Here is a 545346-nt window from a genome sequence, read left to right as displayed (position 1 = left end):
CACATGCAAATACAACTTCAAGACAAGATCCTTCACAACACCTTTCTTCTAACAAGATTTCCACTCCTAAGACCCTCTAATGTGGGAGCCCCTTGTGGTGTGGATGGGGATGCAGAGATGAAGAGGCTGGAAGGACCCCCGCTGAGGGACTTGGAGTCCAGAGGTGGATCAAATGGCTTCGGACTACATCCAGCAAATAATTACTTATGTTGAACATTGTGGGTCTTGGTTTCCCCCTTTGACATCATATTAAAAAAGATTAAGAGGTAACAGTAGCATTCTTGGAAGAAAAGCAATTTACTGAACTCCTATTATGTGCCAGGTGCTACACTAGGGACTTTATTTACATTATCTTATTTCATGCTCACAGGAGAACATTCCAGAAGGTAGAGTCCTGGTTTTACTGATGAGGACATTGAAGCTCAGAGAGGTAAGGGGACCTGCCTTAGGTAGCACAGCTAAGAGACAGGGACCCCATAGAGATTAATCTCTTCAGACTCTATCATAGAGCTTCCTACTAGGGGGATTCTGCCTCACCCCAAAGAACTAAGATACTTCCCAAAAATCTCATCATCTGTATATTATTCTTTGAACCCCTGTAACAGATGAGGAAACATGCAGAGAAGGGGAATGTCTCGGGTAACCACGGATCACTAGCATGAGCTGGCCACCAAAACATCTGCGTTTGTGAAATACTCCCACTAGGATGGCCATTATGGTTGCCTCTCACGTTTGGAAACTGTAGGAGCTGCAGGTCTGTTCCCCTGTTTGGGCTGCTTGGCTGCAGCCCCTAAGGCTGCCAGACATGTGGCTGGTCTCCAGCAAGGCATCTACTTAGACCCAAGTGGTGGATCTACACTCACAACCCTTCCCATGCGGGGTCTGAACCTGCGTCATGAGGCTGTACAATGTCTTGGCCGGTGGTTCTCTACCCTGGTTACACATCAGAATCATCTGGGGAACTTTGAAAATGTCCCCACCACAGACCAATTGAAATAGAGTCTCTGAAGGTGAGCCTGGGCCTCAGAATTCTTTAGAAGCTCCCAGGTGGTTGTAATGTGCACACAGGACAGGGCTAAGATGGGGAACTGACCACATCCAGTGCTAGAAATGGAGCACGTGGTCTGAGCCATCCCCCTGGCCACAGTGACTGATGCAGGAGTCGGCCTGGGACCTAAGCCAATTCAAACAGCATGACTCGCACAATTTGTGCAGAGAAAAATGTAACAAAGATGTTCTCTCTCCTACTGGACATGAATGAGAAAACCTGTAGCCCTAAGACATGCTGCCAACTATTTAGAAATTCTAAGAATTTATCTGCTAACCAATGGCCTAATAAATCAGACATCACACAAGGCAAGGCAGAAATACTAAAAAAAAAAAAAAAAGAAGCTAAGCCCTTGATGATATCATTGATCTGCTGAATCAAGCTGCACCTGAAGCTAGACAGACCTCTGACCTTGTCAGATGCCTGTGTAAGGTCTAGGCCAGTGTCTCTCCACCCTGGCTGCACAGAATGACCCTGGGAGCAGAGAAAGGGAAATTTTTTGCAGTGCCAGATGCCTGGGCCTTATCCCAGGTGAATTGGCTCAGAGTCTCTGGAGGTGCGGCCCTGAGCACCAGCATGCCGTAAAGTCTCTCCAGGTGATTCCAATGTGCACCGAGGGCCGAGAACTCCTGTTCTAGATCAGAGGAAGGGCTTGTGCCCTTCTCCCTGCATCAGCCAGACCACAAGTAGGAAACCAACAGTCCTGAGCACACAGCACTGAGAGAAAAATCAGCAGCTGGGGACAGTCAGAGAGAAGTCAGGGTGGAAGGAGGATTCAGAACTGACCTTCACATGGATCACAACAGAAAGGGACGTGGTTGTCCCGGTAGGTATGGGGGAAGGACATGCTGCAGCAAGGAGAGCCTCCTGGCTCCCTCTCCAACTTGTCCTCCTGGAGGGATCCTCTCCTCCTGAATCGCCCAACCAGTTCTCACCATCACACCGGCTGATGGGGACTCACCGTGCAGCAGGGGCTGTGGCTGTCTTGCCCATATCCCCTTGGTGGGCGGGTGGACTCAACTGCCGCCAACCGCCTCTGACCATCACAGGCAGAGCCCAGCCATGACAGCCTGCTATGCTTAGCATACCTGTCCCCTCCAAACCTCATGTTGAAATTCGATCCCTGATTTGGAGGTGGGTCCTAATGGGAGGGGCTTGGGTCATGGGGGTGGATCCCTCATGAATAGATTAATGCCCTCCCTGCGAAGGGTAGCGTGAGTGATCTCATCTGGCTCTATTAGTTCCCTCCAGAGCTGGTTGTTACAAAGAGCCTGGCACCTCCCGCCTCTCTCTTGCCTCCTCCCTCACCATGTGATCTCTGCATGGCCTCACCTCCCACCGTGAGTGGAAGCTGCCTGAGGCCCTCACCCAATCTTGAACTTTCCAACCATAATCATGAACCAAATAAATCTTTTTTCTTTATAAATTACCCAGCCTCAGGTAGTCCTTTATAGCAACATCAATGTACTAAAACACAGCCTGCTCTGCCGCGGGACAGGGCAGGCCAGAAGCGCCAGGTCATCAGCAGGTCCTAGAAGTAGCCCTTACCAATGACTAGTGAGAGGTGGTCAAAAACCCCAGATCCCACTCCTCTCAGTAGGAAGAGCTCTGTGGTCCTTTCTGTGCTGTCTTCTGACTTCTGGATAGGACTGAGCCCTGACTGCCCACAGCAGCAACCTATGATGAGTAAGACTGATATTTACGACCTGCGTTCCTAAACCTCATATCCTAGTGGGAGGAAACAGACAACAAATGAAATGGTTTTAGATAAAGTAGCATGAAGAGGATAACTGTGTGACATGTTGGAGAGTGACCAGAGTGGCCGGTGGCAGGGGGTAGGGGAGGGGCGCTACTTTAGACAGTGAGGAGAGTGAGGCTTCTCTGAACAGCAGTCTGCAGAGCTTGGCAGGAACTCAGGCTCTCCATGGACAACATCTACTTGAGTCTCCCACAACCTCCGAGACAGGTGTCTATCCTGGGAACCTACTTTTCAGATGAAAATAGCAATGCCCAGAGACATGGAGGGACTTGCCCACAGAGCTGGAAATGGGCCTAGAAGTCTGCCAAGCTCCGAAATCCATGCCCAGCTTTATTTCTTAAAGAGTGTGAAAACCATTCTCCATCTATTCCTAAAACTAGCTCTAATGATACACAAACACCAGGAGGTGTTAGGAAACAGCTGTCATGAAAACTATTAGTAAAAAGCAATGAAAACAAACCCATGAATCCAAGCCAAACTACTTTCCCTCGAAAGGCAATAATGCCGAGTCCATGTGCAAATAGGGCCATATGGGTTTCTCGCAGGAGCCGAAATAAGCGTGTCCTTCCACATCAAAATCAGGCCCAACCTAACAGGCAGACTTGGCAAGCTTTGCACCCTAGTCCAGTGCCTACCTGGGGACCAATAAAATTCAGAACTCAAAGAGTCGGGGTGCCAACCCCACTGGAATACCCTTGAGATTCTGAGGAGCTGACTACACTCCCAGTTCTAGGAACAGAGCACATGGCCTGGGGCCAGGCCAACCCTTACCTCCCATGCCCCTGCCACAGTGACGGCTCAGAGGAAGGCATAAAACCTAACCTTGTCCAAACAGCATGGAATATTGAGGCTTTTACTGAGAACAATGAAACAGAGTTGGTCATTTTCCTCCTGGATGTGAATGAAAAAGTGCATAGCCCTGGAACCCCCGGGAAACCATTCTGTGACCTGCAGGGAAGCCAACCTGTAGATGAACACCAGAGATCACAGAGGTCAAGGCAGAGGAATGCAGAGAAATGGGCTCCTCAGTTATATCATTGATCTGCTGGATCAAGCTTCACCTGAAGCTACATTTACCTCTAGTGTCGTTGGTTGTATGTATCAATAAATATTAATAAATTCATTTTTTTATTATTTAAGGCAGTTTGAGTTGAACTTTCTGTAGCTTGCAACTTGACACTTTCCATTAAGAAGCCTCATTGTCTCACCCTCCCTGGTATTTTTTCTGGCCCATTCATTCCCAGTAGAGCTCTTCCAGCTACATCACATCACTCCCCACTCCCCGCAGGAAGCCCCAACCCAGCCCTCCTTCCCCCAAAGCCCAGTCAGGGCCCCTTATCCAGACTAGTGGAGGCAACAAAAAGAGGACCCCAACCGTATTTCACCGTTCCCCCCAGCGTGAGCCACATTCAGCTGGTCTTCTCCTTGGTTATGCCTAAAGGGGCCAAGGATTTAGTGGCAGGGAGTTGGGAACTAGGAGTATCCAATCCTCCCACCACCTAACCCCAACCCCACTTCCTGCCCAGCCCTGAGGGCCAAAGACCCTCACTGTTCGTGCCAATGCAGAATAGGCAAGTGCCTGGGGGAAAGTCAGATCATTGTGGATTCCGTGGAGAAGAGCGAGAGAGGACACCAAAGTGGCTAGTCATCAAGAATGAAGCAAAAGGAGGAGTGAAGAAGGCAGGGAGGTGTTCGGGATGCAGAGGGGGAAGGAAATAAATGAGCTTATGAAGTCCTTACATGGTAAGTGTCAGCCCACTGGGATGGTTAATTTGACGTGCTGATGTGAGGAGGCCATGGGACCCAGTTTCTGGTTAGACACCAGTCTAGACACTGCTGTGGAGGAATTTTTTAAATGAGATTAACATTTAACACATGAACTGCCATGTGAGTTGTATGTAACTCACACTAGTTTTGAGCCCAGGGCCTCGTGAAGCATATGAAGACTCGATTCTCCGAAACAAATTCAATAAGTATGTCGTGACCACATACAACTCAAATGTAAAAGTTGGTTCTGGTGCTACATGAGTTGCATATAACTCGCACACAGAAAACAATAAAAAATAACAAATTTTTCATTAAATTAGAAAGGACTGTTTTGTTTTCAAAGTTTTTATCCTATTTTCATAATAAAACACCATGACCACAGGAGAAAAAATTTTTTTCTAGTGTGGCAGTCAGTGCACAAAATCAGTAGACTTTGAGCACAGCAGGTTACCTGACGTACTGTGGGTGGGCCTCGCCCAATCAGTTGAAGGCCCTAAGAGAAAGGACAGAATTCCCCAAGAAAGAAGGAATTCTGCCTCAGACTGCCTTGGGACTCTGGGGTCTGCAACATGTACTCTCTCCCGGGTCTTGATTTTAGACTCTCCAGTTTCCACAATCACATAAGCCAATTCCTTGATGTAAATCAATCTGTGTGTGTGTGTGTGTGTGTGTGTGTCTGTACACACACACGTGCATCCTATTCTGTTTCTGGAGAGCCCTGACTAATACATCCATTAAAGCCAACGTATGTCCTTCAGGGGATCCAAGTTTGGTTGAGGAAACACAGGGTAGAGGTTAAAGACAACTGTACTAAAATTAGATAATTCTAGATGGCCAAGAAAAGACTGTAAGAGCAGCTATCTGATGAGTAGCCACAGCCCCAGGTGACCAGAGGGACTGGCACCTCCTATGTGCCAGCACCTCCAGTATCGCACCCCACTTAGGGCCACAGCAACCCTCTGGCGTAGGAGCGGAAATAATCTCCCCATTTTCCAGACGGGGAGAGCTCAACAAGGTGAGGTCACTGACTCAAGGTCACACTGCTAGTCATTAATGGGCATGGAACCTAATTACGATAATGATAATGACCACAGCAACATTTATTCAGTGCTAATAATGAGCCAGACGCACTCTGAATTCCTAAATTATCTCATTTAATCATCACAAAAATGGTCCTATTTCATTTGATGTCCCGTTTTATCAACAAGAAAACTGGCTCAGAAGTGCTGGAGACGGGTTTCAGGTCAGCGAGTCCGATGCCAGAGCCCGTTCTGTGCGCACCCCTAGCCTGGCCACCGCCTCCAACAGCAGCGAAGGTGCTGGTCACACCAAGGGGCAGCACCCCTGAGGAGTCCAGTAGTCCTGGAAGGCTTCCTGGCAGAGGTGGGACCGGGAGGAAGACAGGCAGAAGAAGAAGACCTCAAGTAGGGGAGTGGTGCCCCCAAGGGCAGCAGCAGGCAGGGACGGGGTTTGAAGGGCGATGGGTGTGCCAGGACCTGAAGGTGACGCCACAGGGGGAAAGAGGCGGGCTCCCAGGGCATGGCCTTGGATGCCAGGCTGGGGAGATGGGCTGTCCCTGAAGGCGGCAGAGAGCCACAGAAGGTGGAGATGTCAGACGGAGCTGCAGGCTGGAAGGGAGGTGGAGGCAGGGTGCGTCGAGAGACCCAAACACGGAGTAGCTCCGGGAGGGACGGTGGGAACCTCAATGAGCCTCACCGTGAAGAACAGGAATCGATAGTAGGAAAATGTGTGCTCTCTTTGATTCTAACTGATGCTATTCGCTTCTGTGACTGTGCTTGCTTTTAGTTGTTTGATAAATATAGTTAATCAGAATGAAAAACAGGGATAAGAGCAAGGGTAACTCCATGATAGGCTAGGCTTCCTGGATGTGAGAAGCTAACAGCCTAGTCCTGCTTCTGTATATACGGCTTGCTGGCTTGGTGCTCAGCGTAAGTGGAGCCATGGCAGGCTTCACTGAAGTAAAGGAAAACAAGGCCCCGGGGAGGCGACCGCAAGTCACTTCCTGATAAAGGGCTGGAGAGTCCAAGGCCCTCCAACCAACTAAGTAGATAAGAAGAGCAAGACATGACCAGCGCATGAACGGCTTGTGCAGGGCGTGTGTTCCCAGTATCACTTGTCACCAAAAACTAGAAGGTATGCAACAACAGCCCCCTCCCCGTCGGAGACCCTCCTCTTCCCCTAAATGACATTAACTACAACTGGCGCCGGCGCGAAAAGCCCAAAGCTTAGAGTCAACCAGTCAGGAGCCAACGCGATCAGCCACTTCTAAAAGAGCAAATAAACTAAAGGGAGATGGAGTGCAGACCAGTGTGTCATGTGCAGACTAGTGTGTCGTGTGCAGACCAGTGTGTCGTGTGCAGACCAGTGTGTCGTGTGCAGACTAACGCGTCGTGTGCAGACTAGTGTGTCGTGTGCAGACTAACGTGTCGTGGGCAGACCAGTGTGCCATGTGCAGACCAGTGTGTCCTGTGCAGACTAACGTGCCGTGTGCAGACTAACGTGCCGTTTGCAGACAAGTGTGTCGTGTGCAGACTAACGTGTCGTGTGAAAACTAGCATACAGAAAAGTATAAAAGCTTAACCTTTACCCCAGGGCGGGGTCCTGGTTCGTGGAGCGGCCACTGCGTTGGCGCTCTGGGACTTGGACCCTAGCTGGAACTAGCCAATAAACTCCTTTGCCTTTTTGCAGCCTCAATGACTCTGCCTCTCTGTTCCTGGGGCCGAGGGAAACCGGCTCTAACAACCGCCCTCCTGGACGACCCGCGGAGGGGCTCGCCAAAAACAGGAGGAGGTCATGACGGGGCGGGAGCAGTGGTAGAGACCCAGGAGGGCACTGCAGAGCAGGAGGTGACCGATTGGTGAAGAAGGAGGCGGCGGGTGTGACTCGAAAGCGCCCCTGCGACCGCAGGAGGCGGGGAGCCGCGGGTGCTGTTCGCCGCCGCGCCGCTAGATGGAGCCAGCGCCCGCCGAATGCGCCGGGATCCGCCGCGGGGCCGCCCGACCCGGGGGCCAGCGAACGCCAGGGCCCCCGCCGCTCCGGACCCCTGCGCAGCCGGCTCGGGGTGCGACCTGCACGCGCACCCAATCCGCGCTGCAGGGGGCCGGGAGCTTGGTTTAATGATCTGCCACCAAAGCCTTGAAATTCACAATAGTTTGTGAACAAGGGGACCCACCCACCTTTCCGTTTTGCACTGAGCCCTGCGAATTATGGAGCATGTCTTGCCCAGGGCTTTCGGTTTCGGCACTTTCACGCCGTGACTCATTCATCCCTCCCACGCTGCAGGGAGACTGTGAGGCAGTGAGGGGAGGATAGGATCCCATTTTATAGACCTAGAGAACTGAGGTTCAAAGAGGTGAAGAGACCTGTTTAAGGTCGCGCTGGTCATTGGTGGAGCCAGGCCCGAAGCAGCGTCTGTGAACCCAGATGCAGAGTTTTTTCCCTGTCCACGCAAGTGGCTGCCAGTGGGGCCCTGACCAGAACACAGAGGCCGTGCCACACTCAGCAGGGAGCCTCCTTAAGGCCCACCTGTGCCTAAGGGTAGCTTAAGGTCGGCCTGGTGGGGACTGTGCATCTGGGCTCCTGCCCGGAGCCTGGGGTGGGGCTAGGGCAGGTGACAGAGCTATTCCCAGCGTCTCAATTTCTTCTGATTGAAAAATCGAGAGCAGTCAGGAGGACAAGCGGCCTTCCCAGCCCAAGTTGTCAGTCCTGGCTTCCGCCTCCTGGACAGACAGACAGCCACAGACGCGGGCCATGGAAGGACCTGCCCTCAGAGCAGCCCACTCCAGAGCCCCTGCACAGAGCAGGGGGAGGAATGAGGCCTCCAGACAGGAATGCAGGCTCCCCTCCTGCCAGCTGCATGCCCTTAGGCACACGGCCCTCTGAGCCTTGCTTCCGTCAAAAGTAGACTCAGGATAAAATTCTCAGGGTTGCTGCAAGCAGGGTTACATACTGAAAGTGCCTGGCAAGTTGCAGATACTCAGTAAATATTCCTGTATTTATTTACTTTTGGTTTGTGTCACAAAGGCAGCTGGGCTGTCTGCTCTGGAATCTCCCCCTCCTGAAGCTCAGAAACCTGCTCTGGGAGTGGCAGACTCTTGGCTAAGCACGGAGGGGGGCAGAGGTACTGGGAGGGTCAGAAGGCTGTGAGAAATGTGGTCCAGCAGGCCAGACCAGCCACCTGGGGGAGCCACTGTGGGTCTTCAGAGAAGCCTGCTAAGTGGCCTTCCACACTGGTAGGGGCTGCAGGGAAGCAGGGGCAGAGGTGGTAGGAGGAAAACCACGAAAAATAATAATACTCACACTGCCCCATGTGGTCGGTGCAACCCTGGCAGGTGTCAGCCTTCTTCTCCCAGCATCCTCATCACCCCACTTTACAAACAAGCGACTCACCCAAGGTCAAGACAGTGACACAAGGGTTCGACCCAGCCTCCTGATGCAGTGTTCTCCCCAGTATTGCAGAGTCAGGGCCCCAGAGCACGGGACAAAGGAGCAGGAAAGGCGGAATATCCCTCCCTGTTTCTCCATCTGCCAGACCCGCAAAGCTGGATGTGGGTGCTGGGGTTGGGGGTTGGGGCCTGGAGAACAAAATGTTCCCCTGATTCCGGACCCTGTGCCCTCCTCAGAGTATAGTTGCTCGGCTGACCAGGATGAAAGGTTGTCCTGGAGTCTTTGGAGTCAGAGAGGCCTGAACTCCAACCCCACTGCTGCCATGTACTTGCTGTGTGACCTCAGGTAAGTGACTCCACCTCTCAGGGCCTCTGTTTTATCTTCTATAAAACAGGGATGATAATACCTCACAGGATTACAGCCTCAGTTTCCTCATCTGGAAAATAGAAATATTAAGACCTTCTGCCTAAGGTTGTTGTAGAGATTCGATAATGTTAATCTCCCAGGGAGAGAAGGAGGCTGGGGGCGACTTGGGGCTGCATTTCATGACAGAGGCCACTGCAGGACCAGCCTGGTGCCTACTTCAGCATCCGCCCACCTGCCCGAGCCCCAGGCAAATCTGGCGCCCACAGAGCCATCAGCGTAGAAGCATTCCTGCTGTCACCAGGCAGCCTTTCAGGAATGAAAGTTGACACTTGGAATGGGGAGCAACATTAGCCAGGCCACACCAGTGATGGAAAGACTGAATTATCTGAAAGCTGGATCTGCGACAGAAACCCTTCATCCCATGATCTCAGAACTTGCGAAAAGCTCATTATTCCTCCTCACAACGGCATATACCAAAACACTAAGCGTCAGTAAAACACTAAGTAAAACCCAAGTCTCAGAGGCGAGGCTAGGACAGCAATTATTGAATCATGGGGACGAGTAGGGTATCTATCATACTACTGGACTTCAGGCAACTGCTTTTCCTCACTAAGCAAAAAGCAGGGGCTGCTGTGCATCCTGGGACCATGCACCCTGGAGTCAGGCACCTGGATTCCAACCCAGCCACTCACTGTCCTCCTGTGCCTCAGTTTCCTCATCTGTAAAGGAGGCTAATAAAAACACCTATGACTGTGGATTGTTTTAAGGATTAATACATTAACTATGATAATGCCCTTAGCAAAGTGCCTGGCACATAAAGAGCACTTGGTTATAAAAAAACAGAATAATAATGATCATAATTACTATCATTGCTGGTGGTGCTGTTCCAAAGTGCTCTGTAAGAAGGATCCCACGTGGTCTATAAGGGCTCGCAGCCTTGCTAAGTAGCAGGGTGTCATTCATGGCCTGCTGCTCACTTCCCGTCTGCATCTGTGCAGGCTCACGCTGCTTTCCTAGGACTCCACATGCAGCTAAACCAAACCATAGGCAGCTCCCCTTGCTGTGTGGCGTTCCCCACGTTCCTGCCCTTGTACACACTGTTCCCTCTTCCTGGAATGTTCTTTCCACCTTGCCCATAGGCAAACCTCAAGTCTCCCTTCAAGGCCCCATATAATTTTCGCCATGTCTGAGAAGCCTCCCTGACCCCGTGTGTGGCTGACTTCCCCTCCCACTTCAGCTTCCCTCTACATTGTCCATTCCGCATCCGAGCTCCTGTCCCACTGCTTCTGTGACCATGGTCCCCCCGATTGAGAGCTCCTTCAGGGCAAGGCTAACATCATACTCATCTCCCCCACATATGCCTGGTGGCTCACGCAACACCTGCACGTAGCAGGCACTCAGGAATTCTTTGCTGAATGACCAGATCTCTCACCAACATGCCTGAGATTTTTAACAACATGGAAAAGTGCACTTCCCTTGGACATCACGATAGAGTTGACCAACCTGAATGGCCCATTCCTGGCACCCGTCCTTCCCCCAGGTTGATAACTGGGCTTTCCATAGGGCCAGGCTTCCCCCCGGACTTCGGCTCATGCTCGAGGAAGATAAGAGGAAGCACGTCTTTAGAACTATCCGGAAGAGCTTGCACTGCCTGCTGGCCGCAGTTCCAGGTCCTGCACAGCGTTCTTTATGGGATTCCTGCATTAGGCCAGGAGCAGGCTGGGTGGCTCCTGACACCCCCAGCCACTGCCCAGAGACAGATCTCTAAACTGAGACCAGATCATTTAATCATGATGATGGAGAGGGTCTCTGTTATAACCAACCCTTGTGCCCTGAGCAGACCAGCCCTGACCTGAAGGTGAGGACAGTCTAGGGCCTTGTTTCTCAGATCCTCTGGACAGTTTTAGGAAAACAACTTTACTGAGAACACCACCACCCCACTCTATTGTTAGACTTGCTTGTTCTTTCTGTCTCTTTCTGTGATGTATGACTTGGCCTCCCCTAGGGAGTGGAATGAGATCAGGAACTAATATTTACTGAGCATCTACTATGCGCTAACCATTGTACCAGGAACATTATATATTGCAATCTCAATTTGTCCACAGCTACGGTGCAGCAGAGTGAGAAGGGGCACACAGGTCTGCCTGATTCTGCACCCTACACCACAGCACTTCTCCCCCAAAACTGACAAAAAACCTGACAGCCCATCGTGACTCCATGGTTAAGAGGGTGGGCTTTGGCATCAGCCCAGTTTTGGTGCCAACTCTGCCACTTGTTGGCTGTCAGACCTTGGACAAGTTACTTAACCTCTCTGTGCCTCAGTTTCCTTTTCTGCAGGCCACGGAGATGTTGCTCAGACCTCCTTCATGAGCACCTGCCTGACCACCTCACGGGTAAGGGCTCAGAGTAGGGGCTCTTCCTGCCAGACCCCAAATCCTTCTAACAAGTGACTTTTGCTTCCCACCCAATCTGTCCTTCTGCAGCTGTCAGACCCACACGACCCTCCCCTTCATCCTTCACAGACGTTCTGCCCAACAAATTCCTGGCGCCTCTAACCCCATCTTGGCATTTGCTCTTGAAGGACCCTGACTAACACAGGGAATTACAACAGCACCTACTTCACAGAGCTGTCGTGAGGGTGCAATGCAGACCACTCAGGACACACAGTGAGCCCAGCCTAAGAGCTGTGACTGTCGCCACAGATCTGTCTGTTGGCAGAGATTTACATGGTATTCCCTTGCAGACCCAAGGAAAATGTAGTTTAAGCCAAAGGGGGAGTTTCTCGTTTGCTGCAAGCCGGTTTCAGCCAGGCTACCAAAATTGCCTCCTTCAGACGTAAATATTTGCAGAAGGTCTGAGAGAATTTATTCAGGGATTAGCTTCCACCTTTGTTCAAAGAGACACTGGCTCCGCTGCTGAATGAACAAATTGTACAACCCGACCTAAGTCTGATCCCGTTTCCCTGTCTGGATTTGGTTCCCTGGTCGATGGGTGTAGCTCGTCTCTGAGAGAGGACATTGTTGGCCTCTGTCTGTGGCCTCAGACACAGCCAGCTGCCTCTCCTCCCTGCCCTGCCAGGCCTATTTTTGCTGCCCACTCTGTTCTGTCCCAGGTGCAAAGGCCACAAGGCCAGCTGGGGCTGGGCTTGGCCACCTTTTCTTTTTGGGGATGATGGGCCACAGACCAAGGAACAAGGGCAGAATGACAGTTTGGAGGGGAAGCATAAGGCGTGCCATTTCTACCTGCTTTGCCCTTGTAATTTATTTGATGAGCACCTGGAAAAGCTTCCCCATTTTGATAGAAGGTTACCTGTCACCTTCTTCTGTCCTCCTCCAGAATAAGCATCCCTGACTGAAGGGTTACCCGGGGGGACCAAACACAGAGCTTTTCTTCCCAGTGGCAGCCTTTGACACTAGCCCTCCTCCAGCGGCACCCCAAGAGAGAGGCCTGGATCTCCCCCTTCCTCTCAATCCCTCTGCTCACCGAATTTGAATTCTTCGCTCTTGGGAGCTGCTTTCTCTGGACAACTGTGCCATGTGTCAGCCACCTAGCTCCTCTCCTGATATCTGAGGGACCATCTGACTCGGACCACCTCCCTGGACCACCCCACACCCGTCACCTAGAGCCGAAAGCACCCACTGCGACAGCGTCTCCCACTTACAACTTGGACCATCTCTCTGCCTTCCCAGCTCCCATTTCTACAGCCTCAACTGTGGGAGGCTTTTGTCTGCCCAGGTCTGGGGAGCTTCTGTTCATGAAAACTGCAGTGTTCATTGTTTCTGAAGATGTTTAACTCCCAGAAAACATAAGAAGGCTCTGGATGGCTCTTAATGTAAAGGTAACCATTCTTCATTTTTTTAATTCTGGTTCAAGTAATACTTTTTAATGAAAGGAAGTTAACATTAAGTGACAAATGTCATAGAGGCAGCCATGAATCTTTCTAACTTTCTTGTGGCCATAGATCATGACCACGTACAACCAAATCCCCAGGTCAACAGAGGGAGAGATACTGGTAGAAGATCCGCCATCAGCGTGTTAGCGATTTGACCTGAAAGCTTCCAGGGCAGTTTGGGATGAGGAACTCTATTTAGTCTTCCTGCATGGCCACATAAGCACTTTTGGCAGCTCTTAAAATATGTCCAAACATATGCAATGAACAGGTCTTAAATAACAGTGCCCCTTCTGTTTAAGAACTGACAATTTCAGCCAATAGGAAGAGGTAAAAAGTAATAGGGGAATAATGGGATTTTCAGACAGACCTGGTATTGAACCCTGACTCATCATGTACGAACTGAGACCTGGGAAAGGTGTCTAACCTCCCCCAGCCTGCTTCCTCCTTGGCTATAGAGCAAAAACACATGCCTGCCTCACAGGGTTTGTATTGAGGCAAATAAAGAGCCACAGGACAAACACCTAGGATGGAGGTGGATACCCAGCAGACACAAAAAATAATGTTCATTTTCTTCCTCCCTTCTAGAAACTAGAATATGCTAATTTCCCCTCATCAACACTTTGTCCAGAGCCCCAATGGTCTCTAGGCAAACCCACAGCATTGCGGTCTTGATCATAACTAAAAGCGCGGGAGCCCTTCCCTCTGCCCTGCTCTGTCCTGCGCCCTCTGAGTGTGGATTGGCTCACCTGATCTTCCTTACAGCCCTGAAGTGTATAGGTAAGATTCTCACATCTACATCCTAGAAAGGGTGAAATTAAGGCAGAGAGGGCAAGACACCTGCCCAAGGTCACCAGTGGAGTGATTGAGCCAGTAGTGGAGCCAGCACTTGAACCCAAGCCGTCTAGTTCCGAAGCACACATGGCCTTCGTGCTATTCTGCCTCCTGAGCCATAGGACAGTAAAGATCAGACATCTGACCTCAATCATCCTGAACAAAAGTAGCTAAACAGAGAGGGAAGCAGTCCAGCAGGCTAAGTAGGGGCATGGAAGCCAACTTTCCTCCCTCAAGGGACGGGAATGCGGCTCGCAGCCCTGGGTGGTCGAGGTGCACAGCGCAAGGGACCTCCCTCCCAGAGAGAGGACTGGGAGTCAGAAACATGAAGCTTTCGGGACCCTGCCAAGTCAGATGGAGGCCAGAACAGGGGGACTTATCAGAAACATCCCAAAAAAGGTTGCGACAGGCCCAGGATTCTCCAAGAGATACAGGGCCAGAGCAAACCTATTCATTCTTTTAGACTAGGTTGGTGCCAAATGGAAGGGTCAAAGTCCAAAATAACTCTTTGCATTTGTTGTGTATTTTCCAGTATTTCACATGCATCCTCTCGTGTAAGCCTCACAACAGCTCAGCGAGGTAGGTGTTACCCCCTTTTCCAGATGAGGAAATGTGGCTCCTTGAGGCAAAGGGATTCATTTAGCCATAGTCACATGGCTGCAGGTGGCAGGGCTGGATGAACCCAGATCCATTCTGCCTCTGTGCCTGCTCTGCTGGGTGAGAGAAAGTCCTCGCGCCTGGATCCAGATATCTCCTGTGCCCACCTGCCCCTTCATTCTCACTCACCCTAACCGGGCCCTGCAAGCTCACCGTCCCAACCCCAAGGTGCAGGCGCACCCCTGGGGTCAGTGAGAGGGAGGCAGACAGACAGACATCTGTGAGGGTCACATTCACAGACGCACCATTGCCAGGAGGAAGCCACATGCCTCACCTCCCAGCTCATCTGATCGGCGTCAGGCACAGCCAGATGCAGTCATGATTGTGTCCCAAAGGCCCTCGGGGGCTGGCAGGGGCCCTTCATGACAGCTGCGACGGCACAGCCCATCTGGAAGGGCTCTTTCTGTGCAACGCTTAACCTGCTGAGAATCCTCGGGCCGAGGGACGCCATAACCTGGGCGAGAGAGACACCCAAGAGAAGAGAGTCCCTTCCACAGAGGGCGGGGCAGGCAGCGCTGGAAGGTGGGAGGAACATTCTGCAGAGGGGGAGACAGTGAGACGCTTCAGCTTTAGGAATCGATGACGGAACACACCCAAACTCCCGCCACACGCCCCAAGCAAGAAAGGGGCTCCCTGAGTTCCCGTGGCTTGGGCAAAGGCCCAGAAAGCAACTCCCAAAAGGCTCGAGGAGGAAGCAAAAGCCGGAGGGCTGCAGACTGCAGTGGGTGTGCAGCGCCCTGACCGGGCATCTCGCGGGTTCCCAGGAAACGAACAAAAGGCTCACACAGCTCCTCCGTTGGCAGCTGCCTCTGACCTGGGGCCATTCATGAACTCTCAAGCAGGCACTCGGCCCCCCAGACAGCCGGGAGGTGTTGGCAGCCGACCAGAGAGACTTTCAGCCAAAGACAGGTCTGGTTTCCCTGGAGAAGCAACCCGAGCCGGCTGCCTTCCCGGGGCGTTCTGCTTGGGGGGGCTCACCCAAGCAAACAGAGCTGCTCGATCTGGAGGGCGGGTGCTGGAGCCTGCTGTACTAGAAGTTTCCCCTGAACTGGGGGTGCTGCCCTGCCCCAGACACCACTGTAGCAAGAGACGGCCTCCCACCACCAGGGCTTGGCCCTCTGGCTGCCTGGCTTTCCTCCGTTGACACCTTGGACCCTTTCTCCTCCTGGGGCACCTCCCCTTCCTGCCTCCCTCCGATTCAAGCCTGGTGGGCCGGACTCCTACTCCACCTCCTCCACCCTGCTTGATGCCCTGGACACACACACGTGCTCCTGAAGCCACACGAGCCACTGACCTTCCTCTTCTACCTGGAGAGCTCAGAGCAGAGCCCCTCACCTTCATCACCTGCCGCCTCTGTGACCTTGGGCAGGATATGGACCTCTCTGAGCTGCAGCTTCCTCATCTGTGGATGGGAGTAACAATACTAATATCAAAGGGTTATTATGAATATTGAAATAGGCCATCCACAGTGGTTGCCGGGGCGGAGGAGAGGGAGGAGGGGAGTGACTGCTTAGCAGGTGTGGGGTTTCTGTTTGGAGCAATGAAAACGTTCTGGAACTAGATAGTGGTGCTGGTTGCACAATCTTGTGAATGAACTGAATGCCACTGAACTGTGCGTTCAAAATGATTACACTGATAAATTTATTACAATTTAAATGAAATGAAAGTTGGAGAATTGTTGATCACACAGCTTGGTGGACTGTAGGTCCTCAACAGATTTTAATTTCCTTTCTTCCCTCAGACCATCACACTGAATTATAGACAACATGCCCCCCCATGCCCACTCAGGGCAGACTGACTTTTCTATTTAGATACTTGCTCTGAGATGCCAATAGGATGAAGCCATGTTTTTCATAAAGCAAAGGCTTCACATTAGCCAGTAGGGGAGAATGGCAGCTGCTTCCGGTTCCCATTCCTCTCCTGCTGGTGCCCCCATTCGCCTGTTTCACCAGCCTGGCCCAGGGCATCTCTACCCCAGGACTGAGTCCTACCAGAGGAGGGTGAAAGATTGCCTTGGGGACTCAGGCTGGGGACTTCTCTCAGTATCGTCTCTCACTGTTTCCATGAACACTGTCATCCTAAAAGATACAACCAGTCATTTTGGGGGAGCATTTTTCCAAGAGTCTCCTGTGTTTCTGCACATCTTGTGAGCAGAGACACTGTTTTGGTTACAGTCTGTCTTTTCAAGAATGTCTGCATAGCAAATAGCCTCAAAAGATAGCAATAATGTCTCCCTCCAAAGCAAAGGGCAGGTAAGCTGACTGTTGATTATAGAAGATTCCAGTTCCCTAGGCTCAGCGCTCCTCTCCTGTAATGCAGCCCAGAGCATGCACAGGACCTCGTCCTCTTTGTGCTACCTTGTGGGAATAAGGGGGTAGAGAACTGGCACAAAGAATGCATCATACATAGCAAGGCTCAATTAGTGTTTGTAATCATTGTCACTTGCCTTGCACTCCTAGGAGGCTGTAAGCTCCTTGAGGGTAGGCAGTATGTTTGTATTTATCTTTGTATCTCACAGAACAGGTACTAATAAATATTTGCTGGGTGAATGAATGAGTCAGTGAATGGATGGATGGATGGAGAGAAGCTTCTCTAGTGTGGTCCTGGCAGTCTTATCTGACTCTGCCTCCCCCATTCTCATGGCTTTCCTAGCTCCGGACATCACCCCAGTATTTTAACCACTTACCTTGCCAACTATTTGCCTGGCTCGAACCATCGGATGTAGATGACACTCAAGGACTCTGTCTTGGGGCCTTGGATTTGAATGTGGGGCGGTGGATTCTGGATCCCTGTCTGGGTCTGGACATCTCTCCTGTCCTACTGTCCCAGCTTTGTCCTGCCCCCGGCTCCATTCCCACCTTTGTGACCTCCTGGCGATGTGCAGTTCTAACGTGCCCAGCAGGACATCGGTCCAGGCTACCAAACCGTACACTGTCGGTCACCCCTGAACCAGCCAAACAAGGTGTTTGTTTCTCACGTTTGCTCCTGTTAGGATGAAAAGGGGGGTCATAGTGCCAGGTCATAGCTGGTGTTCTGTTAATATTTATTTAATGAATGGATGAACGAGCCTTAAATTAACTGCCTCTTTCTTATATTACGTAAGTCAACCTCCTGTGCAATAAGACTCAAAAATATAACCAAAAGGAGAGAAACCTGAAGTATCACTCGGACACTCCTTTTGGCCCAGCGCCCACAGGGCAAGCACCGTCTGTGGAATGGAGCAGCAATGGCATTTGACGTGACAGCCAGCCCTCCCCTGAGATGAGGGCCCCTGCCTCCGTGCAGTTTCCTCTGTATGTGACATGCTGTATGTGACGTGCGAGAAGATTACAAAGGTGTGCCTGCTCCCTGTGCACTTGCTATTGCAAACAGCCACTTTCTACAGCAAAGGTTGGCCAACTGTCGTCTTGCCCAGGGAAGCCGGCGGTGTATGGCTACTTAATATAAAGGCTTTGGGACCCATTTTTCACATGACCGAGAGAAAGGAACATTCAGCAGGCAAACTGAAGCGCTAAATCTATGACTCTGAGGTCCTGGATTCTGTATTGCATCAGTTTCCCCTCGCCTCGGCTCACCTGAGGACTAGTCTTTTTTTTTTTTTCTTTTGAGAATAATATTTAACTGGATATTATCCACCATCAGATGCCTCGTAGTCAACGATGCATTTGTTTGTTTGTCCATGCCTCCCTTCACTCCAGAAGAGATTTGTGTCAATCTATAAGAATTCATATAAAGTGAAACAAAAACAGGACTGGTTATAAACCACAAAATGGACTGCACATTTGGTCCAAGGAGGTTGAGTTCAAGAGAGCTCAGGGGTGTTGACCAGACCATGCAGGTGAGCTGGACCCGGAGGCAGAAGGCCTTGGTGTGGTTGCCACTCTCTAGGGCCTGGCCCCCAGCGTAAGTCCAGGGACTTGATTTTGCCGGTGCTCTGATGGCTGACCAGCCTTTGGGGGAACCAACTCATGTGACCCAGGCTCTCAAGAGGGTCTTGTACAAACCAGAATTAACTCCACTTTACTAATTTTTCCGAGAAACAGATCTATAACAAGCAAAGCACAAGAACAGGAAGAAGAAGAAGAAAAAGAATAAAAAGGAGGAGGAAGAGAAAGAAGAAAAAGAAAGAGATAGGAAGGAAGAGGGGAGGGAGGAAGGGTAGGCGCATTACATGGTCTGCGCTGGTAACCCCGTAAGCAAATCGAAAGGGAAGCCAAATTACAAACATAACATCACTTCTTGGGCTCAAATCAAAGCCAAGGGAAAAGAAGTTGAGGAGGGGAGGGGCTGTCACCCAGAACTGTGCTGAGACCTTGTGAACTATCTTCCAGTGACCTGAAAACATTCTAGCAGATTCCAGCCTCTCTCCCTGCAACGGCCCCGACACTACCACATTCTTGTTCTGTGCGTTTCAAGGCTCCGGGCTGACCATCCCCTCTGGCTAACTCTGCTGTCCCACTGTCCCTCAGCTTCCTTAGTGACAGCTCCATTGCAGGTCTCCTCCACCTGGCGCCCCCAGAGACATTACCCAGCTCACTTTGACGGGGGGTGGGGGAGGGTGGCTTTCCCAAAACCACTTCTGTCATCTTCTCAGATAATGTCTACGGATGATTTCTGTCATCCATTGTGTGTGAATTTTATTCTGTAACTCTTAAAGAATTACATCAGCTCTAAATTATTGGGGGTAGGAACAGTTTATTTATTAGCTCAATCAATAAAAATGCCATTTAAAGAGCAGGGACGGGATCTGGCCTCAAGTAGGTGCTTTCTGTGGTTTAATTACACATTAACCATAATGGTTACAAACATCAAAACAGCCCTTTGAAAAGCAAAGGTGCTTAATGTCCCGGGCCCAGGTAGAAACAAGTGGCCTTCTGTTGTTTTTTCCCTAATCTGATCTATAAGTCCAGTCAAAAGAGGAAACTAACATCAGGCATCAACTGCTAATAATTCATCATCAGAAATACCGATATTCGGATTCAATTTCTCACACTCTTCTAGAAGTGCAGACAACAGAACTCCCCAGACACAGGCGTATTTTGGTCAATTATTTTAACAAGTTCCAGGCAGAGCATCATAGCAAAACAAGTGTAAGCAATCGCTCTCCGGTCAGAAAAAAATGGATACAGGCCATTTTCCATAGTAGGAGTAGAATTGCCACATAAAATATAGGATGCCCTGTTAAATTTAAATTTCAGATAAGCACCAAATAAAACAATGCTTGAGACATGCTCACACTAACAAACCATTCATTGTTTAGCTGAAGTTCAAATTTAACTGGGTGTCTTGTGTTTTTATTTGCTAAATACAGCAACCCTATATAGGAGTGAGAGAGAAAACTTTAAATTCATCCTTCTCGGTGAGTCACATGGAAAATACATACTTGCAGTGACATCCCCGAGACGATAGCAGAAGATCCACACTGAGGCAGCAGCTGAGAGCCAGCGTGGGGATCCCAGCCGTGAGGGGCAAGAATGGTGGCCTCCCTGTGTCTCGAACTTCTCTGGCAGGGAAGGGAGTAGAAAGAGAGGCTGTGTCATTTACTGCTCCCTCCACTGACACTGAAACTGCGGTTAAGATGCCCTGAGCAAAGAGCCTGCCTTTGGAGCCCTGGGGCTCCTTGAATGGTACAGGCAGCCTCGCAAGAAGGGAGATGTTTTCTCCGCTCCTCCCCCCGTCCTGTTACCTCTTCCCGGGATGTGAAGACTGATCTTGCAGAAGCTGGAAGAACATGGTGGCCTCTGGCTCAAAACCTTCTGTTAGCAATTGTATCAGTCTGTCCTCACCTATGAGTACTTCATGGCTGTGTCGTTTCATCATCGGAAGAGTCACGGCCCCACATGTTTTCATGAGTTCTAGCTCTGCCATTGACCACAAGTGGGGTCTGGGGCAATTCACTTATATTTTCAGGATCTCAATTTTCCCACCTTTAAAATAAAGGGAAGTATTTTGATCATCAGAAAAGAGGAGTATTAGTCCCAGAACCTACTAGAAAAATAAAATTTCATTAAAAGATGGTATTAGGACCTTCCTTCTCCAAACTTCTATATGTCCACATTTTCTTACCAGGTCTGCAGAGTTGACTAGCGAGGTGGGCAGCCCCTGGTGGGTCTGTATCCCCAGCAAAGAGGTTTTCCCCACCTAAATCTTACTGCCTCTCCAGGCACCAAGCATGTGACCTCCAAATCCGGGCTCTTCTCTAATGGATATGCATTTTCCCACACTGTATACACCAAGCATGTGACTCCCTGATTAAATCTATTGACTCTGCATCCTCTAGCTGATAAAGTTCAAACTTTTTGGCTTCTCCAAATGTGTCCCCAGCCTATCTCTTGACACTCCTCTTCATGTCCCCTACCCTGGGTCTTCCTGGGACATCCTCTCCCCCTCATACCCTCTGGCCTTTTGCACAGACTCCACCTAGAAGTGCCCTGCTACTCATCCTCAAGAACCAGTTCAGTTGCCACCTCCTGGTGAGTGTTCCCAGGGTCCCCAGATGTCCCACCCTCTCTCCTCTCTTCTCCCATCCCATGGGGCTCCTTTCTCTACGAGAGCACTTGTTGCTCTGCATTGAGCATTGCTTGTTTAGAACTTCCTCTCCTCCAGTTCACTGTGAACCCATCAAGGGGGTTCTTATATACTACGTTGTATACATCTTTGAGTCCCCAGGTCCTAGCACAAGACTTGGCCCAGACTAGGTGCTAGTAAATGTTGCCTGAATTAATGAGCAAAGCAACCACATACAATTCAAATAACATTTGGATAACACGTTGAATGAGGCAGTTCACAATTTATGAGGAATCCTGCACGCAGTATGATTGTACTAGCTATTAATAGAAGGGACAAGTCACTGTGGAATGCAAGTGCAGGACAAGATCAACACCATCTCAGTGGGGGTGAGCCACAAGCAGCAACCCTGCTTTGAGTCTCTTCTCAGTCCCAGAGTCCCACCCTCAGAGACCTGGCTCCAGGACTCTGTCAGGTTCCGCGGTGCTGGAGTCCCCTGAGTGGAGACTGGGGAAAAGGGATAAAGACCAGTCTGAGCCCCCAGGTCAGAATTCTCCACCGGGCTGCCAGCGCTGCAGAGAAGGGGAGAGAGGGAGCCGGCACTCTGTGTCAGGGCACCATCCCCGCCCCATGGCCCTTTGCCAACTCCAAGATCCATGACTTTCCCGAAAACCAGAGATGCTTCTCCAGATAATGTGACTCATGAGAAAGTGGAATTAATCACCTTGCCCAAGAGCTGGTCTCACAGGGCCCCTGGGGGATGGGGGGATGTGGCCCAAATGGCCACAGGGAGCAGGGGCCAGCTGAGGAGGAGGAGGATTTTCTGCAGATGGGACAGTCGGTGATGCCAGGGACAGCAGCCCAGAGAACCACATGGAACTGGGCTCGGTTTGCACTCCTGAGAGTCACATGACCCCAACCCTGTCACACGCACACCCCAGTGCAGCAACCCTCTCCCTCACAGCAGCTTTGGGAGGCCAAAAAGACTGGGGACCCTCCAGATCAGTGGTTCCCAGCCTTTTTGGCCCCAGGGACCGTTTTCATGGAAGACAATTTTTCCATGGACCGGGGTGGGGGTGGGGTGAGGGGGGCAGATGGTTTCGGATGATTCAAGCGCATTATATTTATTGTGCACTTTATTTCTATTATTATTACATTGTAAAATACAATGAAATAATTATACAACTCACCATAGGTTGGGGACCCCTGTTGCAGAGAACTGTCACCAGTTTCCATCCGCCCCTCCTTGGTGGTCCCTTCAGGGTAAATGACCCCGACTACCCTCACCCCCTTGTCCACATTCTTGAGCTCAGTGACCGTTGCAGGTAAGATAACCCCAAACAGACACGAAGCTGAGTCACCTGCGGAGACGCCCACAGCGCCCCAGGTCACATACCCCCTCCGGGCCTCTCCCTCTCCCACCTCGTGACCTACTTGTGGTCTAACGGCAGAGCCTTCGCTAGGCCAGACTTCAGTCAGGCCCCCGGTCTCCTCCACCCACTGTGCGCTTCCTTACAGAATCCGGTTTTAGACGAAGCCTAAGTCAGCTGAGCAAGACCCCCACCCTTGATATCTGATCACCCTCAATGTCTGCCTCCGGTTCTCACCCTCCACCACCCCCAGGTGATGTCTGGCCACCCTGGCCTGTCTTCAGCAAGAATCCCCCTCACCCCTGACGTTCCTCTTAGTCACTTTCCACCCACTGACCCCACCCTGCTCCCTGGCTGTCAGTCCCCCTTGCCCCTGCTGTGTTTGGAGCTGAGCCCAATCTCTCTCCCCGGTTGCAGAAGAACCCCATTGCTGTGGTCCCTGTGCCTGTCTCAGTGGCTGAGTGAAGTCGGCCTTACTGTGCTTTAACAAGAGTCACTGAGTAATTTTTTTTTAACACTGAGCCCCTCTGCCTGGTACCAGACGGCGCCTCGAGTCTCTACAGTGCTCCCAAGTGTACCTATGCCTTCGGCTGTCTTAGTTCCCTGCCTTGAAGGCCCCCCCAGACCCGTGGCTCTTTCTCCAAACCTTTAGCAGGGGGTGGAGATAGAGCATGGCCCTCAGTGAGGGCGGGGAGGGGGAGGGGGTCCTCGGGTCACATTCCACCTCAGCCAGCTGTGTGCACTTGGGTGAGTTACTTGAACTTTGGGACTGTTGACTCACCTTACACGGGGACAATATTACCTGGTCAGGAGGAAGCCTGGCACTTGGGACACAATCAGCATGAATTCCTTTTCATTTCCTCTAAGCCAGTCACCGGGCTGCTTTTTGTCTTTCTAATTTCCTGACCCAGGGTCTGTGGGGGAAGCGTGTGGGTGGAGCAGGGGAGAGGTTACTTATGCACAAGCCTTTATGGCTGTTGAACCTCCATAAACAAGAGGCCGCCCCGTATTAAAACCATCCACCCCAGAAGCAGAGAGGTACCAGGCTGGTCTCCAGCTTCCATCCTTAATGACCCTCTCCCCTCCCTGCTTCCTCTCCCTCTCCCCGTTCTCACTCGTCTACACCCAGAGGGTAGGACATAGCAAACATCACTCAGGGAGGGGAACGGCCGATTCCAAATGACTCCATCCATTCCACACCCACGGAGCCCGTGCCAGACACCGGGCCTGACTCTGGAGATTCACCGATGATATGAGGGGCCCCTGACAGCCCGAAATTCCTGCCTCGAGGCTTTGTACATGGGTGGCAATGTGTGTGGAGGGGGTGGGAGTACAGTACAGACATGCAAGAATGTACACAAGTCACTGGAGTATCACGTGATGAATGTAGTAGCAGAAATGGATCCAAAGTCCCATCCTGGCCCAAAGGAGAGGGGGAAAGAGGGACCCCCCAGAAGAGGAGCCAGAGCTTAAAGGGTGAGCAGCAATTCACCAGGTGGCCAGGCTGGAGCAGAGGAACCCAAGGGGCGTGGCTGTGCTGAAATGCTGCGTTGGATGTGGCTTCGGTGCCAGGAGTTGTAGGAACTGGGGCAGACTCCAGGAGAGGGGCGTGGGGGGTGCAAGACACACGGAACCCAGCACAGGGAGGCCTCAAGCCCTGACCCAGAGCCACCACTTAGAGCAATGACACCTCGGCCTCACACACCAGTCATCTGAGCTGCAGCATCTAGCACAAAATGTGTTCCAGAAATGTTCTTCAAATGAATGAGCAGACGAATGAACCCCCATCTACAAAATGGGACTGACAGTATTTACTCCAGCTATCCCACGGGACTCTTGGTAGGGTGAATCGAGACCGTAGCAATGCAAAACTCTCTAAACTGTAAAATACGACGCTGATATGAGGATTATGATGTGAAGTGATACCGTTGGCTGCCAGAGACAAAAGCCACCTGAGGATGCAGCTGGTCCTGGTGCAGTGACTTCTCCTGACTGCAGGGAGCCGCTTGCATTGAAGCTCATAAGGGAAGTCACTTCTCTTCATTATCATATTACAGGACTGTTACAACTACTATTTGAGAAATTTTTAAAATGTTTAACGTCATCATGTGGAGCAAATCAGGTGAGAGTTTAGGTGACAAGAAACAGCAGCAGGATTGGGTGTATAAGTAGTCAGGGTTTTGGGGAGACCTGAGAGCCACCTCATCTTATTAATAGCATTCCACTTAAGAGTCACCAATGGCCAAGTCTCACTCGCTATTTTAGAGAAAGGGAACCCGAGGCCCACAGAGGGTCCAGTGTTTGCCTAGATCGAGTAATAGTCCTAACAGCTCACATTGTGGAGTGAGCATCTTTTACATTTACATACATTTGTTAGGTCATTTGATCTATGCGTTAACGCTATGCGGTAGGTGCTGTCATTGTCTCCATTTCACAGATTAAGCAAACTGTGTTGAGGAACCGCGTTCACACAGTTCGTAAGTGAGGGTTATGACTGGCACCCCCCTCTGTGTTCCAGAGCAACCAGAAGTCCACAAGTAAGAGTATCTTTGTGGGAAGAAATATGTGGTTTAATTTATTCAGGGTGTGTGTTGGGGGAGATTTGACTAATCCTTAATAACCCATCATGAAGATGACCGATGTTAGACACGGAACATGGGAAAACCTGTAATGATGTCTTTTACCTGGGCACGAAAACAATGTGCAAGGACTCTCTCAGGGCTTGGGCGCCGGTCCGCTCAAGCCAGGCCCGCGGAGAGGAACGCAGTCAGAGGCACCGGAACTCCTGAGCCCTCCCGCTCCCCCTCCCTCATTAGCTGACACCATCAATTCAAGGTTAATGCGTGCCAGGATGAGGAGCTAATTATTCCACCATTACAGACATAAATCTCCCCAGGAGAACAGCCAGAGATGGGAGCTGGAGAGAAGAGGAAGGAGCTGAGGAAAGAAAGAGGCCGCCCAGCTCTTACAAATGGGAAAATAACATGGCGTCATCTAGGGTGGGCTTCCCACCCACCGGAGCATGCTCTCCAGGAAATCTCAGCGTCTTTCCTGGTTGGCCTCCAAGCTGACTGCTCTGCCCACACTCCTATTGCCTGGATATGGCAGTCATCAAGCCCCCACCCCCGCTTGTCAGCCTTAGTGATTTCTAAATGAGCTTGTAGAAAACGCTTCAGTTCCACAATTTATTTCGTCCCTAGCCTGTGCCAAGACCTTAGATGCAGGAAACGGGGAGGGGGACTAGCCACAGTGATTAATAACTCATAGTCCCTCACTTCAAGGAGCTTTTAATAGTGGGGAAGCCAAATGTGCATCCAATCAACTCTAGCACTCAGCTATATCATAGGAGCAAAGTGCTATGGGACAGAGAGATTCATTTGTGCTAGGAGATTCTGGGGAGGAAGAGACGTTTGAGGAGTGTCTTGAAGAATGAGTAGAGGCTTCAAGATGGGGAGATGACAAAGAAAGGGTATTATTCCAGGTGAAAGAAGGAACAAAGAAAAACTGCAGAGTAAGGAAAAGGCAGAACATGTTTGCTGTGTATGGGACATGGGGGGACTGTGTCTGGGACGTGAGGGGCAGCGTCAGAAAGTGAGTTTGTAGGAGGAGCAAAGGCTAGGGAGTCAGCTGGGAGAGAGCTTGGAGGGCCTGAAAGGAGATAATGTGAAATTTAGAACTTTCTATTAGAAGCAATGGGGAGCCATTGAAGACTTTTGAGGAAGAGGGTGGCCTGATCAGATCTGCATTTTGGAAAGAGGGCTGGGGCAGCGTGTAACGGGAGCAAATGGAGGCAAGAGGACCCAGGTGGAAGCTCTTGAAATACTCCAACAGGAAGAAGTGGGGACTTCAATTGTGGATGTGTTGGTGACCACATTAAAGAAGGTGGCCTTTCAAGACGATAGAGGTTTTCATCCACCCATTTGAGTTCATTCAGTGTTCTTTTTGTCTGAAGACAGCTTGAGCCAAGAGATTTCTGGTAAATTGCCTCCAAATCAGCGATGTCCCTACCATCTTCTTGCTGAAAACCAAACCAGAAGAAAAGAAAGAAAAGAGCACAGCTGTACACGAGTGTACATACATGCACACACACATGCACACACGTCACGCCCTATACCCCGGGCAGAGATGTATGTATATGGGGGGGATTAAAGAAGACGATGGACTCAGAACCCCCCTACGTACACATGTAGTTCAAAGAGAGGAAGGCCCCTGCAGAGCCGGGAAACTTCCAAAGCCAAGAGATCAGGGAGACACGAGGAGGAAGTTGCTGAAAGGCTGTGGCAGAGGAGAGGTGGAGAGTGTTTACTGTGAATTAATTCCAGAAGCTGCCTCGGGAAGGCTGCCACTTACCAAGCACCTTCCCTGTGCCCTGGGGTTTGGCCAGGTGCTTTGCATATTGCTGATGCTTCTGATAGCCCTGTGACATGGGCGTAATTATCCCCTTTTGCAAATGAAAAACTGAGGTTCCGAGACATGTGGAAGTGACTTGTCCAGGGTCACACGCAGAGCTGGGATTCAGGCTTCTTTCAAGAAACCATGTTCCTTTCTCTACACCAGGGGTTCTCAACAGCGGCACTGCTAACATTTTTGGCCAGATGGTTCTTTGTTGTGGGGCTGTCTGTGCATTGTTGTAAGATGTTCAGCAACATCCCTGGTCTCTACCAACCAGGTGCTAGTAGCACCTGCCCCCTGCCCCAATCAGGATGATCAAAGATGTCTCCAGATGTGTCCATTGGGGGCAAAATCACCCCTGCCTGAAAACTCCCACTCTACACCCTCCTATCCCCCCAAACAAGGGCATTTATAATTCCCACCCCCACCAATCCACAACCCTTGCAGATCGACCCTCCACTTCCTCTTCCCGCCCATGGAACTAGTAATACCATCCCCTGGGCATGTGCACTTCGTCAGCGCAGCAAGGAAGGCTCAGTCACCACCACCACGCCAGGGCACAGTCCTGACCCTGCTGTGAGAGGTGGAGCCACCTGCTTCCCCTGCCTGTAAAACAAGGGGGGTCTCGACCAGGGGTTCTTAACCAAGGCTACACATGAGAGTCACCTAGGGATTGGTTTGCTGTTTTATTTCTTTTTTGTTTGTTTATCTTTAATATTCAAAGTAAAGATACCCTTGTTCTACCCCAGCCCTACTGAAGCCAAGTGTTGCACACTCCTGGTTAAGAACACCTGGCCTGAATCCTCCCTAGGGCTCATTTCAACCCCACCCTGCATTCGAGAGCTCACTTCGATTCATTCAGCCACCTCCCAATCATTTTCTCAGTCCCCGCTGTGTGCCAGATGCCATGTTAGGGACTGAGGGTCAGACAGGGCTCTGGGTAAAGGAGTGAGGACCAGGGAAGAAACACACCACAGCCCAGTGTGGGACGTGCTGAGAGAGAGCCACATCCAACACGCTATGCTGCGTGGAGAAGCGATGGCCAGCTGCTGTGAGTGTTAGTCTGGGGAGACATGGAGGGAACATGGTGTCTGAATGGGTGTGAGGCTGCAAGGGTGGTGGGTATATCTGTGTATGTGTGAATAGGGGTATTTGGGTGGGATTATGGGCACACGTGCCTGTATGGGGAAGAGAGGGTTGGGATACAAATGCATATAGTGTGTGTGTGTGTGTGTGAGAGAGAGAGAGAGAGAGAGAGAGCAATTGTGTGACTTGTGGATATGGTGTATATACACGTGTGTGTCTGTGTGTGAAGAATCTAGTGGTGTGTGCACTTATGCCTTTGTGTGTGCATGCAAGGTGTGTGTATACAGCACATGTCTGTGCATGTGTGTGTTTGTAGAGCCACAACTCCTGCACCCAGGCTGCCCTCCCCCAGGAACAGCTTCCCAGGGTGCACGGTGAGGGGTGTAGACAGTTCACCCACACCAGCAGCTGAGCCGCTTCCCGTCAGTCCAACCCACCTTCCTTCACCTGCCCTGCGGCCGACAGTGCCAGGGATTGTTTTTGTGGCTTGTGAATGGTCTCTGAGCTCTTTAGTACTTTCAGCTTCTGGAATAATCTTCCAAAGGTGCCAGTGACTTAGCAGCTCAGAAGAAAAGGCTGATTGAGAGAAAAGGAACAAAGCACCCAGGCTTGGAGAGAGTGGGTGGAGACCTCCCCTGGCTTCGGGGATTCTCGGGCTGTGGGTGTCTGGCTGAACCCCAGCAGACGTGAAGGAATCCAAGTCTAACCTAAGGGTGACTTCACCATAGATATTTGATTTTCCCAGAGTTCGAGATAGGAGGACTCCTGCAGGAGGTCAGTCCTCGGCCTCTCCTCTGGTCAGGACTCATGTGCCCGGAGCAGGGGCTTGTGCCAGCCCCCGCCCTGCCTCCCCTGCCCTCCTTGACACGTGGCTGACTCCTTCCCGTTCTCCAGGAATGTCACTTCTCAAAGCAATATTGCTGGGTCACTCCATCTAAGCTGGCCATGTTTGTTTATTTCCTTCAGAGCTCTTCTCAGAACTTGTAGTTAAATAGGTTTCTTTTCTTGGGAATAGTCTGTCTTAACATTCAAAGGAAGGACCAGGAGTAACTGAATCAACATTATTCCTCCAGCACTTAGCACAGTGCCCGGCATGGAATGAGTAGGCGTTCAGTAATATTTCTTAACTGAATCAATGAGTGAATGAAATGGGAGCTCTACCTTACAGCAGTAGTCCTCAAATTTTAGCATGAATAAGAATTACTTGGGGAGCTTATTGGAATTCAAATTCCTATGCCTCACTTCTTCAGATTCTGATTCACTAGGTCTGGGGAGAGGCCTTGGAATGTGCATTTTGAACAAGTACCCCTGGTGATTCCGATAGAAGCACCTCTGAGCAGACCACAGTCTGGAACCACTGCCTTACACGCATGGTTTGTCTCCACGGCAGAGACATTGCCACAAAAGAAGTTTTCACCACCTGCCATTTCTTTTTCCTCTAGTCCTTTAAGCATAGAGAGTCTGGAAGGTTATGTCTTGGAGCTGAGGCGAGTTGCAGAGAGGCGAAGGTATATATTTATCATTATTAGAAATTAGAAAGCAAATATGAGAAGCTCACAATAGACCACTGTTACCCAGGCACACAGGTGCCGTTGATTGCATTCATTCATTGCCTCAGTAGAATTTTTAAAGACCCAGTATTTGACCTTGGTATTAGGAACACACCAATTAATAGGACAAGGTACCTGAACTCAGGGAGCCCTCGGCTTGGTGGTGGAGACAGGCAGGCCCATGATGTGGAGCTTGATAACGTCCAGCAGGAGCACCATGGGGCAGCACAGAAAGGGAAAGTTACCTGGGAAGTTGAGGAGCTTGACAGAGGAGATAACATCACAGCCGGGTTTGCTTTAACTCAAACTTACTCGGTGGGAAAGAGGAAATATTACAGGGCAAAGATCAGCACCAACCAGAAATGGCCACAATGTGAAAGCGTTTGGGAGGAAGCAGCAAGAGACCTTTCGGGAGAGATGCACAGTGTTTTCCAGGGTAACAAGTTTAGCCTTGACCCATTCAGAGCTCACGATTGCCAGCCCACGAACAGGATCCAGGCCACGGCGGTATTTTCTGTTGCCTGTCTGAGGTTTCAATTTGTTCGAATAGGAATGTTTTTAGGCAGAGAACTCCTTGTTTGTCACAGTTCCCTCCACTCCTTACACTCAGCCTTCTTCATACATCAAATTACCTGCCCAGCCCCTGAAAGCTATTAGGGCTGCCACCCTTTCTAGGAGAAGGGACCTCACCAGAGAGCTGAAATCAGACAGGTGACTTGATCCCCTCTGAATTTTAATGAAGATCAGTCTGGTGATATGTGGAGGACAAGAGGGGAATCCATTCGCAGGCAGAGAAAGCAGTCAGGAAATTCCTCGATAGCCTTGCTCAACTGTCCTCATACTTTTCTGATCTTATGCCCTCAATATATGTACATTTATTTACTTAGAAACCACATACACGTCTTACGTCCTAACATAGTGTGTGCATGTGAGATAAGACATACGCAGAAGGAAGCGTCTAAATGGAGGAGATAAAGATGAAATAACACTTTTTAAGCTTTTATTTTGTTAACCATTCAAATACACCCCTTTTGCTAAAAAATTAGTGTGAAAAGTAATATTTGTAGTGAGTGCAATGTGGTTGATATGTTTTGTCATGTTTGTATTATCTTCATATTAACATTTTTCAGTACAATATTCAGAAGGTATGGTTTTAAGTTCAAATTGTTTTGATACGCAGTTCTAATAGTTTTCAGAATTGGAAAAAAGATACCTCACTAAAGGTGCAGAGGTCCCAATGGAAAAGTACTACATTGGCTGTGCTTACTAAAATAATAATATTTCAGTCTTACCCATTATGCAAAGGGTTTTGTTTAAATTCAGCTAGTAAATTTCTTAGAAAATTTCTGTCTTCTCTGATGTTGATCAATTGTTCCTGCATACTTGTTACTTGCACTTTTATATTTTTAACAAAACCACTAAAACTCTTCATTTGGAAGTGTTTAATTGGGTTAGGATGAGTGAAGAGTCCATGTTACCACCGCCTTGCTATTTGCATTATTAATGTTATCTTCTCTCAGTGGTTTCTTTTTACAGGACTCTTTATTTTTTTTAAGCCATGTGTCCATTTCTTTAGGGCTAATTTAGTGAAAACAATTCATAAATCCATTTAACCCAGCCCATGTGAACTGCAGAAGGTCAAACTGCACTGAAAGCAAAGGATTGGGGGCCCACACCCTCCACGCTGGAAAGCCCCAGCTCACTCATCAGGCTTGTAGGGTGCAGCCCGTCAGTGAGTGACCTTGGACAGTCTGACCAACAGACCAGTGAGCGGCCAGTATCCATGCATGTAGTAAATATTAGTAAATCTTCCCCATTGTGTGAAGCCGCAGAAGTTCTAATATTTTCTCTCCACACACAGAGGCTCATCTTGCCCAGAGCCTATTGTGTTCATGCCTCTTTTTGGAAACCCCAGTTTCCAAGGTGAGGCAAAGCTGAGCCAGCCCTTGGCAGACAGAATGAGAAGACAGATTGAGAAGGTAACAGGAGTGGAGGTCAATCTGGTATTGAGGGGGAAGAGGGAAAATAAGAGGGTTGAGGTTGTCTGAGGGTTTCCAGCTGGGATTGCAGGTCAGGTGGGCTACCCGGTGCTGCCAGGCGGCCTTTCCTGAGACGTACAGGAGCAAAGTCATCTTATCCTACTGTAGCCTCCCAGGTGAGGGGAAGATCCAAGGCTGTCTCTGCCCCCTGCTTTACTTCAGCTCTGTTCCTCTGTCCTCCCCAGCATCATCGGCTGGACATTTGAAGCAAGCCCCTGACTCACAATCCTAAGACCTGGTTCCGGGACATGCTGGCTCCACCACTTAGGATCTGGGTGACTCCAGCAGAGCTTCTTCATCTGCAAAATAACAACAAAGAAACAAAGCCCACTTGCCCTTCACACGGTTATTACGCCACTCAGGTAAGATAAGGCGCACACACAGTAAAAGGCTCTGAAAACTGCAAAACACTATATAAACGAACGGTATTATTGTGACTTATTATTATCCTGTGTGCGTCATGATTGAGGTACAAGGCAAGACATACAGACTCACTCTGGCCTTTGTTTTTCTGGGACACATTCTAGGAGGGTGTCTAGCCATGTGCAGTGGGAGGTGGATACCGAGATGAGCACCCTGTGGGCGGGACGTCTGCATAGCTGAACATCCTGAAATACCGCTGACCTCAGGTGTCCCGCGACTAGAGGTCACACTTGCAAACACGGTGACCTGGATGGTGCAGAGGTTGCTGGAGGTTCTGGAGCTAAGGAGCAAGAACGCCTGGGACCACTGGAGAAGATCCTGATTTCCGCGGAAACTCCCTACTCTGGACATTTCTTCTGTTGATTTGAGGGAAATCTAAGAAAAACCTGGCTTTTCTTTGCACCTGGGCAATAAGACATCTTATCATAACAACTTCATTAACGTGAGCCTCTGGCTTGCCCCGGCCCCCAGGTGTAATGCGTCTATTAATCCCTTTACTGAATGTCTGCAAAGAGCTACGGGTCAGCCCTTGCAATGAAAATGCTAACAGTCTGATTTGGGAAGATTAAACACAGGGTCGACAGACAGACCGGTAGAGGATAATGATGAAGATAGATAAATAGGTTAATGATAAAGACAGATTGATGGGTTGATAGGTGATGGATTAATGATAGCAATTGGTAGATACTTGGATAGACGGTTGGATAGATAAGTACACATATGGCAAGACACCAACACCGTCAGGAGAAAGAGAGCAATTTGTTGAGCACCTGCAAGGTGCCAGACACAGTGGACCAGGTACTTTCAGATACGCCACCAAACTCGTCATTGCTGAACCCTCACAGCTACACGGTGAGAACTCCTCATGCCCACTGGCTGGATCAGAACCCTCGACCCAGAGAGGTTAAGCAGCTTGCCCGGAGCCGCACAGGTAACCAGCCCATCTCTCCCAACTGAGTCTCACAGTTCCTGAGTCCCAGTGCTCCCCTCCCACCCCAGCTCCCAGCCCTGAATTGCCTTTGTTACTCTAGAGCCTTTGTTCTGTGTGAGAACGTCTTAGAAATACTAAGAAAAGCCCCAAACCACTGTTTATTAAGAACCTGAAACCGGCTCCCCAGCCACTCCTGTTCCAGCCCCTGCGAGCTTCCCAGGTGAGCGTGGGGCCTCTCGGGAGAGATGAAAGTGCCTTCTCTTCTCACGCCCCGCTCCCTACCAACCAGCACAGAAATGTTTTCCAGGCTGGCCCGGCTCCAGAGGTGCACTAAGGAAGTTGGTTTGGGGCCAAAGACACCTATGTGCATGGTACACCGAGGCCCTCCCCTTCCTGCAGCAACATTCGCTGGCCCTCCTGCCTCTCTCCACATCTCCCCTCTCCCCCTCCGGGACTGGCAGGGGTCTGGGAGGAGCTCGGCCATGGTCAAGAGGGAATGAGGCATCTCTGGGCATCTGCCACAGCCTTGGCTCCCTCCCTGCCCCTCCCTCTGACTCCCTCCTGGCTCCCAGCTCTCCAGGGTGCAAGGCAGAGCTGCCAAGGAATTCCCTGTGCCTCCTCCTGGGGCTGGGGCTGAGAGTGAGTTTGGGGGCTCCTGGCTGTGGTGAGGGGAAGATTCAGGGCCCAGTGAACACTGGTGTGGCCATGGAGGAAGAAGGCCTCCATGTCCGGGATGGCCCTAAAGGGACTGTGCAGGCAGTTAGCTTCCTCTGTGTGAGGACTAGGAGGCGGCGGGAGGCGAGATGGAGAAAAACAGCCACATTTCTCCTGCCTGTCCCTGGGTTGCCTGCTGAGCCTCGACCCTCCATTCTCTCGGCCTCTATGTGTCGTTTTGAAACTTCCCAGTCTGGAAACTTTTGGTCCTGGGATATGAAAGTCTCTTTTGTTACACAGAATAGGCTTTCTGCTGATCCCAAAAAAAGCTCTTAAAATGCACAACCAGAAATTAGAGAATGGTCAAGTTCTCATTTTTTGGGTGGGAAGCTGAGGACCACGAGGCGAAGTGGCTTGCCCAAGGTCATACTGCTAACTCCCATCTCATCACACCAGGACGGCAGGTGTCCTCCACAGTTCAGAGCCTAGCGTGGTGGGGGGGTGGGGTGGTCACCCACTTTGCCTGACTCTCATGGGTCTTTAATCTCGGGAGTACTTGCTGGCTGGGGTGCAGGGGAATGGCTAAGACACAACCCCCTACAGCCAGTAGCCACAGCAGGAGCTGGACGGTGCCCATAACACCCAGGACCGGTCAGAGCCCCACCGAGGGAGGGGCTGGGAAAGGCTCCGCCCACACCTGTTTCTGCCCAGCAGGTTGAGCAGCTCCTGTCGTCCCCAGAGAGAGGGCCACTCCTCCCGAGAGTGGCTATGCGCCCACATCCGTGGAGTCAGGGCTGAGGATGGGAAGACCCCGGGGACCCAGAAGACCATGCCTTGCCTGAAAGTCCTGCTTGAAGCCCCAAAGGACTTGTCCTAACAGAGTCTGGACAGCTGTCTGGTAAGGGAACTGCTGGCCCCTCTTGGTGCTTGGAAGGAGGGGAGGAAAGGAGATCCGAACACAAGCTCTGCTGGGACTGGGGGAGGGGGCAGGGCCTGGAAATTGCTAAGCACTGAATTTGTGTTGGGTAACACCATCTCAGAACAAGCAGCAGAGCCAAGATTAGAGCCCCTCTGGCTGACACTAGAGCCACAGGTGTTCCCCCTGGCCCATGCTGCCGGCCAGCCAAGGCCAGCAGACACAGGGCACACCACGCTCCACTTTACCTTCTGTGACTTTCTTAAGGGGGACCGTGGCAATAATGCCTTTCCTGGCCTCAACCTAATTCAGGCTCCCTTCCTGCTTCCCAGCAGATGATTCTATCTATGCTGGAGTGACTGAGGACAGGGACACTGTGCCTGGGGTTGACATGTTGGGCTTCACAGTATTTATGTGATGGAGATACTAGAAATGAGAGTAAAAACTCAGGAATATTGGAATTACCTCTGCTTCTCAGAGCCAGTCCAGAAAAAGGTGCCCTCAGCCACCTGCATGACCCTAATGTCCTGTCCTTCCTCAGCTGGTACCAGTCAGCTCACACTCTGGGTGGCAGCTTGGGGTATATTAGAAAGAGCTTCAGTTTTGGGCTCTCTTGGTCATAGCGGGATCACTGGGTTCCCCATGGGAGACATGGAAGGCAGAGAATGAAAACTGTTTACTGAATGCTACCTATTCCCATTTGTCAGATGGGAAAACTGAGGCTCTGAGGGGTTAAATGATTCAGGTGTGTCTGAATCCAAAGCTCAGGCTCTCCTCTACAAGTAAAGATGGGAGGTTGGCCAGAGGTGCCCTCAGGGAGGGCAAGTGCATGGGCTGCCCCTGCTCAGGAGCCTCCCAGGACCTCCTGAGTACCATGTTCCAGAAGGCCAGATGGTTCTAGCCAGAATCTGTGTTGCAGCTGGAGGGACAACCCTCAGGACACTGTCCTCTGGTGGCTCGGTGCACCTCTCTGCTAAATGCCGTTCCCAGCACCTGTATCAGAACTGGTGGCGTGAGCCTCCGTTCAGGCTGGCCGACCATAAATAGCCACGTAATGGTTGGCTCCTCTGCCACATGCGGTGTCAGCACCCGTGGCACTTATTACTTGCCACGTCTGTGGATGCAACACTGCATCCCAGAGATGGGTTTGGTGTAAGAAGGACCAGCGTCAAACGGAATCCATTCAGCATGGGGGGCTGGAGGCTCTCTCCCTAGATTCAGTGTGAACTTGGGAAGCGCAAAGAAGTTGGAAAACAGATTCGAATCATGGCCACTCAGTTGCTGTGTGACCTCAGCCAAATCCTTTACAAATCTGAGATTCAAATCTAAAAATTAACACCCACTGGGCCCCACAGCCAAGAGAATTAAATGAGATTAAGCACCAAACAAGGCATCTAGCACCTTGTGGGCATTTAGAAGGCTTTTCCAGCTTCTCTCTTCCTCCATTATAAAACATACACATTCAGGAACCTAACCGAGCAAGCAGCGTAGGATGGGGGCCCATTTTTGGCTCTAGCCTGGCCAAAGCTGCTCAGAGCATGGAGAGACTCCTTGGAGGAAGTTCAGAGGCCCACGGATAATTTTCCCTTTTCTCAGCAAGGTGTTGGCCACAGGGAAAACATCATTCAATAGGAGTCTTGGATCTGAAGACTAGATGGTTCCCCAACTTACTTGATCAAGGGCGGCTTCCTGTAGGAGGAGTAAGAATTGAGGAGCATGCTAAAATGAGACCCATGACAATTCAGGCCGGACTAGGAAGAAGTCTGCATAGCCGAGGGCTGGGGAAAGGGGCTGAGTATAAGTGGGTAGCAGAGTGGCCGTATGTGATCCTCCCCATCTTTGTCCAACATCCAGAGGGCCCCCCTCCTTTGTCCACCTGGGAAATGCAACACACTCTTCAAGAATCAAATGACCTTCTCTGTGACATCCATCCTGGCACTGTCCCATCCTCCCCCAATGGAGCTGACCACTCACTTCCTTTGCATACTATATATCCTCTTGCCTCTGCTCGTATTATGAGATGGTTGTAGGAAACACCAATTCACCACTTACACATCTCTCTCCCCTGCTAGAAGGGAGCTCTCATTGTGCCTCATGTGTGTCTGGTTCATAGCAGGAGCTCAAAAAGCCTTTGGAAAATTGAATGAAGGGATGGAAGGCACAGGAGCCCCTCCATGGACCCTCTTAAACTCGATGCTGGGACAAGGGGCAGGACAGGAGTTGGAGAGATGGACCAAAGGAAGAGTGTGAATTTGATCTTTGCTGGATTGATGATGTTGATTTCATAGCTGGTATTTTTGATGAGAGAGAAGGAAAGAGCTAACATGACAGAGAGCAGCCGGCTGAACGGCTTCGGGCTCCCAGGGAGCAGGTCTGGGAGGTGCAGAGAGCAGCCAGTGTCCTGGGACTGGCTAAGGCCCTGGCCCCCGGCCACTTCTGAGGGAAGAGAGTCCTGACCAGGGGGAGGGGCAGTAGGCAGCCCCTTCACTACTTGGTTCATGGAAGGTTCTCGGGTTTTTATTTCCTGTCTACACAGCAGGCCTCGCAAGCCTAGACCCTGGGATAAATAAGAGAACGTCTGGCTCAGTCAGGGTGAGTGTAGAGTTGGGGGTGTCCATCCTGGCAAAGGCAGGACGAGGACAGGGTAAGGATAGTCTTGGGGCTCCCAGGGTAGACCGGCTGCATTTCTGGTGCTGGTGAGCCACTTTCTAAATGAGCTCTCAGCCCTTCTTTGGGGTGGATTTAAACCATAAGCCTCCGAAATGAAGTCATTCCTAGAGGGAACGCAGGGAGCAGGAGCTGTAAACAAAAGGTGTGGAAAGAGGCTGTTCCCTGTGCATGCTGGGAAAATGGGGTGCCCACCCCCCACAGGAGCGAGGGGCCAGGTTGGGGGCTGGTGAGACTGTTGGATCTGCTGCTGCTCACCTTGTCCCCTGTTTCCCCAGGCGATTCCTACTTCAACCCCTCCGAGTGAGCAGTGACCCAACATGAACTACAGTCCCCATTTGACCTTCCTGTGCCTGTGTCTCTTCACTCAGAGGTGAGCTTTGCTACCCCCGGAAGGCCTTGGTCCGAGTCGCTTTGTGTATAGGCATTTGGTCGGGTGTGGGGATGGCAGCTCTTCCCACTTACCCACAGCAAGGCAAAATCCAGCCCATTCGCTTCCCTGGAGCACTGGGATTACGAAACTTCCCGCTATGTATTCCAGTTAGAGAAGAGAAGCTTCCAAAATGGTCATAGATGGAGGAGGCCATGTGCTTTTAGAGAAGGTACCTGGAGGGTTCCCAAATCATCAGCACGTTTTGGTCTATGGCAAATGGGTCCTAAATGGAGATGCTAACTCGGCAGCTGAAAATTAAGAGATTTCTCTTTAGGAAAGTCACGTCTGGTCCATGGGCACAACACACGCACACACGTAAACACAAGCTCAAGTTCATGTGCGTAGATGTTTATTCACACATAATCAAACATGTGCAACAAAACCCATGTTGTTTTCCAGGATGTGTATCCAGGGGCGTCAGTTTAACGTTGAGATCAACAGAAGTGACAAGCTTTCCCTGCCTGGCTTTGAGAACCTCACAGCCGGATATAACAAGTTTCTCAGGCCCAATTTTGGCGGTAGGCAATCCTTATGTTCAGGACATCAGTTTGAAGGGACAAGGACCACAGACAGTACGCGGGCAAGGGTTTCGGGAGGTTTTAGTTGACGCCATTCTCTGATCTGTAGCCTATTTAAGGATTGGCAATGATGGATGAGGACAGCTACTAAGGACTCTTCATGCTACCTTGAAGAAAGTACTTTGCTCTCCACCTGCAAGATAAAGAAATACTCTCTCCCACTGATGAGGTTGCAAGAGCCTCCTAACAACCGCTCACACGCTGTCTTTCTTCTGCCCCCACTTCCAGTGCCATTATTCAAGGAACTCACCATGTGCCACCAGGACTACCCCACCTGGTCTTCCTGCCTCCAGCATGCCCCTTCTCAGCTAACTCCTCACACTGCCACCTAGGTGACCCAGAACACCCAACGTGACCCAGCAACTTTGCACGGAGTCCGGGCACACCGGGCCCTTTCCAACCCAGCCTCTGGCCACCGTTCTTGTCCTCCCCTCTACCCCGCCTTCCTCCTCCTACGATGCTCCATGGTGTGCCCAGATGCGTCCTGACATTATTGGCCTCCCAGGCCTCGGGGCCTTTACGGAGGCTGTTTATCTGCCTGGGGGATTGCTTATTCCAACTTGACTCCCTGGGAAAATGCCACTTTTCCTTCATGCCTCAGTGCAAAGGCTCCTTTCTCTGAGACGCCTTCCCAGAGTCCTCCAGGCCCCATCCCCTTTCTTTACACTTTATTTTGTACGTACCTTCAAATCGTAGCCATTAACCTGTTATACTGTAACCGGTTTTATGTCTGTCCCAGCTCTAGGCTGCAACCCCTTGGAGGAGTCTTGCTTCATTACCTCACTAACTAACCCCAGTAGAAGCTTAATACTTGACATATAACAAGTTGTCGATTAATATTTGTTGAAAGAATTAGGCAAGGAGGGAGGGAATGAGACCAACGACATACCTCCTCATAGCAGAAAGGAATAGGAAGAGCCTTGGAGTTGAACAAGCCTGAGTTTGGCTCCTAACTCTGCTGCTTTGGCAAGTTCCTTAGTTTCCCTTTCTGTAAAATGGGGACAGCCCATCTCTCTGGCAGGGAGGATGGAATGCAGTGGAGTGTGTCAGCCTGAAGCAAAGTGCCTGCCGTATGGACAGGGTACACTGCATTTCAGTCCTTCTCCCTTCCTGCTCCTCCCCTCGGGTGATAAAACTCTCTGGTCAGGTCTAGGGTTAGTGTGCAGGTCCAGATCCTCCGAGGATCAGACAGCAAACGGGGACAACATCTTCAAAATACTTGGTGGGAGAATGTCTAGGAGGGAAAATGGGGCAAGAGGAGAAGGAAGCTGGGGGAGCTGTCAGACCACAGTGCAAGTCGGACCCTGGGGGAAGAAAAGAGGGAAGGAGAAAAGGCCAGGTGGAAGTGTCTTAGATGGCGGTGCTGTTGAGAAAGGCCATAAGGGAGTCCTTGAGCCAAAGTTGCCATCAGAGAAGTCCCATCTCTGTGCCTCCAAGGAAAAGGCCTGCCTTAGTATCCCCACTGTGTCAGTCCCTGGTTAGCTGCAGCCCGTGGGAAGCATGGCCTTGGAGCAAGGTGACAGATTGCAAAGCACAGCCGCCAGGGCCCTCAGTCGATTACACCCCCTCAGCTGGAGATCTGAGAGATGCATTTGCAGGGCCACATAATCAGGGTTTGAGATCCTTGCGTCAAGGAACCTATAGAGGCTCCAACGTCCCCGGGTTTTCCCAGGCCGTTCTAAACACTAATGACAAGGATGTGAGTCTGCACACCTTGGTCAGGTCCACTCAACAGCAGACTGGTGTTTGCAGGGCGCTTGGGCAAGGAGCTCAGTCGGAGAACAGAGATGTGAGGCCCAGTCCCACCTGGGGTGAAAATGGGGCACAGGGGCCTCAGTCAAAAAGAGAGGAAGGTGCAACCTTTCACCCCTTGTTTTATGCCCATAGGCACTTTACCTCCTAAAGGAGCCTATACTTGCATGGCAGCCTGGAGGCCGGTGCAGTAGCCAATGCTCTCCGTAATGTCTGTGCACTCAGATTCTAGGACCCCGAGGTCCTTAGGAGACAAGACCTCCGTAGGATTTTTTAGGAACTGAGCTGGACAGAGCAAAGGTTTGTGAGCAGGCAGTAATGAGCACCACCCAGGAACTGGCTTTGACCTCTTTCCTAGGAGAAAGCTGCCCTCTGGTGGCACACCTTGCTTTCATAGCCAAGGAGAAGAGCAAGCTCCAGTCCATAAAAAAGCCAACTGAGGCAAGGCCTGAACTGGACTATGTAGAAATAAACTAAATAAAAACACAACAGGACTGGAGCTTGTGTGTCTTCCATTCTCTACAATCTTCAGGGAGGCCAACTAGCACTGACCGATAGCACTTAAATAGGTGCTGTGACTTTCCCAACCCAACCCCGATGTCTTGGGCTGTTTGTCCTGCTGTAACAGAATACCGGAGACTGGGTAATTTAAACTGACCAGCAATGTATTGGCTCACAGTTCTAGAGGCTGAGAAGTCCAGTGCCAGGGCAGCAGCAGCTGGAGAGGGCCTTCCTGCTGCATCGCCACATGGCGGAAGGCATGAGAACAAGAGAGAGGGCAAGAGGGGCCGAACTCGCCCATCAATCCCAGTCGTAAGGGTGGAACCCTCACGGCCTAATCCCCTCTTAGTGGTCTCACCTTAATACTATCACAATGGTAATTAAATGTCAACTTGAGTTTTGGACGGGACAAACATTCAACCCATAGCAGCCCCAGTAATTCTATTTTACAGGTGAGAAACCACAGCACAGAGAGGCTTAGCAATTTGCTCAGGGTCACAAGGCTGTTAAGTGGCCAGTGTGAGATTCAAACGCCCCTCTCTGACTCCAAGCTCCTCATCTTGAGCTGCACCTTGCTGCCTGGAGGAGCACAGAGCCACTGAGCAACCACACCCCTTCAGCACCTTCCAGGGTCTGCCCTCCAGGATCTCTCCCTTTTCCAAGTATTAACACTGAATTATTTTTTAATTGCATTTGCTCCAAAACTCCACTTCCAAATTCCTACCTATATTCAATGCCTTGCTTTTCTTGGATTAATAAGCGAGTTGCTTTGCCAGATTCCTATTGATTACATGTTTTTAAGCTTCTTTTGAAATCCACCTCTATTTTTCCTGGTTAACGCATTGTTACAGTCCCCTGTGGCACCCGCCAGGGGTTATTTTTGTGAACACTATTGCATCTATTAACCTGGTGCACAAAGTTGTTCCTTTTCCAAAATTGGCTATGATTATGAAAGGGAGGGGGAAAGGGAAGGGAAATGCCATTTTTTTTTTTTGAGTACCTATTATTATGTGACAGACGGCCATGCTGCTGGGAGCTTTGTACAGAGAACCATTTATGAGCAACTTCTGGTCCATAAAGAAGTGCTGGGCAGGCACCTCCTATGCATTCTCTCTTGCCCCCACTCCACAAAGACACCGTCACACACCTACTCTCCTTTAACCCTCTCCATGACCCTAGCAAGGCATTAGCATCATCCTCACTCGCAAGTGAGAAAACTGCAGGTTTTAAAGATTCGGTAACTTTCTCAGGTCACAGGACGGGGATGTGACAGAGCTGGGGTCCAGCCCCTTTCTTCCACATTCCCGTCTAAGGAGGAGTGAGCTGCCCGGCCTGGCCTGGCTCCTGAAAAGCTGGCTCTGACACCGTGGTCTCCAGAGCTCAGACCGGCTCTTGCTGAAGTTCAATCCGTCTGCTGAGACTCCAGGACTGAGACCTAGGAGTCTGCACACAGGCCCAAGTGGGAAAGGTTCCAGAATTCTAAGTAATTTAGGGTTCCGGGAGAGTAAAGGAAGGGGAGGAAAGTGTCAGGAGGTCAGCAAAAGCTCAGCTGTGAGCAGTCTTGAAGGCCATCTTGTGGTAAATTTACTTATCAAGGGGGCATAAAGACATCTGCACAATCAGATTACCAAATCTCTGTTACAGGTCTATTAATAAATGCAAGCACCATAGGAAAAACTCTCCACGGAAGAAGTAGCAAATATCTCACCACTGTGTTCTTTAAAATATGCACCAATTAACATATTAACTGCCATGTGAGTTGTATTTAACTCATGCTAGTTTTGAGCCGAAGGCCTCGTAAAGCATATGTAACTGCAGTTGGTTCATGAAAATCTTACTTGTTGATATTCTTCTTGTTACAACTAATATTGACAATTTAATTGTATATAATTCACTCACAGAAAACAATAAAAAATAATGAATTTTTCATTAAATTAGAGAGGATTGTTTTGTTTTCGAAGTTTTTATTCTATTTTCATAATAAAACAGCGTGGCCCCAGGGGAAAAAAAATCTTTTTCTAATGTGGCAGTCAATGCGTTAAACAGTGCAGTCTCTCTTATGTATTAAGATAACTACGTATTTGTGCATATTTTTCATACAAAAGCGGGGTGCACTATACACAATGGTTACTCCTGAGAGGGGGAAGATAGAAATTAACTTTTTACTTTTTATACTTCTAGACTGTTTAAATTTTTCTAACAAGCAAGTATTACTTTTGTAATTTTTAATCTTTTTATAATGCACGAGTGTAGTATTAGGAAACCTTATGTTTGTGTTTCCATGTCTTTCCAATTCTTTCTTCATTCTTAGGAGAACCAGTTCAGATAGCGCTGACTCTGGACATTGCAAGTATTTCTAGCATTTCAGAGAGTAACATGGTAAGTAAGTGTCACCCCTTGGTATTCCCCCCAAGGAATCCGTCTCTCTGTGTTCTATAGGGGTACACTTTCTAGCTACTCCAAAATGGAAAAGAAAGACTTATAGCCCTCCTCCATTTGGAATGGAAAAGCTGGAGACCTATCCCAAAACTCAAGACAGTGGGAGATTCTTGTATTAATAGAACAGATGTTCTGAGTACCAAGAAGAAGATGGAGTCAAAGGCCAGGAGGAGAGAAACCTGGGAACGCAGTGGGTGCATTTGGTGAGGGATAAGAATTGGGGGAAAGAATAAAACTGTAGTAGATGAGCCTCCTATACAGGGTCCTTTACAGAGAGGGAGACAAGCTGGTGAAAACTGACAATTAAGTGATTGCTTTCAGTGACGCTGTCACTCAAGAGAACACATTAAGGACAAGGTCAGACTAAAGGCGGTTTGCCCAGGGGGCCCAATATGCGTTCTACATAAGTCCTGGACAACCCTAAGCACTCAGCCCACCAAACGCTTCAACAACTTGGCAAGGCTTTTGATCTAGGGCAACGAGAGCTTGCGTGCCAAGTAGGTTAAGGTCCTGAACATGGCGGTGGGAGTTATTATCCAGAATAAATAAGGTAGTTTGTTCTTTTACTACCATGTGCCACTCCCCCAAGACATAATTTTATGGCTGTGTACACTTGATCTAAGTGGAGGGGAGAGGGGAGTAAAACTTGACCACTTTTCTTCTGCTTTGGGCGTTTTTCTCCCTGCCCCATCCCTTCCATCCCCTGTGTCCCCCTCAGGACTACACAGCCACCATATACCTCCGACAGCGCTGGACAGACCAGCGGCTGGTGTTCGAAGGCAACAAGAGCTTCACTCTGGATGCTCGCCTCGTGGAGTTCCTCTGGGTGCCAGACACTTACATCGTGGAGTCCAAGAAGTCCTTCCTCCATGAAGTCACCGTGGGAAACAGGCTCATCCGCCTCTTCTCCAATGGCACAGTCCTGTATGCCCTCAGGTAAGCAGGCACCTGCGACCTCAGGGGTGGGGCAAGTGGCTGGATGAAAGGCACAGATGCATCTTGGGTTTTCTAGAAAGCACTAAAATGGCCTCTCTGAGGTCCCATGCTTCTCGTGCTCCTGCCTTCCTAGATCCTTGTCCCCATAATAGCAGGGCCCTCCCTCAGTTTAGTCTGGCTCAATGAGCACCTACAGAATGCCTGCCCTGTGCCAGCCCTGTGCTGGACACCGAGGATACAGAGCTGAATGAAATGTCTCCTCAAGGACATGGATATGGAGACAAAGGATGTCCCGGGAGCTGGGACCCAAGTTGGGGAGCAGGTTACTGGTTTGGAGGTAACGTTAGAGGAGGCTCTCACAGGATTCCAAGCTGAGTCTTAAAGGGTGAAGGGAAGTCAGCGAGGAAAGAAGTAAGGGCAACTGCAGGAGCAAACAGAGAGGTGCGTGCGAGGAACTTCACCGCTTGGGGCTCAGTGGAGCTGGGGTAGCCCCAGAATGCATCTCTGCGTGTCTGAGTCACGTTTGGACAGAAAATGAAGATGCAGCGCCCCAAAGCCTCTGGTGCCTGTAGCCGTGGGCTCCCCTCTGCCCTCTTCCCAAATCCCTGAGGCTGAAACTTCCTTCCACCCAATCGTTCATGGAGCCTCTGGTTGGCTGGAACAGGAAAGGTGCTCCCTGGGTGTCGCATGAGGCAGCCCGCAGGCCGAGGACTCATCCTTGTCTGTACAAGGACTGTGCAGACCTAATGCTCCTGTGTGTATGTGTACATGTGCTTCTGTCTGTGGCATGGCATGTACCACAGCCAATCCTGTGTGAGGTTTAATAGCCTGGCCTGGAGTCAGACACAGTTGGGTGTGAGTCCCTGCTCTGTTCCTTAGCAGCTCTGTGGTCTTAGGTCTTGCTTGACTCCCTGGGCCTCAGTTTCAGCAGCAGCAAAATGAGAATGCAAATATTTCCTACCTAGTAGGGCTGTTCAAAGGGTAATGCATTAATGCATGTGAAACACTCAGCTCAGGGACGGGCTCACAGTCAGCATTTGGAAACAGCAGCTGTCCTTATTCTCTGTCTCCCTTAAAGGAGTGTGAGCTTCCTTGAGGTGGGCAACATGCTGTAATCACCTCCACTTCCCCCAAGCACCTAGCACAGTGCTGAATAAATATGGGTGCTTAATAAAAATGGGTGACACCGAAGAAAAAGGAAGATAAAAGCTTGTCGATCAAAATCTCCACTGTGAGGGTTTTGCTGCCCTTTTTTTTTTTTTTTTTTTTTTTTTTGAGACAGAGCCTTGCTCTGTCACCCTGGCTAGAGTGCCATGGTGTCATCATAGCTCACTGCATCCCCAAACCCCTGGGCTCAAGCGATTATCCTGCCTAGCCTCCCAAGTAGCTAAGACTACGGGTACACACCACCAACCCTGGCTAATTTTTCTATTTTTTGTAGAGATGTTTTTGTTCTCACTCTTGCTTCGGCTGGTCTCGAACTCCTGACCTCAAGCAATCCTTCCACCTCAGCCTCCCAGAGTGCTAGGATTACAAGCATGAGCACCTCGCCTGGCCTTGACTGACCTTTAATTGAGCATCTCTGGGCACTAAGCTCCACGAGCTGCAATGCCTGGTGCCTCCACTTGCTCTGCACCCTCATCCCGAGAGTAGGCAGGCTCTGTGGGAACACCACAGCCAGGAGACCTGGACTTTGGTCCCAGCTCTGCCACTCAGAGCCGTGTGAGCCCAAGCTAGCCCCTAAATCTGCTGCCAAGTGGTGATGACAGTGACAGCGAGCACTGTTCTAGCCCCACACAGGTCTGCCATGAAGATTACGTTTTAAAACTGGATGCAAAAGCATCTCAAACAAGCCCATGAGTGAGTCTGTTCTGTGACTTTGTTAGAAGTTTTGCCTCTGAATTGCCAGAATTCTGACTTTCTCCACTCTGCACCCAGTTTTAACAGGGCCTCACAGGCATTGTTTAGCACAGAAAACCTCAAGAGTGCTTTGGATGCAGGTTCTAAGCCACATGTTCACTATGAGAGTTCAAGGGAACGTCCCCTTGGAGTGGCCGTTGGACGGGAATATATGCGTTCTATAGATTCCTTGTAACACTCTTTTTGAACCCATTTTTCCTTCTTAGAATCACGACGACCGTTGCATGTAACATGGATCTGTCTAAGTACCCCATGGACACACAGACATGCCAGCTGCAGCTGGAAAGCTGTGAGTATGCCTTGCAGGCTCCCGAGGTGATTGTCCTGGGAGACTTAGATCTGTGCATTCAGGAAGAGTGTCCCGAACATAGTGACGTTTCTTTTCCTTGTGCTGATTCACAATGGATTCAGCCCTTCCGAGTGTACTTCCTGACAGATTTAGGGACTTCTCAAAGAAACACCTTACAGCCTTACATCTTTTGGAGAGAATCATTGTGCGTTAGTACCAAGTGTCTCCACCTCGAGCGGACAAGACAACCGAAGGAAATGTTTTAATGCAGTTAGTCGTCTAGACCAGGAGTCAGCAAACCGCAGCCCTTATAGCACCTGATTCTGTAAACAAACTTTTATTGGAGCACAGGCATTTCCATTTGCTTACACGTTGTCTACTAAGCTAATTCCATGTGAATTCCAAGAAGGAGTCGTTAGAATGTCCCAAATTTATTTACCCATGGAATCTCATTTCATGAGTATTTTGTCAGACAGCCATTTTGTAGAACACATTTTGGTGAAAACAGATCTAGATACCTAAACTTTTTACATTTTATGTATGCTATCTCTCTGGCAACCAGTTCTCAAAGGGTCTCTGGTTCCAGATGAGTTCTTCGTGAGTCGCTCCACAGCCATGATCTTCACCCACCCCTACTCCACCAAGATCAAATTAGCCACAGGTTCCTCTAGTCACTGACGAGAAGGTCATGGACCTTTCATCAATGTCCTATTCATCTGTCAGCAAATATGCCCAAGGCTATACTTTTAGTTCTAGAAAGCTTCAAAAGCTTTCCTTTTTTCTTTATCCTAGTGCAAAGCACCATAGTTAATAGGAAAGCCTCACTATCCATTGCAGGGTAGGTAGAAAGGCTAATGGGGAAAGACTTCTAGGAGGAGGTAACAAAATGTGCCATGTGACCTCAGTCTGCTGTTGCCCTGGTTTCCTTGGCCAAACAACTTTGTCATTAACAATAATAATAAATGTTCTCTTCCTAATAAATACTATAGCATCCATTTACCAATTGCTTACTGCATACCAGGCACTTTACTAGATACCTTCCAAACAATCTTAGGAGATAAATATTGTGCTTCCCATCTTGCTGATATGGAAATTGAGACTCATTACGATTTGATAACTTCCCCAAGGAAACACAGTAAGGAGCAACACTGGGACTTGAACCCACGTAGCCTGGGTCCAAAGCCCAAAGTCCCCCTAACTCTAACAGCCCTTCCACTGGGCTGGAGTCACTTAGGGATTTTGTTCCAGTGGCTTGTTTGTGATCTGAGCTGTATATTTTTCCTGAGTATACCATAAAGTGTTTTTAAACAGTAATATGGGGATAATGAAAAGCTTTTAATAACTGCTTTCCAGTTTCTCCAGTGCCCATTTATTATCATTGTTTTTTCCCAAATTGAGTAGCCACGTGATGCTTGGACTAGAGTCCCCATATCCTGCCAGAACGTTAAACTGCATTACAGTGTGATGACCACACTGTGGTCCCAAGCACATTCCTGTGCCAGTTCCTTTCCATTACTTAGGAACAACCCCAGTGTTTGACCTTCCTGTGTGTCCTAAGGGCAGTCTTTCTAGAGGGTACAGGACTTTAAACAATTATAGCAGAATGAATGTTAACAATCAAAAGTCATGGTGTTATGGCAGCCTGGGGGAGTCAGAGGTTTCCAAGGGGAAATGTCACTTGAGATGAGACATTTGGGATTGGCTGGAATTGGCCAAGAGGGCAAACAGTGGCACTTGGAATCCACTAAGACAGAAGCAAGAAGAGACACAGCGGAGGTGAGACGTGGTGCATATGCTGTCATTGACATTTATCACACAACTGCTTCCAACTTTAAAAAAAATTACTTGATATATATAAACCTTACACAGTAATGCAAGTAAATGGTCATCTAAACTGTCATTTGGGGACTTGCTCACAATGAAGAATGAGGATTTACTCTAAATTTGATGTGTGACGCATGACTTCGCTGGCACTGTCATACAATCTCCATTGTTCCTTAGGAAACCACTCTGAACTGCCCACCAAGCTTGGGTGCCTGTGTTAGGCACACAGCACCACAGACAGGATTTATTAAGGCAACAAAGGATGTCTTGTGTCTGGGGTGGGGGTGGGGGTCCGCAGTCAAGCTCCAGAGAGTGGTGGGCACGCCTATGTAGGGTCACAAGTGGACAATAGCCGAGAAGCACAACTACCATGAGGCAGAAGCCATTTTTCAGAAGTAGACATTTAATTAAAAGACTCAGACAAATAGATTAATTATCTTATTGATTAAATGCATGCAAAACCTTCTTGAAGCAATACAGCTGTTTGGTGGCAGAATAAAACTTGAGGTTATCCAAAGGAGAACTCATTTTCAGTCCCACATGGAACAGGTAATTATCCTCCATGTGTCATGCCTGGCCTCATCTCAAATCCCAGGAGCAAGATTCTCCTGGAAACTTCAGCACTCTGCTTGTACAAATACCATTCCCAGTGGGCGGAGGAAGATTTGGCTGAATGTTTAGTAGCAGTCAGGGGGCCTGGAAACCTCGCTAAGGGTTTTTCTAAGCGCCATCCCTAGAAAAGAATTTATACCATCACACAACTTCCCATATTCACTCAGGGACAGAGAGGTGTAATGTAATGATTGTGAGCATTTACTAGTTGTAAAAGCAAAGTGTAGGAACTTGTGCTACTCACTTTTATAGATTTTTTTTTTTATTTCTTCGGGATCATAGGCCCATGTAGACAGCTAGCTTCAGTACATTTTGGGGGCTTCCGAGAGACAGCCCACAGATAATTTTTACCTGGAAAGCCCATAAGAGCTGATGACTACTTCTCTGCCCCATGGGGGGAGAAATAACCCCTGCTAAACAGTGGGTACAATAAGCTGAGACTTAACAAAATGGTAGTCCCAACACGGTCATCACATTTCCCAGTAGCCTTTGAAAACCAAGGCAGTATAGGTTTGTGTGTAAGATCCCAGCTACCGGAATCCCATCACTCGCTGCGTGACTTTGGTGAGTAACCAACCTCCCTGGACCTCAGGTTTCCTCATCAGCAAAGTGGGAAAAATAATAGTATCTGACTCAAAGAGTTAATTTTTAACAGGTTTATTGAAGTATAATTTATATACCATAAAATTCATCCATTTTAAGTGTACAATTCAAGGATTTTTAGTAAATTTACTGGGTTGTACAGCCATCGCCACATGCCATTGTTAGAACATTTCTGTCACCCCAAAGAGACCCCTCATGCCCATTTGAAGTCACTCCCCCTTCCCACCACCACCTCCTACACAACCACTCTTCTCTCTGTCTCTATGGATTTGCCTTTTCTAGATATTTCCTATAAATGGAATGAATATGATACATGGTCTTTTGTGTCTGGCTCTTTCACTCAGCATAATGTTTCTGAGGCTCACACATGTTGTAGCATGTATCAGTACTTCATTTCTTTTACTGCTGAGTAGTATTTCTTTGTATGAATGTATATTACATTTTATTTATTTATTCATCAGCTTATGGACATTTGGTTTGTTTCCACCTTTGGCTATTATTAACAATGCTGCTATAAACATTGGTGTACAAGTCTCTGTGTGGACATGATTTCATTTCTCTTGGGCAAATTCCTAGGAATGGAATACCGACTGGGTCAAATGGTAAATTTATGTGTAAGTTTTTAAGAAACTGCCAAACTGTTATTGTTTTCCAAAGCAATTGTACCACTGTATATTCCCACCAGTAATGTTCCAGCCTTTCCATGTTGTGGCCATCTGCCATTGTTGGTCTTTTTTATTGTAGCCATCCTAATGGGTGTGAGGCATCTTATCGTAGTTTTGATTGGCAGTTCCCTAAGGATTGATGATATTGAGCACCTTTTTATATGCTTACGAACCATTTGTATATCTTCTCAAGGAGATATTTTGAGGATTAAATGAGATGATAATGTTGTGAAGCATTTAGAAATGTAATTGCTTACTAAATGATAGATCATATTATTATCATCTGAGATGCAGTCCTTGTTTTGTTTCTTGCTTGCCTTATCCTGAGAAAGTTAGGCAATGTCTCTGAATCTGAGAATTTTCAGAATCAAGTATGAAAATCATTGCAATTCCTCAATCCCAAGGAACAGCATTTATTGAATAACAATGTTTTAGGGGGAAAAAAGCTCTACTGTTTATATATAAATCAACTGTAAGATCCATCAATTTCAGGAAATATTTTAAAAAGTCCATCTTGGAATTGAAGAAATATAGAAATTACTGTAAGAACATTAGCAACATAATGTGTAAAGGACTAACATAAATGTTTAATAAAAGGTAACTATTGTTGCTATAATCAACTATATTAATTAAACTGCTTTGAGATTTATTAAACACACACTTATAGACATCAATAAGGCAGCCGGCTGCAGGTTTTTTGTTTTTGTTTTTGCATTTATGCCAATGTGGAAATATGAACAAGTCAGTTCTAAAGTCCCTGAAAACACCAGCAGAGCTTGTGAAGGCATTTTTGAAAGGCAGTGTCAAGCATCAGCCATTGTGTGTTCACAGATATACATTCAATATAGTTTAAATTATGAAGGAGTCTACCTCTAAAGGCGTGTCATCCACCAGATCTACACAATACTTAGCACAGGACCAGTTCTCAATTGATGACAAATAGTCCTAGCAAGTCGCCATCAAGATAGAGCTCATGCTATCTCCACATGGTAGCATTTTCCAAGACCAGTTCAATCTGCAACATCCTTGCATTGTCTCCGCTTTATTTGCCAGGGGGCTATGATGGAAACGACGTGGAGTTCACCTGGCTGAGAGGCAACGACTCTGTGCGTGGGCTGGAAAACCTGCGGCTTGCTCAGTACACCATACAACGGTATTTCACCCTAGTCACCAGATCGCAGCAGGAGACAGGTAAATTCGTGGGACAAATTGTACAAAATAAAAATAAGCAGCCCGAGATAGAAGGTGGCTCTATGAGTCAGAAATATCATCTCTTCCACCCCTTACCTCTTTGGGACCCAGTGGAGCGAGGGAGTTGAGTTTGGGTTCTGCTGTTCTACCAGCTCCACCCTTAGTATTGACATTATCCAGGGGGGAGCAGACCTCTGGACCAGCTCAGAAGCCTGGAACGATTTATCTCCAGATAATATTTTCTAATGATGGCTCAAATTCCGTGCCTTCTTCACGCATAAAATGTACTCATGTTTCTAACTGGAGCACTGGTTCTCTGCCACCAAAGAATAAAGCTAAGAACGCAACTCACAGATGAAGAAGACAGCAGCAAGACTCAACGAGAGTATGAACACCCTAATTATGCAAGCTTGGCAGGAAGAATTACTTGTTCACTTCATTTACCAGCATCGAATCTCTTAGTCTTTGGCATTTTTAGATACAGATTTTCTAAAAGATGCAATTTTATACATAAGCAGTTGGCATTTTCTTCTCACTTCCTCATGATAATATTAAGAACGCTTATTCTCCTGAATGTATGCACCCTGAAAAAAGGTACTATGTATTTTAGTTGAGCCTAGATATTAAAAATCACATGTATACCAAAGACATTACTATGTAAAAATTATAAATTTTAAGTAATGAGCATTGTTACTTTTATAATGAACAAATAACTAACACTTTACATTTTAAAAACAAGTTTTTAAATTAACAAGTTTGTAAGTTAAGTTTATGCCTTCATGGTTTACCAAACCTGGACTCCCAATTTGGGTTCATGCAAAAAAATGGCTTCAGTTTTCAAAATTATTTAATTCCAGGTGGCACATACCTACTCTAAGTACAAAAGAATGTTATTATTTAGTCAAATACTGTTTCTAAGTGTTTGTTTTTCAAACATGGACTTTCAAAATTGAGGGAATAAAGCAAGCAGTGCAGACTGATAAAACACCCCCGGACCAAAGGGCAAAAGCCCTGGTTTATGCTTACTTCCAGCATCTTCCACAGGGCCCTAGTCAGGTCACTAACACTCCCTGTGTCTCAATTTTTCCGCTAATAAAGTAAAACAGTACGTTGTCGCTAGGGTCCCACCAGGCTCTAAAATGACATATTTTAATTCTGTACTGTATTTCTTCAGTAATATTTCTGTTGTTTAGCTATTTAATCATATAATTTTAGATTCCAGGCATCAATGTGGGGGTGGCATGGGGTTGGGGCAGCTGTCATCCACTGTCCTGTTTTTCCTCTACTCCACTCTGAGCCTGACTTCCCCTGTTCCCAGAGGAAAACCTCTTCATCCTTCCACCACGCTAGTGCTGGCCACTGCTGCTCTGTCTGCCACTTGCTCACTTTCCTTAACAGAAGGACCGCAGGAGCATGGCTTGGTACCCTACCCCCTGCATGTGTTTTGTGCTATAGCAGCAGATTTGCTACACAGCATTCTATTATGATAACCGTCCATTGCATACATTCTCCACATCTAGACTACATTGCTAGTTTCCTAGGGATAGCCCTGAAGTACCTCCAAAATCCTCAAAAATTAAAATATATTTTATAGGTCTACTAGTTCTATTCCATAGTATTCTTGAAAAATGGATGGCCTCAGGTAATCTTCATCAAATAGGTATTTACTGAACAACTACTTTGTGTGCAGGACTCATTGTCCAGTGGGGTAGAGGTCAAGGAAGCCAGTAGTTGCACTGCTGTAGGAATACTGTGATAGAGAAAAGCACAAGAAGAAGGAGGCAAATGGGGGGGCAGCACCCCTATAAATCCCATTCGATGCAATAGCAGTGTCTCTTGTGGAAACCATAATGACAGTTCATAATTAACCAGATTTTGGAGACTAACAGAGGGCTTGATGTGCATATAGCTAAGTTAAACATCCCGTAGGGAAACCACTCTGCTGTGTGCACAGACATGACTCGTTTATCTCTTGTTTACCCTATCAGGAAATTATACGCGATTGGTTTTGCAATTTGAGCTTCGGAGGAATGTCCTGTATTTCATTTTGGAAACCTACGTTCCTTCCACGTTCTTGGTGGTGTTATCCTGGGTTTCATTTTGGATCTCCCTCGATTCAGTTCCTGCAAGAACCTGCATTGGTAAGCAGCTCCAACAGAATTCTAAGAACCAGGTTATCAGGTACTTATTTTTTTCCCACTTCTATCCTTGTTTTCATTGATAGTCACAGAGTAAGTTCCAAGAGTTGGTTTCTTGAGAAGTTCTTTTACAGAAAGAGAAAGAGAGAGAGAAAGAGAGAGAGAGAGAGGCAGGGAGAGACTATTTTAGGAGTAGTGCATTTTTAAACTTATGTTTCACAGTGACAGGTAAGGGATAATTGTGGTTAGATGGTCCATTGTCAGTTATTTTGTGTACTGACCACCCTCTCCAAGGAGAAGACAGAAGGCAAACATTTAGAAAGCCACATCACTCATAATCTGTACAAAATGGACAAATCAATCCTGCTCCAGAAGGTTGCAGATCTTTCAAAATGAGACACGCTCCATTGCTGCGTCCTGTCCTCATGCTGCCAACTCCTGAATGGAGACGCTCCGCTAGCAGATGGTGGGGGGTTTCCTGGCCACTGACATGGGAACATTTCCTGCCCGTTTTCCCAGGAGTGACCACCGTGTTGTCAATGACCACACTGATGATCGGGTCCCGCACTTCTCTTCCCAACACCAACTGCTTCATCAAGGCCATCGATGTGTACCTGGGGATCTGCTTTAGCTTCGTGTTTGGGGCTTTACTGGAATACGCAGTTGCTCACTACAGCTCCTTACAGCAGATGGCAGCCAAAGATAGGGTAAGAATTTGACAGCCCTGGGTCTGACCCATCACTAGTGCCGTGGGTTAGTCTGCAGAGGTGGGCTGGGCCCGGTTCCTGATCCCCAGTGATTCACTTTGCTCCAGCGAGTCTCATCCTTGTTTCAGGTGGGCACATCTGAACGTCATGGTGCCCCTTAGAAAAGACCATTCTTGTCACCAAATACAATGAGATATTAATAGGTTAAATTTTCCAGCAGAAAATAACTATGTTATCCGTATACAACATAAAACCACAACCACAAAAACAAGCATCCATGAAAAGTCCAATATCAAACCAAACATGATCAGCTGCTAATAATTTTAAGATTAATATGTTTTTGCTATTTAATTCTTCTGTTGCATTCTGGTATTCTTAAATTATACAAGTAATGGTTTATTGAAAAATGTATGGAAAAATTAGATTGTGACAGATTTCTTGGTTAGCGTATTTTTCTACTAATTGAGAAAGACTGTCATTATTTGATTTAGCAGTGGAACACTGTGGTCCGGCTCCCTGAATAATAATAACGGTAATTATTTATCAAGCATTTACATGTGCCAGACACAGTAACAAGCCGTTTGCAAATATTATATCATTTAAAATGCTCATAACAATCTAGTGAGGTTATTTCCATTTTTACAGTTGTGGAGTCTGAGGAACAAGAATAGTAAGTGGCTTATCCCAGGGAATACAGGTAGTAAGAGGTAGAGCTGGGATCCCAACCTAAATCTGCTTTCCAAAGCCTGACACCTACTTGTTATTCCCACCTACAGAGGGCACTGGGCCACGCTCTTACCTATTGCTCCCTACAGGCCCATGGGACCCTGGGGTTACTTGGCAGCCAAATTTCATAGATGTTGTCATACTAAAGCTCCTGCTAACAAGTGAGAACATGACAGGGATCCAATTCAGAAGAGGTGCCCACCTTTAGCTAAGTGTTAGGGCCACACAGGGTCTAATAGTGAGGAATGAGGGATGAGAATAGCCAAAGACTCAGCTGCTTTCCCCTTGGGTTTGGCTATAATGAGCAAAGATATACATGGTCATATCACCCACACACCAAAGGCAAATCATCACTAGTGCCAGCCTAAGAAGAATGTGAACTTCATTTTATTTGCTCCCCATAGACTTCCTTAAGGGGAAGGAAGGAAGTTGAATTACCCCCTAAAATCTGGATTTGCTAGATTGGTAAAAAGGAGGTTGGAGGATTACTGAAAGCGTCCACTGTAGACACTAGAAAGCCCTTATTTTGGTGTGTGTATGATAATAGCTGTGCTACAGAGTATTTACTGCGTCTTAAACACCTACCAACATCTCCTTTAGTCCACTCAACAACCCAATGAAATGGGTACCATTATTATCCCAACTTTAGTATTGTGGAATCTGCCACTCAGAGATGTGAGCTAACTCATCCAAGATCCCACCCCTAGTCAGTGGCCTGGCCAAGGACCCAAATCACACTCTCTCTGACTTTACTACACTCCCACACTCTGTGTCACCCCAGCCATGTTGGAGAATGGCAGCTCCCGGGAATTGCAGGGAGCGAGACTCTTTCTGTTTGCATGGCAGAGGCCTCAGGACACAGCTAACTTTTATTATCTTCCATAATCAGTCACTCTCTTCTCCTTGGAACAAACTAAAACTCATCAAATGCCTATTAGATGCTTCACATAATTTATACCATTTAATCTTCCCATCAGTCTCAGGAGGTAGGTATTAATATCATCACCATTTGGCAGGCAAGGAAATTGAGTCTTAAAGGGATTAAGGTGGGCCGGGCGCGGTGGCTCACGCCTGTAATCCTAGCACTCTGGGAGGCCGAGGTGGGCGGATCGTTTGAGCTCAGGAGTTCGAGACCAGCCTGAGCAAGAGCGAGACCCCACCTCTACTAAAAATAGAAAGAAATTATATGGACAGCTAAAAATATATATAGAAAAAATTAGCCGGGCATGGTGGCGCATGCCTGTAGTCCCAGCTACTCGGGAGGCTGAGACAGGAGGATCGCTTGAGCTCAGGAGTTTGAGGTTGCTGTGAGCTAGGCTGACGCCACGGCACTCACTCTAGCCTGGGCAACAGGGTGAGACTCTGTCTCAAAAAAAAAAAAAAAAAAAAAAAAAAAAAGGGATTAAGGTGACTAAAGTTTCACCATGGTGAGAGACAGAAAGGGATGTGAACCCAGGTCTGCTAGTTTCAAAGCCTGTGTGTTTGGCATCTAGCACACCGCTCTGCATGTCCAGAGGGGCCATGGTTATTCTTTCTGTTACACGTGTTGGCTACCTGCATCTGGACAGGTGCCTACGATCAGGGTAACAGGACTCCAAGTCTGGCTTACCAGCCAATTTCTGAGGCACTCAATGCCACTCTCTATTAAACCTAATTATTCAATACTTAGGCCTCTAAACTTTTTATTAGCTCATTACCCACTTATTTATCTTGCTGAGTCAAGTCTTTTAAGCTAACTGCATTGTCTATGAACTAGGCAACAGCGAAGGAAGTGGAAGAAGTCAATATTACTAACATCATCAACAGCTCCATCTCCAGCTTTAAACGGAAGATCAGCTTTGCCAGCATTGAAATTTCCAGCAATAACGTAGACTATAGCGACTTGACAATGAAAACCAGCGACAAATTCAAGTTTGTCTTCCGAGAAAAGATGGGCAGGATTGTTGATTATTTCACAATTCAAAACCCCAGTAATGTTGATCGATATTCCAAACTACTCTTTCCTTTGATTTTTATGCTAGCCAATGTATTTTACTGGGCATACTACATGTATTTTTGAGATGACGTTGAATTTTTTGCGTGCCGTAGGTCTTCAACAGAACAAGGTAATGATGTAAGTGGTATTTTAGGCCAAGTGTGCACCTTGCCCCAATGGTGCTACGAGTGACTAAAAGAACATTTGAGTATGTCTCCTAAAAGAATGGACCCTAACCATTATTCTGAGCTGTGTAGAAGTCCTAGCATTATGGGATCTTGTAATAGAAACATCAGTCCATTGCTCTTGCATCTTCACCAGAAACATCCCTGTGGAGCCCAAGATTACAAACGTACCCAGGACTGACTGTTTCCTCAGTGGCTCCCTGGTCTGCATTTACCTCATATAAAAAAAATAGGAAGGATACCATTACAGGTAATGGGTAACCTTCAAGTGTCAGGGGTTGTTTCTAAATTAATCATACATGTTATGTACTAAATATCTGAATTGCTTAAAAAATATATTGTTGCCTATTTAGGGAGTAACATTTTCTAGTTTTTTGTTTTTGATGAAAATGAAATGTGGGCTTATATCAATTCACTGGAAGTCACTGCACTAACTCAATGCCAAGCTGTGTTTTCAATAAGGAGTATTATTTAATACCACAGTAGAATTGTCCCCAAACTCCAGTAAGTCCTATCACTGAAAATCAAATGTAAGTGAAGAAAAAGTTAGTGAATCAATAATATAAAACATAAATCTCTTCTTTCTTTTTTTTTTTAAACTTTCAGTCTTTTTATTATATTACATATTGCATCATGTACTAAGTATCCAGTCAACAAATCAGAAATGATTCTAGATATTTCAAAACGAAGACGTGTAGCACAAGGAACAAGTATACAAAGTGTTGAGATAACTAAAATGGAAGAAAGGAAAATCAAGTAACTCAAAGATTAGTAACAGCAGGAAACATCTACTCTCCTTGGTTTAAGGGAGAGAAAGGAGGTGTAATTAGCAAATCTCTTATTTCTAAGATAAAATGGATTCCCCAGACTGGAAGGACTCTGATGCTTTTTATTCTCCCACTATACATCTTATCATTTTACTTTTATATGCACATCAGTCCTAAACAATGCTAAAGCCTTTTTCTCACAGATAGAAATGGAAGAACTTTTTAAAAACTTATTCTAGGAGTCTTAATATGGACTGTTGCCATGAAGACTTGCAGAATCAAGTTCATTTTCTAGCCGACTTTACTCACATACTGGTGAAGTACTAAAAATACCTGGTTGGCATGGTCAGAGAGTCCCTGTCATTGTGTCATTTCTGCTACTCTAGCACTGAGCAACATTTTCCCAGCAGCAGAGCCCCTGCATCTTTCCAAGAGGAGCTTTCATCCCTGTGCTCTAATGACCAGGAATGATGCTGATTGGAGAACAAGCTGCGTTACCCAGGAACAAGTGGCTTAGCTCAAGTTTGGCCTTGCTCAGATCCCCGATCCTTCTAGCCGGACTGCTTTGAGTGGCATGTATTGCATGAGCAGGAGAATGTTGGACCTGAGTCCGAATTTTCTGAGTAACAGTGGGATATGTTATAAAACCTATGTTCAGTTTACAGGTGAGCTGTCTTCTCCAAGGCCAGCCAGCCTCACCCTAACATAAGAAGCACAAGTGTGCGTCTCTCCCTGCTCCTTGGCCAAGCTCAGCCAACAGCACCAAAGATGATGATTTGTGAGTGTACCAGGGTACAGGCTTCCAGCTCAGCCTCGATTATTTTAAAGAATCTCAACATCTTCAATTTCTTAGCTCCCTTTTCTAATAAACGCATGGTTTTACCTTTCCTTTCAGAAATAAGCCATGACTTTAGAAGAGGCTTTCTCTTTTGTAATTCTCCACACTCATTGGCCCTCATTCATTTTCCCATTATGATACTTATCACAATTCCATTTCTATAGGTTTAATCACCTGATCTTTTAACAACACAAATCTGATGGGAATGGCTGGGTCAAAAGAGATGGAATGTGGTCGTGTGATTCAATCATATCTGTGTTTTTTTTTTTTAAAGCTTTAAAAGGAAATATCTGCTCTGAAACCCCATGTAAGCATTATATAAGGACAACTGTAAAGATGTGGAACTGTGAAATAAATATACCATATTGGCTACCCACCAAATCAAGTGGTCATTTATAGAATGAATATTTTAAGATCCCATTTGGAAAAGGTATATATCATAGTGTGAATTCACGGGGCTCACACTCTTCCATCCTCATGTTCCCCCCACCCCAGATAGTACACATATACATTCCCTCTCTGCCTCTTTCTCTCTTTCTCTCCCTCCCCCAACCCCATACACCCACCCTACAGTTTTCTACCGAGTAAATAGTAAACACCGGTGACACAGTCAATGTTTTTCTTTGACATCACTATACCACTCTTGCCTTGCAGTTACACAACTGGGCCTGGTGATATTGAAAGAGCCAGTTCTCAAAAAATGTAACAGATTCTCATCAAAACCTTCTTTATTGTTTTGAAATTCTCTTTTGTTTTGTTGAGGTGATATTTTTATAGTTTGGGAATAAACTTTGGGGGGAAAAACCAACTCTTGGATTTTGTATTACTCTGCACTTTATGAAGGCTACTACATCAGAGTTCCCAGCAAAAAATCTTCTTATTCAAAATCTGCTCCACATACCCTACGGACCCAGAGCATCCCAGGACTTACTTTATCCAAAATATTCATTTCTTGGGTGAAAATATCAAGACTAACCTCATCAAATTTCTAAAGGACATGGGACAAGGTGGGGTTGGGAATATTCTAAGTCGTGGGAATATAGTTTTTAATCACCTTGATATTGAGAATAGCAATAGTCTCAATATGGGAAGTCATATAGATATAGGAAGGCATTCAATAACAAGTAAGTGACAGAGGTTCATTTCAATGGAAAGAGAAGGAGAAGTGAGCATAGCAGAAAAGAACTTGAGATTACTGTAGATCTCAAGCTGAAAATGCGTAGCAGTGTAGGTGAACACCATTGGAAGAAAAGTATAGTATGGGCTTTCAGTGCCAGGCAAGTATAGTGACAAGCATAGAGATCTGTAGTTAGGGGGAGTTTGAAACCAAGACATAGCCTTTCTTCAGTGTTGTGCATTACCCTCACCCATAGAGAGCAGTTCTTCTTAGCAACTGGCCCATAGTGAATTTTTGTCAGTCTATTTACTGCCAAAGATCCTTGCTTCTTAAAACATATACATTTTTAAAATTGATTCATATCTATTTTTGTTACTAAAATAGATATATTACATTATGTATAATTTTCAAGTGTTTGTAAAGATTTTTAGATATATATCAGACTGCAGTATATTTGGATTGAAAAACAGTGAGTCTAATTTTGGCCCATGCTTTTAGGAAGGATGTACAAAAATGGGAAAAGAGAGAAAAATGACAGGTGATTAAAAATAATGGAAAACAAGTCTAATAAGAAGGAGTTTTTGCACCTTGAAAAGCAAGGCTGAGTGATAATGACTTTCATTATTAAATTCAAGGAAAGTTCTGTACAAGGGACAGGCTGTTCCACTATTCACCTGAATAAATGAACTGAATAAAAGTAAATAGGCATAAACAAATATGAAAGAAAGCCTAATTGTTTAGAAAGAAGAAACTGTGCAAGTTGAATAATGAAATGCTCAGATTCTCTATCTGGAAATTTCCCATGGGAGTAAACAATCATCTCTCCCCTTTGATTTTGTCATCTACCAGCCTGAAAGCCGACAGTTCTGTTCTAACCAGGTAATCTTGGGAGGTTGTAGATGCAGGGAGATGCCTCTGGCTGCAGAAAATTAAAGCATCATACGAAGTGTTGGTAACATAAAACGAATGCCTAAGAATATTCCTGGTGGCCTGTGAGGTTGAGCTTCTAAATTATGATTTCTTTTGGGGGACTTGAAGTGGAGTCATGTGATTCACAGCTTTCAGTGACTTGGCTATGATACAGGCTTAGGCCATCCAATCTCATTACTTATAATTGTGCCTTTCCAGAAATTAGAGAAAATGCAGTCTCATTTAGAAAACTGGAAAGGGAACAGAACATAAGAAGTGAGTAGCTACAGTTGGTCCAGTGTTTCTGTGATCTTTGAGGACATCTACACTTGCCAGCCAGCTCTCCGTTCTTCTCTAAGTGAAGGCTAGAGCCAAGGGTTAAAAGGTCTTAAGAGTTGGGTGATCCAGACTCTGCATTCATGGCCTGCTTTTTACTCAAGTTAGGACAGGTGAATTTATTGTTCAGGTTTCCAAGAAATAGTATTTCATATCTTATCATATGAATCTCCATTTTCATCGAGAAATTTCTCCTCCTATCCAACACAGAAACTTGGTTAACATATTTTTTACCAAGTTACCTTTTACCTTTTTTTCTATGCAACTATATAGAAAGAGATAAGATAGTAGTTCTGAGACTGCTATCTTCAGAAAGGCCTGTTTGCAAGGTTGCCAGTGGCTGGTATCCGGGAGCTTGGGCTCTGGGAGGGTTCCCAGCATTCCCTACCTGGTAAGAGTGGCTTAATGTGCCTTAACTGTTGTACAAACTGATTTATGCTGAGTGTCTGATTTCCTTTTGGGAGTCTGGAATTTTGGTATATGCCAGGCATAGGTTGCCTATTTGAGCAGCCACCAATAAAAATCTTGGACACTGAGTCTCTAATCAGTTTCCTGATGGACATCAGTCCACATATGTTGTCACAATTCAGTGCCAGAGAAATTAAGCACGTCCTGAGTGACTACATGGGGAGAGGATTCTTGGAAGCTTGTGTCTGGTTTCCTCTGGACTTCACCCCATGTGCCTTTTTCCTTTGCTTATTTTGCTGTATATCCTTTTGCTGCATATCCTTTTGCTGCGATTCACTCCAGCCACGAGTGCAACTCCATGCTGAGTCCTATACGTCCTCCTAGTGAATCATTAAACCTGGGGGTGGTCTCAGGGACTCTGGACACACATGCTTTGAAGCAATGGTTCCCAAACCTGGCTCATCGTAAGACTTACTGGTGGAGCTTTACAGAAAACAGATCCCAGAGTGTCACCCTAGACCTATGTATTCAAGACCTATATATTTTTTTCAAAGTTTTCCAGATGATTTTGATGTTAAGCCAGATGGGAAGACGGATGCCAAATGCCTTGGTGGAAAAGATGGCAGCTGCATTCAAACTACATTTTCAAGGGGAAAAGATAATACAGTGTATCTGCCACATGGAAGAAGAGTCCAGTGAATATCATTATTGAATATTAATAACGTATAGAGCAGACAGAAAGCAAACTTTTCCTTTTGTCTCATTGAATCTTCTGTGTTCGCACAAAGAAGGAACATGACAATGTTTGTGTCTGATATGGCTGTAACATGACCAAAAAAAAAAAGGTAAATTTACAGTTGAAGAGTGATGTAGCTATATGGGGATGTGGGCATGCAGCAGTTCTTCATTGCAACTCCCAGTTTTTGAGATGTAAACTTTAATTTTAGTTAAAGTTAACTTGAGTTCATGCATGTGAACTAAAAACTTGCCCTGGAATGCAAAAAATTAGAGTATGTGCAACTAAAGAATCTGGCTTCTGCAATGGGCAGTTGGCTTGAACGATACCACATAGGTAGCTTTCAAGGAGGTCAGGGGTATGACTCCAAAGTTTCATTAAGAACTTTCAGAGAGATGAAAGGGAGGACTCAGCTGAGAAATATGAGATCGTTAGAGTTGTGACATAAAAGGGCATCTCTAAACTCAGACTACTTGCTCCTTCCTACGGCCTCTTTGAGTCTGGCCTGCAACTTACTCTGTAATCTGCACTGAAGACAGAGGCCTTGCAAATCTGAATTATATTGTGCATTTATCATGTGGATTAAGACACTTATTTAACTTCCAGATTTTAGAAGAAGTCCTGAAGCTGGTTTTTTAGGTTGAATACTTTTACGGAAACATTTAACAAAAAATGTGTGTATGTCCTCATAACACACAGAAACATGGCATGACTGATGAATAAATAGCTGATCTCTATGAAAGATTTCTTTTTAGAGGAAGTAGGCAAATATGTCCCTGATGGATTTTGCTTTTCAATAACAAGTTATTGAACCAGTTCACCAAAATATATCTTGAAGGATCGAAAAGCCCTCATTCATCAAATCATATCTATAGACCAAAACAAAGGAAATGGGAGAGGGTGACAGTGGAAAATGATAACCACAAATATCACCAATAAGAAGTTAGACTCAGATGCCATGGCATTTAAAGCCGCAAACCTTAGAATGCAATAATAAAGTGAATTTTTTCAATGTAAAGAAGTCTCAGAAGTTATCTATTTTAAAAAAATGTGAGATGTACCATTTCTGGGTTTATATATTTCTTACATCCTAACAAAACATTCTAATCTATTTCACAGAGGGATTCAAAGGCACGTTCTCAACAAGGGTAGAATTTTGTTTTTATCTACTCCTGTAGTGATTTAATATAATTTATCAAGTTATTTTGTCCACAAAGAATGTAGTTGTATGTGCTTTCAGACTTAATCCCAAAAGACTAATCCAGTTTACATTAGTGTAGGAGCCCAAGAATGAGAGTCAGGACATCTGAACTCTGTCATTAACTTAACCTCTATTTGCCTAAGTTTCCTAACATGCCAAAAGGAACAGAAATATTCCCCCTTCCTATCTCACAGGTTTGTGGGAGGATTAAAAAGGAGATTCTAGATGTGAAAGTATTTTGGACTTGTGTTAAGTCACATGAATGGGTCCTATGTAATTTGATACATGATTATGCACATATTACATTCACTTGGAAAGTTAGAACTTGGAAGTAGCTGAGACACTGTGAAGTCTAGCCAGCTTATAAGACAGACAAGGGTCAGAGACATCACAGGATGTGTCCAAGATCAAACACAGGGCACAGCCAGGACTAGAAGCCATGTCTCCTAAGCCCAAGGTTCTTTTCACTGATCCTATCACCTCCTCAAATGATTCTGTGCGCTCAGCTTCATACTCGGCCTATGCAGAACCAGCGCTGCAAGTTACAGTGTCTACATTATAACAAAAAGCCACAACCCCACCAAGATTTAATGGCGTTATCTGTGACCTGCATCTTGACGATCTCTCTCAATCTGCCAGGCCTATTCTATCCCCAGTAATTTGAGGCAGAGGACTCTCTGGAGTCTTTGCTATCAAATCAGATCATTCTTCTCCAAAAAGGATTTTTAAAGTCATTTGTTGGCCTAGAAGACCCAGCTTTCTACCTCTTCCCTCTAACAGTCCCTGCAAGGGGATCACAGAAGCTGGAATCCTGCCCACAAAACCTATCTCTGACCTGGCTAGCTGCTCCAAGAACACAGCAACACATCCTGTTTCATTTCTGCAAAGGTGAAAGATCTCAGATCATGATTCCTCTCAGCACACTACACAGGTGATTGTTTTAAAAATGCGTTTGTATGTACACACAGCACCTTGCATTGCAATGAATCTTTTGCATCTTTAAAGGTAAGTTGTATGTTCTGACACTATAAATGGCAGTAAAGGTATTTCAAATTATCTCCCATTTGCTTACTATACTAACCAAGAGAGCACATAAAGGGCAATAAAGTTATATGTTTCTTAGAAAAGCATACGTGCTTTGGTAAGCACTGCACTATCACAGCACTGTTGTCTACTCAAAGTTTTATAATGTTTTCCAAATAGAACATAGGAATAAAATAACTTTTATGCAGTTTGCTGGGGGAAAATATTAAGAATAATCACCACACTGCAGTCCATAGGTGGTGTTTTCATTTTGCTCCTTTCCAGATAGACAGGCTTGATGGTATGAACCACATGAAAGGACAGGAGTCCATGGTGTGTAAATGCTAGTTGATAGCCACAATTTATTAAGTGTCAACCTCATACCAAACACCTGGCCTACCTATCTCTCATCTTGACAATAATTCTATAGAGTAGATATTATTAACCCATTTTGCAGATGAGAAAAAAAATGATTCAATAAGATTAAGTGGCTGGCTCAAGGGTATACAGTTGGGATTTGAACCCGGTTCTAATTTGGCCTCAAGACCTATGCTTCATCCAGTACACCATACTGCCTCACTCTTACAAGCTGTTAACAGTCTTTACAGTCTGGATCCAAGTTAGACAATAATAGGGATGAAAGAAATGCAAACAATAATAAGATCATGCCCCTTTCACCTTCCCACCTTAGAAATGTTCACTGAACTTTCTATCTCCAAAGCCGGTAACTCGCAAGAGTCGTGAGAAGAAACAAACTGCACTGTGAGGAATTCAGGGAGTACATCGGAGAGGTTATGAACGTTGCCTTTGACCTGAGTCAACTAGGGTTTATGCCCCGGCTCTGCCTTACCAGTTGGTTGGGTGACCTGACTTAACCTCTCTGAACCTCATTTCCTTCTCTGTAAATAAGAAAAACAGCCTGGTAGGCTTCAATGATACAGTGTGTGCAGTGTACACAGTGGCATAAAGTGTGCAGAACACAACACAGTTCCTGGCAGATGGTTGCGTGCTCAATAAACGTTATCTCTTTTTTATTGGAACTTTTGCTGTGAGGTAGCTGTATAAAAATAAAAGACACATTACTGGTAAAGCAAAACAAAACAAAATTCACAGTTGCTGGTTTAACTGGTTTTTGTTGGCACCCAATAGCTCTACACCTCTTGATTTAAGAAAGCCTTAAAAACAAAGAGTGGATATCAAGCACTGGGTTTCTATTTCCAAGAACAGATGCGTTTTGGGGGGCTCAGCTAACACTAAAATCTAGTCAGCCCAAAATAAAACCCATTTGATTTCTGTTGCCAGTTTAAGTAGGAAGTAGTGTTGATAAGAGTGTGAAGTTAGAGTCTCTAGAATTTCCAATTAATATGTCAGTCCCTAAACTGCATGTCCCACTCTTTCTTACTTTTACATAATAAAGTTTTAGTCCCTGTTTCATTTCCACCATTCCCAAGCTCTTCTTTTTTTTTTAAAAAAAAAAAGAAAATTTCTAAATAGTATCACAAAAGTAGCAGCTTGGCTGCATGCAGAGCTGAAATGGGGACTAGTTCTGTGTAAATCTCTTGCCCAAGAAAACTCTCTACTGGACCATCAGTCTTTTTCACTTAGAGCTTAATGCAAGAGAGAATGCAGAGGTCCCGTTAGAAAGAAAGCACCTTAAAGTATTGACCTTGGGATGAATGAAGAATGGGAGACATTTGGGCAGGGAAGTAGGAGAGGAGAAAGAGGCTATTGGGTGCCAGCTCAGTAAGTAACTTAGAAGTTAGGCACCTAGTAAAAAATTTTGCATTGAAGGTTAAAACCCATAGTTTCAGATAAGCAAAACTAAAATAAGTCTTTACAAGAGTTTTCACCAAATAACATCCACAGGGCTGGGTCCTTGTGGAACTACTTTTAGGATTAATTTTTACTTCCCAGGGAGGCCTTTGTTTCCTCTCTGCACAGCACAAGTCCCCACGTTTCATAGACAATAGCAGTGTATGCCTTTCATTAGAAGCCCCACAACTGTGATCATAGCTGTAATCTTACACCTATCTGAATCATTCATTGGTTACTATCTGTCTTCCCATGAGATTTGCACTTCATACATACAAAGACAATGCCTGCTTTTACTCACTGAGTGCCCACAATGCCTAGCATAGCTAACTCTACATAAAAGCATGCAATAAATGTGTTGAGTGAATAAATATATTCATATTCATTGAGTCTAGAAATATTGAACCAAATTCTGTGCTGGAGACTAGAGTGGTGTTTCCTCAAAGGTCCTTAGAGTTAGAGTGCCTGAGTTTGAGTCTTGGCTATGACATTTACTAGCTGTGTGGTCTAAATCAGATTAATTCTCTTTCTGTGCCTCATCTGTCAATTGGGGATAATAATAGTCCTTACTTCACTGGGTTACAATGAAGATAAAATGAATTAAAACATACATTTCCTAAAGAGATGCCCTGCACATAACAATGCCCGAGCAAACATAACCTACTTTTATTATATTTATTAAAACAATACTTTGGCCAGATGATCTGGGGATAAAAAGGCATTTTTAGTCAAACAATTTTGGAAGATACTGGATTAAATAAAATTAAAGGGCTTTTATTGTTGCAGGACATCTCAGAACTTTTAATATGCTAACGTACATTATGAAGGTCTAATGATACAGCGTTTCTAAAATGTATTTGCTGACAGAATCCTTTTTGTGAGTAAATTATATTAAAGCATTTCATGTATGGTTTCTGAAACATACTTTGAGAAAGGCTAAATTAGATTATTTATTAGAAAAATAGCAAGAAACAAAATTTGAGACCAAATATTTTTCAAAATTATAGATACTGAAGAAATCCTGCCCGTAACAAGAAAGTAACTTTTTCTTAAAATCTAATTAATAAGACATAAAATACATGAAAAAGACCTACCGTCAAGTTTTTAAAGCCCAGCATTTGACCTGGACTGAGGTAGTAGACCCCAGAGTGCCCCTGGGTCCCCTGGGCGCAGAAGGCCCGCGGCAGCTGGCAGGAGAGTCCAGGCACGAGACGAGGACTCCACACCTACAGGTTCATGCTTTGAAGAGAAGTACAAATTGTATGTCACGATGTGCACAATTACTAATTAGCGCTTGCCCTTTTCTTCCTTCCTGCCCCCCAAATAATTTAACCAGGTGTATTAGTTTGCTAGGGCTGCCATAACAAAGGACCACAGACTGGGTGGCTTCAACAACAGAAATTAATTTCCTCCCAACTCTGGAGGCTAGAAGTCCCAAATCAAGGTGGAGGCAGAGCTGGTTTCTTCTGAGGCCGCTCTCCTGGGCTTGCAGGTGGCCGTCCTCTCTGTGTCTTCACACATGGCCAGAATTTCCTCTTCTTATAAGGACATCAGTCATACTGGATGAGGGCCCACCCAAATGACCTCTTTTTAACTTGATTACCTCTTTAAAGCCCTTATGTCCAAACGCAGTCACATTCTGAGGTACTGAGAGTTAGAATATCAACCCACGAATTTTGCAGGGGACGCAACTCAGCTCATAACACCAGGTATAACTCCTCTCACTGGCCTAAAAGAGTGAGGGGTTACTATGTGTCCTGTACAATTTCCTGTATTACAAAAACAAAAAAAGAAAAAATTTAAGCCCTCTGCTAAGTTACCTGTCACCCTCTTTCATGCCCAATTTTTCTCCAACCATTTAAGTTCTTACTCTGTGTCCCCCAAACCGAGAGCACACCTGTGAATGAGTCCTTTCAGGGCCACCCCTTTCTTTTGGGAAGAGCTGCAGGGACGTTGTACTTCTCTGCTGACTCCCAGTGCCCATCCTCAAAGAGTCTTTGGACCCCTCAACCCAGTCATCTTTTCCAGATCCAGAAAATTCCTTGAGGCTACTGAGGATACCCCATCACATTACAAAGATGTCAAACCCTCAGGGTCCCAAAGACCTCTCCTGGTGGTGTGAAGATGGGGAACCGTAGGACACCCATGGTTTGATGACAGTTTACAGGGCAGGGAACAGCACTGAGTCAGCAGAGTCTTTGACACCTAACACATCCAAAGCTATCATCCTTCCCAAGTGAGAATGGACTTCACCAGCTTACCGCAGAGCCAGGACCTGGCTAGAGGGCATGGCAAGGTGTTTGGTTCTGTAATGGAAAGCGGGAGACTTTTTTTTTTTAATTACCTTGTTGTGTGATAGAAGCATAAGGTGAAAGAAAAGTATGAAGTATAAAAAAGTATTGCTTTTTTATATACTTGACCTTCTGATAGCCTATATGTTTTAGGGACAGATAACTTCCTAATGAGACGTTTTATAATAAAGCTTTCATTGCTTTGAAAAATATTAACTTTTGAAGTTCTTCCGGGTAGATCAAACGGACCCTGAAGTTATAGTTACAATATCCTAAAGATTTAGCTTTTCAGTAATAATGGGTAAGAGCCTTAGCATTGCCACAGGCCAAAACTATATTATTTGAAATGAAACCTCTCATAAATATCCAACTATGAAGTCACTATCTATCAACTGCTGTTATATAAACAGGACAGAGCTAAATCTTGCATCTGCCAATATTGGAGCTGCCACAAAGAATGATTCTGTGTCCAGTACTCACAAATTAAACAAGTCCTTGCTCTGTCAGCCAATTCTGGGAAGCCAAGTTTGGTTTAGGTAACCACCCGGTAGGAGGGTCCGAGTAAGGAGGCCTGTTAGGGCCTGAATTCTTCATGTATTTCCCTTTTGCCAAGAGCTTAGACCTCCATCAGCCTTAGCAGTTTTCGTCTAGGTAGTACAAGATGTGACCAGTTCTAAAGAGAAGACACTGTAGCATTCAGTGTCCACTTCCTACATCTGTTTACCACAGCTCTCTCCATACCTTGGTGACAGAGTCAAGCTCTGGGCTTTGCCGAGCAGCTCCCCTGTATTGCCCTCGCTGCACCCTGAGTGCTCACGTACCTGGGTCCCAGGAGTTCCATTCCACACCAGAAGTGCTGATGGGAGGTCAGTGGATCACACTTTGATAAACACTGCTTTGAACAGTATGAAGCCACCAACACGGTGTACTTTTAAGAGCAGGGCTTGCTTATTGCATGTCTTTTCACAAATGCTGTTCCAAGGCCTGGAAGATGATCGTCACCTAACACACGTGTGATGATCTGAGCTCAAACCAAGGTTCTTGTTTTCAAGCCTAAGATTTTTAAGTAGGGAAGTCACATGACTTTGGTTTTAGAAAGTAAACAGCAGCACTTTAGAAGATGGAGAAAACAGAGACTAGGATCAAGGGGACCAACTTTGCCTCCTCTAATTAAAATCAAAGAGCGCATTATGATACCTGTGGCCGAGATTGACATAATTCTTGCTCTATCTTGGTGATCCCTTAATGTTAGGGGCTGAACTGGGTCCTCCAAAATTCCTATGTTGAAATCCTAATCCCCAGTACTTCAGAATGTGACTGTATTCAGAGATAGGGCTTTAAAGAGGTACTTAAATTAAAGTGAGGCTGTTAGCATGGACCCTAATCCAATATGACTGGTGTCCTTATAAGAAGAGGAAATTCGGATACAGACACGCACAGAGAGAAGAGAGCCATCTGCAAGGCAAGCAGAGAGGCTTCAGAAGAAACCCTGCCGACACCTCAGTCTTGGACTTCTAGCCTGCAGAATTGTAAGAAAATAAATTTCTGTTGTTTAAGTCACTCAGTCTGCAGTATGTCGTGATGGCAGCTGTAGCAGATTAACACACTTAGTATCCTGCATAAGCCTTAGTGATGCACTTACTTCACACACCCAGCCAAGTAACCTCATCTTTTACATCTTTGTACCCCTAGTGTTGAGCTCAGGGTCAGGCATATGGCAAACTCTCCATAGGTATTTGCTGAGTGAATGGAGAAATGAATGAACCACTTATTCTGCTTGTGTGGGGGCATCTGCGATGCAACGTTACTTCTGAACACCGGGAAGTACGCTGGAATAGCATAACCATCCAAGAGAAAGGTTAGTTTGCTCGGAGGGGGTGTAAAAAGGAAACCAGTACTACAGGTCCCCCTGCAGCGATCAGGATTTGGAAAAACAAAAGGTTACAGAGGCAATCCCCACAGCACAGATCTGTAGTATTTCCCGGGTCTTTCAAACACATTTAATTCTGCACATGGAAAAAAATGGCATCATTATTTAATCCAAAATACAATAACAACAATAGATTGCTTGTGTGGGCACATAAGTCCCCTGCAGAGAATTTAATGTGCGTGTTGTCTTACCCACATATACCGCCAAGGCAGTGCGAGTGGGGGCCAGCTCCTTCTCACTGCCTGGGAAGAGAGAATGTGGATGCCTGTGGTTGTTATAACAGCAAAAAGGGGGAAAACAAAGAAAGCCCAAGGGTATAGCGGCAACTTCACTTAAGACTAATGCATATCTTCATTTTAGTCCTCAGCAATAATCCAAAGAAATATCTGATGCTGCTGAAAGACTGCTGTCATCCCTGGTAGATACTCATCAATTACTATTAAGTATTGCACAGTTCAGGTCAAGATATAATATGTCTGAGAAAAACCATGGCACCTCCTTTTAATCTTGCGTAGAAAACAATTAAAGTATATAAAGCACATTATTAAAATATGTAAAATTTATAATTTAATTATAAGATTGCATAGCTTTATGATCTAATAGTTCTGCTGTATTTTGCATATTAGTGAACAATTGCTTTCTTAAAGCACACAGTAGAATCATTTACTTGATGCTGGAGAATAAGTTAATTATGGATTCCCTGTATATGACTAATGGATTTAATAATCACTTTACTGTAGAATTAACTTATACTTCCCTGTGCTTATAGCACTAATGATGATATTCATAAAAGTTATATTTTTTTAAAAATGTAAGATTGGCACAAAAAGAGAAACCAATGTACAACTTGGTTTTAGAGCCAGCAGTTCTAAATAGATAGTTCAGCACCATCAAGGCCCTCCTCTTGCTCTGTAATAAATCATACACACCCGCTCCACCTCCCACCCCTGCCACCAACCCTGCCTCCATTGGCTTTATTAAGGGAATTTATTTTATTTAAGGGAAGACGAAATGCTTGCCAGATGCATTTAGTGAAGCCCCTGATTTTTTTAACCTCGGTTGTGGGTTGCAATGAGGATTCTTCGCTTACATCCACTTCGTGGAGCTCTGGGAAGCCCCATGTGTGCTAAGAGCACAATGGGATGCCCCAGTCCCTCTGTCCTAGTTTCAGTCTGTTGAAGCCACTCACTTTTCTCCTTCAGCCAGAACAAACACACTAATGGAAGGACAGTGGGACTGTCCTTTGTTTAAGAAGAAGTCCCTACCACTGTCTTTCCCATATCTTACCCTTCCTCACCACTGCCAGTGCCACCACCATCATTGTCACCATCATCATAACCATCACCACCATCATCTAAGTTATTCTTCCTCAATGGAAGACCTAGATTTTATTTCCAAGTCTGTCAATTATAGTGAGAGGTGACCTTGCATGGGTCATTAAACCTCTCCAAACCTGTTTCCATAGCTCTAAAATGGGAAAACTGATTACCTCCCTCTAATTCTAAATGTACTTTCTTCCACTAGCAAGTCCTAAGTACAGGCAGTGTATTATTATAGTGCTTCCTCCTATCCCAACAGGCATCACCCACTCCTCCGTAAAATACTCTCTTCTTTCTGGCACTGAGATCTAAAAATCTTGGAAGGAAAGAATTAAGGCTTGCACTGTGGTATACTGCACAGAGCTGTTCACGAAGTATGTGCTTACTGAATGCATGCTGATGAATTGATTGAAAGAGTGCAGATTCTTAATTCACTCCCTGAGGACCTGAGGAATTTTAATTTCCTTTAGGTCAGAGACCTATAGCTATAGCTGTAAATCCTTGAATTGCTCTCTCCCTGCCTCACACCTCCACCAATTGCTCCTAGCATAATGCTCTGCAGAGAGAAAGGGTGCAAGGTCACAAACAGTGATAACAGACCAGGGAATGCAATGTATCCCCTAGCCGGGACTTGGGAGACCTAAAGGTACTACTTTAGGTGCACCTTGAAGAAACTGCTGCCAATTTCTTCAAGATGCTGGACACCTCTTTCCCCCCTCCTTAGCGCACTAAAGTAGTAAACGAAACTTCCTTATAAAATACTACAAGAGAGAAATCCACCAACATTTTTTGCCTTTGTTTTATTGATAACTTACGTACTACATTAAAGGGAAATTTTTAAGCTAAATTTTCAAGATTTCACTCACGTCCTCCTTGGCTAACCAAAACATAGCTGAGAAATAGGAGGCTGCATTCCACGGTCTGATCCCGGTTGACACTGAAACTTTTTTTCTTGCATTTACAATATACATTCCCAGAACAGCCCCACTCTCGGGCCACTGTTCCGGTGGCAGTTGGGGTGATTTGTTCATAGCCTGTTTATTCATAAAAAGTACTCAGAATACTCCCTGAAACTCATTTTCCTCATTAGAAACATGTTACCACACGAAACCCGAGCCCAGCTGTATGCCCTGTCCTCTTCATCCACCGCTTTTGCCTCCCAGGCTGGAACAGGGCCTCAGAGGCCGCGATGTGCACACACATCCCCTGCGATCATGTTAAAATCCATACCCTGACTCAGGTGGGTCCAGATTCTGCATTTCTAACAAGCTCCCAGGTTAGGCCAAAGCTGCTGGTCCCAGGCCACCCTTTGACTAGCAGGAATCTAAACTTTTTGTGGATCAGCTTCAGAATAATCCCTCTTTAATTTCCTATGTAGAAAATTCATATTATACTTACATAATTTTGTAATCCACAAAACAAATGTGTAAAATTGAGCAATTTCTACTACTGCAAAATAATTTTATTATTCTTTTTCTTGTGAAATCCGGAACTCATCATCTATTATTTCTGTCTTCACTTCATCTCCATTTCAGCCTCATAGTCCCTTCTGCTATTTCAATCTGCTCCACAAACAGAAAGCAAACTAAACACACTGAGTGGTACACACTTGTACACACCTGTAACGGCTCCTCTGATTTTCAGGTGTCTTTTGCCTTTCAAATGTTAGTTAAATAATACCTGAAATGTCTTGGATTTATATAATACTTTATGCATTATGAAGGGCTTTGAACACACTTATTTCATAAAAAATAAGTTCATGTCAAGGGAGAGATAGAATAATAGAGTGAAAAAAGTAGATAGATTTTGGAGTGAGAGTCACCTGGGTACAAATCCTGGCTCTGTTAAAAATTCAATCTTGGGCAAACTGTTTAAACTCTTTGCTTATATTTTTCTCATCTGTCAAATGGCAGGTATAAATAGCCACATTATAAGCTAGCTATTTGGTCTAAGATGGGGGTTGTGAGATTTCAAAGAAAACTGAGTAACCAAGACTCAGAACCCAGAGGACATTTGATGTGTGTCCTCTCCATGCTCACATCCAGCCTGTTCCTCTAAATCCTACTTCCTTGTGCAGGGGTGTCTAACTGCCCCTTGTCCTGTGCTAGCTGTCCTTCTGTAGGACAGCAGCTGGAGTCAAACACTATCTCTTCCTTTCCTCTTTATCTCCAAACCTTTCAAATTCCTCCATAAAACCTGCTGCTTTTGTGAAACACACAGTAGTATATGACACCTAGATTTCAAGTGATCAAACAAGACATGATGACAAATCTAAGAAAAATGACACCAGCCCTTTAAAGAAAACCCAAATCAATTCCCTTTCCCCCCTCTTCCTTGAGTTTCCCTCTTTTCCCACTGTTATCTTACCTCATCTATCATACTTAGACAGAAATCCATATGTCTGGTTGAAATCACCGTTTCTCAGGCAACAGCCAGGCCACTTAGCAGGAATATAAAGCAAGCCAATATAATATTCTGCCCAGAGTAATATTCGGCCAAAGGTTACTGTGCCAGAGTAGGTTAATTATTCTAAGAGGACTTACTTTTACTGTAATTATTGACCGCCATGAACTAATGAAAAAAAAAAAAAAAAAAACTCTGCTATTTATTAAGTGCTTCTGTATCCCCACAAAGCTTTTACATATGTATCTCATTTCACTCTCATCACAACTCTGAGAAAGGCTTCTAATTTTAAGGAAATTTTAAGATCAAGTTGGTGAAATTACCCAAGGTCACAGCTGATGATAGGCAGCCCAACATTCAAACCAAGCCAAAAGTGATTATCAGACTGTGCTTTGTTACTGTCCTTTTTAATTCAAAATTTATGTCTAGCCAAGTAACACATGCACCATCCCAAACTTGTATCTCTCAGATAGATCAGTTTCCCCCATACAAGGAGACCCAGTTTCTTACTTGGTAGATATAAACCTGGCTGCCAGCATTTTGGGACCCCCGCCAAGGGAAAATGGCCTGAGGTCTGTTCAGTATAGTGACTTAATCTCCTGGTACAGCATCTTATCCTTGGCCACAACTGAGAAAATCTTGCAAAAAATTAAACTCTCCTTGCCTTGTTTTATCTTTTTCTTATCTTTTTTCATTTTAAATGAGCTACCTGCAAAAGGATCTTACTTTTCTATATAATAATTTTCAAAATATCCCCTGTTTTCAGCCCCATTCCATAACCCTGCCTCTGGAGGCTCATTTTGCTTCCAAGTCTTGACATTCTGGAGTTCTGCGGTGCCATCTGGCCTCGTCATCTTCCCCCGCTGCAGGTATCTAGGTGTCTACTCTCCCGCTGTGCGGAGCTAAGCCAGTTGCTACCTGTTCCTCCTCTCCAGCTTCCAAACATTGCGTTGCGTTCCCCCATTTGCTCTGGAGCCTTCTCCTGTTCTCTTGCCCTTGTTAGTTTGTGCATTTCAAATTCCTTCAGTATCATTTTAGTGGAGCTTTCGGAGTAAACAGGAATACACTTGGGAACTCTTTTGCCATGTTTAACCAGAAGGCCTATGCTTTATTACTATTTATCAGGGTTTTTTTTTTTTTTTTTCAGAATCATAGCTTATTAAATAATGGCCCAGAACCTCACTTGACCCTCAAAGAGGGGCAGATTAAACTGGGCCATAGATACTCTCCAGTATTTCATAAAATACTGCATCTAGGCAGTAGCATTGGACGTGTTAGTCTTATGACGAAGGAAAGAAGAATGGAAGGAGAGAAGGAGGGAAAAAACAAAGAATGGAAAGTCATCCCCTAAAAATTTTTCAGATCATACATGATAATAAAAATATATAATTTGCATAATTTTTCTTCATTAATACTATCATAATTGGGCTTCACTATTAGGTGATATAAAACAATTCTATTCGTATACAATAACTGTCTCAGGATTTGGCTTCCAGAACCAACCAGCAGGCAAAAACTACAATTTCACTGTCAAGAGTATAGTTTGTTTTAAACCCAAAAGCTGTCCTTATAAAAATTGCATCCCAGAAGAGCATTTGTGGATTTTCAAATATCCTGTTTATCTTCTCTAGACTTCGAATCTGATGTCAATATTGGTTTGAAATCATCTGTGGCAGATTTGTAATTTTTTTGGAGGGGAAAGAAGGAAAAACAAAAGAAATGGGAACTTTTTTTCTTTTGGCATGAAACCAAAGATTCGAGGCTGGTGTTCAGCCTTGGAAATGAAACCTCTGGTGAGCGTAGCGGTGTTTGCCTCCCTACTACGTACATGGTTTTCAAGGTCTCCCCTCTTCGCATCAGGAGCTCCAGCTAAGATTATTCAGGGGCGGCGATGGCTGTGGAAAATGTAATTTGGAACTATGCTCCCAGCCTGCAAGCTCCCTTTCTGGGACTGTGTTGAATTGACGCGGCTGCTGCTTGGAACGTGGGAATGCGGACAGGAACAGCGTTATGGTCAGTACCGGCGCAACTGGCACGGTCTTGGAGGCAGAGTGCAGACAGATGGAGAATCCCAGAGCCACGATGCATCTGTGTGACCCAGGAAACAGTCTGTGGGCCCAAAGGGGAAAAATCTATGAGAATGTCTGCCAGTTCAAGGAACTAAACTCTCAGAAGAGCACCCACAGTAGCACGAGACACAAAGGACTTTGTGATTCAGGTAACACAGAATCCACACACTATTCATTGGAATTTTTAAAGAATAAGTGATACAAATCTCTGAATTTGTTTTTCTATTTCTAATCCTGACTATATGTGTTGAAATAATGTAAGAGCCTAATACCTATTTTGTGGTCATAATCTGACTTAATTTCTGGGTTATTTGACCTTTGGCTGATCTGAAAAACTCAGGTATGTGGAATTAGTTGTCCAGGGCTTGATTTAGTGCTCATGGATAAGCTATTCAAGGATCAAAAAATTAACAATAAAAATGTCCAACTATGTGACTTTACCGAGTAGTAGCAAATCTTTCTGTGTTTATTAATATTTCATAATACTGGAATTTTCTTTCTCTCTTCTACAGTTATGCAAAATCAACTTAATTTGTATTTAGTGATATCTAGATAGAATTAAAAATAATAAGAAGCAATAAAGGGTAAATGCCTTGGTAAATGTAAATTACATCTTTGCGGGACTCAACACATTTTAAAAAGTATGAACATGGCACATAATTAATTGGATAAAATTTTGCTTTGGTGTGAGAGTCAAAACTTACATCATTTGAAAGAACCACATGCCACTTGCAAATAGATTGTAAATCTATATTACTTGATAAGTAATTGGAAAAGACTCCCTTTGTCAATGGAAAATCATTTGCATTTATTTTGGTGCACTAAAGAGCCATAACAAGACAAAATAAAGTTCTCATAAGGTTACAATTTCCTTGATAGGATAAAAAAGACGACGTAAACAAAACTACTATACTCACTGGGAAAGATGAAGAAAAATAAAGCAATTGCAACAGCAACTTTCACAGAGATAGTTTTATAGCCCATATTAATATAATTCATTCTTCAAAAACAAGTTGCTCCAATTTCTTATAGATTTTTCCAATGTCCTAGTGCATGCTCTCCAGAGTTCTAAATTGCTTAGTAAACACTTCAAAATATAGTTCTGGAAATAGCTACTAATGAAATAGGGTAAGTTGAACAGTTACTACAGTACCTAGAATCCACTTTGTGTTATCACATGCACACACTATGAACACATATTTCAGAATATGATCATTCCATTTAGTTTTCGAAAGTCCATTGGTACAATTTTCTCTACTACATTTCTTTTTTTATATTTCAGAATATTTACAGGGGTACAAATGTTTTGGTTACATGAATTGCTTTTGTACAGTTTGAGTCAAAGTTATAAGTGTGCCCATCACCCATATAGTGTGCATTGTACCCGTTAGGTGTGAATTACCCATTCCCTCCACCCCTTCCCACCTGCTTGATTTCCATTGAATTTTACTACCATATGTGCACATGAGTGTTGATCTGTAATTTTCGATTTAGTAGTACATATGGTTTTTGCTCTTCTATTCTTGTGATACTTCACTTGAAAGGATGGTCTCCAGTTCCATCCAGGTTGTTTCAAAAGGTATTAGTTCATCAATTTTTTAAGGCCCAGTAATACTCCATGGTATATATATATACCACATTTTATTAACCCACTCATGTATTGATGGGCACTTGGGTTGTTTCCACTTCTTTCTGATTGTGAATTGTGCTGCTATAAACATTCGAGTGCAGGTGTCTTTTTTATAAAATGTCTTTTTTTCCTTTGCGTAAATACCCAGTAGTGGGATTGCTGGATCAAATGGTAGGTCTACTTTTAGTTCTTTGAGGTATCTCCATACTGCTTTCCATAGCGGTTGTGCTAGTTTGCAGTCCCACCAACAGTCAGCCCTACATTTGTTTCTCACAAGTAAAAATTTGAGCTCCAAAAAGCAGATTCCCAGCATGAAATGAGGCTTAACCAGCAATGTACCCACTGTAACAATGTCAACGCATTCTAGTACAGTAGTAGAATTGCAAATACAGATGCACAGAGTTTGCAGAGCATTGCAGTACTGGATGTGCTGAGATCCAAGACTTCTGAGAATTATATAGTTTACCAAAGAGAATGATTTTGCCTAAGATCCAGGTGTTCAAAATAATTTCTCCAATCAGCTCTAGCCTATTTTTATAAATATATTCTGTTGTAAATGAGACACAAGAGTTGTTCTCTCCAGATTAATAGAATTGCAGTGACACTTGAAGTAAGTCCAATGATCCTGGTATCATAATCATAATTACTATTAATGATTATTCATAAGACTAGGTCTTCCTTCAAGTGTCCACGGTTTATTTTAATTTTTAAACTTAGGGTAGCTCTGCTAGTATTATTTGTAAAGTCATCAAAACTAGTTTTCAGAATCATCTACATCACTCCTAATCATTGCTCCACAACCTCTCAGTTGTTTCTTGAGCTGAAAAGGTGGGACTGAAGGACTGCTGATATAATAATTTTGGAGTCCAGAATCTTACCCTTCTTGATTTGGGTACCTCCTCCACACACTAATTTCCAAGTGGATATTAATAGCACTATTTGAAGTTAAAGTAGAAGAAAATGAATTCAGTGAGTAGGATTCTTTCAGAATCTTGTGACAAGCCTTTAAAAATTCACGGTTACAAAACCATAGTTAACCTTTATTCTGTTAATTTATGTTAATACTTTCCTATAATTGTCTGAATTCACATGCTTTACAAAAACGACCAATTTGCCAATGTGATTATGATTTTCCTGCATTCATATGAAATAATATACAGTTATTTTAATATACTGTTATATATGTATAGGTACTTATCAGCAACAACAAGCTAAAATCTTTGCAAATACTTTCAGTGCTGCCTTTTATTTAAATCTGATTCAACGTTCTTGAGCTAAATAAGATAAACTTTATATGGTTTAAAAGTTCATGGGGTATATAATTTTCTTTGAGGTTTTTGCAAATAATATGATGAATTGAGTTTGAACTTTGATCACGCTGGGGCTATGGAAAGTCCGTGAGACCTTTTGTAGACAGGTAGATTTATCATGAGTGATTTTAGCACAGGTTATTGTGAGTATATTAAGTTTGTAATACACAGGGAAATTAAAGGGCCAGCCTCACTGATTAATATGTGACATTGGCTGGAACAATGAAGTCAGTATGTATGAGAGTTTTCTTTAGCTAAGAACACAGTAATTGATTTGTGCGAAATTCAAGATAAAAACAAATAGATTGGATTCATTTAAGCCTCCAAGAAGGCTACGTTGTTAGCAATCATAAAATACCCCCAAAGAAAGAAAAAAAAAAAGAAAAATATTTCCATATATTAGGAGCCTTTAGCACTAGCTAAAACAAAAAATTTGGTGGTTAGAAGAGCTAAGCTATCATCTACTCTTTATGAGATTCTTGATATAAAATGTACTCCCTAATGTTGACAAGCAACAATTTAACAACAGTCCACTTTTGTTTTATTTCTTATCCCATTTATTTTTGATTGGATGTGGACAACCTAGTATGTCCAAGGGCCATATACAGTAGTTTTGCCTTTGGAAAGGGGAAGTTATGTGATTTCTGGTTTTTTATTTGGTGCCCTTGGCAACAACATCCTGCTTTTCCAGGATAAAAAGAAAAATCGCTTCAATGTTAAAGTGTATGGACTGATAGCCTATTCTGATTGCCTGAGATTACTGCTAATGAAAAAAATACTTAGTATTAAGAAATAGAAGCTATGGGATATAAAATTTATAAAGTCTATCTACCTTTGTAGGACCATATCAGTCAAAAAATAATTATACAATGTTTGTATCAATTGCTATGTAGACTACAAAAAATAGTTTAAAAAGAGGGTAAAATAATTCACATGTCTGGATTAAAGATGGTTTGATTTTTTTACCCTGGGTCATAACAAAGTCAATTTCCAAGATGTTGTATCACTTAAGATAAAACTGAGCTATGTAACAATGATATTGCATTATTTTTCAGAAAGAATTTTTAATGTATATAATTAAATGTAGGCATGTGCAAATATTTTGAATTTTATGCTCTAAACGGAGAAAAATGTCCTCAGAGCAACTGGTAGAAATTTAGAACATTTTAATGTGTTTTTTTAAAGTACAAATAACACTAAAATATAATTCACTGTATTCTTCGTTATATTTAATTTCTGAATAAAGGGTCTGTTTTAGATTTAGCTCATTATCAAAATAAAATTATAAAGCTAGTTATAATACAGAGACCAAATGTTGTAATGGAAAAAATATTTACTTTGTAGATGGACAAACCTTGTTTAAATCTGGACTCTGTCACTTAAGGATATGACTGACCTGAGGCAAGGTGCTTAACTTCTTTGAAGTCACCAGTAAAATGAGAAAATAACTACCTCGCCAGCTGGTAGTGTTAAATAAGAATTGCACAAAGCTTGGTACATATGTATTCAAAAATATTTTTTTCTTTCTCTCATCTACACAGTGAAAATGAGATCCAAGAGTAATGACTATTTTAATCCCATATCTTATATTATTAAGAACATCTTTTATATTTTTGATATGGTCCCTTTTTGTTAACAGCTTTATTGAGATATAATTCACATGCCATATAATTCACCCATTAAAGGGTACAATGCAATGACTGTTAGTATATTCACAGAGTTGTACATCCATCACCACAATCAATTTTAGAATATTGTTATTACCCCCAAAAGAAACCTAACTCCCATTAGCCATCATCCCCTAGTCCTGCCATCATGCCAGGCCCTAGACAATCACTAATCTACTTTCTGTCTCTATAGGTTTTCCTATTCTGGACATTTTATATAAATAGGATGATATAATATATGGTCCTTGGTGACTGACTTCTTACACAACATAATGTTTTCAAGGTTCGTCCATGTCGTAGCACGTGTTAGCACTTCTTCATTTGTATTGCTGAATAATATTGTATTGCATGGGCATATCACATTTTATTTATCCATCCAACAGTTGATGGACATCTGGGTTGTTTCCACTTTTGGCTGCTAAGAATAAGGCTGCTATAAAAATTTTTGTACAAGTTTTTGCGTGGACATGTTTTCATTTCTCTTAGGTCTATGTGTGTGGATAGACTTGCTGCATGATACGGTAGCTTTTTGTTTAACCATTTGAAGAATTTCCAGACTGTTTTCCATCTACCATATCTTATATTCCTACCAGCGGTGTGTGAAAGTTTCATTTTCTCCATGTCCTGGTCAGCCCTTGTTATCATCTGTTTTTTTGATTAAAGCCCTCCTAGTATGTGTGGTTTTGATTTGCCTTTCTCAGATGACTCATGAAATTGAGCATCTTTTCATGTGTTTATTGGCCATTTGTATATCATTTTGGGAGGAATGTCTATTCAGATCCTTTGCCCATTTTTAACTGGGTTATTTGTCTTTTTTAATTGTAATAGTTCTTTATATATTTTAGATACAAGACCCTTAACAGTTATAATATTATTCTTTTTTTCCACATCATTTTCCTACTTTCCCCCCTCCTTAATATCCCCTACTCAGCTATGTACAGCATTCTTCATAGCTCAAATTTTCACCAAGTCTTTTGGAAATTTTAACAAAAATGTTTTCCCATTCTACATAGTACATATTCAATGAAATGAAAAGCATCTCTGAATTTTAATGCCAAGTTTCTTTGTTGTTGGATTTCCCTTTCCATGCTGTGTAAATATCAAACGTATTTTTGTAGAAATTTTGGCCAAAGGTCTACTGATTACGTGAGTACTGAAAAAAAAAGATCCCAATTATTTGTGCCAGTTGCATTTACACATGCACAAGTTATATTTCTAGAAATACTTCTTTAGGCACTGGAGCCATTTTTGATACGTTTCTCCCTTTTTTTTTTTTTTTTGCTTGTAGCTCCTGTTATTTCTTTGCCTCCTGAGAATATAGAGAATTTCACTAGAAATAATGTCATTTTTGGTTGTGAAGCTTCAGCCTACCCAATACTACATCTGGAGTGGAAGGAAAAGGCAGACAAAATATTCCTTCCTAGTGATGAAAGGTGTATCTCAGTTCAGGTACGTGAATTGTTTGCACAGCGCACACGGGCACTCGATATATTAATATTTATTGATGATGTTAATGAATTCTCTTCCCCAAGTCACATTTTATAACACAAGTTTGAAATATTAAAATGCTTCTGTTGTAATCATGTCAGGCAATACAATAATACCTTCCATATTCAAGATGATGGAAGATTTACAAAATAATTTTGTGTATATGATCTCATCAATAGGATCTAGGAGTGTGCAAGAGGTGACAGAGAGAAAGGATGAAAGGGAGTTATAGCCTGCTCTAGTGCAGTTTTTTTTCAAAGTGTGGCTCAAAGACCCCAAATCACCGTACCTTTTTTTTTTTTTTTTTGAGCCTAGGTCTTGCTCTGTTGCACAGACTAGAGTGCAGTAGCGTCATGATAGCTCACTTGCAACCTCCAACTCCAGGGCTCGAGCAATCCTCCTGCCTCAGCCTCCCAAAGAGCTGGGATCACAATTGTGAACCACCATGCCAACGTGGATCCTCTTGACAGCCTGGTGAAAAGATCAGCTGCAGAGCTCAACTGCAGCCAAAAAGGATCAGGATTCAGGGGACACGCCTCCCAAATCTGCAGGTTAAAATAACTATTCCAGATGGCTTCAATTCCCTCTAAAATTTGACAACTGCTGGTATAAAGAAACAAACAGCATAATATACCTTAGAATGAAATAGACTATGAGCCAATTATTAATACTTGACTTCTTTGATCCTGTTTCTTTTCCTTCTCAGGGATATCTCAGGATTGTTTAATAATGAATACATGTCAATCACCTAGAACATTCCATTGCCCAGAGTAAGCACTCAATAAATGGTAGGTATTATTATCAGTATTTTTAACCATGTCTCCAGGGCATTCTTCTCAGAATAATGGGTGGAGAGGACATTTAAATGGAGGAAACTGTGTGAGCAAAGAAGCAAGGATAATCATGTTACACAAGTCATTCTCTACAGCTGTGTAGAGTGCATGACTGGGAGTATTAATAGGTAAATCTGGAAAACTAGGTTTGGCTGGATAAGAAGTCCCAAAACCTTAGAGTACAGAGTTTGTATTTTTCACAGTGAGCCCTAAAGTCTTCAAAGGATTATTTATTTTTATTATAAGAATTTTCAAGCATTTTCGAAAGTAGAGTGAACAGTATAATGAAGCTCTCTGTACTCATCACCCAGATTCAATAATTACCAACATTTTGTCACATTGATTCATCCATCCCTTTTTTATTTTACTTTTTTCTTTGCCAAACTATCCCAAAAGCAATCCCCAACTCTCATGTTATTTCACCCTGCACACCTCAGTATGAGTCTATGGAATATATGACACTTTCTTACATAATCAAACTGCCTTTATTATACCTAAAAAATTAACAATATTTCCTTGGCATCATCCATCAGCTTGTCCACAATCACATTCCCAAGACTGTCTTTAAAATGTCTTTTTACAATTGTGTTTTTTGAATTAGACTTTAAATACAGTCCAAACATTACAGTTGGTTATTGAGGTTTCTCAAGTCTCTTTAGTCTAGAATATTACCATCCCCCATCCTTGTTTTTTATGTCATTAGCTTATTGTGGAAACCAAGTGCTTTTTTCATATATAACACTCCATATTCTGGATTTGTCTATGGCTGTCCTTGGGGGTCAGCATGGTCATTTATCTTGTTCTTCTGTCCCCCCATATTTCTTATAAGTGAATGACCTGGGGATGTTTAGATTTAGGTTCAGCTTTTTGGCCAAGAGCCCTTCGTGGGTGGTGTTTAAGCATCCTACTGCATCCCAGCAGAGAAGGCACAGCAGGTCTGGCTCTCCCACTTTTAGTGATGCTGATTAATACTGGCCAGTTTTTCCAGGAGGTGAACCCCTGATGCTTCCATGATAATGTTTCTCATCACTTTTCAACTACTCATTTTGCTCAACTGATGATTATTGCCTGAATCAATTCTCTCATTCAGGTACACAATGATAATATTCTAATTCTAGCATTACTTCCATGTTTATAGACTGGAATTTTTCTGTAAAGAATGTTTCCTTGCTCACTATGACAACTTGGTAGTCCTGAAATACAGTGCTTATAGGAAAGGAAAGATAAATGCTAAATTCTTTCCTTTTAATTACCAATTTTCAGAGTGAAGAGTTAGTGCCCTAGTTACTTCAGTGGATTTCAGTGAATTATATTCTTGTTGTTTTGCCTTTTTTTCTAATGTCATGAACTCACATTTTACATATACAATGTACTTTAATCAATTTCATTCCTTAATTTTTGGTGTTATATTCTAGTGTTCTTGGTCAATGACTGCATATTAAGGTTTTTAAAAAGAGCTATAAGTGATATGATCAAGCAGTCCTTTCAGATGACTCACCAGCAATAGGTTGAAGTGAATCAAAGGAAGAGATTTCAGGCATAAGCACAGAAAGGACACCTTCATAAGAGTCTTGCATAGAGGAAACAAGGCCCTGAATGCCAGTGGTGGCCTTGTAAATGGAGAGAAAGTGGCTGATTCAGGAGACATTGGAAATTGACAGGTATTAGCAGCTGACAAGATATAGGAGATGACATGACAATATTTAGGTGGAGCTGTCGAAACAAGCAATAAGAATTTTAAAACTGAAACCTCTTCAGAGATTTTGGGACTGAAGATAAAGAATTGAGATTTTTACAAAAATGACAGCTAAAAAAATATAAGAAAAGCAGAAAACAAGACCAAGATTAGTACCAGTAAAAAATGGATCACTGATTTTCTTTCTTTTTTTTTTTTTCCTTGAGACAGAGTCTTGCTCTATTGCTTGGGCTAGAGTGCTGTGGAGTCATTGTAGCTCACTGCAGCCTGAAACTCCTGGGCTCAAGTGATCCTCCTGCCTCAGCCTCCTGAGTAGCTGGGACTACAGGTGCACGCCACCACACCCAGCTAATTTTTCTTTTTTTTTTTTTTATTGTAGACATGGGATCTCACTTTGTTGCTCAGACTGGTCCAGAATTCCTGCCCTCAAGCAACTCTGCCACCTTGACCTCCCAAAGTGCTGCAATTACGGGCTTGAGCCACTGTACCTGGCTGGATCATTGATTTTCTTACATGGAATCAACCTGTGGGTATATGGCTATTTAATACATCATTGCTATAGCATGTTACCTTTAATCTAAGTAAGAGGGCAAATAAAAACATAGTGGAAGGATAAAACAAAAATGAATGAGAATTTTGATCTATGGGGAAGGAAGGGAACAGAGATGGATTCTCTGAATGTTCCTCATTTCACAGTTTTGACTTTGGAGCCATATAAATGTTATACATATTTTTTGTTGTTGCTGTGATTGCCCTTGGGGGTCTTCCTCACAAATTCTTTGCCTAGGCCAATATCTGGAAGAGTTTTTCAACATTTTCTTCTAAAATTCTTATGGTTTCATGTCTTAGGTTAAGTCTGTTCTTCATCTTGAATTAATTTTTGTGAGTGGTAAGAGATATGGATCCTGTTTCAATCCTCTACCTGTGACTATCCAATTTTCCCAGCACCATTTATTGAATAGGGATTCTTTTCCCCAGTGTACATTGCTGTTTACTTTGTCAAAGATCAGATGGCAATATATGGATGGTTTTATATCTGGGTTCTCTGTTCTGTTCCATGGGTCTATGTCTCTATTTTTGTGCCAGTACCATTGCCAGTGCTAAGTTTTAGTTACTATAGCCTTGTAATATAGCTTAACGTCTGGTAAAGTGATGCCTCCAGGTTTGTTACTATTGCTTAAGGTTGCTTTGGCTATTTGGGCTCTTTTCTGGTTCCAAACAAAGCATAGAATTATTTTTTCTAGATCTGCGAAAAATGATGTTGATATTTTGGTGGGAATTACCTTGAATCTGTAAATCACTTTGTGTAGTATAGACATTTTAACAATGTTGATTCTGCTTATCCATGAGCACGATATGTTTTTCCATTTGTTTTCATCATCTGCAATTTCCTTCCTCAGTGATTCGTAGCTCACTTTATAGAAATCTTTCACCTCCTTGGTTAAATATATTCCTAGGTATTTATTTTCTTTGTAGCTATTGTTAAGGATATTGAGTCTTTGATTTGACTCTCACCTTGACTGTTGTTGGCATATATGAAAACTACTGATTTGTGTACATTGATTTTGTAAACTGAGACTTTGCTGAATTTATTTATTAATTCCAGGAGTCTCTTAGCTTTTGCAGTTTTCTAGATATAAGATCGTATCAGGCTGGGTGTGGTGGCTCATGCCTGTAATCCTAGCACTCTGAGAGGTCAAGGTGGGTGGATTGTTTGAGCTCAGGAGTTCAAGACCAGCCTGAGCAAGAGTGAGACCCCATGTCTACTACAAAAATAGAAAGAAATCAGCTGGACAACTAAAAAAAAATATATATATATATATATATATATATATATATATGTATGTATAAAATTAGCCGGGCATGGTGGTGCATGCTTGTAGTCCCAGCTACTTGGGAGGCTGAGGCATGAGGATTGCTTGAGCCCAGGAGTTTGAGGTTGCTGTGAGCTAGGCTGATGCCACGGCTCTCTAGCCTGGGCAACAGAGTGAGACTCTGTCTCCAAAAAAAAAAAAAAATACGTATCATCACATAGCAACAACAAAAATAATGGGACTTGATTAAATTAAAAAGTTTCTACACAGCCAAAGAAACAATCAACAAAGCAAATAGACAACCTACAGAATGGGAGAAAATATTCACATGCTATACATCCAATAAAGGGCTAATAACCAAAATCTACCAAGAACTCAAGCAAATCAGCAAGAAAAAAAATCAAACAACCCCATTAAAAAATGGACAAAAGACATCCACAGAAGCTTTTCGAAAGAAAGACTAATGGCCAATAAACATATGAAAAAATGTTCAATGTCACTAATCATCAGAGAATTGTAGATCAAAACCACAATGAGATATCACCTAAGACTGGTAAGAATGGCCTTTATCAAGAAGTCCTAAAACGATAGATGCTGACCTGGATGCGGAGAGAAAGGAAAACTTATACACGGTTGGTGGGACTGCAAACTAGTGCAGCCTCTATGGAAAATAGTATGGAGATTCCTCAGAGAAGTAAAAGTAGCCCTACAATTTGATCCAGCAATCCCACTACTGGGTATTTACCCAAGGGGAAAAAATCATTTTATCAAAAAGATACTTGCACTAGAATGTTCATTGCAGCACAATTCACAATCACAAAGATGTGGAATCAACCCAAGTGTCGATGAATTCGTGAGTGGATTAATAAAATATGATATATGTATGTCTTGGAATACTACTCAGCCACAAAAAAAATGAATTAATACCTTTTGCAACAATCTGGATGGAACTGGAGACCATTCCCCTAAGTGAAGTATCGCAAGAATGGAAAAGCAAACACCACATGTACTCACTGTTAAATTGGAGCTAACCGATCAGCACTCATGTGCACAGATGGAAGAAAAACTCAATGGAAATAATGCAGGTGGGAAGGGGAAGGGGGGATGGGTCAAACCATGCCTAACAGATATAACGTACACCATCTGGGTGATGGGCACACTTACAACTTTGACTCAAATAGTATAAAAGCAATCCATATAACCAAAACATTTGTACCCCCATAATATTTTGAAATATAAATAAATAAATGTCATACGTAATCAAAGAAATCAAGATTAAGCAAAAAAATCTATCCTTAAAATTTAAAAGCAGAATGAAGTAAATAACCTACCTTATACCAAGTTGGTAACAATCACACAAAGAAGAGTTATTTCACATTATTTTAAAATAATAATTTAACTATATATCCCTAGTAGGATATATCCTAGAGACAAAAGGCTAGAAAAAATATTATACTATATTCAATTATCATAATGTTAGTAAAATTACCAATATTATAATTTTGAAACAACTAAATATATATTGTATGGCAAATCAAATAGTAATTATGTTATGTTATTAGAAACCAAGGTTTTTGGCACTAATGAAAAGAATACAAATATAAAAGATAGAAGGTAAGTAAAAAACCTGTAACCTTAAATTTGAATTGGAAATATCAGTATGGCTCTATGATGTAATTTTATCTTTAAAACAAAAGTATTTTGTAGCTCTGAGCAATGAAAAGTCCTAGAAATAATGGCCAGTTGTGCTGTAAAGAGCACCCATAGCACCTAGATTATGGTTTCTAAATATAATTTTTCACTTGGAACCAGGGCTCCTTGGAAAAATGGCTGATTCCGGTTATGGGGCAGGAAATGCACAATTTGAATGTGAACATCTTGTCCTACTGGAAAGTAAGTGAGTGATCAGTGGAATCTTATCCACAGGACCTAGGAACCACCTCAGTGGGACTCCCGCTGGCCAAAGATGAGACAATGTAAACATCAGAAAAAATATTGGCTGGTGTAGATTGTAATACATGTAGTAAGTTAAGAATTCATGCATTCATAAAAATACTAATGCAGGGGCTAGAGAAACATGTTAAATGACACCACAGGGATGTAATCATCCAAGTCCAAAATGTGGGACATTTTGGCAGGACAAACAATTCACTTTCCTTCAATAAACCAATGGCAAGAGAAGTAAAAGCAAGAGGAAAAACTAAAATAGTTTTAGAGAGACTTGAGAATCGTATCAACCAAATGCAATGTGTGGACCTTGTTTGGATCTTAATTCAAACAAATTAGACATAAAGATAAATAAGAACTAATTGAAGAAATGTGAATACTGACTGGCCATTAGATGATAGTAAGAAATTGTAAAAAATGTTAAGGGCTCTAATAGAATTGTGTTTACATTTTGGTTAGTTGGTTGTTTTTAAGAATCCTTATCCCTTAGAGACCCAGTCTAAAGTATTTGTAATGTCTAGGAACTGCTTTACAGTAAGCCAGCAGGGCCTCTGTATATATTGTGGGTGATGATATACAAGGGCTCATTATGCTATTCTCTCTTCTTTTATATATGTTTAAAATTTCTATCATAAGAAGTTATACATAAATGAATAAATGACTGTTGAAAGAGAATTTTCCTAACAGATGAGAGGTTGCCCTCTAAAACAGGACCTGACGAGTTGACTGTGAATTCAAGGCATCAGGAAATCTGATGAATGTGTTTGTGCCTGCCACACCAAAATGAATATGGTACCGCCTATGCGCACCCGAGACTAAAAGGCATCTTGGTAAATTGCTTTTTACTTCAAAATAAGGCAAAAACAGGAAAAAATGTGGGAAGATCAACTATACTTTTAAATGTAATATCCCCTAAACAGCAGGAGCAGGGATGACAAGGGACATTTATACTTTAAATTTAAGACTAATTTTTAATAAATAAATGTTTTAAATTTTTAATAATGAACATCTATTAATTACTTTTCCTATTTAAAAGTTAATGTTAAAGAGCAAATGGCACCCATCTTTCATTTTGAGCTTTCTTTACCTTCCACTGTGCTCTCTTTTGCACCTGATTCTTCCTTTCAGTTCTTCTAAAAGCCCCCTAACTGGTCTACCTATCTTCAGGGCCTACCCCTTTGCTTCATCCTGAATGCTACAACCACAGTCATTGTTTGACACCATTATTTCCATCCTATTCTTTTCCATTACCTGCAGAATAATAGTCCAAAGGCCCCAGGCTAGTTTGATGGTCCTTCACAATCTTGTTCCAACCAACCTCTCCAAGCCTCTATCAACTACTTACAAATACTCTCTTCTAGCCAACCTGGTTGCCCCAGTCCTTTAAATAGTGTGGACCCATGTCTTTTCTCTTCTTTAAAAATACTCCTCTGAAGTATTTAACTTAGCATATATTCACCCTTTCTTCCTTGAATACCAATACTCCTCCACATTTGTGACTTTGGGCAATTAATTGTGGTTTGTAATGCCTTTACCCCCTCATCTCTGCATGTAAAATTAAGCTTTTAACAGCTCGTGCTTTGTTTCTCAATTGCATTCAAAGTCTCTTAAAGGCAAAGATGGTCTTGGACTTTGTATTGCCCAAGTATGCAGCATAATGACTTGTAGAGAATAGAGACTCAAATATTAGTTAATTGATGTTACACTCTAATACAAGACTGAATGAATGGCAATTTATAATTAACCAAGATAATCTGAAATTTCCTTAATAGATTCTAGAACTGAGAAGGCTGAGTAAAACTTGGCCACTTAACACAAATTTCTTAGATTCTTTGTATATTAAATAAAGGCAAGCAATATGATATGTCTGGGAAATATTTAATTCAAATACCTTGAGACTCTGGTAATAAATAAAGTAATCTAAGCATGGCATTGATCTAGTTTAATCTGGGGACTTGAAAAATACGAGTATATTAATAACAAACAAACAACCCCCCACACAAAAAACCACACACACAAAAACAAACAAACAAAAAATTAAAGCCAAATACCAAAAAACAGGAGGACCCAGATGTTTCAGATATTGGAGCTATCATATAAAGGCTTTAAATAATATAATTAAAATGTTCAAGAAAATAGAAGAAAGATAAGGAATTTCAAAAGAGCTTTGGATTCTATTTTAAAACTGAGAGGAGGAAAAATGGAAATTTCTAGTTACCAAATGAAAATTCTGGAACTGAAAATATTATAACTAAAATTAAGAATTCAATGGAGGGGTTGTATAGCAGCTGAGACAAAGAGGAACAGAGCTTCTACTGAATGGTGACAAGTCAGCAGAAAATATCCAGATTAAAGCACAAAGGAAAAAAAAAGGCAAAGAATGTAAGAGAAATAAGGAATATAGCAAAAGTTCTAACATACAAGTAACTGGAGTTCCAGAATGAGAAGAGAAATAAAGAGAGAAGGGAACAGATGCAATATTTAAAGAAATACTTTCCAAGATTTTTCAAAAACTGATGAAAAAGATCAGATTCACACTTAAGAAGATTTATGAATTACAAGTATGATAAATACAGACATATACACACATAGAGACTTAGTGACATCAAGCTCAAATTGCTGAGGACCAAAGAGAAAAATTTGCAAATAGCTGGGGGCTGGAGGATAAGACATAGTATCTTCAAAGGAGCAACAATCAGACTGATGGCTGACTTCTCAACAGAAACAATGGCAACCAGAAAACAATGAAAAGACATCTTTAAAATGCAGAAAGATTAAAAAAAAAAAAAAGGCCAACGTGGAATTTTATACCCAGCAAAATTATCCTTTAAAAAACTGAAGTAAAGACAATTTCATGTTAACAAAAGCTGAGAGAATTGATCAGACCTGAGCCATAAGAAATATTTAAGAGAGTTTCTCCCTTAAATACTAAAGCTCAACGCCCCCAAATGGAAGTATTGAACTTGAAGAAGAAATGAAGAACACCAGAAAGGAGAGATTTTTACCCACTTCTACTGCAATAAATTCTTATTCCAATGGAATCATCTAGTGTAAAATTTAAGTTTATATTAAACTAAATGTAGACAAAGAGTAAGAGGTAAAGCTAGAATTTCACAACTTAACACCATGTGGGCATAGTTAGTTTAATTTTAGACAAAACAAAGTTAAAACATTTTAAAGAAACAATGGAAGTTGGGCCCTGGGAATCAGGAGTCAAGGGCAGCAGTTGGCATGTGTGGGTCAAAGGTTATGGCTGTGTCAGTGGCAAGTAAATATTAGGGGACAAGAAAATCTGTGGAGATGCAGGTCGGGAGCTGTGGGGGAAAGTAGTGTTGTGAGAGTGAGGGGTCAAGAGAGCCTGTGGGGGATTTAAGAGTCAGGGGCCATGGCTGACAGTTGTGTTGTGGTAGTTGCGTCAAAGGACATAGGTCGGGAGGGTCACGACCCACCAATACAGCAGCGGTTAAAAACTGCGCGCAACGAGCGGTTAAGATTTTGGCGCCCCCGGAGGACACGCCCCTCTCGGGCCCTCCCCGCGCGCACCGCCTCCGTCGCCCCGCCCCGTCCCCGCCAGCCCCGCCCCGGCCGGCGTTTCGAACGCGAACGCCGCGCGCTGCTGAGGCGACCCGGCGCGAGCGAGCGCGCGGCGCAGGGACCCGGCGGGCTGCTGGGGCCTCTGCGGCGCCCGCCTCTACTCCCTCCCTTCAGGCCCTCCGGGCCGGCCGGCGCCGCCTCCCGGGAAGATGGCGCTGCACTTCCAGGTCAGTGCGCTCTGCGCCGCGGGCCGCGCTCCGCCGCCCTGGGAACTCGGCGGGACGCTGGGGTATGGAGACTGAGGGCTGAGGAAAAGCGGCGGAGGCCGCAAGGCCGTGGGTCGGCGCCCGCGGAGCCCCATCCCCTGCCTCCGCCCCCAGCTGTGGGCCCGGGGCACCGGTCTGGGTTGCACACCCCAGGCCCGCGCTGGCGCCCGCCGAAGGGGCGGCGGAGCGGTGGGTGGAGCGGGGCGGGGGCCAGGCTCTGCGCTCGCCCCCGGGGGAGGTGCGTGTGCCGGGGACCAGCCGGCCTGGAGCTGCCCTCCCCGGCGCGGCGGCACGGGCACGGACCGCGCGCTCGAGTGGCGCCCGGGCAGGTGGGGTCCGAGCCGGGCCGGTTTTGGCGCGCCTGGGGCGGCAGCGGAGTCAAGGAGCAGCCTTCGCGCTTTCCCGCTGCGTCGCCGGTCGCGGCTCTGTCGTCAGCCTCCCTCCACACAGTTGAGTCGGAGCTGGAGAGGCGGCTTGGGGTCTGCCGAAGGAGCGGCGGCAGCAGTTGGACTGGAATTGGCCGGAGGAGGCAGGGACTGTGCCCCTATCTGTAGGGAGTTGCGGAGGAGGGCTCCGCGGCAGCCTCCTTGCACGGGAAACCTGGGCCGGGCGCGCTCACAAGGATCGCTGAGGCAATAGGATGGGACGTGAGCTCGTGTGTCCTCGGGTGGTTCTGACACATTTCAGCAGACATTTACTGAGTCTCCCCGCTGAGTCTCCAGTACTGTGCAAAGTTCTGGGGGATAAAAGGTGACATCATCTTACTATCCCTGCCCTCATAGAGCTCACAGATAATTGCGGTTACAAGTGAAAAATGTATGGTGGAATCAGTCACAGAATATCATGGGAGCACAGAAAAGAGGACGGCCAACCGTGTGTGTGTGTGTGTGTGTGTGTGTGTTGGGAGGGAGCGAAGTGGAGCTGCTATGCTCTCAGACAAGAGATGCTTTGAGTTTCTTTGAACTTCTATTGTTGCACTTACTAGTTAGTTATTGAGTACTTACTATACTAGGCACTGAAGATACAGCTCTGAGCAAAACTCCGTGGTGAAGAGAAAGAGAAGGGTATAGAGGCAGAATGAGGACAGTGTGAGCAAAGGCAAAGAATTGTGGAAGAACACGACATACTGCAGAAAGTTCAGTCTATTTGGAGCATAGGGTTCATATCAAATAGAAGGGGCCAGAAGAGTCTGTGGATGGCAAGAGATGATTTTGGTAGGCAATTTCATAATGTGGTGACAGTGTATTTAAGTATCACATTCCTCTTGTAGACGTCTTTGGATCTGCTGTGGTCATACTGACTTATTACTTTCTTATTTATTGATTCTTCCAAAGGGGCTTTTCTTTCTAACCAGCCACTCTCTGTCAGGTCATTGACAGCTCCAGGATGTTATAGACCAGGAGATAGTGAGCCCCACACATTACCTTTTGACCCCTTGCCATTTCTAAGGGTCCCCAGGTCAAAATAATGTATTACCACTTTAGTAAATATACCCTCTGGGAAATTTTCACAGGAAGAATCTTACAGGGAGGATTTATGGGTTATAAATTGATAATTATATGTCAATAGTGCAGGTGTAAATCTTGAGAGTAAATTAAAAAGTATGGGGGAACTTTGGAACCTTTTTAGACTTGGAAAGGTGATGCATAGTAAGTCACTAAGTCCTGGAAGACTTCTTCATGTTTAGGTACAATGTAGGAAAAATTAGCTGCTGAAGTCAAAACTACCCATATTGGTTTCCCAGGAACGTAGTTCACAGTAGCTGTAGATAGATTAAAAGTGGACTTGGACAAATAAAAGATCAGACAGTTTTGATGACCAGAAAAAAACTGTAACTTCTCAATTTGAATTCTTTTTAGCATATGAGATCATATTGTTGGCCAGTTAATTCGGGAACATTTATTAATAGTGATAACCAGTACCTAGCATTTTGTGTTTTCATATGCTCATTGTACAGTCGAATCCCTCCCCTAATCTGAGAGTTGGGCATGTATATGTTTTATTTCTGAAGACACTGAGTCTTAGAATAATTGTGACTTGCTCAAGGTTACGGAGTTAGAGTAGGCCTGATAATTCATAAATTCCATATTCTTTCCACTACCTATCCTTACTGTTGCCTACCCAACAGAGCAACTAGTCAAAAATTATGCCATCAAGGTAATGAGTAAAGGGAGAAAAAGATGGCGGAGTGGTGGTGACCTCCTGGATTCGTGCTCCTGGAGAGGAAGGCATGGATCTCGCCTGCCACAATGCTAGAGGGTCGCTCCCCCACAAGAACAGCGGTGTGAATCTATGGAGAATCAGAGTGGGACACAGAGAGCAAGAAAAAACTGAGGCGAACGGGAAATAAGATCGTGAAAATCTAGAGATTGCAGGATGGACAATAGAGAGGAGAGCGTGGGACGGCTGTACCTGCCTCACCAGGGAGTGAGGTGGGTTCGGCCCCACAGGAAAGCGGTTTGTTTCCCCACTGACCTCCACACTCACTCAATTAGGGATCTGCCTGAAGTCGGTACAGAATCATCACGGGAGACGTGGAGCTCTGTGGAGAGGGGACATTAGCGGGAAGCATTTTGGACCCTGGAGCTCTGTGCGCCGACTGCAACTGGCAGGAGAGGGTTTGCCATAAGCTGCAGCTACAGGCACCTAGAACACACCTAACTGTCTCCTTTACGCGAGCGGCTGGGCTCCCTCAATCCCCGGCTCCTTCGGCCCCTGCTGGACCCTGAACATTCACCCCCTGTGCTAGCCATCTGCGGGCGGGCAGCCGCCATTGTCGGGGTCCACAGCCTGGCCCCTGCAGAGCGATTGGGTACCGGACGACTCCCTGGGCAGCTCCCTCCCCTAGTCCGTGGACCCCCAGTAGGAGCTCCGCCTTTGCGTGAACACTGAGTGCTTCCCCAGTCGCGAGAGAGTGGAGCATCGCCCCCAGGAGCTGCAGCAGCTTGGGCGCTGGGCGAACCAGGGCACCGCCCCCTCCCCCAGCCACTGTCTTTCACGCAGAGAGAGGCAGAAACCTCTTCAGGAGAGGAAGAGGCAAGGGAAAAGTCGCTTTCCGTCTGCAATTAGAACAGCCCAGTGACTTGACTCTCAAACCGGTTTTGGGTCAAATTAATTCTCTGGGGCTGGACGCAACAGGAGCAGCCCCCAGCTGAGGTAGCAAAATCCTGAACAACACGTGAAGGGCTCCCCCTAGCGACAGAGGAGGCAGCTCACCTGCGCTGCTACACAGCCTAAGATCAGCGTGCATGGCGTGCCTCTATCCAGACTAAAGCTGAAAGAAGCTGAAAGAAGGGATCTAACGATTCATCCAGATGGGAAGGGCTCTGTGAAAGAACTCTGGGAGTATAAAGAATCAAGCTGAAATCTTGCCCTCAAAGAGGATTACTAGTTCTCTACCAATTGACACAAACCAGATTCAAAATAGCAACATGTCACAGGAAGAATTTCAAACATGGATCATAAATAAGCTGAATATTATGCAAGAAAAAATGGATAGCCAACAGAAAGAAACCACAAAAAAGATAGAGGACTTGGAAGAAAAATTCACTAAAGAAATCGAAATATTGAAAAAAAATCAAACTGAACTCCTGAAAATGAAGAATTCATTCAGGGAGCTACAAAACACAGTGGAAAGTCTCAAGAGCAGGGTAGATCAAACAGAAGAAAGAATCTCAGAGATCGAAGATAACACTTTCCAATTAAATAATTCAGTCACAGAGATAGAGCAAAGAAATAAGAGAAAAGACTAGAATCTGCAAGAAATGTGGGATTATGTGAAGAAGCCTAATGTGAGAGTTATTGGCATTCCTGAGGGTGAAGAAGACAAGCAAGGGTTGGATAAGCTATTTGAAGATATAATTGAGGAAAATTTCCCAGGCCTTGCCAAAACTCTAGATATACAGGTTCAAGAAGCTCAAAGAACCCCTGGGAGATTCATACCAAATAGGAAGACACCACGTCATGCAGTTATCAGACTCACCAAAATATCCACTAAAGAGGCCCTTCTTCGCGCTGTAAGGAGAAAGAAACAAGTAACATACAAAGGAAAGTACATCCAAATCACGCCAGATTTCTCAACTGAAACCTTACAAGCAAGAAGAGATTGGGGCCCCATTCTCATTCTTCTGAAACAGAATAATGCACAGCCTAGAATCTTGTACCCAGCTAAGCTCAGTTTTATATATGAAGGTGAAATTAAAACATTCTCAGATAAACAAAAACTCAGAGAATTCACCAAGACAAGACCAGCTCTCCAAGAAGTACTCAAAACAGAGTTACACACAGACCAGCACAAGAAAGACCCACGAATATAAAACTACTCAAGAAATAAAGATAAAAACCCAGTTATCACAATGGCTTAAGAGAGAAATCAGAACAATGAAATTCAACCCAACATGAGGAACAGAAATCTGTCTCACTTTTCAGTTCTCTCATTAAATGTGAATGGATTGAATTCCCCACTAAAGAGACATAGACTGGCCCAATGGATAAAAAAATACAAGCCAAGTATCTGCTGTCTTCAGGAAACTCATCTAACCTGCAAGGATGCATTTAGACTGACAATAAAAGCGTGGAAATCGATATTTCAAGCAAATGGAAGCCAAAAGAAAGCTGGTGTGGCGGTTTTAATCTCTGATAACTTAGTTTTTAAATCAACAAAAGTAATGAAAGACAAAGATGGTTACTATATACTGGTGAAGGGTACAATTCAACAAGACATAACTATACTTAATATATATGCACCCAACTTAGATGCACCCAGATTCATAAAGCAAACCCTACTTGATCTGAACCAAACGATAGATAACAACACTTTAATAGTCGGAGACTTTAACACGCTGCTGACAGTACAGGACAGATCCTCCAAACAAAAAATAAACAAAGAAATAATGGACTTAAATAGAATGGTAGAACAAATGGGCCTGACTGACATCTACAGGACATTCTACCCAAAATCCACTGAATATACTTTCTTCTCATCAGCTCATGGGACATTCTCCAAGATTGACTATATCCTAGGACATAAAGCATGCCTTAAAAAACTTAAAAAAATAGAAATTATACCATGCATCTTCTCAGATCACAGCGGAATAAAAGTAATAATGAACTCTAACAGAAATTCGCATTCCTACTCAAAGTCATGGGAGCTAAACGACCTTCTCCTGAACGATTATTTTCTAAATGAAGAAATCAAGACAGAAATCAAAAGATTCTTTGAATTAAATGACAAAAGAGACACAACTTATCAAAATCTGTGGGACACAGCTAAAGCAGTCCTGAGAGGAAAATTTATTTCCATAAATGCCAATATCAAAAAGACAGAAAACTTACAAATAGACAATCTAATGAATAGACTCAAAGAGCTGGAGAAGGAAGAACAGACCGACCCCAAACCCAGCAGAAGGGGAGAAATTATTAAGATCAAATCAGAACTAAATGAAAAGGACAACAAACAAACCATAAGGGAGATTAATAAAACAAAAAGTTGGTTCTTTGAAAAAATAAACAAGATAGACACACCTCTGACTTGACTAACCAAGAGTAGAAAAGAAAAAACTCTAATAACCTCCATCAGGAACATGAAAGGAGAAATCACGACTGATGCCACAGAGATACATGATATCATCTATGAATTCTACAAAAATCTTTATGCACACAAATTGGAAAATGTGGAGGAAATGGACAAATTTTTAGAAACACACAGCCTTCCCAGGCTCAACCAGGAAGAAATAGAATTCCTGAATAGACCAATATCTAGATCTGAAATCAAAACAGCAATAAAAAACCTCAAAAAGAAAAGCCCTGGACCCAGATGGCTTTTTTACCATACCTACAAAGAACTGGTACCCATCCTACATAAACTATTCTCCAATATTGAGAAGGATGGAATTCTCCCCAACACATTTTACCAAGCCAACATAATTTTGATACCAAAACCAGGAAAGGATGCAACAAGAAAAGAAAACTACAGACCAATCTCCCTTATGAATATAGATGCAAAAGTTCTCAATAAAATCCTAGCAAATTGAATCCAAGTGCTTATCAAAAAAAAATAATCCATCACGACCAAGTGGGCTTCATCCCAGAGATGCAGGGATGGTTTAACATACGCAAATCTATAAATGTAATTCACCACGTAAATAGAAGCAAAAATAAAGATCATATGATCCTCTCAATAGATGCAGAAAAAGCATTTGACAAAATTCAACACCCTTTTATGATAAGAATACTCAACAAAATAGGCATAGACGGGGCCTATCTAAAAATGATACAAGCCATATATGACAAACCCACAGCCAACATCATACTGAATGGGGAAAAACTGAAAGCATTCCCACTTCGAACTGGAACCAGACAAGGCTGCCCACTGTCCCCATTACTTTTCAACATAGTATTGGAAGTCCTTGCGAGAGCTATCAGGCAAGAGAGCAGAATCAAGGGAGTCCAAATAGGGAAAGAAGAGATCAAACTCTCACTCTTTGCTGATGATATGATGTTATATCTAGAAAACCCCAAGGATTCAACCAAGAGACTCCTGGAATTGATCAATGAATTCAGTAAAGTCTCAGGATACAAAATCAATACACACAAATCAGAGGCATTCATACATGCGAATAACAAACGGAGAACCAAATTAAGGACTCAATACCCTTCAAAATAGCAACAAAGAAAATAAAATACCTAGGAATATATTTAACTAAGGAGGTAAAGGACCTCTATAGGGAGAACTATGAAACACTGAGGAAGGAAATCGCAGAGCATGTAAATAGGTGGAAAACCATACCATGCTTGTGGATCGGAAGAATCAACATTGTTAAAATGTCTGTACTACCCAAAGTTATCTACAGAGTCAATGCAATCCCTATTAAATTACTAACATCATTTTTCACAGATATAGAAAAAATAATTTTACGCTTTGTGTGGAACCAGAGAAGACCCCGTTTAGCAAAAGCAATTTTAAGCAACAAAAACAAAATGGGAGGTATTAATTTGCCAGACTTCAAACTGTACTACAAGGCTGTGATTATTAAAACTGCTTGGTATTGGCACAAGTGCAGGGACACACACCAGTGGAACAGAACAGAAAATCCAAATATAAAACCATCCTCATATAGCCATCTAATCTTTGACAAAGCAGACAAAAACATACTCTGGGGAAAAGATTCCTGATTTAATAAATGGTGCTGGAAAAACTGGATAGCCACATGTAGAAGACTAAAACAGGACCCACAGCTTTCACCTCTCACAAAAATCAAATCATGGTGGATAACAGACTTAAACCTTAGGTGGGAAACTATTAGAATTCTAGAAGAAAATGTAGGAAAGACCCTTACAGACATTGGCCTAGACAAAGAATTTATGAAGAAGACTTCTGAGGCAATCACAGCAACAACAAAAATAAATAAATGGGACCTGATCAAATTAAAAAGCTTCTGCACAGCCAAAGAAACAGTCATGAGAGTAAACAGACAACCTAAAGAATGGGAAAAAATTTTCGCATACTACACATCAGATAAAGGACTGATAACAAGAATCTATTTAGAACTCAGGAAAGTCAGTAAGAAAAAATCAAACAACCCTATCAAAAAGTGGGCAAAGGACATGAATAGAAATTTTTCAAAAGAAGATATAAAAATGGCTAACAAACATATGAAAAAATATTCAACATCTGTAATCATCAGGGAAATGCAAATCAAAACCACAATGAGATATCACTTAACTCCAGTGAGAATGGCCTTTATCAAAAAGTCCCAAAACAATACATGTTGGCGTGGATGCGGAGAGATAGGAACACTCATACACTGCTGGTGGGACTGTAAACTAGTGCAACCCCTGTGGAAAACAATATGTAGATACCTTAAACAGATTCAAGTAGACCTACCATTCGATCCAGCAATCCCATTATTGGGCATCTACCCAGAAGAACAAAAGTCATTCTATAAAAAAGACACCTGCACCCGAATGTTTATAGCAGCACAATTCACAATCGCAAAGATGTGGAAACAACCCAAATGCCCATCAATTCATGAATGGATTAGCAAAATGTGGTATATGTATACCATGGAATATTACTCAGCTATAAGAAATAACAGTGATATGGCATCTCTTTGGTTCTCATGGAGAGAGTTGGAACCCATTCTATTAAGTGAAGTATCCCAAGAATGGAAAAACAAGCACCACATGTACTCACCAGCAAACTGGTTTCCCTGATCATCACCTAAGTGCACATTTGGGAATAACACCAATTGGGTATCGGACAGAGGTGGGGGCTGGGGGGGGCGGGGATGGGTGTATACCTACTTGATGAGTGCGATGCGCACTGTCTGGGTAATGGTCATGCTTGAAGTTCTGACTGGGGGGGGAGGGGATGGGGGCATACCTACGTGATGAGTGCAATGAGCATTGTCTAGGGAATGGACACGCTTGAAACTCAGACTCAGGGGGATGGGGGGCATGGGCAATATATATAACCTGAACTTTTGTACCCCCATAGTGAGCTGAAATAAAAGATAATGAGTAAAGAAGCAGATTTTTATGGGGTGAGGTTAGGGCACTGCTCAACATGTTTTTCACATCATGCCATACATAAAAATCGGTAATTGTATGGCTGATTACATAAAATGCTCACAGATAAAGGCCATTACGGTGGCGTTTCCCCACTATCTGAAGCCCTGCCCTGGCTGCCTGGAGGGCAGAGGGATCAATATATCAGGCATACCTATGATCCATTCAAGGCACATACATTTTGGTCAGAAAACTGTGGGTTAGGGGACCCTGTCCCCAAAGAAGTAATGTATCTGGATTACCTGAGAGGAGGCAGTCCAGATAGGCAGAGTGAGGAAAGAGGGAGAATTGAGAACAAGTAAGATAGATGTAGGTACTTTAGATAGGACAGAGGCACCTTGAATGAGACTCATGATATACTGTTAGGAAAAATTTAGAGTACCTAGTTGGTCCAACTTTTTTGTTTCAGAAGCAGGGGCTATAGCCATGCTTCTTAATCCCCAGTCAGGCTACCTGATTTGATCTAGATGTGATTAAGAACTATTTTTGAACACAATGATAACATGAAAAAAGGGATTTGGGAACGATGGTGCTGGCAGTATGGACTTGAAGGAGAGAAACCGTAGAAGATCATTGTGGTCTTTTATAACTATCAGTAACTGAAGAGATTAGTTATTTATAATTTATTGTGGATCTGCTGTTTGACAGGCAATGGATTAGGCTTTTCCCTATCTTTTCTATCTTAATCTAATAATCTAATAATTCACAATTATTTTGGAAGGTGGATCTTGCTGTCTGTAGTTTTAACAGTGAGGCTTAGAAAGGTTAAATAATTTGCCTGAGGTCACTTAATAATTGAGTGGCAGATTCCAAAGCTTGTGTACACTCCATTGGACCAATGGTTTTCAAATTGAACCATGATGTTTTTCAAATTGAACCATGCTGTTTCTAAGACCCTCTACTCTCATTCCCAAAGCAGCCCCTGAAGAAATCCATGGTACTGGCAGTCACAATTAGATACTGTTTGATTGTTCTATGGATATCATGTGAAGGTGTTGAGTCTGAGTCTTTATAGAAAAAATATTGGTAGGCCTTTATGACAAATTAGGTTATATACTTGGAATTAGTCAGAATGTGAGATTTGAAAGCAGAGTCCACAAGACTGCCCTTCTGACACCAATGGCAAGCTTGAGGGTTTCCTAAAACCACCTTCAGTTTCTGTAGTTTATTAGAAGGACTCCACAGAATTCACTGAAAGCTGTTGTACTCAGCAGTTTATTACAGGGAAAGGATAGAGATTAAAATTGATCAAAAGAAGGAGACACACAGGGCAGAATCTGTGAGGGTTCCAAAACTAAGCTGCTGTTGTCCTCAGGACAAATTACTCTCCGTGGGTTAATGTGTGGCTGTATGCACTGATTCCAAACTAGGGAAGCTCACCGAAGCTTTGGTATCTAGGGTTTTTAGTGGAGCTCATTATTTAGGCATTACTGATTGATTGCCCACGTGTTTGAACTCAGTTTCAAGGTCAGCCGATATTTTGTGACCCAAAGTCCTACCCTGAAACACATAGTTGGTCTCTTTGGTGTGGGCAGTCCCCAACCTACAACTACTGGGTACGGCCAGCCCCTATCCTACACAAAAACACTCCTATCAGGTATAACATAGAATACCTCCCAGAAGCTATAGGGCAAAGGCCAGACTTCTTTTAGGGCAAGGCCAAATTCTTTACTATATAAGAGGTACTGAGGAGAGGGAAAAGTAAAAGATAACATCAATCTTGTAAATCTAGATCCTGGACTAGACCTCTGAAACCACGGACAGCCCAGGGACATTTGAAGTAGAAATCTGTGGTAAACATGTTCAGTTCAGTTTCTGACATTTCCTGGTTATTTTTAGCATCTTTCTAGATATGCAAGAGGAAGAAATTTGTAGACAAATATGGTCAACAAATAGTTAAAAGTATGGACTAGGACATCATCTGCAGGTAGATCATGACTGAAATAAAGGGTGACAAGATGATAGGTTGTGAGGAGACAAAATGTACTTGGGTATGTAGACTTGTATTTGGCTCCAAATTGATCATTACTCTATGTTTGATCTTGAGCAACTTAGGTATATTTGATCTCTCAGCTTCAGTTTTTCATCTGTAAAATGAGTATACTGCAAATACGTACCTTGCAGGAGTCTGTTTTTCAGGATTGGCTTGAAAAGAGTATGGAAATACTTTTTTAAACTGTAGAGCACTAAAATAAACATTGTCCAGTTCATAGTAAGAAGGAAGAGTTCCAGAGGCCCAGGAATCAGCCTTTAAGAGGCACTCAGGAAAAGGTAGTAAGAGGAAGAAGAAGAAAGAATTTGTGGGAAATGAGTAATTTCAAAATGAAGGCAGTTTGTATCAATGGCAATCAAGAAATTTAATTCTGGAAAGCAGGAAAAATGTAAGAAAATAATTAAATAGAATCTTAAACTCAATTGAAGTGGGATTTTTGTGGTTCAGCTATTTATTTTTTGTTATTAGCAAACATTTTTTTCCTGGAGCAAAAGCCTTTATTTTCTTTTTTCTCCACCATTATTGAAATATAACTGACACATTATAAAATGCATATATTTAAACTGTGCAATTGGGTGAGTTTTGAAAAATGTATATACATTTGTGAAACTGTCACCAGAATCAAGAAAATGAACATATCCACCACCCCCAAACGTTTCCTTTGTGCCTCTTTATAATCCTTCCTTGCTATCTCCCTCCTTCCCCACTGGTCTGCACTCCTGCCTCTCCAGCCAGGAACCACTGATCTGCTTTCTGTTACTTAAGAATTATATAATATCTACTGTTTTTGTCTGGCTGCTTTTGCTCAGCATTCACGTGTTAATATAATATTAATAGATACATGTATGAGAATTTCTATATAGAAAGAAGTCATCATTTGAGGGCCCATTATGTGTCAAGTGCAAAGGCCAGAAGTCAGTCCAGAATAATTTGGAAGATCCTTATGTAGACTATAGTCAGGATTACATCATTGTCTTCTAGGGTATGGAAGTTGCGTGCTGTTTATATTTTATAGTTGCTCTGTGGGAGGTACATGATGGCTGGTTCTCCTTGTTATACCTATTAGTTAATTATATGGGCTTCTAATGTTGATATTAACTCAAACCTTGTCAACAAATTGAGAAAGGATTCATTTCCTCTGAGGCATTTTCACATTAACCACATTCTCAGACATCAATGTATAAAACTAAGATGAAAATTTATCAGTATACTGTGAAAAATGAAGTCTCCTTATAGACAGATTCTCTGGAAACTAAAACGCTAATCAGAAGATTGTTTGGTTAGCAGTCACCACATTGTGAGTTTAATTATTTTAAATGTCTAGATAATGCCTTTCCATCAGGCTAGGGGTCTTTGTGTGTGTATCCTTTTCTCTAAAAAGGTTTAGTATACCAGGCATATTTATAATTGCTGCCATTACAGTGAAAGAATAACTTGATTTTTCCTTTTGGATCTTCTGTAAGAGAAAGTTCAAACCTTTCCCTTTTGTCTTGTACAGCCTTTCATTTATTAATAATTTGAAATATCTTTGGAAAAAGTGATTGGTAGCAATGTTGACTTAAATACTATTTAAATACACTGCAAACTTTTTTTCCTTGAGGTTCTTTAAATCCGTATAGCAAAACAGATAATTTCCAAATTTTTCCATAATCTTTCCAAATAGATTCACTTAGGTACCATTGGATTAATATTTATATTAATTTTCTAGGCTGTTGTAACAAATTGCTACTGGTTGGGTTTTTTTTTTTTTTTTAAAGACACAGGGTCTTCCTATGTTACCCTCCCAAGGAGCTGAGACTATAGGTGTACTCCACTGCTCCTGGCTTAAAACGACACAGATTCTAGAACTCCCACAGTTCTAGAGGCCAGTGTCTGAAACCAAAGAACTTAATAGAGTTGGTTCCTTCTGGAGGTCTCAAAGGAGAAACTGTTCCATGCCTTTCTCCTAGCTTCTGATGGCCATTCTGGCAATTCTTGCTGTTCCTTGGCCTGTGGATATTTCACTCCAATCTCTCCCTCCATCTTCATATGGCATTCTCTCCTGTGTCTCTCTGTGTCTTTGCATCTCAAATCTCTCTTTCCTTTTTTTATAAGGATACCACTCATTGGATTTAGGACCCACTTTAAATCCAGGATTATTTCATCCTGAGATCTTTAACTTAATTAAGGATTTATGAACACCCTCTTTCCAAATAAGGTCACATTTCATAGGTATTGGGGGTCAGGACTTGGACATATCTTTTAAGGGGATATAGTTCAACCCATTAAATATTATTAGGGTAATATGAATAACAGACAAATAGTTTTTATAGCATATGTTGTGTGCCAGAAGTTACATGTTGCTAACTCATTTAATCCTCCAACTAAACCTATGAGATAGGCACTATTATTATTTTTGTTGCCTTTTGTTTGGTTAAACAGGTCTTATCATTATTTTTGCCCTAGATCTTTTTGTAGTCGAAGTCTACTTGTTACAAAACAACAACAAAAGTCTAAAAACAAACAAATCAAAGAATCTTAGGCCTAGATGAATATATGACAACAGGATCAGTTTATCATTAAGTTATACTGGTTCTAAAATTCAGTCCTTCAAGTTTATTACATGAGACAAAAGACTTCTAGGGTTGATCATGAGAGAGGAAAAGGTAGCTCTTTTCATTTTTGTATTTCCTACCAGGAGAAAGTATGAAGATTTAAATGTATTAATGAACTGTAAATTTTCTATGCATTTTAATATTATGAACCGGATATAGTAATCTGATCTTACTGGGCCAATCTAGGTGAGGGATATGTTTAAAATATGGTTCATTTGAGGTCCTTAATCTTAATTAATCTTTATGAAATCTTACTTTTAGACTTCTATTTTCACTCTAGCAGAAAATTCCCAAATCTGGTATGCTGGGTTCTGACCTAAATAGGGAAGTGGAAAATACTAGAAAAGAGCTAAGAAGGAGGGAGAAGTGAAAAGAATAATGGGAGCTAGAGGAAGTCTCATTTCAGTATTACTTGTGTATTCCTGTTAGGAGGTATATACATTTGAGGGAGTATGTGGGCTAGTATAGCTGCAAGGCTGTCACATAAAAATTCAGGCCAGGAAGGACAGAAAATGGCATTTTTAAAGGAATATCCCATTATCTTCATCTGCTCACCTGACATTGAAATCTGTGCCAATGTTTTTGTCCTCCAAAGAAAAATTCTCTAATTCAAGTTCAAAGTGAGGTTAGTTAGTAAGATGCCTTTTACAAAAGTTCTTTAAAGCTGAGAGGAATGTTGAAACCATTTCTTCATTCTTTTTTCAGATTGGTTCCATTTGTCCTGTATTGTCAGATGAGATTATATTTATGAACAGAATGAGTTAGTCTTTGTGCTTATATAATAGAAGCCTGCAACATAACTAGTTATTGCATTGCCAGAAATACCATGGGGTCAAGTCACAGTTTCTGAAAATCATGATATAGTTTATCTGCAGCACTATGTGTCATTAGTTCAGAAGCCTCAAATCAGTATATATTTATAATTATTTTTTGATAGAACAATTGAAATTCTTACAATTCGAGAAAGAATGTAAATTGGGTTGTCTGCAACTTGTGTATGATCATTCTCCTCATCCATCTCTCTAGCCTCATGTGGCATTTCCTCCTTGCTGTCTTTACCAGCCACACTGACCTTCTAATGCCTTGAAATGACTAAACTCCATTCTACTGCATGACTCTGGTAAATGCTATTTCTTTGCCTGGACTGCCTTCTAGTCTTTCCTACTCCGCCGCACCCTACTGCATCTGGTTTACCCTTTTAGGTCTCAGCGTAAATGTTATTTCTTCAGGCATATCTTCTCTAACTCCTTGCATTAGGCAAGTTTTCTCCTCTTTAAACTCTTAATTTTCCATTGCAGAAGTATCAATTTATAAGTAAATAATTTTGGGAGTAGGAGATATGCCTGTTTTGTTTGCCACTGTATCTCCTAGTAAGTAGTTGTATTTCAATAAACCTATATTGAATTAATGAATACAGGCATGCATGATATTTGCATCCCTTGTTTTCTGTGGTTAATGTATTTACCTTATTTTTTTCATTTAAGTAAAATGTTAATTTTTTTTCTTCTCAAGAGTTTGGCCGAATTGGAAGTGTTATGTACTCATCTCTACATAGGGACTGATCTTACACAAAGAATAGAGGCTGAGAAAGCACTCTTGGAACTTATTGACAGCCCAGAATGTCTCAGCAAGTGTCAACTTTTATTAGAACAAGGAACAGTAAGTATTTGGTAATAGTGATTAACCATAGAAGATCAGTAGATATATGTTAGTATTGCTGAACTTGTGTGTTAACTGATAAATATTGCCACGTCTTTTTACTATAGTTTATTTCACCCTCAAAGGGGTTAATCAGAGAAAGAATTGGAAAGCAAACTTAGGGAAGAGCCAAGAGGTAGAAACAGGAACGAATTGAAATAGTTTCTTGACTACTTTTGGCCCCTTTTTATGTCTCATATTAGTGGGCAAAAATTACACTTTTAGAAAGTTGACTGACGACTTTTTTTTTTTAAATCTAGGTAGGGGAGGCAAGTTGTAATTACCTCTGAAACTTGAAAGGATGATATAGAAAAATGTTGACTATCTCTTGCCTGCCTGCCTTCTAGATATTCACAGCCATTCATTCAGCAATCATTTAGCAGAATACTTAGATGTAAAACCAGGCACTGCACTGCCTACTTGTTTTATGTACATGAATTTAAGTAACTCTTTGTTTAGTTGGAAGCTTGTAGATATATAAATAGCTATAAAGTGATATGGTAAGCACTATAGTAAGAGACTATATGATCTAGAGCAGAACTGGCAAACTACTTCTGTAAAGGGTCAGATAAGTAAATATTTTAGGCTTTGTGGGCCAAGAGGTGAATTAGTTGGAGTCAAAGTTGGTGTTTCCTATCATCAACATTGATTGCCAACATTCATATGTTATTGCTGATCTGTACTGAGATTTTACATATTCCATCTTTGACAATATCTTTTCACATAAGTAGGTACTGCCAAATTCTAGTATCAATCCATGAGCACAAGATTTTAATTAAGCATATTCATTACTTAGCATTTATAGAATTCTATTAAATCTTCTCTGGATATTTGCCTTTTAGCATGTCATTACATTGCAGATTAATCACTTCCAATTGAAGATAAGGTGGAAGCTCCTCAGTTGCGCAGTTAAATGGATTTTAAAATATGGAAATTGCCTTTACACTTGCATCAAGATCTGAATCTGAAACTGTAGTTGGAGCTCAGAAAATACATCTGCGAATAGAGATCTCACTACTTGTTTTCACTTTTGACAATGCGGGAAGTGCATAAAGCAGCTTGACATTACTTCTGATTCAAACAGTATTAGTTATTATCAAAATGGCTTTACTGCAGTGTAAGTTCTGTATATGAGTACTAAGCACTGTTTACCTTTTAGACAATTTTGTAATTTTAGGTTGAATTCATTAAGAGACATTATCAAGTTTGTAGCAAAATGTAATTTCCAAAGCCATTTAATTTTGAACATTGGAGGCTTGGTCTTCTTATTCAGAAGAATTTAAATCTCGGCCTTGAGCTAAAAAAATTGCAATAAAACTTTACCACTGATAAGCTATTAAATAGCTGTGTGATGGGGCAAGTTAGAATATTCAGTATCTATATCTGACAGAAATTCACAGGACTAAAGGCAAATTTACAAGAGTGAATAAAGTCTACTGTTAACACTACTGATTTATTAACTTATGATAAATTCAGATATTTATTGCACAGTATCTGCTGATGAAAAATACAGTGAATAACCATAGGCTTTAAACATCTTACACATTTTTTACAGGCTTTATAAATTTGTTCAACTAAGCCCTTTTCTGCTTTGTGTATATTTTACTATCCATGTGACACATCTTAGCAGATTCTTCTTCAGATTATATTGAATTACTGTTTCTTAACTTCTTTGAAAATATTCTGGCCTGTAGTTTCACACAGACTCTTCATAGAGGCTAATTCTTTAGTCACTTCACACTCAAGATTGACTACTGGAATAAGTATTGGTAACATTAACAATATGAGCAATATTAGTAACATCTGTCCCCTCATTAAGAGCTAAGGAGAACTTTTCCAAATCATTTGTCTTGTTTTTAAATTGACTTTTGATGTTGCTCCAGTGTCCCCAACTCTTTAAGCATTTGTTTTCACCAAAAGGCTAGTAGTCCTAAGTTTATTTTCTGTGCACACATAACTTTGGCTACCACAGTAAAACAAAGGTGTTTTAATTAACTCAACATTGGTAAGTGGTTTTCTTTGTTGGCTAATAAGCAAGCTACTTGGAAACTTAACATTGCAGCTTCATTTTATTTTTTTTATTTTTTTATTTTATTTTTATTTTTTTGAGACAGAGTCTCACTCTGTTGCCCAGGCTAGAGTGAGTGCCATGGCGTTAGCCTAGCTCACAGCAACCTCAAACTCCTGAGCTCAAGCGATCCTCCTGTTTCAGCCTCCCGAGTAGCTGGGACTACAGGCATGTACCACCATGCCCGGCTAATTTTTTTTCTATATATATTTTTAGCTGTCCATATAATTTCTTTCTATTTTTAGTAGAGATGGGGTCTCGCTCTTGCTCAGGCTGGTCTCGAACTCCTGAGCTCAAACGATCCGCCCACCTCGGCCTCCCAGAGTGCTAGGATTACAGGCGTGAGCCACCGCGCCCGGCCTTCATTTTATTTTTTATTTTTATAAAGACATTCTCTTGTGATGAGATATTCTGTTTTAAATTTTCTGCTTTTTCTGACAGTTGATTTCCTTTCGGTTGGGAATATTATGATGAGTGCTTAGTGTGATATTGTCAACATATATTGTATTCTTTTAGGACAGCTACAGTGCCATTGCATAACAAGCACATTGCTTTGCCATATAATTCAATAACAAATAATCCACACTCCACTGTGTCTTAAAAGTTAGACATTTGAAGTACACTTTAAAAAATCTTTTTTTGTTTTGACATCATGGGTACCGCACTGGTAGTAATAAAAGGTACATGTCATGTCATGGTGTTACCCATGGCACTTAGGGTGCCATTGTGGAGTTAGAACTCTATCACTGCAATTTATGTACACTGAGCATCAGTAGGAAGCAACGAGTGCTGCATATGCTCTCTGTCTTAACTATTCAATTTGGCCATCATAGCATGAAAGCAGCCATACATGTTGTGTAAATGAATGAACATGGCTGTGTTTTAATAAACTTTATTTATGGACATTGAAATTTGGATTTTGTATATTTTCACATGTCACAAAATATTGTTATTCTTTTGATTTTTGAATGGTTGAAAAACTGTTTAAAATTGTAAAAACTATTCTTGGCTCACAAGCCATGCAAAAACAAGCAAAATTTGATCCATGGGCTATAGTTTGCCAACCTCTGGTCTGGAGAAAAAAAAGAAAGAGAGGGACCATCTTTGCAAGAAATTTGTAGGGATGGAGTAAATAACCAAATTTTGAAGTTTGAGCGTGCATTTAGAGAGTTTGAGTACATTATTAAATTAAGACAGTTGGTGACCAAAGAGAATACAGTCAGACATGGGTCTAAAGGAACCTGGAGGTGAGGGTGGGGAAGGCATTGAAAGGAACTGGAGGACTGTTGTGGTCTGAGCATGGTAAAGAGTGGAGCCAAATGAATTTAAAGAAATAATCAGAGGCTACATTGTGTTGGACTGTGTAGACCATGTTGTTAAAGTACTATATTTTATTTGAACTTGCTCACAGTCATTTATTTCTCCCAGTTGCTTACTGTTGTTTGAGAAGGCTATTTACACCTCTCTCAACTAATGATCCCTTATGAGGGATTGTATGCACATGTATGTGTGTACACACTTGTATATACATATCTCAAATACATATATTTTATCCATTGTAAATCTGCCAGTTTGGAAAACTAGAAGAATTCCCATTATTGGTTGGAAAAAAATTCCTATAATAATGTTTAATTATACTAATTTCATTTGTGATGGTAATAAATATTAATTATTCTTTACAGACATCCTATGCTCAGCTCCTTGCAGCAACATGTCTTTCAAAACTTGTCAACCGAGTCAGTCCTTTACCTATTGAACAGAGGATAGATATCAGTAAGTGGTTTATTATGCTTTTTAACAAATTGCACTTTAAAAATAAACTTTTTCTTTTAAATATGTTAAACTGTTATTAGGCTTGCAAATTATTGATTCTGTCATTTTTAAAAAAATGAGTATCAAGTCTTATTTACTCATCCAATGTTGAACAATGATGTGTTATACAAAGCAATGTGTAATCAAAAAAGCATTTGTTTAGTAATAAATAATAGCATTTTATTTTGTGTACTATTTGCTAAGATTTACACTATCTCACGTTTTCCACCAAACAAATTTTTGAGTTATTCTTATTTTACAAATGTGGAAAGTAGATTTGATAGATAGGCTCTGTAACATGCCCATAATCACACAACTAGGAAACAATAGAACTGTGAGATGCAACTGAATGACAGGAAAGAAGTCAACTCTGATATTTCTCAGGATGCTATATAAAAATCATTTGGAATATATGTAAAATCAAAAGCAGATTCCTACTTATTCATTGGATAATTTGTATATGGATAAAAAGTGCTAGAAATTTAGTAGGAGAAATTCTAGAAAGTAGCAATAAATTTTTCACAAGTAATGTATCTTAAGGTTGTTTTTGTGTGTATATATAGCTTTCATTTACTATAGACAAAGCTCTAATAAGTGAGGTATGGGATTTTTTGGTCATCTTTGTTCATATTAGAAATGATTGTTAGCTAGGTGAGGTGGCTAACACCTATAATCCTAGCACTTTGGGAGTCTGAGTGGTAGGATTGCTTGAGGCCAGAAGTTCAAACCAGCCTGGGTAACATAGGGAGACCCTGTTTCTACAAAAAAAATACAGAAATTAGCCAGGTGTGGTGGTGCGTGCCTGTAGTCCTGGCTACTCAGGAGGCTGAGGCATGAGGATTGCAAGACCCTGTCTCAAAAAAAGAAAGAAAGAAATTGTTGACTCATTTCTGCTCTTCAGCCTCAAGGTTAACATGATTTATATGTCTGTGTTGGAAACATTAAAATATATTATGTGCAATGGATCTTTAAGCTCAAATTTAAATGATCAAAATCACACAGTGATATGTCATTTGTCTTATATATTTTGACCATTATTTCTGTAGGCATCCTGAATCTCAGGCTCTGGAGAAAGCCTGGAGAAGAGTTTATCTGTGTACTCTTGGACTTGTATGCTAAAGAAAGCAAAGGAAGAAATTTGCAGTTTTAAAAACAAGGGTGTAAATATTATAAGCCTAAGTCATAAAAGTGTAATTTTGTTTAACTTACTTTTATACATACCCATTTCAAGTAGAGTTTATTTTTTTAGAGCAGTTTTGAGTTCACAGCAAAATTGAGCAGGAAGTATAGAGAACGTCCATATACCCTCTGCCTCTTTGCATGCACATCTTGCCCACTATCAACATCCTGCACCAGAGTGGTACATTTGTTAAAATTCATGAACCTACATTGACATGTCCTCATTAGCCAAAGTCTACAATTTACGTTAGGGCTGTCTCTTGGTGCTGTATATTCTATGGGTTTTGACAAGTGTATAATGATATGTATACACCATTATATTAATAGTATGGTACAGAATAGTTTCACTGCCCTAAAAATCCTCTGTGCTGTGCGTATTCATCCCACCCTCTCCCTGACCCTGATCTTTTTACTATCTCCATAGTTTTGCCTTTTCTAGACTTTCATACGGTTGGAATCATACTGTATGTAGCCTTTTCAGATTGGCTTCTTTCATTTAGTATTAATAATATGCATTTAAGGTTCCTCCATGTCTTTTCATGGCTTTCTTTTTTTTTTGAGACAGGTTCTCACTCTGTCACCTAAGCTAGATTGCAGTGGTGTCATCATAGCTCATTGCAGCTTCAAACTCCTGGGCTCAAGCAGTTCTCCTGTCTCAGCTTCCTGAGTCGCTGGGACTATAGGCACGCGCCACCGTGCCTAGCTAATTTTTCTATTTTTTGTAGAGACTGAGTCTTGCTCTTACTCAGGCTGGTCTTGAACTCCTGACTTCAAGCAGTCCTCCTGCCTCAGCCTCTCAAAGTGCTAGGATTATAGACATGAGCCACCACACCTGACTGATACCTCGTTTATTTTTAGCACTGAATAATATATCATTGTCTGAATGTACCATAATTTATCTGTTCACCTACTGAGGGACATCTTGATTTCTTCCAAGTTTTGACAAATATAGATAAAGCTTCTATAAACATTCATATGCAGGTTTTTGTGTGGACATAAATTTTTAACTCCTTTGAATAAATACCAAGGAGCGCAATTGCTGAATCATAAGGTAAGAGTATGTTTAGTTTTGTAAGAAACCACCAAACTGTCTTTCACAGTTACTATACCATTTTACATTCCTGGCAGCAATGAATGAGAGAGTTCCTTTTGCTCCACATCCTTGCCAGCATTTGGTATGGTCAGCGTTCTGAATTTTGTTGATGCTGATACATATGTAGTGGTATCTCATTGTTGTTTTAATTTGCATTTCCTTGATGACATATGATGTAGAGCATGTTTTCACATGCTTATTTGACATCTATACAGTTGACCCTTTAACAATACAGGCATTAGGGGCACTAGCCCCCTGTGCAGTGGAAAATCTTCATATAACTTTTGACTCCCCCCAAACTTATACTAATAGCCTACTATTCACTGGAAGCCTTACCAATCACATGGTCAGTTAACACATATTTTATGTGTTATATGTATTGTGTATTGTATTCTTACAATAAAGCAAACTAGAGAAAAGAAAATATTACTAAGAAAATCATAAGGAAGAAGAAATGTATTTACTGTTCATTAAGTAGAACTGGATCATGATAGAGGTCTTCATCCTCATCATCTTCATGTTGAGTAGGCTGAGGAGGAGGAATAGGAGGGGTTGATCTTGCTGTCTTGGGGGTGACAGAGACAAAAGATGGAGGAGGTAGAAGGGGAGGCAGGAGAGGCAGGAACATTTGGTGTAACTTTACAGAAATACAGCATAATTTTTGTCTGACTTTTTGCTATTTCATTTCTCTAAAAATGTTTCTAAATAGTACCAATCCTCCTCCTATTATTTGCTTTAGTTTCAGTGCCTGTGTCATAGAAGGGTCAAAAGTCTTGACTAATTGGAACCTTTCTGCTGGAGTGTCTAATGTCAGTTTATTTTCTGGCACTGCTTCTTCTAGGTCTTCTTCCTCATTGTCTGGCACTAGTTCGGAAGCAGTTATCGCCATCATGTTGTCTTCTGCTAATTCCTTTGGTGCAGTGTCTGCTATCTCTTGAGTATCTCCAAGATCCATATCCTGAAACCCTTCACCACCCACTTTTTTTTTTTTGTCATACTCATCATCTTTTTTGTGATTTCCTTGAGTGGCTTTGTTATAAATCCTGTGAAGTCATGCACAACATCTGGACACAGTTTTCTCCAGCAGGAATTTATTGTTTCATGGCTTTTTCTGTAACAATGATGTTATCTTCAATAGTGGAATCTTTCTAGATTTTCATAATGGTCTCTCTATAGGAGTTCTCTTCCATAGCATTGACAATCTAAGAGTACCAAGCGTAATGAGCCTTAAAGGTCCTTATAATCCCCTCATCTAGAAGCTGAATTAGAGAAGTATTTGGAGGCTTGTAGACCACTTTGACACCCTCAGTGTTGAGCTCATGGGGTTCTGGGTGGCCATGGGCATTGCCCAATATCAAAAGAACTTTAAACGCAGTCTCTTACTGGCAGGGTACTTCCTGACTTCAGGGACAAAACATTATTGGAACCAATCCAGAAAAAGAGTTCTCATCCATGCTTTCTTATTGTACAACCAAAAGATTGGCAGCTGTTGTTTATCTTTTCTCTTCAAAGCTGGGAGTCTAGCTGGTTTATAGATAAGAGCAGTCCTGATCATAAACCTGACTGCATTCTTACGAAACAGTAGAGTTAGCCAGTCCCTTCCTGCCTTAAATCCTAGTGCTCACTTCTCTCCCTTGCTAATAAATAACCTTTGTGGCTTTTTTTTTTTTTCTCCCAGAATAGGACACTTTAGTCTGCATTAAACAGTTATTCAGGCAGATACCCTTTCTCCTCAATGATTTTCTAAATGGTGTCTACTGCTTTTGGTTGGCAGAGGCTGCTGCTTTTGTTCTCTTGACTTTTTTTTTTTTTTTAAAGGCAAACCTCTCTTTGAAATTATCAGACCATGCTTTGCTTGCATTAAATTCTCCAGCTTTAGATCCTTCACCTTCTTTTTGCTTTAAGATGTCATACAATGACTTTAGTTTTTCTCCAGTCATATTAGAGTCTATAGGCATGCCTTTCTTATGGCAATCCTGCACCCACATAAAAGCTGCACTTTCAATATGAGATAAAATATTTTGAAAAAAATACAAGGTTTTGGTGTTTGCTGGCATAGCTGCAGTGACGGCGTCACAAATTTCCTTTTTTTACAATGGTCCTTGCATTGGATTCATTTATCTCGAAATGGTGGCAACTGCAGCTGCAGACCTCAGTCTTCATTACATATCCAGCAATTTAACTTTTTCTTGTAATGTCATGACTTTTCTTCTTGGGAGCACTTCCACCATCCCTAGTGGCACTTTGTATGGGTCTTAGGGTGTTATTCAAGGCCTATAGTATTGCACTAAACATGATGAAAAATAAGTGATAACTGCGAGAGAACACTTCTCACTGTAGTACGCATTTTACCAGAGAGATGAACTGCTGATTTGGAGAAGCTTAGCATCACATGGCATTTTAAGCAGATTCTCGTAACACTTCAGCTCATTGCAATAGCAACAGGAAATGGCTATGAAATTATTACAGTATGTACTATAGTTAATTTTATGCAGTTGTAATTTAATACTGCATCTTTTTTTTTTTCACATTTCTTTTGACTGAATGGTACCATGTATAGTCTGTGTATGTGTGCACATGTTTTCATAAATTTTAACTTTTTATGTTATTTGTGTATTAGGGTATACTTTATGATGATAAGTGATAAAATAGACTAGTATCTCCATATATTTTATGCATTCATGACATACCTAATTTTTCCCTTTTTTTAAATATTTCTAGGCTACACAGTTGTCCACAAGTTTTTTCAAATGATTAAATTTCCAAAAATTTTCCACTGTACTTATTGAACAAAATTGACATATAAGTGGACCTGTACAGTTTAAACCCTTGTTGTTCAAGGGTCAGCTGTATATCTTCTTTGGTGAGGTGACTGTTAAGATTGATGGCCCAGTTTTTAATTGGGTTGTTTGTGTTCTTATTTTTGGGTTTTAGAGTTCTTTGCATAGTTGGGTAATAGTCCTTTATCTGATCTGTCTTCTGCAAATATTTTCTCCCAGTGTGTGGCTTGTCTTTTCAATCTTCTGACAATCTCTTTTGCAGAGCAGAAAGTTTTAATTTTAATGATGAAATTCACCTTATCCATTCTTTCTTTCATGAGTCATGCCTTTGGTCTTGCATCTAAAGAGTCATTGACAAACCAAGGTCATCTAGATTTTCTCCTGTGTTATCTTGTAGGAGTTTTGCAGTTTTATGGTTTACACTTTGGTCAGTGATCTATTTTTAGTTAATTTTTGTGAAGGGCATGAAATCTGTGTCTAGATTTATTTTTTTGCATGTAGATGTCCCATTGTTCTAGCACTATTTGCTGAAAACAGTATCTTTTCTCTATTTTATTTCCTTTGCTCATTTGTCAAAGATCAGTTGACTATATTTATATGGGTCTGTTTCTGGGCTTTCTATTCTGTTCCATTGTTCAATATCTTAGTTTGTTTTGTGCTGCTACAACAGAATACCTGAGACTGGGTACTTTATAAAGAAAGGAAATTTATTTTTTACAGTTCTGAAGGCTGAGAAGTCCGAGATCAAAGGGCTGGCATCTGGTGAAGGCCTTCTTGATGCATCATCCCAAGGCAGAAGAGCAAAGAAAGGGGTGACAGAGAGTGATAAAAGGGGGCCAAACTTGTCCTTTTTTAAGGAATCCACTCCCAAGATAATGACATTAATCCATTCATGAGGGCAGAGTCCTCCTGGCTTAATCACCTCTTGAAGGTCCTACCTGTTAATACTATTAATAATACAGTGGCATTTACATTTCAACATGAGTATGGGAGGGGACAAACATTCAAACCATAGCAATTGATGCATCAGTTCTTTTGCTGGTACCAAACTGTTTTGATTACTGTAGCTTTATGGTGGGTCTGAAAGTCAGGTAGTGTCAATTTTCCAACTTTGTTCTTCTCCTTAAGTATCATGCTGGCTATTCTGGGTCTTTTGGCTCTCCATATAACCTTTAGAATCAGTTTGTTGATATCCACCAAATAACCTACGAGGATTTTGATTGGAATTGCATTGAATCTCTGGTCAAGTTGGAAAGAACTGACATCTTGACAATATTGAGTTTCCTGTCCGTGAACATGGACTACTTCTACATTTACTTAGATTTTTGATTTCTTTTATTATAGTCTTGTAATTTTTCTCATATAGGTCTTGTACATATTTTTAGATTTATACCTAAATATTTCATTTTTGGGGTGCTATTAGAAATTATATTATGTTTTATTTTATGTTCCACTTGTTCAGAGCTGGTATAGAAAAGTGATTGACTTTGATATATTAAACCTGTATCCTGCAACCTTGATGTAATCACTTATTCAGGATTTTTTTGTTGTTAATGTTTTAAGATTTTCTACATAGATGATCATGTCATCTGTGAGCTAAGACAGTTTTATTTCTTCCTTCCTAATTTATATACATTTTATTTCCTTTTCTTGTTCTATTTCATCAGCTAGGACTCCAGTATGATATTGAAAAGCAGTGGTGAGTGAGAGAGGACACTTTGCCTTGTTCCTGACCTTAGTGGGAAAGCTTCAGATTTCTCACCATTAAATAATGGTGTTAGCTGTAGGTTTTTAGTAGATGTTCTTTATCAAGTTGAGGAAGTTCCTTTCCATTCCTAGTTTGCTGAGAGTTTTTATCATGACTATATGTGGAATTTTATTAAGTCCTTTTTCTGTATCCATTGATACAGTTATGTGCTATTTCTTCTTTAGTCTTGATATGATAGATTGTGTTAATTGATTTTTGAATGCTGAACCAGCCTTGCACATGTGGAACAAATCCCATTTGGTTGTCGTGTTTAATTATTTTTATACATTGTTGGATTCAATTTGCTAACATTTTGTTGAGGATTTTTGCATCTGTGTTCATGAGAGATACTGGTCTGTAGTTTTCTTGGAATATCTTTGTCTGGTTTGGGTATTAGGGTAATGCTGGCCTCATTGAATGAGGTAGGATGAATTCTATCTCTTTCTATCTTTTGGAAGGTATTATAGAGAATTGGTATAATTTCTTCCTTAAATGTTTGGTAGAATTTGCTGATGAACCCATTTAGGGCTGGTGCTTTCTGTTTTAGAAGGTTATTATTAATTCAATTTCTTTAATAGATTTACACATATTCTGATTGTCTATTTGACTTACTCATGTATTTTAACTAGAAACTTTTTTTAAAAAAGGAATACTCATAAACTTAAAAAAATACTCATTGAGAGAAATTTGGAAAAAAAGAAGAAAGTAGAAACCTACAAGACAATTTCTATCAAGAAATGATGGGTTTCCTATATTAGTTTCTTTAATTTGACTTACCAATCTTGTTTCTACAAGTATATTAGCATATTTGTCATGACAAAATATGTCTGATTTGTATCAGTAACATATTTGACATGTGAGTTAAAATGGAAAATGCAAAGAATGGTTTCAGCAGTCACATTACCTTTATCACATCAACTCCAAAATCCTCAGTTTTTCATAATATGGTCCCAGTCTGCATATCTCATTATTTCCCATCATAAACTATTGCCAGTTCCTCTGTGTCCACTACATTATTTTTTCTCTTTATTGTATAATTTACAATGGCTTGCTTTTGCTCATCAGTGAAATAATATTTTTTAAAGTTTATTGAAGTCTCTTCACGAGCTTGTCATTAAAGGTCCATCATTATTTAGGTAGCCTTATATCTTCATTGGTACTAGTCTATTGATTGTGCCAGAAGGTCTTCCGCTATGCTGTCTTATTTCTGCTTTAGTACCTTTTCTTAGATTGTTTTCCTAAACTGGAATGGTATTCTTTTTGTCTTCTGTTCAAACAAAAGTGTAGTTGAAGTTAAGTTACCTGTATAAATCAATCCTACTTCTCTCCTTTTCTCTTTCCCTCTCTCCCTCCTTCCTTTCAAACAGCTTTATTGAGTTATAATTTACATACCATAAAGTTGTTTCAGTTAATGGTTTTTAGTAAATTTATAGTGTTGTGTGAACGTCGTCACAATTTGCTGTTAGAACATTCTTATCACCCAGAAACATCCCTCATACTCATTTACAATTAGTCCTGCTTCCATACTGTCAACCCCTAATGCATTTTTTTGCTTCTATAAATTCATTCTTTGTGGACATTTCATATAAATAAAATCATACAATATGTAGTCTGTTTCATCTGACTTATTTTACTTAGCAAAATGTTTTTGAGGTTCATCCCTGTTTTACAGCATGTATCAGTATTTCATTACTTTTTATTGTAGAATAGTATTACCTTGTGTAGATACATGACATTTTGTTATACATTCGCTAGTTGATGGACATTTAGGTTGTTTCATTTTTTGGTCACCATAAATAATGTTACTGAGAACATTTACGTTGAAGTCTGTGTGGACATACGTTTTTATGTTTCTTGGGTAGAAACCAAGTTATGTTGGGTCATAACGCAAGTTTAACTTTTTTAGAAACTGCTAGACTGTTTTCCAAAGTGGCTATACAATTTTGAATTCTCATCAGCAATGGATTAAGGTTCCAATTTCTCTACATCTCCACCTCATAAGTGTTGTCTTGATTTTCTTGTGGTAGTTTCTTTTTATTCTATATTGTGTGTCTGTCTCTCTCTCTCTCAGTGGTTCATAAGCTAGCTCTATACACATAGGTTATCTTTTTCTAAGTGTTCTTGTAATATTTTTAGCCCCTATTTTTAAGTGTTCTTGGAATTTAGAATTGTTTCCATCAAAGCATTTTTAGTTGAATAGTGAGGTATTTACCTTCTCTCCACTCTTTTCCCAAATGACATACTAGCTTTCAGGACCAAAGTAGATATTGAATCTTTCCCCTTTCTTTTATATTCTTTTTGTATTTTTTTCTGATAGATTTTGTGACATATTTTTACCTGACTTCAAGTAGTCAATTAAATATGTATTTCATATTAAATTCCCATAATGTGCTGATTCCTAAAGTATCAGTCTAATGATAGCAAAGTCTAAAAGATTGTCTGTAAGTTTGGACTTACAGAGTTTTGAATTTCTAATTATTACTAAATATATGGTACTAAATATATTACTAAATATATGCTTCCAGTATCTGGAAGCAAACAAAAAGTCAAAATGAAACCAAAACACCCTGACTCAAGAGTCCCAGTGATTTTACTTCTTTGACCTTCATATTTTTGGCCTATAAAACAGAATAATGGTAATGCATGATAGCAATATCTTTACATTGCTCTGAGAATCATATAAAGTATTTGATGGGAAGCACTTGGTAATTTCTAACATGCTTTATAAATGCTAAATGTTGTTATTGTCATATAGGCATTTGACACTCAAGCAGCCTCTAGTGCATAGCTTTCTAACATTCTATTAACTTTGGGAGTTTTTCTGGCTGTTGTGTTGTTATTGTTGTTGTTCTCCCATATGTCTTTTTGAACATTTCCTTTTCTTCTTGGTATGGCTTTTCCCTATTACTTGGACTGGTGATGATGAGATTGCTGTTGTTGTAAATGATTGTTATCTTTGGTGCTTACTAGAACAATCTTATAGTTCTTGTAAAAAGCATAACATGAGAATATTTTATTTAAAACATTCAGCTAAAATGACAGAAATAAATTCTAAGTGATTTTTTTTTCCTGCCTTAGATGATGAACTTATTGGCCAGTACCTTTGTTTGGGCAGTCTGGGAAGGTGTGCTTATTGGTATCTAGCTTTAAATGTGAAACTTAAAAAAAATAAAAACTTGAAACTTGATTTGTTTCCTATTTGGTTGTTTTATTATTACTTTGACATTGCCCTCCTCCTAGTGGTTACTACTGGCCACATATGGTTTTTCTACACCCTTGTAGGTTAGAAATTTTCAAGATAATGAAAATAAAAGTATAATTGAAGTAAATATACTGGATGTTCTTTTGTATTTAGGAAGTATTTAGTATTTTATATTTAGTAGTATTTAGTATATTTAGCATCATCTTAAGTTTTGTTATTGAAATAAAAGACTACATGTAACAAAGCTTAGGAGAACCAGATTGCTGTGATTCATAGGAGAAACTTCTCAATTCTGTTTTAATGCTAGAGACATCTGTGCTTTTTTGAATGTACATTTTTATTTTATTTTTATTTATATAGCTATACATTTTAATATTAATAAAAATTAAGGTTGAAATAGGATAGTTATGAGAACTTTGTTTTAATATCAAGAATCTTACTGCAATTGTCAAGAACAATTGTTGCCAAGTGTTCTTGCATTTTGGTATTATTTCCATCAAAGCTATTTTTAATCCATTTTTGAGGTGTTTACCTTTTCTTTTCTCTTTTCCCAAATAGCATGTTGGCCTTTGAAGCCAAAATAGAAATGGAATCCTTTCCCTTTTTAAAATTCTTCTTGTATTTTTCTGATAGACTTTTTGGTATATTTGTTACCTGACCTCAATTATTCAACTAGGAGACCTCATAATTGAATTTGCTACCCACTTTTACAGTTTTCGTATATTAACTTTCTTCCAAGGTTTACTTTACTATTCTATCCCCACTTTCTTTAATTAATATACTTGTTTTATCATATTGTGCTATTTGTATTTTTGATGCCACTTAGGATAGTGTACAGTTTTGCTGTAACATTTGTGTTCCTTAAAGTGACTGTGGTCTGTGATGCTTCATAGTAAAAATCACACAGCTTATGAGAGAAATGAGATTATGGAAATAAAATTCAAAAACTTTGTCAGTGACACATTTTTAGAAAGATAGAAATCTAATAAAGATCAGTTGAGTTTTGCACATGTTAAATGGTTAAGAAATACATGCATAGTACAATAAATATGGCACTTTATCTTGAAAAAGACCTTAAGTTTGTTGAAGTGGGCTTCAGAACCATTGCAGCTTGTGAGTTATTATGAAGTGGTGAAAGGAAGGTTATCTGGAATAGGATGAAAAAGTATAACACCAGATAAGGATGTCTGTGGCTGATAACACAGATTAGATATTTGAGGTGTATGCAGCTTGTATATAGTTTGGTTCATTTGGCCTACTTGCAGTTTTCTGCATTCACCTAACATTTTTTGTAGATAAAATTATGCAGAAACAAAAGTGACATACTCAACAAAATTATTATACTCAGATTATTCCCTAATATATCAAATGCATTGGAATAAATTTGCTTTTTCAAAACAAGCCTTATAAAAAACTGAATATATAAATAAGTGTATGTCTTGAGCAAAGGGGTTTAACTTTTTGTCAAAGAGCATGTCTTTGCCTCCTCTTTTTCTTCACATAATTCACATTATGTTTCTGAAAAGTTCAAATGATCACAGAATATTTTCTTTGTAGGAAACTACATTCTGAATTATGTGGCATCACAACCCAAGCTTGCTCCCTTTGTCATTCAAGCTCTTATTCAAGTCATTGCCAAAATCACTAAATTGGGGTGGTTTGAGGTTCAGAAAGACCAGTTTGTCTTCAGAGAAATTATTGCTGATGTGAAGAAGTTTCTTCAGGTAAGAAGGCAACATTACATTATTAAAACAACATTACTACTTGCTTTTTTTTGGTTTAGGACACTGTTTTTCTTCAAGCTGTATCTTTTGTTTTGTGTCTACCAGTACCATATTAATTATGATTTATTATTTATCCTCTGGGTCCTTCATCATTTACTGCCAGTAAATGAGGATTATGCTGTTACATAACTTCCAAAACGGAAGAATGCAAATAATCATTTTCTAATTTCAAAAATATATGTTTTTTCATTTATGACACATATGTCTGTACACTACATATATACAAATATATATATAATGCTATACATATAAATGTTTTTACAACCCTGGGAAAACAATTTCATTTATGAGAAAACTGAGGCTTAGAAAGGTTAAATAATTTCAATAAAGTCACACAGTGACCTAGTAAAGCAATAGAGCTGGCACTTCAACAAGTCTTCTAACTTATGATAATTTTTTAATTTTTACATTATATCACATTGACAATATCAGTTTCTCAAGAATATTTTTGATTTGATCATTACACATTGTATGTGTATCAAATATTTACATCTATTATATATCAATAACAAAGTGGTTATTTAAAAACAAAAGGAGTGTTTTAAACCTAAGTGATTAAAACAGATAATTTAACTCACACAAGGTCAGATATTTGGACTGCAGAAAAACAGAGAAGATGAAATAAACAAAAGCAGGAGGACACTAAGTTGTGCCAATGTGATTCCTTTGTCCTGGGATGGATGATTTAGGGAAACCTAAATCTGCGCTTGATTCCTATATGCCTCTGACTTAGGATGACCATTATGCCTTGCTCAGTATGATTCAGATTTTTAAAGGTGTATATTTTTTTCACATAAACATAATCCCTAATTGTAAGGAAGCCACTTTAGCTGGTGTCCAGATGAAGAAACAGTGATCTGTTACAATTCCTAAGGAAAAATTAGCAGTTTTGATTAACAGATGGATGGTTCATCATTTCTTTATTTGGTGAGCTTTTTTCCCACTCAATCTCTATACCCAAATTTATCCTTCAAAAAATGAGCTTGAAATTCTTATTTGTAGAACTCCTAGTGATTTTTCCTTATATTTTAAAAGTTATATTCTTAAGTAAATGTGATATTTTAGTATTTAAATATTTGCAAATGTTACCTGGTTTACACATTAAGAACCAGTCACTTGTCTCCACATAGGCTAAACTTGGTTATTTTCTCTAAAGGGTACTGTGGAACACTGCATAATAGGAGTAATGATCCTTTCTGAATTGACTCAGGAAATGAACCTGGTAAGCAAGCCTTTCCATCCAGAGGGGACATGAAGTTTTCTTAAGTAATGCTTTTTCTTTGTTGGTATTATTTGTGGCAAAATGTACAGTCTTCTTTGTGTGGCATAAAACTGAATAATCAAGTTTTTTGTGTGTCTGTTTTATTGGTAGAGTAATTAAGTAGTGGGATGCTTTCATTGTTATTGAAAATATCAGCAATAGTAGAAAGTACTACAAAGAAGAGAAAATTAGACATGCTTCTTGTTCCATGGACAAGGATTGTCCTTTTATCCCTATATATATAGCAATGTACTAACCATAAAAAGTAAATTACATGCAAAAGAGGAACAAACCTTTATTTGCTTACAAATAAAAGACAAGTGGTTTGGTTATTTGATTCTCAACAATGGATACACAGCAGGACTCATCAAAAAACAGGCCTCTTGACACTTTACCACTTTCCAGCTTGGATTTTCCCCTATACAAGGAGAATTTTCAGAAGCTATACCTCCCCCTGACAGTGCTTTTATGAGCTCAGCAGCTGAGCATATTATCACCTGCTCCTGTTCACTTTTGCACTTAACATGGTTCTAAACAGAACAAAAGCAGAAGTTAGGTTCTCTCTGGAATAATTTTATAATAAAGGAGAATGTAGTATATAAATTTAAAACTATTCTCATCTTGAGTAGTATGTGTTTGCATGTGTGTGTAGGGAGAGCTTGCATACCCAGGACCACTTGCCAGCTCCCTTTGGAGTTAATAGTACAGCCATGTGCATTAACAAAAACCCCACAAAATAACTATTTTCTACTTGTATTCAATCAGGAATTAGAAAATATTTCTAGATTTATAGGAAGGATTTCTAAAATTTAAAGTGATCTGTTAATTTATCATGGCCATCACCTTCTTGGCTCCTCTGCCCCAGAGTATGTGAAGATTTCTTGGCTGTATGTATGTATGTACTTACATACATATGTATGTATCTACAGGACTATTAATAGTACTGTGTTGGCAGGGATGTTCTGACAGGACCTTGGCTAATCCTATTAAACTCTGTAAATATATCTAAAGAACTATAGCTTTTTAAATATATATATTTTAAAATAATATTAGTATGGAAATTTTACCTCATAAAAAGTGAAGAGAACAATATAACCCCATGTATACATCATCTAGCTTTTACAACTGTTGGCTAATCTTAAAACGAGCAATTTGATTCATTTCCTATTTCACAGAATAAAAGGGAAATAGGCTGCCCTGGAGTGAGGGTTTGCCGTGTTTAGATTGTTAATGAAATAAAACTAGGTAATGTGGAGTTCTAATAAAAGTGTAGTTCACTTTTATTATAGAGCAATCAAATATCTTTTATTTTGAATAAACAAAATTTCAGAAAAGATGCAAGTACAGTACAGAGAAGTTTTATTCTCAGCCATTTGATACTAAGTTGCCAACATGATTCCCCACCATCAGCAAATAAGTTAGTATATTTTCTACATGCAAGAACATTCTCCTACATAACCACAATACAACCATTAAAGTCAGAAAATTCACACTGACATGTTACTACTCTCTAATCCTCATAGCCCATTCAAATTTCACCACTTGTCCCCAGAATGTCCTTTATAGCAAAAGGGCCAATTTAGAATTGTGCATGACATTTAGTCATCCTGTTTTATTAGTCTCCTTCAATCTGGAAAAGTTCCTCAATCTTTTATTTACTGTTATGACTTTGACACTTACGAAGATTACAGGCCAGTTGTTTTGTAAAATGTCCCACAATTTGTGATTTCCTCATTATTAGATAGAGATTATGCATATTTGTCAGGACTATATCAGAAATAATACTGTGGCCATCTCATTGCCTCCTGTCAGGAAGCACATGATTTGTCACAATACTGATGATTTCACTTTGATCTCTTAATTAAGATGATCTCTACTAGGCTCCCTCATTGTAGACTTATTCTTTTTCCCTTTGTAATTAATTAATATTTTGTGGAAAGGTACTTTAAGACTCTGAAAATACCTTGTTCCTTATCACTTTCAACTTACTGATTTTTATTTATTTATTTTTATTTTTTATTTTTTATTTATTTATTTATTTATTTTTTTTGAGACTGTCTTGCTCTGTCGCCCCTGGCTAGAGTGCAGTGACATCCTCCTAGCTCACTGCAGCCTCAAACTCCTGGGCTCAAGTGATCCTCCCGCCTTGGCATCCCAGAGTGCTAGGATTACAGGCATGAGCCATCCATGCCCAGCCTGATTTGTTTTTTTATATTAGTATGGGTTCCTGATTCTCTATTTATTTTTAAATTTAATAGGTTGTAATTCATTGCTAACATTATTTATTTTGATGCTCAAATTTTCTGAGATTTGGCCAGTAAGAGCCTTTTCAAGCAGGCTTTTGTGTCTATTTAACATTTCCTCATGATTCTTTGAATACTTTCGTACCTTCTGTCACAGGGTGTTTCAGGCTTATCTTTCATAGAATCAAGTGCTTTTTAAGAAAAGCTAAGTTCTAAAGTATGATTTTGGCTTTATATGGTGAAAAATGTATGGCTTCTGTGGAGACATTTTATTACCCAGCCTAATTTTATGGCATTTCCAGTTTCAACTAGCATTTATTAAGCATTTCTGAACCAAACAGTAGGGGGATCTATATTACATGACGAAAATTAAATATTATAGTTGTCAGATATGAGCCGGGAAAATTCATTTAGTGTCACTGTAACAGGATGTATCTTCTAAGAAAAAGATCTAAACTTGAGTTTTCCTAAAAGTTAATAGGTTTATATAAATTACCCTGTTTCTTGTAGAACCCAAATCTACTGTTTCTGGAGTACACTCAATATATAATCATTAAGAAGTAAAATACCCTCTGTCTACATGTTAGAGATACAATAGAAAGTGGATGTGTAATCCCTTTTCTCAAAACATCAGATATTTAAATGAGTAACCCAAATAAAATAAGCATGCAGGCCTTAAAGATAATTCTGGAATAAGATATGGATTTGTATTTTAGCTCTATCACCAACTACTTTGAACAAGCTTCTTAACTTCTTTAAAACTTGTTTATCGTTATCTATAAAATGAGAATGACATCTGCTTACGTGGATCCTATTAAGATTAGATAAACTGTTAGCACAGTGCTTAGCATGTAGAAGGCACTCAATAAACCTAAGTTCCTTCTTTCTGTGTTATGGGTATGGTAGTAATGAGCGGTTGGTCTAAGATAAGAGTGCCTGTAAACTCTAATTTTCTCATGTGTTTTTAAAAAAGGATAGTATACATCTCACAGATTAGTTTTGAGGACCAAGTGAAATAATGTGAAGAGTACTTTATAAATTGCTATCGTAATGCTGCATCCTCTTATTAATTTGTATTGAGGAGAAAATTTATTTATTGAGGAAAGTATTATAGGAAAGACAGACTTTGAAATTTAATTTAAATTAAGGGAGTAACACTGAAAATGCTCATTCAAATCTTACATATTGTATATAGATTCTAGTAACTACTTTCTGTAATCACTTTGTACTTGTGTTTCATGTTTTATAAGTAAATGTGGCATTTAGATATAGTCTAAATTGTGTATTGGAGCTTAGGAAGTGTCAGATCATTTTGAGCTTACTGCTTTTTTAAATCTACAAACATTAGCAAGGAAAATGACTTATTTTTTTCTTCCAAACAGCAGTAGGAATAAATAGTAATACTATGGTAACTGTAGACCATACATAGTGTTAATCATTGTTTGGGTATCGGACTTCAGCTTTGTTTGCTTATTTCTTATTGATAAATGGAAATATTAATGGTATTGATAGTATAGTTCTGAACATATTTTAGGTTAGATACTCAAGAACTAGTCTTAGCTAATTTATTCTTAAAAATTATTTGTCATTAGCTAATAAAATATTCAGAGGGAATGCACTATTGCCTATACAATAAATCAGATTTTGATTATTTATAATTTCTACCTTGGTTTCTTTTAGAATATCAAGGATATATGAACTGATGGCATGTGGTATATATAGAACTATCACTTTCTTATAGAAGAATTTTTCTGTAACTAATTCAGTTTGCTGATTCACACAAAGAATTTGAAGATTATCTTGGAGATTTCTCACTTTATAGGTAGAATCTGAGGAACAGGGAAGTTGTTCCTTACATATTGTGAAGCACGGTGCATAGTTCAGGAATTGATAGTCTTGGTATCTCTTTATTATTTTATAATCTATGTTGTTTATACTGCCTGTGAAAGTGTGATTAACTATTTTAGGACCAATATGGTTTGTAAGAAGAACACTAGATTGAAACAACACAGAAACTTGGATGCTAACCTTGGCTCTGCCATTTACTCTTCGCATAACCTTAGGCAAGTCACTTATCCTGGTAGATTTTTAAAAGCTCTTTAGCTCTGTATTTATAATTCTTTAATTATTACTTCCATTCTTTTTATTACTTAGTAAATTTTTGCTTTGCTTTTTGGTAGGTCTGGTTAAACTAATTTTATCTTGATCTTTTAGGTTGATTATTCTAGACCTTCAGCAAAACACAGGAAAATAGCTTCCTCATTTCGTGACACTTCTCTCAAAGATATTTTAGTGCTAGCATGCTCTCTTTTAAAAGAGGTAAGTTATTTAATAACTCAATTTCCTAGTTAGAGTATTTGGAAATTTTAAGAGTTTTTAAAGATTTCCAAGTGGATTTCCCCCCTCATTCTGCCTTTTGAAGAATTATTGTGGACAGACTTAATTTAAGTACAGGCAGTACTTGGGTTATGTACGATGACCTGACTTATGGCGTCCGTACTTACCAATGGGCTCCCAAGGCTCCTCATAAGGATACTTTATAGTTAAATTAATAATTCGGGAACTAGTTTCTTCCACACATGTAAACAAACCCATATGGCGCAAGTGGTTCATTGGCATAGCGTCTTTACGCTAGCAGCTAGTCTCATTGTTTATATGGTCCCTAACGTACATCACTTTCATCTTAACTTTTTTATTTGATTTTGTGAGTCTGTGTTTACCCTTGTGACTTCAAAGCGAAAGTCCAGTGCAAGTTCAGGTGAGACTGCAGTGAAGAGAAAGGCGATTACAAACAAAACGAAAGTAGAAATAATTATGTGTTCAGAGAAAGGCCAGACACCATTATTCATTGGGAAAGCATAAGGCTTTAGTCGCTTGGCTGTTGGAGCAATTATAAAGGATAAAGTGAGAATAATGGAACATATGAAATGCTGTGCCTCAATGAAAGCATCAGTTATTAGTAAGCAGTGTAGTGGATTAATTACTGAAATGGAAAGGTTATTATTGGTTTGGTTAGATCAAAATAAGTGTAACATTCCTATTAGCCTAGTGTTGATGCAACATTAGGTGAGCATTAACCTTTAATATTCTGTTTTGAAATTTTTCGTATCTCCTATCTCAATTTTTTGTATAAGTTTGTTTTTATGTTCTGTTTGTTTGAATTAAAAGAAAGAAGGCAATAGTTTCTGTAACTTATTGCAATACAGGGGCATTATTATTATGTATTACATTGTATTATTATTATCACATATGAGCCATTACAGTATTGTTGTTATTATTATTGCTGTAAATGTGCTGTTTATCAGGGATCTGAGTTACATACATATCCAAGCTAAAGATGTTCTCATGAATGTATCTTGTCTGTAACCTGAGGACCACCTATACAGTAAATTTTCACAAATCTGTGGAGTTTCCAAAAAATTTACTTTTACTCAATGGGTATGTGATAAGGTAAAATTTAAGAGGAATTTAGTAACTTGTTTTTAGGTAGTAGTTTTATTGTTTTTCTACTGTAGATTCTTTATTACGAAAGCTAATTGTGCATTAGATTCTTTATCTGCCAATATTTTGATAAGATATAGATGAAAAAGATGAAATGACAGTAAGTTTTCCTGATTTATCAACTATCAAAATTTATTCATAGGTTAGCCAACATAGTTGACTTTAATAATTTATTTGGGAAGTAGTATTTTCCCATTTGCTACTTAGTGCTCTACTGAACATTAGTGATAGCGTGATTAATAATTCTATTGTGTTTTCTTGTGTAAATAGGGATTCCATTATGCAGCATAAGCTTGTTAATTGGTATAGTATACGATTTCTGAAAATATGTTATAATAAGCACTAGTTTGCACTTATTTCTGTGGTATAGTAAAATGATAACTGCCACATTAGATCAGACCAAAAGACCCTCTGTAATCTTAAAAATTTTCTTTTAATATGAAAAATTTCAACATAAACAAAAGTAGATAGAATACTATAGTATACCCCCTTGAACCTATCAACCAGTTAACAACTCACGGCCAATCTTGTTTTATCTCTATCCCTGGCTACCCACTTTATGCTTTTTGTATTATTCTTGAAGCAGAATCTCAAACTTCATATCATTTTCTCTACAAATATTTCGTCATGTATTTCTAAAAAAGTATGATCTTTTTTGGTTGTGTCATGGTGGTCGTTATTTTGGAGGTCAGGATTGTTCTCCAGAAACTTGTGTGTGTCCTCCCACATTCACATAATTCTGACAGCCTTTATTAGCCCAATGTGGTTCTTTTATGCATGAAATTAACTCAGTTTTTCTTGAAGAAAATTATATTTTCTGCTTGTTGTAAACAGCCTTTGAGCTAATGAATCCTATCCATTTATATAGTTGTATTATATATTTGTCTGAACTTTATCTCTTATAACTTTAGACGGTGACCTACAATATGCAATTAAGTGTAAACGTTTTTATTCCCATTTTACAACATTAAATTTGAAAATAGTCCATTGTAGAAATCTGTGGATAGTGATTTTGCAACTTTTTATAATATATATAACAATATAACTTTGTAAACTCTTTTTTACTGATTTTCATGTGGCATTGAAGAATTATTTTAATTCATGAAGTGAAAACTTATTGATGTATTTCATAGTGTTTTATTTGATTTTGAACTTTTTTCAGGTGTTGGCCAAACCTTTAAATCTTCAAGATCAATATCAACAAACTCTGGTAATGCAAGTCTTAAAACTGGTCCTTAACTGCCTTAACTTTGACTTCATTGGCAGTTCAGCAGACGAATCTGCAGATGATCTTTGTACAGTGCAGATTCCAACAACTTGGAGAACAAGTAAGAAAAAAGTTTAATATGAGGAATGGTCAACATAAACAGCACAGAATTAAGCAATATAGTTGTCCTATGTATAGTTATCTCTCTTTTTTTGTTAGGCAGTCAAAAAGGAGCTCAAAAGGATTTGTAACCCACAGTAGCTATTGATACTCAATATTCAAATATTTTCCCCAATTCATATCATGCTAACATCCTTGTTTTGATTTTGGAAAAAAAAAAGATAGCTCTAGTGGAAAGCAGGTTCAGGAGGGAAAAATGAGAGCTCTGATTTGAAACTTTTAGATAAACAGAGTGGGAGAAAATTGATTAGTTGGCAAGAAATGTCAACATGTTTTTCAAAGTTATAAAGAGAATGAATTAGAGTAAGTGATTTAGCAGAAAAGGGTTGCAGCTTTCTTCCAGAGAGTGATACCAAGGAAAAATAAGCTGATGTGTTCCTTCACGTCCCAGAAAAATGGTTGGTACTAGGGTACCCCTGAAGCCAGAAGTGGGTGATGGGCCTGAAAGGACTTGGTAGAAGTCTGTATTTTGAACAGCTAAACTTCCCAGGATCTTCTCTATCACCTGTGCAGCTAGGTGACTGCCTTTTCCCCTCTCTTCCATATCTACACTACCCCCTCACTTCCTAAAACCAGAGGTTTTTTTCTCAAGATGTTAAACTAGTGAGGCTTCAGATTCAGGGATATCATATCAGGTAGAGTAGAGGAACACCATAAATTTTGTGAAAATGTCTAATATGGAAATCAGAGATGAAAACGACAAGAAGGGACTAAGTGTTCTGTATCTTGACTGTGGTGATGGGTACATGAATCAACACATGTAACAAAAAATTGAAACATATATTACGTACACACATGAGTACATGTAAAATTGGGAAATTTGAATAAGATTGGTGGATTGTATCAGTGTGAGTTTCCTAGTTGTGATATTGTACTAGTTTTGCAAGAAATTACCATTGTGGGAAACTGGGTAAAGGGAACTTGGGGTCTCCCTGTATTATTTCTTGCAACTGCATATGAATCTACAATTATCTCAAAATGTTTAATTAACAAAAGGAGGAGGAGTTAATAGAAACAGAGACAAGATAAAGAGAAGTGGACTTCAGAAAGGTATAATTAGTATCCCCAGAGAGAAAAGGTAATGCATCCTGGAAATAAGAACAGGATATTGTTTTCAAAAGGAAAGTTCAGAGAATGTTCCAAATTTAAAAGACAGTTGACAAGATGAAACATTCAGTAGAAAAGTAGGAAGATAAAGTTAATGAAATCTCCTAGAAAGTAGAACAAAAAAGCAAGGAAATGTTTGATAGGAGAGGAAAAAAATAAGAAAATTAGAAGATGAAACTAGGAGGTCTGGCTGGCATCTGACTATTAGGAGTTGTAGTAAGAGAAGACAGAGAAAACATAACAAAAGTTGCAAATGAGTAATACCCAAAAAAGTTTTCAGCACTGAAGGGCATACATTTTTGGATTGAAAAGTTTCACCAAGTACTCAGCATGAAGAATGAAAAGAGATATACAATAAGCTTTATAATCATGAGAGTTCAGAATAGTGGGGTTAAAGAAAAAAGATATAAAATCTACCCTCAGAAAGAAAAAAATAAGTCACCTACAAAGGATTGGGATCAAGAATGGTATTAGACTTCTCAACAGTAGCAGTAGGAGCTAGAAGACACTGGAGTAAAATCTTCAGACTTCTAAGGGAAAATTATTTTCTAATTAGACTAAAATTATCATGTGTAAGATAGAATAAAGATATTTTTAGACGTTCAAGTCCTCCTAAAATTTATCGCTTATGTACTTGCTTTCTGGAAGCTACTTGTTGTTCAAGCTAAGAAAGTGGAAGATATGGGATTTGGGAAAAGGGTAACACAAAATAACAGTGAACAGACATAAAAAGATTAGAGTTGTATAACAAAGTTAGGGAACAACCAGTTCAAGTTGAAGGCTCTGGGAGGTAGAGGTGGGAGAATGCAGATGATAGGTTATTTGATGCTATTGGTCATGTGGAAAATGTCATGAAAAACAAATTTGTCAGATATTTGGAAAGAATTAGTGACACATATATATACACCTAAGCACAGAAGGATGCTATGATTAAGTCCAGGAAGTATTAGCAGTGTGATATAATCACAGCGTACTTCTTGGCTCTGCTATCAATATTATTTATGTGGTCATCATAAAGGTAAACACACAGAATTGATTTAATCACAAACTGTGATAATAATAGATGGATTTTTGAGAGGATGGATTGTGGAGAGAGTGGTGGGGGTGGTGGAGATGTAGGGTGAGTGGTTAGACAGATAAAGCCTCACATGCTATGATAGGAATACAGTTGATATCTAAAGCAAAACAATCAAATGAAGAAATAGTAGTATATAATATTATTTGGAAACATGTATGTAAATATAGCTAAATGAATTGAAAAGCAGTTGGAATGGGGTAGGGTATAGCTTTTTAGTACTGTTTACTTTTTGATACCATTTGAATTTTTTAGCAATGTTTATATTAATATTACTTTAATATCAATGAAAAAGTTAGAACTGTAGATGTTACATAAGAAATGAGGAACAGCTTAGATAGTTAATTTCTATCTCTATATTATTATATTTCATCTTTCAAAGGGAAATAGCTAGGAACTAAAAATAGGCCTAACTGGAAAGAGTGGCCACATGCAGAGGTCTTGGGAGTTTTCAGTTAATATGATAATGTCTTACTTTGTTAAGATCACTGAATTGAAAGTAATGGTGTTAGAAAATATTTTTTTTTCCAGTTTTCCTGGAACCAGAAACATTGGATCTTTTCTTCGATTTGTATCATTCACTTCCACCACTACTGTCTCAGTTAGTAAGTAAAAGTCATTCTTTACCTCATTAAAAAGTACCTGTGATCTTTATCTCATTAAAGTAAGGGATGGTATATATTTACTTCAAAAAATCTATTTATGTATTTGATTGGGTTTACCTCTCACAGTAAGTTCTCGCATTTTCTGGGATGTATGTTATTTAAGCTATTTGATAGATTTTATTTATTTTGTCATCAGCACATTCTGTTTCACAGGTGAGCCCAGAAACAATACTATTGATTTAGCTCTTACCCAGAGCCAGGACAATTTATCAGCCTCTAAATATATCTTTCTTCCTACTCAGGAAGAAAGTTCCCATAGGGCCTAAGTCCAGCAGTTGGCCACCCCACCTGGACCTTCCCTTCTCTGACTCCTCTCTGACTTTTCCTCAGTCCTGCCTGGCTCTTTGTCTTAGGCGTGACAGGCAGCCCACATCAGATCTCTCTGAATAAGAAATAAAGGAGATCTACTTACTTGATTTTGTGCTCATCACTCCAGTTGTTCATTTATTTTTTGAATCCGTACAAATTCTATTGCATGCTCAAAAAATTAGTTATATAGAAAGTTGAGACTGTGGGCTTCATCTTTGTGGACTCTAAAACTGGTCTGGCAAGGTTAAGAAATTTTAAGTTTAATGTCTAAGATTATAGAAATAAAGTTGGGGAGTTCTAATACTGCTGTTTCCTGGAAAAAAAAAAAAAAAAGATGCTCCAGATTACAAGTACATGTCAGTAGTATGTTTGTTGAGATGTTACCCTCTAGAAGGGAGAAACAGATTCACAAAAATATCCTTTTTTTAAAAAACATGTCAGCTCTTGATGTAGGATTCGAGGTGGTGATTTTTAAACTGTTTCCCCGGGGATTCATGTTTCCAGGTGATACCATAGCCTTCTCTCTTTCAACCAGAACAGTTTTGTTTTTAATTGTTTACAAATCACAGTTTCACATAATTATGTTTTGAGATGAGACAAAAAAGGCATGGTTCTTAAAAAATAAAGTAGAAAACACCTGCTTTGGGAGATAGTAACTAACATTTCTTGAGCATGTCCAATTTATTATATGACACTTACTTCAGTCCTCAAAATGGCCCTGCAAGGTAAGTATTACTGTCCTCACTATGTAGACCCAGAAAAACAGAAAACAGACCCAGACTGGCTAAGGGACTTCCCCTCAGACAACAAAGACAATATTGGTGCTGAGATTCAAAACCAGATCTTTTTGGCCCCCAAACCTTAGGTATTTTTAATACATTAGTGGTTCCCAAACCTGTACATCTGAGTTGCCTAAGGAGGTTTGGAGGTATTTTGGATTTTTTTTTTTTTTTCGTTTTTAACAGTAGAGGCTGTGGCAAACTAGAGCACATCTAAAAAGAGCATCTGGTTTTTGTTCCTATTCTCACCTTTGCCAAGAGAGCCAGACATTTTGTGTGAAATCTTCTAATTGAAACATTTAAATATTGACAACTAATTTTAATCTAAAAAGAAGTACCCAAGCAAATATGGGGACCAGGAGATGTATGTGGGCCAGTTTGGCCTGAAAGTTGTCAACTGGGGCCTCTCACTTAATCATCAGACAGACCTCAGTGGGTACCATTAATAGAATTAAGAACTCAAGTAGTGAAATTTTCTGAAAACTTTAGGAAGGTAACTAGGGCACACGTACTCTTTAGAAATTTTTATAAAGTACCTAACTTTTCTAGCAGCATTTTCCAAACTGATCCTTAAGATACTAATGGACAATATAAAACATTCCGTGACCAAATAAGTTTGAGACATGCTGGATTAGGTTACAAGATTGTTTTCCCTCTTGCAGGATACCACAGTGCATAATGTGCAGTATTTTCCCAGTGGTACCACAAAAACATTGTTTTCTTTTTGGTTCATTGGTTCTCAAACACAGCTGGGCATCATAAGCAATTGCGAACCTTTTGAACTTATGCATGTCTAGGCGCTGCTCTGGCAGATTTCATATATGAAAAAGTATTAGCAGGGAATACACATAAATAGGAATTTTAATGGTGGGGTAGAAGGATTGTGGGTGATGGTAGTGGTTGATGATGTTTGGCTTTCATTATTTCTATTTTCTGTAGTGCTTTTTTATCATTAAAATTAAATACATTTTAAATGTAAAGACTGGTAGTTTTTCACATGTGGCCGTAATTACTTTTAAAATTGAAATGAATTTTTTTGTTGTTGTTTTAGGCACTTTCATGTTTAGTTCAATTTGCTTCTACAAGAAGGTCCTTATTTAGCAGTCCTGAACGTGCCAAGTACCTCGGTAATTTAATTAAGGGAGTAAAAAGAATACTTGAAAACCCTCAGGTATTTATGAAGTAATTTAATTAATACTTAGCATATAGAAATACAGTTTCTCTGCTCAAAGGCACAAAATAAACTCATCATGAATTTATTATGATTCTGAAAGAAAATATTTAGATTCATATTAATCTTCCTTAGATTTCGTTTGTAGTGAGAAATGGACAGTTTTTAAAAATGGATGTTTCCATTTCAGATTTTATTTTACTCTTCTTTTTGTTTTTTATCTTTTAGACTAATATGAATAGAGGTTATCTGTCTTATGCTTCTGTCTTTTACCATTGTACTACATTTCTTTGCTTGTACTTCCTAAACTACTGAAGTGATTAGTTCAGTGTTACATCCACCTTCTGAACTAGAAGACTTAATATAAATGTGAATGTTAATATTGAAATAAGTGGCTTTAAATTATGAAATAATGTCTTCTTGCCCTCCTGTAGGCAAGTAAGAGTTTGTAGATTTTAAACTCTATTGTACGTTAACTTCAGAGCTTCAGTGACAATATTCATTTCAAAGAATTGCAAAGCCATTATTAATAAGTGATTTTAGGTACCTAGATAAAATACTTTGTTGCACTTTTTATTTTGTTTTTGTTTTTAAAATGTCTGTAATTAAGCTGGGTGCAGTGGCTTACACCTCTAATCCCAGCACATTGAGAGACTGAGGTTGGAGGATCACTTGAGGCCAAGAGTTCAAGACCAGCCCAGGCAAAATAAATTTTTTTACAAAAAATTTAAAAATTAGCTGGGCATGGTTGTGCACACCTGTAGTCCTAGCTACTTGGCAGGCTGAGACAGAAAGATAGCTTGAGTTGAGGAGTTTGAAATTGTAGTGAGCTATGATTGTGCCACTGCACTCCAGCCTGGGTGGCAGAGCGAGAGCCTATCTCTTAAAAAAATATGTAATTAAAGTATAGATTTTAAAATGTTAAATGATGATTCAAGGAGGTTTATCTAAGTCTCTTGGTTATTAGTAAGTTTTGGGGGGACATATTTTTTTTTTTTTTGGGAATCAAAATTTTTTTTTATTTCATCTTATTATGGGGGATACAGAATTTCAGGTTACATACGTTGCCCGTATACTGCCTCTCCCCCCAAGTCAAAGCTCCAGGCGTTGGGGGGACATATTTTGTACAAAAAGGAAGTGTGCTTGTTCTACAAAAAGCAGTGTTTTTGCAGGTTATTCTTAGGAATGTTTCATGGGTAATGCATTTGTTTTATTATTTCATTGTTAGTGTAGCTGTGAGATTTACCTGTTTTACTGATAAATAGGATTTTACCAATATGCTTTTAAATTTTTAGTTGTGTAACTTACCGTCATCAACCAGTATGCTAAAGCCTGATAATTCTCTTAAATGATTTTCCAACATCCTCATGTTGATATTTTATGGCTGTAAAAGTTAGTATGAATATTATTTTAGAATCATAAACATGTATGAAAAAAACTATGGTTACAAAATGTCTTTTTGTAATTTATCTTTAATAATTAGACACTATTTGTATTCTTTTATGGAGTTCCTATGAATGAAATTTCTTAGAAACTTTGTGTTAAATAGATACTTTTAAAATTGTTTCATGCCAGCTACAGTGCATAGTGCTCACTCAAACTGTAGAGATAATAACACATGTGCCCTGTCTTTAAAGAGCTCACAGACAGCTAGGGATACTTGTTCTTTCTTTTTAATCTCTCCTCCCCCCAAATTTACCTGTGTCTCTTGTAGGTATTTTGTTAGACTTTGTTCCCTACATTGCAGTAATTTGAATGACTCTTTACTTAGAGATAGGGCATTGTTTGAGGGGACAATGCCTGTAGGTACTCAGTAAGTGTTTGCTGAATTAAAAGAAATTTCTGTTATCCGTGTGTACACACACATACTATTTAACTTAAGTCCAGTTGGTATTGCTCTTTTCCAGAGTTTCAAGTGCCCATTCTTATTTTCATCTTAAAAATTTTTCAAGTTCTTTCTAGACTTCTGTTTAAGCCACATTACACACACACACACACACACACAGACACACACACACACACAGACACACACACACACACAGACACACACACACACAGACACACACACACACACACACATTTTTTGTGTAATATGATAGGTTCCCAAACAAAGTATAGTCATTGTGGTGCAAAGCTTTTTCCAAAGCTTTGACTTTGGAATCCTGATTATTACCATTGATGACATTAAATCTAGCAGAAATCACTTGTTTTCTTACATTGTTAACTACCTAGTTGACATAGTGTACTGTCAGTACCAATGAAAACTGGAAGAGTTAATAAAATTTTTTGGAATTTTATTATCAACAGGTTGATTTGCTTTCAAGTACTTTTAAAAGTCTTTCTTGTCTCATAATTTAGGGTTTGTCTGATCCAGGTAATTATCATGAATTTTGTCGATTTTTGGCTCGTTTAAAGACAAATTATCAGCTGGGAGAATTAGTTATGGTGAAGGAATATCCTGAAGTTATCAGATTGATTGCTAATTTTACCATTACTAGCCTACAGGTAAGTAAAAATACATAATTGATATTAAACTGTAGACAGTTTTAAAACAATTTCTTGGTAAGGGTTGGTGTAGGTATTTTTTAACGTCTATTAATTTGAGTACTTTGCTGAAAATATTCATTGTAAAGTTTTAGGTGAAGTTCTCTGTAACATTTATAATAAAAATTGAGAAGTCACTTAAATATCTATAATTGAAGAGTGGCTTAAGAAGCTATAGTAAAATCTGTGAATAAATAAAAGAATGTTTTTACAGATTGTATTATGGAAAAATGCTTTTTATAAGTTTGGGGGAGAGGATATAAAACCATATTTTCCACATGATAGCAACTCTGAAAAATATTCATGGAACAATTAGAAGGAAATATAATAGCATTTTAATCATGATCATCTATCTCCTAGTGGTGGAGTAATGAGAGATGTTGATTTCTTTTATATTTTTTTGCATTTATCAAATTTGCCATATGAAATGTTTATTAGTTATATAATCAGAATAAAAGTTAATTTTAAAATGTATGTGTAGTAATTTTGCTATATAATTCTTATTCTAAGGAGATATAATGTCATTTTAAATAACTTTTGCTTTATTTCTTTGCAGCATTGGGAATTTGCTCCCAACAGTGTTCATTATTTATTAACTCTGTGGCAAAGGATGGTAGCATCAGTTCCTTTTGTGAAATCAACTGAGCCCCACCTATTAGACACTTATGCACCAGAAATCACGAAGGCCTTTATCACTTCTCGGTTGGACTCTGTTGCCATAGTTGTGAGGTATTGAAAAACTAAATGTTTCTGTTCTATTTTCTTCTTTTATTTCTTGAAATTTTTTAAGATTGAGATATAAATTTGAAATTCACCGCTTTTAGTGTACAGTTTTAATGAGGTATAACAAGTATGTACGTTGTATAGCTACCATCAACCCCAAAAAGTTCTGTTGGGTCCTTTTGTAGTCATTCCTCTCCTCACCCTCATCCCTGACAATTACTGATCTATTTTTGTTTCCCTGTAATTTTTGCCTTTTCCAGAATGTTGTATAAATAAAATCATATAGTATGTACCATTATGTACCTAGCATAATGCATTTGAGATTCCTCCATACTGTGTCAGTAGTTCTTTCCTTTTTATTACTGAGTAGTCCATTTGGTGGAAATATTACCTTTTGTTTACCCATTCACTTGTTGCTGGACTTTTGGGTTGTTTCTGGTTTTGACTGCTGTAAAAATTCCTATATAGATTTATGTACAAGCATAAGTTTTTGTTTCTCTACGGTAAATACCTCGGTTTGGGATTCCTGGATTGCATGGTAAGTATATATTTTACTTTATAAGAAGCTGCCAAACTATTTTCCAAAGTGGCTATAACCATTTTGCATTCCCACTAGCAATGTATGAAAGATTCAATTGTTTTGCATTTTCACCAGCACTTGATACTGTCAGTTTTAAACAATTTTAGTCATTTTAATAGGTGTATAGTGATACCTCATTGTAATTTTCCCTTAATGACTAGTAATAGTGACCATCTTTTCATGTACTTATTTACCATCTGTATGGATTCTTCTGCAAAGTGTCTGTTAAATCTTGCTCATTTTTTATTGGGTTGTTATATTGAGATTTGAGCATTGTGTATATTCTGTTCACAAATCTTTTTATCATACATTTGTTGTGAATATATTTTCTCTGTCACTTGCCTTTTCACTTCCTTAACAGAGTCTTTAGAAGAGCAGAAGTTTTCAATTTTGAGAAGTCTAATTTATTCTTTATTTTGTTTTATTTCTCTTGTTTTTTGATATTGTACCTAAGGAATCTTTAAGCCAAGGTCAAAGCAATTTTATTTTCTCTTCTAGAAGTTTTCTAGTTTTAGGATTTACATTTAGGTCTATGATCTATTTCAAGCCAATTTTTGTATACTATCTGAAGAAGAGCTCAAATCTTTTTATTTATTTATTTTTTTGGTGTATGGATGACCAATTATTCCAACACCATTTGTGGAAAAGACTGTCTTTTTCCATTGAATTGCCTTTACACTGTTGTCAAAAATTAATTGACCACATACATGTGGTTCTGTTTCTGGACTGTGTTCTCATTTATCTATGTATCTATCCTTCTGTCGCTAACCTGTCTTGATTACTGTAGCTTTATAAGAAGCTTTGAAAAGAGATAGTGTGAGTTCTCCAACTTGTTTTTCCCTTTTCAAAATTGTTTTGGCAAGTCTACCTTCTTTGCTTTACCATGTAAATTTTTGCATCAGTTTCTCAGTTCCTACAAAGAAATCCTGCTGGGATTTTGACTGGGATTGAATTGAATCTATAGGTTAATTTGGGAGAAGAATGGACATCTCAACAATATCAAGTCTCTCAGTGAGCATGTCTATCTTTTAACTTATTTAGCTCTTCTGTGATTTCTTTCATTAGTGTTTTGTAGTTTTTAGCCTTTAGATCTTGCATATGTTTAGTTAGATTTAATTAGTATTTTATGTTTTCTGGTGCCTTTGTAGGATACTGTTTTTTAAAATTTCAATTTGCAATTATTCATTGTCAGTATATATTAATAGTTGATTTTTGTATGTCGACCTTGTATGCTGTGACCTTAGTAAACTCCTGTAGTAGTTCTGGTACCTTTTTTGTGGTTTATTTGGTATTTTTTGTATTTTAATCATATCATCTTCAAATATAGATAGTTTTATTTCTTACCTTCTAATTGATTTCTCTTTTATTTCTTTATCCATTATAGAATTTTTATTTAACGTAAAGTTTATATGTGGTGAATGAAAGTACATCACATTCTAATGTTATCTGCAACTTGTTCTTATATGTTTGCAGAGATCATTTAGATGATCCCCTGGATGATACTGCTACTGTGTTTCAGCAGCTGGAGCAGTTGTGCACCGTCAGCAGATGTGAATATGAAAAGACATGTACTCTTCTTGTACAGTTATTTGACCAAAATGCACAGAATTACCAAAAACTTCTGCATTCAGCTTCTGGAATAACTGTGGACATGGCAATTCAGGAAGGTCAGTAAATTTTATGACTGTCAAGTATTATGTTGAATATTAAGTGACATCACTAATCCCTTTAATAATTTTATTGCAAATTATTTATTTATTTATTTTATAAAAATATGCTATAATAAAAGTATTGTAAATGTGGTCCCTCTTTCTCTCTCTCAAAATATTATATTGTACTATCTATTGCAAATTATTTTTATATATTTCTGCCAGATCCTGGTACCCTAATAAACCATAAATTTTTATTACCCTTCTGGGTATTTTAGTGGCTTAATGGTTGATTTTTAGGTCCCCTTTATAAAAGTCATAGGAAATTCTTCTCTCTGGAATCAGTATCAAGAAAAGCTGCTAATGATCCTTGAGTAGGTAATTTATTAACATAACTATCTCTTAACTAATTGTGTTTCCTTCTTTGCTATAGCTTGATTACAAACTTGGAGCCAAATTTCAACCAGTAAAAAAAGTTGTATAAGAGCTCATCATGGCTTTGCTTTTATGTGTTAGCCTTCAAATAGCTTTTTTATTATTCTTTAATTCCTCAATTTCCTCATTATTTTATCTTGTATCTTTTACTGAGAGAGAAAGTATGTATTTTTGTAAATCCCTTTAAATTCTTTCAGGAGCATAGGGAATAAAAATAAATAAATATATTTTGCAGATTTTTAAAATGTATGTATTATGAGAGTAGAATTGGATTTACACATTTCTAATAGGGACTTTAATTGTAGTTTCATAATTTTTTTTCATATTTGTTTATCTTGTTTTGGAAAATGAGTTTGGTAAGGGATTATAGTCAAGTTTATTTCCAATGGCTTCTCAACTCTTAAAGAATTCTTTAAAAGATTTTTTATGTTTACATAATGTTTTTCAAAAATACCATTTATTTATTATCTATCCATCTTGCTTTAAGTCAGACAATACTGGTGAGGGGCTAGATAGTGTAGGTCAGTTAATTTTCTCTACTTTTAATGTTCTTTTATTAGAATCTTATTTATAAATTAAATGGAGAGAACTAACAGTTTTGTAGCATTTAATCTCTTCATTATTGACTTCTTTTAACAGAGTTTTGAAAATTTTTAAATATCAGATACATACAAAAGAATATTTATATATATTGAATCATAGAGAATAGCAGTAACAAACACCATCATCTAGCTTAAGTAGTACATCAGTGCCAATATCTTTGCTGCACTTTTTGATTCTCTTTGTAAATCTATCAGTAGAAAATACTTCACAATCTTGAATTTTGTGTTTACCAATTGATTCCTTTTCTTCGTAGTGTTACTGCATAGGTATGTATTCTGAAAATAATAAATGGTTTTGCATATTTCTTAACTTTATATATATGGAATCATACTGTTTTTATTTTCTATAACTTTATTATTTCTTAGTATTGCATTTATGAAAGCTTATATTGATGCATATAGCCATAGTTCCTTAATTTTTACTACCAGGCACTGCTATGTTGTTTGAATATACTTCAGTTTATTTATGAATTCTCTTGTCCATGGGTATTTGTTATTTTCTCTATTTTTTGCTAATAAAAATTAGTGCTGCTGTGAAGATTGTTGTGTATATCCATTATATATTCAGCTTCAGTAGATAATGTCAAACTATTTTACAAAGTGATTGTACTCCTTTATATCCTACCAACAGTGTTCAAGCATTCCCATCAATATCTATAAGGAATTAGCAAACTTTTTCTTACAGTGTCAAATAGTATTTAATAAATGTCTCTCGTGCAACTGCTTAACTATGTCTTTGTAACTAGGAAGCAGCCATAGATTATATTCATGGCTATATTTCAGTAAAACTTTATTTACAAAAACAGTAGGCTGTCCCACAGACTGTATCTTGCTGACTTGGATCTAGCTCCTTGCCAACAGCCCATATTATTAGACTTGAAGTTTTTGCCAATCTAGTTGAGATAATATACAGCATGGATATTTTACTTTTTACTCCCTGAATTATTAAGTTTAGCATTGTTTCGTGTTTATTGACTGTTAGTTGTGTCATCATCAGTGAAATATATGTGCATCTCTTTTGTTCATTTCTCCTTTACCATTGGATTGTCTTTCTTTTACTAATTTGTAGGAGCCCTTTATGTATTTTGACACCAATCCTTTAGGTTTTTAAATTGTAAATATCATCTTAGAGTTTGTGACCTGTCTTTTCATATCATTTTGGTGTGTCTATTTCCTTAGTTATTTTCATAGCAAACTTGATTTTGATTAATTCACATGATTTTTTGAAGAGATAATATATTTGCATTGTTCAAAAATTTAAAAAACTTAAAATGTGTTCTGTTCCAGTGCTGTACTCTGTCCTCCCTTCTTCATCCTAGCAAGTAGTCATTCTTACTAGTTTTGCATATCTTTCCAAAGTTTCTTTATGCATATACAAACAATATATAAATTCTTATCCCCGCTTATTTACATAGAATATGGCATACCACACTCACTGCTCTTCTCCTTGCTTTTTTCATTTAACAATGTTTTTTATAACTATTTTCAAATCATTATATAGAGAACTCTTATTTTTTATAGAGACATAATATTTTACTTTTTGAATGTATCATAATTTATTTAACCATTCTATCTACTGTTGATAGTCATTTGTTTACAATCTTTTCCTTTTAAAAGAATTGCTATACAGATAAACCTTGTAATATATGTCATTTTATGTATATGCAAGTTTATGAAGAAAATTTCTAGAAGTGGAATTGCTGTTGGGTGGAAGGTTAATGCATTTGTAATTTTACAAATATTGCCCAATTGGTTTCTGTAAGGTCAATGCCATTTACTTGTCCACCAGGAATCTATGAGATTGTTTCCATATAATCTTCAATATTCAATATTACTGAGCTTTTGAATTCTTGACAGTCCTATGTGTGAAAAATGGTTTCTCAGTATAATTTAACATTTGCATTTCTCATATCAGTGAGGTCAAGAGTTGTTTAAATTTACACTGGAGTTGTTTGTTCTTTTTTTTGGTAAATGAACTATTCATTTTGTTTGCTTATTTTTCTGTTGAGCTGTGGTCCTTTTTTTTCTCATTGATTTCTAAGAGTTTTTTATAGTTTAGGAAAGTGAGCCCTTGTCTCTGATCAAAGTTGCAAATACCTTTTCTCTTTTTCCGTTTTATTTGGGTGTGCAATTTGATGAATTTATCAGTTATACTATAGCTGTGTAACTGCTACCACATTCAAGATAGAGAACACTTAATTTCCTTCACTCTAGATAGTCTTCTCATGCCCTTTGATCCCCTTCTCCAACTCCTGGCCCAGCCAATCACTAGTCTAATTTCTGTCACTGTGGTTTGTCTCTCTTAGATTTTTATATAAATAGATTCATATAATAAGTAGTCTTTTGTGTTTGTTTGCTTAGCATATGTTTTTGAGATTCAAATATATTGTATTTTGGGGTTTTTTTATTGCTGCATAGTATTCCTTATGATAGCTTTACAATAGTTTATGTATTCACCAGTTACTGGTCATTTGAATTACATGTCCAGTTTTTAGCTATCATGAATAATGTTATGAACATTGGTAGATAAGCCTTTGTATGTACCTAAATTTTCATTTGTTTTGGGTAAATACCCAAGGTGGGTGCTGGGTCATACGGTAAATGTAAGTCTAATGTTGTAAGATACCTCTATACTATTTTATATATATCTATATCATTTTTTGTTTCCATTAACAATTTATAAGAGTTTTAGTTGCTTCACATCCTCACTATCATTTGATATTATTTGTCTTCTTAACTTTAGCCATTCTACTGGGTGACTAGTGTTATCCCACTGTGGTTATAATTTGCCCCCTAATGATTAATGTTGTTAAACATCTTACATATGCTTTTTGCCATTTATGTATCTTCTTTTATGAAAAGTCTGTTCATATCTTTTTCCATTTTTTAAATTGGGTTGTTGGCCCTTTTTTATGTGGTATTGTGGAATTGTAAGAGTGCTTTATATTCTGTATGTAATCCCTTTTCCCACGTGTATGTTTTACAAATATTTCTCCCAGTCTGTGGTTTGTCTTCTAAACTGTTTTTCAAAGACCAAAGGTTTTAATTTTATGGTCTACTTTTTCACTTTTTTTCTTTATGGGTTGAGATTTCTGTGTTTAAGAAACCTATCTAACCTGATGTCACAAAGACTTTCTTCTATGATTTCTTCCATAAGTTTAATGGTTTAGCTGTTATGTTTAGATCTGCGATCCATTACAGGTTAATTTTTTAGCTAAGGGTCAAGGTTTTTCTCCCATACAGTTATCCAGTTGTTCTAGCTTTATTTGTGGAAAAGACTGTCTTTCCTCTATTAAATTACCATGATACCTTTGTCTAAAATCAATTGACCATGAAATGCTAGGGTTTACTACTGCTCTCTCTATTCTGTACCATTGATCTTTATGTCTATCCTTTTGTTAATACTATATTATCTTGTTTATTGTAGTTTTATAATAAGTCTTGAAATCAGGTAATATAAATCTTCCAATCTTGCTCTTTTTCAAAAAAGTTTTGGCTGTTCAAGGTCATTTGCCTTGCCATATTGATTTTAGCATCAGCTTGTCAGTTTTTTCAAAACCTGCTAGAATTTTAGTTGAGATTGCCTCAATCTGTACATTAGTTTGGGCCAACTTAACAAAATTGAGTCTTCCAGTTCTTGAATATTTAATTTTCTTTGCATTGTTTTGTTGTTTTCTGTGTATCCTTGTTAAAAATTGTTCACTAAATGTATTCCTACATATTATTGATGCTATTTTAAATTTTCTGATTATTCTCTGCTACCCTATAAATCCAGAATTGACTGTTGTCTTTATGTCTTATACCTTTACTAAATTTATTTATTAGTTCTAATAAATATTTTTGTAGATTCTTTACAATTGTCTATGCGATCATGTCATCTGCAAATAAAGATAGTTTTATGTCTCCTTTCAGTCTTCATGCCTTTTATTTCTTTTTCTTGTCTTATTCCACTGGTAGGACTTCTTGTACAATGTTGAATAAAAGTGGTAAGAGTGGATATTCTTGCCTTGTTCCTGTTTGTACATAGAAAACATTGAGCTTTTTACCATTGAGCATGATATTATCTGAAGATTTTTTGAAGATATTCATAAGTTTATGGAACTTCTCTTCAATTCCTCATAGTATTTATAAGTAGTATGTTTTTAAAATATGCTTTTTATGCACCTATTCAAATGACCTTTTTTCTTTTTTTTATAAATATAGTGAATTACATTAATTAATTTCACTATATTAAACCAGCTTTGCATTCCTAGGATAAATCCTACTTGGTCATAATATAGTGTTCCTTTGTAAATTGTTAGATTAAATTTGCAAACATTTTATTTTATATCAATGTTTATGAAAGATATTGGTCTGTAGTTTTTTGTTTTCTTTTTTGTTTTTTCCTTATGATGACTGGCTGGTTTTGGTAACAGGGTAATGCTGGTTGGGAAAATGAGTCAGGAAGTGTTTCCTCCTCCTCCTATATCTTCTGAAAGAGTTTGTATAGTATTGCTGTTATTTCTTCCTTAAGAGTTTGATAGAATTCACCAGTGAAGCCAGTGGCCAAGAGGGTTTATAATTAGGAATTCATTTTCTTTAATCAATATAGGACTATTCAATTTTCCTGTTTCTCTTGGGGTCAAATTTAGTCATTTGTGTCCTTCAAGAAATTAGTCTTATATTTTAATTCGTTGGAATAGAATTATTCCTAATATTCCATTATTCTTTTAATATCTATTGGATTTAAAGTGATATCCTTTTTATCATTCTTGATATTGATCATTTTTTTCTTTTCACCTGAATGACCCAATTAGATATATATCAGTTTTGTTGATCTTTTCAGATAACCATTTTTAGTTTCCTTGATTTTCTTCATTGTTTGTTCATTTTATATTTCATTGGTTTTTTTCCAGCTTTAATATTTTCTGCCTGATACTTACTTTGGATGTTATTTGATATTCCTTTTCAAATTCTGGGTGGAGACTCCAGATCTTTTATTTCTAGGTTTTTGTCCTTTTCTAAAAAAACATTTAAAGCTAAAAATTTCCTTTTAAACATTGCTTTAGCTGCATCCTACAAATTTTGATTTTTATTATCATTTAGCTAAAAATAATTTGTTATTTCTTTGTTAATTCATGGTTTATTTAGAAGTGTACTTTTTATTTACAAATGTTTTGGTTTTACTAGATACTGTTACTGATGTTTAATTTAATTCTACCTTGATCACATATTATTTTGTATGGTTTCAGCTTGTTTTATGACCCAGCATGTGGTCTGTTCTGCTAAACATACTATGTGTACTTCAAAAGAATATGTATTTTAACATTGTTGGGTATAGTGTTATATAAATAGAATTTAAGGTAATGATGTTCAGATATTCTTTGTCTTAACTGAAATGTTTTTTGGTCTATTTCTGTTATTTGCAGAGAGAGGTATTAAAAGCTCCAAATATGATTGTGGAATTGTCTTTATTTTAATACTTTTCAATTTTTGCTTTTTGTAGACATTTGTAATGTTATGTCTTCCTTATTAGTTTACCAGTTCTCTTGAGAAATCCACTTTATCTGATATTGTTGTAGCTACTCCCTTCTTATGTTTACTGTTTATGTAGTAGTATATCTTTCTTCATTTATTTCTAATCCATCTGTGTCTTTATGTTTAAAGTATATATCTTATGTGTGGTATAAGATATATACCACCTTTCCCTTTTAAAAAATCCATTCTAACCATATCTGTCTTTTAACTGGAGTATTTACTTCATTAACTAAATGGAGTATTAGTTAACTAAACTGGAGTATTTAGCTGATTAAACTATTTCCTTAGAATGAGGTTTTTCATATCACACATAACCACAAATCATGTGAGGTCTGACTTTAGAGATTTTTCTCCTCTCCACCTAACACTGATGTCAAGTCAGACATGTTACTGCATTGTCTTTCTCTGTCTAGGACAGATTTTTTTGTCCAGTTTACATTTTAACCAAGGGTATAAAACTATTTGCATCAGATTTATGCAAGGGTTCTTATTAGACTTGTCTGTCACATTGGGCATATCGTAGGCTTTCTCCTTTGGCCATCAGAGAAGATCAAATTCTCTAGTTGTTTCTGTGCTTATACCTCCAAATTGCAGCCTTCACATTATTTTTGGACATTGAGGATTTATTTTACTCTCTTACCATCTCAGTAGTACATTGGTGTCTTTGTGCAAATTAGAAAAATGTTCCATTTTTTTCCAGACTGGTAAGTAGAGTATAGGCTGGATTTTAGTCCCCACTTGTCCCTTCAGTTGAGTATCTTTTTGTAGATATGTGGTGACCCTCTAAGCTTATGTTGTAATGTTTTTGTTTTGACTGATGATACAATGGCAGTCTTGGTATCTTTTCAGATCTGTATTCTAGGTGGTAACATTAATTGGATTATATTATGTTATAATTTGGTGTTTAGCCAGCTATTTGTAAGATCACAATTTTTTTTTTTAGTTTATATCACAGATAATTAGTATTTGCTTCTTTAAAAGTAAAGAGTTAATAGTAACTTCTGATTCAGTGTTGGCAACTAGATATTCTGAAAGGCCTTTCTGCTGCAGAATAATCAGATACTGAATACATTTTTTTTTTTTTTTTTTTTTTTTTGTTGAGACAGAGTCTCACTTTGTTGCCCAGGCTAGAGTGAGTGCCGTGGCGTCAGCTTAGCTCACAGCAACCTCAAACTCCTGGGCTTAAGCGATCCTACTGCCTCAGCCTCCCGAGTAGCTGGGACTACAGGCATGCGCCACTATGCCCGGCTAATTTTTTCTATATAGATTTTTAGGTGTCCATATAATGTCTTTCTATTTTTAGTAGAGACGGGGTCTCGCTGTTGGTCAGGCTGGTCTCGAACTCCTGACCTTGAGCAATCCACCCGCCTCGGCCTCCCAGAGTGCTAGGATTACAGGCGTGAGCCACCGCGCCCGGCCCTGAATACATTTTTAATACATTGCTGGGTTTACAGTAAGTACATGAAATTTCTTAGGTTTTTTTCCTCCTCCACCCCTCTGTTCTCTACTTCTTTGTCTCTCTCTTCTCTGACCTCTTTCCTGAGGTGAAAAAGCAAACTTGAATCAGAGTGGGACTGATCAGCAGCAAACAAGGGCAAAAGGCAGTTTGCTCTCAAAAACAAATTATCAGTATCAATGATAAAACTGGTGACAAAGCTTTAGACTAGAAGCAAGATAGGTGGGCTGAACCTGAGGCTCTTGAATTAAGTTGAACCCTTGAATAGGGAATAAAGTGGTCTGACATTGGTAGATCCCCTAGCTTCCAGCAGAAGGAAATTAAAACATTCTCTGATGGATAACAACCTTAATTTAGGGCCTTGGGAATCCTGTAGATTAAAGATCAATCATGTAAGCGTTCATAGTAAACAAAAAACCAAAAATCCTAGCACACAAACAATAAAAAAAGCTATCATGAATGAGCACTAACAAAAACAATGTATTATCTATTAATATTTGTTAGACTTTCCTTCTTCCAAGGACCCTTAAGATGTTTGAATTGGATAGAAATATAAAATAATTATGTATGAAATATTTATAAAGAAATAAAAACTAGAATCACAAATGAGCAAGGAACAAGAGTATGAAAAACAACCAGCAAGATTTCCAGAAAACTTAAGTAAAATGCTTTTTACTGAAAACTTTGTGATCTGAAATTCAATGAATGTGTTAAATAGTAAATTGAACCCAGCTGAGGAAAGAGTGAGCAAACTGGGAGTTAGATCTAAAGAAATTTTTAAGAATACATGTTGGCATGGGTGTGGAGAGATAGGTACACTCATACACTGCTGGTGGGACTGTAAACTAGTGCAGCCCCTGTGGAAAGCAATGTGGAGATACCTTAAACAGATTCAAGTAGACCTACCATTCGATCCAGCAATCCCATTACTGGGCATCTACCCAGAAGAACAAAAGTCATTCTATAAAAAAGACACCTGCACCCGAATGTTTATAGCAGCACAATTCACAATTGCAAAGATGTGGAAACAACCCAAATGCCCATCAATTCATGAATGGATTAGCAAAATGTGGTATATGTATACCATGGAATATTACTCAGTTATTAGAAATAATGGCGATATGGCATCTCTTTGGTTCTCCTGGAGTGAGCTGGAACCCATTCTATTAAGTGAAGTATCCCAAGAATGGAAAAACAAGCACCACATGTACTCACCAGCAAACTGGTTTCCCTGAGTGCACATTTGGGATTAACACCAATTGGGTATTGGACAGAAGTCGGGGCTGGGTGGAAGGGATGGGTGTATACCTACTTGATGAGTGCGATGTGCACTGCCTGGGGAATGGACATGATTGAAGTTCTGACTGGGGGGGTTGGGGTGGGGGGAGGGGAGGAGTGCACACCTACATGATGAGAGTGATGTGCACTGTCTAGGGAATGGACACAACTAAAGCTGACTCGGGGGGATGGGGAGGCATGGGCAATGTATATAGCCTGATCTTTTGTACCCCCTTAATGAGCTGAAAAACAAAAAATAAAATAAAAAAAAAAAAAGAATGCAGAGAAACAAGGAAAATGAAGATATTAAAAGAGAAGTTAATGGAATGAGAATGTCAGATATGTCAAATTGGATCCAAGAAAGACAGAAGAGAGAGGATAGAACAAAGGTGATAACTGAAGAGATTCTGAGAATTTTTCTGAATAAAGACATGATCCATCAATACAACAAGCCCAACATACTCATCAAAAACAAAATCCAGCACTTTAGTCAAACAATGTAACCCCAAAGACAGAAAATCTTAAATGCAACTGGAGAAGAAAGATCACTTACAAAGTAGTATAAAATAAACTGATAACTCAGAGTAAAAATGGAAACCAGAAGATGGTGGAATATTATGCTCAAAGAAGTGAGCAAAAATAATTGCTATCCTATTATTGTATATCAGCAGAAGTGTCTTTCCAAGGACATTTTCAGACAAATGAAAGCAGAATGTTGACTACCGGTACATCTTTACTGCTGCTCCTCACTGAAGGTTTTTATTAAACATTCTAAAGGTTATTTTTCAGGACGGAAAGGCATGATTGCAGAAGGAAGAAAAAGAGTACATGGATATTGGTAAATAGATATATTTAACATAAACTTTAATAGTCTGTATAAAAAATTAATGATTATGTTTAATTTGTGGAATTAAAAAAAAACCGAGAATGAAAGCACCAAAGAACAGTACCATGTGAGAGAGAGAAAGGAATGATGAGAATTAAAATTGCCTTAAGTCCTCATCTTATATAGTAGGGGAATTAAAATGGTAAAATTTCAAGGGTAACAACTAAAAGAATAGAAATTGTGTGATTAATCTTCTATAACCAGCAGAGGGAAAATAATGAAATAGAAAAACAAATTCAATTTTTAAAAAAGCCAAGGAAGGAAAAAAAAGAGCCAGAAAAAAACTAGACAACAACAGATAATAAAAAATAAAAAGATAGGAGCATTGCCGATATTAATCAAGTAGACATAAAGGAGGTAAATTTATAGTTAAGCCAGATTGTAAATTTGAATTATTTTTAAAAAGCCAAATGCTCCTTATAATAGAGATAACCCAAAACACTGAAACATGGAAAGTTGAAATTAAAAGATACAAAAAAGATGTGCTATGTAAATATGAACCTATAGGAGCTGGAGCAGTTGTTAATATCAAACAAAAATGACTTTAAGATAAAAGGCATTATTACAACTAGAAATAATGATTTGTGAACTAGGAAGTTACAGGTTAAGTATCCCAAATTTGAAAATCTGAAATGCTCCAAAATCCAGAACTTCTTGAGTACTAATATGCTCAAAGGAAATATTCATTGGTGCATTAAGAATTTGGGGTTTTTGTAATTGAGTAGTATTCCATTGTATATGTATACCATATTTTATTAATCCACTCATGGATTGAAAGACACTTGGGTTGTTTCCACATCCTTGCAATAGTGAATTGTGATCTAGCACCTCTTATCTTGGATAGGGCTTGAGCCCATCCTCCAAAGTGAGGTATCACAAGAATGGAAGAATAAGCAGCACATGTATTTGCCATCAAATTGGCACTAACTGGTCAACACTAAGGTGCCCACATGTTAGTAATATTCATTGGGGGTTCGGGGGGTGGGGTAGACAAACTCACAACTAATGGATGCGGTGAGTATTGTATGGGGGAAGGGCACGCCTCTAATTCTGGCTTGGGTGAGGCAAAGTCATAACATGTAACCAAAATGTTTGTACCCCCATACTATCCTGAAGTAAAAAAAAAAGAATTTGGGGTTTTTGGATGTGGGACACTGTATCACAATGGAAGTGTTCGAAAATTTGAAAAAATCTGAAATCCAGAACACTTCTGGTCTCAAGCATTTTGGATAAGGGATACTCAAGTGTACAACAATTTCAGATACATAGTACCTAATGAAGTAGTCTCAAAACAAACAAAAATTGGTAGTACTACAGTGAAAAATTGACAGATCTACCATCCTAATGGAGGGTTGTAATACATTTCTCAATTGTTAGCAGTTCAAATAAGTAGCAAGTTAGTAAATTTAGAAATGATTTCAGCAATACAATTAACAGACTTAATTGAGTTGACATATGTAAAACACTGGAACCAACAATTAGAAAATGTCAGTTTTCTTCAGGACACATGGCATGTTTTTAAAAAACTGAGCAAATAGTAGTAGTAGTATAAAAAGTGAGTGTTGGAAATTTTCAATGACTCACTATCTTAGAGATCAATTTTTTTTTTTTTTACCAATTTGCAGTTAAAACTAAATTGCAAAAATAAATAAATAAACAAAAAAACCCCATACACTTCGGAATTTGAAAACATACTAATAAGTAATTATGGGGGAAAAATAAATTTTGAGGACAATTTATTTATCTATTTATTTGTATTTGAAAATATTAAGGGGTACGGTGATTTTGTTACATGGATGAATTGTATCTCGGTGAAGTTAGGGCTTTTAGTGTGTCCATCATCAGAATAGTGTGCATTGTACCCAATAGGTTAAGATTTTATCCCTTTTCCCTCATTAGTTTCCAGTGTTATTAGGTCATTGAATACGAAATGTCTGATTTTGAATCAATAGTTTATTGTATCTCAAACAAGAAGCAGTAAAATTAAGCAAAGTATGCGCCTAAACTATTGACACAGTTTTACCATCTTAACAGCGATGAAGAAACCTGGAGAGTGAGTGGCGATGAAATTGTGAAAGGTGTTTTCCATAGCTTGTTGACAATTGAATATTTTGCCTTGCAAGAAGTGGTCCAAAGCCTGGAAGAAGTGGTAGTCAGTTGGTGCAAGGTCCAGTGAATATGGTGGATGACAGAGAGTTTCCAAGTCCAGCTTCTGTAGTTTGAGCAGTGTTTGTGCCACATGTAGTCCAGCGTTGTCTTGCAAGAGGATTGGCCTGTCTGTATTGACCAAGCTCAGCTGCTTAATTGCAAGCATCCTCATCATTTTGTCCAGTTGATTGCAGTAGACATCCGCTGTAATTGATTGACTAGGTTTCATGAAGCTGTAGTGGATAATATCAGCACTGGATCACCAAATAGATACCATTAGCTGTTTTTGATGAATATTTGGTTTTGGAGTGTGTTTTGGCACTTCTTTATTCAACCATTGTGTTGAATGCTTGTGATTGTCGAAAAGAATGCATTTTTTATCACATGTAACAATACAGTGTAGAAATGGTTTGCCTTTATGTTGTGACAACAAAGAAAGGCAAGCTTGGAGATGATTTCTCTTTTGATCATTGTTTAAGTCATATGGTACTCATCTATCCAGCTTCTTTACCGTGCCGATTTGTTTCAAATGGTCCAATATCAAACCTTGATGCTAATTCATGTGTAGGTTGAGATGGATTCTCTTCCACTACAGCTTTCAGCTCATCATTATCCACCTTGGTTGGTCTCAGGTCACCCACGTGGCTCATTTTCAAGCTTAAAATTACCAGTACAGAACTTCTGGAACCATCAACATACTATGCATTCATTAGCCACGTCCTTCCCAAACACTTCACTGATATTTCAAGCTATCTGCACAGCATTGGTTCCACAATGGAACTCATATTCAAAAATAACATGGATTTTTGACTTATCCATGGTTTCAGAAAAATTGCTCTAAAAAAAAATTTGCAAGATAATCACAAGCCAAACCCCATGTGTTTGAAAGACTGAGGATGTACCTTCACAATACAAATCAGTGTCAAAGTGAAAATGTCAGAGATATCAACTGTCAAACTTAGTGCTTAAGGAAATTGGACACTTCATATTCAATGACCTAATATTTATATCACTTTATGACCATGTTCACCCATCATTTAGCTCACACTAATTGGTGAGAACATATGGTGTTTGTTTTTCCATTCCTGAGATACTTCACTTAGGATAATGTTCTCCAGTTCCATCCAGGTTGCTGCAGAAGACATTTCATTCTTTTTTATGGCTGAGTAGTACTCCATTGTATATATGTAGCACATTTTCTTTATCCACTCATTAATTGATGGGCAGTTAGGTTGATTCCATATGTTTGTAATTGTCAATTGTTCTGTGATAAACATTCAGGTGCAGGTGTCTTTTCGATGTAATGATTTCTCTTCCTTTGGGTAGATATCCAGTAGTGGGGTTGCTAGATCAAATTGTAGATCTACTTTTAGTTCTTTGAGTAATCTCCATACTGTTTTCCATAGAGGTTGTACCAATTTATAGTCCCACCAACAGTGTATGAACGTTCCTTTTTCACCACATCCATGCCAATATCTAGTGTTTTTTGATTTTTTAGTAGCCATTTTGATAGGGATAAGGTGGTATCTCATTGTGGTTTTAATTTGCATTTCCCTGGTGATTTGTGATGCTGAGTATTTTTTATATGTTCATTGGCCATTTGTCTATCTTCTTTTGAACAAACTCTGTTCATGTCTTTTGCCCAGTTCTTAGTGGCTTGTTTTTTTCTTGCTGATTTGTTTGAGTTCTTCATAGAGTCTGGATATCAGCCCTTTGTCGGATGTATAGTTTGCAAATATTTTCTCCCATTCTGTAAGCTGCATAGTCTGTTGATTATTTCCCTTGCTGTGCAGAAACTTTTAAAAATTTAATTAAGTCTCATTCATTTATTTTTGTTGTTGTTATATTTTCCTTTTGAGTCTTAGTTATAAATCTTTGCCTGGGCCAATGTCCAGAAGAGTTTTTCCTACACTTTCTTCTAGAATTTTTATGGTTTCATGCCTTAAGTCTTTAATTCATCTTGAGTTAATTTATGCATATGGCGGGAAATAGGGAGGGATCCTGTTTCATTCTTCTATGTGTGGCTATCCAGTTTTCCCTGCACCATTTATTGAATAAGTTATCCTTTCTCCACTGTATGTTTTTGTCTGCTTTGTCAAAAATCAATTCATTGTAGCTATATGATTTTATTTGTGGGTTCTCTATTCTGTTCCACTCATCTGTGTCTCTACCTTTGTAACAGTACCGAGCTGTTTTGGTTACTATAGCTTTGTAATATAATTTGAGGTCAGGTAATGTGATGCCTCTGGTTTTGTTCTTTTTGCTTAGTACATTGACTCCCACACTAGAAAAAAATTTTTTCCCGTGGGGCTATGGTGTTTTATTATGAAAGTAGAATAAAAACTTCAAAAACAAAATGATCCTTTCTAATTTAATGAAAAATTTGTTGGTTTTTATTGTTTTGTGTGCGTGAGTTATATGCAACTTGAAAAATACATCTCACTGCTCCCAAGGTGAAGAGACGTATGAGTTACATATGCTTCACGAGGCTCCTGGCTCAAAACTAGCATGAGTTAAATACAATTCACATGGTGGTCAATTTGTTAAGATTACTTTGGCTATTTGGGCTCTTATTAGTTCCATATGAAGTTTAAGATTATTTTTTCTAGATCTGTGAAAAATGGCTTTGGTATTTTGATGGGAATTGTGTTGAATCTGTAAATCACTTTGGGCAGTGCAGACATTTTAACAATGTTGATTCTTCCCATCCATGAGCATGAGATATTTTTCCATTTGTGTCATCTATGATTTCTTTCATCAGTGTTTTGTAGTTCTCTTTGTAGAGATCTTTCACCTCTTTGGTTAAGTATATTCCTAGGTATTTGATTTTCTTTGTAGCTATTGTAAATGGTATTGAGTTCTTGATTTGACTCTCAGCTTGACTGTTATTAGTATATAGAAATGCTACTGATTTGTTTACGTTGATTTTATAACCTGAGTCTTTGCTGAATTTATTTATCAATTCTAGGAATCTTTTGATGGAGTCTTCACGATTTTCTAGATACAAGATCATATTGTCAACAGACAGGGATACTTTGACCTCTTTCCTTTTTTGGATACTCTTTATTTCTTTCTCTTGCCCGATTGCTCTGGCTAGGACTTCCAAGACTATGTTGAATAGAAGTGGTGACAGTGGATATCATTGTCTTGTTCCAGTTCTTAGGGGCACGCTTTCAACTTTTCCCCATTCAGTATGATGTTGGCTATAGGTATGTGATATGTCACTGTTATTATTCTGAGGTATGTTCCTTCTGTGCCTAGTTTGTTGAGGGTTTTTATTATGAATGGGTGCTGGATTTTTTCAAATTCTGTTTCTGCATCTACTGAGATGATCATATGGTCTTCGTTTTTACTCCTGTTTATGTGGTGTATCATATTTATTGGTTTGGGTATATTGAACCACCCTTGCATCCCAGGAACGAAACCCACTTGATCATGGTAAATTATCTTTTGATGTTCTGTTGAATTCAGTTTGCTAGTATTTTGTTGAGAATTTTTGCATCTTTGTTCATAAGGGATATCGGTCTGTAGTTTTCTTTTTTTGTTGTGTCCTTTCCTGGCTTCGGTATCAAGGTGATACTGGCTTCATAGAATGAGTTAGGGAGGATTCTCTCCTTCTTGGTGTTATGGAAGAGATTCAGTAAAATAGTACCAATTCTTTGTAGATATGATAGAATTTGGCTGTGAATCTGGTCCTGGGCTTTTTTTTTTTTTTTTTTTTTTTTTGAGGGGTGGGGTAGATTTTTTTTATTACTGTTTTAGTCACACTGCTTGTTATTGATTGTTTAGGATTTCTGTTTCTTCCTGATTTAGGCTTGGAAGGTTGTGTGTTTGTGAAATTTTATCCACTTCTAGGTTTTCTAATTTGTATGCATAGAGGGTCTCATAGTAGTCATGGATGATATTTTGTATTTCTGTGGTATCATTTGGAATGTCTCCTTTTTCATTTCTGATTGAGCTTTATTTGAGGCCTTTCTCTTCTGTTTTTGGTTGATATAGCTAGTGGTCTATCAGTTTTGTTTCTCTTTTCAAAGAACCAACTTTTTGTTTTGTTGATCCTTTATATTATTTGGTTTCTATTTCATTTGGTTCTATTCTGAGCTTTGTTACTTCTTTTCTTCTGCTAGCTTTGGGTTTAGTTTGTTTTATTTCTAGTAACTTGAGGTGTGATGTTAGGTTGTTAATTTGTGATCTTTCTGTCTTTTTGATGTAAGCATTTAAGGCTATGAACTTCCCTCATTGCACTCTTTTTCTATATCTTGTAGATTTTGGAAGCTTGTGCCCTCTTTGTCTTCCAGTTAGAAAAATCTTTTGATTTCCTTCTTAATTTCATCATTGACCCATGGGTCATTCAGTAGCATATTGCTTAATTTCATGACTTTGTGTAGATTTGAGAGTTGCTATTGGAATTGATTTCTAGTTTTATTCCACTGTGATCTGAGAGGCTACATGGTATGATTTCAATTTTTCTGAATTTTCTGAGACTTGTTTTATGTTCTAACATATGATCTGTCTTGGAGATTCAGTTGTAAAATCAAAGACCTGTTTTCTTTGTAAAGGATATTGAATGAAAGTATAGATGCTCAAAGATATTTGAATGAGATTAACTGAAATGTAATAATTTAATGGTATTAAGTAGGTTTAACTGAATAGAGTAATTCAGGCCTGATTCTTGATTATTATAAGTTGAAGGATTCTTTTTAGTTGGATAGTTAGTAGTTTTAGTAAAATTTTTAAAAATATTTGTTTTCTTCCTTTCTTCTGATCAAAATGTCCATGAGAAGGAGCCTTTCTTCTAAAAAAAAGTCTATGATCTGTTCAAAAATGATTGTTTTATATTACAAAAAAATACCTAACATGTCTTTAGTTGTACATTGTGTGCAGTAGTATTTAGTTTCTTTTATGCAGACTAAACACCTCAGTTAGTGTTGAACAAAGAAAATTATATGCTCTTGTTATGTGTGCTTTAATTTAGATGCTTAATGGCTTTTAATGTTACAAAATAAGTTTATTATTATATTATGATCTCATTTGTATTATATTGTCTTGCTCTTCCGTATTTGTGGTGATATGGTCATGGTTTACGAAAACAATAATCCCTAAGAAATAGGTCATTAACAGTAGTTAACGATTACTGGTGATCTATGGTAATGACTGATTTCTTTGGGATTATTGCAGTTATAAACCATAATTACAGATTATTACAGCAATAATTATTTTGTTAAGGAAAAAATGTTCTATGCTTGAACAGCTGCTAAAACAAGTGCCTTGAACATTTCAGAATAAATAGAAAAATGGAAAATTATAATGGAAATTTAGTATTATTATAAAATGAAACTCATGTATCAGATTTTCTTTCCTAAATGTAATTTAGATATGTGGGTTTACATGGTTCTTTAAACTTTTTGGAGGTAATTATGTTACCAAAGTACCCTCTATTTTTTTTTTTTTTGGTATATATTTAAGGTGCACAACATGATATATTGATAGTGAAATGAATACTACAGTCAGGCAAATTATCCTATCCATCACCTTCCATGGTTACCTTAAAATTTTTGTGGTAAGAGCACTTATCTACTCACTTAGCAAATCTCAAGTATACAATAAAATCTTATTAACTGTAGTCTTCTTGCTGTATATTAGATCTCTAGACTTATTCATCCTGTATAACTGCAAGTTTGTACCCTTTGACGTACTTCTCCCCATTTCCTTCTCCTTGCCCCTGGTAACCACTGCTATTCTCTATTTCTGTGTATTCTACCTTTTTATTTTTAATTCTGTATTTAAATGAGACCATGAAGTATTTTTCATTCTGTGTCTGGCTTATTTCCCAAAGTAACTTCTTTTTTTTTTTTTCTTTTTTTGGAGACAGAGTCTTGCTCTGTTGCCCAGGCTAGAGTGCCGTGGTGTCGGCCTAGCTCACAGCAACCTCAAACTCCTGGGCTCAAGCAATCCTCCTGCTTCAGCCACCCAAGTAGCTGGGACTACAGGCATGCGCCACCATGCCCCGCTAATTTTTTCTATGTATATTTTTAGTTGTCCATATAATTTCTATTTTTAGTAGAGACGGGTCTTGCTCTTGCTCAGGCTGGTCTCGAACTCCTGACCTCGAGCCATCCTCCCGCCTCAGCCTCCCAGAGTGCTAGGGTTACAGGCGTGAGCCACCGCGCCCGGCCCCAAAGTAACTTCTTAACATTTATTATTTTGAATACTGTGAGTCTAAAATTGTTCAGGTTTAGCGATGGTTTAATGTTTATGAGCAATACCACTTCTCATTCAGCTAAATATCAGGATTGTATTCTGTAGTTCAATAATAATGTCTTTATGTTTGATTGTTTGTTATAACTCATTCAGTACTTAAGTTTCTAAGGGTGAAGAAATAATCTGTTTTTCCATTTCTTGTACAATAGAAATACTTGCTTTCTAAAACAAACAGTAAGTATGTACTGTGTTTGTCTTTAAATAAATAAACTTCTATTCAAAATTTACCATATTTTAGAAAAAACTGCTCACAGTGTATCACATGTTATCCTTGCATGGCATTCTTTGATATGAAAAGCTTAATTTTAAGGTCACAGATTAAATGAATTAAAGAATAAAAGTTTAAATTGTGAGAAATTCATGTCTTATATTTAGCATCTTTAGCCTTTCTGTTATTAGACAGTGGTGCTCATCACATGTTTTGTAAAAATTTTTTATTTTTTTCCCTTACTTTTTCCCTGTCTGTCTGTCTCACCAGGTTAAATTCTTTGGGCATAGAATCTCTTACCCTTCCCACCCTCCCCCATACATATAAATACTGAGTTATTTTCCTACCACAAAACATGACACATAGTAGGTATTTAGCAGATGTTTGTCTGAATGCCTTTTACATGGATTCCCACCCCCCAGTTTGGAGGATTTGTGTTTGTTTTACAAACAGGATTAAGAAAGTACATATGGCTAATTATAACTAACTTCAATTGTAACAGCTCTCTTTAGTGGAAAGGAAAGAACTTAAAAAATTCTTATTGTGTGACTTCATTTTCTTGAGCAGCTTCGAAAGTAAGGCACAGAATGAACATGTAAATGTTACATAATGGTATATTTTATGGTATTGGTAAGTATGATACAGAACCATATTAAAAGGGGAGATATCTATTAATAATAACAGTAATAATAGCCAACATTTACTGAGCACTTATAGCATTTGTTGATAAGCATTGTTATGAGTAATTTACATGCAGAATACCGTTTAGTGCTTATCACAACCCTATAAGCCAGGTATTGTTATCATTTTTATATTTCAAGTGAGGAAATTAAAGCAAGATTAAGTAACTAGTGTTAAGTACTAGAGGCAGAATTTGAGCCTTGCTCTTGGTAGCTAAATTGTATTGCTTCCATTTTAAAAAAAAAATATTAACTTCCAACAGAAAAATATAAAAATTACATGCATCGTGAAGTCTTGGTGTATTTTCATTCAGGTAGGCATGTTTTATCAAGAGCTAGTAGGTAGGTGTCTGTGTAAACATTAATGATAAGCCCCCAAAGTAAGTTTACTTAATGTAAATCCAGCTGTATCAACCATTATTCATTTCATGTGTCAATGTACTTGGTTTTATTTCAAGTATTTTGGAAACAAAAAGAAGTGTGAAACTTCTCCCTGGTAATGATCCCAAAGGCATATGCAGTCTCATCTGTGGTTAAGACTCAGCAGACAGAGCACAGTTCAGGATTAGGAATCAAAGTGTGTTAATCACTTAAGAGATTGCTATATCATAAGATATTTTTATATCATCAAGGTCTATTCAGCTAATGGACAGCTGTGTTTGAGAATTTCCCTTTGCCAATCTTAATAGAAAGTATGATAGTTTGAGAATGGATTCTTAGAAATCCATTATCTAGATTTGAAAAATAGCTCTATACTTTTTAATAGGGATTTGTAACATGAAATGATTATAGGTATAGACAATAGATAAAATGTTTAGAACAGTGCCTAGTGCATGATTGCTATTGTTTTTAGTAAAGCTTGCTTTAAGTAAAATCAGTATCTAAAAATCTAAGTTAAAACATGTAAAGGTGGTAATTATTTACATTTAAGTAATATTTTTCACCTTGAGAAATAATTTACAATAGGATATTTAAAAAAAATAGTGACCCCCTTAAGTCAAGTAAAATATTAATACCCACATTCACCAAAAATTATGCTTGCAATGTTTCAAATTCATATCCATTATACAACATATTTTACATATCCCACATACAGTTGGAGCATAGTCTTTTAATGATGACCTCTGAAAGATACTGAGAAATGCAGCCAATTTTTGGTAGTTATGTTCCATAAAATCACTCTAAACATTGAACTAGCAAATACCGAACCATTACTCATGTGGGCCTCTGGTCACATCATTTTCATCAACCAGTACGATACATAACCTTGTTTTGTGTGTGTTGTTGTTTAAAGACACTTTAATATATACTGTTGATTCATTAATCTTGTACTCACAACCAACAGCCCTATGACTCATGCCTGAACAAAGCTTATCTAACACAAGTATTTTCTATATAAGACACATCACAGTTTTTTTGTGTTTTTTTTTCATTTAGAAACATTACATAGCCCTTCACCATTACGCTTGGGCCATTTTAAACAGTAAAATCACCAAAAAGAAGCATAAAAATATGAAAAAATGTGGCAATAGACCATGAAAAGAATACTTGTTTATAGTATGAAGCTGAAACAAGAAGGCAGAATGTTACTTTGTTCAGCCTGAGCTTGGAACATGCACTTTGTAACATATCTTGCATTGAGTATATTTTGAGAAGAAGTTGCTTTTATTTAATTTAAGCAGTATAAATTTAATTTCCATTAATATTCATTTTTATAATGAGTCTATATTTTAATTTTCTAAATTGATAAAGTTAACCTTTTCTTTCCTGTTTCATGCTATATTTTCTAAGTAATGATTTCTAAGTTCAGTAACCTATGTCTGTTGATAATATACAATGTGCCATACACTGTTTTAGGCTGTGGAAATGCAGTAGAGAACCAAACAAAAATACCTGCTCTCATGTGCAGTTTGCATTCTGTTGGAATAGACAGGTAACTCTGTAAGATAAATATGTTATGTTGGAAAGTAAGTGCCAAAGTAAAAACAAAAGAAGCAAGGAAAGAGGATAAGAAATGTTGGGGGATTATGTTATCTATTACCAGAATTTAGTGGCTTGTTAAATAACAATTGTTTTATTATCTTTCAGTGTTCTGGGTGTTGATAAGGCTCAGGTGGATGGTTCTCATTTGGGGTCTTTCAGGCATTGTAATCAGATGAGAACTGGGGCTAGAGTCACCTGAATGCTTCTGTACTCACTGGTCTGGTGTGTCAGCTGTAATGCTTGGAACATGTACGCTAACTGGGCATTTCTCTCTCCATTTATTCTCTCTACATGGCTAGCTCAGGCCTCCTAGCGATGTGATGGTTTCAGGGTATGTGGTCTTTTTACATGGTAGCTGGCCTTCCTAGAGCAAGCATTCCCTGAGAGACTGGAGGAACCTGTTGTAAAGCAGTTCTCATAAAGACTAGGTCCAATATGGAATGGTGTCACTTTCACCATATTCGGTTGGTCAAAGCAATTACAATCCAGCCCAGATTTACAAAGATTGGAAGAATAGACTCCACCTCCTGGTGGCCCATGGAGGGAAGGAATTGATGATGGGTATCTTAAGGACAGGCTACCACTCTAGGTATGAACATTTGATAGGATATCTAGGTAAGGCCTAACTGAGAAGATGAATTCAAGACTTGTAAACACAGTTGCATCTTTCTCCTATTAAGCTAAGTATAGGCAAAGAATAGGTGGGATATCGGATATAAACAGTTATGGTCTTGTGGGGTGAGTATGCCAAAGCAAGAGAGGAGTTAATGTGTAGGATATAGGATCAATAAACAAAAATCAATGGTATGTTTACATATTTGCAGTGAACAATCAAAAATGAAGGGGAAAAATTCAAGTCCATTTACAGTATCATCAAAAAGAATAAAATACTTAAGTATTTTAAATTGAAAAAAGAAGTGTAAGACTTATATACACTGACACTGTAAAACAGTGTTAAAAGAAATTAAAGATCTAAATAAGTCAAAAGACATCTCTTGGCCATGGATCAGAAGACTTAATACAGTGAAGATAGCAACACTCTGCAAATTGATCTGCAGATTCAGTGCAATCCCTGTTAAAATCCCAGCTGGCTTCTTTGCAGGAATTGACAAGCTTATCCTAAAAGTCATATGAAATTTGCAGGACCCAGAATAGCGAAAATAATCTTGTAAAAGAATGGAGTTGGAAGACTAAAATTTCCTGATTTCAAAATTACTCCAAAGCAACAGTAATCAAGACAGTTTTGTACCAGCATAAAGGCAGACATACAGATCAATAAAATGTAATTGAGAGTCCCAGTATAAACCCCTCAGTATATAGACAACTGATTTTCTAAAAGAGTGCCAAGACAACTTTATGGCAAACAAACAAACAAAAAAAGTCTTCAACAAATGTTTGTGGGACAACTGAATACCCACGTGCAAAAGAATGAAGTTGGAGTCCTGTTTTATACCATATGCAAAAATTCAGTAAAAATGAATCCTTGGTCTAAATGTTTAGAGTTAAAACTGTATAACTCATAGAAGAAAACAGGAGTAAATCTTCATAACTTTGGGTTGGGCATTTATTTCTTATGTATGACAGCAAAAGCAGACAACAAAAGACAACTTGGATAAATTGAACTACATCAGAATTAAAAATTGTATGCATTACAATTCACAATTGCAAAGATATAGAACCAACTTAAGTGCCCATCAATTGATGAATGGATAAAGAAAATGTGATGTATGCACACACCACACGCACACACACACACACACACACACCATGGAATATTACTCAGCAATAAAAATGAATGAAATAATGTCATTTGCAGCAATTTGGATGGAACCTGGGGATTATCATCCTAAGTGAAGTAACTCAGGAACAGAAAACCAAATACTGCATGTTCTTTCTCACATATAAGTGGGAGCTGAGCTATGGACGTACAGAGTGATATAATGGAGATTGGAGACTCAGAAGGGGGTAGGGATAAGGAGGATACAGGGTAAAAAATTACATTTTGGGTACAATGTACAGGCCTCAGGTGATGGGTCACTAAAATCCCAGACTTTACAGCCATACAGTTTATCCAGGTAACCAAAAAACACTTGTACCCCTAAATCTATTAAAGTTTTTTAAAATTTTGTACATCAGAGGACACCATCAAGAAAGTGGAAACACAGCACAGAGAATGGGAGAAAATATTTGAAAATCATGTGACTGATAAGAGACCAGCATCTAGAATACATAAAGAACTCTTACAACCCAATAGTAATAAAGACAATCCTTAAAAATGGGCAAAGGATTTGAATAGACATTCCTCCAAAAAAGACACACAGTGGTCAATAAACACGTGAATGGATGCTCAACATCATTAGTCCTTAGAGAAGGCATGCCAGAATTACAATGAGATATCACTTCACACCCACTAGGATGGATATAATCAAAAAGATGATAACAAGTGCTGACAAGGATTTGGAGAGATTGGGCCTTCATACATTGCCGGTGGGAATGTAAGATGGCACAGATGCTTTTGAAAACATTTTGGCAGTTTCTCAAAATGTTAAAAGTAAAGGTATCACATAACCCAGCAATTCCAACTCTAGATACCTGAGAGAAATGAAAACATGCATCCACATAAAAACTTGTACACATATGTTCATAGCAGCATTATTTATAATAGCCAAAGGTAGTAACAATCCAAACATTAATCAACTGAATAGACAAATCGAATGTGATAAATCCACAGTAACTAAAACAGCATAGTATTGATGTAAAAACCCACATAGACTAATGGAACAGAATAGAGAACCCAGAAATAAATACACACATTTACGGCCAACTGATTTTTGACAAAGGTGTCAGGAACATGCAATGGAGAAAGGACACCCTCTTCAATAAATTGTGCTGCGAAAGCTGGATCTGAGTATGCAGAAAAATGAAATTAGACTCCTCTCTCTCACCACATACAAAAATCAACTTAAGATGGATTAAAGACTTAAATATAAAGCTGGAAACTATAAAACTACTGTAAGAAAACTTGAGATATGCTTTAGGTCTGGTCTAGGAAAAGATTTTATAGCTAAGACCTCAAAAGCACAGGCAACAAAAATAAACAAACTAAAAAGCTTCTGCACAGCAAAGGAAACAATCAACAGAATGAAAAGACATTGTAAACTATTCATTGGCCAAGGAACTAATATCTAGAATATACAAGGGACTCAACAGTTAAAAAAAGCCCCTTAAAAAGTAGGCAAAGGACATGAATAGACATTTCTTAAAAGATGCCATACAAATGGCCAAGTATATGAAAAATGTTTAATATCACCTGTTATCAGGAAAACGCAGATTACAACTACAATGGGACAGCATCCTACCACAGTTAGAACAGTTCTTATTAAAAAGACAAAAAATAGCAGATGCTGGTGAGGATGCGGAAAAAAGGGAACTCTTCCTCTACACTGTTGGTGAGAATGTAAATTAGTACAGCCACTATGCAAAACAGTATGGGGATTTCTCAAAAAATTAAAAATAAAACTACTGTATGACCCAACAATCCCACTACAGGGTATTATCAAAGGGATACCTGCACCCCTATGTTTACTGAAGCACTATTCACGATAGCCAAGATATGGAATCAACCTAAATGTCTGTCACCGGATGCATGGATAAAGAAAATGTGGCATATATACACAATGGAATAGTATTTAGCCATAAAAAAGAATGAAATCATGTTCTTTGTAGCAACATGGAAGAAACTGGAGGTTATTATGTTAAATAAGCAGGCACAGAAAGGCAAATATATCTTCTTACTCATATGTGGGAGCTAAAAAAAAAGTTGATTTCATGGAGGTATAGAGTAGAATGATAGTTATCAGAGTCTGGGAAGGGTATGTGGGTGGGAGGAGGGGAATGAAGAGAGGTTGGTTAATGGGCACAAATAAACAGAAAGAAGGAATAAGTTCTAATGTTTGACAGTAGAGTAGGGCAACTATATTTTACAAAAATGTACTTTGAAAATAACTAGAAGAGAGAACTTGAAATGTTCCCAACACATAGAAATGATAAATACTGGAGGTGGTAGACACCTTAAATACCCTTGATCATTACACATTCTATGTATGTAACAAAATATCACATGTACCCTGTAAATATGTATCAATAAAAAGAATAAAATGTGATATATTTGAACAGTGGAATGTTCAGCTATGAAGAAGCATCACTACTGATACGTGCTATGACATGGGCGATTCTTAAAAACATAATGCTAAGTGAAAGAAGACAGTCACAAAGACCACATATTGTATGATTCCATTCATGAGAAACGTCCAGAATGGAAAAAATCTAATGAGATATAAAATAGCCTAGTGGTTGCTTAGGACTGGAGGGCTAAAGTGGAATGCAGAAGGACTGCTAATGGGGTGGGATTTATTTGGGGAAGCATGAAAATGTTCCAAAATTAGACTGTAGTGATGGTTACACAACCCTTTGAATTTACCAAAAAACATTGAATTATATATTAATACCTTAAGTGGATTAGTTGTATGTGAATTATATTTCAGTGAAGCTGTTAAAAAGTGATAGGTTCATGGATTAGAGATTCCCAGTAGACCAAAGGATTGTTGGATTCATCTTTGTAGATATTGAATCAATAATGATTATGATAGAAATATTGTTTGAACGAGTGACAATGAGCCAGAAACTAATACCTTCAAAAAAATAAGGGAAATAATCTGAGGGAGAGTAGATAATTGCAACAAGGAGGGATATTTGGTAGTACAGTTTGATGACATAAGGTGTAAAGGTGAGTGCTTTTATGATGAAGAGAGGGAGAATGTTCTGAATGTGGAAATGAGGAACACAAAGAACACCTCCATATTCAAGGCCCAGGATATAAGAAATGTGCAAGAGAAAGCAGCTAGCACTTGTCAGGGCCTACAGAGGAAGCAGGGTCATCAGGGAAGAGCTTATGTTATTATAGACTGGTATTGATCATAAAACACTTTGAAGTACATAGAGTAACTTTCTCAATACCTTCAGTTTCCTACATGGACTTTTTGTTGTGTTACCTTTTCCACTAATTGTACATATCATGAAACTTGAGTCTGTTTTATGATGATTACTTGATCAAATTAGTAGTCATGTTTTGCTATTTAATATGTTTCACATTACTAATGTATAAGGCTGTATCATTGGTCAGTTTTGATTTATTCATTGTTGTTTTGTGATAGCATAAGGGATGTGGTTTTATACCACACTATATTTCTAATTTACAGAAAGTCTGTCACCTTAATAGTCTGATGTCTCTTCAGAAATTATGATGGAGTTGTTGATTAGTTGTAATATAATAATGACTGCTATTATCCACAGGAAAATAAGAAGAATGTATTCTTTTTCTACTTTTTTATCCTTAAGTCTTCTTAACAAGCACAGATAGCCTCTTTCTTGACTGTTAGATTCCACACCTTTTCAAAACCCCTAAGTTCACCTGAAAAGGTTTTACAATCAGAAATGTAATTGATTTAAGTATTATGAAATAGCCTGTTCATCTATGAAAAATAAGTCTCCAAGGATAGCACAAAATTTCTTTTTAGGAAGTTAATTTTATGTTGTTAATTATTCATACTGGAGGATCTTACATGATGAATCCAGAGATGTAAAATAATATGCATTAAACCAAAATCATTCAATAAATACTTCCATTTCCAAATTAGTCAATTTTGGCTACTCCAAAGTAAGATTTGTGAAAACTATAGATGTTGCCATTTGTGCCACTCCTATGAAAGTATTTAATCCTTTAAGGGCTACTGTCGGCCATGAAGTTAACTCGACTGTCAAACAACATGAATTGCATAGTGAAATCTTGGATTTTTAAAAATCATGCACAAAAATACAAAGGGAATAAATTCATTACCATCTATTATGTTTTAAGCAGGAGCAATATTTAAAATGATCAGACTTGTACTGTCATGACATTGAACATTCAGAAAAGATGCTGGTCATTGGATCATTCATAATAGTATTTTCCTACTAAATAGCAGCCCTGGTCCTCAATGTTACATTTATTGTTTTGTTATCAAATTTAATTTCAATCATAAGTCTTCATGATAGATATTATTTTTTCCATTTTGCAAATGAAAAAGTCCTAAGACTTAAAGAAGTAAGTAACTTACGTAAGATCACATAGAAAATTGGTAGAGCTGGGATTCAAATGTAGTTTTATCTGACTCTAAAATCTGTGCCATTTTAACTAATATACTGCCTTGATAAAAATGCCCAAATCTCTACTTTATGTTAAGAACTGAGTTCACAATAGTTTATTACTTGTTTGAAAGAATAGATCCTTTTCCTAAATTTCGACATTTTTTAAAAATAAGCTTATTTCTAGTAATATTTCCTAACCTTTTTTCTTTCTTGTTATATATTAGGACGTCTTGCATGGCTAGTATACTTAGTTGGGACAGTTGTAGGAGGAAGATTAACATATATCAGTACAGATGAACATGATGCTATGGATGGAGAATTATCCTGTCGGTAAGTAACAGCCATGTAATTTAAAGAAATTTAAATAGTTAAGAAATGTAGTTATTGAGCTGGTATTATGAGCTAAAGCATTGTATATATGACCTTTTGAGGAAGGTATTATTTCCGTTTTTATTGATGGGAAAACCAAGGCTTAGAGGTTAAGTGATTTGTAGAAGTCAAATCTCTAATAAGTTGTAGACTCAAATCTTTTTTAGACTTTGTGCGAATAATGTGATGAAGATTTAGGTTGCTTTTTGTTTGGATCTGATAGAGCATAAAAAATTGGTGTGTGTTGGAATGGTGGCAAAATTTGGAATGATATATATCTGCTCAAAAAGCATTGGGTAGCCAGTTATCCAACAGAAGCTGTTTATGAATCTTGACGAGATTTTTCCCCTAATGGCCACAGCCTTTAGAAGAAGCAGTTGAATTAATCTCCTCATGTTTCTATTCTGAACTGAGGAAAATTTCTATATACGAATAATACAAGGGAGCAAGTGAGTTGATTTTCTTTATATTTTATTTTTACTAACATCTTTCCTTATTATACGTGCAATATGTGTTTTTGTTGAAGACTTACAAATACAAATGAAAAGAATAATATATTATTCTAGAGGTAACTATTATCATTTTGATGAAGACCTTTTGGGTCTTTTAATGTATGTGGGTATATGTACACTACATGTGTGTTTTTCAACTTTTTTAAAACAGAAATTGTCATAATGTTTTGTAAACTAAAATAATCATAATAGCTAACTCATTGGGGACTATAAGGAATATATTTTTTAAGTACTTAGAACTGCCTGGCAAAATAGTAAGCTATGTATTAATATTACAGAGAGAGACACATAGACATACATATACATAACTTCTTTAAATCAAACCTAATATCATGAATATTTTACCTAGACATTTAAATATTCTAAGCTGTATCATAATTTAAATAGACCCTTGGTTTTGGAATTTTAGGTTGTTTCTCAATTTTTCTTTATTACTACTTTTCGATGAATATTCTTTTAGTTTTATCTTTATGTAGATTGAAATAATTTCATTAAAGTTAATTCCTAAAAGCTGAATGGCTGGTCAAAGGGTATGTAGCATTTTAAACACTTTCAATACACATTATCAAATGGTCTTCTGAAAAAGTTGTACCAATTTATCCTCTGAAACCAAACGCTGTGGGAGTTAACCATTTTTCAGCAATTGAACACTAGATAATAGGATTCATATTATTGCCAGTTTATAGGTAACAAATGTTTTGTTTTAATTTGTATTTCTTTGGTTACTAGTAATGTCAAACATTTTCTTTCATTCCTTTTTTTGTCATTTGTATTTATTCTTTGTGATTTTTATATCTATATTGATTTTCTTTTGTAATTATCTTTTCTAATTTATTCATAAAAGCTCAGTATATATCAAAAATCTTAATATTTGGCTGAGTTTAGTGGCTTATGCTTTTTGACGCTAAGGTGGGAGGATCGTTTGAGGCCAGGAGTTCAAAACCAGCCTAAAAAAATAAAAAAATTAGTCAAGTGTGGTGGTATGAGCCTGTAGTACTAGCTACTTGGGAGGCTCAGGTGGGAGGATTGCTTGAGCACAGGATTATAGTGAGGTGTGGTCATGCCACTGCAGTCCAGCCTCCTGGGTGACAGCAAGACCCTGTCTCAGGAAAAAAAAAAAAAATGTAATATTTTATTATTCATTTTGAAAAGATTTTCTCTGTGTTTTTAATTTACTGTAGAAATTTGTTTTTTACTGGCTTTCAATATTTATGTGGTTAGATCTATGAATTTTTTCCTTCAAATTTTCTCCACTGCTTATACTTGGAAAGATTTTTTTTCACTCCTAGATAATAAAAATATCCATGTATATGTTCTAGCTCTTTTATGGTGTTAGCTTTTTATATTTAATTTTTAATATATATGACATTTATTTTGTTTTATATACTTTTTCTAAAATTTCCAAAGTGTTAATTAATGCTAATCCTACCCTCTACTGATTTGAAGTACCACTTATATCCTAAATAAAATTCTTAGTCTTTTTCCAGGCCTTTCATACTCTTCCATTGATCTTAGATGTCTATTACCCTATGAAAGTCCTTAAGATCATTATAGCTAGTTGTGATATTCTCTGTCATTATTATTCTTAAATATATTCCTAGGTGTTTCATAAATTTGTTGTAATTTTGAATAGAAAATTTTCTTTTATTCCATACCCTTTTCAAGCTTTCAGCTATCTCTTTAATAAAATTTTAATCTGAGTAGACCATAAATATTTTCAGTTTTTCTAAGATTAATTACTTTCTGTATTAAATCAAATTACTTAAAATATGAATAAATAGGTGTTTAGGGGCCTTCTTTAAATGCTTTAGTTAATTTTCATCTAAGCAAAAATGTGTGCCTCTGTACTATCTTGTAAGATAACATTACATATTTAGTAAAGTGCAAATTAAGTATACTTTTTGCTATAGTTAGCTTGACTTTTTAAAGTTTTTATCATCAGATGGGGAATATATACTGCCACTGTTTTGTAAGAAAATATATAATAGGAAATAAACAAAGCAGGTGTATATCTGCCTGTTAGAAAATACATTTTTTTCTTTAAGCTGCAAACATATTTAACTTAAAATAAGATTTATCTTGTGTCTTAGCCTGCATTCTCTAGAAAACAGCCTTAGGTAAAGTTTATAGGCTAATGTTTTATTGGAGGGTGGGGAGAAGGGTTCATTTTCAGAGAAGAAAGAATAAGGGGAAAGGGAAAGACAGAATAAGAGCAAACAATATAGTCAGTCCTCATTATTTCTGGATTCCATTTTTTTAAATTATTCAATTTGACAAAATTTGTTTCCAAGTCCAAAATCAATGTTCATGGTGCTTTTGTGGTCATTTGCAGACATGTGCATAGGGGTGGAAAAATCTGAGTTGCATATTGCACAATTTCCCAACAGAGGTTAAACCAGGTGATCCTCTGCCTTCTTGTCACAGCTCTCATACTGCAAGTAAACGTCCTTTTGCATTCTATTTGGGGCCAAATTTGCTGCACATTTGTGCTTTTCATTTGTGCTTTCAGAGTTTAAAGTAGCTGCACTGTAGTGCTACAGTGCTGTATAGTGTTCCTAGGCACAAGAAGGCTGTCATGTGCCTTACAGAGAAAATACATGGGTTAGATAAGCTTCGTTCAGGCTTGAGTTGTAGTACTGTTGGCTGTGAGTTGAATATTAATGAATCAGCAATATATGTTAAATAAGGAGTCTTTAAACAGAAACACACACAAAACAAGGTTATGATTTGCTGACAAAAATGTTACTAGAGGCTTGCAGGAACCTAACCCTATATTTCCCCTAGGAGCAGTGATTCAGTATAATTAATTCAATATTCACAGCTACTTTATAGAACATAACTACCATGAATAATGAGAATCAACTGTGTAAGGTGGTACATTACTGAGAAAACACAGCTGGTCGCTTGCTTTTACAGACATTGTCCCTAGAGACCAGATGAAACCACTCAGCCTCAGAACAGCCCATAGTAAGCAGTAGTAAGGGCAATCAGTTTGTTTGTTGGCTTCTTTCTGTGTCCAGTTTCTTACCAGTTGATGTCTACCCCTAGGTGTTTAACTTTTCCACACTTATGAGTTATGTTCCCTGGCTTCTTTGAGGAGCTGTTGGGGAGCCAGAGCATCTACTGGTTTAGTTTAGCTGGAGCTGTGGACTGGAGCTGTGGCTTGCCTCTCCTTTCCCCTGGGAGGATTTATAACTGCAGGAGCTGTGTGAATCTTTACTAGCGCTACAGGACAAGTGGCTAGGACCCCAGGGGTGGAGTGAGAAGTGATGGTGGGGTTGGAGGGTGTGCAAGTAGGGCCAAGAAAATTCAAGGTGGAGCATATTCTAGGACTTACACACTTCCTCTGGAAACAACATAAATATGTGTATTAGAATATTGAGATTCTAAATTCAGAATGATGTCTTATGTAAAATTACAAAATATCACTTTCATATGAAGAAATTCCAAGTAAATGGAACTATATTACAGTTGCCTTCTATGTGTTATATGTTGGCTGTCCATCTCCTGGGAGAACACTACAAACCAGAAGATTGAGAAGCTCCTGCCAAAAGTCTTTATAATTAAAACATATTACTTTGATGTTTTTAAATATGTTACTTTAACATAGCAGATAATATATTTGTACTCAGGCCCACAATTCTAATTAAATAAAGATGATTTTATAGTCATTTTAGTTTCATTCATCATGACTAAAATATAAATCTCTTGAGAGATTCTCCAGTTGTTTTGTCTTATTCATCACATGGTCTCTCAATCTAATAGTGCTAGTAGAGAGCCTGCATCTTTCAGGCTTATTCTAGTCAGCTGTGCCACCTTCCTCCTCTCCTTATTTCTCTCACCTGCTCATCTCCTGGTCATCCCTCATCTTTCATTGAAGACTGATTACTAGCTCAGAGTTTTGCTTTCTTTCCCAAACTGTGCTATCATATAGATGATTTCAACTTCTGTCTGATCAGATAATGTTCCTCTCCCTTCCCCTACTCATAAGCCACCAGTGGCTTCCTGTCACACTTAAGACAATTTCCAGGCCCCAAAGCATCCTATGCTATTTCTGACCCCATTTTCTATCCTTTCCCATTGAACTCAACCACACTGGCCTCTTTGCTATTCTTTGAGTACTACCAGTATGTTTTCACTTTAGGGCCTTTGCACGTCTCTTTCTTCTGCTAGGAATGTTTTCTCCCAGATGTTTGTATAGTACAGTTGACCCTTGAACAATGCAGGCAGGGTTGGGGCGCCAACCTCCCACACAGTCGAAAATCCGCATACAACTTTTGACCCCCCCAAATTTAACTATTAATAAGCTACTATTGCCCAGAAGCCTTAACAATAAGTCAGTTAACAACATATTTTGTATGTTTTATGTATTATATATTATGTTCTTACAATAAAGTAAGCTACAGAAAAGCAAATGTTACTAAGAAAATCATAAGGAAGAGAAAATATATTTACTATTCATTAAGTGGAAGTAGATCATTATAAAGGTCTTTATTCTCATCATCTTCATGTTGAGTAGGCTGAGGAGGAGAAGGAAAAGGAGAGGTTGGTCTGTCTATCTCAGGTGGCAGAGGTGGAAGAACATCCACATATAAGTGGACCCGCACAGTTCAAACCTATGTTGTTCAAGGGCCAGCTGTACTCCCTCACTGCAGTTGGGTCTGTACTCAAATGTCTCTTTTTCCAAGAGGCCTCCTCTGACCTTTCTATCCAAAATAACATCGTTATCCTACTCTATTTTTCTTCATAGTACTTATTACCTCTTGATGTTGTTTATTTATTTATTCCACTGGAATAAGGGAAAGAGTATGCTTTGTTTGTTTTGTTTACTGCTGTATTTTGTCTCCTATGTGCGACAAAATCTTAATCCTGAAGGAATTTAGGGTTTTCTCTGATTTGTTGAGAGATAATAAAAGAAATTGCACACTTCTGTAGATAGGTGCCATTGTCAGTTAATACGTTGTTTTTAACCTCAGCTGGGCCCTCTGCATTGCTCAGTGATTCTATTTTATGTTAGTAATTCTTGTCTTCTGACTTCCAAACACTTACTGGACTGTTTCACTGGGATGTTCTATCCCACGTGCACCTCTAATTCAATGTCTAAAATTAAACTCATCTCTTCCATCCACTCCCAGCCCTGACTGCCCTTCTAAAGTGCAGATCTGATTATGTTAGTGCTTTGCTTAATCTCTGCAATGACTTTTCATTGTTTTGGGGATTAAAATCAACATGGCTTGTCAGGCTCTTCATGATCCTGCTTATCTCATTAGCCTCATCTCCAGCCACTGACTACATTATAGCCTCATTGAACACTAAGCTTTTAAATGAGCCATTTTTTCCCCTTCTCTAGCTGTCTACCCATGCTTCCCCCTTTCTATCGCACACTATCTTTGTGCTGTTCCATCATAAAATATTAGTAATGCTTGCTAATATCCTTATAGGATTTATTATAATACTTGTCATTCTTTATTGTAATCACTTGTTTTATTGTCTTTCCCTTGATAGACTATAGATTTCTAGAGGACTAGGGATATATGTCTTGCTCACTGAACACTTAATGCACTTGTCATATAGTAGGCCCTCAAATATTTGTTGACTAAATGAATACTTATTTAATTGGATATCCAGGGAAATCCAAAACAGTTATCTAAAATTAATTTCTTTGTATTTGAAGTGGTATGCTCATACTTCAACCAAAATTGTTTGTTTGTTTATTTTTGAGACTATTTATTTATTTATTTATTTTTGAGACAGGGTCTCATTCTGTTGCCCAGGCTGGAGTGCAGTGACATGATCATAGCTCACTGTAACCTTGAATTCCTGGGCTCAAGTGATCGGACTCCGCCTCAGCTTCCCGAGTAGCTGCGATGATAGTTATGTGCCATCATGCCTGGCTGATTTTTTTTTTTTTTTTTTTTTTTTTGTAGAGACAAGATCTCACTGTGTTGCCCAGGCTGGTCTTGAACTCCTGGCCTCAAGTGATCCTCCTGCCTCAGCCTCCCAAAATGCTGGGATTTATAGGCATGAGCCATCATGCCTGACCCATGATTTATCTTTTAATGATTTATGTTTTTATTCCTTCTAAACTTTTTATCAGAAATAATTTAAGATAAAGGAAAAATAGATACAGGAGAATAAATTGAAACTGGGAATGAATATCATATACAGGATAAACATCTCTAATCCAAAAACCCGGAAGATAAAATGCTCTGAAATTTGAGCTTTTTGAGCACTGACATGATGTTCAAAGATCATACTCAGAGGAAATGCTCATTGAAGCATTTTGGATTTCATTTTGGATTAGGGATGGTGAACTGGTAAGTATAATGCCAAATTCCAAAAAATCCAACATCTGAGACACTTCTTGTCCCAAGCATTTTGGATAAGGGATACTTGACCTGTATGTATACAATATAAGCATTGGTCTTGTGCATTTGTTAGAGGTGGCCACACATCTTTGAAGGGCACTGTGGCAGAGACTGCTAGTTGTCCCCCATATCTCTTCTTCCTTCTGTAGTAATAAAATATGTGATTGTTTCATTGTACAGATGGCCACCCTGAATAAAACTAGATTTACTACACTGTCTTGCTGTTAAGTGTGGTTATGTGATTATGTTCTGAGCAATTGAATGTAAATGAACATGGTATATATAACATATGTGGACATAATGGGTGGAGCTGAAGAAGCCACCTTAGACCACAGAGTGATTTTGGAGGCAAGTGTAACAACAAGCTATTATAGAAAGAACCTAATCCCCTGATACATCATGGAGCACCAACTAGCCTTGGAGCACTGCCTTAGATTTTTGCTTGAGAGAGAAATAAATGTCTATATTTTATGCCATTATTATTTTGGATTTCAGGCATTTGCAGCTGAACCTGTACAACTACCAAAACTTCTTTGACAAATGGATTATGTACCCTTCTGGGAACTCTTTTCCACTGTCCTGGTGGGGAGATCATTGCCTTTTAGGCAAATGCTCTAAAATTTGAAACTTTTTGAGCACTGACATGATGCTCAGAGGTCATGCTCAGAGAAAATGCTTAATATGAGTTGTAAAGGCACCCCCAGCAAGCTGTCTTTTTGTTTCACATCTTCTTTGGATTTGGGAGTGTATGGTATAAAAAGAAAATAAAAGTAAATAAGTGAAAGTTCATAGAATGAACAAAGAACTTGAATAGAAGAAGGGAGGTCCTACTTAATAAAGAACTTAAAAGCAGTATATACCTTATATAAGTCAGTTGACAAATCACCTGGATCCAGAGATGAAGTTTGATATGTGTATCTATTTATTTAACTTAGTTACTCCAACAATCTGCTAACAGTACACAGGCTTTAAAAGTTAGTTTTGTCCCTTCTTTCAAAACTGGAGGATAAACGCGTTATCTTAGGCAAAAAACCCAAAACCTGATTATAGTAATCTAATTCTTAAATCTAATTCTTTAGCAAGTTCTCCATAAATCTTAGTGGTATTGAGGATATTTGGTAAGTGTAGTGTATTTACAAAATAAATAGCTTAATTTATAAATATAGGAAATAATCACTATAAAAATGCTTGTCAAAATATTTTTTCTTTTTTTTTTTTATTCAAGATATTATGGGGGCACAAACATTTCGGTTACATGAAATGCATTTGCCTCACCCAATACAGGGCTACGAGTGTGCCTTTCTCCCATACAGTGTGCCCCGTTTCCATTAGCTGTGGGTTTACCCCCCTGCCTCCTGACCTACGCCGGTCAGGGGCTCTACCTGACCAGCACCCAATGAATATTACTACCATATGAACACCTTAGTGTTGATCAGTTAGTACCAATTTGATGGCGAGTATATGTGCTGTATGTTTTTCCATCCTTGTGGTACCTCACTTGAAAGGATGGGCTCAATCTCTATCCAGGATAATATAAGAGGTGCTAGATCACCATTGTTTTTTGTAGTTGAGTAGTATTCCATGGTATACATATACCACATTTTATTTATCCACTCATGTATTGATGGACATTTGGATTGTTTCCACATCTTTGCAATTGTGAATTGTGCTGCTATAAACATTCGAGTGCAGATGTCTTTATTATAGAATGCCTTTTTTTCCTTTGGATAGATGCCTAGTGGTAGGATTCCTGCATCAAATGGTATTTCTATTTTTAGCTCTTTGGAGTATCTCTAAATTACTTTCCACAGGGGTTGTACTAATTTGCAGTCCCACCAGCAGTGTACGAGTGTTCCAATCTCTCCACATCCATGCCAGCATTTGTTATTTTGGGACTTTTTGATGGAGGCCATTCTCACTGGAGTTAGGTGATATCTCATTGTAGTTTTGATTTGCACTAGCACTTTTTTATATGTTTGCTGGCCATTAGTCTTTCTTCTTTTGAAAAATTTCTGTTCGTGTCCTTTGCCCATTTATTGATGGGGTTGCTTGATTTTTTCTTGTTTATTTTCTTAAGTTCTGTATAGATTCTTATTAGCCCTTTATCAGATATGTAGAAAGCAAATACTTTCTCCCATTCTGTAGATTGTCTGTTCGCTCTAATGATAGTTTCCTTGGCTGTGCAGAAGATTTTTCATTTGATCAGGTCCCAGTTGTTTATTTTTGTTGCTGCTGTGATTGCTTTGGGGGTCTTCTCTATAAATTCTTCACCTAGGCCAATGTCTAAACAGGTCTTCCCAACATTTTCTTTCATAATTCTTAAGGTTTAGCACCTTAGGTTTAAGTCTGTTATCCATCGTGAGTTGATTTTTGTGAGAAGTGAGAGATGGGGATCCAGTTTCAATTTTCTGCATGTGGTTTCAGTTTTCCCAGCACCACTTATTGAATAGAGATTCTTTTCCCCAATGTATACTTTTGTCTGCTTTGATGAAGATTAGATGACAATATGAGGATGGTTTTATATCTGGGATCTCCATCCTATTTCAAAGGTCTATATCTCTGTTCTTGTGCCAGCACCATGCTATTTTGGTTACAACAGCCGTGTAGTAAAGTTTGAAGTCTGTCAGACTGATGCCTCCCAATTTGTTCTTTTTGCTTAAGATTGCTTTGGCTATACGAGGTCTTCTCTGGTTCCAGATGAAGTGCAGAATTACTTTTTCTAAATCTGTAAAGAATGATGGTGGAATTTTGATAGGGATTGCATTAATTCTGTAGATCACTTTAGGTAGAATGGACATTTTAGCAATATTGATTCTACCAGTCCATGAGCATGGTAGGGATTTCCATCTGTGTACATCTTCTACAATTTCTTTTCTCAGTGTTTTGTAGCTCTCCCTATAAATATCTCTCATCTCCTTTATTAAATATATTCCTAAATATTTAGTTGTCTTTGATGCTATTGTGAAAGGTGTTGCATCTGTGATTTGATTTTTGGCTTGACTGTTATTGGTGTATATGAATGCCACTGATTTATGTGCATTAATTTTGTATCCTTAGACTTTACTGAATTTGTTTATCAATTCCAGGATCCTGTCTCTTGATTGAATCCTGGGGATTTTGTATATATAATAGCATATCATCAGCAAAGAGTGAGAGTTTGACCTCCTCTGTCCCCATTCAGACACCCTTAATTCCCTTCTCTTTGCTGATTGCTCTGGCAAGGACTTCCAGCACTATGTTGAATAGAAGTGGAGACAGTAGGCAACCTTGTCTGGTTCAAGTTCTAAGCAGGAATGCTTTCAATTTTTCCCCATTCAATAATGATATTGGCTGTGGGTTTATCGTATATGGCCTTAATAATTTTAAGGAATGTCCCATCTATGCCTATTTTGTTAAGGTTTTTTGTCCTATAAGTGTGCTGGATTTTATTAAATGCTTTTTCTGCATCTATTGAGAGAATCATATGGTCTTTGTTCTTGCTTTTATTTAGGTGGTGAATTGCATTGATAGATTTGCGTACGTTGAACCAGCCTTGCATCTCTGGGATAAAGCCCACCTGGTCATGATGAATTATTTTTTTGATGTGCTGTTGGATTTGGTTTGCTAAGATTTGGTTGAGGATTTTTGCATCAGTATTCATGCAGGATATTGGTCTGTAGTTTTCTTTTTTTTGTCAAGTTCTTTCCTGGCTTTGGTATCAAGATGATAATTGGCTTTGTAGAGTGAGTTGGGGAGGATACCATCCTTCTCCATGTTTTGGAATAATTTCTGCAGTATACGTATAAGTTCTTCTTTGTATATTTGGTAAAATTCATATATGAACCTATCTGGTCTGGGACTTTTTTTTTTTTTTTTTTTGGAAGATTTTTTTATTGCTGCTCCAATTTCTACGCTTGATGTTGATCTGTTCAGGAATTCTATTTCCTCCTAATTGAGCTTAGGGAGGTTGTGTCTTTCCAAGAATTTGTTCATTTCCTCCACATTTTGTAGTTTTGGGGCATAGAAATTTTTATAGTATGCAAAGATAATGTTTTTTGTTTCCACAATGTCTGTAGTGACCTTTCCTTTTTCATTTCTGATTGAGTTTATTAAAGTCCTTTCCTTCCTAGTTTTTGTCAGTCTAGCAACAGGGCTATCAGTTTTGTTTATCTTTTCGAAAAACCAGCTTTGGGTTTTATTGATCTTCTGTATTGTTCTTTTGTTCTCAATTTCATTTAGTTCTGATCTGATCTTAGTTATTTCCTTTCTTATGCTAGGTTTAGAATTAATTTGCTTTTCCTTTTCCAGTTTCTTGAGAGGGTTTATTAGTTTGTTGATTTGTAAGCTTTCTGTCTTTTGGATGTGAGCATTTAATGCTATTAGTTTTCCTCTCAGGAATACTTTTGCTGTATCCCACAGATTTTGATAACTTGTGACCCTGTTATCATTTAATTTAAAGAATGTTTTTTATCTCAATCTGGATCTCTTACTGGACCCAGTAGTCATTCAGCAATAGATTGTTTATTTTCCACGACTTTGTGAAGCGGTGAGTGTGTCTGTTGAAATTGATCTCTAGTTTTATGCCACTATGGTCTGAGAAGATACGTGTTACAATTTCTGTTTTCTTAAATTTGTTGAGGTCTGATTTGTGGCCTAGGATGTGGTCAAGTTTGGAGAAAGTTCCATGAGCTTATGAGAAGAATGTATATTTGGCTTTATTTGGGTGGAATGTTCTGTAGATGTCTGTTAGACCCATTTGTTCTAGAACTCTGTTTAAGTGTGTTATTTCTTTGCTTATTTTATTGGAGAGTCTGTCCAATTCAAACAGTGGGGTGTTGAATCCCCCAGTACTATGGCATTACTGTTTATCATGCTATTTAGATCAAACAGGGTTTGCTTTATATATCTGGGTGTTCCTGTGTTGGGTGCATAGATATTAAGAATCGTTAAGTCTTCTTGTTGGATTTTTCTTTTCACCATTATATAGTGACCATCTTTGTCTTTCTTTGCTTTTGCTATTTTAAAATTTATGCTGTCTGAAATCAGAATCGCTACCCCCGTTCTCTTTTAGTTTCCATTTGCCTGGAAATTTGTTTTCCAATCCTTGACCTTGAGTCTGAAAGCGTCTTTGTGGGTTAGATGTGTTTCCTAGAGACAGTAGATATTTGGCTTATAATTTTTTATTCACTTAGCTGGTCTTTGTCTCTTCAAAGGACAATTCAAGCCATTCACATTTTTTGAGAGGATTGATATTTGGGGTAGATTTCTGTTCATATTGTTGGGTAAATTCTTATTATTTTGTTTTACCTCTTGAGCCATTGTGGAATCCAGGCTCTGGACTTTAACTCTTGAGTGATTTTAATTTGGTGGGTATCTCCTGTGCTGTTCAGTGTATAATGCAGGTCTGAGTACTTCATGCAGAGCAGGTCTGATCTTCGCAAATTCCATTAGTGATTGCTTGTCTGGTACAGTCTTTATTTCTCCCTCATAGATAAAGCTTAGTTTTGCCAGTTAAAGAATTCTAGGTTGGCCATTATTCTGTTTTAGAAGATTGAGGATGGGTCCCCGGTCGATTCTGGCTTGTAGGTTTTCATTTGAGAAGTCTGCAGTTAGTCTGATAGGTTTTCATTTATAGGTTATCTGTTGTTTTCGTCTTACTGCTTGAAGGATTGCCTTTTCGTGTTTACTTTGGCCAGTCTGATAATTATGTGACGTGGTGATTGCCTCTTCATGTTGAGTCTCACAGGAGTTCTGTGTGCTTCTTATATCTGGATATCTAGGTTTCTGGCCAGGCCAGGCATATTTTCCTCCAGTATTCCAAGAAATAGATTTTCCAGCCCTTGTGTATTTTCTTTTCTCCCTGGGATGCCTATAATTCTTATATTTGATTTCTTTACATAATCCCACATTTCTTGTATGTTCTGTTCTTGTCTCTTGCCTCTGTGTTCTTTTTCTTCATCTGATTTGTTTAGCACATAGGCATTATCTTCAAGCTCTGAGATTCTTTCTTCTGCGTGATCCATTCTATTTTTAAGGCTTTCCACTGTGTTTTGAAGTTCCTTCAATGCCTCTTTCATTTCCAGGATTTCTGTTTGGTTTTTTTGTAATATTTCAATATCTTTAGAGAGTTTTTCATTCATTTCCTGTATTGTTCTCATGGCTTGTTTGTATTGGGTTTCTATTTTCAATTCTATTACGTTTCCTTACAATCCATATTTGGAATTCTTCCTCCATCAATTTAATCATTTCATTTAAATTAGTAACCAATTTTGAGGGTCTCATGATTTCTTTTGGGGGTGACTTTTCTCTCTGCTCTTTCATATTCCCTGTGTTCTTTCTCTGGTTCTTTCTCATCAGGGTTATTGACTGAGGATGGGGAGTGCTAGGACTGGTTTGTGCCCTTAATTTCAAGCCCCCAAGGGACGTTCCTTGACAGGGGTGGAAGGGGGCGCACTGGTCTTGTACTGCCTTAGAAGTATTTTGGCAAGTTGGGTTACCTCTGACCTGTTGTCTTCACCTCTTGCCAGTGGAGATTAGTGAGTTTGGTCCCCCAGCTTAAGATCCCACGTAGTGAATCGCACCTATGTGTATAACTCCACTGCCCTCTGATAGCTTGCGATGGAGGGCACTGTGTTAAGCTATGGGGTTACCATCTCTGTCATTGGTTGCAGATTGCGTGGAGGAGCCAGTTATTGAGGTAATCTGATGCCTCTGTGTTGGTCTCTGGTCCCTGGGTGAGGAATACTAATGCCCCGATCTTTAGGAAGGATCTTGCCATTCCCAAGGGTTACTTGGACCCTATTCCTGCTTAAAGTGGTGGTAGGAGCAAGGCAGATCGCTGGATGTCAGTGCTTCTGTGGTTGCTTGATTTGCCACTAGGGGGAGCCACTAATATGTTATTCAGGGTTCTTCCACCATGCTTGGGAGGTTGCTCCTGATGGGAGGGGTTACTTGGTACCCCTGCTGGGGTCTTTGGCCAGGATTTTCCTTCCCTGACCACGAACCCCACTGTTGGCAGCCTCCCGGATGTGGAGAGCAGGCCCTAGAGTTATGATCTTTTTAGATGACCTAAGCCAGTCTGGGGGGCCGAATCACTGGGCTGTCAATTATTGATCTGCACCAAGGCTCCGGCAGATTCATGCCAGTCACACAGAGAGTGGCTTTTCTTGCTTCTCTCTACCTCTAGAGGCAGAGCCCACCACTCCCAGCATGAAAGCTGGTGCGCTAGGAGAGGGGTGATGCCCAAGACTGCCCAGCGCCCCCGTGCCTGAGAATCCTGCAGGTGGTGGCCTCCCAGCACTAGGGAACTAGACTTGTAGGGAAGCACTCAAAACTCGCCCATCGATACAGTCCTGGCTAGCTGAATTGATAGGTCGCAGAAGAGTGGATCCTATCGTGCCCAGAATGAGAGTCCCCAGGCTAGGGGAGCGGTGCTGCCCAAAACCATAGCTCGCCACAGTGTCTGGGTTGTGGACCCCAAAAATGGCAGCTGCCCACCCACAAAGCAGTAGTGCTGGGGGCAACTGTTCAGGAGTTGGCGGATGCCAGATGGGATGCTGAGTCAACAGGACGCCTGCTGTCTCTTGTGTGTCACCCTCCTGCAATCTTTGCGCCTGTCCTGCAGGAGGTCTTGCTCTTTCTGACCCGCCCTGAGCTGGCCTAATTGTCAGTGGCTTCCAGGGTAGACTCCCTTTTCGGTGTTCATCTCCTTTGTTCTGGACCCACTGACCACCAGAGGCGAGGCCTGTCTCTGAATTCCCTGAAGCGGTTGCTCAGACGAGTCCCTCCCCTGCCCAGTGCAGTCCTAGCACAGAGCACTGAGGAGTCCAAGATGTTTCCTGCTATTGTCTGCTCTCCACAGAGCCCGCCCTCTGGTGCTGTGATTTTGCACTGACTTTAGGCACGTCCCTGTCTGAGTGGGTGTGGAGGTCAGTGGGGGGAGCAGGACATTCTCCTGTGGGTCAGATCCCACTGCACTAGGTGGCCAGGCGGGCACAGCCATCCCACGCTATATTCTCTATTTATCTTGCACTCTCCAGACTTTGGGATCGTGTCTCCCACTCACCTTTATTTTCCCCCTATGTTGTGTGACCGACGCTGTTTCTCTGCAGTTTCTCAATGCTGTTCTTGCGGGGAAGCAATCCCCTTGTGCGTAGCCGTCCAAGTTCTTCACCTCTTTCTCTGGGAGCAGAGAACCAGGAGGTCACCTCTACACCATTTTTCACCCCCCCCAAAATATTTTTTCTTAACGCTTTGATAATACTCACCAAGTTTTTTATAAAGTTCATATGCTGTGACCTAGACATTTTGTTTCTAGAAGTCTTTGGGAGTAGAGAGAGGACAAAAGTTATGTTTCACTTAGAAATAAGAGTTTTTATTCAAAATGAGATGATTAAATTTTGACATAGCATTAATTTTATGTGACTATTAAAAATAATGCTTTGGAAAGTTATTTAATATTACCAAAAATATTGGTCAAGATATATTTAGTAAGATGGATTGTGGAAAAGAATAAAAGGTCCAATAAGTAATCTGAATGCATAAATGAATACTAGTATATATGATAACAGGTACTTCAGAATGGTGAGCAAAAGATAAACTATACAAGAAAGAAATGATGTTAAATCAACGAGGTAGCCATCTGGAAAAACGTGTTGGATCCTTGTCTCACACTATTAATATATATCAAATAAGTCCAAATGTATCATAGAGGTAAACGGTAAAAAAAAAAAAAAGGAACCTAAAAATACTATAGATTCAGGTAAAACCTTGCTATTATGTGAAATCCATAAAAGAAAAAAATTGTTAAATTTTTTTGTGTAAGAAAAACAACAAAAACTTCTGCATGGCATTAAAAAAACTATACTCAAAGTCAAGAGACAAATGAAAAACAATAAAACAAATTTAAGGTCAGTACAATTATAGGCAAAGGGGTCAGCTCTCTAATATATATAGAATTTGTACAAATCAGTAATAAAAAGACACCCCAGTAGCTAAAAATGGCAAAGGATATGAGCAAACAGGTCATAGAAAAGAATATACTTACGGCTTAAAAACATGGGAAATTTTTAAGCTCACATATGTAAAAGAAATACAAATTAAAACTACACTGAGGTGCCATTTTCAGATTTCCAAAAATTATGAAATTCCATATCATCCTGAATTATCTGTGGGTATATAGGCACTCTCATGGAGTGATGGTAGGACTATAAGTTGTTTCAATTTTTATGGAAGACAACTTGTTAATAGCTGTCAAAACTATAACAGTTTATACTGTTTGAGCTAGTAGTTTGACTTTTAGGACTATATATTGTAAATATGTATATGTGAAATGACATGTACAAGATTGTTAATTGCAGCATTTTTATAACAGCAAAAAAGTTATAAACAACGTTAGTGTCTATCAATAGGGGAATGTATGAAAATACGGTACATTCATGTAGTGGAATGTTGAGGAACTGCACAACAGAATGAGAAATCTCTTTATATCTAACATAGAAAGATCTCTAAGATTTATTGCTAAATGGAAAAACCTAGGCTTAGAACCATATGTATGGGTATGCTCCATGTGTTCAGAAGGGTTGGGAGGAGACTATAGTCAGATTTGCCTGTACATACATAAAAACTTCTCTGGAATGGCACATAAAACTGTTAACAATGAATGTGTGTATGTTCTTGTGGGCATACATTGGAAGGAACTGGGTGTGTCATAACTAGGGATAGCCTTTATGCAAATTAGAGAAGGGTGATGCTTTCTCAATAACCATAACTTCTGTTAAAAAATTATTATAATGTACTGATTTTGTTCATGCAAAGCATGTGGCAGCCTCCACCAGAAAAATTTAATGAAAATATGTAATGTTTATAGATTTCTTTTTTGAAATTCTGGAGTAAGCTTTTCATTATATTGAATTAAGCTTTTTCTCTAGGAAATTTAACTTAACCTTCAGTTCACTTATGATTTTGTAATGATTTTTAATAAGTAGAAAATTTATGAATTTCTGATAATAACTAATAATAGTTTAACTACTATTAGAAGCTTTTGATTTTGTTAATATCATCTTGTAGTTTATTTCAGGTAAAATTTTTATTACTTATTAAGAGAGTGATGTATCAAACTTTTGGTAGGTGTATCTCTTGATTTCTTAAAATTTTGAGTCATGTGATCTCAGAATATTTATTTATAAATATAAGATTAAGTGAAAAAGTGAAATACAAAGCTACACATTCAATACCATTCTTTTACTAAAAACTTGTATGTACATGTATATTTACTTATATTTACATGTAATATTTTTATACATATGCTCTGCATTTATATATAAATGTTTAGTAAAATAATATCTGCGTATACATATATAGGTTTGTATTCCTGTGTATGTCTTAGGAAAAAAAGGCTAGAAGGAATTAGACCAAATTCAGTTATCTCTCAGTGTTAGGATTTCAGATGCTTTAAAAAATATTTTTTGGGCCGGGCGCGGTGGCTCACACCTGTAATCCTAGCACTCTGGGAGGCCGAGGCGGGTGGATCGCTCGAGGTCAGGAGTTCGAGACCAGCCTGAGCAAGAGCAAGACCCCGTCTCTACTAAAAATAGAAAGACATTATATGGACAACTAAAAATCTATATAGAAAAAATTAGCCGGGCATAGTGGCGCATGCCTGTAGTCCCAGCTACACGGGAGGCTGAGGCAGTAGGATCGCTTAAGCTGAGGAGTCTGAGGTTGCTGTGAGCTAAGCTGACGCCACGGCACTCACTCTAGCCTGGGCAACAAAGTGAGACTCTGTCTCAACAAAAAAAAAAAAAAAAAAAAATATTTTTTGTATGTGCTTTTGTATTTTCCCACTTTTTACAGTGATTACATATCATATTGCATTTATGATAAATGTTTTAATGTTTTTCTAAGATTTTGTACTGAAGCTTGTTTCTTTCTTTCATGAAAAGAGTTTTTCAGCTCATATCTTTAATGGATTCTGGATTGCCTCAGTGCTCTAATGAGAAGATAGAGCTTGCAATTTTGTGGTTCTTGGATCAGTTTCGTAAAACATATGTTGGTGATCAACTTCAGAGAACCTCAAAGGTAGGTTCACTAGAGATTTTTAAAAATGTTATTGGAGTAGAAGAAAGATGTATGCTTAAAAGCCTTAAGCTGAATGATATATTTGGGAAATTTCTACATAAGAAGTGTATTTTATCAATTAAAATCAATTGGTGAATTGGTATTGAAATGCAGTGTGGTTAATTTGCTTGTTCTATACCTAGATTTACTATTTTCTTTGAAGATTGATTGGCAGAGAGGTAGTAAATATTTCTTACATGGATACTCATTAAATAGTTATTTTAAATACTAATGGATTTTGCCCTATTGTATTGTATTTCAAGACTAAAAACATAAAATTTGGTCTTTTAGTAGCTTAGAACTTTTAGTAGTTCTGCGATTTTTTTTTTTTTTTGGACACTTATTTATGTGATTTCCAGTACAATTCACTCATTCCTTGGCATTTTTACTTGTTAAATAATGAGGACTAGGAGAATGTGTCCGTCCGTAAGAGGTTGCAGTTAAATAACCTTTATTGTAGGGAATGCTCATAGTGTAATAACTGATGTTTAGCATCAGCAAATTTAAATGACTTGATCTTGAGGTATAATGAGGGATTATTGAGGGCATTTATGTGAACCCTAAGCAGATATTTAGTAGTACTTGTGACATAAGATTCATGAGCTTTTTTTTTCTTCTTTCTGTAATAATAACTTTCCAAAACCTTCTCTGTAAGAAGTCCTGAGGATATTCTTATCTCCTCTGAATTTATAATTTTAGTAATGCTGAAGGATTCCATATTTGAAAATTCTAAAATAAGCTTTTTATACTCAATTGAGTTTTTTTAATCTTAGGAAATTTAACTTAACGTTCAGTTCACTTATGATTTTCTGGTAATAATAATTGTATTATTATTGTATATATTGTATTGTGTATATGTATATCTTCTTAGAATTTAGCTGCCATTGAATAAGATTCATTTGGAAGCAAAAAGAGTAGCTAGGAGTATTAATAAATGTTTTAGGTTGTCAGTAAGACAAATTAGAATCAGACAAAAATTACACGCTCTAAAATTTTTACAGGAGACCTCTTTTTTAAATCCCAGATATGCTTCTTGAAGGTTGGATATAAATCTAATTATGATAAATTGTCTAATATACCCAGAGATTTTATTATTTTGCCTTTGCGAAAGTGAGTACTACTAATCCAATATCCATTTAGTTTGAGCCTTAGAACAGTATGATATGGAGAGAAAAGCCTTCTAATTATTGTTTTTAAAGTACTTGGAAAGAAATATGTAAAGTGAGACTAGTTTTAGGACAATGGGATTTCAGAAGTTTTTTCAAAATTTTTGTTTTTCTATATATGTACACACACATATATAAAACTTTTAATACAGGATAATTGTGAAAACAAATTACAGAAGACTAGTTTTTATTTTTTGAAAAATCATGTGTATTACGAAAAAGTAAACACATTATCAGAATGGTATTGATTCATTTTATTGTAACTTTAATAGTTTTGGTGCGTGCATCTTTCCCCATTACCAAAGGGAGTTGGTCCTAAAATGACTTTATTTCTAAGGCATTCCCATCACATAACTCCAAAGTGAAGCTAAAGCTTCCAGCTTTTCTATTTCTCTGATTTGTCTGCTGATCTGTCTTACTTGGAACCATTTCTGGGGGTCACTCTTGTAAGAACTCTGCACACTCACTTTATTCATTATAGTAGACCTGCAAGGTTGGTATTACTGTTCCCATTTTACTAATGGAAGAACAGATTCTCTAAGACATTTAGTAAGTACCATATATGCTCTTTTTCTGGCAGCCAACTAAGTAAAATATTGGTGGAAAATATTTCTTGGTGGGTGTATTGTTTGATTCCAAATTGTGGCAAAAATGGGGAGAGTATTTGTGTGTGTGTGTGTGCATGCACATATGTGTGTGTGCGTGTGTATGTGTGTGCGTGAGAGAAAGAGAGAGAGAGTTTTGCTCTGTTGCCCAGGATGGAGAACAGTAGCAGGACCATGGTTCGCTACAGCCTCAAACTCCTGGGCTCAAGCAATGCTCCTGCCTAGTAAGGGGAGAGTATTAGATAGTAGTAAGTGAATAATGTTTAACAATTAGTGTGGGCTTATTTTGTACCAGGAACTGTGCTAAGCGCTTTTAAGCATTATCTCATTTAATTGTATCATGTAAAGTATGACTTACAGGGTTCCTCCCAGTCTGTTTTCTGTGTTACCAGCTTATACTGCATGCTTTATGTGTGCTAAACTTTTGTTAGCTTCCTTAACAGTCTGTGCTCTCTGTCAGTTCTAAGTGTTAGAAGAAAACGTTTTGCTTCAGACACTATATTTTAAAATCCTACTTTCACCTTTGTGCCTTATTCTACTAAGTCCTTATCCTGCACATTGAGATGACCCCATCCTTTAGGATTCCCTTCTTAACTCTCAAATTGTGGGAGAATTCTTTTTGTCTGTATTCTGTAGTACCCGTTTTTTCTGTATTTTAGCATTTATCACACTCCATTGTAATTATTTGTTGGTAAGACATGTACAGAGTATAATTTGGTTAGGACACTTTCTGCCTCATTTATTGTTATCAACCCCAAGGGTCTGGCATATTGTTTTTATGCTTTATACTTGTGAATGTATATATGTAGTAGAATTCTGTAGGAATTAGGCCTAAATCTCATGTGTAATACTTTCCAATGAAAAAGAGTATATTCTTGATTTGGAAAATGATGCTGACAAGTGAAATTATTCAGCAGTTCTAAATAAGGTATAATGTCAAGCATCTTGAAAATTTTATAAAACCCTGTCTATACAACAAAATATAATTTATAGAAATCAGTGCTCCAGGAACAAAAGTTGGAATCACTGAAGAGTTCTAAGTGATGTATGTGATAGAAGTAAGTACTATGAGAAAGAAATGTTCATCAGTAGTAGCTGTATGCATTTATTGAGTAATGTTTGTGTTGAATACTTGGATCAGAACTTGAGAGACATTATCTAATTTCATTCTCACAAAAATGCTGAGAATGATGATTTTATTAACATCCTCCCTTTTTATAGACATGGAAACTGAGGCTTGGTTAATTAATGTGTTTAAGTGGATTTGAACCCAGGACAACTGACTCCAGAGCCTGTGCTATAACCACTTTGCATATTGCATTCTATTCAGTTTTTCTACTAGAGTATTGAATGGGTCCTTGAAACTTAAAAAATTCCGAAAAGGAACTCACTATCTTTTTTTTTTTTTTTTATTTCAGCTTATTATGGGGGTACAAAAGTTCAGGTTACATACGTTGCTCATGTACCGCCTGTCCCCCCAAGTCAGAGCTCCAGGAGTGTCCATTCCCCAGACAGTGTGCATTGCACTCATCATGTAGGTATACACCCATCCCCTCCTCGCACCGCCCCCCCTCCCCGAGTCAGCACCTTCAAGCGTGACCATTCCCCAGACGGTGCGCAACGCACTCATCATGTAGGCATACACCCATCCCCTCCCCCCACCCAGGTACTCACTATCTTTTAAAACCCTCTTTTCATACTTCCCTGTTTTAAGAAAGAATGACATTGAACCCAGGATTTCCCCTTTGCACTTACATCTTATATCTGATCTGCCACCTAATCCTGCTGATTTTATTTTCTAAATATCTCTCAGGTCTACTCCTCTCTCCTGTTCCTTTTTTAGCCTCATTGTCACCGCTTGTCATTTCTCACTAGATTTCAAAAGTATTATAATTGCCTTCTTTGTTTCCATTTTACTTCTCCCCACTTCAGTTCATTTTCCTTACTGCCACCAGAGTAATCTTTTCTTCATTAGAAAACCAGAGAGAATAATGTAGTGAACACTCATACGCCCATAATCCAGCTTTGTCAAGTCTTAATGGTTTGCTGTATTTGCTTCAGATCTGTATATTTTTGAATTAAACATTAATGATCCTATTGATGCTTTGGTTCTGTTCCTTGCACTTCTTGCCCAGGAGTAACTACCATCCTGAATCTAGTGTTATTCTCATCCATGATTTGGTTCTTTATCCACATTTCTGTATATTGATAAACAAAACATAGAACTGTTCACTTTATATAAATATTATGCAGTTTGGATCTTCAGGAACTTGCCTTTACAGTATTGTCTTTGAGATTTATTCATGATAACACATATAGTTCTAATTATTTTAATTATCGAATGGTATTACAGGGTATTACTATGCCATTATGTGCTCATTTTTTTCTGTTGCTATATGTTAGTTTGTTTCCAGTTTTTCAATTTTAACATACAATGCTGCAGAAATATTCTTATACCTGTCTCCTCATGAATGTGTAAGAGTTTTGTGGAAATAAATAGTAGACATGGAATTGCTGGGCCAGCTTTACGAGATATTATCAAGTTGCCTTCCTTGGTGTTATCACAGTTTATTTTCACTTCACCAGCAGGGTGGGTGTCTGTTTCTATTGCTCTGTATTATCATAATGCTTGTTTTTGTCAGACTTTAAGTTTTGCCAGTCTTTAGGCAACACATTTCTTCCTGTGTAATTTTTCTCATTAAAAATTTTTACTCATTTCTCATTATTTACAAAATAAATTCCTCCTCATGATCAAACTTTGCCTACCCTTGCAACCTTTTCTTTTGACACTTGATTCTTTTCTATGGCATGATTTGTATATGCTGCTGCCTGTTTTCTTTTTGCCTATTCGTACTCAGCATTTAGTGACTATTCAATGACTGTTACTAAAGAACTACTATGTTTTAAGGCCAGGGATACAAAGGCAAATAGGATGGCCCATCTCCCGTTTTAATTGAAGAACATGGGTAAATTTAAAAATTATAAAATTTATCCATTTATGCATTAAAACAGTAAATGATGAAATAAGGATGGGATAAACTGTTAAAGACGTGCTGCTGGGACCTTTGATTATCTGTATGTGAAAATTTGGATTATAATTTCAAATCATGCAAAAATCAATTCCAAGTAGGTTAGAGGACTCTAAATATGAAAAGCAGATTATTTTTATGATTTAGGGATAGGGAAGAATATTCTAACACATAAGAAGCCCAAACTCTAAACAAAGAAGTTGATAAATTTTACCCATATTAAAAGTAAAGACTCCTGTGGATCACAAGACACAATAAACAAAGTAAAAAAGAAAAGCCATAGGCTGGGGATACATTCACAATGCATGTAAGTTAAAGAGAACCAATATTCAGTTCAGAAACAATTTCTGTTTCTCTCTAAGAGAAAAACCCCCTGTTAGAGAAATGGCAAAATATATGAATAAACAGTTCACAAAAGAAAAAATCACAATGGCCAATAAACGTATTGGTCCTCTGGGCTGTTATAAAAAAATATACCACAAGTAACAAACATTTATTACTCACAATTCTGGGGGCTGGGAAGTTCAAGATCAAAGCACTGGCAGAATCTATGTCTGGTGAGGGACCTTTGCCCAGTTCATAGATGATACGCTCTTTCTGTGTCCTCACATGGTGGCAAGGACAAACAGTTCTCTCAGGCGTCTTATAAGGGCACTAATCCTATTCATGAGGGCTCTGCCCTCCTGACCTAATCATCTCCCAGAGGCCCTACCTATTAATACCATCACACTGGGGATTAGGTTTCAAGATATAATTTTGAGGGGAACACAAGCATTCAGACCATAACATTTCTCCCCGACCCTACAAAATGCCTGTTCTTCTCACATGCAAAATACATCACTCCATTCCAGTAGTCCCAACAGTCTTAATTTATTCTAGTATCATTTCAAAAGTCTAAAGTCCAGAGTCTCATTGAAATACCATCTAAATCAGATATGGTTGAAACTCAATGTGCAATTCATTCTGAGGCAAATTACTCTTCCAGTTGTGAGTCTGTGAAATTAAACAAATTGTGTGCTTCTAAAATACAATGGTGAGACAGGCCTGGGACAGACATTCCAAAAAAGTTAAACAGGAAAGAAGGAAGAAGTGACAGATCTTGAGCAAGTCTAAAACTTAAAAGGGCAGCATTAAATCTTAGGGTTCCAGAGTAATCTTTGAACTAATGTCCTGTCTTCTAGACACACTGGGGTAGGGATTGAGCCCCCAAGGATCTTGGTGGTTCTGCTCCCATGGCTTTGCTGTGTTCAGGCCATGCCATAATTCTCACGTGTTGGAATTGGAGTACTTGCAGCTCTCCCAGGCTGGAATCACACTCTGGTGGCTCTTTCAGTCAAGGGTCCTGGGGGTGGCCCTGCTCCTACAATTCTGCTAGGCATTACCATAGAGGGAACTCTTTATGGTGGCCCTGTCCTCATGGCAGTGCTCTCTCTGCCTGAGTTGTACACTGAGGCTCCAGGCAGCTCCATCTTTGGAAATGGAGATAACCACACCCCCATGGCCTGAGTACCCTACGAGCTGTTGGAAATGGCATCCAGAATGTGGCGATGGAGCACTGAGGCAGGGCCAGTCAGGGAGTGCTGAGGTCCCGTGCGTACCCACAACCTTTCCTTTCAAATCATTCCGTTTCCCAGGCCCTTGCATTTTGGGCCTGTGATGAGAATGGCATCCCCAAGGGTCTCTGATATGTCTTCAGATTCATTCTTCCCTTGTCTTGAAGAATAACATCTGGCCAGTCCATACTGATCTGCTTATCAAGTGGTTACTTGGCCGCACCCTTGATGTTCTCTCCTGGGCACACTTTCTTTTTTTACAATATGGATAGACTGAGAATTTTCCAAATCTTGAAGTCTCTTTCCTTTGGATTACAAATTTTGTCTTTAAATCATTTCTTTCTTCTCACATTTTATTATAAGCATTCAAGAGAAGCCAAGTTGCCACTTTGCTTAGAACTTTCTTCAGCCAGATATCCTATATCATCGTTTACTAATTCTATCTTCTACAAAACAGGAGGGCACAAACACAACCAGGTTCTTTGGACAGCCAGGTTCTTTGCCACTTTATAACAAGGATCACCTTTCCTTTAGTTTTCAATAACTTGTTCTTCATTTCCATCTGAGACCTCATCAGAATGGCCTTTCCTGTCTATATTTCTATCAACATTCTGTTCAGCATAACTGAATAAAGATAATCTTTAAGAAGCTCTCCATTTGCTGTTCTCTGTAGCTGAATTTCTGTGCACTTACAATGAAAAATCCAAAAATGAAATGAATAAAACATTCTATTTATAATAGCACCAAAAAGAATTAAATAGGAATAAACTTAACAAAAGAATTATGAAGCTTTGTTTAAAGTCTTGGAATGTTTTAAGATAAGGAGCTCTGTTAATCAGACAAGCCACCCATATATTCATTGTATAAATTGAGGAGCTGAAGGTTTGTCTTACATACCCTTAGGCCTGTTAATGGGTTACAAAGTATATCTCCAAGAAGGGAGGGGGCATGATGAGGCATGTCTGACCTCCCTCCTCCTGGCAGGCAATTTAGTTTTAGGATATCCCCTTGGCCAAGAAGGGGTCTATTCAGTCAGCCAGTGGATGAGGGGAGCCTTAAAATTTTATTTGAGTTCACAGATGTGTATAGCTAAGGCAGTATCCCCAGTGACCATTGCAGGGGCTAATGTTAGTAAATTCTCAGCAAATGTTTTTTTTTTCTTTTTGAGACGGAGTCTCACTCTGTCGCCCAGGCTAGAGTGCCATGGTGTCAGCCTAGCTCACAGCAACCTCAAACTCCTGGGCTCAAGCAATCCTCCTGCGTCAGCCTCCCGAGTAGCTGGGACTACAGGCATGCGCCACCATGCCCGGCTAATTTTTCTATATATATTTTCAGCTGTCCATATAATTTCTGTCTATTTTTAGTAGAGACGGGATCTTGCTCTTGCTCAGGCTGGTCTCGAACTCCTGAGCTCAAACAATCCGCCCACCTCGACCTCCCAGAGTGCTAGGATTACAGGCGTGAGCCACCGCGCCCGGAGTAGCAAATGTTTGTTGAATGAATGAATACATAACTGATGTAAGGAAAAGGGTTTCTTAAGAGTGGGAAGCCTGGGAAAGGAGACACACAGCAGTCATATGTAGCCTACGTTGTGTTCAGAGCACCAGAACTCCAGTCAAGAAGATATAGGAAATTCAGGCCTCTACAAACTGACCAGTTTGTCATCTAGTTGTGTGGGTTCTTTCTGAGATACATAAATAAACCACTTAGGTGTTTAGAAACATCTAATTACAGTAATGCAGCACACTCATGGAATAAAATATACTAATCAAAATTGTAGCTAAAGCTGGGCATGGTAACTCATGCCTGTAATTTTAGTGCTTTGGGAAACTGAGATGGGAGGATCATTTGAGGCCAGAAGTTCTAGACCAGCCTAGGCAACACAGCAAGACCCTGTTAGGTCTGGAGCCAAGAGAGAGACACATGAAGCCTCGTGTGTAGCAAATGTTTATTTTGAGCATCTGGGTGCAGATGGGTGGATGCTGAAAAAGGTGTCCATGAGAGAAAAAGGGAGAGCCTTGGGTTTTATAGAGAGTTTTTCTGGGAGGAATAAATAAGTTCTTTTCAAACAATCAGGAAGGATAAGGAAAGTAAATTCCCCTTTTGCATTTCATTCCTGTATCTCCCTAGGGATCTGGCAAAGGCTATGTGCCTAATACACCCCTGGGAAGGGGAGAGGGTTGGGTTCTATAGGAGATTTAGATGGAAGTTTGAGGAGGGTGAATTCTTTAAACCTAACACTATCTCTACAAAAAAAAAGAAAGAAGAATTAGCTGGGCATAGTAGCACACACCTGTAGTCCTAGCTACTCAGGTGGCTGAGGTGGGAGGATTCCTTGTGCCTAGGACTTGGAGGCTGCAGTGAGCTATGATTACACCATCACACTGTAGCCTGGGTAACAGAGCAAGACTGTTACTCTTTAAAAAAAATTGTTTTTTTAGAATGTAGCTAGTAGTTAAACTATAAATGTAAATAGATCCTCTATTTTTAAAATATTAGGATACAATTTAAAACATTAAAAGTCATCTAAATATAATTCTTAAAGTGTATCAGAATTTTACAGTATTTCTTCTTTATTTTTATAATCATTAGTTGTTCTCTGGTAAAAGTGACTAGTGCTTTCCTTTATTTTATTATGTGGTATGGGCCACCATGTCCTATAATTATAAATTATGTCAGTTTATTGAGAAAAGTTTTAAATATTGCATTTTTATTCTAGATGTCCATTTCTACTTTTTAGTAGAAAAATTCTATTTTAATTTTTAGTATAATTAAAATTGGATTTTCAGTTGTAAAAGTAGATAAAGAGCCCTTTTAAACACACACACCCCCACCCCTACCCCTCGTCTTCTAAATATCTGCCAAAAGTTTGAAATTTTGAACTTTGTTCTTACATCCCTTTATTTATTCAAGCCAACCCTACCACAACCATCAATTTTGTCTGGTTGGTTACAAAAGCTCACTGGTGAGTGAAATTCCAACAGTCAGTAAAAATGTGGTTGTTTAACTCTTGGAAAGCATTTTTCCTTAAAAATAGATTCACAAAGAGCTATTTAATCAGTGATACTGATAAAGCGTCGTATGTAAATAGAATTTGCCTGGATTTTGACCTCCTAAAACAGGATACCAAAAATTGAGGAGGAAGCAAGTTGCCTTTCTCTCTGGATTTAAACTTTGAAATAGACAAGTTAGTCTTACAGATTTTTTTGTCCGTTTCTTCACTCCTTCTTTTGATATCCTATCCAGTCTTTCACCACCAAAGAGATTTCATCTTCCAAAATGATCTGTATCTCCACTCAGACATAAGGCAAAACACACACACACACACACACACACACACACCCCTGCCATGGCCCAAATTTGCTTTCTTTCCAAGTGCCTAGCATCTGCCAGATGTCAACTGGAAAGTATTCCAATTAAAGGATGTCATGCTAATGTATAAATGAATTCTCCTAGAAAGTAGTTTCTCTTTCTAAAGAAGATATTTATTAGTATCAAAGGATTCAAATGGTATAACAAAGTGAAGTTAAAAAAAAAATCAGTCTGTATTGAGGTAGCTGCTTGGGTGGGGGTGTACATCCATGCTAGTTTCCCACTTTTTTTTTTTTTTTTTTTTTTTTTGGCCTTCATTCTGCTGAATCTAGGAATTTCCTAAAAATTTCCAGATTGCTTTTCAGGAAGGTTCTCAAGGCATTGGGAAAGTTATGAAGCCAGAGAAAATGCAAGCAGGATAGTCATTTATAGATAGAGTGACCATACATCCAGATTTGCTTACGATTTGCCCAGCTCGCACTTGTTGTCCTGCCAGAATCTTTAGTTAGTAGCTTCACCTTTCATTCTTTAAAGTGTCCTGTTTGAATGATACATTATATATAAATCACATTTTTAAATAGGATATTATAGTAATTCACAAATAGGAAATAATTTTTTAAGGCCAGGTATGTGAGCCTTTCCTTTTGACATTGTGGCTCTCAGTACCTGAGTAAAAAAAGCCTTGTTTATAAAAGCATCATGAGCTAGTGATATATAAGTACGTTGTAACCTTTCTGTGGGATAACTTGGAATTTGCATTAAGAAAGTGTAGGTGCTCATTGATGTATTTTCACATTATCTAAAATAAGAATGAAAATTATCTAAAATTGCCTAAAATAAAAACGGAAAAGTAGTAGCTTTTCTCCTACTGTTGAGTACACATAGGAAGCAGCAGATGGCATTCTCTCCCTACAATTGTTAGGTCCTCCTATATGGTATGTTACTAACAGTTACTGTTAAATTAAGTAGGAAACCACTTGAATAATGAAACAGAAAAACATACTAACAATAACTTCAATGTATTGTTGTAACTGTAAGTGCAATACAATGTTGAAATAATAAGCTAGCTACTGTTTCTAGGTACTTGAATATATTGTGATTATTGGCAAAATGTATCTTTGATACACAGTTTTTGGAAAAAGTGGGAAATTCAATCACAGGGAAACTGTTTCATGCATAGAATTTTCACTTTGGTGAAAAATAAGTAACAAATGTTTTAAATGTACTTTAAAATATTTTAAACAATAAGCCTTTTTAATATTCCAGTATATCAAATATATAGTGCAGATTATAGGGGAAAAGTACCTGTGGCAGTTAAGATTATATTTTGAAGCTTGATTGTTAGAGAATAATGCTCAATAGCTTGTGGAATTTTTCTCTGTCAAATGTTTTAAAACTTTTCAAACTTTATTTTTCAGCTGCTTTTGGACAAACATATACTACTGTGTAAATGTATCATATTCTGTTTTCATAATAGATAACAGATAACAATTTGCCCTAGTTAGGTTTTCCTTCTTGGTGAATAGTAAATACTTACACTCCAAGTTAATGTTTATACTGCTATATTGTATATTGCTCAGGGATTTGTTCTTTCAATAGTCATATAATAAGTCTAATATGTATATAATATATCAGTATTTAGATATGCCCTTTTTAAAAAAGGTGATTTCTTTACATCCCTTCCCACTTAATTCACCATACAGGGTGTAATATACATTAACTATTAAACAAAAATACATGCTGTATGTACCCTTGCTTAACAGAAAGTTGAGCAAAGCAGACTAAAGGTCTAATTACTTTATTTAAAAATGTTTTTGCTGTACAAATGGATTTTGCAAGTTATACTTTTAAGTATAAGTGCATTTAAATGTTGACTCTAGTATTAAGTACTAGACTAGGAGATTTACGGCAGAACAATCTAAAGTTAAAATCTTAGTAGCCACTGGTAATTGAAATTATAAGTTGGAGAAATGTAGGGTGTAAGTTGGAAAAATATGAACTTAGATTTTTTAATAAATCGACTATTTATTGCACCAAATTAAATATATCATCATTTGACATCAAATCTTATGTGAATTATATGTACTTAAGTAATTCTTTATATGTATATTCATTAAACATTTATTCTCTCCCTTGTGCTAAGCACTATGCTAGACCCTGGAAGAATACAAAAATGATGCTTCTTTGTGATTACTTGATAAAATGTATGCTTACCCACAGAGTATTTTTAATCTATATTTTCTTCTCATTTTCTCCATTTATTTTTAATGATTATAAATTTTAAAGCATTTATAAAATTTGAGATCTGTGGATAAACACACAAAGTACTACTCCATGTGAATTCTCAGATTATAAATGACATTTATTGCTTATTCTTTAGACTAATTATAGTTTGATGATTAGTTTTTTAAAAAGTGATGTAGAAAGTGATAATTTTTGCTGATGGAGATGCATAAGTTTTCTGTATGTATTCCAATTTATCTTCTGGTGTTTGAATTTTTTTTTAGTGATTCTGAGGATAATAAATGAAATATTGTATAGTATGTGACTAAAATGTACTTTGAAGAGGTGTCAGTACTAAAGAACACTGTCCTATCCGAATGCTTGGGACTTGGGGACAAAAAGGGCACTCTCCATTTAAAGAGATTTTAGTTGCTAAATTTTATAACTCTGAAATCCCTGCCCCTTGTTGGTCTGTAATTTTTTTTAATAGTCATTGAATCTTGTGAAAATCATGCACAAAAATCAATGTGAGGCATACAATATACATCTTTTCCCTGAGAAAAAATTTTCCAAAGTTTAAATTATATCCACAGTTCATGATATATACATGATTTTTGCATTTATTTGATATTTCTTGCTTCTAGGATAAGGATGAATGTTGTTGAAAATTCAGAGACTCTGCCAAATACCTCATTGACCAGTTTGTAAGGTGTAGATGGGAAACCTTCATTACTGGAGTCTTAGAGTAGAATCTGCTGTCTTAAAAATATCCAAGTTACTTAAAGGAAGGTTATGTGTGAGCGCACGTCACCAACTTTGGCGTTTCAATGATAGAGTCATATGCAAACCTGAATTTTTACTAGAAAGGTGTTCATCTATGATACTGGTGCAAAAAATTATTACCTTTATTAAGTGTCAACTAGCTATCAGTGAGAATCTCATACTGTGTTCCTGAAAGTATTTTCTTTCTTTTGCTCATAATTTTTCTAAGTGTCTTGCTTCAAGGAAATCAGGATGAGATAGGATCTATCCTACTTGTGCTGCAGAAACCCTGAAGCTATTCAGTCTGTGTAAATAATCCATCCCACATGTTCGTTTTTTTTCTTGAGCAAATGCTTAACATCTACTATATATTATGATGACTTGATCATCTGGAAAGATAAGTCATCATAGTTACAAGTTTGTAAATACATATGATTGAAATATTCTCAAAAGGGTTTTAGTCTTCAATATTAGTGATCCTGTAGTGTCAAAAGTGTCCCACAAAACATAAATGAGGAATATTGTGGATCATTTCATTTTAAATCACTTATTGCACTGTTCTTTAAAAGTTCTCTGTATTAATCATGCATGTACTAACATGTTATGCTTTTTTTGTAGGATAAGTATATGAAGATAATCTTAGGATATTATATCCAAGGCACGTTAGTATTTGAAGAATAGATATGTGTAGCCTGAGAGCCTGATATTAAATAGTTAAACATTTTAATAATATATGGAGAGGGTGTGTGTTTATATTTTTTCTCAAACATATACTGTTCATTGCTAATTCTTGTTCTTATCTGATATCCAGGAAGAAAAATAAACAAGCTAGGTTTATTGAAAAATATATGTGAATGTTAAGCCACAATTGTAGGCTATTTATTAATTTACATGTATATAGTATGATTACAAAAATATAAAACAAACAATAAAAGCTAAAATATTAGCAAAATGACAGAAGTATGATAAACTATTAGTTTGTTGTCTTTAGTATTAAAAAAATGAGCAAGTATTTTCTTTCTGCTTTTTTAGAATTTTAGATTTTTACCTACTAGGTATGTATATTTGGAAAATCCAGTAAAGTCCAATTTAAAGTGCCTAACTATGATTATCTGAGTATGAACAGTACTGCCTTTGTTCAGATGATACTTTTAGGCAACAGTTTAATTCATAGCATAGTTTATAGTTTATTGAATGAATTTTTAAAAATGTTGTCAATCTCTAATTATACTGTATTTTAAGTCCAAATTTAGGTTCTGCTACACATAGATGGATGCATTGTGTGTTTATTAGGTTCCCACTGATTTCAGAGAAAATTGTGTGCTTATATTTCTGTTTATTTTATCAAACTAGCTAGTTCTTGGTTATGTTAAACCTCTTGCCACCATGTGGCAGTAAAACCAGATAAATAGAAACTTTAGTACAGTAGAATATAATAGTTAATTTTTATATTCCATCTGGTACATTTATTTTTTTCCTTCCTGTGAAAAGGCCAAAAAAATTTTTTAGCTTAAACAAAGGATAAATGAGCATTCTGAATAAGGCTCCTTTACTGTCCTAATGATTAATGATCACTGAACACTTTTGAAAGATTAGCATTTTTCAGAGCTGCTAAAAAAATATACTGTTTTATTTAATTACAAGAAAGTAAAGGCTCTTCACACTGACAGGTGGTGGAAATTAGCAGGCAGTTTTGAAATTGTGCTGTGCACAAGAAATTAGATCTCATTTTAATTCTGCTTTTCTCAACTAGCAAATGAGGTTAATGCCATACATATTCAGCTGATATGGATGAAGAAATTGATATAAAGTAGATCAACATAGCTACAGGGCTAGATTAATTTATAGGTAAAGAGGCAGTGATAAATGAAAGTAATGTAGTGGTGGTCACTAAACTCCTCTGCCATGAGGGATTCAATAGCGTTAGTTGCTCATTAAAGGCATTGTCGGGGTGCATCAAATAGAAATTTGAAAAGGAATAGCCAACTAACCCCTAATTATCAAAATACAGAAAATACTAATTATGCCGTAATTAGCTTTTCTTTTAATGTACTGAAATTTGTTACTTTTTGTGTGGCACAAATGGATAGTTATATCAACAATAAATAGGTTGTTTTAATAACTTTCTTTTACCTCTGGGAAAACTACACTCCAATTTTTAATATGCAATAATGCTTCTCTCTAGCCTGTAGGAGATGAAAATTATTAAGTAGTTTTATTTTTTTGAAGATTTTACAGCAGCTTTGGGAAGAATTATTTCACCATGCATCAATTACTTTTAATTGAACTGAATATTTTTTAGATTGTACCAAATGCCTCTCATTTAAGTTTAGCAGTTAGAATTTAAGAAAGCATCATAATGTGACCTGCATATAACCTCTGTCATGTGTTATAATAAAATAATAATGATTATTTATTTTGAATTTTTAAAAAGCAACCCAAGGTAGGACTTGTAAAGGTAGTCACCTTATTTATTTCTGGTAGTCAATGTAGAAAATTAGACACTATATATTCTAGAAAATTGGCTTGTGATTCTTTTTTTTCCCCCCAAATAAAGTAGTTATCTACAATCCGGTTAAGAAAGGATTCATCTATTCAGAGTAAAGATACTGTGTTGCAGTGGAAAGCAAGTTGGGCTTTTAGTCAAATAGCTCTCAGTCCTGCTCCACACTCCTTACTAGTACTTACTACCCTTAGGAAATTCATTAACTTTTCTGAGTATCATTTTCCTCACCTATCAGCAGGATATCTTTTACAGAGATGTGATGATTAAGTAAAATATCAAATGCCTAGAGTAGAATTTAACATAATGCAGATGCTAAAAAAAAAAAAAAAAAAAAAAAAGGTTACCATTATTGGTAAAAATAAGATGGGACTATCTTTTTAAAAATTATCTCTGTATAAATTTAATGTAATGGGAAAATTCTCTCTGAAAGAATTTTTTATAATCTAATCTTCAGAACATCTAGTGTAATTCTAAATCTGTGTAGGAAACCAACTGATTTATCACAGATTGATTTTTGTGTGTGTGTGGTGTGGAGAATTTGTATGTAGTTGGTCATTGGGCAGGTATTTGAAGTGATTGTAATATTGGCAGATAATCTAAGTTCATGTTGTCTCCTAATGCCAGACAGAACTAGAAATGATTAATAAAACCAGCCAAGACTCTAGAAAAAAGACAAAAGTGTGACTTCTTACCTAATTAAATCTATAATTAGCTCAAAAGCCCTTCTTCCACCCTCACTTGCTTTTGATGCTTATATTGGATTTGTGTTTACCCCAGTCTTCCTTTGCTTCTCCTCTGCTATCCTTTTTGAGGGTAGTAGTCATGAGATACAATGGCCATTAACTAGATCTGTGACACTAACCCTCTCCAACTTTGTTTTCCTTGTCCGTAAAATAAAAATAATAATATTCTTTGCTGTTCTTGGTAATTGCCTCAGTGTTATGCCAGCATCCTTTCCTCAATTATATCTTTTGTCAAAAAGATAAATAAATTGAATAGGAGAAAAGGAACAGATCACCAGAAGTGGAGAGATCAGGAAAGGCATTTTACAAATTTATCAAGGTATGAATACTGTACTACCTTAAAAAAAAATCATTGCCCAGTCTTCTAATAGAATTATGGATGCTAAATAAACAAACTGTATGAAAGCAGTAAAATATGAAGCATTGTGCATGACTGCAATTATATGTTAAGTGAGAATACTACCTTTCACCTGCTTGCAAACTAACCAAAAAGAACAATTAAAGTAGTGATTTTTAAGAGAAGGAAAGTGGATGGGTTTGTTTCTGTGGAGGGTATAGGAGAGTGAGAGAGAATATCGGAATGGAAAAAAGGAAATAAGATTTTTATGTTCATTAGAAGTGATGGGGTTTTGAAAGGTTAGGCATGTTGAATTAGCGTAGTGGTCTCAAACTGAGGCCCCAGATCAGCAGCATTAGTCTACCTGGAAACTTAGAATGCAAATTCTCAGGCCCTACTCTAGACTTACTGAATCAGAAACTCTGAGGATGGGCCCAGCAAGTTCTTCAGATGATTCTGATGCTCACTAAAGTTTGAGAACCATTAACTTATTTACTTGAAGACAGATATTGTGTCTTGTTTAGGTTTGTTTGGTAATGGCCCCCTCCCCTTTTTTAACCTGAATACCTGATCCTTTCTTTCGTTTATCTTAAGATCTAGAAAAGAGAAGAGAGAGAAAGGCACTTGTTCATTATATGTGAAACATTGTGCTTAAATACTCTAGAGGAATGAATAAGTTAATAGAATCTGTGTTTTCTTGTCCCAAGAAGAAAATTCATATGGTTATTATACCGGGCATATATTTAAAGATAAAATTGTTTTTAAATTATTCCTAATGTATGAGCTTTTTAGAAAACTATAGTCTGCACTAATACAGTTTAGAAAAACTACATTCTCAACTGCCTTAGTTATAAAATGTTGTAACTCTTTCCTATTCTTAGCATTTTATAGGTATTATATTGCTAGTTATCTATAGAATCTAACTTTTTAAAATTAATATTTTTTAAGAAAAGTACTTAGGTACTGTAGCAAGATTAAAGCAGCAGTCATACTTTTTTGTTTCTAAAATCTTAGCTTTACAGTCACATTGTTTGGATTTAATTGTCAATTCTCTCTCTTTTTAGCCTTGTGGTCTTAGACAAATATGTAATATCTAGAGATTAGCCATTTTTTCTTCATCTAGAAAATGGGAATACTAATACTTACGTTTTAGGAAACTTTTGAGATTATATGAGAACGTATATAAAATAGTTGACACAGTGACACACAAGTGCTTATTAATAAATTTTAAATGCTGTAATGATGATGACATGGCTATCAGTTTTCTACTTCAATTTAACTAATACATACTATTTTTAGCGTTATAAAATATTAGAACTCAGAAGAGACTACAGATATAATTTAAATAAGCACTTTCCAAGCTGTTTTCCATAGATCACAAGGCTCCTGCAAACAGAATTTAATAAGTTTATAATACTTTCTTTAAAAACAAATTTTTTCCCCCAAAATAAATTTGCAAATTCAGAAAAGCCAGTGTACTGTATTTCTCTCTTGGAAATGTATAATGTATATTGGCATATTAAAGGTTTTAGAGAGTTCCTGCCTTAAGTAATCCTTAGCACTTACCAAAATTACTTAGTCATAAAAACCTTTTCTTTGGGGAATACCTACTTAATGTTTTGCAAAATACAGTCTAGGAAATGCTATCTAGACCAACTACTTTCTTTCATAAAGACGCATCTCCCCCACCCCACCCCATAGAAATTGCAGACTTGCATAATGTCACACAGGTGTAGATTCAGTTTTGAACCTAAAGCTCTCCCTAGTCATGCTCACTTGTTTATCTAATGAAGTTTGGATTTACAAAGGAAAATTATTTGGATGAGTAGAAAATTGGAGGTGGTTCTATTATGTGGAATGTCAAGGAAAGAGAAATGAGAAATAATTCTAATATAATATTTTTGCCTGATTATAGGAAAATCCGGGATACTTATTAAAAATACAGATTCTTAGACTCGTGGAAATTTTGATTTGTAGGTATGATGTAGTTTATTGTCCCTAGGTCATATATGAACAGGTGTAGGATTTCCAGAATTTGATCTTTAAAAAACTGTAAGTCTTATGATCCTGAGTGACTAGAGAATTGGTGTTAGCTTTCTGCATTGGCAGAAAGATGATTAAATATAAACCAGATTTTATGACAAGAAATGCAGATAAACCTCACTTCATGTACACTCACATCTTAAAGAAAAGAGTTTGGTTTATTTGCTTATTTGTTCCTGTTCCTGTACCCTCTAGTAGATATTACTTGATGCAATTATGGAAATCTGTCTATTAAAGTAGCTCTAGGGTCATTTAAAGCTATATATTTAATCAACCTAGCAGATTATCAGCAAGCTATATGAAGTTCTATTTTTATAAATAGTGACTCATTAAATTCAGTTTTTACTTTTTGAACATGACTCTGTTGTATTTACTCTAAAGAGATAGGATGTGTATAATTTAAACTCAAATCTAGTTGCTCTTATGACAGAAAATATCTAAGTATTTCTACCTGGAAAATTTTTATATTTTGAGCAATAGTATAGCCTTTGTAACTGGTACTTATTTAAGTTCTATAAAGACAGTAAGAATTTCCCAATGAAATGAAAGTTAGTTCTGGTATGTATTAAATTGTCTGCTTTTAAATAAATATTCATGATTAAATCAGCTAATTGCAGAAAGTCAAAGACATTGTTTGGAAAAGATAAATATATATAAATTGTATGTTGTCATAAATGAAAATTTTCATGAGCTTATGTGGTGATTTTATGTGTTATAGTTGAAACACTTTGGAAATTTGTTGTATCCATATCTTTAAGTTATTAAAATTTGTAGCCAAGCTACATGTACAATTTTATATTTAGCATTTTTATTATAAGTTGTTAATTAGTATGCATTCGCTAGGTATTAGATTGAAGGTGTGTTTGTGTAGTTTTGACTTTCAAAGTTATAATACTGTAGTCTTGTGTTCTCTAGTTTATTTTGTAACCTGTATTTTCTTCATGTTTTGACTTCAGAAAAAAACAAACTAAATGAGATATAATTATACTATCAAGGTTTTTAAAAATGTTCATATCTGCTGACCAAGTGTTTCATGTCTGAAAGTGCCTGAAGAAATAATTTGAAATGCAGACAAAGCTTTGTATGTGGAGGTATTCATCCCAGTAATATTTAAAAGAGTAGATGATTGATTAAGTTATAATATAGCCATATGATGAAATATTAGGCAGACAATGAAATTTGTTTAGAGAATGTAAAAAGCTTTTGTTCTTTACCCTCATACTTCCTCTTTCTAGGCATAACAATTGTATCATTCCAGGTTTTTTTCTTTTATGAAAAATTTTAACGTAGTGTGATGTTTTGGGTATAATATTGAAATTATAACTTAAAAAGGAGTTAACAAATAATAAACATACACTTTTTAAAAGTCATCAAAAAAGATTAGAAGTAAATATATTAAAATGTAAATGCAGTGGTGCGCATTTGTAGTCCCAGCTACTTGGAAGGCTGAGGCTGTAGGATCACTTGAGGCTGGGAGTTGAGGCTGCAGTGAGCTATGATTGCGTCTGTAAATAGCCACTGCCTGACGCCTAGGCAACATAGGGGACCTCGTCTCTTTAAAACAAAAAAAGTCAGTGCTCATCTCTCAATATGTTGTGTACTTTCAATTACCCTCTATACTCCCCTCCCAAATAATTTTATTTTTAAAAAAGCTCATGGATAAAAGATAATCTTTCTACATCAAAAATGCTAGAAATCTCAACGTCTGAAAGAGAGAATGCTTGAAAAGGACCCTCTCCTTTCTTGTTGTTACGAGATTTAAATGTTAGTTTTAGCAATTTTTTCTCAAAAAGGAAGGCAATAAATAAAAAGGTAAAAACAGTAGTAGATAATAATGTCAATGAAATAGAAGATTTGAGGAGTGGAAAAATTGTTTATGGAAATTTGAGTTGGATGGAGTGATTGTAACAATACTTGAAATGGACTTCAGAGAAAGCAAAGTGGTCTTTATGGAATTTATTATTAGAAATTGAGAATTTGTTTTATTCATACTGTGTTAAGCAACTTTTATGCCACTGTATTAGATGAATATGAAGAAATTTGTCTTTTATGGAGCATTTTGATTTCATAGTTATAAGATGCCAAAAAGTTTTCACAGATAAAAAGTAGTAAAGACAGCCTGTAATCCCAGTACTTTGGGAGGCCAATGTGGGAGGATTGCATGAAGCCAGGAGTTCAAGACCAGCCTGGGCAATGTAGTGATGAGACCCTATCTCTACAAAAGAGCATTTAAAAATTACCCGGGCATGGTGGCATGCGTCTGTAGTCCCAGCTACTTGGGAGGCTGAGGCAGGCAGTTCACTTGAACTCAGGAGTTTAATGTTGCAGTGAGCTATGGTGATGCCACTGTACTCTAACCTGAGCAAATAAGCAAGACTCTATCTCAATTAAAAAAAAAAAGAGGAGTGAAAACAGAATTCAGAGCTAGGTTGGTCATATTCCAAAGCACTGTATGTACTGTATGTTATATCTAGGATTCTAATTTCCACATAAGATGTACTGTTTTGGTTGTGGAAATAAAATGTATCTCAAGTTACATCATTATTCCTTTTCCTATTGGAAAAGGATAATTTATTTTTTTCTAACTTTACTAAAGAGAAAAAGGTATCTCTATTCATGTGCCTACTTGTTTTGCAATAGTTTCTAAAAAATAGAATTGCTAGCCAGAAGAACAAAGAAACAGTTAGAGTCAAACTGCATTATGATTCCAAAGCTTCAATGTGATGTGTCTAGAAAGAATCCTGAAGGTGGGGAGGGAGAGTTTGTTAAATGCAGATTCCTGTACTCCTCAAAGATTCTTATATAGTAGATCTGAGCACTCCTGGTAATTTTGAGGTATGTGATCTCTGAACTACTCTTGAAGAAACACTGGTCCAAAAGTTCTACCTCCCAGTCCACATAGAAAGTGGATGATTTATTATGAAGGTATGAGGGATAACTTTATGAATTCTCTTGGAAAGTCTTTCTAGCTTGCTTGATTTAGGTTGCTGTTTGCCTTTTTGGCTTAGTGAGGTACTATATACCATTTTTGTGCTAAATAAATACAAGTTGACTAAATGGTTGATGTCCATGTCTTTGGGGTCTTGTATTCCAAACTGTTAGAAAAGCACATACTAATCCAATACTTCTGTTAAGCTATTTTGCCATATATGTTAGGAGCCATAAGAATGTGCATACCCTTTGATCCAGTAATGCCATTCTAGCAATAATCTTACTAGTAAATTATCAGTCCTCACTGCACTTATATTTGTAAGTAGTAGATTTGGTATAAACAGACTCACATCAATCGTTATGGGAATATTTGAAATCACTTGAGAAAAATTTTCTATTATGTGAATAGAAAATAGTATACAATGTTAAATATGAAATAAGATCTCAACTATATGAAAAAAGGAAGAACAAAAGGACTATAAGGAAATGAACCAAAATGTTCATTTTCTTTATCTCTCTTGACACAGAGAATTTATATTGCTCTGCTATTCTGTATTTTCCAGTATTATTTCTTACAAAAAGAAACACATTAATTTAAAAATATTTGTTCTTTTTATGCCTTCACAATTAACTTGATTATATAGATGAAAGTCTAATGACTTCACATTACTTTCTTTCATTGTTTTTTTTTTTTTGACAGAGTCTCACTCTGTTGCCCGGGCTAGAGTGAGTGCCGTGGCGTCAGCCTAGCTCACAGCAACCTCAGACTCCTGGGCTTAAGTGATCCTACTGCCTCAGCCTCCCAAGTAGCTGGGACTACAGGCATGCGCCACCATGCCCGGCTAATTTTTTCTATATATATTTTTACTTGGCCAGATAATTTCTTTCTATTTTTAGTAGAGACGAGGTCTCGCTCTTGCTCAGGCTGGTCTCGAACTCCTGACCTCGAGCCATCCACTGCCTCGGCCTCCCAGAGTGCTAGGATTACAGGCGTGAGCCACCGCGCCCGGCCCTCTTTCATAGTTTTGTAGTGTGCTCTGAAATCTGCCAAATTCATGTAAGCTTCTCATTGACTTTGGAGAATTTTGTTAACGTGCAGACCTTTTTGAATATAGCATTTTATAGTTATATTGGAGCAAGTGCCAGTTCAAATAATTAGGAATACTCAGGCCATTTTGGGGTAGAGCTATTTGTTAAAAAGCATAGAAGCCCATTTATAATCCTTGGTTTGTTTTTTAAAAATTTATTTCATTCTTAGGCATATCCATGTGAAATTGTGGTTAAGCTCTACATTGTCACAGTATTTAAATGTATACAATATTAAAAATGTTTATGTGTGTAAAAATAACATCAGTACTAAAAGTAGTAGAGAGCATTGGTAGCAATATTAATCCATTGTTAAACCCTTCTCATTTAACAGCATAATGGCCTTGTTGAAGTTTGTCAGGCATTTTAATCACTGCTAATTAAAAATAGACCTACTGACTCTTCTGTTTTATTGTTCTTACTTGTGTCTTGGATGTCTATTCAGATACTTTTGCTGATGAGAAATTAAATCATCTGTTACGGTTTCAGTGAAAAAAAAATGTATGTCAGAAGGGCTCAGGTCTCAGGGCTGTAATTTTTAATTTGTATAAAGTATTTTTTAATTTAGAAAGGAAATTCCAGACTTTTTTATAATTTATCATTTGTGAGTATTTTTTTCTAGATACAGAAAATCAATGTTCATGAACCTAGATAGAGTATCACATTTTAGGATATTTTGCTTGCAAGTTTTTATTTTATATTTATATGCTATGATAGCATTGTAAAGTTTAGAGCTAGAAAGGATCTTGAGAAATAATCTGCTACCTTGAAGCAGTTAAAAAAAAAAATTGAGGCTCAGTGAAATGAAGTGACTTGTCCAGGGTCTCATATCACTATTAAGTGTTAGAGAGAAAACTAGAATCTAGGCCTTTTTTTCCCTAATGTAATGATTTTATCTAATTATTATTTATTTTCTTGCATCTTTGCATTAGTATGTTTTCCGTAAGTTTAGCATATGTCAGTGTTTGCCATAAGTTTTTAAGTATATTTCTATAATTGTAAATAAGATCCTGATATGTATTACAGGGTAGGGTTTTTGCCATTTTATCATATTTCCATAATAAAAATTAAGGAATTATAAAAATAAATAGCCTAGATTTTCATTTGGTATGAGCTGGCTTTATTTTCTACTGCTAATAAAGGCACATTATGTTCAAGCATTGCAATTATCACTGAAATGCACGTCCATTAACTGAAACATTAGGCTGAGTATATAATTACTGTCTAGAGCCAATATCTTTGTGAAGCTACATCTACAATGCTATTAAACTATAAGCAATATTTGTTAACTAATATTTAAATTATTCAGAATTGATATGATATTTTGTAAACTTAAAAATGAATACTATATGAATTCAGTTTGGTTTCTTATATACTTAGAAAAATGGGAATTCTCAAAGATGATTGAAACATGTGACGAGATGAATTTTGATGCAGTTGCTATGACCTAATAAGTATTAATCTTTCTAAAATCCTTTTTCCAAATTTTTATTGTGGTAAAATATACATAACATAAAATTTACTATCTTAACCATTTTTAAGTATACAATTCAGTAATATTAAATATATTCATATTGTGCGATCATTACCACCATTCATCTCCAGAACTTTTTTCATCTTGCAAAACTGACACTATACCCATTAGACAATAATCTCTACCCTCATCTCCCTACCAGCCCCTGGCAACCACCGTTCTACTTATTGTCTCTATGATTTTGACTACCCTAGGTACCTCATATAAGTGGAATCCTGCAGTATTAGTCGTTTTGTGACTGGTTTATTTCACTTCTCGTAACATCCTCAGGGTTCATCCATGTTGTAGCATATGTGATAATTTCCGTCCTTTTTAAAGCTAAATGATATTCTGGTTGTGTGTGTGTGCGTGTTTTAAAATTTTATTTCATTGTTAGGCAGAGCCATGTAAAATTGTGGTTAGATTCTACATTGTCATGGTGGTTAAATGTACACAGTATTAAAAATGTTTATGTGTGTAAAAATAACATCAGTCAGTCCTAAAAGTAGTAGAGGGCTTTGGTAGCAATCTTAATCCATTGTTAAGCCCTTCCTGTTTAAGTTATATAAACACATACAAACATACATACATACACACACACATTTGCTTATCCATTCATATATCAATAGACACTTGGGTTGCTTCCATGTTTTAGCTATCATGAATAATGCTGCTATGAATATGGATGTACAAATCTCTCTTCAAGACTGCTTTGAATTCTTTTGAGTATATACCTAGGAGTGGAATTGCTACATCATATAATAATTCTGTGTTTAATATTTTGAGGAACTACCATACGGTTTTCCAAAGCAGCTACACTATTTTACATTCCCTTCAAAAGTGCACAAGAATTCCAATTTCTCCACATCCTCACCAACGCTTATTTTCTGTTTTGTTTTACTTTAAGTCTTGTATCCATACAAAATAAAATGTATATAAATTCTGTTCAGAATAAAACTGAAGTGGCTATAATCAAGCTTTTTAACTCAAAAAGTGTTTTGGGACCTATCAATGCAAAATTGCTTTAAAATCTGAATAAATCGACTATTGGAATCTATCTGGACTTGTTATTTCCAATAATGTATACCACTTTTATTTATTGTTACCATGTTTGGAAGGGTGTTCTGACAGCTACTGTATATAGATGATTCACAATTTTCTATAATATAATGTTCTTTCCAATTTGTATAATTTACATGTTACTATATGACATTACTTATTTATTTGACACTACTAAATTCTCAATTCTCAATGAAATGAGAATACATGGCTTGGGCATATGTTTTCAAGCCACATAATGGGGAAGACAGAGTCAAGAGACTTGCTGATTTTATTTCTGCCCCTAATGCTGCATTTTGTAATGGAAAAATATTTTAATTTGAAATCTCATGAACTTGATTTCACTGCCAATCTTTGTCAGTTAATAGGTCTGTGGCAGTTAGGCAAGTTACCTAACTTTTCTAGATGTCAGTTTCCCCCCCCCAAAAAAGCCACTTTCCTGGGTTGTTATGAGAGTTAGAGATAATTAATATAAAAAGCTTCACATAGATTTGGTGTTCTCTAAATCATAGCTATTAACATTGCTTTAGTTTTGTAAGCTTAGATGAGTTATTTACAGTCTAAATCTGAGATTTACCTCATGTAAAATGAAAGGATTGAATTGAATTAGGAGAAATAGGCCTTAAGATCTTTAAGATAATAGACAAATATTTTTATTTTTTATACTTCATGATATTTGTGTGTTCATCAGATTCATAAAGTGGTTTATGGATCCTAAAAAAGGATAAATACTAAACGGGGTGATCTCCAAGTTCTTTTGTAATGTTAAAAATTTTATGCTTATGTGCAACATCCTCAGCCTCAGTATGACCAGGGCTAAGGAAATTCTTTCTGAAAAAATTTTTTAGTCAAGACCTTAGAATGTAAATGTGTGTGTTGCTATCAGAGGTAATCATTGCAGTCTTCTGGCTTAGATATGGTGAAGAAGCTTCAAACCATCTTACTGATGAAAATGATAACCTCTGAACAAAATACTTTTTAAAAAACTAACACTATTTGAAGGTACTAAAGAATGACTAAAAGTAGGAAGAAACTGGAGAGTAGATGCACCTTTAAAAAAAGGAACCAAACTGGTTAAGGTCCACATTTATCTGGCTTTTCCCTTGGAGAAATGCACGGTTCATGTGGTACACAGGAATACAGCTCAAACAGTAATCAGCAATCCTTTTTTTAAAATTTATTTTATTTTTTAATTTTTATTTCTAGAGATAGGGTCTCACTTTGTTGCTCAGACGGGAGTGCAGTGGTGTAAGCATAGCTCACTGCAGGCTTGAACTGTCCACCATCTTTTTGATGAGTTAGAGGGTGACATTTAGGGCAGTCAGAGCTGCTGAAAATTGAAGGAGATCCTGGAAAGGAAGGAGCCACAAAGTGGGGAACCCCTAAATTTGTATGCAAATTTCCCCTAAATCTTTGCAGGACAAAATTCCAAGGAACCCAAGGAGGGGAGAGGAGAACAATAGTCAGAAAGCTTAAAAAGCTGAGCAGAAATCTTAGCAGTTGCTGGAGATACCTAGTTGTCCTGCCAAGTTAGGTGAATTTGATAAACATTTCAGGCTTACTATTGAAAACCTGAAATGGCCACACTCATCCTACCAGTCCTTTGTCAGACATCTGTATTGCTGGTATTTTCTACTCATCTGTGATTTGCTGTTTGCTTTCTTTTTCTTTTTTTCTTTTTTTCTTTTTATTATTTTCCAATTCTCCGCTCCCACTGGCTGTTTGCTTTCTTACTGGTATCTTTTGAAAAGCAGTCATTTTTAATTTTGATAAAGTCCAATTTATTAATTTTTTTCTTTTTTGCTTCTTGCTTTCTGTGTTCTATCTAAGAAATCTTTGCTTATCACAAGGTCACAACAATTTTCTCTTATGTTTTCTTCTAGAAGTATTATATTTTTAGCTTTTACTCTTAGATCTGTTGTCTACTTCAAGTTTAATTTTTGTGTATGGTATGAGATGGGGGTTCAGGTTCCTTTTTTTTACCTCGTGGGTATCAGGTTGTATCAACACTATTTGTTGAAAAAGCTATCCTTTTGTTGAATTATCTTGGCCCTTTTAAAGAAAATCAATTGATTATATATGTGTACATATATTTCTGACTTCTCTATTCTGTCCCATTGATCAGTGAGCCTATCCTATTCTAATATACGCAGTTTGGATTACTTTAGCTTTTAGTAAGTGTTAGATAGTGTTCAGACCTTCAAATTTGATATTCATTTTAAAAATTTCTTTAGCTATTCTAGTGTTGTTCCTCTCCATACAAATTTTAGAATTAGCCTTATTGATTGCTACAAAAAGAAAAGAATATGGTATTTATTGGAATTGAATTGAACCTAAAGATCAATTTGAGGGAACTGACATTTTAAGAGTATTGAGGTTTTCTGTCTTCTTCCTGATTTCCTGTCTACTTGGATTTGTCAGTTATTGAGAAAGAGGTGTTGAAGTCTCAGATTATAATTGTGGATTTGTCTATTTCTAATTGTACTTATGCCTGGTTTTGCATCATATGTTTTGAAACTCTGTTATTAGGTCCATAAATTTTTAGGATTATATTTCCTCTTGATGAATTGACCCCTTTATTATTAGGAAATGACCCTCTTTATTGATGGTAATAGTCTTGGCTCTGAAATCTATTTTGTTTGATGTTAATATAGTTACTTCCACTTTCAATTAGTGTTAGCGTGCTGTATCTTTTTCCATTCTTTTACTTTTAGGCTTTTTGTGTCTTTATCTAAATAATGTGGTGGGTAGCATATGGATCAGCCTTTTTTCTTCATCCTAGAAGATAGTCTCTGCCTTTTAATTGAGCTGTGTAAACATTTACTGGGTTATATATATATAGTTGGATTGAATCCACTTTTTTGCTTTTTTTTCCATTTTTTTTAACTGATTTTTTCCCTCTTCTTCGTTGCCTTTCTTTGGAATGAATTTTATTCGATTTATCTCCTTTTTCAAGTTACTATTTCAGTAGTTATACTTTAGGGTTTATAGTATACGTCTTTAATTTATCACTGTCCCCTTTCAAATTATATTATACCACTTCACTTATCAAAAAAGAACCTTTACAGCAGTGTACTTCCATTTCTCCCCTCATGGTCTTGTGCTATGATTGTTATATATTTTACTTATACATACAACATAAGCCTCACAATACCTTGATGTTATTTTTGCTTTAAGTAGTAAATTGTCTTATAAAGAGATTTAAATAATAAATAAGTATTTTATGTTTACCAGTTAACATTTCCTGTGCTTTTTATGCCTTTTGTGCAGGTCCATATTTCCTATGGTATAATTTTCTTTCTGTCAGAAAGATTTCCTATAAAATTTCATGTATTACAGAAATCCTAATGAAATGTCTTCATTTTTTGTGTGTCTGAAAAAGCATTTATTTTGCCTTCTATTTTGGAAGATATTTTCACTGGGTATATAATTCTAGGTTGACAAGTTTTTTTTTTCCTTTCAGTGTATTAAAGAAGTTATGCCTTTGTCTTTTTACTTGTATTGTTTACAATGAGAAATCTGCCGTAATCCTTTTTTCTATTTTGCTGTATGTAATTTTGCCTTTTCTCTGCCTGCTTTTAAACTTTTACCTTTACTACTGAGTTTAAGCAATTTGATTATCATATAGATGTTATTTTCTTCATGCTTCTTGTGCTTGGAGTTTGTTGAAATTTTTCAGTCTGTAAATTTTGAATTTCATAAAATTTGGAAAACTTTTAGCTTTTATTTCTTCAAATGTTTTTTTCTGTCCCTCTCTATTCTTTTGTTTGAAGACTCCAATAATACATTTATTAGACCATTTGAACTTGCCCAACTGTTATCTTTTTCTCTATGTATTTTATTTTGGATAATTTCTTTCTTTCTTTTTTAAGAGATGAGGTCTTGCTCTGTTGCCTAGGCTGGAGTGTAGCAGCATGATCATAGCTCACTGTAACCTCAAACTCCTAGGCTCAAGTGATCTTCCTGCCTCAGCCTCCCAAGTAGCTAGGACTACATGTGTATGATGTGTATGCCACCATGCCTGGCTAATCTTCTTTTTATTTTTTTGTAGAGACAGGGTCTTGCTCTGTTGCCCAGGCTGGTCTTCAACTCCTAGCCTCAAGTGATCCTCCTGCCTCAGCCTCCCAAATTACTGGGATTTTAGGCATGAGCCACTGTGCCTGATGTGGATAATTTCTATTGCTGTCTTTAAGTTTACTAGTACCTTCTTCCATGGTGTCTTATCTCTTGTTAGTCACATCTAGTGTTTTTGTGTCCTCCCACCCCCGCCCTGTCCAGGCATTGGGGTTTCCTTCTTGAGCAATCCAGTTTGGGCTGTTTTATATCTTCCGTGTCTCTATTTAAATCTTTTACTTTTTGAACATATGGAATACATGTTGTCATAACCCTTTTAATATATATGTCTAATAATTCTGTCTTCTGTAGAATTTTCATCTTCTTTGCATGCCTAGTATTTCTTCTATTCGATTGCAGACATTTTTTTGTATTTGTGTACATATTTTTAGGTTTTGTTCTGGAGAGCCGTTAAATAACTTGAAAACAGCATAACCCTTTCAGATCTTGCCTTTAAACTTTGTTATGCAGAACCAGAAAAACATGTAGTCTAGAATTAATTTTGCTCCAATGCTAAAACAAAATTTTTCTTAGTACTCTATGTGTCATGAATTATAAGCGTTTCCACTGTGGATATTCGTATAGGGACTATTTCTTCCCCTGCATGAACCCCTGATACTATTCTCTCTAAACATTTTGGTTGTTTTTTCTGCGACATTGGATAATTTCCCACATGTATGTGCTGATTGGTAAGTACTCAGCTGAAGAGTTGACCCTCTACACATCTCTGGAGCTCTTGCTCATTGGAGCTCTCTTTTCTGCAAACTCTAGCTACATTGGCCTCTGGATTCCCATTTTCATCTCTTCAACGGAGAAGGGTTTGCTGGGTTCCACCAAGGTTCTGATTTCTTAGGGCAATTCAAGGGCTCACCTTGATTTGTTGTTTCTCAGTGATCACTGGTTTTTGTTTCTTGATACCACTGTCTTGAAAATTGTTGTTGCATATATTTAAATTATCTAGTTTTTTAGTTGTTTTAGGAAAGAGGGTAAATACAGTCTCTGTTACTCCATAAAAAGTCTTGGGTTTTATTTTTTCTGCCCTTTTACTTTTAAGCTTTCTATTTCTTTATGTTTAAAGTAGGTTTCTCATAGATAATGTAAAGGAGGTCTTACTTTTTTATTGGGACACAATCACTGCATTTTAATTGAAGTGTTTAGACCAGGTATTAGCAAACCTTTTCTATAAAGAGCCAGATCATAAATATTTTAGATCTTATAGGGCATATGGTCTCTTTTACAACTGTTTAACTCCATCATTATAGTGCAAAAGCAGCCATAGGCACTATGTAAATGATTAGACATGGTTGTGTAACAATAAAACTATATTTGTAGACACTGAAATTTGAATTTCATATAATTTTCATGTGTCGTGAAATATTTTTAAAAGTTTTTTCAAAAAAAATTTTAATTTCTATAAATAAAAAAGCTGTTCTTAGCTCACAGACCATAAATAAATAGGTGGCAGGCTAGATTTGGTCTGTGATCTGTAGTTTGCTGAACTCCTCTGTTCAACCCATTCCTCTTTAATATAATTATCAATATGGCTGCCATCTTGCTATTTGTTTTCTATTTGTCCCATCTGTTTTTTATTCTTTTTAATAGAGAATTTATTACTCCATTCTATCTTCACTATTGGCTTATTAGCTGTACCTCTGTTTTATTTGTTAGTGGTTTCTCTATGGTCTGTAACATGCATCCTTAACTTATTTACCCCCTCCAAATGGTATTATAGCACTTCACTTAATATAAGAACTTTATAACAATATACTTTCATTTAAACCTTTCTATCATTTCTACTGTTGTTCTCATAGATTTTCCATCTACATTAAGCCTCTCAAAACATTGTTATTATTTTTTAATTGACTTATTTTTTAAGTTGAACAATGAGGGGAAAAGTTTTAATATTTACTCACATATGTGCTATTTGACAATTTTCATTTCTTTGTGTGAATCTAAATTTATATGTGGTTATCGTTTTTTATTTTCCATTTGAAAAAACTCTTTAACATATCTTACAGTACAGATCTGAAGGAAATGGATTCTCTCAGCTATTTTTCTTGCTTAAAAATTGTTTATTTTTCTCTTTGAGAGAGATTTTCACTAGGTATAGAATTCATTTGGCTTTTTTGTTCTTTCAGCTTTTAAAAAAATGTATTCCATTGATTTTTGGATTTCATAGTTTCTGACAAATAGTCTGTATGTATTCTGGAAGTCTTTCTGGAACTCTACCCTAAAAGTTCAAGTTTCCTAAGCCTCTGAACTCTTATTTTTATCTTCTCAACACAGTGAAATTTCTGTGCTGAACTTAAGATTCTGCCTTCTCTGCAGTCCAGAATGCTCACCTTGTTTGTTTTCTTTCTCACAGGGATTCCAGTCCTTTACTGGTGTTTGCCATTGGCTCGAAACTGTTGTTTCCAGTTTTTTTGCTGCATAAGGCAAAGGACCCTGTTACTGTATCATGGCTAAAAGAGCAAGTTCTTTCTTTCATACAGTTAAAAAATAAATATTCATTGGATGCTCTAGGAACTATATCTCTGGTTTAGATGCTGGAAATATAAAAACATGAACTGTACAGGCTTGGGATCTATTCTTGTGAAACTTTCATTCCACAGGAAGCAGAGAGAAACATTTAATAACTAAGCAAAGCAAAAAGGTAATTTATGATAACAGATAAGCTGTGGAGACAGTCCTGCAGGGTGGTATGATAGAGTAATGGGAGAAAGAGTATAGTTTAGATTGGAAGAACATGAAAGCCATGCTGAGGTAGCAATATTTGATCCAAGACTTGATTGATAAAAAAACAGGAGTTGCTAAACTATGATTTAAGGACTAATGTCTATTTTGTAAATAAAGTTATACTGGAACACAGCCACATTCATTCTTTTACATGTTGTCTATAACTGCTTTGGGACAACAATGACAAAGTTGAGTAGTTGGCCCCCAAGCCTAAAATATTTATTATCTGGTCTTTTCATAAAAAGTTTGCCAATCCCTGACATAAAAGAGTTATACCACTTGCTCAGTTTAAACTGAGATGACCACTTATTGTAGTACTTACAAAGTTAGTATGTATTTTCTACCCTTTTTCAACATAATTGACCACTTCCATCTTCTTAAAATAGTTTCTCCTTTCCCTTGTCCAATACCACGCTGTCTTGTTTTATTTTCTAATCTCTCAGGCCTGTTCTTCTCAGCTTCTTTTGTATACTAATTTTCCTAAATCTGACCTTTAATGTTTCAGCTTCTTAGGAGTAGGCCTCAGGTCTCCTCTGTTTTTTCACTAAATAGTCTCTCATACACTCCTGTGTCTTCAATTCCCATCCATTTGCTGATGACTTCCAAATATTTATCTCTAGATAGGCCTATCTTCTGAACTTTTTACTTATGCATCCAACTATCTATGTGACATCCATTTGTCACCTAAAATGTAGTAGGCTCCAAGCAGAACTCATGACATCTCATGCAAAAAACTGTTTTATCTTTAGATTTCTTCATTTCAGGAAGTGACATCTGTTACTGATATCTATAACCTAAAATTCATCATTATAGCCAGTTATTAAGACCTTTCAATTCTCCCTTCTAAGCATTTGATTGTTCATAGTTCTGTGTTTCGGCATTCCTACTCCAAGCTACCTTTTTATAACCTCTGTGATAGCTTCCTGTTGGTCTTGCATATCTCTTCTTACATCATCCCTCAAAGTGGTTCATCAGATACCATAGCCAGAGTGATCGTTTTAAATGAAAATCAGTGGCTTCCCATTGCTTTTAGGATAAATACCAAAATTTTTTCCATGGCTTATAGAATCTACTGGAGAAACTGTCCCTTCTAGCTTAATCCTATACCATTTTTGTTTTTTCCCCTTTTTTCTAGGTACTCTGGCATTCTTTCACTTCCTAAATTCAAGGCCTTTGCATGTATTATTTCTTCTACTTGGAATGGTTTTTTTCTCTCTTTGTCTAGCTAATTCCTATTTTGTTTTCTCTAGACAGCCTTTCCTCACTCTCCTGAATCTTAGGGTTTTCAGGTATATGTTGTCATATTACTTTGTTCTAATTCTGTAGTGTACTTATCACAACTGTGATTAATTGAAACTATAATTAATATAATGATTTGTTTATCCTCTCACAAAACTGTGAACTCGATAAGGGAAGGAATTATGTCTGTCTTGTTCACCATTGCACTCCCATCATCCAGTACATTTTCTGATAGTATTTGTAAAATGAAATAATAATTGAGTATATTATATCTTCTAATTATCACAAAACCCCTATAATTTATCATTTCTCTTTGGGAAGCTTTTAAATTGCTTGGCAAAAATTTGGTAAAAATAATGGTAACAGCTACCATTTATTGAGTGACTCCCAAGTGCTTGCAGTTCACTATGCTACATACACAATCTTATTTTAACCCTTACAATAACCCTACAGTGTAGTTAGCCTTATCCCCATTTTTTAGATGGGGAAACCAAGGCTCAGAAAAGTGATTTCATTAGCCCAGTGTCACACAGTTAGTAAATGACAGAGCCAATGATTCAAACCTAATTGGTCTTTCTCTAGAGGTTCTTATACTTTACCACTATGCATTGCTGCCTTCTAACCAGATTATTACTGGGAAAACTCATGCAATTTCTAACTTTAGCATAGGCCTCCAACTAATTTTCCCCTTTTTTTCACTTCTTGTAACTGAAGGGGTTAAAGTTGGTTTCTATACATACCAGCTCATATATTCATTAATAGTTTATATTCACATAATGATTGTAGAAATGCATGTGTTTCTTAGATTACCAAAAATCTGTGAAATACTGAAATTTAATATTTTGGCTTGGATCTTTGAAGACATGCTCTGGAACAGCTTTGCAGAAAATTACACCTGGATTACAAATGAATTAATTCCATTGAATGTTCAAATTTTTTTCTTAATTGTCATTAATAAGGTTAGACTCTAAGATAAATTACTCATAAATTTAATTCAATAATATAATGTTTTATATTTTCTTTACTTTAGAACGTGCAATAAAACTTGAACAGATTTTTTAAGAGTCCATTTCTTAAATGAGTTTATCACATCAGAGCCACTGCTTGGAAAAAGTGCAGCTTAGCTTCATTCTGTTATTATTGCATCTTTCAAGATTCTTAAAGTTTCAGCTATTTTAAATCGGTGTCATGAAGAATTAATTTTTGTCTTCTCTTTCAGCATTGGTAAATTCATTTTTGTCATCTTATCCTCTTATAATGTTTATGAAATATAAGTAGAATTACCTATGATGTTTTGGTAGAGCTGAATGCTTTGCCCCTTTTCCTATTTGCAAGCTTTGTAGACAGTATTGTATTACAGCTCTTTTCTAAAATTTTCTGTTTTGCAACTTCCCTTTATAAGAATCTCATCTACTTGTTTATGCAAAAGGAGTCCATAAAGCATTTGAACTAACCCCAGTAGCATCACATTATAATTAATAATATTACTGTCATCAGGTATAATAATAATTATAATAATCCATAATAATTTTCTTTCACACTTAACTACTAAACTTTGTAGCCTAATATAGTAATTTTTATTACAGGGATCAGTTTTTTTTTTTTTTTTTTTTTTTTTTTTTAGGGATCAGTTTTTTTATTTGCCTCTTCAACTGTACAGGAGAACATAGACTGCTAACCCAGTACTTCCTGGTTATTTTGTAGAACAAGAGGTGAGAACTAGAATTGAGGAAGGGATTTAATTTCATATAAACTTATCTGCTATTAATTCATTGCCCTACTAAATTTTTATAGTAGCTATTGAACTTTTGCAACCAGTCTTATTCTGAGTACTTTATTAAAGTATCATTCGTTACCTTCTCATATCATCTGACTCATATGAAATGGAATTTTTTGCTTATTGATTTTTTAATAAAAATTAAGTGACACCCATACACACAGAACATTGAAATTCCAGACTTGTCCATGAAAGAGAACAGTTCTTGATAGATTTATAAGGCATTGCCAAAAAAAAAAAAAAAAAAGCTAAGTAAATTTTTTATAAAAACCCCAAAATGAATAGTTTGAGGGGGGAGCAAAATAGATACTGTAAAATACTTAAGTTTACTAGTTCTCTAAAATACAGTTGTACATATATGTATAAAAAGACTGGCATTATATTTTTAAATATAGATACTAATGTTAAAAGAAGGAAATCATCAATTTTGGAGATGAAATATAACATTTTTAGAAGTTTTGTTTGGAAATTCAATAAAGATATTTTATACCTATGGAAAACCTGATTGGAACATGTTAGAGACATAGCAAGTACTGCCCATTGGAGCCAGATAGGTTGAACTCTGAGAAGATACGTTCTTTTAAGTCACCACTAGAGCATCTATAATACGTGAAGATAATTTAATCATTTGGACTGATGCTGGATTGTGGACCTCTTCCATATCCAACCTTGAGCATTTTAAAAAATATTCTAGGACTAATTATTTTGTTCACGAAAGCAATTTTTTATTATTGGGCTTCTGAACATAATTGAATTCTAAGATGCTGTGAAAATGATGTTGTAATTAGCATCTTTATTATTATAATCTCCATTTCAAGATGATTTTAGACTTTTGATAACTTTGTCTCTCCCAGCTTTTGCAGAGACTTTCTTTACCTTACATACAGAAAAGAGCTAGTAGCAAATGAAGAATATACATACCTGCCTTTTTTTTTACCCTCTCCTAAGAAAGGAGAATTCATCCACTGCCACTGTACCTTTTTTGTTTTCTTTTTTGTCTTGCACAGAAGACTGACATCTTCCTGTGAAGGGCTTGTGGCAAACCTATCCAACTCGGGTTTCTTCCTCCTTGGGAACGATCTGATCCATCATCATCTGAAGCAGGGATCACAGTCTAAGGGTCCAGGTGAGGGCAAGTCAGTCTATGTGATAAGCCAGTTTCTTTTCTGGTCAGGTAAGTCACATTCAGGCATGACCTCACTAAGCATCAGCTAGCCTTAGTTCTTTAAAGTTTTCTAGTCCCCAAAGAGAGAGACACAATTCATCTATCCATTTATTCTAAACTATTAATGATTAATCACATCATTAAAAAATTCTCTTTGCTGTATAATGTGATCATTTCAAAATACTTGCTTATCTTAAATTCCAGAAATCTTAAAAGGAGTATGTATATTTGTGGTGAGAGACAAATATTAACACAGACAGGCATTTCTAACTGCAGTTTTAGTGCTTATCTTATTTCCATTTTTATTAAACTTGTAAGAGTTTAGAGCACCTTAAAATCAATGTAGAATGTATGATCTTGTACCCTTAAAATTTTAATAACTTTTAACTGTTTGCAGATGCTTGAAACCACAAGTAGATTCAGAGTATTAGAGCTATCGCTTGCACCAGTGGTTGTCATGAAGGTTTTTGTTGTCTTGCTGTGGATTCTTTCATTTAATGTCAAAATGATTAAGGGAAGAGACAAGAATTTCTCTGGTCTTTATCTAACTTCCATATGCTAGTGATAAGAAGAAATTTGTGATTATTCCTCGGGCAAGTGGTCTAAGCTAATTGAAGTCTGGCTTTGTACCTTGATACTATCTTACAACTTGGCAGGTGAAGTAGGCTGTGGCTATGAGACTATTTTCTAGACAACTTGTTTCTCAATTTTTTTTTAATTGGGGAAAAGATTCTGCCTTGTATTCTGACATTTATACTCTATCCTTCAAAGTGTACTTGTGCATTACGTGGAATTTGTTTTATAGGTAACCACTTATACCATAGTAAATCAGTTGTTAATCTTTTAAAATATTAATTTGTTTCATCATGATAATGATAATGTATATATTTGATTCTGAGGAAGACAAAAAGTACTGTGTATCTTATCTCTGCCACTTGCCAACACATAGGAATAAATAAAAGCCCAGTTTCTCCTTTTGGCTGATTCTAATGACTCATAAGTTATGAACTGAAGTTAATATGCTTCAGTGAATTTTGTATAGTAAAGAGTGACTCCTAGTCACTGGGAAGAAGACAGATTGTCTTATTCTGAAATTTTGCCAACCATGAAGCTAAATGATTGTATTACCTTTTACATTGGCTTCTTGAGATTTATTGTTTTGTGTTTGTTACTCAAAAATGTCTGTACTAATTTGAGCAAAAGAACTTTTCTTTGGCTGGAAAGGCAACTTTTTAAAGCATTCATTATTTAGAACTGCCTGATATTTTACCATTGGAACCTAAATAAGGTAGTTGTTTACTCAATTCTTTATCAGGCAATTAAGTTAGTATAGATTTAGACAGAATTTGTTGGGTACAAATCCGTTGTTTCTATCCCCTTATGTTTAGTGTAATAAGTGTAGAAGAACAGAAATATTTATTGGGTATTTAAAAATGTTTCCAGTAATATCTCTCTTGAACCGAAAAGGTATTTATTTAACTCTGCTTCAGATTCTCATAGGAAATTATTTCTGACTAGAAATAATTTTTTAAGATGATTAGGTTTCTATATGTGCATTATATGAGTAAATAAACATATCCTAACTCAATCATAAAGTAATTTAAATATTTAGAAATCTGAATCATATTCTAAACCGAGAATGTCATACACATTAAAATGTGTATTAAATGTTAGAATCTGCATTGTCATGTACGCAGTGGGCATATTTCAAAGGTTTAGGAAGCAGCACAAATTTCCCATGATGCTCTTGGGCTGGACAATTCAACTGCACTGTCAAAGGGTTATAATTTGGAAGAAATTAGCAAACAATTGAATGAAACTTCATGGTTATATTTGACTGGCTTTGGAAGTGCTTATGTATCTAAGAGTATGAGTTTTAAAATAACCTTTCCTCTTTTCCCCCTACTTTTATCCTTTCACACTCTTACTTTTGTAACCAGTAGTATTTTAGGTAGGTGTACATGTAAACTTTAGACACTTCCGTATTTATAGTGAAATCATTACATCTGTTTTAGTAAATGAATCAACTAAAATTTAGAAAGTTAAAACATGAGTTTTTAGTCCTTAAAACCTCAGAGTGGGATCAGCTTTTAAATTGTCTACACAAAGATTTATAGACTTGAAATACATAGATCTAGATTACCTGTGGTAGCATTTCCATTCTGTACCAGTTAACATTTCAGAGACACCTGGTATGTGTAACAACAAGGGACATGCTAGCTGATTTTACTAAAAGGAAAACAAAATGAAAAGGCTAATTTGTTGTGAAATTTGCTGAATTCTAAAACCAAATATGTGACTTTTAGACTCTTCCATATGTTGATAGGATTGATCTGCCTTTTCTAATACAAGGACATGTTAAGTTACCTTTTAAGTAAAATATGCTCTGTTTAAAATAAAGCATAGCCTAGAGCCAGGCATTAATGGACATGGCATTCTGAAATTGGAGGTCCCTTCCCTTATTCTCGCTTCCCAGTTAGGATGCTATTGCATTACTGTAATAAACAGTAACATTGAAATCATGTTTTGCATTTCTTCATGTCTACTTTCTGTCCTTTGTAAGACATACACAAAAAAAAGACCAATGAATACCATTTCTTCTAAGAAGCTCTTTTAATGCATCCAAGATGCTAGAAACAATCCTTTCATACCTCCTGAGTAGTGGCAGCATGCAATTGTATAGGAAGGAATATTCTCCCTAGCTTTTCTTTTGATTCTGTCTTGCCATTAACTCATAGCAGTTTATATCCTACTATTATCTCTATCGTACCTTCATGTCATTGGTTAGATTGCCTGATGGCAAGTTAATAATCATGGAATACTTCAGAAAGGTGGTACCCACTTCATAAAATGTATGTGGTTGCTAAAATCTTATTTGGCTAAAAACAACTAAATTTAGTTGACTCTAAACTCTAAAATTGTATATTATTAGAATATGCTACTTCAAACAAACACATTATGATTTACTTTCAGTTCTGAAAATATTCAGAAGGATTTGTTATCTCTTGCAGACCTTCCTGCAACTACTAATGGGATGAACACAATATATCACTTTTATAATAGTGAGCTATTAAAGGCAAGCATAAAGCAGTCTGAAGCCCATAAGTGCTGCCAACAGCTCCTGCTTTAATGAATTCCCTTTTAGATGTCCATTAAATGCTCGTGGCAAATGTACTCATAATGGAAATGGCAAATCTAAATGGGTAGATATGAATAATCCATGGAGTTTAAATTCTGTTTATGATCATCTTCACATTTAGTTTTCAAGACAACGCAGTTTAGTTTTCATTACAGTTTGGAATAAAGAGGACAGGGAGTAATTGATTGCTTCAAGCAGATTAAAATCAATGGTTTTCTTTTCAAAGAACCAGTTCAATGCAGTAATTCCAACTTTAAACATTGATTTAGGGTACTCAACACAAAATGTTTTGTGCTGTGCGAACTTTTATTTAGAAAGACTAATATTAATTTTATTTCCCTATATATCTATATAGTGAAATATAGAGGTTGTTAGTAGCATGTGCATGACTTAATAGTGATCTATATTAAGTCATTTTGATATTATTGCAGTCATATAATGAATCAATGAGATTCCCGTCATCACTGTAATACTGTTTGTAACCCATTAGCACAGAGAAATTACAGCCCATCATACATCATTACTGTGATTGAAGCTTTATTACCATATTCTCAAATTGCTTGCTTGCTATAAAACTAAATAGACACAAGACAACTATAGGTGGAGTATAGACTATGCATTATTGTGCTACAGTAATAAGGGATTATTGTACCATAATGGGGTGAAACTTACGAGGAAAATAAACTTGGCAGTAATAGAAAACTAGAGGCCCTTTTTACATTTGTTTTTATTACTTTAAAGGTCAAATATATTTGTTATGCTCAGGTTATTGTTTATGTATTGCATGAATCATAGCCTCTTAATATTTTCTAAAGGTCTTCCCCCAACCCCCAACTCCAAAGTATATCCTTTCAAAGTCTGTAGTCTGATGCACTTTGAATGCTCAGTAATGGACTTGGAATCTGCATTTTGCCACTTGTGAGGTTAGACAATGCCAAGCCTGACATTTTTGAAGGTGGGTAATACCCTTTAAGCTATTTTCAGGGCTCTATACATTTTATTAACAGTGTGAATAGGCCAGTAGTCTTCTGGCTCTTCATTTGAAATAAATGTATGAATGCAGCAATATCCTCAGCAGTGAAGAGAGGTGTAAAATATGGAACAACTGCCTAGGGCCTGATTGTAAAAGACTTTTGATGTTTCAAAGAGGAAAATGGAAGAAATATATTGCATCTATATTAAAGAAAAAAATCCCATGACACTAGAACTTATTAGTTAAATTGTGCATGTGTTCATTTACTCGCTGTTGGGACCTGTTTATGAATTATAACAGTGAGAGCATTATTTGGAATAGTAGAAAGCCTGGTACACTGACTTTTGAGACAAGATCATTGCATGGATTCAAAGCTCTGTTAAGTATAGAGTGGCTTTCTGATATTAGCCTCATTGTGATTTGGTACCATGATGATTTAATTATCAAATAATATAAAATAAAAGCTGGAAACTAGCATAAAATCTGTTCATGATTATACAGCATTTTATATATAAATTCTTAGCCAAAACAGTAACAACCACTTATAAAATTATAAAGGGCAACATGTTCTTCCACAAGGTGACACCTTGTTCCTAAGTTATAATATCCTTCTAAGCCACTTACCCATTAATCTTATGCTTATTATGATATAATTACCACCTCCGTTGTAAAGTATATTTTTTATTTATAACATATACAGTGGTTGCAGTGGTATAAACTGGAATGCTTGCTTATCAAAGTATGTCTTACCTGCAGTGAGAGGTGCTTCAAAAAAGGAGAGCTTAGAATTGGCTGAAGAGACTAGGCCTAAATGATGCCTCAGCCAGCCCTAACTGGTATACCCTTAAATGTAAGAAAAACTGTAAAACCTCCTAATTAACCAACTTCATTCCAAAGTGTATGACCATTTTGAACTATACAAATGCTTTTGTGATTTTCTCTTGGTTCATTTCATCACTTCTTATGAGCACCTTTCATGTTAAAAACAAATGGAAGAAACAGTGCAAAAGCAAAATGCCAGGAATGATAGAGAAATGCAAAGTTTAGGAAAAGATGCATTTTAAATTTTTAAAATCCTCTATGACTTTTACCTGCCTCAAAATCTTCTGGTGAAGAAAGGCAGGACATGAATATATTAAAGTGGGTGTTTTGGGCTTTTCTTAATAGACAAGTAGCAATAAATTTTAAAAAATAAATAAGTGAATAAAATAAGAAAATAAACAGTGTGAAGGAGAAAATAAAATATATAGATTATAGGAAGTACTTACTAGATGGGGTTGTTATATATAGGTTATTTATAAAAAGCCTTTTTAATGAGATGACATTTAAGCAAAAATCTGAATGAAGTGTAGGACAAGCCATAATGGTTATCTGTGGTAAAAATATCTTAGGAACAGTGAAGGTTCTGAGATAAAAGCATATTTGGTGTGTTTGCAGAACAGCAAGGGTACTGTGGCTCAGCAGAGTAGATAAAGGGGAAAAATATAAGAAATTAAAAATTATACCTTCATAATTTTTAAAATAAAGTGAATTTAATAACATTAAATTTTTGTTTGGTTAGGTTTTTTTCGTTTGGTTAGGTTTTTGCTATTAGATGGTTCAAAGTCAATGATGCTTCCAATAGCTTTTTTAATATATTGGAAATGACCTAGTTTTTAACTATTTAAATATTATTTTAACTTATAAACCCTATCATGTATATCTTTTGTGGGGATCTAGGTTTTTGTTTTTGATAAGTTGTGGCAGAAAGTCTCAGGGTGTGAGCCATATACACTTTCTTACATACTTTTAGAGTTTTTAATTGGCAGATTTTTTTTTCTGCTGGTGTAAATATGTTTTCAGTTTATTTCTTAGCACTCAGTAAAAACAAACATTATTTCATTTAGTTGCCTTTCAAAAGCAGTCTAGAACTATTAAATTTCATGAAGTCTTGTTATTTTATTTATTTGGGTTGCTGACAAATGGAAATAGGTGAAATGTGAAGTTTTGGGAATCTTTAATCCTGTAAAAGGGATCCTTGACTGAAAAAAGTTTTGAGAACCAGTTTCCTTCTTCTAAGGCAAAAGATGCTGTTAGTAGCACGTGCATGAGTTAATAATGATCTGTATTAAGTCATTTTGATATTATTGCAGTCATAATCAATGACATTACTGTCATCACTATATACTGTAATGATAGCTAAGGACCCAAACGTGGTAAAACCAAAGTAGAAAGAAGACCTTAGGAAAAGCCTGAGATTCAAAGAGAGAAAAGAAGTTAAAAATGTATAAAAGTTTAAGTTTTGAAGCAGAGAAGAGGAAGCTGCTGAAGAAAGAATTCTACTTATGCCCTGTATTGGTTATCTACTGCTGTGTAGCAGATTACCCAAAACTTAGGTGTCTTAGCAAAAAAACATTTTATTTCACATATTTATTGAGGGACAGGAATTTGGGGACAGCTTAGCTGAGTGGTTCTGAGTTAAGGTCTTTCATGAGGTTTCAGTCAAGATGTTCAGGGCTGAAAACTCTGAAAACTTGACTGGGGTTGGAGGATCAGCTTGCAGAATGGCTCACTCACTTGACTGTGGGCAGGAGGCCTCATCAGTTCCTTGCTGATTGACAGGAGGCCTTACTTCCTTACCACATGAAACTCTCCACAGGGCTGCTTGATTGTCCTCATGGTATGAAAGCTAACTTCCCCAAAATGAGTGATCTAAGAGAGGGAGCAGGAAGGAAGCCACTATCCTTTTTATGACCTACTCTTAGAAGTAACACATCATCACTTCTTCCATATTCTGTTGGTGAGAAGTGAGTGAGTCACTACATTCAGCCCATACTCAAAGGGAGTGAAAATTAGCTCCATCTCCTGACAGGAGACTATCAAAGAATTTATGGTCATATCTTTAAAACAACCACACTTAATCCATACCAAAATCAGCCTAACCAATCTTTATGGAGGCTGAAACCAGTATTCTATAGTTAAGAGGAAATGTAGACATTCTTGAGCCTTCTTAGCTCACCCTCCCCAATCCTGAACATAGATTTTTTTTCTTGGATTTTGATTTTCCCAGCTTGATGTGGCTATTAAGCAGTAAGATTTGAAGGATCAAATTTAGGAAGTAAGTCTGGCTAAAAGGAGTGTTGGGCCTAAGAAGTAGGAGACTACAGCTCACATGTGGTCTAGCCTACTTTACTATGACTTTAATAGACAAATTTATAGCCAAAGCTCTATTTAAAAAGAGTGGTATCGTCTAGTTGCGCACTTTGCCTTAACTCCCTATGGAACTTACAGTCACAATGCTGGTGACAGTTTTCAGGTTTAGGAGCCTATCTAACAGGGACCATATACATGTAATTACTAAAAACTTTATGAAACTAAGGGTTTAAATACCCCTTTTAACTGATGGATTAATAGATAGAGGGATGGAAAGATACTCTATGATTCAGGCCCTTGTGTTTTTGGCTTTTTTTAAATTTTTTTTTTATTTCAGCATATTCTGGGGGTACAAATGTTTAGGTTACATATATTGTCCTTGCTCTACCCGAACCCCCCAGATGGTGCACACCACACCTATTAGGTGTATGTATACCCATCCCCTCCTCCCCTCCCATCTGCCTGACACCCAATGAATGTTATTACTATATATGCACTTAAGTGTTGATCAGTTAATACCCATGTGATGGTGAGTACATGTGGTGCTTGTTTTTCCATTCTTGGAATACTTCATTTAGTAGAAGGGGCTCCAGCTCTATCCAGGAATACAAGAGGTACTATCTCACCCTTGTTTTTTGTGGCTGAGTAGAACTCCTTGGTATACATGTACCACATTTTATTAATCCACTCATATATTGATGGGCACTTGGGTTGTTTCCACATCTTTGCAATTGTGAATTGTGCTGCTATAAACATTCGAGTGCAGATGTCTTTTTTATAGAATGTCTTTTGTTCTTTTGGGTAGATGCCCAGTAATGGGATTGCTGAATCAAATGGTAGTTCTTCTTGTAGCTCTTTGAGGTATCTCCATATTGCTTACCACAGAGGTTGTACTAGTTTGCAGTCTCACCAGCAGTGTATGAGTGCTCCTATTTCTCCACATCCATGCCAACATTTATTGTTTTGGGGACTTTTTGATAAAGGCCATTCTCACTGGAAATAAGTGATATCTCATTGTGGTTTTGATTTGCAATTCCCTGATGATTAGAGATGTTGAGCATTTTTTCATATGTTTCTTGGCCATTAGTCTATCTTCTGTTGAAAAGTTTTTGTTCATGTCCTTTGCCCACTTTTTGGTACGGTTGTTTGATTTTTTTCTTGCTGACTTTCCTGAGTTCTGTATAGATTCTAGTTATCAGCCCTTTATCGGATGTGTAGCATGCAAATATTTTCTCCCATTTTGTAGGTTGTCCAGGCCCTTGTGGTATATAGGAGGATGCCAGAGTTGTAATCATTGTTTACCTATCATAGGAAGCATATTATATAGAGAGAGCTTGATGTTACTTGGCCTCTAGGATACCAACTATTAACAACAATGTGTATATGTTGTTCAGATTGAAAAGAAAAAATTGCCAATTCTTTGCCACTACAGGTGGGCACACATGTAGAAGAGCAATAGCTAAGAGTAGTGTTATAAGGATAAGGGCTTATTCCCCAACATGTTATTATGAGAGTTTTCAAACATATGGAAAAGTTGAAAGAACTGTATAATAAACATCCATATATCTACCACCTTAATTCTATAATTAAAATTTTGCTATATTTACATTATTACATATCTTTCCATACAAAAATTCAAAGCTGTAGGAAATTACAGATGAGGAAACTATGCCGCAGTACTTGTGTTTATTAGTGATAGTCCTAGTAAAAATCTCTGTAGTATTGAAAATCACTGTATATAGCTTTGGAGTCTATTATGTGATTATTATTCATTAGTATAGTTCATCAAAAGTCTAGATATTTGCAGTGACATTCATAGGGTCTTATAATTTCTTGTACCTCCATAGTTCATGACATGCGAAACAATTGTGTAGTTGAAAGAGCCATATCACTTGGAGTCAGAAAGCTATGTTTTATGTCCCAGCCATCTCTTAAAAGCTTCGTGACCATAAAGGGAGTGTGAGTGAAGGATATATAGGAATTCTTTTTAACTATTTTTGCAATTATTCTGTAAGTTTGAAATTAATTGAAGATAAAACAGAAAATAAATAGCTTTGTTACCTCTCTGACTCGTAGCAGACTTAGTGCATATGTGAGATTAGGGATACCTACTAATAATACCAGAGGGATACTGAAAGGCTAAAGTAAGAATGGAGATACATGTATCTCTCTCACTTTTCAGGCCTGTTATAGGTACTCAGTAATTTTCTTGCATGGTTAAATGGGTACTACGTGTTCACTGAGAGTGGCATATGATCTTGTAAGCAAATTCTTAATCTTGGGCAGCTGGGTGACTTTGAGCTATTGACTAAGTCCAATCATGCCTTACTTTCTGCTACAATGATATGAAATAGTGGTAAATATTCAATGTCTAAAGACATTTAACTTATCTCGTAGAAAGCTACTATAAAAATTCAAGGTTGTGTTATGTAATATTTATTAAACAGTGAGCCATTTCAATATTTGATGTAATTCATTTGCTTCATTTATATTGTAATTCCTCTTTTTTTTTTTTTGAACCATCACTAGGTGCAAAACAACAGATCTCCCAAAACAAATAAAGAAACCAAGCTACCACTACCCCTTCATGATTTAACTTGTGATAAAATGCAAAAATATATTTTTACTTATTAAAGGAGGTCCTATATATCCTGGTTGAAATCATTTTTTGAAGTAAGGTCATGCATTGCTTAACAATGGGGAGATGTTCTGAGAAATGCACTGTTAGGCAATTTGTCATTGTGCAAATATTGTATAGTATACTTACACAAATCAAGATGGTATATCCTACTACACTCCTAGGCTATATAGTATAGCCCATTGCTTCTAGACTATAAACCTATATAGCATATTACTATACTGAATACTGTAGGCAATTGTAACACAACTGTAGGTATTTGTGTATCTAAACATAGAAAGGTACAGTAGAAATACACTATGAAAATATAAAAAATGGTACATCTATATAGGACATTTACCATGAATGGAGCTTGGAGGACTGGAAGTTGCTCTGGGTGAGTCAGTGAGTGGTGAGTGAATGCGAAGGCCTAGGACATTACTGTATACTATGGTAGATTGTACACTTAGGCTACACTAAGTTTATAAAAAACACTTTCCTTTCTCAATAATAAATTAATCTTGCTTACTATATCTTTTTTACTTTATAAATTTTAATTTTTTTTTAACTTTTTTACTCTTTTATAACAATTAGCTTAAAACACAAACACTGGAAAGCTGTTCAAAAATATTTTCTTTAATTCTTATTCTGTAAGATTTTGCTATTAAGTTTTTTTTTGCTTCCCCCCCCCCCCCCACTTTCTAAACTTTTCTGTTAAAAACCAAGACAAAAACACATTAACCATTAGCCTACCTGGGCATAGGGTCAGGATCATCAAAGTATCACTAGGCATTAGGAATTTTTCAGCTCCATTATAATTTTAAGGACCATTGTATATGCAGTGCATTGTTGACTGAAATGTTGCTATGTAGTGCATGGCTGTACGTCACTACAGGCAGATGCTACATTTAAATACATTTGTTGTTTTCAGTGTTAATAAAATATTTGTAGTGAAAGAGATGATTAATTAATGCTGGTGAGTTGTTTTCATCAAAGAGGAATTTTCCCTTTGCTAATATCTTGAGGATGACCAGGAACATCAAGAATAGATTTTATTACAGTAACAGTCATATGTGAATCATCTTTGGATTAAAAGGTTCTAACTAGTGTCCTTTTTGCTTTGCTTTTCTTAATTATAACTGTAAATCAAAAACAATGTAAAACTATAGTAGGCCAAATGTTTTCTAAGAACCGTTTAATGATTGTAATAACCCACTCTAGAGGGGGCATCATCTTTTTGCCAGGAAAACCAAGTTTACAGAAAAACTCTTACTCTTAAATTTGTGCTTTATACAAAGGGAGTATATATTATAGATATTTGGAGAAGTAGTTATATAAAATCTTTGCTGCACTGTTTTTAAAAGGATAATTTGGTTAAAATAAATAAATAATAATGTACTTAATGGGCACAAAAGTGGATGATATGGGATGACTTCTGAGAAAAGAGCTGATATTATGTATTGACTGATGACTGCTTTCCTGTACTTAATGTTAAACAGTTTATACTATGCAAATATTAACCTCTATCAAGTAACTGAATATTTTTATGTAGATGTTCCTGTAATTACTTTTGTAATAAGTAATTCTTTTTGAGGAAAATATGTAAAATGCAGTATTCTTTTTAAAAAAATAAACCTGGATCATTCTTATTTTTACTTAAAATATTTTATTCCAAAGATTCCAGTAATATATATAGGATAAGATAGTGGTTTCAAACTGGTCTCCAGCCTGCAGAACTGTTTCTTCAAATGAAATTTTACACAGAACTAAATGGCTCTGACTGAAATGAGGATGCAGGGTTGTAGGGAACCAGATAATCCAATGGTTCAGTCCTTACTCTCTCTGTGGTGCCCCTGAGGTATCTCTCTGGCATCCTAAGCCTCATAGGAATGAATGCCTTTTGAGTGCTGTGGATATATGTAGGAATTTATAACTCATAGGCCATATACTCATTTGGCTATTAGATGACATTGCCTCCATATCACTGTTAGATCACATAGGCTAGCCAGGAGTGACTACAGTTATTCAACAGGAATTATTTATTACATATAAAAATTATTGTTAGACAACATATTGTCTAATCAACACTGATAATTAGATATGTAATATAGGGTCAGATACTTCCAATTCCCAAATTTCTTTTTAGGTATGTAATGAGAGGGAGTTGGACTAGGTCAAATCAAAAGCTCCTAGCACCTACTATTCTGTCATTCTGATAGTAAATACTTATTGACCTTCAATGGAGAGTCTGAAACTTCCTTGTTATGAGGTAGAGAAAAAAGTCTTAAGATGTGTTCATAACTCTGAGAGATTTATTTTTTTTTTTTATTTTTTTTTTTTTTTTGAGACAGAGTCTCACTCTGTTGCCCAGGCTAGAGTGAGTGCCGTGGCGTCAGCCTAGCTCACAGCAACCTCAAACTCCTGAGCTCAAGCGATCCTCCTGTCTCAGCCTCCCGAGTAGCTGGGACTACAGGCATGCGCCACCATGCCCGGCTAATTTTTTCTATATATATTTTTAGCTGTCCATATAATTTCTTTCTATTTTTAGTAGAGGTGGGGTCTCGCTCTTGCTCAGGCTGGTCTCGAACTCCTAAGTTCAAACGATCCGCCCACCTCGGCCTCCCAGAGTGCTAGGATTACAGGCGTGAGCCACCGCGCCCGGCCAACTCTGAGAGATTTAAACTCAGATTGGTAAAATAAAACTAGCTAACATAAACTGTTAGGAAGAATCTATTTACAAAGTATTAATAACTATTTTGGACTATAAGACCTAAACTTATCAAGAGGAAAATGCATATAGAAAGGGTCTATTTTTAAATTCTTACATTAAAAAAAAGTCCTTGTTTGAGATTTCATCTGATTTGGTGGACTAGCAAATTATACATTTATATATTTCCCACTTAGAACGAGAAATGAGTCTTGTTGCATTATGATATGAGCTTCTAAGCAGATGTAGAAAGGTGTTAATTATTATATTTTCTTTCTCTTGCTGTCTATAAACATTAATACATGCATTACATTTCAATTTTGATGCCTCCTGTGAGATCTATATTCTTAGAAATAGAACTAGAAATCTGTATTTTTAGGCTCTAACAGATCATGTAAATTCAGTTGGCATGTGGCTTGAACATTAAGATTAAAGTGATAAATTTTTCTTAATTGTTTATGAGTACAAAGTAATTTTTCCTGAGGCTATTCTTAAAATAAATTTTAATATAACATTAAGATTACATATTAATAGATATATTTCAGCATATTAAAGAAATATTTTTGTAATGATTTTATGTTGAAATTTTATCAGAGTTTATTAGCAATTTTAATTCACTAAGGCTTATTTTCCCTTTTGTAATAATAATACTTCGAAACCATTATAAAATTTGTAGAGAATTTTATATTTATTTGATATTTGACCTAAATACCTGAATTGGTTTTGCTTTGCTCACAAAGGTAAAGAGAATTACAAATTTACTCATAATAAAAGTATTAGAGAAACTGTCAATAAATTTAGTGTTATAATTGAATCATATGATATCTAAATTGTTGATAATATGATCTGCTCGTTAAACAATAGTGTCTGGAGAAAATGATGGATTAATTGACTGATGGCTAAAGTTTCCCTCAAATATAATGGTTTACCCAGTTTGATTTGATTTGTGTAAAATAACTTTCTCTAATAAACAATTTGCTCAGAGGCAATGGAAGAAATGAATGGTTATCAAACCAAACTTAATTAGTCTATCCTAGATTGATATTACTTGGGGAGTCTTCATTTTAATTGTGGAGTGCTGGATACAAAGAGTTTGGTTCATTATTTTTTCCTGTATAAACACTATTGTGTAACTACCTATGGAATAATAACATGTGAATTCATTTTAATAAATGCTTGTAAAGTGAATTAGCTAATTATGCCAGGCTAAAAATGATTCCTTTAATTATTTTGGATATTTAACTGGTACTTCAATTTTATTATTGTTCGTCTGTAAATGTGATTTGTATTAGCTCTGCCAAACTAATTATAATGTATAACTTAACAAACAATTTGAACAGTTTTGTAATGCTTATATTGTTCTCTTGTGCAAGAGGAAACATGATTTCTAGTTTGCATGAAGATAAAGGTTTGACACAAATTCAGACCAAAAGGATGGCAATATATGCGTAAATAGAAAAGAAGAAACCTCTCAATGTCCCATGTGGTGCTTTACATAATTATACGTATGAGAAGAATGACAGATTTTATCCAGGAGAAGATAAAACCAGTGACTCGTTAGTTCATCTTACGATGTGGTATAGCATAGGAGATTTGATTAATTCTTACATTACAAGCTGAAAAGGAAAATTGTCTTTATGCCCTTTCTATGGGGAAAAACTCTGTCCTCATTCTGAAATAGAAAGATTTATATTAATAATGCATTGTGTATGTCAAAAACAATATGCTTCTTAATCACTTTTACTTAGCAGATTAATTCTAATTGTCTTTGAATCAGAAATAAAGAAGAACAAAGGCTATAGTAATAAAAAATATAGCATCCTAATTTAGACTTTCTGGGAGAAAAGTAAAGTAGCCCCTAGGAGAGTATGCAACCTAAAACATTCTTCTTCTTTTTTTAATTGATATATAGTAAAGTTCACTTTTTAATTTTTTTTTTTGATGTACAGTTCTGAGTTTTAACCCAAGCATGTATTCATGTAACCACTGCCATAATCAGGATACAGAATAGTTTCATCACCTAAAAAAATACCTCCCACATGCTCTCTCACCCTCCCTTTATCCTTAACCCCTGGCAACCACTGATCTGTTTTCATTCACTATAGTTTTGCCTTTTTCCAGAATGTCATGTAAGTGGAATCATATAAACCTTTTGAAACTGGTTTCTTTCACTCAACATAATGCCTTTTAGATTCATCCATGTTTTATTAATAATACAATGTAGTTTGTTTCCTGTCTTCCCCTCCCCAAATTGAAGATAGCAACACTAATATCAGTTTTTGAAGTTAATGTAAATGATCTGCCCTATATGGAAATTTAGTTCCTCCTTCAGAGTATCCCCATCATAATTACAACTTGATTTTCCCCCTATTCACACCTACAGTTCTGCCTGTTTAATGGCTACATTGTAATATGATGGATGTTCCATACTTTGTTTAACCTGTCTCTAACATAGGTGCTTGGATTTTTAAAACATATTATATTCAGTGCTGAAATGAGCATATTTGTACATATCTGCTCTGTAAGTATATCTACCTAGAAATGAGATTGCTGGGTGAAAAAAAGCACACAAAAAAATTGTGGTGTTTGCAATTTGAATTCCAAAAAGATTGAACCAGTTTGAACCTCACTGTTACGTTGCCATCAATGTCTACCTTTATAATCTTTGCAAGTCTAGTAATTCAAAGTGTCTTACTTTTATTTTAATTTGCATTTCATGAAATATTAGGGCATTTGAACTGAATTTTGTTGAAATATTAGTACTCTCCAATCTGATTTCTATTTCAACATAATCTTAATTTTTTATAAATCCCAACAAGGTTTTTTGTTTGGTTAGTTTTTTGTTTTTGTTGTTATTTTTACCATTTTAGTAGGATTGTAGGGCATCTCATTATAGTTTTAATTTGCAATTTCTTAATGGGTAGTGATGTTGAACATGTTTTCATGTACTTAATTGCCCTCCATATGTCCCCTTTGGAAAAGTATTTGTTTGAGTCTTTTGTCCATTTAAAAATTACATCATTTAGTTTTTAGCTATTGAATTTTGAGAATACTTTATAGATTTTGAATACAAGTTCTTTGTTGGATATGTGATTTGCAAATGTTTTCTCTAAATATGTAGCTTGTCTTTTCATTTTCTTACCCATGGCCATTAAAGAGCAAAAGTTTTTTATATTGATGAAGTCTAATTTATCAGTGTTTTTCTTCTATGAATCATGCTTTTCATGTCATGTCTGAGAAATCTTTGCCTAATTCCAGGTCACAAATATTTTTTCCTAAAAGTAGTATAATTTTACATATCTTTTTGAAAACATCCTTTTTCCATCCTTTTCTTTATCCTAACCTGTATCTTTACACTTAATCTTTATTTCTGATAGCATACCATTGGGTCCTGTCTTTTAATCTATTCACACAATCTTTTAACTGGTGTATTTAGACCATTTGCATTTAATTATTATTTTTTTTTTTTTCTTTTATTTTTTTATTTTTTTTTTATTTATTTTTTTTTTTATTTTACAGAATCAAAGAGTCTAACAGTATATCTTGTTAGATACAGTATGTCCTCATAATGTATACATTATTTCTTGTACAATGATATGAAATAATATGGGAAATATTCATGATAAATTATTAAGTGAACAGTGCAAGTTAAAAACAATAGTTTCATATTTTTTCCCCCACCCCCCCTTTCCCGAGTCAGCACCTTCAAGTGTTACCACTCCCCAAACGGTGCGCAATGCACTCATTGTGTAGGCATACCCCCATCCCCTCCCCCACCCCCCACCTCAGTCTGATGTCCAATTGGTGTCGTTCCCAGGTTTGTATTTAGGTGATGATCAAGGAAACCAATTTTCTGGTGAGTACATGTGATGCTTGTTTTTCCATTCTTGGGATACTTCACTTAATATAATGGGTTCCAACTCTCTCCAGGAGAACCATAGAGATGTTGTATCTTCATCATTCCTTATAGCTGAGTAGTATTCCATGGTATACATATACCACAGTTTACTAATCCAATCATGTATTGATGGGCATTTGGGTTGTTTCCACATCTTTGCTATTGTGAATTGTGCTGCTATAAACATTTGGGTACACGTGCCTTTGTTACAGAATGACCTTTTTTCCTTTGGGTATATGCCCAGTAATGGGATTGCTGGATCAAATGGCAGGTCTACTTGAATCTGTTTAAGATACCTCCATAATGCTTTCCACAGAGGTTGCACTAGTTTGCAGTCCCACCAGCAGTGTATTAGTGTTCCTGTCTCTCCACACCCACGCCAACATGTGTTGTTTTGGGTTTTTTTGATAAAGGCCATTCTCACTGGGGTTAAGTGATATCTCATTGTGGTTTTGATTTGCATTTCCCTGATGATTAGAGATGTTGAACACTTTTTCATATGTTTGTTAGCCATTTTTATATCTTCTTTTGAAAAATTTCTATTCATGTACTTTGCCCACTTTTTGATAGGGTTGCTTGATTTTTTCTTGCTGATTTTCCTGAGTTCTAAATAGATTCTTGTTATCAGTCCTTTATCTGATGTGTAGTATGCAAAAATTTTTTCCCATTCTGTAGGTGGTCTGTTTATTCTCTGGACTGTTTCTTTGGCTGTGCAGAAGCTTTTTAATTTAATCATGTCCCATTCATTTATTTTTGTTGCTGCTGTGATTGCCTTGGGGGTCTTCTTCATAAATTCTTTGCCTAGGCCAATGTCTGTAAGAGTCTTTCCTACATTTTCTTCTAGAATTCTGATTGTATCACGCCTAAGGTTTAAGTCTGTTATCCACCGTGATTTGATTTTTGTGAGAGGTGAAAGCTGTGGGTCCTGTTTCAGTCTTCTACAAGTGGCTAACCAATTCTCCCAGCACCATTTGTTGAATAGGGATTCTTGTCCCCAGAGTATATTCTTTCCCGCTTTGTCGAAAATTAGGTGACTATATGAGGATGGTTCTATATTTGGATTTTCTGTTGTGTTCCACTGGTCTGTGTCCCTGCACTTGTGCCAATACCAGGCTGTTTTAAGAACCACGGCCTTGTAGTATAGTTTGAGGTCTGGCAGATTAATACCTCCCATTTTGTTTTTGTTGCTTAAAATTGCTTTTGCTATACGGGGTCTTCTTTGGTTCCATACAAAGTGTATAATTATTTTCTCTATGTCTGTAAAGAATGATGTTGGTAATTTAATAGGGATTGCATTGAATCTGTAGATCACTTTGGGTAGTATAGACATTTTAACAATGTTGATTCTTCCGATCCACGAGCATGGTATATTTTTCCATCTATTTGCAAGTTCTGCTATTTCTTTTCTCAGTGTTTCATAGTTTTCCTTATAGAGGTCCTTTACCTCTTTAGTTAGATATATACCTAGATATTTTATTTTCTTTGTTGCTATTTTGAAGGGTATTGAGTCTTTAATTTGGTTTTCCGATTGACTGTTATTGGCATATATAAATGCCTCTGATTTGTGTATATTAATTTTGTAGCCTGAGACTTTGCTGTATTCGTTAATCAATTCCAGGAGTCTCTTGGTTGAATCCTGGGGGTTTTCCAGATATAACATCATATCATCAGCAAAAAGTGAGAGTTTGATCTCTTCCTTCCCTATTTGGACTCCCTTGATTCTGCTCTCTTGCCTGATAGCTCTCGCAAGGACTTCCAATACTATGTTGAAAAGTAATGGAGACAATGGGCAGCCCTGTCTGGTTCCAGTTCTAAGTGGGAGTGCTTTCAGTTTTTCCCCATTCAGTATGATGTTGGCTGTGGGTTTGTCATATATGGCTTGTATCATTTTTAGGTAGGTTCCATCAATGCCTATTTTGTTAAGCGTTTTTATCATAAAAGGGTGTTGAATTTTGTCAAATGCTTTTTCTGCATCTAATGAGAGTATCATATGGTTTTTGTTTTTGCTTCTATTTATGTGGTGAATTACATTTATAGATTTACGTATGTTGAACCACCCCTGCATCTCGGGGATGAAGCCCACTTGGTCGTGGTGGATTATTTTTTTGATAAGTACTTGGATTCGATTTGCTAGTATTTTATTGAAAATTTTTGCATCTATATTCATGAGGGAAATTGGTCTGTAGTTCTCTATTTTTGTTGTGTCCTTTCCAGGTTTTGGTATTAATGTTATATTGGCTTGGTAGAACGTGTTAGGGAGAACTCCATCCTTCTCAATATTGGAGAATAGTTTATGTAGGATGGGCACCAGTTCTTCTTTGTATGTATGGTAAAATTCAGGTGTGAACCCATCTGGACCAGGGCTTTTCTTTTTGGGAAGGTTTTTTATTGCTGTTTCGATTTCAGTTCTTGATATTGGTCTGTTCAGGTACTCTATTTCTTCCTGGTTGAGCCTGGGAAGACTATGTGTTTCTAAAAATCTGTCCATTTCCTCCACATTCTCCAGTTTGTGTGCATAAAGATTTTTGTAGAATTCATAGGTGATATCTTGTATCTCTGTAGCATCGGTTGTGATTTCTCCTTTCATGTTCCTAATGGAGGTTATTAGAGATTTTACTTTTGTGCTCTTGGTTAGTCTAGCCAGAGGTGTGTCTATTTTGTTTATCTTTTCAAAGAACCAACTTTTTGTTTTATTAATTTCCCTTATAGTTTCTTTGTTGTCCTTTTCATTTAGTTCTGATTTGATCTTAGTAATTTCTCACCTTCTGCTGGGTTTGGGATCGTTCTGTTCTTCTTTCTCCAGCTCTTTGAGTCTATTCGTTAGGTTGTCTATTTGCATGTTTTCTGTCTTTTTGATATAGGCATTTATGGATATGAATTTTCCTCTCAGGACTGCTTTAGCTGCATCCCATAGATTTTGATAAGTTGTATCTCCATTGTCATTTAATTCAAAGAAATTTTTGATTTCCATCTTGATTTCTTCTTTTATAGAATAATTATTCAGGAGAAGGTTATTTAGCTTCCATGACTTTGAGTAAGGGTGAGGGTTTCTGTTTGTGATCATTGTTACTTTTATTCCGCTGTGATCTGAGAAGATGCATGGTATAATTTCTATTTTTTTGAATTTTTGAAGACATGATTTATGTCCTAGGACATGGTCAATCTTAGAGAATGTCCCGTGAGCTGATGAGAAGAATGTATATTCTGTGGACTTTGGGTAGAATGTCCTATAGATGTCAGCCATGCCCATTTGTTCTAGCATTCTATTGAGGTCCATTATGTCTTTGTTTATTTTCTGTTTAGAGGATCTGTCCTGTACTGTCAGTGGGGTGTTAAAGTCTCCAGCTATTACAGTATTGTTATCTATCATTTGGTTGAGATCTAGTAGGGTTTGCTTTATGAATCTAGGTGCACCTAGGTTGGGTGCATATATATTGAGTATAGTCATGGCTTCTTGATGAATTGTGCCTTTAATCAGTATGTAGTAGCCATCTTTGTCTTTTATTATTTTTGTTGGTTTGAAGGCTAAGTTATTGGAAATTAAGATTGCCACACCAGCTTTCTTTTGGTTACCATTTGCTTGAAATATCGATTTCCATCCTTTTATTTTCAGTCTAAATGCATCTTTGCAGGTTAGGTGAGTTTCTTGAAGACAGCAGATACTTGGATTGTATTTTTTTATCCATTGGGCCAGTCTATGTCTCTTGAGCGGGGAGTTCAAGCCATTCACATTTATTGAGAAAACTGATAAGTGAGACAGTTTTTTGTTCAGCTTGTTGGGTAGAACTTCATTGTGATGTTTTCTCTCCTGGGCCAGTGTGGTATCTGGAATTTGATCTTTAGCTCTTGAGTAGTTTTACATTCGTGGATCTTTCTTGTGCTGATCCGTGTATAATTCTCTTTTGAGTACTTCTTGGAGGGCTGGTCTTGTCTTGGTGAATTCCCTCAACCTTTGTTTATCTGAGAATGTCTTGATTTCTCCTTCGTATAGAAAACTTAGCTTAGCTGGGTACAAGATTCTAGGCTGGGCATTATTCTGTTTCAGAAGCGTGAAAATGGGGCCCCAACCTCTTCTTGCTTGTAAGGTTTCAGCTGAGAAATCTGGCGTAATTCTGATGGGTTTTCCTTTGTAAGCTACTTGTTTCTTTCTCCTTACAGCTCGGAGAAGTGACTCTTTAGTGGATATTTTGGTCAGCCTGATGACTACATGGCGTGGTGTTTTCCTATTTGCTATGAATCTCCCAGGGGTCCTTTGAGCTTCTTGAATCTGTATGTCTAGAGTATTGGCAAGGCCTGGAAAATTTTCCTCGATTATGTCTTCAAATAGCTTTTCCAACCCTTGCTTGTTATCTTCTTCACCCTCAGGAATGCCAATAACTCTCAAGTTAGGTTTCTTCACATAATCCCACATTTCTTGAAGACTCAGATCATTTCTCTTACTTTTTTGATCTATCTCTGTGACTGACTTATTCAGTTGGAAGGAGTTATCTTCAATTTCTGAGATTCTTTCCTCTGTTTGATCTACCCTGCTCTTGAGACTTTCCACAGTGTTTTGTAGCTCTCTGAGTGAATTCTTCACTTCTAGGAGTTCAGTTTGGTTTTTCTTCAATATTTCAATTTCTTTAGTGAATTTTTCCTCCAAATCCTGTATTTTTTTTGTGTTTTCCTTGTGTTGTTTATCCATTGATTCTTGTATATTATTCAGCTTGTTTATAATCCATAATTGGAATTCTTCCTGTGACATGTTGGTGTTTTGAGTCTGGTTTGTGTCAAATGGTTGGGAGCTGGTATTTCTCTTTGGGGATGAGCTTTCCATTTGATTCTTTTTGCTCTCCGTGTTTTTTCGCTGGGCCCTTCCCATCTAGATTTGTCGTTGGATCTTTACTTATAGGTTTAGTCTGGTTAACAGGACTCTTTGTGCTCTATTCTTAGGCTGTGAAACAGTCTAGGTATGTTGCTTCTTTTGGCAAGAGGGGGAGTTGCTGTAGCTCCCACGGGCAAAAGTCTGTCTTGGCCCAATGTCCCCAGGGATCAGGTTCCACACTCTCGCTTCTGGAGAAGTATTCAGTGTTTACACTTGGGCAGGGATCCTATATAAGGTCCGTGGACCAGGGGAGAGGGCCGTCCAGGGAGCCTCTTGGTACCCTATTGCTCCGCAGTGACTTGGCTGTGGGCTCTATAGTGGCAATTGCGTGCCCGCAGATCTCCGGCCCTGGGGGTGACTACTCAGGATCCGGTATGTACCAGAGCCAGGGACCTGGCCCGTTCCGAAGCTCACCGTGGGTCCCCAGTTTGAAGGCGAGAAGAGAGGAGAAAGAGAAGAGAAAAGAAAAAAAGAAAAAAGAAAAAAGAAAAGGAAAGAAAGCAAAGAAAGAGGAGAAAACGAAAGAGAAAAGAAAAAAAAGAAGAAAAAGAAAGAAAAAGAAAAAAAAAAAAAGAAAAACGCAAAAAGCCAAACCAAAAAACACCAAAAACGCCAACAAAAATGAACAAAAACAAACTACATAGCACTTCACCACACCGCAAGGCAGAAAGATACACAAATCTGAAGTATATAATTCAGCGACTCAATGTTTTTTTTTGTTTGTTTGTTTGTTTTACGCCTTAGCACAGCTCCGCCCCTTCACTTCCGCTCGGCTGGGTCCGGAGCGGCCATTAGATGTTTTTGTTTTTACGCCTTAGCGCAGCTCCGCCCCTTCACGCCCGCCCGGCTGGGTCCCGGGCAGTTTCGCAGTGGATTTCAAGATGGCGTCTGCGCGCCCGCACAGCTCCGAGGGTGGTGGGGATCCAACCTCCGCGCTCAAAAAGGCGCGGCAGCCAGAGGCCCAGAGGGCAAAGGTGCCCGCCGAGGCTGTCCGCCGCCGGAAAAAAAAAGAAAAAGAAAAGAAAAGGAAAGAAAAAAAAAGAAAAAACCCCAAAAAAACAAAAACAAACACAAACAAACAAAACCCAGAAGAAATTTACCAAGAATAAAATATACAGTTCGGCGAGCCTATTCTTCTTGTTCGTGTTGTTTTTTTTTTTTTTTTTTTGCCTTAGCGCAGCTCTGCCCCTTCACCCCGAGCGCGGCCCCGGCATATCCCGCACTCCTGGCGTTGGTTCAGAGACCAGCGGAGGGCGCCGGGCAGAGAGAGCCGCTCGGCACTTTATGGCTCCTGAGCGGTTTCGCCCTCGCTTTCAAGATGGCGCCTGCAGAGCTCCGGGGCTGGAGGAGACTGGCTCCTCGGCAGGCAGAGACCACCACTGCCCGGGGGCTGGCGAGCAATGACGCGCACCAGGGGGTCACCGGCTGGAGAACCGCCGAAAAAGGCAGCACGGGCAGAAAGAGCCGCTGGGCACTTTTTGGCTCCCGAGCGGTTTTGCCTTCGCTTTCAAGATGGCGCCTGCCGAGCTCCAGGGCTGGAGGGGGCCGGCTCCCCGGCAGGCGGAGACCGCCACTGCCCAGGGGCTGGCGAGCAAGGACGCGCACCGGGGGGTCACCGGCTGGAGAACCGCCGGAAAAGGCAGCACGGGCAGAAAGAGCCGCTGGGCACTTTTTGGCTCCCGAGCGGTTTTGCCTTCGCTTTCAAGATGGCGCCTGCCGAGCTCCGGGGCTGGAGGGGACCGGCTCCCCGGCAGGCAGAGACCGCCACTGCCCAGGGGCTGGCCAGCAAGGACACGCACCGGGGGTGACCGGCTGGAGAACTGCCGAAAAAGGCAGCACGGGGTACAACGCTATTTGCTGTCCGGGAGTCTTTTGTGTTTTTCTGCCCTGGGGCAGATCCGTCCCTCCTCGCCAAGCGCTGTCTCAGCTGAGATCCCCCAGGTTCTAAGGTAATTTCTCAAAAAAGCCTCCTGTCTGCAATGCGCCACGTATCCCTCAGTGATTCTGCGCTGGCCTGGGTCAGGGCTCTATTCAATTGGGAGCGGCGGTCAATGAGGAGGACAAGCCGCTTTCCCGAGAGGCTGCACCCGCCCCAGCTGGGGGCGGGTGTATCCGACCCGCGCTCCGCTGGCTAGTGTCTGTCCCGCGTTCCCAATTTTCGTTCACTTCAGACCTCACTCGCTCTGTTTGTCCCACGCTGATTCTCCGTGGATTCACACCGCTGTTCCTGTGTGGGAGCGGTCTTCTAGCGTTGTGGCAGGTCCGGATCGATGCCTTCCTTCCCGGGAGCGCAGATTCAGGCCGTCACCACCACTCCGCCATCTTTGATTCTCCCCCTGCATTTAATTATTATTGATGTTTAGATTTAGGTAAGCACTTTTCCTATTTATTTTTTATTTGTTCCCTCTGTATTTAATTTGTTTCTTCTTTCTGGCCACATTTTATGGTATTTAAACATTTGTAGTTTTCCATTTTATTTTACCTCTTGAGTTTTTTACTGTTTATCTTCAAAAGGATTTTTTCATGGTTACTCTAGAAATTATGCATATTTAACTTTTCACAGTCTATGTAGATTAATATTTTACCATTTAAAGTAGAATGTAAGTCCCTTTATTCTCTACTCTTTGTATTGTAGTTACATTATCTATTACATACATTGGAAATAACTACATTACTAACATATATAATGTATTACACGCACTTTTACGTACACTGAAAACCCCTCAGATAATATTATAACTTTTGCTTTTAACTATAATAAATATTTTACACAGTGTAATGGAAAGATAATGTTCTGTTATGTATATCCAGATACCCTTTCTCTTTCTATTTCTTCATTCCTGATGTTCCAAGTTTTCCTCTTATCCTTTCCCTTCTGTCTCAAGAACTTCCCTTAGCATTTCTTATAGAACAGGTCCACTGACAATGAATTTTCTTAGTTCTCTTTTATCTGAGAATGCCATTATTTTACCTTTATTCTCTGATTATAGAGTTCTGATTTTACAGTTCTTTTTTTTTTAAAGCAGTTTAAAAATGTTCTGCTTTAATCTGACAGCATGGTTTCTGATAAAAATTCCACATTCATTCGAACTGTTTTTCCCCTCTTTGTTATGTGCTGTTTTTCTTGGGCTGCTTTAAAGATTATTTTTCTTGGCCTTTAATTTTCAGCAAGCCAGTTATAATTGTCTGGGCTTGGATTTCTTTATGTTTATCCTTCATAAGTCTGTAAGTTTATGTCTTTTGCCAAAGTTGAGAATTTGTTAGCCATTATTTTTTTCTTTTGTAGTGTAGTGAAATTTACATGACATACAATTAAGCATTTTAAAATGTACAATTCAGTGGCATTTATCATATTTACCAGCTCACTCTAGTTTCAAAACTTTTTTACCATCTCAGAGAAACATTACCCATTAAGAATCTGTCTATTCTCTCCTTCCCCTATCCCTTGGATATAACACTAATCTACTTTCTTTTCATATGGATTTGTGTATTCTGCATATTTTATATTAAAGGAATCATAGAATATGTGAGCTTTTGTGTCTGGCCATTTTTACTTAGCAATAATGTTTTCAAGGTTCATTCAAGTTGTAACATATATCAGTGCTTAATTCCTTTTTATGGCTGAATAATATTTCATTTCATGGATATAATGCATTTTGTTTATCTTTTCCTCAGTTGGATGTGCATTTGGGTTGATTTTACCTTTTGGCTATTATGGGTAATGGTGCTGTAAACATTCATGTACAAGTTTCTGTGTGGACATGCATTTTCATTTCTCTTTATTATATACATAGAAGTGGAATTGCTAAGTGATATGGTAATTCTTTAACTGTTTGAATTGCTGCCAAACTGTTTTCCATGAGCTGTACCATTTTACATTCCCACCAGCGGTGTGTACAAGGGTTTCTATTTCTCCACATCCTTGTTAACACTTGTTTCCTGGGTTATTTTGTTGTTGTTCTTTTATATTACTTATATTACTTTATATTACTATATATACTACATCCTAGTAGGTGTGAAGTGATAGGTCATTGTGGTTTTGATTTGTATTTTCTTAATGACAGATGATGTTGAACAGCATGTACTTGTTGGCCGTTTGTATATATTCTTTCAAAGAGTATGTATTCAAATCATTTGTCCATTTTTAAATTGAGTTGTTAAATTTTTCTTACTAAGTAGTAAGTGTTCTTTATATATTCAGGATACAAGCCCCCTAATTAAATATATGGTTTGAAAATATTTTCCCCCTTTTCACTTTTTTGATGATATCCTTTGAAGCACAAAAGTCTTTAATTTTGATGAAGTCCATTTTATCTATTTGTTCTTTTGTTGCTTGTGGTTTTGGTATCAAACCTAAGAACTCATTGCCAAATCTGAGGTCTTGAATATTCACCTCTGTTTTCTTCTAACATTTTATAGTTTTACTTCTTATATTTTGTATATGGTGTGAGATATAGGATCTAGTATCGTTCATTGGCATATGATTATCCAGTTATCCCAGCACCATTTGTTGAAGATATTGTTCTTTCGCTATGGAATGTCTTAGCACCATCGTAAAAAAAGCATCTGTCCAGAGATTTTGGAATTTCTCCGGGACTCGCAACTCTGTCTATTCTTAACGCAAGTATCACATCATTTTGATTACTGTGGCTTTGCAGTAAGTTCTGAAACCAGGAAGTGTGAGATGTCCCACTTTGTTTTTCAGTATTGTTTTGGGTATTCGGGACCCTTTCTGATTACAAATGAATTTGAAGATCATCTTTTTTACATTTCTACAAAAAAATTTTTTAAGTCCATTGGATTTTGATAGGGATTGTATTAAATCTGTAGGTCGTTTTGGGGAGTATTGCCATCTTAATAGTATTAAGTATTCTAATCCATGAATATGGAATGTCTTCATTTAATGAGATCTTCTTCAATTTCTTTCAGCAATATCTTAGAATTTTCAATGAACCAAATCCTTTACCTCCTTGGTTAAATTTCTTCCTAGATATTTTATTCTTTTATTAGTAAATACTATTATAAATGGAATTGGTTTTTTAAATTTCCTTTTAGGATTGTTTATTGCTATTGCATAGACACCAGCATTTTTGTTTATTGATCTTTTACCGTGCAACTTTGCTGAACCCATTTATTAGCCCCAGAAAATTTTGAGGATTATCTATATATAGAATAATGTCAACTGGAAATTGAAATAGTCTTTTTTTTTTTTCTTTGCAATTTGGATGCCTTTTATTTCTTTTCTTTTCTTTTCTTTCTTTTTTTTTTTTTTTTTTGGTATAATTACTCTAGCTAGGAATTTCAGTACAATGTTGAAAAGAAGTGGTGAAAGTGAGCATCATTGTCTTGTTCCTAATCAGGGGGAGGGCTTTCACCACCATTGAGTGTAATGTTTGCCATTTTTTTCTTCAAATTCTGTCAATGTTTGCTTCCTATATATGTATGTGTGTTTGGTGCATATATGTTTATAATTGTTAAATAATCTTATTGAAATGACCCTTTTATCAATATATGATATCTTTCTTGGTCTCTTATAACAAGAGTTTTTTATTTAAAATCTATTTTGCCTGATATTTGAATAGCCACCCTATCTTTTAATTACTATTTTTGTGGAAAATCTTTTTCCATTGTTTAACATTCAAGCTGTTTGTGTCTTTGGGTCTAAAGTGAGTCTCCTATAAGGAGCATATAGGTGAATCATGGGTTTTTTGTTTGTTCGTTGGTGGACATTTTTTAATGTACTGAGGATCATTATAAACTTCATGGCAGCTCAGGAAGATTGACTATCATATCGATAGTAGGTAGAAGAAACTGTGGTTGGCTTTGTAGGCACTGGCGAGAAAAGGAATGCAAGTGTTGGATGCCATATACAGCCCATTTCCTTACAAGTGAAGCTATCGTGTCTGAGCCCTAGAATCAGCTGTTTCTCCTAGAAGCCTTGGTTCCTTTCAGTGAAGATCAAGGTGTGCATGCTAGGTTTGCTCCTTCATACTGTGGCATTTGCTGCTTGTTCTTTTCAGTAAAGAGAGCTAGGAAATCTATCTATCTGCATACACATACGTACCAATAGATACATATACATATGTACATATATATGTCTATGTACATAAACATTCACGTGTGTGTGTATATATGTTTGTGTGTATATATGTCTCAGAAATGAGTTCACACTAATGCTTCCAGTTCCAGTCCACTCACAGAGGGTTCTTTCTTGCATCCCAGTATTTCATATTTTTACGTCCCTTAATCCACACTGAGAACTTTTAGAAACGTTAATATATTTCCTTATTTGTTCAGTTCTTTAGTATGCCTAAAAATAGTTTGAAAATTCCTTTCCAATGCCATTGCAATAAAACTGCTGAAAAGAGTGTGGAATCTGTTCACAATTCTCCCTCTCCCTCTACCCTAAGAATGAGAACAGATAGACAAATAATGTGTTTATAAATTACTTTAGATTAGTTGTTTCTTCCTCCCTACGTTTCTTCCCTTTAATGTGGCTATGGTGGTCATTTGACATACAATTATGTCAAATGTTCGTATGTTTCAGTTTACTTTCAATTTTAGTACCTCCTTCTTATTCTTACTGATATAATTATATTTTTGGAAAATGTAGAATATTAACATGCTTTTAAAAGTCACATTATACAAAAAGATATAATCAGAGATGTGTCATTTCTTTCTGTATTCCTGTTATCCAATTTCCCCAGCCCCTTGTAGGCAACTAACTGGATTGTTTTCTGGCTTACGCTTCCTGTGGTCCTTTTTTTATAATGATAAAAGCTATATGTATTTTGGGTTTTTTTTCCCTTTCATACTCAAAAGTTAGTGCTTGCTTACATGTGCGCGCGCGCGCGCGCTCTCTCTCTCTCTCTCTCTCTCTCCCTGTTTTTCTGCCATTTTTCATTTAATTATATAATATCTCCTGGAAACCATTCTATGTCTATACAAAGAGCTCTTCCTTATTCTGTTTTATGGCTGCAAAGTACTCCATTTTGTGTCTATATCATAATTTATTCAACTGATCTCCAATGCTTTGCAAATAATACTCTATGAATAACTTGGTGATTAAGTGCCTTCATATTGTTGGAGGTATGTGTTTGGGATAAATTCACACAGAGATTTCTGTGTTGAGATTTAGTTATTTATAATTGGTTAGATGTGGACAAATGCCCCTTCATAGGATGTCTTAGTCCATTTGCGTTGCTATAAAGGAATACCTTAGGCTGTTTAATTTATAAAGAAACGAGGTTTATTTGGTTCACAGTTCTGTAGGCTGTACAAGAAGCATGGCACCAACATCTGCTTCTGTTGGGGTCTCAGACTGCTTCCACTCCTGATGGAAGGATAAGGGGAAGTGAAGGGAAGGTGGCGTGGAGAGATCACACGGGAAGAGCAGAAGCAAGGGAGAGGGGAAGGAGGTGCCAGACTCTTAAACAAGGAGATACAGCAGTAACTAATAGAGTGAGAACTCACTCACTTACCAAGAGAATGGCACTAAACCATTCATAAGGGATCTGCCTCCATGACCCAGATACCTCCCACCAGGCCGTGCATCCAACATAGTGGATCAAATTTCAAAATAATGGTTGGCAAATCCAAACAAACCATATCCAAACCATAGCATAGAGGTTGTAACATTTTCCACATCTATCAGCAATCTATGGAATTACCTGTTTCTCCACTATCTCACCAACAGAACATATTGTCAGACTTTTGAATTTTTGTCAATTTAATGGATGAAAAATGGAATTTTATTGTAGTTTTAATTTGCATTGCTTTTCTATATGAATGAAATTGCATATCTTTTCATATGATCAAGGCAGTTTTAATATCTCTTTTTGAGTTGTTCAAGTCTGTGCCTGTTTTTTCTATAGTATTTCTTCTTTAGGTTGTTTTTCCTTTCCTCAATTTTAAAAAGTACTCAATAATCCTTTATCTGTGATGTATGCTCTGAATATTTTTCTCAATTTATAAGTTGTCTTTGACTTTGTGAATTTTTTTTTTTTTTGGATGTGCAAGTTCTTTATGTAGTCAAAGATACCAACCTTTTTTTTTTTTTAATCACATCTAAGATTTTAGGCGTAGTTAGAAAGCCTTTTCTTACACGTGGGTTTTAGAAGAATTCACTGATGTTTTCTTTTAATGTTTGTACACTTTAAATTTTTATATTTAGATCTCCGATCCATTTGGAGTTTATTCTTAGGCTGGAAGGAATAGGTCTACTTTTATCTTTCTTAAGTCCCTACACTACATATTAAACATGACATCTTTGTCTGAGTGATTTGAGATACCACTTTTATCATATACTATATTTTTATATGTATTTGTATCTAATTCTGAAGGTCTTATTTTATTCCATTGATTCAATGGCTTATTCTTATGCCAGTACCATACTGTTTAATGAAAGAGCTTTGTCACACATTTTCATACCTTGGAGTAGTTCTTACCCTGCCCCCTTTCCCACTTTTCACAGGTCTTTATACTCTAATTTCTTAGCTATTCTTGTGTTTATTTTATTTTTTGTTTTTAATAAAACTAATTTTTTCTAAGAATGCAATACATTGTTATTAATCATATTCACCACATTGTACAATAGATCTCTTGAACTTTTTCCTCCTACCAACTGATATTTTGTATCCTTTGACCAATACCTCCCCAGCATGACCCCCTTCCTCCAGCTTTTGGTAACCACCATTCTACTCTCTACTTCTGTGAGTTCAATTTTTAGATTACATGTGTAAGTGAGATTATACAGTGTTTGTCTTTCTGTGCCTAGTTTATTTCACTTTACGTAATGTCCTCTGGATTCATCCATATTGTTGCAAATGATAGGATTTCCTTCCTTTTTAAGGCTGAATTATAGCCCATTGTGTATATATATTATATACACACATTTTTTTATTCATTCATCTATTGATGGACACTTAGGTTGATTCTAGCTTTGCTAGTTTGAATAATGCTGCAATAAACATGGGAGTTTAGCTATCTCTTCAACATACTGATTTTATTTCCTTGGGATAGATACTCAGTAGTGAGATTGCTGTATCATATGGTAGTTCTATTTTTAATTTTTTGAGGAGCCTCCATACTGTTTTTCATAATGGCTATGCTAATTAACATTCCCATTGATGGTGTGTAAATGTTACCAGATTTTGTGAAAAAAAAGAAAAAAGGAAAAGGGAGTTGTCACTAATAAACCTGCCATACAAGAAATGCCAAAGGAAGTCCTTCAGACTGAAATGAAAGGACACAACACGGTAACTCAAAGCCATGTGAAGAAACTTTTTGAAAATTCATTCTGCCAATCTGTCTTTTAATTGGTGAGTTTAATCTATTTCATAAAAAGTAAAGTTATTTAAAGTTATTAACAATAATGAGCCACTTAGTTCTGCCATTTTATTGTTTGTTTTCTATATATTTTATATCTTTTTTTTCCTTGATTACTTCCACACTGCCTTCTTATTTGATTGTTTTTTTTTCCAGTGCTAATTTTGATTCTTTCTTTAAATCTTTCTTTGTAAATTTGTTAGGTTTTTTTCTCAGTGGTTGCCATGGAGATTACATTTAGTATCCTGAATTTATAACAGTCTAATTTGAGTTGATACTAGGTTAACTTTAATGCTGTACATTAACTCTGCTCCTATCCAGCACTGTCCCCTCTTCACATTATTATTGTCACAAATTACAGCTATATCCACTGTGTTCTTATTAACATAAATTTACAATTATTGTTTTAGGTATTGTCTTTTAAATCATATTGGAAATAGAAAAAAGAGTTACAAACCAAAAATACAATAATATTAGCTTTTATTATACCTATGTACTTCCCTTTACCAGAAATCTCTATTTTCTTCCTATAGCTTTGAGTTACATTGTAATGTGCTTTCATTTGAAAGTGAAGGACTTTAGCATTTCTTGTAGGGCAAGTCTACTAGTGATGGACTACCTTAGCTTGTTTTTTTAAAAAAAAAAATCTGGAAATGTTTTAATTTCTTCTTTATTTTCAAAGGAGAATTTTGGTAAATTTAGAATTCTGGGTGAAAGGTGTTTTTTTTCTTTCAACATTGTAAATATATGAATCCACTGCTTTTTGGTCTCTATGGTTTTTGATTTCTGATGAGAAATCTCCTTTTAATCTTATTGAGAATTCTTATATGGGATGAGATGCTTCTTGCTTACTACTTTAAAGATTTTCTCTTTGTCTTTCAACAGTTTCATTGTAACATGGCTCAATTATCTGGATGCAAGTTCATTGAGCTTCCTGGATGTGTTCATGCATATCTTTCATCAAATTTGGGGCGTTGGGGCCAATATTTCTTCTAGTATTTTCTCTACTCCTTTTCCTCTCTCTTTTCCTTTAATTCTCATAGTTTTCTTGGTGTATTTGATGGCTTCTCCTAGGTCCCTTAGGCACTGTTCATTCGTCTTCATTCTTTTTGTTTCCGATCCTTAGACTGAGCACTTTCAGTTGCACCATTTTCAAGTTCACTAGTTTTTTTATTCTGCCTGGTTAGATCTACTGTTGAACCCCTGTAGTGATTTTTTTTTTTTTTGATACAGAGTCTCACTCTGTTGCCTGGACTAGAGTACCGTGGCATCAGCCTAGCTCACAGCAACCTCAAACTCTTGGGCTCAAGTGATCCTTCTGCCTCAGCCTCCTGAGTAGCTGGGACTACAGGCATGTGCCACCATGCCTGGCTAATTTTTTCTATATATTTTTAGTTGTCCAGGTAATTTCTTTCTATTTTTAGTAGAGATGGGGTCTTGCTCTTGCTCAGGCTGGTCTCGAACTCCTGAGCTCACACGATCCTCCCACCTTGGCCTCCCAGAGTGCTAGGATTACAGGCGTGAGCCACTGCTCCTGGCCATCCCTGTAGTGATTTTTTTGTTTCAGCTATTGTAATTTTATTTCATTTCAGATATTGTACTTTTTAGTTGTAGAATTTCTATTTGGTTCCTTTTTATAATTTCCATTTCATATTAATATTCCCTACTTGTTCGTATATTCTTTTCCTGATTTATTTTACTTCTTTCTCCATGCTTTCTTTTAGCTCTTTGAACATATTTAATACAATTTAAAGTCTTTGTCTGTTAGGTTCAGTATATGGGCTTCCCTCAGAGATTGTGTGTGTGTGTTTGTTTGTTTGTTTGTTTATTATTTCAGAATATTACAGGGATACAAATGTTTTGGTTACATGGATTACTTTTGTACTGCTTGAGTCAAAGTTATAAGTGTGGCCATCACCCAGATAGTGCACATTGTACTGGTTAGTTATTATTTCACCCCTTCCTTCCTCCCCTGTCCAACGTGCATGATTTCTGTTGAGTTTTACTTCCATCTGTGCACATGAGTGCTGATTGGTTAGTTCCAATTTAATAGCAAGTACATGTGGTGTTTGTTTTTCTATTCTTGGAATACTTCACTTAGGAGAATGATTTCCAATTCCATCCAGATTGTTGCAAAAGGTGTTCATTTTTTATGGCTGAGTAGTACTCCATGGTATATAAATACCACATTTTATTAATCCACTCATGAATTGATAGGCACCTGGGTTAATTCCACATCTTTGCAATTGTGAATTGTGCTGCAATAAACATTCTAGTGCAGGTGTATTTTTGAAAAAGTGATGTCTTTTTTTCCTTTGTGTAAATACCCAGTAGTGGGATTGCTAGATTAAATGATAGGGCTACTTTTAGTTCTTTGAGGAATCTCTATACTGTTTTCCATAGAGGTTGCACTAGTTTGTAGTTCCACCAACAGTATTTAAGTGTTCCTTTTTCTCTGCATCCATACCAGCATCTATTGTTTTGGGACTTTTTGGTAAAAGCCATTCTCACTGAGGACAGGTAATATCTCATTATGGTTTTGATTTGCATTTCTCTGATGATTAGTGACATTGAGCATTTTTTCATATGTTTATTGGCCATTTGTCCATGTTCTTTTGACAAGCTTCTGTTGATGTCCTTTGCTCACTTTTAATGGAGTTGTTTGATTTTTTTCTTGCCGATTTGCTTCACTTCTTTGTAGATTCTGGTTATTATCCCTTTATTGGATGTATAGCATGCAAATATTTTCTCCCATTCTGCAAGTTGTCTATTTGCTCTATTGATTGTTTCCTTGGCTATGCAGAAGCTTTTTAATTTAATTAGTCCCATTTATAGATTTTTGTTGTTGCTGTGATTGCCCTTGGGGTCTTCCTCATAAATTCTTTGCCTAGGCTGATATCTAGAAGAGTTTTTCCAACCTCATCTTCTAGAATTCTTATAGTTTTATGCCTTAGGTTTAAGTCTATTCTACATCTTGAATTAATTTTTGTGAGTAGTAAGAGGTTTGGATCCTGTTTAGTCTTCTACATATGGCTGTCCAAGTTTCCCTGTACCATTTATTGAACAGGGATTCTTTTCCCCGGTATATATTTTTGTCTACTTTGTCAAAGATCAGATGGCTATATGAGGATGGTTTTATATCTGGGTTCTCTGTTCTGATCCAGTGGTCTATATCTCTGTTCTTGTGCGAGTACCATGTTGTTTTGGTTACTGTAGCCTTGTAATATAGCTCAAAGTCTGGAAAAGTGATGCTTCCCAATTTGTTCTTTTTACTTAAGATTGTCTTTGCTATACAGGATCTTCTCTGGTTCCATACGAAGCATAGAATTATTTTTTCTACATCTGTGAAAAATGATGTTTGTATTTTAATAGGAATTGCATTGAATCTGTAAATCACTTTGGTAGCATAGACATTTTAACAGTGTTGATTCTGCCTACTCAAGAGCATGGTATGCTTTTCTACCTGTTTATGTCCTCTGCTATTTCCTTCATCAGTGTTTCTTAGTTCCCCCTGTAGAGTTCTTTTACCTCCTTAGTTAAATGTATTGCTAGGTATTTTACTTTCTTTGTTGCTATTGTGAAGGGTATTAGGTCTTTGATTTGGTTCTCAGTATGACTGTTGTTGGTGTATAGGAATAAGAAAGCAAATCAGTGCTATGGCTGATGTAGAGAAAGATTTGGTGGTCTGGATAAAAGATCAAACCAGCCACAACATTCCCTTAAGCCGAAGCCTAATCCAGATCAAGACCCTACCTCTCTTCAATTCTGTGAAGGCAAAGAGAGGTGAGGAAGCTGCAGAAGAAAAGTTCGAAGCTAGCAGAAGTTGGGTCATGAGGTTTAAGGAAAGAAGCTGTCTCCGTAACATAAAAGCTCAAGATGAAGCAGCAGATGCCAATGAGGAAGTTGCAGCAGGTTATCCAAAAGATCTAGCTAAGGTAATTGATGAAGGTGGCTACACTAAGCAAGAGATAGTCAATGTAGGCAAAATAGCCTTCTATTAGAAGAAGATGCCATCTAGCACTTTCATAGCTAGAGAGGAGAAGTCAAGGCCTCTCACTTACATGTGAGAATATGCAGTATTTGTCTTGCTGTGTCTGAGTTGTTTCACTTATGATAATGGCCCCCAGTTCCACCCATGTTGCTGCAAAAAAAAAAAAAAAAAAAAGGATTTCATTTTTTATGGCAGAATAATATTCCTTTTATATACATACCACATTTTTTTATCCAGTCATTCATTAATGGATGCTTAGATTGATTCATTATCTTTGCGATTGTGAATAGTGCTACAGTATACATACAAATGCAGTTATCTTTTTGATATAATGATTTTTTTTCTTTTGGGTAGCTACCCAGTAGTAGGATTGCAGAATCAAGTGGTAGTTCTATTTTTAGTCTTTGAGAAATCTCCATACCATTTTCAATAATAGCTATACTAATTTACATTCACATCACAAATGCATAAGTTCCCTTTCTCCACATCATTACCAACACTGGTTACTTTTTGTCTTTTTAATAGCTATTCTGTCTGGTATAAGATGATATCTTATTGTGGTTTTGATTTTCATTTTTCTGATGCTTAGTGATGTTGAGCATTTTTTTCATATGCTTTTTGGTCATCTGTGTGTCTTCATTTAAAAAATGTTCATGTTCTTTGCCCACTTTTTAATATGGTTTTGTTGTTGTTGTTGAGTTGTTTGAGTTTCTTGTAAATTCTGCATATTAGTCCCCTTTGGATGCATAGTTTGCAAATATTTTCTCTCATTCTGCAGGTTGTCTCTGTTATTTCTTTTGCTGTACAAAAGCTTTTTAGTTTAATTGAGTCCCATTTGTATATTTCTGTTTTTATTGCCTGTGCTTTTGAGGTCTCAGTCATGAGTTCTTTGTCTAAATCAGTCTCTAAAAGGGTTTCCCCTAGGTTTTCTTCTGGTATTTTTATAGTTTCAGGTGTTAAATTTAATTCTTTTATCCATCTTGAGTTGATTTTTGTATAAGGTGAGAGATAGGGATCCAGTTTCTTTCTTCTGCATATGGCAATCCAGTTTTCCCAGCACCATTTATTAAAAAGTGTATTTTTTCTGCAGTGTATGTTCCTGTTGACCTTGTCAAAGATCTGTTGGCTGTAAATACATGGCTTTATTTCTGAGTTCTCCATTCCATCCCATTGATCTTTGTGTCTAGTTTTATACCAGTACCATGTTGTTTCAGTTACTGTAACCTTATAGTATAATTTGAAATCAGGGAATGTTATACCTCCAGCTTTGTTCTTTTTACTTAGGATTATGTTGGCCATTTGGGCTCTTTTTTGGTTCCATATGAATTTTAGGATTTTTTTTCCTAATTCTGTGAAAAATAACGTTTATATTTTGATAGGGATTATATTGTACCTGTATGCTGCCTTGGGAAGTATGGTCATTTTAACAATATTTATTCTTCCCATCCATGAGCTTGGAATATTTTTCCATTTATGTTATTTGCAATTTCATCAGTGTTTTGCAATTTTCCTCATAGACATCTTTTACTTCCTTGGTTAGATATATTCTTGGGTATTTTATTATCTTTTATAGCTATTGTAAATGGTATTGCCTTCTTGATTTGGTTCTCAGCTATGTCATTATTGGTGTATAGAAATGCTACTGATTTTTGTACATTGATTTTGCATCCTGAAACTTTTATCAAATTCCTTTATCAAATCTAACAGATTTTTGGTGCACTTTTTAGGGTTTTCTTGATATAAGAGCAATCATCAGTGAACAGGGATAATTTGACTTCCTCTTTTTGCCTGATTGCTCTAACTAGGACTTTCAGTACTGAGTTGAATAGGAGCAATGAAAGTGAGCATCCTTGTCTTGTTTCTGTTCTTAGAGGGAATGCTTTCAACTTTTCCCCATTCCATATGATGTTATCTGTGGGCTTGTTTATGGCCTTTATTATTTTGAGGTATGTTCCTTCTATGCCTAATTTATTAAGAGTTTTTATCATCAAGGGACATTGAATTTTATTAAGTGCTTTTTCTGTGTCTTTGAGATGATCATATGGTTTTTATTCTTAATTCTATTTATGTGATGTATCACAATTATTGATTTGCATATGTTTAACTGTCCTTGCACCCTTGGCATAAAACCTACCTAATCATGGTGTATTATCTTTTTGATGTACTGTCAGATTTGGTTAGCTAGTATTTTTTTAAGGATTTTTGCCTCTATAGTCATCAGGGATATTGGTCCATAGTTTTCTTTTTTGTTGTGTCCTTGTCTGGCTTTGGTATGAGGGTGATATTGGCCTCATAGAATGAGTCGGGGAGAATTTCCTCTTCCTTGATTTTTTGTAACAGTTTCAGGAGGATTTGGTATTATTTCTTTATACGTTTTATAGAATTTGGCTGTGAGTCCATCTGGTCTCTATTTTTGGTTAGTCTAGCTAACAGTTTGTCAATTTTGTTTATCTTTTAGAATAACCAACTTTTTATTTCATTGATCCTTTGTTTTTTTTATGATCTCTATTTCATTTTATTCTGTTCTGATCTTTGGTATTTCTTTTCTTCTGATAATTTGAGGTTTGGTTTGTTCTTTTTTTTCTAGTTGCTTGAGTTGCAGTGTTACCTTGTTAATTTGTGATCTATCTTTTTGATGTAGGCATTTAATGCTATAAACTTTCCTCTTAGCACTGCTTTTTCTGTATCTCCCACAGGTTTTGGTATGTTGTGTTTACATTTTAATTTGTTTCCAAAAATTTTTTAATTTCCTTTTTTATTTCTTTGTTGTCCTAATGATCATTCAGGAGCATGTTGTTTAATTTCCATGTATTTGTATGCTTTCCCATGTTCCTCTTGGTATTAATTTCTCATTTTATTCTGCTGTGGTTTGAAAAGATACTTGATACGATTTTAATTTTTTAAAATTTGTTGAGACTTCTTTTTTGGCCTAACGTATGGTCTGTCTCTGGTCTACTCCATGTGTTGATGAGAAGAATGTGTATTCTGCAGATACTGCGTAGGATGTTCTGTAAATGTATGTTTGGTCCATTTATTCTAAAGTCTAATTTAAGTCCAGTGCTGCTTTCTTGATTTTCTGTCTCCATGATCTGGCTAATGCTGTGGGTGGGGTGTTATTTTATTTCTCTTTCTTTAGGTCTAGTAATATTTGTATTGTGAATCTAGGTGCTCCAGTGTTGCATGCATATATATTTGGAATTGTAGTATCCTCTTGCTGAACTGATCACTTTATCATTATATAATGACCTTCTTTGTCTTTCTTTAGTGTTTCTTATTTAAATTCTGCTTTACCTGATGAATGTGTAGCTACTCCTGCTCACTTTTGGTTTTGGTTTGTGTGGAATATCTTTTTCTGTTCCTTTACTTTTAGTCTATATGTGTCTTTACTGGTAAGGTGAGTTTCTTGTAAGCCACACATAGTTGGATCATGTTTTATTATTCATTCCACCAATCTATATCTTTTAAGTGGAATATTTAATCCATTTGTGTTCAAGGTTTATATTGATATTTTAGGTTTTGTTCCTGTCATATTGTTAATTGTTTTCCAGTTGTCTAGTTGTTAATTGTTTATTTATGTTTCTGTTTCTCTTTGTGGTGTGTTAGAATTGTGTCATTGCCATTTTATTCTTTTCTTCCTTGTTTGATTGTTTTATAAGACCTGTGAATTTTATATTTTCATGCATTTTTATGATAGTGAATATTCAACCTTTCATTTCCATTTTTAGAACTCCTCTGAGCATTTCTTACAGGTCTGGTCTAGTGGTGACAAATTGCCTCAGTGGTTTGTTTTTTTGTTTGTTTGTTTCTTTTGTTTTTGTCTTGGAAAGACTTTATTTCTCTCTTATTTATGAAGCTTTATCTAGCTGGATATAAAATTCTTGGCTGGCAGTTTTTTTTCTTTCAGTGCTTTGAAAGTGCCATCCCATTCTCTTCTGGCCTGTATGGTTTCTGCTGAGAAGTCCACTGTTAGGCTGATGGGGTTTCCTTCATAGGTGAGTAGACACTTCTGTTTCTGATGTTAAATTTCATTCCTTTACTTTGACTTTATACTGTCTGATGACAATATGCCATGGTGAAGTCCTTTTTGCAGTGTATCTGCCTGAAGATCATTCAGCCTCCCGTATCAGAATGTCTAAGTCTCTTGCAAGACTTGGGAAGTTTTTCTTAGTCATTTCCTTAAATAGGTTTTCTAAACTTTTTGATTTTTCTTTTTCCTCAGGAATACTGATAATTTGTAAATTCAGTCACTTTATGTAGTCCCATTTATTCTTTGTTCCAATTTTTTTCTGTCTGGATTATTTCAAAAGACCTGTCTTCAAGTTCTGAGATTCTTTCTTCTGGTTGGTATAGTCTATTACTTAAGTTTTGAATGTATTTTGTAATTTCTTCAGTGAAGTTTTCAGTTCCAGAATTTCAGGGGTTGTTTTGTTTTGTTTTAAGATATCTGTCTCCTTGGTAAATTTCTTATTCATGTCCTGAACTGATTTTCTGATTTCTTTGCATTGGTTTTCAGATTTCTGTTGCATCTCATTGAGTTTCTTTAAAATGAATATGTTGAATTCTTTATCTGTCATTTTGAAGATTTCATTTTGATTAGGATCTTTTGCTAGAGAGTCATTGTGTTCCTTTGAGGGTATCATAATACCTTGGGTTTTTTGTTTTTTTTTTATGTTTCTGTATCTTTACATTGATTTCTGTGCATCTATAGCAATAGTCATTTCTTGTTTTTGAATTTACTTTTCTTTGAGGGGGACTTTTTTTTCTTGAGATGTGACTGATGTTGGTTGAACAGGGCTGTTTGGCTTTCCTCCTGGGTATATGCAGTGGCAAAGACAATGTGTGATTTCCTTGGCTATAACTGGCTTTCTTGAATGGCAGTTGTAGTGGTGTACCCGGCATGTGAGTGAGCTCATGACCTCCTTGGCAGCCCGGATGATATGGGCAATTGATGTAGCAATGGTCATGAGAAACTCTTCTTGTTCCTGAGCACTGTGCTCTTGTGTTGGCTTTGTTGTAAGGGGCTTTGCTGGCCAACCTTCAGGCCGGTAGGTGCTGCTTGAAAGTAAGATGCTGTTTTGGTATCCATGGGATAGTTGCTCAACCTCTATTAACAGCAGAAGTGCTTGTGTGTGCCTTGTGTTGGATTGGCCTATGGAACTTCCAGCAGCCCAAATCCCTTGCCCCATCTCAAATGAGGGGGCAAAGCTAGACAAAGCAAGCCTGCGCTCAAGCCCCTCAATGGCGTGTGCAAGCATCATCCCTGATGGGGGTAGTGGAGCAGTTCTCAGGACCCTGTCAAAATGCCTGAGTGAGGGGCAACCACTGCTGCACTCAAGTCTCAGCACAGGGAAAAAGGGGCATGTACGTTGTATTTTAGAAATAATGTTATTGCACACTGAAGATTTCAGTATAGTGTAAACATAACTTTTATATAGACTAGAAATCAAAAAAATTGTATGACTCACTCTATTGGTATATATTCTTTATTGCTGTGGTCTGGAACTGAACCCACAATATCGCCAAGGTGTGCCTGTATTTAGGAAGAAAAGCTCTCTTTACGCTGAATTTATAGTTCGGAAAATGTAAGTCTTGAGCTGTTATGGGCCAGTATATTCAGAGAGCCAGCTTGAGAGTGAATGAAAAGAGTGGAAAGAAACACTGAGAGATGGAGAGACTAGATCCTGATAAAATTTTTTTAGCCTCTGGATCCATCCATACCTACAGGAAGACCTAGCATTGATTATTTTAGATATCGAGCAAATACTCTCTCCACCCACGCTCCCTGTTTTAAAACAAAAAACCATGCTGAACTTATAGAACCAAATGGCTGCTAATGATTTGGAGTGATACTAGTGATTGCATACTCTCTCTCTCTCTCTGTCTCTTGTATCTTTCCCTTTCTCTCTCTCTTTGTCTCTCTACTGATGATTACATTTGCTCTGTTTCTCTCTTGCTTGCTCGCTCTCTCACACACGCCATATACATAAGATTTGAGTCTACCATGGCCTACTATATCTGAAATAGGAAATGACAGTGAAAATGCCAGGACAAAGAGGAAAGTGTTCTGACTTGTTGCCAAGCCTTTTTTCACATCTACAATGCACCTATATTCTGTAATGGTCACTGCAGCCCTTTTTTGTGAACTGTTTATGTGTCTGACTTCTTGTTTGGATTTTACTTGGTGATTTGATATGAATTTTTAATGTGAAAGCACTTAGCATTAGGAGTTTGACATTTTGTCTGACCTTAATCACCAGGAGGATCATGAGAGGTTTATTCAGTGGGAAGAGAACTGTTACAGCTCTGACAGAAATGATGGGAAATAAGTAAACAGCCTTTTAAATCTTCACCAGAAATCAATAGGGTTTAAAGATGATGGACGTTGGTGTTTTTTGCTGCTTAAGGACTTCAACCTTTTACGGGAAAATATCTTCTTTACGTGTCAGCAATTTTTCTCCATGCACACAATGAGTCGCTGCTGCAAATAGAACATTCTGCATAGAACACTCTTCATCATTATTATAAGGAAGAAATTGTATATGCCTCGCCATGGTAATATAGAGCCTTTTGGGGCATTTTCATATGAAAAAGAAGGCCATATCTTATAATTTTGTTTTTGTCATAAGTATAATTTATATGTCAAGCTTTTTCCTCAAGAAAATAATAATAGTTTTCATATATTGAGAACCTTCATTTTACTGGGCATTGACTGTGTGATGTGTTAAGGTAGATGATATGACTCCATTTTATAGATGATGAAATTGAGGCCCAGAGGGTCTGTCTAAGTTCATGGAACTAGTGATAGAATTGATATTTAAAACCCTGCTCCATGTGAGTTTGAAGCTTATGCTTTTATGACTCTCCCAACTATATCTCTGAGGACAGGTACTCAATAGATGTTCTCACCTGTGATTCTATTTCTTCAGTTGTGGTATCTTATTTTCTTTCTTTCCCCTTTTCCTTCTAGTCAGTAAAACTAACTTAAGTGACAGAGCTCCACATCATTTAATAAGAAGATAAGAGCTACACCGTAGTCATTGAATAAAAGGATATAGGTTGAGAACAGCTTCCAATATACTCTGCAGATTTGTTTTTTATGAATGATTTATGAGATATTAGATTGATATAGCATTTAGCAGTATATTCACAATCAACTACAATCTAATGCAAGTGTTCAAATATTAACTGAACATGTCATGCAGTGTCCTTTGTTTCAAAGAATAAAATTATGGGTTTCAATGTAGAAAATACTTTTAAATACTGTAAAACATGGTAACCTTGCTATTACAAAATAGTTGACTTTACAGCTATTTAACTAATTTATATTATACATATCACTGTTATCCTTGGAGAAAGTAACATTTATTTTGTGATTTGGAAATATTCTTTATAATTCAAACTAAGAATATTAGCTCAGTTTTGTGATAATAAATATCTTGGAACATATACTGGTAAATAAAAATTTTTACATAAACCCTCCTGATTTGATGTTATTTTAGATTTAAAGACACATCAGTTAATTGAAATTTTTGTAAAGGAAGGATAAGATAGCATCTTGCCAATTTATTGTAATATATGTTAGATATGTTGAATGTAAGTACTGTCAGATGAATGGTGCATTCCCTTCTCTTACATGAACCAGTCATGGAACAGTCACTTAACTTTTGTCATTTTCCATTTCTTTACTTAAAACTAAAATAAACTAAGTGACCTGAGAATCCTTCTAACTCTAAAGTTCTGTAACTCTTTAGGCTTAGAAGTTAGATTTGAAGTCATTTGTTTTCTATCACATACTTTTAATTAATAAAATAATCTTAAAAATAACTTTTGTTATAGCATTTTTATATGTTCCTTTCCTTACCCCTAAAGGCAGGTCTTTTTCTAATATCCAGTGACCTTCTTTGAGTTGGTGATACTGTAATGCTCACCTGACTTGTACTCACCTCAAGTAGAATGACTTACCTTTCTTATTTCAAAAAAATATAGAAAACATTGTTACTCCAGGCACTCTAAAGGTGCTGGTCAAAGAATGATCAGTCATTTTCTTGTGTTCTCTGGGAGCCTGAAGTTTTCAGGTATATGGTGATTAATTCTGTATTTGATAAAGAAGTAAATTTATCAATTTGTGTAGGTAGTTAACTGCTGAGCTTGTAGGAAATGGTTGAACTTGTGGTGAGAGGATGATCCTTACACAATTTCAGTGTAGGAGAAGCTACAATAAATGTATGTATCTCAGATAAAATTGTAGTCTCATCTACCCTTTGCTCAACATTTCCACTGACCCAGGACCTCTGAAAAGAAAGTGTGGTAGAAATCAAGAACGTTCTTTTCTAATCTGGTTCTTCTCCTAATTTTCTGATCACATGAATTAGAAGGTCATAGAACCTTTTGAGGTCCCAGCTTGTCTGCAAAATGAGGATGATATTATTTACTAAACAAGGTTATTGTGGGAATTATCTGAGTTAACATATGTGAAAGCATTTGAACTCTTACAGGATTTCTGTTTTGTCAGACATTAATTTATTTGGGTACCTTATTGCTAGTACAAGTTTTTGTAACCTGGGTTTGGTATATAACCTCAAATTCTTCTACTGCAACATTTTGGGTATGACCAGATGTAACAGAAAAAAAAAAAAGTGCTGCTGAGTTAATTTATTTAGTGTTTCATGGTTTTCTCCCTTGCTTCTGTTATCAAGTAAACATGTCCATTTTTAAAAAGACAATCCCCTCTCCAACAAGATAGGAATTACAGATTGAACAAATGAAGAGAGGTCTTTTCAGAATAGAGTGTTCCATTTAACTCAGTTCCTTTTCTTGTTTGTCTTTGAACTTGTAATCCTCTTGGTAAATATCAAAGTAATTCCCTAGTTACTTTACGTTTATATTTTGCATTGGTTGCAGTTATAGACTGCATGTTTGTATTGTCTGCCATTCCCCACCAAAGTTCATGTTTTGAAATCTAATCCCAATGTGATGGTACTTGGGGGTGGGGCCTTTAAGAAGTAATTAACTCATGAGAATGGAGCCCTCGTGAATGACATCAGTGCCCTTTTAAGAAGAGGCCAAAGAGCTAGCCCACTCTTTCCACCATGTAAGGATACAACAAAAAGTCTGTAACCCAGAAGAGGGCCCTCACACAGACCCAACCATACTGGCATCCTGATCTTGGACTTTGAATCTCCAGAACTGTGAGAAATAAATTTCTATTGTTTATAAGCCACCTAGTCTATGGTATTCTGTTAGAGCAAGTTCGAACTAAGACAGTTACAGTTGACCCTTGAACAACACAGCTTTGAATCTTGCAGGTCTACTCATACGTGCGTGTTTTTCAACCAGTTGCAGTTAGAGAATACATTATTTGCGGGATACGAAACCCACATATACAGAGGGCTGACTTTTCATATATGTGGGTTCCTTAGGGCTGACTGTGAGACTTGAGTATGTGTGGATTTTGGTATATGCGAGGGGTCCTGGAACCAGTCCCCTGTGTATACCACGGAAAAACTGTACTATAGGTTTTTATGTTAAAATGTTTTATTTTGGTGAAGTGATCTTTAATGGTCCATTCTAGTTACCCAAGGATATGCCTTAAATTTATTAAAGTCAGTGAGAAAATATGGATTTAATACCTAATAATTTACAGTAAAACAAAGGAAAAAATTTTTCGTTTTGAGAATTCTTATTTACTTTTGATATCTAGTTCTTAATCTTAGTATTTGGCATTTAGTGAACCCTCAATAATATATATTAAAACTGTGTTGAAGATCTAAAAATACTTGGCCAAATTGATCTATGACTACATAGACAAATTTTGTTGCAGTGACTTTAACAACAAAAATGTTCCCAATTTGTGACTGATGTTCTATGTCATATTTACTTCCATAATATATAATCAACTTTCATAATAGTGTCAGCATAATAAATTGAGATAAAAGAGTTTTACTGAGACTTCTCACAGCCCTTAGGATAAACCAGCTATGAGGCTCTGCCTCCATTTTCCTGTGTAACTTTACCCTGTTAAAGTTTTATTTATAAAATGAGGGCTGACACTGGATTATTGCCAAGGTTCAGCTGGAGACCTTAATATTTGTCGTCTATATTTTTCTTGAAAGATATTTTCATATTATAGTGACATGATCATTCTGAAATCCATCTACCTGCTAACAAAATCTAGGAAGCCTAGCTGTTATTTGCCCCATAGTAGTGAAGGACCTTGGCCTACATGCTACTAGGAACTTCTTATATCCTGAGAAGAATTGTTATTCACCTTTCATTCTCTAGTCCTTAAACTCAGTAATTGGCATTTAGTGAATACCCACTAATATTTAGTTTGCTTTGGGTTCCATACAAGGGAAAGTACTCACGTGTATATAATGTCTTTGCATTTGTGGGAAGACCAGTATATTATAAAGTCAGCTTTTTACCACCCCATTTTCTACCAATGTCTAAGCGTTTACAGCTGTGCTTTAGTACCCCAAATTTGTTATAAAAGATAGAAATATACTTTTATACATATCATAGACAATCATATGCTTATATATGACCTTGTCTCTGTACTGTAAACTACTTGAGGTCAAAGGCACTATTTTATTAATTTTTATGTGCTTCCAGTATTTATTACTACTGAGCACATATTGGACAGTCAGTTATGTTTACTGAGTTGATGATTATACAAAATCACACACACGATATAATAGCTGAGTCATTAATAAAAAAAATCACTGTCTTTGTAATAATGATCCCTCTTTATAAGAAAAAAACATCAAGAACCCAGTTGTATGTGATAGCTTATGTAAGAGAAACTTTCGGAGAAGCACCTACTAATTGTCACTGTCTGATACATTTTCAGAGACGAAGGACAAATATAATCATAATCACTGGTATAATTTTCATGAACTCTTAAACAGTGCTATATATTTTAAGTGACTGTTGAAATTTACTGGTTATTTTCAGTTTACGTTTTATTCAGTCTGGCAAAGTAATCAGATTAAGTGTGTATGTGTCACACATTTTTTCACTTATACCAGTAATAGCCTATCTACATCCATCTAATTTAGTGCTTTGGACAATGGAGTAATGCAGACTAAATCAAATCTGGGCTTGAGCCAAGATGATGAGTTGGAAAGATCCCTGACTTTGTAATTAGATAGACCTGGATTCCCATTAGTTGAGGTAACAAATGTAAAACACTGAACACAGTGCCTGGCACATTAGTTGCCGCATAAATGGTAGCTAACGTTATAATATTTTAGTTTAAAAAGTGCATTGTTAAAAAATAATCATTAGATGGGAAAACTATGTTAAAGGAGTGAAGTCTGTTGCCTTGAAAGTATAGTTTACCAGCATGCAATATATCTTGGCATTACTTAGTTCTGTGGAAACATGCCTACCTAAAATGGAGACTCAGGTTTTGAAAGAGAACAAGAATGAATGAAAAAACTAACTCTGTTATAAGGCCTTGTATTTTGTTATTTAATAGAAATTAATAGTCGTCAGATTGAGGTGGGGTCTAATAGTGGCAGCCAACATGAATGTGATTTTTAATTGTTTGTGTTAGATGATGAGAGATTTAATGCCTTAGGCAAGTCACTGAGTAATAGATGAGCTCAACTTTAAGGTTCCATTTTCTCTAGTAAAAATAAAACTAATAATCCTTGTGTTGAAAAGTTATTATGAGAATTGATTATTATGTCTACAGCATGCCCAGTGTCTAGCATTTTGTAAATGATTCTATAAGTTGAACCTTTTATTTTTTTCTCATTATTATCATCATTGTTATCATCACCATTGTCATCTTTATATAGTGATCTGTGCATTTAAGGTGGGTTTGTCCTTTGTGGACCCTCCCAGTATTTCTCTGTTCCTCAGAAACAGATCCTTTGAATAACCATGGATGCTCTCTATGCACCCAAGAGTAAAAATGCTTCATCAGATTCTATTATATAAACTTTTTTTTACTGTTCTTACCTAAGCCTGTCTTATGACACTGATTCTTCTAATCTTTCAGAACTATGTTCTCTTCATGTAGAGATTATGAAAAACTTTGCTATCTGGCTGATTTTGGTATATGGTAATATCTTCAATTTACTTGAGAAGAGTACATTCATTTTGTACAGTCTTTAGCTAATTGTCAGTCCTAATTTACTCATGCTGGCAAATTTTCAGTATTCTGTGCCTATTTTTCTTTCTTTTCCTTAGTGCTGTGGTTTGAATATATCCCCCAAAAGCTCATGTGTTGGAAACTTAATCCCCAATGCAACAGTGTTGGGTAGTGGGACCAAATAAGAGGTGATTGGGTCATGAGGACACAGCCCTCATGAAGGGGTTAATGTTGTTATTGTGGGAGCCAGTTAGTTACCATGAGACTCTGTTGTGAAAAAGTGAATCTGGCCCCTGCTGCCACTCTCTCTCAGTCTTGTATTCATTTGCCCTTCCAACATGTTGTGATGGAGCACAATGCCCTCACCAGATGCAGACTGACACCATGTTCTTGGACTTCCCAGTCTCCAGAACCATGAGCCAACTAAATCTCTTTTCTTTATAAATTGCCCACTATGTGGTATTCTCCTATAGCAGCAAAAAAAAATGGGCTAAGTCACATGTGATAATTTCATTTAATTTTACTTTTCCTTATTAGTTTTTCAGACTCTGTTAACCCCTAATAAGATCAGCTTTGTGAATTATAAATCCATTAATCCTTTGAGGAAGGAGACTAAGTGTTGGCATATATCACATTTACTAACTTATTTGTGTCTGTCTTCTGCCAAAAAGGATTTGAAACAGAGGTCACTAATGAAGTCATTGAATTGAATGTGTTATTATTGGTAAGAGAAGTGAAGTGAGAGGAAATCTGAGGAGGAAAATGTTTTGTAAGAATGTTGAAATAGTTTACTACATAGCAATAAATATTTAGATGGGATTTCCTCATAGGCAGACTAAAATGTACAAGCTGGATTATTGTTGGCAGGCAGTGATTTTTAAAATAGATATAATACATAGTAGGCCTGGAGAGAGATTTTCTATAAAAAGGCAAGAAGAGGTAAAGATTAGATAGGATAAGAAATTACAAACTAATTTTAACCTTGAGTACTTGGAGGAAATGTTGCAACTTATAAGGAGAGAATAAATTTAGGAAAATAATAATGTCACCAGAATAAGACCTAAATTTTTTGCATCTGTAAAGGGGCTAAGTTCTTAACTTTTTTAAAAATCCAGTGTCTGTCTTAAAGGGTAGTTTACCAACAGCAAAAGCTGTGTGTGAAGGAAGGAGAGGAGGAATGTTTCTGAGATCCTACTAAAAATTATAAGTATGTGGTGGGACTTTTAATTCATACATTAGTATGAAAAGAGTTATAATGGTTTGGGTTAAAGTTATTCAGTGTTAATCGTAGCCATGTAATTAAAGTTTGTAATTCTTGGCTTCATATTATGTATATTTAAGTTTTATGAAACAACTTTATTTTTGTTTCAAGGAAGTTTCTAAAGAAATTTCTCTTAGTGATTTTCTAAATCCAATGCTGAAATTGTTCCAGGCCATGAGTAAGCAATGGAGGGAAGAAATATTAATCACGTTACCTTCTTTTTTAGTGTCTATCTCTCTTTAGCTTTTTCCTTCCTTCAGTTGAGGTATCTATCTGTTAGATTTATGATGATTGAGAACACCATATCACTATAATTTTCCATCCAATATAATCTCATTCAGAAAACATAGGAAAAGATGAAAGGGAAATAGCATAGTGGTTCATTTAGTGCTTCCTATGTATCAAATTCTGGATATTAACATGTTATTTAATGTCAAAAAGGTCAATTAGACTATATGCTACTTAGAGCATAGCTTAGGGTCTCCATCTATATCTTCTCTCAAATTAACTGTGTCTTCAATAACTGTATACAGTAAGATAGATGAGTGAATGAATGTTTATTGATACACGTTAAATTTATCAATGGTCCCATAGCTAATAAGTGGCAAGACTTTAATCTGTATCCATTACCTTATATATATAAATCATGAGCTTGATTTTTCAGCAGTCCAGTATTCATTCAGAAAGAGAAATGTATTAAAAAATACAATAGCCAAATTCGTTTTGATAGTGAGGATAAAATAAATACTTTTGATACATTGGGCTTTAGAACTATACACGGGGGCTGGGTGAGGTGGCTCACACCTGTAATCCTAGCATGTTGGGAGGCTGAGGCAGGAGGATCACTTGAGGTCAAGATTTCAAGACCAGCCTGAGCAAGAGCAAGACCCCATCTCTACAAAAAGTAGAAAAAGTAGCCAGGCATGGTGGGGCATGCCTGTAGTCCCAACTACTTGGGAGGCTAAGGCAGGAGAATCACTTGAACCCAGGAGTGTGAGGTTGCAGTGAGCTATGATGACACCACTGCAGTTTATCCCAAGCAACAGAGCGAGAACCTGTCTCCGAAAAACAAAACAAAACAAAACAAAACAAAACAAAAAGAAACTATTCACAATGTTGCCTTTTTCATTTCTGCTTCACTGCCATATTGCATCAATGGATGAGTAACAGCTATACTTATGAATTACTGTCCACAGAGTAAAGATGACCTGTTAGTAGCATTATCTTTGCTTTGAATAATGATAGTGATCAAGAGCTTGGACTTTAGAGTTAGACAAACTAAGTCCCAGTGATGCTATTATACCAACTCTTTCTGTAGGCAAATTCCTTAACCTTTCTAAGCTTCAGTTGCATCATAAAATGGGAATAATAATCCTACCTTATAGGGCTAATACAAGGATTGAGATAATATACTTAGCACAATAACTTGCACATAGAAAGTGCTTGTTAAGAATTAGTTAAAAATTAGATGCTTCTGTTGTTGACATTGTTATTGCTATTATTACAACTGTTATTATTATCATCTTTGAATACAATCATTTTTTTCTTCCAGTGGTCCCCTTTGAAACAGAAAAATCCTTGGGAAATAGTTATGGGGGATATATTTATATAAATGGTGGCTATGTATTATATTTTATACATTAATAAGCTTTGCTTATTAGCATTTTGTGAGTATAGTTAACCTAAAACTTTTGGAGAGAAAATAAATATTTTGTTTATTTAAAAAATTTCCCTCTATTTTATGTCTTTGGGTAAACCCCTGTTTTTTTAAGAATCAGTCTCGTTAGACATTAACCTGATACACAAACCAGCATTCTCTGCAACAGACTGAGGTTGCGGGTATTGTTGGGAAAAATGTGATTAGGGTTCATTATACATTCTATATTTCTTTGTATTTTATTATTAAGCAGTCACCCTTGTTTATTGCTTTGTTAATTTGTTTTCCAGTAACTGACCTACGATTTTGAAAACTCAAGTATTTGTATATTGGGTGACTATGATGGATGAGACCCATTGTGAAATAGTCATTACTTTTAATAATCCTGTATTTAGTACTGAGAATGACAAGAGACAGTACAGTGTGATAATACTGTGACTGAGGTAAACACAAGGCTGTGGCAGCCCTTAAAAGGGGTGCTTTCCTCCAGGTTTGGAGAGGGTAGAACAAATGGGAGAGAGGAGACGGAGGACTTCATGATAATAGTATCTGTCGTCTATCTTGAAGGCCAAGTAGGAGGTGGCCAGGTAGCTGAGATGGAGTTGGGGGGAAGAGGGTAAATTTTTCCAGGTTGAGAGAGCAACACATTTGAGAAACTATAAGATAAAATAAGGATGAAAATACTAGGTATTGGGAAAGAATGAGATTTTTTTCTGGATGTAGCCTTTTTGTACTATATAGCCTATCAGAGGTTCTGTTTTGTGAAAAAACTAGTCAGTTCAGGGGAGGAAAATGATTGAAATAGTATTCACTAAACTAAATATTCTATTGACTTGGTCAATCCGTTTCAGTAAAAACTCTTCAGCCTAATAATCCATTTGAGCATAGATTCGTTTTTATTCTTACTTGTTTGTAATTTGGAAAAATACTTTGAAAAATCTTCATGTGGTTCTCAATACTGGCAATACAATATAATCACATGAGGAGATTTTTTTTAAATACCAGTGTGGATTTGCTGTAAAATATTCCAGTGGAAATTTTTTAAATATTTGGGGGGCAGAGGTAGGGAAATAGATGATACAAGATGTGCAATATATTGCTAATCATTGAAGTTTGGTAAGGTATTTCCATTATGTTTATATAGATGTTTGAGCATATACATAACATAAGTTTAAAAAGTAAAATTAGAAGTTTTTCTGAACAACCACCATCAAAAACTACCTGTGCCTCTGAGTCCCATCTTAAACCAGTTAGATCAGAATTTCTTAGGGTAGAACCCAGGTATCTTTTGTTTTTTTTAAGTTCAGCATGGTTCTAGTCTGTAGCCATGGTTAAAAACTTCTGCTTTATGAGACAGACAAAGCAGTAATTATTATTCTTATTTTACAAGGAGAAAAACAGACTCAGAAAGGCTATGTGTTTTGTTGAAAGTCCACACAGATAGTAAAGAACACAACCATTACATTGTCAGCCTCATTTTCTAGTGCTCATTTTAATACACTACTCTGCATCTCTATTGCCTGCCATCAAGGGAATGATTTTGTTACTAGTTGGTGCCACACGGTATGTTCAGAACTATGCTATATTATATGTTAGTCCCTACAACTCTATTCTAGAGCATCCTTAGTTCCTGTTCTTCCTCAAACTGACAGTGAATGTTGGTGCAAGCCACAAAGATTTCTAAACTGGTTTTATTTGTGAGTGGATGGCTTTTTTTTTTTTCTTGGCCTATAAGTAAGAAAATGAGCAGTAAAAGTGCCTCTCAGAAAGAAAAGATGCTGATGTGTTTCTAATGCCCTGTGCACTGGGGTCAGTAAATCTACATGTAAATTAAAGATTTTGGTGACAAATGAGAACTCTCATCATCACTCTAATTTCTCCTTAACTTTCCTGGGTATTGTTAATTCATAACATAGTTTGAATTGACTTACCATTATTGATTCCTGTATTCATTAGAATGAAAAGGGAAATCTTGCCTTTGCAAGGGAAATATGGTTATCAGATGCTTTCTTTCTCATAGAATAAAAGGACCTGGCGGGATATAAACTGAGAGAATGACAGTTAAATTGACGTGGTAAAGGTTAATGCTTGCTTGCTACATTGATGTTGGAGGTCCCAATCACTTATCAGTACGTTCCTATAATACATGCAGTACATCTTCATTAGGAAGGCATATAGCAATCAGTTTCGGGTTTCCGGATGAGCCTGTGGCCAGGCCATAATTAACCTTTTGAACTTGGAATTGTAACAGAATGTACTATTGGCTTAGGTTATCAATTATGGTCAGAGTCAATTGATACTCAAAGAAGGCTTATTGGTAATGGGTATTGTAAGTTACTCATCTTCCAATCGTGTGCTAAAAAATAAAAGTGTCATTACAGAGTATTCCCTTTTTTGCTTTTGGAGAGAGAAATTTTTGTAAGTCAGATGCTTTGCCACACAGTTATATAAGTAGCAATTATTGTTGTTGTTTGTTTTTTTCCTGGTCTCAATTTCCAATATTGTTTTTGATTTCTGAAATTTGAAGGAGTGCAGCTACTAAGGGAACTTTCAGAATTATGTGATATGTCAAATTGTAGTAGAAAAGACTCATACATAGCATATCAACATATTCTAGTCATAAGTCTAAAAGATTAAAGTTCAGGTGAAATCATGTAATTAAATATTTTAGTTTCTTTCTATTATTTCAAATCAAGTAATATTATCAGGAAAATGGCTGGCAGAATTTTACTTATTTTGGAAAAACTTAATAGAATGTATGTTAATTAAATAAAACTGAAAATATTAATTGCCAGTCCAAATGAAGAAAAAGTTTCTATTTTAATGCATTTTAAAGTATCTCTTACAGTTTAAAGATAACTGCTCAAATTAAGAATATTTTATCTATATTTCTATTTATTCTATTACATGTTAACTTATTCTATTAGTTTTAGAAATAATTTTTTATTAAAATTTAATGTCATATCTTAGAAGTTATTTCTAGAAAAAATTTTCACTTAGGGTTTATTTATATTTTATCCATTATAGTCAAACTATGCATATTGTATTGAAATGACAGTTATCCCTCAATATCCATGGGGGATTACGTCTAGTACCAGATACCAAAATCTATGAATGCTGTGGTCCCTTATATAAAATGGTATAGTATTTACATATAACCTACACAAATCCTCCCATATATTTTAAATCATCTCTGGTTTTTACTTACAACACTTAATATATAATACTTAATACAATGTAAACACTATGTAAATACTTGTTGTACTATATTGTTTAGGGAATAATGACAAGAAAGAAAATGTTCAGGCAGATGCAACCGTCCATTTTTTTCCAAATATTTTTGATCCGCAGTTGGTTGAGCCCATGAATGTGGAATCCACAAATACAGAGCACTATATAGTGAGAAATTGAGAACAGCATAAATGTTCAACACTAAGGCACTGGTTGAGTATATTGCATACATTAGTTTGAAGGAATATTATAGCCATTAACACAATGACAGAGTAGAATTTTAATAATCTGAGGAAATAGTTACCTTAAAGTTTAAAGAGTAGGCTATAAAATTGCATATTCAGAAGTGAGAGGAGGGTTATTGAGAAAAAACTGGAAGGAATAGTGGTGGAATGTGAATAGTGGTTGCCTTGAGGTGATAGAATGATATGTCTTTTTCCTTATTTGTATGTTATATAAAATGTTTTTCTAATATATTTATCAGTAGCATAGCATAGTATATAAGACCTAACCACCTGGTTCAAATTCCAACTCTGTTGCTTTCTAGCTGTGTGACTTTGGACAAATGTTTATTTGTCTTTATATTTCAGTTTCCTCATCTGTAAAATGAGGGCAATAAAATGCCTGTCATGTAGGATTGATATGAACATTACATATGTTAATATACGCAGAGTTAAGGGAAACGTGATCATGTAATGCCATGAGTGGTGTAGTCTTGCCCTCCTTCTGGGCAAGTCTGCCCTCCTTCTAGTGCTGTAGCATGGTAAGCAGCCTGCTGACTGTTCACTAGTGCCCTCTAGCTTTTACAGCTGTCTTCCTTTTTTATATCTCCATCTATATGTCCCTTGAGCTCTGCAGAGGAGGTAAAAACTTTTTCCTCTACCTCTCTTATGTTTTAGCCCTATTCATTGGACTACCAACGTAGACTTCCTTCCTACTGGTACAGGGAGCGTTCCTTTCACATGGGAGTTAGATCTCCTGCGTTCAGAAAGAAAAAAGGAGGTCAAAGTGCTCTTCTTGCATCTCCTGCTTTAAGTGCCTTTAACACAACATAAGCATATTTGGGGGTAGCGTATTCTGCCACCCTACAAGTCTTTCATACTCAGTCATTTCCCCCAAATTTCTCCCCCTTTTGCTAAGTGAACATCATTCTTTCCTTAGTCACAAAATGGAAAACTTGGAAGTCATTTTTTGACTTCTTAAATTCTCTTAAAAACCTTTACTCTTTTCCTTCCTTTCTGCCACAATTCATACCATGTTTATTTCTCATCTACCTCATAATAGATTCCCCTAATTCTAATCTTGGTTTCCCCCTCCCCAAACATTCTAGACAAAGTTACTAGGGCAGTTTCTCTAAAGCATGAGTCCTTCAGTGACTCCCATGCTTTCAAAGCAAAATCCAGACCTCTAAGACCTAACCCAAGGGCAAGGCCTGTGGACTGTATTCATTCTGCCTCACGGTGGCTTCCTGGAATTATTTGCAATTCTTTGATGTGCTCCTTCACTGCTTCTGGATCCTCATACATGTTCTTCCTTTTCTCTGGAATGTTGTCCAACTTTCTATGATTTTTCTCTGTATTAGTATTCCTCCTAACTGGTTTAGGACATAGTACAAAGCAGTCAACGAATTTATCATACTCTATGGTAATTGTCTGTTTCTTGTCTCTGGTCCCCTTTCTGTTGTGAGCCCCTTATATTTAGTGACTGTAGTTAGTGACTGTGTCTTATTTATCTCTGTGCATCTAGTGCCCAGAAGAATGGTAAAAACCCAGTAAACACTGAATGAAAAAGTAAACTTGATGGAAAAATAGCAGGTTACCAGTGATGAATAATGTTTTTTTATAAAATAATATCTGTTATTGGGTGTTCTGTTCTTCTTATACATAGCAGAGTCACCTTGTCTCCGCCATCACAACTATCATTATTCTTCTAATAACTTGTCTTTTTAAACAAATCATTCTCACTTCTTTGTTCATAACTGTGAGCCATGGTGGATACACAGGGTCAGAAAAGTTAGTAATGTAATACTTGCTGAGCAGGGATAATGGTGGTCCTCAAATGATTACTCTTCTCTAAAACAAAGTTAAGTCAAAATTGTGTCTTGTACTGCTGTTCCTTTACCAGATCTGTCATTCTGTGTTTTCTTTTTCATGAGTCTGGTGACAGTATGTAAACCTTCTTTTAAAGAGTTCATATAGCCAAAATAGTATTGGCTTTCCTTGGTGACTCTGACCTGCTTGCTGCCTAATACCCTTTGCTTCCATGATGCAATTTTACTGTCCTTTTAAGTATCTACCTTTGTTGGTTGGGACACAATCTGCCCTTTTTATCCTATCAACATTTATTGCAGATGTATAGTTTGCAAGGAATTAGACAAAACTCTGGAAAGATTTTAGAGATACTGCAAGAAACAGGGGAAAGTAGGAAAAATCCAGGGCCTTCTTGGCTTTGTCAACTGTTAGCTCTGTGCCCACAAACAAAATTGTATAACTTGCCTGAGTCTTAATTTCCTCACGTGGGGATAAAAATCCCTACTTCTCAAAATCATGCCTGGCACAGAGTAGATATTTAATAAAAGCTGGTTTCCTTTCTTTCTTCCTGCTTTTCCATGTGGTATATATACAGCTTAATTCTAATAAAGGAGCCCAACCAAACTGCAGATAGCAAATAGATCTGAAGATGTATCACAAAACAGTCTCCTACTTAAACAGTCGTTACCATGTCATCTACCCTTCATGTGATCACACATCTTTTCCTTGGCTACTAAACTACCAATGGTTAATTCATTTAGATTTGAGCATTCTTGGCAGTCATTACTGATGCTAAAACTATTTAGAAATGGAGAAAAATTATGTTTCTGTTGAGATATGAATGCAGTCATTGTATATGGACAGCCATTCACCCATTCACTCATTCACTTATTCACTTATTCACCAAAGATTGAGCATCTCCTATATTCCAGACGTTAGCAGTACATTGATAAAATGGCTGGAGCCACCAAATTTTAAATGGGAAAATGCCCATAACTCTTCTAAGCAATAGATACTTTAATCTTAATTATTGTTTATTATTTAAAATCATTACATACCAGGCTAAGCTCTTGGAATGGATTATCTTATTTAATTTATACAACAGTTCCTCCAAGGTAGGTACTATAATTAAACCTCATTTTACAGATAAGGAAATTGAATCCTAGAGAAGTTAAGTGATATCTTTGTGTTTAGATAGCAAATAAAAGGAGCAGCTGGGATTCAGACCCAGGCAATCTGAAACCTCCATTCCAGCAGGTTTCAGAGTGAGTTTGAAGGACTTACTGGAGATTCCCAAGACTGTAAGTGAGTCAGTGAGGTCAAGACTATTTTTAAAATATACTAGGACAATATTCACGTTTTTTATTCTCATACTCTGATGCATGTACAATCAAGTATTCTAGAGACTATATGCCTTATGATATCACAGCAGGTCAAATGCAGAAGCAAATAAAAACATTCATCTGCTTCTGCTTCTAAGTCAGATATGAAAGAGATTTATAAAAAAATAGAAAACTGCACCACTCTTCATTCTAAATTTTTTGTCTTAGAAAATATAGCTTTTTCATAAAAATGTGTTATCGATATTAACATAGAATAGTTTTATTATTTTTCAAATGAATTATTTTTTTTAATTCTCAGTTTTAATTTCTAATATGGTAAATATTGATAGATATAACCCACATAAAGAAAAACTTCGGCCGGGCGCGGTGGCTCACGCCTGTAATCCTAGCACTCTGGGAGGCCGAGGTGGGCGGATCTTTTGAGCTCAGGAGTTCGAGACCTGCCTGAGCAAGAGCGAGACCCCACCTCTACTAAAAATAGAAAGAAATTATATGGACAGCTAAAAATATATATAGAAAAAATTAGCCGGGCATGGTGGCGCATGCCTGTAGTCCCAGCTACTCGGGAGGCTGAAACAGGAGGATCGCTTGAGCTCAGGAGTTTGAGGTTGCTGTGAGCTAGGTTGACGCCACGGCACTCACTCTAGCCTGGGCAACAGAGTGAGACTCTGTCTCAAAAAAAAAAAAAAAGAAAAACTTCTTAGGCTCTTCAGTAATTTTTTAAATTGTAAAAGGGTCCATGGACCAAAAAGTTGGAAAACTACTACTCTACAGTGTTATCCTCATATTTAGAACCTTCCTCTTGGTGTACATTTTGGGTCTTATAAGTTGACCTCCCAATTTCAGGGAATCCAGCCATTCTATTAAGAATAGCACATTCTTAAAATTTGTCGAGATTGTTAGCAGTAATACTTGAGACCTTTTTATTCTTTGACCCTGTTTGCCTGCTCCAAGAACTTACAGTACAAGATACCAGGATATCATGATTCTGGTGTACTTGAGCCAGATTTCCAGAGTTAATTTTTATCAAATATATATAAAAAATGATATTATAGTTAAAGCAAGTTATGTATGAATGTTTATATTTAAGTATGTGATTGGTATGGCAACTAGTATATCACCACCTCCAGGAGTTTATCCAACCCCAAAAAGTGAATGTTCTGTTTTCTTTCTTACATAATGAAATGGATGAATGTTTTTAATACCATTTATTTATTGCATATTTTCAGACATTTTAGAAACATTGTAAAGGACACATACACTAGGTGGTTTCTAAGAGAACTGTTTATTTCTTTCATTTAGCAAAAAGCTGTTAATCATATGCCAGACTCTATTTTTAAGTACCAGGAACATAAACCAGATGTGGTCTTCATTCTTAAGAATTTTATGTTAGGGGAGATTAAAAAACAAAAAGAAAACAAATGAGAGATATTTTTGCCAAGCTAGTGTAAAACTTCTCAAAAATAATATCTTTTTTATTGTTAATGAATGATTATCATTGATTCTGTGTGAATAAAAGGTTATAGCCTATTTGATACGAGTACAATTTAATTAATTAAATTTTACTCCCACTGTGAAATGGAAGTTATTGAGATCTAATACAATGCTAAAGTGTTTTTTAAAATAATGACTAAATGTTCTTTCTCTAATCTCTCTCAAAATAAAATGAGATAGTATTGTCTGCTTATATAGCAGACACAGGACAATGTTTACTGTAAGACAACATTGGTTGCCTAGTTGAGTCTGTACATGTTATCATCAAAAGAAAACAATATCCTAAATTTCCCAGAAAGTTGGGGAACACATAGGTATAGATTTTATATAACTGGACTTCATATCCAAATATTACAGTGGATATATACCCCATTTATAATGAAAGATGATCTCAGTTCAAATTTTTGCAGCTAGGAGAACTTTACAGGTCTAACTTACTTATATCTTACTTAGTGCATACCCCAACGGTATTCTAACAAGCATTACATTACTAATATTTCGTGTACAAAGAGACTTGGGACTCTTGTCTGGTGAATATCGTTAGCCTGGAGTTCACAGTTAACACTTCACCCAAGAATAAAGTTCAAAATCTCTTAAAACCTGCTAGTGAAATTTTCTAGTGAAATTTTTACTACTAAAAATTTTATTATAATGAAGTATGAGCTTAGTAGGACCTAAAACTAGCTAACATCTTTTGAGGTACACAGTGTCAAGCTAACCTAGAACAATATCTGAATCATAGTCTAACCATTCAGGTTATATAGCATTTTTAAGGCCTAATAAAAATGGACATGAATAAAGAGATACATTTTAATGAAATTATGGCTTTAATATGAACTTTTAAATGTCATGTGGATTAATGATCAGTTTTATTAACTTCTTACACAGAGAATTAAAGACAGATAAGCTTAACATTTCTTGGCTTGGTTTGTTACAGGAAGAGGAATATAGTTTTAAAAGTATGCAATATTATATTGCTAATTTTTGGAAAATAAAAGTTTATTTTCTATAACATCAGCTGTTATTGAAAGAAAAATCCAATAAAATCTTCGTGACTGACGAAGATGCTGTAATTTTTCTCTGGGGAAGGGTCAAGTCCCCCAGCCATTCCTTCTGCTAAGAGGAACTTAGACAATCTCTGGGGCGATTTTATAATAAAACTTTATGTTTATCATTCGGTGATGGAGGATGGGAAGAGGGCAGAAATGTGGCAAGCATAGGAATTAAAAGGTTAATAACAGTAATGTAATGGTTGGAGTGGATTCCAGTTCTGAGCACTGTCTAACTAGCCTGTCAATTTTAAGAAAAAGTCTGAAAGTGAGTTTTGGGTTTGAAATTTCAAGATGGTTGATTAGAGACATCCATCACTTGTCTCCTCTGCAAAGGACGAAAACAGCAAGTAGATAATTACACTCAAATAGAGCTTCTAAGAGAAGAATACTGGAATTCAGTAGAGAAGTGACAGGGAATGTCTGAGGCATGGAAAGAAGGGGAAGCAAAGAGGCCAGCCAGGCCAGGGCTAGCTCACAAGTAGGAGGAACTCACATTGTGGGGAAGAGGTAAGCAAGAAATCTCTAGCAGTCCATGTTTCCACCGTGGACTCCCGCAGTTCTAGCCACAGGAATTCCTCTCAGCCCTTGCAGACCCTGTGACTAGTCTAGGGAGCTGCCTGGAGGGCATGTGATGACATTGTTCCAGAGAGGGAGTTCACACTGGGTCCCACATACCCCCAAGCAGCTGTAGCATGGTGCCATTTTGAGAGGCCAGCCACCACCAGACTACATGCTATGGGGCTGAATAGCCCATGAATCTTTACATACCTAGAATCCTGCTGACATCCACCCACAGGGCTTCAGTGTCATGATGTTGGCTGAACCTAGAGTGTGGCTAGATTTCCAGCACTCTAGCCAATGCAATCTCTTACACCCTGGAGAACAGTCAATGAAGTACACCAGGGGATTGCCCCCAGGATGAAGGGAGCCAAAGGATGCACTCCCCAGAGCCTGAGAGCCATCTATACAGGGCCACTGCCACAGATAGCAACCTTACTTTCTCCAGTGCAGGGCTGCTTTGCACCTGTACATACCTTCAGGGGACCTGGGCAGTGGCCTAGCCAGCCAGTGTCCAAGCGTACTGTCTAGGGGCCTAGTGATTTGACTCACCTCACTCACTGTAGCCAGTGCCCATGCGCACCATCCAGGAGCCTGAGGACTGGCCTGCCCCACTCACTACCAGCACTGCTTTCTTATACTGTCCAGGGGCCTGGGGATAGGCCCGCCCTGCCCGCTGGCTGCCAACACCCACACATGCCTCCCAGGAACCGGCCCACTCAGCCTGCCACTGCTACCACTGGTGCCCATGTGTGCCAGTTGGAGGCCCATGGGTTGGCCCACTGCCACTATTGCCACTGCCAATGACACAGACACAATGTTGCCACTGTCATCACCCAAACATGCCACCTGGAAGCCTAAGGACCAGCATACTCAACATGCTACTGCCACCACAGATGCCTGAGGAACAGCCCACCCTGCATCCCCATCCCCAGCCTCCACTAACAGCTGCAACCTAAGCCACCAAGGAACTCAAAACAGAAACCACTGATGCTAATTACAGGCAAAGAAATCACAGAGACTACACTACTGTGCCCACCCAGAATCAAAGCTAAAGCATTCTGCCTAACCAACACTATTGATAAATTTATCAGAAAAAAGTCTTTCCCTGTGAAAGACACTCCATAAAATTGGAAGAAGCAACTGTTACCAAATGTGCAGATGTCAACATGAGGACATAAGAAAGATGAAAAAGCACGGAAACATGACAACTCCAAAGGAACATAATAATTCTCCAGTAATAGATCCAGATAATCTCTCCAGAAAATGCAATCTACAAAATGCCTGAAAAAAGAATTCAGAATGATGTTATTAAAGAAACTCAGTGAGATATAAGAGAATACAGGTAGATAATTCAGCAAAATCAGATAAACAAAACAAAAAAATCAGGAAACCGTGATCTGCATGAGAAATTCAATGAAGAGACAGATATCATAAAAAAGAAGCAAACAAACCCTAGAATTAAAGAATTCAATGGATGAAATTAAAAAATACAATCAAGAGCTTCAAAAATAGACTAGATCAAACAGAAGAAAGAATTTCTAAACTTGAAAACAGGTCTTTTGAAATAAGCCAGTCAGACCAAAAAAAAAAAAAATGAGGAAAACCTACCTGACATATGGGACACCATAAAGTGACCAAATATTCAGATTGGGAGATTTTCAGAAGGAGAAGGGATGGGCAAAGGCATAGAAAACCTATTTAATGAAATAATAGCTGAAAACCTGCTAAGTCTTGCAAGACATGTAGCTATTCAGATACAGGAAGCTTAGAGATTTCCAAATATATCCAACCCAAAAAGATCTTTTCCAAGGCACATTATAGTCAAACTATCAATAGTCAAAGAGAATTCTGAAAATAACAAAAGAAAAGCATCCAGTCACATATAAGGGAATCCCCATCAGACTAACAGCAGATTTCCCAGCAGAAACTTTACAAGCCAGGAGAGAATAGGATGATGTGATCAAAGTGCTGAAAGAAGAAAAACTGCTAGCCAAGAATATTATACACAGCAAAGCTATCCTTCACAAACGAAGGAGAAATAAAGTCTTTCCCAGACAAGCAAAAGTGGAATTCATCACTGCTAGACCAGCCCTACAGGAAATGCTTAAGGGACTCTTGCATCTGAAAATGAAGGGATAATGTCTATCATCATGGAACTACATGAAAGTATAAAACTCACTGTTAGAGCAGTTACAAAAATGAGAAGGACAAAGGAACCAAACATTATCACCTAAAAGCCCCCACCAAATCATAAAGATAATAAAAGAGGAACAAAGGTTATACAAAATAATTGCACAACAATTTTGAAAATGTCAGGAGTAAGTCATCACCTGTCAATAACAACCCTGAAACTGCAAAAGGTATAGACTGGCTGAATGGATATAAAAAAAAGACCCAACTACATGCTGCCTATAAGAATCTCACTTCATCTATAAAGACACACATAGACTAAAAGTGAAGGGATGGAAAAATATATATACCATACAAATAGAAACCAAAAGCATGCAGGAGTAGCTATACTTATATCAGACAAAATATATTTTAAGTCATAAAACATAAAGAGAGATAAAGAAGGTCATTGTAAAATGTAAAGGGATCAATACAGCAAGAGGAGATAACAATTGTAAATATATATGCACCCAACACTGGAGCACTCAGATATATTCAGTAAATATTATTAGAGCTAAAGAGAGATAGGCTCCAATTCAATAATAGTTGGGCACTTCATCACCCTACTTAGCATTAGGCAGATCATCTGGACAGAAAATCAACAAAGAAACATCTAACTTAATCTGTCTGCACTGTAGACCAAATGGACCTAACAGATATTTACAAAACATTTTATCAAACAGCTGTGGAATACACATTCTTCTCATCAGCACATGGAACATTCTTTAGGGTGGACCATATGTTAGGCAACAAAACAAGTCTCAGCAAATTTTTAAAAATTGAAACCTTATCAAGTATGCTTTCAGACTACAGTGGAATAAAACTGGAAATCAATAACAAGAGGCTCTTTGGAAATAGTACAAATACATGGAAATTAAACAACGTGCTCTTGAATGACCATTAGGTTAGTGAGGAAGTTAAGAAGGAAATCAAAAAATTTCTTGAAACAAATGAAAATGGAAACCACACCTATGTGAACCTAAACCTATGTGATATAGCAAAAGGTAGCACTGACAGGGAAATTTATAGCAATGAATGCCTACATCAGAAAAGTAGAACAATTTCAAATAAACAACTTAATGCACATAAAGGAACTAGAAAAGCAAGAATAAACCAAACTCAAAATTAGTAGAAGGAAAGAAATAATAAAGGTCAGAGCAGAAGTAAATGAAATAGAGATTGGAAAAAAAATACAAAATATCAATGAAACAAAAAAAATATTTTATGAAAAGATAAACAAAATAAATAAACCACTAGCTAGACTAACTAAGAAAAAAAGGGAAAAGACCCAAATAAATAAAATAGGAAACAAAAAAGAAGACATTACAGCTGACACCATAGAAATACAAAGGATCATTAGAGAGTATTATGAACCCACTATCCACTAACAAAATTGGAAAACCTAGAGGAAGTGGGTAAATTCCTAGAAATATACAACCTCTCAAGATTGAGTTAGGAAAAATAGAAAACCTGAACAGACCAACAATGAGTAACAATATTGAATTGATAATAAAAAGTCTCCCAAGAAAGAAAAGCCCAGGACTGGATAGCTTTACTGAATTCCACCAAACTTACAAAGTTGAACTGACATCAATTCTTCTCAAACTATTCCAAAAAATTGAAGAGAAGGGTACCATTCCAACTCATTCTACAAGGTCATCATTACCCTGATCCCAAAACCAGAGAAGGACACAACAAATAAAGGAAACTACAGGCCAGTGTCTCTGATGAACATGTATGCAAAAATCCTCAGCAAAATACTAGCATACCGAATCAAATAGCACATCAAAAATATAATACACCGTAATCAAGTGGAATTTATCCTCAGCATGCAAGGATGGTTCAACATTATGTAAATCAATAAATATGTTACATCACATCAACAGAATGAAGTACAAAAAACCTTATGATCATCTCAGACTCAGAAAAAGCATTGGATAAAATTCAACATCTCTTCATAATAAAAACTCTCAAAAAATTAGGCACAGAAGGAACATACCTCAACATAATAAAGACCATATATGACATATCCACAGCTAACATCATACTAGATGGGGAAAAGCTGAAAGCCTTTCCTCTAAGAACTGGAACAAGATAGGGATTGCCACTTTCATGACTCTTGTCATTCTACTGGAAGTCCTAGCCAGAGCAACTGGGCAAGAGAAAGAAATAAAAAGTATCCAAATTGGAAAAGAAGAAGTCAAATTGGCCCTCTTTGCAGGCAACATGATGTTACATTTAGATAAGCATAGTCTCCACCAAAAAAAAGCTCTTAGAAATGATAAACAAATTGAGTAAAGTTATAGGATACAATATCAAAATACAAAACTCAGTACCATTTTTTTATACCAATAATGAACTTGCTGATGAAGAAATCAGGAAAGCAATCCCATTTATAATAGCTACAAAAAGATAAAAATAAAATACCTAGAAATAAATTTAACCAAGGAAGTGAAAGACCTTTATAATGAAAACTACAAAACACTGATGAAAGAATTAATATTGTCAAAATGACCATATACTACCTAAAGCAATCTACAGATTCAGTGCACTCCCTATAAAAATACCAATGACATTCTTCACAGAAATAGAAAAAAAATTCCTAAAATTTGTATGGAACTACAAAAGACCTCAAAGAGTCAAAGCAATAGTGATAAAAAAAAAAAAATAGAACAAAACTGGAGGCATCATACTACCTGACTTCAAAATATACTACAAAGCTAAAATATACTATAAAACATACACAAAGACCAATGGAATAGAATAAAGAACCCAGAAACAAATCCACATACTTGTAGCCAACTGATTTTTGACAAAGGCGCCAAGAACATACATTGAGGAAAGCGCACCCTCTTCACTAAATGGTGCTGAAAACTGCATATTCATATGTAGAAGAATGAAACTAGATTCCTGTGTCTCACCATATACAAAAATCAATATGAAATTGATTAAAAATTTTAAGACCCAAAACTTTAAAACTATTGGAAAAAAACAGGGAAAGTCTTCAAGACATTGCTTTAGGAAAAGATCTTACAACTAAGACTTCAAAATCACAGGCAATAAAAACAAAATAGACAAATGGGACTATATTAAATTAAAAAGCTTCTTCACAGCAAAGGAAATGATCAACGGAGTGAAGAGACAGTCTGTAGGATGGGAGAAAATACTTGTAAACTATTCATCTGACAAGGGACTAATATCCAGAATATACAAGGAATGCAAACAACTGAACAGCAAAAAAACAAATAATCCCAATAAAAGTGGGCAAAGGATCTGAGTAGACATTTCTCAAATGAAGCCATACACATGACCAACCAATATGTGAAAAAAATGCTCAAAATCACTAATCATTAGGGAAACACAGATCAAAACCACAGTGAGATATTATCTCAGTCTAGTTAGAATGGCTGTTATCAAAAAGACTAAAAAATAAATGCTGGCAAAGATGTGGAGAAAAGTTAACTCTTATACACTGTTGGTGGGAATGTAAATTAGTACAGCCATTGTGGAAAACAGTATGGAAGTTTCTCAAACTAAAAATTGTACTACTGTATGATCCAGTAATCTCACTACTGGGTATTTATCCAAAGAATAGGAAATAAGTAGTATTAGAGTTACCTACACCCCCATGTTTATCGCAGCACTATTCATAGTAGCCAAGATACGGAATCAAACTAAGTGTCCATCAATGGATTAATACATAAGGAAAATGTGGTATATATACTCAATAGAATACTATTCAGCCATTAAAAAAAGAATGAAGTTATGTCCTTTGCAACACTATGGAAGGAACTGGAGGTTATTACATTAAATGAAATATATAAGCAGGCACAAAAAGATACATATTGCATCTTCTTACTCATATGTGGGAGCTAAAAAAGTTGATCTCATGGAGGTATAGAGTAGAATGTTGGTTACCAGAGGCTGGGAAGGGTGAAGTAGGGGGCAGGATGAAGAGAGGTTGGTTAATGGGTACAAACATTACAGTTAGATAGAAAAAATAAGTTCTAGTGTTTGATAATATATAGTTGGCTTACTGTAGTTAATAGTAATTTATTGTGTATTTCAAAATAGCTGGAAGATAAGATTTGAAATGTTCCCAATACAAAGAAATGACAAATGTTTGATGTGATGGATATCCTAAATACCAAGATTTGATCATTACACATTGTATGCATGTATCAAAATATCACATGTATCCCATAAATGTCTACAGTTATTATGTACCAATAAAAAATAGTCAAGACTCCAAAAAAGTTTGAAAGTGAATTGCAATAATGATAAACTCTACCCTCTAAACTCATAAATGACAGTGAAATATCGTATTTGCTTATTTATTTTTTCAATAGATATTTATTGAATGTTTATGAATACCAACATAAATAAATTAGCCCTGGCCCTGCTCTCAGTAACTTTATAACCTAGTTGAAGAGATTAGATTCCTACTTTAATAGGCAAACTCCTCAAGGACAGGCACTGTGTCCTGTCTCTATCTCTCCCCCCATTCTCTAGAGCCTGCCCTGTATCTTACAGGTTTTTAAAATCATTAACCTCATGGTAAAGGAGAAAGCAGGAGGAAGGGTTAGAGAAACATAAAGTTACAAGCCTAGCAGTCCTTGTTTCTGAAAATCAATGAAAACAAAAATGCAATTTTATCAATCTCACCTCTGAAATTACAATGCTGGTCACTGGGAATCAATTTATAACAATTCTACTGCAATATATTTGTTGCAAAAATGAAATATAGCTCTACTTGTACCTGACTCAGATGGTATTTCAGATAGCCGGGTCATACATAGTTAAGGAAAGCCTTGTGGACTTTTAGCTTAGAAGAGAGTTTCTCTTCTTTCTACTCACTTCATGTCGCAACTCATCCCTACATCTCTATGATTTGCTTCAATCTGACACTACAGTTGAGCCCATACCACCTTTTAGGGATTGGAGGAGGTGATAGAGGGCACTATTTCTGTGCCTAGGCATCCGGTCAGGATTGCAGCGTCAGCTTTTTCAGAACTCTTCTCTCCATTCCCAAACCATGTCTAATGGTGCTCTGTTAACCGGTGGCCACCAAAGCTACCAGTTCCAGTTAGCAACTCTGTAAAATTATGTCAAAGAAATAAATTAGTATGAGATTTATAGAGAATTTTTTCTCCATGGCAATCTAAGAAAGCAAGTTTACACCCGTGGCAGAAGACAGTGTATCATGTGTAGACCAGGATTCAAATACACCCCCTAGGGTTGTAGAATTTTTCTATTATAAGGTGCAGAGTTCTTGGGACAAAGTAGGCCCCCAGAAGTGAGTTATATTATGTTTCAGAATCATATGGATAATATTAGATGGAACCAGAAAGGGTCACAATTCTATAAAAGTAATGAAACTATTTGTGCAACATAAAGAAGGAAAGTGAACATTAAACAAATCTGTTTGGTGTCAGGACTCTACGTTTCAAAAGAAGAATCACAGTCCATGGTGCATAAATCAAAGAAGGACTTAAATTCACATTAATACGTATTCTTGTTACAACATGGTAGAACTACAATCACTGTCCAAGTAAAAGTGACTGAGGTTTCAACATATCACTAAATTGTACTTTGCATAGGAACATTAAAACAATTCTTGGAACACTCTTTTCCCATCACTTGCCACCCAACAAAATACAAGAAGCCAGTAAGAACTACCCTTCCCTTTCTGGAATAAGTGCAGGAGAAACTGTAAACAGATTGTTAAGAAAATGCCATTCATCATTTTCATTTTCTTTGAAAATTGTGCTTTTCTTCCTAAATATACCATAATATTTCTTTTTCTTATATTTTTAAAGTATGCTCTATCAAAATACTTATGTGTGTGTATAGAAATACCATTTTATTTTTTAAATATATCATGTGCTTTTTAGTAAGAACAACTTTGTGAATACAGGTACGTCATCAAATTGACAGTTACCTTTGCACAATCATATTATAAGTTATGTTGTGAAGATGAAAGCTAGTTTCCCTTCTAGTTGTTTTGTTAGATGAATGAAAATTAACAGTTTGATAGCATTTTATTTATATTAGAAATATAGTATACATATTTATATTCATATGTTTTTTGAGAAATCTGTCATGTTTCACACGTTCATAGACTTTTGCCTCCAAAATTCTTTTGCTAACTCAACGAGTGGTAAGGACATGAACTTTTTAGTTACACAGAATTGGGTTCAGTCGTGGTTCTGTCTCTTAGCAGCTTTGGGGAAAATTTCTCAAACTCTTAGATCCTCAGCTTTCTTGTCTCTAAAGTTAGAATAATGATACTTAACTCACAAGGCTGTTGTAAGGATTAAAGGATATTACATATAATAAGCTCTCAAAAATATTAGTTCCTTTTCCCTATAAAATATAAAATTTTGTTTGAAAATATTAAGATTGTGTCTTAAAGATTTCTAGGCATTCCAATGGTTCTAATTTGTATCTGCTACTATTCTTTTCCAGGTCCAAGAATAGCTTGCAAATAATGATATTCCTTTAAATGGAATAATGTTAATTTATCTAGCTCACTGCTACTATATTGTATAGCTTGGGAAAATGTGCTGTTTTTGCAGTCTGTTCATTCAAGTGGTTTATGAATTAAAAGCAGAGGCCTATCATGTTCTAAGATCCAGTAGTTCATTATTGCAAAATAAAGTATCCATTTATTAGGCAAGGATTGTCTACAGTGTCTGCAAGAGTAAACAGATCCACTCATAAGAATAAGTGTTACCTTCAAATTTGTACTGAAGTATGCTGAAAAACATGGGTACTATAGCTGTGATAATGAGCAGTACAGTAGAGAGAGGTGATTTATGATACCTGTTTCTGACAGCTATAGTGCAGAGATTCCCAGGGTATCTGATCACAGCATTAGCATGCTGACAGCTCAGCATTTAGAACATTATGGTAATTTATCCTGCCTATGCTGTCACCTGCACTGTCAGAGTTTCTTTTTAATGATGGTATAACTATTTTGTTTGTTTGTACTGCATTCTTTTCATTTGGCTAATGCTTTCTCATTAGATTGAACCTAGTAAATGAGAGTAATTAAGTGCTTCCTATAGCTCAGATGCAATGATTAAGTTGCAGAGCTGCTACTGATTATGTTTTGTCATTTATCTCTATTAATCTGAGAATAATCCAGATGATAAACACATGTAATTTTTTGCTAATGTTCAATAGATGAAATTTATAATTTCTCAATAGAGCCAAGCAGTAAGTATATTCATATATAAATAGTAAGTTCTTACATGTGAGCCTGCTTTAAATAAACATACAAGTTACAACTAAAGTTATTAAAAAGGAAAAGATACTTTTAATTGTCGTATCAAATTTACTCTTTCCTGAAATGTCCTTCTTTACTTCCCTACCCGACCCTGAAGGAAGAATGGCTGGCTGGCTGGCCAGCTGGCTTAAATCTTTGTTATGAAGCAAATTGCTTCTCTGACTCTTCTTTTCTTTGAGTCATCTGCAGGGACAGACTAAAATTTGTTTTAATATAATGAATTTGAGGTTCTTTTGATCACTCTATGCTGACAGTTTTTCAGCTTTTCTCATGTACTCTGATTTTCTAAACTACAGTAATTTATGATAATTCCAGAAGAAAATATGTTTCAACTAAATTGTTAAGTGAGATTAATCAGAGTTTTTTGTCTTTTAATAAATTAAGCTAAAACGTGGAAGTAATAATGTGGAGTTATATAAATTTTTTAAAAAGTAATAGAGTTGAATATTTTTTATTTGCTTATATCTGGTATCATTTGCTGTAAGGAGATATATAGTTTTCAGGACTCTGATGTGAATATATTAGTTAATTAAGAGTGACTAGCTTTTTTTAAGTTTCTATAAACAACGCAAAGCCAATTAATACATATTGTTTGCAATTAGTGACAGTATATGCCAAGTTCATGCATTTTAAGTAATCATTATATAAAGATATTCCTAATTCTTTATAATCTATTTACAAAATTATAGGTCCAACAAACTTTCAAATGTGCTAGGAAAAAAATAGGATTGTTTTTATTTTTGTGACACTATTTTCATAAATACTTAAAAAAAATCATAGAATTGCTCAATCTGAGTGTGCATAGGCTACCCAGAATTTTCAGTTCGTATACAAATGGTAGGAAGATTGACAGAAACCTAGTTGCTATATATAATTCCTTGTACTTAAGTGTATGGCTGACCAGGAGTCTAGTGAGTGTGATTCATCAAACATTGGAGTAAGAACCATTAACAGTTCTTATTTTGAAAAAGAGCATTGTTGTACTTGAGGTTTTAGGTTGTTTCTGTGCATTGTAGTGCATTAGGAACTGCTTTTACATTTCACTTAAGAAAAAGGTCTTTTAAAACTATCTGTACATGTCCTGCCTTTATTTGCACATTTGGATCATTTGCTGAATTTTGTTCTAAAATTAAACGCTTGAAATGTTGATGTTAAGACTACCTCCCTCGGTTAATTTTAATAAAATATTATTTTGTGAAAATGAAGACTTTCTGCATAAATCCTAAGTGAAATTTGATAGTTTTAATGGTTATTCATGTATTCTTTAGATTCCTTTCAAAAAGAATACATTATGTTTAAAAGGTGGGTTTAGACTGCACAGTGAACTCTTCCTCCCCTTTAGGTGTAGAAATGTCTTCCATGCAGACTAACTGAAAATTGAGACTATCATAAATATTGGAGGTTTATTAAGTTCTCTAGCAGTCTATTCAAATTGTTTTCTAGCAATTTTAAAAGATTTAATATTTAGCCTAACAGATTGTCGCCTTTCTTAGGGATCAAATTTTCAATCCTATACTTAAGGCTAGATTAAAGAAATTTCAAATAATCAGATTATGTATGAAGTGATGATTTGTTAATGGTAGCATAATAGAAGAATCTGTGTTTTTGAAATTGTGGGAAATGTCTCTGATAGGCATTGTCAATTAAGTAAAGGACCAGAAGCAGAAAGCTTTAAGTTCTAGCTCAGACATTGTTCCCTAATAGTTATTTCATCAGGTAAACCTCTTTCTTTTGCACAGTGAGATATGAGGATAAGTAATGGTGAGTGTTAGGCCAATAGAAGGCTCTTTGAATGTTAAATTACAAAATAAGAAGCCCAAAAAAGGATACATGTAAAAAGTCATGACAGATTTCCTATCATCATGTGCTGATTTTTTAAAAAGCAGAAATTGGATGATACTTCAGGATGTAATGTTTACTGTTCTAGAAGATAATTCTTTTTTAGTTTTTCAAAAGAGGAGAACAAAGGTTTTGATAAGGTGGAGCATTTTATCATTTTATAAACCTGAGCCTATAAGAGTATTTTCAATATTGACTATCTATTTACTGTTTCTATATTTCTAAACAGTCAATTCCTAAATGTCATTGTTTAAGGTAGTGGTTTTAAAAATTGTATTTCTTAATTACCCTCTACCTTCACCACTTGTCCCCACAACAAAGAAACAAAAATCTATTTCAGTTGTTAATGTTTAAATCACAAGTTACAAGTGTTCCTTTGTCCTTGGTTAAAAAATAATTATAAAAATAGGGTAAAGAGAAAATTCTTTTTTTCTCCTTGTTGGTCAGTTCTATAGAAGTAATTTAAAATACCGTATATTGAATTCTTTGATCATTTCTCCTGGGTGGATTGGGAAAGAAGTCAAAGCTGAGGCAATTGCTTCTGGGCTCTCTTTCTGTGTGCCTGGTAAATGAAACACAAGGAACCTCACCAAACTACATGACTAATGGCAAGCTCCAGTGCCGCTGCAATCAAAGATTAATTTGCTTTATCAAGTTTAAAGAATACCGGGTGATAAATCATGTCAAAAAGAAATAATCAGTCAAAAGCTGATGTTCTTTTCTACATGTGAGGACAGGTGCTACAAAGCATGCAGTTGCCATATATAGTTAATTTGGGTTTTATGCATTTATGTTCATCTTAATTTCCATTTAGTTGATACTTGAATCAAATAATTTCTTTCATTAAGATCAACTAGAATCCCAGCAGAAAGGCTGCAGTGTTACAGATCCAAAGTAACAGTTTTTCCCTTTAATTTTTATAAGTGTATTCTCACACAACCATTATTAATAAGTTTATTTTTTTTAAACACGAGTTAGTGCCAAATGGGAAGTGAAATTATTTTCTCCACGTCAAAGGGCCTAAGAATATTAACTGGATGTTCATGTGTGTAAGAGATGTCTGTGTGATATATGTACATATTTATATAAAATTTTCATTTACTCGAATCTCCTAACCTTTTTTTTCTTAAGAGAAAGAGTACTGAAGTCTCTCTCTAATTTTATCTCCTGTGTTCATAATGCAGGATTCATTTAGGTAAGATTGTATTGTAAAGAGGTGGTCTTCTCAGGACTTTCAGCAGCAAACGCATTTTGAACAGTATCCGAAACCAATCTTGTATTTTTTCAGAAGCTGTGCTGTCAAGACCCTTTTAAAATAAGATGCATAGTATCATTTTAACAGAGTTTCTTTAGTTATAGTCATGTGAACTGGAGCCTCTTTAAATGTTTTTGTGTATGTAGGTATTTATTATTTCCTAGCTTAGGTCTTTCCTACCTCACTCTGCCTTCTGTGGCTAATCAGAAATTATTGATTTTGTGTATGATGTACAGAATTAAATAAAAATTCATCATAGACTTGAAACTTGGGGCTGTGAAGTTATATAGTTTGAGTGGTTAGAGGAAATCTAATCCTGGAGTGACTCTTCATTTTCTTTTTCTTCATTATATGTATATTCCCCTAATAAACTATAAACTAATCTTTTCCTTTTCACTTTGGCCATCTGGAAATTTGGTACCAATTTATGGCTCAACTATGTAATTGTGTGTAACCTTATAATCTACTTTTGTAAATTCTGATCATTCTCTTCCTCCTACTCTTATTCAACTTTATATTATACCTGGTCCTCATGCTTCATTTTAATATGGCACTCCAAATACTATATATTGAATCACTGTGTAAATAAGTAGAATTGCCCTGACTGTATCAGTAAATATTCAAAAGTCAGTTTTTTTTTTTTCTTTTACAGCTTTAATATTCTCATTTGTGAAGTTTTTGCCTTTGGGACCTTTTTGACCCAAATTCCAGGATTAAAAACAATGGAGAACTTCTAGTTTCCATTTGGGGCTGTAGAAAGCTGGAAAGAGCATCACTCCCACCCTTAAAACAACAAAAACCTGGACAAACTACAAGTTCATGACTCTTCTTAAACCTGTCAGAGAGCTGAGGTTGCAGGACAACCAAATAGCCAGGGAACCTACGAAAAAATAGGTGCCTGCTGGGAAGAAAGGAACATATGAACACTTTCTTACCCTGAGGCCCACTCAACGAACATCAGTAAGGATAATTAGGCTGGATAGTTAATGAATTGGTAGAGACCTGAGTGTGGCTGGCAAGAGAAAGTAGAGCCCCAGGTGGCCTTAGATATATGGGGGTTTTATACCTCTTGCAGGCTCTGTCTCCACCAGGCAGTCCTATCCTCCAACCCCCACCAAAACAATTGGCAAGAATCCTGAGAAAGTATCTTGGAGGAGGGGAACAACAATGGGAGGGACACAGAACTCCACCTGAACCCTTCTCCTCTATTTCCCCTACTGGAGATGTTTTTATTTTTCACAAATATATTACAGTTATGTAAGATGTTAACATTAGGGAAACTAATTGAAGGGTATGTATATATAGGAACTCTTTGTGCTATGTTTGCAGCTTCACTGCATATCTAAAATTATTTCAAAATACAAAGTTAAAAAATATGCAGCAACTATATATCCCTCTTTTGTGAATTTTGTGTATCTACTAACTCCTGAAAAATTTCTCCAGCCATCTCTTTTCTACTCTCCCCCACTGTTGTCTTGGGCATTGTTTCTTTCTGTGCTTACCTTTGTCATGGTTTTTATCCCATTGTGAGACTCACCTACATGCTTATCTTTCCTTTGAATTCTCAGTGCTTCGTCCATGGTAGACACCCAGTAATATTTATTGATATAAACCTGATCTTCTTCCCATTGTTGCTTCTCTTGTATGGCACCATTCTGGTATAAACCAGAAATCTAGGAATCTTCCGATTTGATCTCTTCCTTACTCCCCCTTACCAAATTCTAATACAATTTTTTCCTCATAAATATCTCACCAATCTATCCATTTCTATTTCCTCTGTAGCCCTAGTCCAAGTGACCATCTCTTTTACTTGTGAATAGTACATTTTATTCCTAACTTGAATCCCCACTCTATTCACACTCTCCCACCCTGTGCTTTCAGCCTATTTTATATATCATAGCCAGGGTAATCTTCAGAAAAATAAACCTGATTCTGTCCTTCTACCTGTTGAAATCACTTTCTGTTGTTTTTAGGTTAAAAGCCAACTTCACATAGGTACATGACCCTTATTGACCTAGCCTCAACTTCCCTCTTTAATTTCATATAACCCCCAGTCTTCTAGCCAGCGCACTGGCCTTCTTTGTGAGCCTCAGAAACACAAATCTCTCTTTTAACTCCAGGCTTTTACCCATGTCACTTCTTTAGTCCAGAACACTTTTCTCTGTTTTTTTTTTTTTAAACCCTTCCCTTTCACCGAGTCATTGCCTACTCACCCTTCAGCTCTCAGCTTAAATATCACATCCTCATAGAAGTCCCTCTTTGATCTCCCAGATCCAGGTTATGTTACCTGTTTATATACTATCAGAGCACCTTGCACTTTTCGATTATAACAACTCTCACAGTTTGTAATAATATTTATTTGTGTGATTATTTGATTAATATCTGTCTCTTTCACTAGAACTGTAACCTCCGTAAGGATGGAGAGCATGTTTGATTTTGTCCATGCCATTATCTGGCACAGTACCTGACACATGTTGGAATATTTATCAAGCTCATATTTATCGAATTCAGTTGAATGTTTATTAAATAAATAAAAGAATAAGCTATACTGTGCTAAGTGGTAGCACTAGAACTATTACTGAGTTACATATGCCCAACATTAGATTAGCCATTTCTTCTATGAGCAGAGTTTGAGCTATAAAGAACAGATATCATATCATACTCCAGTTTTAAAAACCCTATCTCTTCCTTGTCCCACAGACTGTTTGAAAATTTAAAAACATGATAAAAAAATTTTAAAAACCCTATCCCAAGTCCTGATTGTTAGTCTTCTGTTTTCTTGTTTGATCATAGGTCCTGCCAGACTTCAGAATCCCTGAGTAGAGGGATGGGAATGGAGTGAGAGGTTAAATACAAGGCACGAGAGCACTTTTTGCAGTGGTTGGAATTGTGATTGTGGTGGTGGTTATACATCCATATGCATTTGTCAAAACTTGTAAAATGATATGCTTTTGACAAGGTTGAATGTTATTATGTGAATTGTACCCAACTTAAAAAAAAAAAAAAAAACCCTGAATATTTTGAGGTAGGCATCTGCTCTTTTCCCAAGGACCTCTTCATCCTATCCTTACCTTACTGTGGAGAGTGGATCCATGTGTCATGAAGATATAAAAAGCTATTGCAAGTCCAGAGTATTCCACACTATCTTTGTCTTCCCCCTGCCTTCTATTCCAATCCAGTTTCATGCAAATTGAATGAATGAATGAAAAACAGAAACCGTTTTTGGCTACTTGATCATATGAGGACAGCTCTAAGGCCATTCTATTCCCATGATTGGTTGTCCTTACTCATCTCCACCTGATTCTTCCTCATACCATTTATTTAAGAAACAGTTACAGAGTCCTCAAAAGTGTTTCTTTTCTTTTCCTACTCTTTTTCCAACTGGGATACTACTTACTAAAAATGAATGTGTCAGAGATCTTTCACTGTAACATAGTCTCCTAAATGAAGGCCAAGACAAGATCTCTTTCCCAATGAGAATAAAGTATATTCAGACACAGGAGTTCAATTAAGTTGGTATTTAAAGTTGCTTTATCAAGGATGAAGCCAAAAAGTACAAAGATATATACTTTGATCAAGCAAAAGGCCTAAACTGGAGAATTGGGTAAATTAATTTAGAGAAGGCTAAAATCACATTGATTATTTGGAAGGAATAGCTATTCTGACTTTTGCTACTGTCGGTATTGAATTGAGTCACTCAATTTTTTTTAATGGTTGTATGCTTATTCAGGGATTCATTTTTAAAATTATAATTGAAGACCTAATGCTGAATAATACCTGTAGCTTAGAATAGTTGGCATATTCATCATTTTATAGCTTTATATACTTCTATGTTTTGGTTAACTCTTTGGTTTCTTTTCTGCCTAGTTAGTATATCATGTAAAAAATGTGCAATATGCATTGCTTCAGAGTAAAATCAAGACTAAGAAATTCAGATTTATTGGCAACATACCAACAGATGTAAATTACTTGAAATAAACAAGGTCCTATCATTAGTTCAGAATCTTTTTATGTGCTGATATTGGAAACAGCGGTGTTAAATTCCCCCCTGATACGACAATCAGTTTACTTCTGGTTTTTAATGATAATAGAGCTGCTATTTTTGGTTTCCATGCTCTGTATCTCTATTAGAATGTTTGTAGAGCTCTTCTTTCAAGATTATAGGTAATTCTTGAAAGCAAGACTGGTCTCTTTTTCATAGAATTTTCTGTTAAAAAGTAGTTTTAATTGTTCAAACTGTAATTGAGGAAAAAATATTGTTAGAGGACAAGTATACAGTTCTATATCCCCAACTGGTTGTCTAGTGGACATATGCTCCTTTCAGGTGGTAAGGTCTTGGAATCAAGACTGTGATTGCTGTTGGTGATAAGTCTGAACCAAATGTTCTGCCCTACCCTTTGTAGATAAAGATAATATTTTATACCTATCATGAATATGAAATTATTCCAGATTTACTTTTTTAGTTATAATTCAAGTTTGGGGTATATTTAAGTATGGGCTTTTCATATTAATAAATTACCAGTAGTAAGAAGGCTGGTTTTGAGTACTCTGTATATTCAAACAAATGACTTTTTCTTCTTAGTAGAACTCTGGAAAAGCCTCTCTCTTAATTTATTTGCATTCATTAGGGAATAAAGTACAGACTGTTTCAAAGGCCTACCATGTACCAGTCAGTATGCTAGAGACATTATTTACTTTGGTACATATAACAACTCTGAAGCAAGTATGGTACCAGTTTTAGAGATGGGAAAATTAAGGCTCAGAATAAATGACTGTTGATAATAACTAATGAATTATAGACCAATATTTCAGACCTACAGCTCTTAACTACAAAGGCACATGAAGATTAAAATTATAGGCATTTACATTTTTTCCAGTCATAAGTAATAAAGGCCTATTTTTTCAAAAGATTATTCAACAGGGTATTTTTATTTTTTAGAGACAGGATGTTGCTCTGTTGCCCAGGCTGGAGTGCAGTGGCACAATCATAGCTCACTGTAGCCTCCAATTCCTGGGCTCAAGCGATTCTCCCACCTCAGCCTATCAAGTAGCTGGGATTAAAGGCATTAGCCACCACACCTGGCCCCAACAATTTATTTTTTATTTTTAAAATTTATTTCATCAATTGCAATATTTTGAGCTTAAAATTAATGAGTGTCACAAACAATCTGCTTTTGTCCAGTAATCTAGTGGGACAAACGGTTCTGTGGTTACCCAGAGTTGTGTAGCACAGTTAGTTGTTGTATAGCGCAGTTAATCCAGATTTGATACACTCACAAAATAGTCCACTATAGGAAAATATAATTCCAAATTGGAGTTTTTGTTCCCAAAGGACAGTAGAATAATGGAATTTTTCCATTTAATAATTCGTGTATATGTTGCTTTGAAACACTATTGAGTAACATCATGGAGTCATAGAATATTAAAACTGGAAGAGATCATAAAATATATCATCTAGTAGTTTTTTCAATTTGCTCCATGCTTTAGGATAAGAAGAGAAGGAAGAGCTTGACAAGTTATCTTTCCCTTCCATGAAACAGAGCACTCTACCTAAATCTCTTTCTCATATTGGTCTTCCAGGTAAACTCTTATTTGAAGAAATGGTTTTGCATCTTCAAAAAATTTTTTCACCATTTCTTAATTTTACAGATGGCACTTTAAGACCCAGAGATGCAAATTACCTTTGCAAGATAGTTTTACTTGCTGGACTAGGATTTTCAGTGCTGTAGTTTATTCATTCCTTCAATAAACATTTATTGAATATCTGCTGTATCCCAGTCACTATGCTTTGAGCTCACAGAGTAGTGGAAGAGACAAATGGATAAACAAATAATTGATAGCACTAAATAACAAAGAAAATTTATGCAATGCCATATGAAAGAAGTCAAGAAAAGCATCCCAAGAGAAATTACATTTGAACTAGGTCTTAAATATGGTAAGAGGAGATGATTTTGCCAGGTTGAAAAAGAGAGGATGATTACTTCCTACTAAAGGAACAGTAGATGGAAAACACCATGGAGGTGTGAAAGAGTATGACATGATCAGTCCATATCAGAGGGCTTGGTGGGGTAAAATTCTTGCAGATCCAGTGGCAATTAGAGGAAAGGTTATTACAGTAGTTGGGAAGGGCCAGATCAGGAAGAGTGCTTCACAGCAAGTTGAGGAAAGGAGGTTTTATCCTATAAGAAATGGGATGCCATTGAAGATTTTTAGGTAAGTGAAGTGATTGGTCATTTGTATATTATATTTTTAAAAAATTATTCTGGTAGTAGTGGCCTGGTCCTGGAGAAAAAATATACAAACTACAAGTTGCCCTTCAGCCATCTTGCCTCTTTAACTTATTGGTGTCTACAAATAGTGCCTCCATCACCTATCCCAATGGCAATAAGTGTCCATTATGTCTTCTTGTTTTGTTAAAGGTGTTTTGTCCTTCATAGTGTCTGCCTGCCATAGCAGAGCATAGATCAGATTTGGAGAACCTTTTAAAACTGAGTGTTTGACTTTCTGTGAAATCCTTTTTTGTGTTTTGCTTCACTTGAAATGACATGACTTACTGTGAGACAGGATAATTTGTAGTTTCTTTTGTCATCATCTTCTTTGGATGTCACAGACCATGGAGTGTTCTGCACTGGTTCAGTGGAACTGAGAATGGGAAGGACACACGGTTTATATATTACTTTTTCTCATGAGTATTCTCACTTGTGATGGATTTTGGCCCCAGGCATAAAGATATATGGAGAAGCAGGCTGTTGGGAAAGCATTTTAGATTTCACTTGGCTATTCTGTGACTAAATACAGTATTAAATGATTTGTGTGGTGCTTGTATGATATTAAACCGAAAGGGCTATTGTTTTACCTAAAAGTGTTCTAGAATATACTGTGAAGGCTAGACATTAAATACTAGGGTTTCTGTGTGTAAAAAAAAGTCAAGCCAGATTTCTTATCTTGAATCATTTTAGTTAGTAACCTTAGCAATGGCTCTCAAGAAACCTAAGGCTTTCATTCTCATCAGAAGCCCAAAACTGGTGGTCTTTGGGGGCCATTTTTCTTGGCATTATGTTCTGGACTCCAACCAGAATTCTGGATAAGACAACATCTTACCATCTTCTGTCTCTAAGCCTGTATTCATCTCTTAGATCACCCATGCTTTAAAATAAAATCTGCATTTCACCTTCGCCTAGGCAAGAGTCATGTATCTCTAACGAAATACAGAAAAGGAGCAGAAACTTTTCTTTGGTAAAAATTCTTAGGGACAATTCATATTCTAAAAGCCCCAGGAGTTGACTTGTCCTTACTTTTGTCCAGGGTACCTCTGCTCCCTGGTTCTTCATACTTTTCTCAGTAGCCCTTTTGGGGATTTCTGAATGTTTCTATGCTAGCAAAAATAAAGAAATGCCTTTTTGTAAGAGCAGTAGAGAAAGAATGCATAACAAGCAAGAACCAATTATACAGCTTCAAGAAGTCTCACACCAAAAGTTGCTCACAACAGTAATGAAATTGTAGATCAGAATAGATCCAAAGTACATGTCATATCTAGTCTCCTGAAAGTCACGTAATGGGCTCTGTAGTTCATCCCTAAGAAATAGTGTTTCCATGAGGTTGTGTAGTGCCTTATCTCTCCTTAGAAACTAACTAAAAAAGGGGAGGGGGCATGTTTACTTTAATTATTAAGGTGGGTTTTTAGGTACTTTAAATGTACCTAAATGTTAAAAGATAGCATTTTAGAGGAAACCCCATATTGGGTGTAATAGGCCCTAGGAGGAAGAATAAACATTTGTTAATCACCTATAATAGGCAATGCCAAACATTTTACATAAATTTTTCCTATTCTTTGCAATAATCCCATGAAATTCTACTAACATTGATAAAGAAATGCAGCCGAGGAGAATTGCGTTCTCTTCTTTTCTTTTAACTTAAACCTTGGGCATTGGGGTAAAGTGAGCAAATAATAATAACAGCTAACAAGGATGAAGACCAAATGTATATGACATACATGAAAGAGTTGAAGTAAGACATACATAATAAGCAATGTGTCCAAAAGATTCAGGGCCTATTGAAAGTGGATGAGGCTTTCTTTTGTAGAAAGGACAGAATGAGAAAATAGAATTATCAAGAGGAGGAATGCCATTTATTGTGTAGCTTCTGTGTGTTAATACTCTGCTAGGTACTTCACACATGTAATCATTTTAGGGCCCATAACAATCTTGTAGTGTTCTTTTCCTCATTTCACAGAAGGGAACCTAGGGGTCAGCATGGTTAAGTAACTTTTTTGAAGTTATACAGTCGGTAATTGTTGAGACAGGGATTAAACCAAGATTCTGCATATAACATCCTCCAACACCAAAAAAAAAAAAAAAAAAAGTATGTATTATTTTGTACATTTTTCTGGAAGAGGGTGAATATCTTTGATCAGATTCACAAAGGAGGTCATAACCCACCCCCCAAAAGATAAGAACAACTTCTATGTTATGCTGCCTTAAGATAAATGATACAGACCAGGAAAATGAGAGCTATGTGAGCCTTGTTTTTATATTCCCTTTTTAAACTTTTACCCAGGTAATAGTAGCAAGTTAAACCAGAAAAAATATCTTTCACAATCCTATAGGGCTAATAAACCTACCACTTTGTTGGAGAAGGGGTATAGTATACTGGGTACAAGTACAGGTACTGGGGTCAAATTGCTTAAATTTAACATTGAGTGCCACACTGGAAAAAAATTTTTTTTTTCCTTGGGGCCACGGTGTTTTATTAGGAAAATAGAATAAAAACTTTGAAAACAAAATGATCCTTTCTAATTTGATAAAAAAATTGTTATTTTTTATTGTTTTCTGTGCATGAGTCACATGCAGCTTGAAAAATAGTTCTCGCAGCCTCTAAGGGGAAGGAAGGTGTGTGTGAGTTATGTATGCTTCACGAGGCCCCGGGGCTGAAAATTAGCATGAGTTAAATACAACTCACATGGTAGTTAATGTATTAAACTCTTTATCACTTATTAGTTCTGTTGCCTCATAATACACCTGGTTGTTTTATCTCAATTTCCTCATCTGTAAAACTGGAATCATAATAGTACCTACCTCATGGTAGATGTGAGAATTAAATTGGTAAATGTGTGTAAATTGCTTAGCACAGACAGTGGTTCCCAGAGGAAATCTGACAATATTTAAAGACATTTTTGGTTGTTACAATTTAGGGAAAAGGTGCTACTGGCATCTAATGGTTAGAGGCCATGGATTCTCATAACATTTTACAATGCACAGCCCCTACAGCAAAGAATTATCTGGCCCAAAATGTCAGTATCATTGAGGTTGAGAAACCCTGATTTAGCACAATGAGTGGCATATACATTTTAATAAATATTTTCTATTATTTTATGCTAATGTCTAAGAAAAAATAGAAAACAAGTAAAATTATTATACACTTGTCTTTTCTGGGCACCTAAAGAAAAGTGAAAATTTTAATCTCAGATGTTAAACTACCTTAATTAATAGTCAGAACTTTAATATTATATGGAAAAACCCATTTAAAAATGTGAATTTAAAGGAATGTGAATTTTTAATAGTATAAATGAATATGAAATCATGTCTGAAGTTGTCAGGTATTTCTTGTAAGCAGTTTTATAATTTAATCCTATGTAGTATTGATGTATTTCTACATATATATAATTTTTAGAGCATTTCATGATCATATATAAAAAGTAATTGGTTAAGAGTGTGCTCTTTGGCATTATTCTTTTTTTTTTTTTTTTTTTTTTTTTTTTTTTGAGACAGAGTGTCGCTTTGTTGGCCTGGCTAGAGTGAGTGCCATGGCGTCAGCCTAGCTCACAGCAACCTCAAACTCCTGGGCTTAAGCGATCCTACTGCCTCAGCCTCCCAAGTAGCTGGGACTACAGGCATGCGCCACCATCCCCGGCTAATTTTTTCTATATATATTTTGGTTGGCCAGATAATTTCTTTCTATTTTTAGTAGAGACGGGGTCTCACTCTTGCTCAGGCTGGTCTCGAACTCCTGACCTTGAACGATCCACCCGCCTCAGCCTCCCAGAGTGCTAGGATTACAGGCGTGAGCCACCGCGCCCGGCCTCTTTGGCATTATTCTGACTTGGGTTCAAATCCTAGCCCTGTCACGTACAGACTAAGTGACTCAATAGAAACATAACTTCTCAGTGGTAAAATTGTGATATTAATGTCTGCCTGCTTCATAGAGTTACTGTATTGGTTAAATGAGATAAGGTATATAAAGTGCTTAGTGTAGCACTTTCACATAATGAGTAAATGATAAATCAGTAAATGATAGCTGCTCATATTATCTTCTTCATCATCATCATCATCATCATCATCCCTGTCCCTGGAACTTCAGTATGCACAAGTGGTGTGGTAAAAACTAGGGGAGCAAACTAAGAGGCTGATTACTAATGAAGTAAACCTGACAATAGGTTCTATAGTTACCATGAATAAGCTGTGTAACTTTACAGGCTGCCTTCACCAAGTCCATAAAATCACCTCAACTTCCCTGGCCACTCTACAAGATTCCTTTCCTATTTTGATATCTACCAACATCCACTCTCAGCATCCATAAGCCCTTTTGGAGATACCTTGGATCTTTTATACTGCACTTTTTTATTAAAGTCTGAATTATAATTATTTTTCACAAATGTCCATTAAAAATGCCAAGTAGTTTTGTATGTATATATATTCCTCCCCCACCTCCAAAATTCTGTATCACCAAGTAAGGGAATCTGAACAGGAGAACTCTTTCCTTTCTGAGCTCTGTTATCACAAGACTATTGATTTTATTCTTTTAACTTACTGTATTAGCTTCTAAATTATAATCTCCTTTGAAGTCTCTAGTTTAGTTTGTTCAGAGGCAAAACCAAAGTGCAACATTTTGTGAGAAATAATATATTAATATTAATGATTATATTATTAATTTATTATTAACATTAGTTATATTTATTTATTAATAATTCTGTATGTGGTAAAGATAGAGTGATTGTTTTCTTTCTGTTTCTGGAAGCTAATTTATGGTACTTTCTTCTTTTACTATATTTGGGCAATGTCGAGTATAATCTATAGACAAAGTTTAAGCTTTGAGGTAGTGCGCATCTATCTGTATTAACCTGTTCCATAAACTAGACCTTACTATCCCTTTATTGTGGTTTTTTTTAAAACAATTCTCCTAAATCTAAGGAATATGTCTTAGTTTTAAAGAAAGACAAATTTTTCTACCTCTCTAAGATTAAAATAGTGAGAGAGACCTGCCAAAAAAGAGGAAATCTCATTTTAAAATTACAGTGATCTTCTTAGTAGACTCTTTATTTGCAGGTTGTTAGTCTTCATATTCTGTGTCAATTGAGTGTATCACATGAGCACCAGTGAGCAGATGTGGGGAGTTGGGGGCACGCAGGGTGTGGAAGCAGGAACCAGCAGTGTTGGCAAACTGGCAAATGCTTCTATTTTAGCTAAGCACCTGCTTTTTTGTATTCAGACTGTCCAAACCATCTGCTTTTATATTCTCTTTACCTACTGTCAGCCATTTTGGAGTTTTTTAAATCCTTCAAAGTGGTTGGAGATTGTTCACAGTAAGCTAGGAATCCATAGCACTCTTTAAAAACCTTGTGCTTTTAGAGTATTCCCATTTAATCCTCGAGATTAATTTAGGAGCAGTATTTATGTGATTAAAATGTTTTAGTCCCTTCTCAATTACTTATTCTCAGGCATCAAAATTTAAATTGCCTAAATAGATACTTGGTCACAGTGTGGTACACTAACAACAGACTCGTACTGATTGAATGTAAATGTTGGTTTACACGTCCCTTCTCATTAAAAAAAAAAAGCATTGCACAATTTAATGAAAGGTCCTAACTTTTTATAAGCTTACTTACTGGATTGATGTTCTCACTAAAAGTATTTAGTATTTATAAAATACCTATTTTTCACCAGATACTATGCTGAACATTTTTTCAGCATTATTATAAATCCTCTCTACAGCCTTACAAGGTAGATATGATTATCCTCATTTTATAGATGAAGGAAATGATTCTCAAAGAAGTTGAGGAAATTGCTTATGGTCACACTTGAGACTGGAGATTTGAACTCTGGTTTCTCTGGCTCTTCTATACTGCTTTTCAAAAATGTTGTCACATCCAAAAGATGACGATGTAATAGAAGGTTTCTGCTTAAGGAATCAGATGTGGTGCATTTTCTTTAGCTGGAAGTGAGCACACTTCATTTTGTTTAAGGTCCAGGCTCTTTTCTAGCCTTTTCTGTAGCTTTGTAGTCTATATACATTATGTTTTCTTCTCTCATCATTGAGAAATACTCTTTGCATTTGGTCCTCTGATTCTGCTTTTTTTTCAAGGTTTAAAAAATACTTTTACTTTAAAAAGAAGGAAAGGGAACAGAGTGTGGCCTGTTTCTAAAAATTTACAGCAGCTAATTTGCTTTTTCCTTAACGTTTATGTCTGTCACCATTACTGAAGCTTTCAAGATTGTAGTCAGAATTGAATGGCTATGTCATTACATTCATTTTGACCCTTGTCACTACCCAGAAATGTGGTCAGTGCAAAACAGACTTCAAAGATGCAGTAGGTGGAGGTTTAGTCCAAATGATTTAAAATGTCCAGTGCTAATATATAATTCATATTTATATTTAACTTTTTTAGAGCAAAGTTCACATATAGACCATAGAAATCAACATTATGAAAGCCTTAGACCTCTTTGGCCCAGGAGGTTAAACACTTAAAAGGGAAGATCAGGTTTTTGGTTTTTTAGTCAGGATATTGGTAGGACTTAAAAATTTCTGAAATGTTTAAGTTCAAGAGTCTTCTTAAATCTATATTAAATTCAGAGAAAATAAGAAATTCTACTTTCCTTAGTGCATAATAAAATTTATGGAACTTGTTTTTCTAAGCAGTGGCACCAAGTGAAAATATAAATAGGCTTAATAAGTCCATGAATTAAGGATTCTCAACTAGTTATTTAAAAAAGATAGAAATATCTAGGCTGCACCTCCAGCTTCTTGAGGTTAATGGTCATTGGTGGAGGGTAGCTCACTGAAGCCCAATCAGAGACAGTAATGAACTAGATGAGCCATTGTGCTCATGTATTATATTCTTATATAATTAATATAGGCAGTAATAACCTCCTCCTTCAAATTCCTGTCTACCTCAGGCCTTCCTCTGTTTCAAGGAAAGAGAGCCAAAATTTTCACAATTTTGCCACCTTGGCATTTCTTTTCAATTCTCAACTCTACTTTTGTTTGGTAATACAACTGAGGCAGAGAGGGTTTTTTGGGTTTTTTTTTTTTCCACATTCAGTATTTACTTTTGGAACTATGGATTTAATGTCATTTGGGTACATATTTAATTGAACTCTTGTGAGCAGATGAACTCCCCCAAGGAACTGGGTATATGAGAAGAGAGAGCACTGTCAGTTTAAGAATGTGGAGAATAGAAATTTTTAACTGAAAATAAATTAGAAAAGTGAGAAGCCAAAGAGTAAGATGTCCATGAAGCTCAGAATATCAAGGAGAGGGAACACATGCTAACAGAGACAACAATGGGTCCATTTTATACAATGTAGTCAGACAAATGTTAAAAACCACTTTCATCTTAGGGCTCCTGCCACTTAAAGACTTCCCTGTTGCCTACCACATCAAGCCAGCACTCTTTTGCCTTTTAAAGTCCTCCATAATCTAGCTCTACGTACTATCCAATCTTTAGTTCCCACAGCTCCCTTCTGTCAGGCTGACTCTCACCATGGTTAACTTGGATCATATTGTTATCTTCTTCCTTCTGCCCACATACATATGATCCCCATCTTTCTTTCAATGTTCTATTCAAGGATACACACTTAGTACCTGGGTCATATTCATTAAAACTTAGTTAAGTAGTAATGATAATGCTAGCAATCATTTGTTGCTTATTATATGCTAGTCACTATGCTAATAAATCTTTTACATGCATTTTATCTTATAAGGCTCAAAATAACCTCATGATGAAGGTGTTATTAGCCCCAGTTCTACAGTAAAGTAACTAAATTAAGAATACATAGGTAGAAAGTGGTATGAGCAAGATTTGACCTTAGGTCTTTTGAACTCTAAATCTATTAAATGATGAGTGTAATTCCTCATCTTCCTCCTGGAGCATTTTAATGCTCCATGTTCTTATTAACAAGGTTTGAGATGCTTGAGGACAGGGGCAATGTCTGTACATACCTTGTATCTGTCATTACAACTAGGACAGTGCCAGAACATCAACTATTTTCTTATTGATTAGATATGGATTAGTTAGGGTGAGATGGTGAGATTTCATCGTGACAAAAGGAGAGAGATTTTATTCTGATCCTAGTCATTTTTCGTAAGTAGGTGTTGTTAACTAGCACAGTATCTTATTAGGAGACAGTGGATTGGAACCAGCCAATGTTAAGATTTTAAGAATTATAAATTAGAAAAGAATCTTTATATTGTCTATAATAGTGTTATTTTGAGTTGGATTAGTGTCACTCTTTTTTCTTTTATTCATTATACAAATACTTATAATGACAAATAGGTTTAATTGTCTACTGTATGCTAAACAATGGGTCACAATATTGCCTAAAAGAGTCTGCCATTACAGACTGGTGGAGGATCCAAAGTCAACAGGTAATCATTGTTCAATATGATGCAGCCCATGTCTGATATGCAGAGCAGTGGGAACATATAGGAAGATATATAATGAGATCTTAGGGAAGTCAGAGGAAGATTCCCTGGGGACACTCAGGGTTTCTTTCAGTGTCATTCATTTTTGGGAGTGAATAACATAAACAGGTAAGTAAGATAGGACTAGGAGTTACATATTGGTGCAAAAAGAAAACTGAGGAGCTCATTTTTATGTTTTCCACTTTTCCATTCAAGATTGCAAACAAGACCAAGAAATATAAATAACAGTTCACTACATATTTTTTGCGAAATAGAGGTTGATGACAGAGTGAATGTTCCATTTTTTTCTTGGAAGATAATGAGTAAAACAAATGAATTTACCCTACCCCTTGCAATTGGCACCAAAAACCACCCACTATTTATTTCCATTCTATCAGATGGGTGCCAGATATAAGTCAAGGTTATTTTCCATGTGTTGAATGAAATAGCACCCAATAGAGTGTTTGATTTGGGTTTATTAGGATAAGTGCCAGTGAATACATATTTTTTCCCAACAGCTAGGAAGCGGCAATGTCAAACAGTGAAAACTTTAAATAGGAAGTTGCAAAAGAAGCCATTTTACTGTGTAACCTTGAGAAATGTCCTAACCACTTTTTGATTTTCCCATCTAAAATATGGAGTTAATAATACCTAGCTTTGCCTGCTTTAAATGCACATTCTTAGTAATCCAAGAGCCAGAATAGAATGAGTTGAGTTTTCCCTCAGCCAAAAAGAGAATAATCTAAGTACTTAAAGATTTCAAATAAAATTTTGTAAATGAGAGCTAGGAGGGAGAGAAAGGGACCATAGAGAAAGTAGATACTTTGTTATTTTTCTTGATCACTAATTGAGAGTATTATTTAAAATCAACTACAATCTGGGAATGGGTCATGATTTCAACAAACATGAGCATTTAGTATTAAAAAGAAGCAAAAAATAAGTCAGGAAATATACCAAGGTTCCCTACATATATAAATATGTGTTATATTATAGAAAACTATTATTTATGATACAGTGATTCCCCTGTAAATAGTCTGTGATGATGAACATTGAACTCTATTTCATTGAACTCTTCAAAAAAGATATCTCCCACAAATTCCTAATCCTAATCACACTCAAACTAATTTCAAAAGAAGAGAAAAAGTAGATTTGAATGGAGAAATAGAGTGCCACAGAATATAGAATTTTTATTCATTTGTATAGTGGATTGTCATCTTGAAGTAAACATGAAATGGAGCAAAGTTGTTTGTGCTTTGAAATTCAAGTATTGTTCATCATGCATAATTGAACAAAGTTGAAATTTTGTAGGTATGAACCACACACACAAAAGCCACAGCTATGATAGCTATTACAGGAAATGGAGGAAATTAATAATAAAAGACAATACACTACCTCATAAATATATTCTCATTGTGACATTAGAGAATGAGGACATTAAGAAAATGCCCTGATTAATTTAACAATTTAATCCTGGAATTAGAATACAGATATTTCAGAATTCATTTATACATAGACAAACCAGAGACACAAAATAAATAACTTACTTTCATTAAGATTTTAAAAGCAGTTCTTGTGAATATGTGAAGATAAGATTCCTTTAAAAGAAAGATTATAACTAAGCAAAAATGTTTGTGTATGTTTCCTAAACAACCAAGTTTCTGTATCTTTCTAAAAATACAATATATATTAAGGAACAGAATTGAGGCATTTTGCCTTACATTCAATGATCTTGCCTTTGATAATTTGTTCTCTACCTGCTAGGAATTACAATTTTTAAAAGACTGTATGATATTAGGAACTTACATTAGAAAAGAAAAGTACTTTCTTAGTTCTCAATAATTGAGTAAAGTTTAAATTAATCCTGATTAGAACATCCTTGAATACCTTTTTGATGCATAAAATACCTTATCAAAACATGCTTTTTGATACATTTTGGAGGATTTTTAGAAACTGCAAATAGCATGAATAGTTTCCCTAAACGGCTTTTATTTTATGTCATGTCAGCATTGTGAATCACTTTATTTTTTTCCTATCAGCTATTTGGAAAAAGTCCACAATTTGCCAAAATGGTTAATAGGGCACAAATATAGACATTTCATGTGATGTACCATGTAAATGTAAACCTTTGTAGTTACATGTTTTTGTAGCAAGAGAATTGTTTTAAAAGGCATGTAATTTATTAGCTATCGGTAGCTTCTTTATTGCCTTGCCGCGCTGCAGTAATAAATAAAAGAAAGTGAACTGATTTTACAAATGGCACACAAGGTGCACATTTTGTGGGAAAAAAAGTCTTTTTTTAAAGAATTGGCATTAAATCCTTTTTTTGTGATGACAAAGAGGCTAAGAGTGCAAACTGTATTTTCTGTTTATCGAAAACAGTCTTTTTTTCTCCGGGGCATTTTTCCCTATGATCATCAAGGGATTTCAAAAGCAATAAAGTGTGGAATCATTGTTCGACTTGAACAGTATTAAAACTTAGGTTTTAATTTCAGTGAAGTAATAAGATTTGAACCTGTCTCACATTACAGCACTGTAAGGCATTTAGCAATTGTATTTTAAAGGAGGTTTTTAAAATGCAGCTCACTTGTAAGTTAACTGTCTGTCAGTAATTAATAGTTTTTCAGCATCCACTGTTGTGATCAGACCAAGAAATATCTGGGTTTTTAGTAACACATTATGATAATTGTGAAAGTGTTTATTCCTAATTAGTCTAAATGTATAATAATTTTCAGCTTCTCTCGCTGCTTAAAAGAAAACAAGAGAGTGGCATTTAAAGCTACAGTATGTCTTTGGGCTTTTAAAAATATGAAGGTACGTGTGTATGTACATTTCAATAAGTTTTACACCCAGCAAATTACATATCAGTTGACTCATTCATTAACCAAGTATTTTATCCTTCAATATCATTTCCTAGATTTTAGATATCACATCATTTATATTTGTAAAAAATATTGCCAAATAAAGTACGATATGTAAAACTAAACCCAAACTTCCAATCTAGATCCTTCAGTACTCAACATTGAAACTTATCTTTACTTCTCAGAAAAGGCTTTAAAATATAAGCATTTCTACTAGGTCAACATGGCAACATATTTGCTTATGAAAGATTGTATTTACCATTTTGAATTGCTGTTGAAAATAATTGCCTCTACAAAAGGAAACATCTGTATGATAGTGCATGGTTAAAGCTGCCATCAATTTTTAACATTTGAGGGTTGAGCTATGACCTTTTATGATGACTGTGAACAGTAACTGCCTCCATTAGCCATGAGTTTCGTTTCTTTATTTTAGTAGATGGTCTAGACTGTAAATATTAGAGATTCTAAAATAAATCAACATATTATCCTAAGGATACAAAATGTAAGAGCTATTTGTGGTTGGGAACCTTTGACAGATAGTTTGGATGAAGCAGATGATTGCCTGCCTAGCGTATCTGGTCTCCATTGCTATGCCTGCAGGCAGTTTAGTGCTATGGTTGTATATTGATGTCAGGGTTAGTACTGAGTGGCTAGCAGTGACAGATGTCTATAATTACAGGCAATGCTTCTAGTATTTCTGAAAAGCCGGCCTATGTTGAACAATTATCTTATTTCTGCCTTGCCAAAGAGCATGTTCCAATTGCGAGTATTAGCAATGGTGAATATAGCGCTTCATCTGCTGCCTTGGGACAAATGTGGGAAAAGCGCTTGGTTATAAAACATAAATGCAAAATATTTTTCAACATTTTAAATTAGTTAAGTTCAGTGTTTTCCTAATTTTTATATCCCCATAATGTTTCTTTTGAAGGAGTCTTGAAATATAAAAGCTCATTTGGCGTTCTTATTGGAATTTTGTTTTCCCCTAGGCCTGTGTGGCTCCCCAGTGCCAGTATCCCTTGCTTTACTGAGTAGATGTGTTTAAGCAAATTGGCTTTGAAACAAGTTTTTCCAATATGAATTGCATTTTCTAGTTGACTCCCATTACAAAATCGGAAGTACATTTCCATGGAAAATCCCTCACACCCAGTAAGTTTAGTTGGAAACTTTTGATGAGGAAAATTATAAAGTGATAGAAAATGCTGAAATGTGCCAAACACCTTAGTACACTGGTGGCTTTATATTTGCTGAGAATTTTACTTTTCAAGTTTTGTTTTACCCTCCCCCCATTTTTTAAAAACCTTTTGACCACTTCCTTCCATGTTCCTTCTTGGTCTATTTTTCTGAGTCATTCATTAGAAATGTTTTCATTCTTGGTGGTACCAGTCCTCAGCTGTCTTTCTTTTTATCTGGTCATTTGCATTCATGAGACAGGGGCTGTAATATCATACTTCCTAGCAAGTATAGCTGCCTAACATATGATACTCTCTACCTTTCCTAAAGTTTAAGGCATTGGCTATTAAAACATTATCCATGCTGTAGGTTATGAATTCTGGATTTTCAGGTAATGTAGAATGAGAAATGCCTAGGAAACATTGTTTGAGTATGTTCAACCTTAACCTGCATTGGGCTTCTACTTTCTGTTTAATCGCTTTGTTGAATTTTCATTTTCTGAATTACATTTTCTCATTTAGTCTTCTCAACAGTTTTCTGTTTAGCAGTTATGATTATCTTCATTTTACAGAAGATGAAACAATTTCAGAAAGGTTAAAAACTTGTTCAGTGGCAGACCCTGGGTTTATACCAAATCATCTTACTCTAAACCCAGTTTACTTTCCACTATATCACATTGCCTATGTGTGTATTTACACATGAGTCCAGGAATGATCAGTTTCAGAGTGTGATGAATCATAAAACCAACATCACAACTTTCATCTCATATTAGCTATTTTATTTCCCAAGGAAAACAACTCATTTCTACAACCACAGATTGGACCTCTAGTTCTGACTAGCCATCTGTCACAAGAGAACTAAGCTAGATCTGAGATATTTGCTATAATCCATTCTACAATAGGTGAATCAACTCAAAACCCATAGTCTAATATCAGAGATCAGTAATATTGTATTCTTATGAAACACAACCCCTTTCTGTTTTTACTGTGGAAGAATGTCCCTTGGGAGCCCATCATACAAAAACTCTATTAATAATTTAAAACTCTGATGATGATGTTCTGGAACCTCTGTCTATATGTATTAATTTAGTAAAGGAAACTTGGAGAATTGGATGGATCCATTTATCTGAACTGGGAAGACTTGGAAAATTTATGGGACACAGGGCTATAAATCATCATTTACCCAGTGAGCTGAAAACTTACCTTGGAGATAGGAAACAAACTTGTGATGACTCAAAAATTGAGGATGAGGGCTTTGAAATTGGAAACTTCAGTGATGAAGATGACCCTTTGAGATAAAACCTCACTGCCTGCCACAGACCACTCTATTTTCCTCCTGACTCCTTTTTCCTGCTTCTTCTTTTTCTTTGCAAGACTCAAAGACTAGATTCATTATATAAGATTAGGAGTTATGCTACCTTTCATTAGGGATCTCTCCTGTCTAACAGCTCTTCCTTAAACAGTACCAAAGCTACTCACATATCAACTTAGAATATATATATATTTTCCAGCACCTAGTCCAGATAAAGCTCAAGGAAAGGGGACATTCCAATTACAATAATAATAGAAAATAATGCTTATAAAAATTTTACTATGTCCCAGGGCTGTTTCTAAAGTGTTTCCCATAAAATAACTACTTTAATCCTCTCAAAAATTCCATAGATAAGGTCCTACTATTAGGTTATCAAGTATGAAATGTCTAGTTTCCCTAAGTACTAAGTTTGACAGTTGATATCTCTGACGTTTCACTTTGACACTGTTTCATTTTTATTATGAAGGTACATTCTCTGTCTTTCAAATGCACATGTTGGCTCATGATTATCTTTCAAAAAAAATTTTAGAGCAATTTTTGTGAAACCATGAATAAGTCAAAAATTCGTGGTTTTAATATGAGTTTTGTCATGGAACCAAGGCAATGCAGACAGCTCAAAATATCAACGAAGTGTTTGGGAAGAATGTGGCTAATGAACACACAGTACATTGATGGTTTGAGAAGTTCCATTCTGGTGATTTTAATCTTGAAAATGAGGCGTGTGGGAGACCTGTGACCAAGGTGGATAGTGAGCTAAAAGCTGTAGTGGAAGTGAATCTATCTCAGCCTATGCATAAATTAGCAAAAAGGTTTGATGTTACTATTCCAACAATATTGGACCATTTAAAACAAATCAGCAATGTAAAAAAGCTGGATAGATGAGTTCCGCATGGATTAAACAAGCGTCAGCAGAGAAATCATCTCAAAGCTTGCCTTTCTTTGCTTTCACGACATACAGGAGGACCATTTGTACACTGTATTGTTACATGTGATCAAAAATTGATGCTTTTTGACAGTTGCAAGCTTTGGGCACAATGGTTGGATAAAGATGAAGTGCCAAAACACAGTCCAAAACTGAATATTCATCAAAAAAAGTTAGGTCTGTTTGGTGGTCCAGTGCTGCTATTATCCACTACAGCTTCATGAAACCTGGTCAGTCAATTACAGCAGACGTCTACTGCAATCAGTTGGATGAAATGATGAGGATGCTAACTATTAAGCATTGGTCAATAGAGACAGGCCAATCGTCTTACAAGACAACTGCTCGACAACATGTGGCACAAACAACACTGCTCAAACTACAGAAGTCGGACTTGGAAACTCTCTGTCACCCACCTTATTCACCAGGCCTTGCACCAACTGACTACTACTTCTTCCAGGCTTTAGATCACTTCTTGCAAGGAAAAATATTCAATTCTCAACAAATTACAGAAAATACCTTTTGCGATTTCATTGCCACTTGTTTTCCAGGCTGCTTCACTGCTGGCCTAAACAAGCTGCTGTTAAGATGGCAAGCCTGTGTCGACGGTTTAGGTGCATACTTTGATTAATTGAACTGCTTCTTGTTTGAGATATAATAAAGTGCACTTTTGATTTGAAATTGTACATTTCATGTTTAATGACCTTCATCCTCATTTTGTATTTCAGGAAACTTAAGTTTAGAGGGTAACTTGTTCAAAACCACTCAATAATTGTAAGAATCTCACTAGTCTTGGACTTCAGAATCTATTCCTAAGCACCTCACTAGACTACCTCCTAATTTGTAATATTCTTTGTGATACTGTTCTTTCTATTTCACAGATGAGGAAACTGAGACTTTGAGAGGCTAAATAATTGAAGTAGGATTATAGAATTATTTCATTAAATTAAAATATTTATTGAATGACTGTTATTTGCCAAGCACTATGCTAGGCTAACGAGTAGCAGAGTCTCACTCAAAATCCCATGTGATTCCACTACACATTACATTCTGTGTTTCCTCCAATTTGAAGTTATCTAAAATATATACTCAGTAAATTTGCTCATTTCTTTCTTCTTACCAAGGGAAGAATATGCTTCCTGAGCAACTACATATTGTCTTGGTCTACCAGTTAGACATTTGCAAATGAGATAGCTAATTTTCAACATAGAAAACTTAAGTTAGAAGCAGGATTTAGCCTATTGCTGCAGGTAATGTCTGCTCTGAGTTAAAACTGGATATTAGTATTTGAAGAAGGTAATGAGCTATCAGAAGGTGAACTCTGATCCATTGCATTTGGAGAAAGTCAACATTTTCATTAACTAGGCTAGTGTGAGAACTAGAAATTGAATGGTACAAAGGACCGTAGGAATATTTTTGAGTAAAATTTGAGAATTTGATGAAAAAATGAAAATAGCTGTTTGATAGAATAGTAAAAATATGGGTGGTGTCATTGACACCATTTTTCATTCCTTGGGCTATTATTTCTCTACTCCTCATGTCATGTTTTTCTTCCTAGAGGGGTAGAAAGTTGGATATCTCTTAGGAAGAAGTACAGAAGTTGTTTGGGGCCGGGCGCGGTGGCTCACGCCTGTAATCCTAGCACTCTGGGAGGCCGAGGTGGGCGGATCGTTTGAGCTCAGGAGTTCGAGACCAGCCTGAGCAAGAGCGAGACCCCATCTCTACTAAAAATAGAAAGAAATTATATGGACAGCTAAAAATATATATAGAAAAAAATTAGCCGGGCATGGTGGTGCATGCCTGTAGTCCCAGCTACTCGGGAGGCTGAGACAGGAGGATTGCTTGAGCCCAGGAGTTTGAGGTTGCTGTGAGCTAGGCTGACGCCACGGCACTCACTCTAGCCTGGGCAACAGAGTGAGACTCTGTCTCAAAAAAAAAAAAAGAAGTTGTTTGGTTATAAAAAAATGGGACATGGTTTCAGAGAGGCAGTGTGGAAACAAAAGAGATTAACAGGAAACATTTATGCATATGATATAGATAGTAGAAGTGGAGATGGAGACCTAGTAATACTCTTAACACCCACTATAACTATAATTTGGTGTGCCTTTACAGAGGATTGGGGAGGGGGTGTGCATGCAATAATTAGATTAAGTGATGGAAGAGTCAATATAATTTGCTTACCTGAATGGCTACAGAAATGAGTTTATTCATTAAAGATATGCTTTTACCCACCAGAAGGTCACTTGGCCTATTTAAATCATTAGCCACAGTTGCCACACTTGTATAAGTATTTCATGGGAAATAACAGTCCTAAGAGATTCTTAAAAATTATTCTGTCACATGTGATTTATTCTTTTTTAGGCCTACCCTTTAGTAATTGGTTTCTTGAATTATTTCACTGAAGCAAACCCATTGTAATGCATATAACTACAACCAGAGTTCAAACAGGACTTCAACATGCCTCTGTTCTTGGGCTCCAGAATAAATTCAAATTCCCAAGATATTTTACATGACAGCCAGAAAGATCCGGAGCCACTTTCTCCCTATATCTGAGATTGGAAGGCCTTTTGCTCTTCTCTTATTTCTGGCGCTAGGTGGCCGGTCCCTAAACTCTGTGCTTTTTAGGTTGTACGCCTGAGGAGCGATGAATCCAGAGTTCCAGAGAAGGCTTGGAAAATAGTTAAGGTGAGTTGAGTTGCTGGTTATGCTGGTGGATCACCAGTCTTTATACTTGTCTCACTGCAGCCTCAGATTCTTTTTAGTAAAACAGACACATGCACATGCACAAGTATGGGGTGCATTATCTTGATTTTCTTTTTTATGCACTATGTAGTCTTACAGTGTATGTGTTTTAAAGCCAAATGTTTGTTAGTCAGCTAATAAGCAGTATTAACTACAAAGACTATATTAACTACAAAGACTATATTTAGTGTGCTTTGCATAGTATAAAAGCTGCCCAGATATTATGATTATAACATTTTTGAATGGCTAATTCTAACCAGTTACTCATACCTGAAAGTAGAAAGTTTTGTTGGCTATATTGAATATCATCTGTTATTGAACAGTGTGTACAGCACATGTATCCCTTGTGCCAAAATATGTTTCTGGCTGACACCTTTGAGAGGTATGGGGGATTAGAAAAAACAAAATATTTTATTTCACAATTCCTTACCTCTGCTATCATTCTCTCACAATGTTCATCCAGCACCAACTGCTTTGCTCTAAAATCTAATGATGTAATCTTATAAATTTGCTATTGTAAAGAGTTATAAATATTCCTTTAAAATGCCTGAAATGCCCCTTCAAACCATGATCTCAAAACCCTCTGCCAAAGTCAAGCCTTCTTCCAAGGGTCTTGTGCCATAGCCATGGCTAGGTTCTTTTTGAATGGGCTTAGGAAGATAATATGTTTACCCAGGGCTTTACCATGGCTTTATCGACATAAGACTAGTTTAACAGAAGCTTGGCCCCAGACATGGAGTGAGTTGGCAGCCGGCAGGAGCAAAGCTGTGTCAGGACAAATGTACACTCTCCATCTTCTCTGGTTGGCTTTCAGCTGGTTGCACCACAGGAGTCTTTCTATGGGCTGTGTGTCCTGTGACCAATAACTGGTGCACTCAACCCAGGTCCCTCTTGGCTAGTGAAGGCCTGTCGGGAGGCATTAGGTTCATGCTGGTGGAGATCCTTAGTCAGTGGCTCCCTGAAGGAAAATGAGGCAAACAGCCAGCTTCTGTTGAACAGGTGGTAGTTAGACCTTAGATCTGGTCGGGGGTGGGAGGGAAAGAATCTCTCCAAAATTACTGGTCTTGCTGGTTTTCACACTACACCTGTACTCCTCTTTCTAATAAATGATTGTTTAGAAACTAATCCAAAAATATCTCTGGCAGCATCTGGAGCTTTCTAACTTTTCCACCTTCCTTAGCAGTCTGGATTTGGGCCCAAGTTAGGAATGGAAACCCCACTGGGGTGCAAGCAAAAGAGGAAGCATGTTCTTAGCTATGCATCAGTGGAGGCCCCTACTGGGAGAGGGGATTATCACAAGGCAGCAGGCAGCCCTGCACCCCAGCCTGCTGAGTTCATGCTTTGTGCCACAGGATGTGGAGCGAAGGAAATGTGAGGCCAAAGTGGTCGCTCCAAGTTTTCTTATACAATAGCTTATTCAAGCAGACTGGGAATGCCTCTTAAGAGATTTGTTAGGTACATGTCCCCTTAGCAAGATGGCCACCACAGATGGTGGGTTCAGATATTCTTGTTGAAATAAATACTTAACATTCGTATTTATTTTATACTTCCATAGCCAGCTTTTCTTTATCAGATGCCATTCTGTGTTTGACTGAATGAAAGCAGATTTCTCACCTATTAACACTTGGTTTCTAACATAAATTATGGTTTTAAAATCTGGCAAAAGATTTTTTACCTAATTTCAGACTCATATTTATTGATGTTATTTTAAATGATATAGGAAAACTAGTCAGCCAAGATTAATGAAGATCTATTCAGTATCACTGTGCATTTAATATGCAGCAATGGCATTTGTACCATTAATTCTTTTAAATGTGGTGGTAAATTCATTGTGGTGATGATCATGTATTATTCTGATTCAAATGTTAATGAAAGAGCTAGGTATCTTTAGTTCTAAACAGTTTAGATCCAAGTCATTAAATGCTCTATTAGTTCCTTCTTACCCCCCATCTCCCTCCACTACCAGTGCCTTTCACTTTGATGGGGTCTCTCTTATAGAAGGCACTGAATTGACCTCAAGGGCACTAGAAACCTAAGATAAAAATATGAAAACTGATTTTTTTATGCAAGTGGTTTCATGCTGGGTTGCTAAATTCTCTTCCTAAGGAACATTAATGCTTTCATTATATTACATCCTTTCCAGTGGTGGATTTTGTTTTACCAAATTACAGCCATTTTAAAACCTGATTGATAAGTCATTTCAATAGATTGAAATAATATTTTAAAATTCACAATAATATTCGGGGGACTTTTTGTGGTATCAGTTTTGTATTAATTGATATGAGTTTCTGAGAATAAATTGGTTCAGGGAAGGTACATCATCTGATGGCAGAATACTTTATTGTTGACTTCCACAGCACTGTTAATTTTCTACATTGAGCCTCCTTACAATGTACTAAAGCACTTTGAGAAGTTATAACATCTTAAACATTTATAGAAGGCCTAAGGGTATTAACTTACTATAATTTTCTGAAGATTCATTATCCAAAATCTTAATTCATTATAACAGCTCTTATGAAAACTTATAGAACCAGTGTTTTCTTTTATTTTCTTATTTGCACAGAATGAGAGATTCATAGTTCTTTTTAATTTGTTTCATGTGGTGCTTCTGAGTACATTTCATAGAGGGCTGTTATTGAATTTCTGTGACTGTCATTATATATCCATACAACCTTTAGGAACTAATATTCTGGGTTTCCCAGTTCTGTAATCTACTTCAAATTTAAAGATTGACATAATTAGTTTCTTCAAAGTTATAACTAGAACGTTTGCAACAACACTGCAGATACCCAAGACCAAGGATTAGGATTGGAAAAAGAAAGCATAAAAATTATCACAGCACATGCTTTTATTTTTTCATTAAATTAAATTTACAATTTAAAATCTTATTGCTATTTGTATATTTATTCCCTCATCAATTTTTCTTATCTGGTTGCCTTTTAAAAACCATGTATACGATCATTTAAGCTACCTGCAAATTCACAGGCAATTATTTGTCATTTGATTAGTTGAGAAATTAGAGAATGTATTAGATCATTGAAGCATTATATACATATCCAAATGCTCTTTTCTGAAATTTATAAGAACCTTTGCAGTAAAATAAATAGGGATAAGAAAACAAACAGATTAAAAGTTTTTTAGGAGTATGCCTTCTCAAGTCTATTGTAATGATAATTTCTTATATTTCTAATGATTTGCTATATTTTGGGAACTAGAAAAATAGATGACTGGTTAAAATGGGTAATTTTTCTAGCTTCTAAGACAGTCACCATTTAGAAGTAGAAAGAATTTAGTTGGTTTTTTTTTTTTTTTGAGTTTCCTTCTATTTAATCTTCAACATAACTCCTTGAGGCTATTACTGTTATCACCATTTTATTTTTTTTAATTTGGTTTTGTATCTTGAAATTTTGAAGCAGTTGCTTTATGCCTTTATCAAATGCAATTTCTGACTGTTACTAGAATGTTAATTATTAATACAGATTTTAAGGTTTTGTTTGTTTGTTTTAACCATCTTTGTGCCATGTGAAAATCTTCAAGGTAAGTACCTCCTTATCTTTCTGTTATTTTTCATGTGAAAACTTTTGCTAAGTTTATCCAGACGTGTTCTAAAGAAGGAAAGAGAAATAGATATTTCCCCTGCCCTCAAGGAGTGCCTGCTTAAAATAGTGGAGGAAACATACATTCATGTGGAAAATTAACACTACAGAAAGATCATTTTATTATATGATACAAGAAGTATCAATAACAAGCTGGCAACAATGGATACTCTGAAGATTCAAAGGAAGAGAACTCTTCTTACTGAATCCATAGGGAGAGCTTCTTCCAGAAATATTACTTAAGCATTGAAACCACAACTTTTTAAATAACACAGTTTTGCCAGTGTTCATCCCTGATGAGTAGGCTTTTGGGTATATTATTTTTGCAGAAAAAAAAATTCTGTGTAATCAAAAAATAAAATGCCTTTTGTGGGTTGTTTTCCTTTTGTTAAAAAATTATGTGTGAAATGGAATTGGCCAAAATACACACTTTAATATTATAATCTTTTTAGTCACTTAACAAACATTTATTAAGTAGTGGGCGTGAGAGATAGAAGACAGAGCATCATCTCTGCCCTCAAGGAGCTTGTAGTCTAATAGAGAAATGCAGGCGTATTACAGAAGAAGGAAAAAAGGAAGGAGGGCTGAGGTAGGCAAAAACTTGATTGCAACGTGTGCATCTCGGACTATGTAAAACATAACCAAAGGCATAACCACTTACTCAATGTTGTATTGCCCATCCTCTGAAGGATGATAATGCAAATAGACTTAACCTCTTGTTTTTCAATTTTTGCTAATATTTCATTATAATCAAGTTATCTTAATAGATTCTGAATAAGAGATTAGGAATCTATGAACTAAAAGTGACTTTTTTTCTGTTCTTGCATTCCTATGCCAACTTCTATATACTTCCTTAAAATGGGTATTGTAATGCGGTTTCTTCTTGCTGTCATAAACATTATTTTTGGTGAAGTGATACAAGTTGTAAAAAGTATTGGAAACTCTAAATATTGTGTTATAATAATTTTCTGTAGAAAACTTTCATTGATTTGTGCTTTATAATAAATAATTGTATAGATATTTCCTCACTGAACAAATTACTTCCCACCTCCAAATTATCTATGTCTATGGGATAATTAAATTCCAAATGTTTGGAGGCATTTTTACATTATCTACATGTTCTCTGAATGATACAGTATTCTCTGAATGATAAGGTGCCCTGGAAAATGTGAGACAGTCTTTTAAAAGAAATGCTGTAATCATACATTGATTTTAAATGACCCTGTCACACGTGAAAACAAATCAGATTGTTGCTCTTAATGAGCTTTTCAATTTACTATTCAGTAGATCAGATAAGTGGATTTAAGAGGTAATGATCCTGTTTAGTACTCAAGCTTGACTGTCAGATCCTAGTAGTGGAGAGAAATCCCCAGGGACAAAAACGTTGACACAGTTCTAGATGGGATAATGGGAATCAAAGCTAATGGATGATAAAAGGAATGGTGCAAGTTACAAGGATAATTGTGGATTAAAGCACTGCCATGTGTCAATGTTGACTGTTTTTTCTAGTATATTATTGGATCAAATCTGATGCTTTGAGAAACTGTTTTGACAGCAGAGCACAACAGAGCTGCCTTCCTAGCTTCCTCCTCTCTTGAACGCTAGGAACACAATAGGAAAACTTTTCCTTGTAGAACCATCAATTTAAAAGACACATTTTTAATGTTAAAATGTAAATGTTAATAATCACATTTTAGTTATTATATTTTTATTATTCAATGTAACATGATTAAAATAAAAATTAGATTAATTCTGAGTTTTGCCATAAAAAGTAGCCCTTGTAAACTCCTGAAAATGTAAAATTTGATTTTACAAAAGTACAAAGTAGGCATCATGTTGTCCAAAACAAGAAAATTAACCAGGAGAGATCAGAAAAAGAAAGAAATAAATACAACAAAAATAAAATGGGTGAGTTGAGGCAATACCTGGTCATGTCCTTTCTAAAACCAGTGTGTCAAAACATGGAATTTATAATGAATTATATTTATAAAAATAATGTTGCATACCATTTGTGCTTTGAGATGTAGTAGAGCTAATTTAAACATATCTATTTATGATTTTGTCTTTGTAAGTGAAAGTGCCTTTAAAATTCCAGTCAGAGTTGAGGGCATACTCTGTGGCCTTGGAACACAGCAAAGTGGGCAGAGCAGGGCAGACAACAGGGTATCAGGTCCTTACTGTTGCCTGATTTTATAAACTAGGCCTATTTGAAAGATTAAGAGTGCTACTAAAATAAAGTTTCAAGACAATTGCTATAATCAACTACTAGATATAAGTTAAAAATAACAATACAAGCTTCTCTCTATAACTGATTTTCTTTTTCTGTTGTAATTTATGATTCTATGTCTTTTGTCCATGGAATCAAATATATGCTTAAAAGGAAAAAAAGTCTTCATTTTTTATTGTTCGCATAATATTCACATTATATTATAGTCCTAGTGGATCCAGACCATGACTTTTGCCATTATACATTAAACACCATGTAGTATTCACTTGACAAATGTTGCATTAGGTGCTGGAACACAAAGTATAAGACACAGTATCCTTCCTCAGGAATCTCTCAGTGTGGTAGGGGAGATAGACACCCAAACAATTACAATGTAAAAAGCACCATGGTAGAGGAATGGACCAGACATTGTGGGAACGTAAAGGGGAGTGCAATTCACTGTGCCTGGGAAGGCAAGGAAAGCTTCAGAGGAGGTCACTTGTGAATGAGAATCAGGGGAAGAGGAAGAAGAAAGCTGATTCAAGTAAAATGAACAGCATGTGAACACGTAGAAATCTGAAATTGCATGAGAAGCCTCAGTGATCCATCAGTATTTTATTGTGGCTTGAGATTGAGGGAAATGGTGGAAGATAAGGTAGGTTGGGGCCAAATTGTGAAGGGCTTTGTGTGCCATTAATCATATCAATATCAGATTTTCCAAGAGACCCAATTGTTTTTTGTTTTTCTTTTTTCTAGTTTTGTTTGTTTGTTTGTTTGTTTGTTTGTTTTTCCTGGTTTTTTTTTTTCTTTTTTCTGTTTTTTTTTTTTTTCTTTTTTCTGGTTTGTTTTCTTTTTTCTGGTTTGTTTGGTTTTTTTCTGGGTTTTCTTTTTTTTTTTTTTTTTTTGAGGAGAGGGAAAGAGAAATTTATTATTTTGCTGGAAAAGGAGGAAAATGACAGACTATCAACATAAGCAGAAATACAGTGCTTTTAAAGGGAGGGCCCACAGTTCTAGGCTATTGTCGTTAATGATTCTAATCATCCCATCTCTGCCAAAGAAAAAGCTGTGACCTTTGCCCACCTGGGAAGCCCACTGAGACCTCTGGTGCCAGGCCTGGACAGTTTAACTAAGGTATCTCCTGCAGCACAAAGAACAAAAGACATTCCCCTGCCCTTCCCAACTACCTGCCAGAGGCAGGGATGCAGGTCTCGGTTCCCAAAGACAGTGGGGGAAGTTTTAAAGAGACAGAAAACATCTTTTGCCTTTTTCTTTCCAGGCCATTCCCTCTGTTACATATTCCCCACTCTCAATTATAGGATTCCATAGCTATGGGAGGAGAGGCAATGTAATCCTCAAGCTACTTCCTGCTGAATTGGAACAACATTTCAGATGGAAGATTTTATACTTCTGTGTGTCATTGTAAAGCTTTGTCAGTATATTTATAGCAGCACATTACCAGGCAAAAAAAGTCATAAGCAACAACAATAATAATGAGGATTGACAAGGTGAAATGGACTGTTGCCTTGTACACAATGTCTAATACAGGGCTGGGTTAGAAAAGAAACATGGGACCTTTGAGTGTGGAGCTATTAGTTGCACTGTGTAGGTGATCTGAGAGACCAACTTTTGTAAATTCAGAAATCATATACAGCACCAAACAAGGTTTAGGATGACAAACCCAGCAGCAAGACAGATTAACGGAAGAGGCAATAGCCTGAAGAAATCTTCACTAAGGAGCTGTCTCTCCATCCAAACAAACAAATAGCCATGGCATCTGGACACTTCCCAAATCCGTTTCCTTCCCTTCAGCTCAGTTGAGGTTGCAGGGAGTTACATCTACTTCGGGGAGACAGAGGTAGGCGTTCTCCAGGGCTAAAACAGGCTCTGGCAGCTGCTGAGACCATCCCGTACTCTCTCACCCCAAAAAGAAGCCAGTCCTCCAAGCGAAGACCCACAGGTTGGCCCAGGGCTACTCCCCTACCTTGGGGTGCCATTTCACCAAGGTGCCCATTGCCCCACCCAGGGATGCCAAAATCTGTTACCAAAAGCTTAGCACTTGTCCAAGGGGCCACATCAGAAGAATGAGGACAGTGGTTGAGGAAAAGGAAAGAGAAATTTATTACTTTGCCAGCAAAGGATGAAAATGGCAGACTATCATCTCATAGTCCGAATTCCTCCCAATTCAAAGACTGTTATACATGAGAGAGGTTTTGGATCATGGTGAGCTAAGGGAAAGTTCCCGTTCTACATACCATTCTTCATTTGAGCCTTCCATGTGCTTAAAAGTTTCTGATTATTAAGGACTGATGATAAGTCACTACTCTAAGCTCTCTGTACTTAGCTCCCTCTTCCCCCAAACATCTTATAAGCCACAGTGATAACTTGATAACTTTAATCTTGTAAGAGTTGAAGGCCTACTCTCAGGGGCAAAGTCACAGATATATAGCCATTGAAATGCTTTTCTGTAGGGCTCAGCAGTTAGCAAAACAATCAGCAGGAATTTGAATTTCAGTATTCCTTCCCCCCCCCCCCCCCCCCCCGCCCCGCCGCCAGCCTCTTCTCTCCACCATTCTGCCCCCCACTTTCTTTCTCTCACCCTCTACATCCAAGCCCTCCTTCTCTCCCTCTCTTTCTCTCCCTTTGATTCGCTCTTACAGCCTGAGGAGGAGCCTTCCAGACATAGGAGACTCAGTTTAAAAGCCTGGAACACAAGCTTCTGGTTTGAATGGTGTTTAAAATACAAATATGAGATTTCTACAGTGAACAGCTTTCGTCCCCTGTATGGCCCTATAACTGGGTGATTTGTGGTACCCCTATGGTTTTAATCTTACCTTATGACCTGTGGCAGTATGTCAAGCTGGTGTTTAGATTTAAAAAACAAAAGGCAAAGGGAGGACAAGCTAAGTTTCCCTACATAGGAAATTAGGCAGATCAGGAGAAAGTGAGAGGACACAATCACAGGGGATCAGGTCACAGAAGAGAAATCCCATACAGCTGGTGTCTGGCAGGGATAACCTGGAATCACACCAGAGCATCAGGGAGTATGGAGGTGTCAACCCACCTCTCAGCTTTGCCAGGCTAGTAGGTAATATTCCATTGGCTGCCAGTGGCATTTTCCCACTTAAAGTGGGATATGTGTTTATAAGCTCAATGTGGCTTGGATTGAGACTGAAATGTTGCACCCCAAACTCTGCAACCAACACTCACTAATTGGAAGCTTAGTGGATTCCCAGGCCCTGATGTTTTCAACAGAGAATCCCGGAGCTTGGGATTTTATTTTCAGCATGAAAAGTAAGACCTATCTCTATTTTGGGGAAGCTTAAGAGTTAGGAGATACGTTAGGAGAATTTCTATAAATTCCGTAACTTCCTTTGATTTTCTAAATCCTTATTTTAATAACTGCCTTAAGTAGTCCTGAAGTAGTTGATATTTTGCTGAAATCTGGAATAGATGGAAATTTTTTAAATGTTGGAGCCTTTTGTTGAGGTACTCTACTTTCTAACCCTTTGCATACTCACTCCTATCTTCAAGAAAGGGGTGGTTTACCACTTGGAGAAAAAAAATTACATGGTATGGTATGAGTAAAATGGGTGTGTGGATATGTAAGTGTGTATTTATATTTCAAAACAGGAGAGATACTTTCTGGAATAAAACATTAGCAAATTTTAAAATTATAAAGTTTTTTTAAAAATCCTTCCTTTATTCTCACCACCCTCTCCCTATTTTAGTGATTACAGCAGTGCATTAAATTTTACATTTGTTGAATTCGAATAGTCTTTTGAAAATATATGTTAATGATAAAGCTTTTAACAATGAAATGTTTTCATGCAGGTATATGCCCGTATGTCAGAAGTCTTAGGAATAACTGATGACAACCACGTTCTAGAAACATTCATGACAAAAATGTAAGTTCCTATTTTGGCCTTTAATTTTTCTTTTGTTATTTTAAATCTAATAGATCTTTTTACTATGTTTAATAATATAGATATTAATTTTTAATAAAAATATTTTTAAATTATGCTTTAATTCTTAGAATGTTATTGTTCTTAATTAAAACTTAATTTCACATATTGAAAACTCACCGTCCAACAGACAATGTAATTTGTCAAGTTTCCATACAACTGCAGTGAGCAGCATCAGAACATGGTATAAAAGGATTAACAGACCTTGACTCTTCAGGTCAGTTGGACGGTATTTTTTTTTTTTTTTAATTAAAAAGAAAACACCCAGTTTCAAAGACCAACTGAAGAGATTTTTGCAAATTGGAATCACTGAGAGAGGTCTGATTGCCTTAAGACAGGGCATTCATTAGTTCCAACAGGAATCTATAGCTATCAGTGATACATTCATGGAAACTGTCCTTAAATTGTACTTATAATATTAGCAGAATTAACCAATTTCTAGTCATAGACATAACTTTGTACACTTGGGCTAGACTTGTATGCCCTCCATTTGGCACCCCACTTTATCTGTGTAACAGATAGATAGCACTCTCTTGCTTGCAGAGAACAAAGCTAGATAAACAATCATGACCATAAGAAGTGAGTTTCGGAGCCACAATTTGAGGTTCATTTTTTGGCAGTTAACTGTGAGCCTTTATTTAGACTCCCTTTGTGACTCCTACTTTCACTCCCTAAAATGTTTGTTTTCGATACAAACTTAATGTTTCTTCTTTGAAATTCTTAGGCAACTGTTTAATTCACAAAACTAAATGTATAGAATTATAGACCATTTGGAGCAATGTTTGTTGTAGATTGGTTGCATATAATTTTGAATGTGCTATAAAAAGAATAGAATAGAAAATGTTTTTGAACTGCTCTCCACTTTGTGAGATATTTGTGATTTAGATCATCAAACTTACCTAAGTTTATGTGTATTGCTTTGGTTCTTCCTATGCAAGCAAATATCTTACTTACAATTAAAGACTTTTTTTTCCCATATTTAGTGTTACAAACCTTAAATACTGGGGAAGATGTGAGCCTGTAATTTCAAGGACTCTTCAGTTCCTAAATGACCTTTCTGTTGGATATCCTTTTCACTGTATATCTAATATTATATATATAAGCCACCCAACAAGTACACTCTATTGGCCAGATATTTTCCTTATTTATGATTTTTGTAAGTTCCTTTTTAAAATAAGGCTTTTCATTTAGCCTTATTTGTAAATGCATGGTTTTGAAAGGTTTTTATTAGCTGCATACTGTGAAGCATTTAGTCAGAGTCACAAGTGAATGTGTATGGATATATAGATTCCTAACTAAAGTCATACTTATAGTCGCTCAGTTTAATAAATAGTTACATAAGAAAGTATGCAACCATCCCTTCTGGGTCTTTTTTGTCAGGAAAAAAGAAAGTATGCAATCACATGTGTTTTAGTTCATGGTTTTTCAAAGTAGTCAGAAATTCTTATTCTAAAAAAAATCATGTAACTAATTTTAAGGAGGTCAAAATGTTCTAAAAATATTACCATATAAAAACTGAATTCCTATGAGTAAATGTATTTCTAATATTTTTCAGTTGAAAAGAACATCATTTTCATTAGTTGAGAGGCACAAAGGAATAATAGGAAGAAAATAATAAGCTTTTTGACTACTTCTTTGATTATTGGCCCCACCAATCAACAACTAATCTACTCTAAAGTAGGATTTCCAAATACACATTAAATGTTTAGAATTATCTCTCTAGCAGATATTTTAAAATCTAAAACTAGGAATTATCCTTTCTTACTAGATTATAGTTGATACTGTTGTCATATTTCTACCAATGAGAGAGAACCATGTAGATTGTCATTTATATGTTAACTATCAAATATATAGGTATTGTGAAAGGTAAGTGTTGGTTTAGTTAAGCCCTAAGATTAGCTGATATTTTAATATTAGGACAAATTCTGAAAATGGGTAGCATTGAATGGAAACCTTTAATGTAGGTTCATTCTAGGAATGTGTTTGTATTAGTTAAGTTTAAAATTGTGTTCCTTGGTAAACCATAAAAGATTTCCAAAGTATTAGACACCCACTTTTGTGCTGGAATTTAATATGCAACTTTTTATTGGAAAATAATCGTCCTTGTCTGGCAAAATCCACCATGCAATATTTCTGTTAGTAGGTATAATGCAATAAAGACAGGGAGGGCTATTTATCACTACAAATTTTGAGGATTTCAGGATTCTTTTTATTATTTTAATATATTTCTTTGATATTAAATCAGAAAAATGATAAATTACACCTGTCCAGGCTGTTTTTCCTTTTTACTGGAAAGTGATGTACAACCCAATTCCAGTGGTCATTTTGGCTTTTTAAGATATGTATTTTTTCTTATTAAAAAAAAACTCAACCCGTATTTTTTCCTAATAATAATGCTGAAATACTCTTTATTTCTAACATATGAAGTGGTTTATAAGTACTTCCTAGTATTGCAAACTCTGGCCTTTTCACAGTGAATTACTTTGAGAGCACATTATCTGCAAAGAAGCCTCGGTTATTTTATAGCACTTATCTATTGTTTAGATCTACCCTATTTTTTAGGTTGAGATTGATATTTAATATAAAATTAATTTGATTTGTATTCTTTTTAGTATAATTTGCATAATGCCTAATTTATTTGTATCTGCTATTTAAACTCCTTTTTCTATAACATTAAACCTATTATACATTCTTTAATCCAAATTGTATAGCCTTTTATTTTACAAGCTGTTTATTGCTTTTGAGCACTTCTTAAAGTTAATAAAAAATCATATTTTCAGAAAACTTATTAGATAAAAGTTTAAAAGCTAAATATTTTAAATCAAGGGATACAAATGATTTTAACATGGGTACATTGATTTTTATTTTTTAACAATTATTTCAGGTTTGCATATTTAGAAATATATATTAGCTCAATTTGATTCCAGTGCTCAGTTATTTGAATTATAAATCATTATGTCCCTTCTAGCTGATCAGTCATGAAATATTTTTGAATTCATTTACATAATGGAATATGTGAGTGATATATCTATTTCGATGCAGTTACTGGTTACCTAATGCATGTTTTGTTGTTTCCAATCGATTTCTTTATTATAATGTGTTTTTTACTCTTGGTTTTGAAGCTATACATTATTTCTGTGTTAAATATAAGATGGCATTCTTCAGCAATAGAAACAGTTATGTGAGATAAAATCATCTATAGGCCCCTATTAATGGAAATGTTTATGTATTAATATTCAAAATATCTTTATTTAAAATATTAGTAACAAGTAAATGAAAAGCATGTTACCTTACTATGAAGTTTTTAAGTGTTTCTTATTTATAGTGCATGTCTTTGGATGCTTTTTGGGTTTTTTTTCTGTTTTATCTGCTTTAGGTGAACCTTCATGTTTTTGGTGCTCAAAGCCAGTCTCTGAACTTTGGTGATCTTTTGTCTGACCACTGGTTTAGAAATTGAAATCACAAAAGAATCCTCATTTTTAGAAAGTGTTTTAAAAAGCCTTAAGTTGCCTTAAGGTGGTGGTCTCAAACTTTAGGGAGCATCAGAATGTGAGTGCTTATTAAAACACATATTGTTAGGCCCCCCCTCCCCAGAGTTTCTGTTTCAGGAGATGTTCTGAGAATTTGCATTTTTAACAAGATTCAGGTGATGTTGGTGGCTCCAGGACCATACTTCCTATTTCAAGAACTTCTGCCCTTAGGTAATTAGAAAATAGAGCTGAATTATATGTCCGAAGCAGAAAAGTCCAGTATTTCTCACATAGACGCTTCTTCATAGGACTCACTAGGAAAAGACAGACTTGACATTTTTAGAGAGAGTCTACTTCTCTAAATAATAATATGGGGAGGCCGCCATTACGTAAGTCCCCAGATTATAAATGGATAGCCTGTGGAGTTTACCCCAAAATTACTGTTTGCCAAATCTGAAGCTTTTCAAATTACTAAGAATATTGTAATTTTAATATCCAGTGACCTTTTGACAGAAAGTTTATGTTTTCCAATTGGATTCATTACATAGGCATATATAATACATTTAGCAAATATATTTTAGTAACTTTTAAACATACTCTAAATTTCCAAGAATTCCTGATTCTAAATAGCTTTTTCTAACATGCAGAGCTGAAATGGCTCTGTCCAAGGGCTAGTCCTCCACAGTCAGGTTCAATACTTGGGGATCTTTCTCTCTCTTTGAAATATTTTCTGGTCATAAATTCTAGTTGCTGTGTATATGGGCAAAGGGATGAGATTGTTCAAGTGATTGGAACAAGGAAGCTACTGGGAAAACCAGATAGAGAATAAGGGTCATGCAGAGCTATCAAGTATACTTACCTGAAACGCTGAGAAAGAGGGAGAAAAGTGTTATATTTCATCCAAGATTCTGTTTGTTCATTAATCATTATTACAGGTTTTAATTCCTTTGAAAAGAATTGATCAGTATTACTGTAATTCGTTGTTTACTCAAATTTACAACAGTAACGTGTCACTTTGGGTTTCAGATATATAATAAGAAAGGAAATTTCATTCTCTATCAGGCCCTCTGTTGGTAGTTGCCCTTTATTACATAATCCTCAAAAGTTTGAGAAAACCCAAAGTATCTTTGGCTTTTTAAAAACAGACCCTATAATAGAATTCTAGAGTTCATCAATTTATTAATTTATCCAAACTCTTTTTTCATCTTATTGATACTATTAACTTCAAAATTCGCAGGACTAATATCTTCCCCATGTTATTGCAAGACCATTTACATAATTCATGGGGCCCAGTACCAAATGAAAAATGTGGAGTCCCGTGTTCAAAAATTATTAAGAATTTCAAGACCTTAACAGCAGAGCATTAAACCAAGCATGAGCCCTTCTAAGCACAGGGCCTTTTGCAAGTGTGCAGCTCACATACCCATGAAGCTGGCTCTGGTTTTCTGTGATATAAAAAAAATAATTCCTCCATTTGGCTTCAGACTAACTCTCGAAGACTTTGGGACTATCCCCTTAGTTCCTGTACACCATAATTTGGTGAATATAATTCCAGTCCACATACATCATAAATCTATCTATTCATTTATTTTAGTCATTTTTGTTTGTGTAAGTCAAAGAGTCTGTTTTCTATCAAAGCTACTTACGTGATGACCATGATTTCATTTTCAACACCATACCTTTCCCAGCTTCATTTGTCTTTGTTTTTCTTGCTTAAGTGAAGTAACTAGAACTGCATCCTTATCTAGGTATAACATTCAATCAGAGTAAAATAACGATTTTTAAGTTTAATTCCATCCTCATCTGAATGATTTACTTTATCTTATTGGCTTCTTCCAATTCAGCAAATATTTATTAAGCATTTGCTAAGTACAGGGCAAAATGACAAACCTTGCCCTCACATATTTTAAATTCTGACAGAATTGACCCTGAATCCAGACTTCATTTACTTCTCCTAAGGTGCAAAGTCAGTTGTTTTATTAACATAGTTTAAGTTACATACTAATTTTCTATATATTAAAAATAATGTGGGTACATAACATGATGATATGGCAGTTTTGATGGAGCCCTTCTTATTCAAAATCATTTAGACATAAGCTTATATACAAACCATTAAGTATACAACTTTTAAACTTACCAAGTAATATGCAAACCAGACATCCTCACCCTGTCTCTGACCTTCCCACCACTGGGATGTGAATCCTGAATGTGGTGGGGGTCAGGAAAAAGTAGAGTATGAGAGATAAAGTAAAGGTGTAAAATGAAATAAGAGTGAAGAATGGAAGTAAAATTGGATATGTCTGTTAGAGGAACTATTTATTAATAAACAGCAGTCATTCTGCTTTTGTGAAACAGTATTAAAATGCATCGCTTTATGTCACTGAATACCAGCATCTCCAGATGGTTTGTGAGAATGTTAAATAAAACTAGTTTCAGCGTGCATCCCTCAGGCATACTTCTATTAACATTTCTCATCAAAAGAAATGTTTATTTATTTGTTTTCTGTCTCTATCAGCCATGGGAAAGTTATCCCATAATTTATCTCCTCTGTTTGTTGTTTGTTTTTATACTAGAATCAGGTGTGAGAATCCTCTCTACTCCACTTCTCTAGATCTCTCATTCAAGACCTTCACCAGGTTCTTTAGCTACTTGCTTCACAAGATTACCTTCCTTGAGTATTGTTTTGATCTGATCATTTCTCTTCCCAAAAGCCCAGAATCACTTCCACTTGCTTCTTAGGTCAAGTAAAATTATTGATTTGAATTTGAGTCCTTTCACAGTACTTGACTTATTGAGTTCCCATAACTAATTTCCTGATTCACCACTCAACCACAATTTGTACTTTATACTTGGGCCAAGGAAATTTATTTTACCTTCCCCTTGACACCCTTCATTATCCTTCACTGAATCCCCACATACACCATTCTCCCTCGTTTGACATATTGTAAACTCAACTAGGTCTCTCCAGTTTTTTAGTTCCTGCTAAAGACTTAGTAAAGCCATCCTGAAATAGTCCTTTAGTGCTCACAAAATATTAATTCCTTTCATTTTCTTTCCCATCATTTATTTTTCTTAATTTTCTCACCTTGTTTTTATCTATATATCTGAGTATGAATGTATCATAGTTTAGTATTTGCTACTCCTATCTTCTATTAGATTATAAATTATTAGAGATCAAGATTTTTTTTTCTTTCCTCTATAGTTTCAAAACTTCATACAGCAGGCATTCAGAACATATTGTTACCCCTTCTGTTGAGTGACTAAGCCTTAATTCCTATTCCTTATAAATAATTCTTAGTATCCCTTAGGATGCTTCATCTTGGTTATACCTATTTGGATTTTTGAAGTCTAGTAGGGTTCATGAGCATAATCCTACTTTTGAAATAACTATATTTACATTTCAGTAAATATACTTTGTACCTATAATCTACCTACTGTAATCTCTGACATGTAATATTCTTATCTGTGAACTTTTTTCTCTTATCAGGATCTAATCCTGTCTGCCAAAACTATCTGTGAACATGTATGGCTCTTAAATATTTTCCTAGATCAGTATCATTACCCATTCTCTTGTACTTAGTGAATATCAAATATCTATTTAGTATACTACTCCAATTCTAAAACACATTTTTTCACATTTTAATACTTCCATAAATAGGGTATATCTTACAATTGATGGTATTTTAACACACTTTTTTCTTTCTTAGTAGTACATAAAATAATGGTTTTTTAAAAAACAACCAGTGGCATTTTGGATTTGATAAAATATAGTAAATACTCAGTAAAGGCCTGATACCATGAATTGAAGTCATACTTGGCACTACTGTGTTGATTAGCTACTAAAGTGTCTAGTACTTATGTAACCTACTAAATGAGTTCATTCTCAATTTAGTTATCGCTCTCTTCAAAGGATACAGATTTTCAGCCACCTGTAAGATATACTGTTCTTTCGTCCTTTTCTTGCCTTTCTTCATTTATCACACACTAGTTATCAATAAGTTTTCATCTTCCTCAGTATTTTTTATAACCACATGGATAGAGAGAGAAATTTTCTGGAAATTTTGTTTAATGGGTTACAGTCAGCCAGACCGTAGAGTCCTGAATGTGATGATGGCTCATTAATGAATCTGTCCCTCCTAAAAGAAAAGGTTTCCCTGTCCTTTCTAGGACCTGGTTCCAGTTTCAGTTGATTTTAAGAAGCTAGTGGTTTCTGGAGGAACACCAGCTTCTTCAAAATCAAATGAATGTCATATAACCAAGTAAAAAGAGTCAGACAGACCTGGATTTGAATACTGGCTCTTGAATTTACCTGTTCCGTGTGTGACATTTCCTAAATTCTCTTTCTTACTACTCAAGACTCCTAGTACTGTTGCTATTTCTGTTACCACCATACCATATGTACTGCTATGAACTGTTTGGAATAGGCCACTGAAATCTAACCTAGTACTACCATAATTTATTTAATGCTCCCACCCAACTAAAATGGCATAACTTAGAAGAACCCTAGTCTCTTAGAGAAGAATAAGATGAAAGTATAAAGATCATAAAGATGATATGTCCATTTGCCTTTTTCAAAAAACATTACAGCCTGCTTAAAGAGACAATGAATAGAATTCCTGTAAGAGAATATAAATATGAACTCTCATTTTTTTCTTTATTGAAAAATGTAAAAATTCATTCTTAATCATTTTTTTCTTTAGAATGTAATTAAAAGGCAGTGAACCTGGCCTTGGTACAAAGTGCACAGATGCAGTTCTGCAGAAAATGTGTCTTTGGCAGATGAGATTCTTCCTGTGAATGTTCTGTTTATTGCTTCCATAAATATTCTGTTGTCAAAACATGACTTGCTGTTTATTAACAGCACTGACAGGAAGAGTCCTATTAATGGCAGCATTCTTATTACCCATAGACCCTGTCACTTTTAACTTTGCAATTTTAAGAGAATTGTATTTAGTAATTGCTTAAGATATTTCCAAGTTTATTGATCCCCACCACTGTTTAACTGAGTGAAGTTTGAGTGGCAGGTCTTCTGCTCAGTGACTGAGAAAAATCATCAAATCTGCATCTTTGGAGTCAGGGAAAAACTTGATACCTATCATCCCTGATCTTGTTGTCCTTCAGCCTGCCAGAAAAACACAGCGCATGGGGCACCCACTGAGCAGTGCACTGAGGAAAATGCATGCATGCAGTCCTTGCACTTAGAAAGTTTATAGTCTAATATGGAGGTGAGCCACATATGCATGCTTAATATGCAACTGGAGCGGTTGCTTCGGAGTCAGAGGAACTTGAATCTAAATCATAGCAATTGTTTGTCTTTTGGAAAGTTGTTTTTTTTTGGTTTGTTTCTTCATCTGAAAAATAGAAGTGATACTACCTATCTCATGGAATTGTGATAATTAGCCCTGCAAATATTACACATTCTATAAATTCTCTGCATCTTCCTCTCCCCTGATTTATAATTAGCAAAGACATTTCCATCATCTGATCCTTACAGCAATCCTGGAAGGTAGTTTGGGCATAAATCTCATCCTTATTTGTTGGAGAGAGAAACTAAGGCTGAGATGGGCTAAGTATATTGCTTAGACTCATCCAGCTGATTGAATGGTATAATCAAGCCCAGGTTTCCTGACTCATGTTGCAGTTATAGTTCCACTCTTTGACACCCACACCTGAGTGACTAAAATTTAGATCAGGCTTTTCAGTGATGCTATATAGAGGCAATATACTGAGTTCTATATTTGGAGATGATGTGAAAGAGAGGAGCCAATGTTTTCATTGTAACATGAATGAAGTCATATAAGATTATTATAGCCTTCAAGAAAGACATGAATAAGTATGAGGGAATGGGTGTGAGAGATGCTCTAGCTATAGTAGAAAACATGACTATGGCAAAGTAAGAGAACAGGGTGTTTGCATATTGAGTAGATGTGCTTAGAACCCACATCATACCAGAAATTATTTAGGCTTTGTGTTCATGTTTATGATTTCTCAACTTCATTCTCATTCTGAGTTGAACTGTTCAGGTGATAATGTGGTACAGTAGAAAAAACATGGTCTTTAGAGTCCAACCTCAGTTCAGACCTCAGCACCATCAATTCATAGCTGTGTAATCTTGGGCAAGGAACTTAATTTCTCTTAGCTTCTGTTTCCTTATTTATGGAATAGAAATAAATAATATTTAACAATCTAATTGTGAAGATTAGGTGAATTAACATGAAAAATACCTTATACATAGTAGGCACTTGAGAAATATTAGTTCCTTAAAGCTGTCCTTCAACACTTAGATGATATACAATCTGCTATGTCCTCCTCTAATTATATTCTCATCTTGGATTTCTGCTAACTGAGTTTATTGTTCCTTAAAATTGAATAATTTTCTCTTTATGGCCTATTAGGGGTCTTTTATAATTATTTCATTATGAAATAACACTAAGTAAGAAGAAATTCTCAAGTTACACCCAAAATGTAAAAAGGGTCAGTTTTAATTTTCCACTATCAAGACTTTAATAGTAAAGGAGTTCTTGTCTTAATTATAAAATTCATTCTTCCTTTCCATAACTAGAATATGTATAAGGTAGAAAAAGTAATTGCACTGGTTAATAATGGATTATCATTCTTAACAGAATGAAAGACATTTCTATAGGAATACTCTTTAGAAATATTTATTCTTTATAAGTAGAAATTGATGCCACTGTAGTTCAGTGTTATTTTTGTTACATATTGATAAGATAAATATATTTCCCCAGATTCCTTAACATTTATTACCTATATCCTTTTAAAAAAACTTGTGAAGATAGATGCTGTGAAATTCATGCTAAAAAACCACACGGTAAGTCTTATTTCCTTAATTAATGACTAGAATTTTCCAGATAGTTTAGGTAAAGCATTAGTAACTTTGGTTGCTCTTTTGCTTTCATTAGAGTGAACACTTCCCTTTTCTTGGCATCAGTGACAGTTACAGTCTCAGTGACTTCAGGTGTCGAACAACCTTCTACACAGCTCTCACTCGCCTTCTGATGGTAGATCTAGGTAAGGTTAAGAATTTAAGCTCAATTAATAAGGGATAAGCAATATATTTATGTGAATAAAGAAGTGGAATACTAGTGGGTACAACACTTAACTTACTAGAATTTGTCATCTTGGACAGTTTTCTACAATTTTATAAGATTTGAGCAATCAGTTGTTAGCATCAGAGCTAATGGACGAATCTTTGCACTTAAGGTGGTATATTTCACTTCAAATAGCACTTGCGTTGATTCTTTACCTCAAAAATTTATTTTCTGCATGTCTTTCGACCCATTAATTTTACTGCTAGGAATCTAGGAATAATCTTAAACACAGAAAAGCTTTATATGCAAAGATTTTCGTCATAGTGACATTTAAACTAGAAAAAAATAGGAATGATGTAAATGTATAGGAATAAGGAATTGTAAAATTAGGGCACATCCATTTACTTGATGATGATTTCAAGACAATGCAATACATGAAATTTTGTGTCATGGTATTAAGTGAAAAGGGAAGATGTTAAACTGTGCATATGGTATGATCATGTTCAATTTAGGGGGAAAACAGTACTTCAGAAAAAAAGCCTTAAATGAAATTCTTCAAAAATGCTAAGCAGTTAGTATAGCCATTATGGAAAACAGTATAGAGGTTCCTCAAAAAATTAAAATGACCAGAAATCCCACTACTGGGTATATATGCAAAGGAAATAAAATCAGTTTATCAAATAGATATCTGCACTTTCGTGTTTACTGCATCATTATTCACAATAGCCAAGATATAAAATCAACCTAAGTGTCCATCAACAGATGAATAGATAAAGAAAATGCCATATATTTATATAGCATTTGTGTGTGTGTATATATACACACACATATATATATACACACACACATACACACACACAAAATGGAATACTATTCAGCCATTAAAAAGAAGGAAATTGCCATTTGTGACAATATGGATGAACCTGGAGGATTTTTGTTAAGTGAAGTAAGCCAGACACAGAAGGACAAATACTACATTATCTCACTCATATGAGGAATCTAAAAAAGTTGACTTCATAGAGCTAGAGAGTAGAATGGTGTTTAGCAAAGGCTGGGGAGTTTAGGGTGATGCTGGTAAAGGGATACAAAGTTTCAGGTAAAAAGGAAGGATAAGTTCAAGAGATATGTTGTAGGTAGATGGTGACTGTAGTTAAGAACAATATATCATACTCTTGAAAAATGATAAGAGAGTGGATGTTAAGTGTTCCTACCAGAAAAATGATAACTGTATGAGGTAATACATAATGTTAATTATTAGATTATTAAATATGAAATGTCCAATTTCCTTAAGTACTAAGTTTGACAGTTGATATCTCTGACATTTCACTTTGACACTTCTTGTTTTATGTTTATTGTGAAGGTACACCCTCAGTCTTTTAAACACACGGGCTTGTGATTATCTTTCAAATTTTTTTAGAGCAATTTTTGTGAAACCATGAATGAGTCAAAAATTCATGTTGTTTTTTAATATGAGTTCTGTCATGGAACTAATGCAGCACAAACAGCTCTATACATCACGGAAGTGTTTGGGAAGGATGTGGCTAATGAACGTACAGTACATGGATGGTTTAAGAAGTTCCGTGCTGGTGACTTTATCTTGAAAATGAGCCACATGGGCAACTGAGACCAAGGTGGATAATGATTAGCTGAAAGCTGTAGTGGAAGAGAATCCACCTCAACCTATGAGTGAATTAGCAGCAAGATTTGATGTTACTATTCCAACAATATTGGACCATTTGAAACAAGTCAGCAAGGTAAAGAAGCTGGATAGATGAGTTCCGCATGAATTAACTGAGCATCAGCAGAGAAATCATCTCGAAACTTGCCTTTCTTTGCTGTCACAACATACAGGAGGACCATTTCTACTCCATATTGTTATGTGTGATGAAAAATTGATTGTTTTTGTCAGTCACAAGCGTTCAGCACAATGGTTAGATAAAGATGAAGTGCCAAAACACAGTCCAAAATAGAATATTCATCAAAAAAAGTTAATGGTGTCTGGTGGTCCAGGCTGATATTATTCGCTACAGCTTCATGAAACCTGGTTAGTAAATTACAGCGGATGTCTACTGCAATCAGATGGATGAAATGATGAGGATGCTAGCTATTAAGCAGCCAAGGTTGGTCAATAGAGACAGGCCAATCTTCTTGCAGGACAACTGCTCGACCACAGGTGGCACAAACACCACTGTTTAAACTACAGAAGCTGGACTTGGAAACTCTGTCTTCCACCGTATTCACCAGACCTTGCACTAACTGACTACCACTTCCTCCAGGCTTTGGACCACTTCTTGTCAGGAAAAATATTCACTTCTCAACAAGCTGTGGAAAATGCCTTTCACAGTTTCATCGCCACTTGCTCTCCAGGCTTCTTTTAAACAACTACCGTTAAGATGGCAAAATTCTGTTGGTAGTTAAGGTGCATACTTTGATTAACTGTACTGTTTGACATATAATAAAATACACTTTTGATGTGAAATCGGACATTTCATAATCACCTAAATAGCTAGATACAGTCATTCCACAAGGTATAGGCACACCTTGGAGATATTGCGGGTTCGGTTCCAGACCACTGCAATAAAGTGAACAACCCAAAAAGTGAGTCACATAAATTTTTATTTACCAGTGCATATATAAGTTATGTTTACACTATACTGTAGTCCGTTAAGTATGCAATAGCATTATGTCTGAAAAAATGTACTTTAATTAAAAATACCTTAATTAAGAAATACTTTATTGTCAAAAAAATGCTAAGAATTCTCTGAGCCTTTTAAGTGAGTCATAATGTTTTTGCTGGTGCAGGGTCTGGCCTCAGTGATGGCAGCTGACTGAACAGGGGTGGTGGTTGCTAAAGTTTGGGTTGGCTATGGCAATTTCTTAAAATAGGGCAACCGTGAAGTTTGCCACAAAAATTGACTCTTTCTTTCACAAAATATTTTTCTGTAGCATGCAATGCTGTTTGATAGCATTTTACTCGCAGTAGGACATCTTTCAAAATTGGAGTCAATCTTCTCAATTCCTGCTGCTGCTTTATCAACTAAGTTTATGGAATATTCAGCATCCTTTGTTGTCATTTCAACAGTGTTCGGAGCATCTTCACCATGAGTAGATTCCACCTCGAGAAGCCACTTTTCTTTGCTCATCCATAAGAAGCAATTATCACCATTTAAGTTTTATCATCAGATTGCATCAATTCACTCACATCTTCAGGCTGTACTTCTAATTCTTGATCTCTTGCTATTTCTACCACATTTGCAGTTACTTCCTCCACTCAAGTCTTGAACCCCTCAAAGTCATCCATGAGGGGTGGAATCAGCTTCTTCTAAACTTATGTCAGTGTTGACTTTTTGACCTCTTTCCACAAATCATGAATGTTCTTAATGGCATCTAGGATGGTGAATCCTTTCCAAAAGATTTACCATTTACTTTGCCTAGGGACATCAGAGGAATCACTATTTATGGCACCTATAGCCTTACGAAATGTACCGCTTCAATAGTAAGAAAGACTTGAAAGTTGAAAGTACTCCTTGACCAGTGGGCTGAAGAATGGATGTTGCATTAGCAGGAATGAAAACAACATTCATCTCTTTATACATCTCCATCAAAGCTCTTGAGTGACCAGGTGCATTGTCAATGAGCAGTAATCTTTTTAAAAGGAATCTTTTTTTCTGAGCAGCAGGTCTCAACAGTGGGCTTGAAATATTCAGTACACCATGCTGTAAACAGATGTGCTGTCATCCAGGTTTTGTTATTCCACTTATAGAGCACAGGCAGAGTAGATTTAGCATAATTCTTAAGGACCCCCAGATTTTCAGACTGGTAAATGAGCACTGGTTTCAACTTAAAGTCACCAGCTGCATTCGGCCCTAACAAAAGACTCAGCGTATCCTTTGAAGTTAGGCCTTGACTTCTCGTCTCTGGTTATGAAAGTCCTAGATGGCATCTTCTTCCGATAGAAGGCTATTTTGTCTACATTGAAAATCTGTTGTTTAGTGTAGCCACTATCATCATTTATCTTAGCTAGATCTTTTCGATAACTTGCTGCAACTTGTCCATCAGCACTAACTGCTTCACCTTGCACTTTTATGTTACGGAGACGGCTTCTTTCCTTAAACCTCATGACCCAAGCTCTGCTAGTTTCCAACTTTCCTTCTGCAGCTTCCTCACCTCTCTTAGCCTTCACAGAATTGAAGAGAGTTAGGACCTTAGTCTGGATTAGGCTTTGGCTTAAGGGAATGTTGTGGCTGGTTTAGTCTTCTATCCAGACCACCAAAACTTTCTCCATATCAGCAATAAAGCAGTTTTACTTTTTTATCATTCGTGTGTTTGCAGGAGTAGCACTTTAATTTCCTTCAAGAATTTTTTCTTTTCATTCACAACTTGCCTAACTATTTGGCACAAGAAGGAGGTCTGACTGTCAACCTGTCTCAGCTTTCAACATCCCATCCTCTCCAAACTTAATTTCTAGTTTTTGATCTAAGGTGAGAGACACAAGAATCTTCTTTTCACTTAAACACTTAGAGGCTACTGTAGGCGTAGCAACTGGCCTAATTTCAATATTTTTGTCTCAGGAAATAGGGAGGCCCAAGGAGAAGGAAAGAGATGGGCAAAAGACTGGTCCGTGGAGCAGCAAGAACGTACACAACTTGTTTGCCGTCCTATCAGGGTGTGGTTTATGGTGCCCCAGATCAATCACAGTAGTTACATCAGAGGTCACTGATCATACATCATGATAACAGATATAACAATAATGAAAGAGTTGGAAATATGGCAAGAATTACCAACATGCCAAAGAAACACGAAGTGAGCATATGCTGTTGGATAAATGGTGCCAACAGAATTGCACGATGCAGGGTTGCCACAAACCTTCAATTTGTAAAAAAAGCATAGTATCTGTGAAGCCCAATAAAACAAGTTATGCCTGTGTCTATACTTCAAAACATCATGTTGTACATAATAAATACATACAATTTTATCTGTCAGTTGAAAAAATAATTAAAAAATGCTAATTGTTGACTTTGGGTAGTAGACTATGGATAAATTTTCCCTGTGTCCAATTATTAGAAATTTTCTTTAATATATTACTTCTATAATTGTAAAAATTAACATTTTTCAAATTTTTTTAATTTTAAAACTAAAGTTAGCTAGACGTATCCATAGATAGATGGTACCTTAGGATGGGCTCTTAAGCCTCTCTGTGGAGACTGTGTTCCTCTGGATTCCCATTTCCCATATTCAGATGCCACAAGTTAGACCAGTTAGATACTGTATGACAGTATCATCCTTAGAGAATATAATACTGATAATAGTTTTTCTTCCTTTCTCTTGGCAATATATTAATTGATCCATCAACTTAAATGCAGATTTTTAAGAACATGGTCATACAAAAGGAAAGAGGATAAATAATCTTATTTTACACATAAAAGACATTGAACCTTAAAATGAAAGGTGACTAAACCCCTCCATATTCCACACCCATGTTATTTTCATGCTTTTCAACAGAATAAATCACCAGAAAGACAAACTGCCAAAAGTTGAGAGGAATGTAACTAAAATGATTAAGGAGCTTTGTGCGATTGATTTCTAAGAAAAGATTAAAAGAACTATGTATGTATAACTTGGCTAAGTGACAACTAGGGCTGCAGGCAAAGAGAACTGTCTATAAATATTTGAAGAGTGTAAACCAGGCAAGCAAAACCCAATCATCTGCTACCTTAGGCAAGTGGGAGATCTGAGTGACAGCTTTTCATACTGCACACTGGCCTGTTTTATCTCTTGGCTGCTGCCTTGGAGAGAAGAGGAACAGCCTCAGACTCTGTCATTGTCCTCAACAATCACTTAGAGAGCGTGGTATGCTGAACTCTGAGGGCAAGACAAAAATGAATCAGGCATACTGGACCCTGGCCTCAAGGAGCTTGCCTTCTTGTTTTCCCAGTTGTCCAGGCATTAAAGAAGACCTTGAAACCCTTGTCTAGACTTGTTTATTTCCCAGGCCTCAACCATGCTCTTTTAATAACCCTGTCACACCAAGTGAAAGAAGTGGGGAGAGTAAAATTAAAGAGAAATTTCTGTGGGAGATTTTTTAGAAATAAGTTCATGTCAGTCACATTTTTAGAACCTGGAAATGGGTTAAGATTTCCTTCCTCATATGGTCATCACAGACAAGGGAACCATCCACCTCCCCCACACCCACCCCTTATATCTGTGTTAGCTTAAACAATAGGAGAGCACTGTCAGAGCCTGAACACAGCTCAGACTCTGTAATCACAGTACCACTTATAACTGCATTGATAATTGATATTCATGATGATACCCAGAAAGACCCTGCATTGCACACTTTTTGAAAGCAAATTTGCTTTTATTTTGTATTGTTTAATGTAAACTGTGAGGCATGAGAAACTGAAGTAAACATATATGATTTGAATAATAGGATTTTATTAGGTTTCCCAGGATTAGATTTCTTTGAAATATTTAAGCCATAACAATTTAAAATATTAATTTAAATTGGTGGTTTTTAGCTCAAGGTTTTTTAAAAAATTAAGTATGTGTTACAAGCACTTTTTAGACACCTTGAGGGTCAGAGAAAGAGAGAGGCTATGGTGGAAGTGCCTGGTGCACAGTAGGTGCTCAGTGTATGTCAGTTGAGTCTGGATATAGATAAAATTAAAAACGATAGCAGCTATACTTATGGCACTTTTACATGTTTGAAAAGAAACTCCTTCCTTACTTATCAATGGTTTTCACTTTTTAAATAATTGAATGTATATTACAAGCATCAAGTAATGATTTCTGGTACAAATTATAAGAGCTTCCTTCCCTTGTTAAGAACCAAAGTTGCTCTTCTCAAAATATGTTGAGCTCCTTCAGAGTATGGACTTGGTCTTTTTCATATTTTTCTAGCTCCGGCATCTCTACATTGTAGGTGCTCAGTAAATGCTTATTGAATGAATGACAAACAAGGATACAGTAACCAAGATGCCATCATCCTGGCTCTTCTGCCAATCATCTCTTACTGCCAGGTTCTTTCTGGAAGTTGCTTTGCTCATTGGCCTCTCCAAGACAAAAATCAATCAAGTGGCTGATTACTTTCACAAGTGGCCACCCTTGTGCCCGATTAGTCACTTTTTGCTCTCTGTTCAAAGTGTTACTACTTTATAGACAATGATTTGTTGAGCGTTGTTGAACACAGTTTTTATTTGAAGACTTGTCTCACAGACTTGGTTGACTGGAATGTTACTGTCAGAATTTCTGTACATATGGCTTGATAGTTTTCTATTGTATGTTCACTGTCATGGAAAGAAGGAAGAAAAAGATAGTATTCTTATCAAGAGCAGCACAGAATCCTGTATTGAATGAAGGAAATAAAAATATTACATAATGAGAATCCTTCTCAAACAAAAAAAACTTGACAAACTTTTTATAGCACTGATTTCAGGGGGTGGGTGTGAGTATAAGAATCAAGTAAAAACACCTAAGCTACTTGCTTGCAAAAGCATTGGATGTGATTCTTGGATTGAAATACAATGCATATTCTAATTGAATCCTACAAAATAAATTGACTGTGTTTTGTGTGTAAGCCATACACATTGGAGTGATTAGAAAAGGGGAAAGAAATTGGGTGTCACATTAATTGGTATTTACTTTGAAATGCATTTTGGTTTCTATTCAATAATTTGCACTTTGTATGAATTTAATTAGATGGTATGTGCCCCAGGTTGTATTTCAGATGAAAATGGGGGGATGGGGGGCTTGGCAATAAACAGTTGTACCATTTTATCAAATTACTTTAGCTAAGCTAGACAAAATGTTCATTTATGTAAAGAACAGAATTGAAAGCATTTTATCGTTAGAATGATGATGTTTCAAAACATGTAAGAATTGTTGGCACTGTATTTTTTGTATTCTAAGAAATTATCAAAATGAATGCAAAAAATCCCTTCACAAGATAGCACACATGCAGAAAAAAATGGTCAATGACCATATGTGCAGGCATGTTAGCCCTTCCAAGAATCACTAGTTCCCTAGGTTATTTAAAATTAACTTTGTTGATCTAATAAACTAAAGGAAAGATAGTATTACCCGAGCCAGTAAATGGAGAACCTCCAGGGAGCTGTTCAATATAAAATACTTGAATAAATAAAAACTTTCTATTTTGTTTAATTTGAATAGAGGTGAATTCAGTTGACAAATATTGAAGAGAGGAAGTGTGGGAAAGAACTGTAACAAAGCTTTTCATTTTGTGAAGAACCAAAAAATTTTAATTGCAAACTAAGTTTTCACCAGCCACAAATTTGGAATTACTTGGTGTTACCAACAGTTGTTTTTTCCTTGGACATTTCATGATTGCATCTTATATTGAACTACTTAGATGAAAAGTGCATGGATAGGATTTGAGTGAGCAGTACATTCCTTAGGTATTTTAAACTCTTAAGAAGCAGTCATATTTTAATAACCAGGGAGATACTATAATAATATTAAAATGGTGTTTATGGATGGTAAGAGATGGTTCTGTCTTTAGGGGTACAGAAAGCACAATATCCATATACTTTTGTGGCTTATAACAGGTAATTGGCACCAGAAGATATCACTAGCTTAAATTTGAGAAATTTTAAATTACAAACGATGAATAAAACGAAGACTCTTTTAAAGAAATGGCTAGTAAAGATAGAAGTAAAAATACACAGAGGAAGGAAATTTTCTTTATTAATAATAGCTAATATTTGTTTAGAAATTTTTAGTTTGCAAACTACTTTCACAAACATTTTCCTATTTGAGCTATACAACAGTCCACATGAAGTAGGTATTATTCCATTGTTTATAGATTATTAAGTATGAAATGTCCGATTTCCTTGAGTACTAAGTTTTCTCTGACATTTCATTTTGACACATCTTGTTTTATTTTTATTGTGAAGGTACATTCTAAGTCTTTCCAATAAATGTTTTGGCTTGTCATTATGCTTCAAATTTTTTTAGAACAATTTTTGTAAAATCATGGATAAATCAAAAATTCATGTTCAGTCATGGACCCAATGCAGCACAGACAGCTCTAAATAACCAGCGAAGTGTTTGGGAAGGATGTGGATAATGAACACACAGTACATGAATGGTTTAAGAAGTTCTGTTCTGGTGATTTTAATCTTGACAGTGAGCCACGTGAGCAACCTGTGACAAAAGTGGATGGTGATCAGCTGAAAGCTGTAGTGGAAGAGATTCCACCTCAAACTATGCATGAATTAGCAGCAAGGTTTGACGTTACTATTCCAACAATATTGGACCATTTGAAACAAATCAGCAAGGTAAAGAAGCTGGATAGATGGGTTCTGCATGAATTAAATGAGCATCAGCAGAGAAATCATCTCGAAGCTTGCCTTTCTTTGCTGTCAAAACATACAGGAGGACCATTTCTACACCATATTGTTACATGTGATGAAAAATGGATTCTTTTTTGTCAATTGCAAGTGTTCAGCACAATGGTTGGATAAAGATGAAGTGCCAAAACACAGTCCAAAACAGAATATTCATCAAAAAAAGTTAATGTTGTCTGGTGGTCCAGGTTGGTATTATCTACTACAGTTTCATGAAACCTGATCAGTTCATTACAGCAGATGTATACTAAACTCAATTGGATGAAATGATGAGGATGCTAGCTATTAAGCAGCAGAGACTGGTCAATAGACAGGCCAATCTTCTTGCAAGACAACTGCTCAACCACATGTGGCACAAACAATGCTGTTCGAACTACAGAAGCTGGACTTGGAAACTCTCTGTCATCCACCATATTCACCAGACTTTGCACCAACTGACTACCACTTCTTCCAGGCTTTGGACGACTTCTTGCAAGGAAAAATATTCACTTCTCAACAATCTGTGGAGAACACCTTTCACAATTTCATTGCCACTTGCTCTCCAGGCTTCTTTGCTACTGGCCTAAATAAGCTACCATTAAGACGGCAAAACTGTCGATAGTTTAGGCGCATACTTGGATTAATTGTTCTGCTTCTTGTTTGAGATAGAATAAAGTACACTTTTGATTTGAAATCGGACATTGCATGTTTAATGGCCTAATATTAGAAAACTAAGGTTCAGAGAGATTCAGTCATATAAGTGATAGCCCTCTGACCACATATTTTCATCCACTTTTACTAAACTATTGCTTCACTTTTCACCTTCTCAATCAATTAAGAAATGTAACTTTTTATTCTTTGATCTGTTTGGACCAAATGATTGATTTGGGGCTTGGGAGCAGTAAAAGGAAAGGAGAAAGGATTACTTTGTAAACTTCTATGAAATAAACACATAGATTAATGTTTATTAGTTGCCCTATATAGGTATATTACAGTTAGATGGTCAGTGAAAGTCAAATGTAATTTTAAAAATTTGTTCTTATGTCCAATAATTGTCCAAAACATATTTCTTCCTATGGAAAAAGGAACACAGAAGTAGATATCCCAGGAAGATTTAGCAAGTGAACGGCTTGATCAGAAATAGCTAATGTTCTGATAGAAACATCAATATATCACCTGTGTCCATGACTCAGCAAAGACTATCTGGAAAATAGACATTGAGAGGGTAGGATGCGGAAGTGGACAGTAAGGGGTAAAGAAGCAGCTGGAAATACTTAAAATCTATAATGAGATGATTAAGCCTAATTAGCTGGCCCTGTAGGCAGAAAGCAGCCTATTAAGTCCAGATCCAGTTTTAATAACTTACCTGGTTTTGAGGGTAGTGAGTCCAGAACACACCAGGAAATGCGATGCTTCATGGATGAGACTTTTAGGGTGTGTTTCTTAGAAAAAGAGTAGCAATAATCTGCAATGGACAGTGTATTTTTCTTTTGGGTACTAAAGTAAACATTCTGGTTCCCCAGGGAGAGGAATTATAGAGAGCCTCAGTTTTCTCATCTATTAAATGGAGATACCTACTTTTAAAAGTTATGTGGTTTAAATAAGATAAATATATATGAAAAGGCCTAAAGCAATTCCTATTACAAAGCAAGTTCTTAGAAAATATTAATTAAGAAACACATTTATTGAGTGCACTATTTGAAGCACTGACTTCCCCTGGGACCACAAAATGAGGCAAGTTCAATGCTCTTAATGCATCTGCTCTCCCCTCAGCACTTGCAGCTATTATTTCCCTACAGAAGCAAGAGTTGATGACACTTCCTGACAGATTCTAAAATATGCTGCCCTGCCTGAAGCCACAGGTCATTTCAAAGGTAGCTAGAACTCCTAGGCAGTTTAGAAGGAAACTGAAATGAAAACCAAATTCTGAACTAAGATGAAGGGACCAGCTAAGCCAATTTCTCAAGTCGTATTCTAATAAAACTTTAGAGATTCTATCATAATGAAGCGTTGGGAAACAGCAGATGATGTGGGCCTTGGCCTCCAAAAGTCTCTTCTGAGATCACCCACTGTTACTTGGTTTGGAATGGATTATTTTCTTCACCCAGTGCCTCTGTGTCTCCTCGTTTGTCCCTCCTCTTAATTTTCTTTAGTTTGGACCAGAGCTTCATGTCAGGAGACCTGACCTTTACTGACTGTATTAGTTTCCTATTATTACTGCTGTAACAAATTCCTACAATTTAGTGGCTTAAACAATGAAAATGTATTATTTGACAATTCTGGAGGTCAGATGTCTAAATTGGGCCTCAGTGAGCTAAAATCAAGGTGTCATCAGGGCTATGTTCCTTCCTGGAGGCTCTAAGGAAGAATCTGTTCCCTTGCCCTGTGCAGCTTCTAGAGATTACCTGCTTTCTTTGGCCCATTGCTCCCTTTCTCCAGCAACATCAGACAGTGTCCTTCTCCTGCTGCCATCTTTGTGGTTCTCCCACATCTGCTTTTCTCTTCCACTTTCAGGACCCTTGAATTATATTGGATTCACCTGAACAACCCAGGAGAATTTTCGATTTTAAGGTCGGTTGATTAGCAACCTTAATTCCTCTTTATCATATAACCTAACATATTCACAGGTTCCACAGATTAGAAGGGAATTGGTCATTATTCTGCCTTCCATACTGATCTGTCACTAATGCCAAAGTGTTTCACACAATACTTATACAATAAATCCTCAGTAGCTATTGGCTACCATCATTTTTAATTACCTTAATTATTTGTATCATTTGTTTCTCCTTGCCCACTTCTCCAACTCCCCAGTAATCCAGCTGTTATTTGCATTCAAATTTGGGGAAATGAGAAGTTTCACTGTTTTGTATATATTTGGGAGGGAAGGATACCCAGATTTTTGGGGGGGGGGGGGGGTGTGTGTGTGTTTTTGAGATTCACATGCTACAAAATTCACCCTTTTAAAGTATACAATTCAGTGGTATTTAATATATTTAGAATATTCACAAGGTTGTGCAACTATCACCATTATCTAATTCCAGAACATTTTCATCACCCCAAAAAGAAACCCTTTTAGTAATTACTCCTTTAAGTAGTTACTCCTCTTTCCCCCTCCCCTATCCCTTGTAAACCACTAATCTGCTTTCTGTCTCTGTGGATTTCCCTATTCTGGACATTTAATATAAATGGAATCATATACAGCAGTCCCCAACCTTTTCTTGTTGTTGTTCTAATATCATTTTTTTATTTCAGAATATTGTGGGGGTGCAAATGTTTAGGTTACATATATTGCCTTTACACCACCGGAGTCAGAGCTACAAGCATGCCCATCCCCCGGACAGCACTGCACACAGTAGGTGTGAATACCCATCCCCTCCTCCCCTCTCCCACCTGCCCCACACCAAATGAATGTTACTTCCATATGTGCACTTAAGTATTGATCAATTAGTACCAATTTTATGGTGAGTATATGTTGCGCTGGTTTTTCCATTCTTGTAATACTTCACTTAGGAGAATGGGCTCTAGCTCCATCCAGGATAATACAAGAGGTGTTAGTTCACCGTTGTTTTTTGTGGCTGAGTAATACTCCATGGTCCCCAACTTTTTTGGTATCAGGGACCACATAGAAGATATGGAAGGTCTTTCACAGCATTCTTCACTTTCAGGTTGCATATATGTGCTAACTCCACATGTTCTTTCTTCATAAATAGTAAAGCGCTCCTTCAGTGGTGTTTCTGCGGTTTGTCTTTGCTCTTGTCACCACATTGAGTATATCTGGTAGACACTGGGGATGGGGACCTGAATAGTGGCAGCAGGGAAAGCCTGAGGTATATAGCCCGAGTATCCTCTGTACACGGCAGCAGCATGGAAGGACTTTCCATGGAAGACCTTCATGGAAGACAATTTTTCCACAGATGGAGGCTGGGGAGGGATGGTTTCAGGATAATTCAAGCACGTTACATTTGTTGTGCAGGCAGACCTCTCTGCTAATGATAATGTGTTTGCAGCTGCTCCGTAGCACTACCATCACTGTCTCAGCTTCACATCAGATCATCAGGAATTAGATACTCATAAGGAGTGCGCAACCTAGATCTCTTGCACGGGCAGTTTACAGTAGAGTTCACACTCCCATGAGAATCTAATGCTGCTGCTGATCTGACTGGAGGTGGAGCTTATGCAGTGATACGAGTGATGGGGAGTGGCTGTAAATACAAACGAAGCTTCACTCGTTAACCCACCGCTCACCTCTTGCTGTGCGGCCCAATTCCTAACAGGCCACAGACCAGTACCAATCTGCAGCCCAGGAGTTGGGGACCACAGATACAATATGTGGCCTTTGTGTCTGGCTTCTTTGACTTAGCATAATGTTCCTATGACTCATCCATATTACAGCATGTATCAGTACTTTGTTCTTTTCTATGGCTAAATCCATTGTATGGATGTACCACATTTTGTTTATCCATTAGTTAATGAACATTGGGTTATTTCTACCTTTTGGCTATTATGAAATAATGCTGGTATGAACATTTGCACACAAGTTTTTGTGTGGACATACACTTTCAGTTCTCTTGAGTAAATACCTAGGAGTGAAATTCGTGGGTCAAATGAGAACTCTAATTTTTTGAGTAACTGCCAAAAGGTTTCAACAGTGGATCACCATATTACATTGGCTGTACCATTTTATATTCCTACTGCTTAAGGTTCTAAATTGTACAAAATAATAAATGAAATGTCCTACAAACAGAATGTTAGACAACATACTAAAAGAGTTACTGCTGTATTTTAATGTGACTTCTCTAAAGATAAAAAATGTTTGGAGCTTACAAAATGAATAACTTTCTATTGAATCATATCCCTGGAAACCCAGTACAGGTGATTAGTTTTGGGTTTTACCTAAAAGCCAAAGAATGTATCATTTCTATCTATGCATGATTATTTATCATGTTATGTTAATATTTACTTTTCCTGATGGCAATGAAAATATTAGTCTATAAATTGGCACTTCACCTTCAATCATATTGGTTTCTGGATCTTTGTCTTGTTAAAAAACAAAACTTCCAGCTTCAATTATTATTCATAAAATGATCACATATACATTTAGCATACTAAATATATGACTATGTACTTGGATATGCAGTTATAAGAGAGAGAGCTCATGTTTTCTCCTTTCACATCAGAAATAGTAAATGATACCTCTATGGATAATACAAATGAGGAAAAACGTCTTTAACAGATGTTGAATAAAGTTGTTTGCATGTTTTAAACAAAAATATCCAGTTCTCCAGTTTTGGTGGTACAACATACCATGTTGCAGTAAGAGGAACAGTGCTAACATAAACATCTCTGTTGTAATAATGTACCAGTGTCTCACATTTGCCTACCTAAGCTCAGTGATTACCTAGGAATTCCATTTTCTTCACCAGAACCAAACTGATTGTTCTTCACCCTCTTCTGACTTTATGCATCTCCAAACTCAGCATTCTGTGACACTAACTTTAGTCCCCACCTCTGATGCCTCCTACCCCATCAGAGACATAGAAGGAAGAACAGGAGCTTCGGAGTAAAGCAGACCTGCCTGATTGGGGATCCTAGCTTACTGACATTTTCCAGCTGGAGGATGTTGGGCAAGCTACTTAACTCCTTTGAGACTCTCTGTTCGCAGGTAAAATGAAGGAAATCATACCATTTCATGGGAGTGTTGTGACCATTAATAACTTCCAACAGTCCTTTGAATATACTAAGAACCACCTAAGTGGTTTTTAAGTAAATAAAGTACCAAATTCATTGCCTGCATGTAAGTACTCTGGAAATAACTACTATTATTCAGTCACTCCACAAATATTTCTTGAATGCCAGACCCTATTCAAGGTACTAGGGATACAACCATGATCAAAATAGACCAAATTCCTTCACCAAGGAGCTTACATTATAGCAGAGTAGATAAACAATAAATGAATAAATATATAAATTAATAGTCATCTCCCATAAGAAAAGTAAAGTTGGTTGTGGGATTGGAAAATGACCCCAAAATGATGGGGTAGGGACACTGTGGGTATCATTTTAGATAGAGTGGTCAGAGAAAGTCTCTGAGGAAGTGACATTTAAATAGAATTGCCGCTCACATTACTGTGTTTAGTATTTGCTCCTTTACCTTCTCCCTGCACATTTTGGTAGCTTGTCTCTTGTGCTCCTTGTTTGCCTCAAAATTTGATTGGAGAAAGAGGTAGAATCAGAAAGTTTTTTGATCTGTAGCTCAGAATATTAAATGAGGGGTTGAAATTTTAAAGTTCTGAATTTGTCTTTGTTCTGAGTAAACATTCTTACCTTGGAAAAGTTTTGTTCCCAAAGGAAGGGTTCTGGGCTGGCAATCTTGCAGTCATACTTTATTTGATTACCATAATCACCTCTCTAAGTCCGTATTAAACTCAAGACAACAAAAACACTAACGGCTGTCATTTATTAAAAGTGCCAGGCACTGAGCAAGAGGAGTTACAGATGTTTTGTCATTTATTTAATCCTCACAGCTACCTTTATGAAATAAATATTATGTTCTCTTAATTACAGATGGGGACACTAAGGCTTGGATGAGTGAAGTGACTTTACCCAAAACCAGACCTAAATAGCAAAGTCAGGATTCAGGCTTAAACTTTTTGATTTCAAAGCATTCAATCTTTCCAGCACCCTTGTCTGCCTACAGTGATAATTATCACTGTTCTCATTAATTGTTACATATTTAGATAATACTTTATCTTAGAAGAATAAGATTACATGGCTTTGCCTGTAATCCTCACACTCTGGGAGGCTGAGGCAGAAGGATTGCTGGAACTCAGGAGTTCAAGACCAGCCAAAGCAAGAGTGAGACCCCGTCTCTACTAAAAACAGAAAAATTAACCTGGCGTCATGGCGTGCACCTGTAGTCCCAGCTACTCAGGAGGCTGAGGCAGGAGGGTCGCTTGAGCCCAGGAGTTTGAGGCTGCAGTGAGCTACCTGATGCCACTGTACTCTATCCAGAGTGACAGAGTAAGACTCTGTCTCCAAAAAAAAAAAAAAAAATTACATGGCTTCATGGCTTATTTTTTAAAATTCACCTCTATTAAGCAACTACTTTTCATTCAAACACAGTATTTTCCTAATATATACCAGGCACTGTTCTAGGTACTAATACTATACTACTAGTACACCACTAATAATTATTGAGCATCTTCTATTTTTCATGTATTATAACACTTAATCTTCACAATAACCCTCAAAAATAGGTGCTTTTATCCTTGTTTTATAGATGAGGAAATTGAGACTCAGAGTGATAAGTAAAATAAAGTTAGAAGTATATAGTGGAGTCAGACACCTGGGCCTGTTTACTACAGAGCCCTACATCATTCTTTACTGAGAAACACAAAGATACACAATCTCAGCTTTCCAGAAGCTAATCTGAAGATAATGTCGGTGTAGGCTGGTAGAGCTAATAATTTACATATGCACATTATAAATTTTATCTCATTTAATACCCACATTAACCCTGATCAGATGGTGTTAGTGGTGGTATAATATAGATGGTATTATTGGTGTTACTAGATACATGCCTGATTATCTGCAATTCAAAGCAGAATGATACTATAGCCAGACAAAACGCTATGAGAATCCAAAGGGAGAAGGGAAAATACTTCACTGGGGCTTGGGAGAGCTTAGTTCAGACATTGGGAAAGATATTATTTGACCTGGGCCTTGAAAATAAGAATAGCATCTGTATAGGTCTAATGTTATCACCAGCTGACAGAGGAAGGTCTATCAAAGAATAACTTGGTCTCATAGCCAGTTGACCAAGCAGAGATTGTAATTTGATCTGCCTTACTCTTCACCCAGGACCTTGAACAGCACATCCAGAAAGACTCATTGGCCTTTTGGCATTTCTTTGTGAACAAAGCTAAGTCCCTGATTCTGTTGGACTCCTGAAACAAAGTATGTGAGATTGAAGGGAAAAGAGAAATGACAGATCAGATCAGCCACTCCTTAAGAGTCAAAGAATCCTGATCCTGCCATGACCTCAGTTTCCTTGTCTGTAAAGTGATGTATAGTCCAATGTTCCTCAAACATTTGGAGGCATCTGAATCACCTGGAGGGCTTGCTAAAACAAAATTGCTGGATCCCACCCGCAGAGTTTCTGATTCAGTAGATCTGGAATGGTACCTGGGAATTTGTATCTAAGAAGTTTGAAGGTGATGTTGATGCTGCTAAACTTTAAGGACCGTTGGCCTCTTCTCTGAGAGTTCCTTTCGTCTCTAATGCTCTATTCAGAAACTCTACTAATAGCATAGAAATTAGGAGGTCTGAGCCATATAGTTCCACCTCCAGCTAAATATGCCACTTTAAGCAAGACGCTTAACCTTTCTCTGCCTATTTCTTCATCAGTAAAGCAGGGTTCATAGCTCCCTGTGGCATAGGATGAATGAGAGAATTCAATCTCCCATTAAAAAGAACCCCCCTTTTAAAAGAATGCTATATAAATTATCAATTGTGCATATCCATGTGTGAGGATTCTGCTTTGACAGAATCCTTGAAGAAACTGTACTCTACCTTTAAAGTGAAAAATTAATAGGAAATGTCTCTTCCGTCTTCTCTATAAAGAAAAGAACACTTAGTTTAAGAAGAAGTGTGCCATGGAAAATGTAGTTAAAATCCAAATGACCCATAAGGGACCCCATCCTTTTTTGCAGATAAAAGTTTCCCTCCCATTTAACAAATTAATGTTTTTAAAAGAACATAAATAAAAGACAATAATAACTTAGAGCTATCTAGGCACCTGAGTCTGTGAGCCCTTTAGGGCCTTGGCACCTAAAGAGAAGGGGAGAAAAGATCCTTGTCTCTGAGGCTTTGAATACTTTCCTTGAGGCATTAGGGAAGCTCTGGGGGCCCTAAGAACTAAAAGGCTGAGATGCCTGGGGCATGAGTCTGTTAGATCCAATAAAGAGCCAGAAAAAAAAATGGCTGGTAAGTAATTTTGCTATTTCATTTGGTGCAAAAGAGAAGGCAAAACACCAGCATATTCAATGAGCCAAAGCACAAAATGTGACACGGATGTAAATGCAGGCTGGCCCCTTCTCAGGAACATTTCTAAGCCTGAATGAAGCACTCAATGCTGAGGCTGATGTACAATAACATGCATTTTAAACTGTGGTGACCCTTTTGTTTCTCTGATAGGCGAAGATGAGGACGAATTTGAGAATTTCATGCTGCCTCTTACAGTTGCTTTTGAAACAGTATTACAAATATTCAACAACAACTTTAAACAAGAAGATGTAAAGGTAGGTTTTTTTTTCCAAACATGAGAAAAGATAATTTTGTTCTTTCAAAAGTATCTAGATCCGGCAAAGGGTTTTACATATCTGTGTGTGTTCTATGCCTCTTCAGACCTGCTTTCCCAATTACATGTGTCTTTGAGTTGCACTTTTCACTTAAGCATGTCTCTAGTTTCTTATACAAATGGACTTTGAAGTTAGCGAATGGTTTAGGACAGTCAGTTCATGATCAGATGGCACAGATTTGTCTCTTGTGGCAGTTACTATCTTTAATTGAACATTTCTCGTGGGTACCCACTTTAAACATCCCTATTCCCTCATCTACCCCACACTCTGTTTCAACATATCCATATGGAGGAATACACAAACATACACATGCTAAAACACTACATCTCTAAATATTTTTTTAAACAAGAATTTATATAAATCAAGACTTTATTAAATGGCTAGGCATATATGTATAAATAGGAACTGGTCTTTGAAGTATTGCATTCTTAAACTGAACAAAGTGATTAGGATAACTGATAGCTAAATAAGGTTTTTATGTGCCTGTGGGAGCCATATTAGGATTGATTTGACAAGTCAGTTCAGCTGTGGCAACAGTCATAATATCTAAGACAACATTATGTTTTATTAGTAAAATCCTTAAGTGTAGCAAGCTGTCTGTGACAAAACAGCCCCATATTTTAAGGTGGGGGATGGGGAGCACAAGCTCCGCTAAACAGAAATAGTATCTCCTAAAATTATAATGTATCAAAGCTATATTAAATAGATTGACACAGATTATTATTTTTAAAAGACTAGTAAATATACTCCAGAGAATGTAGGCACCTTTGTTAGTGATACTTGAGTCATATATTTTATTGTTATTTGAAATATGTTGGAAATATTAACCATCTTTTGCAAGCCTTCTCTTCTTTTTATCCCCCAAAATAAATAAATAAATAAGCAGTAAGAAGACAAATAGAAAAATGGTGGCCTTTGATGATTATTTTTACATAATTATTCTACCAAAAGCTAATTTGCCAAATACTATACCTTTTCATTTAAAATAGAGTTTGTAAATGAATATTTATCAGCATGTCATAGTCATAGAATTTTAAAACAAAAAAGGATCTTACAGATTTTCTTTGTGTTTATAGTCTTCCTGAAATTCTTCACTAGAGTTTCTACTCAGGTTAGCTATATCTTTGGATGTCTTCCAAATACTTTTAATGACCAAGAAAATCTTTGTAGCTTTAAGGTGGCTATTGGTGCCCTTTATCAAAAAGAAGCAGTGAAGTTGAAAAACATCATCTTTATAAAATTACATCTGTTTCATTTGAAGATTTCATTATATTCGAAGCCCGTTTTGATGTAATCCCATCTAGTTTGATAGAAACCATCTTCCTAGAGTCATTTTTAATGGAGTTCCAGTGATGTATCCCTAAACCAGCAAGTTCTTAACGACCCTGGAAAGTGACTGCTTGATTACACTTTAACGGTATTTGCAAATAAAATCACAAGTAATTAAGGGGAAATCTCCAGGCTTTTGAGCAAGTTTGATGCATGATAACTGCCTGATTCAGCTTCATCTAGAGTAATGCTGTGTAGGCAACAGCTACTGAGATCAATAGCAACGTAATGATAGTGGCAGAATTAAGTGAGTAACCTGAGAACTGTGCCTCAGAATGCATGCAGCTGCCACGAACCAAGGCCACACAGTGCACTCGGTGCTTCCGTCCTAAATGTTCATCAAAAGACGCCCTGCAGGAAAATGGAGTTAGATGCTCTTTATTGCTGATCGTGTCTCTTGCCACATTTATCAGGGAAATTGGATTAGCAGTTGGCAGCTGCAGGTAGACAAGATTCTGCAGTGATTAAATATGCAGCTTGGCTGCATTTGTTGTGACAGACCTTTAGTAAATTCTACTGTAAGCACCATCTGTCTAATTTGTATAAAGAAAACTTGGTGCTTTAAGCTACTGATAAAGAACTAAATCTGTTGCTTTATCATAAACAAAACTTTTGCACTAAATGCTTTTAAATGTAATTTATTAGGTTAAGGCTATTTTTCTATCATGATGAATAAATAATACATGCAAAAGTGCTTTCAGGTACTTCATTTTGCAAGTACTAGAGATAAAAACATTTCTGTTTTGTTCTTCAATAAAGTATTTAGTATTCCAATCCACAGGAGGTGATGCTGTTAAAATATCTCTGTGAAAATGCCGCAGGACTGCCAAATTCATTTAATTTGCAACCCTTACCAGGATTTTCTAACTCTCTATTTATAGATATTTTTCCAATGCAGATTTCAAGATGAACTTAAATATTAAGGACCTATGTTGCCAAATTGAAATATAGATTTGAGGGGAAGACATCCTGCAAAACTCTTAAATTTATAGCTTTGTTTTCTTACTTAGTCCTAATAAAACTGAAAAGAACATTGAATTTTTGTCTTGGGTTTTCTCTTCAACATAAAGGGGAAAAAGAAAGAAAATACTGTGACAAATCCTGGCTTTACATTATTATTTCAAAATAGGTGTTTTCCCCCTATAATTGTATCCATGGTAAAATATAGCCCAATATACCCCTGACTCATGCATCATTTTTGATTTGGCCATGACATCACCGGCTTTAAGGAAAATGAATGAAAACTTCTCAGAGGAAGAGGAGTAGTTAAATAGGAACCTGCTATCTTTAGTCCCTTCGTAAAAACTCCACAGTGTTAAATTATTTAAAATCCTTGATTTTCAGCATGCGCACATTAAAAGTTTTCGCACTAAGTGCCAAATGTTGCAAACAGCACTTTAACAGAATGATTTTGCTTTGATCCCTGTAGCAGTTCCTGAATAATTTATCACAGGTTATTGCCTTAATTCTGGAGAGGGATAGAGCAATAAAGGCAGATGAAAACACTCCAGTTGAAACACCTTGGGGCCTGCTCATTCCTCTGACACGGCTCTTTTGTTGGAACTATTTAGAGGTTATTAAGATGTGTCTTCAGAATTAAGAGTATGCTGTAAGGATGAAGACAGCCATCTTAATTCTAAAGACAAAGCACAATGACCCTTCACCTTCTTTTTCTTTGTTGTTATTATATAGTAGAATTATGAGGATAATATTATAGCTGCCCCCAGTAGTGCCACTACAGTAAAGGGTCTGTCAGACTTTCCATTAGAAACCCTGTTTTGGGGGTCAGGGTGGAAGGAGCCTCGTTTCAGCTGTTTCCCAGTCCATTCATCTCACACTTGGCACACAGACAACTGTTCACCATGCAGCAGACTGAAGCACTCAGCAGTTTCTCCTTGAACTATCCTAAAAGGAATCCATAGTATTAGATCCCTAGACCTATCCCACTCCCCAAAACAGCCTCACTAAAAATATAGGAGCCTCTTACTCTTCAGATCAATCTAGAGTCTAGTGTTGACCAACCGTAGGAGAAAGGCAACTTTTAAAATAAACCTCTGTGTACTATTTTAAATGAGATAGTAAACTGTGTCTCCTCCTCCTCCAAATTTCAATAAGATCACCTCTCACTCTCAAATTATTTAGTAGCCTGGTTTGGTTAACAGTTTTTCTGTGTCGTAACAGAGCTGAGTATGTTTTGGCTAATGAGAGAATACTTTCTTACTGTTATTTGTGTATCTGTGTAGATTATTACAGTACTCCTTGCTGCTTTGAGAGAAGAGGTATTGTTTGAGCATAAGAAATCTGTTTCTTATTCACATTAACACTGCATTTTTCTATTAGTTGAATTTATTTAAAATACAGTTATATGCTTCCTCTGCTCTGTAGTAACATTTTATAAAATAATACATTGATAAAATTTCATAGCCACATTTTACTACATTAAAAAAACCATAGATTTGAGTCAATTAGAGCACTGCTATTAACTTGGCATCTTTTAAGGAAGGAAAAAATTGTGATAAATTAAAAATTAACCTTTTTGTATAATGAAGATAGTCTAAAATATTTCATTAAAAGCCCTTTGTACTAGGCACAAAAAAAGTAAAACTGATGGTTCCTGTTGGTTAATTTAGAATTGAGTGGTGGGTATCTCATGTATATGTGGAAGCTTAAGATTATTTGAAGAGTAGCCTGAAACTTGTAAGAATATGTAATAAAAATAGAATAAAAAGTCCACTTTAATAAAAAGACTACAAAGCCAAGTAATCAGAAAAATTGTTCGAAAAAGGCTTCTCAGAAGATATATTTTGTTCTGTAGACTATGAGGGATGTGGCAGGCTGAGAAAGAGAGAAACAGGTTCCAGGTGGTGAAAAAAGGCAAAATGTTGTTTTTTAAAAAAAAATAGCAGATCGTATGAGGGAACTACAAGGAGGGGACAGCTGGTTATAGAAAAACAAGGACTGGTGAGATTATGAGAGAAAAAAGGAGTAAGTCATTTAAAGAAGCAGAAATAGAAATTCAGATAACCATCATTCTATAAACTGTTAGCATAGAAACTGAATATTCTTATAAGTATGATTTTATAATTATAAGATTATAATTATATTGAGTCACCTTTTAGGTAGAAAGAATATGGAGGATGAGAAATTCCAGATACTTCTGAGAGTTAAACCATTATTTGCTACTTTGAAATATTATTCAGCCATTAAGATGAGGGTCAGAATTCACTGCCTCTTTAATGATAATTTAAACACTTTCCTAAAGAGGTTTTCATTTATTACCAAAGTGTGAGAAAAGAAAATCTGGTAAAAAGAAAAGTTCAGAGACCATTTTCTGGCCAGATATTTCCACTGAAACAGTATCTTCAGAAATTACAGTTGTATAATATATCTCAATTATCCCACCCCTTTGTTTTGCAGTTATGTTTATTTGTGCTCTTTGTTCTGACATTCTAGCATCTGTTCATGGGTTTTCTGTGCTCTTCCCAAGCATCATGCTAAGGACAGCTTAATTAAGAGTCTGGAGTACAAGTCAGAGCTCTTTTATTCAAGAGTCAAGTGGTTTTTTTCCTCTAAAACTTAGGGAACACTTGCTATGTATCAGGCTTTTGCTAGGCATTTTCACACAAATTTATTAGACTTATTTCTCAGAATGTCTCTGTGAAAGAGGCTTTATTAGCCCCTTTTATAGATGAGAAAACCAAGACTGATAAATTGTCTTGCCTTTAATCTTAACGGTAAATAAAGCTGGGATTCAAATTCAAGTCTTAATACATCAAATATAGAACTTTTTTCCTTACATCTTTTCCTTGCTTGGGGAATGCAACTGCCATTCTGGGTATATCACAGTACCTGTAGGTCACCAGGCCAGTTTTATTTTGTCCTAAAGTTATTAAGGATATCCATTAGGAATCTTTAAATGCCAGTACCTTTCTAAGATAGACTCTAAATTGTATAGTGGGGCTGATTTCATGCAAGCTGATGTTATTATTAAATAATGTCTAGACCACGTGCATATCTGTTTTGTGAAATTATCAGTCCTGGTCTCTTTATTTTAATCTGGCACTATTCAGAAACAAAGTATATTAAGAATCTAAATGTTTTGCTAAGCTACTTGCTTTATGACTTAGCTCAATTTATAAGAAGCAAAGTAGAGTTGGTCAGCATATTTAATGGTCTGTTTGTTTAAAGAGTCTATGGTATTCTATAGAAAGAGATCTGGACGAGACATTTTAGCTAATGAATCAAAATCAGATATGTGGTCATTATTGCCTGATTATTACTCCATCTGCTCTGTGCTAACGTGAAAATCAATTACTGTGTCTCTTTCCCACTGACAGCGTATGTTGATCGGGCTGGCAAGAGATCTTCGAGGGATTGCCTTTGCACTGAACACAAAGACCAGCTACACCATGCTGTTTGACTGGATGTATCCTTATTACACTGTGACAATACCAGCTCTGTGCACAGAGGGATGCCAGGCCCCTCGCTTTCGTTTAATAGTATGGCACAGTAGGGAAGAGGAAACAAAGCTAAATGAACTAATGTGTAATCAGCTAAAAATTACAGCACAGTGGCAGCAGTGGAGATAACTGAGCATAGCATTTGGAGACCCAGTTCAGAGAGGCTACTTTTTTGGTGCCATTAAATATTGACAACTTAAAAATCACTTCTCCCAAATGATTGTTTATGTTAGGGTTGCAGAGATAATCTAGCTAACATCTTTACTCAGGATCAATGAATCCTACCATTTGGCATTTTTGAGGAGATTTGAATCTCTACTTCATCTCAATTAGCAGGGCAAAAAGGTCATTTTATCTCTTTGAGGCCCAACTAATCATGCCACAGTTTTTCATCATCATGAAAATATTAATGGACATGAAAAAAAAAAAGGAAATAAATAGTCCTGATTTTTTTGTATGTGTTTTTTGGGGGTTTTTGTTTGTTTTTGTTTTTTTGAGACAGAGTCTTGCTCTATTGCCCTAGCTGGAGTGCTGTGGAGTCATCATAACTCACTGCAACCTCAAACTCCTAAGCTCAAGCGATCCTCCTGCCTCAGCCTCCCAAGTAGCTGGGACTACAGGTGCGTGCCACCACAACCGGCTAAATTTTCTATTTTTTGTAGAGAAGAGGGTCTTGCTCTTTCTCAGGCTGGTCTTGAACTCCTGGCCTCAAGCAATCCTCCTGCCTTGGCTTCCCAAAGTGTTAGTATTACAGGTGTGAGCGACTGTGTCCAGCCATGATTTGTTATTTGGTATAAGATTTGAATTTACCTTTACCAAGAGTTCATATAAGCAGGGGGAATAAAACAAAAAACCCATGATATAAAAGAAATGCCTCATGATATAAAAGTAAAAAGAACATGGACTTTGGTGTCAGACCAGGCTTGAAATCCTGGCTCTTCATTTACTGTGTGTACACCTTGGCAAGTCATTTCACCTCTCTGAGTCTTGGTTTTCTCATCAGAAAACAGAGATAATTGGGTATCATGGCTTATTGTGACCATTAAATTGTGACCATTAAATTGTGACCGTTACACCTTGTGTAACGTCTGACACATATGCAGTAGTGGTAAATGGTTATTAATATTATTTTTAAAGTATTGCATGAAATTGTCTTTGCAACAGGAAGTGATAATTTATACAAGTCATATAAATATTATATAATGGTTTCATGCCTTTTGTACATGAAACCATCGGAGCACATAAGAAAAACTCTATAGTCTTAAAGCTAATTTACTTTTTATGTTACATTATTTCTCAGTTGCTTTGTTCAAACCCTTCTTATGCAAACTTCCTCTAAATTAAATTGCAAAAGACACTTCTTAAATTCAATCTTCAACTACTGTGCCATAGTTGTGGCCAAAAAACATAAAAGGGGTTCTAGGCATGTTTTGGGAAGAATTCTACATATTATAAAAATTCTTAAACATTAATTTGAGTACTGACTTATATTTTTAGTTCCTATTAAAATCTACTTCATCAGATTTATGTGCCCAGAGAAAGGTTAGAGATAAGATTTTTGCATGTCATTTAAGAATCATATTCATGCTTTATATCAGCATATAACGTACATATACAGAGATTATAAATTTTAACATGGGAAGTCTTATAATTCTCTTAACTATGAAAGTTAAACGGGAATTATATATGGCCCTTTTATTTCTCTCAACATAAATAGCAGCTCCAAGACTTAAAATTTTCATGTCTTTGAAAAATCAGAAAACTCTACTTTTGGTGCTTAAATATTGATGGGGATCTTGAAACCAAGCTACAACTCTGTGCTGTCCAGCCATTAACGTCTCATGTTTTCCTCTTCAACAATTTTAACCAAGAGTCAAGATCAGAAACTTTCTCCTCAGTGTCAAAGAAGAAATATCTTCCATAATTGATACTGTCCAAAATTTAGAAAAGATACTGTAATTGAAGTTTTTAATTGTCTGTTTTCCATTTTCTTACTTCTTTTGGGGGGACACCTATCTGAAATGAAACTTTTGTCCAGCAGATGGCAGAAAATAGCAAATGGAAAATCTTAGGACTTAATGTTTTGTTTTGAACTAGAAACCATTTTCTCCTCCATTTGACCATAGATGTTGAAGTTATTAGGGTCGGGCCAAAGGACAAAGTGTCAGTTATGCAGGAAGCTGTGTTAGATTGCCAAGTGGAGTGGTTTGGTACTGGCCTTGCTTATAATAATTGAGTTTCAGTAGCAAATCACCTTCCTTGGGAAAAGGCCAAAGGCTTTTCATAATTGTATTGACAACAAAATGAATATGATAAATGGTGTTCATTCAGTTGAGACAAGATTTATAGTTTTCCTTTGGGCAAGGGATGAAGAGCAAATATTTACAATAATAGTAAAATTTGTTTAAAAGTTATATTATTTGATAATTCAAAAAGCTTTATTAAAATATTTTGAAATACTTTAAGCAGTTTCAGGTGATAAAGTACAGATTGTTTCCAAAATATGCAAGTAATGCAAAAATGAATAAGTATATGATGAAAAAAAACATATGAATATGAAAGTCATTTATTCTTCCTGAAATATTGATATGTCAAACCGTCAGTGATGATTCCCACATTACTGCTGGGGAAAGTTTATTTGCCTTTTATACACATAAATGTGTGTTCTTTAATATGTTATACAATCTTTAGCATGCAGAAGAAACATCCTGTAAGTATACATGTCATCTGAAAGTCAAAATGCATTTTATTTATGGCTATTATTTGATAAAATGCTGTTTTAGTGGTTAGCTATTTAATTCAAAAACATTTCTATAAACACTGACTGCATTAACTGCTACACAAACTGCATTGCTTATCACTGTCCTTCCAAAACTAAATTGCCTGAAACTACACAGCAACCATCTTGATAAATTGTTTTTACAACTGAAGAATTAAAGGAGGATCATTGGTATACTTCTTTGCCCGTATAGTGAGAATGCAACAGTAAGAAAGCACCTTATCTTTTAGTGCATTTAATCACCTTATTTAAATTTTCCCGGACCATACTTAAACTGAAGTATAAAAAATCCAGAGGGAAGTTGAAAAAAAAAAAATAAAAGAATTTGTGCACCATTATTTCCTCCTACTCAGTCTTTGAATTGTCATAATCTGATATTTGAGCACACTGTTTTGGGTCACGAAATCAGTGCTGTTTATTAATGTGCATAAACATGTTATATAAAGACAAGGCGAGACAATGAGATATGTAGAAGAGCACAAACTTTGGAATAAGGCAGTCTTAGATTCCAGTCATAGTTTCACCACTTAACCACCTGTGGATCTTGGGTAAGTTACTTAATGTCTCAGCATCACAGTTTTCTCTTCCATAAAACAAGACTAATAATACCTTTCTCACAGGTGTTATGAGAAGTACTGTGATTATGTGAAGAGTCTAGTACAGTCTCTGGCATACTCCACCACTGTTGTTAGTTTCCTTCCCTAATATGGAATGAAACAAAGAAATCCCATTTGCTCACTTATTCAACAAATTGGGCTAAAGACTATACTGGGTTCATGAGGGATATATTAGGTTATTAAGTATGGAATGTCTGATTTCCTTAAGTACTAAGTTTGACAGTTGATATAGCTGATATTTCACTTTGACACTTCTTTTTTATTATTGTTATTGTGAAGATATTTCCTTATTCTTTCAAACACATTTTGGCTTGTGATTTTCTCTCAAATTTTTTTTTAGAGCAATTTTTCTGAAACCATGCATAAGTCAAAAATTCATGTTATTTTTGAATATGAGTTCTGTCGTGAAACCAGTGCAACACAGACAGCTCGAAATATCAATGAAGTGTTTGGGAAGGATGTGGCTAATGAATGCACAGTATATTGACAGTTTGAGAAGTTTCATTCTGGTGATGTTAATCTTGAAAATGAGCCATGTGGGCGACCTAAGACCAAGGTGGATAGTGATGAGCTGAAAGCTGTAGTAGAAGAGAATCCATCTCAGCCTACACGTGAATTAGCAGCAAGGTTTGACATTACTATTCTAACAATATTGGATCATTTGAAACAAAAGGGCAAGGTAAAGAAGCTGGATAGATGGGTACCACATGAATTAAATGAGCGTCAGAAGAGAAATTGTCTTAAAGCTTGCCTTTCTTTGTTGTCACAACATAAAGGCAAACCATTTCTACACCATTTTGTTATGTGTGATGAAAAATGGATTCTTTTTGACAATTGCAAGTGTTCGGCATAATGGTTGGATAAAGATTAAGTGCTAAAACACAGTCCAAAATAGAATATTCATCACAAAAATACTAACGGTGTCTGTTTGGTAGTCCAGCACTGGTATTATCCACTACAGCTTCATGAAACCTAGTCAGTCCCTGACAGCAGATGTCTACTGCAACCAATTGGATGAAATGATGAGGATGCTAGCTATTAAGCAGCAGAGATTGGTCAATAGAGAAAGGCCAATCCTCTTGCAGGGCAACTGCTGAACCTCATGTGGCATAAACAGCACTGCTCAAACTATAAAAGTTGGACTTGGAAACTCTCTGTCACTCACCATATACACCAGGCCTTGCACCAACTGACTACCACTCCTTCCAGGCTTTGGACCACTTCTTGCAAGGAAAAATATTCAATTCTCAACAAGCTATGGAAAACGCCTTTCACAATTTCATCTCCACTTGCTCTCCAGGCTTTGCTGCTGGCATAAACAAGCTACTATTAAGATGGCAAAACTCTGTTGATAGTTTAGGCCTATACTTTGATTAATTGTACTGCTTCTTGTTTGAGATATAATAAACTAAACTTTTGATTCGAAATTGGATATTTCATATTTAATGATCTAATAGATTACTTAGACACAAATCCTAACCAAATAGAGTCAGCTAGATATCTATGTAAGTGACTACAATAAAATATAGAAAGTGGTAAGTGCCATAAGAAAGACACAAATAGGACAGTGATTGCATTTAGCTGGGGAATCAGGAAAGGCTCTGGAAAGGTGAAGATATTGCTGTATATCTTACCACATAATTAGGATTGGACCATGTAGAAATAGGAAGAAAGACAGGTTTTCAGGTGGCCTAAGCATCAGGTTTACTAAGGGAGTAGTAGAGAAGATGTTTTGCTATAAATTTTTTTCGTGGTTGGAAATGGGGGTTATCTGGGACTCTTGAAAATCAGGCTAAGGAATCTTCCATAGGTATTATAAAGCAATTGGTAGTTTTGATTAACTAACAATTTCAAGAAGAAAGTGACTAGCAGTATCATGTTGGATAAACTGAAATAGGGAAGAAAGTAAACCTGAAAAATCATTGTTTTTACAGCAAGCATTTTCTGAGTGTCAGTTCTGTGCCAGGCATAAGAAATGTAACAATGAATAAAATGATTACTCTTTAGAAGCACACCATGTAGTGGATATACAAATAACTAATAAATAATTAAATACCAATGTATTTTAATGAAGATGCATGCAAAAGGCCATATGAACATGTGTGAGGAAGAGATTGGTATTTCTTGCAAAATAGGGAATGCTTCCCAGGAGAAGTAAAAGTTGGGCAAAGCTTTGAAAAATGAATTGACATTTGCCAGACAGGAGAGAAGAAAAGCTTCCAGTAGCAGTCCCTTCATGAACAAAGGTCCAGGTGTTTGCATATTCATGGAGTACCTTTAAAATAAGCTTTGAACTGGCAAGCTATGTCTGTTCTGGAACCACATCCACAAACCTGTATCTCCTAACACTTTTAACTAAAACTCTCTTTTGTTGCCTTCTGGTGGATTATGATGCTTTCTCTACTGTGAAATCCCAGAGGGAAAGAATTACGTTTTTACTCATTTCTGTTTTCTTGGGGTCCAGCACATAGTAACTACTAATAACTACTTGATTGATGGATGGATGGGTATTATGAAGAAGGGTAACTTCTTCATTTTTGGCATCCTATAAGGCAATGTCATATCATTAATGCTTTTAATTTTTCATTTATCTGATATGGACTTTGGCAATGCCTATTGAGCAGATCAGGTGAAAGCAATTAGATGTGTGCCTGTTTTACCTAAGGCTTCCCACTCTCTTCCTCCTATCCATATATATGTAGTCCTCACAAGGCCACTGGAAAATTAAACTCCTAGATTGGGTTCTGATTCTCATCCTGTAATCTGAGCTTGGCATTCTCACTCTGAAGCCCTTTTAACCTCCCTGCTTAGTAGACCTCTACTCTGCTTTCCAGTAATCACTCATTTTCTCTGTGGCAGTCACCTCTGTCAGAAGCATATTAGAATTGGCACCACTCTCATTCCACACAGAAAAGGGAGCATCTCCTCATATCCCCTGGCCTTATCCCATAGTGAATGCAGCATGGTCTGAAAAATATGACAGTCCTAATGCCTTTAAAGTGCCTTGCAAAGGGGCCTATGTGTGCCTCTGTTATTCTTAGGTTCTGAGATTTGGGTCTTTTAAATTTTCTGATGAGCCTTACAGGTGCTTTACCACTAGTGATTTCTGGGATTATGCTCAGGAGATCTCATGGTAGAAAATTTTCTCAACTGTGCTCTTCAGTCACTCCTCAGAATTTTAGTACTCAGAGCATCCGTATTACATGCTGTCATCCAGATTTGAGCATGAATTCCCCAAGAATAAAAACCATATCTTTCTTAACTCTGGATCCCCAGCCCCTACTACATAGCACATAGTATCTACCATCTATCAAAAATAACTGCTTTTCTTCCATAGGAAGAAAAAATAGCCAAAATGCAGTTAATAATCAAGTTCACTGCTTTTATTTTTTCATTTTCATGCAACTGAAACCTCATTCCCACATATATATTAACTTATCACCCTCCCTGCTTTATTTTCCTTTATAGTGCTTTCTAACATATTGAATATTTATTTTCTGTATTACTAGAATATAAATTCCATGAGGGCAGGAATTTTCTAATGTTTTGTTCACTGGTGTCTCTGGAGAGTCTAAAACAGTGCTTGTTACATAATAGGGCTTCAGGAAATATGTATTAAGGAAATTGTTTCAATATATACAAATACAGCTTTAACGTGGCATCTCTAGTGGTAAAAAAAAAAGTGTTGCTTTTGGCAATTTTAGGAAGCATATCACTCTTAAAACTATCAAGTGCTTATTTTCATTGAACATTTTGTGAACTATTTCCTAAAGCCTCAAAGTGAAATGTACACTTAAAAAAATTAAATAGATAGTTCTAATCAAATATGCTATACCTCATTTTAAGTTGCAAGTTTATAGCAACAAATATTTATTGAAATCTACTTTGTGCCAGGCCCGTGCATACAATAAGTACATAGTACCTGCCCTTAAACAGCTTATAATAAGAGAAATAGACAAGTGCTGTACTAGTGCCCACACAGGGTTCCATAGCGATACACAGGAAACACTCCTAACCGTGGGGGCAGGTACATTTGATGTCAGAGAAGGCTTCCTGAAATAATTGACACCCATATTGATATCTGAGGGACAAATAGAAATTAGCAGGAAGTTGGTAGGGTCTCTGTCCTTTAGAAACTATCTAATGGGGCAGACAGGTAAAACAAGCAACCAACTCCAATACACTGTGTTATAAGAGGTATGTTCAAGAATGCTTATTGAACATAGTTGAGAAAAAGATTGATGCCTTTTGACAAAATAGAGAAAACATCCCAGGGGAGGTGAAACTTGAGCTAGATATTGAAAGACAGGTATGTGTTAGAAGAAGCAGTATATAAAGAAACGGAGATGAGAGCTGGCATTAGTGGATTTGCAGGGAGTTATGAATGGCTGAATCTTAGATAGAGTAGAAGTGCTAAGAGATTAAGCTGGAGGTAGGCAGGGGCCAGATCTTAAAAGGCCGTGTATAGCATGCTAAGGAGTTTGAAATTTATTCTAAGAGCAGGGAAGAAAATTATGACCTTTCCTTCTCATTGTGGAGGTTTCTACCCATACTACACAGAAAAGGAGCACCATTAAGTGATTCAGTTCAGCATTTCTATCTGAAACAGAAACGCAAGTCCATTGGAAAACATCAAGAGAGACACTTGAGGATTGGGAAAAGGAAAGGGAAATGAAGGCAGTGACATAGAATTTTGGGCCCTTACCCCTATTTTATGTTTCTATTTAGCAAGGAGGAGGCCAATTGTGAGTTAAAAGGCCAGTGGAGCTTAGTCAGAGTTTTCCAAGTCTTTGGCATAGACTTATCAGAAGCATAACCTTCTTAGTATTAATAAGGATGTTTGAGAATTTCTCTGTGTGTATATTGGACTGTCTTTTAGTGACACTGACCTTGAGTGGATTAATAATTACCCAAAGATTTTCTTCAAGCTAACATCCCAGATGTTCCTTGGCACTACAGTGGGACCAAGCAGAGCAAGTTAACAACTTTAAAAAAAAAAAAAGAGAGAGAGAGAGAGAGACTGTAATGTTGAAACTGGGAAATAGATATATGGGGTTTATTATTAGTATTTCCTTCTACTTTTTATGTATGTTTAAATTTTCATAATAAAAATATTTTTTCTAAGTAGTATGGTACCCAGGAAACTCTGATAATAATAGCCCAAATATGTTTTTATCCTCATTAACTAAGTTTACTTTCCTCTCCTACAATATTAAGCATAATTCTTCAAATGTGTCACTTATATGATACTTTAAAAGTGTGTCTTTTGTTTATACAGTATGCCAAGAATAAAGCAATATAATATATGGGATATGTTACAAATAAGAGCAAATAGCTTGCAGACCAAAAAAATGTAAGTATGGCTGTGCAGGTTAGGGAGAAAAATTTATAAAATTCCTATTGTGTAGAATAGACATAGGACAAATCTGAATTCCCTTTATTCTTTTTAGTGGCACTAATTTTTAGGAACAATATTTCTTTTGACCCTTAAATTCTTTAACAGACTTTATAAAAGGTACCCGACATACCTTCCCATTCTTCAGAGGGCTATTGAACGGTGGTATGGAGAGCCAGCATGTACAACTCCCATCTTGAAACTTATGGCAGAACTGATGCAAAATAGGTAAGCAGTATGACAGGAAGTGAATAAACAATCTGTTATTGGCAGGAGATTCCAAAAGTCAGACTTTCCTTCTTGTGTGTGTATTTTCAAAGCTTAGCAAGAGCCCAGGAACCAAAACTTAAGGTGATCATTGAAAACATTAAAATTAGAGACATAAGATTGAGACTTTTTGGGAGAAAGAAGTATAATATACTTAGTTTTATATGGGAACTACAGGAAGTTGAAAATAAATTGGTAGACTACAGCCACCATTATTTAAAATATTCAAAGGCACAAAATGGAGGAAGGGCAGCCATTTTAACTATTTCACTGCTTAGCTGCGATTCTATAGAATTTTAAAGCAGAAAAAAAGTTTAGAGGTCTCTGAGTTGAGATGTTTCATTTGATGGAGAAGGAAACAGTCCCAGAGCAATTCAAGGGCACATAGTTGTCTGCCTCAGGAGCTCACTCTGAGGATTGTCCCTGCTTTCCCTCCCAAGTTATGCTTTCTTCCTCTATGCCAAGATGCATGTATTTGGATGATTTATATACTGAGAATTTTCACTGAAATAGCAACTACACCACTTTTCAGAAATTGCCTAGTTGACCTTATAATTTGCATAGACCAGTGAAGATTCAAATACTCTGCATACAAATATTAATAAAGATATAGCTAAGGCCGGGCGCGGTGGCTCACGCCTGTAATCCTAGCACTCTGGGAGGCCGAGGTGGGCGGATCGTTTGAGCTCAGGAGTTCGAGACCAGCCTGAGCAAGAGCGAGACCCCATCTCTACTAAAAATAGAAAGAAATTATATGGACAGCTAAAAATATATATATAGAAAAAATTAGCCGGGCATGGTGGTGCATGCCTGTAGTCCCAGCTACTTGGGAGGCTGAGACAGGAGGATCGCTTGAGCCCAGGAGTTTGAGGTTGCTGTGAGCTAGGCTGACGCCACGGCACTCACTCTAGCCTGGGCAACAGAGTGAGACTCTGTCTCAAAAAAAAAAAAAAAAAAAAAAAAAAAGATATAGCTAAAAGAAAAAAATTCTGCAATAAGCTAATTGTGTTTACCTCTTTAAAATATGTCATTGTGTCTATGGCTTAGCACCAAATTACCTGTCACTTAGCCATCCTGTTTCATCAATTCCTCTTTGTAAACTGCATGTTTAGAGGGAGGATATCTAGATAGGGAAAAGGAGTATGAGTTGCACCTCTAATTTTATCTCTGGTACTGAGTTTTTCACAGCAGTAATTTAGAATTTTTACTCTAAAACAAGAGGTGGAAAAAGACCTAGCAAATAAAGAAATGTGAGTATTATTTTGAAAGCTGTTAGTTTTTTAAAAATAATCCTCATAGGTGCCTTAAATATTTAAAGAAGGATGGCTTTATATTTTATATTAGAAATTTAGTTTGCTTTTTAATTAAATGCTAATTTTTTCAACCAGATAATTGATGATATATATTACTGATATAACATTTAATACTAAAGGAAAAAAATCATTGCATTGTAAAGGGTTTTATGTCTGTCATAGGCAGATAATTTTTATTAGCACAATTGTCCTAAGAACTATCTAGTGAAAAATCTGTTACCTGAGAAAATATGTTATCCTATCTATATTTTTATAGAATCTAATCTGAATTATGTGCTTGCATTTCTTTTCTTTAATTAGGACTTTTATGCCAACAAATGTTCATAACAACATTTTTATTATAATTATGCTTAATACTAGACCATTTTGAAAAAGCGTGGAAAAACAAAAATTCATTCTATTCTTGGCAAACAGGACTTTAGCAATGTCTTTGCTTTTTGTTATTTCTTTGCTAATCCTTTTAAAAATATGCCATTATTTCTTGAAAGCCAAAGTGATGTTTAAAAGGCAAATAATATGTTAGGATGGCATATCAGTCTTTTATCCTATTTATTTTATACTGTTTTCCCAGCTGGAACCAGGGAAGTAGAATTGTTCTCAAAGAACTTCTTTTTACTTAAGCTGTATACAGTGGAAACTGTAATCTGTAATGTAATTTAATGTGTTTGAAATATGCTTGAAGTATCAAGTGATTCATTATGTGATTCATATATTAACATATGCAGTGTTAAAGCTACCTGGATTTCCTATCTATCACTTTAGAATTTATCTTAAAAATGTATATCAGAAACTATAGGAGATATCAAATGTAAATACATACATCTGTCCAAGTATTTATAGAAACTTACACATAAACACCTGGGGTTTATTACTATCTACGAACCACTTTGCATAAAAGAAGAAAGGGCAAGAAATCTGTGATATATGCGATGTCAGGATATTGTTTTAACAGATAAAAAATGAACTCTTTGAATCAGCAAATAAATGAAAATAAGTCCTCTAATTGTCCTGGTATCTTTATAATGAGAAAATTAGCATATATATATTTTATCAATAGTTGTTGAATAGAATGACACCTTAAGAGATAATTGTACTGGTGCTACTTGTAATAAATGAAAATGTTGGATATTTTAAACCTATATTTGGTTTCTTTATCTGCACATACAGTCTAATTTTTTGCTATATTTCTTAGATCTCAGCGTTTGAATTTTGATGTGTCATCTCCTAATGGAATTCTTCTCTTCAGAGAAGCTAGTAAAATGGTTTGCACTTATGGTGAGTATTCTTTTCCACATTTGTCTATGCAATATAGCTTTATCTCTGTGGAAGAAAGAAAGATGTTAGTTATTTTGTTCTTTTGAACTTTCATATCTGTGTGAATTTGTGAAGTGAATGATAGAAGTGCAGAAAGCCAGGTAACTATCACATTGGCATCAGGAGAAGTATAAACAGCATGCCTTTGACTACAAATCATGCCTGACCAACTTGATGAATTTCTTTTGAATAAAATTGCAGTGTCAGTAGTTAAAGGGAACACACTAGATAGAATACTGAAAAGTTATAGCATATTCAGAATTGCTCAAAGTTACATCAAGGAGTTTGCTCTCTTGGGTCAAGGATTACTTAGACCTGTATGTCACAGAATTTGAGGAAAATACCCTTGAAAAGAGCAGTGAATATTTTATTACAGGGAACTTTTGGTCACTGTACCCCTAAAAGAAGAGTTCCTATGGTAAAGATTGTCCTATTCAATTACAGCCCAAGAATTTTAGAATTTGGTTAGCAGTTTGAACCTTACAACTACCATAAACTCTAATACTTGCCAATTCGGACAGCTTTATCAATGAAAATCTCTGCTCTCTAAGACCTTTGTGTAGACAGAGAATGGGGATAGGATGGATAAGACTCCTCTGTAATCTAATTTGGCACACATTGACTGAATCTCAACTGAGCTAGGCTCTGTGCAATGTACTTCCTGAGAGATGTTTCTCTGTATCCTCTTTCTTTGTCTGTCTGTTCTTTCCCAAATCAGCAGCAAACTATATTTGGTCTCAAAAATTGCCTGTGATTCTCAAATTCCTTTTTTTAAGTACCTAGAAATAGATTTTACAAAATTTTGTTAAAGCCTCTTTATTTTAACTGTGTGTGTGTGTGCGCGCGCGTAGGAACAACCATTAAAAATATATTACCTTTTGAAAAGTAAAAGTCTATTTTTTAAAAAAGGACAAAAATTCATGTTTTAAATTATTTTTACTTCAGTTCAAAGCACTATCTGATGTATATACGTTGTAGGCCTCCACTTAAAAATGCTTAGTTTTAATTGCACATTTGATTTGTAGAATTTGAGCTAATTAGTGTATGGAAACCACAGAAAACACCTATATAAGACAGTAAACTTGTACTCTCTTATTTTCATCTTTACCAATAACTACATTACCACAACTTTTGCACCTGTTTGAAAACAGACACAATCAAATCATATAAAATAAAAATGTTTTGCCTCCTAGAAGTAAAAATAGACCCTTTTAAAAATATTCTAAATACAGTTTGCCATACTTTCAGTGGACATTTAATTCCTGTCAAAGTCTTATCATACTAAGATATGTCTGTACCTTTTCTAAATACAGAATGACATATTAGAAAAAGCACCATTTAAGGAGATTAAAAGATCTGAGTACTAGGCAGGGTCTGGGGCAGGGGCAGCTCGAAGATGGCAAGAGGAAGCCCCTGAAACAGCCTAAGAAGCAAGCCAAGGAGATGGATGTGATAAGGCGTTCAAGCAGAAACAGAAAGAGGAGAAGAAGAAACTCAAGGACCTAAAAATAGAAGGCCACAGGGAAGGGCCCCCTGGCTACAGATGGAATTAAGAAATCTGGAAAAAAGTAAACTGTTCCTTGTGTCTGAGGGGATGGTGACCCTTGATTCCACTCCTATTTAAACATCTTTTACCACCTATAGCTAAAATAAAGTGTTGTCTTGGAGCCTATTGTACATTTAAGAGTAAACTTTTGTAAAAAAAAAAAAAAAACCATACAGTGGCCCATCATCTCTTTAGATCTTCTCACTCAGCCACTCCTACTTTAGCTATGAATTAAAGTACAACCAGCCCAGAATCCTGCCAGAGGCTGCTCTTTAGTCTTTTTTCTACCCTAAATTCTGTATCACCTGGAATTAAACCAACTCATTTGGGGGGGAAAAAAAAACAAAATAGATCTAAATACTAATCCTAGTACCAATGTTTATCAACTCCATGACCTTCAGCTAAAGTACTACTTCTTTGTGCCTAGTTTTCTCATGTACAAAATTAGGAATAATAAATACCTACTGGCCTACCTGCCTAGTTAGGATTAAGGGGGTTAATTGAGCTACTCTGGGTAAAGGGTGTGACACAATGGGTAACATGAAATAGGTACTCACTGAATGTGCCTCTCCTTGATCTTTAAAGCCTTTCTCTTGCACTCACCAAGCCAGCCTTCCTTGGGCAGGGGTTCACTGACCCACATCTTTGTTTTGTTCAGCAATGACCCCTGCTTAGACCACACTGTCCTGCTTCCTCTGCCTATAGCCAGTGCTGAGTTTTTATTTTCTCACTTTTTTAAAGGAAATTAACAGTGCATATATAAGAATCTCTTAGTAATCAATAGAGCTTTAACTATACAAATATTAGATTGCTGTTACCAGCAACAATTATATCATTCCTGCCCCTTGTTCTGGATCATTTCTTTCATTAAATATATTTTTTCCTTTGGGACTTACTCATTATTGCAGTGATAAAAGAAGTGAACTTCCTCTTCCAGTATCACTGGCTCTATAGGACAGAATGTATGTCTGGCAAGTGACACTAAAAGGAATCTCATAGAAAAATGCCAAATCTATGGATTTCGAAATCTCTTCAGTCCCCTCTCGGGTTGTCTGACATAGACAAAGGCATAGCATCAAAAGTTAAGGAAAATAACTATGTGAGGATTACATTGGAGGAGGAGGAAGGAGAGAAAGGAGAGGAAAGGAGAGGTGAAGTGAGGTGGAAGGGGGAAAAGACAAAACCTTCAAAGCATTCTTGAGAAGAAAAGCCAGTAAGGCGTTTTCTTACCCTCAAGAAAGACTAAGAGATTAGAATAAGGCTCTGTTCTTCAATTTAGACTAATAGCATGGGCAGCTTCCATTTTTTTAATCATCTCTTATGGTCCTATAGTAGACCATTTATCGTATATTACCCTGTCGAATCTTCAAGATAGGTATTACTACTTGCCACTCACTAGTTACATGACCTTGGTTAAGTTGTTTAACCTCTCTTGCTTCAGTTTCTTGTTAAACAGAGAAAATATTAATAATACCTACCTCATAACATGATTGTGAAGATTCAGTTAGGTAATATATGGAAAGCCCTTTGACCAGTTAGCTACTATGATTCCTGCTGTGAAAAAAATTGAAGCTCATAGAAGTTACAAAATTTGCCAGATATGACATGGCCAGCAAGTAGTTGAACTGGAATTTCATTCCAAGTCAGTATGACTTCAGATAATAGTCTTTCCATATTTTTTACTGCCACTTGGGAGTTGCCACAGGAAGATTGTACCATGGATATTATGATGAAGCACTGTTCTTTAAAGTATGGAGTTTATATCCCAAAACTTAAGGGAAATCAAAGGTTCAGTGGAAAAACATGCTTCAACTGTGTCACCAGTGACTTTGACACATGCAGTTTACATAGAATAAGAGAAAAATGTCTCTCACCCTCCACTGATTCCCATGCTGGCCCCCTATTGGCCAATCTGATTTATGTATATTTACCTTCTGTAATGTTCTATTACCCATGCTCTTACCTCTGAAAATTCTCATATGATCATTGGAAAGAGATCATGTGGTTGCCATCAGGAGTCTGGAAGATGAGGGAAAGGCTGACCAAGAGGACACAGAAGAGCCAGCATTGTTTATTTCTTTGGTAAGCCCAGGTGAAGGAAGGGGAAACCCCTGGAGGAAAGAGGCCAGAACATTCTGTGATCCCTTCTGTTTCTATTCTCACTGGGGTTTTTTCTCTGCTTACCTCTCATGGGCAGTTTTTGGGTAGTCAATGACTAGGACAGTGCAGACAGGAAAAGACTCGTTTCCAAATGCACCTGATTTGTTATACATTGTGTGGAATATTTCCACCTCACTGCTCTGCGAGACTGGCAGAAAAATAATACTTTTTATATGCTGTTTTATTTATCTACATTCTGTCATGATATACTTTGATGTAAGTTTTTAATTTCGCTTCAGCTCTCAGCTGCTCTTGCCGTTACAGCTCAGGGTCAGCATTGAGGTTAGCCACAGTAGCACAAAACAATTTCCTGTTTGTATAGCCCAGGTAACACTTGGATGAGGATTAAATTTTACCACATTTTCTACTAGCCCAAGCCTATTATTTCTAATGAGTTTTAAATTGCTTCAAGAACATGTATTTCAAAACTTAGTGCTATGATCCATTCAGCCTGAGCAACTTAATAAAAGAAATTTCTTTCTTAAATTTTTGGTTAAAATGTTGCATGCAGTGTAATAAATGTTATTACTTTAGAAACCTACTTCTCAGTTTTAAGAAGTGGGTGTTTTTTATGCTCAATTTCCATTTGTCTAATCTTTTCTTTCATTTGCTCCTGGGTCCTGCTATCTTTAGTGACATCTGTTGGTTGAAGAGTGCACAGAAGGGAGAAATAAGGTTTGTTTTCATAAGACTGACCAAAATGGAACTTCTTTTATTCCTTCCTTAGGTACCTGATTTAAGAAAGCTCAATGTGTAAAAACCTAAACTTTAAAAATGGATAGGCCCTTTGGGGATCCGTTCATCATCTGTGGTGAATGTATCTTGCTCTTGCTGTGTAAACCTATCTTGCTTCTCCTCAATAAACTTCATTGCCCGGTTGCCTTGCTTTTCTGGTCATTCTTTAGCCAAGAGCACACCAAGAAAAAAATTATTTAAAACAAAAATGGATAGATCAAGCTATGATTATTCAATGTATGTAAGAATTTACATCAGGGTTCTTTTAGGTAGAATATACGCCAAGTGTGTTTAAGGTATAACTTAATATGCATAAATTGAATTGGGAAAGTGCCTACAAGCCACTGTTACTCATTGTGACCTAGATAACAGACTAGTGGTTTTCACATTGGGTTTTGCAGAGCCCTGAAGGCCTGTGAAAGTGCCAGGGAGGCCCTGTAGAACCGGGGGTGGGGGGAAGCAAGGATGCTTCCTCTTTGACCAGGTCCACCCAGCTATATAGTTAGCAATAGATTTCTTTATAAAAGACGTCATTGTTAAGACTTTTTTTTTAAAGAGCTTGAAAATTGCTGGCATGTAGTATTAGAAGTATAAGAATGGAGGATTGTGACTGTATACAGGTATACCTCGTTTTATTGTGTTTCACAGATACTGTTTTTTACAAATTGAAGGTTTGTGGCAGAACTGCGTCGAGCAGTTCTGTTGGCACCATTCATCCATCAGCACATGCTCATTTCATGTCTCTTTGTCATATGTTGGTAATTCTCCCAATATTTCAGACTTTTTCATTATTATTATATCTGTTATGATCTATGATCAGTGTTTTTGAATGTTACCATTGTAATTGTTTTGGAGCACCATAAACCATATCCTTACAGGATGGCAAACATAACTTGGCACATGTTCTCACTGCTCCACAGACCAGACTTTATCGCCTCTCTCACCTTCTCCTCAGGCCTCCCTCCCTGTTCCCTGAGACACAGTAATACTGAAATTAGGCCATTTGATAACCCTACAATGGCTTCTAAGTGTTCAAGTGAAGAGTCTTGCATCTCTCACTTTAGATCAAAAGCTAGAAATGATTGTTTGGTGAGAAAGGCATGGTGAAAGCTGAGACAGGTTGACAGCCAGACCTCCTCCTTGTGCCAAACAGTTACGCAAGTTGTAAATGCAAACAAAAAGTTCTTGAAGGAAATTAAAGTGCTACTCCAGCAAACACACGAATGATAAAAAAGCAAAACGGCTTTATTGCTGATATGGAGAAAGTTTTGGTGGTCTGGATAGAAGACTAAACCAGCCACAACATTCCCTTAAGCCAAAGCCTAATCCAGACTAAGGTCCTAACTCTCTTCAATTCTGTGAAGGCTAAGAGAGGTGAGGAAGCTGCAGAAGGAAAGTTGGAAACTAGCAGAGCTTGGGCCATGAGATTTAAGGAAAGAAGCCGTCTCTGTAACATAAAAGTACAAGGTGAAGCAGCAAGTGCCGATGGACAAGTTGCAACAAGTTATCGAAAAGATCTAGCTATGATAATTGATGATAGTGGCTATACTAAACAGATTTTCAATGTAGACAGAGTAGCCTTCTGTTGGAAAAAGATGCCATCTAGGACTTTCATAACCAGAGAGGAGAAGTCAAGGCCTAACTTCAAAGGATACGCTGAGTCTTTTGTTAGGGCCAAATGCAGCTGGTGACCAGTGCTCATTTACCAGTCTGAAAATCTGGGAGCCCTTAAGAATTATGCTAAATCTACTCTGCCTGTGCTCTGTAAGTGGAATAACAAAACCTGGATAACAACATGGTGTACTGAATATTTTAAGCCCACTGTTGAGACCTGCTCGGACAAAAAGCTTCCTTTCAAAAGGTTACTACTCATTGACAATGCACTTGGTCACTCACTCAAGAGCTCTGATGGAGATGTATAAAAAGATGAATGTTTTCATTCCTACTATACAACATCCATTTTTCAGCCCACTGGTCAGGAGTAATTTCAACTTTCAAGTCTTATTATCGAAGAGGCACATTTTGTAAGGCTATAGGTGCCATAGTGATTCCTTTGATGGTTCTAGGCAAAGTAAATGGAAACCTGGAAAGAGGGTTCACCATTCTAGATGCCATTAAGAACATTCATGATTCATGATTCATGGGAAGAGGTTAAAAAGTCAACATTAACAGAAGTTTAGAAGAAGTTGATTCCAACCCACATGGGTGACTTTGAGGGGTTCAAGACTCAAGTGCAGGAAGTAACTGCAAATGTGGTAGAAATAGCAAGAGACCAAGAATTAGAAGTACAGCCTGAAGTTGTGACTGAATTGCTGCAATGTCATGATAAAACTTAAATGGTGAGGATTGCTTCTTATGGACAAGCAAAGAAAAGTGGTTTCTTGAGGTGGAATCTATTCATGATGAAGATGCTGTGAGCACTGTTCAAATGACAACAAAGAATGTTGAATATTCCATTAGCTTAGTTGATAAAGCAGCAGCAGGGAAGATTGACTCCAATTTTGAAAGGCTTTCTACTACAAGTGAAATGCTATTAAATAGCATCACATACTATAGAGAAATATTTAGTGAAAGGAAGAATCAATCTTTGCAGCAAACTTCATTGTTGCCTTATTTTAAGAAATTGCCACAGCCAAACCAACCTTTGGCAACCACCACCCCGATCTGTCAGCAGCCAGCAACATCAAGGCCAGACCCTGCACCAGCAAAACATTATGACTTGCTGAAAGGCTCAGATGATTCTTAGCATTTTTTGACAATAAAGTATTTTTTAATTAAGGTATTTTTAATTAAAGTACACTTTTTAGACATAATGCTATTGCACACTTAATGGACTACAGTATACTGTAAACATAACTTTTTATATGCACTGGGAAACAAAAATTTGCATTTTTGGGGATATTCACTTCATTGCAGTGGTCTGGAACTGAACTCGCAATATCTCTGAGGTGTGCCTGCACTAATGTTAAAATGATTCCAAGAACATAGCTGAAGAATTCATTGGTTTTGAAATAACTTGAGACTTGATAAAATGTCACCAAGAAATAACAGTTCTTAGGAACAGATCATCCAACAAGCATGGATATGGCCTTAAATCTTATCAGCAACTTGGCTGGGGACATATGATAACAAAGTACAAAGAGTAAAGCTCACAAAATCTTGTGGAAGCAGTGGATTGAACACCTTGAGGACCCCCAAAGCAGAATCAGGTGGCTTACAAAAGCAAGGCCTTGTGGGTGATAGCTGAACAAGTGCTTTGAGTTCAGTGGATTCATTCATTCATATAGCAAACATTTATTGAGCATTTACTATGTTTCTAAATGCTGTGAAAGTTAAAAGGGACAGAAAAAGAATCTTACTTATTCTTCCCTTAAGGAACTTGAGTTCAGCAGGGAATTCTGGTAAGAATTATGATGCATTGTGCTTGTGTTATGCTTGAGAAGTATTTAGAACTCTATGAGAGCCCAGAAGAGATTTTTAACTGAAACTGAGGGGTCAGAGAAGGCAGTATTTCTTGAGGGAATGAGAATAGTGTCCAGAAGTTTGACAAAGACATTTAAAGCAGAGAATAGCTTTTACAAAGCATATAAATATAAGACGGCATAGTCTATTGTGAAATTGCAGAGATTTCAAATTGCCAGATACTAAAGCTAATGTTAGGGAGTTTTAGGCAATAAAGTTAGAAAGGAGGGGGGGACCAGTTACAAAGTAACTTCAGGGTCAAAGTAAGGAATTACAACTTTATCCTTAAGAATATACGTTCCTGGCCAGGCGCAGTGGCTCACGCCTGTAATCCTGGCACTCTGAGAGGCCGAGGCAGGTATCCGATCATTTGACCTCAGGAGTTCGAGACCAGCCTGAGCAAGAGCAAGACCCCATCTCTACTAAAAATAGAAAGAAATTACATGGACAGCTAAAAATATATATAGAAAAATTAGCTGAGCATGGTGGCGCATGCCTATAGTCCCAGCTACTCGGGAGGCTGAGGCAGGAGGATTGCTTGAGCCTAGTAGTTTGAGGTTGCTGTGAGCTACGCTAACACCACAGCACTCTAGCCTGGGCAACAGAGTGAGACTCTGTCTCAAAAACAAAATTTAAAAAAAAAGAATATACATTCCTTAAGACTGAATGACTTTAAACAAAGTAGTATGATCATATTTATGTTTTTAAAAAACCACTTTGGGCCATGCATGGTGGCTCACACCTGTAATCCTAGCACTCTGGGAGGCTGAGGCAAGAAGATTGCTTGAGCTCAGGAGTTCAAGACCAGCCTGAGCAAGAGAAAGACCCCATCTCTATAAAAAATAGAAAAATAAGCCAAGCGTGGTAGCCCTCACCTATAGTCCCAGCTGCTTGGGAGGCTGAGGCAAGAGGCTCGCTTGAGGGTAGGAGTTTGAGGTTGCAAGTGATCAATGATGACATCACTGCACTCTACCCAGAGTGGCAGAGTGAGATTCTGTCTCAAAAAAAAAAAAAAAAAAAGCACTTTGATAGCAGTGTGGTAGGTGAATTATCTGATGCAAAGCTAGAAGAGAAAGGGACAGAATTAGTCACTTAAATTCACATACAGTGCTAGGAATAATTTATGTCTACCCTCCATTCCCTATCTCAACATAATTTGCTCCTACATGATGATAGGATTTTACAAAGTTTCTATTATCACACAAAGAAAAGTATACCAGTTCTTGGCAATTTATAGAATCACATTTACTCTTTTGTACCAAATACTACTCTAAGAATTTATGTATGATACTTGCCATCTTCAATTAATAGTTTTCTTTTTATTGATACTCAGTCTGGGACAAGACTTGCCCACCACCTAATTCTATTATCTTTATTTTTATTTATTTAACTGGCTGCATTGAGTTCATTTTCCACTTGGTGCAAGGCGAATAGTTAGGAAGTGTCGGGAAAGCTCACATGTCCTTGGGCAGTAAAAATTGGGGCTCTCTCTAATTCATTTTTTGTGTTTGCTATGTTGATATAAAAGCACCGAACTGCTTCTCTGCTTGCTGCAGCATGCCTAGTCTATGCGGTGAGGCCGTGGGACAGGGAGAGAAGGGGTTCTGATGGCCTAGCACCTCTGGAAGCCTGGGTCTGCTGGTGGCCACGCAGGTCAAGATGGGGCCCAGTGCTGCTTCCTGGTGGCTTCCCAAACCTGGCCACAGGTGGTTATGCTGCTGAAGGCCTGAGGGGATTCTGAGTACTCTAGGGACTTCAACACCGTGTCCATGAAAGGGAGAGTAGACTTCCCGAAAAAGAAGCTCACCCACCAGTGACCCAAGTGGTGCTAGTGGCTTTCCCAGTGTACTCAGCATTTCCACAGGAGTTATTGCTAGAAGTGGATCCCAGGCAATGCTGGTAGTAGTTGTGGGTGGCTGCTGGAGGGTATGGCCACCATGCTTTTCCTTGCTGGCTGGTGGGAACTTCAGTAGTGACTCCTCAAGGGCCTTGGTGCATGATCACAGGTGGCAGGGACAGGGGCGCTAGGCCCTTGCGCCCATTTGCAGAGGAGACTGCTGGAGGCCACTCTACAACAGAGACGTGTACACACACAAGCTAATTCTATTATTTGTACATGAGATTACTCAAGAAGTGGTTGTGTGTGACTGAGAGACTAGAAGTAAGTAGGTTTTGTTGGCAGCTACCAGCTGACAGTTGTGCATTTAGTTAAAATTGCTGTCAACTAATAAGAAAAAATATATTAAATGATTACAAAATAAACTGTAAGCTTTAAATACTGGGAATTACTTCATTTTTCTTCATTTTCTTTCAGTTACTTGGTATGGCTCCATGGAAAAGCAAGATTTATAAATACATCTATAACCTTTGTAAACTTGTATTTCTATTTTTCTTCTAAGGAAATAATCTAAAGTTAGTAACTACAAGCTAAAGACCTTTGATGTTACAGTATTCATAATTGTGAAAAACTGGAAAACAAAATGCTTCGAAAGCAAAATGCTTAAGAAAGATGTATCAGTTCAGTGAAATAACTTGCAGCTGTTTAAAATTTTAACAATTTGTTCGATATTAATATCTTTGTCAGATTTTGATATCAGGATTATATAGACTCATAGAACGAGTCAGGATTGTCTCACATTTTATTTTATGAAAAAGTGGGTAGGAGGCCCAGCATGGTGGCTCTTACCTGTAATCCCAGTGCTTTGGGAAGCCAGACTGGGCAACAAAGCAAGATCCCGTCTCTACAAAAAGTAAAAAAAAAAAAAAAATCCAAGCGTGGTGGCATCAGCCTGTAGTCCTAGCTACTCAGGAGGCTGAGGAAGGAGGACCACTTGAGCCCAGGAGTTCGAGGCTGCAGTGAGTTATGAGGCCAGTACACTCTAGCCTGGGTCACAGAGCAAGACATCATCTCTTAAAAAAAAAAAAAAAGAAAGAATGAGTGGATATAATTGGAATGAGTCCTTTTTACATGTTTGACAGAATTCACTGGTAAAGCTGTCTAAGACTGGAGTTTTATTTTTAGGAAGGGTTTTTTTGTTTTGTTTTGTTTTTAATAAATTTGACTTAGATTGCAATTTCTATTTCTTCTTGTATCACCTTTGGTAGTGTGTTTACCAGGAAACTTTCATTTTATCTAAATTGGTGAATTTGTTGGCTTCAGGTTTTTCAAAATATCCTTTTTAATCATTTTAATGTTGGTTGGATCTCTAGGAATGTTCCCTAATTTGTTCTTAATATTGGTAATTTGTAATTTGTCTTTTATTTACTGAATAGTCTCTACTAAGATTTTAACCAAATTTATTCATCTTTTCAAAGAATAAAAATCAGTTTTGTTGATTTTATCTGTTGATTTTCCATTTTCTATTTCATTGATCATTTTCTTCTCTTGCTCCTCCTCCTTCTCCTTGTCTTTACCTTCTTCATCTTTACTTTGTTTTATCATCATTATCATCATTGGTATTGTTGTTTCCTTTATTCTAATTTCTGTGATTTTAATTTGGTTTTTTTTTTTAGTACAAGGTAAAAGTTTAGATCACTTGAAATAAACATTTCTTTTTTGTAAAATAGATACTCAGAGATAAATTTGTGTAGTTTCCACTATATTCTCCAACTTCGATATGTTATTTTTTTCCTTCTCATTAAGTTCAGAATATTTAATAATTTTCATTTGTGATTTCTTCTTAACCCATGGGTGATTTTAAAATGTGCTGCTTACTTTATAAATATTTTCAATGTTTCTAGGTATTTTATTGCAATGAATTTCTAATTTAATCTCATTTTAGTTAAAGATATTCTCTGTATGATTTCTATCTTGAAACTCATTGAAACTTGTTTTATATAGCCACACGTATTCTACTGTGAGGAAATGTTCTGTATGCCTCTGAAAAGAATATGAAGGGTGAATGTTAGTAAATATGTACAAATTTAGTTTTTTAAAAAAAATTATGTTTTAAGATTACCTAGCTTATGGGAAATATATAAATACCATGTAAAAGTATAATTCAAATTTTATCTATGCTTTAGATAATATAACACATTTATATATACATGGTGATAATTGAAAGAAAACACAGAAAAATTGAAATAGTTTGATATATTGAGGTTGTAAGTTAATGTTTTTAAAAATATTTTGACATCTCCTAATATAAAGTAACCCATGTAAAATCTTTTGTTCAAAAAAGGGAATGAAGCATACTTAAATTTTTAATTAAATTATTGGACAGCATTACTCTAAAAGTTCGGAAACTGAATTACATCAGTACTGAAATTCTGTCTTCTAAGACCCTGACTTATGTCATAAAGTTGGGGAAGGTGTGTCATCCCAGCAGCATGGAACCGCTATAACCATATAGCGTTTGTGTACAAAAAGACTTGTACTGCCCTGTGTTTTCTATCATGTTTTTCTGTACTTGTCTTTTTCTTTCCCCTCTTTTTTCTTCCAAAATAGAAATGCCCTTTTTTTTTTTTTGGCTTTTTTCTAATTACAAAATAACACACCCGTAGGGCAAAGAATCCAGCATTATAGGCTATAGGAAGTAGAAAGAAAATCCTCCTTTATCTCATCGCCCAAAGATAACCATTATTAACAGTTTAGTGTGCGTGCCCTTTTATACTTCTTATGTGTACATATACACATATTTTTCCAAAAATCATATAATATACTTGGTATTCTGTAATATGCTGGTTTTTATTTATTAATATATTATGGCTATTGCTCCATGTCTATATATAAACCTGCCTTATCTTTTTAAATAGCTGCAGAGTATTCCCTTTTATGCTCATATTATAATTTATTTAATTAATCATCTTTTGCAGAACTGCTACTTTTTCATTATCATACAGTGCTTCAGTCAATAATTTTGTACATTCAACTTTGTGAATTTCATTCATTCAGGAAATGTGTACTGAGAACAGCAGGTACTGTTCCAGGCTCTTTGGATACGTCAGTAGACAAACTGGAAAAGAAATTATCTAATAGTTAGAAGTGCTATGAAAAAAAAGAAAGTAGGTCAAGGTAAGAGGTATCTAAGTGCCAAAGAGTAGAGCAACAAGAACTCTCATTCATTGCTGGTGGGAATGCAGAAGGCACAGCCGCTTAAAGAGACAGTTTAGCAGTTTCTTACAAAACTAAACATACTTTTACTGTACACTCCAGCAGTTGTGCTCCTTAGTATTTACCCAAAGGAGTTGAAACTTATGTTCACACAAAAACATGCACATGGATGTTTATGGCAGTTTTTTTCTCAATTGCCTAAACTGATGTTCTTCAATAGGTGTGTGGTTAAACTATGGTACTAGGGAATGTTATTCAACACTAGAAAGAAATGATCTATCAAGCCATGAAAAGGTATGCAAGAACCTTAAATGCCTCTTACTAATGAAAGAAGCCAACCTGAAAAGGCTAAAATACTGAACAATTCCAAATATGTGAAATTCTGAAAAGAGAAAACTATGGAGACAGTAGAAAGATCAGTGGCTACCAGTGGTTGAGGAAAGGAAAGGATGATGAGGCAGAGAACGGAGGATTTTTAGGGCAGTGAAACTGTGTGATACAGTAATGGTGGATACCTGTTCATTATGCATTTATCTAAACCCATCGAATGTGCAACACAAGGAGTGAACCCTGATGTAAACTATGAACTGTGGGTGATAATGATGTATCAGTGTAGGTTCATCAGTTGTATAACAAGTGTACTACTCTAGTAAAGGATGTTGATGAGGGATGCTGAGCACATGTAGGGGCAGAGAGTTGTGTAAATCTCTGTACCTTTCTCTCAGTTTTGTTGTGATTCCAAAACTATTTTTAAAAAAAGTCTTAAAAGTGCCAGGGATTAAGAACATGTTGCACTATTAAAGTGGTCAAGGTAGGCCTGCCTCATTGAAAAGGTGTCATTTGAACAAAAACTTCTAGTAAATGAAGGACTTAGTCATGTGGATATCTTGGAGAAGACCATTCTAGGCTGAGAAAACAGAAAGTTCTAGGGTCTGAAGGCAGGAGTGCATCTGACATGTCTGAAGAACAGCAAGGAAGTCAGTAGCTGGAGCACAGTGAACAAAAGGGAAAGTAATAACAAGAGGAGTGTCATATAAGGGATCAGGGATTTGACTTTAACTCCAAGTAAAATAGAGGGTCTTTAGAACATTTTGAGCCCAGGATGACATGATCTGATGTAACTTTTTAAAAAATCATTCCGGCTGCTCTATTAAGGATAGATCATAGGGGATTAAAGATAAGAGCAGGTAAATCACATAAGGCAATATTACAGTAATCCAGGTAAAGTTCAATATTGGCTTTGACCAAGGGAACAGTGGTGAGAGGGGTCAGAAGTAGGCAGATTCTGGATATATTTTGAAGGTAAAGCAAAATTAAATTTCTTAATGAACTGGATGAATGGTATGAGAGAAAGAATATAGTTAAGAGATTTTAGCATAAGCAACTGGAAAGAAGGAGTTGCTATCAACTGAGATGGGAAAGGCTAAGATGGGTGTGGAGGATCAAAAGTTCCATTTTGGTCATGTTCAGCTGAGATGTTGATTAGACATCCAAGTGGAAATACGGAATATAAATTTGGATATATGAATCTGGATTTAGGAAAATAGGTCTAGGCTAGAGAAATAAACATGGGAATCATTGACTCTTAGAAGCTATTTAAAGCTGCAGAACTAGGTAAGATCACAAGGGGTGGGGCATGAGTGTAAACTTAGGAAAAGACTTAGGTTTGAGTTCTGGAATACTTCAACATTAGGAGGTAAGGGAGAAGAGGAGGAACCAACAAAGGAAAGTGAGAAGCAGGAAACACTGAAGTAAGAAAAAATCAGGAGAATGTGTCTTGGAAGATGAAGTGGTCCCTCCCCTGTATCAAAAGCTGCCAATGAATCAAATAAGGTGAAGACTGAGTCAACCATTACATTAGCACCAAGAAGGTCATTAGTAACCCTGAAAAGAGCACTTTCAGTGGAGTGGGCATAAAAGAGAATGAGAGAAGAAGAAATGAAGAGAGTGAATTGAATTCTGCTAGAAAGTTGAGCAATATCTAGCAGAGGAAATGAGGCCAAAAGAAGGTTGTGTGTATGTGTATGTGTGTTTTTAATGGAAGAGATAATAGCATTGACATATAGTCTAATGAGAATGACCTGATAGCAAAAATAAATTACATAGGAGAGAAAAGGGAAAATTGTTGGTGTTTGGTCCTTAAGCATGTAAGAGGTGATGGGAGCTAGTTGGACATGTTGCGGGATAGCTTTTACAGAAGACAGCTTATGTGAGTGTAGATGCTAGTAGAAAGGTAGAAATGGTAGTGAAAGTTTAGTATTGGAATATGTTTCCATACATGGACTTAAACATTTTTTATATTTTTAAGAAATACTACCAAATTGCCTTCTAGAATGGTTCTACTAATTTTATATTCCCAACCATTTGCTTAATTTCCCACATCCTTATGAACACTGCATTGTTTTAATCTTTTTCTGTCTGAAAAGGAAATATTATATTCCCTCCAGTCTTCACAGCTTCAGTTCTGTCCCAAATCATTTATGTCCACCGGCTTTGGCTAGTTTGCAGAGAGACAAGAGTGGGTTGAGTGACCTGAAGTAAAGGAATGTTAGCAAGCTTGCAGTTCTTTTCCCATAACTGTTCTGATGATGAATGAAGACATTCAACCCATATAGCTGTCAGCTAAATATCAAATTTACTTTATTTTTTTAATACATATTCATGTTTTAATAGTGTAAGATATTGCATTGGATGATTGTGAAGACTCAAAGATAATTAGAACCAAACCCCATTAAAAGGAAGATTTTATCCTACTGTAGGCAGATAGGCAGCACCCATTTGGACTTTGCTTATTTTGCAGCTACACCAGTCAGAACATGAGTGATGTATGCACGTACATGTGTAGGCACACCACTGGACAGTCGGAAATGATTAAAATCACATTACTTTTCAGTTCTGCACGTTATTAAATAGTCCTCTGGGTTAATTATGTGTGACACGTAGTTCACCTATGAGTATGTCAAGAAATATAAGTAGTACAGAGAAGAAACCCTACTTAATTGACAGGGCAAAATGTTCCCAAAGGAGAGAAAAATAACAGATGTAATAAAGTGATCACCCAACTGTGATCAACAATTTGAAAAATAAATTCTATGAGAATGCACAAAACAATTGGTGTATTTAGCTATATAAAGAAGTTTGATGTGTATTAATTAGCTGTCTTGACATTAGAAATTTTTTTAAAATTCAGGATATTATGGGGGTCCAAACATTTTGATTACATGAAATGAGTTTGCCTCGCCCAAGCCAGGGCCACAAGCATGTCCTTCCCCCATACAGTGTGTCCCGTTTCCATTAGCTGTGGGTTTACTTTAAATTTTTAGAGATTAAAAGGGAAAAAGAAAAGGTAAATCAATGTAATGGATTGCTTTATAAGCCAAGAAATAACCTTCTTCATACTCTTAGTTGCTCCTGGTATAAGACACTACTATAATATTTCTTATCTCTTACACCACTTTTCTAAGTATTCTTTTGAGGTATATAGAACTGGTGGGATGTGGGGCAAACAGCAAAACTCAACCCCCTTCAGCTAATTCTCTATTGAAGGAACAGAGAGAAGGTGGTCAAAAGATACAGTACTAACCTTACTTTGAATTCTGTAAATGAAAGCGATTAGAGGGATATGACATTATTTTATACCACACACACCCAGCTTCACCTCCTCCTCTTTTTCAGGTTATAGCTCCTCCAAATGTAAACTTATGGGCTACTAGACTACAGAAAAAAATGAACCCCCAGTATTGTGTATTGTCATAGTTTACATTTATTGAGCACTGTGCTAATAATTATACTATGGTAAGCACTTTACATATGCCATCTCCTACATAAGAGCCTTGTAAGCAATAGGTATTTATTGTCCTCATTTTATAGATGAGGAAACTGTGACTTACAGAGAGGTTAATAATCTGCTCAGATACCCAGGTAGTAAGGAAAGATCTAGGATTCAAACCAGGTCAGTATGACTCAAAATCCCACACTGTTAATCACTACCTTATGCACTATATATTTGTCTTTTCTTAGAATATTACCTTGGTATGTAGTTCTCCAGCTGAGGCCTGTGAAGGGAGACTGTCGTTCCTCCTTGGTATGGGGAGTCTCTTAAGAAGAGGAAGACACCCTGGAGTCAGTTACTCCAGGAAAAGGAAGGGTCTCAGGAGGAAAAAAAGAAATTTTAATTGACCTGAAAGTTGATCTCAGATGAACAGAAGAGGAGATTTTGCATCTTTAGGTAGATAGATAGATATTTAATAGATAGATCCCTCTCTAAGTCTAGATCTTGACAGTTGTCTAGAAAGATATTTCTGAGTGTTAAAAGCTAATAACAAAAGAGTCCTCTCCATAAAGTAGAGGTAAAGAGGGAGGAAGCTCTAAGCAGTTTATATAAGCTAATAATGAGGAAAATATTTCCAATAAGCCCAACTATCTAGATTAGGAGTCTTCTGTGCTTATTTCCCAGTTTTCCCTTATTATTTAATGAGATTTCTTGTACTCTACTACAACATGTACCAGAGTAAGAATGGCAGTTACAGAGTACTTGTACCTCCATTCCCCCATTATTGCCTTTGGCCTGGTTAATCATTCAGTTTACTGCATTCTTTCCTCCTGAACCCCAGCATAGCCTCAGCATCCATCTTACCCAGATCTAGTGTTAAGAATATGTAACAGTACCTCTTTTCCCCTTCCCCAGTTATGGCAGATGTTGTCAGTGGGAAACAATTAGAGATTTTCCTTTTGGTTCTAGCCTTTGAAAGTCTATTTTATTTCATTAAGGAACGTATCCTTTTCTTTTATGCTGCTACAATAGTACCAAAATGTCAGCTGTTATTGGCTTCAGTGGCTGCCAACCTGATGATGACATCATTTCCTAGCTGTCTATCAGTGTAATATAGATCGCCTCTTAGGAAAGAAATGCTGAGAAGGAAGAAGTTGGAACTTTCTAGGTGTGGGTTGAAGTCAGGAAGACAAGGAAGGTTATCATACATAGAGAGGAACATGAAAAGTAAACTTTAGCCCTATCACTTCTGTTTATACTAATGTGAGACTAACTCTTAGATTTTAAGCTTTTTGAGGGCAGGGCCTCCAATTTCAGTGAGTATTGTTCAATAATACATATTGAATAAAGCTACATTGGAGTGAATAAATGATGACTTGAAGCCTTCTGTTCCGTAGTTTTTTTATAGTGACCATGGAATGCTGAGGCACTTGAGCAAACAAAATGAGATATAGTTTCCTATTTCAAAAGTATTAATTATTCTACTTTTGCAAGGTCATAATATTAATACATCATTAATATAGATGTATTTGACATAGTCCAATAGGCAAGACATGTATGCCACATGGCAATTTTAACGTACAGACAAAAGTAGTGATTGTAAATAATTAATGCTTCTTGATGAGAGATTATCTATTTCTTTACAATTTTTTTTTTCCATCAGACAGTTTTTGGGCTGCCTATTTCATCTTTTGCTGTAGAATATAGGATCTTTACTTTCCCCCTAAGGATATCAGCATAAAAAGGCCCCAAAAGTTTGCTCCCTTTGACTCTGGCTTCCCCAACAAATACAAAATATGTGAACCTCCTCCTGCCTTCCAGAATTACCCTAGTTCTTTTATCACATCAACACAGTGCTATTCTTTCTTGGGAAAGGGAAGATAGGAAAATGTCTATCTTGGTTTAAATTGAATTTGAGGCAAAAGTAGAAAAACAATGATTGAGAACTGTCCTCTCCTGCAGTTCTCTGCTTTCTTAGACTTCATGCCTTTATACTTACTCTACCCAGAATACACCCCTCTCCCTCCAAGTCCATGTGGGAAACTGCAATTGATCCTTAAACATAACCTGTTCTGTGAAGCCTTTCCCCACTGCCCTTCTGCCCAAGCAGAGTTAGTCTCTTCTATTCCCATAACATCTTGACATACCTCTCTGTTAGCATTTGTCACATTGTATGGAATTATTTATTGACAGATAGATTTCCCCAACCAGACTGAAGTGCCTCAGAGTAGAGATTTTATTTTATTCATTTGTTGATCCCAGCACCTCACACATAGTAGCTGTTAAATAAATGCTGTCATATCGAATTGAATTTTTACGGAACTATTATATCTCTCTGAGGTAAGTTAGGATGAGATTATGAAAGAGGGTACAGAATTTGGTATTGAGTAAATTCCAGGATAGGCTTTAGCCTTCCAGAGAATGGTTTTGTTATTCAGATGTACAGATTATAAGCAAAGCCACATTGAGCGTCTAAGGCTGCATAGAGGAAAATATGTATATGGAAATATCCCTTATACATGGAACAGATCAAAAAAAGGAAACTTTCACCCTCAGCTGGTCCTGTATTTCATGTTCTGCTGGTAGTATCTGTCTTTTTTAACCCCTTAGTACATATGCAGTTACCATAACATACATACCAGTCAGGCTTCAAACAGGGAAAAAGAACAATGAAGGGTGGGAGCAGTGGCTCATGCCTATAATAATCTCAGCACTTTGGGAGGCTGAGGTGGGAGGATCACTTGAGCCCGGAAGTTTGAGACCAGCCTGGACAACATAGGGAGACCTCCTCTCTACAAAAAATTACTAATCAGCTAGGCGTAGCAGCATGCACCTGTAGTCCCAGCAACTAGGTACTGGGGAGGGTGAGGTAGGAGGATGGCTTGAGCCCGGGAGTTCAAGGTTGCAGTGAGCTATGATGACACCACTGCACTCTAGCTCTGGCAACAGACCTCATTTCTGAAAACGAAGAAGAAAGAAAGAAAAAATACTTATAGAATGGAGATTTTTGGGGGGGTGGGGGAGGAGGACAGAGCTCTGTCACCCAAGCTAGAGCACAGTGGTGTTATCATAGCTCTCTGCAACCTTGAACTTCCAGGCTCAAGCAATCCTCTTACATCACCCTCTGAAGTAACTGGGAATACAGGTGCGTGTCACCACGCTCAGCTAATTGTTTTTATTTTTTGTAGAGATGAGGTTGTGCTATGTTGCCCAGGCTGGTCTCAGACTGGGCTCCGGGATTATAGAAATAAGCCATCATGCCCGGCCAGAATGGAGAATTTATTTTAGAAATTAGACTTTGTACAGTCTTGGGCAAAGAGGGGGAAATAGGTCCGAAGGGGAGAATTGAAGGTTCAGGAAAAAAAATCACTGATCAGCCCTCTTGAAATAATGGCATTAAAGGGACAAGTTGGAGTTTGCAGGGAACTCTAGAAGCTAGACACATTCAGCTACTGGAGAGAGACCATGAAAGCATAGGAGGTGTAGTGGCATAGAAGTCAGTGGAAGGCTGTTGCTCACTCATGACTGCTGCTTCTGTAAGTTTGCTGCCAAGTATTTGGTGGTGGACTTGGGGTCACTGGTCAGCAGCGCTAGTAGTTCTAGAGCAGGAAAGAATAAGGACAAACCAGAACCCAGCAGCATTTCTGTATCTTCCTCTCACCGCCTCTAACTACAACCACCTTCGGAAAGTCATAGCAGCTGCTTTACTTCCATCTTCTAAATCTCACACTAATTTCTCTTTTGGCCAATTCTTCCTCACAACTGTACAGGGTTCTAGGAAACTTAATTCTTGTTTAGCCAAGTTGACACAGTATAAACCACTACAATATACCTTTAAATTTTGCAAATTGAATTTAGTTTCAATTTTAGAAGCAGTACTCACTTGAACGGGGAAAAAGAAGAGCTAAGAAACATGCATTACTTTATATTTTTTAAAAAAGCATTCTCAGGTATTACCTAGTAATATGCTTTACTAGCACACATTTCAGAAATAGAAAGTGTTGATTGTAAATACTAACAACAGAAAATTTTAAGGTAATTATACAAATATTTCTTTTTCTTGTGATGGTCAGCACAGAATTTAAGTTACAGTTTTAAAAGAATCATCTCTTGGGATCTTCTAAAGAAGGATCCAGGGAAGTAGCGTTTATTGTGTACTGTACCAAGAACTTTTATGTGTCTTATTTCACTTAATTCATATACCAAACCTGTGAGGCTCCTAAATGTGAAGTAACTCAAGATCAAGTTCATATAAAAAGGTTAAAAATTCATCCAGAATTTAGACTAATTTACATCTTAGTCATGTTATCTTTTTCTCTTGGCTTAGTTTTAACCTGCTCTTTAAAAACTTTTAATTGAAAGGATAATACATAAAATAAAGTGAACTAATCTTGAGAGTACAACTGGATAAATTTTTACATATCTGTGTATACATCCATGTAATCACCATGCAGATAAAAATGTAGAGCTTTCCCAGTGTCCTTGATTGATTTTTTTCCTTGGGTCATTTGTACTTCCAGGTAAACTGCCTTATATATAGTTTTCATTACAATGGATGGTACAATTCTTGGAACAATGCTGGGGGAAATGAATATATTAACAGTAAAGTGAAAATGTTAGTGTGCCCCATAACTGCTTTAAATGACATCTACTTATGTCACTTTCTCTTTCTGCTTTTACCCTAAAACAGGTAATCAGATCCTGTCCCTCGGGAGCCTCTCAAAAGATCAGATTTATCCAATGAAACTCAAGGGCATCTCCATCTGCTATTCAGCTCTCAGATCTGCCCTGTGCGGAAATTATGTCAGCTTTGGCGTCTTCAAGTTGTATGGGGACAACCATTTTGACAATGTACTCCAGGCCTTTGTCAAAATGCTGCTGTCAGTGTCCCACAGTGACTTGCTAGTAAGCAATCATGCATCATGGGAGTCTTTGTGTGAAATGTGAAGTAATACCACCACAGGCCTGGAATTATTACAATAAAGCCCAGGGAGTTAGAATAGCACCAGAACATTTTATGTTTTAAGACAGCCTACTTGCTCAAACTTAAGAGAATTTGGACAACTACACTGTCAGTATTTATACAATTAAATGTGCAGTTTAGAAAGCTGCAGCTACCACCTTGTGACAAATTGGTCATCCAGAGTGCTCCAGGTTCTACATATGGAAAAAATATAATTAGCAATTTCAACTAATTGCTTACAACTATACTCATAACTCAAAAACAGTCTGTGTTTCCTGGAGCAGAAAATACAGCATTGGCTGCAGGATTTTCCTCTTCCTTTTATTCTACTCTTTGTACTTGCCCTGCTGTTTGGCCTTCCTTTCCATTAAAATTCTGGTGTGGTGGACAGAGTGCCGAACTGCAAGTTGAGCAACCTGGCATATAGTCTCAGCTACGTCTCTCACTAATCACCTGAGTGACGCTTTAATTTCCTCACTTTTAAAATGATTGGATTAAACTAAGTGATCTCTAGGTCCCTTTTCTGTTCTACCATCTAGTTTCTATGATACATGTCGGTAATCTTCAGACTTTGATGCCCATCAGAAACACCTGAGTTGCTTGTTGGAAATTCAAATTTCCAGGCTCCTCCACTGACCTGTGTCATTATCAGACTTTTTTTCAAATGTCTCTGCCTGATTACACACAAGCCAGTATGTGCCCAACATGGAGGCAGTAATTAATTGGGTAACAGACCCAGGTTCATGGTCTGGCTTAGTTCAGCCTTTCCCACCTGCTCCCACCAAACATTACAAGTTAAGATTAACAAGTAAGCCTTCCTTTGTTAGTCAGCCTGTGTGAGAAATGCTCCTTGACCCTCTAATGGACTAGTGCACCCTCTTCTACCTTTCTAAACTGATCTTAATTGGGCCACATCTCAAGCCAAAGTTGTGAAGCCTCTTTATAGTAGAATAGAATGCTCATTGAAGGCTATGCCTGCTTGATAGAAATTATAAATCAAAAATTGGGTAAAATCAGCCATATGTTACAATCACCTCATTGAGGAGACTCTTCACTACAGTTAAAGTCTACCTAGAAAACTGGTGTGGTTTCAGGAATTTTTCTCTCACCTTTTTCCTAATAGTCAAGCAAATCTCCAATTCAGTAATTCTCAAACTTAAGGGTGTATAGGACTCTATTAGCATATATGTTAAAAGTGTATATTTCAGAGCTTCACTCTAGAGCTTTTCATTCAGTGAATCTGAAGTGGGTATCAGGAAACTATTTTTAACAAGCACCCCAAGTGATTCTTATGGAGGTAGTCATAACCTCACTTTTAGCAATACTCTTCTGGTTTATCTTATGAGTGTTGTGCTTCTTGGTATTGGTTGGATTGCATTTGAGATTTTCCAGGTATCTTTCTCATGCACTTATCTTTTGCCTATAGTATATGCTAAGCCCTTTACCAAATTATGATTTAGTTAGCTAAGTTGGCATTGTATAAATACAATGGCATGGTATAAATACTGTGACATCAAATCCCATTATTATAGCAAATTTCTTTGTGTTTAAAAAACAAACCAAAAAAAAGGTTTCCTAGCCACCATTAAGCACTGTTCAGTGTTACAGTATTCCAATCCAGAAAAATAATTCACACAGTCTTCTAAATGTCATACTGCAGGGATTTTACTTGCATTTAAGTACTAGCCATATAAAGTAAAATTGAAATAATGTACTATGCCATAGCTTCAAATTAGGGTTTCTAGAGATCAAAAGATTCCTATTAGAACCCCTTTAAATGCTGCATTGGGACTCATTATGTCGTTTGTTCTATGTATTTATTGACCTTGTGTTTAAGTAAGTTTACAATTTCCAGTATTATAAATGGCAATTTCCACTGGACTGTAACATGTCTTTTTCTTCCCTGTGGGTTGACATTTAGTATATCTCTGTGTTGTAGCAATACCGGAAACTGAGCCAGTCTTATTATCCACTCCTGGAATGTCTCACCCAGGACCACATGAGCTTCATCACCAACTTAGAGCCTCCTGTACTCCTGTATGTTCTCACATCTATCTCAGAGGGACTCACTACTCTTGGTAAGGATCGTGAAGGACATTGCTTCCAGAGGAAAAACTCGATTTATTGTCTCTTAATGTATGTGCTTATTGAGACTGTCATCCTACAAAGGGGGAAAAGATATGAACCCAAACTGAAAGATTATTTTTTAACTGTTACTTGTAAGTGGGAAAGTATATTTTTTCATATTTTGATACACAGTTTGTTACTTTTAATTGATTTTATTGAGATATAACTTACATATAATAAAATTTACTGATGTTAAGTGACCAGTTCAATGAGTCCTGACAAATGTGTACATGTATACAATCATGAACTGCCACAACCAATATACAGAATACTTTCATCACCACAGAAAGCTCTCTTATTCCGCCTTCTAGCCAATCCCTTCCCTCTACCTTTAGCCCAGGGAACCACTGTCTACTTTCTTTCACTGTAGTTTGCCTTATCCAGAATTATATGTAAGTGAAATCATATAATATGGAATTACTTATCTGGCTTATTTTATTTAGCATAATGACTTTGAGATTCATCTGTGCTGTGTTAAGAATCATTTAGTTTATTCCTTTCTATGGCTGAGTATTATTCCATTGCATGGATTACTACAGTTTGTTTACCCATTCAGCAGCTGATGGATACTTGGGTTTTTTCCATCATTTGGCTATTTTGAATACAGCCATTATGAACATTCATATACAAATCTTTAGATAGATAAATCTTTTTCATTTCTCTTAGGTAAATACCTAGGAGTGGGATTTCTGGGTTATATGCTAAGTGTATTTTTAACATTATAAGAAACTGACAAAGTTTTCCAAAGTGACTATACCATTTTGCTCCCACCAGCAACGTATGAGGGTTTCAGTTGCTCTGTATACTCACCAACACCTGCTATTATCAGTCCTTTTAACCTTAGTCATCCTAATGGGTGTGAAGTAGAATCTCATTGTGGTTTTAGTTTGCATTTCACTAATGAATAATGATTTGAGCATCTTTTCATGCTTATTTGCCATTCATGTATCTTCTTGGTGGAGTGTTTAACTCTTTTACTCATTTTTTTAGACTGAGTTTTTTATTTTGTCACTGAGTTATGAGTTACTATATATTCTTGATGTTAATTCTTTGTCACATACATGTTTTACAAATATTTTTCCAGCCTGTGACTTGTATTTGTATTTTCCTAACAGTATCTTCTGAAAAGTAAAAGTTTTTAATTTTGAGGAAGTCCAATTTATTGTTTTTTTTATGGTTTATATTTTTTGAGTCCTTTTCTAAGAAATCCTTGTTTAACCCATGGCCATAACGATTTCTCCTATGTTTTCTAATAGTTTTAGCCCTTATGTTTAGAACTATGATTCATTTCAGTTTAATTTTGTATATGGTATGAGGAGAAAGCTGAGATTCTTTTTGTAACATGGATATTCAATTGTTACAGTACCTTTTGTTGAAAAATATCCTTTACCTATTGGATTACCTTGTGCCAATACTATACTGTCCAAATTTTATAATGCCTTAAAATCAGGTAATATAGCCCTCTAATTTTGTTTTTTGTTTTTTTTTTTCTTTTAAAATTGTTTTGGCTGTTCTGGGTCCATTGTCTTTTTATATAAATCTTAGAATCAATTTGTCAGTTTCTCTTGTTTAAAAAAATTATGGGAATTTTTATTAGGATTGCATTGAATCTATAGCTCAATTTGGGGATAATTGACATATTAACAATATTTTAATTCCTGAAAACAGAATCTGTCTCCATTTATGTAAGTATTATCATTTCTCAGCAGCACTTTTATAGTTTTGAATTTATGAGTCTTATATATATTTGTTATATTTGTAAGTAAATATTTTGTTTCTTACGCTATTGTAAGTGGTTATTAAACTTTAGTTTCCTATTTTTCTTTGCTACCATATAGAATTGCAATTGATTTTTTTATATATTGACCTTGTGTCCTGCAACCTTGCTAAACTCATTTATTCTGGTAGCTTTTTGTAGGCTTCTGAAGATTTTCTGTGTAGATATGTCACCAAATAAAGGCAGTTTTACTGCTTCCTTTTCTATCCGGATGGCTTTTTTTCTTGCCTTATGACACTGTCTAGAACCTACAATATAATGTTGAATCAAAGTGACAGTAACAAACATTTTTTCGTTATCTCCAATGTTAGGGGGAAAGTATTCAGTCTCACACCAGTCACTATAATGTTAGGTTTTTCATAGATGCTTTTTATCCTGTTGAGGAAATTTCTTTCTATTTATAGTTTTCTGAGAGTATTATCATGAATGGATGTTAAATTTTATCAGATGCTTTTTCTGCATCCACTGATATCATATGGTTTTTCTTTTTTGGTGTATTTATGGATTATGTTAATGTTAATCATCACATTGGATGATATTCAAATATTAAACCAAACTTGCATTCCACACTTGGTTATTATGCATTACTCTTATATATTACTGGATTCGGTTTGTCAAAATTTTGATACAGATTTTTGCTTCTGTGTTTATGACAGATAGTGATGTGTTCTTTAGTTCTTATATAATTTTCTGTTCTTGTAGTTTTGTTCTGTTTTAGTCTCAGTCTAGTGCCTGAGGATGTTTCATCCTTTCCTGTTTTCTCAAAAAAATTATGTAGAGTTGTTACTAGTTCTTCCTTAAATGTTTGATAGAATTCTCTGGTGAAACCATCTAGCCTAGAGTTTTCTTTGTGTGGAAGGTTTTTAACCACAAGTTATATTTTTTTATAGATACATAGCTATTCCAATTATCTTGAGTGGTATTTGGTAGTTTGTGCCATCAAAGGAATTTGTTCTTTTCATGTAAAGTTCATACAATATTATTGACATAAAATTGTTTACGATATCCCCTTTCTATCCAGTTTTATTTCTATAGGAACTGTAGTGATGTTCCTTCAGTCATTCTTGATATTGACAATTTGTGTCTTCTCTCTTTTTTTTTTCTTAATTATTCTGGCTGTGGATCTATTGATTTTATTGCAAAGAACCAGTTTTTTAGTATTCAATGATTTTCCCTCTATTATTTTTCTGTTTTTTATTTCACATTATATTTTTATTCTCTAAAAGTTGATCTTTATTGGTTTTTCCTTCTTTACTTTGCTTTTTCTTTTCTAGTTCTTCTTTTTTCAAGATAGAAGCTTAGATCCTTACTTTAGGCCTTCTTTTCTAATATATACCTTTCATGCTTTAAGCACTCCTGTAGCTACACCTCACAAATTTTGATATATTTTGTTTTTATTTTATTCAGTTCAAAAATATTTTCTAATTGCCCTGCTGATTTCTTTAACCAATGGATTATTACCTAGAAGCACATTGCTTAATTTCCAAATATTTGGAGATATTTCTGATATTTTTCTTTGACTCCAGTTTTATTCCATTGTGTCATATTCAGTGATTTTTATACCTTAAATTTATTGAGACATTTTTTATGGTCCAAAATATGGTGAATGCTTCTTGGGACCCTAAAATAATTGTGTATTTCATTGTTGAGAAGAGTGTTCTGTAAGTGTCAGGTCTAGTTGATAATATTCAGATCTTCTGTAATCTTACTGATTGTTTGTTGTCTACATGTTCTTTGAATTAGCAAAAGAGAAGTGCTGAAGTCTCTAACTATAATAATAGATTTGTACTATGTCTCTTTTAGTTCTATCAGTTTTTCTATCAAGTATCTTAAAACTTTGTTATTTATATTTAGGATTATTATATCCCTTGATGAATTAACCCCTTTGTCATGATGAAATGACCCTCTTTATTTCTGGTAATATATTTCCTCTGAAATCTACTTTGTTTAATATTATTAACTTCTCCAGCTTTCTTTTGATTAGTGTTAGCCTCTTTTTCCAACCTTTCACTTTTACGAAGTTTCTTTGTATTTAAAGTTGGTTTCTTGTAGACAGCATGTATTTTCTTTTGCTGTTATAACAAATTATTACAAACTTGATTCCTTAAAGCAACACAAATTTATTATACTTTTTTGTTTTTGTTTTGTTTTTTAGAGACAGGTCTCACTCTGTTGCCCAGGCTGGAGTGCAGTTGTGGGATCATAGCTCCCTGAAACCTGAAACTCCTAGGCTCAAGTAATCCAGAGTAGCTAGGACTAGAAGTGCACACCACCACCCCCAGCTAATTTTTTAAATTTTTGTAGAGACAGGGTCTCATTGTGTTGCCCAGGCTGGTCTCAAACTCCTGGGCTTAGGCAATACTCCTACCTTAGCCTCCCAAGGTGCTGGGATTACAGGCTTGAGCCACCGCACCCAGCCTGTCTTATGTTTTTGTAGGTCAAAAGTCTGGCATAGGTCTTACGGGGCCAAAACCAAGGTGTTAGCAGGACTGCATTCCTTTCTAAGGGCTCTAGAAACTAATTCATTTCCTTGCCTTTCTAGCTTCTAGAGACCACCTACATTCCTTGCCTCTTGGTCTCCTTCCTCCGTCTTCAAAGCCAGCAATGTCACATCTTTTTGATAGTTAGTTCTTCCATAGCTACATCTCCCTTTGACTCTGATTTCTTATGCTTCTCTCTTCTACTTTTAAGGACCCTTGGGTTTACAATGGGCCTACCTAGATAATCCAGGATAATTTCCCTATTTTAAGGTCAACTAATTAGCAACCTTAATTCCTCTTTGCCATGTAACCTGACATATTCACAGGTTCTAGGAGTTAGGACATGGACATATTTTCCAAACACATAGCATATAGCTAGGTCATACTTTTATATCATATCTCAATATCTTTGCCTTCTAATTAGTGTTTCAACCATTTAATGTAACTACCAGTATGTCTGGGTTTAAATCTACAATATTGCTATTTGTAGTCATGCCTCTTCATTTTTTAGTGGTGCTCTAGGGATTTTACAATCTACATTTACTATCTTCAGATCATACCACAATTTACTTTCAAATAATCATAATCTATCTCTCTGCCTCTATTTCTGCTCCTTCTGGAACTCTAATTACACATGTGTTATATACTTTTGGCTATTTTCCTAGAACCCACTGATGCTCTGGGGTTTTTTTCTCTTTTCCTTTCTGTTCTTCATTTTGTATAGTTCCTATAGGTATATCTTCAAATTTTTTCTTCTATAATACCCAATCTGCAGTTAATCCTGAATTTTTTTCATTTTAGACATCGTATTTTTATTCTCTAAATGTTCCATTTTGGTCTTTTCTTATATCTTCCATTTTTCTCCTCATCAGGTTCATATTTTCCTTTAATCTTGATCATATGTATAAGATTTATAACAGCCGTATTAAGGTTCTTGTCTGCTAATGTCATTTCTATCTCAGCTTCTATGGATTTATTTTTCTCCATATGGGTCATATTTTCTGATTTTTACTATGCCTTGTTATTTTTGATTGTATGTTTGACATTTTGAATTTTAGTTCAGTGCTGGATTTTGATGTATTGTTTAAAGATTGTGAATTCTGTCTTGCAGTTGAATAACTTTTGGATCAATTTGACTCATTTGAGATCAAATAGCAGCCTTTATTTTGGAGTCACGGAGCCCTACTACTAAGATGTGAGCCCTGTGAGGACATTCTAATGCTCCATGTATTATGACGTTTCTCCACAAACTATTCCCAGTTTCTAATCTTCAGAAATTATTTGACCTACTGCTTTTCAGTGATCCTTTCCCCAGCTTTGGGGAGTTTTCTTATACTTTCACAGTTCATTGTTCAGATAAACATTAGAGAGGACTCCCTTGCAAATCTATAGAACTCTCTTCTTCTGTAGATCCCACACTGTCGTACCACAAGTTTTAGCTGCTTCAGCCTCCTCAAATTTCCATCTGTTATTCAATGCAGTGAGACCACCTGGCTTTATTTGGATTTCCTCTTCCTAGCCTGCAACCTGGAAACTGCTTTGAGCAGTAAGCTGGAGCAATTATAAGTATTACATCATTGGTTTTCCTCTTTTCTGGTTTAATAGTGCTGTACTGCTTGTTGTGCAATAATTGAAAACCATTGTTTCATATATTTTGTCCTGTTTTCCAGTTGTTTATGGCAGAAGGGCAAATTCTCATAGCAGTTAATTCTTCATGGATATAAGCAGAAGTCTTGTCTTTTATTATTACAGTTTAGCTTCACATTCTTTTATCTCACATCATAGTAGTACTTGAAGATTTTGAATTAGTTGCAGGTGGCTATGTTATTTTCAACATGTCATTTTGGTAAGCCCTGGAATCTGCATGTTAACAGGCTCTCAATGGAGTCTTGATGAAGTTGCATTATGTGTGGAGTACTGAACTTGGATTTAAGTTGCAGTGCTGCCACTTAATACTTGCATGACCTTGGACACATACCATGTGCCTGGTGCTGTCATAGGTGTTACTTATATATACTTTATTCATTTCATTCTCAGAACCATCTGCATACCACAAGTGGGTTAGGTGCTCTAAGAGAACTGTTTTTCCTTATTTCCTGCTTACTTGTAAGCTTCTGAAGGACAGTAACAGTGTCTTAATCACTACTTTATTCCCAGTTCCTAGCATTCTAATAAGTGCTCAGTAAATATTTATTGAATGAATTAATTAGATAATATTTTCATTATACAGATGAATAGCTGTGGCTTAGAGAAGTGAAACAGTTCACCCAAGATCATACAACTAATAAGTGTTTGATCTAGGAAGTCTTTTAAACTCTAAAACCCATTCTTCTTCACCACACCACCATGCTAGATCTACCTGATAAGAGTCACAGCTTTAATAGCTAGATGCTTGGTAGAGATGGTTTTCCTTATACATATTGGCGATTTTATCTTCAGGCTCGTGTTTTATTGCAAATTGGCATTGTAATCATTAGATAACTCTGGCAAGTGAATTATGCCCTGCATCTTCAAGAAAGAGAACTATTTAGAACATTGAAAGTAACCACTTGGATTTTTCCTTTCCCAAAAATGATATATTTGCAAAGAGGCATTTATTGGTATTGTTTGGGTTATAGGCAGGTTTCAGTTTTACTGTAGCCTCAATGGAAAAAAATGGGAAGGAGATATAGAGAAGTTTAATTAGTGATAGAGTAATGACTATTCTGAACATGATATTTTAAAATTTTAGTTAATTATCATTCCTTAACATTTTTAGTTTCATGCTCTTTTTAATCATCCATCCATTCTCCATGCCCCACCCCCACCCAACTCCCATATTGTTACAGAGACAAAGCACAGGGCTTACAAAAAGTTTCACTTGATAATGGCTCCCAATGCATTCATTCAATAATTATCATTTGTGCACATACTAAATACCAGATAACTGTTCTAGACCTTGACAGTACCAAAGAGAACAAAACAGATAAGATCCCTGGCTCACATGAAGGCTGTATTCTAGTGGGGAGAGATAACAATAAGTGAACAAACACACATGCACACACACAAGAAAATATCAAGTCATGACAAGTGCTAAACAAAGAATTAAAATGGGATGATGGATGGAGAGTGTGGCTGTTTTAGAACTGATGAAGGAAGGCCTCTAAAATTAGCCATGGCAGAGATGATGGTACATTCTAAAACCTAAAAGACTAAACAAGGAGAGGTGAGAACAAGCAAAAAGTTGGATCAGCTAGGAATCGCTGCGTCTTTTCTCATGAAGTTCATTATTAGTAAAATGTATGTAAAGAATAAAAGAGAATATGTTGCTATTTTGAACATATTCTTGAATTGGATGACATATATGGGATGAATATAATGTGGAGTGAAACATTTAAAAAATATTTAAAACTTAGAGACCTTGTACATTAGTTTCTCCCACCAAAAAAATAAAAGTACTAAAGAGAGAAGAGAGCTTATGGATTAGCTAAGTAGACTGACAGCGTTGGTGTTCAAGGGATTGAAATAGCCAGAAAAAGAAATGGAAAGTGAAAAAGGGAAAACCTAATATATGTTAGGCACTGTGTTACTATCTTTACACACTTAATCTTATTCATGTCTCACAACACCTTACAAAGTAGGTAGTATTAAGCGCATTTTACAGAAGTGTAGTTGAAGCTCAGTGAAAATCTAGAAAATAATAGATTCAAACCTAGACCCACTTATTTACAAAACCACTGCTCCACCCAAATAGGCCTTTTATCTCTGAAATTGCCTTTCAGACCATACTCTTCCAAGACCTTCATCCTCTCTTCTGTTGTAGTGAGAAGTTTTGAGATGAAGCCAAATTTCAGCTCAGCCCCATTATCATTCTTCCTGACTCTCTGTTAAGCAGTTCTTTCCTATACAGTTAACTTTTCAGCACAGCTGTCGGTGATGGGTCTCAGTGAGCAGGAGGACTATTAATGATGCATGTGCTTCCTGTGTAGACCACTGCAGGAGAAAAGGAACACTTGGTTGTTTTCAATGCCAAACAACAAGTTTCTAGGGAGGACAAAATGCCTATTAGGCTTATTTATTTCTAAAATTATCTAAATTATGGATGTAATCCTTTTTAAAAGATTCGAAATACCAAAAACCAGGATAAAATATGAAAATTCGTGACTTATGCACATCCTTTATGTCAGATAGTTTCTTTATTTGAATCTCACATAAAAGCTTGAGCTGCAGAAAAAACCAATAATAATACATAGTGCTCAGCACCTTCGTTTTGTTTTTGACCAAATGCCTCTTAATCCTTATGATTCCACACTTTAAAATCTACCCTAAAATAACATTTATTTTTTTCAAAGTCCCCAACCATAAATCAGCCATAATGGAAGCTCTTCTTGCTTTTATTGCAAAGATATGTGCTCCAACCGTTGTGTCTAAAGTGTTTACCTGGCTTTTTCACAGCTGACTCAGTGGATTGGAACCTTTTAATGCAACCTGCATGGCATGTGGTCACCAAATCTATGCAAAGTCTTTGTAATTTTCCTATGATTGATAGCATATTGCTCTTCACTGGTGAGGGGAACCATATCTATTTCCTGCTTGCCTTTGTAGATGTTAAGTTACTTAATCCATTTACTTTCATGATTGGGACTTCAAATGTAGAAATGTGAAAGAAAAGCAACCAGGCTTAACAAATCTGTGTCTGACCCTTAGGCCTAGATATTTTCTACTATACTGTGTCACCTCCCAGGATTATAAAACCAAATCTCCCTTTTGTACAAAGTAACCCAGTTGGTGGGGAGAGATAAATATGAAATTAACTAATCAATCAAATGCCATAGCTTTAGGAGAAAAAAAGCTTTTTATTTTTTATTTTATCTTTAATAGACACATAATAATTGTACATATTTATAGGGTACAGTATGATATGTTGATACAGGTATACAATGTGTAATGATAAGTCAGGGTAATTAGCATATCCATCACCTCAAACATGTCATTTCTTTGTGTTGGGTACATTCAAAATCCACTCTTCTAGCTATTTGAAAATATGCAATAAATTATTCATCTTAGTCACCCTATAGTACTACAGAACACTAGAACTTATTTCTCTTATCTAGCTATAGTTTTTTATTCATTAACCAACCTTCGGAAAAGTTTCTTTCTTAAAAACCTTATAGCCAGCCACACAGTTTTCCAAAACTATTGTCCATGCTTGTCTTTTAGACCTTCATTTGACCCTTCATCCCTCATGATCATGTATCAACTACCATTATCCTCTATGTTAAATGCATACAACTGTCTATTTCAGAACTTACCCCCAAACCTCCGTCTATTTTCTATGACATTTTTCTCTAGAATGATGTATGTGGGGGGGGTTAAACTATAGTGTTGTATCAATGCCAGGTGTTATTACTAAATACAACTCAAGACTTTCTCTAGAAAACTTACTGAGGTTAGGTTTAGCTACCCATTCTTCAGTTAATTCAGCTAATATTTCATCTCTAATCTATGTCAGGCATACATATATTTCAGAACTTCAGAGATGAATAAAATGAATGAAAAACTATTCCCTTAGGAAGTTTATAATCTGCTTCTCGGCCCTACTCTCTTAGACTACTTTTTCTCTTCTTAGTCTGCCATATACACCACTTTCAATTGTTTCTCTTATTCTCTTACTAATCTTAAATTCCCAGGGATCATATCCAAATGTTAGCCAAAAAATGTGGGCAGTGTCATGCTATGAGTCAAAACCATGGACCTTGGATAAATTATTTAATCTCTGAGCTTCAGATTTCTCATTTAAAAATGCAAATAATATTATATAAAGTAGTTGTTAGAAGTAAATGACGTGGTAATTTTAGTGTGTAAAGGAGATTCTCAATAAATGGTTGCTCTGTCATAGTCACTTACTTGCTCAAAAAGCCTTCAATGAGACCTCTGTTGCCTTTCAAATTAAATGTAAATGTCTCAGCCCCACTATTGGATGCCCTCAAGAAAGAATCCCCCTTCAAACTACTATGTCAGTCTTCCCTTATGACTCTCCTACGCATTCTCTCAATCAAACCAAAAGTCCAGCTCCCTGATTACACCTTCCTCTTTTTACCATGAGGGCAAGCCAGTAATTATTGCCATTTTTTGAGTGTCCATTGTGTTTTTAAGAAGGTGTGTCTGCTATTTACATATATTGTTGCTAAATACCTAATTTTAATGTAGTGGTTAAGAATACAGATCCAGAGTCCAGCTCCTTGTTTGTTTTCATACCTTGGCTACACAATCTTCTAGCTGTGTGACATTGGACAAGTCACTTAATCTCTCTAAGCCTCAGGGTCCTCACCTGTAAATGGAGATAATAGTAAGTATTATAGTGCTGCTGTGAGGATTAAAAATAATAATCCATGCAAAGCACTTAACACAGTAACTAACACATAGTAAACTCTCAATGAATATCAACTATTTTTATTACTGTTCAAGAACTTGTTATTTTCTTCTCATTCACCTCTGCCAAACAAAGTAATAACACAACAAGTAATTGGAAAAGATGGGACTTGAAACTAGAGCTATCTGGCTCCAAAATCCTTTCCCACCATACTCTTGCCTTATGCTAATGTCTCTACCTGAAAAGTATCCTTCCTTATGTCTAACTGGAATAATCTTTCACAGCCCATCTCTGGTGTTGCGTCCTTCACCAAGCTGTCCTTGATCACCATCTAAATGTGAGCTGTCCTTCAAAATCCTCAGTGTGTCCTCATTCTTACATAGCGTTTTGCTATAGTGACTTGTCTACTAAGTCATGAGCTCTTTGACAGCTGGGTTGGGGTTAGACCCCTGTTTCCCCTGAAGCAGAGTACTTTGCATTAAGTAGATATTAATATTAACAGTTACTTTAACTGAACAGAAGTTGTTGAGTCACAAATGGAAAATTCTGTCCAATTCAATCCAGGAATCATTTACTTACCGAAGTGTCTCTAGGCCTGGCCTTGTAATAGACACTGGATATAAAGAGAAAAGAAAATTCCCTGCCCTCAAGGAATTTACAGTTTGGTAAAAGTGCTTTGAATCAGAAAGTAATTCTTTTTTAGTGGAGACATTATAATCAAATGAAGTAAATACTTCAGTAATGCAAATAAATTCTTATTTATTGTTTATACAGATACAGTTGTCTCCTCCAGCTGCTGTACCAGTTTAGACTACATTGTCACCTACCTCTTCAAGCACATAGCAAAGGAGGGCAAGAAACCACTTCGATGCGGAGAGGCTACCCAGGCTGGTCAGAGACTGTTACATTTTATGCAGCAAAACCCAGATGTCCTGCAGCAGGTAACTGGTAGTTGTTCATCTACCTTAAAAAACAAAGTTTCCAAGAAGCCAACCTGTCCCTGATTATCTCTTAGAGCAATTAGTCTTGCCAAGACTTTTTACCAGTTACTGTCTAGGAGTATTTTCCCAAAAAGTGTAATAGAACACTGGTCTCAGGATTACTTACCCTCAAGAAACCCCTTTGCCATTCATCTTAGTGAAGCTAGAATTAAAAAAGAGAATAGTTTTTCCAGACACCTGAGAAAAATAGGACAAAACTAGAACTAGAAACAGACGACCTCTGATTTATTTCCTGGAGCCTGTGATAATGTCATCTCAAGTTTGACTTGTGAATATTCTGGTACATTAGGAAATTACCATTTGCTGGGCTCCTACTCTGCCCAGCAACTTGCTAGGAACTTTCCATTCATTATATTATAATTGGTATTTTTCCCATTTTAAGAAGAGAAACCACAGTTCAGATAGATTAGGTATATTTCCAAGAACATTTAATAAGTAATAAAGCTACAATTTCTTTATTTTCAAATGTGTTTTCTAGCTGGTTAATAAGGGTTAGGTTGAAGTTTAATATTGTTTTTAAAAACTCACTTGGGCAAATCACAGTTAGCAGCATACATGAAAAATGAGTATACATGCCAGAAATATTTCAAAAAGAACAATACCATTTTTTAATGGCTGTACCAACACTCCAGTATTTCTTAATTCCACTAAATTTGGAAAATATCTTCATACTATTTTCAGTTGTTTTCTTTTATATCTATAATAGTCTGTAATTAACAAATGTGAACACTTCAGTGGTGTCTTGTTGCATGATCATTAGTGAGCAAATAAGTCACAATAATCAGAAAATGTCACGATATAAATAAATGATGAAAATAGAATGAGATGGTATGAAAGAGATTTCTTTTCTGGCTGTCCTTTTTTGCTAATATTTAAATGAAATTATATAAACCTTATTTGTGGTGAAGTTTCAGTTAACTAGTTATTTTTCTGGGGGTGGAGGCAGATAAATGTAATTCAGATTTTATATAACTAGGCAAAAGGCTGTAGGCCTATAGCTATTTGGTATGACCCTGGAACTGTTATGTGTTGGTAATATAGTAAAGGGAAGATGAAGGTACCTCACATGTAGTGAGGATTTATTACATGCAAAGTGCAAGAACCATTAAGAGTCATAAGACATAATTTCTCTCCTTAAAAAATGTCCTTTCATTCACAATGTTGTGCACAAAAAGAGAAAAAAAAATAACAAATAAATGTTATGTGGGACAAAGAGACAAGTAACTAACCAGTTATTTGGTAATTTGATTAATATAGTGATGACAAGAGAGTGACATACGAGGGGAGTACTTTCAGAGAAGTCTTCTCAATTAGACCCCAGAACAACCTCAAAATGTGGGTATCATCATCCTCATTTTACAGATGAATACATTGAGGTGCAGAGAGAGCAACTGGAAAGTGATGGAGTTGGAATTTGAACCAAGGTCTGTTTAGCTCAAAAGCCCAAGTCCTTACTGCTCACACCACTGATACTCAAGGTGGGGATAATATCTGATTCACCTTGAGTGCCTTTTCAAAATGTATATTTTATCAAGATACGAGTGTACCTCACCCCCACGAACCCACCCAAATGCAGTAGGCACTGGTAAAATTGGGAGTTTGTCTTAGCCCTCATATGTTTTGCAGGGAGAAGGTTGAGAACCACTTACTTACACCACGTAGCCACTGAAGAAAATTAATATTCATGGATTGGCCAGGAGTCAGGCCCAGCCCCAACCCTACCGACAAGTCCACCACCAAATCACTCCAGCCATAATCACAGTATTGTCCAATAAACTTTGGCAGAAACTTTTAGGTTGGTAGAAAATTTTAGCAAAAATCAATAGGCTGTGGTCCTAGACAAAATACCATCAGACTGTGCAGAGCAAGTAATGTGGATGTGCAGGAGACAATCAAGTTTATCTTTACTTAGAATTACCACGCATTTGTTGGTTTAAGTAATTTCTATGTGTTAATGATACTTGGTAATCCTTCACTTTATAGCATATGACTAAGTAGTGATATATCTTTATTAACAGTAGAATACATTCTATTTATTTGGAATGTAGGCTTTCAGATAGCATTTTAAATATTAATGACTGGTCTCTGGTAGTCAGCATAAATATGATTTGCATTAGCACTAGGTTATATCATCTTGAGTGCCTCTGATGTCAACTATTGGGTATAGTAATATCTGACATCATCTCCTTAGGTCACTGACAACTTTGACCTCTATTCTTATGCACAGTTTCTGTCGTCTCAAAAGCTCTTTTGAATTGATTTGAAATTTTGACTCTTCCCTTTATGAGGCAGTAAAATTGATAATTATTCAGATGGGAACAGAGCACTGAGTGAAAAATCAATTCCACCCGCTCTCTGCTGCGTATAAAATTACTTGTGAGTCGGCTGGACTGAACGGATGGCCAGAGTAAAAGCAGCAGGCAGGAGTAGTGGGAAGAATTAGCTGGACAGAGCTAATAGCCTGAAGGGATGGACTTGGAAAAGAGGGAGTGGGCCAGTTGGGGGTTATTATGAGCAGGGATGGTCCCATTGATCATCTGTTTACATCAGCTTTCCAAGACCTTATAAATCAGCCCTGAAGAGCAGCAGAACCCAAGATTCAGCCTATTACCAGTGGGACCTTGTATTAGATTATCTTCATTTTCACACTCAGATGAAAAGTGAGCCATTGATTATTCATTGGTTGCCCATTAAATGCTGTTTTTTATAGATGATTTGCCTATCACAGAAGGTAATGAACAAGGTTGCTGCTTTATAACGTGAGGTTTCAGTTTTCAAGGCATCTGTGTCGGTTAAGTAATGCCTAACCCTATTAAAAGGAATGGGTTACAAATTGCTTAACAGTGCTGAAAAACTAGACCCTAATGACTAATTGTGCCTGGAGTTTAGAGAGGGTTTGTCAGCTCTTTAAACTAAACTGATGCAATGATACTGGCAATTATTTACTAGTTTGAACTGTTTTTCCTCCCAACCTGGACCTATTTTGCTGCATACATAATTGCATGAAGAATGTCAGTTCCAGATTGCAAAAGTTATCTCCTCAAGCTTCCTTAATACAGGAAGCAGGAACCTACATAAAGGGTTTTCCAACATCCTTACAGGCCTTTCCGTTTGCATGCAACAGCCTAGGAAAGACATTTTAGTGCTTCTCACCTGGAAATGTGTTTATTATGACCTGCTGTGTGGCTTTAGATCCTCAGTGTTTTAACAAATGTTCTCGAAATAAGCCATCTTTCATACGTTGTAAACAAATTTAACTTTGCAAGCATTAAAATTTAGTCCATATGAAGAGCCATTGTAATTAAGTGAATCTATTTCAAGTAAAAATTATTGCCTCACAAGCATTGCTTTGACTTAACAATTGAGAAAAAACAAGTTTAGATAAATTAAGATGGAAAAATTCTCCAAGTATTTTTATGCCATTAGAAGGATAAATTAAAAGTTGAAGAGGAGACCAAAGTTAACAGTGATTAGATTACTAATTACTACTGATTAGTAACAGACACTGATCTGCTACAGTAATTTGGAAGATAACATTTCTATGTGAAATTTTTTTCAGTTTCATCACTGGTCATGTTAAGTATTTGCATCTATAACCCACAGATCAGCATTCATTTAGTTATATCACAGAGTGAATGATATCACCAAATTAGGTAAATGAAGGAGTGTGTTTTATAGCATTAGAGGGGCATTTCAGAGATATGAACAATTCTTTTTGAGATTATAAGACTAGGACACTGATGCTGAATGCTTCTTTAAATCAGAGATTCAATTAAAACTAATTACTCTAGAAAGAGTAGCACCTTCCACAGAAGTAAAAGAAGTATGTGATTGTTAGTATGGCTGATTAGATTATGCAATTAATTTATTAAGGTATTTTTAGCAATTATAGTCTTTAAAATCTAAATTTATTGCATAGAGAAATTAGAGCAGCTAGATTTCAATTTATCTTACCTTCATCTGTTTATCTATTTGGCTCAAGACAGCTGTACTAAAATCCCAAAGAAGTTCTAATTGTGATTTTCTCTTTTTTATTTTGTTTATTTATTTATTTATTTGCTAACCTGGCATTTAACTACAAATTGTGAAGAGCTGTCAGGAGCTATAAAAATCATACTTCAGTAGGGATGTAAGCTGAAAGAACATTCACCCTTTTCCTCAATCAGTCAGTCAATCAATGAAAATTGCTTTTGTATAGTGCTCTTCATGACATGCATCCCAAAGTGAATTACAGCAAAAGGGAAATCATCTGCTCTTTTTTCATTTCTGTGTTTAGACTGAAACGATATTGCTCAACATTTTGACATACTGTGCAAGACATCTTTCATACTTAAGATTACATTCCATAATACTAAGTAGGAGAAAGTGCAGTCGAATATTTAACTGATGTTGAGACTTTGGCCTACAGAGCCTTAGCAAGACTGTCACAGTAGAAAACACTTAAGCAGATGAAATATAGTCACATCTCTTATCCTCTTAAAGAAAAGAATTAGCCAGACTTTGTAATGTTAATAAAGACATTTCTAGTGATCCTTAAATAGAAAATAGGCTCTCCATATAATCCATTGGCTCAGTCTGGTTGATTTGCAATTTTATTCTCAAAAATATGGCAGTAGATATCAAAAACAAGCTAAAAGAACATTCACAACTGGATCGGGGATAACATGGATTTAAAGGTTTAAAGGAAGCCAGAGATATGTCATTAGACACTGAAATTGGAAAATAGGAACTCAGATTTTATGACAGAATTGTTTTTTGCACATACTGCTGCAGTCTTGGTCTAAACAGCAATCCATGCATATACTATGTATTTATTTTTAGGAAAAAATAATGCTGGAAAAATATAAGTTTTTACTATGTGCAGGCACTGGCTCTTTATATATGTAGTATCTGATTTATCATCACAGTATCTCTGTAAAGGTATAGTATTATCATTGCCATTTTACAGATATAGAAACTAAGGCACAAAAAGACTAAATAACATTCCCAACGTCATGAAGTCAGTAAGTGGAAGAACTAAAATTTTGGCCTAGATCTTTTTAACTTCAGAGTGCTTAACCACAGAACTGTCTGCTCTGTATTATTTGGTGGCTTCTAATCTAAAGTATGTATGTTTTGAGCACTTGCAATGAAGCAAGTTGAGCTTCCAGTAAGTCCCACTGGGGCCATCCTCAAGGTAGAATGATGTAGAGCAGTCATCCTATACCCCAACTTTATACTACAGTTGGTACAAAACAGATGGGCAGTCACCCAAAGAGGCAGCGGGCAAGGAAGAGGAAGATTGCTTTGCCAGCTGGTGCAGAAAAATCCCTGTGGCTCCCACCATCACCAAGGCAGTGCTAACTGAGCTTCCACTCTCTTATTCTACACCCGTACCCATCCATTCATGAATTTTATAGCCAGACATTGAGGGTATAAAATTTGGTAAGGCACGTATCCTTGAGAAGGTCAGAGGCTAATAGTATAACTGTTTCATGATCATCTTTTGTGACATTTCTTTAATGCCTTTGAGGTAGCTCTTAAGGTTTACTTTAACCTGATTTCTCTAGGATAGACAATATGGCAGCTGTGAAATGAAGGTAGGGAAGCAAGATGTGCTTTGCATCTGTCCACCATATCCAGCACATCTCTCTCTATACATCGTCCTGACTCTAACCACTGATTCATCAGTATAGAATGCCATTTTTCACCTTTCTGGTTATAAACTGCTTCACTTTTCTAAAGGAAATTTCTGCTAGTGAGTACCATTAGCTCTTTGATAGTCATTCTTAAGGCGTGAATCTGACACCTGGGTTCATTTGAGCCTCCCTCTCCCTTTCCTATCCATTATATCTACATCAGGTATCACAAACTAAGATGCCTACGGGGCCAAGCAGCAAACTTGAATGTGGTAGACTGGAAAGAAACTGAAAGATGAGTACACGTCTCTGTCTAAAGAGGGCAGCCTCAACACAATGTGTATGTGTGTATAATTGTTGCCAGATGTATTGAAATTTCTCTCCTGAAGAGAAGCCAGAAATTCAGATTTTTAAATTTTGGCCACTGATTGAAAATTAAAAACAAAACAAAAACATAAAAACACTTGGCAGGCCAACACCGTATGCCTGGCTACTACCAGTTTTCCATCTCTGTATTATACAATCTTAAGGAATTTCGGAATTAAGATCTCCCAATGCATGATCCTTTATATTTCCCTCAGCCATCCCATGTAACAATGCTACAGTGTTATTTGTATTCCCATATGAATTTTTGATAATTTTTGAAGCATACTTTTTTGGTTAGTTTAAAAAGGAAGTAGTTAATTTGGTTTTACTTACTTTATTTTGCTTTTTGCTTTTCCTTTTCCTTTTACTATACTTAAGTCTTTACTGAAACTTAAAGGGTGCATCTTATCACTTCTAGGTAGTGTTTTTGTATAATGAAGATATGCAATAAACAAGTAATGAAACTCAGTTAACACTTTTCAAACTTTTTTTTATTTTCAAAATAGCCAGGTTTGTTTGAGGCAAGAATAAAGTTCAGTTTGGTCAAGTGTATGTTTCTACGCAATCTGATCACTAAGGATCAAATCAGAATATCTAAGAGAATGATGTCTGGACAAAAGTAGGTAACAAACAGGCAATAAAAGTTCAAAAGGGAGACAATCTCTTAAGAATGAAAAATTGGTCAGGCACAGTGCCTTAAGCCTGTAGCCCTGGCACTTTGGGAGACCAAGCTGGGAGGATTGCTTGAACCCAGGAGTTTGAGACCAGTCTGAGCAACATAGTGAGACCCCATCTCTACAAAAAGTTTAAAAATTAGCCGAATGTGGTGGCATACTCTTATAGTCCTAGCTACTCAGGAGGCTGAGGCAGGAGAATCTCTTGAGCCTAGAAGTCTGAGATTATAGTGAGTTATAATGACACTATGCATTCTAGCCTGGGTGACAGAGTAAGACCCTGTCTCAAAAAAAAAAAAAAAAGAATGAAAAATTTGTGACTACTACCCCTAAAGATCAATTTAGAAAGTTAATGTTTATAATTTTTAAAAATACTAATTTTTTATTAAGATGGTATTTTATCTGTGATGTTATGAAATTATTTGTCTATCTTTAGAAGGATGATTCTAGTCCAAATCCTTTATTAACCATATAGTCATCATTTTGATTTAGTTTTTATTATAGAAATATTTGTTGAATGACTTTCAATTATAACAAAAATGGTATTTTCAGGCAGAAAACCAGTCAAAATATAAATCTATTCTTGATTTATAAATCATCAAATTAATGTTGTAACCATAAGAATACATCTTTACAGAGTGGGTTTTTCCCCTCAGAGATTACCTATGTCTTGATACTCGTCCTGACACCTCACAATGGTCAATGAATGTCTGCAAAACAAATCTCCAAAAATTAACTTTCAGAAATATGATCTTCAGGCAGTGATTTATTTATTTATTTATTTATTTAGAGATGGAGGTCTCGCTATGTTGCCCAGGTTGAACTCAAACTCCTGGGCTCAAGCGATCCTCCTGCCTCAGCCTCCTGAGTAGCTGGGACTACAGGCATGTGACTCCACATCCTACTTTGCAGGCAGCGATTTTAGGTATCAAATCTAGCATGGTCATAGACTACTACGTAATAAAACAAAAGATAATGCTAAGATAAAATTATATACTAGAGAATAATCCTGCTGAAATTCTACAAGAAAATTTCATTCTAAACATGGGTGAAGAAAGAATGAAGTACTTGAAATATTGTTCCAAATGGTTAGCAAAACAGAGGTTTCCCCTAACCCCACTAGGACATATGTTTTTTTACCTCTAAGCACAGTTTAAGGATGTAACCCATTGATAGCATAACCTGCCTTATTAATTGAAAGGGATGGAATCCACCAGATGTAGCCCAAACCAGCAGAGAGTTGGGTGACTAAGCAACAGCAAAGACACCATATTGAGTGAGCCAGAATCCAGTCTCCAAGTCATTTATTTCAGCCAGTGACAATACATTTAAACTCCTGTGCCTCAGCAGTGATTGATGGTTTAATATCATATATAATTTTTTTAATGAAGGAAAACCATTTAAATATGTTACCATTTGCACTGGTATTCTCCTATGTACATAACTGCATTTAATCATTATGGGGATTGTTTTTATACTTGCGTAATTTGTATCCAAGAAATAACTGTCAAAGCCATCTCATGCTGTTGCTGGAAATGGTACAGTGTGCTTCATACTTGAATAGATTCATTCTTCCCTGCACATAATTAAGAGTGTTGAAGCTTTCACTATCACCACATAGGAATTCCATGTTTACATTTCTGAGAATGAAAAATTAGCCACAATGTGCTTTTTCAGGTTCCCATTTTCTGGGGCTGTGATATTTAAGTACCTTAGTTTTGTACCAGTGTATGATTTGAAGAGTTTGATTTTAAGACTTTTAATATTAAAATACATAATAAAATTTTATTATCTAATTACAAGAGGGTTTAGCCTCTTATTAAAGTTGCTAAATCAGGCCTGGATTAGCATTATAATGGCACAGTTTGACATAGAATACTCAAAAGTCAAGTTCAAGGGAAGGGAGGGTTTTTTTGTTTTGGGGGGGATTTTCTCCTACCCCCAGCCCTCACACAAAATAACAAGGATGAAATGCATGTATGGAAACAAACAAGGAGCAATTTGGGACGCTGAAGAAGGGCTGGACGTGTCAGTCTAGGATGGTACCCTTAGGCAAGGCAGCTGGTATATGTAGCCTTTTGTTTATCTGCTACTGGTTTATGTAGCCTTTAGGCCGGCACCAGAAACAATCACTCCTACAGGGTCAGCTGCTGGTCAGAAGCGAAGTAAGAAAAGATTTTGCGTCCAAACACGGCAACCATAATTTCTGTACAGCTGGCACCTGCTACTGGTGCACAGCATGAAGGTGAAAGGTCAAAGAGGCAGTTGTTCAAAACTCAAGAATGGCTTAAAGGGACTTGTAGATTAATCTGCTTTATTAACTTCTGTATATTAGATAACTATTGCCGTGAATGACAGTACATCTTTTTGAATAAGTCACATCTCTTTCTCTTTTAAATTAGCTTTTGAGTAATGAATATTAAATAGAAAGCATTTCAGGGGTAATTAAATGAAAACAGAATGATGTCATTTTACAATTATATTTGTATGTTTATAGAATAGAGGAATTATAATGTCTTCGAAGGAGCTAAAAGAAAAAAAAGCCAGCTCTTCATAAAGAAGAATTTGGAATAAATAAGCCACATGTCTATTAGCCTCTGTCTTTAAACTAAAAAATATGTTGTAGTTTTTGACTTAGCATGAAGTCACTGGGTGCCAGTAGCTTGATTTGGCATTCCCAAGAGCTCCAGATGTTTTCTTTATGAATTAAAGTGGCTATTATCTGTCATCATTCTTTTATCTACACTTTAGCACAATCAGATTTGCTATTAGTCTGCAACAAATGTTCTCAGAATAGCAAAGGAGTTGTAAAAAATGAACAACAGCTATACCTTTTCCTTCACATTCATGTAAGGCAGAGGGAGAATATTTTGTAAGAGAAAAAAAGCACAGCTTTACACAGGTTTAGCCTAATAATAATTAGGCATGCTTTGTAATAGTCTTTCACCAAGTATGGCAAATGGTTTTTGGCAAGCAAGATGGTTTTTAGCCTCTTCATTAATGGTGATTGGCATAATTGGCTATCATTATAAATTAAGACTAAAAAGAATTCACTAAATGTATCCTTTTTTAAGACCTCTGCAAGGAAAATTTATAACCTATAGACTGAATATTGACACCAACTCTGGGAAGGTTTTTAACAGTCTTATGTTCAAAAGGAATGGTTTTGTCTGTTGACTCTCAGTGATTTTTGATTTTTAGTTTATCTTTTTCCCCTTAAGAATTCTCGGAAAAAGAAACCATTGCAGACTGGGTGCAGTGGCTCACTTTGGGAGGATTGCTTGAGGCTGTGAATTCAAGACTAGCCTAAGCAACGTATCAAGACCTCATCTCTACAAAAAAATAGAAAAATTAGCTGGGCGTGGTGGCTCAATGCCTGTCGTCCCAGCTACTGGAGAAACTGAGGCAGGACAATTGTTTGAGGTTGCAATGAGCTATGATGACACCACTGCACTTTAGCCTGGGCAACAGAGTAAGACTCTGTCTCAAAAAAATAAAAAAAGTAATCATTGCAGAGGACATCTATGTCTTTATGCTAATATAACACAGATAGCAGCAGTTATCCACAGTTCACAAACAGAAGTTATTTGGGATTTCATTTGCACTCCCAAGTTTTGATGCAAGTGCAGTCTTTCTCCTCTAAGCAATGTTTCCTTGACATATGAAGGTGACACCTAAGATCATCTTCCTATATCACACTCAAGGTATCACAGGACTTACCAGAGGGATCCTAAATTTGAATGGGTATCACAAAGAGATGATCTATCTTGGCCAGAAAAGATTGGATCAGGAGTGTTTCCTTACCCTACCACTCCAAAGTGGAAGGACTTTCATAGTTCCTTCTTAAAGATCTAGACTTTTCCTTCATGCTGTAACAGAAACCTTATTTCCTGTAGGGTTGCTAGGACCTAAGAGGTCACTACAGAAGGAGAACCTCAGGTTCAAACAGAGAATTTTAATGATGAATGATTATGACAAAAAAGTAGAATAAATTATATGCTAGGCTGTGTGCTAAGTGCTTTACATACACACACACACACACACACACACACACACGTATATTTCTATTTAAGTCTCACAGCTCTGTGAGGTAGGTGTTTTTATCCCTATGTTGTTTTATTTTATTTTATTTATTTTTTGAGACAGAGTCTCACTGTGTTACCCAGGCTAGAGTGCCATGGCGTCAGCCTAGCTCACAGAAACCTCAAAGTCCTGGGCTCAAGCAATCCTCCTGCCTCAGCCTCCCAAGTAGCTGGGACTACAGGCATGCGCCACCACACCCAGCTAATTTTTTTTATTTTTAGTTGCCCAGCTAATTTTTTTTTTTGTATTTTTAGTAGAGACGGGGTCTTGCTCTTGCTCAGCCTGGTCTCAAACTCCTGAACTCAAGAGATCCTCCTACCTTGGCCTCCCAGAGTGCTAGGATTACAGGCATGAGCCATTGTACCCAGCCTTTATCTGTATTTTATAATCAAAATATTATAATCGTAGCTCTAAGAAGTTAGATAATTCACCCAGTATCATACAGCTGCTGATAAGTAGCAGAACCTGTGCCCTTAACTACTATACAATTCTACTAAATGGCCTAGAAACAGGATTGGTGGGGATGGAGGAGTGGCAGGAGGAGACATACAACATTCATTCATTCATAAATCCTTGATTGAGCCTAGGACTTCTTTCTTTGAGAACTAATTGGATAAGAGACAGCCACTTTACCCAAGCTGGCTCAGTTAGAATCTTCCTCCTTAGGTTTGGAATCTGGCAATTAAAAGATGCTTGTCATCCTCTAGTTCTTATCTAAATTGAAGACTTGAAAATTCAAGAGTCGTGGGGCAGCAATTCCCTGCCGTATTCTCAGAGAAGTAACCAGTCTTCGGGGAGAGAAAAAAGCAGACATGCTAAGGACTCAAATGAGAGACCAAGCAGCCCCAGAGGGAGAGACTGAGAGAGATCCTGCCAGCCGCCTTATCCATGGCTCCTAGCCCTTGAGAGGTCTGACTGCACTGCCTAGTCAAGGAGTCCTCAAACTACTCCTTTTAGACTTAGCTTTTATCCAATGTGGTCTCTGTCCTGGTAGCCAAAAGAATCTTGACTCAGGGGAGTTGTGAGGGCAAAATGAACCAATGAATATAGGCTAACCTCACACAAGGTATTCCATAAATATGTAAAATTAGCCTTCACTTTGAAAAATTATATACAGATAACCAGTCCTTTTTTTTTTTTTTTTTTTTTTTTTCCTGTCCTTGGGAAAATATCCCTGCTGTTTATACCTATAAATGTGAAAGGTATCCTCTTCAGGAGATTCCAAGCCCAAGATTTCCTTTCATAAGATAATTTGATTTTGAAATCTATTACTTCAGCCAGATTACTGAGGTCTTTTCATAGTCCTATCCATATGTTTTGCCTTTCTTAGTGTTCTTTCTATGATAAGCGTTCTCAAAGTCACAAACTCTCACTGGACTGTGTGGGAGCATGATGTGGTGTCGATTTGATTCTTGGCCCCATGCTGGCTTTTTTCTCATTTACTCTTCCTGCATGCTCCAGACATTGCCTTGCAATGGCAAAAATGAAAACAAACCTCATGGCTTAGTCCGTTTTGTGCTGCTATAACAGAATACCACAGACTGGGTAAATTAAAATGAACAGAAATGTATTTGGTTCACAATTCTGGAGGCTGGGAAGTCTAAGATCAAGGGACTGCATCTGGCAAGGACCCTCTTGCTGTGTCTTCTCATGGAGGAAGACAGAAGAGCAAGAGAGGGGAAGAAAAAAATGCCAGAGGGGACCTAACTTGTCCTTTTATAACCCACAACTAATCCATTAGTCCATTCATGACATTAATCTATTCATAAGGGCGGAACTCTCATGGCCTAATCACCTTTTAAAGTTTTATCTCTTAACACTGTTGCATTGGGGATTAAGTTTTCAACACTTGCTTTTCAGGGGACACATTCAAATGATAACACCTCGTAATTCTTCCCATTTATATAATGTCCTCATACCGAATGTCCCCTCTAATTCTCACAACAACTCTATTGGGTAGATAAGGCCAACATGGATATTTTTTAACTCAGGAGTTAAACGTCAACAAATTTAATCCCACAATAACTGTGTGGGAGAACTATGCAGAGATTCAGGGAGGTGGGAAGTAACTTGCCTGAAGTGACACAGCCAGTGTAGTGGTACCTAGGTAATAACTAAGGCTTCTTATCTCTAGATCTCACACAGTTTTCACCACACCAAGGCTTCCCAGGGCTTTAACCCACTCATTCCTGTCATTTCTTCTTACCCCTTCATCTCTGTCTAAGGGAGACAGCAGGGTAAATGGCACGTTTTCTCCTGCCTTCATTTCTCTGAGTGGCATTGTGAATGGTATGAGAAGCTCTTTGAGTTTCTTGAAAGAGTGGCACAATGTCAAGTGAAGGTTGGCTTAATGATGGCATGATTTATTTATTTCACAATTATTACTGGTTTTTCACATACTTGCAGGGTAAATTATGTGATTCCCAAAGTATAATGTGCTGGAAATATGAATCCAATCTTCATATTCATTTCTCTCTTAACTGGGAAAGTTTAACCAGCAGCAGCCATTGATAGAGGGAGGTGTTAGTTTATATAGTATGTTAAAGAAGACTTCTTGTTTGTTTGCAATCTGATGACTATTTGAAGAACAAAGTAGAAAGAAGTTCCCTAATCCTCTGACCTTTCATGAATTAATGCTGTCTTTTATGCTTTGCAACCCAGAAGAACACTTGCTTATTAATTCTGTACCCCTTGTCATGCTTAGGAGAATATAGACTGAGTGCTTAAGACTACTCAACTTCCATCCTCTTTTCAAAGTTTTCAAATTGCAAAATTTTTGTATATTTTATTTTATTTTATTTATTTATTTATTTTTGAGACACAGTCTCACTCTGTCTCCCGGGCTGGAGTGCAGTGGCATCACCATAGCTTACTGCAACCTCAAACTCCTGGGCTCAAGCAATCCCCCTGCCTCAGCCTTCCATGTAACTGGGACTACAGGCATGCACCACCATGCCCAGCTAATTTTTTTCTATTTTTTTGTAGAGATGGGGAATCACTCTTACTCAGGCTGGTCTCAAACTCAAGCAATACTCCTGCCTTAGCCTCCCAAAGTGCTAGGATTACAGGCGTAAGCCACCATGCCAGGCCCAAATTGCAAATTTTGTGTATTTTTCAAGGACTTTACAACAATCAGAGCAGACAAGTTTTGTAGTCCACATATCTGGCTTTGAAGACTAGTTATGCTACTTGCTAACTGTGTGTCCTTAGAATAGTTAGTTACTTTACCTCTTTGAGGACAATACCACCTCAACCAAGGGAACTCTATAGTTTACTTCAACTGGCCCCCAGGATTAGATGGCTGAACCACTCTCTCCTGTGGTCTCATGCCCAGCCTCTCTAAGACTTTAGTAAGACTCACTGTCTTAGATTCTCTCACGTTCCGCCACTCCCTCAGCCTACTCCATAAGCTGGAGCACTGGTACTGTGGAAGAGGAAAATGTTTGCATACATACTTAGTAGAGAAATCTCTTAGGCCTCAAGGCAACCCACCAGAAAGACAATCCTAAGCAAGAGCTCTGTGTTAATGTCCATATTTAATGTGGCATCTCGAGATGTTTTAGATGAGACAAACAAGTTCTACTCAGGTCAGGGAACTAAAGTCATGAATTAGAGTAAATGCATTTAGAGATTTCTCTGAAACCCTTAAGACTGGAAGGAAACAGCTTGATGGGTGGGCAATAAGAGATTAATAAATACTTGGGCTACATGAGCTCCTTAAGGCCACAGAGACCACATTTTATTCCATTCTGTACCAACAATGCTTGACACATAGAAGGAGGTCAGAAATACTCTGAGTAGCAAATAAGTGTGAAAAATGAAAAGTGAGGGGAAAAGAAGGAAGGAAAAGTCTCTAGCACAGTACCAGGTATATAGTAGGTACTCAATAAGTACATGTTCCATGTGTTTACCTAGCACATAAGAAGAGCTAAAAACAGAATACTATTGATTTAAAATGTGCACAGGTGAAGGAAACCTTGTAGATAACAGGAGGATTCATAGTCCCTCCAAAGGCCTAGCTTGTTTTGAAGACTGTACTATAAGGGCAGAAGTTCCACCCCAGGCCATTATGTACTCTTATCCCACAAAGGGAGTAAGCCCTCTCTGCACGACCTCATCTTTTTCCTGAGCCCCCTGCATTACAGAGGCTGGAAACAAATTGACAGAAATCTGGAGGAAAGTAACTCAAGTGATTTAGGAGAATGGAAGGGCTGGCTTATGGGGCCGGATTAAAGAAGCTAAATATGTATAGCTTGCCTAAGTGACAACTAAATGGGGCATTTGATAAGTCTATAAATACTTGGAAGATGTAAATGCCAAAGAGGAAAGGGAATTACTTAGCATGGCACAATAGAGTATTGGCATAATGGAATAATATTAAGAAAGGGAAAATGAAGGTTGAACATCAATAAAAAGCTTCCTGACAAAGAGAACTATTCCTGACAGGGTACACTATTAAGTTATGTGCCGTGGGCCAAGGGAAGTAATGTCAGTGCCATTTCTCAGAATACTGGCAACAGAGCCAGCAAGACAGTAGCCGAGACACAGTAGCCAAGAAGGTCACCTTCTGTGTCTATGGCCTCCCATTGCTAGAACAGGAAGAAAGCTACACCTTCTTGGGAGAAATCAGATGGCCCAGAGCTCCTAAAGGATTGCACCCTATGGAAAATGGTTAAACCAGCAGTTCACCAGCACATCCCTGTCAGAAAGTTTCATTCCATTTTAATGGCACTCCATTTCCTGCAGGATAAAATCCACAGTCTCCACACATATTACTATGCCCCTCACAAAATCTGGCCCCTGCCTACCTAATTACCCTCATCTGCCACTGACACTTCCCACTCCAGGTCCCCCCAGAACTGCTCCTCATTCCCCAAACACTTCTCCAAACCTTCGCACCTGCTTGCCCTTCCTTCTGCCTGATTACCTGTCAAACTTTGCTTATTCCCTACAACAGATTGAAATGTCACCTTCTTCGTGAAGCCTTCCCTGCCTGGCCCCCACTTGTAGGCAGGGTTAAGCAGCCTCCCCTGGTCTCTCAAAGCCTCCTGTGCAGGCTTCTGCTTATGGCGCTTACTAGACTGTACTCTCATTGTTTATGTACTGTGTATCTCCTCCCCTACCAGACTGTGAGCTCTTTGAGGGCTGGGACTATGGCTTCTTCCTCTATACATTCCCAGAGTCTCACAAAGAGCCTGGTGCAAACTAGGTGGTCAGTAAATGTTTGAATTTATTGAAGAACAAGGTTCTATTCCCAGCACTTAGTCTCTACCATTCCTTGGGCCTCCTATGTAATTATTAGGGGAAAAGAGCCTGCAAATCTCAGTAATAACTTTGAATCATCTTCCCAGCCTCTTGGCCAGCACTTTCTATGCCATTTGGGCAACTATGAATAAAAACCTTCAAGTCTGAAAGACAACATGCCATCCTCTGTGGTTTAAATGTAAACTCTAGGCTAGTCTTTAATGCAAAATATTTTTGAGGGACCCCATGAATTGTTCACAAAAATTTTTCCCCTTACAAAAACATGTTGAAATGATAAGTAAAATAATCCTTCTCTGATGGTTATGAAGATTTTTACGTACATCTAACCAAATCCCTTCAGGAAATGAGAGAGAATCTAGTGACGGATGAGAAGCAATGAAATGTTGAACATCCTACTATAGGGCTAATATATTTATTATGAAATACAATATTCATTGTGCTCTGCTTTGATGACCACATGAGATACCCTCGTGCCATTATGCCTGTGTTGTTGTGTTGTGAAATACGATATTCATTGGGAAATGTTGTGAAGACTGTTCAATGAAGTAACAAGTTGTTTCCCCAGTCCTTTCCTTGACTTTGAATGGCTTCTGTTAGAGTTTACTTTATCACTGAAAATTTAGTATAAATATATGCTTATAGTTCTCTCTGTCATGCGTATATATGTACACTGCTTAGAGTTATTTCATTGCTACTTATCCCCAAAGTTAATTGTTTGTATTGTTGAAAGCAGCCACCTAAACAGCAGCCACTTCTCCACTACCTGTGACATTTCTGGGGCAGTCTGGCATCCTTCCTTCTCCCATCTGAGGCCATGTTCTTAAAGCTCTGAATTTATCTGCAGCTTCAGTATCTTTCTAGGATTATGTTTCTTAGAATTCATTGACTGGAAGAAAATGGGATAGGCCATCAAGGATTCTGACTATTTCTCTCTGTCTCTGCTACCACAGCCACGTGAGGCCCTTGTCGTTTTGAACTTTTGCAGGAATTAGCTTGCCTCCAGGACTTATCCACTATTGCCATTCTCCAGAACCGAACTGATTGTTCGGTTCAGAACTCATCATGTCACTTCCTTCTTAAAAATTCTTGGAAGGCTACCCCTTATGTACTGGCACAAACTCATTTCTGTATTTAGCATGGCATAAGAGGCCTTTTATAGCCTGGACCTAGCCCAGTCTTCCACTCCTTGCCCTCAGCTCTACTCTCTGCCACTCTAAAGGTCTGTCTCAACAGCCTCCTATACAGAGGCTGTTTGTTCCTCAAACGTGCCAAGCCCTTTCTCCAGTGCCCTTTCTCATTTTATTTCCTCTTCCTAATATATCCTTCTTCCCAGGTGATGCTGTAATTTTAAATTTTGTCACCTGTCCTATGAAGATATGACAGAATCATAGCACTTGTGCCTTTATTAGTCTCTCTTAAGCTTGTACACAAATTTGCTAGTCTGGGGACCCCCAGAGGCTGGTATAGGCCATTAGAAGTTCTAGAACCTGACTACATGACGGTCATTCAGGTAGTACCATGAACTAGAAGTAAGTGGCACTTGAATAAAAATTAGGGGAAAATGGCTTTGGAGTTGAAAGCTATTCTTCAACATACAGATTTTGCCCAATATTCCTACTCAAAAGAAATTTAGATGGTGTGTTTGACAAGTAATGCTTAATTTTTACATCAATGTGAGAAGTGTTCTGTTTGATGTTGGCAAGGTAAGAGTGAGAAAGAGTTTCCCAAATAGTGCTGAGTAGCAAACCCTGCAGCTTTCCAATGCCCCAGGTTTTCTGGTTTTATTTTAATGCAGCAAGCTGCTTTATGAGATCTGCAGCCACTTGAAATATGATTTACTACTCGTAAAAACTTTCAAATGGATAATGAAGATTCAGGAATGAGACTCACAGTGTAGTATAGTCAATTTTGTTGCTGTTGCTCTCCAGTACATCTCTGCCATTGAAATGAATTATTTATTATAATTTATTTCAACCATGGAAAATAAAACCGTTTTCGTTGTGATGTGTGCTGTAACATCCAGAGTAGACACATTATGTGCAGTACTCTCAATTAATTAGTCCTGAAGTTTCATTCTAACTTTATCTTCTTTCTTATAAGCTAGGAGACTGGCAGGTAATTCTTTGCCCAATAAACTATGATTAAAATGGATGTTTTGAGAACGAGGGGTAATGTTTGTAATGGAGAAAATTGAAACAAAAACAAAACTAGGTTTTGTTTTCTCTTAGATTTTACAGTGGTTGGAAGAGTTTTTAAATATTTGAGGCAATTTATCACTTGGAGCAAAAGCATCTCTTAACTTTCTGCAATGAGGGGGTGGCAGAGGAAGGCGCAGCTAGTTTAGATGGAAGCATGCAGTGTAATATAGGACCAAAGCCAGCGGAGTTTACTAGTCCTGAGGTGCCTTTGAGGTAAGAAGTTTTTTTTATTTGTTTGTTTGTTTGTTTGTTTAAGAGCAAGGGTAGCATTGTGGAAGGCCATGTAGTCAGGACTCCCCAGTGATTCCAGGGGAGAATGAATAGGTCACCCATAATTGATTGCAGTCTTGTTTCTTTAAAAGAGAGGCTCACCTCATCTTCCATTTCATTTGACTTCTCTTTTTCCATTTAAAATGCAAAATACTTCTATTATGAGGCCATAAAAACACGATAAGCACGTAGGAATGTGCTTGATATGTATAGATACTTAAAAATTTAATGTAACTTAGATGGTAGGGCTTAGTTAATCCAGGCAGGAAAATATAACTAAATATATGCTTACCTGTCCATTATGTTCATTTTTCATAGCATTCCACTAATATTGCATAGGTAGACAGCAGACGAAGAGAAAGATTGATTCCTTTTCCCTAAAGATGGCTAGTATCTAATTTGAGCGGGATCACATTTCAATATCTGCTGTGCATGTGGCCTCAGGAACAGTACGTGGTGATGACAGAAACTCCCTTACTTCCACAAGCACTAGAAATCTGGAAGCTTTTCCTCCTTCGGCAGCATTCAGATTCTGCCTGATCCTGGGTCTCCAACCAGGGCGTGGGGCTTAGGTGAAATTGCTCTGGAGATGGGGAGAAAGTTTCTGTACTTTTTCAAATCCTACTATACTATCCAGACAATCATGTTTTTTTATTTTTGTTTTTTTTTTGAGACCGACTGTCTCCTTCCTCTCTTTCTGGCTTTCCAAAAGGCAAATTACATGTGCCAAAGGATTCCTGGGACTTAGAAGCAGCTCTTGAGAGTTTGATGCATTTATTATTGGTTACTCCTCAAAATATCACCAACTCATTGCATCAGAATCAAGGACAATCTGGCTTGGTCAGAAATACAGATCATTTTGTCTTCTATCCCTTTTCCCATTAAAGCAGACACATTAACAAATTAAGATTAACAGATTAAGGCACCCCATCCTGCAATGCATACTCTTGAGCACAGCCCTGATCATCCTTTCTTTGTACTCTGTCCCCCACCACCAATTCCTTTCTATGTCTAGGCACAGTGATGCTTTGTTGCGAGATCTCACAACTTTTCTTTGGTCTCTCAACTTTTCTTTGGTCTGTCTTCTTGATCTGTCCTTCCTTTGTCTAAACCAAAGCCTCCTCAGGTCCTTCTTTGGACAAGACAGATTACTCTTCCCCTATTCCCATTTTCCATTTCTCTGATCAGCAAACAGCAATTTGCAGTACAACTAAAACATCTTTCAACCCTGAGCAAAGAGGCTGGGATAGAGAGGGAAGAGCCGGAGTTCCCTAAATATATTGCAGATTTGATCCTTGTAGGACCAGGGTTCTTATCATCATTTCAGGCTCAGTTTTGTCTTTATGATACAAATGGGGAGCAGGAGGGCATAGTTTAAATTTTTTCTCCTACTTCTTAGAACTTTATGGAATATTTTTTAGTTATATTATTCAATATATTTGAACATTAACAATGAAAAGTGTTCATTTTATAGGGAGTATTATAACTCACAGGAAATTAATTTACTAATGTTTTCTATGACGTTAATTTAAATTGGTATGTATGTGGTATTCTTAGTGGGAGGGAAACCATTATTTTTATAAAAATGTTCAATGGACCATTTTCCAGAGACAGTCTATTAATTAAATCTGCTGTTGTTCATCTTGAGAGTCTAAAAATACATTAACCAAATTTACAAAAGCTTTAGGTGGGAGGCAGGAAGGTCTGCTGAGAACACCCCAGGAACCACTGCCTTGGATTCTAATCACAGGAATTTCAGTGGCTGCCTGACTCATTACCAGGTGGCAGAGTGTCTGAACGGAGAAGATACACGTGGGCTACATACCTAAGAGGTCCACTGAAGGAGAAAAATGAGCCATGCCCAGAAATGAGCTTTACCTCTCACACCATCAATCCTCCAGAAGTCTATAGTAGGAGCCATACTGCCTCAGTCACCACTGCTGGGGGTCTTGATCCTCACTCACAGACAGCAAGAGGGTGGCGGGTAGCTGGTTGGCATGATGCACTCAGGCAGACCTATGCACATATCCTGGTTTGGCTTCGCATCCTGGTAGCTGTGATACCTTGGGCAAGTTACTTACTCACTCAGGACCTCAGATCCTTAATCTATAAAATAGTGATAATATCTACTTCTTAGGGTTAGTTGAAGATTAGAGACAGTGTATGCAAGTGCCTAGCAGAGTGCTGAGCACCCAGAAGACTCTCCATAAATGATAGCTATTATTATTGTTGGGCAGTGAGAAAACGCATCAGGCACAGTTGACTCTTAGTTGGAAGTACTTGTCATTAGAAAAGATGGTGCCTAGGCCTTTGGTTTTGCAACCTGAAAGCCCCCACCAGGGCTCCCTCCGCAGCTAGCTGTAGGGACGACAGCAGTGGCTTAGAAGAATTCTCAGACTCTGCACACAAAAACAGGATCCTTGGAAATGGACAATGTATTAATTTAGATATTTAACCATTTCAAGTTTTAACCATAGATTGAGGTAAGAACTTCTCTGTTTTCTGTGCAGTGCCTGTTCAGCTTTTTAGTTCTTTATACTTTAGTTTTTGATACTTGATTCTTTTCCACTCATTTATTCATTTATGTATTCACTCTTTCAGTAGCTATTTCCAAAACCTCTGATGTATGCCAGTTGCTAGGGACTGAGGATACAAAGAAAAAAGTCACACGAGGTCCCCGCACCGCAGGAGTATGAAGACTGGTCTCCCTACCCTCCCGCCCCAGCGCTGTTGCAGTCATCACCCTGTACTCACTCACTCTGGCCTTTTCCATTCTTTTCAGCCTCTACTCATATCTTTCCAGCCATCCTTCTCTATCCAGCTACTAGACCCACTGAGCTTCCAACTTCCTTAGAAAAAGTACAGACTCACTGTCTAGCAATAAAGCATTCAACACAAACCACATCTTTGCTTGTTCTACTTCAGTGGGGGATAGAACAGGAAGGATTTGAAGTAAGCATTTTGTTACCCCTTGCTGTAGATAAAGTGTGAGCCAGCATATTTGGGTAGGAAAGGCCACTTTGGTTTGTTCTTGTGTTTTATATCCCATTTTAGGGTAGAAGAATAGGAGAGGAGCTGGGGAATGAACAGAGATATAGATCGCATAACATTGCTTTGTCTTACTTTTCCAGGTCAGATATTTGTAGGTAATTTTGTGTTTTGTTTAGAATTATTAACACATGTTTTTCAGAACAACAGAAACACTCTTCCTTCAAAATCCTTACTAAATACGTGTGCCAGACCACAAATAGAGATGGATTCTGGACTGTTTCCTATTTTTTTTGTTGTTGTTTTGTTGTTTTAGACTGCAACCCTTAATGAGATTAAGTAATTGTGAAGAGACTGTAATCTCATTTATCTGTTTTTAGTCAGGACATGAATTGGGGTACTTCATTGGGCCATGAAATTCTGTTGGGTTAGGCTAGGATGACAGCCACTGTTGCAGTAAAGGAACGTTATGTTGAAGGTCTGCTATATGGCAAGCACAGTACAAAATGCTTGATGTATATAAAAGAAGTCATTCCTCACAGCAGCCCTTCAAAGTAGTTGTTATAGTCCTTCATTTGATATGTAAAGAAATAAAGGCTCAGAGATGTGAAATGACGTGCCCAATGTCCCAAGTTAAGTGGCAGAGCCAGAAAATTTGGGCTCAGTTCTCACTGGCTCCAAAGCTTATCCCTGTTATACCATGTTGGTTTCTCTTCATAGAGGTAAATGTTTTACAGACTCCTGCCACATTCTGTGGGAAGGATGAAGGAGAATGAGGAAGCACCCAAGGCAGTGTGGAGTGTAGTTTTCCTAAGTGGACCAAGTCACACAACTCCCTTTCCCAAATGGGCCCTTCCCTGGTTTTGCAGAATAGCTGCTTAGGATAATGCAGTAGATAATGTATGTGTTTTGGGACATAGGCCCTAGAAAATGTAGCCTAGGTTGGGCAAATTTGCAGTAGCTATTCCAGCCATCGCTGTAGCAATGCTGAAGTGAGTGGACGTTGAAGGAGTGGGGCCTCAGCTCACACAGCCATTCCTTGTACCAAATACTGATGGTGCCTTGTGACTCGTTGCAGGCTGGGATGGTGCAGTTGCCTAGAGCTGTCTCCTTTCAGTGTTCATTTATTTGTGTAGTTAACCACAGAGAGCCTCCCCCCTAGAGATTTCATATTACCTGGGAAAGGATTCTGTACTTAAGCATTTCACCCAATATTTCTTCCACATGGGAGGTCCTCCTCCAAAGGAATTTGTCCCATTGCTTGGGCTGTTTTCCCATCCCCTACTCAAGGATTATTAGAAAAAAATAATTCTAGAAATGGATGGCCATGTCAATACCATTTAAGCAGATTTGCTCACTAATTTCCATATTTCCGGAAGAGTTAAAAAAAAAAAAAATCACCCATTTTAGCCAACTTTATTTTTAGAAAAGTATTTTATTCAGACATCCCCTTACTTATTACAGACATAAATACATGCATTCAGACAAATGAATACACGGGAGAACCGTATAAAGTAATTGGCACATCACTTCAAGATGCTTTGTCAGTTACTGGAGGAATTTGGTGCCTCTGACTTTAATCTTTTCCATTAAAATATCCATTCTGCCTTCAGATTGTGAAGCCCATAATATTTTAGACTGTCTCTATGGATCTGTTAGTTTTGCTTGTCAGTTTAATTTGTGGCTCTGTGACTTTGGTGATTGTGCATGGAAACATGTGTTCTGCAAATGATGTTCAACGTGCCAGGCTTAAGATCTAGCCTCTCCCCAGGGAGAGTGGACATACAATAAATATGGAATTGGCAGATTTCATTTGCATCCAGCCTAATTGTTATGATGATGATGTATGGAATGGCAGATGTTTAGAGCTGCAAAGGAGCTCATTACTGTTATTATATACCTTAAATGTTTATAACACTTTTTATTCTTTGTAACACATTTTATATACACCATCTCATATGATTCTCAGAGCTTCCTTGTGCTAGATGATTATTTCCCTCTTTATAGTGAAACGAGACACAGAGAAAGAGGTTCGGTAACTTGCCTGAGATCACAGGGTAAATTGAAATGCAAAAAATGCCAGAAGACAAAACCAAATGTGTCCCAAACAAGCCAGGTCACCAAAGCCCAGTTAGTGCAGTGGCCTTTGCCACATAATTGCCATTTCCCTTGCTCTCCTTTGGGGAAAGGAGCTATGGGAATAGAAGTGTTTAGAGGCAGAAGGTAAAGAGTCCAAGAAGCAGAAATTGTATCATCAGGTCCACATAAATATTTGACTGAAACCCACTTCCCAGCCACTTGCCTGTATTATTGCAGCAGCCTCATCCCTGGCTTCCCTCCTTAGTTTCACCTGCACAGTACACATTCTGCATGTCCCTGGATGGATCTTTCTTAAATACAAATCTGAGCATGTCTTGCCTTGGCTGAAAACCCACCACTGGCTCCCCATGGCCATAAGGATGAAGTCCAGATTCCTCTGGCACTGGGGTCTTACTTCTGGCCCAACTCTTTTCTCTCCTGCCACACTGAGTTCCTTACCATTGTAGAACCCATTCTGTTCATCTCCACCATCCTCTTTGCTGCTTTCTCTGCTTAGGACACATTTATGATGAACTCCTTAAATGTTACTTTTTCTGTGCAGTCTTCTGTAACTTCTCCTCAAGGACCCAGAAGCGTCCCTTCCTCTTCTGCATGCCCACATCACTTTGCTCAGTTCTGTTTCCTGTTATTTCTCTTCTGGGTGGTCTCCCCCAGAAGGCTTCAAGCTACTTAAGGACAGAGTTTGTGGTAAATGCATGTATTCTCTTATCTCCCCTGTAAGTCTTACAGAGTTTGAATTTAAAAGAACGGATGAGTATGTACATGTAGGAATAAATGAGTGAATGAATGAATTAGTGAATGAAGAATGAGTGAGAAACATTGAACAGCCTGAGCCAGTAGGAAGCATGATGTTCCAGGGTCACCTGTGTGGAATGTGTCCCATTCCTCCCTCCCTCCCTCTCTTTCTCAAAGGGGCCATGGAGAGACGTTGCCCCTCAAGGTGAAATGAGAGGCAGACAGGGACGTGAGTCAGGCCTTTTCCTGGTGCCCTAGCATAGAGGAAAGCACATCAGGGTTGAGAGGCAGGGACTGATCCTCCTGGCCCAATGATCTCCGACTTCTGCCCACCCAAAAGGTTCTTACCAAAGCTTTCGGTGGTGGAAACTCTTCCACAGGGAGCTGGGGGTCTTTGTCAGGAGTCGCTACAGGCAGCATTATAGGCTTCCAGATTCTAGGCTGTTTGTCCAGGAAGAGCTGTTAGCAAAATGGAGGGGTAGAAGCTGAGCACATCAAAGGCCTGGGATGAGAGAGAACTCTGAGCTCAGGCATCCCAGTCTTCATGTGACTCTGTCTTCCAGATGATGTCTGTCCTCATGAACACCATTGTCTTTGAAGACTGTCGGAACCAGTGGTCAGTATCCAGGCCTCTCCTGGGGCTCATCCTGCTCAATGAGAAGGTGAGTGTGATTGCAGGAAGGTCCTGGGACGTGGTCCCTGGGAGGAGGGAGAAGCTGGATACCAGGCTGAGCCGTGATGAAGGACGGAGGCACAGAGCCAACTGAGTTGGAGCTGAGACTCTGAGAACTCTGTGGGGACACTAAATTCTCCCAGAAGACCCTTACTCAAAGGTCTCAGATCCTTCTTGGGTTAAGCAGAGGCCTCAAGACGAGCTCTTCTGGAACCCACAGCCCCCACTCACTGGGTGGGTGGTTTGCTCACTAGTATTTCAAGCTCACCCTCTCTCCCCTCCCCACATTGCCAGGGAATTCTGAGCAACAACCCTTTTGCCTCCTCCCTTGGCCTCCTTGTATATCTGGGATACCCATTGCCCTAGATGGAGGCAGCAGCAGCCTGGCAAGAACTCCTACACAGAACCAGCACCCTTCCTCTGGGAACACACGTCTCCAGCTTCTTAAGTGCATTTGCCCCCCTGAGCTGCCCCCCCGAGCCTCTCCAGCTTCCTCTTGAATGCACCCCTGTCTCCCCAGTAGTCAGTAGGAACAGTGCATTACAGCTTGGGAGAATGAATTGTCTATACAATAAGATAGTACTGGGCAAAAAGACAGTGAGATTAGAGGCAGCTGCATGCATTAAAATTCAAACTAAAATCCCAGCCTTGGAAGGAAACTAATAGAAGAAGAAAATATATCAAAAAGAGAAGAGCTGTCTCATCATTCACCTGTGCTGAAGTATCCAATTTTAGCCACATTCAATAGCACTGTCATTCATCTTCCCTCGGTGTTATTGTGATTTAAATCCAAGCTCTATAAAAGAGAGCAGTTCTTTTAAAATGATTGAGAGGGAATAAGGGCAAATTCAGTGTTTAGAAAAAGCTTATGACATCACAATATTATACTTTACTGATGGAGGCAATATTTCATGGTTTGGGATGAAAAACTAATAATTTTCTATTTGGTGTGAGTCACTGCATCATTATAAAAGGGAAAAATAAGTAGTTTTGTGCATTCCCAATCTTGTTCAGGAAGACATTGTGGTTTAAGTATAATGCCTCTGATATATAGTATTTAAGTATTAGTCTGACTACATATTAATTATGTGTGTTTTTGATGTGAGCTGTTTTAATGTATGATGGAAATTAAATATCATGCTTTTGGGGCTTGGAAGGATAAACACATGACTGGTAAAATATTGTCTTTGCACTGAAATTAGGCTGTTTCCACTGATTAGGAGCTGTGTTTAGCATCAGAGTTTGTGTTTATATAAAAGCCCACAGACCCCAGCAGAGAAGAAGGGGCTGTGCGGGTATTTGTATCCAGGTATGACTGATATTTTTCTTAGTGCCAAAAAGCTCTCCCCAAACTAAGCAAGCCCCCTCTAGTACCCCGTCTCAGTGGAGCAGACCCATTCTAACCCACAAAGACAGAGACTTGGAGCAGAGCCTGGAGATGACTGAAGAGTGATTCACTGACGCCAGGAAAGATCTTGAGGCCTGAGGGGAGACCCTTGGCCTTGACTTTAGTCACCCACACTGTTCCCTGGGCATTTTTAGTGAAGTTCTTCCCTTCAGCCTGGGGCCCTTCCTCTCTCAGCCTTTCTGTGATTAGTGGAGATAAGAGTCAGGAAGAGCACGTGTTGTTTGATCCACAGAGGATGCAAGGACCCCCTCAGCCTAAGCAGTGACAACAGAACAATTATAGCAAGAGATTTTTGTGAAAAGGGATAATAGAATTTATGGTCAGGAGCATGTCTGTTGTTTAGGTTTTCTGTAAGGGCTTAAAGTTCAAATTGGACCTGGACAAAAATTTCTCTGAGCTATTCTGTTTCCCAACAGTATTTCAGTGAACTGAGAGCAAGTCTGATAAACAGCCAGCCTCTCCCCAAGCAGGAGGTCCTTGCCCAGTGTTTCAGGAACTTGATGGAAGGAGTGGAGCAGAACCTGTCCATCAAGAACAGAGATAGGTAAGCATTGCCCAGTAGGGCACCTCTGGGGGAGGTAGAAATTCCAGGTTGTTGAAAATAACTGGACTGTACTTAACACAGCTCATATACTGATGTGGCTTTTCTATTACACCTGTAATCCTAGACTTAATTCAGTTCCATTCTGTAAACAGAACTGGGTATTTGCATTCTTCTAAGCTTCATGCTAGGCACTATGCAGGGATGCAGAGATCAATAAAATGTAGCCTTTGCCCTTAAGCAGTTTCTAATTCAACAAGAGAGAGATGAAAAATAACAGTCATTGAAAAGATCAAAGGTGCCAGGTACAGTGGCTCAAGGCTGTAATTCTAGCACTTTGGGAGGCTGAGGCAAGAGGATCGCTTGAGGCCAGGAGTTTGAGACCAGCCTGAGCAACATAGTAAGACCCCATCTTTACAAAAAAAGAAATTAAAAAAATAAAAATAAATTTTTAAAAAATTAGCTTGGTGTGGTGGCATGTACCAGCCCCAGCTACTCGGGAAGCTGAGACAGGAGGATCCCTTGAGCCCAGGAGTTGGAGGTTGCAGTGAGCTATTATGCCACTGCACTCTAGCCCAGGTGACAGAGTGAGACCCTGTCTCAAAAAAAGAAAGAGGCCGGGCGCGGTGGCTCACGCCTGTAATCCTAGCACTCTGGGAGGCCGAGGTGGGCGGATCGTTTGAGCTCAGGAGTTCGAGACCAGCCTGAGCAAGAGCGAGACCCCACCTCTACTAAAAATAGAAAGAAATTATATGGACAGCTAAAAATATACATAGAAAAAATTAGCCGGGCATGGTGGCGCATGCCTGTAGTCCCAGCTACTCGGGAGGCTGAGACAAGAGGATCGCTTGAGCTCAGGAGTTTGAGGTTGCTGTGAGCTAGGCTGACGCCACGGCACTCACTCTAGCCTGGGCAACAGAGTGAGACTCTGTCTCAAAAAAAAAAAAAAAAAAAAGAAAGAAAGAAAGAAAAGAGATCAAAAGAAGGAAACTCAGATCTGCTGTGGAAGATGAGGTAAGGCTTCCTGGCATTTGAACAGCCACAGGCTTTGAGGTCAGACAGATCCCAGTTATACAGCAGTGCAGAGTGACTATAGTTAGCAATGTATTATATATTTCAAAGTAGCCAGAAGAGAGGACTTGGAATGCTCACCAACACATAGAAATGATAAATACTTGACGTGATGGGTACCCTAAGTACCCTGACTTGATCAATATGTATTCTGTGCACATAACAAAATATCATATGTACCCCATAAATATGTACAAATACTATGTATCGATAATTTTTTTTAAAAAAAGAAAGAAAAAAATTTTTATCCCTCCGCTTTGTAGTCTGTGTGGCAGTAAGGTAGTTAACTTCTCTGCATCTCAGTTTCTTTACCAGTGAAACAGAGATGATGATAATTGATTGTGATATTTAAATGACAATGTAGTAAAGCATGGTACCTGGGACATATGACCCACAGTAAATATTAGTTCCTTCCTCTGCCTGTCCTTTCAGAACGGCTGGTATCTCAGTTGTCAGTGAGCTCTCAATGAAAGGAACCCAGACTTTTCAGCTAGGCCTGAATTCATTCATTCAGTCATTTACTTCGTAAAACTTGATTGAGAACTACTATGTGCAGACATTGGAGATATCAGTGGTAAACCATTCAAGCTTCCTGCCCTGGTGGAGCTTACATTGTAGTGGAGGAGAGAGACAGTAATGAATGATGGAGAAATAAAATGTGTTCAGAAAAAAACTGCCTACACCGTCCTTTTATAAATGAAATGCAAACCATCAGTAGCCACAGTGTATCCTGGAGTTGCCAGCCTGGGCTTCGGTAATACAAGGCCCAGTCAGAGAGGATCTGCAGACATGTCTCTTACTATTCATTTCACAACCAGATCCTCATCGGGCACAGAGGGGCACCTGGGGAAACCCTAGGTGCCTTGGGGGAAAGTGCCTCCCCTAAGGCTTGGAAATTTTGCGTGCCACTTCCTAAGCTGCTCTGCAAAATGAAGTCAGGCAGCCCTCCTAGTGTAATGAGAGTGACGGCCAGCAAAGACTGTTCTCCTTGTGCTAGGCATTGCGTGCTCTTACAGCATTGTCCCAGTCGACTCAATAAATGCTCGCTTTCTACGGTCCTTGAGGTGGCTACTAATAATAGGCTCCAAGAGAAGAGGTTGAATATTCATCCCAGGTCACCTAGCTCATAAGTGGTAGAGCCAGTATTTAAACCCACGTAGTCTAATCCAGTGTTTTCTCTTTTTTAGCCACTAAATTCAGTTTTCTCATCTGTTAAATGAGGATTCTCATATCTACCTTAGGGAAGACTTGTGATGATTAAATGAGTTTATATGTAAACTCAATCTAGTGCTTGACACATAAACTTTGATTCTTTTCTTTATATTTCTTACCATCTATGTATAATTTGACTTTTTAAAAAATATTTTAAATTGTAGAACCACAAAATGCGCCTCAAAACGGTCAGAGTGGATTTGGAGTAGCCCTTGCTTTCCAGGAAGGGGCGAGGGGAGGGCAGCGCTGGCGGCAGAACAGTAAAGGCACTGCAGGTGGAGAGGAAGGAGTTCAGCCTGAATGGGGACGGGGCAGGGGAGGGCCTTCAAGGGCCTGAACTCCACAGTGGCCGTATCGTCCAGAGGGTCGCACAAGCTTGGCCTCCCTACTGCCCTCAGCCCTTTCTTCCTGTTTCCACAGGTTCACCCAGAATCTAGCCGTGTTCCGAAGAGAAGTGGCAGAGGCTCTGCGCAGTGATGGCAGTGCGGAACCCTGCAGTCTGGACATGATGAGCTGATCGTGCTGTGCCCAGCAGCCTTCAGCAAGAGAGTCTTCAAGGTCTGGGTCCCAGGACAGTGACGCTGGCTAGCCCAGGGGAATGTATTTTTCAAAACAGACAAACAGCAACAAAAGCCCTACCTTTTTATACATCTGGCCTAATTATAAGAATTTATAATAGTCACACATAATGTAAATTCAATCTTTGCTCTGAAAAGGCAAAAGATATGTTTTCAGTCTTTCTATTGAATATTATCTTTGTTTTCATAATGCTTTGAAAGGATGTAGAAACAATATTTAACCAAAGAACATAATAAACCAGGTTTGCACCTAAGCATGTGCTATTTAATGGTTCTGCAATTAAAGGTACCAGTTAGTTGGAGATGCAGCCTTCAACATGGATCCTGCACTGCGACAAATGCCAGTGGAACCTGTTAAATTAGCAGTTTGTTATGAGTCTGTAAGAGGCAGCGCTGGGGACTTTGGGCTATGGGCGTTTAGAAGGAGCCTGGGAGCGCTGCAGAGCGTCCCACAGGACTGCACACAGGCCTCTGCCTCAGCCTCGTCTGATAAAGTTGAGAGACACTAACACAATTAAATGACTTACAAACAACGTTTGCTTTTCACTGGCATAAATCTGAAGTGGTTCAGTCTAGAAGAATTAAGCTGTGCAATTACTGCCTGCAGAGAGATTTCTTTGGAAGGAGTCATGTAGCTCCAGTAAGAAGTTCCGGGTGGTGTCGGCACCCAGCCCTGCCTCCATTTAATTTTTAAGAGAAGCCAACTGTAACTAGTAAAATATGATATTTGAAGCAGCTCTGCCCTCTTGGTCCAAAACAGTTGTAAGTGCTAAAGTTCAGATTTTCAGGGGGTAAGAAACAGCTGGTTTCCATTCCTCCCCAAAGACTCTTATTGCTGTTGGGATTGTGACTTAACCCAAACCCAGAACATGAAGGCCTTTACAGTTTGTGATGTACTGTAACTAGGCTATTAATTTGAGATCGCCACTGTCAAGTGGTTTTTTTATGTCACCGCTCTGTTTTTATGGTTCAGGCTTATAATAAATATTGTGCCCTTTATTTCTGATAAGACATGAAAGCTTGGCCCTACTGTTGAACAAGAAGTAAATCCTCAGGCTCCCCTTATAATTTCATTTCTCGGACTAGTGTTTCTTGTAACCTTTCTTGATAGTTGAGTTTTACAACAGGCTTGTCCTATAAAAGCAGAGTCACCCAACTTTATCTCAAAATGTCTGTCTTCCATGTGTGAAGGAAATTAGAGGGAAATGTGTCATAGATAGGATTACTTCTAGTATTTAATGGAGAAATCAGCTTCGGCCTTATACCATGTTTCATTAGAAATGGGAAATAAAATTTTCCTTGAAAGGGCAAATTCTGAATGCTGTAAAACGTCAGCTATTCAGAGAAGTTTAACAAGAATTTCTATTTCTTGGGGGCTTATAACTACACACTCATCCCACAATGTGTTATTAGAAGGCCTATCCCATTCTGCACTGTTTTCTTTACAAATTCTAGGATCTAAAAGCACAGTATCATCTGCATTAAAATTCTCACAAGAAAATGACAGTGTGCACTTGCTCCTCTTTGCCACACTGCCAGAGGTCACCGGGTGGTTTCACACCAGCCAAGAAAGGCTCCACCAGACTTGGCCTTCGAGAGCTGTTCTCAGAGGAACCGTGGTCAGGCCTGCCCCCCCTGCTGACTTCAGCAGGACCTGTCCGTGGTGCTGGCCTTGCAGAGCACTCGGAGGGCAGCATGCATCTCTCGTGCCCTTTACACACGTTACCTCCCTTCGTCCTCACAACAGCCTTAAAGAGGTAGACAGCATTAGTCCCACTTTGCAGCTGAGAACACTAAGGCTCAAAGATGGTATATAGTTTACACAGGCCATACAGGCAGGATTTGAACCCATATCTGTCTCACTTCAAAGAAATTCCTGGCCTCTTCCAAGGAAGACATTTTTTAGAATGGTGAGTTGAAACCTGTTATATTTAGGTCGATTACCATTTGTTTTTCAGAACTCTACTGTTAAATAACAAATTATCCCAAAACTTAGTGTCTTAAAGCAACATTTATTATCTCACCATTTACCATCACCATATCTCAACATTTATTATCCTGACCTATTCCTGTAGGTCAGGAATTCATAGCTGAGCCCTCTCTTCAAGGTCTCTCACAGGCTGCAGTCGGGGTATCAGCCAAGGCTGTGACCATCTCAGGGCTGGACTGGGGAAGGACGTGCATCCAGGCCCACTGGTGGCTGTCAGCAGGGTCAGGGTCTCAGCGGTTGTTGCCTCAGTTTTTTGCCAAAATGGGCCTCACAACACTGACATCTTGTTTCATCAGAGAAGAGCCAAAGAGAGTACAGCAATCTGGAAGTCACAGGCTTTTATAACCTCATCCCAGAAGGGGCGTCCCATCACTTCTGCTGCATCCCATTCATTAGAAAGAAATCACTGGGTCTAGCCCACACAGGGGAGGGACTGCACGAAGCCTGTGTGGCTTCCAGGAGGTCAGGGATCACTGGGAGCCATTTTTAAAGCTGTCTGCCACAACTCTCTTATCTGGCCTTTGCTAGAGAGGTTGAGTTTTGGCTACAAGTTTCTCCCTCGAAACCTGAAAAGGAATACTGATTTTCCTTTAGAGTGCTAGGTTTCATTCTGAGCCCTTCCTGAGGGAGGAAAAGGAAGTGCAGAAGCTGGGATGTTTAAGGATCATATATACTGCACACTCCTCCCATAATGGATGAGAACCTGATTTGGGACTGTGTCCCCCATCCCCAAGCTTGCCAGAGTCTGCCTTGATAAGGGACAGTGGGGACTCTTGGGAAGAGTCCTAGAACCCCAGGATGTCTCTGTAGGGACATCCTATCCCAAGGATAAAACAAGCATGCAAGGGCAAGGACAGACCCAAACCTGCAGAGACTATACAAAAGAACCAGTGGAACTATTATATGGCCTACTCAGATCACAAGTGTATCTAACTTAGATTCAGAAACAGGAAAAAATAAATAGTGCTGGCAATTCCACAGGGGCTACAACTTCACACACATGCTCAGAGTGAGGATGAGATGGGAGGTGATGGGATTTTAGTGCATACACAGATGTGTTGCTCATATAATGCGGGGCTCTAAGCCCAGCCAACTGCTCAAGCAAGTTGAAGATAATTTGACTTTGCTTAATTTTTGCCTTGCACACTGACTTCAGAACCTGACCTTTGAGAAAGCTGTATCCTGCCCGTATTTTAGATGTTTCTGTCTTTCTGTACTTTCCGATCAGACTTCTCTACGATGGGAGACAAAGGAGCATCTTGTCCCTGCATTGTGTGTGATGATCTGAACTGCCCAGAAAAGCCCTTTTGGCACCCCGGACTCCCGTCCACTGGCCCTGACGACATAGGAGTACCTTCTGGTTGTGGTAGTGGGGCCCCTTTCAAAATGCAAAACTGGCCTGGCACGGAGCTGGTAGCTGAGACTAGTGACCAAATTAGCTAATTGCCAACAGAGAGCTGAATGTGAGAACCAAAAACAGGGTAGTTTGGTGAGAGCAATTGGAGAAAGTAAAAGATCTAGCACATGGAAAACCTCATCTGGATGGGGGCTCGTTCAGCAGTGTTGTGGAAGTAGCATTTGCGAAAACTTGGCTCCTTATCATGAGGAGGGAAAGGAGTACCTGGAGAGAGGAGCAGGGTGGAGTGGAAAGGGAGAAAGTAAAAGTTTCAAGACGAACATAAAATAATTAGAACTGCTATAATTTATTGAGGACCTGCTAAGCATTGCAAATTGCTATCTCATTTTATGCTTCCCAGTAAGAATGTCAACTATTATTATCCCCATTTTAGAGATGATAAAACTGAGACTGAAAGACTAACCCAAGGCCACATAGCTGGAAAGTGGACAAGCCAGGATTCAAAGTCAGATCTGCCTGACTCCAAAACTCATGTTTCTTTTCCACTACAATCCCTTGAGCTAGTACTTCACACTGGCCTTGGGGGACAGTTGGGTGGGAGAGCTGGATACAGAACGCTTTGGGCCCCCGACATGGGACTAGGCACTCCCAGAAAAAGGCCAGTCCAGGATCTGGGCCCTTTGTGTGTTGTGTCTGTGGGCTCTGCCACCGATTCATCCTCCTCCCTGAACTTTATAAAATCATTCTTGAGACTTTTTAATGTTTTATTGAGGTGCAAGTTTACGATGACAGCAAACCTTTCAAACTACAGCAAGAGTAACCTGCCTCCTTGGCATATTAAAAAATAATGTTAGTGTTGGTTTTTACGTCCCATAGTTTGGATTGCTGATAAGAGCGCTTCCTTGACAAGATTCTTTTTGAGGTTTACAGAAAGCGTAATAAAATATGTAAGTTACATTTCCACAAACAAAAGCTATAACATAAGTTATTTATAAGCGTGAGATACAAACAGTATCACGATAAATAAACCATAAAGGGTACCTGCAACATTCATCTTAATGTAATTTGCCCAACAAAAGTGTTGAAACGAAGTCAAATTTAGTAGAGAAATCTGTCAGGAAAGGAGGAAAGTTGTAGAGCACAAAATAGGAAAAATGGCTGATGGGTGAGGGAAGGAAACAAACAAGGGCACGGGATGAGGTTTGGAGGTCCTTGGGAAGGCCACCGCCTGTGCTTGCCCACCATGCCCGCCCTTGCTGCCCCCAGCCTGTGCACACTGACCAATCCCCGCCACCCTGCACACTGCCTTCTGCACACAGTCGCTGCCACATGGCCCTCTGCGTCCCCCACCGGCCCCCACACCCCTGCCCTACGGAGAAGAGAATCTCTCCTCCCCTCCCCCTCCTGTCTGCCGCCCTCTGTTCTAACCCCCAGCCCTGTGGCCAGCTTCCTGCTCCTGCTGCCAGCCTCCCTGCCAGGCTGGGCCCTCCTCAAGGCCAGGGCCTTGGTCTGACCCAACCCAAGCACCCTGGACGTCATTGTTTCACTCATTCATTCACCTACGACAGATAAGTCAGTGAGTGAGACAAAATCTCTGCCCCCTTAGAGCTAGTGAGTCGATTAACAAATAACATGGATTCCAGGGCCAACGAGTGTAGCAATGAAAATGAACAGGCACATAAAATGATGGGGAGGGGTACTGCTTTGCAGGGTGGGCAATGGCTGAGGGTCTTAAAGGGGGCCGAGTCATCAGCCATGGGAAGAGCTGGGGGAGGTGAACACATCACTGTGTACACGCAAAACCTGGACCCAATTCTGAACCTGTTTCCTTGTCACCTCATCTGACCTTCCTGTGTGCTACTCAGTTCAATACCGATTCTTTTTTTTTTTTTTTTTTTGAGACAGAGTCTCACTCTGTTGCCCAGGCTAGAGTGAGTGCCGTGGCGTCAGCCTAGCTCACAGCAACCTCAAACTCCTGAGCTCAAGGGATCCTCCTGTCTCAGCCTCCCGAGTAGCTGGGACTACAGGCATGCACCACCATGCCCGGCTAATTTTTTCTATATATATTTTTAGCTGTCCATATAATTTCTTTCTATTTTTAGTAGAGATGGGGTCTCGCTCTTGCTCAGGCTGGTCTCGAACTCCTGAGCTCAAGCTATCCGCCCACCTCGGCCTCCCATAGTGCTAGGATTACAGGCGTGAGCCACCGCGCCCGGCAATACCGATTCTTGATAGTGGAATCTAACGCCACTGACACTGTTCTGCCCTAAAGGAACTTCCAAGCCAGTAGCGTTGACAAGTGAGCCCCACCATGGCCAGCCCTCATTCCTGCTCCTGGCTTCAAATCCCGGCGCCACCCCCTCCCAGCTGCATGCCCTTGGGCAAGAGACTTCACTTCCCTAAGCCAACTGCTCTTGAAGCCTCATGACCTGAGGCGGGACCCAAGCAGCACCCAGCACCTGCTGGCCTTCTCCTTCCTCTGGCTGACAGCCTTGGGCCCTTTCAGACCTCAGGAAGGTTCTTCCCCAAGTCCTCCCCACGGGGGGAAGCAGTGATAAAATGCTCAAACTGCATTGCTCCCACAATCAGATGGGGAAACTGAGCCCCACAGTTGGGACATGGTCCAGTAAATTTGAGTAGGTGTTCAGTAAACATTTGCTGAATAAACGAATGAATGGGTGGATAAATTTGGGCAGGTGTCTTTAGAGCCTTCCATCGTAAGAATTGGAGGGCCCCTAGGGACTCCTAACTAGGGTGTGTAAGCCAACGGTGGGGGCAGGTCAGTGACCTGTGACATGGTATGTATGCCAGATTATTGCTTGTGTCTTTCTCTGTGGAAGTAGCCCATAATATTTTCATCAATCTTTCAAATAGGGTAGCCGATCCAAACACACTAAGAGCCTTGTTTCTATCTGCCCCCTTTTTACTGACAGGGAAATTGCGTCCCAATTCACACAGAAAGTCAATAGCAGAGTGAGCCTCGAGGAACCTAGGCCCCCTGCATCTGGGCTCATGGACCAACTGGAAATTCCAGCATCCAGCCTGCCATCCCTGAGGCCCCACCCTCCCCTATGTGCCTCCACCAGTGCCACCCTTTCTCCCGGCTTCTCCATGGGGAAGAGTGGAGGATGTGCCCCAGGAGTCCGGTTCCCCAGTTCTGCAGTTCTTAGAATTCTTGTTTTCTAGTCTCTCTCTCTTCCAGTGTGTGTATCACTGTGTGTGTGTGTCGCTCTGTTTCTCATTGTTTGGTTGATAGCAGGTAAGAAGGGACAGCAAGAAATTACAACCTCAGAAATACCAAATATATATCAAAACATATTTGGCAAAAACAGTGCTCTGAAGAAAATTTAGGGCCTTGAATGCATTTATTTAAAAAGAAAAGTCTGGGCGTGGTGGCTCACACCTGTAAACCTAGCACTTTAGGAGGCCAAGGTGGGAGGATTATTTGAGGTCAGGAGTTCGAGACCAGCCTAAGCAAGAGCAAGACCCTGTCTCTACAAAAAATAGAAAAATTAGCCAGGTATAGTGGCACATGCCTGTAGTCCCAGCTATTCAGGAGGCTGAGGCAGGAGGATCGCTTGAGCCCAGGAGTTTGAGGTTGCAGTGAGCTATGATGACACCACTGCACTCTAGCTAGGGAGACAGAGTGAGACCCTGTAAAAAAAAAAAAAAAAAAAACCCAAGAAAATTGGACAAAGTGAATTAAATTTTCACCTCAATAAACGAAGAAATTAATTAGAAAAAATTCATGAAAGAGATGGCATTAAAAAAAGGATAATGAGAGGTGAGAGGAATGCTTGAGGCCTGGAGTTCGAGACCAGCCTAAAAACACAGAGAGTCCCTATCTCTTAAAAAATTTAAAAATTAGTGGGGCATAGTGGTGTGCACCTGTAGTCCCAGCTACTCAAGGAAGCTGAGGCAGGAAGATGGTTTGAACCCAGGAGTTTGAGGTTCCAATGAGTTGTGATGATGCCACTGTACCCCAGCCTAGGTGACACAGTGAGACTCTGTCTTTGGGAAGAAAAAAACACAGATAATGAAATAAAAGGCTTTTTTCAAAACCAGCAAAATAGACAAACCTCTGGCAAGTATGATCAGGAGAAGGCACAAATGAGTTAACACTGAGAATGAAAAGTGGAGATTAGCACAGACTCATGAGAATTTCAAATTATGAGAGAATCTTCCCACAATGTTGCAATAATAAATATGAAAATTTGGATGAAATGGACAACATTCTGGGCACTGGTTTCCAAACTTGAGCATGCATCAGAATCACCTGGAGGGCTTATTAAACATAGATTGCTGAGCCCTCCTGCAGAGTTTCTGATTCAGTAGGTCTGGGTGGGGTCTAAGAATCTGCATTTTCTAACAAATTCCCAGGTGCTGCTGGTGCAGGAACACAGTTTGAGAACCACTGTCCTAGGGACTAATACCTGCCCCAATTTGCACGCCCCCGCCCCCGCCCCCGCTTCCTGAGCTGCCTAACAACTTTCTCTCATCTGGATCAGGAATAAAAGGGGGTTTATGATCACTGGCCCAAAACGCCTACAGTTGGATGACTGAGAAATGCCAGACCCAAGCAGTGAGGCCTTACCCACGACAGGCACTGTCCTTAATGCTTTTACCTGCATGTGCCCATTTAATCTCATGAGGTTGGTACTGCTTCTTTACTAGATGAGAAACTGAGGCACAAAGAGGATGAATAATTCCCTGAGCCCACAGCTGGTAAACTGTGGACTCCCGTTCTTTGCACATGCCCTGGAGCAATGCTGGCCACACCACCCACGCCACCTGCGCCACACACACCCAATTCTGTGCCCTGCACCTCTGTGGGGTGGCCCTTGCTGTCCTGACTTAACAGCGCCTGCGAGTGGCAAGCACAGGCCTGGAGACCAGGTGCAGCTGGCGAGGCGACCGCAGTGGGGGCTGCGGACCGCTCGAACTCTCTGAGCCTCACCTCCCGCATCAGTCAAAAATTGGGGTCAAAACTGGCCCTTTCCTCACAAGGTTGTGAAAAATAAATCAGTGTCCGCCCCCTGCCTGGCACACACCCGGTTTCCACTGCAGCGGCTTTACTGCTGTCGTTAAAGTTGTCATTATGTAACCGCCAGAGTTTGTTCCGGGCACTTCCACAGATGGCATCTCATTTCGTTCTCACAGCCACCCTGGGGGTAGCTAGTGGCCTTTCTGTTTTAGGAATAAGGAAAATGAGGCTCAGGGAGGGGCAGTGAGGGACCTAAGGTCCCCCAGACCGCCAGTGGCAGAGCCTGAATTAGAAGCAGGAGGCCCCCGGGGCCAGGGCAATGGCATCCACCCATCTGCGGGTCCTTGTCCCAGGAAGGGAGTGAGGCAGTGCCCACCCAGACCCCAGGCATCCTGCATTCCGCACCCCTCACTGCCCAAGGCCTCACTCTCTACCCAACACAAAAGTTCAGCAAGGGCCAGCAACTTGCCCAAGGTCACACAGCGGGCAAGTGACCTAGGTCCAGACCCAAGCCTGGCGGCCCTGCAAATCCTGAGGCATCTGGACCGTGGCAGCGGAGAGGAAGAGCCCCAGCCTGCTGCCTCTGGCCCTCCCCGTCCTCTGAAACCGGCCCTGTCGGTGGGCAAACACACCTTTCTCTCCCTGATACTGAGCCTGCACAAATAAAATAAAACTGCAAACAAAAGAAACAAGAATCATAACAATACATCAACCATTGCTCTGGGAGCGGGGGGTGGGCGTGGGAGGGAAGCCGCGCTGCGGTGCCTGTGTGCCAGGCCCTGTGCTCTGCGCGCTCTCGCTCGCTCACAGCTCACGATCATTCCCGCAACGCACGCATTATCTTCCTTTTTACAAATCAGAAAACCAAAGCCTAAACATACCGAGTCACCTGCTCAAGGTCACTCAGCTAGGAAGCGGCCAGTTCAAATTTGAACATGTTTCTGGCCAACAGCTCATCCGAGTTCTCACCACTTTCCGCAGAACAGGGAACGCAAGGAGCCCCAGCCAGAGATGCAGCACTCAAGAGTTTGCACCTAACGATTTTAGAATTAGCCAGGAGAAAACGATTCTGCATGTCTCCCTCAGGCTGGAGCGGAAGGTGACCGCTCCGCGTGCGGTCCTGTCCACTGTGTCCCTGGGCTCGCAGAGACAGTCCGTGGGGCGCGAGCAGAACTGGGAGTGGTCCTCTGCTGGACTGCAGCCTGGAGGGGCTCGCTACTCGCGTGCCCCCCCCCCCCAAAAATCCCGCTATTTTCTCTAAATACGAGCTGCTCCTGTCTTTGACACTTGGGAACCCGGAGGTCCCTAGATCTGTCCATCCCCAGGTGGGTTCCTACCCGCTACCACAGCCCGCTCCAACCTGCAACGAATTTCTAGAGCCAGCTCTCCGCTCCCCACAGGGCGACCCCAGGTCCCCAGCCCAGCCCGGGCCGGCACGCGTGGGCACCTGCGAGTCACGCCTCGGTCCGCCTGTCCGGCCAGGGAGCGTCTCCAAAGTGGTCGCGACGCCGTGGCCGAAACTCGGGCGGGGGAGAATTCTCCCCACGCGGGGCGGTGTCCTCCGGAGCGCGGGGAACGCTTCGGGGCTCCCCTCACCCCGAGAGCAGGGCGCTCAAAGCCTGCGCCCCGGGGTGCTCCCCTTTCGTTGCTCCCGCGGCGGTAGAGCGTCCAAGAGCCTTCCGCGGATTCCGCAGGATCGTTCCAGGGTTGCAACTCCATTGTAACTGAAAGGATTCATTTGGTTTGGTTTTTGCTCAGATGAAAAAATTTGGAAGAAAACGAAAACCCCATCAGCAAAAGACAATTTCAGAAGCAGCGCGCTCTGCCCGCCCAGCGCGGCGGCCTGGAAGCGGCCCGGGCCAGGAGGAGCGGGGAGCGTCTGCTAATTGCAGCTTCGTTAGATTTCGGGTTTGGGAGGCTGTGGTTCGGGCGCTAATATCCGCCGCCCATTATCCCGGCTAATAAATTTGACCTATTGTTCGTTTGTTAAAATGATGTCACCTTGGAACAGTCCCTAAGCTCCTATTTCCATGAATTAGGCCTTTATTGAAAGCCGGGAGCCAATGAGAGGAGAGAGGCTTGTTGATCGCAGCCAATGGCTGCGGCGGGAGAGGAATTAGCAGCGGAAACTCCAGGTTCGGTTCAAGAAAGATGACACAGAGCCTGTCGGGCCCGCGCACTCTTGGCAAAGTTTCAGTGCGACGAGAGGCGCCGGGCGCTCCATGGCCGCGCCGTAACGGGGACCCAGCCGCCTCCCCGCCCAGCCCAGCCCAGCCCTTCCGCCCGCCCAGGATGGAGGCGCCCGCCAGCGCGCAGACCCCGCACCCGCACGAGCCCATCAGCTTCGGCATAGACCAGATCCTCAACAGCCCGGACCAGGACAGCGCGCCCGCCCCGCGGGGCCCCGACGGCGCCAGCTACCTGGGAGGGCCCCCCGGGGGCCGTCCGGGAGCCACATACCCATCTCTGCCCGCCTCCTTTGCCAGCCTCGGCGCGCCCTTCGAGGACGCAGGATCTTACAGTGTCAACCTGAGCCTAGCGCCCGCCGGCGTGATCCGGGTGCCCGCGCACAGGCCGCTGCCCGGGGCCGTGCCGCCGCCTCTGCCAAGCGCGCTGCCCGCCATGCCCTCCGTGCCCACGGTCTCCAGCCTGGGCGGCCTCAACTTCCCCTGGATGGAGAGCAGCCGCCGCTTCGTGAAAGACCGCTTCACAGGTGAGCAGTGCAGGCTCCAGGCTCCAGGCTCCAGGCCTCCGCCCTCCCGGTGCCAGAGGCGCCGCGCCCTTTGCGCTCCACTCCCGGAAACGATTGCAGAGGCCCAAGCACGGCGGAGGCCTCAGCGCCTAGGGTCCCGGGCAGCCGTGGAGGGGAGGGTAATCGGAGAGTTCCAGGAAAATAAACCCGTGCCCAGGGGAAGGGGCAGGGGGCAGGGGCGTCTACCGACCGACTTGGTACCGCTGGGGACGCGCGGGACCAGTGCAATAGCGGACCACTCTGTGTCCCACGGGGCGCCACGGGGTCCACATGGGGCCTGAACGGCGACCGAACCGGGCTGGGCTTCACGGGCCCTCGTGTGTCTCCACAGCGGCGGCTGCCCTCACGCCCTTCACCGTGACCCGGCGCATCGGCCACCCCTACCAGAACCGGACGCCGCCCAAGCGTAAGAAGCCGCGCACGTCCTTTTCCCGAGTGCAGATCTGCGAGCTGGAAAAGCGCTTCCACCGCCAGAAGTACCTGGCCTCGGCCGAGAGGGCGGCGCTCGCCAAGTCCCTCAAAATGACGGATGCGCAGGTCAAGACCTGGTTCCAAAACCGGAGGACCAAGTGGCGGTGAGAGAGGCCTGACCCGGCCCACCTTGCACCTGCCCTTCACCTGCCCATGCCCCTGCCCCGCCCCGAGCCTCAGTCCTGCTCTCTCCCATCCCACGCTACCGCTTACGCGCCCACCCCCGCAGGGCTGGGCCTCCCCGCCCCCGCCTCCCGTATTTCATCTCCTCCTTCCCGGTCTCGCCCGCTGCGTTTCTCTCCCCATCACGCTCTCCCGCGCCTCGGCTTCCCCCACATGCCCCTCCGTATTTCTCGTGAGCCCCCCAACTCTCTCTCTGTTTCGTTCGATCTCTTATACTCGTTCCATTTTCCCTCACTTCCCCTTCCCCAACATACACACACACACACACACACACACACACATCGGCCTCCCGAACTCCTCCTCCGGCCTCATCCAGCCGGTTCGCTGCGATTTCCAACAATCCGCGCGGACTCCGGGTCCGCCTCTCGCTCTGGGTGTCGACTCCATCCAGCCCTGTTTTTATCCGATCCCTGTTTCAAGCCTCACCAACCCGTAAACGGCGAAGCGATCGCATTCCGGAAAGGGGTTCAAGGCAGGGCCTGGGAGAACTAGATGAGAGTGACTCCGCCGGGGGCGCCGCGCGGGCGGTGCAGAGCCAGTCTGCCCACCCGCGGCCCCCGGTGACCCTGCTACCCGCAGGGCTGAGTCGGTTACACTTACGCCCTGCCCTTGCTATCCCGTGAAAGAAACAATCTTTATTGTTGGCGAAGCCACAATACCCTGGCGTGCAGGTGGCGGCGGGCGAGACCCAGGCGCACAACAAAAACAAACGGTCCCAACCCACTCCCGGGATACGAGGGCCTCGGGCTCAAAACAAGGGCTGGGGGTCAGACGGGTTCTACGCCTCTAGGCTCCCGGGTGGCCTAGGGTCGAGGAAGACTGGGGCCCAGCCGGCCGCCCCGCGGAGCCGGGTGCATGACAGTGCTGTCCCTCTCCCTCCCCCGGTGCAGGCGGCAGACGGCGGAGGAGCGGGAGGCGGAGCGGCAGCAGGCGAGCCGGCTCATGCTGCAGCTGCAACACGACGCCTTCCAAAAGAGCCTCAACGACTCCATCCAGCCCGACCCGCTCTGTCTGCACAACTCGTCGCTCTTTGCTCTGCAGAATCTGCAGCCCTGGGAGGAGGATAGTTCCAAGGTTCCCGCCGTCACCTCGTTGGTGTGAGCCACCAGCGCGCACCGTCGCCACGGATCGCCGCCCCCACTCGGCGGGGCACCCCAGACCCCCAGCCGGGCTGAGGGGAACCGGGGCCCAGAGGGGAAGGGCCGCCAAGCTCGAGCAGGCCCCGGGGCGCGGCCGCAGATCGGCAGGCCGCGGAGGGGGGCTGGGCCCGGGCTCCGCGCGGCTGCACAATCCCAGCCCCCGCCCCGCGCCCCGTCCCTCCCCAGGCCCGGGCCTGACAAAGAAAGCGCCTTACGTTTCTCCGCCCCCCGCCCGCACCCTCCGGGCCGGGCGCCTGTATTATACTTTGTACTTTTGCCCAAACGTGTAAATAATAAAAGTTTTGGCTTTTTTCTTTAGAAAGCGGTCACCTGCTTCCCCCGCGGGGGCAGCTGGAGGAGGGGCGGCCGCCCTTGGCCGTTGGGGGAAGCGCCAGGGGCCGGAGCACCCTGCGTTTAGGCTGGGTCCACTGTTCTTTTCCGTTCCTTTTATTTAAGTCGTTTTATTTAATAAAAAAGTTAGCTATTTCACTTAACGCCGCTTTTATTTCGTTTTCGTTCCAATAATGCTCGGCGACCCCCGGCCCTGAGCCCCACCCGTACCGCGGGAGAAGCCGAGCGGCGGTGTGCGGGGCGCGTCCACTTCTCCAAGGTTCGTCTGCGTCCGCCTCAGCTCGATCCCCGGCCCGGTGCCCCGCGGAGGATGCGCGGTGCAGGTCAGTTCGTGCCGGGCGCCCGCAGCCTGGGTGCCTGCGGGACGCGGAGGGCACGTGGGAGAGGTGCTCTAGGGCCCTAGGCCGCAGCCCAGCGCCGGGGAAGGCTGGGGAGTGAAAGGCCGGCCTCGGCTGATACCAGATCACAGGTCAAATCCACATGGGAGGGTGCGAGGCGCGGTGGCCTAGAACTTCTTGGAACGAAAGCCGGACTTTGTAGACCCCTCTGCAACCCCGCAATACGCTTTGCGCTCTCCGTTTCCAGGGAGCCCGAGAGAGGCCCCGGCCCAACTCACAGACCTGGCTCGGGTGGATCTGGGCGCACGGCGGGCGGGCTGTGAGCAGAGCCCGTGCACGCCCTGGGTCTCCAAACGCCCCGGGAGCAAGGGCTGCGCACACCCCCAGGACCCCAGCTCCCTGCTCCCTCTCGGGTATGCGTGGGACCCCAGGTGGAGCATAACGTCATTTGACGTCACTACAACCCCCGCGGCGTCACGAGGCAGGAGGGGCGGGGCGCCCGGAACGCCTAGAACCCTAAGCCTCGATGTGGTGGCGCGGTTGGCGCGGTGGACGCGTCCACACAGCTTTATCGTGGCTCAAGAGGTGGAAGTTTCTTAATTGCTGGATTTGGGAGCGGCTGGCCCCTTCTAACAACGACACACACTCCACACTCAAAGCTTCTGTAAACATTCCCTCTTGTTTCCCTTTTGTTATTCTTTCGGACTTTCAAAAACTTTTCTTCTTTTCTGGTCTCTCCATTTCTTTCTTTACTATGTTCCTTATTTTGTCCTCTATTTGTTACTCCAGGTGTCTGTGTACTACATCTTTTTCCTTTTCTTTATAGCCTTTTGTTTCTCTGTATAGTTCGTTCTCTATCGCTTTCAATTTCTCTGAGTCTATTTTTGTTGTTATATGCGCTCTTCTTTCCCCTTTCCTCTCCCCACTTCTGACGCTTGTCCCCTGTCTCTCTCCAGGTTTCTATTTCTCTCTCCTTTCCACCATCCTCCTTTTTTGTCCTTTTGTCTTCCCTTTCTCGCCTCTCAAAAGCTCCTTGCACCTCCCCCCCTCCCCCTTTTTACTTTCTTTTCTCTTTCTCCCTCTCTCCCTCCTCCAGGCCTAGCTCCCAGCAGCTCCATGAGGCTAAACACTTTTGGGGCAGTGTCCCAGGGCCCAGAGCAGCCCTGCCCGCCTCACCCCTCTGCCTCCCTCGAGCCGAGCCGAGCCGTGCGCCACCCCGCGGGCTCCGCGCCTCGGAGCCTTCGTTACACGCGGGCTGCGGGATTGCCTGCGCTTGCTGGGCTGGAGGAAGGGGATGGCGCCTAAGGAACACATCGAGAGCTCCCAGGGCTCCTGCCCCCACTTCCACCTCCAAGCCCTACTTATCCGGGATCCGCGCTCTGGGGACATACAGACACCCCGGGGAGCGACTAGGACGACTCGGAGCTTTGGGTCTCCTCCGTGGGTGTTTTCCTGAAATGCTTTTATTTCCTCCACTAAAAAAGCCCGATAAACCCCGTCATCGGGTTAGGAAAACTTAGCCCTTCAGCTGGGGACGAGAGGGACATTTGCCTTGGCTGGCCAAGCAGCCTTTCCTCGAGGACTAGCGTCGCTTTCCAATTCCCTCCGGTTCATTCTGTTGCTCATAATAAGGCGTAGTGTTTTTGTTTCTCTAAGTTACTTTTGTTGTCTTGCCATGGTGACCCTCGATTCTTGGGACTGTTTGGGGAAACACACACGTTGTCTTTTGTGTATGGCGCCTCGCTTTGCGCAAAGGGCCCAGGGCAGAGGGGCCTGCCCGCGGTCGGCGTCCAGGCACGGGGGTGGAAAACTGGTCTTGCCGCGGCCCTCGAGGGTCCTGGCTTTCCCTCACCTGGGGCCTTCGCGGCGTTTGCTGTTTCCGAGCTCTCTGCCCCGATCGAGCCGTGCGGAGCCAGAGTTCGGCTAGGGGTCTCTTCGAGTTAGGGGGCCGAGCCCACTCGCGCGGGGCCTGGTCGCGACCATCTCTCGCCTACCCACTCAGAGCAGTATGGGAGTGAGTGCCCCGCGGTGCAAGGGCACTTAGCGCCTAACCCCTTCCTCCCGGCGTACAAAGCCGCTAGGTCGTGTTTCTGCGGTGGCTGCCCGAACTGAAGTCCGAGGACGCCCCTTCAAGGGACACAGATCCCCGCCCGTCCCCCGACCAGGAGGGCTGTAGGGCACAGCTGGGGCACGGACATATCTGGATCGGGCAGGTTCCCCGGAGGCTGAGCTTAAGGAGAAAAAAATCTTGGGAGGCCTCACAAGGCGCCTTTTTGCGACGGTCCCCCAAACGTAGGCCGGAGGAGGCTCCGGAGGCAGGCGGGTGAGTGTTGGCGCCCAGGCCGGCCGAGGGGGACATTGAGAACGAGAAGCAGCCGGCCTCTGGGCGGGAGCTGCAGACACCGTCTCGCCGCCCTTCGCCGCGGCCTTCCTCAGTCTGAATTCCAACGTCCCTAAGGCCGTGCCCATTTTACAGATGCAGGACAAGGAGACTATTGGCAGCTTCCGGGCCAAGCAGACTGGTGGCGCGCGTTCTCCTTGCACTCTGGTTTCAGGGCAGCACCGGGGCCCTAAGTGGCAGGCCCGAAGGCCTGAGCCTACTGCATCGGCGAGGGCTGCCCGGCCCGCGCGGGCAGTGGGGCGGCGCTCAGCCCTCCCTGGGAGGCTCCGCAGCTGATGGAGTCTGGGGTTGGGGGACGACGCTGGTCCGCTCAGAGCCCTCGAGAAAGAAGCCCGAAAACTCGGGGACCGGCTGCTCGCTTCCCGCCAGTGGGAACCGTCCACCTTCCACAGCTCCGGGGCCAGCGCCGTCCCGGGCCCGAGCTCCGCGCGCAGTGCGCGGTTTGCCACGACTCGCGCGACGTCTGCGAGGTTCGGATGCCCTCCCCAATTTGCCGGAGGAAAAACTAAGCCTCAGGAAGTTCAGAAATTAGCTCTGGGTCGCGCAGCAGCGGCGCCCCGCGCTCTCCCCAAACCAAGCGCTCTCCATAGTGCTGGGGGCAGGGGTTGTGTGGTGAGGAGGGGAGGCGGCAGGAGGGTGGGTGCCTGCAGCCACCCTGACGCTAGGTCACGGGGTCCCAGTGGGACAGAATAGCCTGTCCGCTCCGGCTTGGGCGGTGGGCTCAGGCTCAGAGATCCAAGGGCGCCCAGCGCCTCTAACCTCCAGGCTTGCGCGGTGGCCCCTTAGCCGTCGGTGTAGAAGCGGGGAGACCTCGCCGCCACCGTCCTGAGCTTAACGGTGAGACCCGGAGGTCCCGCGGCGCCCTTGGGCCGGGCAACCTTCGCCTGCCTGCCTTGGCACCTTCGCGAGGAGCGGCGCGCAGCTGGGGCCTGCGGCTCTTCTTGCGGACCTGCGCTCGACGGATGCGGCTGGTCGGCGGCCGCGGCCGGGGCTGCAGCGAGCGGTGCGCGCTCTTTCCGCCGCGGCGGGGCCAAGCGCTCCGGAATAGGGGCCGCGGAATCTGGCGCTGAAGGCTCCTGAGAACCTTCGCCAAAACCCAACCTCGGCCTCCGCGAAACTAAAACCCACGTGTACCGAGACCGGAGAGCGGCTGGCGGGGTGCAGGCGCCTGCGTTCTGCGGTGGTGGAGGTTTCTCTCCACGCAAGGCGGTTTTCCTTATGTGAAATTCAGACGCCCCTCGCTCCATTTCCAAGCACCAGCTTGGTTGAGAACATCTCTTACCAGTGATGACCAGACCCAGGCGGCGCACTTTATTGGTCCAGACACTCGCAAAATCCTTGAGAAATTGCCATAGTGATCGGAGCTTTCGCTAGTGCACCCAGCCGCCGGTGGCACGCAGATCCCCCGCTCAGTACTGCCGTGCCCCTGTTGTGTGGCTCTGAGCGAGTGGTTTCCACTGTCTGCGCCTTTGTTTCCGAAACTGTAAAAATAGGCATTAAAGACTTCCAGAAAAAGGAAAAAACAAAAACAAAAGCATGGCTTATGGTACAGTTGATTATCAATTTTCTTGTGAAAATAAAAGCATTTAAAAATATTTTTTGGATAAAAATCTAATTAAATGCCTCCTAATTAAAAGTAGAGGTTTAATCAGAGGTGTTGCTGTTTTGGAGGAAAAGACAGGAATGGAGCAGGGTTCCCCCACTGCGGTCAATTCTCCGCTCACTGATGGTAGAGACGATGACAAGGCCATCTCTGAAACCGGGCCTGGCTTAGACTGGTTAGGCGTGTCAGTATCCTGGTGGTACCCTGAGGTCAGTGGCCAGATCAGCCCCTCACTTCAGTTGAAACGAAAGTCGTTCTTGTTTCTGAGCGGCAGGCAATTAATGAGTTAGTTATTAAACCCCTTTGGTTGTGGTTTCTGGTTTGTTTATTTTTACACCTTCTGCCATCTCATTGACTCCCCAGAACAGCCCTGTGTTCCCATTCTACAAATAGGAAGTTGAGAAGCACAGAAGTCAGCCGACCCACCCAGGTTCACCCTGCGCCTTGGCTGGTTCTGGACTCAAAAGTACCTCCCAACCGGCCTGCCGGGCCGGCTGTGGGGCCAGAGCCGGGCTGTGCCCCAACCCGACCACGGCTCGCAGCCTGGAAAAGCCCCGCTGGCCGCGGGTTCATACAGAGATTTGTGCTGACCCAGACTGCCTGGTTTTAAGAAGCCAAATCTCCAAGTGGAGTGAGTCTTAGATTGCCTTTAAAAGCCTCCGGACCTCGAGCGCTCGCGCGCTGGCGTGCTACCTGGATGTATTAGCTTTGCTATCAAGCCCTATTGATCGAAGGGTTTATCTGGGACGCGCTGAAATTCTCAGGGGCCTGGAACCTGGATGGCAGCGTGCCCTTTGCCTCCTTCGTCCCCCATCTAGGAGAAATCCACTACTTCCTCCAGCCAGCAGAGACGCAGCCAGTAGGAGCGATGCTGAGCGCTCCAAGAAAAGGCATGGCTCTCCCTCCCCTGGGTAGGGAAGGTGGCCCTGCAGGGTCCTGGTGAGCGAGGTCCACCGATTTCCTGGGGCTGCAGACGGTGGTGTGGGCTCAGGGGGCCCTGTGAATATCCAGTATGCTAAACAGCCCCTCATTTGCATCTGCTGCTTGGCCCGCCACAGCTGGGGCGCTTTTGTTGCTAGGACGCAGTGAGATTTGGGGGTGGGGGGAGGTAGGGAGAGCAGAGAGAAACTCAACCCGGAAGTTGCTGGGCAGGGGGCCACTTCATTAACTCCTGCAGTTTAACTTTGTTGGAAGGGGCAGGTGGGGCCTCTCTGAGAAGAAGGGGGCCCTGGGCCCTGTCTTGGGCTCCAGAGCCCCCTCAGAGCTGCAGCCACCGGTATCCTCCTGGGCTCCAGGCACCCAGTAGCCCTCACCCTTTGCTGCGGGCCCCTGCACAATCTCATGCAATCCTCAGAGGACCGCAGGACACAGGTACTATTGTAATCTGCATTTTGCAGATGAGGAAACTGAGGTTTGGAGGAGTGACAACAACATCCCCAAGGCTACTGGGATGCCAAAACTGTAAGGGAAGCCAACTGACTCCAGCTCATCGACTTTTAGCCACTGAGGCCCCCCAAACCCCCGTGTTACTAAAGCCAAGGTCTTCATGTGACCGCCAAGGGGAATTCTGCCCGGTGTGAACACTGTCATCCCTAAACAGTGTCAGATACGATATAAACCAGAAAGTCCCAGGCCGTGTTTGAAACATAACTGTTGTTGCCTCTGTGATCACTACTCTTTATTTCTCTTTTGAGCCTCCTGAAGGAGGTTGCTAGTTCCTGTGCTTTATCTAAGACATTCAGGATCTTCAACTGCCCACACCAGCTCAGGGCTGAAGAGCAGGCCCCAGAGAATCCCTTGGGGGTGAAGAGCCATGGTTTAGCCCTCGGCTGCTGAACTGTGAGGACTTTCAGCTCTAGGGAAGGAAGATGGCACTTACGTGCATTTTGTCCCCTGCAGGAAGAGTTCTGAGTTACACATCTCAGCTTTGCCACTCACAAGCTGTGTGGTCTTAGACAAGTCACTTTGCCTCTCTGAATCTCAGTGTCCACATCTGTATATTGCAAAAATAGCTCTTCCTCATGGGGTTGAGGATTAAACGACATAATCTATTGAGCACCTCCCCCGGAGCCTGATGCATGGTAAGCACTGTGATATATTATTATTATTAATGGTAGGTGAATTTCCACAAGATAAATATTGTTTTTGTTTTCCTCACAGAGAGGAGGAAGCACACTAGTAACTCCAGGAGTGAGTAACTTGCTCACAGTCAGACATCAAGTAGCAGAGCTGGAATCCAAACCCAGTTATGTCTGAGTTTAGAGTCCCGATGTACCTCAGTCTGCACAATGTCTCCCCTGAAGGGGACCTACTGGAAATGCTTGTTGATTAATTGTTGGAAACCCAGGTTATTCTGAGAAGAGTAAGTCACCGGTGCTCTGCTGCCTTCTGAGGCTTCAGTTTAGTTTGGTTGTGATGTTTGGCACACTGCAGGGGCTCAGTACGTGTTTATAAATAATAATACTAGTAGGAAGTAGCATTTATAGAACACCTACTGTGAGCCAGGCAGTGGACTAAGCATTTTACCCAAGCATTTTACACATTTAACCCTTAAAATGAGCCTGGGAAGTACAGCTGCCCTTGAACAACATGGGTTTGAGCTGTGAGGGTGCACTTACAGGTGGGCTTTCTTCTACCTCCGCCACTGCTCAGACAGTGGGAACAACCCTTCTCTTCCTCCTCCTGCTTGGCCTACTCAGCATGAAGATGACAAGGATGAAGACCTTTATGATGATCCTCTTCCACTTAGCAAATAGCAAATATAATTTCTCTCCCTTATGATTTTCTTAATAGCCTTTTCTTTTCTGTAGCTTACTTTATGGGAAGAATACAGTAGATGATACATGTAACATCCAAAATACGTGTTAATCAACTTGATGTTGTCAGTAAGGCCTCCAGCCAACAGTAGCTGTTAGTAGTTAAGTTTTGGGGAAGTCAAAAGTTACAAGCAGATTTCCAACCACTTGGGTGTCAGCGCCCCTAACCCCTGCATTGCCCAGGGGTCATTTGTAGACAGACACTAATATTCCATTTTTAAGATGAGAAATTTGAGATTTGGGGACATTAAATAACTTATTGATGGGTTGGAATCCAGGTGTTCTGAATCCAGAGAGAATTCAATATGTGCCGAGCACCTACTAAGTGTCAAGCTCTGTACTCAGGACCATGTTGTATATTTTCTCACTCAGTGCTCACAATAACCTCATAAAACAAAACCCCATTTTACAGATGAGAAAACTAAGGCTCAGTAACTTTAAAGGGTATGTGCCCAAGGCTTCAAAGCTGAGTACAACAGTTCTCTATCTACTAGCCCAGGATGCTCCAATTTATTTCGAAAGTTGGCCTTGACCAAAGACCAAAGTGGGGGTGCCCTGTGGAGAAGGGGCAGATGCTGCTATGGAAGGGGTAGTTATCACACAAACGCAGCTTCTCCCAGGAGGAGGCCAGGCACACCTGACATCTCCTGGGCTCTTTCTGAGGGAGGGAATGTCACTGATAGTGACCAGGCAGTGATGAAGTGTCCAAGGCAAGAGGAACATGGAGCAGTAAGTCAGGGATGAAGAGAGCAGAGGGCTTGCAGGCCTTCTCTCCACCTGCCTGCAGGTGCACAGCCTTGCAGGGAGCCGCCCTCCTCTCCTCACCTCTCCTTGCTCCCCCAACACCCTGCTCTACTTGCCTCTGTCCCCGCCTATCTCCAGGAGGAGCTGCCTTGGGTGAAGACCCCAGACCTTTGCACACTTCGTGCTCAAAAGCAGGGGAGGGAAGGACACCTGTGGGACTCAGCTGCATCTAAGATTTACAGATCAGGAAGGCGGATTGTTTTGTTTCTCCTCAAATTCATCAGGTGGAAAAGCAAAAGACCTTGAACCTGGAATTACTAAATCCTGAAGGGCAGGGTCTTAGCTGACGTCTTGGATTTGTTTCTTCCTCATAAGCCAGGTCTTGCCAACCTGGCCTTGTGCCATTCCAGACAAGCTTCTCCTGGGGCCTCCTGCTGCTCCGCAGAGCACTGAACGCTTAGTAGGTGGTTCGTTGAGTTCCGGAGACTGTCTTACCCACAGCCTGAGCTCCAGGGCTTGAGCTGGGAGGCTGTGCTTGGCGGGTAGAGGTCAGGGTCTGAGGCTCCCTGCAAGAAGGTTGCTTGGATACCCTAAACAGAAAGTTGAACCTGCACTTTAAGTAGCTTAAAAATGATTTGTCAGTGGCAACAATTTACAAAAATATATTCCTGTTGCAGCATCTCCCAGTCGCCAGGATTTATGGCTTCATCTTCTGGATTTGAAAGCGTACCGGCATGCTCTAGCAAATGGGAAAATGTATGAACAATTTGTTGGCTTTTTTTTTTTTATCAAGTTTTCCCAAATATGTAAACTCTGAGAGTGCCTTATTCTTTTTAAATGATCATTCATTTGTCTCCAGACTCTATCTTTTGGCACAATTTATTATTCTCTATTTCAAAAAACTTAAATGCATTTTGCATATTAGCACGTAACTCTTGTTCCTGTCTCCTCAGTGTGGAAAGGGCTGGATTGCTTTTATAAAGAAAAAAATGGCTAATAAAATTGGCCTCAGCACCATTGCTCTGCAATTCTTATGAACAGTAAAGTGGTACTTACCGTCATTGATGTTAAAAGCTATTTCTAAATTATGGTGCCATTTATTATCTCTAGTGTCCAAAGTAAGTTTAAATGATGCTTATAATTCATGTTTTACCAAATTTCCTTTTCCCCCCGAGGATACCTCTGATTAACTTATGCACATTAAAGCGCTTTTTAAATTCTTCTTTTATTGCCATTATGCTCTGAAAATCTCAGCGATTCTCAAAAATGGGTAATAAACTTGAGATAAAATGCTGCAGTTTTAGATCAATGCTGACATATCACTGTGGTGATTTCTACAGAGCTAAAGTGATAATGCTTCATATTTACGGAATATATACTAGGTTATTACTACAGTATTACCATTTTGTTCTAAGATGAAATGAGTAATTTACCAATTTATTAAACAGTTACATTTAAGTATTGCTTAGGACATTACCACCCCAATCTGTTTACTTAGCTTGAAGAGTTACCATTAAGATACCCTGTTTATTTAGGTAAAATTTGTAATCATCATGCCTTCCATTAACCAACTTATTTTTCTGCAAGGCTAATTGTCTGGAAATGAGTTTCTTCTTATTTACTGTGCTGCATTCTGCTTAGCTGGCTAAAAACGTCACCCCAGCAAGAAGTGCTAGGGAAATTAATAATACATACAGAGAACAGTTTTAATTAGTATAATACCAAATGTTAATAAAAGATTTATGACACCGTTAGAAAGTTCTAACAGAAGAGATCTTAACGGCTTCAGGCTCAATTTGTCAGGAGAGTACAACGGCGTCTGGCTTTTGTGGGAGGCCAGACTTGGGTGGGTGCAGGGGCTGGAGGGGGAGCTCTGCCTTTAAAGGAGGTTTGCTTGGAGCTGAATAGAGAGACTTCATGCCAGGGGAGGGGAATTTGAGACGCAGATAGAGAGTGCTCATTTTAACTTGAAAGATGCCAAAATTTTTGCAAAGTAAAAGAGGAACACAGGCCAGCCCCGGGCTCTCCCGAGACATTTTCTGAAGCACCAGTGTTCTTCATCGGAATGGGGAACAGAACTTGGAGAAGCTGGGCTGCTATTAGTTCAAAAGCCATGGGAAAATGAATCCACGCGAACCTGGGAAAAGAACAAATGGTATTTCTTGAGCATCTATTATGCATCATGTGTTTACATACATCTACAGTATTTTAACCTTCTCAGCAGAGAGATAGCATTATCCTCATTTTTCCGGTAAGGAAGCAAAACCCTGGAGGGTAAAACCCTTGCCTGAGGTTATACAGCCAGTGAGTAGAGCAGGATTTGAACCCAAGTATGTGAAAACCTCAGCGCGCACTGACTCCTGCGAGGCAGTACCTGCGTGAGAAGTGAGTGACCCTGGTCTTCATCTGTGTGTTTTGTTCACATGATGTCGGCCAAACGAAGGTCTCAATTTGGAGCCGGGGTGATGCAGACAAGCAAGTGAGTGTTTAATGCATTCCCACCCTGCTACTGTCCTTGCCCCAAAGGGGCAGGGCTCCCTCTTTATGTGTCCATCTTCCCTACTATGGCAAGAGCTCACAAGGACAGGGGCCATTTCTTACCTCCTTGAGGTCCTCAGTGCCTGGCACATAGTAGGCACTTTTTAAAAGATTTAAGGGACCAAGAGAAAAAAGGAAGTGTAAAGGAGAGATGAACATAGCTTCAGTTTTTGGTATTAATGGGAGAAATATTGGCCTTGGATAAATACATTGTGTCGTGTTGCAGGGAATCGCCCACCTCCCCGCCACCAAGTGCACTGCACTGGCTGAAGTATAGGGGTTATTACTGTTGCCATTTTTTCCAGCCCCCAAGGGCCAGGTCTTAGCGAGGCGGGAATCCTTCGTGCAGTAAGCTGATTTTTTCCTAGCTCCCGTAATAAAAACTGACCAAACCAGTTACTTTCCTAACATTCTTTCCAATTTGAGAAACTCCATATCATGAGGCACTTGAGGGCTGATGGCTCTTTCATCCTACCCTTGATTAAAAGAGAAAAAAAATAGCAAAAGTTCTCAGAAAGAATTTTTCTGGGCTACGTGGCAAAACAGCCTGGGCTGCTTCTAGACAAAGGAACACAACGTCTGAGGCCGGGGCCATCCTGGGAGGAGCCTGCAAGCTTCCCTGAGCACCCTGCTCTTCAAGACTCCTCCCTCTGAGGGCGAACTTTAGTCCTTCAGCAGGCGAATGTATAAACAAATGGTGGTATGTACATACAACGGAATATTATTCAGCCCTAAAAAGGAAGGAAATACCGATACATGCTACAACGTGGATGAACCTCACAACCATGATGCTACATGAATGGAGTCAGACACAAAGGCCATGTACTGTATGAATCCATTTATATGAAATGTCCAGAATAAGTAAATCCATAGAGACATAAAGCAGATGAGTGTTTACCAGGGGACGAGGGTAGGGGGAACTGGGAGTGATTACTTAATGGGCAAGGGGATGTTTTCTGGGATGACAAGAAAACTAAATAGAGGTGGTAGTTGTACAACATTGCAAATGTATTAAATGCCACTGACGTTTACACTTTAAAATAGTCGTAGGTATTGTGACTGTCACCTCATTTTTTTTATAGAGACAGAGTCTTGCTCTGTCACCCAGGCTGGAGTATAGTGGCACAATCATTAACTCACTGTAGCCTTGAACTCCTAGGCTCAAGTGATCATCCTGCCTCATCTTCCCAGCTAGCTGGGACTACAGGCACACGTCACCATGCCCAGCTAATTTATTTTTTTTTTTTTTTTTTTTTTGAGACAGAGTCTCACTCTGTTGCCCAGGCTAGGGTGAGTGCCGTGGCATCAGCCTAGCTCACAGCAACCTCAAACTCCTGAGCTTGAGCGATCCTCCTGTCTCAGCCTCCCGAGTAGCTGGGACTACAGGCATGCACCACCATGCCCGGCTAATTTTTTCTATATATATTTTTAGCTGTCCATATAATTTCTTTCTATTTTTAGTAGAGATGGGGTCTCGCTCTTGCTCAGGCTGGTCTCGAACTCCTGAGCTCAAACGATCCACCCACCTCGGCCTCCCAGAGTGCTAGGATTACAGGCGTGAGCCACCGCGCCCGGCCCATGCCCAGCTAATTTAAAAGAAAAAACATTTTTTTAAAAGAGATTGGGCCTCACTGTGTTGCCCAGGCTGGTCTTGAACTCCTGGTCTCAAGCAATCCTCCTGCCTCAGACTCCCAAAGAGCTGGGATTACAGGTCTGAGCCATTATGCCCGGTGCACCTCATTTTTAAAAAAGTCATTTGAGGAAAATTAGCATAAGCATCCAAAGCTACATATTCCTTAGTGTTCATCACAGCAGTGGCTGTAAGAGGGAAAAACTGAAAATAAGCATATGTCCATCATTTAGAGGTTAGTCGCATAAAATCAGTTATACTATGGAATGAGAGGCAGCCATGAAAAACGGGTGGGGAAAATCGGTAGGTACTGACACGGAAGGATATCCACAATGTACTGTAAAGTGAAGCAATCTAGTTGCCAAATAATGCATATCTCATATCCCATTGTAACACGCACACACACAGAGGACGAAAGTCTGCAAGGTCGCACAGCAAACTGCCGATTTCACAGCTTACTGCTGAGGACGCACGCTGCAGTGGGAGGGGCTTCCACTCTGTCCTGGATCGCACTGCGATTTGTAAGAAATTAAAAACTTTTTGAAAATACATGGATATAATTTAAATCAAGTCAAAAGTTATAATTATCTATAATGTGCAGAAGAAGAAAATGACCCGTGGCATGCAGCCATCAAAACCCTTTTTCATGGGGAACGGACACGCCTGGAGCTTTGACTTGGGGGGACAGGCGGTACATGGGCAACATATGTAACCTGAAATTCTGTATCCCCCATAATAAGATGAAATAAAAAAAAAACAAACCCTTTTTCAGTTTATATGGTCCCAGAGTTTTGTTTTATGTTTTAAACACATAGGACACCAAGATTTTTTTTAAGTACCACTAAAAAAAAAACCCATAAGGCATCAAAAGACAGAACTTCAGACTAAGCAGGGCCTTACTTACCCTGCCTGACTTCGCTGCCTTTTTCCCGAAGCCCAGCACCATCCCTTGAAGGTAACAGGAACTCCCTGAGGCCCCCCAATATTTTAAAGATTTTTAAAGTACTGCATTTTCCTACGATTTTCAGAATCCACAATGGAGACATCGAACATCAAATGTTTATGAGACAAAATGGTTGTGCTACATGTGGAAAGTGCAAGGGAAAGACTTAGCTAAGCAACTCTAGGCCATGAATGCCCAGGGAAACCTTTTTATCTCAATTATTGGAAAGCTTCAGAAGGTATTTTTACTCTGAACGATTCAGATAATTATCTAATCTTTGACTTTGTTTTGACTAGCTTTGCAGACCGATTGGGGTTCAGGAAGGGTATCAGTTACTTCAACTAATATTCTTTCAAATTCATACTGCCAAGTCCTCGGATTGTTTTCTGTTTGTTTTGCAATGGCTTTTCTCAAATACAGCCAACATTATAATGTCTGCCGTTTTCTCCCTTTTCAAAAGGTAGCATTCGTGGCATCTGGAAGAATGGAATTGCAGTGACGTGCGGGCCTTGGTGCGTGCGTTTCTGTGTGCGTGTTCGCTCCTGCGCCGTGACAGCCCTGTGTCAAATATCTGATGCAGAAGAGAGAGCTAATTTTTCTCTCTTATTTTCAATGTATTATTTTCTGTGAGTTCTAAATAATTGATAAGGAGGTCCCTTTCATAATTAAAATGGATGTCCCTGTGTGTCAGCACTGATAGCGTATCCGGTAATGAGTAAATTTACACCCACGTTAAGTACGGGCTGTGTTTACTCGCCCTGCATGGGCTGCAGTGCCGAGTGCTGGGTGGGGGACACAAGGCTGATTTCAGTGGCGAGGACAAGAGAACAAAAAGGACAGAAGCCTAGGAGGTCACTTGGGGAAAAGACCCTGCCTGGTCCCGTTGGTGAGCCAGGCACAAAAAGGCAACGTAGGGAAGGAGGCTTGAGGACCCGGCACCATGTGGAATCTGCTGAGTTTTCTTTTTCTTTTCTTCCAGCCCCTAATGCCTTTCCAGTCACCTTCTTAGTGACATCTCCTGGTTGCCCCTTCCTTCATCAAAACCTGCTGTCAAAACCTCCCCCTGCAAGGAGAGAGGTGTCAGTTGGAACCCTCCCAGGTGTAGTTAACTTCTCACAAGTCTTGGAGTTGATTCGTTCACCTTTGGATTCCACAAACACTTCCTCATCCCTGTCATGTGCCCTGTGCAGTGGCTGGTGCTGGAGACACTACAGTGAAAAAGCCCATGGTCACTAGTGATGAGAGCAGAGACACAGAATCAACCTGAGTGTCCAGCGACAGATGAAGGGATAAAGAAAATGTGGTATGTATACACAGTCAGGGGCTCTTCAGCCACAAAAATGAGGGAAATCCTGCCATTTGTGACAACTTGATAAACGTGAAGGACATTGTGCTAATTGAAATAAGCCAGGCACAGAAAGACAAATATTGCATGATCTCATTTATATGTGGGATCTAAAAACGTCGAACTCAGAGAAGCAGAGAGTAGAGTGGTGGTTACCAGGGCCTGGGGGTGGGGGGAAAGGGGAAGGGGAGATGTTGGTTGAAGGGTGTAGAGTTTCAGTTACACAGGAAGAATACATTTTAGTTATCTATTGCACTGTGCGTAGTTAGTGACTATAGTTAACAATATTGTGTATTTCAAAATTGCTATAGGAGAGATGTTAAATGTTCTTGCTACAAAAAAATGATAAGTAGGTGAGGTGATGGATATTTTAATTAGCTTAATTTAATTATTCCGTAATGTAGACATATATCAAAACATCACATTGGGCCAGGCACAGTGGCTTCACGCCTGTAATCCCAGCACTTTCGGAGGCTGAGATGAGAGGACGGTTTGAGGCCAGCAGTTTGAGACCAACCTGGGCAACATAGTAAGACCCCATCTCTACAAAAAATAAAAACAAAAACTCCCTCCAAACCACATTACATTGTACCCCATAAATATATACAATTATTTGTCAATTAAAAAGAAAAGGAAAAAAGCAAAAAAAAAAATAATAATAAAAAATAAAAAAAGCTCCCAGTCTTGGCAGAACCCCTAGTAGGGGGTTGGGCAGACAGATATTTACCAACAGGGCAGTATGTATAGGGATTGGGTGCTGAGCAAAGGAGGAGGAGAGACTGGTCATCCTGGCTGCCTGGCCCGTGGTGCAGGTTGCCCCAAGAGTGGAGAGTGGGACAGGCATTTGGGGGTGGGGGGATAGCATTCTGGGAGGGTGAAGGCAGCCCACTCACCGGGGTTGAATTCCAGGTCGAGGATCGAGGACATCGTCTTGTGCACCATGCTGGTTACTGAAGGATTTTATATGAGGGGCAGGGATGTAAGGGGTTGTTAAATTCTAGGGAAGTCCTGGTAACCATGAGGGAGGAGAGTGTGGAGGAGAGAGGGAAGCAGAACTAAAGGGTTTGGGCGGTAGAAGTAGGGGTCCCAGGAGGGTGGGGGAGAACAGTGTGGGCTCCAGAGAAGTGAGGCAGGTCTGTGCAGGGAGTGGGGAGGTGTGGCAGCCCGAGTGACAGACACAGAGGACCCGAAGGGTGATTTGTAGCTCAGATCTCCCCAAACCCTCCAGTCACCCCTGACAGGGCAGCGGGGATGCGAATGAGACTGGGCAGGTTCACACCTCAGCGCTGCCACTGGTAGCCCAGCGATCTTAGGCAAGTTACTTACCCTCTGTGAAGCCAGGTCTTCTCCCCTCTCGCTTGGGCTTTGCGTGCATCGGCCACACCTCCTAGCTGCCGGATAGTGAGGGTGACTACTATCTACAGGTGGGGTTGGCAGCTGCACAAATGCCCTTGCAAAGGAAAACACACAAGAGACATCGACACGGAGCCCAGCCCTGGAGAGCTGAGGATGGGTGCCTTGTGGGGAGTGAATCGCGGAGCCTTCCTGAATGAAGAGACCTTTGAACACGGGACAGTGAGAGCCGCAGACCAGTCTGGATGCATTTCCAAGCAGACTCTTGTCAAAGAAAAAAAAAGGTGGCAGCGTGTCAGTTCTGGCAGAAACACCCAAGACCACAGATGCATTTGCCCGCCTGCCCCGGCTGTTCCCTCTGTCTCTCCCGCCCCGGCCTCCTCCCTCCGGTCTTGGCTTCAATACCGCCAGCTGCCTCCGGAGAGGCGACGGGGCTCAGCGTGGGTGGACACCAGGGAAGGAGCCAGCGGATAACTTTGGAAAAGGGTGCCCGTTCTCGAACAGTACCAGGTCCTCGGCTCCTAAGGACAAGCAGCACTGACCCTGACCCAGACTTTTTAAAGTTTTGTTAAAAGCAGCCTTGCTGACATGTTAAAGACACATATTTATTTATTTGATTTATGGTATTTTAAACATATTCAATGCCCAAAGATTCCCAGGAACATTTTTTCAATTAAAAAAAAATCACTATTTGAGTCTAATGCCAGTATCCAATACTTTCTTCAAGGAAAAAGACAAAGGATTTCTTGTCCCCACCAAAAAATGGGCTTTGGGGGAATTGCAGGAGCTGGCCACAGGATGACACACTGCCCTGAACGGGCCTGCAGGCACCGTGGAGGCTGTTGTCGCGGGCAGATTACTCATTGAGAGGTCAGCGGGCTAACTCTTTGAGAAATGGGTGCTTTGAGTTAGCAGGAGACCACAAGTGTTTTGTCTCAATAGAAAACTATAATAAAGGGGAAATCCTGGTGGCTGCACCTCCCAAACTGTATGGCCTACTTGCAAATTATTGCAAAAGAAATCTGGCAAAGACTCCTGGAGTCCTCGGGCTACTCCATCTCTCCTGCACACGGGCTCCCTTGCACAGGCGTCCGCGCCCTGCACCCAGCAGCATGCATTCTGCGTCCTCCGTTCACAGGGCAGTGTGCACTGGGTCTACTGTAAAACTCAGCTGCAGGAGCAAACCAAGCCAGAGGACATTTACTCTCATGACCTGTGACACTGCGGTTCTGTCCCTATGTCAGTGCTGAAGCAGGCACTGCTCTCTGTGTGAGCTTATTTGTACCTGTAGTGGCTGACGCCTTCATGCGACTGGGGTGTGGACACGGGGAGGTGAGTTCTCAGGGGACTGGACGTGAGCTTGGGAGGGACACCCACAGCTGTGATATCACATACTACTCCTTAGGGTCCGCACCTGTGCCTCTCAGCCCGAGGCCTTTCCTCTGCCCATGGGAGCACGTGCTCTGTTGCCCTACAAGTGGGACATGCTGGGAGGGCCAGAGAGTTATTGCGTGTTACTCTCAGTGGGCTGGGAGCTGGGGGATCAATACCCCCGCTGCTGGGCCCTGGGTTGAGAGGCATGTTCTCGCATCTCCCGGAGGTCCACTGTGAGACCCAGCCCCAGTCGTCCACACGGAAGCTGGCCTGAAAGCACGCCTATTATTGGCTGTGTTCCCTTCCCCGTCTCACCTCTCCACTCTCTTGCCATCCCCTCCTGGATCTCTGCCAAATAAACTGCTTGCACCTAAACCCTCATCTCACAGTCTGCTTTTGGGCAAACCCAAAGAGAATGAAATGGAGTTAGCTACATGGAATCCTGTGAAATCACCACCTATAACCACAGTAAATTCACATGGTTTAATCATTCCTGGTGCATGAAAGCTCTATGTACTGAGATGCCAAAACAACACGTCTGATCTCTGTTAACTCAAGCATATCTGTGTTTGTGACTCTATGGACTGTGTGAAAGAATAATTCTGTATTTTCTTTCTCACCTCTATTTTCTTGTCCTGATGGAAATCTCAGGCTTGTCATTTTTAATGATTACTTGATATTCCATTGTTTTGTTCTACATTGAATGCAGGGCCAGCTTCATGGACATGCAACCTGTTCTATCTACAGGGCCCCACTCAGGTGAGTTCTGCACCTGGTTTAATGCTCTCCAGTTGACATCCTGAAATGCTTAAGAATTTTTGAAGAAGGGGCTCCACATTTTCATTTTGCAGGGGTCTTCAAATTATGTAGCTGATCCCACCTGCATAATTCACATGGCCTTTACTTTTGAGCATTCTCCCCACTCAATTTTTCTCCTCTGTAAATAGAGCAGTGTCAACAGTTAAGAAAGAGAATATTATCCAACTTCAAGATAAAAATTTTTTTTTAATTTTTTAAATTTAAATTTTTAAATGTTGCCCAGGCTGGACTCGAACTCCTGGCTTCAAGTCATCCTCCTGGCTTGGCCTCCCAAAATGCTGGTATTTACAGATGTGGAGCCACTGTGCCCAGCCTAAGATAAAAAGATTTTGATGATGTACTATGTTGGCAAGAGTAGGGAAAGCAGGCGCTTTCATACACTGTTGGTGGGAGTGTTAACTGTTTGGCCTTTTTCTAGAGCAATTTGGCAATATCTTTTCTAATTAAAAACACCCATCCCTTTTAATTGAATGATTCCACTAACAGGATTTTATCCAACAGATGTACTTCTATGTTTGTTCAAAGAAGAACATACAGGGTAATTTATTACAGCACCATTTTAAAAAGCAGTTGATTGAAAATGACCTAAATGAACCTCAAGAGTGGACTGATTCAATACCATATGGAATACCTACGTCATGGAATACTATGCAACCATTTAAAAAGGGGACTAATGTGTAGCTATCTCCAGATGTATTGCAAAGTGAAAAAGCTAGGTACAGAATGGTGTGCATAGTAATTTACATGTACACAAAAGATGATAGGGGCTAAACACCCTTAAGGGATGCATGGATCTACTCTGGAAGACTGATGAGAAGCTGGTGTCATGACAGGGGCATAGGGGACAATGATGGAGGGCAACAGACTTTTCCCTTCTTATTCCCTTTTTGGGTGTTTGAATTTTCTTTTCTTTTTTTTCCCTGTGTGCATTTAAAAAATTAATTACAATATTTAATACTTAAAAAATGTAAAAAAAAAGTCCAAGCATTGTGGCTCACGCCTGTAATCGTACTAGCACTTTGGGAGGCAGGAGGATTGCTTGAGGACAGGAGTTCAAGACCAGCCTGGGCAAACCTGGCTCTATAAAAAAAATAGAAAAATTAGCTGGGTGTGGTGGTCCACACCTGTAGTCCCACCTACTCCGGTGGGGGGCTGAGGTGGGAGGATCCCTTGAGCCCAGGAGTTTGAGTTTGCAGTGAGCTATGATCATGCCACTGCACTCTAGTCTAGGTGACAGAGTGAGACTCCATCTCTGAAAAAATAAAAAATAAATATAAAAAAATAAAAATGTAAACAAACAAACAAAAAACAAAAACCAACCAAGCATGCTGAAAGGAAGCCACACCAGTCAATCAGCCCTTCCCCTCTGACTTCAAGCTTCTAGTCTGGAGTGGTAAGAACTAAAGAGCCACTTGAGCTCATTGTCAAGTTCTCCTCTTTGTCCTGAGCCTGACCTGGGGCTGTCCAGGGCTTTTGAAATTTAGAACAAAAGAAAACCTCTTTATGTCTCTTGATAAATTTGTATATTTTCTGTTTTGAAAACAAGAACTTGAAGTGATGCTGTCCCCCACCCCCATCCCACTTTGGCTGCCAGGAAGCTCAGAGACAAATTCAAAGCTTGGTTATACCTTAGCTGCATGAGCTGGATGTTAAAGGCTTTTCTCCTTTCTCTGGATTTAATTTTCTACTTCTATTTCATGTTCTTTTACCTTGCTTCTCTATTTATATGTTAAGTTATGATTGATTTTATTGCGTATGGGCTAAAATAATAGTTTGGATTTTCAACTGACGTGTTTTTTTCCCTCCCTACATTTCCTTGTACCCCTGCTCTCCTCCCACCCCCACCCTCATTCACTCAACAAGACCAGGTGGCATCTTTGCCTCAGGGAAGGGATGTCACAGTAGAAGGATGAGAAAAATCTTTTGAGTTTCAAAGCCCAAACCCTGAGGGACTTTGGGCCTGCCTGAGGGTCTGGGAGGGGTATGGAGTTAGACAGCAAAGCTGCCTGAGCTTCTCAGGCCAGAGGAGAAGGGCGCAGAAGGAAGTTGGGAGTTAGGGGACAACAGAAAATCCAGATTGCTGGGAGAAATCTGTCCCCGAGGGGGTCTGTGCTCTGCTTCCCACTGGATGCACAAGGAAAATACGAGTCCTGTGGCAGAATGGCTGTACGGTTAGACAGATGGGCCTGAGACCACCTCCCAGAGTTTCCTGCACCCCAGAGGGCACGGGGACTATGCACAATGACTCCCATATGCCCGCGGACAGGAGGGGGAGACTGGAAGAGCTCGGAGAGCATATCCGGTGGGGGTGGGGCTGTGGTTGAGAAGGAGGACCATGTGGCAGCATCCTTCATGGACCCAATACCCAGGTAAGCTGATGGCCATCACCCCGGATGCCAGCTTGCATGGACGGTGGCTGAGGACAAGTGTCTGGCTCGCCTTGATCCCTTATAGCCGCCCCCGCCCCCCTGCCCAACGGAGATCAATCCAGGGAAACGGAAACTGGACTGAGATGAACTTGGTGACATTTGTCAGAATGGTGCTCATAAAAGAAACGGAGTAGCCTTACGGAGAAATCGTTGTATATTTTATAAAAATGAGTTTGCAAGGGTTGGTACTCGGAGCCTGTCAGTGGAATGGAGAAACAGATCAAGGAAGGCAGCAAAGACCTTATCCTAAAATGAGTGCTTTCCAGAGCTTCTGTAAGAGGGAACCCCGGGACAGAGCCCCCTTAGGAGCCCTGGGGATAGTCCCTCTGCTAATCAGGATAGGATTTCCATGCTTGGGCCACCAGTGGATCCCTCCCCCACATTTTGCTGGGCTGCGCAGCGATGTGACTCGCTTTGTGCTTCTTCCTCCGTAACAGATGCCGTCACAGTCAACTGGAGCTGCCAGGGAGCCGGTAAATGGCCTGGAAGCTTCCCAGGTGCTTCCACGATTTTTGGCCTTCGTAACCATCATAACCACCGTCAGCCTTAAATACTGCTTGGAATAACAGAGGAATGCAAGTGTGACCCTGAACGCTGCTGCTCGCTGCGCTGCGCGCCGAGCGCTGCCAGTCCGCTGGTGGGGACAGACCCGTGTTGTCATCGGCGGCGCGTTCCTGCCGCCCTGACCGCGCGTCTACCTGTCTTTCAAATGAGCGTAAGAATAATATCTTCGTGGGGGACTGATGCTGAACAGATGTTCACACAGCCCCACAGGAGCGCTGTGACAGGTCCCTCAGTAGGCCTGAGATTGTTGTTATGTAATAATTTTTCCTTCTCGTTTTGATTAAAAAATGATGTATGCGCATCTATGCACACAAATGTGTCACCGCTAATGTGGACATGCGCGTTGGAGACGGCGCGCGCAGATCCGAACAGAAGGATCGGGGCCCCGAAGCCACGCTCCCTCACAGCGCCACGGGACGCGAACACGAGGATTCGGGGTGGGGGGAACCTCCGTTTTTTTTAAAAAATCGAGATGTTCCTGACCTTTGGGTGCCAGTTTGCCGCGAGGCCCCGTGGGCGCCGCGGTGGCCGCGCCGCCGGCCGTGCCGCAGTCTCTAGTGCCCTCTGCTGTACCGTGCGGAGCGCGCGTCCCCGGGGGGCCAGGAACGCCTCTCGCACAGAAGGGAAACCAACACGGCTCAAAAGTTTGTGCCTGAATTTGGCCCTACTGCTGTGTCGAGCTACGTGGGCTCGAGTGTCCTATGACATCAGCCTCAGTGTCTGCCCCAGAGGAGGAACTAGGGTGTCTTAGAACAAAAAGGGAAACTGACCAAATACTAGGACTCCCAGGACTGAAATAGAGCATCGAAGTATTTTGGAGAGATCTTCTACGAGGATAATCCAGGTCTGATTTTATTCCGCCCAAGCTGTTGTGTGCTGAGGATTATGTATTTATTTTTAAATTTAATTTTACTTTTGCCCATGCAAGCGATCAAAGGCTTGAATTTGGCCCGAAGTGTGGTGGTCTTCACTGGGTCTGTCCCCTCTGTCTGTGCCCTTCCCTCACACCTGGGGATGGCTCAAAGATGGAGTGTTCATTTACCCTGTAAGTGAAAAGGATATTTGCCCATTAATTTCAACTCCAGCGCTCCAAGCCCCATATAAGGCACGGTTAATATAATCTCACTTTAGATGACACTCGGAGGAGCAGGGAGACAATTTGTGGGGGGAAAGGAATAAGAGGCAGCGCACATTTAAAGGGAATGTTAATATTTACTCGTTGCGGCATTTGGTATCCGGGAGGCAGCACAGTCACTAAGTGAGGATTACATCTTCAATTAAGTAGTGGTGGCGGGGGACTTGGAGATGTTTCACAGAGGGAAACTGCCGAAATCATACTTTAAGGAGAATAATTTTTTTTAAAAGCTGCAAAAAAAAAAAAATTGAAAAAGAAGCCCGAGGGAAAAAATAGAGAGAACATTTCTGTTTAGGGAATCCTAATATTTTGGCTGAACACATTATGTAAAATTAAATACTATTTTAAACCAAGGAGATATAATATCTAATTAAGTTTTTGTGGTTGATGGGCTTAGAGAGGATTGTGACTGTTGCATCCATTGAACTGAAAGAAGTAGAAAAATTAAATAACACTGTTCTATAGTGACTTTCACCCAGACACATAAGCAGACTTGGATATTCCACTTTTACTCTGGCCCTGACTACAACTCACTGAAGACACAGAAGAGGAAATGAGAATGTTTGCAATGATCTCATTAAGGCTTATACCACCCCCCCCCCCCCAAGGAGCAGGGATCAAGAGTTGTCAGACTCATTTCTGAGCTTCCACCGACCATGGGCTCTGAGCAGCCAAGGGAGTTGCATCCAGGGTCATCAAGTGAGTCAGGGAGGAGACAGAATCAAGCCTTCATCTCCCAGCCACATCTGGAACCTCTCTTGCCCCAGAATGTCCTCTGCTCAGTGATAAGAATGTCACACTCTGGGAAGAGGAGGTTCCTGTTACTGACCAGAGTTATTAGGCAGTGCTAAGATTTTAGGGCTCTTTGGAGTTTTAGGAAAATTTCCGTATAAGGTGTGCAGAAACCAGAGATGTAAGATTAGTTTTAAAAGGATGTTGACTTTCAAGATTAATTATTACCTGAAGACATTTTCAAGTTACTTTATACAATAATTTTTAAAGGCAGAAAATCAAGAGATTACTATGTGATTTTCTGCTGGCAATTTTTTAAAATTTAGTTTGACTAGTAAGATTTCTCAAACTGAGTAAAATTTAAATACAGTACTTATATATGCTAGAAGGCAACATAAATAAAGACAGTGCAACAAGTGCAAAGACTGAATATTTCAATCATATTTCATTGGTTTTTCCCTTTAAATTTATTGTTAGAGATGTGAAGTAAAAGAACTAGTCTCCCATTTAAAAAAGTTTAGTAATAGCTATTCTGTCTACAGTTCCTGACATGAATTAAGCAGAGTAATATTTAATATTTGAGAGGGAAAAAATGGAGTCTCAGGACATCTTCATATAAAGTTGAAAGAAATTTGGTCAGAAGGCTATTTGAAATTAGAATATTCAAATTATAATTTGGGAATAAGGAAGTTGTTTAAATAATTAAAAATGAGGAATGAGTTTCAAGAAGTTGCTCTTTGGTGCTCGTTTTTGTTTCAATTGCCACAAGCAAGAAGTCGGTTTTAAAAATAGATCATCAGCGCAGAGCAAGTGTTTCTGACAGGCACTTGCAGGCAGGGTTCTAGAAATTCCAATCATTTAACAAATTGCACCATTAAAAGTTATAATAGGTCTAAAAGCCATTCTTAAAAGAACTTACTAAGTAATTTGACCTACATAATCATCTTGTTAAATTCATTTGATATCATGAGACAGTTAGTGAAATATGCACAGTACATTATATTAAAGAGAAAAGTACCCTTCAATTGGTATCTGATGTGCACTTTGCAATTGTAGCTATTAGTTGTCTATAAAACTCCTAGACATGATTTGATTTGATTTGATTACTGTTATATCATTTTACTTTGTAACATATAGGGGTGGAGATTACAGGTCTGCTATTCCTTACTAGGAAATATTTAACGAAGGATGTTTTATTTATTAGCATAAAGAGACACAGTGGATTATTGGGTGATTAAAGTGATGATATGGCTGCCATACTTGTCAAAAATACAGCTCTAATTCAATAGCAGGGCGACAGTCAGTCTCTGAGTTGATCTATGCCTAAGCAAACTGGCTCTGAAAGCAGGACACTGCCCTCTTAAAAGGATCTTTGTAAATTTCTATAATTGCACATTATCCAAAACAAACAGCAGCAACAACAAACCCACAGAGTGATTTCTCAATTATAAATTGACTTTCTATCTTCCAGGAGGCCCTACTTTTTATCTTTTGCATTCCTAACATCGCAAATCTATAATAGAGAATGATATTTAATGTTGCTAATCTTTGTGGGAAACACAATATTTTTATAAAAAGTAAATTGAGAAGAAAATTCAATAAATGGAGCAAAGGAAGAAAGGAACTAGCATTTTTTAGTGCCTTCTGTGTACCAGGCACTATGTTGAGTATTTCATAAATCAGGCTATCTCATTTAATTCCACATAAAGCTGCTAAGTGAATAAAGAAATTTATTTTTAAATGTTAATTTGCACACCTGTTTACTATTTTGCCATTGGTTTTCCTTTGGCTCATGCCATTTAAGTTCTACATGTAGCCTATATCATCAGAGCCACTTCACACTGTTATATCACACTGGTTGGGAGGAAAGAGTTGCTATTACTTGTCAATGAACATATTTCCTGCAATTACAGTGTCTGTATTTTTTCTCTTTTAACTCTTAAAAGAGAAGACTTGTTCAGAATTTTAGTCTGCATATAGTTGGGCATAAAATATATCTTCCCTAAAATACCAGCTCTTTGCTAATGCTTGCGAATTTAAAGAACTCTTATTATAAGACTGTGAAATCATGTAGTCACACAAATCATCAATTTGTTCTTTAAGATTTGTTATTTGTATTATTTATATTTCAGGATAAAGTTAGTGATATTTCATGGTAAAATATTACAGATTCTGACTTATTCCAAGTTAGAAGGCAGGATATGGTATAGATTCTTTCTCAATTATTTTAGTACGTTGTGAGCTGAAATCCATCCTGCGTATCATAAACCTTTGCGGTGCTTTAGCAGCAGTTTAGATTCACAGCGCCCTCTGCTGTTACTCTGTGAGTTTATCACTTTTCTGAAACTCACTGAGGGGGACGTCAGCAAGGAGACAAATCCACCCCTCTGGAAAGGAACGGCTCAGGTCAGGGTCAGGTCCTCGGCTTTTAGGGTTCAGAACTTGAATGCGGACAGTGAACTCAAGTCCGAGCAGACTCGGAGGCCCGATGTTCACTGGCGGAATTCCCAGGATTTCTCTTTCCATCCCGCCCTCTTCCCTGAGCTCCTGGGCGCCTGCTTCCTCACGCTTACACATCCAACATCCAACGGGCATTTTACATTTAGCACCTCCAAACCCCACCTCTGGTTTCAGCACTCGCAGCCCTAACGTGACTTCCCTCCTGACCTGCTTGTCTCCATTCATGGGTCACCACCACTCCCAGACCTAGGAGTTGTCTGTGATTTCTCTCTCTCACCTGGCACGTAGTAGGCCCTTCGTAAATATCTACTGAATGAGTAAGGAAGCATATATAGGAAGCAGAATGTCAGTATATTAGCTTACCATGAATAATAAGAAAGCATCTATGAAAAATAGCATAATGTCAAAACGTTATGCTAGCCCCTCCCAGGAAGGGAGGCCAGCTCCAGTTTGTAATATTTTCCTGGACTCCCGTTATCCTAGGCAAGACAGACCCCCTTTGATTCCCACCACCCCCATCAGGCAGTGCAGGGAACCCCAGGATCCGGTTTTAGTTTTAAGTTACAATCACATTCCTTCCTCACTCTCTGATACTGTACGTTGGTTATAACTCCTCGGACTGGAACAGGAGTGCCACTGACCCCAGTCTGCATTTGCAGCCACGTCACGATGGGATTCCTGTCTTCCGAAGGCTCGTCTGTGTTGTGGTGTACGGAGTCTTCCTACCGTGGTATCACTCGCCCACGGTCACTTTCCCCTTGTCCTGGGAGACTCTCTAGCTGACGATCTTTATCAGTTAAACATGCCAATCAAAAGTTGGCATAAAAAATTTTGAAATTAATTCTAAATTTCTAAATTATCTTGGCTAGTTTAATTTAAGCAGACATCTTTTGATTTATTTTTTTATTTTTTATACTTTTTGAGACAGAGTCTCACTCTGTTGCCCAGGCTAGAGTGCCGTGGCGTCAGCCTAGCTCACAGCAACCTCAAACTCCTGGGGTCAAGTGATCCTCCCACCTGAGCCTCCCACAGTGCTAGCATTTATGGGCATAAGCAACCATGCCCAGTCCCGCTATGTTAGATTCCACATATAAGTGACGTCATACAGGGCCGGGCGCGGTGGCTCACGCCTGTAATCCTAGCTCTCTGGGAGGCCGAGGTGGGCGGATCGTTTGAGCTCAGGAGTTCGAGACCAGCCTGAGCAAGAGCGAGACCCCATCTCTACTAAAAATAGAAAGAATTATATGGACAGCTAAAAATATATATATAGAAAAAATTAGCCGGGCATGGTGGTGCATGCCTGTAGTCCCAGCTACTCGGGAGGCTGAGACAGGAGGATCGCTTGAGCCCAGGAGTTTGAGGTTGCTGTGAGCTAGGCTGACGCCACGGCACTCACTCTAGCCCGGGCAACAGAGTGAGACTCTGTCTCAAAAAAAAAAAAAAAAAAAAAAGAAAAAAAAAAAAATAAGTGACGTCATACAGTATTTGTCTTTCTGTGTCGGGCTTATTTCACTTAACATAATGTCCCCCAGGTTCATCCATGTTGTTGCAAATGGCAGAATTTCCTTCTTTTTTAAGGGTAAATAATATTCCATTATATATATGCACACATATATACATTGAATATACATATGCACATATATGTAGGTATATACACATACATGCCTACACACACACATCTCACATTTTGTTTATCCATTCATCTGTCCAGGGATGTATAGGTTGCTTCCATATTTTGACTATTGTGAATAATGTTACCATAAACATAGGAGTATAGATATTTCTTCAAGATACTAATTTAATTTCTTTTGGATATTTACCCAGAAGTGGGATTGCTAGATCATATGTATGGCAGATTTATTTTTAATTTTTAAGGAACTTCAATACTGTTCTCCAATGGCTGTACCAATTTACATTGCCACCAACAGTATATAAGGGCTCCCTTCACTTCACATCCTTGCCAATACTTTTGTCTTTTTGATGATAATCATCCTAAGCATTGTGAGAATATCTCATTTTGGTTTTCATTTGCATCTCCCTAATGATTAGCGATATTGAGTACTTTTTCATATATTTCTTAGCCTTTGGTATGCCTTTTTGAGAAATGTCTATTGAGATCCTTTGCCCATTTTTAAATCAAGTTGCTTTTTTTGTTATTGAGCTGTCTGAGATCCTTATGTATTTTGGATATTAACAATGTATCAGAATGTATGGTTTGCAAATATTTTCTCCCATTCCGTAGGTTGTCTTTTGTTTCCTTTGCTGGGCAGAAGCTTTTTAGTTTGGTGAAATCCTACCATCTGTCTCTGCTTTTGTTGCCTGTGCTTTTGGTGTCATATCCACAAAATCCTTGCCCAGACCAATGTTAAGAAGCTTTCCCCCTATGTTATCTTCTAGTGATTTTACTGTTCTTATGTTTACATCTTTAATCCATTTTAAGTAAATTTTTGTGACTAATGTATGGGTCCAATTTTATTCTTCTATATGTGGATATCCAGTTTTCCCAACACCATTTACTGAAGAGACTGTCCTTTCCCCATTGTATGTTCTTGGCACCTTTGTCAAAAATCAGTTGGCTGTAAGTACATGGATTTATTTCTGGGGCTATTGGAATTTTGATAGGAACTACATTGAATCTGTAGATCACTTTGGACATTTTAACAATATTCATTGTTACAATCCATGAACACGGATGTCTTTCCATTTATCTGTGTCTTCTTTAATTTCTTTTATCAATCTTTTATAATTTTCAGTGTGCGAGTCTTTCACCTCTTTCATTAAGTTTATTCCAATGTATTTTATTCTTTTTGTTGCTATTATAAATGGGATTATTTTCTTAATTTCCTTGCTGTATGCTGTTTTGTATCCTGTAAATTTATTGAATGTATTTATTAGTTTTAACAGTTTTGTTGTTGAATCTTTAGAGTTTTCTACATTTATAAATTATGTCATCTGCGAGTAGAGATAATTTTACTTCTGATATAGATGCCTTATTTTTTTTCTTTTCTTTTCTTTCTTTTCTTTTTTTTTTTTTTTTTTTTTTTTTTGTCTAAATGCTCTAGTTAGGACTTCTAGGACTATATTGAATAGAAGGGGCAAAACGGGCAAAAGTGAGCATCCCTGCCTTGTACCAGATCTTAGAGGAAAAGCTTCCAATTTTTCCCCATTGAGTATAATGTTAGCTGTGGGATTTTCATATATAGTCTTTACTGTGTTGAGGTAAGTTCCTTCCGTACCTATTTTTTTTGGGGGGAGTTTTTATCATGAAAGGATGTTGAATTTTGTCAAATGTTTTCTCTGTATCTATTAAGACGGTCATGTGATCTTTATCTTTCATTCTGTTAAAATGTGGTGTATCCACATTTTGATTTGTGATTGTTGAACCATTGATTTGATTTGTGATTGTTGAACCATTCTTGCATCCCAGGGATAAATCCCATTTGGTCATGAGTATAATCCTTTTTATGTGTTCTTGAGTTTGATTTTCTATTATTTTATTGAGAATTTTTGCATATATATTCATCAAGGATATTGGCCTGTAGTTTTCTTTTCTTGTGGTGTGTTTGTTTGGCTTTGGCATCAAGGTGATGCTGGCTTCATAAAATGAGTTTGGAAGTGTTCCCTCCCTTCTATTATTTGGAAGCATTTAAGAGGGTCGGTATTTGTTCCCCTTTGTGTGTTTGGTAGAATTCACCTGTGAAGCCATCTGGTCCCGGGCCTTTCTTGGTTGCGAAGTTTCTGATTACTGATTCAATCTCCTTATTTGTTATTGGTCTGTTCAGGTTTCTATTTCTTCTTGATTGAGTTTTGGTAGGTTGTATGTTTCTGGGAATTTATCCATTTCTTCTAGATTATCAAATTTGTTGGCATATAATTATTCATAGCAGTCCCTTATGATTCTTTCATATTTGGGGCATCCGTTGTAATGTCTGCTCTTTCGTTTCTGGTATTATTTATTTGAGTCTTCTCTTTTTCTCTCAGTCTAACTAAGGTTTGTAAATTTTGTTTATTTTTTTCAAAAAGCCAATCAGTTTTGTTGATTTTTTTCTATTGTCTTTCTATTCTGTTTTATTTCTGCTCTAACCTTTGTTATTTCCTTCCTTCTGCTAACTTTGGGCTTAGTTTCTTCTTATGTTTTTAGTCCCTTGAGGTATAAAGTTAGGTTGTTTGAAATCTTTTTTTAATTTCAATAATTTATGGAGTACAGGTGTTTTTTTCTACATGGATGCATTGTATAATGCTGATGTCAGGGCTTTTAGTTTACCAGTCACCGGAATAGCATACATTATACCCAATGGGTAATTTTTTACTCCTCACCCCATCACCCTCCCTCCTCCTCAGTTTCCAATGTCAATTACACCACTTTATGACCATATATACGTATATATGGTCTTGTTTTTTAATATAGGAATTTATTGCTATAAACTTCCCTCTTAATACTGCTTTTGTGGCATCCAAATAGACTTTATTTTTTAGAGTAGTCTTAGGTTCACAGTAAAACTAAGCAGAAAGTATAGTGAGTTCCCATATGTCCCTGCCCCTGCATATGCATAACCTCCCCAGCTATCTCCATCCTGCACCAGAGTGGTACATTTATTACAATCAATGAACCTACACTGACACATCATTATCACTCCAAGTCCACAGGTTACGTTAAGTTCACTCTTGGTATTGCACATTCTATGGTTTTGGACAAATGTAGATGACATGTATCCACCACTGTAGTATCATACAGAATAGTTTCACTGCCCTAAAAATCCCCTGTTCTCTGTCTATGTATCTGTCCCTCATCCCTAATCCTGGAAACCACTGATCTTTTAATTTTGATGTATTTCTAAGTCTATTCTATGTATATGTTTTTATTAACATTATTACAAAACTGGACACATACATGCAATTTATTACCTGTTTTATTTTCTTTTAAACTTTTAAAACTTTGTATTATAGAAATTTTCAAACATACACAAAAAGTAGAGAGATAATTATAATAAATCTCCATGTACTCAACAGTTGGCTTCAATAATTATCAACATATTGCCGATTGGGTTGCATCTATTTTCCCCCACTCCTTTTTTCCTGAAGTGTCTTAAAACAAATCCAAACCTTTGTGTCACTTCATCCATAATATTGAAATATGTATGTATGTAGACTGCTGTCTTCATCTAACATGACATCATGAATATTTTCCCATTTCATTTACTATGGTTGGAAACATTACTTTTAACCACTGCCAAATATGGTCATTGTCTGCATGTTCAGCAAACCTTTGGATTCATCTTTGATTATTTCCTTAGGATACATCTCTAAAAGTAAATTTCAGGATAAAAGGGTGAGAATTTTAAAGACACGGCAATATCATCACAAAGTTGTATCAATTTATATTCTAATCAGTGGGATGTAAAAGGACCTATTTTCTTGGATCCTCCCCAACTCTGGGTATTACCAATCCTATTGGTCAGGGTTCCATTACGGATAACAGGATCCACTCTAGCTGGAAGCAGAGTCATTACCAGTTATTAGGAAATCATTAGAAGATTTCGAGGAGCTGATTGGGCTCGCAGGAATGAATACAAGAACCACATTGCAAAACGAGTTCACGAAGGGCGCCACCTCTGCCACAGTTTGGAAGCCGGGGGATCAGAAAGTGGCCATCACATGCATAGAGCTGCAGATGAAAAATAAATAAATAAATGAACAATTTTTAAAAAGAAGGGAAAGAAAGGAAGTTGCCATCAGAATTGCAGGCTCCAGGCTTACAGTGCCTCTGTCATGATTCACGCTAGCACAGTGGATGCATCTTAACCCCCATGAAACTGGGAATTGGACCCTGGGTCTTCTCCTGCAAACGTCATGGAAACTCCAAATGCCTCCACAACCTGGCTCGCTAGGGAATACTGTTCTGACCCACATATCGGGTGACTTGTGCAAATGTCAGTTCTGAGTGGGGTTCGGGGCCAGAAAGGGCTCTGCAGCAGCTCCAGGCTACAGCATAACCTGGCCTGCCACTTGGGCCATAAGGCCCAACAGAATTGTGCTAGAGTTATCTGTGGTAGATAAAGACACCATGTGAAGTTTCTGTCAACCCTCTATGAAGAAGCCACAGTGAAGACCCCCTAGGGCTCTGGGGCAAAGGGATTCTGTGAGTAATAGAGAACCACTCAATAAAAGGCTGCTGGAGTGTTGCTATGTCCAAGAGACCAAGTATCTGACCGCAGGGATCAAGTGACTGTCAGACCCACTAAATCCTAAGACTATGTAGGCACGTCAGCACTCCTCTGTGCAATGGAAGTGGTACGTCCAGGATACTCAAGCAGGTCCAAAAGGCACAAGTAAGCTATATGAACAGGTGGCCCAGACCCTATGTCACCTACCTTTATTGTATCAATCTCCTCTCAGCTTATATCTGTGGCCTCATGGGAGGCTCCCTATGACCAGCTGACAGAGGAAAAGTCCTGGGCTGGTTCATAGCTGGGTTAGCCCATAGATGGGTCTGCTTAGGTATAAACAAAATATTTAAATTTATATTGATGTGAGTTTTAATCCGCTGGCATTTCATTTTTCAATGATTTTTTTAAAGATCATTTAAAATTTTTTAAATTTTTATTTCTTTATAGACGGGGTTGCCCAGACTGGAGTGCAGTAGTGTGATCATAGCTCACTGCAGCCTCAAACTCCTGGGCTCAAGAAATCCTCCTGCCTCCTGGGTAGCTGGGACTAAAGGTCTGAGTCGTCATGCCTGGCAATCTCTTCAATATTTTTTTCAACTACCATAATGTTCTGGGGGAAAATGAGCCATTAAAAATTACTTAAAAACATGAACAGGGGATGCACATCTTTCCTTTTGCTTCTGGTTCCAATATGGCTCAGCAGAGCAGTGATAGTTATTCAAATTTTGTCATCGTGGATTTTTTTGCATTCACTTTGATTTTTTAAAATGTTACATTAAAATATTATTTATCCTGGTTACTCATATTTTTTGGTGCCTCCCCCCCAATTTTGTGCCCAAGATGGGTTCCTCAATGTACCTTACCCCAACCTGGTCCCCATAACTCGACTGTGCAAAAAAGAAACACACGAACGATTAAACCAGAAACAAACGAGATTGATTGCCTACGGGCAGTAAATGGGAATAGGATAGAAAGGATAAAGGGAGTGACATCTTCCTGAGCCACGCTTTGTATATATTTCTGGCTGGGGCAGGGAAAGTGCAAAATGAATATGAAATAGAAAACAGGAACTGCACACACACAAAATGATGGGGTATGTCGAAAGGACACAGAGCCCTTTGAAGGGGCTCCAACGGCCAAATCTTAAACAATTTAAGAAAGTAAATACTAAGAGTAATGCATTATAAAGTAAGAACCATTAATCTATACTTATAAAAATAAATAACTGAGTAAATTAATACAGAAATAAGATGGGAAAGCTCTTCCTTACAGCAGAATTTCAACTAGCAAATGGAAATAGAAAAGCGTTGTTTGGCAAATACTATGGTAATAACTTTTTAGGTAAAAATCCTGAGTGGAAGTTAGGGTGAGTGGGTAAAATAAGATGAAAATGGGGTATTTACTTAGTCTCAAAGATCTTCCCACAAGACATTTATTAATTGCAAAGGGGAAAAGAGTAACTTTGTAGTGGAGAAACCTGGTAGATATCACCCTAATCAAGTGATCAAAGTGAACCTTCCCAGAAGTGGGACCAACATCATTTGCCTCCTGACATCATGCACTGAGAAGGACATAGTATCACTTCTGTGATACTCTTGACAAAAATGCAGAACTGAATTTAATCATGAGGAACCAGCCAAACCCCAAATGAGGGCTATTGTACAAGATAACAAGCCAGTTACCTTTACAAGTGTCAAAGTCATGGAAGACAAAAGACTGAGGAACAGTTGCAGGTTGCAGGAGATTAAGGAGACATGAGAACTAAGTGGGTGGTGTGATGCTACGTTAAACTCTGAAGGGGTTTAACTGCCAAAATGGGCCATTTTCAGCACCAAAAAAAAAAAAATTATTAAAATAAATTGAAACACTAGCTATGCTAAAATTCATATCCACATAAAGATACTAAAAAAAGATTAGTCACCTTTGGAGACTGTTAGAATTCCACCTCATTATTCTGAAAACGAGTAAATAAATGGAAAGACTCAATCATTTCCCTGCCTTTCTTGTACAAACTATTTTTTCAGGGTAATCAAATAGATGATAAAGGAAAGTTGTCCTTTATAGAAGAATTCCAGTTAATAAATACAGTGGGAGTGACAGAACTAGAAAAAAAATGGATCGAGGCAATAATCTGCTAAAACTCTTAGGTGAAAAGTGAATGGTGAACTTCATAAAGGAAGAATCAGGCTGACAATTCTTAATTTAACAAGAGAAACAGCCAGACATTTTGTGCCCCCTGATACAATAGGAAGTATTCTCACTACCAGTGAAGTTTCTTGCCATGGAAGTGAACTTGAATCTAGTTAAGCCTCTAGATCAGCACTGTCCAGTAGAACTTTCTGCTATGATGGAAAAGTTTTTGTGTGCTATCCAATACTATAGTCATTAGCCAAAGGTGGCTATTGAGTACTTGGCTAGTGAGACTGAGGAACTGACTTCTTAATTTTAGTTAATTTTAATTAATTTAAATAGTCACTTGTAGTTGGTGGCTACTGCATTTGACAGTGCAGCTCTTAATCTACTAAGTTACAGAAAATACAGGGGATAAAGGAATATGTGAAATAAGGACCTTGTTTGGATCATTATTCAAGCAAATCAACTCTAAGAGACAACTGAGGGTATTTGAACTTGGTAATTCATACTATTAGAAATTATTTTAAATTTTGATTTTCATTATAACAGCATTCTGGTTAGGTTTTCAAAAAAATTGTTCTTATCTCTTAAAGATACATACTGAAGTATTATAGGTGAAGTGATACATGTCTGGGATTTTATTTAAACAATCCATCCAAAGGGGATGAGGAAGGAGAGTGGAAGAATATACATAAAACAAGATTGGCTACATGATAATAATTGTTGAAGCTGGGTGATGGGTATGGATATTTGCCATAGGATTCTTCCTATTTTTGTTCACGTTTGAAAATTTCCATCATAAAATGTTTTATAAATGAAGAATTAAAATAAAACCTGGAATTAAATGATAGGATGCATTTATCCTATGGAACACTATGCAACTCTTAAAAAGAATACAGTGGGCCTCTTTATATATTACACTGTGGAAAGATAGCTAAGCCACATGAAGTGAAGAAGGAAAGCTGGGGAACAATATATAAAGTGTGATCCTACTTATGTAAACAATAAAAAACATTTATATATACTACACATATATTTGTAAGTACCTGCCCTTTTACTGTGCAAGTTTATTTGTTAGAATGTATTCCACAAAACTACTTGCAGATATCCATAAGGATGTATGTACAGAAATATTTACTCAGGCATTCTTTTTTTTTTTTTTTTTGAGATAGAGTCTTGCTCTGTTGCCTAGGCTAGACATGAGTCTAGAGTGACATGATCATAGCTCACTGCAACCTCAAACTCCTGGGCTCAAGCGTTTCTCCTGCTTCAGCTTCCCAAGTAGCTGGGATCACAGGTGCACACCACCGTGCTCAGGGAATTTTTCTATTTTTTTGTAGAGACGGTCTTGCTCTTGCTCAGGCTGGTCTTGAACTCCTGGCATCAAGCAATCCTCCTGCCTCGGCCTCCCAAAGTGCTAGGATTATAGACAGCAGCCATGGTGCCTGGGCTCTTTTTTTAAAAATCATAACAAATTTATTGAATCAAAGTTTTAGTTGACATGGGAGCCCTCAGAAAGGAAGACCCCCCAAGACATTATTTCTTATAGCAAAATTATGGAGACAATTTCAGTGTCCATCAAGGGAGAAATGAATAGTTAAATTATAACATATCCATATTATGTACCAATGTGGACCAATGTCTAAAACATATTTTTGAATATAAAAAGCAAGTTGAATATGTGAATCACTCACATTACAAAAACACACAAAAAATCAACTATATAATTTCTCTCTCTCTCTCTAACATAATTTAAGGGGTAATTCAAGGGATACTCACACAACTATTAATAGTGGTTACCCCTAGGGAATGGGAATGGAGAGATGGAAAGAGAGGGGTACTTTTACCTTTTCACTTTGTATAGGCCTATGTAACTTTAATTAAAAAGACAGTGACCATTCATTACATTTGTAAATCTGAAAAATGCACTGTTTTCTTAACCACTTGATTCTATGATCTCATATCCAAACTAGGTGTCTGAAATGTTAAAACAACAAATGTATTTATTTATGTGGCGTTAACAATGGCTCCCGTATGGTTCAGGCTCTGTACAGAGCTGCATTCAAACAATCACGGTCCAGAATCCAGAAAGAAATTACAAAGTGGTTCCAATTTTCACATGCATGGGCTCAAAAAAGATCATTAAGGCCTTTTGTACTCTGCTGTAGCTCTTCTTGAGACTTTCTCTTTTTAAATGCCCAAATCCTTCTCAGCCACATCCCCTGCCCTTTGCTCAGCCTTTTCTCAGTTCTTCTTTTTTTTTTTTTTTTTTTTGTTTTTTTTTTTTTTGTTTTTTTTTTTTTGTTGAGACAGAGTCTCACTTTGTTGCCCAGGCTAGAGTGAGTGCCGTGGCGTCAGCTTAGCTCACAGCAACCTCAAACTCCTGGGCTTAAGCGATCCTACTGCCTCAGCCTCCCGAGTAGCTGGGACTACAGGCATGCGCCACTATGCGCGGCTAATTTTTTCTATATAGATTTTTAGGTGTCCATATAATGTCTTTCTATTTTTAGTAGAGACGGGGTCTCGCTCAGGCTGGTCTCGAACTTCTGACCTTGAGCAATCCACCCGCCTCGGCCTCCCAGAGTGCTAGGATTACAGGCGTGAGCCACCGCGCCCGGCCCTCAGTTCTTCTAAGCCTCAGGATTTTCTGAAGCAACTAGTTACATTCTGCATCTCAAAAGATCCAAGAACCAGGTTGTTAAGAATCTTTAAGAAGTTGAACGTGGTGAAAAGGTGGCGAACAGCTGGCCCCATTTACATACTGATAGTATCTATTTCTCCACATTTTAGGATTTTGATTCTGTTAATAATTGGTTCATAGATTATCGTGGATCTTCCCAACTAGATTGTATTTGGAGAAAAGGGAGTAAGTAGGGGCATCGCTATCCTTATTTTTATTCCTCACAGTATTTGTCAATTTATTTCATACGCTGAGGTAAAAAAGATGATTAGTGGTAACTGCAAAACGCCCCAGTGCCCAGGGGTTGCGGGGGGCGGGGCGTCTGCACTACCTCAGAGACTGTACACCCTGCGAGCTCTTACAGGATGATGCTAGCCCTGCTCATTTAGAAGAAACTGACTCAGTCCCGTTTTGGTCCCCAAATTACATAAAGATGAGGCGTTAACTTTCGAGATGTTTTCTCAGAAAGGACAGAGCTATAAAAACATAGTTGAATAACTGTGGCCAGTAGCTACATTTCCTTCTCAACAAAAAATAGCCCGCAGTCCACTCTCTCTGGCACCTGAAGCTTTAATTTTTAAGAAACGATTAATTCCGATCCTAGGCCTCCAGGCAAGTAAAAAAATCCTGAAGTGATCATGCCTGTTTGGAGGCTTGCAGGGCACCAGGGGATAGAAAAAGGTGAATCGAGCTGCTCCCTGGCTCATTTCCCACCGGCTAACCCTCCACATCTGATACCGACGCCATCTTGCAGGGTGGGCTACGCGGGCTCTTGGCGCGAGGTCGGCGCGCCGGAGAGAGAGACGTGGAAGGGCTGGAGGTGGGGAGCGCGCGCTACCAGGAGAAAGCACGCTTGCGCACGGGCGGCGGCGGCCGAGGGGGTGGGGCCGGAGTACGAGTGCGCGTGCTCGCTGGGAGCCCGCGAAGTACCTGGAGGAGGTGGGGGTCGAGACACAGAGGAGTGGGGTTGAAAAGCGCTTGCGCAGAAGGGCGACCGTATGGGGAGGGGAGTTTCCGAGCACGCGCGCGGAGGCGGGACTTGATAAGTTCTCGCGAGATAGTGAGGGGCTATATATATGCGCGGGGAACGCGCGTCCTTTCCCTGGTGTGATTCCGTCCTGCGCGGCTGTTCTTTGGAGCAGTAGTCGTGTATCTCCGTCCACCTTCTCTCCTACCTAAGTGCGTGCCACCACCCCATGGAAGATTCGATGGACATGGACATGAGCCCCCTGAGGCCCCAGAACTATCTTTTCGGTAAGTGCTGCGGGGCTTGGAGCCAGGCCGAGCTGGGCCTGGTGGCTTTGAGGTGGGGGGGCGGGAATCCGGCTGAGGCCTGGGATGGCAGAGAAAGCTAAGCAGGCCGGAGGCCTGAGGCTGAGGGAGGGGAAGTGGGAGTCGAGCTGCCGGAGCCCTGGATCCTGAGGGATGAGAGCCAGGAGGGGAGCCGGCGGCACGAAGGGGTGGGAAGGAGGGGCGGCTTGAACAGCCTGCGGTGTGAACAGTCTGAAGGCCGGGCCCGAGGTGAGGTGGAACCAACAGGCTGAAGAAGGTTCGGTGTTGCTGAGTGTACGCAGTAGAGCTCCAGGCATGGATTTTTCCCAAGGGTCGAGTTCGTAGGATTCTAATTCCGGGCCCCAGGCTGGGTGTTCCAGGAGGCCGTGTGGGCTCGTGGTGAAGCGTGGGCCTACATGCTGGAGGAGGGGATTGATACAGCCTGGCGTTTTTCTCTAGACCCCAGGCCTCAGGGTCTGCAGCTCTGGGAGCGAGACTTAGCCCTGTGCCTCGGCCAGCCACAGGGGGAGGGGAGGCGCAGCAGCGCGTGAGGAGGCCGCAACCGCCGGGAGCACGTGGTTGCCACGTGGTTGGGGGAAGGAGGGGGTGTGGGCGCTACATCCGGGGCACACCGGATTCATTTCACTCCTGAACCTAGGGTACGGTGGCTCGGTTGAAGCTGTTGGGCGGGAAATGATAGGTGTCTGGCTGATAGAACCAGGATTCTACAGGTCTTTGTTCAGTGCTTAACAGCACACACTATGATGGTAGTTCTCATTTTTGAAGTCCCTTTTCTGTCCGGTAGCCCTACTGTAGGTGACGGTACTGATGCTTAATGACCTTGCCTCTAGAGCTGGTGCTTTGTAAGTAGGAATGAAGCAGGCAGCCTTATGTGTAGCATTCAGCAAACAGGTTGTTTTTTTCTTTTTTTTTTTTTTTTAAAGATGAGTAAACTTGCAGAGGGGTCAGTTAAAAACCTGGGATTATTCGTAGTTCGTTACCTTGTAACCAGAATTTTGGGGCACCGCTTTTGCACACTTGCAGCCCCTCCCAACCCCTGATATCCACTGCCCTGCAGTTCTAAGGGGAGAGTCCTACTCTGGTTTTGTGTCTCAGTGAAGTTAATTGCAGAAGCCTAATCTTTGTGCCAGTCACACTTTGAAGTCAGTGCAAATCCTACCCCAAATTTTATCTTTCTTAATCATGCTGAGATTTGTTAATTGGGCATGTATATTGAAGCATCTACGTACCAGTAACTGTTAGATGGCAACGAAAGGGAATCACTTAAAATATAATTTTTTTCTGACAGTATTTAAAACAATTTGCCCATGGAGTGGGAGTAGACACATGAATGTATACATTTAGGCTTTATTCCTAGTCATTTTGGTAGATGAAATTTCTTACCAATTTATATTTGAATTTTTTGTTAATCCTTTCTATTGGAAACAACCCTCAAACATAATTTTTGAGTATAATTTAATCAACGTCGATCCTGTAACTAGCTGTGGTTCTTTAATGTTTTGTCATTTTCTGTGTAAGTACAAGCTATTCACATTTGTGTAACCATTCTCATTTCTGATTTGCCACTTGGGAGTTTAGGTAGATAATTCACCTTTTTTACATAGTGGGAAGTTAATAACATTGTATGTTAGATTTGGTTCCAGATAATTGTTTCAGTTCCAGATTTATTAAATCATTGAGCCTGTTTCTGTCTGCAAAATGGTAATGGTATGTGTGTCAGTGTGATTAGGAATGAAATAGAATGATGAGAAAATAGAATATGCAGTCTTCTATGGGTGTTGCTTGATGTTTATAGAAGTTCATGTTCAAGAAATCCAGGAAGAGATCATTCTGCTTTGCTCTCTGGTAGCTAAAAATAGTGAAAAACTAGTTCACAAGTTAACTATGATGTTCGGTTACCCACACTTAAGTTCCAGTGTTATTTTTCTCCTTGTTAGAGTTGCTTTTTTCTTCATTTACAGGTTGTGAACTAAAGGCCGACAAAGATTATCACTTTAAGGTGGATAATGATGAAAATGAGCACCAGTTATCTTTAAGAACGGTACTTAAACTTTCAAAATAAACTACTTAATCTTTCTTATTTCAGCCTTTTAGTTCCTATTCATGTGGCTTGAGACTTTTTTCCTTTGCTTCCCTGGCTGCTTAAAAGATAGTGTTTTTTAATAACTGGACAGTGTATGTACCTCATTGTCTGTTCATCTATAATGAAGAATTTGGCATCTTTACCACTCATTTGGTAATCTTGTAAAGTCCAGTCAGTGTATTCGGTTGTGTTATAAATTTCCCTTGGGGGTGGTGATAATCTTTCCTATCTCTCACGGAGACTAGTGCACTGCAGAACTCTGTAGTGGTTGCTCAATAAACATTTGCTAGGTGATACATACTTTGTGTATGCATTTCTTCAAATTTACTGAACATGAAAAATTGATTTGCAGAGATCACATAGAACTTGAAGACATTGTGCACAAATTTGTTTTCCATAAAGGGTAGTAATGAAAGATTTATACTTGATTATTTAAAAATAGTCATATGCTGCATAAAAGCTGCTTGGTCAACAAAGGACCACATACATAATGGTGGTCATCCTGTAGGATTATAATCTGTTTTTACTGTACCTTTTCTGTATTTAGATGCACAAATACTATTGTGTTACACAGTTGTTCACAGTATTGAGTGCAGTAACATGCTGTACAGGTTTGTGGCCTAGGAGCAATAGGCTAGGTGTGTAGTAGGCTATAACATGTAGGTTTGTATAAGTACATTCTTATGTCCTCACAAAGATGAAATCACCTAACAACACATTTCTCAGAATGTATCCCTGTCATTAAGCGACTCATGGCTGTACCTAACAAATTTTAGGAGGGGTTGTAAAATAGCTGGAACTTGAAGTATTTTTTTTTTTGTTCACAGGTCAGTTTAGGGGCTGGTGCAAAGGATGAATTGCACATTGTTGAAGCAGAGGCAATGAATTATGAAGGCAGTCCAATTAAAGTAACACTGGCAACTTTGAAAATGTCTGTACAGCCAACGGTAAGGGCACTTACACTTTGGATTTTGTGTCAAGGTTTAATTCTGTTGCTTTAAGGTAGGTGTGTCATTTAGCTTATATCAAGGCGATAGAAAGTGGGTTTTTTATCTTGTCACTCTAGGTTTCAATGGTAAATTCTTGAACATGATGGTTTCTGCGGATTTGTTTATCAGGTGGAAAAACAGGTTCACTGGTTTGTTGATTTGATTTGTAGGTTTACCTGTAATGCCCTTTATACGTTTTTTCTTCCAGTTTGGTGATTAAAAATTTCTCCCTTTTTAGGTTTCCCTTGGGGGCTTTGAAATAACACCACCAGTGGTCTTACGATTGAAGTGTGGTTCAGGGCCTGTGCATATTAGTGGGCAGCACTTAGTAGGTATGTTATTTTTACATATTATGGTATTTAGTTTATTCTCTTTAATGCAGTTCCTTGGTTCCCAATTTGGACTTTTTTAAAAGACTAGTCGAGTGCAGTTATGAGAAGAGGGGGGGAGTAGTAGAACAAGTTCAATCTGTAACCGACTGAACAGTCAAATGAGATAACGCACTACCTTCAGACCAGCCACCAATTTGGACTTTAAAGCATGCTGTAGTCTTTATGATAGGTTCAAGTGGGAATGTAGTAATTTATAACTGGAGAGGCCTGGTTTTGCATTTAAAAACTAGCAATAAACATTAGCCTCATTCCTTTTTAAAAAGTTCTAGTCCCCATTTGCTGTTTCCAATAGAATCTAAAGTTTTTAGAATACTTGTTATTCTATGTTATCAGTGTTCTTTCTGAGTTCTTGCTTCTTGAGTTTTATAATGTCTAAGAATTTTATTTTAGCTGTGGAAGAAGATGCAGAGTCAGAAGATGAAGAGGAGGAGGATGTGAAACTCTTAAGTATATCTGGAAAGCGATCTGCCCCTGGAGGTGGTAGCAAGGTTCCACAGGTATAGATGAAATTTTACTACAGGTCTTGAATTCTAGCCTATGGTTTGGTGATAAAGATCAGCTTTTGTTGATGAGTGTTTTGTTTTTTGTTTTTTTTTTTTTAGAAAAAAGTAAAACTTGCTGCTGATGAAGATGATGATGACGACGACGACGACGATGATGATGATGAAGAGTAAGTAGTATGCCCTTAGAAACTGACCTGGTTATATGCTTGGGGGGAGGGATTTTATGAAAATCATTTAGCAGTTATCCTCTGTAATTAATTGGTAGCTTATAATTAAATAAAGGGCAAGTGGTTGTTAGTTGACGTTACATGAGCTGAGTTGAAAGGATATTTGGACTATGAGCCTTTAAAATATGCTGTGCATTGTGAATCTTCACATGGATAGACTATGCAGCATTTCTCAAGTTTGACTATTGCTTTCTACTGTACATTATCAAGTCTGATATATTATGGTAAACAGTTCATAGTAAGTAGATTGCATGAAAAGAGAGAATCTGACTGAACAGCTCCAGTTACATTCATTTTATAAGTTACTAAAGGTTTTCCACAAAGAATTTTGGCCTGTGGTTCTTTGTGGTTCCTTATTAACAAAATTTAGATTCCAAAAGGGATATTGAGTTTTCTTTGGGATTTAAAATATGGTTGGGAACAAGATTTAATGTGTTTACTAAGCTAGATCAAGCATGGTAATAAGTTAGATGCCCACTGTGGAATAAAGTGCTATTTATAATTGGTCTTATGTGACAATATCAGTAAGTTCTAACGCATTGAATTCTTAATTTGTCTCAGCTTTGTCCTTCGGTTCTGATATTGGTAGACATGGGTGTGTTGAAAGCACGCTTGAAATGGAATCTAAAAAGATTTGAAAGAACATGCATTAATGATAAATCTGGAAGTTAGGTTTTCAAAAACCTAAGATAACTAAGCTGGTAGTTGTAAAAAAAAAAAAACTCGGAGCATGACAATGAAGGCAGAAAACAGGAGAAAGGCTGAAAGCTTAAAAATTCGAAATAACTACATGTTAAACTTATACATGAACTCAAGGTAATTAGTGTTTGACCATCATCACTTAAGGGAAGAATGAGAAATACAGATGGTATATAGTGCTTAATTAAGTTTGTACTGATTTAGTCTAGTGATTTCAAGTTACTTTTTCATAAGTTTATAAATGAGTGTTCAGTAGCATATACACTGAGGCTTTGGGGGACAAGCAGTTCCTTCCAGGAAGGCTTTGGAGTAGAACCTGATTGGTATCCTGGTCCTTTTGGGACTTTGGAAGATTTCCTTTCTTTGAAATGGGTATAATTCCTGACGTAACCACAATGTAAGAATTTGCATTTGTGTTCTTCTGTGCATCTTCTAAGTTGTCTTTAATTTAGGTGTTGAGAGGAATGAAAAGTGTAGGTGCTTTCAGGGTCCAGATCAACAAGTTTTTATGTAAGCAAAGAAAGGGTAGTCAGATGTACATAGTAAGGGACAGTTAGTGGATGTTTTAAAGGAACAACTCTTCGTAGGAACTTGCTTCCACTGCCACTGGTTGGGGGGCGGTAAGGGCCCAATGTAGGTGGCATTGAAAATGCAAAGAGGCGCCTAAAGGTTTGTTAGTTGGAAATCTAAGCCATGGTATCAGAAGACTTGGAACCCACAATATAAAATGGGTCCTGCTTAGAGGATGGAAAGGGTATGGTATGGGCTTGGTTGACTTTGCTATTTATTTAAGCCAGAAAAGCTTATATATTGTGTGTAATGTTAAGAATATAATGTGTCATGCTCTCCTTAAACATGTTTTAAAATTTATGAGGGAATATCCCAATAAGTAAAGCTGTCACTGATAATGGTTTTGTGGAAGTCACTACCTTCCTAGTACAAAAGAGGCATCTGCAGGGATTGGGTTGTAAGGCCAAAATCTTGTACTGACAAAATCACTGTTAAAAATCATGTAGAGGACTGTGTATGTGACTTTTTAAGTTATAATACTCATTCTAATTAACACAACAAAATTTTCAATTGACCATTTAAAATACAGTTCTGTGGTTTTCTATATGCACAGCTGAGTAATGGTTAGCACAACCAATTTTAGAACATTTCTTTCTTTTCTTTTCTTTTTTTTTTTTTTGAGACAGAGTCTCACTCTGTTGCCTGGGCTAGAGTGCCGTGGCGTCAGCCTAGCTCACAGCAACCTCAAACTCCTCGGCTCAAGCAGTCCTGCCTCAGCCTCCCAAGTAGCTGGGACTACAGGCATGCGCCACCATGCCCAGATAACTTTTTATTTATTTCTGTTTTTAGTTGTCCGGTTAATTTCTTTCTATTTTTTAGTAGAGACGGGGTCTTTCTCTTGCTCGGGCTGGTCTCGAACTCCTGACCTTGAGCAATCCTCCCACCTTGGCCTCCCAGAGTGTTAGGATTACAGGCATGAGCCACTGCGCCCAGCCAATTTTAGAACATTTCATCGCCTGAAAAAGAAATCATGCCCATTAACTATTAACCCTCATCCTCAGCACTAGTTAACCACTCTTAAATATTGTCTTTATAGATTTGCCTGTTCTAGATAGATATTTCACATAAATGGAATCATAACAAGGTCTTTTATGACTGGATTTTTATTTTATTTTATTTATTCTGAGACAGTGTCTCTTCTGTTGCTCTGGGTAGGGTAGAGTGCAGTGGTACCATTATAGTGGGTCTCACTCTTGCTCAGGCTGGTCTTGAACTCCTGAACTCAAGCAGTCTTCCCGCCTAGGTCTCTCAGTGCTAGGATTACAGGCATGAGCCACCACATTTGGCCCTGCTTTGTAGTTTTTGTAGATTATTTGAAATTACGAAGTGTGAGTCTTTGAACTTTGTTCCTTTTTAAGATTTCTTTTGGCCTCTTTGGGTTCCTTGTTCTATATGAATTTTAGGCTCTATTTCTACAAAGAAGCCAGCCTGGGAATTGTATTAAATCTGTATATTAAGTTTGGGGAGTGTTGCCATCTTAATATTTGTGAACATGGGATGTTTATTTAGGTTTTTAATTTCTTTCACCTTACCACAATTTTTTTTAACAGCATGGCTTTTATCATTTAACTGTCATTAGTAGTGCTAGCTATATTCACGTTGTGCAACAGATCTCACACTCTTTCTTACAAAACAAACTCTGTACCCATTGGACAGCTCCATTTCTTAGCTCTTGGGAAGGACAATTTTAATTTCTGCTTCTTTGACTTTGACTACTCTGGATATCTCATAAGTAGACTTGTAGTATTTGTCCTTTTGTGACTGGCTTATTTCACTTAATATTCACAAAGGTCATCCATGTTGCAGCATGTGACAGGATTTCCTTTTTAAAGACTCAATGATGTTCCATTGCATGTGTGTTATGTATGCACATCCCCCCCCCCCATTTTTGAGACAGAGTCTGACTCCGTTGGCCAGGCTAGAGTGGTGTCAGCTTAGCTCGCAGCAACCTCACACTCCTGGGCTCAAGCAGTCCTCTGCCTCAGCCTCCTGAGGAGCTGGGACTACAGGCATGCGCCACAACGCCCGGCTGATTTTTTTCTATTTTTAGTAGAGATGGGGTCTCACTCTCACTAAGGCTGGTCTCGAACTCCTGATCTCAAGTGATCCTCCTGTCTCCTGGCTTCCCAGAATGCTAGAATTACAGGCGTGAGCCACTGTGCCCGACCTAGACATTTTCTTTATTCAGCCATTTAGTATTTGGGTTGCTTTCACCTCTTGGCTCTTGGCTGTAGTAATATAGGTGCTGCAGGCTCTAATGCTGCAGTAAATATAGGTGCAGCCGTAGTTTCTTCAAGATCCTACTTTTGTTTCTTTTATTCACACCTCAAATTTTGAAAGTTCTTAATGTCTTGACTTTCTTTGTAGTGATGATGATGATGATGAGTTTGATGATGAGGATACTGAAGAAAAAGCTCCAGTGAAGAAAGTAAGTAGTAGGTTCAGTGCTACAAGATTGTCAAATATAGCTAATAATAGAAAGTTCTTTAGTGATATTGACCTGTTTTGTAGTTTAATGAAAGCAGGCTTGGGAAATATCATTGAAAATTGGTCCTGAGTAGGGCTGTCCTGTAAACTTTACTAATAGTGGGGAATGATCTATTTTCTTCATCCCTGGCCTTCACTCATGATGAGGTAGCCCTTTGCCACCTTTCGTCAAAATGACTGCTTTTCTTACATGGTTTGAGGCAGTTTTATTTGCATTGATATGTCTTTTATATTGGGGGTGCTGATTAAGATTGACTTCTAATTGCAGTCCGTACGAGATACTCCAGCCAAAAATGCACAGAAATCAAACCAGAATGGAAAAGACTCAAAACCATCAACACCAAGATCAAAGGTAAGTGTAAGCCTTTACACAAATACATGCTTCATTGATGTAGTTGGGGGGAAAAAGGTTCTAGTGTGGAAGAATCTAGTCTGTCTGAAATTTCATAGGCCTTTGAGGAACTCTTGTCATTAGTGTCTTAAAGGGCTAAAATCTGCTTGTTGATAATCTTGGTTCTAGGTACACACACAAACAGAAACATACATACTAGATATAAGACTGCTGGTGTTCCAGTGGGGGAGGAAGTCAACAGATTTTTTTTTTTAACTGATGTAAACAGTTCTTTCCTGTAAGGAATCTTGGTTGTTGAAAGATATATACATCAGCATAGAGCAGAGGGTCTCAACTCTGGTTTTGCATATTAGATTCAAGTAGAAATTTTAAAAGAAGCTGTGTTATACATTTTGAATTTTTTTTTTCAGGGTCAAGAATCCTTCAAAAAGCAGGAAAAAACTCCTAAAACACCAAAAGGACCTAGTTCTGTAGAAGACATTAAGGCAAAAATGCAAGCAAGTATAGAAAAGGTGAGTCAAATTACATTAAGGAAACTAGTTTGGTAGATTTGTCCTCTCAAAATTGCATCTTTCTGGGATTTTATGTAAATTAGAGTGCTCATAATTTTTTGTCCTTTTAATACACCCAATTCTTTAATGCTGCAAATTTTTTAAATTAAAATGGATTATAAAAATACAACTACTTACATTCATTTATAATTTTGACTTTGATTTTCTTTTTTGCATATGTGATGTTTAATATGCCTAATTTCCATTATATAAGAAATCAGCACATTGGTTACACACACATTCTGACCATAGATATTAAAATGAGGTCAGTGAGAACGCTTCCTTTTGACTACTTTAGTTATAAGATATGCTACAGAACCAGCAGAGGGCGTATGAGGCTTCAGTGAAAACGCAAACCGCTGGAAAAGTGGAGACTCGTCAAGTCTTTGGCTGCTTGGCACTGTAGTTAAAAATGATTTGATTGCTCATGATTGACTCTATAGTCAAAAACATTTTCCAGCAAATTTTGAGTCATTTCTATTTGCCCTTCACACCAAGATGTCACCAGTCAATACATGAAGTGATACCTAAAATTTGTGAGTGACTAATATGCTTTTATCTAGCCTCCTTTTGTCTAAAGTAGTGGAAACATGGGAAGAGGATTAGCTCACATTTTGCCTACTTGATTGGGGAACTAAAACTTAACTAAACTTTAGTTAACTCTAGACTTGAGTTATAGCATGGAATAATTGGTTTAAATGTCTTGGAAATACGTTTGAGAGAAGGTTTAATTCTATGAATGACACTTTTAGAACCCATTATTAAGAATAAATGTGGGATGGTGAGGAAAAGTTGCCAACTCTTTTCCCCATGTTTTTCTTGTGCTTCAGGCTCTTCATGGCTTCAGTACATCTCTTGCCTTGTGCAGTGATAAGTCCACTGGGAAAATGGCAGTTTAAAACCAGAATGTATTTCTTGTTTGCTTTAGTCACCCTTTGGCCTTCATGGTATCACTGACTTATTTTTATCCCTTGCATACAGTACTAAGATGTCATTTTAGCACTGTATGCAATCTTTTAGATGTCCCTCCCCCCATTTTAATATGGTCCTATCTCCTTGGTTTAATTGCAGGCGCATTGAACAGCCCTGGGCACTACTGGTAAATTAAGCCCAAAGATGGGGAGAGAGGAAAAGGAGAGACAGATAATAGTCCATACTGAGTATCATCAACAATCCAGACTGAAGTCTTCTATTTTAATCTCAATCCCCTTTCCTGATTTGCTACTCATGCCCCCTTCCAGGCTTGAAACAATCTCACTCTTGATTTCCTAAAGCACTTTCTTTTGACTGTTGTGATTCAGTGAAACTTGCCCTTTGCTTTCCCTTACTTGTGCATTTGCCTCACCTCTTTGACAATGTTTTAATCACCTTTGTATCTCCTTAGCTGCTCAATAAACATTTGAATGAATCGAATGAGAAAGTATGTGACAATAATTTTGAAATGGTAATGATTATAGTGAGGTTTATTTTCTTAGGTGATGGAGGCAGTTAAGTATCTTAATATTCTATACCTGATTTTGTGGCAGTCCCGGTGGTCCCTTTGGCATTCGGGACCCTTTTCAATCTTTTAAAAATGTATAAAGATAATATTCAAGTTATAAGGAAAACAAAATTTAGTTAATCAAAATAGGAAACAAGGGATTAATTTAGTGCCTTAGATAATTCCATAGTAATGATAAATATTTCAAGATACTTGGAATGATAATGTTTTGAAAATTTAGGTGACAAAGTGACAGGTATTGTTAATACTGTTGCAGTTTCTTGCCTATATGGACAATTTGAAGGAAATTCCAAATTTTAGTGAGAGGTTAATGAAGTGTAATTACTACAGTTTTCTTCCCCATTCAGCTATATATATATATCTGCTGAGTTGATGCCCAGGTCAGTGTTGTGTTGGACCTAGGTTCTTGTTAAAAATATATATATATATATATATATATATTTTTTTTTTTTAAGCAGTTATGGTCACTTGTGACATGGTTCTCTAAAGGGGCATATGTTTGTTTTGGATTTGGTTCTGGGTAGTAGAGTGTTGTTATAAAACTGATGTCTCTGGTAATATGGATAGACAGTGAGTTGCCATATTTGTGTGCCTGTAGAATCCCAAGTGTGGCTTGTATTTTGTATACCAATAAAGGCTATCTGGGAAGATTTGAACCTTTGACAAACCTTGCCCACTAGGGCTTTCTGGGCCTTTTAAAGACATCGATATTGCAAAGAAAGTTCAAGGGGCAAGAAATGAACTAATCCATGTAATAGCATGCAAATCTTTGAGGAATTTCCTAGTGTTCTCTTAAACATTATTTCTATACTTATCCTAATAATGCTTTTGTCTCAATAGGGTGGTTCTCTTCCCAAAGTGGAAGCGAAGTTCATCAATTACGTGAAGAATTGCTTTCGGATGACTGACCAGGAGGTAACTGAATTTTCTGGGGACATGACCAAATTTAAATTTTTTTGTGATTTATTAAGATTCTCCTTGTACTCTATAAGTCACTTTTTAAGTGTTGGCTCCTTTTAAAAGGTTCCTAGCCACAGACAATACTTCAGATTAAATACATGGAAACTCTAAGAATTTTGTTGGCAGAGGCTGAGAAGATAATTTTTTTTAGTACATTTTCCCCAGCTTTTATATAGTTGGTAAATTATCTCTTGGTTATTGGACTTAGTTTTACTTTTGGTACTGTGTTGGCTAAGGAAATATGCTGTGGTTTTCCTTGCTGCTCCATTTGGCTGCTTAGGGCAGTCTGGTCTTTGCTTTCTTAGGAGTTGGTAAAGAAGATCATTTTCTCCATAGATCTTATGAGAAGCATATTTTGCTAAAATCAACGTGAAATCTGGAAGGAAGAAGCCAAATTGTGGTTATCACTAGATATTATTAGCTTTAGTTAACTGTTAAATTTTATAATTCTTGAAAGTGATTTTGTCAATAGAGGAAAATTCATATTTATTTTTACTCTCATTTACAGTATACTCAGGTTGTAAAGGGGAATAAAGTTAAATAGGGTTGTTAAGGTACCATGTATAACAGGACAGGTTATGCGTTGAGAGTAAGTCTCCTGTGTTCAGCTTTTTTCAGTAAATTAGTGAAATTTGCCAATTAGCTGTTTTTTTCTGCCATAGATTAGTTTTCTGCACTTAGATTAAAAGTTGAAGCAAAGTGTGATTTTATAGAAGGTGTTGGTCATCCTGTCTGTATGTAATACATGCTGCCAGCACTGAACAAGTGGAATCATGTGTTTTGTTGAGGAACAAAACAGAAATTGACAGTGATACTCTTTGATATTTTTAAAGTCATGAAGATGAAAATGTACTGAATAATGGAAAAGTCAAGTTGTCATGGAAGAGTGCTATATGCTTCAAATTAGATAGAAGAGCACTCGCTAAATCTGACCAGCCCTAAAGCTGGTCCCTCAGGGCAGATGAAGTTGAGGCAACATTGCCCAAATGGGTCTCTAATCTCACTTCATTTTCTTAACTAAAGGTCCTTGAGCTGTTAAATATAATAAAGAATCATGATTTTATGTTTAAAGTATTTGAAATTAAATTATGTCTGTTTACAAATTTCCTTGCAATCAGTTCTTAATTATCTGGAGTATGAACCACCAATTTGGTGGTAGGGTAAAAAATAGATGTTGCATTGTGCAAAGATACTTGGTTTAATTTATTGATGTCTATGAAGTGTTGTGGTTGGTTCTTTAACCACATTTCCTTTTTTTTTTTTTTTTTTCCTTCCAGGCTATTCAAGATCTCTGGCAGTGGAGGAAGTCTCTTTAAGAAAATAGTTTAAACAGTTTGTTAAAATTTTCCGTCTTATTTCATTTCTGTAACAGTTGATATCTGGCTGTCCTTTTTATAATGCAGAGTGAGAACTTTCCCTACCGTGTTTGATAAATGTTGTCCAGGTTCCATTGCCAAGAATGTGTTGTCCAAAATGCCTGTTTAGTTTTTAAAGATGGAACTCCACCCTTTGCTTGGTTTTAAGTATGTATGGAATGTTATGATAGGACATAGTAGTAGCAGTGGTCAGACATGGAAATGGTGGGGAGACAAAAATATACATGTGAAATAAACCCAGTATTTTAATAAAGTAGCACTGTTTCTCTTTTATTCACTTAACTTTTTTGTACTCTGTCAAATAAATGTATAGTTAAAAATGCCAAATAATATCCTAAAACTCCATGAGAAAATTCCTGTCTTTCCTGCTTCTCCAAATAGCTCTCCCCAGAGTTAACCAACCAATTTTTCATTGTAAGGATTTAGTGCTCGTATGTTCCCACTTCCTGGTAATAGTTAACAATTATAACTATGCAAATAAGTTTCTCGGTGCTCCATCAGACCACCTATCCAACTATCATAGCCTCACTCCCCGAAATCTGACATGTTAAAACAACCTAGAACATGCTTTCTCAACCTGAATTCTCAATTTGATCCAAAACAAAACATAATGAAGACCATTTTCTCAATTCATACAGTAATAGTACATCTTAGACATATGGGAGAAAAGTAAATTTAACATGTGGTTACATGAGGCTATTCTATCATGTGCTTTGGTGTATAGATTGGTCCTTGGGTGGACTGTGGGTCTGTTCTCCAGGTCTGGGCCATTTTCTTGGGTTTCAGTCCTCCCATTTCTTTCCTAAGATTCTTAGGCTTGTTGTTTGATTCTCTTGGATGTTTTTCCTCATTCCTTTTTGTGTAAACTTTAGGAAGGAGACTTTATTTTCTGTCTTTAAAAGTTTTTGTGTTGATTCTATTTTTAACATCTTAAGTGCATGGTTCTTTGGGGATGTATCTAAGATCTGGAAAAACTGTCCTTTTGAAGTGGTCTTGTCTCATCCCATTTACTCATCCCCCTCTCCTGTTGGCCTGTTTATATTGATTTAGGAGGGTGGCATTTGTTGACTGGGTTTCTAGTTAACAGGTATTTTGAATGGAAGTCTGCAGATGTTAGCCCCTTTCATCTCTGGGGTAGTTATCCAGAGGAGTAACCTCGCTTTGGAGGATAGTGAACAGGTCACTGTCTTGTCTAATCCCAGGTTCTAGGTGTCAAGTGCCTTTTCTAGTTATTTACTTAAGGTTGTTTCATTGACTAGCAGTTTTCTCTGTTCAGGACATCTGTCTCTGTTACTTCTCTTTTTATGCCTTTATTTTGGTGGAGACTTGAATAGGATATAGTAACTGTTCAGTGTACTTTGCTTCACTGGGAAGTGCCTCCATTTTAAAGAATGTTTATATACTTCAGGCTTAAAGGTCACCTACTTTAAATTGACAGGACAATCCCAAATATATTTAACAGTGAACTTATTCAATTGAAAAAGTTACTGGTATTCAAATAGTGCCAGATAGACACATTACCAAGATGCATTAAAATTGGAATCATTCCTTCTCTAGTGTTAGCAGTGTACAGTATGTGATATAGGGAGTATGGCAGGTAATTGGTATCTGTTATTTAACATTTTCAGAAGCAGAATTATGCCTGCATTTTAATGTCTTAACAGAAATAAAGGTCTGAGATTTTTGGTATTTGAGTGCCTTTTATATGTGACGTTCAACTATTTTGGTTTAGCTAAAAGTCACTTTTATGTGGCAGGAAGCCTAAAAGGAGCCTTCCCACCATTCTGAGGGAAAGCAATTGGCTTCACTGGTTGTCCTGTTGCTCTTCATTAAATCTAATCAGATCCATCCTTAGAAAAAAAGGTTCCAGGCTGGGCTTGTTTGTGGAAGGGCAGAGATTAAAAGATTTTCCTGTGCTTCAAAAGCTGTAGTAGTATTAGTTAACTAGGTAGGAGGCAGCTAAATACCTACGATGGTAATTTGAAAATTGACCTCTCTCCTCGGCTTGTACTTAGGGAATTCCTTTGTTAAAGACATTGATTTACTTTTGTACAATGCAAACTATTAATAGGGTTTACTATTCTTAGATCACTATTGGTTTAATTGCTTAAAAGCATATAAAATTAAGGTTCCTATTATGGGGAGAAACATTACATATTTTTAATTAAAGCATTTTTTAAGTTTTCTAAGACCAGTAAGAAAACAGCTTTTCCTTTGTTCCTACACTAATCTTTATACTAGAGGAAGCTGTAAAAGGGTCTGGAGTTAACCTTTTAAAGTACTTGCTGATGGAACAACCATATTAAGCCAGTCTGCTGAATGTGAATGCTTAATGTCTTAGTTCTTAGCCATACCATTCATTATTCTGCAGGCATTTTCTTTCGCTTATCATTAAACCGAAATCTCCCCTTTTACTGCCTGCATTTGTACCTAACTTTGAAAAAAAATACATTTTTAATGTTTGATTCTTTGACTTAAGCGATGTTCAGAATGGATTGATGCTCTAGCAGCCTCTGAAAGGAACCAGTGAATTTGTCCTGAATTCAGATTCTTCCGTATTTGTTTTCCAGTCCATTATGCAATTTTTTTTTTGACCAAGGGAATCCACTTCAAGCTTGTTTCTACTGTAGTGCAGACCTCAGTAGTCTGGTTGCTTCTTGCTTTCTACTGTGACAAGATGTTCTAGTTTCATCTTGTTCCTTTGCTTTCTCAGACCTAGAATGAGCCATTTCTCCAAAGAGCCCTGGGTCCATTTTAAAAAATGGCATTTGTAGACCACACAGTCTGGGTGGGAGCATTGCTTGTTAATACTAGGTTCCAGATTAGCAGACTGATGAGATCAGACCCTTTGGGAAAGGGCAGGAAGGAACAAGTAAGCACCAAGGAGGGCATTTGGTTGGCTGACCTGAGGAAGCTTTTCTTCATAAACAACAGTCGATTCATTTGATAAATTTTAGTGATCATGTGAGGGTGGATCCTGGGTGAGAATTGTACAGAGGTCTTTACCCTCAGCCTCAACCAGAGAATAGGTTAAATTAGTAAACTGAGGCTACTTAGGGAGTGTAAACCAGCTGTCTTAAACTTCAGCTGTCATGCAATGACATAATAGCATGAGGTTTAGAGTAGTGAATAAAAACACTTGCAAAAAGCTACTACATGATTTTGACTTAGAATACATAGTCGTGCATTGCTTAACGACAGGATTATGTTCTTAGAAATCCATTGTTGGGGGTGATTTCATTGCTGTGAGGACAGCAGAGTACTTTGACAAATCTAGGTGACAGCCTACTACACACCTAGGGTATGTGGGACAGAATTGCTCCTAGGCTACAAACCCGTACAGCATATGATTGTACTGAACAGTGTAGGCACTTGTAACATTGGTAAGCATTTGTCTAAACATGGAAAAGATACAGTGAAAATACTGTTTAAAAGATAAAAAGTGGATAACCTTTATTAGGGCACTTACTGTGAATGAAGCTTGCAGGACCTGAACTTGCCCTGGGTGAGTCGGTGGTGAGTGAATATGAAGGCCTAGTAGTAGGACGTTACGTTACTGTAGACTTTATAAACACTGTACACTTACGCTGTGCTAAATTTATTAAAAAAATTTTTTCTTTATCAGCTTACTGAACTTTTTAAACTTTCTGACTCTTTTAGTAACACTTAAACACATTGTACAGCTTTACAAAAGTATCTTTATATGCTTATTCTGTAAGCTTTTTTTCTATTTTTAAAATTATTTTTTTTTACCTTTTAAACTTTTTTTGTTAAAAAATAAGACAAACACATTAGCTTAGGCCTACACAGGGTCAGGATGATCAGTATCACTGTTTTCCACTTACGCATCTTACCCCCCAGAAGGTCTTTAGCTGTCATCTATGATAACAACGCCACCTAGAACAGTGGTCCCCAGCCTTTTTGGCACCAGGGACTGGTTTCGTGGAAGACAATTTCCACAGATGGGGGAGCGGATGGGAGAAAGCTCAGGAAGACAATATTTCTGTGGGGGGTGGAGGAGGGGTGGGGTTAGGGACCACAGTTCTAGAATACCTCCTGAAGGACTTACCTAAAGCTGTTTTACAGTTAATAACTTTTTTAAAATGAGCACTCTAATGACAAAAAGTATAGTAAATACATAAACCAGTAACACTCGATTATAGTTACCAAATATGTAGTGCACATATGCATGTACTGTGCTCCTAAATACGACCATCAGTGCAGTAGGTTAACACCATCCCAAAATGAGTGATGCATTGTGCATGACTTCATCACTGGACTATAGGAATTTTTCAGCTCCCTTTAATCTATGGGACCATGGTATATGCAGTCTGCTGTTGACTGAAACGTCACGTGGCACACAATTGTACTAGCTTAATGAGCAAGGAGAGGAGATAAAGATCATCTAGGGTGTGGGGTTTTTGTTTGAGTCTAAGAAAAAGGTTAAGCTGAGGGCTGCAAATACATAACTGAGCCTACTAGTGGTATGGACTCTAGAAATAGAGGGTTAAGGTTATTTTTTTTTTATAAAATCTAAGGCTACCTTCCAGCCAGTTCTTTACCAAGGAGCCAGTTGCTCCCTGACTCATGAACTTGGCAGTGGACATCCCAAGTTTAAATGCTGTGAAAGTTCCAAGAGCTGGTTTTGAGAAAACTGTAGACCCTCATCTCTGCTAAGGGTCTGCTTTTATTAAAATACTTGATCTTATTAAAGACGATGCTGCTTGTGGCTGGGTTTGTCTTATGTTTTTAGGCTGAATGTCGTCCATCTTTGTCTCCACAATGTTTGTATTCCACAGACTCTTAAAGTCTTTTCAGTTAAGATTGGGGAGAGGTGGGAAACAACTGTCAGATTGCACTGCTATCGTAGTTTACTTTCATGCTTGGAAGAGATAGAAAGAATCTCAATATTTAAATGTATATTGTGTCCCAGACAAAGTTCTAGGTGTTTAGGGTTAGTCAGTAAACAAAACTGTTAAATGCTCTGCAAGGCTTACATTTCACTGGGTTACTAGTTAACATAAATTCTCAACTTCCTTCAGAAAATTGCCATCTGTTTACTAGCCTAGAGCTGGGAATTGAATGCAGCTGTATCTCACTCCAACTCCAAACTAGCACATGTCCACCTAGTTGAAGCTACCATACTCTTGCCTCTGGACTGGTAACAAACAGCCTTCTCAGCAGCCTCCTTAATACCACTGTTGCACCATTCCACTTCATTCTTAGCAGCTGCAGTAAGCTTTTAACAACAAACTGGATTTTAACTCAGTTTGATAGCCCTTGGTGGACAAATTGCCAAACATTGTGGTCTATCCATAGTATTAAATACTACTTAGCAATAAAAAGGAAAGACTACTGGTGAATGCAACAACTATGAATCTCAAAAACATGCTGAGTCAGACACAAAGGAGCACATACCACATAGTTCCACTGATGGGAAATTGGGAAGAAACTAGGGCTAGCAGATTAGTAGTTGCTTGGGACCAGTGATTGGGGGTGGGGAGATTACCTGAGAAGAGGTGGTGTTTGTACATAGATAAATACATTTGTCAAGACTTTGAACTGCACACTGAAAATGAACACACTACAAAATTGTATATAAGTCATACCTTAAAAAGCCATTGATGGCTACTCATTTCCCTATGAGGGCCTGCCCATAAGACATGATGACAAAAATTACCTGTTTTTGCCCTCATCTCTTGCCACTGCCTGGCTAACCCTGCCAGTCACCTAGCCTTTTCCCACTGTAGGCACTTGACATCATTTACCTGGAATATTCCTTCACATGGCTGGCTGTCTCCTTGTCTTTGGGTCTTTGCCTAAGTGTCACCAAGAGGCCTGGCCATGATATCTCTCCTGCTGCTTATCATCTCATCCCATTGGTTTTTCTCAGGCACTGTAACAAGCTAGCATTCGTCTCTTTGCTTGCTTAATGCCCATCTTCCCTAGTAGAAGCAAAGTGCTTTCTTAGTGCAGGGATGTTGTCTGTCTTCAGTGAGGGCATAATAACACAGTAGGATCTCAATAAACAGTGATGGAATGAACTGGTAAGAAGTGACTACCAAATTAGTGGCACATGTTAAGTGTTACACAGACATGTCAAATCCAGATAGAACCCATTTCAGATTCATGCATATGTTAAATAAGTCATATTGGTAAATAGGTATATGGAGCTAGGTTTGGGGGTGTGAATAAGGAATAATGTGGTATAAAATGAGTGGATTTGGAGTCAAAAGGCAGATTTTGGTTAAACATCTCTTTAACTGTAAGTTGGGGGTGATTGTACCTCCCTTCTTCATGAAATTGTGAAGAAGAAAATGTGAAAATAACTCCAAAACCATAATTATGATTATTAGTTAACAGCTAAAACGTTTGTAGTCTTCATTCTGTGCCAGACTCTGAATGATCTCATTCAGTACTCACAACAACTCTGTGAGAGTTGTTACTGTTCTTAGCCATATTTTGTAGACAGGGAAGCAGAATCTCAGACTGTTGCTTGCTGGAATTTATAAATAAATGGAGGCAATATTCAAATCCAGGGCCTCTTACTCTTGAGTTGATGCTCTTACTCAGAACTGTTTTCTTGAGTGGACTTTATGGTCAGTCTTATTTGTGTGATAGGTCAGATCAACAGATTATACTTTCAGCATTGAAAATGATTGCAAGCATTTTAGATAGGACATAGGTAGTTATATACTCATTTTATTCCCAAGTAATAGAAAATAGTAACAGTACAGAAGAAAACTGGAAGTATGATTCTGAGCCAGGAGATACTTCAAACACCTTAGCAGGTGGTAAGACAAACCACCTCTTGACTAGGCCTTAGAGGTCTTTCTGTAAAGCAAGATCAAAGGTGGTAGCAATGACTCAGGTTCCAGTGGGAGCATTTCTGTTCATTTCTATTTGTGGTTGGTCATTGCATGCTATCCTGGGATCAGTTCATTTTCTCCAGAACTTGGGAAGTTACCAGTAACTTTGCAAGACTAGTTCTGGCAATCAGAATGTCTAAGTAAATTCAGCCCAGCAGTTGCATGCAAGAACCTTCCCCATTACTCAGCACCTGGTTTTGAAAAGGTTTTTCTGCACTTGTGTCCAATGCTGAAACAGAGGCTATCTGTTTAAAATAGCCTCAGCTTTGAAAGGGAGCTTAAAATAGCTTGCAAAGAGGTCTGATATTTGGAACAATTGCTGATGTTTTATATCCTATGACTTTAGGAAATAGCACTGTTAGACAGCACCTACCTCAATTTATGATGATCTAGTGAAATGGGAGTATCAAACACAGTCCGTGCAAGGAGGCTTTTAACCAAATAGTCCGGATTCCTGGGTTTTGCTTTTCTGAGCTTGTTCTCCAGTGCCTTTCTCACTGTAACCTGTTTCCCTTAGTATCAGGCCTAAGCAGAGCTTGGCTAATGCGGGCTCTAGCCAGAGTAAGGCAGGTGCCTTGACAAGGACACCTATATTTGGGGGTTGGCGGGAAGGACAGGAGTTATGCCTCTGAAAGGGGCAGAGGCAGTAAGAACTAGTGTCCTGAGAGGAGTCCTGGTGAAGGGGACCAGGCTGCTTAGTATGCAAACAGAGGCAAATTTTAGCTTGGTTTTGGGAGGAGGCCAGAAGAGGGTCTAGAGTGGTCGCTGACCAGAGTCCTGCTGGCTACTACTCACCCTTGTAGCCCGCCCGCCCTGGGGTTGCAGTGACGGCTCGGGCCGCTAGGTGGTAGCCGTGTGTTTCCAAAGCTGGATCGCCTACCGGAAAGCCCAGCCGGGATCCCAAGAACCTACCCAGAGCCCCTCCGGTGGGAAAGAGAGACGCCCCTGAGACCCCCTCCCGAGCGGCAGGGACGGAAAAAGACCAATGTGGTCCACTTAGAGTGGACAGCCCGCCAGGAAGGTGGCTAGGAAACGCCACGATCTTGCGTGGACTCAGGGCGTGTAAAAGCGACCCCCCTTCAGTGGAGCCGCCCCGAGGGCTGGGCCCGACCCGCCCCCTCCCCGCTCCCCACTCCAGTGCTGGTGGGTGTGAGTGAGTGCGAGTAGCGAATGTGGGCGGGCGAGGACTCTCCGCACCTAACTGCGTTCTTGGGGACCGCCGCCTGCCCAATTCGAGCAACGTTTGCGCCGCGGCGCGAGTCACTTGCTCCCGGGCGCAGAACTCCGACGGCTTCCAGCGCTCACCAGCTCCTGCCTCGCGGGTTCTGCCCCTTCGGAGCGGCCGGTCCCGTTGCTGAGAGTCTGAGCACCTCCCCTCCAACCCGGAGCCGCCAGGAGAAAGAGGAGGAGGCAGCGAGAGGCCGCGGCAGGCAGGCGAGCAGGCAGGGCCGCCTTTGATGTGGGCGCGGCGCACCCAGGCGAGCTGAGCGCCCGTCCGGCCGCGCCCCGAGGGGGGAGCCCCCGGGCCCCGCATCCTCATTGTGCCGGCTCGGGCCCGGGCCCGCCCCCGGCCCCCCGCCCCCTCGCCGCCCGCGCGTAGAAAACGCCCCGGCCGCCGCCAGTGGTGGGAGGCGGCGATGCGCACGGCCGGAGAGACGCGGAGGAGGAGACATGAGCCGGCGGGCGCCCAGACGGAGCGGCCGTGACGTGTTCGCGCTGCTGCCGCTCGCCCCAGCCCCGGAGCGCTGACCCCTGGCCCCGCGCAGCCCCGCGCCCTGGCCAGACAGCGCAGCCCAGCTTCCAGCCCCGCTGCGCATGCTGCCCCCGGAGTGAGCCAGACAACCAGTCTCCCGCGGACGCCCGGACGGCCGTCCGGCCAGCAGTGAACAAGCTTCCCCGCACCGGCCGGGCGCCTCCTGCACAGCGGCTGCCGCCCCGCAGCCCCTGCGCCAGCCCGGAGGGCGCAGCGCTCGGGAGGAGCCGCGCGGGGCGCTGATGCCGCAGGGCGCGCCGCGGAGCGCCCCGGAGCAGCAGAGTCTGCAGCAGCAGCAGCCGGCGAGGAGGGAGCAGCAGCAGCAGCGGCGGCGGCGGCGGCGGCGGCGGCGGAGGCGCCCGGTCCCGGCCGCGCGGAGCGGACATGTGCAGGCTGGGCTAGGAGCCGCCGCCTCCCTCCCCGCCCAGCGATGTATTCAGCGCCCTCCGCCTGCACTTGCCTGTAAGCGCCCGCGCCCGGGGCTGCCACCCTGCCTGGCTGTCTGTCCGTTTGCCTGTGGCTCTGTCTGCCCGCCCGTCTGTTCTCCTGACTTTCCGACTGCGTGTCTGTCTGTCTTTCCGCGCTCCCCTCTCGCTCAAGTCCCACTGACCGCCTCTCCATCTCTTTCCCGCAGGTGTTTACACTTCCTGCTGCTGTGCTTCCAGGTACAGGTACGTGGGCTCCTGACTCTGACCTCCCCCGCCCCTGCCTCGCGGTACACGCCGACCCCCCTTCCCGAGCCGCGCCCCCTCCGTCTGCCCCACCCCTCCTGGGCGCCGAGCCCAGTGCACCTGTTCCCAGGGCGCGGAAGGGCGGCTCCGCGCCCTGCTCCGGCAGGGGACTGGCCAAGGGCAAGGGGCTCTGCCGCGGGGTCCAAGCCGGCGCGGGCTGTCGCGGCCCCTGCCGGCGCCCAGAGCCCACGGGCTCAGCCACAGCAATGTGCCCGGCTCCAAGCCCCCTGCCCGCGGCCAGCGAGGAGTGGGACCTAGGGATCATCTCTGCCAACCGTTCCTTAACATCGCCGCTTGCTCTTCCAAACAAAAAGGCTCCTTTCAGAGAGTGAATTTCGAGTCCAGGGAGAAAGCTTCAGTTGCAAATTACTCTGTGGTTTCAAAGGCGTTTGCAGCATTGAGAGAGAGACAGACTAAGAGACAGACACGGGCGCGGGACAAGGGGAGACGCGGGGCGCCTAGGCCGAGGGGCGGCTGCCCGCGAGGCCGCTCCGGGACGGGCCGCGCTCCGCACGCCCTCGCCCAAGGTGGTGCAGCCTCGGCTGGTTCCCAGCCTGCTCCGCGTTCGCTCGCTCTCCGTGCATCAGAAGAGGGCTTGGCGCTCAGCCTGGAAAGCACTTGCTAAAATCTGATCTGTTACTTCAGCAGCTTTCAGACTCGGGAAGGTCTTGGCACGCAGACAGTTGGAACGCTCTGGCTTCCAAAGCCGTAGAAATGAAGGAAAAAGGGGGGTGGGAGGGAGAGCGAAGAGGGAAAAAGGGAGCCGACTTCAGCCCCGATTAGAACCAGACCAGGGCTGCCTCAGCATGGGGCGGGGGGAGTGGGCAAAGGGAATAGGAAGCCCAGCTGCCCAATCCCCCCACCCACCTAGAGCTGTAAGGGAGGGGACCTAGGCGGAGCTGGACACCAGCCAAAACAGGGTTATCTGACCCTTCCCCTTCTCGGTTGAAGGCAGGTGTCCTTACAGGGCTAGAGAAGATGCTTAGACCTTAGCCTTTGGATTCTGGAGATGCCCAGAGAGAGCCTTGAGCGGGAGGGGGGGGAAAATGGGGGTTCTCCCAGTTTTCCGGCACAAGGAGTGTTGTATGCGTTGCGTGCTGGGAGTCAGCAGTCTCTTGCAGTGTTTGGTGGCAGTGGCTGCTTATCTTCCTTCCACGCTGGGGAGAGGCTTGTTACCCTCATGGTAGGCACTGAGCTGGGGGCAGCCAGTGGGGCTGGGGGCTGGAAGGATGGATGGACAGACAGACTGATGGGGTTCTTTCCTCCTGTTGGCCGGGCTGGGGTCCCCAGTGACTTCTTGAATCAATACCACTGGAGTCAGTAACTTAAGACTGGCTGTGTGCCAAAGCAGATGTGACCCGGTGTGGTGATGGGGGTGGGGTGTGGAGTGGCTGGTGTCGGAGAGGGAGGCCAGTGCCAGGCATGGCCTGCGTGATCTGCAGCTGAGTCCCCAAGCAGAGGGCAGGCCCCAGGGTCACTGCAGAGGGTCTGCTTGTGTGACCTGGGCAAGAGCTGTTTTCCCCAGTGCTGTGCCTGGGGGTGGGGTGGTGAAACGGGCATGGAGGCAGAGGGGAGGTCTGCAGGCTGCAGTTGCCCAAGCTTCTGGATGCCTGCTGCTCTTGGTTCTTTTCGAAGTGGGGCCCAGGAGGGGTTGCTGTGTGGTCTTTGTGTTCTCCGGGGGAGTTGGAGGGAGGGAGTCTGGACTCTGCATCCCCCCTCCACCTCCTGGCCGGAGCTAGAGCCAGCATCTTAGGAAAGAGCTGGGTGGTCTGCCTGGGTTAGGTCAAGAGGCAGCCTTCAAGCAGGTGAGGGAACCTCCTCTCCCCCTCTCCTACCTCCCCACTTCCTTTGCCCCATTGTCCTCCCCAGCCTTTCCACACCCAACTGCCATGCACCCTTCGGGTATCTAAGGAGAGGATTACTGGGGGGGGGGGGTCCCTGAAACATTGCATGAAAATGATGCCCAAATGTGCTATGTCTCCTGGAAGGAGGTTCTCAGCTCCCTGCAGGTTTTCAAAAACACCTATAATCCCTAAAACAAGGAATGCTATCCTAGGGGCTTATGGGCAAGGTTGGCAGGCCTGCATCCCTGTTCACACTCCAGGGACAAAGGTGGGTTGGCCTTGGTAGAGATGAGGGGTGGGAGCCATGTGATGTGAGCTGCCAGGAGCTGGAGTCTGCTCCCTGCTTAGGTGGTGCCAGGCAGCTGCCAGAGCGGCTACATCCTGGGCACTTAGCAGTTGCAGTTAGAGCTGCTTTGGTGTTCAGGGGCCAGGGGGGCTTCCCTGCGTGGTGGGAAGGGCTCAGAGCTTTGCAAGCCAGTGGACTAGACCTGAACCCCAGCTCCACCTTTCCCCATCTGTGGGTCCCCGAGAGTCTTAGTTTCATCATTTGTTAAATGGGTAGTCATGAGGTTGCACTGATATATGATAGGGGTGGAAGGAGTTTTGCAAATTCTCATCCCCCAGGAAGGCACCCTGCTCTGCTGGGAAACGGATGCGCTATGCCTTTCCTCCCCACCTCAGTGTTTGCGGGGCTGGTCCAGTCTCAGCAGTGCAGTTTCTGGGCTCCTCCCCTCCGCATGTCCCTCAGCTACCAGGCCCAGAATGGGTCCCCGCCCCCAGCCACGTTTCCTTGAGCACATTCAATGCCAGACACTGTCCTCCCCCCACCCCCAATGTGGTGTGCCCCGCCCTCACCCGCCAGCCACCCCGGGAAGCGGGAAGCTGGGAATTTAATAAAATCCCTTCATCCCTTCTCCACACGACTCGGGACACCGCAGATAGCTCAAATCGGAAGAATTTTAAAAATTTCCGCGGGGAGCAGGCGGCGTGACCAGTAAATTGCTTTTCTGCACTTGGCTGAGCTCTGACAATGACACCGGGCTGGGCCTTTCACGCAGCTCGGCTGGCACCTGCCTGACATTGTTCCTGCCGCCAGGCTCGGCTAGGTCCTGGCCTTCCCCAGACAGTCCAGGCGTGAGGCGGCCCAGGGCTGGGGGGGGGCTTCCTCTGGCCTCTTGTCCCTCCTGCCAGCCCCTTGTCCCTCCCACAGTGCCACTTCCTCTCTCACCCCACGAGGTGTTCGAGTTTGGAAGTGTCCTTCCACGCCTCCTCTCAGCCTGACCACCCCACCCCTGGCCTCCTCAGGGAGGTTTAGACCCTTGCCTCAAGCTGGCTGGGATGGGGAAGCCGGAAACAGTGTCCTTTGGGACAAGAGGAGGGTGGGAGCTCTCTTAGTGGATGGTACTTTAATTCTTAAAGCGATATTATCCATCTGTCTGCGCAGATAGGTACCACTCATTCAGTGCATACGTGCTGGGAGCCTGCTTCCTGCTGGCCTTGGGAATAAGACCTAGTCAGTCCCTGGCCTCCAGGAGCTCCCGGTTTAGAGGGGGAAAGTGCCAGCTCCACAGGGGCTTGTTCACGCTGTCCTCTCCCAGCGCTGTGGAGTACGGTGAGGCTTATGGGAATGTCAAAGTGTCCCTTGCATCGGAAAGCTGGCTTCATTCTTCCAACCATTCTACAGGGAGGCTGGGGTGGGAAGGGGGAATATTCCTGCTTCCCAGATGGAGAAACTGAGGCACAGAGTGGGAAAGCGATTTATTCAGGGCCGTAGCTAAGCCCCAAGACTCTGGATTCAAGATCTTACATTCTTTCTATCACACCAAGCTGAGTTTTCTAGAAAGAATCCTGAAATTGTTCGGAAGGATACTGGTGGGGAAACAGAGTCCCAAGAGGCAGGCTAGAGGTCCACGCCAGGCCCTGTGTGGATTCTGGTGGGGGGGGTTCAGAACCCGGGTGGGGTCTCTGGGGCTGAGGGCATCTGACTGGGAGTCTGCAGCCCTGATCCTCCCGGAATGTGCCATCAGAGAGGGTCCCAGACTTAGAGGTGGGTGTCTGGGGGGTGGGGCCTGGGATTCAGCACTCCCCTCCCAGCGGAGGAGGAGGGGGCGGGGCGCCCCGCCAGCATTCCTGCAGCCCGGGAGTGTCACCCGCTCTGAGATAAGAAGGTGGATTTTTAGAATTTCTTGTGGTTGGCACGGCCTGTGTCAGCGGGCTGCCTCCATCCTGCCCCAGGCAGTTCCAAGGGCACACGGGACCCCAGAGGGAAACTGGAGGGGGACAGGGAGGAGACTCCCATTTTCAGCAGGGCCTTTTGGTTCTGGCCTAGTCCTCTAGCAGGGAAGTTGCGGGCGTGGAAGATTGGGGTGCAGGCTCATCAGGCCAAAAGCAACACCACTGGCAGTGGCCGGGAGGTACTGTGTGCTCAGTCGCATGTTATCCAGGTCAAGCCTCACACGCAGGCTGGAATGAGGGACCCTGCAGAGGAGGGAAAGGAGGCTGGGGGTGTGAAGTCACCTGCCATTGGTCACACTGCGCTCAGCCGTGGGCCTGCCCGGCTCTAGCACCCCAACTTACTGGTGTGAGAGCTCTGGAGCTGGCCAGCCTGCTTCACACTGTAGCTCTGCCTTCTCTTTGCTGTGTGATCTTGGGCAGTTACTTAACCTCCCTGGGTCTCAGCTTCTGCATGTGTAAAATGGGAAAAAAAACAACCGAGGAAACTGTTCCTGTTGCCTAAGGGGGGTCGGGGAGGGGCCGTGCATGGCAGGAACTCCTGTTTGAAGTCCAGACCCAGCTCCTGTGCCTCCTGCTCTGGGAGGGTTCCCTCGTCCCTCCCACTGTCAGGTATAATGAGTCCTACTTCCCAAGGGGCTCTGCCACAGAGCAGAGAGACTCCCGGGATCCCTGGGTTCCAGTCCTGGCTCTGTCACTGGCTCATTGTGTGACCTCCCTCTCTGAGCCTTGGTTTACCCACCTGGGTATCAACAAGGCGAGGTAGGTGGCTTCTGTAGTACTTGAACTCATAGGCTTTGGTGTAGGAGAAACCTGGATTTGAATCCTGGCTGTGCTACGTAGCAGCCATTCAGTAAATATTCCTTAGCCTTCAACCCTCTGCACCTCAGTTTTCCCCATCTGTAAAATAGGGTAATGAGAAGTACCTACTTCTTAAGGGTTATTGTGAAGACTAAATGGGATATTGCACACAGAGTAGCTAGCGTATGGCTGGCACTCAATAAATAAATGAGGAATAGTAATTGCTGAATCAATGATAGTGTGTATATTGGGTACATAACATGCTGAGGGGTGCTAGAGAAAGCTAGGAAGGATGTGTTCCTTGGATCAGTGACATCAGGTCTCTTCCAATCTGAGTTGGAAACGTAGGCTTTGGACATGAGTCTGGATTTAATTGTCATTCCACCACTCACAGGCTGTGTGGCCTTGGGCAAGGTCCTTAACATCTCTGAGTCTCTGTTTTCTCGTGATGTACAAAAACAGGGATAATATCATACCACTCCCCAGGCTGGTCTGTAGGAGTAATTGAAGCCATGTCCTGGACCAGATATGCAGTAGGCACTCAAATATGGTATTGCTCGTCATTAACCATCCACAGACATTTATGGGACACTTGCTGCATGTCTGGCCCCGGACTGGGTTTTGGTGGGAATGAAGAAGATATCCATGGCTTCAGCTTTTCCCTCCAAGTGTTCCCTGTGAAGGGAGGGCAGATACTTTGGGCAGCTTTATTTTCCACATGCCCCCGGGCCCTGTCTCACCTTTTGCCTTGGAATCCCATGGCACTTTGTTGCTGTTCTTTGACCCAGTACATTCTCTGTAGAGCTCACAGCGACAGAGAGGAACTCAGGTTCTGGACCCGGCCCACCTGAGTCACACCCCACCTCGCCTGCTAGGTAGCTGTGTGATTGAGAGAATTGGTTGACCTCTCTGTGGCTGGTCATTCATATGGGCATTGGGATGGAGCCCCCTTCTTGGGGTTGCTGGGAGGGTGAATTGTGGTCCCCTGGGGGAAGCACTTGTCACGGTGCCCAGCTCATTGTAAGCTGCAGGATGCATCTAACTCTGGGGTGTCCTCCAGCTTGCAGGTTCCCAGGAGTCTAGGGGAGGTCTGACCCCGCTGCAGGCACTGTGGCACTGCCACAGGCCTGGCACATAGGATGCATGTGGGCCCGTTGGTGGAGGGCCTGGGGAGAGGTCCTCTGGGGGCCAGGGACCTGGATTGAGTTCCCCACCTGCTCTCCTGGTGCCAGGTGCTAGGGCACAGGCAGGTGTCAGCACCTGTCCCAGCCCTTGGGGACGTGAGAAAAACAGAGATGTGTGCTGGGGAGCAAGGCTCAAGGGTGCAGTGGGTGCTCTGATGAGGGGCCCTGAAACCAGCCTCTCAGGCAAGAGCCTCCAGCTGGGGAAGATGCCCCATTTGAACACAGGACACCGTGAGCCTCTGTGTGTGCGTGTGTGTGTGTGTGTGCGCGCGCGCGTGTATGGAAAAGCCTTGTGGGCACATGGAACAGTGCTACCTGGAAGCAGGGAATAGCCTGGTGTGCTCAGGGAGCCCCACACTGATTGGGGTGGCTGAAGTGTCAAGTTCCAGGAATGGGGGTGATGGAAAGGCCACAGTGGGCATCGAGTGCCGGAATACAGGGCTGTTTGCTGTGTCACAGGCATGCATGACTCCTCTCCCTGCCCAAGTGCTGTAAGGGAGCTGGCACTGAAGCAGGGATTGGTGGGAAGGGAAAGGGAGGGAGAGAAGAGAACATGGGTCTTTCAGGGCCTGCCCCCACCCTCAGGCTGGCTCCAGGGTTGACTCTCGGCGGCAGTGGCACCCATATTGATGAGCTGTACGGAGAAGGCTGATGTATGGAGACAGAGAGGCCAACTCTGAGCCCAGCCCCCACCCTGCAGCACCCCCTCCCATGCTGATGGCTCAGCCCTGCCAATCAATACATTGATAGCCCTGGGAGCTTAATGGACAGGCTGGGGGTGGGGAGGCCCTTTGCGGTATCCCTGTCTGTCCTCGCTGAGTCTGGCGTGCAGGGTGTGACAGGAAAGGGGCCAGAAGCCTGGGCTGAGGGGTAGGGGTGCCCATCTGAGCCACACGGAGATTCAGGGTGGGCCCGGCCTTCCTCCCCCATTTCCATCCAGGGGTGCCAGCTGGGGGAAATTCACGGCCTCAGAGCCAGAAGTGGGTTCAGATCTTGGCCTTGTCACTTTTGGTACAAGTTGGGCCAGTCCCGTGGCCTCTTTGTGTCTCCCTTTGCCACCTGGCACACAGAGATAGTAATAGTTTCAACCTGCTTGGGTTGTTCGAGGAGCTGGTGCCCGGCTTGTGCCGAACCCGGGCCCTGGCACGGCACGAGTGCCGGCTCAGTGGGAGCCAAGGTGAGCTTCACTGTCAACCGTGGCAGTAATCCGTCCGGCGCCTCCGGGGCCGAGGTCCAGCCCGCTCTCCAGGAAAAGTTTGGGGACTTGTGTTTTGGGGAGGAGAGAGAGGCCGTCTCTACCAGGGACCACCCCTGGAGGGGGGTAAAGGTCTCAGGTTTGAATGGAGAATTTGGAGAAGCTCTGAAAGCCTCAGCTGGCCCGCCCTGTGTGGCTGCAGGCAGTGGTGGAATGTGACTAGGCCCCTTCTGGGACCAGGGAGACCCTCCCTTTCTGGGCAGGCCGCCTGGAGGCAGGAGGACAGATTGCATGAGGCTCCCAGGATTGGGGACCTGGGTGAGGTGGGCAGTATGACCCCATCTTTCTCTCTTGGGTGAGGGCAGAGAGCTCCAGTATCCCACCCCCACCTCCAGCTGTGGCCTTTGGCCTGAACCAGTTGCCATCCTGGGAGAGGGGAGAGGAGGCGGGTGAGGAAGAGGAGAGTGAAGTGGTGGAGAGCTTGGCCTGGATTCGAGTCTTGATCCCTCTTCTTGCCAATTCTGTGACTTAGGACAAACGATGTAACCTCTCCGAGCCTCAATTTTTCCATCTGTAAAATGGGAATAGTAGTCATACCAGCTTGTAGGGTTGCTCTGGGGATTACAAAGGAAAATTGACCTCGGGTGGTTCTCAGCACAGAGGAGGTGCGCCACGAGTAGGGGCTCTTCAAAAAACAAAGTAAAGAAAAAGAAAGTAGTGGCTATTGTTACTAATATAGTCTTTTTCTGAGGTAAGTATGATAAACAGTCCCCATTTTGCTGATAAGAAAACTGAGGGTTAAAGAAATCAAGTAAGTTGGTGACCGGGTGAAGCCAGGCGACACCCAAGGTTAGTCAGCGCTGGGTGCTGCGCCGTTGCTGAGCGTGTGCACGGGGGAGGTGACGGTGGTGTCTGTGGGAGGTGGAAAGGGGCCCAGGGAGAAACAGGGAGCTCCGTAACACGCTTTCCAGAGCCGAGAGTGGGCCCGTGAGGCTGAAGTCTCCGGCCAGAGGGCGTGAGCACCGTGGCAGGGGCGCCGTGGCTGTTCCCTGAAGCTGGCTCTGGGACTCCCCAGCCTCTTTTCACCTCATGGCAGGTTCCCACCAAAGTGCCCGGGAGAGGAGGCTTGCAAGGTAGACAGGAGCTTGAGTGTAAGGATGATGCTTAGACATCGCCCTGCGAGGAGCGGGGAGCCGGGGTGGGGTTCTGAGCAGGGAAACGGCATCAGAGCTGTGCCGGACGAGGGTGGGCTGCAGGCAGAGGGTGGGCCGGCTCTGTTCCACTGAGTGCCGTGTGCATCCCGGGGCCTGGGGACCTTGGCCGACCTGGGAGAGGTGTGAGCCTGTCTGGCCCTTGTTGTTGCTTCTGTGCAGTGGGGAGTGAATGTTTCCACCAGAGTCGAAGCCCTGAGGCAACGGAAGAGGTGGGCTGGGGGTCGCTGGGGTCTCAGGCTGCAGGGGGTGGCGGCCACCTTGCTGTGGGAAAAGCCTCTTCGACCCCAGAGGTAATCCATGTGTCTGGGATGGGAGATGGTGGCGCGACAGAGGCACCTTCGCTCTACAGGAGATGTGCTTCGTGTGCCAGCCCTTCTCGCCTTTGAGAGTCGCGGCGATTTGATTTTGCTCACACCGCAGCTTTTCAACCCCCTGACAATTGTGCACCCACGGGGCCATTAGCCGGGCTGACAGCAGCTCTGACTGCGCTGGGAAGGCCTCAAGATCGGCCCCTGTCAGGGCAGCCAGCTGACGGGAAAGGAGAATGGATGTTCCCAAGGCACCACTGCTTTGCATGAGCTCTGGCGCTGACCTGGAGCTGGGCTCACCCACGCTCCAGCTCTATGGCCCTGGAGTGATGGCCTCAGTGGTCTGATCTGTGAAATGGGTGCTCACCTCCGTGGGTGGTTGAGGGAATTAGAGAAGGTTCCGTGTCCAAAGGGCTTCTTAGCAGAGTGCCTGGAGCAGAGGAAAGCTTAGTGATCAGTAGCTTTAAAAACATCCCTTGCCATCCCTCTGTTGGGTGCTCTGCTTGTTCGGGTAGTAAGTGGCAGGGCCGATATCGGCCTCCAGGTGCCTCTCACTTGCAGTCGCAGCCTTTTGGCAAGCATTTGATGAGTGCCTCCCGCGGGCAGAGCTGAGCTCCCAGGGAGGAGCCAAACAATAAGCTGTGGCAGTAGACTGTCCCGAGGCCCGAATCCAGCCTGGAGGTGGAGGCCAGGAATGGCTTCCAGAGGTGGCCCCTGATGGCAGGTGACAGCCAAGGGGAGGGGGCAGGCAGGGTGCCCTGGGCGGAGGACCCAGCCCGTGCAAAGGGGTGGAGCCTAGCGGAGGTCTTGCCCAGGAAGCCCGGGGGTACTTCCTCCTGCCTTTCAGGACAGACCCTGTTTCCATGTCAGAGGCCACCCCCACTGCCTCCCTCGGGATCGAGCTGGCCACAGAGTGTGGCTTAGATGGTGGAAGCTGGACAAGATGGATTGTTCCCCCCACATCCTGGGGAAGGGCCACCTGATAGCCCCTGCTGACCCTGGGTCACCCACACTGCCTCTGTCCAGTGGGCCAGGGAGAAAATCATTAACGGGAGGCCAGCTTCTGGGGCAGGGCAGCTCCCCTCGGGGACCTGGGGTAAGGAGATTGGTTTGACCTCTGATCGATAAGGTCTCCAGTGAGCAGGAGGAGAGTTGGAGGACAGGGAGGGACACTGGAGGCCTACTTTGGGGGAGGGGATAGGGCCAGCCACCTCCGGAAGTCATTCCAGGAAGGTCGGAGGCCATGGGTGGGAGGTCTTCAGGACAAATGCCTGCCAGGTGTGGGCCTCAGAGGTGCTGAAGCCCGTCCTTCCCTGAGCAGCAGGATGTGGGAGGAGACGGGCCCAGGCGGCAGATCCGGGCTGTGCGTGGTGCTGTGGGCTGGCCGTGGAGCGGTGGGGAGTGCAGAGGATGCACAGGCCAGGCCCTGCCCCACCAGGCTGTGTGGCTTGCAGCAATGGACTTAACTTTTCTGGGCCTTAGTTTCCACATCTGTTAAATGGGGTGATACGCATTCCCATGGTGTTGGTTTTCAGGACTATCAAAAGCAATAACACCTTCCCAAATGGGAATCTGGCTTGCAGGGCTTCCCTTAGAGCCCTTAAAGGGTTCTGGTAGGTTCCATCAGCAGTCCTGTCTCCCGGGTGCTTACTGCCAGCCAGGCCCTGCCCTGAGCACTTTGTGTGTTCCTTTATATGTTTGATCTTCACAGCTGCCTGTGGTGTGGGCGCCATTATCATCACTCTCATTTTACAGGTGAGGAAACTGAGGCACAGAGAGTTTAGTAACTTGCCTAAGGTCCCTTAGCTGGAGAGTGACATGCCCTGGGTTTTGAACCAGGGGCCAGCTCCTAATGGCACGGTGGGGTAGGGGGCTGAGCTGGTCCAGCAAGATGCGCTTGACTCTGCATTGCCTGCTCTGTGACCTTGGCCGTCAGTTTCCTCACCTGTAATGGGATGATGCTTCCAAGCTGAGGATGACTGGGGGGGTTCAATTACGTGGTCCCACTGCGGCGCCTGTGGGGCCCCGGCCAGGGTGGGAGGACACGTGCAGGTCAGCTTGGGGGCAGGGATCCTGGGCTGGGTGTGAGCTGTGGCAGGGGACGTAGTTCCTGTTCTTGGGAGCTCACAGCTGGTGGGCGAGGCAGATGCTTGGGCAGCCAGGATCCCGAGAGCTCTGCCCAAGGCTGGGTGGGGCTATGTTAGTGTGTCAGTGGGGTCCTGCGTGCCTAGCGTTGTGCCAGACTTTGTGGGCACACAGAGAACAAACCCAGAATGCTGTGTGTTCTTCAGGAACTGTTCAGCTGTATGGTTAAGATGGAATGGGACATGTGGACAATTAGCAGGGTGTAGGAAAACCTAATCTAATGCTAAATGACATGACAAGGCTCCAGGTCTTTTCAGCATTCATGTAATCCCAGCGCTTTGGGAGGCCAAGGCGGGAGGCTCGCTTGAGCCCAGGAGTTTAGAGACCAGTCTGGGCAATGTAGTGAGATCCCATGTCTACAAAAAATTTTTTAAAGTTAGCTGGGCATGGTGGCATGTGCCTGAGGGTGTGCCTCAGCTACTCGGGAGGCTGAGGTGGGAGGATTGCCTGAGCCCAGGAGTTTGAGGCTGCAGTGAGCTATGATCTCCCCATTGTACTCCGGCATGGGTGACAGAGTGAGACCCCATCTCTGAAACATAAAAAATAAAAAAAGTTTCTACTGTGTTAAGTGCTAGGGACATAGGGACAAACAAGAAAGAGACAGCTACAGCTTCCATGATACTGCCAGTCTATTGGGGCAGACAGACAAGACCGAGATGAGTGGGTGTTATGTCAGGTTGATACGTGCTAGAAAGAAACACACAGCATGGAGGAGGGAGGGAGCACAGAGGTGGGGTGTCTTCAGAAAAGGGCCCAGGGAGGACTGTGTGAGGAGGTGACATTTGAGCAGAGACCCAAGTGAACTAGAGGGGCCAGAAGATGAGGATCTGGGAAAGAGCATCAAAGCAGAGAGAAGAGCAAGTGCAAAGGCCCTGGGGCAGCAGTGTTGGAATGCTCAGAGGCAGCAAGGTGGCCAGTGCAGCTGTTGGAGAGGGAATGTTGGAAGAGGAAGGTGGAAAAGCAGTTGGGCTCAGTTCGCAGGGCCTTGAGGCCATGGAGAGGACCTTTATCTAAGTGTGAAGAGAAGCCCTGGAGAGTGTGGGGATTGGGGATTGGGTTTGGTGGAGGACAGACTGCCAGAGGGTGAGAGTGGCAGCGGGAGGCCATTGAGGAGGTGCATGCAAATTGTCCCGATGAGAGGCCATGTCTGGGGAGGGAGATGGGAGATGTGTGTTGGCGGAACCAGAGAAGGCTTCCTGGAGGGTGTGGACAGGCAGGAGCTAAACCTTGAGGGATACAGGGAATTTCTGCGGCAGGTGCAAAGCAAAGCCTTCTCCAGGAGGGGCCGGGGATGTGGGCACATGCTTGGTGTGAGGTGAGCATGGGCACTCCTGGGGGATGGGGGTGAAGTTACAGTAGCATCTGCCCCATTAGGGGTGCAGTGGTGGTGTCACGGGGCGGTTATGAGCGTGTGTTGAGGCCAGGCCCACAGCTGGCAGAGAGGAGGCCCCTGCTGTTTGTTGTGGACGGGGCTGGCTCCTGCATGTGGGGGACTGGGACTCCCGATGTGGCTTCACTGTTTCCCCTTTCCCTGCCCAGGTGCTGGTTGCCGAGGAGAACGTGGACTTCCGTATCCACGTGGAGAACCAGACGCGGGCTCGGGACGATGTGAGCCGTAAGCAGCTACGGCTGTACCAGCTCTACAGCCGGACCAGTGGGAAACACATCCAGGTCCTGGGCCGCAGGATCAGTGCCCGCGGCGAGGACGGGGACAAGTATGGTATGTGCCAGCCCCCTCCTCCCACCCTGTGCGCACCCTCTTCTCAGCCTCAGAGACCTCAAGTTCGAATCCCAGCTCTGCGGTGTTCTGGCTGTGTGATCTTGGGCCTCATACTGATCCTTTCTGAGCCACAGTTTCCTGATCTGTAGAATGGGGATGTAATAGTGAATCCTTGAGAGGCTTGTTAGGAGTAGTAACTGAAGACGTGAATAAAAAGTGCTTTTGCTGGTAAATGTCCCTTAAATGGCAGTTGTTGTGGCATCAGTGGCTTGCCTAGGGATGGCCTAAAGCAGGTGGCTGCTCTTCTGAGCCATTGCTTCACTGGCCCAGTTTCAGATACTTCAAGGGGCGGGAGCCTCTGGCTGGTGCTTTTTGGATGCTGGTGGTGGTGGAAATAGATCTGGTGTGTGTGTGTGTGTGTGTGTGTGTGTGCATGCATGTGCTTGTGTGTACCTGTGCACACACATACGCTTATGTGTATGTGTGTGTGCATGTGCTTGTGTGCATGTGCATGTGTGTATGTGTGTGCATGTGCTTGTGTGCATGTGTGCATGTGCATGTGTGTACGTGTGTGCACATGTGCTTGTGTGCTTTGAGCTTGAGCTGGTGCACCTGTGTTGCAATGAGCACTCACAGCACCCTGGGCTGTGGTCCCCTTGGCCTGCCCTTGACCCTGGAACTGCCCAACCCTCCTCTGGGGTGTTTGGGAACCCTCTCCCCTTCCCCCATTCATGCTGCCTCTGCCAAGGGCGGAGTGAGACATCCTGACTCCCTCCCTCCCCAAGTCCCCGGCCCATAAAGGTGCTCAGTAGTCAGGGAAAGACAGGACTCCGCCTTCCCAGAGCTTAGAGGGGATCTGGCCGAGACAGACGCTGAGCAAATACTTACCACGCAGTTTATTTATTTAAAATTGCTGGGCAGGAAAAGCCGAGGCTGCTGCGAGGCCTCCTGCTCCTTACCCCTCACCAGGAAAGCACCTGCCCCCACGTTGCTGCCTTCCCAGCCCCAGGTTCTGGGAGGTTCTAGGGAGCCGGGGCGGTGGGTGGCCAAGACACCAGTGGGGCTGTGGTCCTCTGCGCGGGCTGAGCCTGCCAGCCTAGGCGTGTCTGGGATGGTGCCCCGCCTGCCTGCCGGCCCCTGCCCGTTGCAGTCAGGACGTGACAACAAGACAAATAATTTCTTGGACCTTTTATCTTGGACACCATTTATTTTCCCTCAGCCCCGGGGCAGGACTGACCTCATGGTAGGGCCCAAGTGTGGCAGCTGCACTGTCACTGGGGGCTGGGCAGGGCCAGGCTGGGCAGGGTGGGCCATGCCGGGCTCGCGCCCCTCCCGGCCAGCTGCCTCCCCCCTACTCCCTGTCCATAGTCGGGTTACTGCCTCCACCCCTTCCCCCCTTGTTTCTGTCCACCTCTCTGTCCTCCCCTCCACACCTCCTCTGTCCTCCTCCCTGCCTCCCTCCCTCTGACCGCAGCTTCCTCCTCCCCACCTCTCCCAGGCCCTCTGCTGGCTGCCTCTCTGGGGCCTCCCGTCTCTCCCTGCCCCCTCCGCGGACGCCTGGCTGTGCTGGGCAGCCCCAGGTGGTGGTTTTCCCTGGGATCTGCTGTCCAGTTGCTGCCAGGGAAGGGGCAGCTGGCCGGTCGGGGCGGGAGGAGGTGCCCTCCTGGGGAGTCCCCGGAGCTCTCGCCGGCCCCTCCAGGCTAGGAGAGTACAGACGGGTCAGACTCTGGTCTGAACCATCTGTCCACACCCTGAGACAGGAGGCAGGGGAGCGGGAGGGAGAGGAGCCCGGAAATGGCTGTCCCCTGACCCCAGAAGCCACTTGCCCCCTCATTCCCTCTGCCTGAACTGGGAACTCGGGGGTCTTACCTGCTGTGTGACCTCAGACAAGCCCTTTGCCTTCTCTGGGCCTCAGTTTCTCTTCTGTATAATACAAGGGATAGACTAGAGCGGAGCTTCTTAGACATTAACGTGCATGCGAATCCCCAAGGGATCTTGTCAAAATGCCGACGTTGATTCAGGGGTCTGAGGTGGGGCCTGAGTTTCTGCGTTTCCAGCAAGCGCCCAGGTGGTGCTGCGGGACCACACCTGGAGTGTCCCAGCCCAGCCCACCTTGGCTTCTCTGCGCTCCACTCCGCACTCGAGGATTTAATCACCTCTCTCAAGGAATATGCTCGTGTGCTCCTCCAAGTCCCAGCACCCAGGGCAGGGGGCTAGCTGGCTGCTGCCGCTCCATTTAAATGTCGCATTAGAGACGCAGATGAGGCCGAGGGACCCCATCTGCGAGCCCTGGGAGAGGAAGTGAGACAATGGAGCCAATTGAGGCTTCCAATCTAGATAATCAATACAAATATTATTGGGAGGGTGATTTATGTGGCCGGGCCAGGCAGGAGGGTGGGGCTGCTCTGTGGATCCGAATTAGGGGCAGCCCTGCCTGCGGGGGAGGGGCAGCCGGGGTGGACGGCCCAGGGACCTGCTCCTTCTTCTCAGGGCTCCGTCCAGCTGGAAGGACCATGCAGTCTGAGACTTGTAATACACACTTAGTTAGAATCACGTGATTTTATTAACTTGCAGTCTCTGAATTTCAGCTAACACCAAATATAAACAGAATCCTTATAAACACCTGGAATCTGGAATCCCCACAAACACTGGGAATCTTAGATTTGTGTCTGTAGAAGGCTGGCATCCCCTGGGTGCCCTGCCCAGCGGCTCTTGGTCTGCTCCACAGCACTGAGTGGAACTTTGGTGACATCCGCATAGCTGTCAGTGGGCCTTCTGCACCTCGCCATTCTGCAAGACGGTCTGGTCTCCCTGTGGCCCCCTGAAGCTTTCCAGCACTGAAAAGCTTTAGGGGCCTTGAGGATGGGCTGCTCCAGGAATGAGGGGCTTTCTTAGCCTTGGCCTGGGCCTGTGGAGGGAGAGGACAGCTGGCCAGAGGACCGGAGGCTGACAGAGTGGGGTAATGGCAGGTGGGGGGCTGTGGGGGTGGTCACCCTGCACATCCGGGATTGTATCAGCCTCCCTCTTCTTGCTTTTGGCCCTGGTCACTTCTGTCCTGTAGGCAGTTGCCACCTCGAAGAGCAGCACTGGGCCAGGAGGCAGGACACTCGGGCTCCAGTTGCAGCTCTGCCACGGAGCGTCCTGCAGAGCCTGGGACGAGTGTCTCCAGCTCTGGGCTCTCCTCCAGGCCTGGGATGTGCAGGGAGGTGAGGTGTCAACTCCTCTGGCAGGAGGCAGGGCTGCTGGGCCACTGGGCCGGGCTCTCAGAAGGGGAGAGCCTGGGCCGCCGCAGCCCGTGCGCAGGGAGTGCTGGGGCCCGGCATGCTGGGGCCCGGCATGCTGGGGCCCGGCATGCAGGGGCAACTCTGCTTTTATGGGCCTTGCGATTGGGTATTCCTGCCTGATTTCATTTGAAAAATGGGTTTCTCTGCTTGAGAAAAAAGTGATTAAAAATGTCCCATTTTGCAGTAGGCCAGCCTCCGAGGACCGACAGTGTCCAGGATGGCTGGGGCCGGCCAGTGCAGGCAGGGGCTGTGCTAGTGGGGGGGACTGTGTTTCGAGCACTGAACATGTGAACTCTGGAGTCTGATGAGCTTTAAATCTTGGCTCCGCCACCTGTGCGCTGGGAGACTGTGGCTCTGAGTTAGCCCTTCTGATCCCGTTTCCTCGTCTACAAAGTGGAGTCATTGAAATGGGAGAGTCTTATGCCCAAAGAGTATATGATGATTAAAATGAGAATATTAATGACCACCTGGACTCATTACTGTTGTCTGGGAGTCGGGGTGCTGTCATGGCTCAGGCTGAGGTTCCCCATCAGGAACTGGTTCCCGAGACTTCCAGAAGGGGCCCCGGGAAGAAGGGCAGCTGCCTGTCTCCATCAGTGGGACCCTGGCACGTCAGATGCAGGTAGAAGAGGCTTCTCCCACGTGTGCTCATGGCCTGCTCCCTTGCTTCACCGCAGAGTCCCCTGCTCTGTCCCCCAAGGGTACATTCTTCTTCCTAGTATTCATCGCTGTCTGACCTTCTGTTACACACTGAGCCGGTCTCTCGTGTTCGAATGCAGACTGCTAGTGGGTAGAGGTTTTGTGTATTCGTTCACCGTTGCATCCTCGATGCACAGAGCCAGCCACCAAGAGGTGCTTAGTAGATGCTTGAGCAAGTGAATGCATGGACGACGTCACGTGTGTGCCGGGGGCGTGCACGGGGGCCATTCCCCCTGGGGCATCAGGGCAAAGAGGGAAAGTGTTTGGCACAGAGCTCAGCGCACAGTGGGTACTTGGCAATCAGCGCCCCCTCTCTCCGTGCCCCCTCCAGCCCACCAGCACTGCACTGTGACAGACCCAGCTTCCCCTGGGAGCCCTCCTGGCTGGGAAGGGGCCTTCCTATCTCAGGCCAAGCCCCCCTGCCCTCTGAGCTCAGGCCTCACAACTTCTGTCCCCAGGGAGGAGTGGCCACCCATGCCTCACCGACCCCTCTGCTGACACGGCTACACTGCAGCTACAGCTGGGATTAAATATAGCTCCTGATCAATCCTATTGATTTTTCCCCTGTTACTTTCCGGTGAGTCCACGTGGCCTGAGAAACCTCCTCAGGGGACATCAGGAGAAGGGGACCTGTGGGCACCTTTGGAGAAAAGGCCATACCTCGCGTGTGTGTAACAGTGAAGGGCAAACATCTCCAGAAAGGATACCTTCTCCGCAACCCACCCCCCCCTTCCTTGAGACCCGGTCCACCTTCACAGGGAGGAGGGGAGGGCTGATTCTGTGTGACTTCCCAGCACCTTTTGTGGCAAGGACATTTGCCCACGAAGGGTGGGGGTGGTGGAGAACACCAGGAGAGAGGCCAGCAGCTGTCAGCACCGGGACTGTTGTGGCTGCTGCCCCCTCAAGGGGCGCCCAGTGGGGGGCCGCTCTGCCCAGCCTGTCACTGGCAGGTGTTGGGGAATTCTCCAGCTCTGTCCTCGCAGGCTCCTGCTCTTGGGGTCCCATCTCCTGTGTCTCCGTGTGTCTCTGCAGATCTCTGGCTGCCTCTCTCTGTCCTTCTCTGCCGTTTCCTACCCTTCAAACCCAAAGTCAACGCGACGCCCGATCACCCCTGGGAAGCCCAGCTGGGGAATGACACAGGGATCCGTCAGTCAATCAATCAATCTATCAATGCCACTTCTCTTTTCTGTCATGGCCACAGACTTGTCAATGTCTGTCCCCACGCTGCCTACATACCTCAGTCTGAATCTCTGTCTCCGACCAGCTCTGGAGTTACTCTGCCCGCGTGCAAATCCCGGCCCTCCTGTGTGACCCTGGGCAGGTGACTCAGCTGCTCGGTTCACCGTGTGACCGCCTTAGTTTCTTTGCCTGACGGTGGCGCGACAGTTCCTCCCTCGTAGGCTTGCCGCCGGGACCACGTGCGATCTGCCAGGTTCAGGCCGTCAGCGCGGGGTCTGACACGCGGCACAGGCTCACGTCCATGCTAGAGTGATCATTATTTTTACCTATGGCTACTTCAGGCAGCTGAGAGAAGTGGCGAGGCGGGGGACAGTGCGGGTTTTTACAGAAAGAGCTTTCTCTCCAGCCTCCTTTCTGACAGCCTCGTGTGCCCTTTGCGGTTTTCCTCTGTGGGTGCTGGAGGAGGGGGTGGGTCCTTCGGGCCCTTTTCCTCCTAGAGGCCGCCAGCCTCCCGCTCCGTGCTGGGCCCGGGGAGACGGGCTCTGTGGGCTCTCCGACCTGTATTCACTCTCCTCTGGCTGCACGCAGCCTGTCCTCCCCTCGACCAGATCTGGAACATTCCCTGCCTCTCTGGCTGTGGCCTGAGCCCAGCCCTGCGTGCTCCTAAGGGCTTCCCATCTCCCAGTATGAGCTCGAAGGTGTCTTCCTCAGGACAACACCCTGGGGACCCTCTCCTCCCTCAAGGACATTTGGAAGTGGAGCTGGGGAGGGCTGGGCTCCACCCTGTGCTCCGTGGGCACCTCCAGCCCTGACTTCTGCTTCGGGAGAGTGAGGCTCAGGAGACCTCCTTGCCCTTTCCGTGCACACAAACTCGCCCCCCAGGAAAGGGACTGGGCAGGTGGGAAGTGAGGGCTTGGGGAGGCAGCAGAGACCAAGACTGCCGGGTCAGCCTTTCTGGGGTTGAACCTTAGCTCCATCACTGTGTGGCCTTGGCACTCAATTTTCTCACCTGTGAAATGGGGATAACAACGGTTCCAACCTCACAGAGTGGTGGTGAGGATTAAATGAGATAATGCATAAAAGGTGGTACGGCCCATGCTCAGCACATCGTAAGTGCTAGATAAATGTAAGTTACTGATACTTCCTAAAGAGACCTTAGAGGTTACTTAGTGCTGGCCTAGACAGGGACAAGGCTTTTCTCTTTGTCACTGAGGCTGGGGGTGGGTGGGTGAGAGCAGGAGGGAGCAGAGTGGTTCAGGGCATTGACTGTGGAGTCAGGGTTCAGACCTGTCCCCTGTTCTTTCCAGCCGTGCCCTTGGGCCAGCCCCTTCACCTCTCTGAATGAAGAGCTAGAGCAAGTTTTCTGTAACTATCGAATGGTATTTGTGATCCCTACATCACAAGGCTGTTTATGTATTTATTAGGACTGACTTATTGGTCATTCACCGAGAGCCAGGACTGGGAAGGGCTGTGCCAACATTAGACAGCGTAGTCCAGGAAGGCTTCTCTGAGGGGCAACATTTGAGTGGCTACTTAGGAGATGAGAGGCCTCAATGGGGAGCCCTGGGCAAAGCAACCTCCAGGCAGAGGAACAGCAAATGCAAAGGCCCTGTGGCAGGAGTGTGCTTGGAGTGTCAGAGAGAACAGCAAGGAAGGGAGGCGGGAGTGGTCAGTCGCAGGGGCCAGAATAGGTGCCCCTCATTGGTCCTGGTGAAGAGTTTGCCTTTTCTTCTAAACGGGTTGGGGATCCCTAGGAGGTTTTTAGCAGGGAAGAGGCATCATTCAATTTATGTTTTTAAAGGATTCCTCTGGCTGCCATGTAGAGGAGAGACAGGTGGGGGTGAGAGCGGCAGGGGGAGGGGCTGTTGAGTTGTGCAGGCTGAGGGACAGTGGCCCCGCCAGGGCGCTGAGGGAGTCTGGTGAGTAGAGCGAGATAATGTCATCAACTGCTCCGCCTGGCCTGGTGCGGCCCCGTGAACGGAACGGAGCCGAGATGTGGTTTCTAGCTCTTGAGAGCCGCATCGGGTCGTGGGAGGGGACTCATGATGCTGAAGGCCACGGCTTGGGTCGTGGGAGGGGGCTCGTGATGCTGAAGGCCAGGCAGGCTCTGGGCAAACCTGGCCTGAGCGGTGCCCCTCTCTCTCCCTGGCTCTCTCTCCCCCCTCTCTCCCTCTCTCTTCCTCTCTCTCTCTGAGAACTGCTGCTGCTATTACTCCCCAAAGACTTTACATAATTCTGGCCCAGCTCCCTCATGATGTCATGCACTGAGTGGAGTCTAGGTCACTCCTTCGAATGCTGTGGTCGGGAGAGAACAGACTTCTGGCTCCCCTGGCGCAGCAGCCGGTGCAGACCCTCCCTGTGCTGGGGTGGGGGTGGCTGGGCTTGCGGGGGGTGGAGGTGCGGCCCATCCCAGCCCCAGGCCTTTCGGACAGCTCAGGCCAAACAAAGCCAGGGCTTCCTGCAGCGGCCCTGCTGGGGGAGAGGTGGGTTGTGCTCAGAGGCCTGTCTCTCCCCTTGGAGCCCAGAACTCAGCAGAAAGAGGCAGGAAGTCCTGATGGCACCTCCTCCTGCTGGGTTGTTTTTCTGAACCTCAGTTTTTACACTGTAAAATGGGGATATTGATGCCCAACCACATGGGGACGGTGGCTTCAGTGGGCTCCAAGGGGAGCCAGATCTGGTGCATAGCAGGAGCTGTTCTGAGGACAGAGGCGCAGGCACGTGCCGGGAGGGGGCGGCCAGACGGAGTCTTCCCTTGCACCCACCGGGGGAGCCTGGGCCCCAGCCCTGTGGCTTCGCCCTTCCCTGCTCCTCTCCTAGACCCTACTCCCCATTCCCACCCATCCCAGAGAGAGCCAGAAATAGGGTCGAGCCCTTCCCCCTTGCACAGACAAGGGACCTGAGGCTCAGAGCGGAGTGTGGCGTGCTCAACGTCACCCAGCCTAGGATGGCAATGCCAGAAACAGAACCAGACCCTGTGAGTTGCAACCCCGGGCATTCTCTGCAGCACTTCCTGGTGTGGGACGCCAGTAGCCTGGAGGATGCTGAGGAAGTTCGGATCAGAGGGCAGGGCCTAGGGAGGCAAGTTCTGCTCCACCTCTACCCTTGTTCATGTAACTGATTTCTTTCCACGGTGATTTTTTTCTTTTGGGAAAACAGTTTGGTTTTGCAGTTTTTAGGAAACCTAAACAATGGTTACTGAGTTACCCCTCCCTGACCTCTGAGAACAGGGTGCTAAGCTCTTGACAGCATCACTTGATGTAGTTCTCACAATAACTGTTGAAGGATGATTATTCCCATTTTACAGGAGAGGAAACTGAGGCCCAAGATCATGAGGTTGGCAGGTGAAGCCAGGGATTCACGTCCAGATCTGTGAGAGCCAAAGCTCTCACCATTTCCCCTCGTCAGCAGTACCTGGACTCGTCCCCACCGCTGTGGGCCTGAGCTTTGTGCAGAGATGGAGAGAGCCCGTCTGCTGCCTGGGGAGGGGCTCACCGAGGAAATTACGGGAGGTGGAATTAAGGGAACAGAGAGGTTCAAGGGCTTGGACCCGCCCCCATCTCGGTATTGGTTAATTTTCCTGACTCTGTTTAAAAGGGATGGGGGAAGGTAGAGGGAAGACTGTGCCTCCCCTGTTTCTAGAGTCACTAAATTCTTGTTAGATCTTTAAATTTTATGTAAATTCTTCTTTTCCCCCCCCCCCATTGGAAAGGTGGGTATCATATTTTAATTAGTAGTGGTGTCAAAGGAGGGCTAGATTAATTATTGGAAATCTTGAGTTCCAGATGGTTTTAATTCTCACAGCAGGGCACCAGGGTCTATATTTGTAAATTTTTTTATTAAAATCATACCTAGTGTATTTTAGGGGCACTGAGGTACACTCTTTGTGGCTCCAAGGATACTGTACTCAGGAATTTGGGGCTATGATTTTTGTTATGGAGAAGGAAGTCCCTTGTCACTGAAATTAAACTTTTGTGGGTGAGGGAGGGTGGGTGCTGGGAAGCAAGGGTCAGGGAAGGGAATGCTAGAATTGGGGGTCACAGGCAAAGAAGGCAGCTGAAGGGGGGAGCTAGGGGGAGCCAGGCACAGGGGTTCAAGACCAGAGGGGAGAGAAAGCTCAGAGAAGGTGCATGGCCACCCAAAGTCACACAGCAGCCTACTGGGGAGAAGGTGTGGACTGGCAGCGGGAGAGGGAGGGATTTGGACACAGCATGCCTAATCAGGGGACGGTCACCCTTTGGCCACTTGATGTCCTTGCTCAGTCAGGGCTTTAAGGGCTCAGCTCCCCCATCCTGAGGGAGGCCTTGTGGAGCACGGATGGTCTAGCCTGGGGTCTCCCACCCTGGACCAGGGGAAATGGGGTCCTGATCGGTACTTATGGGCTCTTGGGAGTTAGTTACCCTTCAGTTTTGGAGGCCGCCATGGAGGGAGATGGCATCTCCTGAGTATGGCAGCCTTCCCAGGGGCCCCCCTGCACTGCCCGTGCCTTCCCTGCTGCACACAGCCAGGGCGAAGGTGCCCGGGGCACTAGCAGGGATGTCTGCCCTGCAGGAACGGGCCTCGGACCTAACTTGTGGAGGAAATAGCTTGACGTCCCCAAAGGCCAGACGTGTGTGTACATGCACACGCATCTGTCCACCCCCTAGCCCAGAGCCTGCTCCTCCTCTGCGATTATTTGCATGGCCGTCTGTCCTGCTTTGGGGAATGGGTGTTTTGCATGGCTTTTTGTCCTGTTTTAGGGAATGGAGTTGAAGGCTCTGGGGGAAGTGGGTGATGAGGGGGAGAAGGGCACACTGGTATTTAGCCACAGGGGGCAAAACTCCCCTCTGGCTGGAGCCATCTGGATCCCAAGTAGAGCCAAGAGAGGCTGGAGAGAAGGGAACAGGCGACGGCAGCTTCCATCTTCCTGCCTGAGGGGCAGGGTACTCTAATGGGACCTATCAGAGGCCTCCCCATGCCTGATTTTGGGGGAGTGAGGGACCAGGGACAGGATCAGGGACCATGTTGCTGAGCCTTTAGACCAAGCCACTCCCCCTGGTAAAAAAACATGTCTTGTTCTCCTTCTACCTTTCGAAGCCCAGCTCCTAGTGGAGACAGACACCTTCGGTAGTCAAGTCCGGATCAAAGGCAAGGAGACGGAATTCTACCTGTGTATGAATCGCAAAGGCAAGCTCGTGGGGAAGGTGAGTGATGGCCTGGAATTCCCAGGGAACTTGGGGGTCCCCCACTGGCAGCTCTGGGGGGCTGGAACAAAGTGTCCAGTGCACTGTCAGCCCCAGAGTGTGTGTGTGTGTGTGTGTGTGAGAGAGAGAGAGATAGAGAGAGAGAGAGAAAGCGCAGAGCACGAGTGTCCCACTGTAATCTCTTCCTTTCACCTCCTCTGCCCTGGCACCTGCGGCCAGCCAGGCAGAGGTATCCATGGCTGCGACTTTTCAGTGCACACTTGGTCCTGGTTTCTCCTGGTGGGTGTGGAGCTCTGGCTCGCTCAGTAGTGGGAGAACCCTCGAGGGGCTCTGGGGCACTCCGCCTGCGTGTCCCTGACTCCCCGACGTCTGGGAACAGAGAACCGGCAGGCCGAGAGCTATGGCTGCAGCCATCATTTTAACAATCGCCAGGAGTTTACAGCTCTGTGCAGCAGCGGCCTCCGGAACCCGGCCACCCGTCAGCGCTGGGCCTCATGGTTCTAGCGTTTCAGGAAGATTTTATTACTTTAAACCGGGCAAGGGAGCTGCATGTAACAAATTAGGGCGGGGGTGGGGTGGACCCAAGTGCTGGGGACTCCGAGTCTCCAACGAAGCTGTTTCTTAGCACCCTTCTTTTTTTCCTGGGTGTGCTTGTTTGCTGAAGGTCATGCACTTGCTTCCTTCGGGTGTTTGTACGGAGGTGTTACTGGCAGTAGCTCTATGACAGAGTCATGCTTTCTGTCCCCTTCTCTCTGCAAGGACTGTACTCACTCCCATATCCAACTCGTATAACTGGGGTGGAGGGCTCTGCCCAGACAGGTAGAGTGGGGGTGGAGGGTAAACCCAGATCCCAAGGGGCATGGGCCCCTCCTGCTTGGTGGCAAGGCCCTGGCTGATTATTTGCGGTTCATTACACCTTGGTGGGAGTTGGGGGAGATGACCACAGTCTTGTTGAAGCTGTGTTTTGGATTTCTTGAATTCTCGCAACTCTCATTCCTCTCCCCTTCCCTATGCCCATGTGGCTGGGGAGAGTGGCACAGGCCGGGACCTGAGCCAGGTATTGTTGCATTGTTGTTTGTTAATAACAGCAACAATAGCCTCCATTAATTGAGCACCTACTTTCTGCCTGGCACTGAGCAAAAACGTTCCCAAATAATCTCCTAAGGCTGGTACCACTACCATCCCGTTTCACAGATGAGACAGCTGAGGTTTGGCCACGCCCGGGCACTTGTCCCAGGTCCCACGCTAGAGCTAGGCAGGATTAGAAGCCCAATTTGGAAGGAAAAGATTCCAGCCGCACTGCCCACACCGACTGAAGCTTCTCAAAGAGCAAAATAATAGTAACCCGAAGAGCGCGGCTCCGGGATGCCGAGGAGTGGTTTTAATTAGTGATTCACTTTCCTCCGTCGCGAGGCCGGTCGGTTGGGCCGGGGCTGGGGGCCGCGGGCCGGGGCGCGGGCGCCGGGTCCCCCTGGCCTGGCCGGTCCCCCTGGCCTGGCCGGCCGTTTCCTGTGGCGGCGCGGCCCAGCCCTGCGCCAGGCGCTTTGTTCTCCTGCCCGCCTGGGCCGCCTCCCAGGCCCAACCTGCTTTGAGTTTTGGGCCCGTTTTCCTCCTTTTCCTTCAAGGAGGGGCGGCGGCCCCGTGCGGGTGCCCACGCGGCCTGCGCCCGCCCTCCCGCCCGCGCGCTTCCCGGCACCGTGACCCAGGAGGGCCGTCCGGGGTCAAAAGAGCAGCCCCGTCCCCTCGGGCCGCTCCCCCGCTGCTGGCCGCCCTCCGCCCGCCGGGCTGGCCGCTGAGTCACCGCTTCCACAGGAGCCGGCTCCGATTTCCTGCCCCCTCGCCCTCTCTCCCGTCATTAATATTGGTGACGGTTCAGCTGGCGCTCAGCGCGGCCCCTCCGCCGCCTCCCTCCCCTCCCGCCCGCCCCCCGGCCCCTGCCAGGCTCCTTTCTTCCGGGCTGACCCGCGGGCTCCCGGGGCCCCCAAATCCACCTGTCCAGACTGGGCCTCCGCCCGCCTCGCCCGGCTCCCCTGCGCTCAGGCTCCGCGAGCAGGAACGCCATCCTCTCCGCAGCCTCCCCGCCCAGTCGGGCCCTAGGTCCTGGGAGTCCCTTCCTTCCCTGACGCCTGCCACTGCCTCTGTCTGGCCTCACACCTTTCTAGACATCGTCACCCTGCCACCTCACCTGTGGGTTCCCAGCCACAGGCTCCACCTCCAGACCTTTCCCCACTTTCCCCACTGCCCACCTTCAGCTTTCTAAAGCACGAGGGGGATCAGGTCTCTCCTGCCGTCCACCCCTACCAAGCTCAAAACCCGCCCACGGTTCTCCCGCTACCCCTTGATATGGGACGCTGGAGGCCCTGGGGAGCTTTCCTTATGCCCAGATACCTGGCAGCGTGGACCACGCTTGCCTGGATGGGGATGTGCTGCTTGCTCCGCTGGGACTGCCCTTCCCTCTGTCCCTCTGCCCTGAGTCCTGGCTCATCCCGCCCTGACCCCACTGTCTGCCCACCCACCCCAGAGCCCAGAGTCCCTTGAACAGCTCTCAGTTGTCTGTCTGCTAACCCGGGTTGTCGCTGTCTGTCTTTGCGCCTGCATCCGCCACGAGTCTGGGAGCTCATGGAGGGCAGATTCTAGATCCATCTGTTTATGCCCTGTGTACCGGCCATAGGGCTGCAGGGGCACCAAAGAAATAGAAATATGGTTCTTGCTTTCCATGGATTGACTCTTACCTACAGCCAGAATTATCCACATCAGGCCAGGCAAGTCAAAGTGCCCTGACCTCGCTGATCCTCAGTGTCCTCGTCTGTAAAATGGGGATGGTAACGCAGGCACTTGTTAAATGTTGGTTCCTTTCTACTGTGAAGCCAGGTCACAAAGTCACTTCTTCACCTGTGGGAACCCCTGGCCTCAGCTCTGGCTCCTTTGGAGTGGCTCAGTGGGACATCTTCCTTGGGCTATTTTATTTGTCCCTGGGTGCCAACCTTGTACATCTCTGGCCACAGCAGGACACCCACACTGAGCCCTCAAGAGAGCCTTTCCAGGTCCTTCAGACCCTTGGCTGTAGTTACCCCCTCTGCTGCATTGTACTGTCATATGCCAAAGCTCTGTCCCCAAGCCCCTGCATGCTCGTGTGGCTTCCCTTCTCCTTGCCACCTCTCTGGAACCCACATCCACCTGCCCTAGGAGGCAGCACTTCTTTTTATTCCATAAGCAGTCGTTGAGTTTCTAGTATTATGTGCTAAGCATTTCCCCCATCTCTGAAGACTCAACCCGAATTACATTTTTCTCATCTTCCCCCGTCTTTGTGACCAGTGATGAGTCCTTTGGAGGCAACATGGAGCCACAGACTCTTGCAGGGCAGGGGGGTGCCCTCTCCACCAGTACATCTTTGTTAAGATGGCTTTGGTTGTCAGTGACTGAAACCTGGCTTAAGTGAAAGGGAATTCTGGGCTTATATAGCTAAAAAAGTCTAGGGAGTAGTTCTAGTTGTAGGTAAGCATGGATCTAGGGGCCAAACGATGTCACCAGGATTCAGTCTTCATATCAAATAAAAGGACTAGGACACCAGTTTGGGAAGAAGGAGGTTGGAGGTGGTAGTAGGGGAGAGAAGATCAAATTCTGCTAAATCACCAGGGCTCTGGGATGGGATATTCCCTCACCCTCTACATACTGATGCTTCTGTCCTGCCTGAACCAATCAAGTCAGAATTTCTGGGGGTGGGGCCCAAGCACAGGTATTTTGAAGTCTCTGCATGTGATGAGCAGGGCCACAGAGGGAGTCAGGAACAGAGGCAAGGTCAAGCCCACGTGCAGCCTGCTGTGCCTGAGGTCATGGAGAGAACTTGTGATTATCATAAGCCCCACGGCTGATTCCCAAGGGTGGTAAATTTCAGCCCAAAGCCCAGCTCCTCACCCCTCTTAAGTAAACCCAGACGTGCTGGGCACTAGGTAGCTCCTTGCACATCCCAAACCTCGCTTTGTGCCAGTGGTGGCTATGTGGGCCTGGGGGGAGGTGGGATGTGTGACAGGTAGTTCCTGCTCATCCTCAGCCTCCCTCCTGGAGGATCTCTCTGGAATTGGGTAGAGGAGAAGTGAACTGAAATGCTTAGTGCAAGTTCAAACCCCAGGTCTGCCATGTACAAGCTCCATGACCTTAGGCAAGGCTGTTTGCCTCTTTGAGCTCTGTTTCCTTCTACCAGGTAAAGGGGACCTCACCGAGTTCAACTCATTGACAAAATGAGATAATGGATGTAGAAATGCCTGGCTGGTAGTTGGCAATCAATAAATAGTGAATGAGTGAATGAATCAGTAGGGAGACCAGGAGGGCCAGGCAGAGATCTCCAGCCCTCAGCTCACTGTCTCCCTAGTCAGTGCGTCCCCCAGGAGGGGCCTCTCATAGCTCATGACTGTCTCTGGGACATGCGTGAAGGATCTGGGAGGCAGAGTCTGTGTTCTTTAGGAGGAAACCCCTTTAGTATATCGTCCCACCATTTCCATCCTAATGAAACTCTCATCCATTCAAGCCCAATTGCTCGGGGCACCCCTGTCTTGGGCTAAGGCCTGTGCTCAGCCGTGAGAGCAACTAAGAAAGAGTCCTGATCTCAAGAATCTCCTGGGCTAATGAGGAGGCAGGCAGATGCAGAATTGCTCTGTCGTGGTGTCGGGGGAGGAATGGGGTTCTGAAGATGGAATATGTGAGCCCAATAAAGCTTGATGCTTGAATGGAGTCTTGAAAGAAGAAGCGGAATTTCCCAGGGAGATAAATGGCAGTCAGGGAAGGCTTCCCAGAGGAGGCAGTTACTGAACTGAACCTTGAGGGATGAAAGCAGTTTTCTGGGCAGTGGCAGGTATTCTGGGGTGGGGGTGCAGCGTGATGTACCTTTTGTTCGGTTTTCTTTGACTGTTCTGTTTAGACCAGGTGAAGAATCTGGACTCAGGTTGGACAGGCAGCTTCCAGAATTTTCCATAGGGGACCCAGAGCACAGGACTCCCCTCTACCTGCCTTGCACATTTGCCCTGGCTTCTCTCACAATAATCTCTCACTGCTCACCCCATCTCCGGGTCCCACATATGTCTCCCAGGCCCACTCCTGTCTGTTCTGCAGCCTCCTCGAAAGATCTCATTCTTCAGAGAGTGTTTTCTTACCCTGCCTGTCCCTCTCTGCAAAGTTCAGCACTTTGTCTGCCGGGCCCAAGCTTGCCCTCCACTCAAAGGTGAACGTTCCTGGAAGCTCCAGCCCGTTTTCCACTTCAAACAAAAGGCTGGAACTCGCACCTCAGTCTCCACACACAGCCAGACCGCTGGGCTTCCAACTTGGCCGGGCATCCGTCCGTAACGAGGAGTGGGCCCGGCCTAAATTTGGAGATGTTAGTTGGAAACTCAAGTGCAGCTAATTCAGGCCTTCCAACTTTGTGTGTTTCCCACTCTTCCCCATCAAGCAATTCGGCCGTCTCAGCGAGGAGACTCAAAGCCCTGCCTCTCCGCCCGCCTCCATCCAGATCAGATCCTGTCGGGACCAGCTGCCCTTAGAAATAATCTAGCAAGTTCCTACTATGTGTCAGACTCATTTATAAGCATCATTCCTCACAACATCTCTGTGACGCAGAAGTCATTGTTCCCATTTGGTAGGTGAGGGATGTGGTTTAGAAAGTGGAATTAACTGGTCTGAGGTTACACACGGAAGTGTTAGAGATCATTCAGCTTCTAACTCAAAATCTGGTGCTTCTTGCCTGGCATACTTAGTTTCCCAAGGAGTTGTTCATAGATCTTCCTGGGAGCCTGACATCCCAGAACCAAGGACATGGGCTTTGGAGTTTGGCCATGCTAAATCTCATTTTTGGAGGCTCCCACCCACTTCATACCAAGTATTAAAATGCACCACATCCCACATGAAATGTAATTTATATTTAATTATATCACATTGGAATTGAGTTACAGTTGAATAGCTGACTTAATGTCAGGTTTTGTGCAAATCTGTCAGGACTCATTTCTGATAGAACACAACATCAGCTGGTTTAAAGGAAATGAGACTTCATTGGCCCATGTAATGGTGAGGTAACTCAAGCTTTGGATGTGGCTGGATCCAGAGTCCAAATGATGTGACCAGGACTTAGTTTCTCTCATTTTCTTCCTCTTGGCTGTGCTTCATCTATGTTGGCTTAACTGTCAGATGGGATTTCCCCTCATGGTGGTAAAATGGCTGCCTCTGCTTCAGCCTTACATACTCTGTAAGTTTAAATCCACCTATGTTTGGGGTTGCCTATGAAAAGGTCTCAAGGAAGACTCTGATTGGATGGCTTGGGTCACATGGCTCCCACCTGTGAATCAATCGCTGAGGACTAACGGGATGTAATGTTTTGATTGGCTAGGTTTGGATCTATTGCTCTAGTAGGGATGAGGTGGAGCCCCCTGGCTGTGAGGGTGGAGAGTGAGGAAGAAGCGGATTCCTGAGTTATAGTGGGAGTCTGTTACCTAATTGAAGAGTGGAGAAAGATACAGGGGCCAATAACAAAAGTTTATTCCACAGACCCAGGAAGTGAAAGGCTTAAGTCAGGCCCTCTGTGCTGTGCTGCCCCAGCCAGGGCCACCTGCCCATGCCCTCTCCACAGTGCTCTGCCCCTCACAGCTGCCGTCCCATTTCCCACCTTCTCTTGACAAAGAGTCGTTGCTTGGCCAAACTTCAGTCAGGCTCCTGAACCTTATCGTAGGCCCATCACTTCCTTGTAGAATCCAGTTTAGCAAGAACCCTGATAAGTCAGTTTAGTAGGAACCCTCCACCCCTGAAGTCTGATCACCCTCGATATCTGATGAGGTTCCTCACCCTCCAGCACCCCCAGGTGACATCTGATCTCCCTGGCCTGTCCTCAGCAAGAATCCCTCTTAGTCCTGATGTTCCTCTTAGTCACTTTCCACCCACTGACCCCACCCTGCTCCTTGGCTGTCAGTTCCCACTTGTCCGTACTTTGTTCAGAGTTGAGCCCGGTCTCCCTGCCTCACTGCAAAATCCCACCGCAGCGGTCCCTGTCCCTATTGCAGTGGCCCTGAATGAAGTCTTCGTTACCATGCCTTAAGAAGTATCATTGAATAATTTTTCCTTTATCACTCCTCCTCTCTCCCGTACAGCCCGATGGCACCAGCAAGGAGTGTGTGTTCATCGAGAAGGTTCTGGAGAACAACTACACGGCCCTGATGTCAGCTAAGTACTCTGGCTGGTACGTGGGCTTCACCAAGAAGGGGCGGCCACGGAAGGGCCCCAAGACCCGGGAGAACCAGCAGGACGTGCACTTCATGAAGCGCTACCCTAAGGGGCAGGCCGAGCTGCAGAAGCCCTTCAAGTACACGACGGTGACCAAGAGGTCCCGTCGGATCCGCCCCACGCACCCCGGCTAGGCCGTCCCACCGCAGACCCCGAGGCCGCCCTGGCCCACACTCACACTCCCAGAGAACTGCATCAGAGGAATATTTTTACATGAAAAATAAGGAAGAAGCTCTATTTTTGTACATTGTGTTTAAAAGAAGACAAAAACTGAACCAAAACTCTTGGGGGGAGGGGTGATAAGGATTTTATTGTTGACTTGAAACCCCCAATGACAAAAGACTCACACAAAGGGACTGTTGTCAACCCACAGGTGCTTGTCTCTCTCTAGGAACAGACAACTCTAAACTCGTCCCCAGAGGAGGACTTGAATGAGGAAACCAACACTCCGAGAAACCAAAGTCCTTTTTCCCAAAGGTTCTGAAAGCAGAAAAAAAAAAAAAAAAAAAAAAGTAAAACAAAGAAAGTAGTACCCGCCCCCCCCCCAACTTTCCTCACTCTCCCAGTCCCTATCCCTGTCCCAAATTCCAACAAAAATCGCTCTCTGGTTTGCAGTCATTTATTTATTGTTTGCTGCAAGCTGTCCCGAGACACCGCGCAGGGAAGGCGTGCCCCTGGGAATTCTCCGCGCCTCGACCTCCCGACGACAGACGGCCTCGTCCAATCGTGGTGACCCTGCATTGCTCACAGTTCTGGAGGATGCTGCTATCGACCTTCCGTGACTCACGTGACCTAGTACACCAATGATAAGGGAATATTTTAAAACCAGCTATATTATATATATTATATATATATAAGCTATTTATTTCACCTCTCTGTATATTGCAGTTTCATGAACCAAGTATTACTGCCTCAACAATTAAAAACAACAGACAAATTATTTAAAACACCATGAGGCGAGTGCTGGCTGGGGGAGGGGGTGCTGAGGGTGCCCCCCTTGTGTCTCCTGCTTCTTGGTCTGTGGTCTTTGCACTGAGAGCTGGGCCTTGCTCATGCCTTCTTCATTCATTCACGGTCCCTTCAACACCCACTGTGTACCAGGCACTGTTCTAGGCACTGAGAAGGCAGTCTTAAAAACATACGGAAATCCATTCCTTTAGAGAGATTCCATTCTCATGAGTCATTGATTCAGTGATTGATTCAATCATTTGTTCACATGCCTTTACGTGGCACCTCCCATGTGCCGAGGCTCGATTCTAGGCTCTGGGAATTTATCAAAGAACACACGGGTGAAAAACTCCATCCAGCCCACAAGGAACTTCACTTCTAGTAATTCATTGATTCATTGCTTCATTCACTGGTTTATCCAATGTATTCATCCATTCAGCATATATTTATTAAGCACTCACGAAGTGCCAGGCACTCTTCTAGTTACTGGAAGTTCATTAAAGAACAAAACAGATAAGAAATCGTGCCTCGTGGAGCTTGCAGTCTAGGGAGTAATTGATTAAGTCGCCTGTGTGCTCCAGGTCGGTGTTCTGTCAGGCACGAACTGAACAAGGGACGTGGCGGGAGGGTCCAGGCCG

General features: G+C 39.6%; 5 protein-coding genes across 9 annotated transcripts; all 5 read left to right on the top strand.

Annotated features, from left to right (window-relative positions):
* The first annotated feature begins 37582 nt into the window (after positions 1-37582).
* GABRP (gamma-aminobutyric acid type A receptor subunit pi) lies at positions 37583-56635 on the top strand. Of its 2 annotated transcripts, XM_069484214.1 has the most exons (9): positions 37583-37635; positions 38095-38213; positions 42838-42905; positions 43684-43901; positions 46028-46110; positions 50868-51005; positions 52994-53146; positions 53663-53850; positions 56333-56635. In XM_069484214.1, exons 1-9 carry the CDS (start codon positions 37583-37585, stop codon positions 56633-56635), a joined length of 1323 nt encoding a protein of 440 aa, XP_069340315.1. The 2 variants fall into 2 exon arrangements, with proteins under 2 accessions (XP_069340315.1, XP_069340316.1); XM_069484215.1 differs by lacking the exon at positions 53663-53850 and having other exon boundaries at positions 56333-56370.
* Positions 56636-92007: 35372 nt separating this feature from the next.
* On the top strand, positions 92008-441824 carry RANBP17 (RAN binding protein 17). Its single transcript, XM_069484213.1, has 28 exons — positions 92008-92041; positions 106748-106894; positions 110684-110774; positions 122372-122538; positions 123755-123820; positions 128317-128421; positions 130766-130931; positions 133704-133777; positions 135977-136096; positions 138455-138601; positions 139197-139369; positions 141417-141610; positions 169457-169562; positions 187404-187539; positions 328717-328790; positions 329831-329911; positions 339083-339146; positions 339238-339346; positions 357906-358009; positions 363736-363824; positions 372770-372877; positions 375422-375504; positions 396962-397176; positions 399174-399312; positions 410745-410911; positions 435832-435930; positions 437766-437893; positions 440594-441824. The coding sequence occupies exons 1-28, from the start codon at positions 92024-92026 to the stop codon at positions 440688-440690; spliced, it is 3267 nt and encodes a 1088-aa protein (XP_069340314.1). The 5' UTR covers positions 92008-92023; the 3' UTR covers positions 440691-441824.
* A 9432-nt stretch (positions 441825-451256) lies between these two features.
* On the top strand, positions 451257-454121 carry TLX3 (T cell leukemia homeobox 3). Its single transcript, XM_069484212.1, has 3 exons — positions 451257-451795; positions 452166-452409; positions 453379-454121. Exons 1-3 carry the CDS (start codon positions 451375-451377, stop codon positions 453587-453589), a joined length of 876 nt encoding a protein of 291 aa, XP_069340313.1. The 5' UTR covers positions 451257-451374; the 3' UTR covers positions 453590-454121.
* A 37180-nt stretch (positions 454122-491301) lies between these two features.
* Positions 491302-504406, top strand: NPM1 (nucleophosmin 1). Of its 4 annotated transcripts, XM_069484207.1 has the most exons (11): positions 491302-491436; positions 493437-493516; positions 494386-494505; positions 494786-494879; positions 495330-495436; positions 495542-495609; positions 499306-499366; positions 499694-499777; positions 500188-500289; positions 502670-502744; positions 504067-504406. In XM_069484207.1, the coding sequence occupies exons 1-11, from the start codon at positions 491379-491381 to the stop codon at positions 504103-504105; spliced, it is 888 nt and encodes a 295-aa protein (XP_069340308.1). In that variant the 5' UTR covers positions 491302-491378; the 3' UTR covers positions 504106-504406. The 4 variants fall into 4 exon arrangements, with proteins under 4 accessions (XP_069340308.1, XP_069340309.1, XP_069340310.1 ...); XM_069484208.1 differs by lacking the exon at positions 499694-499777; XM_069484209.1 differs by lacking the exons at positions 502670-502744; positions 504067-504406 and adding an exon at positions 501400-501752.
* An 8254-nt stretch (positions 504407-512660) lies between these two features.
* FGF18 (fibroblast growth factor 18) lies at positions 512661-544707 on the top strand. The gene is made up of 5 exons (XM_069484206.1): positions 512661-513249; positions 513422-513458; positions 525981-526161; positions 536397-536503; positions 543628-544707. Exons 1-5 carry the CDS (start codon positions 513218-513220, stop codon positions 543892-543894), a joined length of 624 nt encoding a protein of 207 aa, XP_069340307.1. The 5' UTR covers positions 512661-513217; the 3' UTR covers positions 543895-544707.
* Positions 544708-545346: the final 639 nt, after the last annotated feature.

The sequence above is a fragment of the Eulemur rufifrons genome, chromosome 10 (assembly GCF_041146395.1).
Source record: "Eulemur rufifrons isolate Redbay chromosome 10, OSU_ERuf_1, whole genome shotgun sequence".
NCBI lineage: Eukaryota > Metazoa > Chordata > Mammalia > Primates > Lemuridae > Eulemur > Eulemur rufifrons.
This window is presented reverse-complemented; position numbering and strand designations above follow the sequence as displayed.

What these genes read in the sequence shown, in the direction of transcription:
- FGF18 (XM_069484206.1), top strand. Translation starts at nt 513,218, where the DNA reads ATGTATTCAGCGCCCTCCGCCTGCACTTGCCT. An exon ending in CGAGGACGGGGACAAGTATG is followed by an intron (nt 526,162 to 536,396) that starts GTATGTGCCAGC and finishes TACCTTTCGAAG; the next exon opens with CCCAGCTCCTAGTGGAGACA. An exon ending in AAGGCAAGCTCGTGGGGAAG is followed by an intron (nt 536,504 to 543,627) that starts GTGAGTGATGGC and finishes TCTCCCGTACAG; the next exon opens with CCCGATGGCACCAGCAAGGA.
- NPM1 (XM_069484207.1), top strand. Translation starts at nt 491,379, where the DNA reads ATGGAAGATTCGATGGACATGGACATGAGCCCCCTGAGGCCCCAGAAC. An exon ending in AAAAAGCTCCAGTGAAGAAA is followed by an intron (nt 499,367 to 499,693) that starts GTAAGTAGTAGG and finishes TTCTAATTGCAG; the next exon opens with TCCGTACGAGATACTCCAGC. An exon ending in TTCGGATGACTGACCAGGAG is followed by an intron (nt 502,745 to 504,066) that starts GTAACTGAATTT and finishes TTTTCCTTCCAG; the next exon opens with GCTATTCAAGATCTCTGGCA.
- GABRP (XM_069484214.1), top strand. Translation starts at nt 37,583, where the DNA reads ATGAACTACAGTCCCCATTTGACCTTCCTGTGCCTGTGTCTCTTCACT. An exon ending in CCAGCTGCAGCTGGAAAGCT is followed by an intron (nt 46,111 to 50,867) that starts GTGAGTATGCCT and finishes TTTATTTGCCAG; the next exon opens with GGGGCTATGATGGAAACGAC. An exon ending in CAGATCGCAGCAGGAGACAG is followed by an intron (nt 51,006 to 52,993) that starts GTAAATTCGTGG and finishes TTACCCTATCAG; the next exon opens with GAAATTATACGCGATTGGTT.
- TLX3 (XM_069484212.1), top strand. Translation starts at nt 451,375, where the DNA reads ATGGAGGCGCCCGCCAGCGCGCAGACCCCGCACCCGCACGAGCCCATC. An exon ending in CGTGAAAGACCGCTTCACAG is followed by an intron (nt 451,796 to 452,165) that starts GTGAGCAGTGCA and finishes GTGTCTCCACAG; the next exon opens with CGGCGGCTGCCCTCACGCCC. An exon ending in AACCGGAGGACCAAGTGGCG is followed by an intron (nt 452,410 to 453,378) that starts GTGAGAGAGGCC and finishes CCCCCGGTGCAG; the next exon opens with GCGGCAGACGGCGGAGGAGC.
- RANBP17 (XM_069484213.1), top strand. An exon ending in TAAAATGGTTTGCACTTATG is followed by an intron (nt 375,505 to 396,961) that starts GTGAGTATTCTT and finishes ACCCTAAAACAG; the next exon opens with GTAATCAGATCCTGTCCCTC. An exon ending in TGTCCCACAGTGACTTGCTA is followed by an intron (nt 397,177 to 399,173) that starts GTAAGCAATCAT and finishes TCTGTGTTGTAG; the next exon opens with CAATACCGGAAACTGAGCCA.